The sequence below is a fragment of the Ornithodoros turicata genome, chromosome 1 (genome assembly GCF_037126465.1).
Source record: "Ornithodoros turicata isolate Travis chromosome 1, ASM3712646v1, whole genome shotgun sequence".
Classification (NCBI taxonomy): domain Eukaryota; kingdom Metazoa; phylum Arthropoda; class Arachnida; order Ixodida; family Argasidae; genus Ornithodoros; species Ornithodoros turicata.
In genome coordinates this window covers 42,610,038-43,186,753 of record NC_088201.1, presented here as the reverse complement: position 1 = coordinate 43,186,753, position 576,716 = coordinate 42,610,038, and the positions used below count along the sequence as shown (strand labels likewise).

The 576,716-nt window shown below is 46.3% G+C and overlaps 2 protein-coding genes, 3 long non-coding RNA genes and 1 pseudogene across 6 annotated transcripts; 3 read left to right on the top strand and 3 right to left on the bottom strand.

The window, feature by feature from the left end:
• The first annotated feature begins 58,554 nt into the window (after nucleotides 1-58,554).
• Nucleotides 58,555-58,938, top strand: LOC135398536 (uncharacterized). Its single transcript, XR_010424110.1, has 4 exons — nucleotides 58,555-58,566; nucleotides 58,632-58,700; nucleotides 58,770-58,817; nucleotides 58,908-58,938. It is a non-coding gene; the product is annotated as an uncharacterized LOC135398536 (long non-coding RNA).
• An 11,248-nt stretch (nucleotides 58,939-70,186) lies between these two features.
• LOC135398531 (uncharacterized) lies at nucleotides 70,187-70,430 on the top strand. The gene is made up of 3 exons (XR_010424109.1): nucleotides 70,187-70,208; nucleotides 70,274-70,316; nucleotides 70,402-70,430. It is a non-coding gene; the product is annotated as an uncharacterized LOC135398531 (long non-coding RNA).
• A 30,557-nt stretch (nucleotides 70,431-100,987) lies between these two features.
• Nucleotides 100,988-250,324, bottom strand: LOC135378111 (uncharacterized). The gene is made up of 3 exons (XR_010418272.1): nucleotides 250,261-250,324; nucleotides 125,616-125,667; nucleotides 100,988-101,205 (listed from the first exon to the last, which is right to left on the bottom strand). It is a non-coding gene; the product is annotated as an uncharacterized LOC135378111 (long non-coding RNA).
• LOC135378364 (uncharacterized) lies at nucleotides 147,296-150,111 on the bottom strand (annotated as a pseudogene).
• On the top strand, nucleotides 185,636-518,006 carry LOC135378110 (thyrotropin-releasing hormone receptor-like). Of its 2 annotated transcripts, XM_064610994.1 has the most exons (3): nucleotides 185,636-186,043; nucleotides 253,865-254,527; nucleotides 517,623-518,006. In XM_064610994.1, the coding sequence occupies exons 1-3, from the start codon at nucleotides 185,822-185,824 to the stop codon at nucleotides 517,974-517,976; spliced, it is 1,239 nt and encodes a 412-aa protein (XP_064467064.1). In that variant the 5' UTR covers nucleotides 185,636-185,821; the 3' UTR covers nucleotides 517,977-518,006. The 2 variants fall into 2 exon arrangements, 1 of the variants encoding a protein (XP_064467064.1); XR_010418271.1 differs by lacking the exons at nucleotides 185,636-186,043; nucleotides 253,865-254,527 and adding an exon at nucleotides 513,951-514,076 and having other exon boundaries at nucleotides 517,623-517,708.
• Nucleotides 518,007-543,921: 25,915 nt separating this feature from the next.
• Nucleotides 543,922-545,985, bottom strand: LOC135387965 (neprilysin-3-like). Its single transcript, XM_064617248.1, has one exon. It carries the CDS (start codon nucleotides 545,983-545,985, stop codon nucleotides 543,922-543,924), a length of 2,064 nt encoding a protein of 687 aa, XP_064473318.1.
• Between the last annotated feature and the right edge of the window lie 30,731 nt (nucleotides 545,986-576,716).

The window sequence follows — 576,716 nt, the reverse complement described above, 5'->3', positions numbered from 1 at the left end:
TCTAAATATATTCAGTTTAATGTTATTTCTTCAGTTTATTTTTACTACTCGTTTTCTCTTGTGTTTACTCGTTTATGTAGCTTAAGGCGCTATGGAGTAGACGGCGTTCCATGTTGATATCCGTTCATCGGCCACATTTTCTCTTACACGTTTTGTCAACCACACTCTGCCTCAGGTAGGCGAATTTAATTCACTGTAGTGACGATGAAAGGTCTCGCCGTTGTTGGCCTCACATAGGTGGGCAACGTCACGACTGACGGCCTGGGGGAATGTGCATCCTGGTCGACTTCTATAGGAACTGTGCCGACATATGATTTGGTCGAAAGACATTTCATCGAAGATCGAAACGGCAGCGGTCGTTTGATTGATTTTTTATTGGTTCACTTGGAGTGTTGAACGCCGGAGTTCTAAATGCCGCTATCCTAAGCAACATTTAACTGCGTGTAACCCGTTTGCTCGTAAACACATTCCTCATGCTAACCCACTTTGTCAAATAATAATTGATTTCAAGTATTAAACATTCTTGGCAAATAAATAAAAATAAATTAATGACATTTTTCGATTATTTATTCCTGTTGAATGTGGATAAATTTTAACAATGTATTATTGTTTCTGGCAATCAACTGACCATTGTATAGGGGAAAGAACAGTTTTAGTTTATTTACTCTTCGCCTATGTACAGGTGAATCTAAATTTAGTTCTTGCAACAGACATGTAACCGAAGAAGTCCTTCGAAACCCACACTCTTAACTCGGTACCCTTTAGTAAAGGGTAAAAAATCGCAATATTTTACCCTCTATTTCAGAAGCTACCAGGTACCCTCTGAGCAGTACCTTTTATAAAAGTTACAAGGAAACCCACTAATTAGAGGTTACGGCCTTCAATCCAGCACCTGCCCGTAAAGGTTACGCCAACGTGCGGCTTTCTATACAGGATGTTCATTTTTATTCGCAACAGAGTAGCGCTCATTTGGCAAGTGGGTTATGTGAATTTTTGCTAATTAATCGATCCGTAGTTACAAACACATGCGTCAGGAAATGTCGGAAATGTTTGTAACTACGGATGGGTTAATTTGCGAAAATTAACATAACCCACCTGTCAAATGATCGCTGGTGTGATGCGAATAAAAACAAACACCCTGTGCGTGGGATATGGACAGACATTTACAGAACACACCAAGGTACCAAAATGAACCAGCAGAAAAGGAGATCTTGAACATATGTATATTACAAAAACAGAAGTCTGTCGAGAGGTGACACATTGTGCACAAGTGCGATTCTGATGTGAGGAGAAACCATGGTCGCTTTACCATGTATGTGGAAAAAAGAACTATCTTCTAAGTGAGAAGCAATGCATAAAAGTGCGAGGAAGCCAGCGAGTCAAAACAACAGACCTATGTTTGCTAAGCTGAACAGACCCAACGAAATGGAGAATTGCAGCAGAACAAATTTATTCCACATTCGTGTTGCAGAGGCGAGCGCAAATGGCAATACAGTATTACATAAAATGCACACAACCTTGAGGAATATGAGTGTACAGTAACGCAGGAGACACTACATTACTGCGTTATCAGCGTTGGAGGCACTCTGGGACGAGTTTGTGAGGTACTGCATTGCGCTGGTGACGGTGTGTGAACCTGCATGTGGGATCATGGGAACAAAAGTTTGGGCAATGAGAGTTACGGAACCATTCAAATCCGTACAAAGCACAAGGTACAAAGCAGCATAAATGCGGGAAGGCGTTCACTCCGCGATTGAGTCTTAGAATATCGTAAGAATACAACAAGTAGGAAGCTGCGAATTATATATCTCGATGCATATATCCGCAGCTCGCAAAATGCACGCCGGTGTATTGACTTGGCGACCAAGTAAGAGCAGAAAAGTAGCAAGCGTAAGTGGCGTTCATATGCAGGACCACAAAACGCTTGCCATAATCACAACAAACATGCGCTGAGAGCTCTTGCTATCAAAATAACGCACGTACCTAGCACAAAATTCACACTTACCCAGTGTATGAAGTGTGTGAATTAGGGCTGCGGTGGTGACGTTCGTTTTCGGTTATATATTCTTTGAAATCTTCGCACTCACTACACTTTCCCCTGAGAACACCAAAAATATCCTTGTTTCCTAGCGACATCTAGCTTTTCCGTTGTTTCTGACGATACTATGATAAACGCGAGGAAAACCACTGATTAAAACAGATTACACTTGTTAACGGACGGACGACGAGCGTTAAGCGTTTCAAGGAAACAGCTTTCAGTGTGGATAGACCTAGACCAGGCTCGGCTACGCAGCGAAATCGGAAATCTTGGTGGTTGCGGCATTGACAATGGTTTTCCACCCTTTAGAAAGAAACATACTATCAGTATTCCAGACTGCGAACTTATAATCTGTGTTCATACAGCATTGATAACAAGTAGTCGACGTATAGATGGCGCTGAAACAGATAAAAAATAACAGCGTAGATTCGCAACTGTCGTCTCGAGTGGTAGGCTGAAACGCGGCATTATGCTGAAAAACAGGAGGAAAACAAACGATAAGCAACTAACAAAGAAATTATCGTTCGAGGTTTCGCTTAGAAGTTACAGTGTCTGAGTAGAGGGTACATTTATAAGTTACAACAAGCTGTTTTTGTTTTTTCCGAGAAGTAACTTCTATTCGTGTTGTAAAGACATGACTTTGGTCGCTTTTAACCTCTAAATATACGTTACAGTGGTGTAACCTATAATAAATCTCGAAATCTACGTCTATATAGAAGTTACATGTTTCTAAAAGTTACAATAAAAGGTACGGGTTTAAGAGTGTAGACAAGATAAGCAGGGCAGCAGATCTTTGTACTTTCTCTATTTTTTCGGATAGCGTGCATGTGTAGTGACCCAGATTGCAGATGCATACACTAAACGAGGTTGAGCTAAGGTTTTATATGCTGTTAATTTAATATCTTTCGTTGTGCCATGGCGAAATTTCCTTCTTAGCATCCACAGACTTCGAGTGGCTTTCGCGCACATATGGCTATCCCGTTTCAGACCGTTCCCTTTAAATATGTCACCAGCAATGGTGCTCAGAACACAGACTATCGGCTGCTCCCAACCTGGGGCAACTTTCTTCAACATGTGTCCGACTGGTTCGTAAATTACAAACGTCTGCAAGTAACCAGCGGTCTCCCTGCAAAAAGAAAAAGAAATAATAATAATAAAAATGAAAAAAAGCAGAGTACCCTGATTGCCAGCTCCGTATACTCGAGTCAAAAGTTACAGAAAAAGAGGTGCGGATGACACAGTGCATGCAGTTTTGAACTCCCTTCGAACAAACGTCTTTCGAACAAACGGCGTCGATCAACCGGCTTTCGATCAAACGGTTTTCGACCAAGCGACGTTCGATCAAACGCCTTCGATCAAACGTCAAACGGCGTTCGACCAAATGGGCGGACACTACGGCGTTCAAACACCCATTGACTCACGATAGATAAAAATAAACTTCCGTAAAAATTCGTTCTGACTACATACAAGCACGACCAAGCTGTTACATAATCTTCAAATTGACACATTAAGCGGCCTTGGTAGTCGCCATTCATTCCACCTTTCTCACCCTATGACCTTGTTCCAAATGCGGGAGAGGAAGACCCGGCCTTTGTGGTCTCCCGCCTTTCGGTGCATATGAGCATTCGGATGTTCTGGACGTTTGGTGCTTATGAGCAGCTTCTCCTCTCATGCTCATTTCCACCAAACGCTCAAAACCACCAACTTTTTTTCGGTGCATATGAGCGTTTGGAGGTTTTGAGCGTTTGGAGGTTATGAGCATTTGGTGCTTATGAGCTACTACCTTCGGATGTTCTGGACGTTTCGTGCTTATGAGCAGCTTCTCCCCTCCTGCTCATTTCCACCAAACGCTCAAAAGCACCAACTTTTTTTCGGTGCATATGGGCGTTTGGAGGTTTTGAGAGTTTGGAGGTTATGAGCATTTGGTGCTTATGAGCTATACTACCTCCGTGTTTTTTCCCGCAGATGATCGCCATTCTTCTGGAATTTTTGCGGGTGTCTAATTCACTCTGTTGTGGAATGGGGTGAACATGGTAGAAAATTTTAGCAAACCGTTCATAACGTGGCTTGCCTGAACGTGGCTTGCCAGTGGATAACATTCTGAGTCTCGCATAACTGCAAATTGGCACCGACAAGCATGACAACCTTACAAACGGTCTGCTAAAACTACTTTTATGCGCTTGCTATTGACAACCTGAAATGAGAGACTTCAACTAGCAAGCAACGGCAGTTATCGTAGTTCCATATGGAGACACTTTATAATATGCGAGAAACGGTAAAGAAAAACGCGGATGCAAGTACAAGTTTTCTTACCCGTCGGAAGCACTGTAATGCTTAATCCGCAGTCTCCGTGGGACGTGCATGACTTGACATGACAGTTTGGTTAAAATACATGGGAGGTGTGTGAGTGCGAACGAGAGCACATTGTTAAGGATGAACAAATAAAATTTAAAAAGAGAAACAAGAATTTCGACCTCACGCGCCTTGCTGTTGTAACGATGGTGGTTAATGATGCTCTGGAAGTTTGTCTCTGTGCATTTAGTGAGGGTGCCCTCCGGATTCTGACTTCAGTCGCATCAAGTACTAATCTTGTGTTTGGAAGCTTGCGAAGAGCTTTGGCAAATTCGTTTGTGTTTCCTGGACGGTTGGAGCTGTCTGCTGTTGTTCTGCAATGTTAACACCTTGGCATTCTGCAAAGGGAGGAGGGATATAAGTTTATTTCGTAAAGGTCAGCCTGGCCGAAGGTCGGCTTGCTATTCCTAAAACAAAAATATAGCACAAAGATGTTGCAAAACCGAACATAAGATAACGAGGGTGGGGTGAAGTGTAGATGACATGAAAGGTCAACTCATAATTTGTTCATGAGGGGACTTCCTATAACGATGTAGTAGGTTCGGATGCAATGAAAAGCGGTATACCTGTCACATACTAGTCATGTTATGTCATAGTGCCTAATAATAGGCCATTCAGGATGAAAATTGTGACGCTCTTGCCTTGCCGTAATCTTAAAACTCTCTTCATAAAAAAGAAGAAAGGCATGACCCTCACATCGAACCAGGGAACATGAAAGATAGAATCGACATCTGCATCACCGAACCACCAGCCCAGAATGTTGTCATCGTGAGAGACCAAGACGCAACCGCTTTGGAACGCACACTCAGCAGCCGTTACTTCTTTCGTCGTGTAAAAAAAGAAAGAAAAAGAAGCAGAAGAAAAACTACTTTTATAATGAATCTTCACAATTCCTGAAAACAAGTTGAACGCGCAATTCCAGATTTGTAGAGCACAACCCTGAGAAGTCTAGTCAGCAAGAATCGAAACAGTAGTACTTTTCTGTGCCTTTAAAGAATATGCGAAAATGCCCTATCGTCGAGCGTTGGGCGAGTTCGGCGGCCGCTTTTTCCTCTCGTTCTCTCACTGTCAACCTTTGACAAAACTGACATCACGCCGTTCCTCAAAACATTGGGCACCCCCCCGCTTCCTAGCGTCCTGGTCGATATTGTCGTTTTTCTTTTCTGGTAGAACGTACACACTTATCGAGCAGCAGAATCGGTGATTTTATTTTGGTTATCTCCGAGGTAATACATTGGTAGTTACATGGTAGGTACATGCGTGACTGTTGTCACATCAAATCGCGAACTGACTCGGAAGGTGTTGAGCAGATCAAACGAGATAGTGACGGAAAGAAGACCAAAGACGGCATGTTTTATGATAACGTAGACTGAGAAACGGCATCACTAATTCCCCCCACGCTTACTTCTGGGGACAAAGCGGGCTATTCCAGGATTTCAGGAACAACCAGGGGTGCTAGACTCGTCGTTTCTTGAAACACGAAGAAAGTTCAAGAAATGGGAGGGAGCGCAACCATTGGATGCTTTCCGTGGCCCACATGAGCGCTCCTGACTGTCAATCAAACCTTAGGTCAAGGCTACCGAGACGCGCGCACTTTGAAATATTTTCATGACGTCAAAATGACGTTTTGGCTGCCCAGGAGGATGGCGTCTTTGCAGATTTCACCAATGTAAACAATTCGGGAGATATGAGGAAAGACAGCCGTTGGACAGTTTCTCTGGCCCACGTGACGGCCCGTGTTGTCAATCAAACCAAAGTACAAGGAAAGGGAAAATTCAGCTTTTGGCAGAAGTTCCGTGACGTCAAAATGACGTTGCGCAACATTTTTTTCTACCGAGAAAAGTTCAAGGAAAGATAGTGGCGAACTTCGAAGTTTGTTAGAAAGAGTTGCGGCCGCTTTTATTGCCGTGCCTTACTACTGCGCCTCTGAGTCCACACTTATCATGAGTCTCGTTTGAAATGCCAAACGATGGTTTTCGCCAGTTTTACCGACTGTCGAAGACCGCTGTTCGTTCGCTGTGTGACCATCTGCGCAGAACCTACACTCTCAGAACAGAGCTTCACTGCATAGCATGTTGTGCGCCGACTACAGACACGAACGATATGCTTATCGCTTCCGATTTGAAGAGAGAGGGGACACTGGCATTTTTATAGCAATTATCGCATATCCAAATTGCTATACGCTCCCTCGCTCTTTGAATCAGAAGGGGTAATCCTATAATTCGTCTCTATGGTTTATGGATGACGTGCTATGCGGTGAAGTTCTGTTCTGAGATTGTAGGATCCACGCAAGATGCGCTTCTCGTCATGGATAATGATATCACACAAGATTGTTGTGTTCTTCACGTATGACATTGTACTTCCCTTGGCCGCAGGTTCCGTGATGTCCTTTTTTTAACGTGGTTTCCTTGTTGCACAAAAATGTGATTTTCCATTGAGACGCGGAGGAGGACAACAGCTTTCCTTCTGATTAACAGATGCATCCTAAATATAAAATGCACACAACAGAGACATGAACACTGCATGTGCAGGGCGTTGGAAAGCGTCGGTGCTCTTCTTTGCAGCGGAGCAGCACCTCGAAATGAGCGCTTGCAAGTGCACGGACCGAGGGTTTTTCGGACACGCGACTTTTCCGTCCCATTTACGATGAAGGGGTTGTGTCGTCGCAGTGCGGGCACTAGTCTGTTTATATGTGCTCAAATTTACACGGGGTCATTCTGAAAAAGAAGCCAGCAGATACATAGCGAAAGGAAATAGGAAACAAATAGTTTTCAACCGAAGCGTTGTTGTGTTCACTGATCCCAAATACACGTATGGCACACATGACGATACAGCGGGTGTGTCATGTAATGTGGCACGAAACAGGGGCTTAAAATTCTACTTCGGTGTGTCACTGGCGCTTGTCATCGACTAACCTTTGGTGTGACTTGCGCGCACTTTTCGATTTTCAGTCGCGAGAAATATTCTGAATAGATCTCTGAAATGTGCGAAGTCAGCGCAACTTTTTAATGTCGTTTGTTTTTTGTCTTTCTTTGTGTTTTTCCTTGTCCGTAACAGAAAGGGCATTTCGTTTTCGCAACCAATTTCAACACAAAACACATTACCCTTCAGCAATAAAAACAGCTGGGGAGAATTTTCTTTGCGCAAAAGCTCGACGGCGTTAATTACTCCATCACTTAATGTAGAATACTGTGGAAAGAAAAGATGAGTCTCCCCTTCAGTTTCCTCTTCCATGCTTCTGCTGATAGCGGCAGTAAGGTTGAAACGACGCAGCTATCTGGAGCAATTGTGAGGAGGTTACAAGGAAAGCCGTGTCACCGGGTAGCTTCGTCTTTTCGACCTTTTATGCTTTTTTTTTTTTGCATGACGAGCTAGCACTGGGAACGGTACAGAGAGAGGAGACGACAGGACAGGTGCTAGCACCTGTCCTGTCGTCTCCTCTCTCTGTCCCGTTCCCAGTGCTAGTTCGTCATGCAAGATCAACACCAACACGCCCGGTTTTTCACCTTGATGTCATTTTTTTGTTTTTTTTTGTTTGCATAACTTGACGGAGGACTGCACGGCCGGCAATGTCCGTGAATCGTACACAGTTTTCCGTTTCCTTTTTACCATTACGAGTAGCGCGTGTATTTGTGATGCCATAGAATCAGGCCTCGAGCCATGCTGTTTCTGTATGTATTCAGTTGGGAAGAAATATTGATTCCATTCAAAATTGGACATATAGTTCCGCATTCGATTTGGAACACAGTTATGCGCCTCGAGAGCTGAAATATTTTAATGTTCGCGCAGCCCAAATATATTTGACAATCTACGGTTTGACCTTAAGTCCTTCAAGGATGTATTGCTCTGCATTTCACTCTTCACCGGAGCGGACAGAAGCGGTGCGCTTTCTCATTCTTTATTCTATCACGCTCGAGCCAGTGGGCGGGTCGCGCACACACTGATCTTGATCGGCACTGACGTAGACCCAGTTGCCGGGAAAGGGAAACATTTTTCTTGAACTTCGGGAGTTCAAAACTCCTCCCCGCGTGACGTCATCTTTTGAAGTTCTGCTTTGACGGGTCTAGCACCCCTGATGTCAGTTGAAAAGGGGTGATACCGAGACAGGGAGAGGAGAAATTGGCCGCAAAACCCGCACAGTGCTCAATTATTTTGTATTTTCGCACATTTTTAATAGAGCAGAAAAAGGCGCTGTCGTGTCGGTTATTGTGGGGTAGACCCTCCAGGGTTGTACTCTACAGCTTTGCAATTACGCAGTCATTAATTACAAAGATTAATTACGAAAGTTAATTAACGGTTGCGCTATTTACTGATACACCACCACCATTGAGTAGATCCCGTCGGGAATAGATATATTGAATTGAATGAATTGAATTGAATTTTATTTCACACATGGTGTGAGAAACTATGACAAAAAAAAAACCAAGTGGTTTGACAAAGGCCATAGCTTCTCTACATTCGGGCAGCAGTGATATAAAATAGACTACATAAACATTATCATAACGGCAAAGCATAATAGGTGAAAAAGCAATCAAAATACAAACAAAGGAAAACAACACTAATTACATCAAAGCATAAGCAGTTTTCTAACAAAGAAACAATCTCTTGATGCTGACGTTATTTAACATGGCAATGTTGACGTTTCTGAATGCTCTATCATTCAGTAATGACGGCAGTCGATGTGTGACTGATTGCAACCCGTATCCAGTCTGACAAAATGGAAGGATAAATGACGGAGGGGTCCTAAAACTACATACGCTTTCTGTGTATTGTACAGAAAAAACACGCAAATTTGAATTCCCCGTTTTGACCATCCGTGCATAAAGCTGTAGTAGGCGGCAATTATACAGTGAGCCCACTCTTAAAATCTCAAATTTGTTAAACAAATGTTCTGCATGATCAGTAGAATTCAATCCCTCAACCAATGACTCTCTTTTGGAGTACATCAAGCTTATGCAAATTGGTTTTTGATGTTGTGCCACATACACGGTTACAATAACTTAGCTGAGAGAAAGAATTGTATAACATAAACTGCACGTTTGCTGGGAGGATTAGTCTACACTTACTTATTATACCGCTCACATTACACAGCTTACTTGTTAAATATTGACAATGATCATTCCATGACATATTATAAGAAAATATTACGCCAAGGGATTTTACATATTGAATATTTCAGTTTCCAAAAACTAACGGCGGCACCGACGAAAAAGGCTTATTCAGCGACTTTGGCGAAAAAAAAAAAGTCAATCGTGGATTTAATAAAATTTAGTCGGTCTTACGACATGTACCCTGTATATATGACAATAAGCACGCGTGTATTTTCAACATATTCATTATTTTTGTACCTAGAACGAGTTAACCCGTAAGGAATTTACGGCCTTGCACAATGCTGAGAACGAAAGTTTTGGCGAGTTGGGGAATAAAGCAAGTTTAAGCCACATGTCCGTAATTTATGCTAAATGATTGACATGTATTTGCACTGCAAGAAACACGCTTTGTAGTTCCTTCATCTTAATTCACTTTACCATTAGAGCGCGTCAAAGTTGACCCGCATCATAATCCGTCGTCACATCGGTCTCGAATGAAACTTTGATGAGTTGCGCGTTCACAGAGAACAAAGGACGTTTAAGCCACAAGTTCGAAATTCATGTTAGAGGATTGACAATCATCTACATTATAACAAACACGCGCGGCACTGTGCAAAACGGAGATTCCTGTAACGGTGAAGTAAGTCGGAGTGCAATGGAAAGTCATCTGCTATTCACATATTAAGTGCACAGGCGATCGCAGAGCATTACCGCAACTAAATCACACCGAACAGCATGCAGTATGGCATAGAGTCAGTACGGCATTATTAAGTCCCTGCCGTTACTCTCATAACTCCCTCTACAAAAAAATAAAAATAAAAATCGAAAGTACGTTAAGATAATAATAATAATAATAATAATAATAAACAAAAAGCAAGCAGGCCGCGGATCGAACGACGGCCCTCGAAAGCTATAGCCAAAATCGTCACCAGTGGGCCAACACCTGCCGTTGCTGTCACCTTCAGGAATGGAGATACAGACGCTTCGCAGGCCACACTGTGCTTGTCAACACTTCTTCTGCCGTGGGAACAACATTGGAGAGGCCCACAATTGCGCACAAAGTTGCAAAGCGTAAGAGACAACTTCACCTTTCATGTCTGACATGGGCATTTAGTAGTATAGAGAGGTTCAGAAACGACGACATTGCCACCAGGGCAGCGCCACCGTCGCGTCCGCGTCTACTTTTTTCTAGAGTTTTTCCTGTGCGCGACAGGCGGCGCCCGGGTGGAGGGTGCGGGACCGGTGGGCGGTGCGTGGCCGGAGGGCTGCGTGAACGCTTACCCGCTCACATTTTTCAGCCTGGGCCGACTTCTTTCGTCATTTTTCAATCTGTGCCGACTTCAGTCGCAATTTTTTTCCCGATACAACAGGTGTGCAGTAAGCGGTTTACATGCAAAGGATAGCCATACACAAAAGTACAAGTGAAAATATATTTATTAAAATTATTAGTGTGAATTATGTTATGACTCTGTGTGAAGCAGAAAAACTTAGCCAAAAATCTGATGCAGAAGAAACACAGTACACGTAACAAAAGTTATACTTATTACAGCCATGATGCAATAGCATTGAAGGGGTATCATACGTCATACACAATATTTTTTATTAGTGATAATCACGCAAGTTTTCAATTAAGCAGAAGGAGTAGCACATTTTAATAAAATCAGATATTTTAATCAATATGATTACAATCAAAATTAAAAGTTTTATTATAAAACGTCTAACATTATTATACGTGAGCACCCTAGCGGAGTTTTAATTACAAAGTTCTGACAGAGTATATAGAAAATATCAACGCACTCGATTAAATTCTCTGTCAACGTGAAAGAGTTCTTAAACCCTTCGCGTATCAAAGTGAGCCAGCTAAAGCTATGAAATTACACTTTCTACAACTCAGTTCGTAAATTGCGACAGCAGTTCAAATTTTAATTAAACACTTACTGCTGCGTGATAGTCACCACTGCTCCGGAATATGATCTGATAAATTTTAGCAATTAATCTACAATATGTGACTATATAGACAGCTGTTTAATCTATATATTAAAAAATTGTAAGAAATAGCGTACAGTTTTGACCTTGAAAATTTAAACAAGAACCTTTGGTGTTGACTGAGTTTGCATTTTGTTTCATTATGAGCTAAAATCTTCTAAAATTAAAGTATGCCCTTCCCATTTGTAGTGCCTCATATGCCGTGACATAATGAATAGACTCATGGCTTTTTCAGAATGGCTAATGAAAAACCTCGGGACATTGTGTGAATTGAAGCTACGTTTATGTGTGCTACTTTGGTTAAGTTTGCAAAAGGAATATTTACTTATTATAATTACATATCTTATGCATTGTGCTCATCTTCATTGTATAGTGGTTAAACATTTCTGATGACAGTTGTGTGATTCGATTCTCCCAAAATCTTATTGGAACTGTGTGCCGCATGTTATGATGATTAGAATTGTAGACTCCACCTGCGCGTCATTGATAATAGATTCCTTTCAATATAGTATTGTCAACTGTCCAATCATCTGAGAAAATATATACACTGTGCAATTTAATTCATAAAATAAGCTTTTGCAAAATATTAGTGATCCTCTTTGTAAACAAAGATTGATGTAACATATCTCTAATCTTCAATTAGCGATTCTTCTACAATTCTTTCCTTCGGGTGTCGGTGTTGTATAGAGAGCGGTCGTGTAAAATCTCTTTGATTGCCAGCGCTGATTCCATGCGAAGATCCTTGTACGTAGTGTGGAATAAACGTCTCCTTAGCAATCTTCAATCTAATCATAAGCTGTTTTCGTTGCGATGTGTAGAATACATTACAATGATGACAAAGAATACAATTATTGTTTCAATTACACACTTGTTTATTTCAATAAATTACAGTTCTATTCCAAACTCTGAAGTTTCCATTTGTTGTGTTGATTGATGAATTCCGAAGACATCAAGTAGTTTATTCTCATTATTGGGCGCTAGAATCCAGCGTTGATTAATGCCGGTGATATGTTGTCGCCGTGTTTGTATTGCTTCAACAACTTGCACTTTGTTGCGATGAACTTGCATAGTCTCTTATTAATGTTTCCTTTCTTTGTATGAAGATTCTTGAATGGCATACCAAAGAGTATTAGATGAAAATCGTCCGGTAGTCCACCGCAATTCATATGTTTGTTGAGTTTTAATAAGTGATGATACATCAGACCTTGCACGACAATATTGAACTTCTGTTCATTCGACATCATTGACTGGTAGAATAAAATAAATGTGTAGAGGCTCCAGGGTGGAATATATCACGTGATAAGATTTTTCATGTACTTTCCATTTCAACCGTTAGGTGTAATTTCAACAAATCTGTAATGAATCGTGAGATAGAGACTGCTTGTATATGATAATTTGATCCGATTGCTTTCTTGATTAATGCAATGCCCATTGCAATGATTACAATTACATTTGGTCTAGTGTATTTCAATTCTTCGTTAGCAAACCTCAAAAACTCCACCATCAATCCCAGTGGTCCTTCCAATGTTGACATGCAAATATTTTAATAACTATTGTAGATTCGGCATACAAGTTCTCGCATCTTGAATTCCATAATTTGCACCATATCTCCGAAAACGACCATGTCTAGGACGTATTCAAATGCAGCGAGAATTGAGTCGTTTCGAGGCTCCTCCTTTTCGAAGCAGCTTTTTATCAGGTCCTCCCATGACCTATGGTAACGAGTACAAAATCCATCCATCTCTTCAATGTATAGCAATTGTCTGTTCTGTTTTGTAGTGTGCCTCGACACTTAATTAAATCGGTGCTAATTTTATTAACTAAAAATTTATTATGTTATCGCGTTTAGAATGTTATTAATATCCACCTGACGTGAGAATTATGAAAGTCAATTTACAAAAAAGATGTGATGAGCGAGAAAAACCTAGAAGAACCCTCAATTCCCAGCTTGAGTTGTTGGAGTTAGTTTGACTTTGACCACGACCATTGTGGGATCCCCCTTCTCCCCGCGGGGCGTAACCTTGGCGAAAGTGCATAGGAGCTCAGCTTCCTTCTCTCACTTTTTTTTTTTTAGTGGGCTCTGAATGAAAAAGATGTGTTCCTGTGATGTATCGCCCTGCTTGGTCAGAAAGTGTTTCCCTAATTTAATTACTGCTTTGAGTTTGCTTCAGATGATCGCTTGATTCATATTAATAAAAATATTCTACTAATTGGAAAAGTATTTTTAAGTTATGTGCGTTGATTTTCACTGTAGCAAACTTTTACATTAATTTGTATTTCAAACGAGTTGTTTGCGGCTTCTGCGTGTAGAAATTACTATTGCAAAGTTATCATAAAACGATGTAATTAAATTTGATTCTCGTTTTCAAATGAGTATTGTTTCTATCAATGAATAAATTTGACTTTCTCTTTTTTGCTTCAGATATTCACTCGATTGACATTTTGTGAGTTGACAATAATGTATGCATAATAGTTGTGTCAGATCCGAAATACATTAAAATGCATCGTTTCTCGTTTTGGTTTAGTATTGTTTGCACCGATAATATTTCTCATTTGCTTAGATAATGTTTCTCTAAAACCAGTTTGCACTGACATAAAAGTCTATTCTTAGATTTTTTGCGTGCTATTGTTTGTTGATAGAATTCTTATTGTGTTCTTGAGAATCGAATAATTCCAATGTCCTATTTGCGATCAATAAAAAATTCCATCTCTGTGCACCGGTCCTAAGAATATTTTCTTTTGGAGGAAAGAATGTGAAAAAGAGAGAGGGTTTCCCCACCCCGTAGATTGACAACAGATGCGCGGATTCTTCGCTTTGGGCTGCATAGAGGGAGAGAGTGACCCCGCCGGGCTCGAGTCTGGTTGTACTGTGTAAAGCGTAGCTGTGCTGCGTGTTTGGGTACCTCTGTCAAGCTAATGTTTATAATGCCCTAGGAGGATGAAAATTCTATATTCTTAGGTCGCAATTCTATATTCTTAGGTTTACGATAGTTCAAAAGATATATTATTTCCATATCAATTTGTAATGTTTTGATAGTTTGTTTCGCTATTATTTTCCTGTGTGTTGTTTACATGTTGACAGACGCATCGTTCAAAGCGTTTCTCTGCTATTCATCCATGCATGTTTATCGTTTTGATACATTGTTTTTTCAATTATTTTCTTTTGTGTACCTCTTGTTTACGTGATGGGTTTTGGTTCTCTATTAGCTGTTGGTTGTATTTCTCATTATTTCATTGCATGTACCTATTGTTTACGTGTGGATGGTGTGTCGTTCAAAGTGTTTCTCTGCTATTCATCCGTGCATGTTTCTCGTTTTGATAGATTCTTTTTATTTAACCTTTGTGTACCTCTTGTTTATGTGATTGGTTTTGGTTCTCTATTAGCTGTTGATCGTGTTTCTCATTATTTCCTTGCGTGTGTGCTATTCACATCATAAGAAATTGATTAATTGCGTCGTGTTGCAATATTCAACTTAGCTTTCCATATTCTTTATTATGTGTATTGCATTCCTTCTGCTTTTTTGGATGCATTTTTTGCCTTCACATAGAGTTACATCATAATTCCTGCCACTAGTTGGCTTTACTATACTTGCATGTAAACTATCCACCGCATTGTTGTAGTGGGAAAAATTATGAAAGAAGTCGGCCCAGGGCGAAAATCGCGAATGAAGTCGGCCTAGGTGTGACGGTATCATCGCCTGGCTGGGATGACAGTACGCATGTCCCTACTTGCACACCGCCTGAAAAAAATGCGAACGAAGTCGGCCCAGGAGGAAAAATCGCAAAAGAAGTCGACCCAGGTGGAAAAAGACAGAATGATAAGGGCACACTCTGCTCTCCGGCTCGCTGGTAGACACTCGGACACCCCTCACGCACCTACTTGCATGTAAACCACTCACGCATCACCTGAAAAAAATTGCGAACGAAGTCGGCCCAGGGTAAAAAATCGCCAAAGAAGTCGGCCCAGTGTTGTCAGTGTGCATGCCCCTACTTGCATGTAAAGTGCCCACGCGCCGCATGAAAAAAAAGCGAGCGAAGTCGGCACAAGCTGAAAAATAGCCAAAGAAGTCGGCCCCGGGTGCACAACCATAAGTGTACACTCAGCTCTTCGGCCCGCCGGTATGCGCACGGACGGCCCCTCACCTGCGCACCACCCACCGCACGCTGGAAAAAATAAAAAAAATCGCTAGAGAAGTCGGCCAAGGCAGAAAAATCGCCAAAGAAGTCGGCCCAGGTTGCACAACAATAAGGGCGCACCGAACCCGTCGGCCCGCTGGTAAGCATACGGATAGACCCCACCAGCTGGAAAAAATAATAAAATAATCGCTAGAGAAGTCGGCCCAGCTATTGTTCTTGAAGTTACATACATCAGAACTTTGTAATTAAAACTCCGCTAGGGTGCTCACGTATAATAATGTTAGACTTTTTATAATAAAACTTTTAATTTTGATTGTAATCATATTGATTAAAAATATCTGATTTTATTAAAATGTGCTACTCCTTCTGCTTAATTGAAAACTTGCGTGATTATCACTAACAAAAAATATTGTGTATGATGTACGATACCCCTTCAATGCTATTGCATCGTGGCTGTAATAAGTATAACTTTTGCTACGTGTATTGTGTTTCTTCTGCATCAGATTTTTGGCGAAGTTTTTCCCCTTCACACAGAGTCATAACATAATTCCCGAGACTAATAATTTTAATAAATATATTTTCACTTGTACTTTTGTGTACGGCTATCCTTTGTATGTAAACCGCTTACTGCACACCTGTTGTATCGGGAAAAAAATGCGATTGAAGTCGGCCCAGGCTGAAAAATGTGAGCGGGTAGGCGTGCAGCAGACATGTCTCGAGTTTCTATGATTTTTGGAGAATTGGTCAAGGTAAACTTTCTCTTGACACTTTTAAGAAGAGCATCCACTTGATTCCTCTGAATTTTAAATTGTAATCTGAGCTGATCATCCATTGGTTTTCTACGCACTCTCTTCCGAAGCGCATTTTTCTGCAATTTCAGATAACATTTTGGCGGAAAGCCAAGGATACTCAGGATATTTTTCCTAGTGGTGTACTTTGGTTGTGTGAGCTGAGGACTATACACTTGGGAGAGAATTACTTTCGTTTTGTGCTGATTTCTTCGGTCCGGAAACGCTTAGCGTTTGCGATCGTAAAGAAAACGGATTTTGACCCATAATAGAATGAGCAATGAGTTGCCCAAACTCTCGCCTATTCTTTAAACCCATACACATGGGAAGGTCTCGGTGTTGTGACAACCCATCCGCAGGGGCGTGACGAAGACCCCGACCGCTACCGTTCGAGGCTTCTTCCCTTCACCTCGTCCCGTCGACACGGTAGGCAATACCTAAGGACTAGGGGCTGGGGTACCTGGAGGGTCACTCAGTAGACATCAGCGACCGCTCATGCCCCCTGCAGGGAGTGTTTACCTGCTGTGATGCACACTCTTAGAAAAAAGTGAGTAAAACGGGGAGTAATTGCAGCTTCTAGTCCCCTAGATTCCAATTACTACCCATTTTAGTCCCAAAACCTTGACATTTACTCCCCAGGACTGCGAATATAGTCACTAAGCATCGCCAATTGTATCCTGAATGCAACAGTCTACGTAAATATGTGCTCTTCGTGAATTTGATGGAATAAGGCTATATAACTTAGCTAACTTAACAATTTTCCACCCACGCAGAGGAAGAAATAGTTAGCGGTTATTTCTTTCAAAATTGTCACAAGATTTTATATCGCTCGACTTATCACGGTTGACGATTTAATTCAAAGTATTTTCATTCACGCACACGAATTATGTGCCTGGGACTCTTAGAACAGAGCGTGAAATGCAGTCTCCACTCTGTGACATCATTTAGTCCAATCCATTTAGCTCCCTAAAGGGGCTAATTTTCATGGCAGTGTATTTAGTCACCAGAAGGACTAAAAGTACTCGTTTTTTCTTAAAGTGCACATGGCATGTACACATCGTGCTATGTTTATAGCTGAGATGGAGGAAGGAAACCTAATGAGACCGCACTCCATACCTTTTCAATGCATGAAAGTGCAGCGGATGATGACGGTGGTGGTGGTGGTGGTGGCGATAGGGCTTGCCGTTGTCGGCCTCACGTATGTGGGCAACGTCACGACTCACGCTCTGGGGGAATGGGGGAATGACGGTGGTTTAGTGGAAGGCACGGCATGCCTGCTATGTCACGTGAGCCAACTGACTAATCCGCGACGAGCTCTCGCCGTGTGTGTGTGTGTGGGGGGGGGATATGTTTATTAAGAAAAAAAGAAAGGAAAGGTTAGCCAGGCAAAGAGCCGGCTTGCTATTCCGAAAAAAAAAGAAAAAAAAGGGGAAGGGGAAAACGAAAAAGAAAAGGAAGGAAAAAGAAAAAGGGGGGATCGAAACAGAGGAAGGAAAGTAAAACAAAAAGCAACAAAAAGAAAGGAAAGGGAAAGAAAACAAGAAACAAAAAGGAAGGAAAGGAAAAGAAAGGAGAAAGGAAAAGAAAGAAAAGAGAAACAAAAAGAAAGAAGAGAATAAACACTAGCACAACGTTACATGCAGTTCACGAGTCCTGAGACTCGGAGAAAACCGAGGAGAGTGGCAGTGACAGCCCACTGGTTGGGGTGCAAGACGGGGCCAAGAAGAGCGGCCAACGAAAAGTCGTTACAACCAATCTGGAGCAGACGGCAACGGAGGGTGTCCCTATGTTGAAGGTGCTGCTAGCAATACTGGAGTTGGTGTGGGATGTCCGCTTCCACTCCACAGACATTACAGTTTGGTGAATTTAGCCGACCCATCTTGAAGAGAAGTGAGGGTGTACAGGCAACATTGAGTCGTAGGCGGTGGAGAAGGGATTCTTCTTTACGGCTGCGGTGGCAAGTGATGACGAACTCCATCAATGGGTCGATAGACCGTAGGAATGAGTTGTAAGTCGTAGTTTCGGCACGGAACTGCTGAGCACATGTGGCACACCGACGGCGTATGTATAGACGGCATGTGGAGGCTGTAAGCGGCAGAGGTGCCAGGGCCGAAGTGTCATCAGACCCAGCGCGTCTCGCTACTGCGTCTGCTCGGGTATTTCCATACACGCCTACGTGGTCAGGGACCCATTGAAACGTGATGTTGTAACCAGTGGCGAAGAGTTCATTGAATTTTTGAAGCGTCATGGTATGGAAATCGCTTATTATGCTGGGGCGAGATGACGACAACATATCTAGTGATGCCTTGCTGTCGGTAAGAATGACCCACGTTCCGTGCCCGGATTCGGTAATATGCTCCAGTGCTGCCAGGATACCAAACAGTTCGGCTTCTGTCGAGGACACTGTATAGGGGAGTTTGAAACCGTGCCCCAGGTCTTCATCCGGAATGTAGAAAGCCGCGCTGGAACTATCTTGGGTTACTGAGCCATCGGTGTATATATGGCGACTTAGTCGGTGTGTTGAGGCGAGGTGCTCCAGTGTGAGCTGGTGGGCCACGACTGTGGGGACGTCTTTCTTGCGTTGGAGTCCAGGGATGTTAGAGTGAATACAGGGTCTTTCAAGAGTCCACATCGCCGGTGCATAGGATGGTGTAGACGAGGGAGATGGAATACTCCCTTTCAGGCGGGCAATGGCACTGCCGAAAGCAGACGCCGGGCAGTCCTCATCAATGCGACAAAGAGAGTGGAGCGGGTGCCGTGTAATGTAGCGTGTATAAGCGCGGAGGGTATCACCATCCCGCAGTATGTGAACCGGCTGCTCTCGCGCCTCTGCCAAGACAGAATACGTCTCCGTTATCCTGGGGACTCCCAAACAGACACGGAGACTACGGGCCTGGATGTTGACCAGTTCCTGTTCTTGGGTTCGACTGAAACCATGCAGAATGGGTAAGCTGTACCGCCATGTCCCCAACACCAGGGCCTGATGGACACGATAGAGGTCAGAAAATGACGGGCCCCAGGATGCACCAGCAATACGCCTGAGTACATTTACCAAACAGTTTGCCTTGGTAGCAAGCAGCTTCACATGCTGGGACCACGTCAGGCCACGGTCAATTGTAATCCCCAGGTATCGGCAGGTCGTGACAAAGGTCAGGGGTGAGCCATCAATGAAAAGCGGGTACTTATGAAATGATCTTCGTGAAAATGCCATGGCTACTGTCTTGCTAGGCGAGACAACCAAACCACGGTGCAAGAGGTATCTTGAAATGATGTTTAATGAACCTTGTAGTCGGCGTTGGATCGTATCACGCCGAACGGCGGAAGTCCAGATACATACGTCGTCAGCATATATTGTAATGTGAGTGTGATTATGAAGCTGCGCAGGAAGAGAAGCCATAATGATATTGAATAAGAGGGGACTGAGGACGCTCCCTTGTGGGACACCACGGTGCACGCGGAACGTCGCAGTGTCCCCGTGAGCGGTGCGCACAAACAGGCAGCGGTCAGCCAAGAAGTCTTTAATCCATGACCAGGCGCAGCCCCCGACTTCAGCTTCTGAAAGGGTGTGTGGGGCACACAATGCAACAGCCGTCGTGCCTACATTCGACGCCGCGAACTGAAGGGCAGGGAATGTGGCAAATGTTTGTTACTGGTGTTCCAGAGGAAGTACTAAAATTGCCTATATATGCGGTATAGATCACCAAGATGCACACCGGACTAAATATTACATTCCGATCACATGAAGCAAATAGTCCGACAAATTTGTTTGCCTTCCTTTTTGTTTGTTTGTCTTTCTTTTTCCCTTTCTTTCCTGGGAATAGCAAGCCGCCGTAGCGGTGGCTAACCTTTCCCTCCTATTTTTTTTTATATAATAAACATATCTCCCCCCGCGACAAACTGCATGATCTGCGATGGAATACCACCCGGCCATACTTTTCTTGCCCTTGCTATCCAGTTGCGTTTAATTCAGTGCGGAAATGTCGCATCTTTCCTTTTCGTGGTCCTCAGAACGAATATGGCGGATGCATGATGCAAACAGGAAAGAATAAGAAATCATCAAAGTTTTGTTGCAAGCCGTTTCGTTGCAGTGCACCGATTACGACTTGTAAATTAATAACAGAAAAGCTAATACGAACAACATATTCGTCTTATTTTCGAAGCAGTCTGTATTCTGTGCCCTAGTGTATCCATGTTCATGTTTGATGATGATGGTGATGATGATTGAAAGAAAAAAATGGGGACATGTTCATGTTTCTTTCAACTCAGACAGATTGGCAGTGCACAATCAAGCCCCTGGGAGCTGCTCAAAGCGTTGAGGGAGAGAGAATGAGCGAGAGCGAGGTTGTTTGCGAAATTGTTTACTCCACAAAAAATGCCATCTCCAGAATTTCCCTAACTCCTTGAATATGACGTCACGCGATCTCCTTTGGTTTCCTTCCTCCATGAACAGAGATAAAGTGACTGCGGAGCTGACGAACGCATGCTACACAGGCTCCAGCCACAGCTCTTTAAAAAATACTACATGGCGCGGCGCCAGAGGTCGAGCTTTGCCGCACAGTCTTCATACGATGCCTAAAATATCCTTACCTTGCACAATTGAAAACCTCTCCCATAGACTCTCATGCCCGGGACGCGTGTCTCCTTCCATGCAACGAATTGATTTATCCTGATGGTGACATCTTTCTTGCTTTGTCTGCAAAATCAAATTTCGCACGCACACGCCTGTTATCCATAATGATATTGTAAGGACATTTCCTCAGTGGCGACTTCATCTGCTAACGTGCCACTGGGCCATCTCTGAAGGACTCCTACAATGCTGAAACACGGTTGTGGGCAGTCGCGTATGAAGAGTCAGAAGCCTCGTACTTATATTTCATGTATTCGTAAGTACTGGCCCCTGTTGCTCCTTCCTTAATCAAAAATTCAATCTCTGCACGGCGCTTATAGGCCTCGGACATTGCTATCGCTCGAACCGCAGCGGAGTGTGACACAAAATTGAATCAGACCTTATATTTATAGCATGGACGAATCATGCAAAATGGCAGCACCGCCACAGTATTGCATGAAGTCTTCGAAACGCCTCTCCACCATTCCCCACATGCGCAACTATGTAATGAGTAATGTGTATGTGTAATGTTGTAAACCCGCACACAGTAGCAGTGCAGTTTCTTACACAAATACTTCCTAGCCAAATCTATAGTACTCCGTATTAGATGCTGTTATGCCGTACTGAAAACGCTGAAAGGTATGGTTACACGCATGAATATACAATTGAATGGATTATGAGATATTACAAGATATTCGCACTATTTTTCATCATAATCGAATTGAAATCGAAGGCATGTCTGCCTGAATAAATAAAAGAAACCAGAACAGCCTGTGTTCTGCCTGTGTCTGTCTTTTTTCTGTGCTCTACGTTGTCTTTTTTATGGAAAGTAGCGGTAGCATTGATACAGAAAATTTGTAGTGGAAATAGTTTTTCCGCTACCAATGTGAAATGTAGCGCGATCACTGCTCTTCTACTGAAATGCGGTAGCGGGGCTAGTAGTAGCGCCGATATGTATTCCGCATACTGCAGACGCGACAACAACAACAACAACAATAAATGAAGAAGTGACGATGACATGGGACGCGAACTTAAATACAAACGGACTTCAAATAATGGGCGAGGTGCATAGTAAATGGAAGCTACACCAGAAAAGCGACGGTAAGTGAGAATGGCCAAACTTTTAGCCGCACAAAGCCTTCATTTCGTCGTGCGAGTGATTCACTTAAAAATTGAGTTTGCCGCTCTCAAACCCGTAAACTGATTAGAGAGCACGTAGAGCTGCAGTTGGTACAAATGACTCACTCCGCCGAACAAGCGGCTCTAGAAGCTGGGCGCCCCACTCCATTGAATGCAATGCTCCAACCACATCGTCTTTACCACTAAATGCACACTCCTCGCCAAATGGCAGTTCGGGGTAACCACACTCGTTTCTCCATTAGACGCAGTCAAAAATGAGACTTCAGCATCCGGCGCTGTTCTTTTGGAACGCCGCACTAAAGCGAGCGCAGCTCTTCGTGCGGAACTTGGCGTTTATACAATTAATGTGAGTGCCTTCAACTGAGTGCTTTATAAAGTGATTCGCCTGGATGTGCCAGGCGAATCACAATGTGGGCTCTCCCGACTACGTTTTTTAGGTTATCTCGAGGAGCAATTATGCATTCCGTACAGCATATATAGATCGAAATTCTTTATCCGGTTTATCGAGGGCAGTTTTTATCTTCAGTGTCAAATGAAATTAGCGAGCTTTAGAGGAATGCACGCATATGTCATCCACCATTCACAACGATGTAATGATCACGTTATCCGTTTCAATAGGTTGGGTGGTTGGTGGCGTTTTAATTCCGGCCGATATGGTGACATTTTGCTTGGGTGGTCGTACGTCCAGGGACGGCTTCACGGGAAACTGTTCCGACACTGGCCTTACAGCGTCTGTGGAAAACCCAAGAAAAGCACCTAGGCGGCACATCCGGTGCCGGGATTCGAACCCGGGTCACCCGCCAGTCTCGACGTGTAATGCTCCTGTCTTGCAGGCACGTTTACGGCCGTAAACGCTAACGGCAGTTGGCTTAGTGCCAGACAGCAAAGACAACGGCCGTATCCAAAAACTGAGTTTTAACGGTGACGGCGTTCTCAGAACTCCGTTGACGGTGTGCCGTGAACACGGTCAAAGCCTCGTCATCAGACGCTACTCACCAAATTGCGTCGTTCTTTGTCAACCCGACGTGTACTCATCAGTTATGAGATAAAATTATGTCGACAAACGCGTATTTGTGCTGCTGCTGCTTTTTAACGTTCAATGCTTCGCTTCGTGTGCTGTTTTGTTGTGGAGATTCCTTCGGACGCGTATCCGCGAACGCCAAAGAGTGACTGTGGTGTCGTGTGCTACGCTCGCGCTTGGTTGGTTGGTTGGTTTTAAGGAAAAAATAAAATGGAGATTTTGGCCTCATTAATGTGAGGCCCGCAACTCCACATCACTTGCACCAGTTACTTTGGTGGAAAACTCCTTGAATGATGATGCCGATGAAGGTGAGCAGGAAGATGTCGATGATGATGCTGATGCTGATGATTAGTGATGGAGGTGGTGGTGATTGCGACAGAAAGAAAGTGCACACACACTGTGATGTCACAGAACGCGCAAACACGCAACACGCAAAGAGTCGAACAGCAAAACCCACATACCACACATAGGCTCAAAACTTGTTGTCTGCATCAATTTCCCGGAAAAATTTCGCTATGGCGGAGAACGCTCGGTGTCTGACACTGTGATTCCAGGGCCCAAGTACTTTTGAAACGCTGGGCGGACGGCCGTCTACTGCTGCCAGCTCCGACTGTAGAAGGCGACCAGCTTCAGTGTATCGTACACAGGACATCAAAATGTGCTCTACATCTTCCACAACACCGCACATGGAGCAGTTTGGGGAGGCTGCTTTCCCGATCATGTGTAGAAAGCTACGGCTGTATGGGACCTTCAGACGAAACCGATGGATTAGGGTCTCCATGGACCAAGGAAGCGAGAGTGGAACCACGAACGAAAAGTCTGGGTCTATGTTGGTCAGTGGCGGCCTTCCAGAATCACTGTGCCATAGGTCTCTGCTTAGTCTCTTCGTCAAAGAAGACAACATTAAGCGGGTGTTAGAGGGAGTAAAATACACCTTACGAACCAGACCGAACTGATGTGCCCGGGAAGCCGCTGCATCCGGCGCGTCATTCCCAGGTATGCAGGAATGGCTAGGTATCCACTGAAGGATGATGTCGTGTCCTTGTACTACACACGCGTTGTAAGTCTTAATGGCGTCGTGTACGATTAAAGCAAGACCTGCTGATCCGGCCGGTGATTGTAATGCTCGTAATCCGGTCTGTGAATAACTGTAAACAACCCATGATTTGAGGTCTTCATGTGCTTCTATAAATTGCATCGCCATGATCATCCCATGGAGCTCTGCGGCCGTGGATGAAGTGCGATGAGACACTCGTCCCCAGCCCTCAATGCAAAGCTCAGAGACGACATATGCACACGTGGATCCTGACTCATTTGTAGACGCATCCGTGAAAATACACACTCTGTCCCTTTGGCTGTGCATTACCTGAAGAGTTTGCTGACGCACAACACTTGACGGCACGAACTTTCTTCCCGTGAGACCCGGTACTTTCGCGAACACCCGAGGCTGTAGCAAAGTCCAGGGAGGGCTGGAGTGCAATGGCAAAGGCTTATGCCGGGGCACATAAGTGCGGCACGGCATAATAGCTTGATGGAACCTCGAAAAACTTCGTGTCGAAATAGCTCTTGGGAGCGGGTGTCGGCGAAATCTCGTGGTTAGTCGAACGTAATGTCGAAGCGATTTTACCATGCGTAGCACAGGAAGTGGCGGCTGTCTCGCCTCGGCTACAGCAGCCGCATTGGACGCTGCTCTGGGAACTCCAAGACAGATCTTGATGTTCTTTGCCAGCGCACGTTCTAGAATCATTTCCGACGACGGCGCTAGATCATGAAGAATTGGAAGGCGGAACGTGAGGGGGAGACCGTACCAATGCAGTATGTAGGGTAAGCATTGATGTACATGATGATCCCCATCGAAAACCTGCCAAAAATCGTAGGATATTTGTACGAGCATGCAACTTGGTCTTGAGGCTTAGGACTTCAGGTCTCCATGAGAGCGAACGATCCACGATGACTCCAAGGAACCGGTGATGCGCAACTCATGACACAGCATGTCCATTTACCTCGAGCTGTAACCTCGGCAACCGTTTCCGCGTGAACGGAAGGAAGACTGTCCTTACCGGAGAGACGTTCATCCCCCGCTCTGTGAGGAACCTCATCCCCAGGTCAAGGGAGCCCTGCAGCCGGGTCTGCAGTGCCGGCCATTGCTTCCCTGAAGTCCAAAGGCAGATATCGTCCGCATAGAAACTGATTTTTACTCCCCGTGGCAGCAACTGTGGCAGAAACGAGAGTACTACATTGAAGAGCAACGGGCTAAGAACACCACCTTGAGGCACTCCCGTTTCCTGTGCATGATAGTGGCTGTCCCCGTTGCCTGTGCGCATGAACACCTTGCGATCCTGCAGATATGCCGCAATCCAGCGAAATGAACGACCAGTTAAACCCAACTTATACAACGAGCGTAGCACATCCACGTGTATAACACTGTCATGGGCACTCTTAATATCAAGGAAAACGGCGACCGTTAGGCGTCCGTTAGCCCGTTCTTCTTCAATACTTGTAACTAGGTTGAGTATGCAGTCCATTGCTCAGCGGGACTTCCGGAACCCTGCCATGCAGACCGGAAGGAACCTGTTTGACTCCAGGTACCATTCGACTCTGTTGAGAATTAAACGCTCCATTATCTTGCACAGGCAGCTTGTCAGACTGACCGGGCGGAAGGAACCCAGCTCTCGTGGAGACTTGCCTGGTTTTAAGACTGGAATGATCTGCGACGTCTTCCAGGATTCGGGGAGGACACCTTCACGCCAGCTCTTGTTGATCAATTCTAACAACAAGTTCAACGCCAGAGGGCCAAAGCTGGCAATCGTCTTGTAGGTAATCCCATCCGGGCCCGGTGCAGAGCGTTTCCTACACGAACGGATTCCTGCTTCCAACTCCCATAGCGTAAAGTCTGTGTCCACTGGACCATTGCTGTTTCCATGAACTGCAGCACTTAACTCTTGACCTGTCTTGATCACTGATTCCACGCAGACATTGCTAGATGATGCGGCAGATGGGTTGAGAACTAACTGACAGAACTGGTCCGCTAGAGATCGTTCATGCAATCCGCTATGCAGGGCGAGAGCCTGAAAATGGTTCACTTCAGTAACACGGCGTGCCCAGACTCTTGGCAATCTGCCAAATCCGTGTAGCCGGTTTGGAGGGAGTTAGTGACGCACATAAGCTCCTCCACGATTGACGAGCTAGCCACGCTAGATGACGTCGGATGATCCCATGAAGTCTGCAGGCTTCTTTGTAGTGGACGTACTCCCCTGTTCTGCGGTACATTCTTTCTGCTCGCCGACGGATGGAGCGAAGTCTCTCGAATTCAATGTCCACAGAACTATATCGCGAAGGTGCAGTGATTGACTTTGTGACATGGTCTTTGCATTTGGCTATTGTAGTGCTGAGCTCGTCAAACGAGGTGACCCTGTGCACCTGAGCCTCCATCCCATTTTTGAACTGACACCAATCAGTAACGTTAACCGCGCGTTAGCATTTGTTAACCGCGCGTTAGCATTTGTCCCTGAGGGAGAGAAATTTGCACAGGGACATGGTCACTTCCCATAGCATCACAGCTCACCATCCAGGATATTGGACGAGGAAAACTGCGCGAGCATAATGAAACATCCAAACAGCTGCTATATGTCGACCCGCGAAAGAATGTCGGAGATCCATCATTGAGCACGGTGATGTCCATATCTTCTACTATCTTTTCTAACAACTTCCGCGTCCGTTGGCATGCTCACTTCCCCATAATCCGCTATGCGCATTGAAATCTCCGCAGACAATGTACGGCTCTGGTAGCGATGCAAACAAGTCCAGGAATTGTTGCTCAGTGATTGCAACACAAGGCGCAGCGTAGCAGCTTACCACAGTTATCTTCCGGGATCCCAGTAGAACAGAGCATACGACGTACTCAAACTGATCATCAGTGGACGTTTCAATGAGGTCATGCGCAATATTCCTCCGTATGCAAAGCATCGCGCGGCCGCTGCCCCCGGGGCGTTGAGACTGATGAATAACATAGTTCGAGATACGCACAGTGCCAGGCACTCGTGGTTCGTTCAACGCTACCACCTGAAAGGTATGACGATGCACAAAATTTCTTAAATCTCCTAGCTTAGAGGAAAGCCCATTGCAGTTCCATTGAAGAATCGTAGTTTGAGGACACTTATTTGCCATTACCATTATAAAGTACAGCAGCAGTGTCAACACGTGTAAGCAGTGGCTCAAATGCCAAAAGCGCCTGAACTTCAGGTAAATTTCTCATGTGCGGCATTCCGCTTACTATTGCATGAAGGGCAGCAAAAAGCATGGGGACTATCATCTCCAGAAGGCCCTTTCGTTGATGTTGCCCGCTTGATGTCGCGTCGTTTGCTTTAGGTTGGTGCGGTGCAGTCCGCTGAGGACCCCGGGACACACTCGGATGTACGCTTCCACTCACTTCATCCGGGTCTTCCGGAGCCGCAGGGCGGGACATCTGCTTGGCTACACCTCTCCGCGGCAGTGGCCTAGGAGCCGGTACTGCCTTGACCGCATCTGCATATGGTGCCGTTGGTCGTTCATGCTCTTGGTCGTTGTGCACAGGTTAATGATGCTTGAACTCTGGTTTGACATAATCTGGATTAGGTCTCGCAGAAGATCTAACGCGTTCTCCCCCTTCAACAACCCTGCGTTTGATAGGCTGCTGCAGCAGACCTGGCCGCTTTACATGCCCTATAGGATGCCACATGCTGTCCTCCACAATTCACACACCGTGGCTCTCGACGTGCTGCATGACTTAAAATCGTGAGGCCCCGAACAAATTTTGCACTTTTGGTTCCCCCTGCAGTCTCTCGCAATATGCCCAAAACGTTGACATTTAAAGCAGCGTACTGGTGGGCGAACGTAGTCTGTGACTGGGTGGCAGATGAAGCCAAGCTTTACCTCCCGAGGTAGATGTTGACCCGCACGAAAGGTAAGTATGACGCTCCTTTTGGTGTACGGCTTGGAGGAGCCGTCCTCCTGTCGAGAAAAAAACATTCCCCTCTTCACTGCTATTACTCCACAAGGAAGGAGGTACAGCCGTCGCCACACTTAACCGTAACACGCGATCGCGTGGCCCCACAGGCGTCAGCACCGCCAGACGTCGACACTGGGTTCGAGACACTGGATAGTTCCACACAAGCGCAGCCTCTCGATCGTGGCTTCGGATTCCCGCATGTTTCACCTACTGCCCTTACCTACTCTGGGCTAATGCTCATTCCGGGCACGCGCGCCGGCTGCGACTGAGAAGGGACATTGGGAAGGGAATGCGCGCTTGCCCCATGCGGAGAATAAATTAAAAACTAAAAATGAGCCTCCAAAGACGTCACTTATGCCTTCAGCACCAAGGAAGGAGTCAAAGATTCAGGTGTGGTGATAACGGACAACAGCTTCGTTCGTTCGTCTCAAAAGAATGTTCATAGAATTATATCAAACATATAACCCACTCACAACACTTATTTATTCCTTTTATCGCGGCAAGGTAGAGTGCATCAGATGAGCGCGCATTTTCACATTCGCAATCGTTCGTGGCCGAGGCACCCGTTGGGTGAGGGCGCACAAACACAACATCAGAAGGTGAGAGCATATCGAGCCATTGCCGAGCCACAGTCGAGAGGCGGCGCCTCTGTGCAATGATTCACATGTCTCGAACACACCGTCGAAGGTTGGCCGCTTGGTGACTCTGGTAGCCACACGTGCCACGCGATCGCGCGTTACGGTTAAGTGTGGCGACGGCTGTACTCTAGCAGCTGATCTTCCGTTTACCACTTAGGAACATCGGTTATTCTTCAGATTCTTCAGATAGGCAGTCGGCACACATACTTCTACCTCCACCCCTGCCACGGACTTCATGAGAAGCAAACTGTTTGCGGATCCCTCAGAAGAAACTACGATTATCAGATTGCCATCTCTTGTTATTCGATGACGTAGGATCTTCTCCTGCGTCTCCTTGACGATATCTTTTGAAATAGAGTTTGGGTTAACTGTCCAAAACGACTGCAGAGGATCCACCGTCCGAAAGTACACGGGAATGCCGGATTTTCTGTTCTTCTTGCGCATCACGACTTGAAAGGGTCCGCCTTCATCGCCGTTATTATCACCTCCAGAACCACCATTCTCGGCTTTCGTAGTATCTCCATCTAACTCCAGTTCAACATCCTCCATAATCTCAGTGATCTCGTTGGTCTCGGTGAAAACACTCTCCTCCCTGCGGCGCTTAGCAGGATGCACTGCTGTCTCGGATGAGTCCTCCCCGTTTCCTGTAAGGGGATAGGGAGCTTTCGGGGTTCCAGCCGAAGCGCGGACCTCGGAGTCCGCAACCGGCTCTTCCATGAGCCTACCCAACCGGGTAACTGTGTAGTCAAGAAACGTGAAATCGAGTAGATTTGATACAAATAATTCGGAGCCGAAAGATACACGTCAAAACCGTTCGAGCTTCTTCTTCCGCTCGCGTTGGCTTCTCTTTTTGAGAATATCACCGTTAAATTGTCGCAAAAGAAACTAACAAAAAAGAACAATGGAATGTGAGCAATCGTCAAGGGCGTCATGGACAGATGACGAAACCGAGGCGCTAATTTCAGTTTGGGAGTCGTGCATAGGAGACCTTCGTCGGCAGAAGCGCAACGGCCCCATATACAGGGTGTCCCAGAATACCTGTCACTGAATTATAATGAAAAAAATACACGACCTAGAATCATGCGGTCAACGGCATTTGTTCTTAATAGGTTTTTGCCACCTCCTGATGTGAATGCCATGTAACGGAAGCTTAATTATGTAAATTTTTGCGAACTGAACTCGGATATTTGCCAAGTACAGGCCACTTTTTTGCCCCATCAATGTGAAGAGTGTGCCGAATTTACTCAAATTAATGATAATTGACAGGAACATTGAGGAGCTATTCCATCGGGAAAAAAACCGATCATGCTCTACGGAGTTCCCGGAGGATAGCGCGCGACCAATTTTTCAGCGCAATGATTGTCAGTCCGAGAAAAGGAGGTTGGAAACACCGGTATCGTAGAAAGAGATAACACAGGCATGGCTTCACGTCCGGCTTCCCCTGAGATCATGCCTTCCCTTTCCCAATTTCAGGAACTGTTACGTTTTCTACTATCACTCTGTGGGCTGGGTTTGCGACCTCCTTTCATCTGCTGACAGCAATTGCTCTGAAAAACTCGTCGCCTGTTATACGCGGGTCTCGGAAAAGCAAGATGTTCGGCTATTTTTTCCAATGGCATAGCTCCTGAATATCATTATCAATTATCATGAATTGAAGTAAATTGGACACGCTCTTTATAGTGGTGGGGTAAAAAAGTGACCTTTACTTGGCAAATTTCCGAGTTCAGATAGCAAAAATTTACGCAATTAAACTTACGTTACGTGACATTGACATCGAGAGGTGGCAACAACCTAGTAAAAACAAACTGCGTTGACCGCATGATTCTAGGTGGCATAGTTTTTTAATTATTCTAACTCAGAGACACGTTTTCTGGGACACCCTGTATCAAGAAATGGTTAACCAACTCGATGCATTAGGAATAAAGAAAAGAAAGAGCCAAGTCCACAGTAATGTCAAAAACTTGACACTTTGGTTCATGTGCACATCGCCCACGGCTATGGGGTGTTTTGTGTTCAAAATAAATGTAATAAGCAAGATTTCGCTACTTTGATGTTATAACCGTTAAATTAGAACGCTCACTTGTCATTGTGCGTAACACGTACTGTACTTGTGTAATTAGATAATTATGTTAATAAAATATTCTGAACAACACATATTCCCTCCCCGATCGCTTTTATCATCGCCAGCAGAATTCCCCTCAACACTGTCCGTTGGCTGCTGTCTGGCAGCGTTCTACGATTTACGACCGTATTTCACGCATGGAGTTCCCTTACGTCCGTAATGCTTGCGGCCGTAAACGTGGCAGTCTAACAGAGGTATAAGATATGCATTTCAAGTAAAAAAAATAGTTTATGATGAGAAGAGGAAGGAGGATGAAGCCAGTGTCTTGTCAGGGTGCAAATAAATAAATAAATAATAATAATAATAATAATAATATTATTATTATTATTAACAGAGCCGTGATGTTACTTATCCTAACAAGAACAGGAGAATAAGGCTGTGTTTGCAGGCAGAATGCTTGACCCGCAACGTTGAAGTTCGCTGTTTACAGCGGCATGAAACGTCGCTTTGGTATTTTTGTGAAAGTATTTGAAAAATAATAAACATGATGAAAAATTGTGTATTTGTAAAAAATGATGTATTTGAAAAATGATGAATTAAACGGGCAGAAAAAAGTAACAGCTCATCTTGCTGGTCTTTTCATTTACTCTGGATAAAGTGAAGTTGTCCAGAACTGCATTTTTAGATGTAGTTGTACACACACACACACCACAAAAAAACTTACATGAGCGATATTTCGGCAGTTCCCAGCAACTGGAAAAAGAGCACGATGTGTTTTCTGTCGCTGTCCAAAATCCTTAGAACTGCTGTATTTATTTCTTTTCATGCTATCGTGGGCCTCCGTAAAATGAAAAGCAGCGACGGAAAGCGAACCTCTTGCAACATTTAACGCCCAATCTTCGCAAAGTGTCCAGCCCTAATGTTAATGTCTTCGCAATTTACATCTGGCTACTCCAACGAGTAATTATACGTACCGTACTAAAGGCCACGATTGCAGCCTTCTTGCTTAAGAGTGTAACAGGCTTTCTCACTTCGATAAACGATTACTCTGTTCCTTCTCTGTCAAGTTTTCTTGTGCTTTGTCTGTCCTGAGTTGCCTGCTTTGTCTGTCTTTGTCTGTCCTGAGGCAACTCCCTTCCTACATCTCTACCGGTTCGCTGGATTTCTACCCATCTACGTTCTATCAAACCAAGTTTCATAAAAACTAAAATGGTCTGAAACTGCTGTTGATCACCTCAGCGCTTGCCAGAAAGCGGCTGCAGTAAAGAACAAGGATATGGCACTGAACAAAGGTCTAAATTTCAGAAGAAAAAAAGATTTCTCGGAAAGTATAGGAATGTCCTTGGCATTTGCAGAAATATTTAAAATCCGACGTTTCACCTTACTGTCGACATTACGAAGTTTCACATTGTTTCGCAGACGGTGGCAGGGGGGAAGGGGGGGAGGGTTATATGATTATTAAGAAGAAAAAAAGAAACGAAAGGTTAGCAGGATAATACACAACATGAGTACATTTTAGAAATCACTAACCTCAAGATTTGACAGAAAACGAGTGAGACGTTTCATATTCTGGGCAATAGCATACATTAGAATTAGCTCATTCCCTGATCTTCGCGGTTACCAACTTTCACGATATATGGATGTACAGTGCTGGACAAAAGATTACGGAACACGCTCCGGCGCATCCCTTCCACAGGGGGGCACACTGGCAGCGAATGTGACCATACGGACTTACAGACATGTGCCTAAGTAATGCCTGGTTCACATTTTGCATTTTCACGCGTTACGGGAGCAGTGCGGCACGTTTGTCGTGACAACGAAGTACGGCGCACCAAGTAGGTCATTTCAAAAAGTTCCAGGGAGCAGCGCCGGGAGCAGCCGGGAAATGCTGTGCAAAACGACAGCGATTTGCAATCGTCTCCGATCTCGTCGTCGTCGTCGTACTGGTGTATGCACCGTCGCTGTCGTTTTGCACATTTTTTCCCGGCCTGCCCTCCCAGGACGCGCGCTGCTCCCTGGAACTTTTGCAAATGGCCTATAGCACACGCACTGCAATAGTTGGGCTCGACCGCTCCATGCGGTACGGATTACCTACGGCTCGCAGCTAACCAATGAGCGAAGGCGCACTGGAAAGTGGAGCTACGTATATGGATAGACTAGAAAGAGTGGAAGCATGATGGGGAAAACACAGGCGTTTTCCGTATCGAGAACGCATGTGTCTGATCAGCGTGTCGTACGACAACTGCGTCCGCACCCGATCTGCACCGTACCCGCAACGGAGAGAAGTTGCAGTGTGAACAAGGCATAAGCCAGTCACCTGTTTGCAGTGTTGTACATAGCAGCGCTACTAGTAGCGCCGCTACCGTATTCGCTACTTTTTTCAGTAATGGAGTAGCGGTCGCGCTACATTTTAACGGAAAAAAAGTATTTCCGCTACAAATATGGGTAGCGGCAGACTCTTTCTCCGCTACCGCTACCGCTAGTTTTCATAATATGGAAGACGTCGAACACGGAGAGAAAAAGTGAGATAACGATGAAGCAGAACTTCTTGTTATTCCTTTTGTTAATCAGGCAGATTGATGTGACGATCTTCCTCAATTTCACAAACTTTTATAAGCTAAGTGTGTGCATTTTCGAACTTTTTAGCTCACATTTACGAAACATACACAGGTATGTATAACATACTGCATAATATTGGCTACGAAGCTAGTTTCCGTCATACAATCAGCTGCAAAACTAATGTGAGTGTGTTAATAGCACATTTAAAACTGTGTTTTGCAGCTTTATTGCTCAGAGAAGATAAACAAAACGTCGTGTCTTTTGGAATAGGAACACGAAAATCTATGGGAAACAGAATAAGCCACATATCGCTATAGTCATTCATTGCACTCCAAACGTATACCGCCGACCTTGCTTTAAGGTGTTGTGCCTCAGGCATAGGTGTGGAGTAACGCGTTACAAAGTAGTGCGTTACCGGTAACGCGTTACATTCGAGTAGTGAAATATGGTAACGCATTACATTTGGGAGAAAAGTAATGAGTAACGTAACGTCATTACATTTTTACTAACTAACGCGTAACGGCGTTATGCGTTACTGCCTGTTTGGGAACATTGCTTCATCGTCTAAACTTGAAAGCTTGAGCGAGGACCGTGCCTGTAGACTCCGGGAAAATCTCTGATTTTTTCTATTCATCTTCAACAATGACAAGAAGGTCACATCGGCACCCGCGAAGAACGCAAAAGGACTATTCACCTACCCTGGTTGAGATGTCACCTTTGATTACCACCTCTATTTTTCACTCCCTTTGGTATTTTTCGGACGGATGTGGTAAATGCGACAGAAAAATATCCTCTAAAAAGGGATTCGCTGTTTGGATTTATACTGTGTGAGATAAAAGGTCACCGTCTCTATCAACCTTGACACGCAGCACGCACGTGTCATTAGGAGTCTGCTCAGCCACACAGATGAAAATTTTGAGCGTCAACTACTTCTGCGTTGCAATAAATCATACATGTAAGTTTTGTTCATGCGTGACCCTTGTTTGTGCACAAAATTGCGTGTATTGATCTGCGGAACGCACACAAGTAACTCAACCGAAAATGGTACATATTATAAGGACAACTGGCGAAGTAATGCAAAAGTAACGGCATTACTTATCAGAAGTAACGGCATTAGTAACGAGTTACCTACTATGGCAACAGTAACGAATAACGTAACGCGTTACTTTTGGAAAAAGTAGTGAGTAACGGTAGTGCACTACAAAATAAAAGTAACTTCCCCACCTATGGCCTCAGGTGAAGCATTTCTGGCGTGATAGAATTGCCTAAAGCCAGACTTGTACGTATCTTGAGTACGTACTCAAAATACAGTATTTTAAATACTTTTTCCGATATTTTGGTACTCTACTCAATACTTTTTGCGACAAGTATTTTTAATGTATTTAAAATACTTTTTTCGGTATTTGCTACTCAATACTCAAAATACTTTCCTTCCTCGTCAAGCCATATCCAGCACGCTTCCCGCCGTGCCGAGATTTTCAGCTTACTGGAATTTAACCCCCTTTTTCTTCTTTTTCTTTTTTTCGGGAATTCGCGAATTTCATTTATCCTCTTGTACAATAGGCAGGTCACAAGCCTGGCCTTGCTTGTCAATAGCCAACTTCGTCCGAAAACCGTTCCTATTCATATTGCCAGGTGAATCACCAGGGGGTTAGGTACAAGATAATCCCGGCATTTATTTCCTCGGTCATCAAAGCAATAAACACGTGCCAGAGGTTGAAAGACCCGAACCGACATACAGGAGGGATTACGAAGTTTTGGGTCAGAACATATCAACAAAGTTTACTTGGGTTCACCAAAGTTCACCAAGCATTACTTGACACCAAGACGTTGCAAATGAAAGATATGCATGGCTGATGAAGTTTATTCCTTTCATTTGTAAGGCCACGTTCAGAATACGCGTTTCACTTACTGCTAATACTAAAGTACTTTAAAGAGTATCTTAAATACTTCTTAGAGTATTTTGTACTCTACTCAAATTACTTTCAGTTTTGAGTATTTTGTACTCTATTTTAAATACTTTTCCGTAGAGTATTTAGTATCTTATTTTGAATACTTTTGCGCAGTATTTTGTACAAGTCTGCCTAAAGCATACACATGTTTACAAGTCCTCACAGGTTGAGCTTACACAGGCTGCCGAACGCGGTCTAGTTATTTTCTCATATTATATACGTTACACTGTGGGTATATAAGCCACACAAAATAAATAAATAATAATATTATCCGGGAGTCAGTGTACGCCAACATGCTTATTAGCGTACCCATAGCGCAGACTCTTTGCACACTTGCTTGGTGGCAGTACACAGGCGATTAACCGTAAAGCAATTGCATTGTTGACAGCGTTTGACATGTTCGGGAAAAAGATACATGATATTTTTTTTCTCTCTAAATGTTTCATTATGGAGGTGATCTCACAGTCGAATGCTTTGTAATGGAAGCCATCGTGTGGCTGGAAGAAGGGAAGCAGGGGGTAGGCAACAACATTAACTCCTAATTCCTGTTAGACCTAAGCTTTGGTGCAGTATGCCAACAGCAGCCCAACAGCGTTGGCCCTGGCGAGAGCAAACATTATGCCATTCGTTTGATGTTTTCACCTTATGGTAGACACTTACTGATGACTCGATGTGTGGCCGCTTATCACGGCAGTTGCGCCACTTGATCACACTGATCAATCCATCGACAGCAAGCAGACGGAAGAGTTTGAGGTTGGCATCCGCGGATATCTCGGAGAGAGAGAGAGAGAGAGAGAGAAATACATGATGACGATGATATGGGGATGACTTGGATATCTCGGAGAAAATACTATCACTGCAGAAAAATCGTATTGTGCTTCAAACATTCTGCCAAGAAAATTATTAAATGCACACATGCGCTGTATGCATTAAATTATGTCTTAAATGCGCATCATCTCAGGGTCAAGATCAATGTGAAATAATATATATTGGCTGTAGGTAGTGGCATAGCTTATACTGCATGTCAGCTATGCAAGGGAACTTCAATACTGCACTGTCTTTTAGACACATTCGACAACGAGATGCCTACGGTAAGGTGTTGCATAGAGAAGGGTACGGTAGCGGATAAGTAGCAGCATAGTATTTACGTAACTTTTATTTGGTAGCGGTAGCGGTATCTCGTTACTTTTTCAAATTTGTAGCGACGCTAGTATTGCGCTACTTTTCTGTGGAGTAGCTGGTAGCGGTATTTCGTTACTTAGTTTTGGTAGCAGGTACAACACTGCCTGTTTGCAACTCCGTACGGTACCTCATTACGGTACGGCACGGTACGATAATTCTCTGCTAGCTTGTCACTCTGAGGGAGGAATGCGTCGGAGGGTGTTCAGTAAACGTTTGTCGAGCACTGTAGAACAAAGCAGGTGGCGAAGGGAACCGATGCTTCTTAAATATGTGCCTTATGGCGTTAGTTTTCTCCATAAAGTTGGAAGAACCGACTCATCGAATTGTTCGGTTTTTGCAACGGTGAACGATAGTGAGCATATTGTAATGGACTGCACTAGGCATGCATCACAAAGAGCTACCCTGAAAGCTACACTTGATCGACTGGACAGCACGGTCGTCGACATAGTGAAGGTGTTGGGCACCGAACATGAGGGATGCTGCCTTGGCGGCATTTGTGAAATTTGTTCAAAGCTGTGGGATGGATACATCCTTCTAGGTTTCACTGTGCATGATCTTGGGATAATTGTGAATAGTGGACTTCTGAATAGTGAACATGTGAATAGTGAATACCGAACTTATGAATAGCGAACTTGCGAGCAGAGCACTTGAGAAGTAGTGAAGTAGTCATTTTTTTTTGGGGGGGGGGGGGCGCGGATTTATGTTAGGAGTAGCAGAACACGTCCGGAGACGAGTTCAATTTCAAAAACAAAGAAACAAACCAAAATGTTTCCCACTGGACTGGACATTGGTCTGCGTTTCCACAGGACTCCTTCGTATCGAAATTAAATATTTTTTGCATCACCTCATCTCTCTCAGGATGATTTCGTTATCACCGAACTGTTTGCCTGCCAGAAACGATGGCAGCATCAGCGATAAACCACAACGATACCAATTTGTTCCGACAGACTTCCAACCCCAGTAGAGTAATTGCAAACGGCGTAATCGTCCGCCACCCCCGACGACAAGTGTATTAAGTGCTACGCCGTGGCAACAGCGGCCCAATATGGTGCGCGTCACGCGGAAACGGCCATAATGCGACTGCGTGAGCAGGCGACGGATTGATTTCCCTCTGAATAATACCTCTTGGAGCGGACACTCAATTGTTCATTCCGGGCCGTTCGCAGGCATTGATTACGTGTCACCAACAGCGGGTTTCACACGACAATCCGGAGAATTCCATGGTTATTTGCGCTCGTGAGATGTAGCTCACTTCTTAGCAGTGCAAAGTGATTGGTAATGTGGGAAGGCAAGCCGTTTGCGCCGCTCAAGCCTGGCTTAGTCGAGGGCTGTCAAAGCTGATTGGACGGTGCTGTTCGGAGAATCGCGTTGTCGTGCCATGGGGATCCTTTCATGCTGTCTTCTTGCTTCGGATTAAACGAATTCCTGTGACGTAACGGAATCTGCATCTTAGGCTAGAACCCCGAAATTCGATAAAAGGCACAAATAGCTTGAAACACAGAAACGTGTGACAAATCGAATTGTCGAAAGCTCTACGCCCTAAAACATGGTGGTGGTGGCGGCGGCGGAATACGCAGTGCCTTACCCCGGTCCGAACTAATTAAGCGTCACTAGTAATTCCTTTACCGCATTTAAGGTTGGCACGACGAAACTCAACTCAAAAGGTCAATCGCAGCGCTTTCTTCGTGGCCGTTTGATAGCGATGCAGTGATAACCAGGGAGCCTAACCTAACCAGGGAGGATAACCTTTCAATAAATAAATATCCCCCCGCGATCTTGACCTCAGCAAGCCAGCACGCTACCGTCTCAGCTAGCGAGGATGGGCGCTGTATTCCAGATAGGAATAAAATAAAAACGTGTTTCTATCTGCAACTACTAAAAGAAGAGAAGCGAGCCCGTCCAACTCCAAGAGAAGCGAGATGCTGATCGAAACTGATGTTTCTACTTGACCATGCACTATATGAGTATACGTGAGGTTGGCTTGGCAAATTTCGGAGTTCAATTCAGAAAATTTCTCGCGGTGTGAAATTGATAAAAGTGCTCGGAAGTCATGCGAAAGCTCCCAATGGATAAACAGCATCGACCCCGTAGTTTTCAGACAAGTAGATTGTCAATACAATTTTATAACACGTTAGGTGGAACACCCATTATAAGCGAATCAATTAGCCAAAACACAACGATACTGAAACAGAATCATGGCAAACCACGACGATCCCAATGTTCGTGCATTTCATACCCCCGCAATACGTGACGTTCCAACCTTGACAGCCATTGTGATCCCTCATTTCCGGCACCTTCCGGCCACCGCTAGTTCGGTGTTGACAAGCTTCTGAGCCAAGACTTCAAAGGTCTAACTCTGACAAGCCGAACCCCTTTTGCAGCAGGGAAGAATGCTGGGAAGGAATGCGGAGATAGTAATTGTTTCGCACGAAGATTTCACAGGACGGCAATGCGATGAAAACGCGCATGCGCCGCGCCATGTCGGCTTGCGTTTCTGTTGCCTCCTTTCTCCCTTCTTTCCCATCTTTTCTCATCTGGCCAAACGCCCTAATTGCGCGCACGGCCGGCTTTCGTTGAACGTGGAGCACAGAAGACCCAATGGACTGGATGTCATTCTGTATTTCTTTCGTCGTTTGTTTTACTTGCGTCATGTTTGACTTGCGTCAAAAAGCATCATACAATATGTGAATGCAAATAGGAGGCACGTGTCCCATATTGCCGAGGAGAACACACGAGAACAGACTTTAGACTAGCACATGCAGAAACTAAAATAAATAAACGAGACATGCAAAGTTTTGAAAAGTAGTAGAAGGAATAGTCAGACGCCTATACGCACTCAGAAACCACTATCGTATAATCGCTAGCAGTGGAAGGGCGCAGACTATCTGGTTCATAATGACAAGGGGGAGACCCGAGACAGGGGAAAAATTAACAGACAACGGTTTCTCAGGCATTTGTTGTCTGTTAATTTTTCTCCTGTTGGTATAGGTTCATGCAGCACGATGGGCGAATTTCGAAGTGGTTTTGATTTTCCATTCTCGGTAGACTCTCGTACCCCATAGCATGTTCGGCTCAACGAAGCGATGTAAGCTGCATTGACACGATTTTTCCGCACTCAGCCCACAACGGTACACTACACTGCGCTGCACAAAAAGGATCAGCCGAATTCGCCATAAGCTTTTCGGAACTTGTAGGTAAAATTTCCTTGAGTATGGGAAGACACGAAGATAAGAGACATGAAGGGGACGAACTCAACTCGACTCAACTCGTGAACTCTGTTCGTGACTTTGGCAATACCTTCTTTACCTCACCTCAGGGTAGAAGCTGTGGGCGGAAGCTGTACGTTTCCTCCATTGTGTTCATTGCTTTCATTGACAGTCTTTTCGAGGATAAAAGACGCCTCGTATTCAATGCAATATGGTGCTGGTTTTGTTTGTTCACTCCAATCGGAACTCGTTTGACGCGTCCCCATGTGAAGGTACAAGATCAAATCAATTTAGCTAATTAAACAATATGCAGTATTCGAGGAAAGTCAGCAAATGCCAGCGCCACGATTCGAACATCACGGATTGCCCGCCAGTTATTCCATTAATTAGCTAATTAGTCTGGAATGTGCAAAGCCTTCTGGAGATCCCTGTTCTCACCCTCAAGCGGGCTGTTTCAATTACAGCTTTGATGCGGGGATGTATGATCCAACAGAGTTACGGGATCGCAATGTTGCATGTGTGTTTCAATCTCCTTCCATGTCATAAATATACTCGTACAAGTTACATAGCAGTCTGGCTTCATTCGATTTCCCGTAACACTGCGTTGAACTTCGTGGAGTTATTAAATTTGGCTAAGGAAGGAACAACACTAGTCAGTGTTCATGAACGGATGAAAAATGCGTATAGGGCATCTGCACCATGGTATACAGCTGTCAGAAGATGGGTAGCATGGGTAGGGAGTCGTTGGAATACGACCTGCGGACAGGTCATCCGGTTGACGTCACAAACGGCGAAATGTGCGCAAAGTGGAAGGCACTGTCATGAGCAATAGCCGTATAATTGTTATTCGGGGTACTACACAACTGGGATGGGGGTGGGGGATATGATTATTGAAACAAGAAAGGGAGGAAAGGTTAGTCAGGCACAGGCCGACAGAACAGAGTATTAGTACTGGGTCTATGGAGACCATCTTGCACAAATGTTCGCTAATGTAGCAGGTCTCAGTACACTACGTGCCGGGAATGCTGACGCCTGAAATGAAGAACAATCAAGTGGAGTGTGTCGACACGCTTAGTGACATAGACAGAGAGGGGGTACGGGGATTCAAACCCCCACCCCCGAAATTGTACCTTTGGTAGAACATTTGGGAGAGAGAAATCGAGGGTAAAATACTTTCCCACATGTAAAGCTTCCGTAGAACCCCTCCCAAAATACTGTTCTGGCTACCCCAGTGATCACGTTAGCCATCACACATAATCAAATGTTAGTTAGACGTGGTTACTCATAATCGGCGGGTTACGTTTCTTCATGTTGCAACAAAACTGGGCATTGATACTAGGTCCGTATATAGAAAACGTCTTGCTCGTATATGTTTGGTAATGTCGAATCGAAGGTCTCTTCACGATAATTGCCCAAGACGCGTGAAATGAAGAGGAATCGGGCGAAGCGGTGTTACGAAATGTTAGCCGGGATGAATGCGGACGAGCACTTCCGTTACGGGTGCTTGGTGTCAGGGAACGTGGATACTGAAAGCAAGCAAAAAGGTATAGTTTGTTTTGGTACGAGCATGGTGTACTGCTCCTTGATTACTTTCAAACTAAAGCATACAATACCAGGATTATATTACTGCCAAGTACTCGTTCGACGGTGCTGGGCTATTAAAGGAAAGTTTACCACATACACTTTACTTTATATTCACTTCACTATATTCACGGCCATTCACTTCGTTCGTAAAAGCCTGAACGGACCCTTTCTTCATCCCTTGCTATTGACCCACTATTCACATGAACCTTTAACACGTCATGCATAATCCTTTAAATACCATGCCAGTGATGAGGACGGTGCCCAGAAGAAGAAGAGTCTCTCGAAATATCGGCCGCTCTCGTCCTGAGGCAATTCCCTTCATACTTTTCTTCATAGTATTGTTCAAGCATTATGTCTAGAAGAGTGATGGGAATGGAAGAGCGTTGCGTCGGCTGACGCGTCAATCTCTCCCTATTTGTATTTTCTGATTCAATCCAATTTTATTTGCGTAATCAGCGTTTCCAGAGGGCACAGCATTCTGGGAACAGCAGCTTCATCTCAGGTTTGCCGAGGCGACATCTTCATTCCAATGGTCGCGAAAACAAGAAGTAGCCTCTTGTTAGCCGGTTTATGTCTGTCTGTCTAGGAACTCGCAGCTAAGCACTGAAACTGCTTTTACTGCATACTGTATAAAGGGCGACAAAGGATAGCCTTAGCGCAGGAAATCCTTCCCGATTACAAGATGTGTCCGAGCTCTGATTCCTTTTTAACAAGCTTTTTCCCTTTGCGTTGCCTGTCTTTGCCCTGGCAACCAGCCTCTCTTCTTCAGTTAGGCTACTCAGAGGAGAGAAGTGCGCACTCTGAGCATAGAAATGCTGTGAATTAGCATGGATGTAACATTGAAAATTTCGATTTTTTCGCCGCCTAAAAGTGTCCAGTCTTGGCTTATTTTTAGTTCCCCCCCCCCATTACATTCCCAGTAAATAAAGGTACTTAGCTCCACAAGCATTGCGAAAATCAAAAGCACACTGAAAGTACCCAGGAAATGTGACCGAAGTGCCCTCGAACTGTCCTCTGTGGAACAAAATAATTTATCTGCGCGTAATTCCGCCTCGGCATTTTGCTACCTGCTCACGTGTGAACTGCACACGATCCATGCCTCAAGAACTTTGTGTCCCTATCAGTAATACTTATCGTAGCATAGCGTGGCGTGTACGTGTACCTTTCAGTGCCGTCTAGAATGGTGACACCCGGCAATTGTAACATAGACTGTTCTTTACTTGCTTATACAGGGTGTTTGCTCTAACGTGTCCAGAAATTTTATTTAAAGCGCGTGATAAAAGAGAAACGAGCGCTACTGTCCGGCTACTTGACTAAGAAACAGGTGCTACTAGTGAAGCAGTACCTGTTTCTTACCCAAGTAGCAGAAAAGTACCACTTGCTTTTCTTTTATCGCTCGCTTTAAATATAATTTCTGGACACGTTAGAGAAAACACCCTGTATACTGTATCGCCCGAAGGACGTACACCGCTTATACATCAGATGCGCTCGCCGAGTACCTTGTGTTATTTCAAGACGAGCAGGCAGTGGTTTATCCAGACCCCCCCCCCAACTTTTTCTTGCTGTGTACTACTGTTACAATGTAACTGCACCCCCCCCCCCCCCCCCAACTTTTTGCGACACGACCCCCGAGGTTGCGGTTCTGGATAAACTACTCCGAGCAGATCGCTCCTATTTCATGCGTGCACCACGCCTTCGTAGCACCACTTCTGACCACCTTTATGTGTGATTCAAAAGAAGTAAATCATTACCAGGGATTACTCGCTAAACGTACACTCTGCAAACCTCGTCTCTGCGATACGAAACATTCACAGTGCACACAGTCAAGAGGCTATTACTTGAGAAGACGTCGGTTTCGCACTACTAGACACGGAGGAGACGAATTAATGAACATTTCTTCTTCTCTGATCGATGAAATAAAGACGCCTGCGCGTTTTATCTGATCCACATTCTCCCCGCACATCATGGGAGGCGATGTAGGCCGAAGAGGCTTCCCTCTGCGTGGGTCCAGTGCTCTATCCTAATTGGAGTATAGGAATCGGGGACGCTTCCTTCCATCTGGCTGCTCGCGAGTGTCGGAGATGAGCTCGTTGTCGTCCATCTCCATCCTCCAGGAGGACACTTACCCGGCTCCTGTCACTGTCAGAGCATTTGCTTGGACGCATGCGTGTACGGATCCGCAGTTGTGACGTACATGAGATGGTGTTGTGTTCTTATTGGTTCACGTAACCTTTTTCGTGACCAGGAGTTTGGATTCACATCATCCGCATAAGGGCTCCGCCAAAAGGGCGTACGGAGTTTCTGATTTATCTGATCCTTCTAGAACGTTTTTTGGGTCACTTCGGTGCGGATCGTGTAGACGTCGTCCTGAGAGACATCGGAGGTAAAAATAGCATATAGCTTGTTTGTTGTTGCTGATCCTTCTGCTCAATCTATCTCATTCGTTTACTTTTGCATAACACATACGATCCGCGTCGTTCCCGTTGTAGTAACTCAAAGAAAGGAACAAACTTTGGGGCTGCGTGAATCCTGCAATTTGTATTCCACCGCCGGGACGCCGTATAGGTCTTCTTGTATTTTTATTTTATTTGACGAGTGACCTGCTGAGATTCCTTTCTGTACAGTTCTTGGTACTCACGATAAATGTCCAACAAAACGTCCCTCCAGTTAGTTAAATTCGGATGCTTTATTGTCTATTGTCGTATTACGTATGTAACCATATTGTGGTGTACTTAGAGAATGGTGTTTTTTTTATTAGTGCTCAGCCTGGATTGAAACGTGGCTTCTTATATATTACCCAGCTCAATGAGGCTATTCATAACTTTGCGGAAGCCTTGAGTGCCGAGGATATGGTTGATGTTGTACCTAATCTTAGAGATTTCTTATTTCTTCATTCTTAGATTTCTTCAAAGCTTTTGATTGTGCCCCTCATATCAAACGTATACAAAAAGTGTGCGTTATTCTGAACAATGCAGCAATTTTTACATTCAAATTCACGCTCTCGCGTTTGCAATTGAGATGAATACGGCGACGCGGACATCTTCTGGAAGGGAGTATGTAACTACAAGATGGCTAACTACCTAAAGCGCATTAATTAACTCTTTCATTAGGGAATTTTGGGCAAAGGCGAGATAGCGGAACTGTAGATAACCCTCGTTGAAAGCCATTGTATCTTTCAAAAATCGAGCAAAGACCGCACCCCGTGAAATATCCATCGCTGAATTTCAGTATGTAAAGACGTGGGCCAGACGTAATTTGCACCACCCGCAGTACACGCACGGCTGAACTCAGTGATGGCCAGTAGTTAACTACATGTAGTTAAACTACTAGTTAAACTACCAGACTGTAGTTAAAAAGTAGTTATCAACTACTTGCAGAAATGTAGTGGCAACTACTAGTTAAACTACTATTTTAAGTAGTTAACTACAGTAGTTAGGTTACTGAAGGCGCGAACTACTTCCGATTTGGCCGCAAGCTTTACGGCACGATTGTGCTTCCGACTTTTACCTTGAGCTACTTGTTTGATGAGAACGGTGTCGTGCATGTGTACTAAATCTTCACTTTTAATGCTTGTCCAGCAGTGTTGCGGATTAACGAATCAAATCGAATTTAAATCAAATTCATGTTTTTCGGAACACCGCAATTCAAATTCAAATCAAGTCTGGATTTAAACTTGAGGCGACAAATATCATTTTAAATTCGGATTTGTTTTTGGTGTGCTAAATCAAATCCGGTTTTAAATCAGGATTCATCAAATCCGTCAACGAATCCGGGGGCTAAAGTTCCCGAAATAACCGTAGCATGCAGCTGACCATGTCTACAAGGTACAGTTACTGAATGCATTCGCTGGATAATACCCGTGACATGGTATAAACACATAAATCTCACCTGCAGCGAAGAGTATCAACAGCCAACATAGCGATGCGAAGGTTGACACTGACATTTTATTTATTTTCACGTGGATATCGGAGTAACATATTTGTCAAATACGCTTACTCGGCACATAAGATAAAGCCAACTGCCGGGAATTATGTTGTGTTAAATGTGACGGCTGCGTGCTGCACACCGCAGTTGTGTTATAACAAACGCAGTAGTGCATCCGCCCAACACGCGTAAGCAGTCTTATTCTCTCAAGTTCTTGTTTAGAAAGACCAGCTGCTCCAATGTAGCTTGGTGCAGCCTGTTTCTTTTCGCGGTCTTGATCAGGCTGGCTGCAGAGAGCACTCGTATGACTGCTCCAGAACTTGCAGGTACTGCAAATACATGTTTCGCTACTTCCGAAAGCAGCGGGTAGCGGGCCACTGCGGACATCCAATAGCAGAGAGGGGAAACAACATCATCCTTTACTGTACACTCGCTTAAATAGAGGATTTCGTCGTTCGTTTTTGCGGTAAGAGTTCTGCGGTGGCACCGAGTTGACCATAAGCAAGCCTCTATGAAAAAGGGCAACCAACATTCACATTCCTGTTCCTGGACACAATAACCTCATACGACTGGTTCTCATGTGGACATTTCGGGACTTATTTTAGCAATCTCTGGGACACCAGAACGCGACATCAGTCGCAGTTCAGAGCCAATAAAACAGGCAAAATACGTGTATGGTAGTCCTTTTCTCGAACGTACATTGTTTGAGCTCAGTGGACCAGTGGTGCGCTTTCTCCAATGCGTTCCATTTCTGAGAAATTATAGAAAGCTGTGATACCGTTGTGAATTAGACATCGAACTGCCCATGTGATTATATGTGAGAGTATTGCATGACGTACCTTTAGTGCTCGGAAGGGAAGATGGCTATATGCCTTAGAGGTGGTCTGTCTGACAGACAAACCACCTCTTAAACTTGAAGCAGTCTACAAACAGTATCCGTAGATTGCTTCACGCAATCAAAAAATCGTGGCATTTCTTTTTAAACGAAACACAACTTTTAGCGGGACATTGGGAACCGAGATGGCGGGATGCAAGGCAAGCCATCTCAAATCCAAACACTTTTTAGACCTTCTCCTCATTAAGAGTTGCATTGCATCATGTGCAAACATATGTGAAATGCAATTCAGTCAAATCTCTTGTAAAAACGTAATTACAGAGACGGCCTCAGATACGACTGACAAAGAATCTGCCCGCCCGTCAACGTCAAATTTCGTAGCAGTCAAAATCCAACCATTTCCCTTCAGAAGCTTGACCAAATACACATCCAATTCCGTCGAAAAAAAAAAAAAAAAAAACGTGATTCAATCCAAATCAAAATCATCTGCCAAAATTGTGATTCAATCCAAATCCAAATCATCTGTCAAAAATGTGATTCAATCCAAATCCAAATCGTCGTCATATTTTCCCCGTAAACCAAATCCCAAATCAAATCCACGAGCCCTTTGATGGATTTAAATCAAATCCCCGGATTTAAATCCGCAACACCGTTGTCCAGTGAAGCCTCATTTGCTGTGAAATAATTATGCAACTCAGTTTATCGCGGAAGCACAGAAAGAATCCCGCCGCAAGCTTTGTATTTCACGGTCGTAGCAGTGGCTTGAGCTAAAGTTTATCATTGCTTGTGATTTATATTTAGGAGTCCAAGAAAACTATAAGGGGTTGGTGTTGATGGACAACGTTAAGTAGTTATAGGTGTAGTTAAACTACATTGAAGTAGTTAAAGAAGTAGTTTTAACTACTCCCCTGAAAAGTAGTTGAACTACTAGTTAAACTACTCCATCACGAAGTAGTTAGTAGTTATAGTTAAACTACTGTAGAAGTAGTTAGCGGCCATCACTGGCTGAACTAACAGCTACATTTGCCTAGTCTCTAGTCCCAACTATTCTCGAGTAGTCCGACGGCGTCGGGGGTCCCCATATTGTACCTAGTACTGTCAACCTGTAACATGTCCAGAGGCTTGCTCTGCGTTTCATCTGTGGCTCGATTAGCATGAGACCCTCCGTATCTGTTCTGTGTAGTCAGGTTGGCCTCGAATCATTATCAGTTCGTCTAAAAATTCACCGGTGACCTCAAAATAGACCATGCTAATTTTCTTACTCTATCCAGTAATCAATAGAGTAGAATTTTCACGGTGGACACGTTCGCCTTCCGCTAACTGTTACCAGTATTTGTTCGTTCACGTACATCTGTTTAACGGAATGCGCTCCTGCGCGGTTTGCGCCGAAAACACGTCGCCTTTCGTTGGTTCCATAACCATGATATTCACTGCTTAGTAATTTCTTGCTAATGCTGGACTATGCGCGCTGCTTATGTTGTTACTATACGCGCAGTTGCTTGTCTGTTTTGTTTATTTTACAGCGACAGCTGTTAAGGGTTCAATTTCGTGAAGATCCTGCACTTCCACGGTTCCTGAAGGATAGTTCATATGTTCTGCGTGTCCTGAACTCGATATTCCAACGCACAGAGACGCACACAATATCGAGTTCACAAAATCGCACGTCGCAATTTGGCTAGCACGTCTAATTTTGAAAGTTTTTTTTAAAGTCATGTTTGGAAGCCTGTACTCTATTGGATATGGTTCGAAGGACGTTGAGTGATTAATGCCAGCAGTGAAGATTCACGGCTCCGATTGCCGTACGTGCAGAAGCGAGTGTTTGCGAAACAGTGTGATTGGGCAATTAGGCAGTGGTGACTACCGGGAATTCAGAGGTCTCACAGTCCTTACGTAGTGATTCCATGTCCCCAATTTACCAATTTCGGATCTTATCACCGGAATTTCATCAAGCAGGACCTCGACCCTCACCCGAACAAAGCAAAGGAAACGAATGATCGTAGCACGTAACACCAATTCTTTTTCAGCTGAATTAATAGTGCACAACAACATAAAGTCCTACACCATCAGTTTTCTCTCGCCCCCTCGCTTAAACGCTAACGGGCGTATTTTATTAGTATTCATTTTATTCCTGTTATTATTATCACGTTTGTCTGCACTTATGCCTCCCTTTCACATCACAATTTTGTAGCAACTTATAGGATTTTATGGTGCACACAAAAGAGTTTCCTCCAAGGTAATCCCAGTCTTTCATCCTTCTACAGCAGTTGGATAACAAGGAACAACAGAGTCGCTTTTCAAGAGCGTAGTATAGACTAATGTCCTGTCCTATGAGTTCCCCTCGGTGTGGGATCGGCCCCGAGCGCCGTTGATCCATCGGGATAACGCAGTGCTAACGATTGGTAGAACATAATCTCCATAAGTCTTCTCGCACGGAACTCATTAGCACAATTCCTCACCTCCCTTTTGCGTTACCTAGGCGGGGTATTGCTGTTGTTCGCAATCTCCTTTCGTTTTTTGTTTCTGCTCTTTTCCTCCTAAAGCATGCACGTCTCAATTCATGTTTTCTCAGGAAGGGTTACTTATTTAGTTGTATGTACGCCGCCCGAGGGTGAAGCGCTACTAAAACCTTAAAAACTACTGATGCAGAAGGGCAGCCAGAGAAGACTACCGACTTCTAGCCGTGCGTCTGGCACGAAGCGTGAAAGTTCAACCCAAAATGATAGGTTGTTTAAGGCCCATTTCACACCACCGTTTTTCGCGTCCGTGTTTTTTATGGGGGCAAATCGCACACATTGGAATGTACGGAGCTCGATTGCGTCTGGGTTCTATTTTTGAAGCATACGGACAAGAAAACGGTACTGTAAAATAGGTCTAACACATATAGCCCTTTTGTTGATTATCTTTTTCTTTGCATTACGACTTGTCTTCGACACGGTGCACCAGATAGACTATTCAGGTAGATAGACAGATTGATATAGATTAGGAAGAAAAAAAGTGAAGTAAAACCTGGAACGTTCAGCAGTTATTAAAGGCGCTACCTGCTCCATTGTCTGGGATGTGTAACCGAAACACACTCCGGGACTAGAGCAAATTAGAAAAAAAAAATACACCGTAAGATACACCGTCAGCGTAAGGGCAGTCCATTTTCACAATTCACAATTCCCTGGTTAATTCAGACTGGTTCATGAAGGCAACTAGACGGTAGATTGTTTGTCCTCGATTGCGGGGATTATCCCAGGGACCAGGGCCGGCGTCTACTGGGGGACAGGTGGGGGCAATTGGCCTGCCTTGATCCCGCCGAAAGGGCTGCCAAAAAGACACAGTTCGGGCAACAAGAATCGGGACGGGGGGCGCAAATTTCCCACTTGTCCTCCCGGAGGCGAAAAAGTAGACGCCGACCCCGCCAGGGACCCAAGAGCTGAGCGAGAGAAGCGGGGATGTCTGTCTCGCGCCAGCCAGAAGAGATTCTCTTTCCGACGTGAACCGTCTGCACTCCATAGTAATATGTGGTTCACATCGTCCACTACACCACACTCGAGGCTCATTGGAGAGTCCATTAGGCCCATTCAGAAAAGCAAACGCCGACATAATGGAACGCCGGTACGAAGACGATGAATGAACGTCTCGGCCGAACGTGAGATATTGTAGGGGATGAAGAATCGCAAGTCGGATCCAGCCGTTGCAGTAGACGAGTCAGGTGAAGCCCATTGTCAGCGAACCATAGTCGACGAGAAACGTCATGTGTAATGCTGCGCAGTAATCGAGGAGCATCCGATGCTGGGAAAGGAATGGGATGAGATCTTCGCATACGATGCGCCTCTGAAGCGAGGGAGTCTGCTTTTTTATTTCCTAAAACATCAACGTGACTAGGTATCCACTGGTGGAATACAACCTCGTGACCACTGTGGACAGCAGCGTTATGAATAATAAGGGCCGTAATACACAAGCGAAGCGCACTACGAGTACGGGTCACATGCAGGAAGCGCAGACAGAGCGACTTTGCTGTCGCAGTAGAGAACCCAACTATTAGGCTCTGCTGTCTATATGTACCGAAGAGCCTTGAAAATAATGCACATAGTTCTGCTGCAGCGGATGATCACACGTGGGATACCTGGAAATGCCTTTCAATGTGGCGTCAAGAATCGCAAAGGCTGAAGAGGTGTACAGGATCAGGTGTGCAGGATCCATCTTAGACAGGAGCTCTGCCATTATTCCCAAGACGCACTGGAGTTGGAGTTGGAGGGACTAAAAATAATACGGAGAGGTGTCCCAATACGCACTGTTTGATCACAGAAGGATTCGTAGCTCGCTTACAGATAACACAATGCACACGAAGGAATACCACAGGGGGCGTAATGCCCATCGTGCAACATGGGGGTACAGATGACATGAAATATACCAGGAGCTGATCTTCGTACTGAATGACGAGCGTATAAAACTTTGAATGACGCCGACTCCTAAGCAGACGCACCAGTGGATGTTTCCTATGACGGGAGCAGCTGTAGCGTAGTATTTCTTGATCCGCAGAACTTGTACGAGCGGTTCCTTGCCTTCTACAAGCACAGAAGTATCGGAAGCTACTCGAGGTAAATCCAGCACGACACGTAAGCTTCGGGCGGGTACTCTTTGCAACAGAAATTCTGATGCCTTCTAGAGCCAATGAAATACTGGCAAAGAGTATAGCACCATCTGACGTATCAAGGGCCTGTACAGTCTCAGTAGAGACTGACAGGAACTTCCCATGTAATGTCACCGAAGAAACGCAGGATTTGCGATAAGCATCTGCTTTGAAAGCGATTTTCTTAATGTGCGGCATTCAAGTCATGCGAGCGTCCAGAGTTACGCCCAGGAAGTGGTACTGCCCTACTATGTCCAGAGAACAGGTTTTAATTTCTTACGTGCAAAGGGCAGAACTACTGTCTTCTCCTGCGAGACATCCATACTTCGTTCCGACAGGTAGTCGATTACAATGTTAAGTGCTTTCTGAAGGCGCTGCTGTATTTGCGGTTGAGCTTGGCCCGACGTCCATATGCAAACATCATCAGCATACATCAAAATGTGGACATTTCTGAGGAGGACCTTCGGGAGATCACTTAGCACAATACTAAATAGCACAGGGCCGAGGACACTTGCTTCATCATGCACACTCATCGTATGCTTCTGGCTCGCTTCATTTTCTCTCTGCATGAATATCCTTATGTCCGTCAGCTAGTCCAACACCTTCTAGATAACGGAGAAGACATCTGGACACTTTCAAAAACGTCACGCGTCTGGTCCGGCTTCCATGCATTTTCAATGAGCCACCTTTTCTCTTTTTCGCTCTTTCGGTGACGTCACATCTGTCTATCATCAAAAGCCACACCAAGGCCAGATGCGTGACGTAAATTGAAAGAGTGCAGAGGTCTTCTGTTATCTAGAAGGCGTTGGGTAGTCTCCTATCCAGGGTATCATGCGCCCCTCAACACTTCTTCTTTGCAATGCTGTGATAATATGGGCATGGATGACGGTGTCAAACGCATGCTTGACATCAAGGAATACTGCAGTTGTTATGTGGCGAAGAGTGCGCTCGTGGTCAATTTGAGTAGTGAGGTTCAACCCATACTACAGCGGGAGCCCAGGAATCATGCCATGGCTCCTGGAAGACCATGACCCAGTGAACACTGACTCTTGGTGGAACGTATAATCTACGTTGTCTAATGTTGACTAATGTTGAACAATGTTGAATGTAGAATGATAACGCTGAACCAACGCTGTTTCAACTGTACCTGGTCAATGGTGGATTGTGAACGCAAAGAAAAACATTGATTTTTCATGAAAGAATCAACTGTAGTTATACGCAGCAAATCGTTGAGTTGGTTCTACATTGTACCTTCAACATGTTGTCAACCTTTATCACGAATGGAAACCCGTTGCTTCTTCAGTGCGCCCCCAATTGTTTCGCGCTGTATTTTATTTTTACGTTCCATTGTGCCGTTCGCGTGTAGAGTAAGGTCTGTATGACGTGGTATTTATATCACTCATGCTGCCATTACTAATAATATTTATTTATTTTATACCCTCATAGCATTACACTCTTTTACCCATATTTGTAAACGACTCATCACGAATCGCACGTATTCAGTAAACAAAACAAAAAAAAAACATATTTTACCTTTTCCATGCCATTATAATGATCGGTCATGCAGGTTGAGGGATATAACAGAAATCAATTTCTCAACAAGCGCGAGCCGAGCGCAACTACGTCTGCCTCATCGCCATCGACATTCTCCAACCGCCGTTTCAAATAGTCGAGGCTGGCGAGTGGAGAGGCGCGTCTTCGTGGCAGTTCGGTAGGATGGACATTCATTTTGTCACAGGGAAAGGTCTTGGGAACGTCAGCATCATGCGTATTTTGTACTGCAATCTCTGGAGCATCGAGGCAGTACTCGCCAATGCGGTGAACAACTATGTTGAGCGTAGCAGCGAATGCCGTAGTGTGCGAGAGGCAGCGTTTCTTTGTTCTCCGCCCTTCAAGTTTCACAGGTGAGTTTTCTTTCTTCATTTTGCCTCACTTAAGATATGTGCAGTCTTGCTTTCTCAACGATCACATGTGGTAGAAGTGTGGTGCATAACAGTTTAGTATCCGAAGTTAAACAGTGTCGTTTTCTGTACCTGCAGAATCTGGTTGCGTATCACTGACAAATTTATGCGAACTGTGGGACTGTGTGGTGTGCGTGTGTGATATGTGGTTTGGTGTATCCGAGTGTTTATTAAATATGTTCTGATGATATCCTTCTGGGGTCAGGTTTAATGCTGTCTGGTTTATGGCTGCTGTAAATGTCTTCCCAGTGTCGACATCAGTTTGCAACGGAGCTTTACTCCATTGTTGAAGTCGCACGTTCAGACAGTACGTAGCGCAGTTATTTCAGATGTTACAAGTTGCAAAATGCAGATATCCTTGTTCACATCTCTTCGATTCATGCACTATTTATAGGTACTCGTGATATCTTGAACTGGGAGTGGTGAAAGCAGCGGTGGCGTATTCTGATAGTACAGATAAGATTGGCTGCAAAGGAAATGAGTTACCTTTCCACATGTGACTGCGCTGTTCTCCAAGGTTCCTTGTTTTTTGTATAACCGCTAATCTGGTTGTTGAGTGAGCTAGTGCCGCTGTTTGTAGTTTGTATGAACAGCTATGGAAAGCTTCTGTTACAGTTGTCAGAGACCTTGGACTGCATATGATTTCGTCACATCGATAGACAGCGTCAAGCATGTGTAAAGGACCTGGTGTCTCTCTACAACAATGAAGAGCACGGCATAAACCAGAAGACGAAGACATCGCTTGGATATGCCAGTGATTAGGCTGCTTCCGCATCACACCATCTATACTCCGAAAGATGCTGCAGTAGGCGTCATGCACGTGTTCCCAGTTGCTGTAGAGTGTCTGTTTTGGACGTCTATTATGGTAGTGTTTGAGTTGCTATCCCGCTAGATTGAATGACCTATGTCATTGGTTATCTTTCAGAGATGACCGTTGGGAAGAGGCGTAGCGAGAATCCATGTGATTATTATTATTATGACCATTATCACTGATTATCTTTTTTGTACATGTTTACTTGATTTAAGATTTTAATAAACAAGCACATACACGGTCATGCCCCTCATTATCTTATTGAATATTCATTATTACACATTTGTACTATTGTATTTTGACACAGTTAGGTTTCGGGATACCTGCGCTTTTGCCCCAGCAGAAGCGGAGTAGCATAGTGGGAAGAGGTAGCAATAGACAACGTAGAATAACCAATAATTCACAACATTTGGTGAACGTTCTATCAACGTAGAAAAAACAACAGTCAACGTAGAAATAGCGTTATAAAATTATAGTAGATTCTGCGTGTTTTTGACCGGACATTTTCTACTTAGAATCTACGCTTACCACTATCGCAGATTCTACGATGGTGTTGTAGATTTGCAATGTTATTTCAACGTTGATTCTACATTTCGTGGTTGACTGGGGATGTACCTCCTGCCACCAGATCAGACGATGCAGGACCACGCGTTCCATGACCTTCCATGACTGGTTGAAAGGATTTCCCCGATTCCTCAACAGCTAAATAACAATAGCCTCCTTTCATGACACATTTCCAGAGCACCATGACTTGTTGATAATAGACAGCAGAGAGCGCACACTATCCTGGCTTAGGTTCTTCAGCATGGCGTAGGAGATGCCGCCTGGTCCCACAGAAGTGCAATTCGGCGAGTGGCGAAGCGAAGATCGTACTTCAGCCATGGAAACGTCTTCATCGAGAGGAGGTTGAGCAGAACGTACTGTGAGATAGTCTGTCCGCATGTCAGGAACGATGACTGCGCAGCGCGGTTGAAGGGATGCTTCCGAATGGCGTATTATGTAGCGGCAGAACTCGGCGGCAAACACGTTTTCTGGTACACCACGATGCACGGCTAGGACCTTGAACGGAGAAATGGTGCTGGCCGCGATTGCAGACCACGAACAACCTTCCAGATACGAGTCGTAGGCGTCAACGGAGTGAGGGAGGCGCACAAGTTCCGCCATCGTCTGCAAACTAAGAAGTTCAGGTGCCGCCTTGGCATAGCATGTGTGCTGCAGGCATCCAGTATATCGTCCAGAAGGCCAGAGCGTCGCGCCTTTTTCGCAGCTCGTCTTCGGAGCGCACGAAGTCGCTGGAACTCCGGATCTACAGGGCGATGGCCTCGTGGGACGGTAACCAGCGTGGTGGCGCTGTCATGGCAGCCACGGACAGAACCAGCCAAGCTGTCAGCATTGAACGCTGCTGCAGGACTAGCCTTCATGGAGCGATACTATTTCCTGTTCGTAAGGGCAACTTGCCTTCTCGTCCCAGATTACATCAGCCGGGTGTGTGATATCAGTACCGGGAGGTGGTCGCTTCCCCGAGTCTCCACGTAGACTCACCAAGTAGGGTAACTCAAAATTCGGGGAGCAAAATGGTAAGTCCAACCATGAGCTAGAAGAATTGTAATTGAAAGTATGCGATCCATCATTTAGTGATAGTGATATCGATTGTTGTGGGCTCGTCCCCGGGACCCGATAAAATCACCTATGCCGCACTGCGAAACCTTGACGGGCGGTCACTCCAAGCTCTCCTTCATGTTTATAATACGTCTTGGCAACAGGGATCCCTACCATCTACCTGGAAGGAGGCATTAGTTGTTCCCATCCTAAAACCAGGCAAACCCCCAAATGCCCTGTCCTCTCTTCGCCCTGTGAGCCCGACAAGCTGTGTGGGAAAACTGATGGAGAGAATGGTTTTGCATCGTCTCGACTGGCGGCTCGAAAAGCAAGGTGCGTTCCCTCACGAAATGGCAGGCTTTCGTCGCCACCGAAGTTCCACGGATCCAGTTCTCTACCTCGTTTCTACAGTCCAACATGCGCACATCGGCGGATCGTTGTATCAATTTTCCTAGACATCAAGCGCGCCTATGATACCGTCTCACACATTTGTGTGCTGCATGCCTTGCGCTTTTCTGGAGTATCTGGTCGACGCTCCAGCTGGCTCCAAGATTTCTTTACGGACCGAACTGTCGCTGCCCGCACATCCCACGGCCAAAGCCCTAAGCGTACCCCAAGGAAGCATTCTGAGTCCGACACTCTTTAATGTAGTAATGGCGGGCCTAAAATGGATAATTCCTCGCAAAGTAGCATTCTCTGTGTATGCCGATGACGTTGCCCTTTGGATAGTAGGCAATCCACGACCAGCTACCAGCCATTCAGCGTCGTTTGCAGCTAGCCTTAAATAATGTACATCTGTACCTCACGCGACTTCGGATGGACCTTTCGCCCGAAAAGTGCGTCGAGCTCCCTTTCACCCGCAGGCTATGATAAATTTCCCTCTTTGAGTTTGTGCAAAGAAGCTCGAGCCTGTACGTTCCCATCGCTTCCTTGGTGTGGCCATGGACTCGGACTTGCGCTGGGCTCGCCACATTAAAGGAGCAGTCTAGAGGCACTTAGTTTTTGGTCGGTATGGAATGTTAGGGACCCGAAAACAGTTTTCCCACAACTAGTACAACCGTAGCGAAACTGGGACGCCTGCAATAGCCCCTTCGGAATATCCCGTGCGCGAAACATCCTCCTTCGCCTTCAAGATAGACACGTGACCGCCACCCGCGTCACTATGTGACGTGAGTGGCATCGCTTATGAAAATGGATTTGTCCTTTCTGCAGACTTCTTGTGGACTTCTTGTTTCCTGTCTTGACAGTGTGTTGACTTTGACTACTTGTTGACCAAGTCAACAGGAATAGCTGTTGACATCACGTTGACGATCGCTTGAACTACCTTATGTGTACCTTCTGTGGACAAGGTATTTAGATGTCGTTGTTGACACTTTGTGGGCTTTCTGTGCACCTATGTAGCAAGTACTGATTTCAACCGTTTTTTTTTTTCATAGATGAATTCTGTATTATTAATGACTGATTATCGGCCAGTAACATCCTCAGAGGATGACCCCTAGGGGGTACCGAGCATCCCATTTGGGGGGGGGGGGGGTATATGTTAATAGAGGAATATTTGTGGGTGTATTCATTGGGAGAAAAGCATATGGGTAATATAAGCAATTTCAGGGTGTGTTGCAAAAAAACATGTGAGGTGTACCCCCCCCCCCCCTGGGAGGTAGAGTGATCGGTGTTGTCGTGGTCTTTAAACAAAGCGGTATTTGAATCTGAACTTATGATTAAATGTAGTAGGTTGAATGCCACTTTGTCACCTTTTAGCTACATATTAAAACTCTAAATACATTTTCGATGGTTTTGAGAAGGCGGTTGCTCGTATTATTATACCTCAGTTCGTATACAATATATTTCCAACCAATACAACCACATGAGGATCATGCGCATGCGACAGGTTTGCTCCACATTTTGACTCTGCGCCTCCGTGCCTCGCCCTCGCCTCGTCACGAAGGAGTCATCGCCATAAGCATCATCGAAATGTCGTTGGAACGGTTGCAACATGCTTCAACTGTCTCAGTCATGGAGGAAGGAAACTAAAGGAGATGCCCTTTCTCTCTCACCCGCGTGGGACTCCTCTAGCGGTCGCCAGGTGCAGAACCGCCATTACTTGTTGGCCCCCACGTGACCTCCCTTAAGTTTCGGATTGTAGCGCGGTGTGTTTGTTGGGTGTTATCCGGGCGCTTAAGTTGTTTGTTGTTTACGTACCCGCTGGTTGATGATTGCTGTTGAACATCGTAATTATGGTGAAGTGCTGCTGCCCTGGGTGCGGCAGTCGTTCAACGGAGAGCAGTCTTGTCACCGGAATAACGTTTCATTCGTAAGTATTGTAACTTTCGGTTTCCTTTGTGCGAACATTGCAGAGTTACATTGCCTGTTCTGTTAGCTTCCCCTTGGAACCTACACTACGCTATGCTTGGGTCACCGCTATTGGAAGAGTTGGGTGGACCCCAACGAAATGGAGTAAACTTTGTTCCAAGCATTTCCGGAACCAAGACATCGACAGGACTTCGCCGCTTCGAGTTCGTTTACGACATGGGGCTATACCGCAAGTTCTTCCTAGTGTCGCCTGTGGTCAAGTATGTGGAAGATATTGTTTACAATAGCGATCAGTCTGTGTTTTGGGTTGTCTGCCAGCCAGTGGTTTCTCCAGAAAGTCAGGGGAGGGGGGGGGGGGTCGCGAAAAACTGGGATAGAAGTCATAATTCCATAGGGCTTATAATGCGGAAAACAACGTAATTAAGGCCTCATTCAACCGCAACACCCATTGCAGGGGGTCCAAGGTGAATTTCTTTTTTTTTTTTGGGGGGGGGGGTCCGAAATTACTGCTGCCAGCTGTGGTGTCGAACTCGCGTATATGACATGCTCGCTCTAGCTCACTCACTAGAAATTGAACCGAACATGGGTCGGCAGACTGAGAGCCCGAGCGAACGGAGAATAGAGCGAGTGATTAATGAAAATAGGTCGCAATTGGTGAGCTGAGCGTCCTGTCGCAGGGATCATCCAGGGAAATTGCCCTCAAATCTGAAGTGCTCAGTCACAATTTACTCCCGTGCTATCAATGTGTCCATTATCATAAGACTGGTATTTAACGTCTTGCTGAGTGGCATGGGTGATTGAATCGGAAGTGCCAGTCAGGCACCGAGCAGTTGTAGAGTAGCCAGTGAGTGAGCCAAGGGTCCAATGAGCTGCCATGAGCCAGTGGTAGCTGCAACTGCTGACCTCCTGTGGCATAAATTTTTTAATTCATAGGATATCCCTAGCACACAAGGGCCAGATCCACAGCACCATGTTGTCATTCCAAGTGAAGAGGAGCGGGACATTCAAAGACCACAAGACATCTCTGATCTTAGCAATGTGAGCAGGGTGCTTATTGAATGCTTGTCACAATTACTGTGGTGTTTGTACTATTTTGTTTCTTACTTTGCTTTAGGACAGCACTGGGTTCTGTTGTGATGGGATCTTATCGAATCCATACATGGAACTTGTCGATGAATTGGTGAGATTGACATCCACTCAGTCACATGCATATTTAGACAGTGCATATTATTGTAAATATTCAAGGTCGTAGTGAGGACACACGCTACTGATGGCGACGGGTGCCTGCAACATGCCCATCCTCACTTCAATCTGGTTGGTAGATACATTCTTTACATTCCAGTGTCAGGTGTGGAAAGCATGTCAGCGAATTTTTCCCAGCAGGACACGACTGCCAGTGTGGTCAAAGAAAGTCAAGTGCCTTGTGAGATGGTAAGGATCCTTTGTACCTATCACAGCATGCTTTCCCAATGTCAGTATTAACTACAAAAGAATACTTGTTCTGATTTTCATTTTTCTCAGCAGGACACCACTGCCAGTGAGTTCAAAGAAGGTCCAGTGCCTTGTGAGATGGTAAGGATCCTTTGTGCCTCTCAAAACATGCTTTCCCAATGTCAGGTACTAACTACAACAGAATGTTGGTTCTGATTTTCATTTTTCTCAGCAGGACGCCACTGTCCGCGAGATTGAAGCAAACCCACTGCCTTCTGAGGTGTAAGGATCCTTTGTGCCTGTCACAACATTATTTCATAATGTCAGGTATTGACTTCAAAGGAACGTTGGTTCTGGACATCATTTTTCTCAGCAGGACACCACTGCCTGTGGGATCCAAGCGAATCCTTTGCCTTCTGAGGTGGTAAGGTCCTTTCGTGCTTGTTACAACATACTTTCCCACGTCAGGCATTGACTACAAAGGAATGTTGGTTTTGAATTTCATTTACATTCTCACTATGTGGACTGCAATCCTGGTTGACTTCGGTTCTCCAGATGTGAAGTGATTGTTACAGGCCGGTTACTGGCGCGACTAGAGCGCGGCGGCGGTTGTAGAGCGCTGCGTAGGGTAACAGGAGAAGCAGAGCAGAAAAGGAGACGGAGGTGGCAGCGGGCGGATCATATGCAGGACTTGCTTGTATGTGCGCTATGATTAAATCCAGTTATACTTTCTAGGTTGTCTTGAATATACTGCAGAGCTCACGATCTAACAAATTCAGAAGTGGGATTACGAAGTCCACAGTGCAATTCTGACGGCCATAGCAGCGGATGTAACTGGATTTTGTGACCATGCCGCGACGACGTCCTACCACGACCACCCGTGCGAACACGAACCCAAAACAGCATGATGAGGGTGTCTCGAGAGATGCAGTTGTTTCACAAGGGACTAACGTAGCCGACGACAACGAAGACGTCGATCGGGAGTCTCAGGAGGACCAACAGCACAACGTAGGAGAGACGGATTTGTCGCATGCAAACGGCACACAGCGCACCATTCAAAACGAAGAGCACCGCACCGAACAACAAGTAAGCAGTAGCAACGGCGCCTATGATTTCCATGATGTAATGCAAGCGGCTATACGGGCTGCAGTCAGCGAGGCTATCACGGGTGCTGCTTCATTGTTTCGAACGACTGGGACAGGCGGACAACCCTCAGCGATGGGACGATTAGCGGATGGCGGGAATCTGGTCCCAGTATTCAACCCTGTCAGTGATACGAATGTCACAATCGAAACGTGGCAGGGATTGTGACTGACTCAAGCTCTGAGTATGCCAGCCCAGTCCTATTAGTACGCAAAAAGACAGGTGAAGAAAGACTTTGTATTGACTACCGTGCCTTGAACCGTATCACAAAACCAGACAAGTACCCGCTTCCGTTGATTGACGATCAACTCGACAGGCTCCAAGGAAAGAAGTGTTTTACTAGCTTGGACTTAGCGTCAGGATACTACCAGGTACCCATGGCCCAAACGTCGCAGAAGAAAACTGCTTTCATCACTCCGGATGGTCATTTCGAGTTTACGAGGATGCCCTTTGGTTTGGTAAACGCGCCAGCCGTCTTCCAGCGAATGGTAAACACGGTGTTAGGGCCTCTCCGTCACACGATTGCCATGGCGTACATGGACGACATACTTCTACCTTCTGCGACCGTCGAGGAGGGACTACGAAATCTGAGAGAAGTACTAGAAGTTCTTAGAGAAGCTGGACTGACATTGCGGCTTACGAAGTGCTACTTCTTTCAAAATCATATCGACTCTCTTGGATATCACATATCGGCCGATGGTATTTCACCTAGTCCTCGAAAACTTGCAAGCGTGTTGGAGTTTCCTACCCCCACTACCTTGCACGAACTAAGACAGTTCATCGGACTTGCAAGCTACTTTCGACGCTTTATCAAAGGCTTCTCATGTATCGCCAAGCCTCTCACGAAGCTTATGTCAAAGCAGCAACCATGGCGATGGGAAAAAGAAGAACAGCATAGCTTTGAGGAACTACGACGGAAATTGACTGAAAGTCCAACGCTAGCTTTATTCTCATACCAATCCCGCACAGAGGTGCACACTGATGCTTGTAAAGACGGCCTTGGCGGTGTTCTGCTTCAAGAGCAATATGATACACACCTGCATCCGGTCATGTACGTCAGCCGCAAGACGACACCAGAAGAGCAACGTTATCACTCTTACGAACTGGAAGCGCTTGCTGTTGTTTGGACGATCGAGAAGTTGAGGCCGTACCTCTTGGGGATGAAATTTCTTCTTATTACGGATTGCAGTGCCCTGCGAACGGCATTGGCAAAGAGAGATTTGGTGCCACGTATTGGTAGGTGGTACCTGAAGTTGCAGGAATTCCAGTTCGACATCGAACATAGACCTGGAACAAGCATACCACATGCTGATGCGTTAAGCCGAATGCCTCATGGAGAACCGGAGGAAACCGACTCTACTGATGGAGTACATGTGCTCGCTACTACGTTGACTACGGAAGACTGGCTCATAACGGCACAGAAGACGGATGCTGAGTTGCGGAGCATTATAGAAGGCCTCCAGGCCCATCCGAAAGACGGAAACAGTGAATGTTTGCACCGCGAATATAAAATAATCAACGGACGACTGTACCGGAGAGTTCACATCGACGATGGCGAACACCTGCGTTGGGTGGTGCCCAAGGCGGCGAGACATCAAATCGTCCGCAAGTGCCACGACGACGTTGGGCATTTTGCTGTTGAGAAGACTCTTGAACTCTTGCGCCGTGATTACTGGTTCCCGCGAATGAAACGCTACGTGCGACGTTACATCGCTGGGTGCCTACAGTGTCTGTTTTACAAGAAACCTTCGGGGAAACAGCCAGGTTCATTGCACAGCATCGACAAAGTGGGTGAGCCGTTTCACACCCTTCATATGGACCATTTGGGCCCGTTCGTTAAGAGTAAAAGCGGCAACATGTACATCATCGTTGCAGTAGACGCCTTCACCAAGTTCGTGCTACTACGCGCTGTCCGGAATACATGTGCAAACGGCGCTCGACGCTTTTTAATGGACATAGTCGCTATCTTCGGGGCACCGAAACGTTTGATCACTGATCAGGGCACGTCATATACCGGTTCAAGTTTTCAGCAGTGTTGTCGAGACCTCAACATTGTCCACATCAAGAATGCGACTGCGACTCCTCGTGCCAATGGCCAGGTGGAGCGATATAACAGAATGATCACCCCAGCAATTGCCAGCTTGTGTGACGACCCCAAGAGAAAAGACTGGGATGACAAGCTCCCTCAGATACAGTGGGGAATTAACAACACATATCACAAAGCGACACGCACCACACCGTTTGGTTTGCTTTTGAACTACAGACCGCGCTCTGCATCAGGGGATGATACGCTGGATGCTATGCACGAGATGTTCGATGCGGATCTGTTGAACAAACGCTTGAAAGCAATCGACTACATCAGAGAGGATCAGCGAAAACAAAGGGAACGCTACAACCGGAAGAGAGCTGAAGCCCCGCACTACGCTCCTGGTGATCTGGTTCTCTTACGACATAATCCAGAGTCGACGGGAGAATCTCGAAAGTTGAAGGAGTGTTACAAAGGCCCATATGTCATAACTGAGGCTTTGCCTAATGATTGCTACCGCATAGAGGACATCCCCGAGATACAGCGGACGACCCGCTTTTATAGCAATGTGGCACCCGTGGACAGACTCCGGCGTTATCAGGTTGCTCAGGACAGTGACGACGAACTCGTTCCGTCCAAGGACTGTGAATCGGAAGATGACGACGTGGCTGTGCCTCGCCGTTCTTCGCGCGTCAAGGGAAAGCCAGAGCGGTATGGTTTGTCTCCCGGGACGGTCGACATTTAGGATGGCCGAGTGTTACAGGCCGGTTACTGGCGCGACTAGAGCGCGGCGGCGGTTGTAGAGCGCTGCGTAGGGTAACAGGAGAAGCAGAGCAGAAAAGGAGACGGAGGTGGCAGCGGGCGGATCATATGCAGGACTTGCTTGTATGTGCGCTATGATTAAATCCAGTTATACTTTCTAGGTTGTCTTGAATATACTGCAGAGCTCACGATCTAACATGATACTCAAATCATACGAGTACATGATTTGCATGCATTCTATAATTTGATAACTGAATTGACAGCCAATCATTCTGATCATTCCTCGTAACTGTATCTCACAATCATGGTTGTAGCAAGATTTTCTTTTTTTTCATAGTGATTGATATTTTTAGCTTCTTCTTGATCGTGATATATGAATAAAAGTTATGAAACCAATGAATTGTCTGTGTGATTTGCATGGTGTGATCTCCTTGTTGCCCAATCAAACCTTTTTCTCATTTTACAGTCTTGGTGCATGGTGGCATGTCTCTACAAAGCAGATAACCATGGTATTCCACTAACACATCATGCTCGCAAGTTTTTGACTGGCAAACCATACTTCTGTTGTGTGCAAACACCATACCTACACTTATGCTGATAATAACAGGACACTGAGTGGGGACTGACACATTTAATCTGTCTCACTCTTCCATCCTGTTATGTTCAGTTTGGAGCCAACGTTATTCATTATATCTTTGCTTGTGTAGGGAACATCACAAGCACAGGACACGCCCGTTAAAGCCTTCTTAAAAAAGGAGGTTAAACGGTTAGGCAACCTGCACACTGCAAGCAAAAAGAGAATTAAGGCTCTTCAACAACAACAGCGCCGTATGAAACGGAAAATTGCAAAACTGGAGGATGTTATCGGAGACCTTACGTCAAAAAGCATCCTACTTCAAGAAAATGCAGACGTTCTTTCAAGTCTGGCTGGAGCCAACAAGGATCTACTGCTAAGGCAAGCAGAAAAGCACACTGGCAGGACACAATTCAAGAAATACAGCCCTGAGCTAAGAGCTTTTGCACTTACGCTTCACTTTTATTCTGTTCGTGCCTACAGCTATGTGAGGGAAACCTTCAACACCTGCCTGCCTCATCCACGAACACTCAAGAAGTGGTATGAGTCAGTGGATGGGAAACCAGGTTTTTCCAGAGAAGCAACTGAGGCACTGAAAATGAGGGCACGCGACAACACAGCAAAAAATCAGCCAACACTATGTAGTATGATGGTGGACGAGATGGCCATCCGAAAGCATGTCGAGTGGAACGGACAAACCATGTGTGGCTACGTGGACTTTGGCACGGGCATCACAAATGATGGTACAGTAGCGAAGGAGGCATTCGTAGTAATGGTTGTTTCCATCAATGGCAGATGGAAGCTGCCACTAGGGTACTTCTTAGTTGACGGAATATCAGGGGAGCAGCGATCAAACCTGGTTCAGCAAGGCCTTGCAGCTGCCCATGAAGCAGGAGCAGAAGTTGTCTCGTTAACCTGTGACGGCGCTGCAGCAAACTTGGCAATGCTAAGAAGCCTTGGGTGTTCACTTGATTACAGATCTGGATTGAAGACGAGCTTTTCGCACCCAATCTCAGGACATCCAGTTGCTGTTTTCCTAGATGCCTGCCACATGCTAAAGCTTGTACGCAACACACTCTGCGACAAACATTGCATTTTTACGAATGATGGAGGCATGGTGTGCTGGAGCCACATTCAAGAGCTGCATGCTTTACAACAAAAAGAAGGCATCCATGCTGGAAATAAATTAAGACAAGCCCACATTAATTGGCACCGACAACCAATGAAAGTCCGCCTTGCGGCTCAGCTAATTAGTACATCAGTTGCAGACGCGTTGAAGGAATGTCGTGAACTTTCCGTGCCAGGCTTCACGGAGACTGCTGCAACAGAGCACTTTCTCCGAACGATAAACAATTGTTTTGATGTGCTCAATTCCCAAAACATACGACAGAGATCCTGGAAGAAACCACTTTGCCATGAAAACATCAGCGAAGTAAGGAGGTACATTGAGGAAGCACGGCACTACATATCAACACTGCGAACAAGCAGAAACGGGCCCCTTCTTTTGGACAGCGTCAGGAAAACAGGGTTTCTTGGTTTTCTCGTCTGCCTTAACAGCATTGATCTTCTGTACACTAACCTGGTGGAAAAGAGCACAAAGCTCAAGTACCTGCCTGCATACAAAGTGAGCCAGGACCACCTTGAACTCTTTTTTGGTGCGATTCGTGCTCATGGAAGGTGCAACAACAATCCAACTGCATCCCAATTCGAGTCTGCCTTCAAAAAGTTGATAATTCAAAATGAAATTGGAAATAAGACAACAGGCAACTGTCTTCCCCTTGACAATATTACAATACTGCACGTAACAAGTGGATCTGCACATCGCCCTGAAGAGGTTATTAATTGGTCGACTCAGCGGAAACAACTATGCACAGACGATGATGACATCCCATCAGCAGCCGACCACGACTACCTCCCAGATCCCAGCCTGCTGTCAGATTTTGCTGACAGGGTTGTAGGCTACATAGCTGGATATGTGGCACGATATCTCCAGAGGTGTTTGAAGTGCGAGACCTGTGTTGATGTTCTAACAGTGCCTGCAGCCTGTGTTCCGCAGCATTCCCTAATTAGACAGAAAAGCATGGGCTGGCTGCTCTACCCATCACAGGATTTAATTCATGTATGTACGGAAAGCGAAAAGGTGTTTCGGTGTACAATGCAAAGGTCAGGCTTATCATCAAAGATGGTGTTGCAAATGATGTTGACCAATGTGCTCAGCCGTGTCGCCGACACCAATCTGTTTAAAACTATTAGAGAAGACCACATGCTGGAACAAGCACCCCTGGACAACCACTACTATCATCTGATAAAGAGCATAGCACAAAAATATTTAGACATACGCTTGAACCATGCATCAAAGAAGGCTACTGCTGATATGCATAGCCAGCAGTTCCGGCAAATGTACACGAAACTCACGCTGTTTAGAGGACAGTAATCACCTACACCTGGAACCAAGAGAGATGTGTAATGCCCAATACTCCCTTTCATATGCTGCCTTTGGCAGAGCTCACTATGTTACCTTTTCTGACATGTATGCGTGTTTCGTTTGAGTGTGCACATACTTCCATTGATATACATGGATACTGACTTGCGCGCCTATTTTTCTGCATGCGCATGTGTGTAGGGGGTTCACTTCTCCGAATTTCTGTTTTCAACACGGCTTCTTCGCAACCTGCTTAATAAACCCTACTTTTTGTTACTAGTTTAGGCTGCCAAGGGGGACGTCGGACAAAGTAGGAGACACGACAACAGAACCAGAAGCTGTTTCTGTTGTCGTGTCTCCTACTTTGTCCGACGTCCCCCTTGGCAGCCTAAACTAGTAATGTCACACCAACTACCCCAACTTTGCACTTTGGTTCCTACTTTTTGTGTGGTTGTCAAGAGTAGAAACAGTGACTACGTGTACGTCGTTTACGTGGGTGCATCCTCTGCGGCAAAGGTGAGTGATACGCATCCCGTGATCCGTTCTTCATGATCCATCCAAGAAAATAACAAGTAGCTTATGTATACGACGATCCAGTCTGCTCAACGTTACGAAATGGGCTATGGCACTCATCCTGCCTTCGGTGTAACTTTCACTTCCTGACATTGTTTATATCTTCGCAAAGCTTCTTCCACGTTATTATTGTCTCTTGGCGTACGCACAAAGTGAGAGAGGAGCGTAGAATATGAAATGATAACTGATAACGCAAAACTATTGCTACGACTGCCAATAATCGCGCCCTTCACGTTTGGCAAGGGCGCTGCCATGTTGTTTACATCACGTGTGCGGTCACATGGGGGCCAAGTGCATCCCAGAGTTCCGCGCGCGGGCTGGCACGCTCGTTTGTATGAGGTGGGTCAAAGTCGCCATCTTGCCATGTATTTCGGCCCATTCCCCGCGTAAAACAACGGGGATCGCCATCTTGTGGGACGGTTGTTGCCAACATCGCAAAATCTGCCACCTAGATTTGTACTGAAGTAGAAATTATCTGCAAACAATGTGCACCGAGCATGCTATTTCTCAAAATAGCCACTTCAATCCGTATCCAATAGAGCGTGAGTTATGGCTGCCGTCGCTCCTCAATGGGTGTGTGGATGTGTTCACGGTATTTCCAATCACTGCGGACGTACGATCCTGTGAGTTCTGTGCAGTTGCGTCTGTGGACTGTGATGTTCGTTAAATATTGTGATGCTCGCCAGCCAGCTGAGGCAGCTTTGGGTGATGTAGAAGAATGTGCCCAGCGAAACCCTACGACGCATCTCTCTACGACGACATTGCGCAAAGAAGTGACTACATTTGTACATTCATGCGCGTCGTCCTGCGTATGTTGGCTAAAACACTTCTTCGTTAGTGCGCAGATTATGTTTTGTAATTGCCAATGAACGGCGGTACATGAAGTAGGCAGCTTCGTTTTCGCTTTCGCAAGTGAAGAATGTTTTCTGTCACAAGTGCTTTGTGAAACAATTTTCTTCAGATACGACCCTGAAAGCTATGTTGCGAAGGTTTGCCAATGGAAATTGTTTCAAACGCTATTCGTAACTACAAATATTTTTGCGACTGAGTTGTGGAATAACAACACACAGTGTATGATAATGGTAGACTGGATTTATTCGCAAATATATATTTGGTAATCGGTTATATTTGATAAGGCAAGTTGCATAACCACTTCGAATCCCTCGCAAGTACTCCATGAATCAATTTCAACCACCATGTAACTTTTCTCTTAACCGCTTTCATGCACCTCTTTTTGCTACCGTATCGTTCACGTCATCCCCTTCCAGACTCAAAGAAAGGGGCTTTAGGACTGTGTGTGTTAGCTGACCTTTCTCACCGTCCAGTCTGATGACATTCATATTCAGACGTAGCATATACCTTTCAGTTCTCAACATATGCAAGCATATTGACGTAACATGAAAAAGGATTGGTTAGTGATGCACATGAATTAACAGAAAGCCTGATTGACTAGATATAACATGAAAAATGGTTAAAACTTGGCCTGGTTGGTGATCACGGAAAGGAAGTTGCAGAATGCCGTATTCATATAGTTTACTCTATACCACGAAAGTGTGATAACGTATATATCGGGGAATCATCAAGGTGCATAAACAGAGCGAGTGTTTTGGCTGGTTGATAAAGCACTGGGTTTTTTTTTCAGTTGTTTGTAATTGAAAGGCGCATGAACACTCGTTTAAAAGAACATTCAACTAATACCTCTAATAGATATGGTGCAGTGGGGGACCGCTTATTGACATGTGGATATGACAATGAAAAAATGGCTAGGAAGCAAGCGAGCTGGTGAAGATGATGCATAATGTAAAAACCCCAAGACTAGGGAACACGAAGTGACAGACACAAACGTGACTTTGTGTTTGACGTGTGTGACTTGTGTGAAAAGACATCGTGTTTGTGTCTGTCCCTTCGTGTTCCCTAGTCTCGGGGGTTTTTACATTATGTGTGGGATGTCAGGCAGAATTCCAAAAAACAAAAATTTTGTTCATGTGTAAAAAACAAAGTAGCCTTCTCTTTCGAGAGGCGCATGAGACCAAAAAGAATGTAGTAACTGTGTCAGTAACCCCTGTATTTATTTGGATTATCTTTGTGGTGTAAACAGGAAGTCCAACATAAGAGGGAATAAAGGGGGAGAGGAAGTCTCTTATGTATTTAAGGCTTCGTTTCACAAAATAAAAATTCATTGGTTGGCAGTTCAGTGTGGTGTCCTCACCTTTTTTGTGTTCTGTCCTCGTCTTTTCCTGCACAGGGGGTTTATCGTTTTTAACTATATTAGACGTAAGATGTGAAACAGTGATTACGTTCACAAAGCATATGCACAAATGAAGTTTACTTTGTTGTTGATCAGTGATAATAGATTTCTTAACAAAATGTGTTTGCTTCGCTTTCACATGAGTTGGGGCATGCATACAATTAAGAAATCTGTGCAGCTCTAAAAGATAAGTAAATGGTTTGTGTTACACGTTACTAATATCTGCAAAATTCATATTCACCCACCCATATGCTTGTTGCTTTTTCCACACAAATGCTTCCTACTTGATAGAAGTGAAATGTGGAACACTGCTACACAAAATGTGTGCATACATAGTGGCATTACTGTGCTGGACGTAACTACTTATTGCTTTGAAGTAAAATTTGTTTATGTATGGACATGTACAACATATCTGGCATGAGCTCTGTCATGTACCGTGATCGTTACCTGTGTCTGAATGGCACGTCGTTCCGAGGAACTTTGAAATCATGCGCACTGTGCCTTCAGTAAAATATCTCACTTGTGCACTTCCAAAGCGTTGTCTCTATGCGAAAATCTAAAATGCGCAGATGACAAGTGGTTGCAAAGCAACATATGCGCTTTGCCTGTATGTATGCTCATCACAGTGAAGAAGATTTTCTCCAATCCGCAGGGATAAGCTATATCGGGCCTGCTTTCCATAAGCAGAAGATGCTGTTCCCACTGTGGTCAACCATCATACCAATATACGCTTAGTGTAGGCTACTCGTTTTGGTGCAGAAAGAGGGTGAGAGTTCGTCACTGCTGTACCTTAGAACTGAGCTGCTTGAGTAATCACGATAGAGGAAAAGAGGAAGCATCAAGTCATTGATATGTAACATTTTGGTAGACGTCTTGTTTTTCTTTTTTTGCTATGCCTTCTCCTCTGGTCCATGGAGGCTTCACATCAGGATTATGCCATCGAGGTGTGGTCACATTTCGTGATCTTTGGACGTCTGCATTTATCAATTAGGTTTTACCCTTAGCAGTATTGTAATTCGGAGTGTTGGTCGTTCCATCCTCCCCCTCCTTTGCAAATATATCAAAAACATTTCAGACAGACTTTGGCTCAACATGTAGTTCCAGATGTGCCTGCATATGAAAGGTATGTAGCACGCCAAAACCCGCAACCACGAAACCGAAACTATCATTCTAGCTTGTGCATGCGTTACAATGCGAGCGTTACAACAATCGCTAAGAATGTCGAAGGTAATATGGGTTTGTTATTACTAACTTTTAGCTGTTTACTGCATCATTTTTCAAAAAATTCGTTTGTTTAAGCAAATATGACAGAGACAACAGCGGCGTTTTGTGCCGCCGTAACTGGCGCACTTCGGGTTTTCGGGTCTGGCAACTGCGTTCCACAAGATGGCAGCCTCCGCTGTTTGACGCTGATTTTACGGCAGCCTGACCCACCTGGGGGAAATAGCCGGAGGGGCCCCTCCTCTAGTTTCCTTCCTCCATGGTCTCAGCGTTCGCTCGTCCATAGATACGATTTTGCGTCGTATGGGGTAAGCTGTGTGATAGAGGTCTGTGATCAAGCTTTACTTGTATTCGTACCATGACTGTTGTGCTGTAGGTTTTTGTTTGTTTCCAGCAGCGGCTGCAGTCTTGCGTCCCGTGAGGTAAGTGTACAAGTATCAGTCGTAGCCGGTGTTGCGTCTGCTAATTTCATTATCGTTTTTTGCAGGCCATGAAAGAACAGAGGAGGATATGATTTTGCGTCGTAAGGGGTAAGCTGTGTGATCGAAGCGTGTGATTAAGCTTCACTTGCATTCACACAATGACTGTTGTGCTGTAGTATTTGGTTTTCTTTAGCAGCGGCTGCAGTCTTGCCTCCCGTCAGGTAAGTGTAAAAGTATCAGTTCGTGAACGGTGTTGATTCTGCTAATTTCATTCTCTTTTTTGCAGGCCTTACTTTGTTAACAGTAAGCTGGGTGAACCAACTTTGTTGTTGCTATGACCATTTTACTCAGTTTTGCTCACTTGTGTTTGAACATTACTAATTCGCGATTAAACGCTCTATTTCAGACACATTTCTCTCCAGCGCTTCCACAGGAAATTCAATGAATTTTGAAGTCCAGCGTTTCATCGTGGGTCGCCAGAAGAGCTCAAACTGCAGCCGGTCATTGACTGTCAATTGTGCGACGCGACACCACTGTGTGACATCAAGCATGTGTACGTATGAAACACTTCACTAATGTGTGCGCGGGATGTTTTGTATGATTGGGTCGACATTGGATACCACTTTCAAGGTATGCATTTTTGGAATAAAATAGATACATGTATAGTTTTGCAGTACTTCATTTCGTGTATTTTATGCGATCGCGAGTTAGCGAACATATAGAACGGAGAAATTCAACTTCGCTTAAGTCACAGAAAGTCCACAAAAACTCTTCACATCATACGTGGGATGGTGCACACAACAGTTGTGGGGAAAGTCAACAGAAGAATATACATACTTTCTGTAGACAAATGTCTACAAAAAGTAATGGGCCATAAGTCAACAGGAAGTAAATTAGCAGTGTCAACACAAGATCAACAGCTAGTCTGTAGAAAGTCTGTAGATTCTGTTGACTTTTGTCTGTTGACTATAAACAGACAGGCAACAGCAATTTTCGTAAGGGTAGGGACGCTCCCCATTGGACCAGGGATCACATGATCGAGGTGAGCAACACCACGCAGGCCAGAGCGTCTGCTACCGCTTCGGAGGCGATAGGCGTTCCCATGCTGCGTGATGTCCGAAACGGAGAATTTGAAGGCTATCAACGACACGACCTCGATTTTTTCGGACCGCTGACACCACGGGAAGAACTAGTGGTGCAGCATGAATCTAACTGTGTGATGTACAGCGATACCAGAGTGCTTCCCGACAGCGTGCAACCTCGCTGACAGTTTTCACCGCACAGTTGGTTCAACGGCTAACAGGTGGCTCCACAATAGCGCCGTCATTGCTTGTTTTCTGCTACTAGCTGTGACTTTTATGAGCAGCGAGTGCGCCCTGTGCATTTTCCTCGTGTGGTACTGGTACTGTGTACTGTGCTGTCGCACCAGGAAGGTCTTCAGCGACGCCATCGGGACGTGGCCATCGGTGGGGACGTGCGTGGACGTGTGTGTAACGTGCGGTAGTTGCATCGCCATGCCGATCGTGGGGGGAATATCTGCTGCTGTTCCATCGTTGACGTACGACAATAACGCTCGGCGCTGATTGATAATCGAATATTACTCTTGTGATTGCAATCTCATTTTCTCAGTCTGCATATATGCTTTGTTTTTCAGAAAACGTGATATAACTCATGTAATGAATAGCAGTCAACAAGAAACAGCTCGCAATGTTCGTAGCAGACGGTTTTTTCTACCAACGAATGAGGCGGCTCTCTACCACAAACGTCACACTAGAGTGGGTGTGGTCTGCAGTTGGAGCGCTCCGACCCGTCGCCGCGGCAGCGATTTTGCAAATTAATTGCGCGGCGGTGAAACAACTTCGGACAAAAATATTTTGTAGGAATGCTTGTCACATACTGCTTTACAAGATGAGATCAGTTTTTGGCCATGTTAGATACCACTTTAATGCTCCTGTTAAGCACCTTGGTGGGGCTGTGATGAGCGCTCCCTTCTAGCCGTTCACGCGTCTTTCATGAGGGCGACTGTGCTTTACAGCCTTCCAATCCTGCACAGGATTTCCACAAGGTCATTAAATACCCTTCGGACCCTGTTTGGCCGAAGCCTTGGAGTTCCCAGAATGGCTGAAACACGGCAAGTCCTGGCTGAAGCTGGTGAACTCCCGGTGGAGGTTCTCCGTGAGCCTGAAACGGCTCGGCACTTCCTACGTTTCCGTGCGCACATTCCTCCTCACCCACTCCTCCGGAAAATCCGATACCGTCCTGAAGGTGATTTCCATCCAGTAGCGCAGAGGACACGCCAGGCTCTTACTGCCTTCATAGCTAAGGCCGTCACACCGCAGGACGCCCCCTGGTCTCTACCTGTGCCACCCACCTTCGTACGTCTTGCGGACCTCATGGAACGAAGAGATCAGGTTCCCCCTCAAGTCCTTGGAGCCCATTTTTATGTGGTAGACGTGAAGTTTTCTACCTCTGCACTTCACACTTCACATCACCGTTGGTCCACCATACGACTCGCAGTAGTGATCACTCACACCTCGCCCAGTACAGCTCACATGCTTACAATAGTACCTAAAGGAGGGAGTTTAGGGGTTTCTGACTGGGTGCGTTCTCCTCCTCTCCACCACATTTCCAAACGTTTTCTTTTTTGGTCTACAAATCTCTGTTCTCCGAAGCCCAGTGCCTCCGCCAGCAAGTTTGTTTCCGCTTTCGGAGACAACTTCGCGCAACTCAACACAATGTGCTCCACCGTCTCCGAGCTCTCCCCACAGTGGCGCATCTCTCGTCCGTTGTGTCCATCAGCAGTGGGTTCTGCTGTCGCCTTATCCTTGCCCACCATTGCCTTGTTCGCAGAACTCCCGCCCGTGCCTCAAATAGAAGGGCGCTTCCCATTGAATTATCGTACAATAGCTTCTCGGTCTTTATCTCTGTTTTACCTTGTGCATAGGTTCGGAGCGCTGGTTTTGACTGGACAACTTTTAGCCAATTGTCTGTTTCCCACAGTTGGACTTGGTTTCTGATTTCGCGTCTTCCTATTCGAGTTTCGTCGGTTAGTGTCTTTTCAGGGATGTCTATGTCCCTAATAAGCTGGCGTGTCTTGTTCCTCCAGTTTGAGTAGGTGTCCGTGTAGATCATTCTTCTGTATACTTTATGTGGTATTGAGTCTTCTGGCATTGTTCTTATCCTATCTTCGTGGGTGATTTTTGCACAGAGTAAACAGCACACTGTTGCCAGACCTGCCGTAGCGAAGCATTAGAAATTTGATGGCCACTACACCTTTTTCACACCAATTCTCGAAATTACACCCTGCAGAGCGGGACATACACATATTACACCCCTTTCAGACCAAAAACAGGGTGTATTCTTTTTCTTGGGGGTGTAATAAGGGAGTAAAGCAACTGATACGCCCCAAATACACCCCAATTACACCTAAAAAGGAGTTTTATTTTTTAGAGTGTATGCCATACTGTTCTTTCTGCAGCACATCGTTGATTTTACCCCGCGGGAATGGGTCGTGTTCACTGACTCTACATCTACGCTGCAAGCAATTGAAACTTCTGGCATCCGAGGCTCATCCGCACCGTTGGTGATGGATGTGTTAATGGCTTACAACCTTGTCTATGAAGCAGGGCACAGGCTGGTTCTTCAGTGGGTTCCAGCCCATTGCGCCCACTGAAAGACCAGATAGTCGTCAAGATATCGGAACACACTCGTGATGCATAGTTGTCTGAGGCGGTGCTCCATACGACGGTCCACTTCAGCCAGAAAAATGTCACATAGCACATGGGCTACTGACGACCCGATACATATGCCTTGTTTTTTGGATGTAAGCACGATCTAGGATATAGGCCATGCTCTGGCTTTATCTTGTGTATTTAAATGTTTTTCAACTCAATAAACCTGTAGTTGCTAGTCAGGGCTTGTATCGTGTCCCTCTGTACTCGTCTTCTTGCGCTGTTTTCTTCCAGTTATGTCGTACCAACTAGCCCAACTCTACAAACCATTGGCAACTATTTGTTGGGCTACCTTACCGGGATTCACGGACCAAAGGAGTTTATTCGGGGCCGCGGGACGGACGAGCACAGGAATGTCATGCTTCCTATTTTTCTCACCATTGTAGCGAGCATTTAATTCACCATTGTAGATGGAGTCTTGTCACCATGGGATCGTCGTGATTGGGGTTGTAGTCCTCTGTTTGGGATGCGTCCAGCAGTGTAGTATCTGGAATGGACGCATCTTCGCCATGTCCGGGTCGTTTGTGCAGAAGCTTGGGTGGGCCTGCATCGCTTGAAATGTTTCCAGAGTCAGTTGCTGGGAAAAGCATCATGGAAAGACGCAGGCCACGAAAACGGCTTGCGCAATCGAAGCAGCTTACAATAGTTAAAAAACCGTACCTTTCTCGTGTGTCACTAGAGTACGGGGAAACATACAGACCTCAATCCCAAAATTCGCGGTCACCCCCCCGCCGGCGCACTCCGTCACTATACTCAGCCGCTATGCGGGAAGCTGCCTTACAGGATGTTAATTCAATGGGAGACAGCGTTTATGCCAATTAACAGCAAAACAGAATAAAATTTTTAAGATGTCATCGCCTAGTAGAGAAGAACACCATGTAAAGATCCCCTGGAGACATGAAAGGCACCAGCAGAATATAAGCCTAGTGCACCCTGGCCAAATGCATTGCGCCTATGGGGATTCCGTCGATTTTTGCACATCGCCCATGTTTAGTCTACGATTTTTCGACAAAGGCAGTCAAATTCTGCAAATGTCATCGCCTATTTTCGTTCAGTACGTCCTCCAGGCCACATACCAACCACGGCACGATGTGTGAGTGTTAATCCTGATGCACCCAGGGCCTTCAAAGTTGCGACTCAGACAGGGTTCCCCTCCTAGGCGCTCGACGGACTAAGTCCCAGTATTATCGTAATACGCATGCGCTGAGACTGTACGGCCGGTCTGAAGGAGTTCGAAACGAGAACGGTCATTTTTTCCAGAACTCGAAGTGGCTGACAGAACAGACAACTTTATTTTCAGTGAGTAATATACAAATGATACCGTTTTGTATTTTATATCGCTTTTATATTAAACTATACAACTTGATAAAACTGTGCATTTCGAGTGCCGTTTTGGAAGCGATTTTGTCAAACGCGAGCTCTCAGGGAGCAACAGGGGAAGATACGGGGTTCCAACCCCGTGATCTTACTTTCACGTATACATATTATAATATCACCTTAGGACATCTTTAATATTAATTTTATATCAAATGATATTAAGCCCCGAAGTTGACGAAATTGGCCACTTGGCCATTTCGAGTGCCGCTTTGGGAACGATCTTGTCAAACGCGACCTCTCAGGGTGCAACAGGCGAACAACGTACGGGTTTAAACACCGTGATCATAGTTTCACGTATACATATTACAAAATTAGTTTAGGACATCTTTAATATTATTTTTATATCGAATGATATTAAGCCCCGAAGTTGACGAAATTAGCCATTTGGCCATTTCGAGTGCCGTTTTGGAAGCCATTTTGTCAAACCCGACCTCTCACGGTGCAACAGGGGAACAAGATACGGGGTTCAAACCTCGTGATCTTACTTTCACATATACATACTACAGAATCAGCTTAGGACATCTTTAATATTATTTTTATATCAAATGATATTAAGCCCCGAAGTTGACGAAATTGGCCATTTGGCCATTTCGAGTGCCGGTTTGGAAGCCGTTTTATCAAATCCGACCTCTCAGGGTGCAACAGGGGAACAAGATACGGGGTTCAAACCCCGTGATCTTACTTTCACATATACATATTACGAAATTAGCTTAGGACATCTTTAATATTATATTTATATCAAATGATATTAAGCCCCGAAGTTGACGAAATTGGCCATTTGGCCATTTCGAGTGCCGGTTTGGAAGCCGTTTTATCAAACCCGACCTCTCAGGGTGCAACAGGGGAACAAGATACGGGGTTCAAACCCCGTGATCTTACTTTCACATATACATATTACGAAATTAGCTTAGGACATCTTTAGTATTATTTTTATATCAAATGATATTAAGTCCCGAAGTTGACGAAATTGGCCACTTGGCCATTTCGAGTGCCGTTTAGGAAGCGATTTTGTCAAACGCGACCTCTCAGGGTGCAACAGGGGAACAAGATACGGGGTTCAAACCCCATGATCTTACTTTCACATATACATATTACAAAATTAGCTTAGGACATCTCTAATATTATTTTTATGTCAAATGATATTAAGCCCCGAAGTTGACGAAATTGGCCATTTGGCCATTTCGAGTGCCGTTTTGGAAGCGATTTTGTCAAACCCGACCTCTCAGGGTGCAACAGGGGAACAAGATACGGGGTTCAAACCCCGTGATATTACTTTCACATATACATATTACGAAATTAGCTTAGGACATCTTTAATATTATTTTGATATCCAATGATATTAAGCCCCGAAGCTGACGAAATTCGCCACTTTGCCATTTCGAGTGCCGTTTTGGAAGCGATTTTGTCAAACGCGACCTCTCAGGGTACAACAGGGGAACAACGGACGGGGTTTAAACACCGTGATCTTACTTTCACATATACATATTACAAAATTAGTTTAGGACATCTTTAATATTATTTTTATATCAAATGATATTAAGCCCCGAAGTTGACGAAATTGGCCATTTGGCCATTTCGAGTGCCGGTTTGGAAGCCGTTTTATCAAACCCGACCTCCCAGGGTGCAACAGGGGAACAAGATACGGGGTTCAAACCCCGTGATCTTACTTTCACATATACATATTACGAAATTAGCTTAGGACATCTTTAATATTATTTTATATCAAATGATATTAAGTCCCAAAGTTGACGAAATTGGCCACTTGGCCATTTCGAGTGCCGTTTAGGAAGCGATTTTGTCAAACGCGACCTCTCAGGGTGCAACAGGGGAACAAGATACGGGGTTCAAACCCCATGATCTTACTTTCACATATACATATCACAAAATTAGCTTAGGACATCTCTAATATTATTTTTATGTCAAATGATATTAAGCCCCGAAGTTGACGAAATTGGCCATTTGGCCATTTCGAGTGCCGTTTTGGAAGCGATTTTGTCAAACCCGACCTCTCAGGGTGCAACAGGGGAACAGGATACGGGGTTCAAACCCCGTGATATTACTTTCACATATACATATTACAAAATCAGCTTAGGACATCTTTAATATTATTTTTATATCAAATAATATTAAGCCTCGAAGTTGACGAAATTTGCCACTTGGCCATTTCGAGTGCCGTTTTGGAAGCGATTTTGTCAAACGCGACCTCTCAGGGTGCAACAGGGGAACAAGGTACGGAGTTCAAACCCCCTGATCTTTCTTTGACATATACATATTACAAAATTAGCTTAGGACGCTTTTTGCTTAGGGAGTGTCGTTTCGGAAGCAGTTTCTTCAAACGCGACCTCTCCATGTACGGCCTGGCACCAGGATTAAAGGGGCTTCGCACGTTTTAAAGGGCTCGATCTGCTGGCGAACGTTGCGGTATCCTCTGTTACAATCCCAGTACAAGCCGTTCATAGTATCTTTTTGGCACAATGATACAAGTCATTTGAGTCATTGTAAAGGGCCCTGCTGCCGCCTTTTCCAAATTTTGCGGTGGTTTCCGATGCAGTCACAGGAGAGGGGCATAACATGAGCCGTTGCGTCTTTATAGGTGTGTAAAATGTCTGCCACCATGATTAAAGGGCTCTGCTGTAGACTTTTATGGAGTTTGCGGCCGCATCCGTTATAATTCCAGTAGAACGGCAATAGCATGCATAACCCGTTGCGTATACTTATATGACTTTGGAACTATGATACAAGGGGTATCGAGCGTTTTAAAGGGCTCTGCTGCCGCATTTTCCGTATTTTGTGGTAGTCTCTGTTATAATCCCAGTAGAACGGCATTGCACAAGCCATTGATGACATGTCATCGGCAGCATGATACAAGGGGTCTCGCTCATTCTGAAGGGCTATGCTGCATCCTTTTCCCGATATTTGCGGTCGCCTGTGTTATGATCTCGGTAGAATGACATAGTATAAGTTGTTGATAATATGACTGTGACAGCATGACACAAGGGGTTTTTGCTCGTTTAAGAGGGCTCTGCTGCCACGTTTGCCGAATTTGGCGATCGCCTGTGTTATAACTCCAGCAGAATAGGATTGCACAAGACACTGGTAACTTTCTTTCTTTCGCTCCATGATACAGGGAGTTTCGCCCGTTTTATAAGGCCTTGCTGCCGCCGTATCCAAATTATGCAGTCTCCTCTTGCGCAATTCCGGTAGAAAGGCACAGGGGTAAGCCGTCATTAATATGCCTTTGGTACCATGATACAAGCTGTTTTGTACGTTTTAAAGGACTCTGCTGCTGCCTTTTCCGCATTTGGTGGTCGCTTCTGTTGCGATCCCTGTAGAAGAGCATCATAAGCCGTTGATAATATCTGTTTGGAACCATGATTAAAGAGGTTTTGCCCGTTCTAAAGGGCTCTGCTGCGGTCTTTTACGGATTTTGCGGTCGCCTCCGTTACAGTCCCAGTGGGAAGGGCAATAGCATAAGCCGTCTCGAATATGCCTTTGACACCATGATACAAAGGGTTTTGCCCGTTTTAGAGGGCTCTGCCGGCGCCTCTTCCAAATTTTGCGGTCACCACTGTCAAAATCCCGGTACAAGGGCCTAGTATAAGTCGTTGATAATGGCTTCGCTATGCAGAATACACCAGTGACTCTTTGTTGTGTATTCCTTGGATGCCCCTGCCATCATCGGGGTTGCAGAAAGGTTACATTTTACTTTTCTCAAAGAAGTTGGCAAGTGATGCAATGTTTCAGAAGGATACTGTGGTGGTGGTGGTGATGGTGAAAGGGCTTGCCGTTGTCGGCCTCACGTATATGGGCAGCGTCACGACTGACGCCCTGGGGAAATGTGCGTCCTGGGCAGACTTCTAGGGTCACTGTGGGTCATTTCTTGCAGGTCGAGGTGTAAGCAAACCATGGACTTGTTTATTCGTGCTGCACTTCGAGAAAAATTGGTTGATTACCATGAACAGTGAAATTCAAACGGCTTCGTAACGGATATGCTCTCAAGCGGTGAACTACCCCAGGCCATAGTCGTGAACTATTTGTTGTTGTTGTTGTAACGGATATGTATTTTCATCTATGATGTCTTTTCCTCAGACTTTAGCACCAGTGCTCGTAGGTGTCTGTTGCCGTGTAAATGTTCGGACTGTCGGCGATTTGCTGTGCAACTTCACTTTTGTGCCCCGTATCTTGGCAAGTTTTTTTCCTTGCCGTCGCGGCTCTCTCACGCTGAATTCAAACGGAAGGTATCAGCCTTTGGTCCGTTGCGCAACTCGTATCAGCAGCGAAGAGGAACGACAATTTCTTCTTTGTCATTGTTGTTGAGGCTGGCATTATCAACAATGCGCATAGAAGCCAAGATGCGGTACCCGGCGTGATAAGATGTCTGCGTGATTTCGAGTGGAGAGAACCATAGGGTGGTATATCTATATGGATACATATCTATGCGTATATGCATTGGTGGCCAAGGTGTATCGGGAAATCTCATGAATTATAGGGGAGTGGTTGGAAAAATTCAGGGGAAGTGTACACCTCCCTGGGGGGTGGGGGTAATCACCCTGGAAAGGACCGCAATTATAGCAAAGTACCTTAGCGTAAACAGCTGAGCGGTATAGTTATTAGGCATTCGCATATACAATTCGTCAATGAGAAACTTCACTTGACACACCAGCAGAGACAAATGAGCTTCTTTTCCAAATTAGACATTGAAAATTTGAAAGGCGTTGCAAGTTCTTCGTACATAGTTCTTCACGAACGATTATCCCAACGTTCTGGAGCACTGAAAGGGTCGGTTTACACACTGTATTGCTGATTTTGCTTGCATTTTCAAAGTGAAAAAGAAAAAGGAAATCATGGAAAGAGAAATAATTAAAAATATTCACACAATGACCCTCGAACATAACTACTCCATGTATTTTTTTTCTTTTTTTTTCACTGCGCCTCTCTGTGCTGAGTATACAGTTTTTCGCGCATGATACCCGGAGAGGCTGCTGCTATGCTGGAAGCCCATAAACTTAGTGTAATTATTAAGATGACGTCATTCTCTGCACTTGTTTCCACTATAACTTCTCAATTATCATATTACTTACAGTGTAGTTTATCAAAATGCACGTACAGACCAGATCGCTAATCGCTATAACTACTAGCTGACATTCATGAGTCACAAGAACTGCTCGAATGTGAATGTCCTTCCTAACGTCGACAGGAGCAGCACTACATCGAGCAAGGGTAAAAACAATGCCTGAAAACCTGGTTTCATTCCGAATTCTTCATTATTGGTGTGCGCGTGTGGGTGTGTGTGTGTGGGGGGGGGGGGGCAGCTTTATTCTATTTAGTGGTCAAGAGCCCTCGGGACACAGAATAGCTGACTGCAAGCCATGCACATGCGGCCCGCGTGTGTGAGAGCCCTGATTGCCCTGATCTAAGCATTACTTCATCTTAAGCGAGAAATAAATAATGTACTCGAGGGCGCGTAGCACTTGTTTAGCGTTATCTCCAAATCTGGTATTTAGTTCTGCTCCAAAATATCTGGTCCAAAGAAGTCGCGTTTGATCAAATTATTGCCACTCGCATCGCCACAGCACTCGCAGACGCCAAACTGTCCGTATCTTCCATTTCATTTAGTAATAACTCTGGATATAAACGTGATATCGAAGATGTCATCACTTAATTACGTAGTCTGTGTATCCATGCTCAATAGCTATGAGTCCACGGCCCATACCTGGTTCCCTTGCCAGAGCCCGCGAAGTAGCGTTTGGTCAAATCATTCATTTACAAGCGACCAAAGAACAAACAGGAGACAAGATCAGACACAAGTCGCTCTGTTGTTGTTTCGTGTTTGTTCTTTGGTCGCTTGTGGATTTACACCAACCAGCCCAATCTATATACTTCAGACATTTTGCCAAATCGTCGCCCAAGTGGCACTCACTGGCACCAATTTGTCAGTTTCCTCTATTTTAGCTCGTAATAACTCTTGATACCAATTTGATACTGACGGTATCATCATAAAATTACGTAGTCTGTGTATCGTCTGCAGACCGTAGCTGCTGTCCTTGCTGCACTCTTAGAACTCGCATTTAGTGAATTTGTCGTCCAGAAGGCTATCACGGGCGCCAACCTGCCAATTTCATCCGGCAATCTCCCGATATCTGGAAAGTCTCATGCTCGTTCCCAGAGTACATATACATCACGTCTTACTCTTTATCTTACGCGAATGCTCCCGGGCGTGTTATCGGTGTTGTTATCAGGTCTGGGCGCGAAACGGGAATTGTTCGCCTCAGATATGTCCTCCTCTCCCTGCCCAGATCTGTTCCTCCTCACGTACTCACGCACCACCCTGTAAACTTAGCTTCCTTGCGTAGTCCTCTGCTATCAGGTCAAGCCGCGTTTCAGAGGGGGTGTCCCTGAATGCTGCTCTTGATAACGGAAGGTGCTTAGAACTGTAGTCTATGCAGATTTACAGCAAATCTACAAAGCGGGGGATCGGGCTGGCCGTTCCACAGAACACTTTGTCGTCGTTCTTAGCTATTCAGGTACTTAAAGAACTAATTTGCATGCACACTACACGATGAAATCCTTCTACATGCATCCTGCATCGTAAGTGAAACGTCTATAACAGCAGTGCTTAATTTTGATGATGATAAATGAAGTATATTTTATTGCGACAGGCGCAGCTCTGCCCCATTGCTCGCGGCAGTTTGGTGAAAATATAATGATGAGCTTCACAGCGAGGACCGAGGATCCAGATTGCCCAGAAAGGTGAGTAGTGCTTGTAGGACATGGGTGGCGAGCATCTGCAATTTGTACACCTACAGGAAAACCCCCGAGTGTATTTATTACTTCGTAATGTACTTGTGATGCGTTTCATCCGCCTGAGTTCAATGCCGAGTACTGTCATTTCTTCGCAATAACATGAACTCTATCGTTCACATCTGGAATAGACTTCGATATAATTCGCCAAGGTCGTCGAAATTATCCGATGTCCAATCTTGCGGCAGGTATAAAATATCGGCAGAGATATAGGCTGACTCATCTTACTTGTAATACTACTCCAGCTCACTATAAGTCCTTGAGAGCTAACTGTTTGACCTTTGTGAAAGCGCCAATGGAATTGTCACGTCTGCTCACTTGGTATGATGCACAACTAGCCGATATACACATTTGCTGGAAAATACACTCGTTGTATTAAACGGTATTTTATAAACACAACTTTGTCTCGAAAAAGCTTCGGATTATCTGAATGCCATGCGACTTCACTGAAAAAAGTGCGCCTTGCGAATAAGGCATATTTGCGTCCTTCAGGTGACACACTCGCCATGCGGTCCAAAAATATGCACCAGCCGGACGGCACGGGCATGACAAAGGAAACGAGAACTGACATCTTATTGAATTTTGATTAAGAATATTACTCGCACCACTTATCAATAAAAGCTCCATGTTCAGAAGAAGCATACTCCGCATCTGCATGTTAGTGTAACGCGAGAAGGAGCTCGACACTAGACTGTGAAAGCGTCTCGCTCCTCTTGGCTTGGAACAACATTGTCGACACGCCTTCCCTTTTCGGGTCTGCTAACGAAGCAGGATGATGAACTGCTAATCGCCACGACACGTGGTAATTAATGGCTTATCTTACTATCGGTGTATTGTACGCTTTCCTGTTCGCTCTCATGTGCACGGGTACCATAACAACCCGATCATCAGGTCCCGCGGAGCACTTTGCTGCTGGGGATGTATGGTCGCGACCTGCGAGTTATTAGTTTAACGCTGGGACTATCCAATCCTCCTGTCGACAACAGGAAGCAGTTCGCAATGTCAATTCTCAGAAAATTTGCTGCATCTTCGGGCATTGTGCCAAAGGGCCGTCGTTGACGGTAACGGCTTTGGCAACGCTCCTTTTTAAATGATATTAAGCTTGTACTGATTAGTGAAATAGTTTTACTTTTTTGTATTGTTACTGCGGTGGTTTCAGCATACCGCAAACACAGTCTGGAAATCACGTGGTGTTAGTCATGTGCCATGGACGGACCTACACGGGGGTTCGCTCTATAAAGTCATCACTGTACTATGTAATATGATATATATTCAAAATCCTATTAAGTTATAATATTTTTGCCGGGTTAAGACCCTACCCGCTGTGGGGGGTCCCCGAAATCCACCATTAAGAATAAACGATTAAGAATAAAACATTCAAGAATCATCCGCTTAAAAAAATACACGGTTAAAAATATATCTCCTAAATAAACCGCTTACTATCCCCGCTTAGAGATCACCGTTTAATAATCCACCATTAAAAATAAACTGTTTCAAAATCCCCTCACCATCCAACACGGAGGTGGACTGATTGAAATTTGCGCCGGGTTAGATCATGTTATGTTAGGTTAGTTTAGTTTGGTATTGGTTAGTTTGGGATAGTTTAGGCTAGTTCAAGCCCCTTGCTTGCAGTTCACCTTGGTTTGGGCCATACCACATGACTCTAGCAACTGTAGAGTGGATTTGGGGGATTCTGAAACGATTTATTTTTAACGATATATTCTTAACCGTGGATTCCTTAGCGCTTTTGTTTAAACGGGAATATTTCGGCGATTATTTTTGTGCGTTAATTTTTAAGCGTATATTCTGGGAAATATTTTTTTAACAGTGGGTACTTACGCGTTTATTTTTGGAAGATTATTTTTTATGGTTTCAAACGGGATACACCCCACGCTGTTTACATGGCGAAAATCGCAGGTTTTGAACTGTGGTCACGGCAGGTATCACTAACCTGTAGAACACTAACCTCCAGTGGTTTGTCCAGAATTGCAAGCACGCTGGGGTGTTGCACCAAATTGGAGCGGGCGGGGTTTGGCGGGGGTATTGCAGTTAAGTTTAACATCTTTATATATCATTCCCCACATACATCTAGAGCTGAAGTAACTAAGGCATCCCTGTAGAGGATGCGCAGGAAAGAAAGGCAGGGCGGTGTCGACAAACACTTGGGGTTGTAGAAGGTGTGTAGAGGGGACGGGATAAATCACTGCTGACCTCTCCCATGACGAGAATTGAGAACAGAAACGCACCATCAAAATTCAGACACCATCCAGAAAGCTGGCTCCGCCTAATAGCAGAGGAATAGACAAGAAAGCCAACTTGACAGATTAGCGTGAGGATATGTGAGGACGAAAAAATTGGGGAAGGGAGGATATATATATGTATATATATATATACAATATAAGTATAAGTATATACAAGTATATACAATATACTAGTATAAGTATATACAAGTATATACAATATACTAGTATAAGTACATACAATAAGTATATATATATATATACAATATATATATACAATGTGTCTTTTTTTAGGCGATACAGATTTTTCATTAAAAACTATAAGGGCTATAGACACCCGTACGAAACTTCCTGAATAACCTGAATCAGACCTGATTCCTTGCACTATCCGGCTGATACCGGCGGAATCCGGCACTGTTCAGGCACTATCAGGACATTCCGGCGTAGGTCCAGCCGGATTCCGGAGGGCGCTTTCCTGAATCCGCCTGAACCAAACCGGAACGACGTGCCTGATACTTGGTCGTCAACCGGGATTTCTTTGACAATATTTGAAAATATTTCAAGTGTGACAATAGATATTATGTAACATGATTACAGAGATCCTCGATCACGTTGCCCTCAAAGTCTGGAATTATTAAATTATATGTAGCGTATCTACGACCGTTATCGACATAATCCCGCAAAACGTTTTTTCGCGATTATAGCAGCAGCAGAAACGGAAATACATTCAAGGTGAGCAAATACTCGGGATTCCTCAACACAATACACCCAGGAACATTTTTCTGGAGCCACGTGCTGTGTGTACATTATTTCGAGATCCCGTGCATGGCCAGACGAACCAGCGATGAGATGATGTGATTGCAGGACGATCAGGTGAAGTGACCTTGGTAGCGCGGGACCATGTTAAGCTTATGTTTGACGTAAAACCACGAATTAGTATTAATTGTTATTGCTGAGATAACTTTCTGGGCAGGGAAAAGGGACACCAGTGAATGCACGAAATGCACATGATATGATTGATAACTAATGCGTAAACAGGTTGACAAAAAGCAATAAAGCTTAATATATCATGCTTTTTTTTCTTTTTGATAACTTGATAATACGGGTGTGTTGCAAAAGTTACCGTTTGGCTTCGAAACCACCAAACCACATGTACATTGCAGTCCCTCTGGACAAAAGTGTACGAGGAGATAAACTGGTTTCGACTTTTTAGGTCAGCGGGAATTCCAGAGCTCAATGGGAAGCATACACTGACCCTTCCCCTTCTGCACCGCGGCTCCCTTCGGGCTGATAGGGAACATACTTATTCTTGGAATATTGTCAGTAGGTCACCTGACCTCCGTAGTCATTTGAAGTGCTAGGCCCGGACAGGATTCATTCGCCATCGTCGGCATCAAGACGTCCTCGTGTTTGACAACGCTTTTTGTGTGTGTGTGTGTGTGCTCCACATAGAAAACTACAACAGTGAAACGTGTACAGGTAGGAGAGTTAGAGTACGCTGACAAGCAAGAAGAATATTTGATGAATATTTCTGGTAAGTGGCCGCTTCTTACTGCGTGTGTTTTGTGTGTGCGCTTTTTCCTTCATCACTTTGTCTTCCTTTCTTGCAGACGACAAGACTGCACTCCAGGATGAAATTGACGTTTTAATAGAAGAAAGCAACAGGAATTTGTTTGCGCTTCCTGAGAAGGCTGTTGTGTGTGTGTCGTGTCGTGCGTTCTGTGTTCCATGCCATGTCGTCCATCGATAGGAACCAACTCGATCGCATCAGCGCTCTCTTGGATTACCACAAGACAAGCCTTCTCCTCCCAAAACGGTAAGTTGTCTTGCTATAAGTATTCGTGCCGCGATTCCGCTTAGTAACTTCTTTTTCTGTCTTCATGTGTGCGCCTTATTTGCAGAAGTCACTCAGGCACACAGCATAGGACGGGAGGAATGGAAGGCGTCGCCCCGGCTCTACTGAAATCTATTGGGACCAAATTAAGTGAATTGAAAAGCAAACGAAACCATGGAAATAAAATTGTCGACTGAATCTTACACTTTGTGTTCCATTCATGCATGGATTATGTAAAGGCACGACAAGGGCGCATGGTCAAGCAGCCCGATTTCAGTTTTCACACTAATCCTGCATGCATCTCTTGCTGGTCTAGTCACATTTTTGTTGTTTTCAAACAGATCAACTCGAGTAAAGGTTTATAGCAAGCGAATGCATGCACCACCATCGATTCAGCATTTCTTCCGAAATTATTCAGGCGCTCTCCGTTTTCATTCGGGGATCATCCTGTATTCTATCAGGCGCATATCCGGGTATGATCAGATATATGGCGAGTTTGTTCCGGTTACATTCAATTTCGAGTTCAGGACCCATTCAGTCCCGGAATAAATTACCGGAATAGATCCTGATACCCCATTCCTGAATAATTCCTGATCGTCATTCCCGCCCAATTTTGGGTTCAGTCCGGAATCAGGTCTGATCGAAGAAACCTGATTGGTTTCGGATTCAGGAATTTTCGTACGGGGCATGCTGTTTTCACTTTTATCATCTCTGGGCCGGCGGACGTTCTTGGTCATATGTTGCTCGACCGTCAAATGACTAATTACCTAAAAATCGTTAATTAACTTTTTAATCATAAAAGCTACGAAGTTGTCCCAATGCGAACATGTGTTCGTTTCGGTGACCTGATATCGTAGCCGTTTTCAGAACAAAAATCCGTTCGGTAGATCGTCCGCAAAAAAAATCGTGAAGGAACACCATTTTTTTCTTTATTTTGTTCATTGCGCATCTTTCGGAGACCCCCCCAAGCAGCACAATGTACTGAAAGTCGGGTGCAATAGGGGTGGACGGGTAGGTGGAAGGCCTTGAACAGACTCGAGACACTAAATAACATTGATAATACACATACCGTCTACCTCTATTGCACTCGACTTTCAGTACATTGTGCTGCTTGGGCCGTCTTTCCTTTGCCCCCAATGTGATGAGGGTGAAAGAGCACGCTGTCGCCTCTTGCGTCCTGGAAAAAGATTAGCAGAAAATGCAACACAAGATAAGAGCAGTTGCGATAGCGTCACCCGATACATGTGCTTTTTGTTTTGTTTCCACAAGTTGAAGCTCACCTTCGACGCATGAGGCGGCATCTTCGACGCATGAGACTCCTTCATCATCTCAAATGACCAGTTTTCATGAGAGTGACCTGTTTTCACTTCTATCATCTCTCATGCGTCGAAGATGAGCTTTAACTTGCGGAAACAAAACAAAAACAAATGTATCGGGTGACGCTATCGGAACCGCCCTTATCTTGGGTTGCATTTTCTGTTTTCTTTTAATTTTTTTCCAGGACGCAAGAGGCGATAGCGTGCTCTTTCACCCTCTCACATTGGGGGTGAAGGAAGCGCGTGTCTCCGAAGATTGGCAATGAACAAAATAAAGAAGAAAAAAAAAAGGGTGTTCCTTCACGAACTTTTTGCGGACGATCTATCGAACGGATTTTTGTTCCAATAGACCAAAAGACTTGGAACAGACCAAAAGCCAGGGGTCATGATGTTTATTACTGCGTAACACTGGCTTGCACAACAAATAAAAACAAACAAGAAAAGGACGTTTCGACGCCTATGCGGGCGTCCTCATCAGCTTTAAAAAACTTGAAGGAACTGTTCATGAGAAGGGGAAACCTTTTAAAGCCTTGTAGCAGTCCGGGTAGAGGCCCCTTGTGATGATTACAGACATTGTTGTCACTATGAATGTGCCATGACTCAAGGAATTTCCTGACTCCCCATCTGTGTTCACGTGTCAAGGTCTTTACATTATCAAAATCGAAAGAGTGGCCTGTTTTTTGTAAAGCTCAACAAGTTCGCTGCGACGATTCTCTGCGGACGGGTTCTTGATCTGGGCTTTGTGCTCCTTCATCCTGCTGGCTTTCTTTCTTCCTGTTTCCCCTATGTAGTATGCGTCACAGTCTGTACACTATCTTGTAAAGAACACCTGATTGGTACATATGGGGCACAGAGTCTTTAGGGTGACAAAGTATCCCAAGCAGCACAATGTACTGAAAGTCGGGTGCAATAGTGGTGGACGGTAGGCCTTGAACAGACTCGTGACACTAAAAAACATTGATAATACACATACCGTCTACCCCTATTGCACTCGACTTTCAGTACATTGTGGTGCTTGGGATGTTGCGCAATGTTTGTTAGTTTGAACGCTGTAGTGATACCAAGTGGTTTTAAAATCCTTCGTACAGACTCTGACAGTCCGCGGACGTACGGGATACACACGGTCTTATCAGGGGGAAGTATTTCCACTCTGTTATCGGATGTCATTCTAAAAACGGTGTTTCTAACGAAACTATCAGGGTAAAACTCTTTGGAAGCCAACCCATGTGCATGTCGTCCACTTGAAGTAACCACTGACGAAACGTGCATCAAAGGGGCGCGGTTATGGACAATGCACTCACGTCGGTCTTTCAAGTTGCTACAGAACTAAGTATTACTATGTTAAGCCCGTGGAAACCATTATGACATCAAACACTACGACGATACTCCGCCGCCCAGAAAATTCGAGAGGCCATCTGCAGGAAATGTTATGATTTTTTTTTCCTTTTCCTTTCTTTCTTTTTCGTGGATGAGGAGTGTGTTCTGCTCATTGATTACCTTTCACCTAAAACTACCATAACAGGAGCATACTATGGTCAAGTACTCGTCCGACTGCGGCAGACTGTTTAAGAAAAGCACCTTGGTTAACTAATCCGAGAAATTCTGCTACTCCGTGACAACGCCCCAGCACGCGCATCCAATTTTGCGCAAGCGACCGTGCGAGAATATGCATGGCTTTGAAGTTGCCACTCCCTCTACCTATTCTCCAGACGCTGCCTCGTTTGTGACCTTTTCTTGTTCCACCATATGAAGAACGACCTGAGAGCATATCGATTCACAATCCTGATCAGCTCAAGCCGTCGAGCATTAGTTTCAGGGGGAGGGGAGGGGAGGGGATGACAAAATCTGGTTCTCTTCTCAAACTTGATTGCTCAGAAATGTGTCAGCTACACGATATTCACGAGGACTGAGTTACAGGTGGAAAATAAAGGTATGTTCTTTTCCCCATAACTGGCACATAAGTGTTAGGCACAGAACTGGTCGAACTTTCCTTGTATAAATTGTACAAAGACCCTCACGCCTCGCGCCGTTAGCTTTTGTGCATTTTGCAATAGGTCTGCACGAGCTCGTTCAAATAATTTATTTGAATTTAATTGATGTTAATATACAGCCAATAAACAACTGCGATGGTGCTAGTAGCGCCGCTACCGTATTCGCTACTTTTTAAGGTAGCAGAGTAGCGATCCCGTTACGTTCCCCCCGTTTCACTCGCTTTCTTCTTCTTTTTTTTTTTTCGATAAACGTGTCCCCCCCCCCCCGTCACGTTTATTTCCTCTACAAATTCGGCTAGCGTCATTTTCTTCGATACCGCTACAGCTACTGTCAATAGTGAGTTTTAGCGCATCGTACGCTATCGCCTTTGTGTACGTAAAGGTTAGCGTTGGCGATTCTGAGCACGCGTAAAACATAAACAGAGCTTCGCGCATTGCGCAGAACCACTCCGCTATCCCTTATGTACGCAGAGGCGATAGCGTACGATGCAGTAACACTCTCCAATAAGATGGAAGACATGGGACACAGATTAAAAAAAAGCCACCCCCACCGGGCTGCGTTACCATTTCTGCCATCACTGCCAGGATTGTTAGAGACAGAATGCCTTTTCAAGTTGATATGGACATTAAATTTGTCACTGCGTGTTCAGGCTTGGCATGAGATGACAGGTTCGACATCATGGACAAAGCCGAGCATGACTCGTAACATGTTTGGTGGATGCGAAGTGCTTGTGCTTGGTTGTTGTCGAGTACCGCTAGAACTCCCTTTCACACTTGGTACCCCTTGATTGCCTCAACATGACTTTTCTTATATGGCACACAACATTTGGTTGTCCGTCGAATGCCGCTTCAGTTTCGGCCATGCTTTTGACCTTCCGCCTGTACCCGTCGGCAAAGAAGATGCAACAGCAGGATATACATTTGCCCTTGGAGCCACATAATGAAGCGAACTCGCGTGCAGTCTCTTCCCAAGCTGTAAACATGGAAAGGCGTGTGATTTACCAGTAGTTTCCCCAGAAATCGACCTCTGGGGAGGTACCGAGCTTTCAAGGGAGGGTAGGTGGGTGATATATATTTATGGATACATGCATGTGTATAGGTTTTTGTATTAACAGAGCTGTATTGGGCAATCTCAGAAATTTCAGGGAGGGTGTTGCAATAAAGCAGGAAGGGGGGGGGGAGAGAAAATCCCTCTTACGGCAAGTCTAGCTGGTTTAGCCAAATTAACTTATACTACGTGTAAACACGTATTTGACGCTAAAAGCCACACCAGCAGAGCACGGCTGCCGTCGAGAAAGATAGTCAGCAGCTGGCTTTGCGTGGAGGACCCGTTGTGTTTGTCCATTTGCGTATTGTCAGCCAGGTTTCTCTTATTTTCCATCGTATTCACAGTATGTCGTTGAGTATGTAGAAAATGGCGCGTCTGTCGATATGAGGTCGGGAACGAATGTCAACGCACTTCGCCTGTCACACAAGCAAAACAGGCAAAGTTCAGCTATCAATAGGGAAAAGGCTTGAAATTGGAAGCCGGGGGTATTTCGAACAGAATCCTACTTTTATAGAGGAATAGCCTTCTGTGCGAAATATTTTGCGCGTATATACTTCTGTTGTGTATTTTATGCTGCATGCAGGTCTTTGAACACGAATAATAATACATTCCGTTTGGGGCACACTGTAGAACCAGATGCCTGAACGACGAAAAAAAAAAAAAAAACACAGTGGAAAAGCACTTCCGTTGATTTTATTGGTAGATGTAGCGGTATGGCTTTCAAATTCGTGGCACTGCTAGTATTGCGCCACTTTCGAGCGGAGTTGCGGTATTCTGTTATTTAGTTGTGGCTCTATAGAGCGAGCTACCAAACTAAATACTGGTATTACGAGCCAGTTTATTATACTTTAACTGGTAGGAATGAAATTAAACTTTCCTTCAATTAATAGAACATGAATATTTTCAGAAAGAATTTTAACCCCAAAGAAGACCTGCCTTCTGTTCCTAAACACATGGAATTACATGGAATAGTCTCCTAAAGTACAGCCTGTGTAACGGAGGTGTACTTTTGGGACATCAAATATTTCCGCTCATAACGCCTGAACGTTTAATTTACGCCTGTCTTAAAAGACAAAATACTCTTCGACGCAATCATCGCAGCCACGAAAACATGTCAATGACCTCTTTAATAACGAGAAGCGAGGAAAGAAATGAGAAGCTCCAATCTGTGATTATCGTCAGCAACGAAGGAGAGACACTGAGTGCATTAGCGACGACAGAAGGGTGAAGGAAACATAGAACCATCATAGGAACGAGTACCTTTCAGATTCACGGACAGAGAGACAAGGAGATTGAGAGCGGGAATATGACTATCTCAGGATCCAAAAGAGTATTCCAAATACAGAACACAATATATGGAGAAGCATGTATATACAATAATGATAGTTAAATGAAGACGTACCACGCAGCTTACCTCGCAGTGCTTACGTAAATTCTGCGGCCATTTGCGTAGGCCCTAGCGTGGGTGAACAATATATCACGGACACAACGCAGCCTATGTTGTGTTCGTGTTTTTTGGAGCTCACGCTCAAGTACTCTATTAGTATGAAATGCCGCGGCGCCTTCTCCTCTCGCCCGCACGTATCAGTGAATGAAATGTCGCACAAAAACTATGGGACAGTGCGCGTATATGTGAACCTGCCCAGTCTTGTATCAGTCTGAAACTACGCAGACATGTCAGTAAATGTCGGAGTGAGTTTGTAACAAATTGCCTCTCCGAACGGCAAACTTTTCCACCGAAATGTTATTACAGAGCACAAGCGAATGTAATGGCCGGTAGAGTTGAGTGACCTCAATATTTTGACGACAGTGAGGGAACTCCAAGCATGCTTCATCTTCGAAGCGGAATTTGTTCTAAAGCATCACACAGTATACTGAAAGTGCGTGTGCACGGGGTTGGACGGGTAGTTCAAGGTTTATTTTTCGGGCTTAGCCGAAGCACAGCGCTGACCTTCAACCTCCGCAGCATGAAGAAGGCCTGCCTACGCTGCTCACAAAAAGGAAGGCCACTTCAGGACTGCCTGTCACAAGCAATACGTTATGCAAGTAGGTCAGCTGTCTGAGCACCTTCCCAGTTTCTCTCTTTTCCACACTGCTCGTGGAACCACCTGATTGGTCCCTCTCCCGAATAAGGGGGCAACGTCTCAAGGTTGAGGTACCCGGGTACCTCCCAGTCACGTCGAGACTGGGAGGTACCCGGGTTCGAATCCCGGTGCCGGCTGTGCTGTCTGGGGTTTTTCCTGGGTTTTCCTCAGACGCTTTAAGACATATGTCGGCACAGTTCCCTTAGAAGTCGGCCCAGGACGCACATTCCCCCAGGGCGTCAGTCGTGACGTTGCCCACATACGTGAGGCCGACAACGGCAAGCCCTATCGCCATCACCACCACCACCATCAAGGTTGAGGAGCGCGTGGTTTCTTCAGTGGACGCATGTCGGTCTAGGAATACCCTCTTATTGCTGCCTTGTAAGTGGATAGGTACCTGGTCACGCGGTTTCCTCAAATTTTACACTCTACCCTGCGCAGAGATAAACTGTCGCAACGTATCGTGCGAGAGGTGAGCAGAGTTTGAGGTAACTCGTTACAAGTAACTCGTTACTGTAACTAAGTTCCTTTGTTTGGTAACTTGTAACTTAACTCGGTACTTTTGCGCCGTGGTAACTTTCAGAGGAACTCGTTCCTTTTTCATGTAAATTTGCCAAAGTAACTGAAGTTAAGTTCCAAGTTACTTTTAACTCGCTTTTCACTCACGTCCTCATATTTTCTTGCTTTCTCTCTGGTTCCTTCATGGCATTTTTTGCCATAAAACGTGATATTCAATCAATGACGGTATTTTATTCAGGAAGTAAGAACCGCTGCCATTGAAATGAAGCTGAACCATTGTGCACCCACAGGGAGTAAGATACAAAGCGTTCGAATTGACCTCTACCAGAGAAAAGTCATCATGACATTTGTAGACAGACTGAAACCGAAACAAATCGGAAGGAGAGGGCTGGGTTCCACGAACGGCACTTGTTCGCTGCCTCCCATTTAAAGAAAAGCAGGACCGAGGGTGACGTCCCTTTAAGGGACAATATCGTAATCTCCTCAAGACCGTGGCTTTCGGGCGCGACCTTGTTCAATTCTACCAAATTTGTGGCGCTGTCGAACACTATGACGTCATTTGTTTACGAACAGGGAGAGGTCTATTGTTGGACATAAACGAAAACGATCTAAGCGTGTTGCACTCCTCCGCTGGCAACTCAAGGTCTAACTGAACTGCTCACGCGCGCTGCACCTGCGTGATGCTATTTTGTGTCCGAAGTAACTTGGAAGTAACTCATTCTTTTTTTAAGTAACTCAGTAACTGCGAGTTACATTTCAGGCTAAAGAACTTCATTATTCACTTAGTTACATTTTGCACACGGTAACTTAACTTGTAACGAGTTCTTTTGACGGGTAACTTTTTCATCTATGGAGGTGAGTCACTTTTGGTCATCTGACCTCAACGTGCCACAGTGGCCTCGTCGATGAAGCAGTGCTCCTCGTGCGAGTGCAGGCTGCATTCGAACGAAGGTGTACTAAGAAAGAAGGAAGTCACTGAAAATATTAGCCAGCTGCAGGACTCGAGCCCACATATTCTGGAATACCGGTCCAGGGCTCTACCAAATCAGCTAAGCTAACACGCCTCTCCAATGACTTCCAAGGTGTAGACTCCGTCGATAGTGGTGGAACAGTTTCCGTAGCTTGCCTCTACGGCTCCAAGGCTGCATGACCCCAAGTCTAGCTTTTGGAACGGAAACGACAGTGTACTATAGAAAGCACACCTGCTGATCCCCGTGTCGTAACGACAATGCCCTGTCTTCTGACGCCAGTGAAAGGGGGCGAAAAACGTGCGGAGAACGTCCTGGATGGTCACGTTATGACGACTGGGGATGTTCCATCCCACGGATCGAGAACGGACTGCTACCTCTCATGTGCATAATCAGTGGATCACAATGAACAGTCCAACGATGTACCTCTCGAAATTTTTACTTCAACATCCGAGATGCGTGTACATGCTGAAACTGCCAAACGTTTCTAACAACTGGTATGTAGGACCTCTGCAATGGATTCTGCCCACAGTGATTCGAAACGGGTCTGTTTTCCAAGTGAGCAAGGGTCTAAGCCAAGAGTTTTCGATATGTCTCGAAAGACTAAATGGAAAAGGGTTGTTGGTGTCGCGAACTTGTTTAATTTCCGGATAGCTTCGAGTAAGTGTCCTCTCAAGATCCTTTCAATCCTCCCTCTGACATCTAACGTTCAGGGATTTAAAATCCTAGATAACCAGAGTGAGGTAACGCACGTTGATCGTGGTCCCCTGTGATGGTGGTGGTGGTACAATGTTCAAAGGAAGAGGAGTGAGGTGTGCCTCCTCAGACAAGGCGACAAGTTTCAATCCTTTGTGAAAGGGGAAAGGGAGAAGGGGGAGTAAAAGAGAAAGGCTAGAGAGGGTCAGAAATATTAAAAGAAATTAGAAACGTTGAGGGAAAGAAAATAGTAAGAAGGGAGGGATAGATCAGGAAAGCGCTCACGACCGGCCCACAGAGGAGGCGAAAGGTAGGAGCGCGTCTCGCGTTTTTCTACGAATGGGAACCTGCGGGCACAAACTCTCGTCTAGAAAGCCACAGGGAAGTGATAGGGCTCTGAAACTCGCGGTCAAGGTGTCTCTGCCTGTTTGAGCCTCTGCACAGTCAGTGATGATGTGCGCCAGGTCACTGAAACAGAAACAAGTCTCACAGCGTGGCAATGACGCGAAGCCCAGTTTGTAGCGGAAGGCGGGTGTCATAACGGACTGGCATCGGAGTCTATGCACCATAAGAAAAAAGGATGTGAAAAGGTGGTAACTTCTATAGTTACCGCCCAGGTCAACATAGCGTCTGATAAAGGGTGTAAAATTATCATATATCCAAATTGCTACAAAAAGGCGTACGCTCCCCTCGCTCACCGTATCAGAAGCGGTAACCCTATCATTCGGAGGTAGCAGGTACTTTGCAACGTTTCAGGTACAAGATATGCGACGACTATTACCTCCTAAAGGGTGTAACTGCTCCACCCTTTTTTCAGTTGTCCTGAACGAGGAGGCTGTTCTGGAACACCAAGTCTATGCATAAGCCATGTCTAGTTGTGGATTTGTGGATGTCGGACAGCGGAAGGTCCACTTGTTCGGACATGTCACTTAGGAAAGTGGTGTTTTTGGCCAGTGAAACGTTCACGTTGAAGTCTCTGACGACAAGAAGCTTGTGCGTGCGGTAAGGCGCGGGTGCATACACGATAAAGTCGCTGATGCGTTCCGGCGCGGCGCGGCGCGAGGCGAGAAGTAGCACACAGCCACCACGAGCCCTGTGGGAAGCTGCACGGCACAAATTTCTCCGACGTCGTCTCCAAGAAGGGTGAGTTCAAGTGGTGTAGCCAGTACTCCGGCACGCAGGTAAATGGCAACTCTGGCCGCTCGGTTGGCCGTGAAACTGCGACACGCTCCGCAGCAGCACTGGAAGCCGTCGACTTGTATCGGTCTCTCAGTCATCCACGTCTCGGGAAGACACAGAACTGATGTCTTACGGAAGACATAGTCCTGTGCAACGTCTTCTGCGTGGAGTTGGACGGAGCGTACATTTAGGGCTGCAAGTGTCAGCGAGTGGGGCTTGCCTAGCTGTTCCACGCATTGCGTAGTGATCGTGCGTAGGTGGTGCTTTTGCAGTCGATGAAATTCGTCCGCCAAAGTACTGTCGATATTCGCCTTTCCGTGATAGAAGTTCAAGTCATTGCCAGCTCACTCAGCTATCTCACTTCCCGCGAAAGCGGTAGTAAACTGGCGGGATCCTCCTCCTTAAGGCTGGTTTAGAGTCGGACGTAGTCTTCGTCCGTCGCCGCCCGCGTTCCGCGCCAACAGCTAGCGTTCGCTACGCTACGCTTCCTTATCCTACCGGGATCACAGTCTGACGCGATTCGGCGCAGCGCAACGAAACCACTGCCGGAAATTTTCGCATTTCGTAGTGGCAAAGCAGTCATATCTGGCGGCTGTACCCGCGTGCTGGAATCCGGCTAACGACAGTCCGTGTTCCCTATCATTGGCACTGTTATGTTTTTACTACTGTAATACGGTTGGTATCCCCAAACATGGACACTGAATTGAAGAAGAAAGTCGCACGTCTTCCCAGCTGTTCTCCTTCTTTTGCTTGTCTCCATAGTCCATCCGTCATGTATTATATATGGATGGATGCTCCTTAACGGGTCCGATCAAAATCGCAGTGGGCGACGCCATGTTGGGAAATGCGAGTCCACCGGGTCCCACCCCGTGCACAGCTCGCTGGCCACTGCCAGATGTAGAGCATTGCTCTACTCCCCTGACGGCGGCTGACGTTGTCGCGCGCTGCCGCCGCGCCGCGCTTCGCCGAGTGTAGTCGAACTATGAACTCACCGGCGACGGCTCGCGATGCGCGGCGATGCGCTGCGCGTCGTTACACCCCGCTCCGTCGGACTCTAAACCAGCCTTTACTCCCAGCGCTCAACGCACATGCGATAAGAGTTTTGTGCGGACATGCGAATGCCGACGACACCGACGCGATCTCGGGAAAGTCCCCACTATACAGCTGACGCTGCAAAACGCTTCAAAAGTGACGCAGAACGTTCTGTGCTAAGAATACATTGCGCTGGTCGAAGTTTTTGCCGCTTCGCGTTAAAGTTTCGGGTCACGAACGCAGCAAAAATACTGGACGCATCCATTGATGCGAACGACTCTGCAAATGGTATTCTGCCTTATGTGTGAAGCAACACATTTATGAAGCGACTTCATTGAGCCGAAGGGTGGGTATTGCATGGGCTTGTGCAAAACCGCGCCCGGCTTTATATGATGCCAGCTGTAAGCAATGTGGTATGTCTTTTGCTTCGCAGGCGGATTGTCTCACATCAGAAAGTGCACATCAGCGTAAGCAACTACATGTTTCCAACAGTACGAACCAGTTTATGTCTAAATGTGTCTCAGTTGCACTACGTATTTTATTTATATTTTTTCCAGCCTGACAAAGTGGTGCAGGACACTGCTTTTCCACTGACACCAGTCATTGTGTCTCTAAGTGGGTTCTACATACTCTACAACACATAAACCGAGCACAAAATGTTTACACAGGAATAAAAGGTGGAATTAAAGGTCACTTAAGAACCGCTATTATCAAAATCTACCAAGAACATACTTCAGACCATGTATTTGCAATCCAAAAACGGGACACCAAATGCATTATGTCTATCTCTGAATCTTTCCCTCAAGCCTGCAGTGCAGATAACCTGTACACCTTTCGGGATGTTATGATTGCCGCTAATAACTCATCGCCATGTCCCGACTACCAGATCTCAGAGACGCACTGAGCTGCCTTATGGCAGCTTTGTTTTAAACATCGCCTACCCGCAGCCAACGTCAGATTTCTTTCAGAGGTAAGAGACAGTTACTGCAGACTCTTACATGTGTCCTTTGATCACTATCTGTTAGGGTTGTGCAGTAGAATCACACATTACAATCAGAGTCCATTCAGAGCAATGAAGAGCCACGGACTTGCCACTCTAGAATTGAAGTGATTTCGGAATCATTATGCTTTTCTCATAGCGTGGAGTGGAACGGGGATGGAAAGCCTATAACAGTACAAGACCAAATGGAAATGCATTTTTTTTTACCGGAATGGAATGGCCTATGGGTGGCCCTGTAAAAATCCTACTTTCTACACTAGATTATCATTCCCCCAGTAAAGCCATGTACCCGTCTTCTGTAAAAAAAGAAATGTTGAGTTTTCGGAAACAGGGTTCTTTACTTCATCTGTGTTTCAAAGTAAAAATAAAGAAAAGGCTGCTACTGTCACTAATTAACTAACTCGCTCGTGATATGCACCTCAGTGCTTTCGTTTCTCATCATTACAGAGTATTCAGATCACAGGTCCAGAGCAGCATTTAGTTAGTAAGAAAGCTAATTATCCTCTTCTGATGCTTCCTGAAAATAGGACCCCTGATCAGATCAAAAGCTCTCCTTTGTGAAATCCAGAACCTGGGTGTTCGGACAGTAGCTTCCCTTCAGACAGCTATGTTATTTCCCTTTGACTGTTGTTAGAGTGACCGTTAAAAGCTGGAGAAAAAAAACAGCATAAGTCAAATGCTTTGCTATAGTTCATACACAGACAGAATGTGCGCAGACTACCTGTATTTTAAAATCGATGCAAACAAAGTTGTAAGGGTTTGTCACATGGAACACAACGGTAAAGTTGACTGTGCAAATGAAGGCAGTAACTCTTACTTTGAAACACTACTTGGTGCTAAGCAAACCAACGGCATTGACGACATGGACACCTACAAAACGCTACTCTATAAGTAACAACTCGTTATACTTACACAGTCAGGCGCATGTGACTGCCTGTTTTTTACATGAACATGCTATCTTATCCGTTATTCCAACCAGCAAAAGTAACTGTGCGTTAAGTCTCACACAGTCAATGGCTGTAGTAGTCTTCAGTGTAATAATGCGTATCATGGACCATTGCTTGACAAAAATAACGTCATTTATTACACGTACGCTGCCATTGTTATTGCTTATATTAGAAATTGTCTGCCTGCGGTGACATTACATTCGTACAAATGTGTCATCTAAGTCATCAAAGGAAAGCATCAGCTCCTTATTCTGTGTCTCCTACGCAAACTGGGAACCTCTTCCATGCGGGAAATATACACAATTATTATCGCACTGTGCGTATTTTTGTGTAACTAGCTCTGTTATTTTGAGAACACGGGCACTTTGCAAAATAATAATACTAAGTTTAGTTTTGATCAGGTGCCCATAAACAACCTGAAGATCTGGGAAATGGTGCACCAAACATAAATAGAAAGAAGCTACACATCAGTGGACGAAACAGCAACTGTTAAAGTCAGTCATGAGAAAGACGAAACCACTAAATCATACATTAGAAATTGATTTGATGGCATTTGTAACGTTAGGAAAATCAGCAAATATCAACATCGTGATTCTCGAACAACTTATTCCAGCACGTTAGTAGACGACTAATCGGGACTTAGCTTGTATATGCGGTCGACATGAAAGCTGGCATGAGATCTAAGCGAACGAGAAGGAGCATGGAGATTAATTGAACGTAGTATATCAAGGGAAGTGAAGACGGAGTGAACAAGTTTCTTTGGTAGTAAACTTGATGGGACAGATGTTTCACACACAGATGTGCTATAATGATTATTTTACAGTCCCCTGTGTAGGGGGCCTGAGTTATTTTCTTCCCACTAGTTCCCCGTTGAAACAACAGAACATTTCTTAGAGTGTGTGATGAAGTTACACGTACGCAATACAATTCCTTTTTCAATTGACCAGGCTCCCTGATAATTTTGGCGCGGCGCTATGTAGCAAGCTTCTCTTCTTTAGTCGACGCCCAGGGTGTTATTCTAGAGAATCATGATGGGTTGGCCAGGGATCTTCCATTACTGTCCTAATTAACCACTTTCTCCGTGAACATCGGCTCGCCGATTAAATTAAACACTGCCGGATTGTTTTTAATCCCAAAGGGCGCTGATGCTGGCGGTGGTTTGCCACAGCGCCTTGCTCGATGCGGACTATGTATAAGCTAATCGCCCTGTTGTGCGGAACGCGTTTACGTGCGGTTCTTTCGTACTTGATTTCGTCGCTTCAAATGCGTTCGGGTTGGGAGGAGAGGAGCATTCTTTTCGTCGTCGTTACTAATACCATCTCTCGGAGAACGTCAGCAGTTGTCGATAGCCTGGCCATCTCCCTTCATCCTGCGAAAGCCTTTGATGTCATGATGTCACCCATAACTGTTGGCAACTTTGCAGATGTTTGGTTTTCTTGCGACTTTCGTACCCTTTTGGTTCTGGCTCTGTACAGAGGCTTGACTAGTGACCGTTGTGTTGTGTAACAGGTAATAGAAATCACACATATTCAAGATAGGACTGACAGTGTTGCCAAATCTCATTCGCAGCAAATCGCTAGTGGCGTCCCGAAAAGTCGCTAAAAGTCGCTAAAATTTAAACTGAAAGTCGCTAAAAAGTCGCTGCCACTACTGTGCCCTTGTTCGCTGCACATCATGAAACAATGTGGTGACAGACCTACCAGGATGTTTCAGCGAATGAGTGGGCTAGATGGCCAAGAGAGGTTATGACAAAATGAGTCTGAGTGGATGAGAACAAGAGAAAGTAAAGAAAATTCGGAACCTTGAACATCTGCAGAACTTCTCGTTTTGTCATCGGAGGCACCGAACGTGGTTTTGCTTATTGCTTGCAAAAGGTTCCGATGCCTTCTCGTCTTTTTGCGACCTACTATGCTTCTTTATGTCTGACAACCTCGCATAAATTTCACACTTGCAATACGAGGGATAGTCATAAAGTTTTAATTATCACCTCAAAAAAAGAAAGCTGCGACCATGAAACTTGGTAATGGTGTTAATCCTTATCTACATATTCACCCTTCAATGCGACACATTTTTCCGAACGATGGATGACTTGGCGGAGACCTTGGTTGTACAAATCTGCATTTTGGCTGTTCAGGTAAAGGTCCACCTCGAAAATCACCTCGTCGTCATTCTGAAAATTCCTGCCACGCAGTGGTTCCTTCATCCGAGGAAAGAGGAAGAAGTCACTGGGTGCTCTGTCAAGAGAAAGGGGGGCGGGGGTGAATGTTATAACCCAAAGAAGCAGCATGTGTGACTGTGTCCTGTGTAGAATGAGCTGGGGGCGTTGTCGTGGAGCAAAAGCGCCCCCTTGGACAGCTTCCCGCGACGCTCGGTCTTGACCACTGATCTCGATTGTAAAAGGCTGGATCGCGGATTGAGAGCGCGAGCGTGAAGAAACCGGCCGCCATCTTACTGTACCCACAACAGTCGCCGCAGCGATCATGGCAACTTCTTGCATTTACGGTCGTACCAACCGTACTGGCAAGGTTACAGGGCCTAAATTTATACAGGTGAGTCACTCTTCATCAAGGAATAAATAGGCGTCCATTCTGCATATTTAGTTTACCATTATGAAGTGTTTTTTTGCCCAAAACGAGCACTGGATGCAGGTTGCTTGATCGCTCTTCCGACGTTCAATCGAGCACACTTGCATTTTACCCGGCGGCAAATACAGTTTGAGTGCATAATATGCTTGAAAGAACATGTTACACTACACAGGTAGTGTTGTCATCAATATATGTGCGAGCACTCGAGCGCTTTTTTGCATGCATTGCTAGCGTGGTACACGGTGTTCTCTGCGGAAGCAAGTGCCACATTCATTTCTTGGAATTACCTTCGCGCACAAGTTCGGTATTACGTCATAATGAGACCACGATTGTTACCTTTTTTTCATGTATTGGTATCGTTTTGTGCCTTGGTTTGATTTGTGACAAAGAATCCTACGTAACGGTGGTGTGGCGCGACTTGAATAACGCCTTTGTGTCTGAGCTGTATCGTCAGCTTGTTACGATAGTTATAATTTGTAGCGTGTGTGCTATTTGTAGCAGTTTTTAAGGCAAAAGTGGTCTCTCAATACAGGTTTCGTCATGAGGGCTACCCAGTGAATAATCTGTGCAGTGTGATACGGCTGGGTGTACAGGTAAGTATCACGTTCCTCATCCACTGGTTTCTAGTTTACAGGAAGGAACAACCTCAGTGCACGCACAGTGGTTAGCCTCTCTCAGTTTTGCATATTTTCTTACATGTTCACATCAGAAACACACCTTACACTTTAGGCTCCTTCACCCAGCAATATAATAATTAGAGATTATAATTCTTTTTAGAAGAGTTCCCCATATTCTTTTTAGAATAGTTTTTAATCTTTTTAATTTTTAGAAGATACAGGGATTGTAAATCATGTTTTAAAGTGATGTTTTAACATTTGTCCAATGCATTTATTAAACAACATATTCATTTTTAACTGGTTGCACCCAAACCAATGTTCTGATGTATTATTTCCTTTGTTGTCGATGCACCATAAAAATTGGAATAATCATCATCAATGCAGGTTACTTCACAGCTGCCTCGACATACTCAAGAAATGGGTGCAGAACCTGCATAATGCCCACAAACTTTGACTACCACAGCACCTCCAGAAAGTAAAGGCATATGTGTCACATGGGATTTTTAAAGGCATTCACAGTATATAATACCTTGTATGAACTGTTGTAGATCTAAGCAGCCTCTACAGTACACTCTCAGAAATTAAAACTTGTCAGGGAACTGTGATAATTGTTTCAGTTAATAGGCATGCACATATACGCTATAAGAAGAAAATTATTTATTGAGAATGCACTTCTCTGGCTACTCATGTTGTTTATATCTACTGTTGATCACATTCATTTATCACATATTATATCACATATTCGATCACATTAAATTTAAAATTTAGCATATATGAGAAAATATCAGGAAGGAAGTTGCTATTCATTGCTCATTCCAACCTAAAATTGAGTGCTACAAATTTAGGGAGCGTACCTGACCATTGTCATTCCTAAAATATATATTGCCATTGTAGCAAGGTCACAAAACAATAAATGTAGTCTTTTGCGACGTCCCTGCACGTTCATTGTATCCTGAAACGCATAAGTGCGAGAAATAAATCTTGAACTTGAATAAACTTGATGTTGTATAAACTTGACATAAAATGTTGAATAATATAATGAATGATATAAAATATTGAATAAACTTGAACTCGTATATTTCTTTACTCATCATCAGTGATCTTCATTACAAAAGCATATCGTGTTAGACATTTTTTGTTTGCGTTTCACAGACTGGGTACACGAGGGCAAAAATGACAAAATCACAACTGTTTCAAGCTCCAAATAGTCCTGTTGCAATTTGAAGACCATACGTGGAGCTGCATTTTTTTGGCATCCACATAACAAGCATGACAAAGTCAGCACTGGATAGCAGGACCCCGTCCCCAAGCAGCTTTTCTCACGCTGCAGTTGTATTCAACAAAAGCATGTGAGTGCTGGAGAAGGACATTCAGTTTGGCACAACCGCGCCTACAAATAATCAGAACAAATAAAGGAAAAAGCAAACAAACATAGAAGTGCTGTACTTCAAAAAGAGATAAGTCCTGTGTCTCAAGGAGGTGTTACCACTTTCTAAGTAACTTAATTGATTAATCTTACATCACTACCTGATTAACTGTCCTAACGAGTGTGATCTAATTGCGTGAAGTAATTATTTGCGCTGCTTCGGTGTGTCCATATTTGCGAGGCAAAGCACCGCTGTCGTTTACTAAAAGGCTCTTTCTAAGGCGATGCTTGATATAAATCATACTAAACGCATACACGGCTAAAACAACGGCTGTGATTCTACAGAACGATCTCTTTCTGCCATGCGAGTATATCTTTTCCCGGACCGTTCTTTATGGAACAATTTTTGTTCAGAACGCAGTACGGGATATTATATACATGGTTGTTGCTAACCTCAAGTCGTTTCTTATTGAAATATTGCCTGGGAAACGTGCTATAGTACAATCCCCAGCGCTGCACTGTGGTGACGGTCTAGTTTCGGAATGCAAAACCTAACGTAATTAAGAATCGAACGGCGGGACACCTGTGAAACACTGTTAGGATACATCAGTATACTGGCACCTTACAAAATTGTGTGATGACAAACAACGATCAATGCTGGCAGCGCAATAAATACTCACAATCTCTGTTGCCTCCCATTGTTTTCTATGGGCACACACAGCACTTTAGGGCCCGCCAACATGGCGGCCCGAAGGCACGCCTCTCCCCCACGAGCCCCTCTCCCATGCGCGATCCAGCCTTTATAGATAGAGATCAGTGGTCTTGACAGCCTCCCGCAACGTCGTCGTCGTCGTCGTAGTATGCTCCAGTGATGGTTTGCCCCTTACGAGCATAATCTGTTAGCACCACACCATGGCAGTCCCCAAAACCACTCGGCATCACCTTGCCCGATGATGGTTGGGTCTTCGCCTTTTTCGGCGGTGGTGATTCCACATGTTTCCACTGCTTGCTTTACTCCTTTGTCTCAGGGTCATAGTGATACACCCAGCACTCGTCCATGGTGATTTTGCGGCTAAAGAAGTCATCTGGATTGGCCTGACACAGCTGCAACACTCTGCTGCTGACTCGGTTTTTTTGGGGGGTGACTTTTTGAATGGGTGTGAGCAGTCGCGGAACCCAGCGGGCGGCGACCTTTGTCATGTTCAAAATATCGTGCAAGATGTTGAAAACTCATCCATGACTGATTTTCACTTTTTCCAGTATCGCCTCGATTGTGATACGCCGGTCTTTGAGCACCAGGGCCTCCACTTGTGTTGCGATTCCCGGTTCTTCACAGAGAGATGGCCTGCCACTTCGTTCTTCGTCATTCGGGCTTGTTTGACCACACTGGAAGCGTCTGTGCCACCTATATATAACCACTGTGTCATATGATGGTGCATTGTTGCCATACAGTTCCACCAACTCAGCACGGATTGTTGCAGCGTTGTTCCCCTTCAAATGCAGAAAACGAATTACCGCACAATACTCCACTTTATACGGGCTACGCCAAACAACATAGCGCCATTTTGTTTTGTCTCCTATAGCGGCGTGCTGCGGTACTGTGGCACGTGGATTTCAACGTGTACTTTTGTATGCAACTATTTTTTCGAGGTATTAATTAAAACTTTATGACTACCCCTCGTAGATGCACTGGGCCCTTGTGTCACAGTCTTTGACTGGACGAAGCTATCCCTTGAATACTGGCAGCATCACCATGCTCTTGTGATGCTTTTGATCTTACTCAGGAGGCATTTTGGAAAGCACTTGCGTCTAGTTCACGCAGCGCGTCAGAAAAGGGGCAAACCGGAAACACCTCAAAGACACAAGCGCTGCGAAGAACAGCAGGAGCTCTCCGTGACATGGGAGTGACCCTGAGCAGTTACGCCCGGCGAAAGGTTACGAGATTTCATATTATTTTTCGCCAGAGCTTGCTGTCCACCGAAATGTGACAGGAAAATCACGATTCTTCCTGACTTCATGAAGGAATATTCGTGTCGCTCGAAAGTCGCTGAACATGTCAGAAAGTCACCAAAAAATCCGCTAATCCCAAATACAAAATTGTGTGGGTAGACACACCCCGAAATCCGCTAAATTTAGCGACCTCTCCCCAAATTTGGCAACACTGATAGGACAAGCCGCCATTTTGGCCCTGGGAACGAGGCCAACCGGAAGTCGCGCGTACGCTAGCAATGAATTACTTTGTTATTCGTAAATTTCCAAGAGAGGTTAGGTCATTTAGGCTAACGGACGACGAAGCGGTTGGTTAGGTTGGTGTGCCATGGCAGAAGCCTTGCGGCAGGCGAGATAACCGTCGCTGCACCAGCTGCACTTCCGTCTAGCCCTCGTTCCCAGTGCTAGATCTGAGCGCGCCCTATCTAGAAGATGTGTTGCAACCGACAGGTTCGCACTCCATTCTTTATTCTGCCGTCTTGCTCTACCCCTGGTTGCCAGCAGAATAATTCGGCTTGGCTGTAAGCGCGTACGATATGAGAGCGGATTTTTAGGCACTAACAGATAGCGCTCTTCGTCGCATAAATCGTTCTAGGCCAACCAACCTTCAGAATCGTATCGTTTTATCTTCCCATTGGAAGGAAAGTTGATACGTAAAAAGGTGTGCGCCCTTTTCTCAGCTTATTGGGAGACAGTGCGATATCATCCGCGATGGTGATTGGCATACTGCGTGCTATGCGGCCAAGAGCGCCCCCCTGTTAGTGCCTAAAAATCCACTCGCTAATTATATGACATGACATTCCCCTCCACCTTTTCTATATAAACAGCACTGAAAACACAAAACGAATAATACAAAAAAAAAAAAACGTTTGGAAGTGAAGTCACAGCGCCTGTGGTTGCAGCTCTAGGTGTAGTTCAGCTTTCTGGTGGCCAGTGGCGGATCCAAGGGGGCGGGGGTGAGGGGTCGCCCCCCAAACGTCGGTTTATACATTGAATTTCCCTCTCTCCCTACCCACGCTACGCGCTTCGACAAAGAAACCCCCCCCCCCAAAAAAAAAAAAAAAAACCGAGGGTCTGGATCCGCCCCTGCTCGTGGCACATCGGTTGAGCTTCAACAGGGGTATACCGGTTGGAGAAACAGAGCCATGTGTGGGAAGATCGCTGCGATGCTGGTCAGTGCCCTACTGGTCATTACTGGTTTGGCTTTGTCGACTGCCACTTCTTCAATCATCAAGTAGTTCGTCGTCTTCATCGCTATATTCTGCTTTAGGTGTATACTCGTACTCCGCTCCAAGTTTTTTGAAGAGTTGAGTTTGAGTTTGAATATACAGCGTGTCCCAGCTAAATATATTTATATATATATAAATAATATATATAAATATAATATAAATATAAATAATAATGCTAATAATATATAAATAATTTATATATATCCCGAACATATTTTTTAAAGATATATACATCACTTCTTCCGGGATGAAATCAATTGCAATATAGCATATGCTGAAGGGCACTCCTTCGGAGCGCATTAGCAAACTCCTAAGGCAAGGTCTTAATTAACTTTCAATAATTAACTTTTTAATTATAAAAGCTACGAAGTTGTCCCAATGAGAACATCTGGCCCCTTCGGTCACCTGACACCGGAGCCGTTTTTAGAACAAAAATCCGGTCGATAGATCGTCCGCAAAAAATTCGCGAAGGAACACCTTTTTTTTTCTTTATTTTGTTCATTGCGCATCTTCGGAGACGCGACTTTCCTTCACCCACAATGTGAGAGGGTGAAAGAGCACACTATTGCCTCTTGCGTCTTGGAAAAAGAATGCAACCCAAGATAAGGGCAGTTCCGATAGAGTCACCCGATACATTTGTTTTTGTTTTGTTTCCACAAGTTAAAGGTCATCTTCGACGCATGAGGCGGCACTGTGCTCCATCGCCCTCTCACATCGGAGGTGAAGGAAATACGCGTCTCCGAAGATGCGCAATGAACTAAATAAAGAAAAATATGGTGATCCTTCACGAATTTTTTTGCGGACGACCTATCGAACGGATTTTTGTTCTGAAAATGGCTCCGGTATCAGCTGACCGGAGGGACCAGATGTTCTCATTGGGACAAGTTCGCAGCTTTTATAATTAAAAAGTTATTTATTGAAAGTTAATTACGATATTGCCCTCCTAAGGAGTGCCCTTCAGCACATGCTATATTACAATTGATTTCATCTCGGAAAAAGTGATATTTAAAAAAAATATGTTCGCATTTAGCTGCAACACCCTGTACATAAAAAGAAACTTGCGTTGCATGTGATTACATTGCTTCTTTTTGCTGTGATTCTACTACAAAATAAGGCACAGGGTCAAATGTTGGCGTCAACTTGTTGATTTTCTTCTGTTTGAGGAGGGCGTTATCTCCTTCCTGTATAGGGTGTGTTCCTTTGTATTACGTCTTTCGTCTGCTCGTGCTGTCGACATATCTTTAGCTCTTGTATCCTTCGAGTGAGTAGCGTCATGTGTGTTCGTAGTCTCATGGCGCACTTGGCAAGGTGGTCACCATTTTCCTTCCCAAGAGAAGCTCATATGGCGAATGCTTTGTAGTGGCATGTGCAGTATCGTGGTATTAGCAAGGCAGAAAATCGTGGATTCTCTGCACCCAGTTCTGCTCTTCCACGTGACGTGCTTTAATCACCTTCATGAGAGTTTGGATGAAGCGTTAAGCATCCATTCGCTGCCGGTCATAATGGAGTCACTCCGTGACGTCGGAAATCGAGTTCCTGTGCCAAGAGTTTAAACTCATTAGGGTTGAAAGGAGGTCCGTTGTCGGTTTTTATTTTGTTCGGGATGCCGAATTATGATAGAGTTCTTCTTAGTACTGCTATGGCTGATGATGCTGTTGTTGATGGGACAACTTCCACCACCGGGAAGTGGGAATGATCATCAACAAGTAATAGAAGAAAGAGGTAACATTTCCTTGAGTTTGAGGAACACACAATACGAAGAGGACACGCACTGTGTGTCGTACTGTGTGTTCCTCAAACTCAAGGAAATGTTACCTCTTTCTACAGTACACCAGCTCACTTGCACCATTCTAACTTGCTCCTCAAGTAATAGAGGATGCTTTCCATGCGGAAATGGACCTGCAAAGTCCATGGCAAGGTTTTGCCAAGGGCTATCAGGCGGAGTTGGCTTTAGAGTATCGCGTTTCGGTCCATGTGGGGTAGCTTGGCATGGAATGAAATTTCGCACTGCCCTTTCTACAAGGGTATCCATGTTGGGAAACTACACAGACTCGCGGATGAGTTGTTTAGTCTTCACCATACCGATGTGTCCTTTGTGGGCAAGCTGAACTGCACGTTCCTGAAGATCCGAAGGCATCAGTAACTTTGTCCCTCGCAGTATTAAACCTTGTGGCGTCACAGACAGCTCCGTCTCTGGAGGCTTGTAGGGCTTGACCGTTCGGCTGATTTAACAGATCATGTCTCATAGAAGGGGATGCTTGAATTGCTTGTGAGCTCTTTTCTGCGTGTTCTTTCTCCATGTTCATCGCGCTAGGTACCGCTGTTCTGACAGGAAATGGACGTAGGGGAGATCGAGGAGACTTGTCACAGTTTTTACTTCTGACCTTGCTGTTACGAAAATACATTGGTCGGGCTGATGAAACCAACGCTGGATTTTAGTGCGATCGTTTGGCTACACAAGGCACATATTAAACTAAAGCTGGCTTTCAAAAACAGTTTATAAAAGACATTCTCGCGCAGGTCGTCAAGTGTGACAATACGCCCCAGTAGCGGGGCAGATTGTCACACGAGCTGGGGCAGCATTTTCTCAGCACTTTTTCAGCTGCACAGCACATTTTCAGCTGCATTTTCTCATAATATCTATTGTGGAGGTGTACCGAATGAAATACCATTCGAAGTGCATACGGAGAGCATAATAAGCGCTCAGAGAACAACCTATTATCTCAAATCATACATTTCATATTTGCACATCTGTCTATGGCTGTACAGGATTAATGCAAGCTCGCCATTACTGGCTGGTAGACCGGCATTCTAAATGTAAAAGCGGCACTAAATTATTACACGATCTCTAAGATTTACTAAAAATGCTACTGACACACTTTCTCGCGGGTATAGTTTGCGCCGTCACTTGTTTCACCAGTTGAGGTATGTGACAACTGACCCCTACGACACTTTACCTCTGGAGTGGACTTAGCTGTGGGACGTATTCCGTTGAAAATCCGTGAAAAGTTTTCCGAAAGTTGAATAAACATTACGAACACGTGCAATATTTAGAGCTTTAGTGTGTGTCGTGCAAAACTTGAAAATTGCAAGAACGGAAAATTTTTGCTTACTCGTGACTGAAACAAGTATTGTGCTGTGTGCACCTTGCTATACTTTCCATGACAATGAACGTTTAACATGAGACAATTGAGAGATAATTGGTAGAGTCCTGAACCGGTAATCCAGAAGATGTGGGTTCGAGTCCTACAGCCTGGCTAACCTTTACAGTGACTTCCATCTTTCATCATTAATGAAAGTTTCCAGTTAGTGTTTGCTCGTGCAGCTAACAAACAGGCGTGGCGAGAGGCGAGATGGAAATGTGCTCAAGCGCCGCCTGCACTGCAAAGAGTTCAGCCTCCGTGGATGACGACTCGTTTGCAAGTTTAAAGGTGCGCTCGATGTCCTCGTGGGGCACATAAAATGCTGCGCTCGCTCTGTCAGGTACGACCGACCCATCGGTGTACACAGCTAGCCGCTGGTCATGTAGCGTGGAGAGGTGCTCCAGGGCAAGCTGACGTGCGACAGCGGAAGGCGTGTCATTCTTTCGCCCAAGGTCGGGGATAGTGGAGCACACGAAGGGCCGGTCGAGGGCCCACAAAGGAGGGGCAAAGGACACGGTACAAGAAGGCTGGGGCACAACCACCCGCAGGGGGTCGACAACGCCACCAAAGGCAGAGTCAGGGCAGTCACTTCCTATGAGTCGGAGATAGTGGAAGGGGTGCCGCGTTAGGATCCGCGTGTAGACTCGAAGGGTCTTCCTGTCACGCAGGATGTTTGCAGGTGGTTCACGTGCCTCCGCAAGGACTGAGTATGTTTCGGTCGTCTTAGGCAAGCCCAGACACACTCGAAGGCTGCGGGCCTGGATATTGGGGACCTCACGCTCGCCAGTCCTACTCAGGCCGTGCAACACCGGGAGGCTGTAGCGCAGCAGGCCTAACACGAGCGAGTGGTGTACTCGGCGCAGGTCGTCACAAGATGGACCTCACGACAGTCCAGAGACCCGTCGCAGGACGTTCGCAAAGTTGGACGTCTTGGCCGAGAGTGCCTTGATGTGGTGGGACCATGACAGGCGTTTGTCAATGATTACGCCGAGATATTTGCTGTGCGGCGTGAAAACGGCTCAGCTGCTCTACTTTGCTTTCTTTTTGTTTGTTTGTTCGTTTTTAGGTACCGAGTGTAACAACTCTCCCCGGTCTCCCCTACGCGTCAGGGACCTTGCTAGTTGCTAGTTCCAAACCTGGCGTTGGTTTGTCCTACGGGATGTCGTGTCATGTGGTCTGAAGGATTCTCTTGTCCTTTTTGGTGTTGTACAGTGAAGCTCTACGGCTGAATTCGAAGACATAGTCGTTCAATTCCTGCAGATGGTTGCGAACTTGGACTCGTTGGTATATTCAAAAGCGGTTTGTGATCAGTGTATACCACAAAATGTGTTCCATAGAGGTAGATGTTGAAGTGTAAACGGCAGCGAGAGCCTCCTTCTCGATTTGCGTGGAGCGTTCCTCTGCATCTGTAAGGCTACGGCTGGCATGGGCTACCACATGAGTTTTGTCACCGTCATCCTGCGCGAGGATGGCTCCTAATCCCTTTGGACCACCATCAACCGTGAAATGCGTGGTTTTGTTCTGGTTGAAGTATGCCAGGTTGCTGCTGTGCATGAGCACATCTTTAAGCTGCTCTAATGCTTTTTTTTATGTTCTTTTGTGGAAATCTATGCTGTGTCCTTTTTTGTCAGGGAACGTAAAGGCGCTGTTAGCTGAGCTAGGTTAGGGATGAACCTGCCACAGTAGGTGGTCATGCCGAGGAGGCTTCTCACTTCAGACACATCTCTTGGGGGCGACATACGTAGGAATCCTTGAACCTCAGTGGGATCTGGTTTCGTCCTTTTTTCTGAAAAGATATGTCGGAAGAATGTCAACTCACGCTGGAAGGAGGAGCATTTTTTTGGACTCAGTGTAATTCCGCAGTCGGCGAGACATTTCAGGGCAGCATCGAGGGAAATGTTGTGTTCTCTTTCCGTCTAGCCATATACCAGAAGACGTCGCTGATGTTTATCATGCCCTCAAGCATTTGACAAATCGTATTTTGAAAAAGTTCGGTGGCTGCGTTTATTCCGAAGATCAACCGCTTGTACCTGTAAAGTCCCATGTGAGTTGCAAACGTTGTGATATGACGGCAGTCTTCCTTTAGGAGTAGCTGATGGTTGCCGTCGTTTAAGTCCAGCTTCGAGAAGATGGCTGCACCGTGTAGGCAGGTAACCAGGTCTTTTAGCGCGTGTGGCGTTCTCGTATAATGGCTAGGGTGCCTGAATACATAGGGTACATGTACGTGTGGGTACGAAATGGTCGTATCTTCGTTAAAAAAAATGACAAAGCTGAGCGCATTTGTATTGAACATGTGAATGATATTCAGAGGCTGTAGAGCGGCCCTCACTGCTTATTTTTTTTCTTTTTTTGGTATGTCCATGCTTTCTGTGGATGATTTCTGTGACGAAACGCACAACTCTGGCTTCTGTGCCGCGCATTTAAACATTCGTAGTTTAAATAAACATTTCGATGATGTACAAACGTTGCTTTCGTCGGCAAGTATACAGATATTTGCTCTTTCTGAAACATGGCTTGATGATGAAACCTCTCAGTTTTTTCATATAACTGGTTACTCGGCAATCTTTTGTAACAGAGCTGAGAGAGAGCATGGAGGCGTTGCATTATACGTGAAGGAGGACTTGCCATTCAGACAGCGACCCGACCTGTCCATAAGTGTTCCAATGTGCGAAAGTTTATTTATCGAGTTACCGAAGCTGACTATCGGCAGGGCTATGCCATTCAGAAACTCATCCCTGATTGTTGGTGTAGTTTACAAGTCTCCTTCAGTAAATGCCTCTGTGTTCTTAAATGAGTTGGAGGCTACATTGCACTCACTATGGACAACTAAATCAAATGTACTGATCCTTGGTGACTTTAATATTGATTGTCTGAAGCAGGGCTCTGTTGCTGTCAACTATTTGGAACTCCTAACGAACTATGGTGTAAATCAGTTGGTCAAAGTCCCGACTAGGTTTACAGATGATGGATCGTCAACCATTATTGATCACATTACAACTAATTTTTATGAAAATGAGGTTGTTTGTGAAGTTGTTGCAACAGGGATCACGGATCACGAACTAGTCTTCATGTCTGTTAAAGCAGCTTGTCCACGAGATGATAGCATCAGGGAAAAGACGTTCACTGATTTTGTGGCATTGGGAACATTGCTGGAAGCGGTAGATTGGTCGTTCTTAAATTCTGATGCCTCAGTTGATGTTAAGTGTAATGACTTTCTTACAAATCTCTCCACATCAATACAAGCTGCGACACATACTGTAACAGTTAGTAAGAGGAATAAGATAAGGAAGCCATGGGTAACACCTGCAATGCTAAGAAGCATTAAACACAAAAACAATTTATATAAAAAAGTTCGTATTCATCCACATAACGTAACGTTAAAGGATCGTTATTCCGCATACGCTGCCATTTTACACAGAGTGCTACGCCATGCAAAAATATTGTACTACCAGGAAAGCATCAATAACGGTGTTGGTAATAGCAAAAAGGTTTGGAGTACGATTAATCAAGTTCTGTGTCGAACAGCTCCAGTGAATGACGTTCCTGCGCTCCGTGGTACTGGCGGACAGCTTGTTAACGACAAGCAAACAATTGCAGAGATGCTCAATGAAAGTTTTGTCATAAGCGATGTCGATGGAGATAATGATGTTCCAGAACTGCCACTGCCTCCGCGCAATCCGGACTCGTTTTTCCTTGCGCCAGTTACTCCATTAGAAATCGAGAGTATCATTCAGAAATTAAACAATACAAAATCAGCTGGGCATGATGGGATATCTGTTTCTGTGTTGAAACGCTTCCGACATGTATTATCTGTTCCTTTAGCTAAATTAATTAACTCCATGTATCAAGAGGGGTCTTTTCCAGACGAATTAAAGATTGCGAAGGTGGTGCCTGTTTTCAAAAAAGGTGTCAGGTTGGCTACCACAAATTATCGTCCAATATCTGTTCTGTCTGTGATCAGTAAAGTATTTGAGAGAAGTATACTATCCAGGTTGCAGAACTTTGTTTCTGATAAAAACTTACTTTCGCCTTCGCAATATGGATTCACGAAGAAAAAATCCACTGAAATCGCGTTGGTTGATATTGTTGAGTATTTAAAGAACAACATGGATAGCAAAATTTTAACATTGGGCACATTTATTGATTTTACAAAGGCATTTGACGTTGTTAATCATAATATTTTATTAATTAAATTAGAACGCTATGGGGTACGAGGGCTACTTCTTGATCTCTTCAGGAGTTACTTAACCAACAGAAAACAGTATGTTAAAATTGGTAGCAAACGCTCGTCAATGCGTGTGACTTCTTGCGGTGTCCCGCAAGGGTCTATACTAGGACCTTTTCTATTTTTGGTCTATGTGAATGACCTGCCCAAGTACTTAGCAACAGTTGCAGCTTTGTACGCAGATGACACAAACATTTTTGTTGAAGGCAATACTGTACCTGAGGTTATTACTAAGGCCAACCTGGTTCTTAAAACACTGTCTCTATGGATTGCTGCAAATCAGCTAAAAATTAATCTAACCAAGTCATGTTATCAAAAATAACAAAGACGGTTAAGAGCATCAGCTCTTTACTATATACATTAAAAACAAGACTTTCGTGCAGTAGGCTGCACTTCTTCACGAAAGTCTTGTTTTTAATGTATATAGTAAACAGCTGATGCTCTTAACCGTCTTTGTTATTTTTGATTCTGCATCGCCGGAAACTTGCACATCGTTTTTCTTCACGTTCTACAAGTCATGTTACATGATTTTTCATCCACTGCAAAGGAAAATCGCAAATCACAGTTTGAATATTATTTGTTGTGATGCAACACTCCAGAAAGTCGACTCTGTCAAATTCCTGGGTGTACATTTAGATTCTTGTCTCACTTGGTCTCCACATATTCTCCATGTGAGAAAGAAGATTTCACAGGGCTTATTTGCACTTGCTCGTTTAAGACACCTGGTGCCATTGAGTGTTTCTGTGTTAGTCTATCATGCGCTTATTCATAGTCACATTTCGTATTGTCTGGAAGCATATGGGGTTACCTACAAGACAAGTATTCAACCAATATTTCTTTTGCAAAAGAAGGCCTTGCGTATTATGATGGGACTCCCCCCATATGAGTCTGTTACATTTTGTTTCGCCTTACTGGGCATTAGAAACATCTATTCCTTAGTAAAATACAAATGTCTGTTACTTTTGTTTAAACTTTTGCACAATATGGTCAATTCATCATTAATTTCAGTTAGTTATGCTGCTAGTCAGTATTGCTTCAGAAATTGTGAATTTTGTGTAACGCTTCCCCAGCCCAGCACGAATTATGGTCTACAGTTATTCTGTTACATCGCGGGAAAGCATTGGAATAGTCTTCCGTCACAGGTACGAGAAGTACCTAGTTTCGAGATGTTTAAACGGCTGTTGTCGAATCTGCTGTGATTGATTTCTTCTATTTATTCCTTCTTGTAACGCTTATTGCTGTTTATGTATTTACGCTGAAACTGTCTCGGCAAAATTATTTCTGATCATTTTTTGTTGTTATTGTTCTTTTCATTGTCTTGTAAAAAGTGTTGTGTTTTTTTCTAGGCGTATCAGATCATTAGTAATCACTGTAATTTTTACGGGGACCGCATTACAGGCGTGCCTAGCGGTCCCGCTTATAATTTGTAATGTATAGAATGTTTAAATAAAGCACTTATCTATCTATCTAATCTAAAAAAAATAGTATTGAGGCACCCTAATAATTGCTTGGTTGGGGCGGCGCATGTCGATGCATCGACGTACGTGGCAAGGTGCGCGTGGCTTTGGAACCACGACGATGGGTGACACGCATGTTGTTGGACACGTACGTGGCCTTTTCAATAACATCTAGGTGCAATAGCCTGTCGATCTCCTTTTCTACTGTTTCACGAATGCGAAATGGAAGAGTACGCGCTTTCTGTGCCACTGATGGAACTGAAGGGTGTATATGAAGCTGAACTTCAAATCTATTTAACTTCCCAGGCCCAGTGAACAGTTGGGGGTGCTTGCTAACAACGTCTGCCTTTTTCGTCGCTACGTTGTAAGCAATAGATATCAGTCCTAGTGCTTCAGCCAACCGAAAACAAAGCAATGACTCGCTAAGTGTCCTTGTGACAAGGATAGTATCTTCCACCACCGAATTCTGGTAAGAGAATTATGCCCAGACCTTTCCTAGCAAAGGAAGCTCATCAATGGTAATTATGTTCACCGTATAGCACCAGTGTCTATGATGAATTTCAAATACTTTGTTGAAAACAGTGAGGGTCACAGTTAAACCGATTCCAACTCTGTAAACAGACAACAGAGTCGGAAGTCTCAGCGGTTTATTCCTTCCACCTTGCCATCCAAGTTCCAACTGTTCAACCGTCGTTCTCTCTCGTGCTGCTGCTGCTCTACCTCACTCCACGCGCCATCCCTTCCACCTTTGCCTCACCGTCGTTGCTGAGCGTAGGTTGAGGATCTGACTGTCAACCTCGGGGATTTAGACCTTTTCGGGAACAGTACAAAGGTTTCATCACTAGACTCGCTGTCTGCACTCTCGTTTGTAATTTCGTGGACAGCATTTGAGTCTTCGCTTGTGTTGTTTTTACTGAGGCACACGGCTGCAAAATGACCATGTTTCTCACACACATTGCATGTTGCATTTCGTGCTCGACAAGCTTGTTTCCCGCCTTTGTGAAGCCAAACACCACCACAGTTGAAACACTGCTTGTCCTGACGGGTGCTCGTTGAGGTCCCCGTGATGCGTTGCTACGTTGAAACTTTTCGCATGTAAGACGGTGCACATCCGTGGGCATGGATGCTTCAATGTCTAACTCGTCGAGTTGTCGTGCGCGACCCTGTGTCACAAGCTGGTCAAGTGTTGCATCCGTCTGTAGTGCGAAGCGTCTCAGTTTGGTAGACGTTTGTAGAGTACAATTTGAGATTTTATTTCTCCTTCAGTGTTTGCGAACGAACAGTTCCGAACCACTCTGTGTACCATTGTACACAGACGCGTATACGAATCGATGCTCTGACCTTGTTGTGTCGTTCTTTACTTCAGTCATTGTTTACTTTAGGCGTGAAGTGATCGTGGAGCTTCTTCTTAGCAGCGGCATAGACATCCGCTGGGGAGGCTGCATCGGGTCGTGTTTCTGCTTCGGAGGATTGAGTTCTGGATGTACCTAACGAGTAGATTTTCAAATTGGTTTATCCAGCGCACTATCCTATCCGTTTATCTTGCGCACTATCCTATCGGTTTATCCTGTCGACTGCGCCAGTCAAGAATCCAGGTTCGTTCCAGCCATAATAAACCTTTCATGACTAGAAGGCATCAAGTCTCGAGCTCCTTGTTCTTTGGTGCCACGCACCAGACTGCTGTTGCGGCCGTCGTTGCGGCTCGTGGGACCTTTTCTTCCTTGGTCACATGACCATTCGGCGCTGGAGCCCTTCTTCCACACTCCTGACAGTCCCTAATAGTACACTCTTAGAAAAAAGGTAGAATTTCCTATCCATGCGGGTAGAACAACAGTATTTGTACGGGCCGCATTGAACCGGCGCGCCCGTTCTCCGCTCTGGCTATAAGCGGGAGCCTCCCTTTCCTCAGTCCTCTCATCACTTATCAAGCAAGGCTGCAGTTTGCGTGGGAGGGTACAGGTACAACGACAGCTTCGGTTGTTTCTTCTTTTTGAGCAAAAAAATACAAAAGGAAGGCCTCGGTAGCTCAGTCGGTAACGTGTTGGCTTGCGAAGCTCTAGATCACTGGTTCAAACCCGGCCGCCGGGACCATCTCATCCTTCAAGATGACCTCACCCTCATCGATCAGTGGTGCAGTAAGTGGCTAATGTCACTCAATATTGATAAATGTTGCCACGTCCCATTTTGTAGGAAAACTCCAAAATTCAACCGCTCTTACTTCCTTAATGGTTCTGTAATTTCGTCCGCTACATCATATAAGTATCTGGGTGTTAATTTGCAAAACGATCTTTCTTGGAACATCCACGTAAGTTCCATCGTTAACAAAACTAACCGCACCTTAGGATATTTGAAACGGCATCTCTCGTCTGCTCCCCCTAATATTAAACACCTGGCTTACATCACATTAGTCCGGCCTCAGCTGGAGTATGCCTCTGCCGTATGGGATCCATCTACTGCTTACCTTGTGCGCGACCTCGAAGCCGTTCAAAACCGCGCAACCAGGTTCATCACTAGTAACTACTCACCATATACAAGTATATCTTCATTAAAAAAAAACACATCAACCAGGCCGAACTGCACGTCCGTAGGAGGACCGCACGCTTATCACTGTTACACAAGTTCTACCATTCTCCTGCCATCAGGTCATCCTATATCAATCCTCCTCACAGAATATCATCTCGCATCGACCTCGCGAACTCAAAGTCGCCCGCTTAAAATGTAACACTCAATCCTTTTCAAATTCCTTTTCCCCCCAAGAGTGCCGTAGATTGGAATAACCTCCCGCCCCACATCCTTACCATAACTGACCCGTCTCAATTTCGTAATTCTATCTCAAGTTAATAAAACTTGCTTCATTTATGATACCTTGTGTAACCTACTTGTATAGCGTTGTTGTTGTTGTTTCCATTTGTTGTTGCTGTTTTACTGCTTTTTTTTTCTCTATGTATTATCTTTTTCCTCACTTCCTGTAACCCACTCCTCCCATGTAAGGCCTGTATGGGACTCAATAAATTGAATTGATTGATTGGTAGCAGTGTGGGATGGTAACATTCCTCCCAGCGCCGTGCGTCGGAGATTTCCGGAATACGTCAAAACAACACAAGGTGGTCTAAATTATCTGCAGCCGTATCCTGCGGCACGTGTAACATAATAGCACGCCGCCTACTAGCCGCTAGGTAGCCCTAGCGGCTGAAGCTGCAGTGCTTTGGATGGATGGATTCGCGCTTGGATGCCGACAGCCACATTTCCTCAAACAGTATATATAATTATATTGTAATAACAGTTGAACTGTTTTGAGTACAACTGATGCACTACCAATTCTGCTCATACCAGTAGAATCGTTTATACCCTTACAGTTCTACTCATTTGAGTACAATTCTGGTTGCAACGCAGTTCTACCCACACGGGTAGAAAGTTCCACTTTTTTTTTTCTTCTTAGAGTGTAATGTGATCCGAAGGAAGGCAAAACGGAGGAAAGGCCGATAAGGCAGCGGGTACGACCGCCATGTTGAATGCTCGTTGCTCACCTTTTGTGTTCTCAGTAGTACCTCAGGACTCAGTGGCTTGGTGACATCAGTCCTCTGCGAGATGTTGCACACAGCAGTTGCATTTGCCCCAAGGAGTTCGCACTAATCGCCAGTTGCTGTGTTGTGGAACAGGTAATGGAAGGCTCACACTGACAGGTTCACGCCCCACGCTCCATTCTTTATTCTGCCATCTTGCTCTACCCTGGTTGCCAGTGCAACACAATAATCCGGTTTGGCTGTAAGCGCGTATAATATGACATGATAGTGATCTAATTGCTAAGGGTGATGAAACCAAACATTTTCCAGTCGCACTTCTTTTGCGCGTTGGGGTTGCATATGAACTTCTATTCGTTGCTGTGTGGGCCCTTTGTTGCGGAAACTGCAAGCTTCTCCTGGCATTCCCGGTTTCCCTCTACCCAGAACCGGTCTACCGGTTCACACACAATACTACAGTGCTGTTGTGTCGGCTTACGCCGATGACGTGACGTGTTTAGCTTTCTTTTGTTTTTCCTTTTTTTTATGATAATGATAGTCTGCGCGAAGCGTTGTGCATCTTCAAATCGTATTCTCGTGTTTCTGGCGCCTAACACTGCGAACAGTAAATCCCTGCCAATGATGAGCTCGCGTTGGTTTTGATGAAGGTCTATGCGGAGGCATGTCATATTTCCCTGGTCTACGAGGGGTGTTCAAGTCAAACCGGGACTTTCTGTCTCCTGAGTGTACAAATGGCTCGCTCTACTTCTTTTTCGTCATTTTCACACGCGAGAGGCCTCCGCGCTGACCACGTGGTGGTCCAAAGTTTGTGCAAAACAGAAGACACGTGCTGGACAAGATGGCCGACAACGAGGTGAGCGCGCACATCGAACACCGAATCGTCGTGAAGTTTCTCGTGAAGGAAAGCGTACAGTCATCTGAAATTCACAGAAGACTTCAGGCTCAGTATGGCCACGATACACTTAGCCGCAGCAAAGCGTTTGAGTGGTGCAAACGATTCCGAGACGGCCGTACATCAGTGCAGGACGATCCCGGCCGGGGCGGCTCAGAACCCAGTGTCAGAGTTCCTGAGAACATCCAACTTGTGGAGCGCCTGATCCTCAAGGACCAACGGATAACATGTCTCGAACTGGCTCGAAAGACGGACCTTTCTGTGGGAACGTTGAACACTATCTTTCATGAACACCTCCAGTTACGGAAAGTTAGTGCCCGTTGGGTCCCGAGGCAGCTCTCCGTGTTTGACTGGCAGAGAAGACTGGAAATCTCGCAAGAGCTAAGGTATCGTTTCGACACTGAAGGACAGACGTTCCTTGATCGGATCATCACGTGCGATGAAACGTGGGTGCACCATTTCACTTGTGAGTCTAAACGCGCATCAAAACAGTGGAAGCATCCGGGCTCGCCAGCTCCCAAGAAGTTCCGAAGCACCCCGTCTGCGGGTATGGTCATCGCCACGGTTTTCTGGGACTCCGCGCTCGTTAGGCGGTCTATAATTCACCAACCGAGCCATTCGTGTACTTTTCAGGTGTCATGAAGATACCTAATACCCTGGCACATACTTTTTGCTTTGCATCGACTCGGCCCATTTCATCAGGACACTATTGCCCCTGGCGGGGGCTTGGTAATATGCATCATGTGACTGGTTCTCTTCTGTTTTACACTCAGGTGGTTGAACAGTTTAGTCAGGTACACATGCAGGCTTCTCAAGCTGTGGTTGCCTCCCCTGTACGTTGCGTTTATGAGCTTTCTAGTGCCCCAGATAGTGGCAATAAAAATTTGGTAGACCTTGGTTTAGCTTGCAGAGACATCAGATCCAATTGTTTTCCCGAGATTGTTCATGACGTTTCTGTGGAAAGCTGCATAGGATCCACAAAGGACCACCTATAGGCCTTTGAGATGTGACTGGTAGCCTTGAAATATTTTTCATGACGTCCTTGATAAGTGTTGTCGCAACAACTTTCAGGTATCTTATATACATGCAGTGTCTTCTTTGGATACCGTTCATGCAGGGGCGTCAGAGATAGGCTTCTTCTTTTAGTATTGTTCTTAGTACTATTATCCGGTGTGTGTTGTAGCGTAACCGGTGTAGAGCTAATGCCCAGGGAAGATGTATCCGCCTCTTGTACCCCCCAGTACTGTCACTTTACAAACAGATGCGTCGTACACCTAGAAACACAATTAATGATCGTCAGTGAAGTTTCTCCGCCGTTGGTCCACCCGGTGTCCTTCATGCAGCAGCGGCCATGCAATCTCTTTCTGTCACTGGCTCTTGTAGAAGGCAGCGGCTGGATCTCTAGGGATTCCTCCATTCACTTAGAGTGCATGTGTTTTTGCTTGCGCGGCTGTTTCCCTCGTAATCACAATATTCTTCTGCCCAGCTGTGAGCGATGTTCGTGTCCTGATGTACATGCATATATATACAGGGTGTCCCACCGAAAAAGGGCCAGGGGCTAAAGAAAAAACTGAGTGCTCTACGCAAATGGAACCAAGTGCACGTGCTTGGCAGTTGTGTAGTCTATCCAAAAATATTTTTTCATCGCCCCTTGTCAATTAATTAGCGGTAATTAATTTTCAAACTTTTTAATTATCGGTTTTAGCTCTCGGATGTCAATCAGGAAGTTGTAGTACATGTCGAAAAAGACGCAACTGAAGTGGTTCGAGCTTGCTATGGCTTGTGGTTTCGTTTTTTCCCGGGTTTAAAAATTTGTTTCAGAAGTCGCGCGCACCACAGAGCGCTCCCCGTAATTCGGCGCCCGCGCGCGACGATTGCAGTGCACTCTGATAGGTGTGCCGTGAAACAGGTTAAATATCTTCCTCTTGTATGACGTGGCCCAAGGATGGTCTCCAAGCGCTAATCTCAAGGTCAATGTACGCCGGAGGGCGCTGGAATCGTCGCGCGCAGGTGCCGGATTGTAGGCAGCGATCTGCGGTCCGCCCGGCATCAGAAACCCGGGAAAAAACGAAACCACAAGCCATAGCGACCTCGAACCACAACAGTTGTGTCTTTTTCGACATGTACTACAACTTCCTCATTGACATCTGAGAGCTAAAACCGATAATTAAAAAGTTAGAAAATTAATTATCGCTAATTAATTGACTAGGGGCGATGAAAACTATTTTTGGATAGACCACACAACTGCCAAGCACGTGCAGTTGGATCCATTTGTGTAGAGCACTCTGTTTTTTCTTTAGCCCCTGGCCCTTTTTCGTTGGGACACCCTGTATACAGGTTTTGTTTTCAATTTTTCTTTAAAATTTTCAACAACAAAAAAAGCATTAGGACACTCTTTATTTTGTCATTAGCTCGCTTGGCTTGGCGGCCATTAGGAATAAAGTTGCTTGTGCAGTGAGGTGGCTAATTAACAGAGATAGTTTTAATTACCTTTTTAATTAGATGCTTGCAGGGAAATGTTAGATAGCAGAATTGGAGGCAGTCATTATTGAAAGCGACTCTGTGTCTTTAAAATCCTGAAAGTCACAAGCACATTGAGCTATATATTGCTAAATGCTACTATGCAACTGAGCCTAAACCGATATCACGCACATGAGAAGAAGGCAAAGACTCGACCTTGGCCTCCAGGAGCTGATCTGGGTGGTGATGGAACTGCTTGCCGTAGTCGGCCACACTCATGCGGGCAACTTCACGACTATCGGGGGGGGGGGGGGATCGTGCGTCGGCACAGTTCCATGTGAAGTCGGGCGCAAACCGGTTTATCTGCCCGGCAGATCAGCTCTTTCGGCTCATTTGCATAGCAAAACTTTGCGAAGGATATCTCACTGCGCATGCGCGTCTTAGGATTTTAAGGAAACAGAGCCGCTTTAAAAAATGACAGCCTCCAGATCTGCTATCTCACATTTCCCTGAAAGAATCTAATTAAAAAGTTAATGAAAATAACTACGTTAATTAGCCACCCCGCAGCCCAAGCAACCTTATTACTAATGACTGCCAAGTCGGGTAAGCTAATGACAAAATTGAAAGCGTCCGAATGAAATTCTTCTTTAAAAAAAATTGAAAGCGCCCTATATTCTGGACGGACACCTGCCAGTCATCCTCACACGCCTCTTTCGGCACATTTCGCTGCTTGCACAGAGATACGCACAGAGGACATTACCAGTTTGGTTGATAATTTAAATCAGTTGGGATGTACATCGTAGTTCTCCGTTGTCGTGGCCACAACGTACTTGTTACACTTTGTAGGGACTCATCAAAGCCTTTGAGGCCGCAGCGCAGTGCAGCGCAAGAACTTGATAACCGCGCTGTCAAGATTCCGGAGGTCGTCGCGTGCATTCGCACGTGTATTCGCAAGAGGGCGCGGAGGCGGAGGACCAGAGGATAAAAAGGCCCACAACGGGTGTGTTTTGGGGGAATCCCCTCGGGAGCCACGGCCGGAACGGTTCCGGTGAGGTTTGCTGTGCGACGTTGAGGAGGAGCTGGCCGCGGGCATGGTGAGGTCACCAATAAACCTTCTTTGCTGCTTAATAATTCTTGTGTAATTCTTCCGGAGGGCGACTGACTCGGAGAAGCCCCGAGAGTGGGACTGTCGGCCGGCCAAGGCCGGGACGGTGTTTTTCCCACAACTTGAACGTTGATATTGAGTTATTGCCTATTGAGAGTTGTGCGTGTGCAATACGAATATTCTTTGTGCTGATCACTTGTAAGTGTGAAGAGCGAACTTTTGTAATGAGCATGTTATAGTTTTCAACCTCCTGTAACGGTCCCTCTGCGTGGACTAACAATATTGGAAATAAATAAATAAAGTATGAGAAACACAGCACATAGCACACACAAGTCTAACCACTGCAAGCAACGGTGCCGTTATCATTCTACATATCAAGAAGAAAATGGGGCGCATAAACATAAACGCAAAGGGTCTCAAAAAGACGCACGTCTCCCCTCTTGGACATATCAGGAACGAAGGACATCATGCGGAATAATGGTCGGCATTTATGCGATATTTCGCAGACTCCAAGTTAGTGGAAACAGTGCGACTGGCTGTGCATGTGGACAATCTATGTGGACAGTTTGTGTGTGTGTGACTGACTGTCTCTGTCATTCATTGTTCTTATTGTAGTTAGCCATTTTTGTTTTTCTATTTGATCTGGAGTAGCCGGTTGTCGTAATGAGTGCCTTTTTCCATTTTTTTCTTCTCTCTTTCAACTCAACTCCACGGTCGGCTGAAGGCGCGTTGTGCAGTGAAGTTCCCTTTTTAGAGAGCACAGCGAAAAGAAACGATGAAATCCATGGAATTACATAACTTTTCCCTCCCTCTTGACGGTCACACGTGCTCTGCCACTCTACCTGCAGGCGATATATAATTTATCCCGCGATCTCCGCAGCTCCTAATTTACCCATCCGTCCAAACAACAACGCTTCCTATACCGACCCATACTTTCGCTTCATGGAGGCTGCACTCGTGTTCTGCCTCTGTATTGCATATGATATGTAAATATTATTGCTTCGGCAATTCACACGAATTAGTGGAAACAGAGAAATAGTGAAACAGCAAAAATATACGGGGTGTTTCACGAAGGTCCCCCGGCTGAATAATTCGTAAACAGGTAGCGCTATCGAAAATCTTTCTCTTCAGTGAGCATCCCTGAAACATCGGCCCAGAACTGAGCCGCGAGCGACTCATTAAGTAAATAAAATTCCTAACTTTTAAATTTCACTTCGTACGCTTTCGGAACTTCTGTTTTACCGATCGGAATCTCAAGCAAAAAATATTCCAGCACACACACACACACAAAAAAAGAAAAGAAAAAGAACACGTCGACACTTGGTGATTTTTCGAGTAATTAACTGGTTTCAGTTTACATATTCCTTGCGCGGCGCAGCGTATCAATGCGCTCTTTCGCTCGGCTATCCGGCTACTCTCCTCCACTCTCCTTATCCATTCCATTCTCCTTCTCTAAACGACTAGTACACAACGCTCGCGGTGGATTCGTCATCATCACGATAAAGGCACGCAACCTCACCTACCGAACGACAGCACAGCGAGCGCTGCCTACCAATCCGATAAAGAAGCGTCTCTTGCGGCTGTTCCTTATCTTCCGCTACCCCCGCGTGTAGACCAGGCGGATGAACACGTAATTCGGAGCCGGATAGCTCAGCGAAAGAGCACATTGGTACGCTGTTCCGAGCAGGAAGTATGTAAACCGAAACCAATTAATTACTCAAAAAATCACTAGTGCCCACGTGTTCTTTTTTTTTTTTTTCTTTTTGCTGGAATATTTTTCTCTTGAGGTTCCGGAAGCGTCCGAAGTGAAATTTAAAGGTTAGGAATTTTATTTAATTAATGAGCGTATGCAAATGAGCCGCTCACTGCTCACTTCTTGGGCGATGTCTCAGGGATGCTCACTGAAAAGAAAGCTTTCGATAGCGCTACCTGTTTACGAATTATTCAGCCGGGGGACCTTCGTGAATTGTACGCATCATTCTTTGTTACTGAAACTAATATGGTCATGTTGTAATAGGATTAAAGAGGATTAGACGTTGACTATATGGTACCCACCTGGTGTGCTGCTCACAGGTTGAACACTTCATCCTTCTACGAAACGTCGGCTCTGAAAAGGACGTATCACGTTTGAGTACGACGACGAAACTTCAGGAGATTTTGCTTCCTTCTACAGCGAGCATTTGAAAGTTACAAACGCTATCTGCTACTTTTACACTCTCTAATACACTTATATGCAAAAAAAAAAAGAAAAAAAAAAAGCTCTGCGAAGTTGTTACACTGCGCCGTGAAGTTGTGTTTGCTTGGCAGAGAGTCTTTTTTATCGTTTCTCATTGCGCGCATTGCGCAAAGCCTGGTCCCTTAAATGACGTGACGTAGTCCTTCAGAGTCCACCGATCACGACGTGCTTTCTCGCTGGCCGTATAGCTTTGGAGACGAGCCATCATAGGCGCATGGGTAGCCGCCGGTACCCACAGAAATCCTGTATTTGAAATCGTCTGCCGCGATTGGCTGAAGAAAACGACGTCGCGACTCTAATGTCGACGTGGCGAAGGAGTGAGAGAAGGCACCAAGCTTTCTGTATCTACACTGTTAAAACAGAGATGGTGGTGGTGGTGACGAGACCGGCTTTCTCTTGCACGGACTCTTGTTGGCCTCACTCATGTGGGCCTGTTAAAACAGGTGGTGATGAAAGGTCTCGCCGTTGTCGGCCTCGCAGAGATGGGCAACGTCACGACTAACGGCCTGGGGAATGTGCGTCCTGAGCTGACTTCTAAGGGAACTGTGCCGACATATACAGGGTGTCCCACCGAAAAAGGACCAGGGGCTAAAGGAAAAACGGAGTGCTGGACACAAATGGAACAAACTGTACGTGTTTGACAGTTGTGTGGTCTATCCAAAAAAAAATTTTTTCATCGCCCCTTGTTAATTAATTAGCGGTAATTAATTTTCTAACTTTTTAATTATAAAAGCTACGAAGTTGTTCCAATTGAGGACATCTGATCTCTTCGGTCGCCTGATACCAAAGCCGTTTTCAGAACAAAAATCCGTTCGGTAGATCGTTCGTAAAAAATTCGTGAAGGAACACCATTTTTTTCTTTGTTCATTGCGCATCTCTAGAGACGTGTATTTCCTTCACCCCCAAAACGAGGCGATGAAAGAGCACACTATCGCCTCTTGCGTCCTGGAAAAAGATTAAAAGAAAACAGAAAATGCAACCCAAGATAAGGGCAGTTGCGATGGAGTCACCCGATACATTTGTTTTGTTTCCGCAAGTTAAAACTCATCTGCGACGCATGAGGTGGCACTGTGCTCTTTCACTCTCTCACACTGGGGGTGAAGGAAAGACGTGTCTTTGAAGGTGCGCATTGAAGAAAATAAAAAAAAAAAAACATTGTGTTCCTTCACGATTTTGTTTCGGACGATCTATTGAACGGATTTTTGTTCTGAAAACGGCTTTGGTATCAGGCGACCGAAGAGATCAGATGTTCTCATTGGAACAACTTCGTAGCTTCTATAATTCAAAAGTTAGAAAATAAATAACCGCTAATTAATTAACAAGGGGCGATGAAAAAAATATTTTTGGATAGACCACATAACTGCCAAGCACGTACAGTTGGTTCCATTTGTGTCCAGCACTCCGTTTTTTCTTTAGCCCCTGGTCCTTTTTCGGTGGGACACCCTGTATATCTGAAAGCGTCTGAGGAAAAGCCAGGCTGTTAAAACAGATGGTGGTGGTGATGGTGAAAGGGCTCGCCACAGAACTTGACCACATACCACCCTCCTAGCCAACCACCACCCAACCACCATTCCGAATGATATCATTCTGTTTCCTGGTTTGTTGAAAATGGGAGGAGGTGTCGATCTTGGACACATGATGCATGTCCAAGACAAGCGCCTCCTCTTGTTTTCTACAAATTGGCGATAATATTATTAGAAATTGGTCGGCTAGGAGCGTGTTATGTGGTGAAGACGAATCGTTGCACAGAATGATATCGTTATCACACCTGATTTGAGGAGAGCACGGGGAGTACGCCTTTTTGTGACACTTAACATAACAGCATAAGTGTTACATAAGGCGTACGGCTCCCCTTTTCGACAAATCAGGTAAAAGAACGATGTCATTCGGAATGATGGTGGGCGAGGAAGTTCTGTTTTTTTAGAGAGAAAGTGCCGTTACCCTAGCATAAAGTTGCCTAGCAAATGCCTCACCCTTCTTTATCGCCTGCTCCTCCTCCTCAGCGTCCAACAAATCCCTCCCACGGGTTGGGCAGACAAACAGCTCTCTAATGGAGGAATCCTGCAAGGCGTATGCGATTCTGCCGATTTTAGAATGCATGATTCGTAGGCCGTGCATGCACTCTGAAGACAGAACTTCACCGCATAACACGCTGCTAGTGACCCATCATCCCGTGATTTGTGGCAAACGGGCGGCGTACGACTTTTGGTGATACCTATGTAGTTTTGTTAATTGTCACAAAAGGCGTACGACCCGCATTCTCCTAAAATCAGAACCCTTAAATATATCATTCGGTGCAGTGGTTGGCGCAGACCGTGTGGAACTGTACAAATAATGCTGAACGTACCGTTACACAGCGGGATATTTGCGAGCTAGGAATTACACGAGAGTATTGAATATTAAATATGTCAGGTCACATTGAACAATATTAACGAAAATAATGATTTCTCGGTCGAAACGTCTAGCATTCACCGAACGCTCTCGTACTTAATTAGCGGTGTCTCCAAAAGAGCGGTTCTACACCGGCAGCACAGTTCCACATAGCGCTATGCATTATATGTAATATATTACCTTTTTAAGTACTCGCTTATACTTTGGGACGAGTAATTTTTCAAATAATAATGAGATTATTACGATGAATCGATTAATTAGCCGGTAATCGGCTTTTTTCAAGATCGCTTTGTTCACACCTGCTGCACTTTTGCACGGGCTCAATTACTGATTTCTATTCGAGAAGAATGAATCACGTGTCGACGCAGGGGGCACAAAATCGCCGTTTTGCGGTAGTTAGGCCGGCTTCATCCATTGCTGTCGCAGTTCACCGAAGCATAACACATCTCTATACTGCTATACGGCCAATGCAACTGTCCATCGTACCTGCCTTAGCAAGTTTTGCAAAAGCAACTGCTTTGTAATTGTCCGCTTGGGTTACGACAACAATTAAACATATCTGTAGTGACGATGAGTGATGATGACATTTGGGCATGGTGGTATTGATTGTCGAAGCTCGAACACCAGCGTGGAATGATATTGATAACTGCTGCGAATTAATACTTCCGACGTCAGGGAACCAGTATCTACTCCTATACTGTCGTCCACGGTCTTCAGCAAAGCTACTAACATTTGAGAGTTGTTTTGGCAATATAATCGCCGCGGTACTTACATGGGCAACGAGGCAACAACAAATATATGGTGATGGTGCAAAGGTAGCTCAGCGTACATGTGGCTAGGTTCTTGTTTTCTCTCTCTCTTCAATCGATCGTTCCGCACGTATAGCGGGAAGTAATCGCGATCATATGAAGGCCAATGTAGTTTTCTGAGGAAGTATGTCAGTATTTTCTCGCTTTTATCGCAACATTTGCTTAAACGTGAATATATTTTCGTGGCACCTCGATGAGGTGCCTCGAAGACAAGACGGATGAGTCACTTTTTTAAACTGCATTGCCCAGACACCTGCGCGGAGTAAAAGATATATATATATATATATATACAGGGTGTCCCATCGAAAAAGGACCAGGGGCTAAAGAAAAAACGGAGTGCTGGACACAAATGGAACCAACTGTACGTGTTTGGCAGTTGCGTGGTCTATCCAAAAATATTTTTTTCATCGCCCCTTGTTAATTAATTGGCGGTAATTAATGTTCTAACTTTTTAATTATAAAAGCTACGAAGTTGATCCAATGAGAACATCTGATCTCTTTGGTCGCCTGATACCAAAGCCGTTTTCAGAACAAAAATCCGTTCGATAGATCGTCCGCAAAAAAATCGTGAAGGAACACTTTTTTTTTCTTTATTTTGTTCATTGCGCACCTTCGAAGACGCGTCTTTCCTTCACCCCCAGTGTGAGAGAGTGAAAGAGCGCAGTGCCGCCTCATGCGTCGTAGATGAGTTTTAACTTGCGGAAACAAAACAAAAACAAATGTATTGGGTGACTCTATCGCAACTGCCCTTATCTTGGGTTGCATTTTCTGTTTTCTTTTAATCTTTTTCCAGGACGCAAGAGGCGATAGTGTGCTCTTTCATCGTCTCGTTTTGGGGGTGAAGGAAATACGCGTCTCTAGAGATGCGCAATGAACAAAATAAAGAAAAAAATGGTGTTCCTTCACGAATTTTTTGCGAACGATCTATCGAACGGATTTTTGTTCTGAAAACGGCTTTGGTATCAGGCGACCTAAGAGATCAGATGTTCTCATTGGAACAACTTCGTAGCTTTTACAATTAAAAAGTTAGAAAATTAATTACCGCTAATTAATTAACAAAGGGCGATGAAAAAAATATTTTTTGATAGACCACACAACTACCAAACACGTACAGTTGAAAGATGAACGATGAAAGTCACTGAAAAGGTTCACCAGCTGTAGGTCTCGAACCCACGTCTTCTGGATTACCGGTCCAGAGCTCTACCAATTGAGCTAAGCTAACACGCCTTCTCAGCGACTTCCAGGGTGCGTCATCTGAATGGACAAACCAGTCACTCTTTCTCACTCATCCTCCTTTCACTCTTACATTTTTTTTTTTGCACACTCATACACACATTCATACGACAGGGATTGACGCAAGCGGCATATGTTGAGCATGAGAGAACTGATGCTCTGAGGCTGGAACAACATAGAAGGGACAATCACATACAAGGCCTCAAGTTGCCTAAGAAATTAACGATGAAAGATGAAAGTCACTGAAAAGGTTAACCAGCTGTAGGACTCGAACCCACATCTTCTGGATTACTGGTCCAGGGCTCTACCAATTGAGCTAAGCTGACAAGCCTTCTCAGCGTCTTCCAGGGTGCGTCATCTGAAGGGACAAACCAGTCATTCTCTCTCACTCATCCTCCTTTCACTCTTACGTTTTTTTTGCACACTCATACACACATTCATACGACGTCGATCACAAGCGTCGATCCCTGTCGTATGAATGTGTGTATGAGTGTGCAGAAAAAATGTAAGAGTGAAAGGAGGATGAGTGAGAGAGAGCGACTAGTTTGTCCCTTCAGATGGACGCACCCTGGAAGTGGCTGAGAAGGCGTGTTAGCTTAGCTCAATTGGTAGAGTCCTGGACCGGTAATCCAGAAGATGTGGGTTCGAGTCCTACATGCAGCTGGTTAACCTTTCCAGTCACTTTCATCGTTCATCGTTAATTTCTTAGGCAATTTGAGGCCTTGTATATAATTGTTCCTTCTATGTTGTTCCAGCTTCAGAACATTAGTTCTCTCGCGTACAGTTGGTTCCATTTGTGTCCAGCACTCCGTTTTTTCTTTAGCCCCTGGTCCTTTTTCGGTAGGACACCCTGTATATAAGTGGAATCTCTTTTAGTGGAACCCGGAGGGACCACGAAAATCGTTTCATTGATCAGAAGTTCGATTTACCGAGAAAATGTAGTGTATACGATGCAAAGGATACTAAACTGGCTGTCTTGGATTGTTTTCAGAAGTGCGCAAGTTGTAAACAACAATTGTGCGCGTTGCTACACATATATAGTTTACAAAAGGGGGAAATACGCAGTCTTGGGGAGTAACTTAGGTAACAGTAATTAATTAATCTTCCTAAGTAACTTTCAGCTGTAACCAGTTACCTTTTTCAATAACTAGTTACTTTCAGTTTTTAGTTTTAGCTTTTCGCAATAATTTCGGAAGGTGTTCGCATTTTCTTTCACTACCCGATGCTGCATGTTAGTCGTGGCTCACACAGCTGCACGGTAGCACAAAAAGAATGGAGATGTGAAAAGGGTGCGGCTACTACGGGTACTCAGAAACAAGCGTGGGGCGCGTCCACTGTATTCGGAGATGGCACTCGATTCCAGGCTATAACCGTGACAACATCTCACTTCCCCACTATGCTAGGATATGCTCGCAGAATCCTCGCACAGAAGTACAACGCTAGAACTCTAGCCTTGTAAGGTGCTCAAAGTAAAGTAAATTTTGGTATTGACATGACCATTACTCTAATGACAACACAACAGTTCTGTGGTCAGCGCTCCTAAGTGCAATATGGAAGAAGCGTTCGTCCCGTCTAGTGTCCGCATTGGTGAGGGGTGCTTTGGAACAAAGCGGGGCAGACTTACAGAGACAACATTGGAGCAGTTAGCGTGCTGGCCATGTCACATCGAGACTGGAAGGTACCCGGGTTCGAATCCCGGTGCCGGCTGTGCTGTCTGGGGTTTTTCCTGGGTTTTCCTCAGACGTTTTCAGACATATGTCGGCGCAGTTTTCTTAGAAGTCGGCCCAGGACGCACATTCCCCCAGTGCGTCAGTCGTGACGTTGCCCACCGCTGTGAGGCCGAAAACGGCGAGCCCTTTCACCAACACCACCACACCACCACCACCACCTTGGAGCAGCGGCTGTTGCTCCAGTACAACCTGCGCCAGTGCAGCCTGCCCAAGTAGTTCACATTGCACTAGTAAATAATTTAGAATAAACGTATTTGAACTCGATAGTCCTTGTTTTTGCCATTTTAGAAAGTAACTGCAGTGTCACTAAGTTACTTGTAGCTGTAACTTAACAGTGATTATTTGTGCAGAGTAACTGTAAGTGGAATGACAACACACTTCCAAGAGACAACGGTCTTCCAATGGAATGAGAGAAGTCTCCTGTCCAAAGTGTCCGACTTCCGTCAGTTCACCTGGCGACACAAGTTTCCTCTTATGTGTATATCGGAATACGGAATTCCGGTAGAGTTTCGTTTATCGAACTAGTTACATTCACCTCCAGTCCCCGTGACAGGCGATGCCGCTCCGCGTTGTTTGTTCGGTCCGACATTCCAGCTATCAAGAATGATATTATTACGGGCGGACAGGGCGAATACGTATGTTGCATCGTGCGCATAGCCGACCTTGTCCTTACTGTGGTATCCCTTTACTTTCCTCCGGCGGTTGTTTACGATACCGGTGACCTGGCCGCAGTACTGGACAACGTCCCGCCTCCATATCTTCTTTGTGGTGACTTCAACGCCCAAAATGTCATCTGGGACAGCGCGCGCTCGGACACGCGAGGAGAGCGACTGGCAGCCCTGTTCGAGGAGCGAAACCTTTTAATCCTCAATGATGGCTCCCCTACGTTCCTGAAGACAACGTACCATTCCACCTGCTTGGACCTCTCTGTCGTGTCAGCTCCTATTGCACATCGCTTCAGATGGCCGGTGGGCGCTGATACCATTGGAAGTGACCACCTTCCTGTCCTGATCCGCATGCAAGGGTGCGCGAGTACAAGCCCACTCCCACACCGCTAAAGGAACGGATTGGCAGTCCTACAGATGTATGCTCGAATCTTCTCTCTTAGACTGGAGGCCCCAAAATGCCCCTGACTTCTGTGATGTGGTTGCTAACAGAGTTCGAGGTAACTCGTTACTGTAACTAAGCTCCTGTTTTTTTTTTTTTTGTAACTTGTAACTTAACTCGGTACTTTTGCGCCGTGGTAACTTTCAGAGGAACTCGTTACTTTTTCAGGTAACTTTGCCAGGTTTGCTTTCAGGTAAGTAAGTTAAGTTAAGTTCCAAGTTACTTTTAATTCGCTTTTCACTCACGTCCATATATTTTATTGCTTTCTCTCCAGTTCCTTCATGACATTTTTTGCCGTAAAACGTGATATTTAATCAATGACAGTATGTTATTCAGGAAGTAAGAACCGCTGCCATTGAAATGAAACTGAACCATTGTGCGCCTACAGGGAGTAAGATCCAAAGCGTTCAAATAGACCTCAACCAGAGAAACATCATCACAACGTTGGCAGATAGACTGAAAGCGAAACAAATCGGAAGGAGAGGGCTGGGTTCCACGAACGGGCACTTGTTCGCTGCCTCCCACTGAAAGAAAAATAGGATCGAAGGTTGCCTCCCTTTCAGGGACCATCGTAATCCCCTCAAGACCGTGGCTTTCGGGCGCGACCTTGTTCACTTCTAGCTTCGAGTGTAGTTCAACTCTACCAAATTTGTGGCGCTGTCGAACACTATGACGTCATTTGTTCAGAAACAGAGAGAGGTCTATTGTTGGACATACAAACGAAGACAATCTAAGCGTGTTGCACTCCTCCGCAGGCAACTCAAGGTCTAACTCAACTGCTCACGCGCGCTGCACCTGCGTAATTGTGGTGTCGCAGAGTCCCGAAGAATGAGCCGTGCTCGAGCGTCCGTGCTCCCAACTCTCTCCTTTATTCTTTCTCCTCGTCATCCATCTCATATCACAACATTCCCCCCCTTCCAAAAGAAAAAAAAAAACACCAGAAAAAGTCAGTTAATAATGAAAACGATTCGGTCCACACTTCTTCCTGGTAGATCGCCGTAACTGTCTTGGTGTGTGGGATTGGGCGTGGGCCTTCCGTTTTTTTCGCTGTGGTGCATGTCGCTGCTGATCAGGTGCTTGTGTTCGTGGTGCAGATGTGCCAGATGCCTGCGGTTGTTCGTTGTGCTGGCTCTCTGACGGGTCCAGATGTTGCCACAGGGAGCTCATGTGGAGGTCCACTCCTACCGTTGGTTTGTCTGCATTGCGGATGTGCTTATCAGAGCTGTCAACTTGTCTGGCGAGGATTAACTTCGAGGCGTTCCACACCTTGTTGCCTCGGAGAAGATATGAGTGAGAAGATATAAGATCTTAACCGGCTTCGAGTACGTTGGTTCTGCTTTGAAACGTGGCTTAATTCGAATGCGTACGAGGTCACCAGGACGAAAAGTAGTGGTTTTTGCTCGACGTCTTTCGTCTGTGATCCTCTTCATATACTGTTGTTTCTGCTCCACGTGTTCTCTTAACGCTTGTAATGTTTCTGTTGGATCTTGACGAGTCCGAATTCCGACAATGTCTAGCCTCGTACGTGGCTGTCTTCCATGTAGTAGTTTCGCTGGAGACTGACCAGTGGTGCTATGGGGAATAGTTCTGAACACGCCGAAGTACTCTGTAACAGCCGTGCGCAGGGGTCTCCGTTCCAAAGATGCCAGTTGGACATACTGTTTGAACGTGCGGTTGAACCGTTCCACTAATCCGTTCCCTTGCGGGTAGTACAAAGAGGAGCAGAGATGTTTAATTCCTCGCTCTTTCAGAAAGTTCTCAAATTCACTTGACTTGAACTGTGACCCGTTATCAGAGACTATTTCTTGTGGATATCCCTCTCTGCTGAACACTTGCTGTAGAAAGGTGATAACAGTGGCTGACGCGACAGAAGCGGAGAAGAATACTTCTGGCCACTTACTGTAATAGTCCACGAGTGTTACCGCAAATCTGCAATCTGGTGATGCCTTCTCGAATGGCCCTGTGATGTCTATTGCAAGCTTCTCCCACGGCATACTTGGAAATGGTACGGGAGTAAGCGGTTGGGTTCGCGGTTTGGCAGTTTTATCCGCGGCTTGGCAGATTCCACAACTGCGTACCACACGTTACACTTGCGCATCCATGCGAGGCCACCAAAAGATGTCTCGTAATCTTTGTTTTGTTTTCACTATGCCTGGATGAGACTCATGAGCATTTTGTACTATCGCTTCGGTAAGTGCTGTTGGTACGACTATTCGGTCTTCCCGGAGAAGTATGTCTTCAATGCAGGACAGTTCTTCTCTTACGTGGAAGTACGGAATATCTTGTTCTTCCAAGCACTGCTTAGACGGCCAACCGCCTGCGACGTACTTCTTAATTCTTTGAAGCGTTGAGTCCTCTGTTACCTTCTCCTGCAGTATTTCTCGACTGATGGGACCTGTCACAACTGATACAATTTCTTCCTCGAACTGTGTAGGAGTCTCGTCGTTCATCGGAAGGCGAGATAATGCATCCGCAACAACATTTTCCGTGCCTTTGTAGTACTGAACTTTGAAGTCATAGGCCAGTAATCTTGCACACCACCGTGAAATACGTAGCGGGCGGTGACCAGACCCTTGTGAAGATAAAAGCGTCACGAGTGCTTGATGATCAGTTCGAAGAACGAAATGTCGCCCCCATAAGTACACGTGCCAGCGCTCACAAGCCCATAAACAGGCTAAGGCCTCACGCTCACCTGCGGAGTACTTCTTTTCATGTGGGGCCAGTGTTCTTGATGCAAAAGCAACGGTTCGCAATTTACCGTCCTTTTTCTGTTGCAACACAGCTCCTACTCCAATGGATGATGCATCCGTTGTCACTATGACGTCCAAGGTAGGGTCGAAAGGTTGCAGGATGTTCTCTGTGGCCAGCAGTGTTTTTAGTTCCCGAAACGCATTATCAGCTTCGTGGTGCCAGGCAAACTGTTCTTTTCGAAGCATCTTGCGAAGCGGTTCTACAACGTCAGCATAATGTGGTATGAATCGTGAGTAATACCCTGCCATGCCTAAAAAGGAACGTAATGCTGCTACATCTGTTGGTGCGGGTGCGTCCAAGATGGCTTGTACCTTGTTTTCTTGGGGACTGATCCCACGACCACTGACCTTGTGCCCGAGAAATGTGATTTCTTTCTGAGCGAAAATGCATTTGTTATTGAGTTTGAGCCCTGTATTAGCAATGCGCTGTAGTGCTTCACCAAGATTTCTTTCATGTTCCGCTTCGTTTCGTCCGTATATGATTACGTCATCAATGTATACCATTACCCCATTGCAGCCACGTAGAACCTTGGTCATCATTCGTTGGAACGCTGCTGGAGCTGACGACAGTCCAAAGCATACCCGTTTAAAACGGTATAGTCCTTCATGTGTGATGAATGTGGTAATCTCCCTGCTTTGCTCGTCCAACTGAAGTTGATGATATGCCGACGCCAAGTCCAGCTTTGAAAATACTGTGGCTTCAGATAAAGAGTTCAGCATCTCTTCTATATGTGGTAGACAAAAAACATCCATGATAATTGCCTTGTTGACTTCACGGAAATCCACACAAAGCCTGATGCTTCCATTTGACTTTCGGACGACCACGACCGGTGAAATCCATTCTGAAGCTGTAACAGGCTCAATGATGTCGTTATCCTGGAGGCGTCGAAGTTCCTCAGAGACTTGTTGACGGAGAGTGAGAGGTAATCTTCTTAGCTTTGCTGCAACCGGCTTTACCTCGGGACGTATTTTCACTTTGTGAGTGAAACCTTTGGCCATTCCAATATCTTCCGAGAATAAGTCTGTAAATTCATTCCTGAGGTTCGGCGGTAGTGCAGTTGCATACGTAGAAACTGCAAAACATTTCAGTTCTGCTCCGTCCAACCGAAGCTTTAGCTTGCTAATGGCGTCCATGCCTAGTAACGTTGTCCCTTGGGGTACGATGTGAAAGTTGATCTTTGAAGATACATTCTTGTACACGACATTTGCCTCAAAGCATCCTATTACTGGTATGGGACTCCCTGAGTAGTTCCGTAGGGTCACGTTGAAATTATGTAGAGGAAATTTGTCCCGGAACTTAGAACGAAATATGTCAGACGACATGAGTGATGCCGATGACCCTGTGTCCAGAAGGAACTTCAATGTCTCCTGCTCTACTGCAACTTCAACAAAAATTCCTTTGGAGCCTTGGCTGGTATGTTCAACTTGCAGTATACTTTCGACTTCTTCGCTGTCAATTTCTTGAATCGGTACGGATTTGCTTCTGCAGACTGATTTGAAATGCCCAACTTTCCCGCAGTTGTAACACTTCTGCCCAGTTGCCTTGCACGTCTTACTATTTGCTAAGTGGTCTGCAGATCCGCAACGGTAACATCTTGTAGTAGATGATGTCCTTGTTCTTTGCCCGTCGCGCTTCCCTTTTTGTGTCCTCTTGGGACGACCTCGAAGCAGCATTACTTGTCCATCCTCCTTAGGAAGAAATTCACGAGCTGCCTTCGCTCCTTCTTCGAAATGTGTTGCAATGAACTGTAATCTTCCCAATGTAAGCTTCATCCCTTCGCTTAACAAGCGTTCACGTAGTGCATGCGATGACGTTCCCTCGATGAACTGGTCTCTTACAGCTTCGTCGGCCGCCAGGTCGAATCCACATGTTGCTGCAAGCCCATGTAGCTCAGAAATGTACTCCAAGTAGGATTCTGTAGGCCTCTGCTTCCGACTTCTGAAGCGGTGACGTTCGACCATGACGTTCACTTTCGTGCCGAATCGCTGCTCGAGGATACTAAGTGCTTGATCATATACGTTATCCGTCGAAGGTACTGTAACATCTTCGGATGGCGGTGGTGCGTCCCCACCTTCTACGGCCTGCGCTCCACTTGGTGTTGCAGCAACCTGTCTCAGCTCAGCTGATTTTTGTAGTAGCGTGAAGAGCCTTTGACCTTCGATTCCCAAGTTGTGAACTAATATGGCCTTCTTACGTGCTGCGGAGAAGGCGTCAGCACCAGCTGCGGCCATGTAGTTCGAAAATAGGCCTACCCACCGTGTCCATGGAAGAGGCGGTGTTCCCGGTACGTCGAGGAATGGAGGCGGCGGTGCGACCACAAAATTCATTGTAGAGCGAAGCGTAGTAATGGCTTAGCGTAGAAATGGATTACATTGCAAATCCGTGATGAAATTCAGGTTTTCCAATCGTCGCCAAAATGTGGTGTCGCCGAGTCCCGAAGAATGAGCCGTGCTCGAGCGTCCGTGCTCCCAACTTCTTCCTCTTCTTCTTCTTCTACCAATGAGATAATGGCCAACTCTCTCCTTTATTCTTTCTCCTCGTCATCCATCTCATATCACAACAGTAATACTATTTTGTGTCCGAAGTAACTTGGAAGTAACTCGTTCTTTTTTTAAGTAACTCAGTAACTGCGAGTTACATTTCAGGCAGAAGAACTTCGTTATTAACTTAGTTACATTTTTCACACGGTAACTTAACTTGTAACGAGTTCTTTTTGACGGATAACCTCTCAATCTATGGTTGCTAATGCGGCACGCACTGCGACCCAGGTGCACCACGTACCCGCCAAGTTCTCGTCCGTCGACGCGGAGTATGAGAGGCTGCGCGCTATCCGCCGCCGCGCCGAGCGACGCGCCCGCCGCACACATCTCCCACTCGACAAAAGTGAAGCGAGGCGACTACAGAAGGAGGTTCATGGGCATATGTGCGAGCTGACACGCGACCACTGGAGAAGCTTCGCGACATCACTATCTCCAAGAACACCCATGTCTCGAATTTGGTCGGTGGTCAAAGGGCTCGCCACTTCCGTTTTCCAAAGGCATCCTTTGCGCTCACTAACGCTTGCCACTGGGTGCTCTGAAGTCGAGGTTGCAAAGCAGTACTGTGCCCGTCTGACATCGACACCTGCCGCTCCTCTCGCATCTTCCCTTGACATCCCTGTAGCCCTGGAGTCCTCCGCTGATCCGCCATTGGCTGTCCCATTTTCGCTCACGGAGCTCGAATCTGCTATAGGGCTCTCGCCTGTGCACACGTCGCCGGGTCCTGACGGAGTCACTTACAAAGCGGTGCGGTATCTCCCGCTCTGTGGCCGCCAGCTCTTTCTGGGTCTCAACGAAACTTGGCAGGCCAGCTCCATCCCGCCGCACTGGAAGTCAGCCATGATCGTTCCAATCCTTAAACCTGGCAAGTCTCCTCACAATATCAACTCTTTTCGGCCAATCGCACTTACAAGCTGCGCAGCGAAAGTCATGGAGCGGATGGTTCAGTCTCGCCTGAACTGGTTTTTCGAAGTCTCGAACTTCTTCCCTGAAGTCATGGCCGGCTTTCGTCAAGGCAAGTCGGCGATAGACAACGTCATCGACATTGTCTCTAGTGTGCAACAAGCACGATCGGATGGGAAGCTCACAGCAGCGGTCTTCCTCGACGTAAGAAAAGCATATGACAGCGTGGTGCACAGCACTGTCATTGCGGCGCTCCAAGAGGCTGGTATTGGGGGCCACCCACTCGCATGGATTCGGGACTTCCTCGCTGATCGCACCTTGTTTGTGCGCACCTCTGAAGGGGACACCGCACACTACAGAGTTTTGCGAGGTGTCCCGCAAGGGAGTGTGCTGAGCCCACTGCTGTTTAACGTCATCATGGCCGCTTTAACCTGTCCAATTAAGCAAACATATCAACATCACGATATACGCCGACGACCTCTGCATCTGGGCCTCCTCCACCCGTCGGGATGTAATCCAGCATCGCTTGCAAGGTGCACTGGACACTATCGTATCCTACCTCTCCTACCGTTGTCTTTCTATCTCACCCAGCAAGACTGCTGCCATGGCATTCACCCGCCGATCCTTCCGCAAATACCCCCTCCGCGTTGGCGGTCAATAGCTCGCCTTCGTACGTCATCACAAACACCTGGGCATAACCATCGACAGGGAGCTGACTTGGTCCAAGCACGTCAAGGTCCTGTCTACCGCGGCGACTACCATCGTGAACGTCCTCCGCCGCATCTCTGGTTCGTCCTGGGGATCATCATACGCTGACCTTCGCCAGGTGCATACCTCACTCGTCCTAGGGCTCCTGCGTTACAGCTTACCGGTATTGCACGGTCTAAGTTCAACAACAGAGCGCGAACTTTTGAACATCCAGGCGCGGAGCCTCCGAGTGTGCCTTGGTGTCCCCAGAACGACCGACACCTTCCTGGTCTTGGCTCAGGCGAAGGAGACGCCAGCCCACGTCCTACGCGACATGGAGACCCTGCGCTCTTGTGCGCGGTACCGCACACGACATGCTGCCCACTACCTACGGGACATTCACCTACTCTATGAACAGACAGCTTTCGGGGCTGCTGTTTGCAGACTGGCACAGTCTCTTCCGTCACCTCGGTCGCGCCTGCTATACACCCCACCTTTGTGGACCCTCGTGCTGCCTACGACGGACCTGCATATTCCCGACATGTCCCGCAAAAAAGATACTCCTGTCCTCGCTGCGCGCCAGTTTGCTCTTGACCATTTGAGCTCGGCCCACGGTCAGCGTAGAGCAATTTTCCCGAATGGCTCGGTTGTGCACGGCGCGTCGTCTGCAGCTTTCTACATGCTGTCTGTTAATTTTTCCCTGTCTCGGGTCTCCTCATTGTCATTATGAACCAGCTAGTCTGCGCCCTTACACTGTTATAAATTCTAAGAGCAGCCTGGTGTTAGCCAGCAGTGCCATATTGCACTGGTGTTAGTCTTCGCAATCCTTCATACGCCACCCTAGCAAAATACAGCCTGCTGTTATCTGCTGCCTTCAGCTAATAAAGTCACTACAAAAAAATACGAACGCCCGGAACCAATACAACCAGGAGCACAAAATATATCCAATAGCTTGGGTAAATTTTTTTATGTTTCCGTTCTAGTTTCACAACATTGCCAGTGGCCAAGAAACCTCATTTTGTGACGTAAGAGCCCACTGGCCCTGTGAGATTATTAAACGCACACACACAAAATGTCAACAAAGGCAACATTGACGCAACAACGCCACCCACTTATCACCGAAAAGGCCGTAGGTGTTCCTCCGTACCGCACGGAAAAGTATAATTTCCGGCGCACTGGACAGGACAATGTTTTAGCTGCGCTATACCTCCACGCCATTAACCCTGTTCTTCCAAGAGAAGAAGGCCACATTATTTTCTTTCGCGTTTTTTACGAGTTTCTCTATACCGCCGCTACGCGTAGTTACCGCAAGCGTTACACGATGATGCATGCATAGCACAGTATCGCTTTCAGGACTACACAGCGCATACTTGCCGTACAATAACGTTGATGTCCACGACAAAGACCGTGCACACCGTGCGTGATCATCGTTTGTGGCAGGTCGCCTTAAATGGGAAGCGCACAATGAATACAAACTTGAAGAGGATAACGTACACTAAGGGGGAGGGGATGTGTTTATTAAGAAAAACAAAGGAAAGGTCAGCCCGACGGAGGTCGGCTTGCTACGTACAGATGAATAAACGTGTAAACGTGTATCGTCGGAGACGCCCTAAAGAGTATGTAAAAATACTCTAAGTACGTCGTATCGGATGGGTGTCTTGGAACATAATCAGTGGAGCGAACCCAAAACCGAAAAAAAAAGAACGTTATTTTTGGTCGAAGCAGAGCGGAACGAAAACCGAAACAAAATTTTATACTCCGGAGGGAAACGGAAAATATGTTTTCGTTTTTCGTTTCAAATGGAAAATTAAACTATTTGGCCCTCAAGGCTACGTAAAGCAAGACATCATGTGCAGAGTACATGGCATCCTTCGGTGTTTGGGTAGGAAACTCTAGAAACCTCACACTACAAGAGTGTGCCAGAGCGCAAGACTGGCTCCTTGTTTTTGTAAATAAGTCACATGGTAGGTCCTTGTAACCTCTCTCTTTATTTCTCGCTGTTGGAAATAAAGGGGATTATTTTCGCTGGAATCAATTCTCCTTAGATTGTCAATTCTCCTGTGAAACTCAATCAATTCTCAATCAATTCTCCTGTGAAACTGAGCCGGTTCGAACCGGTTTAGAACCGTTAGTTTTTTTACTCCAGAGCTGAACCGGAGCTGAACCGGAACTGAACCGTTTTCTTTGAACCGAAACGAAAACCGGAACGAGAATCCTTTCGGTTCGGCACCCTGATCAGTGTATAAGCAACAGTTTGGGGCATGCTGGTGCACTATGGTGCGAGTCGGAGGCGTTATGTGCTCGCGTGTGAGCCAATGACAAACGTAAGATCTGCAGGCGGAGTTGACCTGTCCCGAAGTAGAAATTTAATTCTCCAATATGCTGATGATGCCCAAATTTTTTCACTTGTTGGATGCATGCCCAATAATTATAACACGAGCAGTGGGACCCCATAGCGGAAAAAAGGGAACAAGGATCCTATTACCGTCACTTTCATGGTGCACAAAACCTGTAAATACTCTTGGACAAACGTTTTCGTGGGCGTGCATGTATGCGGGGCAATATTTCATTGGAAATTTTGTATGACACGTGCTGCTCTGATACATCACGGAAAAGAATAATTTTGAAATGCGTAGGTTACTGCGTAGTCCCTTCACGCAAGTCGAAACGTTCGCCGGGTCCAGGTGGACTCTATACGAATTGTTTTAATCGGGCTCGGACATGGCCTGGCTGGTGGGTCATAGGCAGACGGGTATACGTGTTGGCGGGTATACCCGCGGTTACCCGCAGATACACGCGCAGTTTTGCGGATAGAAATTCGGTGTCACCGTGGGTTGCGGGTAAAATGCGGATGTACGCGGAGTGCGACCCGGTAATCCCGCGTTACGTAAACCTCAACTAACTTTTCACCACCCCAAGTGGCATTTTCCGCTGTTTTGATCCAGAAGAATACACGAAAAAGTGAACTTTTTCACACATTTTATTGTCACTTGACCAGTCACCGGAGCACCATGGCTTTCACTCCAATAGCTGACAAATTCGACAATGCACATGAAGCGAAAAAACTTGCACTCGTGAAAATTCCTCTCATTTCTAATTCAACTCTATCTCGTGCACAGACTAAAGGTGGCTCTTTGCGCGGCCACGTAGCGGCGGGAAAGCGAACTTTTTGATTGAGTTGTGGCAGCTGACCGAAAGACGAAGTTTGCCACCGCTACGCGCCGCGCGACATGCGCTTCTCTGGGGTTCGGCGCCAGTCAGTTCAGTTCCCTGGCAGCCACTGATCGAGCTGCCCCAATAAACTGTGGCTCTCTACTTTGCTGTCTTCTGTCTTTCTTCGCCATAGTTTTTGGTGACCCGAACAAAGAACACCATGTTCGGCGCAATTCGGCCCAGTACCATCTCAAATTTCTGCATTCGAAGTCTGCCCTCTCTTGTTTGCCTTCACGTCTGTCTTCTGCCTGTCTTCACCACAGAGACATCCGAAATCGAAACCGGTCGAAAGAGCCTGTGGCGGTCATCATGGAAATCGAAAATATATGATACGGTTGTGCAACGTTGCGGATTTCAATCGCTTTAAACTCCGAACGACTACTTTGGGTCCTCCACTGTCAATAAGGAATAAGAAGCCGGCATGTCAGCGATGTCACCGAAACTAACTCGAGTACTATGACTGCATTTAATGAGAAACTGCTTACCGCAGACGTATGTCTCATAGCATCCCCACAGAGTCACAATTCAGGTAAGTGCCTTGGAATGCTCATCATTGACAGGTCCCAATTGCAATCAATTTGTGTACGTGACAGGCGACAACGAATTGATATATTGAAGCGCCTGTTATTAGAATTATTTTAGTCTTTATTCGTGCACACCGCATTTGCGTGCGTACGAATTCACTTAGTCGCATTCACCTGCAGCCATAGGGACATACGAGGTCGCATGCAGAGAAATATTGTCTGTGAAAACTACGGACGCGCAGCACTCAGAAAATACAGCACTGTTTGCATTACGCACGAATGCATGATTACAAAAAGATATTACTACAAGTAGTCTGTGGTAAAGGCCTTAAGTTGGCAACTTAGGGGACCAGTAAGGCGCACCCCATAATTTTTTACAGCGGCAGCTGTGAATGCCATACTTCGCTTTCACGCGTCCGCCTCGACGTTGACACAAAACCCTCCTCCCTCGTCCTCTCTGCGTTCGTGCGTGTGGTGTGGTCTCCCTCTTCTTCTGTTTCTGGAACGTGTTGTCTAGACGACCAAATTATCTAGTCAGGATGGGATGGGACGTCCCATGGCCGACCTGCACAAGCTGCTTCCAAAGAACGGCGCCGAGCCAAGCAACGAGAATGGATGCAGTGAGCACGGTTGAATCCTACGTTTGATGACATCGGTGAAATCTGCGGCGTCCGATTACACAGTAGACACTTGGTTGCCACAGTCCACTTATCACCCAGAGCAACAAAGACACAGGTCCTACATAGTTTCCGCACTTACAGTACATCGACACAAACCAGTTATTCCGCTGGGTGATTTCAACGCGGATGCTAATAAGACCACATTCCCAACCGAGCTCGTCAACCAGATGACATTTTATCTGTGTAACAAACTGACAGAACCAGCCACCAACTACAATTCCTGCATCGACCTGGTCCTCGAGAATCGAACATTGGTGCAAGAAGGAACTCTCACGACGCATTTCTCAGATCACAAAGCTCTTAACGTCACGCTACGTGAGGAACAATTAAATAAAATACACTCAGTAGAAACTCTGTAGTGACCCCTCAGCAGCTACCACACCTCAGCAGCTACCACACCTCAGCAGCTACCACTGCTAGTTCGTGTTAAAACCAAGCGTTAACCGTCCCTCAATTATTTTTATTTTTTAAGTTGCAGCGTCTACTGCAACAAGCTTCAGCAAGAGAACTATAAGGGGCCAACCGTATGGAACACTTTTACCAACTGAATGCCAGCAGAACGTGAACGGAACATTTACGTTCCGGCCTGCAAAAACCCACTCAAGAAGAAGAACTGGCACTAGCCCTTGTACGCCGCTTCACGATGGCAACCTCAACGAGAAGATTCTGCTCGATGTGGTTGCAACACTTCCGTTCCTATCAGTGGTGTAGCCACGGGGGCGCTAGGGGGGGCTCGAGCCCCCCCCCCCCCTACCTGCCACGGACCGACCCACACAAATCGTGCAAATCCGAGAACATAATATATGGGGGGGGGACCAGTGTGACGATCGCGAAAGTTCTTGCAGTTCATGGCGTCTATCTAAGAAGCACACTTGAATGGTTTTCAAAGTATAAGCTTTTCAAAATACTTCCAATCTTGTGACACCACCTCATTGGTCATGACAGCCTATACATGTAATCGTACTGTGAACGTCCAAATAAACTATTTTCGTTCCTTTTTTTAATCCTGTTTGCAGTGTGCACAAGTATGTGTGTGTTGTCGACACAGGATCAGCGGGGGGGGGGGGGGCGAGTTTTCGTATCAAGCCCCCCCTACCTTGGAGGTCTGGCTACGCCACTGGTTCCGTTCCGTTCACACTCAGCTCAGGCTCGTCGGCGGTCCGCTGGAGCAGTTCGGTCGGCAAATGCTGCTCCATGAGTTTCCCGCCTAAATGCAGGTGACCTACAGCCAGACATGTACAAGATACTCAAAAATGTATTTAAGATAAGATAATAATTACTAACGTTAGAATGTAATTAAGATAGAGTATAAATACATGAAAATTAAAGTAATTAAGATAGAGTACAAAATACTTCAAAAGGTATTTGAAATACAATTAAGATACTATTCACCCTTGAACACAAAAAGTCACCGGTCACTGGTCAATGCGGCAAGTCGCCGCTATGGCACATGGATCACCTAAACCCCGCGCACTGCGTTAGCCGCCGCTGTGTGATAGGAGTTATCTAAACACAAGTCCGATGATGAACACAAGATGACGAAGAGATACCACATAACTTCACTAAGTATATGTGACCCAGAACAAAGAAAACTTTTAGCGTGTCCCTGCTCGGCCAGGTCAGAATCCGGCGTCACCGCGTCGGGGACTCGGGGCACACATAATAGAACCCTCACTGGCCAAGGATTAGTACAAACGGGGCATGATCTCTAAATGGAAACTTCCAAGAAGGGCCAACGTCCGGGTCTAGAGTCACTATCCGGGTCAAGTCCGAGGGACTCAGGAAATTTCCACTGAACAAGAAAGATAATGGAAAGACGAGACACAGAAAGTTTGAGAGGGATATCCAAAATATGTAATTAGAGTATTGAGTAGAAAATACCATAAAATGTATTTTAAATAGAGTACAAATACACAAAATAAAAAGTATTGAGTAGAGTACCAAAATACCGCAAACTGTATTTAAAATACAGTATTTTAAATACAATACTCCAAATACGTACAAGTCTGCCAGCGCGCGCCCACACACGAGGCTCTGTTCTGCACACCCTGTAGAAATCCTCTATTCTTTGAAAGAGCATGTAAGAGAATGGGAGGAGGAGTGTACTTGTGACGTGATCAATCCCTCTTGCAGGGTAAACATGCTGAGCATGACGGGCATGAGTGCGTGAGCTGAGAAGAAAGAAAAAGAAAAAAAAAATGCACAGGGAGCTGCCGGCGTCATGCAACGATATCTTGCCGGCCGGCCGAGGCCTCAGAGTTCTATTTCTTTTTCCTTTTTTTTTTTTGTAAGTTTGATTGTGGAGTGACAACACACCGCACTGTGAAAATCTTGTGCATCGTGGCTCCTTATGACCAGCTTGACGAATTAAGCAGGTTTTAGAACCAAGTTAAATGTCGCGTCCCTGGTCCATATGTGTTACGTCTCGTATTCCCTATTTGACTATTGCCCCCAGACCTGACACGTAATTATTGAAAGCAAGCGAAGTCGGCGCTGTGTTGATACAACTGTTCCTATCATGTGACCAGTGAAGTAACTCCGGAGACCACCTGCCAAGGCACGAGCAGCCTACTGTGCAATGAGTGCGCGTGCTTCTCATGACAGTGACGATATGTCTGTTACTTCATTCCTCCCCCCTACTCTGGTTGGTGACGACCCGGTGGAAGTCTGTTCCTGGTTGATCGTCGCAACACGTCGTCACCACCCGTCGAAGGCGTAGCAGAGTCATTGCATTCCCCTGGCTGTTGAGGAGCAGGAAGGGAGTTGGAGGAACCACTGGGATGTGCAGGTACCGCGGCGACGGTCTCCTGCCGCGCTTGATCGTCCGGTGGTACACGGCTTCTAAGCTGGCCGTGATGACGCATCTGATCACCATCGGAAGTCCCGACAGCGGCCACTCTGGATCCCTGCGGCCGACTCATCACCCCAGGTTTCCAGGTGTCTCATTGACCATAGTGCCTCATCCAAACGGGTTGACCGACGTGAAACTCCGGCTGACTGGGCTAACCGTCTCTTAAAGTATGTTCACTAGGGCCAGGCACCAGACTGTCCAAACGAGAGGGAACTTCCCTTCCCAGCAGCAACATCGCCGGCGTATTGCCGCACTTGAGGGGAGTCCTGCGATAGCTATGCAGGATCCTTGCTAGTCGCGTTGACAATGTCCCCTTCATATTCTTCTTTAGCCCTGTTTTAATAGTGCGCGCAGCCCGCTCGGCCAACCCATTTGACTGTGGGAGGTACGACGCCGATCGTAAGTGGACAACACCGTTACCGTTAGACCAGTGTTCGCGGTATACCAAATCGAGTGAACAGCGTCCGCAGTTCCTCGATCGTCCGGGCGCTTGAGGTAGTGTTCATGGGGATAACCTCTATCCCCTTGCCGTTCGAGTCCACGGCTATCACTAGCATCTATCCCTATATTGGCCCCGCAAAGTCGACGTGAACGCGACCGACTCCAGGACTCATTCGTCGCTGGCTAACTAGCTGGTGGTTGCGCAGGTGGCATCGAGGCTACTTATGCGCAAGGATTTCACGTCTTCGCTACGAACTCGATGTCTGCGTCCAAACCCGGCTACCAGAACAACGCCCGAGCCAGGGACTGCATTGCTGATATTCCCTGGTGCGTCTCATGCAGGAGTGGCATCATCATTTTCCGCGCAGCGTGCGGTACGACGACTCGGTGCCCCCAGTACAGAAGTTCCGGTTAGGGTACGAACGAACAGCCTTGTCTTCCTAAAGCAGAAATTTCGGCAAACCACCCTGGATCCAGCGCTGTACCTGAGTTAGCTCGAACTCGCTCGCAGTCATTTCGGCCAAATGCTTGGCGCACACCTGACCGTTGTCCAGGTACTCTGTGAGCAGCACTTACTCCGCAGCATCGTTGATTGAGCGTGCCTGGTCGTCCTCAGTCGGAGTAGATGGGTGGACCAACCGGCTCAAGAAGTCTCCTGGAATATTTTTATGTCCAGGCTTGTACTCCACGTCATATGAGTAGGCGCTCAACAACAAGGCCCACCGCTGGATACGCGCTGCTGCCGTCGGTGCAACCGGTTTAGCCGGATGAAACAGTCCAACCAGCGGTTTGTGGTCTGTTACCAGTGTAAATTTATGTCCAAGCAGGTACTGGCAAAACTTTGTTACGCATTAAAATAGAGCAAGATCATCCTTTTCGAGTTGGGAGTAATTATGCTCCGCTGCTGCTAGCGTATACGGGAACGAAATCCAATTGAACGGTCGATTCCGTCGATCCGGTGCGACAACACTGCCCCAATGCCGCTTTGGGATGCGTCGCCTTCTGGACGAACCAGTAGCTGTGGGTCGTAGTGAACCAGCAGGTCTGCCTTCCGGAGAGCTTCTTCACCTTGTGAAGGCTTGTTCTTGTTCGGCCTCCCAGCTCCAACCTCGGTCCTTCAACAGTTCGTACAGCGGGGCCAGTAGCGTAGCAACTCCGGGAAGGAAACGGTTATAGTCCATGAGAAGCCCGAGGAAAGATTTCAGTGCCGTGACCGTTGTCGGCCTGGGTACTTGCGCAATCGCAGCGATGTTTTCCTTGTTCGGGTGTAACCCATGTTCATCGATGATGTGTCCCAAATACTTAACTTGTGGCTGCCTGAACTTGCACTTGTCCCGGTTGACCTTCACACCATGCTCGCGGAATCACTGCAAGGCTTGCTGTAACAGCGTGCAGTCATTCCTCTTTTCCGCAATAATAACGTCGTCGAGGTACATTTGCACTCTAAGTAAGCCCTGCAGTATCGTTTCCATGCGCCATTGAAAAATCACTGGGGCGGAAGACACTCCGAACGGCAACCGGTTAAAACAAAAGAGTCGTTTGTGAGTACCGTGTGTACCGTGTGGCTACCGTTGACTACCGAGTGTTGACTACTTGGAGGCATCATCCAGCGGCATTTGATTGTAGGCGTCCTTCAAGTCTATTGTGCTGAACACCTCTCCTCCTCCCAAGGTGGCGAAGATGTCCTCGATCCGCGGAAGGGTGTAGAGCTCGGTATGACAAGCGGCATTCAAGGTAACCTTAAAGTCTGCAACAAGACGAATGCTGCCATTCCGCTTGACTACGGGCACCAACTGCGCAGCCCACTCAGAGAAAGCCACTGGAGAAAGTACCCCCACACGAACCAAGCGGGCTGCTCGGTGACCTTATCCCGCAGCGCATAGGGAATTGAACGTGCCTTACAAAATTTCGGAACTGCTCCTTCTTTCAGATGAAAGTGCGCTGGAGGGCCCTTCAGAAGACCCAGTCCTGGCTGGAACAACTCGGTGAATTCCTCCAGGCACTGCTTTATCGTATTGTCTTCCGTGTTGCCTTTCGTGTCGAGGTTGCAATGTAGGGGCTTCCCTTCTCTCCAGGATGTGTTCCGCACAGGAACTCAGAGCCTGTTGAAAGCAAACATGAGGTCTCGTCTGCAGGGGTTCGGTCCGGAACAGTTCAGCACTGCGAGAACTGCCTTCACCGTATGACCACCGAACGACACGTTGAAGCATAACTCGCCCTGAATAAGCAGCTTCCTGAGGAAACAGGACAGCTTCAAGTCTGACGTGGAAAGTTTCGGCCACCTGTCCGTGTACTGCAAGTAGGTCGGGAAAGTCACGATGGATACCGGTGCGCATGTGTCCAACTGCATGCTCAGAGGCAGGCCATCACAGTTAAAGGCCCTCCACAACGGCTCACAGTGGGCTGTAGCGCCCTGCCGGTTCTTCCTTCCTGGCCCAATGTCCTGTCTTGTTGCACCGCCGGCATACTCGTGGACTCGTGTCTGATTAATTACAAGAAGACTCAAAACCCCAACACAGAAACAAGGCACGCGCAGCTTACTGTGCTTCTCATGGCAGTGACGATATGTCCGTTTCTGCAACCAGTTTATTTATTTACAGTCGACCTTCGATTTATGAACGGTTATCGTATTTCGAAAAATCGTTCATAAACCGAGAGTTGGAAGGAGCGGAAGACTGCGGAAGACTGCGAAAGCACTAGAACGATAGGAAATGCATTGTGACGTGCGATTCAGTTTATTTTTGGAAATACCTTGCAATATAGCGCTCTACACCATCGTTTCTCCTGCGTTGCTTAGGAGCGACATTAGTAATCTCGCGCTTGACGCGTCGTTCGTATCCACGGAAGTACTGTATTGCACACTCAGTACCCTGAACTCGTTTTATTGCATTGTGCTTTAGTCCGTTCCGTGCTATGTGGCTTACAATGCTTTTGCCCCACCATCATGTAATGCCCGAAAGGGCCCTCGACAAAACCCTTCCCCTTGTTTTCCCACTCTGTTTATGAACCATCGATTTCCGAACAGTGACCGGATGTTTCGGGAACGAAGTTTGAAGACTCCGCCCTTTCTGACCTCAATTTATGAACGGGGTAAGTACAATGGTCCAGGACCAACAGCAGGTCAATTTATTACACAAGCGCTTTATTACGAACAACGACGGGAGAAGGGGGAGCCAGTCCTGACACGCTTAGAAAGGTCAATCGAGGTCTACAAAGTATAAACGTACTGCATCCCATGTCCCCTGTCAGAGGGCAAAGAAAGAAAATTAACCGCCAATTTACCACGAATTATGTTCCACAAATAATGTATGGTCCATCCTTGAGCGGCACGGACGGGGCAAGCAGCTGCGGCTTTAGCGCTGAACTTTAAAATTAACGCATACTGATGCAACAGGTGATGATCACAGGTGCAAAACAGATGCACTGAATTCTATTTTGTCGGGTCTGGACTCTACATCCTCTGGAATATTATTCTCCGTACTATAATCAGGTACAGTCCGGGTAAGATTCACTCAGAAAATGCGAGCGGCAATGAAGGCGTCAGCAGATGATCTAAACAGGGTGTGGGTAGGGAGTTGTGCGATTGCGGGGAATAAGGAAATGGTGAAGATTTGACGAGTGATAAAACGATTTGCTCAGACGCCATAGCCGAGACACAGTTCGCTTTGTCGGTAGATTGTATAGACCTATCCGGTTTCTCAGCCTACACTCTTAAAATGAGGTGCTGGTGGTGGTGGTGATGATGGAACTGCTTGCTGTAGTCCTCTTAAAAATGAACTTCAAAACATAGCACGCTCCTATAGCCAACCATCACCCCGAGTGAAATCGTTCTTTCCACTGACCAGGGCCGGTGCTAGGGGTGTGCGGGGCCTGAGGCAAAGGCACATCGCGGGGCCTATCTAAAAAAAAAGTATTCCCTGGTTGAGGGCTTCGTGCGCGGGGCCCATGGCGGTCGCCTTAATCCCCCCCCCCCCCCATTATCGCCGGCCCTGCCATTGACTTGCTGGAAACGGGGGGGGGGGCGTGCTCAATTTTTGTGGCATTATGCATTTCATAATTCAATGGCATACACAAAAATGGTTGATGCCCTCAGTTTTCATCAAATCAAGGAAGATATAACGTTGTCATCCGGGTTGATGGTGGGCTATGAGCGTGATATGCGGTGAAGCGCTGTTTTTAGAATGTAGGTACGCTGGTATGATATGAGTACGCAGAAAAGAAGCTGGTTCCACGGTTGTTTACACCTGCTAAATCCTGCCTCACGTACCATTAGAATATCCCCATGGCAACGCAGTAATTTACATGAACACAATAGGTGAATGAAGTCAATATCAATGCAAAAAATGAGTGCCGGATATTGTTACAATATCACCCGCAAAACTGTGTTACGGCAATAATTTTGTCACACACAGCGTGAACCGCAAAACACAGCGATGGATTCCGAATTTGATACACTGACACTCCATGAGAGCATGATGCATAATTTAATTGTTGCTCTTGTTGATACGGTACGAGTATGAAGCTATGTGCTCGAACATGCCACCTTTTCCTCGTATCCCGCAAGTGGACTTTTTTATTTCCTGTACGCCCTGTGCAGTGGCACTGATATTACCCAATATTGTCGATTTTACTGACGTTACCCGACGCACGACAAAATTACGTTCTTAGCACATATTACGCACACACATTTTACATCGAAGCCTGCACGGACAACAAATTACTTCCTCAAGGGTGACGAGGCCGCCAACTTAAAGAACAAAGCTTCAATTTAGTCCTTTTGCAGTTCTTTTTTATGGTTTTCATCATCATCATCGTCATCCTTTTTAACGGTCCAATATTAAGCGACGCTTTCTCGTAAGCACTTTTGTAAGGGGAAAAAAATAATATTAAGCTCCTTGCGACAAGGGCACATAGGTTGCTGTAGAGTTCATTCATGCTTGCGTAAGGCATCTGAGAGGGATATTTTCGCTCGACATAGCAACCAGAATTATTCAGGACCTTGAAACTGGTTGCGCAATGAGCCTTTGAAATGATAATCAGGGGAGGATCGCGGAGGCACGATCAGGTGACAACTTACTGGGCTACGTTTAGACGGAGACCATCAAAATAGGTTATTGCCTCCGTGTGGAAGACTAGACAGACAGACGGGTAGACGATGGGTTTATTGGAACGAGTGCAAACGGAATGAATGAGGTGTAAGGCGTGTGCGTGGGAGGCAGGTGAAGATCGTTGTCCTCTTCATAGAGATTCAACAACTTGCCGCCCCAGGAGTTGGTTGATCGAATGACTGTTGAACTTCAGCATACTCGATCTTGTACAGGTACTGTATTGGTCTGCGTATGGTTGTACGATTGGCAGTGCGCAAGACACAGACTCTAACTTTACCGTCTGAACTAGGGAATATTTCCTCTATGACCCCCATCTGCCACTGCAGTTTAGTTCTGTCGGGATCTTTGACGAGCACGACGTCCCCGACTTTTACGTCGGAAGCTTGCAAGCCCTTAGAGTGGTATGCTGATCTTAGCTCGGTGGGGTACTCCTTGTGCCACCTCTGCCAGACTTGCGCAAGATGTTCGTTTTGCTTCCTCCATGTGGTCTTCAGCAGATTGATGGACTGTTCAGCATCTTGTAATATATCTGTGGAGGGCACGACCATGTGAGATGACGAAGGGGCTGTTAATCGTCATCCCATTATCATAAAAGGAGTCAGTGGTATTGGGTTCCCTGTCTCCGTTGTAGATGAATGTGAGAGGTCTGGAATTTATCATTGCCTCAACTTCGGCCAGTAACGTTTGCGTTTCTCCGAACTGCAGTATTTTCCTTGACAAGGTCTTGCAAAGTGCAGACTTAACGGATCTTATGAGGCGTTCGTAAAAACCTCCCCACCAGGGTGCCCGTTCAGCTATGAACTTCCACTGGATTGCATTTCTAGAGGAGAAGTCTTGAATTAGCTGTTCCTTGAGGATTTTCCTTGCACAATTGAGTTCTTTTGCCACATACTTGAACGTCTTCGCGTTATCGGAGTATATTGTATGACACATTCCTCTGCGTGCAAGGAACCTGCGGAGAGCCTGTAGGAATTCAGGAGCTCACATGTTTTGACATAGCTTGATATGCACTGCTCGTGTTGTGGCACATGTGAATAAGGCGATCTATCCTTTGATGTACGAGTGTCGCGTTTTACGTAGTGTTAGCGGTCCCGCAAAGTCTATGCCGACCACTTGAAATGGAAGACACATGGTGACACGCTTAGCTGGGATCTGTCCATCGGCCTGTGTCATATGTCTGGAGTTGAATTTCCTGCATGTCCTATACACTCCCTTATGGCGTGCTTGATCAGTTGCCGAGCGCGGAAAATCCAGAATCATACTCTCAAGTGCACAAGTGTGTCGCGCACACCTGCGTGCATGACTTGTCCATGGGAGACGTCGACCATGAGTTTGGCGTAATGTGATCCTGTCGGAAGGATTATGGGATGACGTTCTGCGAACGATAGCTGATTCGCGCGCATGCGTCCCCCAACTCTCGTCATACCGTCCTCATCCAAGAAGGCATCACCAGAATTTAGGGACACCTCCTTTGATGCAGGTTTTGCCTGATAGCAGAAGCACATGTAAGAAAACCAACTTGAAAGAAAAGTATGAGGTGAGGGGGAAGGAAGGTGGAAAGAGGCGTGGGCAGACGAGAACGCGAACTTGTACATCAGATATCGCGCGCGAAGCCATGATATCAGCAGCAATTGCCTAACGCAGAATGAAAACGTGATGAATCAGCTCTGATAACTTTTGCCAAGCTTTTCTTTGCTGTACTGCTGCTCAGAATTCTGGGTTGCTACTCGTAGCGTGTAGAACGGGATGACTGGCACTTGATAGGCTGGTCAATATCCATTTTTGTTCTCTCTGTGGGGAATGGGGATGCCGTCGACGATGAGAAATGTGCGTCCTGGGGCGACTTCTAAGGGAACTGTGCCGGTGTATGTGACAGCGTCGGAGGAAAACCTCGGAAATTATCCTTCATTATGATAAAAAGGATTATACTCTATACGAAGACGAATTCAGTAACTGCACGTCACTTTGTTACTTGCACCTTGTTACTCCGTTATCACTGTATCATACACTTCAGTTTGTTCGTGGCCCATTGCACGTGGAACATTATGTGAGGATGACGAAGGAAGGATGAAAATACAAGAAAGAACTACAGCGTCTGGAGCAATCCAGTAAACGACAGGAAGTCCATGGACAGGTGAAGAACCCGACGATGTAGCACAGGATCTTCATAGGGGCCAATGAGTGCAGCTAATGTGGGCGGCCTCTTGCTGATACGGGCAAGCTCATCACACAATATCCGCCTTTGCGGGCAGTAGAGTGAACATTCCATAAGAATGTGCTGGGCGGTGGCCACGACACGACAGGTGGAACAGAGGCCCGTGTCACAGCATCTGATCACGCACTTGAATTGCGGGGTGAAAGGCACATTGAGCCGAAGTCTACGCAGGAGGGAAGTAAAATGGCGTAATAGACGGGCAGGGAAAGAAAACGACGAATTTGGGTCTACCGAATGCCTGAGAGATTGAGCCGTGATGTCCTGGCGCCATTGCTGCAGAGCCAAGGACATTTCAATGCCTAATTCCAAATTTTGCGTGTTACAGTCTCTTCCCGCCACCATCGAGAAGGTTTGTCGGTTACCAACACCCTCCCCTAAACAAATAAAAATAAACAAACAAACAAGCGAAAGAGTGTTTATTTTCAGAAAATCAGAGGAACAGGTGGCAGCAGAGTCACGTTCGACACAAAAAGGGATTGGTAAACCAGCACCTCCTAGATAGCGTCGGGCCCGCGCGCTTACGTCACCTATGAAGGCCTGTCCTGCTTTGCGATCTGCCTCGAGCTTTCTTCTCGTTCGCTCTTTCATTTACTTCATAGCAGCATCCACAACAGTAACATCGGGCCTTCCTGTGTGACGCAGGGCGCTGGCCTTCTCCTCATGTTGGAGGTGTTGGGTAAACTCTGCTCATATAAGTCCGAGAAACCGAGAAAAAGGAATCACAAACTGTGGTGATAAGGTGGTAGGGAGCAAATATATATCAAAGTTTCCTTCCATCGCACCAAGTGTAGAGTCGCGCAAACCTCCGTGATGTTTCCCGCAGATAATCGCCAATTCTTCTGGAATTTTTGCGGATGTCTAATTCGCTTTATTGTGAACATGATAGAAAATTTTTGCAAACCGTTCATAACGTGGCTTGCCTGAACCCGTTCAGTGGATAAGATTCTGAGTCTTACATAACTGCTAATTGGCACCGACAACCATGATAACCTTACAAACGGCCTGCTAAAACTGATTTTATGCGCTTGCTATTGATAACGTGAAATAAGAGACTTCAACTAGCAAGCAACGAGAGTCCTCGCAGTCCCATTGTAATATGCGAGAAGCGGTAAAGAAAAACACGGATGGAAGTACAAGTTTTCTCACCCGTCGGAAGCACTGTAATGCTTAATCAGCAGTCTCCGTGGGATGTGCATGACTTGATATGACAGTTTGATTAAAATGCATGGGAGCCTTGTGAGTACGAACAAGAGCGCATTGTTAAGGATGAACGAATAAAATTTAAAAAGAGAAACAAGAATTTCGACCCCACGCGCCCTGCTGCTGTAAAGATAGCGGGGGGGGGGGGGATATATTTATGAGACGAAAAGGAAAAAATACGGGGGAAAGGTCAGCCAAATGGGACGTCGGCTTGCTATTCCGGAAATAAATAAATAAAGAAAGTTAAGGAATAAGAAATAAATAAATAGAAAAGAAAAGAAAGAAAGAAATAGGAAGGAATAATAAATAAATAAATAAAGAAAATTAAGACATAAGAAATAAATAAACAGAAAAGGAATTAGGAAATAAAGGATAAACTGACAAATGATGAAAGAAGGATGAGGTAGATTAAAGACAAAGATGACAACAACAAAAAAAGATGACTAACAAACGGTGAACGAATGATGAGATGGATCACAGATGATGACTTTAAAAGGAAAGCATGAGGTTAATGTGTTGAGGGTGAGAGTGGGACACAGAACAATGAGGTTGCACGACTGAGTTCACAGGTTAGCGGTTAAAGATGCTCTGTGTGCTGTTGTTCTGCAATGTTAACACCTTGGCATTCTGCAAAGCGGGGACTTCCTATAACGGTGTAGTAGGTTCGGATGCAATGAAAAGTGGTCTACCCTTCACATACTAGTCATGTTATGTCATAGTGCCCAATAACAGGCAATCCAGGAAGAAAATTGTGACGCTCTTGCCTTGCCGTAATCTCAAAACGGATTACCGGTTGCGGTTACCGATATCAATGGGTGCGTCAATATCGGTAACCGCAGCGAACTTGGTGATGGAATCAATTGAAGAAAGGGCCCTGCAATCCCCCGATATTAAACCGAAAACATTCTTACGGTACGTAGACGATTGCTTCTGTATTTTGAAGAATTCCGATGTTGACGAGTTTTTTGGCACGCCTAAACCGCACCGAGCCATCCATCCAGTTTACCGTGGAACTCGAGAGGGACAACGTTTTGCCTTTTCTCGATGTACTCGTAAAGAGAGAAGGAATTGACCTAAAGTTCACCGTGTACAGGAAGCCCACTCATACGGGACGATATCTAAGGTTTGATTCCAATCACCCTACGTGTCACAAGGCTTCGGTGGTTTCGTTCCTTCTTTCGAGAGCTAAGAAGATTTGTTTGTCGGAGAAAGACAGGACAAAAGAAGAAGCAGCAATCACTTCCGATTTAAAAAAGAACGGATACACAAGTAGCTTTGTTCAGAGAGTCGCCCGTCGTCAAGCTCGCGGTCTCTGAAACCGACCACATCCAACTGACGACCAGCTCTGCCAGACTAGACGAATCACCATGCCATATGTGAAGGGAATCAGCGAGTCTCTGACACGTATACTAGCGAAGGAAGGAATACGTGTGTCTCACAAACCCGTCTCAACAATCGGACACTATATACCGCGGCCGAAAGATCGCCCACCGAAAGAAAAAGCACAAGGTGTAGTCTATAAAATTCCATGCACCAAATGCAGCGCATCATATATCGGCGAGAAAGAACTTCCCCGAAAGGCTACGGCAACATAAGAATGATGTACGGAAGTCGGACATCGAACGAATCACTCTCGCTGAACACTGTCAAGTTCGAGACCATCCTACCGACTTTCAAAACGCCTGCATCATCGACCTTGAGGGTAATCAGATCAAAAGAATGTTTGTAGAGTCCTGGCATATACAATCCACACCTGGAAACCTTAACCGATCTGTTGGAGCGTTACCCAGCGTATACGTCAGCTGCATCCGTCACGTGACTGAAAAACAATCCGGCGAATCACGAAATTCGAACCACGGCAAGAACGCTGCTGCAAACGGCCACTACAGTCACCCCTGAGGAAGGAGCCGAACTGGCTCCGAAACGTCGGGTATCCCCGTCCTGTACCTTGGTTGGAGATTTTCGTTACTATCATAGTTCTCACCCAACCAGACACACTTGTGTCGAATATGTTCACTTTCAAACTAGTATATATGTACTGGGGGCGTCACTTGAGACTGACTAGAATTTTATTAAATTCGCGGTTTGTTTTTCTTTCCAAAAAGTCGTTGAATATATCTATTTCAGACGTGGCCTACTGAATGGTGGTGGTGTATCACTAATTAGTGCAACCGTTGATTAATTTTATAATGAATCTTCACAATTCCTGAAAACAAGTTGAACGCGCAATTCCAGATATGTAGAGCACAACCCTGAGAAGTGTAGTCAGCAATAATCGAAACAGTGGCACTTTTCTGTGCCTTTAAAAAATATGCTAAAATGCACCATCGTCGAGCGTTGCGCGAGTTCGGTGGCCGCTTTTTCCTGTCGCTCTCTCACTGTCAACGTTTGACAACACTGACATCACGCTGTTCCTCAAAACATATGGGCACCCCCGCTTCCTAGCGTCATGGTAGATATCATTGTTTTTCTTTTGTTAAAATCTGGTAGAACGTACACACTTTTTTTAATTTGATTGACACACTGATTTTATTTTTGTTATCTCCGAGGTAATACATTGGTAGTTTTTTTTCGTGACATTTATCACATCAAACCGCGAACTGCCTTGGGAGGTTTTGAGCAGATCAAACGAGATAATGACGGAAAGAAAATCAAAGGCGGCATGTTTTATGATAGCGTAGACTGAGAAGCGGCATCACTAATTCCCCTCACACTTACTTCTGGGGAGAAAGTGAGCTGTTCCATGATTTCAGGAACAACCTGATGTCAGTTGAAAAGGGGTTACACCGAGACGGGGAGAGGAGAAATTGGCCGCAAAACCCGCACAGTGCTCAATTATTTTGTATTTTCGCACATTTTTTACTAGAGCACAAAAAGGAGCTGTGGTTTCGGTTCTTACGGGGTAGACCCTCCAGGGTTGTACTCTACCTCTTTCCAATTACACAGTCAACGGATTCTCACTAATTACAAAGCTTAATTACGAAAGTTAATTAACGGCTGCGCTATTTACTGATACACCACCACTATTGAGTAGATCTCGTAGGGGATACATATATTCAACCACTTTTGCGGAAAAGTCAATGCAAGTCAATCGCGGATTTAATAAAATTTAGTCGGTCTTACGTCACGTACCCTGTATATATGACAATAAGCATGCATGGTATTTTTAACATATTCATTATTTTGGTGCCTAGAACGAGTTAACCCGTAAGGAGATTACGGCCTTGAACAATGCTGAGAACAAAAGTTTTGGCGAGTTAGGGAATAAAGGAAGTTTAAGCCACATGTCCGAAATTTATGCTAAATGATTGACATGTATTTACACTGCAAGGAACACGCGTGGTAGTTTGTTCATCTTAATTCCCTTTACCATTAGAGCGCATCGAAGTTGACCCGCATAATTGGTTTTGTCGTCACATCGATCTCGAATGAAAATTTGTTGAGTTGCCCCTTCACAGGGAACAAAGGACGTTTAAGCCACAAGTTCGAAATTCATGTTAAAGGATTGACAATCATCTACATTACAACAAACACACGCGGCACTGTGCAAAACGGGGATTCCTGTATTGGTGAAGTAAGTCGGAGTGCAATGGAAAGTCATCTGCTATTCACATATTAAGTGCACAGGCGATCGCAGAGCATTACCGCAACTAAATCAGACCGAACAGCATGCAGTATGACCGCAGCCAGTACGACATTGTTAAGCCAAAACTCTGACGCTCTCGCCCTGCCGTTACTCTCATAACTCCCTCTACAAAAAATAAAATAAAAAAATAACAGAAAAATAAAAAAACACTAAGCTGGCCGCGGATCGAACGACGGCCCTCGACAACTATAACCAACATCGTCACCACTGGGCCAACACCGCCCGTTGCTATCACCTACCGGAATGAAGATACAGACGCTTGGCAGGCCACACTGAGCTTCTCAACACTTCTTTTGTCGTGGGAACAACATTGGAGCGGCCTACAGTTGCGCACAAAGTTGCAAAGCGTAAGAGACAACTTCACCTTTCATCGATGAAAGATGAAAGTCACTGAAAAGGTTAGCCAGCATTAGGGATCGAACCCTCATCTTCTGGATTACCGATACAGGGCTCTACCAATTGAGCTAAGCTAACACGCCTCTCCAGCCACTTTCGGGGTGCGTCATCATTTCTTAGGCAATTTGAGGCTTTGTTTGTATCTGTCCCTTCTATGTTGTTCCAGCCTCAGAACATCAGTTTCTCTCTTGTTCACCTTTCATGTCTGACATGGGCATTGCAAGTCTATGTTCATTTCCATACCTCCCATGTATTCACGGTCCGAAAAGCGGGATGTCTGGGGAACCAAAGGTATTTCATGTATAATGATATTTTTTGTTTGTATAAGCTTTGAATGGATGTCAGAACGTGTATCCTCGGCAATATTACGATACCTTGGATAGAACAGCTGCTACAGCACTTTTCTATTGTCTTGGCGGCAGGTTTCACACAACGGCAGCGAGAGGGTGCAAAGCGTCGCTGTCCACGAAAGCTGGGAATGTATCAAGTCCCGCAGCTTGGAATTTCGAGGTAGCGCCTTTTTTTCATGAATACAGAGATGTTCAGTTGTGTATGATACAGACTCTTGAGCTCATCTGATCCAATACGTCTCCGCACGTTGTATTTCGTTTGTACTTAACGGTCCTTGCGCCCTCGCGCGTCTTGCGTTGTTAATGAAAAGTAGTATCCAAGCAGTGACGCGGTACGTTGCTAAAGCGCGTAATGTCGATTAGCGGTAGCTGCTGTATGCTAGTTGGAATGACATGTAGCACATTGGACACAGAATCGGTCGGATAGTCATAGCTTTGAGGTGATTGGCTCACATCAAGAGGTCACATGGTTTGTGGATGTTTCAGCCACGATGGTCCTTTCCACCAAAGTTCTGCCGTTAACAGCTGCTGAGACTAAATGCCTCTCGTCAGAAGGTCGGCCGGGTTTGTATCGGTAGGCACGTAGTGCCAATAATACGTTCCCACATTCTTTTGTATCTCCAGGACTCTGTTGCGTACGAATGGTGCCCACTTCATTGGATTTCCTTGTATCCAATGAAGAGTAATAGTTGAATCCGTCCATAAGTGTTTTTCAGTCTTCATCTTGAAGTTGACCTCCAAATATTTGGCAAGCCTCGATGACATGAGTGCGCCTAACAGCTCCAGTCTAGCTAATGTTACCTTCTTCACTGGGGCAATCCTGGATTTCGCGGCTATAACTTGTACCACTCGCGGTTGCTGACGTCCGAATCGCAAGTATACTGCTGCGCCATAGGCTGCCGGACTTGCATCGGAGAAGAAGTGTAGCTGTGCTTCGTCGGTACTGTCGAGGCTTATTCCATAATGCCGTGGAATCCGTACCCCCTTTAGTATAGGCATGCTATGATACCATGTCAACCACTTGTGATACATATCCTGAGGTAACTGCGAATCCCAATCTAGTTCTTGCCTCCATATATCTTGCAGTAGCAGTTTTCCGATTAGTGTGTATGGTAGAAGGAACCCCATTGGGTCGTTTATTTCTGCAACCGATCCTAAGACATAACGTTTCGTTACGTCTTTTCGGTTGGGATTTTGCTGACATTCCTTCAATGGCAAGTGTAGTTCATCTGTCTCTTGGTTCCAATGCATGCCAAGGACTTTAGTTGATGTGCCGATAACGATGGCGTCTTCTTCAGCTTGAAATGTGAGGCGCATTTCGCTGGTGTTTGAGCCCCATTTCTGTAGCTTCATTGAAGCCTTGCTGAATATCTGCTGCGTTTCATTGTATCATCTCCTTGCTTCTTCGAGGTTCACTGCTCCCAAAACGATGTCATCTACGTAAATAGAGCCAATGAGTGCCTTGACAGTCTCGGGATAGTCCCTCTCATTCCGCCGCAAATGATGTTGTAGGGTAGCTGCTAGCAGAAAGGTCCTTGGAGCTGTCCCAACAGTTACTCTGTTCATTCGCCACGTTTCGATGCTCGGCATTGGTTCCCCTTGCCTAGGTGTCGTTTCGTACCATAAGAGCCTGAGAGCGTCACGATCCTCTTCACGAATAAATATTTGGAGGAAAGCCTTTTGTACGTCGCTGATCAATGCCACTGGGTATAGCCTGAAGTTTAATATCACCGTCATTATGTCCAGGTTGAGGTTTGGACCAGCGTGCAAGTTGTCGTTCAATGACTTGGTGAAGGCTTCATGCGCCGAGGCATCGAAGACGATCCTTATTTTAGTCGTTATGCGATCTTCCTTTACCACTGCGTGGTGTGGCATGTAGTAAGTATGTCCTGTCTTGTTTGGAATTCCTGTAGATTTCATAACCCTCTCTGCGACGCCTGACCTGATATATTCACGAATTGCAGTATCGTAGTTGTTCAGCAATTTCGAAGATTTCTTGAGTCTCCTGGAAACTTGTGGGAGCCGTCTCAATGCGATATCCTTGTTGTCTTCCATTGAGACTTCATCTTTCCAGGGTAGAGCAACCACGTATCTACCTCCTTTGTATTCAATTGTTCGTTCGAAATTTTCCATAACAGGATGCTGTTTTTCTGTCTCGTGCTCTTGAATACCGACTCCCTCGAGAGCCCATATTTGGTCCATCATTTTTGTTATCTCCACTTTCGAGAGTGTGTCCACTCGGAGCACCGTGATGTTGTTGCAGGTGGTCTATTGCAATGCCCTCGTGTGAGCATAAGGTCCTTGTAGCGTCCAGCCCAGCGTTGTTTCAACGGCTTGCACTCCATTTTGAAATTTGTGGTTTCTTCCGGAGTTGAATTCCCAGTAATAGTCTGCTCCGATCAGTATAGCAACCGATTCACCGTTGATGGCTTTCGACGAATCTGCCATTACAAGGCCATGCTCCTGCATGTCTTCGTGGAGTACTGTTATTCGTGCTTTCTAATTCTGGGCGCAGATCTGTTCGACTACTAATGCAATGACTGTCTGTTGCATGTCCGCAGATGTATTCCTCAAGTGAATCTCCACTGCGTCAAGTAGCTGTGAGCGGCTCGCTTGGTTACCAAAAGATCCGATAGCGACCCTTTCCGTTCGTATTTTCTTGCATACCAAAGCCTCGGATAAACTTCTGTTAATAAATGTTCTTTGACTGCCGCCATCGAATATCAGTCGTACTGACCTTTCTTCTCGCGTTCCTGTAGCTCGTGCTGTCGCAGTTTGCAGTAATACGATGAGTTGACTCAGCGACAGTGGTTTTAAGGCTAACCTGTGCCGAGGTTTCTGATGCAGCGTGTGATTTCTTCGGTTTGTATTCAGGATCACACATGCTGGATGCTTTTGCGGCCTCTGCTTGTAATGCCGCCATCAGGTAATTCATCTTATCAGCATTAGACAAACTGCGGTTTTCATGTATCGTAGACTGGAACTGGCTGGCTCCAAAACTGTTGCCATCTGTGTCGTCTTCCGTCAAACTTCATTAACTCCAGTTTAGGAAGTCGAACAGCACCGTGTTCCGTCTGTCGTGCATTGTTGGCTTGTGATGGTTGAACATCTTCTCGATTCGTCCCAGACGTTCGATCGGTTGAATCATGCAGTGTTGCATTTTGTACAGTCGCTGAAGCGTTTGTCTTGAGTAGCAACGACTCTTTCGTCTGGAACGTAGTGGTTCCAACCCGATTTTGATATTCTATCTGTCGAGTATACTCTTCTTCGAACTCCTCTTCTGTTAATAAAGGTTCTATTAGGGAGTCTACGTCCTTAAGAAGAGCGTTGACGTTGTTGAGACGGTCTAAACGTTCCTTCAATTCGGTAAGGTTGCAGTCGGCTGTTGCTATACGCTGTTTGATGTCATGAACGAGGGTTGTTACCTGCGTGCGCAACACCTTTCTCTTCTTGGAGAGCTGAGGCCTTTCCATGATGCAGTCGGTATCGATGTAGCCTTTCTGTAGTCCTCCCTGTCACAATACGTTCAGCGTCAGAGGTTTCGGCACCAGTTTGTGGAAGACTAGACAGAGAGACGGGTAGACGATGGGTTTATTGGAACGAGTGCAAAAGGAATGAACGAGGTGTAAGGCGCGTGCGTGGGAGGCAGGTGAAGATCGTTGTCCTCTTCATATAGATTCAACACCCCGCAACACTCTTTCTCTCACTGCAGGAGGTAGCGATGACAATATATGCGATGCCTACGTTCGTTTAAAGGTCTGCGCGGCCGAAATTTTCTTGCGTCAAATGCAGTCTCCGGGAACAGAGACATTGGGTGACTCCCGTGAGGGTTGTCTCGCAAGCTTGACTTTTTCTTCACGTCACAACAGATTGCAGTGCTGCCGCTGCGTGAAACAATGTGACTTGCAGGGCCGATTCGCATGAGATGTCCCGTTACTGTGACATTTTGCATAACGGTGAACAGTTGTCATGGGTACATGACCTGATGTTTGTAGAAACCATAACAATCGTTATCCGCGACACCACGACCGCTATGGAGTGAAGTTCTGCTTTTGTAGCGCAATGGTACCTTCCAGCTTCGTAACCACAGCAGCTGATCGCGACTGTAACCTCTTTCGATGCACAGCCTGCGAGGCCAATCCTTTTCTTGCACCACCGAGCGACCTGCTATTTTGGTTGCCACTAAACCAGTGCTGACATTTGCCGTCAAGCAGCCACGCGTCCAACGATTGGTAGGTCGTGTCATACTGTTCATACGATAATATTTTTTTTTTTAATCCACTTTCTCAGTAAAGGTTGGGATCAGCCTAGTTTGTACTATTCTTTGGCGTCATACTTAGCAATTCAACAACACACCGAAGGCTTCGAACAGCCTGTGTCTATTTGCAAAACAGAGTATTTTTCTCAATCTTATCCCTTTGTGTTTACGCTTTGTTTGACACTTTTTTTAATTCTCAGATCGTCCTAGCAATTCACAGCGCTCAAGGTATACCAGCAGTAATTGTTTAGGTTGAGAACAGTTCACTCAATGATTTTCTAATCACCTAACCACTTCCTGTACACTCTAAAATCGGTACCTTATAACGCACCTTATATCGAGCTGTACCTGGTAAATATCAGGTACATCAGTGCTTTTCCACAGTTGCTTTAAGCGGTACTGGGCGAGACAAAGGATCTCGCTTTCTATGTATGAGGTACAAGGATATGTATGGGGTACACGGTCAGTCTGTGACGTACCGTGTCTTGTACCGTATAAAGCAGTACCTCTTGCGCAAAATCTTATTGTGCTTTCCCCTGCTTTCAGCACTTCTTGCGTTCGAGCAACGCCCCAAAGGGTTCGATGCAGTCAGATAATGCATGTACATCGCTCGGACTCAGAGATAAAGATTAGCTGTTGATTTACAACTATGATTGTTTCATTCACGGCAGATGATAAAACGTTTCCTGCCAATGTCGTCAGTTAAAGACCCTCAACCGTGGTACTTTTGTTTAAATTGTCTGCGTTTGTTTCAAGTATATTACGAACACAGGCTAGACCTGAGTGAGCAAGGAAAATGCCGTTCTCTATATGTGACGTTTATTGCTTATTGGGTATATACATTGATAAAATAGAAAGAGATTGAACTCTCTCCATGTGTTCGTGAAGGAGGCAGGTTTTCTTTTGGCCAACATGAAAACTAAAAAAAAAAGAACATTCCGGAACAGATAAGCTGTCGACGAACCCACAAGCCACACCTTCCAGTGGTTTCATGAGGTCAGGCGGGTCAGTTGCTTATTTTATCTTGCCTCATATCTAGCGAATCGAACCTTTGATACCTATGGAAGAAACATGCGTTATAAGTGCAGCCGCGTCCGCGTGTGAAGGTTATTTGTGATCAGGAAGCCGCCGTCTTCGCACGGTTAAGTTGACCGGTTAAGGGACATGGAAAGTCCGGGAAGGTGTACCTGCTCATGGTAAGTTGCTCTTTAACGTTTTTCATTTCCGCTACAACTACGTGCATGCCGTTTCCCAAAACACTCATGTGTAGTGTGAGCGTAGTGAACGGTAGCTTGCCAGATTGCGTATGCGATTGTAGTGACTGTTGTAACAACCTAGAAGCGTTCCACCTCAGTGTATTATTTCAGGCTTGTCTAGTGCTGAAGGTTCTCGTCCCAGTTGTAGCGCTGAAATATTTTTCGATGTAGATACAGTGGCGCTACACTTGCCTTAACCAGCGGAGCGCGTGTCATCGGGCGTTGACAAACAGCTGGAAACATGGACGAAAGAAGAAAAGGAGGCGCCCCAACGGCTCTTCGACAGAAGAGAGAAGCGTGGGGCAAGTGACGTGGGGGATAGGAGATGAGCTGTAGCTTCTTTGGAGCCGCAAAAGGGTCATAGCCCCTGAATAGCCCAATGAGGTCGTTTTGCACACGCCGCTTTGGGAGCCACTTCGTCGCGCTCCCACCACACCTCTCCAAATATTCTGAAACTATGCGTTGGGGGCTCCCATAGAGATGTATGTAACCGGAAGGCGAGCGGTGACGTCACTGGATGGCCCCCAATCTCGGCTTCACTTCTCGGAGCAGTAGGGCTCCTCCTCTCTTTCCTTCCTCCATGGCTGGAAACGAGATTGGGATGATCCACTATCCCGTTGAAGGGGGGGGGGGGGGAGTCGGTACGCACAACGGAGATGTTGAAACGCGAACTCATCCGCTGTGCGTACCGATCATCCCTTCAAGGGGATAGTAGATCACTCCAACCTCGCTTCCAGCTGCCTATCAGCGCCCAATGACACGCGCTCCGCTGGTTAAGACAAGTCTGCGCGCCAATGTACCTCCCGTCAGTATAACGAACACTACTACCCCAAGGCATGGCCACCTCCAATGGATTCTTTCGAAACCAGCTCTCCGAGTAAGGAATAAAATTATAATTCTATACTGGAGCGAAGTCTGATCGCCTTGATACATTGCTTTGCTGGAAAGTCAGGCACCAAGAGTAGGCGCCAGTCGGCAAAACACCCATGGGTCAGAATGACGTCTTCACTTAACGGCGTAGCGATGTAGTATGTCATGTTAGTAATGTAGTTTGTCAACACTAATTATTCATACGATCGAAAAAAATCAAGCGAAGTGATCGGTTTTGCTGTGCCGACTGCTCAAGCCGACAATGTAGTTTTTTCTCTAATAGTATCTAAACTTCATTTGTTTCTCAGCTGATACTGGAATTCGACGTCAGATTCCGCAAAAGCTTTGATCAAGCAATTGTGGAGATGACCAACATCCTGGCGGCTTTTTCAGTCATGAAGGAAAAGAATCGCCGAATACGTCCAAAAAAATCGAAGTATGACCTGATATCAACGGTATGTGGACTGCTTCCTTTGTTTGAGATAATCCTTTTGGAAGGCACAAACACTAACTAATTGCTGCGTTCCTCTCCAGACCGTCCCCGAAGAGGTAGTCTCTCCGGGACCGAAACTCTTTTTCGGGCAGGAGAGCCTTGTTTTGTGTAGTGACGGAGAGGCTGCGCAGCTGGAACCGTCGGGCATGCTTGAGTTTGCGCTGCTCTGCTGCTTGACAGTTTACTACGTAGAAAACTTGACATACCCAGCTGCTTTTGGCCAGTTGATAGGTCTGCTGCAAATATACAGGGTGTCACAGCTAACTGTGAACATATTGTTTAAAAATATATATAACACTTTTTCCAAGATGAAATCAATTGCAGTATAGCATATGCTGAAGGGCACTCCCTAGGAGGGCATTAGCAAAGTCCAAAGGCAATGTCTTAATTAACTTTAACTTTTTAATTAGAAAAGCTACAAAGTTGTCCCAATGAGAACATCTGTTCCTTTCGGTCACCTGATATCGTAGCCGTTTTCAGAACAAACATCCCTTCGACAGATCGCCCGCAAAAAATTCGTGAAGGAACGCCTTTTTTTTTCTTTATTTTGTTCATTGCGCTTCTTAGAAGACTCGTCTTTCCTTCACCCCCAATGTGAGAGGGAGAAAGAGCACATTATCGCCTCTCGCGTCCCGGAAAAAGATTAAAAGGAAACAGAAAATGCAACCCAAGATAAGACCAGTTCCGATAGAGTTACCCGATACATTTGTTTTTGTTTTGTTTCCGCAAGTTAAAGCTCATCTTCGACGCATGAGGCGGCACTGTACTCCTTTCCCCTCTCACGTTGGGGATGAAGGAAATACTCATCTGCGAAGATGCGCAATGAACAAAATAAAGAAAAAAATGGCGTTCCTTCACTAATTTTTTGTGGGCGATCTATCGAACGGATTTTGTTCTGAAAACGACTACGATATCAGGTGACCGAAAGGAACAGATGTTCTCATTGGGACAACTTTGTAGCTTTTATAATTAAAAAGTTAATTAAGACATTGACTTTGGACTTTGCTAATGCATTCCTAGGGAGTGCCCTTCAGCATGTGCTATATTGCACTTGATTTCATCTTGAAAGAAGTGTGATATATATATTTTTAAAATATGTTCACAGTTAGCTGGGACACCCTGTATGTTGTGGGCGATAACGAATTCCCGAAGCCGTACAGAAAGCCACGTCTTTCGCAGCTGCTGAAATCGCTGAAGGTCAAATAAAGAGCGGTTCAGTATTTAGATCGCCTTTTGTCTTTGTCCCGCATGTGCTTGCAACACGTTGGTCACCTTCGCGTATGTTACAGATGCACACTTCTGCGAGTGTGTATTACCACTACCGATATCAAAGCATAAACGCACAATACATGATGCGCGTCGTGCATTTTGCTGTGCGTGCGATACGTGACGTACGGATTATGTCACCACAAACATGTTCCTCTCCGTTGTGTGTGGACTGTATACTTCTTGGACAACTGTACCCCTTAGACTGCTGTACCCCTTAGACTGCTGTACCCCTTAGACGGATGTACCTCTTAGACGGGCGTACCTGTTAGTCGGCAGTACCTCTTAGACAGGCGTACCTGTTAGACGACGGTACCTCTAAAATTGCTGCACCTGTTAGACGGCAGTACCTCTTGGACGGACGTACCTGTTAGACGGCAGTACCTTAAAAGTGCTGTACCTTTTAGGCGCTTTCGTACCGCATAAAATAAAGGGTACGTTTTTGCAAAAATGTACCGTATCAAAGGGAGTTTTAGGAGGTACAGATTTTAGAGTGTACAGCTTGGGACAAAAGTTTACGGAACGCGGCACTGACTTATTTCTTCATCGAAGCGCCCCCTGCTTAAGAAGAGATCGAATAAGAAACGTTTGACCGGCTGTTCTGTCCAGCTCCCAGTATCCTGTTTGCTGCCAGTGCGTCGCCCCAATGGAGAAATGCGACACCCCGGTGTTCCGTGAAGTTTTAACCCAAGCTGTACATTGCGAAGGGGACAGAAAGAGAAAGAAAATATGGTGCGGATAGATGCTCCAGAGCATTTGGTTTTCAATCAAGCCACTAATTTCTTCCTGGAGATTTTGTGAGCCACCAGACATCCTGAATGGACCATTAGTGCGATGTTATGGTGTCCATTTATCATTTCGCTTCCCAGACGGAAAGCTGGCTTCCTCCCTGCTAAATATATGATGCGACCTGTACGAAACGAATCGCAATTGCTTCCAGGCAACATAACATGAACACGTCGTTCCTTGGCGTGATGAAAATGTTTTTCTGTAAGGTAGCTTCAAGAAGCACACAGGCAGTCGTGTGTTGTGATGGTTTTTCTGTAGTTCTGCCAACAATCAACATGCTTGAAGGAAGCTCCATTGTCTCTCCCCCATCGTCACCTCATTGCCATGTTGGTTGTCATGTTGATTGTCACTTCAACTCAAGTGGCTAATTTCCCCATTCATCATCATCAGTGTATTTGTTGTCATATTAACCTCTGTGAAGTGGAGGTAGGGTCTTGTGGCTACCACGGGGAAGCATCCCATGTCGTCATCACTTCTCCATCATTATTTGTCGTTGGTGTTGTATTTGTTGTTGTTGTTCATTGTGACATTTGTATAACAATCTCCACTAATGTAATCTAAAACGTAATCTAAAACTAATCTCCACTAACTATAACAATGCCCCTACAGGCACCGTGTCGTCCCAATGTATATCCATTCTCAATTCCTTCATGTCTGGACGAGAAAGGAGGAGGTCGTAGGGCACATCGGTAATTACCAACGCGTGTGTGGTGACCTGATTATTCACAAAACGAAGGGTGATCGAAGTCCAGTTTTTATACACCGGGCTGGTACCGTCGAAGGCTACTATGCGCACTGGTCTTCCTGGAGTGATCGATTCAGGTGGTATAAGACGTCTGTTCACAAACGTGACTAATGATCCGCTATCCACAAGCGCGTGAACTTCAGTACCATTCACGAACATCGGCACGTATAGGAGTTTGGTATTACAAAGGTATACGGCTTCACTTGGCATCTGAGGGTGGAAACTAACACCCTCGTTTATTCGTATTTTTCATCCGTAACAACGTGAATGTTGTCTGAAGCGTCGTCTGCTGCGGCCGCGGTCCTAAATTTGCAGGTGGTGTCTTGGCTGTTTGGCCCTTCCTGTCGAAATTGAGGTGGTCGCTGTCTCCTGGTATTGATCCCCTCAAAAGGGGATGTCACACCTGCTGGACAAGCCGTCTTTGCCCTTTCTATTCCCAGATCTCTGAAACATCGCAGAAGGTCTTCAGATCCTTTTGGTCCTCTTATCTGAACCATCTGTCGGAGCTCATTTGGCAGGCCGTGAATCGTTAATGCCACCACTGACGCCTCCGGAAGTTCGGGTTCAGAGAGCTGCAGCAACCGGAGCTTCTCGAAGTAGTACTGTGTCAGCGACTCTCCGTCGTATCTGAAGCTGATGGCTTCATCCTATCTGTCAACCAAATTTGACGCGAAGGACGACAAAAAGCTGGCTTTCCACAACGCCCATGTGTCTGTGCGCTATTGTAACACGCGATATTGGTACCACTTTAGGGCGGTTGAAGGCAGAGATTGTACTAGATTATCGATTTTATGCTCGTCCGAGGTCCAGCCGTTCTTCTCACAAGCATGTTCGTACGTCGCGATCCAACGTGAAGCACTCATCGAGTCCGTCGAAAGTGGTAGGACGCATGTCACCCTGGTGACCGTCATCCCGCGACAGAGACGTGACCAAGTGGAGCAGAACCTGCTGTTGTTGTACCATCTGGGCTTGTTGGTTCTGAATAATCTGGAGGATGCTGAAACCGTCAACCTCACCGGAGGGGCCTGTTACAATCGTGCTTGGCGTGCCTCGAATATTGAGAGGCTGACGAACCAGATGCTCGAAGTCGGTCATCCTCATGTTGACGTTAATGGTCCCCTTTTATAGGAGGGTGGCGAGATCGGCCTTTCCATAATGTGTTGAAGTAGAGCAGGCACACTCGGGTGGTGGGAGAGGTCAAATGTCTCTTCATCCACAGAGCACTTGGTGAATGTCGGGCTCTCTAATGTCCCTTGGAGTTCAAATTGCACCCACATTGCTGAATGATCCTATCGACTGCGCCAGTGTAATGATCCTTGCAGCTCCGCTGCTTTATTCCAAATCTCACTTCTTCTCCCTCTTCTTCTACCATCTCCCTCAGTAGCCCCCTACAAGCTACACAGGTGCGCTTACCGCAAAGGACTGCGTAGCGACAGCAGTTACCCGCCTCTGGATAATGGATCTTGGGGTATGAAACGAGTCCTACACTCTACAAACAGAGCTTCACCACATAGCACGCTTCTAGCCAACCATACGCCATTTTTGTGACGATTATGAACTGCATAATGCCACAAAAATGGCGTACGCCCCCGTTTTCAGCAGACCAGGGGAGAGAACGATATCACTCGGGATGGTGGTTGGCTATGGGAACGTGCTATGTGGTGAAGTTTATTCTTAAGAGTGTAATCGTTTTACGTGTCAGGATGTGTGTTGTAATGAAACAGCATTGGAATTATAGGTTATTGGGTTTAGGTTATAGGTTATTGGAATATAGGTTAGGAATTATTCGAAAAAGAAAAACATACAGCTGAATGCTTCGTAGCAAATTTTGAACGTGCGCAAAAATGGAATGTTCCTCACTCCAGAAAGATTGAGGTTTCTTGTGTGGGTTAAGTTTTGCCTTCCCCTTGAACTCTATGAAGTTGAACGATCCGGGCTCAGCTCAGAACGCTTTCGCCTGCGGAAACTTAACAAGAAGACAAGACAAGAGTACATGAAGCACAAGTCACAAGACCTGGTCTAACCACCAGCGACTCATTTCCCGAAATTTCAAACTGGGGCATGAGCTCGGAAGACAACGGAGGCGCATTGATTGATTTGGTGTTTTCGGGCGCAACAACAGCAAAGTTCATAATGCGCCAAGTCTAACAACAGAGGCGGAGAATGAGCCGACTCAGGAAGGACAACAGATGAAGCGATACTTCAGTTCATTGGGTTCCTCCGTAAGTTATCGTTTTTTTTTTTTTTTTTGTCTTTTGATCCCAATTTTAAAACACTGTTACATCTTCGCCGCGCGATGACCCATTATAGTTGTTTTACACACAAAACACACACACACACACACAGACAAAATAAGCATCATCATCAATAATATGGTTCACGTAATTGGCCCCACAAATGTGACGAATTTTGGCACCCTCCATTTCTTAAAATTAAGTCCGTCGCTGATCAGCAAAGATACGTAAGAGCGAAAGTAAAGGTCCCAAGTTCTTGCATTTTTTTAACAAAGAATGGCAGAGGCCTGGTAACAACAACACCAACATTTATTTTGAGATGATGAATAAATCATGGTAATCCCTTATCGGGAAGAAATAAAGCAGGGCACGAACAGAAAATAGAACAAAAACGAACAGGAAACAGGGGAAACACGACACGGAGGCTCTGGAGCCTTTGTTAATAGGGAGTTTTAATGACAGATACGCCAACGAGCCGAGGCGAGCTCCGTCTCGGCGCAAAGTTTTAGTGAATCGTTTTCACTCAAACGGTTTGCGAAAGGTTTTGCCGCTGACCAACCAGACGGTCCCATTCTGAGACATCCCTCTTCTCATTGGCCCCCCGCGATATCATTCGCGAACCGATCGAGTGAAAACGATTCACTAAAACAATATATAGAAACCGACACTGAACTTAATCTTCAGTATCGGTTTCTGTATTTTATGTGATCTACACGACTTGACTCCCCTCTTCGTATACGCTTCCAAAACAACATATGTTTGTTTTTCTGCGTCCCTCCATCATTATTTGCTGTAATGAATGTCATAACATTCCTGGTTTCTTGTAGCCTACATTCTACGTTAGGGTTCTTTTATGTAAACGACGATAACTCATGCAATTTACTAACCATCAATTTCAGTAATGCTACAGACAAGTATTCAATCCCATGTAGGCACCTTGCTGTCACCAGTGACAGTGTTCAGACTCCGGGACGCGTCCATATTGACCATTCACACACAGTTTGAGCTGACAGGAAGCAGCGCAATTTGTGGTCAAACTAACACTTCTCACTCATTCGAATTCAGAAGAATGTTGTAGGGCGTTTTTATTATTCAGCGGAACAATCTTACATGCATGTCACGCGCAGTTGGCGTTACATTAGTTCATAAACGTCCATTTCCACGACGAAACGAATCGTCTACGCGCAACAACAGTGCCGAAGTTATAGTAGATCGCAAGCATTCCGAGAGAACCATATGAAAAAGGGCGCTGTCATATTGTTTAAGCGCAGAAAGAGAGAGTCCAGGGCCGGAGGAGGGATGCGAAGGTATAGAACCGTTTATTGCAAGGTAGAGTAACAAGAACCAGAGCCCGTGGCACGAACACAGTTGCTTCCGGTCCTCTTCCTCCCTTGCTTAGTGACAACATCCATTGTCACGAATGTGACATGAGCCAAGGAATAACGCGATTGGCTTATGATGTTTTCGGAACTACAATCGTGAGCGCACTCCGATCTACTAGAACTCCTATAAGGACTCAGGCAATGCACGGTAACCCATTGCTGGACGGCTTCAAATCACTAGAGAGATTTTACTCGAACTCAATTGAATAATTACTGATTTAAAATTTCTCCTGACGTATGTACGGCCGGCGCGATATTATCAGCGATATAGAGCGCTTTCTTTCCTCAGCTACGAAGAACGTAACACCGTTACCGCGTACTCCCTGACATTTAACGCGCATGTAGCCTGATCACGCCCCGAGCATGAGCTGCCACACACATTGGTAATAACATAGCCGAATACCTCACACTTATGGTTGTAGGAGTCAATGCAGACTCATCACTACATGGGTGGCGTACAACTACAGTATAAGTCTTCTGCTTGACCGTAAATAACTAATTCTGATCACGATCCAACAGCACGCTTACCGTAGCGATATTCGAATCTACAGCGGTCTCATAGGACGATGGATTTTCGTAGCGTATACTTCCCTTACTGTCTCTCTTAGATAATTCCGCAGCAAAAGAACACCGCCTGTGTCTGTTAATAAAAAACAGGTATGAAAACTTCTTTTTTGTATCTCTTGAGCGAAATTACCATCCGTGATGAAACCACGCGCGAAGAAATTCAGGTAATTCACGAAAGAGCCGATGTGTGTCTGTGCCACTCGTTAGAGTTTCACGAATTTCTTGAATTCCGTTGTTCGTTAGGTGTTGTAGGCGCTCTATCTATTTGTCTCACCTCGCTAAAGAGCAGATTCTAGGTCTGAGAGACTGTGCCAGAAAATGAACCACGTGCGAGTGTCGTAATACTTGAAATGACATATTGTTCACGTAATTCATGCCTCAGAATTGCTATACTCGTACTTTCAATACTTTTGCGACTGTAGTAACATTTTGCCATCATATCTACGATTAAATTAATTATCACTAATTGTTGTTCGTATTAATTAAAACGCAATGCTACACATTAACACCAAGCCATATACGTTCTCACCGGACCTGTACTTCCATAATTTCATTCGATATTGCGTAATTGTAACTGTATGGAACTACTTTTGCAAGTAATTTGTAATGCGCTTGAACTTACTGAAGGATCTACTTTTTATGCGATTTGGGATGCCACGTCATATCGAATATTCATTCACTTTGGCAATGGCCGCGATTTTTGCTCTTTCACGAAGAAGCTTGAAAGACAAGATTATCGTGACCACAATGAGTGTACGCAGCAATGTGCGGGATTCAGTGTGTAATGGACAACCATCAAACGGTGGTATAATCATGACCGGAAGGCATGCCAGCCTAACGGATAAAAAACTTGGAAAATACTTCGCTTCTGAAGCCCAACGGACATTTTACGCCACACGCATGAGTAGCATTCCCTCCTCACGGAGAGGACATTTCCCTCTGCGTTTGTCTTTTTCACTCTGTAAGGTTCTAATGTCTCTGCTGAGTACTAAGCAGACCTGTCCAGCATTTCTTACAATTGTGCAACTGCAGCATTGTATACAATCCTAAGTACAGGATGTGTTCAGAAAAACCTAAGTGGCATTTGCACTCGTAGCTCGTTACCAACTTACCGGACCAACTTCCGGTGGCGCACGACGACGCATTTGTGTGAGTTGAAGCCACAGAAAAATTGTGGAAATCAAACTTTTTTAAATTCCGTGTTAGCGCCGCGAAGCAACTGTGGCTATGAGCGGCGTACAGACGTGTACAGATGGAGAGAAGACAGCAGGAAGGAGTGGGGGGCAGAGGGGTTAGTATGCGCCCTGGGCCGACTTCAGGGGGAACTGTGCCGACATTCGTCTGGAAAGTCTTCGGAAAACCCAGGGAAAACCTCGGAAACCAAACTACGCGTAGCAAAATAAATGCAGAGACGCAAAGTTGGGCTTCGTGCAATGGAATAGTCTGTACCGGTGTCAACATGGCGGTGTCCAAGGAGAGGTGTGCGCAGGTACCGCCAGGGGTGCTACTGGTGCGTAAGAGAAATGGGCATCCATATACAATTCGTTTCAGTTCCTGCACCGGTACAGCCCCTTGAGGTACTTGCACATAACTTTCCGGTGCCTATTGCTATCAAGTAGATAACCTAGCACGTGCAGTCGATCGTTGCCGCACCATTCACATTGGCAACAACCCTCGGCCCTTGGCCTAACATGATCGAACATCGTCGTGCTCTGCAGTATTTCCTGATTTTTCTCCACGACACCGGTCTCGTCTCTATCCTATCATGTGCCTGCGTACACGTGTGCTGTGTGTTTTTAGGTGTTTTTTTTTCTTCTTCTTGCCTAGCGTTTTGTTGATGTTCTCGCCGCCCCTAAAGTGTGACTCACCGACTCCGCTGACTGTCAACCACTCACTTCAGCGTCGTCCATCGTCTCATCATCATGTCTCATCTCATTCCGTCCATTGTGCCTTGGGGTAGTAGGCCGCATCTCATGTGACCAATTTCCCCATTCATCATCATTAATTTATTTGCTGCTGTTGTTGTTGTTAGAGAACCTACCGCTGGAGATAGGTTCCGCAGATCGCCATATTGACATCGGTATAGCCTATTCTAACGCACGGAAGCCAAAGTTTGCATCCCTATATTTATTTCGTCACGTGCACTACTTGATAGGTTAGGTTACGCGCGGTTAGGATAGGTTCATCTGGTACGCAGATAACGAGTTACGTGTGTTTGGTTTAGGTGAGCTACTTAGGTTTTTCTCCACACACGCAGTCCATTTTCTTTTCTTTTGTCTAAACCAATAGTCATTTGTGCGCAGTACAGTAGTCTTTTGAATAAATTTACAATACAGTCATACAGCAAAATTATGTATTGGGAATAAATGTAATTCACTTCTGCTCAATTACTTTTCAGAGCAACTGTAATTGCAGTTGAGTTGCAATGCTTTTTTTTGCTTAATTTCATTTCTACCAGTCAGGTGTGGGGGCACGGACAAAAAGTTGTAAAGAGACAGCTTGACAACTTTTTTCTAATTGTAATTTATTGTAATTTAGTTACTCTTAGTTACATGTATTTGCAATCGTAATTAAATTACTTTTGAGCATTAATTTTAGAGGCCTGGTTCTCATATAGTTGCTCATATTCCATATATTCTAATCGAGTACCCAGTCTAGAACTGAAGAACCTCGCTTTGCAAAATATTACAGGACACAGTTTCAAGCGCTCATGTGGCCAGATCTTCGCAAACTTCCTACGTGTTTTGGTACAGCTTGGGACAAAAGTTCACGGAACACCGGGGTGTCGCATTTCTCCATTTGAGTGAAACCCTAGCAGCAAACGGGAGAGAACACGCATATACTGAGAGATGGATAGCATAGCCGGACATCCGTTTCTTATTCAATCTCTCCCAGATGGCTAGCAGGGGCCGCTCCGATGAAGTAATACCGCATGTGTAATACGGAATAAGTAATACGGAATACGGCAGTGCCGTGTTCCGTAAACTTTTATCCCAAGCTGTACAGCTATACGTTTGTTAGAAAACAGTGGAAGCTGCATTTATATACAGCGGCCATACATTTTCGTTGACTTCGTTGATCTCTGTTGCTGATCGGATTGTTCTTGTATCTTTGTTATTCAAATACCGCGATGACACTGTTGCTGTGTGTGGTGTAGAGGCATGGCTAGAGGGAGACAGGACAGGAGGAGGGAGTGCAGACAGTGAGTTATTTTGCGTTCTGGGCTGACTTCAGAGGAAATGTGCCGTCTACATAACTCTGCTGGAAGACCCAGAGAAATCCATAGCAAGTGGTAGGAAAAACGCCATCTACCAGTCTTCACAGAGTTTCTCAGGACACTGTGTCATGCGAATGAACCCCTATTGCTGTGTTGCCTTTATAGTAGAGTTAGAGAGATCAGACTAAAAAATAAAACGACAATGACCTCTTCCCCTGTCATAGACTAAAATGATGTCTGCTAAAATGTTCTAACTTCAAAGAAATGGAACACATACGGTCACATTCCTGACTTCAAAAGGATGGAATTCGCTTATTCTGTAGCTAATGGCCCAATACCTATGAATCATGGGTGGCGTACAATATATGTTTATTTTACTAACTAACTAACTAACTACAATTTATGTTACCCCCATCCCTTCTACGCAAAGTGGCTTTTAACTAGCTACGAATTGGCTAAATTTGGTGGTACCTGTTACCCCAAATCTTACCGCGCTTTTGACGTGCCCCTGTCGCATACTTCTTCGGCTCCCCTGAAATCGCCTATCACTAGTCCCAGTTAGCATATTTCTACGCGCGTATATTGTACGCGCGAGCCTATCAGTCCAAGAAAGAAAAGTGGACGGGCAAAGTCTTGGACGGCACAGCCGATTTATGCAAATCACCTCTTGTCAAGTTTTGTCAGTTACAACGAGGTTAGTTCCCCACATGAGCTCGGAAGCCCTCATGCATATTTCATTAAATACTGAAGCAGGGAATATCTTCGATCATATAAGGGGAAGTGATAAGCAATGCTATACTGCTCTTGCTCAATGTGCTGTCAGGCAGAACCGCACGTGCATCACATTATCCCCCTTCAGAGTATGTTCATGGTCAGGTTGTTGCAGGACGTCCAAAAGCTGACACTTAAGGCTTTGCTTCGCTCTTTTGTCTACAAACTACCGTTACACGTGAAACCTGTTTTCAAGGGTGCAGTCACGCAGATACGAGACGGTAAAGTGAGAGGTAATTAAGGGGGGAAAACGAGAGCTTCCTCCTCACTAACGGTTACGTGTTGGTGAAGAATGACCCGAACTAACGAACTGAACTACCGTTACACGTGAAACCTGATTTCAAGGGTGCACTCATGCAGATACGAGACGGTAAAGTGAGAGGTAATTAAGAGGGGAAAAGGAGAGCTTCCTCCTCACTAACGGTCACGTGTTGGTGAAGAATGACCCGATAGGCCGTGCTTGTTTTCATCAGTTTCCACGTTAGATGACCCGCTGTCAAAGCAAAATAACGTTTCTTTCATTTACTGTAAACTCTGGAGCAGCACTTTATGATTAAGTATCAAATCAAATCAATTATTGTCAGATGGGGCAAAAACATATTTGTAAGGAGAAGTTGGCCAAAAAGCGGCGATACAGCCGCTTGACAAGGGCGCAAAAACCCAAAAGGTTACACTTGAGCGCCGACAGTATCATAAAGTACAAAGGAAAAGTGACACGGATTTCATTAACTTTGACTAATGGCAATTTAAAATGAAATAATTACTTGGCAATGCTTACTACATAGAAACTAAGAAACACTTTTGACATATAATTAAATAAATAACGCCCGTAACGCAGTTACCGAAATATCATTTATGTTCACATCACCAGTATAATGAGTATTTAAAACCCTCGGAAGAACATGAGATACCAGCTGATTGCCACGATTAGTTCTAGATGTGGAGACACTGGCAGGAAGCACTGGCAAAAAAAATTACGTTGGAGGGTTCTAGCAAGTCCCGCGACTGGACGCCGTCTTTGAGGAGCCGCCAGACGCGTTTCCGCCGATTGCCTTCATAAAAAACACGATCAGGCGCGGACTGGGGCAAAGAATCTTACCGGGATTAAATATCTGATCGGCCCATGGGGTGGGAGGGGCAGGGGATACGCCTTGCCAAATGACCCATATCCAGCAATTACGGGGGATGCTGAAAAGTTCTCGGCCCGACAAGGGAGCACGCGACATAGAGGCATAAACATTTATTACAAGTCCACATATTCGAGTCGAGTTAACACACTTGGCGCATCTTTCCTGAAGCTTCTTTAACCCTTAGAAAAAGAAATTCGACGTCTACCCATTGAAATTGCTTCGGCTGCTCCGAGAATCGCTTTCCTTTCGAAACTTTTGTTCATGTTTGGAAACAATAAATAGTCCGATGGGTGCAAGATCCGGCGAGTATCGCGGATGTTCTGTGCATTCAAAACACGAGTCCTCCGGAACCTGCATTGTTTTGCCTGCTTTGTGAACCTTAGTTTGGAAAGGAGAACGCCTTTCCGTAGCTTCCTGCGCCGTGTTTCTTTCAAAACCTCCTTTAGGTGAAACAGCAAGCTACAGTAATATGCTGCATTAGCTGTTGCACGCTTCTTGAGATAGGCAATCACCAAAACACATTTCCTTGTCCCAGAAGACCGTGGCAATGACCTCTACCGCTGATCGCTGAGCCTTGAATTTCTTTGGCCTCGGAGAACCCGAGTGCCGCCATTCAATAGAGTGTTGCTTTGTCTCAGGATCAAACCATGTGTAATCAACTATAACACGTCGCTCACGAAAGTCTCATTAGAACGCTCAAAATACTTCAAAATCAACTTAGAGGCATCCATTCGGCATTGTTTCTCATAAGCATTCAAACATTCACTCTTCAAACTCTTAACGAATCCCAATGTGTTCCCTGGATATGCCAAAGGTATTCGCAATTGTTTTAGCCGAGAATCGCCGATTGTCAAAATGATATAATGGACACAATCAATAATTTCGAGTGTTGATACCGGTGTAGGTCTCCCTCGTGTTCCAGCGCCTTCGGCGTCAAAATTCCCACGCTGAAAGTTGTCATACCACTTCACGGTTGAGTATGATAGGGGCACTCATCACTTAATGTTTGCATCATGTACTCAGAAATTTCCCTAGGAGTTGTTTTGTGCATGAACAGGAACTTTATGACAGCCCGAAGTGCAACATTTGAAAATTTCTTTCACGCTTCTACTAGACATGGTTCTACTGATAGCCCGAGCAAAACTGAACAGTTCGCGTTACAAACATGGAATTTCTCTTCTTCGACTCGATCTTTGTGTCTACGATGACGAGATCGCGTTCGTATATCTGGAAGTGGGTTGGGACGAGAAGATTTCAGCACGCCCTCGTACATCAACTCACGTAGGCGCTGATAGTCAGACATTAGGCCGTATAAACCAATCGAAGCCGTCCACTCACTCCCGCTTGCAACCACAGTTACCGTTTACTAGTAAAAAAGATCTTCCCAACGCGGTCACACTTTAGCTGACTGTGGTATTTGCGCTGGAACGATTCAATGTTTGAAGCCTTGGTACGACAGTTAATAAAACTTAGAACGTCTGCAGTGAATATATTCATTATGGAATCGTTCTCCACAGACAGGAAGTGGCAGAATTCACGAGATATTGCCCGGCTGTTCGTTTTAACGATACTGCGTCTATTTTCATTTTCACGTGCAAGACCTATTGAAGCGTGTAGCGCAGAAAGCCTAACTCCCGGAGTCGGCAATGTCTTTCGGAAATGTGAAACGCGTGTTCGTATGTGAATGAATCACACGCAATCATTTATTCCTGTTCTTCCTAGCAGACACAGCAGACAGTCATTTCTAGCACATAAGTTCGACGCTATCCATCCCCCAGTTTGGCATTAATAAATCATACTTCATTACATCAATAGTTGTCTTCTTTCTGAAACGTATTAGTTGCATCATCTACCCGTTCTCTAATGTCCATGAATTACCCCGTCGGGAAACAGAGAGCAATCGAAAAAAAAAAAAGAAAAAAAAAACTCAACCAGAAACGAAGTACACGCTTAGTTCCCTTTTCTTGTGTTTTCCCGGTCAAATGTTTTCTTTAAGCTGATACAGAATACATCAGGTACATCTCTTCAATTGCTTTTGCTCGGCGCTACTCTATATCAACCAACATTGCAATCGTGCGACAGTCCGACCGAAAGTTGTGTGCCCTACTCTTCATGGCTGGAATTTGGATTCCTCCATTCACACGCAGGTTGACTGAACGTAATCGATGCGTCTTTCTTTTACTTGATCTTCTTCTTTTTTTTTTTTTTTTAAGTCAACATATACTTCCCAACCCATACTTCTTTCCTTATCGAATGCGCAAAAAGGCAAGGCACGCTAACACATCATTTCCCTATCCTTCAAATATGGGGCGTGTGGCCCCATATAAAAGACCAGTTTTGTGTTTCAAAAGTCCCAGGATCTCGACGTGAGCATTTTCATTTAATTCATTTCCGTGGACCATTCAATTCGATTAACTGATCTCCCGGTGAAGCGTGCTTTGCCTGCATAACCGCCCTGTCGTGCGGAGAAGACTGACGAACACTTACGACATTCAAATGCATGCGTAAATGATATGTTAATATGTTCAAAGTATATCAAATAAAGAAGCTGCGGACAGTATTAGTACAGGAAGTAACAAACGAGCTATTTATTAAAGGACAAACCGTTCAAACGAGTGCAAGGAAAAAGTCAACACGAAAGTTCACGTTGCTGCGGAAGCTCGGAAGAATGTCCGCCTGGCCGTATAGCCTACTTGCAAAAATTGTATATTATATGCTACTTTCACAGCTTTTTTTTACATCTGGTGCAGCTAAAAAATCACCCGTACATTCGTCCACTTTTAGTTACATGTACGTGCTTTACATATAGCCATTGAGCTCCATCAGTGCTCCATGTGATTAGCAATATCTGTAGAGGTTGCAGTGCAAAGCCATCGGGTGCTTGCACAGAAGTAAAAGAAGCTGGAGCCGGCAATTGGAACCCTTTGGTACTATCTTTAGAGAAAACATGATTGTGAATACCACCAATACTCTTAATACTCTTGAAGAACTGAAGACACCAGAAAAGTTCGATGCGCGGCCTTCTACAAAAACGCCATTTTCCAAAATTTGAAACCAGACAGGTCTTACATGCTTCTCAGGACCCATAAGCCAAGAATCGGGTCTGATCGTCATGCGTACGTCTTTTTTTTTTTTTGTACCAATTATGTACTGCATAAGTGGTACCAAAAAAGGCGTACGTCTCCCGTTTTCAACAAATCAGGGGTGAGAACGATGTCATTCGGGATGATGGTTGGCCTGCAGCGCGCTATGCGGTGAAGTTCATTATTAAGGGTGTAGGACGGACATTCGTCATTCGCTGACTAAAACAAAATTTAGTTCAAGTTACTTTGAATGCAGCTCGAGACGTGGGCCGGACTGACAGGCTCTATGTAAAAACAAAATCACACATGAGAAGCGTCCCCGTAAACCTAGCTGCAGTGTCGGCAGAAACATTCATAAAGTTAACAATATATATATGCGCCACCGCCACCGCAGCATCTTTTTTTCTGTCAGACCACGTGAAGGAACCCTTCGCGGAACGCCACGTAGAGTCAACAAACGCGCGCGCAATCTACACGACAGGTTGGTGGACTACAAAGTAAACAGATAGACGAATTCCCCAAAAGGCTATCCCCATGCAACTAATATGCCCAAATTAAAGCAAAGCACAAATTCCAAGTTGACCCTCATATTCAACGCCATTGGTGGCAACACATATCTAGTAATACATTATTCTGTATAACGGCTGACAAGCACAATGCGTGGGTCAGTCAGAAACGTTTCAGCCTTAGGTTTAATAACCATGGGATCGACGTAACTAACAAAACAAAACAAAAACAAAGAATGGCACGGTTTGCAGCCAGTTTAAGCAGCCCCGCCCTTCAATTAGCGATCTCTCCATTTTTATTCTCCAGTCAAACTTGAGTTCCGATCGATGCTCCGAGCAATGGGAACCGTACTTATTATGCAAATTCCATCTGATCATTAAGTGGACACAGGTGTTCTCTTAACAATAAGAAATTTGAGTACTGTATTTCATCTTATCTTTTTGTCCGGATTGGTGTTCCGGTGCGTCATGCGCCAAACCACAAAATCCACCTGTGATAAGAAACTCTCAAACCCAAGCACAGTGACTCAACACCACAGACGTGACACGAGTGCATTCAAGAACCTTGGCCTAATGAGCACCGACAAGTGGGGAGCCCTCCGTGAGATATGACGTCATTAGAAGGGTATTGAAAAGCTAGAGGGTCTGTGAGAACTGCTCATTCTTCACGCGGCCTGCATTGAACATTGAGCGTGATTGACAACGTTACTAATGCAGGCAGTACACAGAATACGCAAACATTTGTAACGCAACGCCATCTCGTGCAATGCTCCTGCACATGGTGTGGCGTATGTGTGTGTCTTGTAAGTTAGAAAGTCTTCATATTCGGTAACGTTTTGTTTTTCTTAATACTGCATCGACCCCGGATGCTGCGCGCAGTGATAAGCTTTTCCTTTACCTTGTCCTCCACTCACCGCGAGCAATGTTTTCCTTGTGTCTTCACTATACAGGGTGTCTTTTTTTAGGCGATACAGATTTTTCATTAAAAAAACTGTAAGGGTTATAGACATGCTGTTTTCACTTCTATCATCTCTGGGCCGGCAGATGTTCTTGGCCATATGTTGCTCGACCGTCAAATGATTAATTATCTAAAAATCGTTAATTAACTTTTTAATTATAAAAGCTGCTAAGTTGTCCTAATGAGAACATCTGTTCCTTTCGGTAACCTGACATCGTAGCCGTTTTCAGAATGTGTTCGGTAGATCGTCCGGAAACAATTCGTGAAGGAACACCATTTTTTTCTTCATTGTGCATCTTCGGAGATGCGTCTTTCCTTCAGCTCCAATGTGAGTGGTTGTCGGAGCCTCATGCGTCGAAGATGAGCTTTAACTTGCGGAAACAAAACAAAAACACATGTATCGGGTGGCGCTATCGGAACTACCCTTATCTTGTGATGCATTTTCTGTTAATCTTTTTCCAGGACGCAAGAGGCGACAGTATACTCTTTACCCTCTCACATTGGGGGTAAAGGAAAGGCCTGTCTCCGAAGATGCGCAATGAGCAAAATAAAGAAAAAAATTGTGTTCCTTCACGAATTTTTAGTGACGATCTACCCAAACGGATTTTTGTTCTGAAAACGGCTACGATATCAGGTCATCGAAAGGAACAGATGTTCTCATTGGGACAACTTCGTATCTTTTATAATTAAAAAGTTAACGATTTTTACGTAATTAGTCATCTGACGGTCGAGCAACATATGGCCAAGAACGTCCACCGGCCCAGAGATGATAGAAGTGAAAACAGTATGTCTGTAGCCCTTAGTTTTTTTATGAAAAATTTGTATCGCCTAAAAAAAAAAGACACCCTGTATATCTGCTTTGTCCCGCAAATACAACAGGGTGGACTTGAGAATCATAAAAGTCACACGATGCATTCGTCACAGCACTCAGATCGCATTACATATCACATTAATCTTGTCAAGACCAAGAAGTTTCTCAAGAACCTCATCAAGATAACCGACTTCACGTTTTCTTTCCGGGCGCCATAATCCTTTTGCACCTTTCCTGCGCAACCCCGAAATTTATTTTTCCTTTCACCGTACTCCGAGTGCGGCCAGGCATACTTTCCTCGAGGAGATCTCCGCTAATGAATCGTTCCTGCAGCAAAGTGACTTTTTTGTGCGTCCGAATTCCTTCTCAAACAACACACACAAACAAACATCTCATCGCATCATTCTTCACTTTTTGAAGGGCCAAGCGAAGAACAGCAAATTTGACAAAACAGTTTGCGGAACACTAATGGGTATAACTTCCGCGATGCGCGCTGGTAATCTTTCTGACCATCATCTCTGTTTTTATTGCCTTTTCTGTAGTTTGTTTTTCTGTCAGTTTCGGTCATCGCGCACGCTCGCGCGCGCACACTTCTGCCACCATGGTCTGAAACTTCGCTCTCGCCGTCGTGTGGCGCCACCTCCTGGCTTTCACGTCGTCATAGCAACGCACACTGCGTCCCGGGCTCTTAGCATCCCATCGCGCACTCTGACGTCGGATCCCGTGCGGTTCAGAGCACCAAACTTTCGTGCCGAGTTCGAAGATCCCGTCAAGGCTTCGTCCCGCTAACTGGCCAAGTTCAGCCACCAAGTTCCCGGCAGATATGAACTGTGGGGACCTGACTGGCTGGAATTGGCAAATTATTCAGGGCATACCGTTGACGTGTTTTGGAATTTGAGACTAAACCAGCTTCAGAAATGTGGATTTCCTTCCTCTTGTTGCCCGGCGTGCTGGGCACCGTCACTTCTGTCACTGGAGTTTCTGATGAAGGGTTCTTGTCTGACGTCACCGGAAATGGCTCTTTGGAAGCGAACAGCTGCATCGGAAACGGATCCCAAGCCGAATCGTCGTTCAACACCACCTACTTGGACCCTACTTACTACTCACTGAATTACAGGATCATTGGGACTATATTTCAGGTAGTGCTATTTGATTTCTGTCTCAAAATCTGGGAGATGGGGAGTACAACAACGATATGCGATTGCACACTCGATAAACTCTTCGAAACGTGATTGCTTTGCCTAAGATTTCAACTCAAAAGTTGTCTCAAGCACATTTTATGTTTAACAACTGTTTGCCTTATGGGTATGTACGTTGTTCGTCGTGCTTAGTTAATGTTCAATTAAATATGTGGAAAGTTGACAAGCAGTTATTAGCACATTGAAAACTTGTGTATTAACGCTGCGTAGGGGTACTTGTTGCATTAATGTGTGCAGTGAAATTCAATGTGTAAGCAATTAACTTGCAGTAGAGCAAGCTGCTACAAGTTTATTGCGCACATATTGAGCACTGCCAATTCTGACGCTTGGTAACAACTCCGCTGTACTTAATCGCCAAAAACTAACGATGATTAACGCTAATTAGAGTTTCGCATTTTTCGCGTTGGTTTTTAAATGCGGTCTTGATGTTAAACGTGCCTGTTCCACTTTTAACATCAGGATGGCATAGGGAGAGCGGTTTTAGTTGTTGAAACCGTCCCCCTCCCCGAAACGCTGAAAGCTCTCCCCACAAAAGTATCTGACTATGCTCCATACCGCTCTTTCCGATTTGTCTTCCTTTTTTCTTCTTTCTCTTTATTTTTCCTTTTCTCCCTTTTCCTTTTTGTAAGCGGGAATAGCAAGTCGGCTGCTGGAGCCAGGCTAACCTTTCCCCTCTTTCCTGTTTTTTGTTTTGTTTTGCAATAAACCTATATCCCCCCCCCCCCCCCCGCGCAGTACCATCATGTATCATATATCTCTGTGGCAGTTTACCTTCTATGTACAGCTTGGGACAAACGTTTACTGAACACGGCACTGGTAGCTATCAGGAAGAGATCGAATGAGAAACGGGTGGCCAGCTATTGCATCCATCTCTCAGTACGTGTGTCCGCTCCTGTGCCGCTCCAATGGAGAAATGCGACACCCCGGTGTTCCGTAATCCTTTGTCCCAAGCTCTACAAGGAAATTACAGAAAAAGGGGGAAATGTAAAACTTGTCTTTGTCTACATGATGAAATGACGTTTTGCCCGTAGTTGGGAGGTCAGCACGGAAGTGCCCTGTGGCTTTCATAGTATATCAGCTTCTTTTTTCGCTCAAGTTGAACAAAACGAGAGTTCCGGGTTTTCGAAGTTTATTTTTTCGCATATTCGGAGGGCGTTTTCCAGAGATGAGCAGCAACTGCTTTTTTTAGTATTTTAACTATACCTGGTAACCATTCCAGAAATTACAGTTTAAGTACTTGTTCAACTACATCCTAGCGTCAGTAGCCACAACTACTTTGGAACTACCGCCATGTAGTTTGGCCACATTTTTTACCCACTGTGCGGGCTCCCCCCCCTCGGTGACTTCTATGCTCTCTATGGGAGTGCAGACAGACAGCACCAAGGCACCTCAAGAGCGAAGAAATGGTAGCTTTCACAATAACGACCACATCAAAATATTTTCTCCACCATTAGCAATGTTTGCTCACACCGGCCCCCGCAACTCTCGTGTCTATATGCTGTCAGGATTTACTCTACTCTGCTTTATTAAATCACACCAAAAAAACGACACCTTCTTAGAATCGTGCATTTAACGAAGAAAATGCTGCCGGCGCGGTCAGCACTGTTCTGTGTATTTGTTTTTATTTCATACATTACTACTGCTTGCTCCAGTATATACTACTGCGCTCGCTGCTAGCGAGTGCCCCCGCCTTCCAGTCTTCCTACTGGAAGTTAGTAAAATATTCTGCCAGAATAAGCACACCTTGAAAAATTCTATCTGACATTCTGTATCTGCGTGATATCAGATTCTCTCCGGCAACGCTGGAGGTTACACCACCTGGTAGCGATTAGTTGAATTTCTGGTAGCATTTCTTCACGCTGGGGTAGTCCAAACTCGACAGCTCAGTAAATGTTGAGTTCAGATACGATTCCACCTCTGAATAAACTGTTTGATACACATTAACGTCCAAGCAAACGCAACCACCGTCATTCCAAAAGCTGTATATGTCCTTCCTATCAGTTTCGTCTTAACGTGTCTGGTACAGCTCGGCTTCGTGGGGCGCAGTAGACACCCTTGGCAGTCCTCCTCAGGTACCCGCGGACGCGGCTGTAGAGCAGTGGTTCCCAAAGTGTGGTCCGCGGACCCCTTGGGGTCCGCGAGAGTGTCTATGGGGGTCCGCGACCGTCTCTCACATTTCAGTGAGGATTTTCGTCCCCACAAACACGCGCTCGTACATGCTGCCCGATTTCCAAACACCTAGAACTTCCAAAATTGCTACAGCATGCTTCAACGGCTAGCTTCTAATTTCTGATAGAAAAGTCCTGCAATGCACGTTCGTCCGCGTGATATACATACAAACAAGAAGAAACAACCAGTCCGGAATCGTTTCTGAAGCTGTATCGAAAGCACGCAGTAGCTGACGAGGTTGCTGGTTATGTACTGGCTAGCATGGGAAATACAGTGTGTCATATCGTTTTGCTTCCAGTTCGAACTGACTGAGAGTGTTCCTGTGTTTAGCGCATTTTATATTTGGCAGTCTGCGGACCTCTTGCAGCGATGGTGGCACTACCGATGATACCTCGCACTGAACGCGGCGTTAGAAGTCAACTTCGCTTCTGTCTACTTGACCATGTTGATGCTTGCACAAATGTAATTTCGTTCCTTGTTATACCCTGTCGCACATATTAAACGAGGTCTGCAAGGCAGTGTGCACAGCGTGTATCTCGGTACATTTGTGTGTGTGTGGGGGGGGGGGGGGGGCGTGAATTGGTTCTCATCGCTTCCGGGGGTCCGTCACCGCCAAAAGTTTGGGAAACGCTGCTGTAGAGTATGTACCACTGCGCCCATACACCATGTTGCAAGCCCATTGGCCTAGACTGTGCGCGCGCTCCGATTGGTCGAGAACGTTTTGAAATCGCATTTTGTAGCGCGCATGTGCGTACAGCGTCTCGGCCGTTTCAGCATAGTTTCGAAATAGCATGTCCGGCATGTCGTCCTCCTGTGTTCGGTGGTGTCAATCCACAGAACAGTTTGCAGAAATATGTTCGCGGGTTTATTAGTTCGTCCTTGTGAGTCTACGCGTGTTGTGCTGTTTCTGGACACAACTGTTATACCACGAACAATTTGTCAACTGCGGTAGCGGAATGCTTCATGAGTAGGAGCGTGAAGAACAAGTTCGAGCACCGTTGGACTTCGAGGACTGTCAACAAAGACAGGATTACGTGCCACACGCGCTTTTCGCTTCGCTATAATGGATGCACCGCAGGCAGCGAAAGAAGATGCTCATCATGAAATGGTACGCACTCATGAGACTGGCTCGGCATTAGGAGTTGAACGGTGTGTTCGTTCTGCTTCATGTTCGAACTTTGTCCCAGTGTGTCAGCAACGCGGTGGGCTTTGTACGCACAGTGCGCCCATGTATCAGATCTTTGAATTAGTGCTTTGTATCAAATAAATCTTTATTTTACCCCAAAATCGCTTTAGTTATTTTGAATACCGAGTAACGGCGGCAGGCCTGAAATCCAGTAGAAGTCGATGGTAGCCAGGACCGACCGAAAAGCCAGCCAGACATGGAGGCTCCTGATTGGCCGACTGGTTGTGCATAATATCCACCACGTCGCAATTTAATTGGTCGTGTGCCCAGTGTTGTGTGAATTATCTCAAACTATGGGCTCTATGGGGAGCTGTTGGAGCCTGCCCTTGGTCCATGGGCGTTTCTTCGCACGCTCGCTTTACTGCGTTTACAAGCTTTGGTTGGACATCTGCGCGCTCTCCGTGGGGAACACGCAAAATGTTTGAACAGCGGAACGAACGCCCGTAGTATTCTTCATTGTTCATCATGCAGCGGAAACAGTTACTCATCCTTGAAAGCAGGACGTGTATGAGAGAGAGACGTATGAGTAGTCCCCAAAGTAAAGGGCAAAGAGTGAAACAAACCAGACCTCACGAAAATAGGTTCACCTTCAAGTGGTTCAGGAAGTTCTTCGCATTTTTTCTATGCAAACTGTCACTACGAATGTCTCCATCGCAGCACCATACTCCGACGTAAGACACGCTCCAACCGATATTCCCAAGGTTATAACACGTTCGGTCATGGCTGTGATTGCGCCCGTACGAAATTCCTTCTGACCCCACGCATGAGGTGCAAATGCGGTGCCGTTGTCTCCGCGACTGCGCCGTACTTTCTTCTCTGTTATGCAATGCCCCGCAGTTATGAGATTTTTGCTGTTTGCATAATATCCGCAATCCTGATTTATTTTTACATGCACGTGGCCCTCAAAATGAACTCAGTCTTACCCAAACAAACAATGAGAATCCGTGATTCAATCAGAGCTCTAGGACAAAAATAGGGAGTAGTAGTTCTGCTCTCATTAAGCTAACTACTGTAGTTAACGACAAAAATAAGTCTAATTTTATAGTAGTTTGCAACCACATTACTGCTAATAGTTTCTAACTATACAGTTGTATAACCAGCCGTTTGACTACATGTATAGTTAACAACTTCCCATCTTTGGTCTGTTTTCTGGAGTTTACTTTCCGGGAGTTTGGAGTTTTTCGCCACTTACCTTCTACGACTAAGTTAAAATATCCGAAATTCGAAGAAAGACGACGGTTTTGAAACGACATACTAAACAAAAACACACACGTTGATTAGATGATGATGAGGTGAGCGACTCACCGCCGCTGTGGCGGTACACCGCCCGATTGCTCTTTGGGAACGCCCGAGTGGATAACGATGGAAGGAGTACGTTTAAATATCCGTCGCCAGACGGGTGCAGCGCAAGAACACCGCAAGAACATGAAGGCCTTGCATCTGGTGGGCAGCGTTCGACCACGGTCCAAGAATCTTGGCGAGGTTGAACGGCCGTTGGTCAATGCGTTGCATACCAATTCTCATGAGTGCACGCTCGTGGTGATGTTGCCCACATGCCATAAGGTGGCAGAGGTCATCGTGCACTCCACAGGTGTGGCAGAAGGAAGGCGAGGTGAAGCCGAGACGCTTTTTTTAAAGGCAGGTGTATAGGCAACGTTCAGCCTCATGCGGTGTTAGAGTGGAGTAAAAGGGCGCGGTAGTCGCGGAGGAATTAAAGAGAAAGTGTGGCGTCTACAACAAGGAAGCGGGCTACGTCGTATTGCCATTGGGCTTGCATCTTGGAGCCGGTGAGTGCCGAAAGGTGGTACCTAGGGTCATCGGGAGACAGCATTATCGGAGAAAGAGTTGCGTGGTGATGGGCGCTCAAAGCGGCATTGTCTGCTTCCTCATTACCGCTGATGCCGACATGTCTGAGGATTCAATTGAGATTGACAGTGCGCCCTGCAGCTGCCGTATTCTTGTAAACTTGCAGGATGTCAAAGACGTATCTCGAAGTTGGCCACACACTGGAGCGGGGGTCTTGAGTCTGTAAAGACTATCGAGAACTGAGCAGGGCCGGCCGACATTTTTTGCATAGCAAACAGAATGGCGTAGAGCTCGGCACACGCAGGAAAGATGGTAACCACAGGAGACTGACTCCTCGAATGATAAAGCCTGAGGACGAACCATCCCTTGTAGATGACCCGTCAGTGGAAACCAAAATTGACGTCGTGTACCTATGATTCATCATGCCCAGGGTAAGCTGTTGGCGACACACGGGGCTGCATCCCTCCTTCTTCCATGCAGACCAGGAAGGATAGGCAGATGACCGGGCTTGGGAGAGGCCAAGGAAGGGTACTGGAAGATACTGTTTTCACCACGAAACGCGGAATGCTAAGCTTCAGCTCAGCAATCAGCGGGTGGACCTTGCAGTGCTTGCGCCTCAAAATCTTCGAGACAGGCGGGGCCGCCGATGATGGGATAAGGCAGAGAAAACGTCGGCACGTCTCAACGTAGCTAAGAATCTCCAGCGGGGTCTCCTTCGCTTCAGCAATCACTACTCGAGTCTCTGCTGCTCGCGGGACTCCGAGGCACATACGGAGGCTTCGCGCCAGGAGGCACTGCAGCGTATGACCTGAGGATGATGCGAGGCCATTCAGCACCGGCAAACTGTACGCAAGCGATCCTCGCGCTAAAGCCCTGTGATAAGCTGCCTTGCAAACTTGCAACATTTACTGTTATGCGGCAGAACATGCAGACAACGTGGCGACGTGAACATCTCGAAATCGGGATATTCTTTGACGTTGTCGCATGGCAGCTTTCAATCGCGTCCCATTTTACTGTCTGCGCTGCAACAGCCAGCTGCCTTGTCAAGAAAACGATCTGATGTTTGTTTGTTTGTCAGGATCTGTGCTCCCTTGTACACTTTGATGTGAAGGGAAAGCAGGATTCACAGAAATAGGGAAAGACAAACTCTAGGCACTGGGCGTTTTCCAAGTCGGTCAGGGATATTGTAGAAATGACCTCAAAATCTCTCATGTCGAGTACAGTCATTAAATAGGGTGCCCCTATTCAGTCACTCCAGTGTCGATGCGCCTCTAGGCAAGGACGGAGTTCAGCGAAATTAAGCGGATGCTTCGCACATTCTTAAATGAAAGACTGCTGCAGAGGGCATTTTGGTCTAGGGAGTCACCCTTCCTTGTCGCGGGGTAATCTATCCGCAATGCGACGCAATCTCGAGACAAAAGAAAACGAATCCAGTCACCAGGGAATGACTTTTCTCGCTGAGATTTCGGTTACTGGAACTCCTAAAGCGGACCCCAAAAGCGGAGCTTTTTGAGCGGAGCCCTGTGAGGTATCAGTGGGCCGTGCGCACCAAGCAAGGACTTAGGCGCCGACATCCATCGAAGAAAATGCCTAAGGTTCGGCCTATATAGCCTTGAGCAAAAGCCTATATGCCATTTTATTAGGCGACGACCTTTCGTCGAGAGCGTGCTGCATACGGCATGTATGAATGCTACCATCATCTTCCTCTTTGATATGGCGTACTTTCGCACAGAAAAATAGTGAACTGCCTTGAATGACAAAAAGAAAACGAACGTGAGACATTTTTTGCCGTTCCGAACCATTAACTTGAAGCTTCAAATGCGGAAGTCGGCTAAACGTTGGCCACTACCTCCCAGAGTACCATATTCCTTGTCAGCTGCGCATATACTGATATACGATTTGCACAGCTCAATAACAGTGCATAGTCTTCTTTAACAATCCCAAACTATTTAATCTGTGTGACCAGTACGTGGCAGACGTCGTCCTATGAGTAGACACGTGCCCACTGAATAAACGTCTGTTTCTCGTTTGCAATCTCTCAACTAAGTGGCATTCTTTTCTTTCTTTCTTTTTTTCGAATTTTCCTTTGCTGGTGGATGGTGGCGGCAATGGCGGGGGACAGTTTGCCATTGTTTGCTTCGCTCATGTGGGCAATGTCACGACTGTAGCCTAGATGAGGTATGACGAGGGTTAAAGTAGATGAAGACGAAGGACAAGGGAGATTGACGGCAGGGTTGATATAGGAAGTCGCTATACAATATGAGCAGGCGACAGCAATTTACAGAGAGCAGTCTCAAACGTGGGTCTTCGCGCAAGTAGGATATCAGCCAGCGTGTCATTTCTGGAGCGCGCAGGGTATTTCTCCCGTACCTCCGTGTGCGCGCAACAATCTTTTGGGATATGTTCGATAGTTACAGTTTGCTGTGACTACTTGACATATCCTAAGAGGTTGTCCTTCCTATCTTACGAATTTTCCTTCGGATTTTTGCATAAGTGCTCGCTTTGGCCTATCGCAGCGTTGTTTTACAAAATAGATTTCGGCACTTTTGCTCCATTCTCTGTACACCTTTAGCACTGTAATGTGAGAGAAGCCCACAGACAGTGACGATCTCAGACGCGCTAGCAGCTGCTGCAGCCACCTCTGACAACTCTCTCCCGTATTGCCTGCATTATCTGTTTCCTGCACTCGTCCGTATCTGTGGTCTTTCAATAGCGACACGACGACGGATTACAGATGTCTCTGCGGCAGGTGTCTTCACTGGAATGGCCACTGAGTGCACATCGATAGCAATACACATGTTGCGATATTCTTCGCATAATGTATACAGGGTGTCCAAGCAAAGTGTGAACATATTCTTTAAATATATATGCAGTCGACCCGCGTTTATCCGGACGGCCTTGTTTCCTGTGAAAATGTTCGGATAGCGGGGGAACCGAATAAGTGAAACACGAAAATCCAGAGTGATCCTAAAACGACATCTTTATTGACCATTACACAGAAAACTATCCATTGTCATCTGTTTCATTCTAATACACGCATCCAGTTCTTGCAAACATTTGCTAATGGCATTAACATGCGAAATATTGTTTCGTTGCTCGGAAAATACTAGCGCTGTTCTCAGTGTCGCCCACGCATTTTCTAGCGTCACAGCTGGTGCATCCTCGCTTTCATCATCAGTTTCTTCTTGAACACTATCGGAAGCGACGACACTGACGATGTCGTCATCTGTGATTGCAGCGCAGGGGTCCTCGTTGCGGACCTTCCCGCTCTGAAGTGACCAGACTGCTCAGTGGATTACCTTTGTGTAACGTGCAAGGTCGGAAAGGGAGAAAATACTTCCTAACAACACCCTCTTTGTTTCATGATGTAAAACCCCGAGACTAGGGAACACGAAGGGTCAGACACAAACACGAAGTCCCTCTTTGTGACACTAAAAAGGAGGCCACGACCAGGGTCCTCGACCTCGCTTGACTAGGTGTGGGCCAAGTGTCCTCCCTGGACAATGACCGGATAACTGAAGCCGATTGTTGGGTATTAGTCACTTCTTTTCCCTGGAATTCTCGTCCGAGTCCGGAAGCTGAAGTCCGGATAAACGAGGGCGAAATACATGGTGAGAAATCCGTCCCCATGCTTTTTTGTCCGGATAGCGCAGGATCCGGATAAACGAAGTCCGGATAAACGCGGGTCGACTGTATATCACTTTTTCCGAGATGAAATGAATTGCAATATAGCGTATGCTGAAGGGCACTCCTTAGGAGGGCATTAGCAAACTCCTAAGACAATGTCTTCATTAACTTTCAGTAATTAACTGTTTAATTATAAAGGCTACGAAGTTGTCTCAATGACAACATCTGTTCCTTTCGGTCACCTGATATCGTAGCCGTTTTCAGAACAAAAATCCGTTCGATAGATCGTCCGCAAAAAATTCGTGAAGGAACACCGTTTTTTTCTTTATTTTGTTCATTGCGCATCTTCGGAGACGCGTATTTCCTTCATCCCCAATGTGAGAGGGTGAAGGAACACAGTCCGCCTCATGCGTCGAAGATGAGCTTTAACTTGCGGAAACAAAACAAAAACAAATGTATCGAGCGACTCTATCGGAGCTGCCCTTATCTTGTGTTGCCCCAAGCAGCACAATGTACTGAAAGTCGAGTGCAATAGGGGTGGACGGGTAGGTGGAAGACCTTCAACGAACTGGTGAAACTAAAGAACATTGATAAGACACATACCGTCCACCCCTATTGCACTCGACTTTCGGTACATTGTGCTGCTTGGGGCATTTTCTGTTTTCTTTCAATCTTGTTCCAGGATGCAAGAGGCGATAGTGTGCTCTTTCCCCCTCACACATTGGGGATGAAGGAAATACGCGTCTCCGAAGATGCGCAATGAACAAAATAAAGAAAAAAACGGTGTTCCTTCACGAATTTTTTGCGGACGATCTACCAAACGGATTTTTGTTCTGAAAACGACTACGATATCAGGTGACCGAAAGGAACAGATGTTTTCATTGGGACAGCTTCGTAGCTTTTATAATTACAAAATTAATTATTGAAAGTTAATTAAGACATTGTCTTAGGAGTTTGCTAATGCCCTCGTAAGGAGTGCCCTTGAGCATATGCTATTGCAATTGATTTCATCTCGGAAATAGTGATATATACATATATATATATTTAAAAAATATGTTAACACTTTGCTTGGACACCCTGTATTTTGCTAAGTTAGCCATCGAGTAAGGGAACAAAGCCATGTTATAGAACGCGGCGTTTAGGTGCGTTGCGGTAGAGTGGGTTAACGCTTACTGCGGGTTGACATGAGAAATGCCCTTATCACACGTTAACCTCGCTTTTAAATGTAGGAGTATCCTCTACATAACAGCAACTTTTTTCAGGTATGCTTTCTTAGAACACAATTGACACATTCAAATGCAGCAAGAGACCACCGTCATTGAGTGTGATACGCATGTGTCCTCTGCTTTGTTGAAAGCGGCAGACGTATGCCTTTTTGTGGACTTTGCACATATGGCGGTTGCCACGGAAAGGCGCACGCCCCTCTCTTTTTTCCAATCCGCGGAAATAACGATATCATTCTCCGTAGTAATTGGCCCTGAGCGTGCTATACGGTAAAATTCCGTCTTTTGGGCGCCACCACAATTCTACTATTCTGCTGGCGTTATGATCTACCACCGTCATCTTCATCTCCACAAGCGAACTTCGGCAAGCGATCACAACACCATCACCCAGGGGCGTCGGAAAGTGGGGGCAATTGGAGAAGGTGACCGCCCCCTTCAGCTCGAGCTGTGGAGGCTTCGCCACCCATTCATGCAGATTGATTATGCACGGTGTGTGGTATTCTCTCTTATAAGACAGCTTTTGCAGGATTTGCATGCCCACCTGCATAATTTCGTGAGACGAATTTGTTGCTTCGCATGAACACATTCACTGGTAGCATAACCTACTGACACGAAGCCCATTGCAAACCTAAATATGGCTATATCTGATTCACACAGAGAAAGACAGGCCGTTGCGAAATTAACCGAATGCAGTAAGGTGCAGCTGGTCTTAGCATATTTGAAGTAAGCACATGCGACTTTATTACGTTTTGTCTCGTTTGTCTCTATTTAGTTTTAATTATTTATTTTTCTGTATAGAGAATGTCCTCAAAGAAGCAGAGAAAGCGCTTCACTACCTTTACCTCTTTTTTTTATCCAATCCGCTACCGTGTCTGTTAAAATACACTATGCGAAGTGCTTCATTAGACAGATAAATAAATGTCCCAGTGTTCGATTTAAAAAATCGCGACCGTGCCCAACGGTGGCAATGCCCGCAATTACAGCAGTTGCCCGGGCGGCTCTGGCGTCATTACGGTACAGACTCTCAATTAATTTAGAGAAATGTTGACTGCTACACCGGGAAAACTGGGAGAGAAACGAAAAGGAAAAGGGTGGAGCGCCGACCCCGATTGGACCCCTTGTGACCATAATGACGTCACCGCGGTTACGTTTTTCCTCCTCCTCCTTGTTGTGCCCTGCAGAGCGAGTTGGGCGGGAACGCGCAAGTCGATGTTCGGGTGCGTTGGTTTTCTAAGAAAAATATTGCATACAGAGAAATGTATTGTGTTAGTTGTCAAGTCCATCCTTTCATAATGCGTCAGAAACAGGAAATCTTTGGGTTGTCTTTCTGGGCTCCTTTAATGTACCAATCTTTCAGCTCCTCTTCCTTCCCCCCCCCCCCCCACACACACTGTGGCGGGGGAGTTCCAGCGCCCCTGCAACAACCACCTCTACTCTCAGTGTACTGCAACTGCTAGGCAAGCATTGGGCTCTAATGACCCTGTCTACCAGGTAATGCTGTCCATGTCTTGCTATGGCAGTCCAGTACGACTGAGAGTGCGCAGAAGCCTGAGAAACTCGGAGGACGTCAATGGTGCAACGTGACCGACACCAGGGATTTTGCTAGCACCCCATCCCCTAGCGCCCCCCTTAAAATAATTTGCAACACCCCCTCAAAATACCTGACAAAAAAGCAGCAGTTACGGGCGTCACACACCCCTTACGGGACGCAGCCGTAACCGACAGCCGTGTCCGTAACCGGCACTCGATCTATTGATCTTGATCTTGCGCAACACAGAACATGGGAACGCCATGGCTGGTAAGAGTACTTCACGGTACTCATAACATCGTCACCATGTGGCTGCCTCGTAATGAACCTTGCTCCTCTGCAGGCGTGGTGGCGCAATAAGGTTCACCAGAAGGAGCCTTTCGGACGAAAATGATGAATTCGAAGGTTGTGGTCGTGCAGAACAAAGTTGTTATAGAAAAATTTATTTGCGACAACATGCCTGAAAAAACTTGGCGAAAAAGTTACTGGATTGGTGTTGATAGAGGGCGTCCTCAAGGCGTGCTGTTGCTTGCACGGGTGGCGAAATGATTCTTCCGGGAGCGACACCCCCACGACCCATTATTTCTTTGGGGACCACATTCTTAAACTTTCTAGTATGTGTCTGCACATACACGAGTGCGGTCGCAACATTTCCGTCATGTGTATTTTTCCTGTAAATGTAATGTCTGCGGATGTGCGGATATACGTAAAATCCTTGCGGATGCAGACGCAGATACACCTACTTAAACTAGTGTGGTTGCGGACGCAAATCTTACATGCGCGGATATTGTCAATGTTATCCGCGCTCGCCTCGAGCTACGGCGGCACTGTAACCAACCATTTGTTGCTATTTATTTCGTCTAGGTTAGCAATGTACTCCTATGCGATTGTCCACTGGAAGTGGAAGGAGAATGGTATCGGCAAACGTTGGGCACCAAAATACAAACACACGATAGATTGCTTCCACAGGGCTTTCGTTGATTGGGAAGTTCTGCAACTCGGCGAGTCCAATAGTGCCTCCCTAGTTTCCCGCCAGCCGCACGCTTATCGGAGTCAAGCCACGAAAATGGGAGATTGGTTAGAACTGACGACGGCAGTACAGATGACGCCAGATGGTAAAGCGAGGGCTGAAACATCCGGCGAAGTCGAACTGATCGCTTATCAGTCTGCGTAATGTGCCTCGTCGTCGTAGTCGGATGCCACGTTCCCAAACGCAAAAGGGAGTTCCTTCGATCGAAACTTTGAAAATCGAAGCAAGCTTGAATAGGGTACATGTATCTATAGTACATATGTGCATATACCTCGACTTGAGCGCAACAAGTCCAAACTCAACGTTAATTATTCACCGAAAATACATTGCGAGTCCCAATTCCTTATGCGCTGCAATGCTGTAAACCTGTTTGTATACGCGGGACAATTGTCTCGTCATTTATTTCTGCCCTTTGAAATTGCACTTTGCATTTTTCATAAAACACGGCGCATCATACTACTAATCATATGTAGCTTCTTAGCGACAACCACACAGAAAGGTGAAAAAAGAAAACACTTTCAAAATACATCGCCTTTCGTTCCCACAACGCACGATTGTTTAACGCTGCGTGGTTGCAATGTTGTTTTCTTCCGACAGGACCTGCATGGTTTTACGAGATTCGTTTGCGCCGCCATTTCACAGACGGGGCAGAAAGTGGAGAATTTCGGAAAGTGGTCGGGTGCTCCGAGCTTGGTTGTAAAATATTCGCTGATGCGCAAAACACTGCGACATGCTATCGTAAGCATTGGCATGAGCAGTTATTGCGAAAAACATTTGCACGTATTTTCATGCGAAAACAAATACGGTACCGCCAAGTATGTATATAGTCAGTAAACATTGTTAGCGCTGACTTGGGAGAAGCCATTGATAACTTTTCAACCAACGATGACACTTGAGTTCAGTACTATATCTACAAGGTGTCCCAGAAAACGTGTCATTGAATTATAATTAAAAAAATAAAAAAAACTACGCCACCTAGAATCATGCGGTCAAGAGCATTTGTTCTTATTAGGTTTTTGCCACTTCCTAATGTGAATGTCATGTACTTCAAGTTTAATTATGTAAATATTTGCGAACTCAACTCGGAAATTTGCCAAGTAAAGGTCACTTTTTTACCCCACCAATATGAAGAGCGTGCCGAATTCACTCAAGTTCATGATAATTTACAGTGATATTCACGAGCTGTCCCATCGGAAAAAGTAGCCGAATATCATGCTTTTCGGAGCACCGGACCGTAGCGCGTAATGACTTTTTGAGCGCAATCGCTCTCAGTACGACGAAAGGAGGTTCCGAAGCCAGCCCACAGCGTGATAGTAGAAAAAGTAACAGTTCCTAAAATTGGGAGAGGGAAAGCATTATCCCAGCGAAAGTCGGACGTGATAAGCCGTGCCTGTTTTATCTCTTTCTGCGATGTCGGTGAGGGCTGGGTTTCCAACCTCCTTTCGTCGGACTGGACGAAGATTGGGCTGAAAAATTCATCGTGCGCTATTCTGTGTGACCTCCGTAGAGCATGATGTTCGGCTATTTTTTCTGATGGGATAGCTCTTGAATATCCCTGTCAATTATCATTAATTTGACTAAATTAGACACGCTCTTCACATTGGTGGGGTAAAAAAATCACCTTTAGTAGGCAAATTTCCGACTTAAGCTCGCAAAAATTTACATAATTAAACTTACGTTACACGACATTCACATGAGGAGGTGGCAAAAACCCAGTAAGAACAAATGCCATTGACCGCATGACTCTAGGTGGTGTAGTTTTTTTTATTATTATAATTCAATGACACGTTTTCTGGGACACCCTGTATACAGTCCCTACAGAGCTCTTTCAGTCTACAAGTTCAGTCTCAGGACAGCAAAATTAGTGTATGAAGAACTTGAGATGAATTTCGTTGAGTCGTGATCTGCTGAACAGAACCGCTGGCATGTATTAAGCTCATCTCATGAAATCTCTTACATGGGTGGAGGGGGTATGTTTAATGCTGATTAAAAAAAAGGAGGGCTCCAACAGGCCCCATAGATAAAAAAAAAAAAAAAAAAAAAAACAGGCGTCGGCATTGCACTTTGACATTTTCGCGTTTTGGTGGAGGCCATAGGTGACGCGGTAACTTAAATTCGCGAAAAACGCGGGCGCATGCTTCTCGGTCAGTATATGTACTTCGCGGGTACTTAAATTCGCGAATTTTTGGCGCTCGCGAAAAACGCGAAAAATTGTTCCGCGCGAAAAAAAAAAACACTCTACGGTATGTGTGTGTGTGTGTGTGAGCGAGAGAGAGAGAGAGAGAAAGAAGTTCCTCCCTCGGATTACGACATGCTACTTCTAAGTAGAATCACGCACAAATGTCAAACTTTTAATTGTCTGCAAACTTAACAAAATTAAACCACGATGTGGCTCGTTTCCACATTATTTGTGCACATATTCAGTGGTAATACTGTGTAATTAAGTACTACCCTCGTGCCCTTCACTTCTTCAATAATGACCCGGAAAGAACGAAACCCTACACGAATATCGATGCAAAGATTCTCGGGAAAATTAACAAATCTAGTGGTGAAAAACAAGCAATGCGATTCTCAAACTTTATCATTTTTTCCACGAGCATAAACCTAAACGGTTTATGGCAGAAGTACACTTATCCTTCTACGTTACGGTCTAAAAATTCTTCTTTAAAGGGACTATCGCATCCGGGAACGTACGTATGTATGATACCGATACGGTAATGTTCGTCACCGCTTCACAGTCAACCTGGCCAAGCTTATCTTCCGAAAATAGCTTACATATTAAATAAACGAGTTTTAAAGATTCGAACTCTCTCTGCAGCTAACACGATGATAACGTAAGCCAGGCACACGAGTGGGAGCGCAGCGCAGGCGATTGTCTCCGAAGTCGCCTGCTTGGCGTTGCATCGCAATATACTAAGTGAAAAGTCATCGATAAATACGCCGCCTTTCGCTTACCAGGCTGAATTCTGAAGTGATCATTTTGCGTGGAACACGGTGTTACGTTCCCGGCTGTACGAACACGTCCGACGCTAACCAGAAACATTTCGCAAGCCGATGACAGAGCAGACACCAGGGAGTTTTAGCAGACCGTTGATAACGTGACTTGCGTCGAACCGTATCAACCGGAACCAATCAGTGGATAAGATTCTGAGTCACGCACAACTGCGATTGGTTCCGATAGGCACGACAACCTTATCAACGGTATACTAAAACCCACTACTCGTACGCGCCAAAGAGCGCTCACTGATTGGCCTTGTCGGGGTGACGTTCCCGGAGAGGGAATCCCGAAATACTCTCAATATGCGTCGTCTGCTCTAGCCATTTGTTACATCAAACTGCACAGGAACAACGCCACCAATTCACGTCGGATTTTCGGCGTTATTAGGGGTTTTAAGGAGTCTTTTTCGCATGAATGAAACGACCGATTCGAGTGCCGCGCATGCGCATTACGAATCGGTGAGCCTGTTGTGGAGCGCGCGGTTTCGTACGAGCGACCCACTCGCGCTGAGTCGTTTCGTTGTATTTGGCGAGCACGACCGATTGACATCGCGAAGCAAGATGGCGGCTGCTTACAGTAGCTATGGTGGGCTAGAAAGACTGGTGTGCTTACCGCCATATTCAATACATGGAATGCGCGATGCCCCTGTTTTGAAGCCAAGCTCCTGAGCTCCGGCGCTATGCGCTCGCTGCGAACCAAGCGGATTCTCGTTGAACTAGTCCAACATGTGCCGTGTGTGACGGTGTATGTGTGCTTGACTATTTTTATAGCGAATATATTTGGACCAGCACTACGTTGGTTTGCCGCACTGACTGTTTACTAGCATCCGCAGTTCTTTGTAACTAAACCACGTGACATTTGCTACCGTCACGCCTGCCTAGCCGACGATCCCTGCAAGCGAAAGATATCGGAATGTTGCGAAGCACGTGACCGCATGTCTTATCTTCGTTGGATGATGACAGCCGGGTCGAAAAACAAAATAAAGGGCGGCTACTGCGTCCGAGAGCTCGCCTCCTTGATGGTTTCTTTCTCTTCACTCTTTCTTTTCAGCCTAGATTATCGAGTTGCTGTGTACAGGAAGCTGGGAACACTTTGTCACGGAACATAGGCCGATGGTAGATTGTTCAACTAAATTGTCATTTAGCTAAACTATGGCGCTTTCTATACAGTGTACCTCGCCGCACATCTTAGTTGTTATGTAATTCTTTTGCTCCCTATGTAACTATAAAGGAACATGGTATCGGCCATAAAAAACGAAATTGTAGCACCGCAGTAGTATTCTCTCTGCACGCACGGTTTTACTGTTGACCAGTAGAACGACCGAGTCATATATATATAGCGCGAAAGATATATTCCTTATTACCTTGCTCCTTCTTCCTTGCTCCTTATTTTGTATATATATAGAGAGAGAGAGCGAGAGAGAAGAAAAGAATGCACACTTGTATTATTAACCGAAAAACCTTGAATGGAATTGATGTTATACAAAGGGTTCCTAGAACATCATGTTAAACTCATTTTATCCACTGATTGAGCGGCCTAAGAGCGCTGCTAGCGTGACATTATGCAATAACAACGAATACACTGATGATGATAAATGTTGAAATTCGCCACCTGGGTTTGTGGTCCACAACCGACAGTCATTATAGATTATAAAGATTCAAGTTGAAAAGCGTAATATACATGTGCCCTATGACTTGCGAAGTGCCCGCTTGGTGTGCCGCCCCCCCCCCCCCCCCCCCCCGCCATATTACTTGTGTCGTACTACCCTCACCTTTGTCCTACATTTTGCAATTGATCCGTTCACCGTATGTGCATCTGTTTGCATTTTCGTCGCTTGTAGGCGTCCTGGGGTGGCCCCGACTCTGTCGCGACTCATATCCCCATCTTTTTCTGTTACCTCATCACCGCCATCATCAGGTTATATTAAAAAGGGTGTAACATAGTTACAAATGAAACCTATTGACATTGAACACGGTTAAGGATATAATGTCATGATTGTTCAGTATATGGTCCCATGTTGAAGTGTAAATTAGGAAACCCCAACCGGAGTTTGAGACTTCATAAATGAAAATGCACTACTTGATATTGCCTTTTGCTATGAGGTACACTAGAAGTCAGGAGTCTTCTGCTTCAATACGTGATCTGTTCCTGGTGCCTAACACCCTTCACTGGAAATGGGACTGCCAAGTACTTGGTTGACATTCAGATCACAAGATGGTTCTTGAGATGCACCATATAAAATTTAAGCATAACAGACCTAAAATCCAGATATTCCACGATATTCCTTGGGCAGATCCTTGTAGAAATTTTAACTGGATCTGTAGCATCTCGAGAAATGTTAATATGGCCTGAAATTTTTTCAAGGCCACTGTACACATATCCACAAGAAAGTTCGTGTCCCAGGGGAGGGGGGTAATATGTTTATTAAGAAAAAAAAAGAAGTAAAGGCTAGTCAGGCAAAGAGCCGACTTGCTATTCAAAAAAAAAAAAAAAAATGGGAAAAACGGAAAAGAGAAGGAAGGAAAGATAAAGGAACAAACGGGAAAAACGAAAAAGACAAGGTTTACACTCAAAGACCATGGCTGACACGCGAAGCTTAGCATCTTAAACGTCACATAAACAAAATTAGACGGCGATGGAAACTAACCCTGGTTTCAGGTTTGACGAAGGCACTGAAGGAGGAAATGAGAAAATTAAGTGAGACTAAAAAGTAATATTATAGCTACGTCTTTGTTGCGTACTCCCAGCAAATTTGGCATATGACTACTCAAAGTATCGAGCAAAAGAGGAACAAAATGACGCACAGCAGAGAACAGATTATATAGAAGATGTGGGAAACTCCTAATAGATCTATCACCGTTGTCGCACAACTTAAACTTCCGAATTATTATTAGAATGACATTACTTTAAAGCAGCACTTGTATCTCTATTTCTTATTATGCCACTGTGGGAGGTAAATATGAAGAAGTCTTCTGCGGGTAGATTGGCAAAGGAAAAAAGTGGATATGCTAGTCCAAAAAGTCTCGGGACTGATTACTTCAGGACGCGATATTGTGGTCTTCTGGGCAAGACAATATTCCGAATGGTTTTCTTAGAAGGTACGCCGAGTAAGCTGTGCAATTCCTCAAAAATTATTTTCCAGATATCGCTGGACGAAGGGACTGTCCCGAACGAATGGAAATGCGCTCGTATAAAACCGATACGTAAGGCAGGAGTCCCGACTTTGGTTTCGAATTTTCTCTTCTTTCCAGCTTTTGTGAATTGCTAAAGCACATCTTTTCCAAACAATTAACATCATGATCAAGTAACAGCATTCCTTGCAGCATATCTTTCGTGAGGGCTACTCCGCTGTCATGGCCCTGTTTGATTTCATCCACGACTTTGCATTTGCGTTATATAATAACATACAAATTGAAATATTGGTTTTGCATCTCTCCAAGGCATTTGACCGTGTACGTACCCTATAGAAAGCTGACACATAATACCAATATCATGGATTGGCTTCGGGACTGATTCCCTGTCTGATTGAACCCCATACACCTGGGGTATACGACAGGAGTCAGTCTTGAGACTTTTGCTGTTTCTTGTCTATATGCACGATATGTTAAGTAACATTAATTGTAAAGCATGTTTATTCGCTGATGACTGCGTAACATATCGCGCGATATATTCCGAAAAACATAGGGATGTCTGAACGTGCGTCCTCAATATGCCGATCGTTCTCTCTCTCTTTTTCTTTCTTTTTTTTCTGTGTGCTTTGCTTACGGCTCACCTTGCTCGCCTTATATTACGCACCTTTGCAAAGCAGTTTAGAACACATCAACGAGTGGTGTTACAAATTGCAAATCAATTTGAACACCGACAGAACTGTGTCTATGCTGTTATATGTAGAACAAAGGCTTTGCCAACATCATAGTATGCTTGCAAGGGAGTTTAGTACAAATATCTTGGGGTCGCTGTCCCGTCCGATTTTAGATGGAATTTTCACGTGCGCTTAATAGGCATCACAGTCAAGAGAAAGCCTCTTCTATCTCAGAAGAACACTTCATTATGCTACTGCTTAGGTCAGACTACCGGTATATAGAACACTCGTGCTACCGATCGTCACGTTCGCGAAGGTAACTTGGGACCCCTTTGCTGCGTCTCTTTTGCGGGTTTCTTTCGAATTGTCGCCACTATACGAGTGTATTATGTGTATATATTATATAATTAACGTACGTTCCCTACTCCTTCCCAGGTTCCTTCTGGGACCAGTATTCTGAAATAAATGTATAAATCGTTATATTTTCGTGTCGTCCCCTTTGTCTTCCGGATTCCTTCCCTCTGCTGACTGCTCATATGCAGACTGTAATCAGCAATTCTATCGCTTCCGTTGGTTAGCTGCAGTTAACGTATATCTCACGCTTTTTCTTTCACAATCCCCCGTCACCGGACCTCGCAACCTGGAAGGTAATTAAAGGTCGCTCAGATGAAGGGAACGATGAGCACTTATCACGAATATCACTACCTACACTACATACACACTCGAACACGTCTTTATCGTTATCAAAGTACACGTGTCCCAGACCCGAGTGCTGATAGGGACGCGCCGACGAATGTCAGCACTGATATCTGGGTGTGCCATTCGTTTGCTCCTGCAGGTGACACTCAAGGGGCATTTTGCATGCAGAGCAAAGAAAAGGCACGCTCATGGGTTAACGGCAGGTGTGTAATCACGTGACGAGTAGCACTGAAATGAGCCGCGAGAGGCGATTAGATCGCATAGCGCCGAGATACGCTTGGCGCCATCTCTCGGCAGGAACATCGGCGGGTACATATGAAAACCGCCGAATGGCTCACCAGTCCTTCTAGCCCACCATACAGTAGCGGAGCTGCAGTGGGACTGCGAGATGTTTGCTGGTGCTGACGATGTATATCATCTGCGGTAAGCTGTTTGATGTAACGGCGTATTCATTAGAGCATTTCACACGCATCAGCGACCAGTTGTGGCGCCAGAACATCTTGTCCGCGTGAGAAAGCTTGTGTGTGAATGTAAGGCGCATTCAAGCTATGCAAAGTGCTCATCCCTGTGTCGTTCCCTGTTTCGTTAGCTATCGAGAGAGACCCGTACACGGGCGAATTAAACTTTTTCAAAGCGAAACTGCCTCCTACATCATCCTGATTCATCAACATGAGGTCGAGACTCCCACTGTGCCGGCCTCTGCTTGACAGCACGTTGACAACACGGTGACCGACGTAGTTCGCCTCAACTACAGCCTTCCGCAAATGGAAAGTCTGGAATTACACTGCAATAGGTCACATTTACTACAAGAAAACATGTGAATGATCCACCACGATCCAGTTGCTACTCAAATCCACCTGGAACACATTTGGAGATGAACGATTCGTCCGATTTGCTAAAAGCCTCTGTAGTTCGCTTCCCATTCGCTTTTCGAATCGGCCGAATCGTTCGTTTGGTTCGGGCACAAACGACTCGCTAAAAACTGTTATCAGTTATGAACTCTGAGTAAAACGGGTTATAGTTTCGGAATCGACCGGGACGGATGCGATAGTCTCTTCAATTTTGCAGGAAAAGTGCAGAAAAGTCGTAACACAGCCGGCTCGAAACTAACATCCCCATTTTTTCTTTATTCACATCACATCACCTCACATCACAGCCGGCTCATGTGATTTTGCAGGACATGAAACTAGAATGCTTATAAGGAAAGAAAAAAGTTCTTAATGATAAAACGCATTTTGACAAGAAAGCAGAACATGTTAAAACGCAACCAGGCTGCACAGTTTTATAAACGTATGTATGTTATACCGCATTTCTTTAGCCAGTGAGCAAGTTGTGCCTATGCTCTACATGTGCGCTATTTTTCGATAGCAAACTCAGGCGGTCCGAATCAGCATTGTTTTAATAAGCAGGTCTAACGACTTCAACAGTAATCGAACAACACAGACACAAGCGATTTGGTTCCGTTGGTTTATCTATGAAATCGAAAAAATGAAATCTATGCGTTTGCCACCGCTAGCTGACTGCACTTCGGAAATATATTGATTTTTAAAAAATGTTACTGAACCCCGTGACAGGACATTCCGTGTACACTCTTAAAACAGAACCTCACCGCATAACGTCATAGCTAACCATCATCTTCAATAACCTGTGCTTTGTTGGAAACGCACTCTTAAAACAGAACTTCACAACATAGCACGCTGAAGACCTACCATTGCACACAATGAAAGCGTGATCATTCCTGATATGTGGAAAGCGCGGGTCGTACGCCTTTTTGTGACAATAAACGCGCTGAAAACACGCTAGAGTGATACCTGTGTTGCGAAGTGTAGAGGGTCACCAGTTGTAAGATTGAATTTGGAGTCACAGAAGAAAGACAACTTCTTTTACGTTATGAGCCGTGTTTATTTTAGCGTCCGCTTCCTTCGGAACCCCAGTCCAGACTGCCCCCCTCGGGACGCGCAAACAGGGTGTCAGGTTACACCGCGTCCGAGAGGCAGACCACGCATGCCAGGCGACCCCGCGAGTTCGAAGAAATTTACAGCGTCGCGGGTTCACGTGATCGGTCTGGCAAGGCGTGTGTCTGTGAAGAAGAGGGGGCCACGAAGGAAGTCGGTTTTCGAGAACTAATACAGCCAGTCGGCTGCTACATGGGTCCCCCTCCTAGTGAACAAGTGAACGATAAAGAAAAAGGTCGTTGTTCAAACTAGAAGGGGAAGACTTTCGGTCCCTTATAGCGTGAAACTGCGGGGGGAAAAAACATAGTACATTGCAAATATATACACTGTATAGTAAATTCGTACGAATGCTCGAGAAATAACATGATTAAATAATTTAACATGAAATATTGCACTGCATAGTTGAGAGTTGAACAGAGAGTAGAATAGTTGAATAGTTGAGAGTCATGATGCAAAGTTGTCAGCATGAAGTTGTCAGTTCTGGTGACCAGTGCACACGACGAAGAGTCTGACGGCGGGCAGCTGAGCGTGTCACAATTGTCGTGGGCGGAGGAGTCCCATGCGGCGTGATGTCGATGTGCGCTGGCTTTAGCCTATCGACGGAGACTGTGTCTTCGTGACCGTTGATGGAAATAACGAAATGCTTGTCTCGTCGCTGTATGACGCGATATGGTCCGTCGTACGGTTGTTGCAATGGCTTGCGGGTTGCATCGTAGCGAACGAAAACGTGTGTACACGTGTTCAAGTTTTCATCGATGAACACGGTGCGGCGGTCTGGTTGTCGTGGTTGTTTCGGTCGAAGGTCTTGTAGAGCGGACTGCAATCGCGTGACGTAGGAGGTGGGGTCGGGAACTGCGTCTGAGGGTACGGGAACGAAAAATTCGCCAGGTAAGCGAAGTGACGTTCCATAGACGAGTTCGGCCACGCTGCAGCCAAGATCTTGCTTGAGAGCCGAACGGAGACCGAGCAGCACGAGCGGCAATCGTTCCAGCCAGTGGGATTGATCCTCAGTAGCTCGAAGGGACGCCTTGAGTTGCCGGTGAAATCGTTCCACCATCCCATTGGCAGAAGGGTGGTAGGCTGTCGTGTGGATATGCTTCGTTCCTAGCGTCCTGCAAAGTGCTTGGAACAGACGGGATTCAAATTGGCGTCCACGGTCCGTCGTGACTGTGGAGGGAATGCCAAAGCGTGATATCCACCCCGACATGAAGGCTTGTGCTACAGTGTCGGCACTGATGTCGGGTATGGGCACAGCTTCCAACCAGCTGAAACGATCGACCATCGTGAGCAGGTACCTGCGTCCGCCAGATGACGGTAGAGGTCCAACGATATCGATATGGACTTGGTCAAATCGTTTGTCTGGCGGTATGAAACGTGACAAGGGTGTGACGGTGTGCCTTTGCACTTTGGACTTCTGACAAGAAATACACGCACGTGCCCAGTTGCGAACATCGGTGTTGATACCCGGCCAGATGTAGCGTGTTGTGACTAGACGCTGCGTTGCACGAATCCCGGGATGCGAAAGGGAATGCAGCGAGTCGAACACTTGGCGTCGGAATCCAGCAGGTACGAATGGACGTGGTGTTCCTGTCGACATGTCACAAATGAGGGTTTGTGCGGACACAGGTAGGGCGACTTCCTGGTAGTTGGTGGAAAGTGAATTTCGGAAGGCTTCCAACTCGGTGTCCTCACGTTGCGCTGTAGCCATGGCAGCGAAATCGACAGCGGGAGACTGGGAAGCAGCGATGGCGTTGACTTCGAGGCGCGATAACGCGTCGGCAACGACGTTGCTACTTCCGCCGATATGCTGGATGTCGGTGGTGAATTCACTCACGAAGGACATGTGACGAAGTTCTCGTGGTGAATGATTCGAACTGCCAGACTTGATGGCAAATGTGAGGGGCTTGTGGCCAGTAAAGATGGTAAACTGACGTCCCTCCAGGAAATGACGGTAATGCTTGACAGCCAGATACACTGCGAGCAATTCGCGGCCGAATGTGCTGTATCTGGTTTCAGCAGGTTTCATCTTCCTGGAGAAGAATCCGAGTGGTTGCAAATGTCCATAGTCATCTCGTTGGTGAATTGCGGCTCCGACAGCTTTGTTCAAAGCGTCAACCATGAGACACGTTAGAGCACCAGGACGAGGGTGGGCCAATCGTACGGCATCGGAAAGGGCTTGTTTTGCTAGGTCGAACGCATTTTTCGCTTGAGGGTTCCATTCCACGGCACTGGTTGGATTGCGTGAGCCCGTCAAGAGGTTGTGAAGAGGCTCGAGAATTTGGGCGCAATGAGGAATGAACCGTCGGTAGACGTTCACAAGTCCCAAGAATTCTCGCAGCTTCCGACGGGTCGGTGGTAGGGGAAAGTCTTTGATGACGTCGACTTTCTCTGGCAGCGGTGTTATGCCGTGTCGATCAATGCGATGGCCAAGGAATTCCAATGCATCTACGCCGAAGATGCATTTAGTGGCGTTGATCACTACGCCGTTGTCCTGCAGTCGTCGGAAAAGCAAGCGAAGATGACGTTCATGCTCTTCTTCTGACGTGCTGGCGACCAGGATGTCATCGACGTACGCGAAGCAGAAGTCGAGTCCGCGTAACACATCGTCGATGAATCTCTGGAAGGTCTGAACGGCGTTACGGAGGCCAAATGGCATACGGACATACTCAAAGAGACCGAAAGGTGTTATGATGGCCGTTTTGGGAATGTCCGCAGGCTCCACCGGGATTTGGAAGTAGGCCTTGATGAGGTCAATTTTGGAAAACATTGTGGCACCATGTAGATGAGACGTGAAGTCTTGGATATGTGGGACTGGATATCTGTCCGGAACGGTGACGTTGTTCAACGCACGGTAGTCTCCACACGGTCTCCAGTCGCCAGGATTCTTTTTGGGGACCATATGGAGGGGGGATGCCCATGGGCTGGAAGACGGGCGAACGATACCCATCTCCAACATATGGTCGAATTCACGCTTAGCAATCGCAAGACGTTCAGGAGGGAGCCGTCTTGGACGAGCGTGTACAGGCGGACCGCTCGTCACGATGTGGTGAGTGACGTTGTGACGCGCTGGCGTAGGAGATGGTGTAGCACGCACAACATCAGGGAAGTCTCGCAGAAGAGATGAGAATCGAGTAGATGTCGAAGGGAGGAGAAACGTAGGTCCGATGGAGGAGTAAGCAGATGGCACGCCGCGGATGCTCAAGGTGGTGGAATTGTCCACGAGCCTCTTCCGGCGTACGTCAACGAGGAGATCGAAGAACTTGAGAAAGTCGGCACCGAGTATGGCGTGGGGTAGATCAGCAATGACGAATATCCACTGAAATGTTCTGCGAAGTCCTAGGTTCAGAGTAAGTGAACGTTCTCCGTAAGTGGCGATGGCAGAGTGGTTCACTGCGCGCAACTTGTACTCTGGAGAGCGCAAACGACGGTCTTGTGGGGTCGGCGGGATGATGCTTACGTCAGCACCAGTGTCCACAAGGAGCCTCGTACCGTAGCACTTATCAGCAACGAAGAAGAGACGGCTTCCACATTCCCCGGCAGCACCAGCCGTCGTTAGTGGCTGGGAGTGGCATTCCCCGATCTTGCACAGGGTGGGCGGCAGCGCTGGGCGGCGTCACCAAAAGTGCGGTGGTACCAGCACATGGTACTGTTGGCGGCCGGTGAAGCTGAGCGAGTGCGACGGGACCGCGATGGTGTTCGACCGCGTTGGCGTGTCGTACGGCCGAATCCCTGCATATTGGCGACCATGTTTGTCAAGTGTGCTACAGTGCTCTGTAGTTGCTCGACGTTGGTCGTAAGTGCTGCGATGGATTCGGACACTGGCACAACCTGTTGAATAGGTGGCGTGTGTGACGCACCGGTGCTTGAGCTCGACGCTGCGGCTGCGTCGACCGACGCGATCGGAGATGTTGACTGAATCGAAAGTTCCAAGATACGGTCAGCGAGACGTGCCTGGTCATCGATGCTGATATCTCCTGCTGCTGTAAGCACCATGCGCACTTGCGATGGCAAGCGCTGCAAAAACAACTCCCGCAGAATCGTGTTGTCCAGTGTGTTGGAGCCAAGAAGTTGCTGCATGCGTCGCAAAAGTTGCGACGGCTTCCTGTCACCTAGTTCCTCCGCGATGAGGAGCTGTTGAAGACGTCGCTGCTCCGACGCTGCTGTCCGTCGAATCAACTCCTCTTTCACTTTGTCGTATGGGTTGTGCGGAGGAGGTGACACGATAATGTCGCGCACTTCTACAGCAATCTCCGGTGGCAGAGCACTAATTACATGTCCGTATTTGGTGGTCTGCGCACAAATTCTACGTGCGCGGAATTGTGCTTCGACTTGGCAGAACCAAAGTTCGGGGTCAGACGGCCAATACTGGGGAAGTTTCAAACTCACGGCTTGAATATGATGTTCGTGAGCTGGAGTCTGGGCGGGAGTCTGGGCTGCGGTACCATTGGCGGGTTCGGTGTCACCAGGCATGGCGATGTGTGGCGGATGAAGGAGCGAAGACGACGAAGTAGAAATCGGAAAGAGCCAAGCGAAGTGGAGCGTAATCCAGAATCACAGGGCGGACGATGATGAGCAGAGAAGCGTGTAGAGAAGGTGCACAAAAGTTCCAAGTCCGGAGTCACCATTTTGTTGAGAAGTGTAGAGGGTCACCAGTTGTAAGATTGAATTTGGAGTCACAGAAGAAAGACAACTTCTTTTACGTTATGAGCCGTGTTTATTTTAGCGTCCGCTTCCTTCGGAACCCCAGTCCAGACTGCCTCCCTCGGGACGCGCAAACCGGGTGTCAGGTTACACCGCGTCCGAGAGGCAGACCACGCATGCCAGGCGACCCCGCGAGTTCGAAGAAATTTACAGCGTCGCGGGTTCACGTGATCGGTCTGGCACGGCGTGTGTCTGTGAAGAAGAGGGGGCCACGAAGGAAGTCGGTTTTCGAGAACTAATACAGCCTGTCGGCTGCTACACCTGTCTATAGAAGGGGAGACCACCAAGCCAACCGTCCTCCTGCCGTCCCATTGCTCTGACGTCATGCGTTGGCAAGCTATTGGAGCGTATAATACACAAAAGGCTGGCTTGGGTCCTGGAGCGAGGCAATTGCTTCCCAGATCACATTACAGCCTTTCGGAAGGGCTGGGGCGCATCTGACGCAATTGCTGAAGTGGCTACTAGTCCGAAGCAAGAGAGAGAGTCCGATGCCTTTGCTCTCGCTTCCTTCCCAGATGTGAAGAAAGCATACGACTCAGTAACGCACACGGTATATTTAGCTGCGCTCAAAGAAGCTCGTACCACTGTCCGCCTGCTGAGATACCTCTCTGACTTTCTATCTGACAGAACGTTTGACGTGTCCGTCCGCAGGTGCATTAGTTCCGAGAAGTTTGAATGAGTGCGTCCCACAAGGCAGCGTTTTATCACCTACACTATTCAACCTAATCATGGCTGGGATCCACCGAGGAATCCGCCCTGCACCATATACCCTTAATTTAACCATTTACGCGGACGACATCTGTGTCCGCATCGTGGGAACGGACAAGGAGAACATTCGTGACACAGCTGATATTGCCATGAACGTGCTCACTGTTCGCGAGAGAGCTGGAAGCGTCGCCAGAAAAGTCACAATGCATGGTTTGCATTCCCCGCGGGAAGTACCCGTGGGCAGTCTTTCCTAGTCTCAGCATTAATAACACTCCCATTCCAAGATGCGCGTCATGTAAGTATCTTGGTGTCACCATCGATAGCGCATTACGCTGGTCTAAGCGAGTGAACCAGACCCCCTGCAAAGGGAAGAAAACGCTTCATTTACTTCGTGGAATCAGCACTAAATCATGAGGCTGCAATGCGCGATCATTGCTCTCCCTGCACAGAGCCCTCATTTTGTCATGCATTCTCTACGTGACGCCGTACGTAGACCTTGCGCCTACACAATGGCAGGCCCTTGAGCGTCTTCATCGCTCCGGAATAATAAATGCGCTTGGTCTACCTACCTTTTCTTGCGTCACCCAAACGTACCTGGAAGTTAAGGAAAAGCCCATCGGTGTCCATTCGGAGCTTAAAGGGCTCCGGTTTTTGGATAACGCGGCAACATCTAGTACCAAACATTCCCTCTTCACCGACCTCGAACAAAGGGCACACATATCCCTAGGGCGCCTGGCTAGTATGTTCGCCACCAGCTCTCTGGCCAACAGTGAGGCCCTATACCTCGACTACGAGCTATAGTCTACCTGCGCCGCCATGGAGTGAGTTGTGCCCGCTACAACGCTTCACATCTCAGGTTCACGCAAGAAGAGTGAGTCCAGCCCCCTCGTGGCCAGAATGACGTCAGAAAACTTGATATCTGACATCTATACCACTCGCATACTCTGGCATTCACAGATTGCTCCATTGACGACCGTGCCAGAAGCGCTACCAGTGCGTACTACATCCCATCAATGAACGTGGCCTGGCAAGGGAAATCAGCTCGATACCGGATCTCTTCTTCCACTGCCGAACTCCTGTCTCTTCTACATGTAGCTGCTGCGGTCCATGTGACACGAATAGTTAAGGCCGTTTTACTTATGGTTTCCAGAGGTTTCCGGTGTAGCGTGATGAACCCCATGTGCGGTAGCATCCTAGCCCGCTGTATAAGAAGGTCGTATGCCCAGCATAAGCTAATCGGAGGAGATATTATATACTTTCCAATAGATCCCGTCTCATGTCGGCATCAGAGGCGACGAACGAGCCGACCAATTAGCATCCTCTGCACACCTCAGCTGCAGCCGTTCCTTACCAGTTCCGGCCAACACCGGCAGGCGCATGGCCGTTAAACAGCTAGTTGAAGTGCGTCATCCTGGTATACAGGATATCATGCAAAATCACCGAACCTCTCTTCCCATGAAAGGCCTTCCCCGAGTCATACAGACAATGCTTCATAGGCTACGCACGGGATCTGCGTTCACCAACTCGCAACTGTTCAAGATCGGCTCTATGGAGGATGCCAGCTGCGGCCACTGTCATCATTCGGAAACCATCAAGCACATCCTGACAGAATGCCGCGCATACCACACTATGCGGGAGACCCACCTCGCACTCTCCAGGTCAGGCATAGTATTGGACATCCTATTCCCCGAAGGTTCTTACGCGGAACGAACTACCAAAACTCGCAACTTCGTCCGTTTTCTCCAGGAAACGGGCCTCGTGCAAAGACCCCTCTATAGAGGGGTCTTTGCACGAGGCCCGTGAGACTGAAATGAGACTGAAGTACACTGTGGATAAGAGGTGCAAGTGCACCTCTCAGTCTCATCAGTGTCGTCCATCCTTCCCATGCCTCATCTTGAACCCTTCAACTTTCTTCTTCCTTTTCTTTTTTTTTACTAGGGTCGTGACGATTCCCACTCTCGTGCGGCCAGCAACGGCATGCTATTCCGTCATCACCCCTCCCCCCTTTAAGATTCGGTCTCGTCACAACCACCCGCTGTCGTAAGAGTGCGGGAGGCGTACGCCTCTCTGTGACACTTATGCAGTTATGTTAGTTGTCACAAAAAGGCGTACGTCCCACGCTTTCCACAAATCAGGAGTGATAACTGTATTCTTCTGTGCAACAGTCGCTCTTCAGCATGTTATGTGGTGATGCTCTGTTAAACTGCAACATAACTTGTGCATCACAATACGTACGCAGTTCCACCAGCAGAATCGAAATGCACCAAAAGTTTTGGAACACCTGCAGGAGTATACTGCGGTAAAACGGCAGTACCGCAACGGAGTACTCACGTAATGTGAGTACGAAGCAATGTCAGCGATTCCGTGCCACTGTATGTTACCGTCGCCACATAACAAGATACAGGCCAACCATTGCACAAAATGATAACGTTATCAGCGGGTGAAGCGGGTGAATACGCACTTCTGTGACAATGTAGCGATGTCACTAGAAGGCGTATATCTCCCGTTTTCAACAAATCAGGGGATAGATGACTCGGGTTGACAGTTGGCTACTTAAAACAGAGGGGGGGGGGGGAGTGAATTGGCTCGCCGCTGTTACAACAGAATTTGATCACATAACACGCTCCTAGCCAACCACCATTCCGAATGATATCATCACCACCACCACCACATGTTTTAACTGTGTAGGGACGTGTTATGCGGCGAGGGCCCGTTGTAAGAGTGCACGGCCAACGCCACCCAGATACAGAAGGCCTGCTTGATAATTCCTCTCACTCCTTCGCTCGTTGACATATATGTAAAGTCGGCATGTCAGCCAATCGATCTCAAACACAGGCTTTGTGGCTTTTGTGGCTATCAGTGGCTGCACATACGGCTGATGTGGGCTCGTCTCCACAGCTACGCCCGCAGAAAGCACGGTCGTGACTGGCGAACTCTTAGTTGTTGTTGAATGTCACGTTGTTTAAGCGCTTTGTTTCTAGGTGGTGTTGGCATGGCTCAGACATCAAAAGGATCGTTGTCAAGTACAGGGCTAGCGAGATGCTCAATTCTCGATCGATACAGAGGTCGCTCGCTAGTGAACACCCTAGAATGTGGCACGTGTTACAGCTTAAGTGGATCAGTAACTGGCTACAGCTAAGCTGTACCAGATGGTGCTGCGTATTTCCAGTTGCACACGTCACTCAACGGCAGAATCACCGTGCGTTCCAAAAACAGGAATCCACTGCATAAGACGCTCTGCACCAACCATTGCGCCAAACGATACGGTTATCGCTTCTAATTTGAGAATAAAGCGGATCGTGAGACATGTCTCATGCCCACCATGTTTGTTTTAAAAGCACGAATGTCCGGAAGACAATCTATTCCCAAAAAGTCAAGAAAGAACAACAACAACAACTTTATTTCAGGATAATGGGTGGGGAGTTTCATCGCCGGGGGCGATACTCTACCCCATTGCTGGAGGTGAAGCAGGGAATGAAGGAATGGGTCCCGTTACAATGAGGATCGAAGTCCTGTGGCGAAGTCCAAAAAGGCGAAGAGAGCCTTGAGGACAGAGCGTTGGTGAGCTGGATACGGCCAGGGGCCAAGCAATTTGGTGAGGGGGAGGGGACGGGAGTCGAGCTCGTTGAGGGAGGCGGAGAGTACTGAGCGGGAAGGGTGGTAGTGTGGGAAATGGAGAAGAATATACTCGAGATCTTCAACAGCACCGCAGTGATTGCAGTGGGGAGAGTTAACTTGTCGCAAGCGGTAGCGCCACTGTGCTGTGAAGGCCACGTCGAGGCGCATTCGATGAACTAAAGCGGCGTCATGACGAGAGATATGTGCTGGCATGCGGAAAGCGAGCGCTGGGTCAACTCTGCTCAGTACGGCGGGGGTAGTATGTCGGCGGTCCGTTGGCGGGTAGCCAGAGGACTCACAAGGCTTCGAAGTATGGACCGCCGATCACCTCTCAGCAGTGCAATACGCGTCCGTGTCCGAGACGAGAGAGCTGCTTCGGCGGCGCTGTCCGCCAGTTCATTGCCTTCGACACCGCAATGGGCGGGAACCCCTTCTCTTCAAGATGGGTCGGCTAAATTCACCAAACTGTAATTTCTGTGGAGTGGAAGCTGACATCCCACACCAACTCCTGTATTGCCAGCAGCACCTTCAACATAGGGACACCCTCCGCTGCCGTCTGCTCCAGATTGGCTGTAACGAGTTTTCGTTGGCCGCTCTTCTTGGCCCCGTCTTGCACCCCAACCAGTGGGCTGTCACTGCCGCTCTCCTCGGTTTTCTCCGAGTCTCAGGACTCGTGAACTGCATGTAACGTTGTGCTAGTGTTTATTCCCTTCTTTCTTTCTTTCCTTTCGTTTTGTTCCTTTTTGTTTCTCTTTCCTTTCTTTTTGTTTCTTGTTTTCTTTCCTTCCTTTTTTTTTTGATTCCCCTCTTTGTTCTTTCTCCTTCCTTTTCTTTTTCGTTTTTCTCTTCCCACTTTTTCTTTATTTTCGGAATAGCAAGCCGGCTCTTTCCCTAGCTAACCTTTCCTTTCTTTTCTTAATAAACATATTCCCCCCATTGGAGAGCGAGCCTATGGCCTGCTTCGTAGACAAGTTTGTAAGCGGTTAACACATCCGTAACCAACGGGGCGGAGGAGCCTCGGATGCCAGAATTTTCGTCAAGAAAGAATAATTCAGAGATCACTATTAATTATCTGAAAGGAACGAAGCTTTTTTTAACTCATCCCTTTTGAAGACGAGCAGGAAGCCGCAGCCGTGACTTGTTGATCGCTCACATTTTTGTTAATGATCTATTTTTAGTATTATTAAGCAATAGCACTTTTTCACCCGTTATATTCTGTACTCAGCAAAAAATTCAATGAACACGCGTAAGTTGTGTCACCCGTTCTTTTCGTAAGGCTTGCAATTTACCGGTACTTTTACTTTACCCTTACCTTTTTATGCATTTCATGGTGGTCTCGGAAAAAGAAAAACCTACGTAAAATACGGTTTGTGGTACTCTGCGAGACTTCAGTGTATTATAAACACAAACCGGTCAAATAGCGGAACCGCCTACGTAATAGAGATGGCCGTACAATTTTCCTCATGACGATTTAAGGAGGGTCCAACGACGACCCAAGGACGTTTAGCGTGCGAGGGTTCTCGTGGTATCATTGTTATTTTGCAAATTAGTGTCGTGGCACGAATTGCACTGCTCTCTGTTGAAAAAATCAGTGAGTAAGCCGACGAGCTCATTCTATTTCACAACAATGCCACGTCGCGTGCTCTTTGTTCTTTTTCGTCTGGGAAGCTTTCTAGTTTGTTTGTTTTTTAATAGAGATTTTCCGTTCCTCTCTTTCATTAACTTCTTTGTGTGTCTTCTGAGTCGGAGAAGCCACCCTCTTATTGTCGCGGAAATTGTGCCTTCATCTCTTTTCTTCCATCTTGTGTCATCTAATTCCAGTGATTGCACAGCAGTATTTTGAAACTGCAGTTTCTTTTTCTTTCTTAATCTCCTCTTTTTATGTGCAACGGAATGACAAACCTGACTTCAGTAACACCGTTTGAGCCACACAGTCCCACCTGCAAACGTCCAATACCCTATTCTTCCTTCTGTATTTCACTTCTTCGTGCGGCGCATTATGGCCATAGTTGTCGATGCGCCATAAAAATTCTAATCATCATCATCATCATCATCAACTTCTTCGTGCGAAGGCCTCGCAACCTTTTCCCAGAATATGTTAATACTGATGCGAGTGACAGAAGTGCACTTGTGGGGGGAGTGTTGCTCACCAGAAAAAATGTGACTTCCACTTTTTTTCCCACTTGGCCCCGTCGTATCGCGCGATGTGGTTTAGCGGCGTAAAGGTAACCTGTCTATGTGAATGCTGTCCCTGCTAATAGAGAGCATCTAGACGAAAGCTGACGACAGACGACTACGGAGGAAAAATGCGTCAGGAACTATCCTTGAAATACCGTAATGTGACAAACTTTCACTACTGCTCCACACACGGTCAGTCCATTTTCTCTACATGCTAAAAACAGAACCTTACCGTGGAAAAGAAGGGGCTTACGGCAATTGCCCGCTTAAAGCGTGGCCGACCTCGGCGGCAGTTTTCACCATCATCATGCACGATCGCTCGGGCTTACGCCTTTTTATAAGCATTACCACACACACACACACATACACATAGAGATACGATGAGCATTACCATGAATGCAAAGTGTCCTAAAAAGGCGGACGTCTTCCATATTCAACAAATCAGGAGAGAAAACTACATTATTCGGAATGATGGCTGGCTAGCAGCGGGCTTCAGTCATGGGTAAGTCACTACAAAAAGGGAACTAAGTTACAGTTAGCCTGCAAAAATATTAACTGTTTTACCAGTTACAGTTGTGCTCTTTGAAATGTAACTGGTTACAGCTACAGTTACCACGTTAAAGGTGACTTAGTCACTATAAATGTACCCCTCAAAATTGTTATAGCACTTTTACTGTCCAAGCATATAGTTATACCGTGCTATAAACAGAGTTTCCCATGGGCCCCAACACAACGGTGGGAGTAGGAGCAATGGGGTAGAGTATCGCCTCTAGCGATGAACCTCCCCACTCTCTTTCTGAAAATAAAGTTGTTGTTGGTGGTGGGAGTAGGTGTAAGGTCATCCTGGCTGCGCACGAGGTGACAAAATTTACGGGATTCCTGGTCTGGAAAAATGGCAGGGTACTTGAAACCTCCACAAAATGACACTTGGGAGCTGACGCGTGGAAAATATTGCCATACCTGTGTAACTTAGTTACAGTCACATTTTACAGCTACTTTATCCAAAGTGAAGAAACAAAACCCGAGAAAGGGACAGAGGAGGGACGACACGACACGTCCCTCCTTTGTCTCTTTCTCGGGTTCCGTTTTTTCAATATGTACCAGCTAGCCTGCACCCTTGCCCTTTTGCCACTACTTTAGCCAAAAGCGTTAACTAGTTACAGTTACTGTGTCTCAACGGACGTTATCCGATGAAGTCTGTGATTTTGTAACCACTACAAACGTAATAGTACATAACGATGTATTAGCTTATATAGAAATACGCAAGCTCATTTGAACGCCACGAAGTTCGCAAAACCACGGTTGAGGTGTAAAACAAGTGATCGGAGCACGCGCTAACGAGAACAGTGCAGTGTTGTACCCGCTACCCGAAAAAGGTAGCGCAATACCGATACGCGCTACCTGAGCAAAAAGTAACGAAATCCCGATATCGTTACAAGTACCTAAAAGTAGCGGAATACCGCCACCGTTACCCGTAAAAAGTAACGCGATACTTCATGCGCTACTTTTTAGGAAAGAAACAAACAGTATCGTTGATGACGTACTTCAAACGTCTTAAAATAATAAATAATAAAATAAAACAATATCTCAAAATAATAAATCGACGTCCAATGGAGGTTACACGTAGGTTGCCTGAAGGCTAAAATTTTGAAAACCGTTTTTTTACAGATTTACTAAAGCCTACTCGGTATCCTGCATATTTTTTTCTCTTCCTCTAAAGCAAATAAAGCACAAAGCAAGTCTACCGATAAAAGGCTCAACAGCTTTGTCACAAAAAGAACTCGGACTGCCCGGAACGAGAAGTTAGTAAACATACCATGGTGTGCTTTTTCAAATGGGACGTTGACTTCCTTGACACACAGATAAAGCTTTCCCACCGAAGCGCATAGTAGACATCTGAACACCACGCTACTGTTTTGTACTGTAGCAGGCCATGGTCCCTCCATTGCAGCGGACAAGAAATGGCAACTGTCAACACCTAAGCGTACGTGGTGCAATGTCATGTGGAATGTCATGACTCATAGCTAGGACGGCTCCAGAATGGAGTGACGTCAGTTGGCAGACAATTCCGACAATGCACCAAATCTTCAAGAAGGTTCATCCCAAATAGGGAACACGTGGAGGACACATCCTCTTTGTAAGATAACGGCCTCTGTGCCCTCCTTTCGGCTATTTGCCCGGTCTTCCCAGAATGAGTTGTGTGATATCGGGCAGCTTGATCGAAGGCAGGCAGAGAGGAGGCTTGATGATAGGTCGAAGTCGAGTTGTCGCGAACCTCAGCTCGGAAAGTAGCGGTAGCGCTCAAAGATTGCGCTACCGCAGATTTGTAGCGGAAGTACTTCTTTCGGTACCAGTTTAAAAAAGTAGCGCGATCTCTACTCCGCTACCGAAAAATGTAACGGATACGGTAGCGCCGCTACTAGTAACGGCGCTACGTACAACACTGGAACAGTGTCGCCGGCTTCTATTTCGACACTGCCATAGGTACTACCTTCATAGGTAGACGGGTAGAAATCCAGCGAACCGGTAGGCCATTCACTCCGGCTGTAAAAGCCTGTACGGAACCTTTCTTCCCTCCGGGCTGTTGACCCACAATTCGCATGAACCTTTAACACGTCATACTAACCCTTTAGATACCATGCCAATGATGAGGACGGTGCCCAGAAGAAGAACAATCTCTGTTCGAAATATGGGCGGCTCTCGTCTTGAGGCAACTCCCTTCGTACCTCCATAGGTAGTTCTTCTGCTTGATGACAACACACACTGCCATATTTGTACTTTATACTGCACTAGTGTACTGCCCAAGAATCGTAACACCGCATGCCTGTGTTGTGGCACCTCGTATCCTTTGCTTACAACATATCGGCCAAGAAATAATGCTTGCAAATCGCAACCTAAACAGGCGACATTTGTGGAACCTCTGTCAATATTCAAGCTCGAACATCAAGGTAATGGACGCACCACTGATCTTTATACTTCCCAGGGCAGTGCCAGATATAATTCGGCAAACATTTCTCCTCTGGTGGCGCAACAGAGGATGTGTGATCACGCTATGACCCTCAATTATTCGTTTAAAACGTAGCATTTTTGTTCCTGTCTCGCCGCTGAAAGCACCATTCGACTCCCTAACTGACAGGATGCCCTCTTGCGCCAGCACTGGAACTAGAAAATGAATGGTCCGCGCCCTTGCCTGCCGACGCTACAGCGATATTACCCGCCGTACTTACGCAGAACTGCAACGGTTCATAATGGTAATCAATGTTGTTTGTAGTACATAAAAAGATCTAGACCTTGCTTCTCAACGGTGACACGCATGAAAGAAAGAAAAAATTCGTGTAGCGGTAGAGTGATCGTACTTCATTAGCAGGCAATTTTTTCTCACAATATTGAATAACGAACCAATGGCCAAGTTGCTGGCCGATGTATGATGGAAGAAACTGAGAAAAATAAACATTGTTTCTTATTATTTTTCTTTGTCAGGATTCATGAAGAGAAACAATTTAAGAATCAAAAGCAGTAGCAGCAGCGTCATTTGCTTGTGTAGAAAGATCCACAGTGAACGTAGTACTTCAAAGCTTTTAAAGGCTTCAAGGCTTTATGGTCGAGCCGAATACGATTAGACTTGTGGCGGCCATAGCCATAGCAACGAGGTGAAGAAGAGGTATCTTCTCCCACCTGCACGGGTCTCGCAATAAACATTCTCTCGCTGTTCATCAAATGTTGTGGTCGCTCGTTATTTAGCTCCACAATTTGTGACCCGAACGTGATCCCCCAGTTTGCTGCATACCATGCTCAACCACCTCGAACAACCACAGGCTTGTACCGGTTGCAAAGTTATCCGTTGCTTACCGAGTATTGCGTAACATAATACAGAGTAATGCGTAACATGCGTAAAAGACGAGACGTAGATATAGTAGAGACAAAGGTCGCGCCGGTGTGACCAGCTGCTACATCACGCTTGGTGTGTGTTAGCACTGAACACTCAGCACTGAGAGTCGAGCAATGAGCTCGTGTTAAAAGATGGCTTCAGCCCCTATGTCCTTGAGATAGCTCGCCAGGGCGCACAACGCGGGTCTTCGGTGCTGCTCGGCCAAACGCCCCCGTACCTTCTCAACGCTGAAGGGTTAAATACCTAGTTTATCGAGGACGTTCTTCAAGGTTTGCTGACTGGAGTCCAAGCTTCGACAGGTGATCAGCACGTGCTCCTTTACTGGACATTGAGTCGTAGGCGATGAATTACGGACTCTAACGTCCGTGGCATCCTACATGGGAGGCAGTAGGTCCAATTGGGGTCAGTTCGTGCAAGGAACGCGTGTTGCATGTCGTCGCACAGCCATATGGCCTTAGAGAGCCGATTTCGTAATGCGGTGAGCAAATATTTTGCGTCAGATTTCGTGAAGTACATTTTTTGCGTAGGTCTTTTATGGTGTGCATTTCGAGCTGCCTGGTCTGCATGCTCGTTTTCATTGCTACTGCAGTGCCCCGGGATCCACTGTATTATGATGCTTTGGCCTTTTGTTACTGCAAAATTGTAATCTTCGATGACGCTGGAGACGACAGGTGCCGGAGAGGATTTCGCCGCACCTTGTAGTGCTTTGAGTCCAGATTTTAGTCAGAGAAAATAGCCCATGAAGTCGGGGTTTCTATTGACGCTATGTGCAGGAGAGTTTCCTATCGCGTGGAGCTCTGCAGCAGCTGAAGACCACGTCCTGTGAGGCAGACGGATTGCACGGCGCACTCCTGAGGCCGTTACAACGAATGCGCTTGTTGACGAGTTTGTGTAGTGGACGGATCTGCAACTATATGCTGAAGTTCGAAATACTGGGCAACCATGTCCCCCGCGAGCTGCATTACAACAGTCCCTGGAGTGGCCTTCTGTGACTCGAAGCCTCGAACTTCTGATGATACTGCAAGTTGTCTCAACATCCAGTATGAACTGGTACACTCTAAGGAAAAAAGGAGTAAAACGGGGAGTAATTGCAGCGTCTACTCCCCTAGACTGCAATTACTCCCCATTTTAGTCCCCTAACCCGACATTTAGTCTCGACATTTACTCCCCAGGACTGCCAATTGTCACTGAACTTCGCGAACATCTCCTGAATGCAACAGTCTACCCTTGGTCAATTTGATGGCATAAGGCTGTATAACTGAGCCAACGTAGCAATTTCCCAGCCACACAGAGTAAGAAACAGTTAGCGCAACTTTCTTCGCAAACTGTGCCCTATGTATGGCAAGATTTTATATAACTCGATACATATATCACGGTTGACGGATTGCTTCAAAGTATTTTCATGCATGCACACGTATTATGTACCTGGGACTATTACAACAGCGCGTGAAATGCACTCTCCACTCTGTGACATTCATTTACTCCCGAAAGGGGCTATTTTTTGTTGCAATGCATTTAGTCCCCAAAAGGAGTAAAAATACTCCTTTTTTTCCTTAGAGTGTAGCTGTAGGGAGGAGCTTGAACTGAGGAATTTCCCGTTCCTCGCCAAAGCTTGGCGAATGCTTGATATTCATGCCGCTTAAAGTACGTTGGAAAACTGCCCTGTTTCGTGCACAGGAATTCACCGTAGGTAGCGACCGCGAATTCTTTTTCCGTACGAGGCGTGCAACAGGCATCCGTGGCACACGGTATCATAGACCCGCTTAAATGTCCAAAAACACTGCGGCTGTAAGGCGACCACCTGATCTTTCTTCTTCAATGAACGATACCATGTGGATGATGCTGTCCATGGCGCTGCGTCCAATTCTGAATCCCGTAAAAGCCCATGGGAAGAGATTCCACGTCTCCAGGAACCACTGCAGGTGGTTATTAGGACCAGCCTTTCGATTAGTTGACACAGACAGCTCGTCAGGCTTATTGGTAGGAAGGATTCCAAAGCCCTTGGTGACTTTCCTGGTCTGCGCACTCCATCACTTCAGATGTTTTCCAAGAAGGTAGTATACATGACCAATCTTCCATGATATGTTAATCAGCGTCAGAAGGACTGTCGTTGCCTTTTATCCAAGGCACGGGTTCTAGGTTAGTAAGCGACTGATAGGAAATACCATCAGCTCCAGGTGAGGAACTTGGTTGTGCAGCGGAAGTGAGCTATTCGTAATTCTGCCATGGTGAAGGCCCAGTTCAACGAGTCGTCAGCGGCCGATTCTCCCAAATCGGTTGAAAACTCGAGAGCTCGCCAATATCCTGTGCAGCTCGGTCGAAGCTGCTACTGATGGCAGCGCTAGAACATTGCAGAAGTCACCTCAAACTGTGATTTCGTTGACTCCTCGATGTAGCGCAACCGCCCGGAATGGATACTGCTGTGTGACAGGTGAACTGAGACTCCGCACCACTTGCCAGATTCACCCTGAGGGAGCGTACGGAGACAGAGTGCCGCAGCAGAAGGACTGCAGTTAATGTCTGCGCACGATGCGGTGAATGGGACGGAGTTCCACGTAGTCATTATACTGGTCCGATCTTCGGAAGCGGCGTTCCGCTCTTCGTCCAATCGTGCGCAGTTTTTCGTACTCAATGCCTACTGCACTAAACCTGGGAGACGATTGAATCACTTTCGTTGCTGACGTTAGTTGCTCCCCGATTAAGGTGTTCAACGAAGGCCTGGAACCCCGGACACGACATGATCAGGGGTCGAAGTGAAGCTTTTTCTGTTACACGTGCCTCGCGCGTCAATGGACCGGCGAATTCGCAAGAAAGCAACACCAGATCACGGTCGTTTCCCATAGTTTCTATATTTGTCTCCTACCTGCTAGAACTGACAAGATCAGCTGAGCAGAACGTGATGAGCTATACAGCTGGTGTACCTGCCTCCACTAAAGTATGTGGGGAACCGTCATTAATTATTATAGCTCCGAATTCTTCTGCCAGGTCACCGAAGAGTTGACCTCTCACGTCAGTATGACGACTGCCCCGTATTACATTGTGAATATTGAAGTCACCGCAGATTATGAATAGCCTTGGTGCGGTTTTGAAGGATAGTCTCACTTCCTCCTCTAGTAATAGTCCCCCTTGGAGCGATGTCCATGCAGACCACGTTGATAATCCCATTGTTCAACCTTATAGAACAGACCACGTATTCAAACGTGTCGGCAGTTGACCTGGATACAAGAGAAGTGGGAAGACCTGCAGCCCGACTAACCCCTGCTTATTGGCATAACACGCAGTTAGAGAGCCTAATAGGCTCGTTCAATCGGGCTTCGCAAAGTGCTAGTACTGGAAAGTTATGTCTATGAATAAAGTTTCACCTAAACTGGCTTTGAGGCCGTTGCTGTTCCACTGAATTATGGTAGAATACTTTTGCTTAATCATTCCGAGTTGCGCAGAAGATATACTCCACTGCAATAAGGGCTTGAACTTCCCGAATGCGAGTTGGGTTCGGAAGGTCTCTGAGGTTAGCCCGCAGAGCAGCAACCAGCAGAGGTATAACGTAAGTCATCGACGTCCTCGCCTTTCTAGTGGGAGAGCATCAATAAGAGTATTTTTCCGCTTTAGCTGCGAATCTGCTCCTAGTTTAAAATTCCGCTCAGTCTTGGTGCTGGTAAGAGCACTTGCATGTGTATGCCCTGGACGGGGAACATTAGTTCGCTGAGGACTTTTACACTCGTGCAACGGGGGAGTTAGTATTGGTAATAAACGAGGATAGTTCGGGGTAGCTTCCTTGACGAATTCAGGGTTCGGAGGAGCATCATGATGCATTTACGGTTTGCCTTGCCGTACTCTCAACGCATGGGCGGCTTTTGCAACTGAGCAAGCTCCATACGTAGAAGTGTTAGGACCATCGCAATTCACACATCTCGGTTCGCTGCGTGCAGTACAGTCCTTCAAATCTTGCTCGCCGGCACAAATTTTGCAGCGTTGACGGCCACGACAAGCATAACGATGTGACCGAATTGAAACACAATGAAACAATTGAAACACTTGAAACACTGGCAATTGAAACACTGAAATGCGGGTGGTACACAGTCTATTACAGGTTGACGAGTAAAACCCAAGGCTACTTTATCAGGCAACTCTGTCCGGGCTTGAAGGTAAGAATGACGCTCGCTTTGACTTTGGGCGTCGATGTCCAGTCTTCTTCTCTGGAGAACACTGCCACTCTTTTAACGTCTGTCACCTCATCGGGCCTCAAAATAATCGAAGAGATCTATGCACCGCTGTGCCGGCTAGGGACTTCACAGCTGGTAGGTTTGTGACCGATCGGTCGGCAGCTACATTTATTACGAGTGACCCGTCCTTTCTAATACGATGCAATATCATCTTCTCCTGTATCACGGTGACGATTTCTTTTGTTACAATATTAGGATTTACTTTCCTAAAAGACTTCCCAATCCACGGCGTTGAACACGATGGAGATGCCAGGCGTCTTAAGTTTCTTGTATACGATACGACCGTAAATCCACCATCATCTTCCACGATCTGTAGCGGAGTTTTCTCTCTCGTGTCGTTTTATACTTCTTGCGAGACTTCTGCGCTGGCTGGGAGGACGTCGATAATCAGCTTCCCATCATCTCTTGAGAGAGAGTGCCAGTCATCTGGATGACTGCCGAGAGTCCAGCCGGGACATCGGTGGCTGGATTTTCATTAAACCGGCCTCGTGCTCCCTATAGTCGAACTGAATTAACGAGGCTTACGTATGGCTCACTGTAGCTGAAGTGATAAGAGAGCGGCGAAAGTTTTTTTTCTTCTTCTTCGTCAAAAGGTGGATTTCCCGGACTTACCCTTAATAATAATAATATTACTATTACGATTAATATTGAATTTAACAAAGGGAAGGAAAGCAACTGCTTGATTTGTTGACGATGAAACAATTTTGACTAGTACGGTCGACCCCAGTTTATCCGAACTTCACTTATTCGGATATCGCGCTATCCGAACAAAAATTGTATGGACAAATATCAGTTCCTGCATTTTAGCTTCATTTATCCGGGTTTCAGCTTCCGGATCCGGGCAGGAATTTCCAGGAACCCCTAAAGTGAAAGTACCCAACAACCTGCCTCACTTATCTAGTCTTGGGTCAGGGTCAGCGTGCGACATACATTTTCGCCAGCGGAGGCGACAACTTTGAGGGTAAAGTGCAACTACGCCGTACTCTGCTTCAACGATTCCCCCTTTCCTATTGTATGCGGAGTGATGACCGGTCCAGTCATTTGAAGCTGCAGAGGAACGAAAGGGCGTTCAGTCCGAAAGTCAGAACGTCAGTCAAAAAGTCCACCAGCAGGTTTCGAGTACATCGATGTGGACGGCTATGATGCTACGGCTACATGTGCCACGGACATGTGCTGGACGGCTACATGTGCCATCATTTTAGATGAAGACGTCGTTGATATTGTCAGTTGCAATGACGACAGCCGTGAATCAGACGACGACACTGAAGAAGCACGTGTGGTGACACTCAAAGAGGTCTAAAATGCAATCAGACCTTTGAGCCAAAAAACAATGTTCCCCAAGTTAGTGCATTATGACTTAGAGCTCAGGAGAACTTGGTGCTTATAGTAATCCTGCACAAATGAGTATGGACAGTTTCATATGTATTACGAAATAAATACGAGCCTCGTCGACAGCTCAAGACATTTTGTTTCACTTATCCGGATGCCCCGCTATCCGGACATTTTCGCTGGGAACGGTGAAGTCCGGATAAACGGGGGTCGACTGTACTTGTATACCTCACAAAATACATAGGCCCGGTTTCGCCAACGCTGGTTAACTTTGAACCGAGAACAAGGGTCGCTAAAACTTGAAGTTAACACTCAATTCCTCTTTAGCAACGTTAATTAGTGATGTGATGAATGTTTTAGTGACAATAACTAGCCTTGATGAAGTAGAGCTAAGGGTTAAAATCAAGTTGAGGGACCGCTGATCTCTGTTTAAATGTTAATCATGGTTCGTGAAACGGGGCCATAGTGAATTAAATGGTAAAGTTAACTTTCGAGTGCACGTGGTAACCTTCATGTTTCATGTGGACCAGTGCCGGCACGCCATTGCAAATGAGTCCCAGGAAAAAAAGATACGAGACAAAAAAAAAAAAAACATTGGACGGATCCGTAAATGCACGCGTCGATGGTGCTATCATGCGTTGGAGCAGACGTACGTGGACTGCCGCTCAGTGGATGTTCGTTTTGTTTGCTCTTTGTTTTTGTTTTTAGTGCTACTAAAATGAGAGATAAGACTATCACGGGAGCATACGCCTGAGTGTGAGGCTCTCTCTTCGAAGACGTTCTGCAAGGAGTAGGTCTTACGAACAAATGGATGTCAATGCATGAGGAGTTACCGTAGGGTATTCTCTGTAAAGTCAGACAGGTCGTGTAATCTTGTTAGCACTGGTAAAACGGAACTTGACCACATAGCACGCTCCTAGCCAACCATCAATCCGAAAGATATTGTTCTGTTCTTGATTTGTTGAAAACAGGACGAGGCGCCTATCTTGGACATGCATAATGTGAGTCCAGATGTAGGGCTTCCTAGTTGTCGAACAAGGTTCTGTGACGACAGACATTTAGTTTGTGTCTTTTGTGAACGGTGTGCACGACAGGCTGTTGTCGGGTCACAAAGCCAAGGTGCCCCCCCCCCCCCCCTGTTGAGTCATGCAACCGTTTATTACCTGACAGCTGAAAGTTTGAATGAGCTGACGACATTAACATTGCTCACTAATTCCCGACGCATGCGGCACACGCTGGCGCGTGGGACAACGGGTTCAAGGTTATAATTCTCCACCTTGCGGACAGGAAGAACAGTAAACTAAGTGGTGTCGGGACTAACTAAGTATGTATGTCCGTGTCTTGATGAACGAGGCATATGGTCTATTTACGAGAGCAAGATATCGGCGTAGTGTAATCGTTAGTACACGTGACAGGCAATCAGGTAGGCGTGTGTTCGAGCCCCGCCACCGGCACTCGCCGACGTTCCGTCAAATGCCGTCTTTCAGACGTGATGTGTTCCTACCGCATGTGATCAATAAGAGAATAGTGTCACACTTGGTGTCATTGCCATCAACATACATGGATGTCATGTCGAAGGAAGTGTGGTTGAGGCGCTCGGTGAGACGGAAGTTCCACTGTACGTGAGATGTACCGTTAGCCAGGTGAACGAGGAAGGAAACCAGAGTGGAAAGAAACCGACACCTTGGGCGTTCAATGTTGTTTTGGTGTGTCTCAGCAAGACGGCAGTGTCCCACATTATTAGCAAAACCTGTGGAAAGACCGCAGCGCAAAGCCAAAAGTACATATGCAGGAAGAAATATGACAGAAACTCCTTGCTAAGCGTTACTTAGTTTGTCACCAAAGAACCGTTTAAACACGTCCAAGATTTTCTCTCGTCCTAAAAATTGCCTATATGGGGCTCTCGACGAACTTCGTATTTTATTCCAAAAAGCGCACCTAATATCCTGGAAGGTCATGTACTCAACTTGCAACCACGTCGACTTCTTTTAGTAGTCTTTACACCGACAGCGTCCAATATTTTGCATCCGACGAACTAATCGGGAACGGTGCTTACGCCTTCGAAGCAGATCCTTCAACCAAAGTACTCATGTAATTCATTCAATAGTGCCGCGTCGCCATTCAATACGATCGCCATATAATGGTAGAACCAAGTCAAGCCTAAATTATCGAACTTTTACGCAGAGAGAACGTCGGGACGACATCCAGCATACGACTACATGGTAGCATTCTAGTGGGCTTTGTTTGACAAGAGCCATTGTGCGCTGCATTGTCTTATCTACCCCGCCAGACTGAGCATCGCATTACTTAGGATAGACTAGACGAGGCTGGAAAGTCTGCACGACAGTCTCTCTGAGAGTCAGCGAATATACGTTGGTGGTTGAAATATAAACGGGAATTTGTTTCTATAAATTTTTGTTGTAAAACAGGCTAAATCTTTGACTTACTGTTGCCATCTTATACTGCAATGCACATAATTGTTTCCATTATGCTGGAAGGTACTTCAGTCCGATGACATCTTGAGGTTTCTTGTCAAGCAGGCTGATAAAACAAATGATCTGAAACTCTACGTGGTCTTCAAATTCTTGACTGCGCTATTTAAGTCATCTGGGATGAATAATACCACACAACTTTTTTTTTCTTGCTTAGAACGAAGGCCCATACAAATAGAGCCCTTTGCGACCTAGGTTACGATATATCACGATCTTGCGAGATCAAGAAATTGTTTTTTGCTTTTTAGCAGGAGATCACGCCATGTTACCTATACGCTATACTCCACTGTGTACCAGTATTTCCTCCTTTGAATTCAGCCATAAAACGGTGGACGACATCATCGCGACCGACAGTTCGGTTTTAAAAAGTTGAACTTTTTTTATCAAAACGTTGTCGCGAAGATAAAATGGACTACCAGGTACACGAAGGAGTAAATAACCGGGACTGTAGTAGTCGAAGGGGGGAAACCGAAGAATGTGTGGGAAAATATCAGTTAACGTTATCGAGCGAACGCTCTTCATCAGAAAAACAGGAAGACAGAATGCTATAGTGTCGTAGGACGTTCAACAAGCTGTACACGTGCTTACACATGCTACTCTAGTTTACACATCCACGTGCAGCCCCCTAGCAGACTGGACGGTATGTTGAACATCATCTGACACTAGCATTCTGTCTTCCTTTTATGCTACGTTGCATTGCGAGCGTAGCATAAAAACCGTGTTTGAAGTCTTTTGACATTTTTTATTAAATATATGGCTCCTTTGCTCGTTGCACAACACCACTTTGCACTTGTTGCTCAGACATCGTGACAGCGATAAATGGCGCTGAAGGCGCGGGTCGGTACAGTTTGCAAGTTTAATATGATAATCCGTGGCCTTGCCTCGCGAGAGAACTCCGATCTGCAAGTTTAAACATGTTTGGTGGCGCCATAACATGCGTGCGTAGCAGTACAGATTTACTGCGGCAGGAAAGGGAGCAAAATGTCCATTAACATTTGTTCGATCATGTACTTTCAGCGTGCCGTACTATACGAGACAGCATGGGCAGATAAGCCCAAATTTTTGTATGCGACTTTCGTTTCGTCGCTTTCAGTTCCTTCCCTTGGGAACTCACAACGCTACGTTCGTGAGAAGGCCGCCTTCTTTAGCTAGTGACAGGTATGAACGCGATTTATGCGAGAGGAAACCTCAGAGCTCTCAGCAGCGCGTCTGAGAGCGAGGGTACAGAGTCTAATTACAAAAACAGGTCCTGAAAGTCAAGCTACTGTCCTTGATTTTGAACCTAAAAATTACCTACTTAAAGTTATGCTACATGTGCTCCAGAGTGAACGATTGAATAGCAGATTTCAAGAAATCTCAGGGCTGCTTGCGCACGCGTTGAACGCTGTGAACTCATTGACATGGGACAGACAGAATCCGCCATTTGAGAAAAGATGACGACGCATTCGTGAGACGGTGACGGGCTTCAGCTGGAGTTTGCGGAAGCAAATTGGTAGGCACGTGAAGCTGAAGTTTGCATTCGAAGTAGGGCCAGTAGGGTGCCGCAACGGACAGTACTGGCCCAAAAAACCGAGCCCGATCCGATCAGCGTCAGGCACTGATTTTTTATGTTTTCCTTTTTTTTTCTTTTTTTTTTTTTTTTTTTGCAAATTTGCGAATGTGGCCCATACCAGAAAACTGGAGCCTGCAGGCTGGATTTTGATCACACAGTTCTTTTGCCTTTGGGTGCAGACCGGGCTCCGGCCTAGACCCACGACACTTGACCTCAACTTTGGCATCGACTCCTGGTTGCACATTTTTTATCCGCAATGTGGTACAGAAGTGTTACGCGTGAAACAGCTTTTTCAACAGATTTTGTTCAATTTCTGTGGTACTCACTCTATGGTAGTATAACTCTGTCATACTCACCTGCGTTCAGCAACACAAAGGCAATACGAACTTTTTCACTTTTATTTCCAGACGGTACATGCACATTATGATACCTCAGACGATATCACAATAAAACAGACACAATAGCCTTTCTCGTCTACTGACACGGAACATACGCACCTTTGTTTACCTGCCGCCCCGTCCCTTTCTTCCTGGGATTGAAAACTGCTGGGCACAATTACTGCCATCATGCAAAACTGCAGAAAGTCGAACAACATTTCTTGTCCCCAACGCTGGTACACCGTATAGTTATTTGTATACCCTAGCAGCACCGTAAAAATCGCCGTGCACTGTCTACGTCACTGCTTCACAAATGGCAACATACGGTATATGCAGTTCCTCATCGGTGGTAGGCATAAACAGTGGCAAGTGCTTTAATAAGTCGCACATTACTGTCATTTGGCAGCTCGCTGACATGAATGTTGCAACTGTATTCCTCCGTTGTAAGTGGAAATCGCTTCTTCGCTTGCCGTGAAAGTGGCAGACCGCTGCACGCAAGTCCTGCATTTGCTCGCTGCTGGGGCACAGAAACCTGCTTACGACATTCCTCGAGCTTGTGATGAAAGAATGATTGTCCTATGTGGACGACACGCTAATATTAACGTCCAAAGATGCGCTCGCGGTGTATGCTGCCAAATACGGCGACACGAACACCTTATGTAACAGCAGATGAGACAGCGATTATGCTTGAACGGATAAGAAACAACAAGGGGATATCAGAGAATAAAAAGACCAAGGCCCGAATTTGTAAAGGCTACTTCCCTTTCCGATCCCTCTTTCCCCTCGAAAGAGAACCTTCCGTTTTCCTTTCGCAGACACGAAAGGGCCGCCTTTGGATAGGTTGACCTTTCGTTGCAACTTTCGCTTCCGTCGACGGGAGGACCTCGATATTCCCAGTAGCGAAATCCCCGATCTCGAAATTCAGGCGCTATCGGTTTTCTTGTATTCTAGCAGGACCTTGCAGCTTCTTATTGGCTCAAGAAGGATCGTTGTCCTACCTGCTGTGACGTATGGTGTTCATGTTGCCATATTTGGCAGAATACACCGCGAGGGTATCGTTATTACATCGACGTTAACACGTATAAAGATCAGCGAAAATCAAACACAATCGGCAATTCTCTCTTTCCCATGTCCGTAAGCGCCGGGTACAACGCGTGCCCTTGCAGCACTGGGATTTCTTCAAATCGTCCGTTCTTAAGCACATGTAGTACAACTTTAAAAAATATGTTTAGGTTCAACATAAAGGACGATAGCTTGTCTTTAGGATATATGGTTAGGAAAGTTATACTCTACTTTCGCTATCAGACGCGGTCCCTGAAGCACTCGGATTCCTTTCCTTAGAAAAGCATAAGCCGTGTTCAAATCTATCACTAGGTAAAGAAGGCGACCCTCTGACGAAAGTAGCTTTGTGAGTTCCTAAGGAAAGGAAAGAAACGAAAGCAGCGGAAGGAAAGTGTTATTCGAAAATTTGGGCCCGATAGCGTATCGACGAAAGCGAAAGTGTCAACGAAATGTCGAAAATTTTAAATATTACTTTGAATATTAAATACTACTCAATTTCAGACAATACCACACCCGACTGCATTCGCGAGCACGAAAGGTCGGCAGCCTATCCAAAGGCAGCGCTTTCGTGCTTGCGAAAGCAATCGTGAAGTGTGGTATTGTCTGAAATTGTGTAATATTTAATATTCAAAGTAATATTTAAAAATTCGAGCCATATTGCGCTTTGTTCTTTGTAGGTGTGATCGTACAACGAGAAGCATATTCAAAGCCGAAGTCACGATTTCTGATGCGGTGGGCTTGAAAGGCAAATTGAACAGTGGAAAAGAGATGGAGCTGACGCTGCACCGTGAATCCTAAACGGCTTGCTAAGCGGACTACATAGGGTTAAAGAGATAGAAAGGAAACTAGTTATACGGGAATGTGGCAGTATGTATTACAAACATGCTTCTAAGCTATGTTGGGATTTGCTGGTCGCAATAATCTCCCGCCTGAACGGCCGCTAATGTTCGGTCGCGGGCACAGCTGCGCGTCAACAGCGAGCGGGAACAGAACTATGAGCAAGCAATTCGTGCGCGCCTCTGTTGCGCCTATCCGTATCGTATTTGTTACCGTTGGTGAACAAATTATAATGATAAAATAGATAAAAAGCAAGCGAGCTCGTGGCATATATCCATGACGAACATCCCCGGGGCTATTCGCCTATCCAACTACCTATAGGGGCGCTCGCGTCGTCCTCAATATGGCGGAGAAAAGAATGATTGCCGATGAATAAATGCTTCATATCTTCTTCCACGAGACACGCTTCAAAAAATGTACAAATAACATAACTCGCGCGTGGTTTCCTGTGGTCTTCGTTGTTTTCGTTCACGCCGCGCCTGTGATAGCATATTTTTCCTCTTCCCCTTCTCGACATTGAATATTCTTCTCCGCAGTAGTTTTGCACTGAGAAATTGAGCAGTGTTGTTGCTGTTTGAGTTCTGTAAGCCGGGAAACTCCATCGCACACGAAGGGAAGTTGCGGCAGTTTGGGGTGAGCGCGAAATATACCTGTCGTCTGCTGTTGCTATCATTCATTGAGTGCATCTGCTGGGGTCCGCTAGGTGGCGAGCAGCCAGCTGGAGAGGCGTGTAACAAAAGGGACGCACTATGCAGGTCCCCCAAACTCACCTCGGAAAAGCGTGCAACGAAGAAGGTCGCCACTAGATACCCCGCTGTTGCCGTTCCGGATCACTTCAGCGCGCTGAGTTTAGCGGCAAAATGTTTTTGTTGTTTCTGCGTATGAATCTAGTCTTTATATGTCCAAATAAAATGCGTATAACAACTTTCTGTGTCGTGTTTCACTTTTCGGTTCCGTTTTTAAACGTGTTGAGCGATCGGAAGGATCTAGTGCACGGCTGCGTGCATCACATAGCGTACCTGTCGTACCAGGCGCCGCAGGCGCAGTCGTCCATTTCTCCTTCGGTGTCTAGGCCTGGCTTGGATTGTGCTTCAACTGTATCTTGAGCGCGCTACAATCAAACGCAAGCCAACGTCTTGTAACAATGGGGTATCTAAGGGCGGCCTCCGGCATTGCACGCATCGGGATAGGAACAAATACATGGGAAAATGGCGACCTTGGGGGACCTGGCACTATGCATGCAGTAATATGTTCTATATTCTACACATCGAATGAATTGTTTACAAACTACATCATGACAGGCTTGTTTGCAAGTGCAAGATACCTGATTGAAACTATATTCCTACATCTCTACCGGTTCGCTGGATTTCTACCCATCTATATATAATAATTGTTGGACAATTTAATCTCAATTCAGGCAAGGCTGTCCCCTTGGGTTCTCCGATATTCGTCATTATTTTTTATGTGAAAGCACATCGTGTGTGATGAACAAGTTCACCAGACTTTGAGCCCGAGGTGCAGCGGTTGTGAACGAAAAAAATTGAACGTCAACCCGCGTGAACACAAGCGCGTGCCCAAACTGCGCTCTCCCTGAACTTTTAGGGCACCTCAGTCGCCCCGCATAGAAGCCACACAGTATTTTTTTTACATATTATATGCACAACAGACTGTTACCCTATGCAACAAAATATTACAACTTGTACGTTCTTCGTTTTACAAATACTATTATCGCAAAAATGCTACCTAGTGTGATTTCACTCAATATTTGCAATCGGTTTACAAATAAAGTATGCATCTCGAACATACAAATTTTATATCAAAAGGAAGCCTCTTTATTGCTCTTTTTATCTATGTATTTTGTTTACTTATTAACGCTACTGGAGAGGTGGAATATGCGTTAGAATAGACAATGCTTCGGAAAAATGTACCATATGCGTAGGCCTGTTCTTCAAAAACACCACATCCGATCCTGACTAAAAAATCTCAGGTATGCGATAACATGTTACCTTTCTAATGGTACCACTTTTGTGCAGGCTAAGAATGTAGAACCGCACTTACAAAATGAAAAACGACTGCCAGAACCGTGGGTAACTCCGCTCCCGCTGCTGCATCGCTGCCGCGCAAAAACACGCGGTGTGCGTTTCGTGACAAAAATAACACTTTTTATTCTGTACACACCTTTGCATTTGCGTTGACTTGAAGGTTTCCTGGGAGAAAGTGAACAGTTACTTTGCAAAAATAGGCGGATCGACTCCGTATTTGGGATTGCACCGTGAGAAAGGTCATTTTCATTAGGACGGGGGGGGGGGGGGGGGGGGGGGGGGGGGGGGTATCGACGGTTCCAGATTTGGCTGTACGCCGAAATCAGTCTTTTAAAATAAAACATTTAAAAATCCACGTTTAAAATCCCACCCTTCAAAATCCGTTTTCTGAACTAAACCGCTTGAAAATACACGTCCTCAAAATAAACGCTGTTAAAATAAATCATGGTTAGGCTTAGGAAGGTAATGTTCTATTTGATAGTTTATGAACGACACGATGTTCTTTTCGGCGGATTGTTGGTGGTGGCGGGTATTGTATTATGAACATGATGATGATGTTTCTTACTCATGTTTGTACTGTTATCAATTACATTTCTTCAAATAACAACTTAGGATTTCGAAATATCCAGTTTAAAAGTGATGAGGGCGATGCGCGTATGAATACAGGACACGCACTCTTGACTCTTGAGCCAGCTGAGCGCTGTGAACAAGGCTAACAGACTTCCGGAGTGGGGGGGGGGGATGGCTATGGCGGTGTTGTGGACGGATTGCGCGGCGAATGTCATTCGCATTGGTAAAAGTAAGGCCAAGAAAACGCGAGCACACACGAAAAAGAAAAAAAAAGAGAGAGACAGAGTGAGAGAGATGAAGCCGGCCAGGACACACGACTAAAAAAATCGCCAGCCGCCAAATCAGAAAACATCCCCTCCCCCCCACTAAGTTGTCAACACTGGCCACGGGTCACATACAGACGGACAATCTACTTCTGGTGTAGCGAATCCCTTGTTCACAATTCTAGACCTGGCTAGCCCCAAGCGCAAGGAGTCCACTATTTTTCGCGGCTGACGTAGAGCCGACGGCTGTCCAACAGAGTTGTGCCTAACTCGTTACTTGGTAACGGTTACTTTTTTTGGTAACGAACTAACGATTCAGTTACTTTTTAAAAAATGGTAATAGTAACGGAATCAGTTACAAGAATTGGGAACTTGTTACTGACGTTACTTGTTCCTTTTCTACAGCGCGGGGGAACACATTTCAGCACCCCGCGTGGCGCAATGCGTGCAGATTTGACCTGCGTGACCCACGACCACGTGTGACTCAAAGTATTATATCAGTCCCTCGCTGGAGGTTTTGTTGACGTGCTGAATCGTCTTAAAGGAAGGCCATTGTCTTTTCTCTTGTTTCCGTAATCTCCGACCATCACTCCTTCCCAAGAATGGGCACCAATTGTGCTATGGCTACAAAAACTACTACTTTTCTTCTTCTTTGCGAGCCCTAAATTATGACGCAGCCCTTGGTCTGTTTTTGGGAACCGTTGGTGATCGGTGACGCGAAAACTGGTGTCTTTTCTTGTGTTTTCATAATCTCCGATCACCCCCACTTCGGCAGCAGATGTCTTCACACGAAAGAGAACAAAGATCACTGATGTAAATTTCGAGTATCAGCTTCTTGTGAAGTGCAATTCCTCATTAATAATGAGTTGAAGGCAAGTGACGGAATGCTTGTTGGCTCGTTTAACTATGCGGTGGTAACGTAAAAGTAACTCGTTACCTGTGAGTAACGGGAACTCGTTACTTTTGTATGTTGGTAACGAGTAACATATTTAGTTACTTTTTTCTGAAGTAACGGGTAATGGTATTTAGTTCCTTTTTCTTTGGTAACGGGCACAAGTCTGGTTATGAGCGGCGTACAGTTGTGGACAGATGGAGAGAGAACAGGAGGAAGGGGAGGGAGACAGGGGGGTTAGTATGCGTCCCTGGCCGACTTCAAGGAGACGTGTGCCGACATTCGTCTGGAAAGGCTGCACGAAAACCCAGGGAAAACTTCAGACAACGCAGCAGGTTTCGAACCCACCACCTGCCAGTCTGCAGCACGACCTTGGAATAACCACCAACGATCGGATGCTTTCATCCACTCGGCCATGCCGTTGGTAGTGCCCCTTTAATAAACACAGTCATCAAAACATGTACTTCTATTGCGAGAAGATAATTAAAAACGAAGATGTGGGCTATGATGTGCAGTAATGAGCATGAGATGTTATGAGCACAGATATGTACACAATGCTTAAATATATGAAATACAATGAGGTAAATTTCAGTAACGCAAATTGTGTTTGTCCGTTGATTCAGCCCATGCAGTTTACTATCCGAAAAACTGTCCCACTTGTACACACAACTGTACAACTGTGCATTTATAAATCTATGTGTGAATGTGAGAGTGCAGAAAATACGAGAGAAAATGTGACCAACAACGACAACTTAAGCTGCGCGGTACCACACCCTATTGCCTGTCCGACGGTATGAATGATATGAAGATGTATTGATTGCACAAAGATATTACGCGTGCGAGGTTGGGTGGGAGATTTATAGTTCCTCAAGTAAAGGCCTGCTGTCGCTAGGAAGAGAATGTGGCAAGAGTGCATCTGTGTCCGTGTCTTTCTGAGCTATGTCTTTGTATGTCGACGAGAGCGCGATGTCGGCGTAGTCGTCTTGTGGTTGCAACTCACCTTCTGCAACGTTTTGTCAAAGAAGGAGACACATTTTTGCTGTGGATTCCACGTCAAGAGATCCAACGGGTCAAGAGATCCACCGATGGATCTCTTGACTCGTCTGAGGGTTCGCCAGGCTTGGATCTTTTGACCCTTTGTGTTACGTCGTTAACTCTAACATCGCTAAGCAGAAATTACCCGTATCGAAATACGAGGGACTCGTTTTACGTGCGGTATAAATATAATACAAATGCAGGTGGCAAATCAACATCTCATTTTTACTGACTTAGTTACTTACTTTGTAACGCATAGCACAGTCAAAGAAAAGCCGACAGTTCTCCTATGTCATTTGGGTTAAAAACAGGTGGTTGCATTGTAAGATCAAGCTGTTTGTAACACAGGATTGATAGGAGTGCTGTCTCTCTCTCTCTCTCTCTCTTTTTTTTTTTTCAGCGCTTCGTGTTAGAGATTATTTCTACAGTTAGCGTGGGGGGGGGATATATTTATTAGACGAAAAGAAAAAAAAAACGGGGGAAGATCAGCCAAACGGGACGTCGGCTTGCTATTCCGGAAATAAAAAAAGAAAGAAAGAAAATTAAGAAATAAGAAATAAATAAAAAGACAAGAAAAGGAATTAGGAAATAAATGATAAACTAACAAAGGATGAAAGAAGGACGAGGTAGATTAAATACAAAGATGAAAAAAAAAATTACTAACGAGCGGTGAAAGAAGCATGTGTTACGTACACTCACATTGGGTGGGCCGGCTGCTGTTTCAAACACGTTGATTATTCAAAGACTTCTCGATCACAGCAGGCTCGTAGTCGAAGAGCCAAGTCGCTGTTGTGGACACACGTTCTACATGGCGGAACCGCGTCTGATCATGGACTCTCTCAGGGTACGAAAGATAGCTTCATATGCCCGAACATCTTTTTTTTGTGTGTGTGTGTGTGTGAGTATGTGCGTTTCTGTATCAAGTTTTCCCGCCGTCCACAAAAGGACATAAACAAAGCACTTTGCGGCTGTGCCCATCATTATTGGTAACAAACTTCAGTTCTGGCATAACGTGGGAATGGCTGCGCCAATGGACGCAAAAGTACAAAGACGACTCTGAGTCCAGCAGTATACCCTGCATTTTGGGGTTAAGGTCAATGAACGTGACAGGTCAATGTTGATTGGAAAGCACAGCCAGACAGTATTTTCCCGCACGGTCAGTAAGAGAATACAATAACGTGACAAGGGTGGGGGCCAATGAAAAGAACGCGACAAGGATAAGTTTTAAGCCCTGCGGCCTACGATTCTTTGTAAGTTGAGCTCAATATTCTTGGTAACAAGCATCCGTTCTGGCGTGTTAGCGTAGCGTGTTAGCGTAGCGTGTTACGGCGGTAGGGGCAATGGACATAAACATGCAATGGCAAAAGGGGGGACTCGCCGCCGTAACCTACAGCACAACCACAGGATTTTCTCGCTTACTTTTTTTTGTGCGTGTGCGTGTGTGGTAAGAAGAAAGAAAACACCGAAAAGTCTTCACTGTTACTGGGCATATTACTTCCTAACTTAGTACTACGTACAGCGCAATCGTTCTGCAATGAACATGGTAAGGGATAGACTTTCTTTTCTGTCGGGAATCCTGACCAGTATATGACGCTTTGACTGGTTGGATATCTTGACTCGCCTGTCACGTGACCGGTTGGATCTCCTGACTCGATGGATCTCTTGACTGGTTGGATCTCTTGACCGGGTTGGAACTCTTGACGCTTTGGATCTTTTGACTCGCCTGTCACGTGATCGGTTGGATCTCTTGACTCGATGGATCTCTTGACCAGAAGCGATTTTTGCACACTGCGACACGCGATGAGGCGTGGGAACGCCATTGTACACCAGAATACAAAAGAGAAAGCATGCGTTACAAACATGGCCGGCTCTGTTCTTCCAACGTCAACAAAATAATTTGTTCAGAAGGAAAAATCACGGCTATCGTGCTCTGGGATCGAAAGGATGCTCTTTGCTAGAACGTTCTTGTCACTTAAAAAAATGAAAGGAATGCGCGGCATTATTCGACTCCTCTGAATGACAAAGTGAGCCAGCAGTTCGCTCTAAACAAAGAGCACGTCAAGTATCAGTTTTTGTTCTTTGACAACAACGCCCCTCCTCACACAAGCGACCGTCCCGCCTCATCCATCATTCAGCCCAAACTCTGCTTCGTCTGGTTTCCACTTATGTGGATCGCTGAAGGAATTTTAAGACGTAAAAAATTCAACGGTAATGACCGGGCCACCGAAGTCGTACACAGCTGGTTTGACAAGCAGCCCAGAAACTTCTTTGTGGTATTGAGAAGCTTCCAATATGAAGAAACAAGTGGATTGCATGAAGGCGGAAAAGTAGTGTGTCAAGATTGTGATTTATAGAAATAAATAAATTTATAGAAAGAAAATGCCTTTTATTGCTCAACCATCCTGGTACCGTAAAAGTTGAAATGTGAAGATAAGAGATTATGTCGCTCGCTGTGTGTCACGAAAATGCGTTTTGCAAATTAATTATAACGTTAAGACGTCGGCGAACGTCATGCGCTCCTGAGGCGCGATGTTTTGGTTTCGGCTCATTTTCATAGCGAAATTCGGCGGTGGACATTTCACAGCACGCGCTCGTTTCAAGATTTTTAAAAGATCAAATGGCTTTCAAAGGGGATTGTCTCCTATGCTGCTATTGCTCTTTTGCCCGGAATTCTCTGATTAAAAAGTTAATTAATGAGTTTTAGGAAATCAGTCACCTTGTAGTTACGTACTTCGAAAGGATGCCCGTCTGACCCCAGAACCAACTTGCAAAAATGACATCTGTGTAGCTCTCATGGCTGTTTCATACAAAAAAAAAAAAAAAATATGTAACCGATAAAAATGAACACCCTGTAGATAGAAAGCAAGCTTCTAGCGTTCCAATTAGAACTCCTTTTTACGGCAAATGTGCTTGTATATGACAACTGACGACGCTTGTCGTAATTTTCTTTCATAAACTTGCAGTCAATTGTTTGTTTGTAAGGGAAAACAAAGAGGAGGAATTGGTCAATTCTTTGCGTGAAGTTCATAGAACTGTATCTATAAAAACTGCTGCATTTATATAGCACACAATTTTTGAAGTAATTCTCAGTCGGTGATGAGCACAAATATGGTAGTCAACGCTGAGTGACCCAATCTAAGCAAGGGCACGGTCATAAAGAGCCGGATGACCTTAAAAGGCTTTCGAGGGAAACGAAAGAGATTCTGGGAACGTCATAACTTATAAGCAAGCCGTCTATACTTGTACTGGCCAGTTAAAAAGCATTCCTTCCCCACCCCTATGACTACGTATGTTTTTGTCTTAGGTAATAAACTTCAGCTGTGTTTGAGATTCTTGTAGTGTACGTTTCTGTTTTCCTCAGCCTCAGCGTTTTATGTTTTATTTCGTCGGAAGCTCGACCAAAGAGCTCGGCTGAACTTTTCCAAAGCCGTTGACCCTCCAGGGCAGCTATAAGACCATGTTGCTAATAAGCAAACAAGTGAACGGGCCTCACCTTCCCCCTCTCCCTCCCTCCATTTTTTTCCTCCCCCGAGCAATGTGCCGCCGGGCTCCAGCCCATAGCCAGGAAGATCACTCGGCGAAACCCTAGCGGCGGGTGGAAGCCGGTAACTTCACTCGTTCAGAGGGGTGGGCGAGTCAGAGTTTGGCCATTAGGAGGAGCCTAACTTAAAGCGCGTCATGCGACGTCACCACCCACCATTTTCGGCGTTTTGACCCCGCTTTTCTCCTTGTAGGAGAATAATCCGCATTCACTGAGCGAGCCAAAGACGGACTTCACAACACAAAGTTCAGTGACAAAAAGTTCGTTGTGCAAAGATAAGAGGTCAGAATGGCTTAAGAGGAAAGAGGAGAACGAATTCTTGGTTCCATTGTATGCTCAAGTATAGCACGTGCCTAGTTGTGTTCTTTCTGAGCTCGTCCTATCTCAAACTTTATAGCTCCCTCCGATGTTTTCTGCAAAAAATCAAAGTTATAAAGTATAAGTGTCTGTCTTTATATCTGTTGCCGTGAGTTCCTGTAGTACACTTGATGTACGTGCTGGACCGTAAGGACGCTGGACTGATGTCTGTTATGATTTCGTTAGTTTGGGGTGCGCCTATATTTGCCTAAGGACTCTTGCGTACCACGGCGCACTGAGAAAAGCAATGCAAGCATATCGGGTGTCCGCCCATTTCATCGAACGTCGGCTCGTCGAACGACGTTTCATCGACGCCATTTTATCGAATGCCGTTTCATGGAACGTCACTGGACAGTTGCTCACCAGACAATTGCCCGTCGGACACCTGCTCACCGTTAGAATTAATTTGCCACCATTTTAGATGTTAGGTCAGATTAGAATTACCTGAATCTCTGATGCTTCGTCCTCTGTCACTCACTTATCCGCCGACAAACCACTGATTTCCAAGATCGTGATATCGGCGCTAAGCCGGTGGTTATAAAACGGTTGGGGGGTTCCGCTTACGGGATATCGGCATGCGACGCGTGATCTATATCGGGCCATTCCGTATAACCACTCGGTGGCCGCCCATTTGTTCGAGCGCCGTTTGATCGAACGCCTCTTGGTCGAAAGCCGGTTGGTCGACGCCGTTTGTTCGAAAGATATTTGTTCGAAGGGAGTTCAAAGCTCGCAGCGTGTCCTTAGCACCTCTTTTCTGTAACTTTTGACTCAAGCATACGGAAGCAGGCAATCAGTGTCCTCTGCTGCTTCTTTTTTTTTAACTAAACAGGGGAGACCTCTGGTTATTTGCAGACTTTTGTCATTCACGAACAGCACAGCTGAATAGAACAATGCGGAAGAATCTGGCGAACCGTAGGACACATATTGAAGCAAATGGCCTCAGGTTGCGAGCAGCCGATAGTCTGTGCCTCTTCTGGGCACCCTTTTCATTGCTGGCGACAAATTTAAAGGGAACCATCTGAAATGGGATAGCCATGTGTGCGCGAAAGCCACTCGATGTCTGTGGATGCTAAGAAGGAAGTTTCGTCATGGTACAAAACAATGATATTAAATTAACAGCCATATAAAACCTTATAGTTCAACCTTGGTTAGAGTATTCATCTGCAGTCTGTGATCCCTACAGACGCACGCAAAAAAAAAAAGGAAAGAAGAAGAAGGAAAAAGTAGACAAAGTACAAAGATCAGCTCCCCGGCTTATATTGTCTGGGTTTCGAGGGACTTCTTCGGTTCCACGTATGTTGCAAGAACCAAATTTAGATTCACTTGCACATAGGCGCAAAGTAAATAAACTAAAACTGTTCTTTCTCCTATACAATGTCAGTTATTGACTACAAACATTAATAATACATTGTTAACATTTGTCCACGTTCGAGGCGAATAAACCATTCAAGAATGTCATTTATTTATTTATTTGTCAAAGTTGTTTATTATTTGACAGTTGACGTCAATTATTATTTGACAAAGTATTGGGGGACTAGGGGTGAAAGTATGTATGCTATGCTATCTGTGAGAGGGGAAAAACCTATCATGTTGTCGAACGGGAGAGGGTGAACTACCCAGGCCCTTGGACCGCTTTCTGGATGCGAAGAAGTGGGTTAGGATGTGGAATGTGTTTATGGGCAAGCGTATTACACAGAGTTAAATATTCCTTAGGATAACAGCATCTAGGACTGACGCTTTCTTTTGGCTTTTCTTCTTGTTTTTTGTTACATCAACGCTACAAGCGAACCAATAAAAAAAATCGATCAAACGACCGCTGCCGTTTCGATCAAACGGCGTTCGATCAAATGGCTTTCGACCAAATGTCCCGCGTTCGATCAAACGGCTTTCGACCAATTGCATGAGCACGCATCATGATATGCTACAGCATATAAAAACAACAGTGTACTCCACTACCGAGGCATTACGGCACGGGTTTCAGAGGACCGCCCTCGACCACATGTACTGTTGTCATCGCCAACAAAAGCCTGTCCATGCAGTTCTTTGCAATAAATGTCATGTGCATTAATTTCGCAGCCTGCTGTGGTCAGTTGCATGCGTCTCCTGGTTTCACATAGAAAGATGATGCGCGCCCAGTCGATTGACAGCGGTACGGTGCCACCAAAAGTTTAATGAAAGAAACCACCAAAAAAGTCTTCTTTCGTCATTAGCCAGCATTACCAAACATACGCACAAAAACGGCCTGGGAGTCTCGTCAAAGTCCTTCTGTAACAACATGTGTGGCATCATGTTCAGTAAAAGGGGAAAAAAACAGTCTTCTGTCGGCATTATGTAAACATACGCACAAAAACGGCACGAGCATGGCATCTCATCAACTTCATTTCGTAACAACACGTGTCGCATGGCGCAGTGAAGACAAAAAGGGGGTATGAAACAGAGAGAAAAAAAACGCAGAGGGAAACAGTCCATAATGAAGCATTCTCCCGCGAAACGACAAAGAAACAAAAACGGGGTATACCTCTCACCGCCCGTGTCCCGGTCCACAGCGCATCGCACACGAATCGCATGACATGCTCAATAAAAGGGAAGGCACACACACACACACGCGCCAAAGAACGCCCTACTATCACCCAAACACGCGCGCAACGATTCCGCGGACGTCTTATCAAGATCACTCTAACAACGCGTGTTCCATATATTTAATAAACAAACGAGGGCATCGCCCGAGGACGCCGCAAAAGCGCCATTCGAAGTACGCGCCTAACAGGCAATGAATCAAGCCATCATAAAACGTTCATTAAAAGCAAAAACAAACGAACGAACAAACAAACGTGGTCATCGCTCAAGGACGTCGAAAACTTGCCACGGATATGTTTATAGTCCACGCGCAACAACAGGTAATGAATCAAGCTATCATAAAAGCAAAAACAAACAAACGCGAGCATCGCTCAAGGACGCCGATCATGAAACGTTTATGAAAAGCAAAAACAAGCGAACACAGGAGCCCTTAAAATATGTCCATTCATCCCACGAAAACAGAAAAAGAAGAAGAAGAAGCAAAAAAAGAGACAGAAATGGGATCATGACTCAGTACTTATCGCCGACCGAACTTGTTGCCGATACTGGTGATCACTGAGAAGCTTTTCTCCATTGGCTATTACTCTTTAATACGACTTCGTGAGCTATGTATTGCTACGCACATAGTCTCCAAATGAAGATTACATTACAAAAGAGATAAAAAATGTCTGATTTCATGCGCTTACCATAGGTGTTATTGCCGAGAGTGTACATTTCCCTTTATCATCAAGTTCCCATAGCACTTCTGTAGAAGTCTACCACTTCATCACGAATTGTCTCGGCTCTCAAAATAACAGCTGTGACTTGTTACTCTTTTTACAACTCGATTTCTGGTTGCAACCTATATAATAACGCGTAACACTGCTATTCACTCCGAGATCGAACGGTGTCGGCGCGCTGCGGAGAACGGAGAACTACCAGAGTGTGGACGCGTCGTCTGCTTTTACGCGTTTATTCCGCGTTCAATGCAGTAAGTGGAGCATTGGGGAATCGTACAGTATCGTACCATCGCGGCACAAGTGAATATACACAAGAATTACGGAAAAGAACCATCAACTCCGAATATCGGCCCACGTGTTATCCACACTAGAATAGTGAGAGTGTCGCCCCCTATAGGTCGATCCTGCAGCGAATAGCACTGCTACACTGTTACTACTTCGCTGTTTTGAAGAAAGTACCATGGTTGCAGCTGTGCAAATTACTGTCTTAACGTTGCGTTACAACTCGTGCCGTAATTGCTTTGGTTAGCTCTCGTAAACAAGCTAACTCTACACCATCGTTGTCTGTTCCGACCCTTGTTCGTTTTTGAGGTGCAGGCCGTATGGTGGCCGCTTCAGTTAGCGTTCTAGACGTTTTCGAGTTCAGTATTAATATTATTGTCTATATTCGTATTACTTAAAAAGAATCAAAGACACACTCTTAATGAAAGATGAAGCAGAAGGAAGTCTATTGATGAAGCGTGATCCCTTTTCACTGCTGGACATTTAGTATCTTCGCTATTATTTGCGTTAAAGGAGCATGGAAGTGGCCCGAAAAATAGTTTGTTTTTCGCTGCAACGTGTTCTACAACAAATAAAATGAGCTGCTGCGAAAGAACGATCAGCACAGATAACCCAGACAGCACGCGCAAGGCTCTGTTCCGCACACCTTTAAAGAACCCTCTCCACATACGAAGATCGCCGAAGCGAAGCCGAAGACGGCGTGACGTATCACGGGCCACGGCACGTGACCAGTGACGTCCAACGGCACAGCTGAAACATGTATAAGCGGCGCGTGAGCCGAGATGAAAAGACAAAGGAAAGAGGCACCGAGTAGCTTCTACGTCACGCGGGGCTCGTGTCTATCGCCCGCGACTGCCGTTCTCCGACTGCCTTTTGTAAATTTTATTGCGCAGTGACAATATGCCGCAGATCGGAAATATTTTGCATGGTGACTCCTTGTGGACAGCTGCACAAATGAAGCAGGATTTCGAGTCATGTTAATTGTCACTTCCATGCTCCTTTAAAAGGCCCACAGATTCTCCCATGGATGAACTAAGAGGCACTAAGCTTCGAAACGAGGCGGCTTCAATTCGAAAAAATACGAACACTGGAAATGTGCCAGAATAAGTGAAGAAAGCAACAACTGAACCGGCAAAGGTTCTCATGTAGCAGAGCCGAAAAAAAAAAAGAGCTGTAGGTATGAAAGAAAGCAATGACGCACGAAGTACAAAGATGAAAAGGCATACGCCTCTCGATTTCTTCTTCGGTGCGCTTCAGAATACAGCTCAATTGATAGTGCAGTTTCTTTTCCACGTGTGTGTGTGTTCTTTTTATAATGTCTCGAATCGTTATTCAGGTCAAAATAAGAAATGCGAGCAGCCCGCACCTAAAAACGTCACTTCGCTGCATGACATGCTCCTGTTGTCAGCGGTGATTCCAAATGAAATGTTCTGTCCCTTCATTGGTTGGAAAGTTACAGCAAGTCCGCGTACTATTTTAGGTTCCAAATGGCATCAGTTTTCGAGAAAGGTTCAGTGACGAATAAGCTACGAGTAGTTCTACGAAGGAGTTGAGTTATATAATACTTACACCGTTTTAAATGCTAAGACATAATGAGCTCGCAAGAGGTGTGACACATTACGTTAAAGCGGCCTGGTTTCCTTAAATGATTTGCCCATTCACCGCGGGATCGTTTGAGGAGACCAATGAGAGGCCGCTGCGCATTGCCGTGCTAATTGAAAAGGTGAGAGTGAAAGCATAAATTGCGGTTTCGTCCACGCACAAACCACTTGCACTTTGGTGCCCCTTGCTACTGATGTACTTGCTAACTCACCTATGGCCTAGGATATAATGCGTACGCCTTATAAATAATCACCGATATCAAAGCGTCGGAACCCCTTTCAGAATATCGCAAAACACATGCTTTCCTTGCAAACATTTTTTGGGGGTCCCGTACTGGATTTTACCCCACATTGTTCGACAATGCATGGAATACTTGCGTGGTAGCAATCATACGATGAACATATCGATGATTGTAGTACACTCAAACGCGCGCGCATTGTGACATGCGTTTTACAGCGCTGTCTTCTCGGCCGGCACTTTTATTGTGTCGTATACGGATATAATAATAATTCGGGGCTTTACGTCGCGAGACAACTGGGATCATGAGCGACGCCACAGTGGTCGGGTCTGTGGATTAAATTTTGCGCATCTGAGGGTTATTTAACGTGCGCCGAAATCTCGGCACACGGCACCGCACATTTAACGTCCCTCGCGGAAGACGGCGTGTCTGAGCAACTTGTACCCTTCCACCAAGTTGTCACCGTCGTCGGACGGGTTTGCACCCGCGATCTTGGGATCAGTAGGCGGACACGCTACCGACTGAGCCACCGAAGCCGGCCGTGTATGGATCTAGTTTCACTAGTCACGATATTAGTGATCCGAAGCTATTTTTCTTATGTCGGTCCCGGTGTAAAAATGCAAGTACTATAAAATTTTTGACGCAGTAATACTACTTGCACCACGATATGTTTGACGGCACTGCCCAAGTGAGCATTGTTTTGGCTTGCGTCCCCATTCCGCAAGTCGACTTGATCACCTCATTATCGAAACGGATTTGGGGAGGCAAGGCAAGCTGCCACGGCCGCACTAAACTAACCTAACTTAAAACTAACTAAACTAACCAAATTTATGATGTCTTAGGTTAGTTTAGTGATAGGTTAGGTTCGTGCCGTTATGAAATCACTTGGCTTCTGTCAAAGAGCTGTTCTGATGTTATTGATACTTCACAAACAACTTTTGTGGGACCATAATTAACCGACGTTAGATAACTTACATGAGAATACATTTTTTTTTTTTTTTTTTCACAGCTGATGCCACCCACAATGAACTACTACTACTTGTATTTTACATTTAGCCTCACTGTCTGACGTTTGGCGTCACTTTTTCTTCGGCGGCGTCTTCTTGAGTGGTCCTTTGAAAGAGATACTCTGTGTCAGATATTATCCTCTGTTGATAATTTCTGGTTCTCACGAAGCTCTTCTCACACTCTTAAAAACCACTCCCCAACGCCCATTCCGCACTCTGTCCCCCACTATGCCCTCTTCTCCGCACAACACGCTCCTGGTGAACTAACATTCCGAATAATATCTCTCATAATTTGTCAAAAATGGGAGACTTACGCCTCTTTGTGACACTTTGATTTTTTTCTGAGCAGTCACAAACAGGCGTACGCCCTGCTCTGATTCGAGTGCACGGCACATACGGTATTTATCATGTGCACTTCTGTGATCATTAACATACATGTAAAGTGTCACGTAAGGACGTTACGCCTCCCATTTTTAACAGACATCGGGGAAGAAAGCGAAGTTCCTTTTTAGCAAGAGAACACACATCACCGTCACCTACCACCACCTCTGTTTTGATACTGTAGCGAAAATATTACAAATAACTTATCGCTATATTCATTCCTGGTACTTCCTTCATCCCACCTCATTCCTTCATCCTTTCCTTCCTTCATCCCACCTCTTTTTTTTTAAATTCCAAAAGCTAGCTTGAATTCTCATGTAGCAGAGCTGAAAAAAAAAAAAAAAGAAAAAAAACAGCTGTAGGTATGAAAGAAGCAATGACGCACGAGGTACAAATATGAAAAGGCATACGTCTCTCGATGTCTTCTTCGGTGCGCTTCAGCATACAGCTCAATTGATAGTGCAGTTTCTTTTCCACGTGTGTGTGTGTTCTTTTTATAATGTCTCGAATCGTTATTCAGGTCAAAATAAGAAATGCGAGCAGCCCGCACCTAAAAACGGCACTTCGCTGCATGACATGCTCCTGTTGTCAGCGGTGATTCCAAATGAAATGTTCTGTCCCTTCATTGGTTGGAAAGTTACAGCAAGTCCGCGTACTATTTTAGGTTCCAAATGGCATCAGTTTTCGAGAAAGTTTCAGTGACGAATAAGCTACGAGTAGTTCTACGAAGGAGTTGAGTTATATAATACTTACACCGTTTTGAAATGCTAAGACATAATGAGCTCGCAAGAGGTGTGACACATTACGTTAAAGGGGCCTGGTTTCCTTAAATGATTTGCCCATTCACCGCGGGAGATCGTTTGAGGAGACCAATGAGAGGCCGATGCGCATTGCCGTGCTAATTGAAAAGGTGAGAGTGAAAGCATAAATTGCGGTTTCGTCCGCGCACAAACCACTTGCACTTTGGGAGAGGAAAATGGGAGACTTACGCCTCTTTGTGACACTTTGATTTTTTTCTGAGCACTCACAAACAGGCGTACGCCCTGCTCTGACTCGAGTGCACGGCACATACGGTATTTATCATGTGCACTTCTGTGATCATTAACATACATGTAAAGTGTCACGTAAAGACGTTACGCCTCCCATTTTTAACAGACATCGGGGAAGAAAGCGAAGTTCCTTTTTAGCAAGAGAACACACATCACCGTCACCTACCACCACCTCTGTTTTGATACTGTAGCGAAAAAATTACAAAGAACTTATCGCTATCGCTATATTCATTCCTGGTACTTCCTTCATCCCACCTCATTCCTTCATCCTTTCCTTCCTTCATCCCACCTCTTTTTTTTTTAATTCCAAAAGCTAGCTTTGGGAGAAATAGCGGGTTGTGGTGTTCCAGAACTTAATTTGCGCAGCGTGTACAACCCACGGCAAGTTAAGGGGACGCATTCCTACCTTATCATACGAGAATATCCTTGTGGTTGACTGGTTACCCTGGTGCTCGAAAGCCTCCGTTCAAGTTTTTTAATAAGGTTCGCACTCCTGCAAGGCTTTTGCGCAGCCGAACTCTTAGAATGAATAAAATACGTTGACGCTGGCCAGGCGCACCTTAACCACTGCAAACGAGAAATGCGGTTAACACAGTATATCTCGATTTAGAAATAAACAAGCTTTCGCGTTGGGCTTGCGACGCTGCAGTTTACTTTTTTTTTCTTTTTTTTCGAAATGTAAGTGCAAATTATGTTGCGTTACACGATAGCTTCTTTGAACAGATTGTGAACAGATCGTGAGGATCATATTTGTACATGCGTGGTGACCTTTTTCCTCAGGGAGTTGCTTCTTGAATAGCTTTTGCTGTTCTCGCATAGTTTGTGCGTCTTCGTATATTTCGTAATCGGAGAAGTTTCACGATTGCGGGTGCAGAAACCACAAGATTTCTTTAAATCTGACTCTGTGTGGTGCGGACGTGACAGTTCCTGAACAGCAGGAATTGAAATGCTCGCATTTCGTAATTTATTGAACAGTCGTAAGTAACTGATACCAATTTGGATTTCAAACAGACCCTTGAAATCAGCTGGAGCTAGCGTGCTCGCCTGGTCTCATCTTGTGTTTAGTTAGTTTTCTCTGCAAGAGGAAGGAGCTTCATCGCAAATAATCAGTTACTGTATCAACTTCGATACATATTTTTCTTGACGACGTCACGTATTTTTATCTACGTTCGGGGATAACGGACTTCATAATTCAACTCCTGCAAGTCGCTTGGAAATACTTGCTCTGACGCCTAGAAAGGACTAAGAAGGTACTCGCCAACACTGTTGAATGCATTGGTTATATTGGTACGTCCAGAAATGTCCCCCTTCGATCCGCTACGCTTTCTGGTTCGCTTACATTTTCTTTTAACGTAGGATATGTTCTTGGGCTCGTAATACCAGTTTCCAGCGTCCGAGTGTGCTACGTATACATGAGTGGAGGGCGCGTGAGGCTCGTAGAACGTGACAAAATTTTTTGGTGTCACGAGCAGGGATGAAACCTGGGTCCTTTGGTTTTGCAGCCAAACGTCTTATCGCAGAGCCACGCACACGCTACGTACAGCGCCAACCGGAACGCTACGCACAACACAGCAAGGGAAAATTCCAAATGCGATAGACTGCAATATATGTGGCTTGCTGATTGACGTGTTTTTTTTTTCTTTAATTTTTTTATTTGGTATGAACGCCGCGAAGAAACTGTGCCTATGAGCGGCGTACAGATGTGGACAGCTGGAGAGAGGATATCAAGGATATGGGAGTGGAGGACAGGGGGGTTAGTATGTGTCCTCGGCCGACTTCAGGGGGAACTGTACCGACATTCGTCTGGAAAGTTTTGGGGAAACACAGGGAAAACCTCAAACACCACAGCCGGTGGTAAGATTCGAACCCACCACCTCCCAGTCTTCAGCACGACCTTGGCTACCACCAACGAGCGGGACGCCTTAACCCGCTCGGCCATGCCGCTGGTGCTTCACATAAGCCGAAGAAACTTGACACACTGATTTAATTGGAATTGATTCTTCAGTCATTTTAAATGCCACGTCATTTCATGTAACATCCACTGGGTTTTGGAGGCATGCTGTCGTAAATCGTGATCTATTCTGAAACATTAGCGACAGCGCTTGGGGCTTCCTAGGAATAGCTGAACATTCAGTACGAGAAGCAAATATGCACATCAGTGGTCAGCTAGGAAAGACGTTTCATGCACTTTATGATTTCTGTTTTCTTCCATTGCAGGGCATCATATTTGCCGTGGGCGTGCTGGGCAACATCATGGTCGTCATTGTCGTCATGCGTACTCGAAGCATGCACACCCCGACCAACTGCTACTTGGTCAGCCTCTCCGTTGCCGATTTTATGGTTCTTGTGGCTTCGGTACCCAACGAGATTATCTCCTACTACGTCTTGGGTGACGAATGGATCTGGGGCCGCGCCGGTTGCGCTCTCTTCATCTTCCTTCAATACCTTGGCATCAACGCTTCGTCGCTCTCGATCACCGCTTTTACCATCGAACGCTACATTGCCATCTGCCTGCCCATGAAAGCCCAGACGGTATGCACCGTCCAACGAGCGAAAAAAATCATCCTTGGTGTATGGGTATTCGCTTGTTCGTACTGTTCACCCTGGTTGGCGCTGACCACGACTGAGGCTATTTACTACAAGGGTCACGAAGATATCGAGACCTGCACGTTTGCCCTCTCAAGACACGAATACCGAAGTTACTTCTTTGCCGACCTGATTCTCTTCTACGTGGTGCCCCTTCTGCTCTCCTGCGCTCTGTACGGACTTATGGCCAGAGTGTTGTTCAAGTCCAACTTCGACACGCGTCCAACAAACGGGGGTCCCGTATCTGGGGGAGACTGCAATAGGAGCACAGCCAATTCCAGTTCCCGAGTGCAGGTGAGTACACTTTCTTGGTGTGTTGTGAGGTATTGTTCAGGAAATTGAATGTGCAAGACGCAGAGACAGCTGCTTTGCATGTGTGCATCAGATATGGACACATATGACAGCTTCCAGCGAAGATACTCTATACTTGTGAATTATGTAGGCACCGCAACCTTCACAGTTACCGAGAGATGCTCTTGTGGAATACATTTTTGCGGAGTACCTAGCGCACTTGATCTACAAAGCTGATTACTTTTTTAAATGTGTGCAATCTGTGGTGTCTGAGAAAATATCCCCACAAAATAGCTGCAAGCCCAGGATACGAAATATAGTTCTGCATAGCGGTACACATAAGACAAGTTTTGCTAATCCATGGGTGCCACGTGCGCTCTCAGTCTTCCAGTCCCCTATATAGACGAAAAGAAAACATACATGCAGGTGCCGCTACATATGCATGCAAACTTCTCGTTCGAGATCATTTACGCTCGTTGTAGTGACGCTCCGAAGGTTAAGAATCTTCAATTCACAGATACCTTCGCCTTGTACACACATATCACGGATGAAGGCAACCCTTCTGTAAACGATTTGTCCTTCTTCGTTTTCTTTCACAAGTGGGCGGGAATATTTATTGTTAGACCAGACGGCTCTGACGACAAACTGGAGCCTCCATTTGTTCGAAGTTACCGTGATGGGAAGTGTGACCCTGCATGGAGGTACGGCGACTTTCTTCCGCGTCTGACTCCTATACGATTCCTCATTATGCTTATAGTTGCTAGAACCGGTTGGCAATGCCGGTTATTCATAAGAATGCTCACTTGCTTTCCCTGCCGTACATTTGTGCATTAAAGTATTTTGTAGCAGTATCACTAAAGTATAAAAATTTCTCCTCGTGGAATTAAAGATGCCGTTTAAAGACGAAGTCTTTCATTCTGCGAGGAGAAATTTTCGCATCACAGTACATCTTTAATGTATGCTTGAATAGCAGTGCTTGCAATAACGGTTGTAGTTTTTTCTTTCCTCTAAAGAGCACAAAAAAAAAAAAAGAGCTAATGACTCAACTTTACAGTTTTCACGAGCCAGTTTAATCCCAAGCAGCATTATTGTCACGTAGAGGGACGATGAGGAAGGAGTGTGCGTCCGCTTTGATGAACTCTAGAAAATTTACTTCTCAACTAATTAACAGAGAGTCAACCTATAGGAAATGCCTTAGATCTCCATAACCGAACGGTAATTGTCTATTATTTATTTATTTACCCACAGCGCCCACAGGGCGTTACATGGGGGTTTAATATTCAACAAAAGAGAGAACGGTCAGCAACAATTCCATGACACTCAATGACAATGTAAGTATACAATAACACGACAACAATGATAACAATGCAATAGAACGCAGATTTTGCGAAACATTAGGTCAACCCCGAAAAGAAATTTTCATTACACACAATGCAGGCAATGTTGGAAGGCAGCCTGTTCCAATCGTGAATCATTTTCTGAAAACAAATGATGTTCTAAGTATATTGTACTTATTACTAAGTATGTATACTATGTCGTGCAATGTCATACTAAGTATAATACCCTAGCCACACGGCAAACTTAATGCATTAAACGGAATGGCAGTTACTCCTAACCAACCATCCATCATCTTGAATGACATCGTTCTCTCCCCTGATTTGTTGTAAACAGGAGGCGTACGCCTTTTTTTGTGACGATTACGCAGGACATAATTGTAACAGAAAAGGCGTACACCACTTGAGGCAGTAGGCGCAGTTGGGGTCGATTCGCGCGAGGAACGAGTGATTCATGACGTCGCCTGTCCACATGGTCTTAGACACGCGATTACATCTTTCTCCCCCACCCTCCTTTTACTTCATTTGTTTTATGCATAGTGAGCCCTAATTAACGCGTCCTGGAGTAGCCAGTCTCGAGTGTTTTGGGACTGACATCTCCACTAACTCCAGGCTACGATTGTCGTGCTTCTGCAAGAACGTATGAATTTGTCGTACAGCCCGTCGCAGCCAAAAACGAAAAATTAATGGAAAGGGCTTTCAGTGCTACTTTAAGCACGCACTTTTTCCTAATGCGTCGGATACTTAAAAATATTTCTTTTAATAATCCCCGTACGATTCAACACCGTACTCGACATGACGTTGCACTACACGTCTATGTAGTACTTGCTAGAACAGCATTTATTCGCAGTGGCTTCCTGCATCTACATTCCATACAATGTATTGGGCCGCATCTATGCTTCACGCAGTATAAATATATATGCAAGTACCATGGTAGGAACTCGGACCGTGAGACATACTTTGTGGTGTCTCCACGTTGCACACATACCCTAGTATGTCATAGATGTCATACTGTGCCGACATCGGAGCATATCACGAAAGCTCGATGAGAACATTCGAAGCAAAAATAAATATAGAGAGGGCTGCCGAGCAGCCCTATTGACGTTCTACATGTACGTGTTTGTTGTGGGTCTTTCGCAACTGTGCTGTCACCGCGCTGCCAGTCCTCCATGGTCATGGGCCAAGAGAGAAGGGCCACTTACTTGTTAACTCTCTGTTTGTGTGTTCGACATGCACCGCTACAGAATAATTCCTGTTGTTGAAATATGTGCTCCTAAAATAAAAACGGAAAAGACACTTATTAACGAGGATAAAGCATGGTCACTTGACATCCTGCTTTGGCTTCAAATGTACACGAGGGCATTGGTAAGTCTGGCGTTTCTCTCATTTCCCATGTTGACAGGTGGACACAACGAAAAAAAAAAAAACAACATAAAAAGAAGAAAAGTGGGTTCAACTACGAGCTTTTTCGCAGCGTTCTGAAATTTGTTAGCATGCTTCGTGCTTCTTCTTGTTAGTAGGCTTCGTCGCTGCCTTCGAATTCCAAGAATGGCTGAAACACGGCAGGTTCTCGGTGAAGCGGGAGGACTCCCGATTGAGATTCTCAGTGAAATGGAAACAGGTCGGCACTACCTCCGCTTGCGTGCGCACAATCGCAGTCATCCCCTCCTCAGGAAAACTCGATACCGCCCTGAAAGTGACTTATAGTGAGTAGCGCAGATGACACCCGAGCCTCATTGGTTTCGTAGCTAAGGGCGTGACACCACCGGAAGCCCCTTGATCTCTACCGGTCTCACCCATCTTGGTGAGTGTTCCGGATCTTTGGGAACAATTAGACCAAGTCCCCCCCCCCCTCCCAAGCCTTCGTGCCCATTTTTATGCTCTAGTAGAAGAGGAATTTGCCACTCCTGCAGCAGTGTACACGGGGCGCTTCCAGAAATGGCAAGTCGGCACCGTCCTTTGTAGAATCATCCGAAGGCGTAGTGCAAGGACGACGCCTTTCGCATCCAACCTCATCAACAGCTGCAGAAGTTTATGCCATTCTATTCTTTCAGCAGCATATAGTTAATTTTAGCCCGCGAGAATGGACAGCGTTCACCGACTCCAAATCTGCACTCCAAGCTCTTGAGAACACAGGCATACGAGGCTCGTCCGCACCCTTAGTGACAGATATGGTAATGGCTTACCAGAAGCAGGACAGAGGCTGGTTCTCCAGTGGGTTACAGCCCATTCTGTTGTCGCGGGGAATGAATAGGCTGACAGCGCCGCAGAAGCAGCTCTCTCATGTAGGAGACAAACCAGTATCGCCCTGCTGAGAGGAGACCGTCGTTCCGTTCTTCGACGTCTAGAGGCATGCCTGGCTTCTTGCTAGTTGACAACTGACATTCTCCCCCCATCTATGCTTGAAAGAGTATCCAACGTTTTTCGGATACACCTCCCTTCAAGACGCTGCATTAATTCATCGAATGCGACTCAATGTGGCTTTCACAGCTCGGTGGCGCTACCGCTTGCGACAAGTCGACTCTCCTAGATGCCATCACTGCGGTGGTCTGGAAGATCTCGAGCACATCCTTTTCCATTGACCGGTCTACCAACTCTTCAGATCCACACTTTCAGTGTCTCTAAATCAGCTAGACTCTCGCCCTCTCACTATGTCAAAATTGCTTAGAAATTTACCATGGCCAAATTCAGCCCACCAACACTCTGTCCCGAAAGCACCTTTAAAGTTTTTAGACTGCGTAGGACTTCGGTTCTCACTGTGAGGCGACCCATTATTGCGTTTCATCGCATTACCGCGAGCAATGGGGCAGAGTATCGCCCCTGGCGATGAAACCCCCCGCTCATCACCATTCAAATAATGTTGTTGTTTTTGTTAGTATGAAATATAGTAAAAAGTAAACGTTCTTTATCACTCACGTTATTGTGCAGTGTTTCTATACCCCGGACATCTCGACGCTAAGATGCGTAACCGACAAGTGTGCTGGGGAACAACAGCACGATTTGCGCTAATTGCGCTAATTATATCCGGGTAATACAATATTTTAAATTCCTTTACTACGAAAATAATCATCCATTAAATATGTCGGTTAATAATTAAAACAAAATATCGGGGAATAATAGACACAATGCACATACCGCGGTTTACGGATATTATGAACAGCCTTTTTTAGGCCTGGGAAGTTTAGGCCAAACAGGCAGATAATTTGAAGTGCAACGCGCCGACGACTGGGCATAGTTATGTTGTCATTCTAGTCTCTAGGGCGCACGTATGACCGCGTCCGTGATAGACCTAATAGTTGCAAAGCATGCATTCGTACTCTGCCACTACGGCTCATTATGTCCCTATACTGGTTCAGTATGATATGTAACGCCGTGCCACTACTACTTCATGCTGGCCCAGTCTGACATCGGGCTGAACCAGTATGGCCTAATACAGTGTCAGTACGAACTCATATTGGCATGGCAAGACACCATAGTGAACAGGTACTAAACGTTCTCAATCAGTATTAATTCATACTGGGATTCATAAGTCTGCTTCTGTGCGTAGATAGGGCACATAACTTGTCTACGCAGCTGTTGCTGTAGCACCAAAGCACAATACTCGGCCACCTGTGGGTCAGGTTAATACTTGTTTCGTTAAAAACCTATGTTCCTGACAAATTACCTGAGAATGTTTCACTTCTTAATCGGTGCTTGCTCGTGGACAAGTTTCGATTTCAGGTACAATCATTTTAGATATGAGAGCAATAATATTATAAAGAATATCATATAGTTACAGAATGGTAACACTAGACACTCTCGGAGTGATGTCTCCGCTTATATGACCCGAGTTTGCTCTTGGGCAGAAAATATGAAGCGGTTGAAGCCACCGTAGGTTTATGTTAACACCTTTAGCAGGCCGCATTCAGAGTCGCCCGCCCATCAAACTGCCGCAGTGCTCAGGTTAGCAAGGTCAGCACAAACTGAAAGCAAAGTCTATGTACTCACACTGGAGCTACAAACACAACCATCGGGAACACAAACATTCAACTAATATCTGTGCACTAAGTGCATGCTAAGAAGCAAACAGAATAAGAAGAAGAGAAAAAAACCGGACACAAAGGACATTGAAAAGAGGAGAGAGAAATATAGTTGTTTGAAGTACGATACGACAGGCAGAAAGTCGCCCTGCAACCGCGCGGAACTGTAGGTGCACGGTCAGCACAGGCCCTGTATGTCATACTACTCGCTGAACAGAAGGCATTTGGTGGAGTGTAAATTTAAGTCTATAAAATTTACAGTTGCACTTTTGCGTGACTTGGAGTCGGCAAAGGGCTATGTGTTCTAGCCGAAACATTTGGTGGAATGTTAAAGCATTTCGGCGTTTTCGTGGCTTAGTAGAGGAACAAACTTAGCAGCGGCTGTGATAGCAGTACGTCTCCAGAAGAAAAACCGCATGGAGCCTTCTGATCATCTCGTGGATTTTCCACACAGAACACATTATTTATTTCTGTGACTGTTCTAATACCCTGTCGCACGGCAAATTGAATGTCATTCCCAGCCAATGACATTCGCACTGAATGACATTCGTTCAGTGCCACACGGCGACACCAAATGGCATTTCATAAAACAAGCATTCATTCAGCGAATGAGTTTGGTGAGCCCATTCGCTTTTCCCTCTCGCACCAACTGCGACAGAGACGCAGCAAAAAGAAAAGAAGCGTGAATGGAAAGTTATTGAACATGAGACAATTGATGTTCTGAGGCTGGAACACATATAGAAAGGACAAATACATATAAAGCGTCAAATGCCTAAGAAATTAATGATGAAAGTTATTGTCCCGTAAGTTTTTCCGTGTTTCTTTATTTCTGAGATTAAAGAAGGCAGCCTTTACGCAATTATAAAAAATACCCTTGTTCTCAGTGAACTCGTTCAGTGCCAAGCTCATTCGTTCGTCCCACGCCTAAACACTATGTAGCCGTACTTACCGCCATCTTGCCTGTTGATTGAGGTTCGGTTACGCACTTGTCTAGGATTGTGCCTTTCACGATCGTCAAAGCGAAGCATACTTGGTTTAGTTGTGCCAACGACGTCCATAAGTATCGTTCTTAGCATAGATTGAGAAGTTACTTGTCAAAAAGAACTCGTTACAAGTTAAGTTACCGTGTGCAAACTGTAACTAAGTTAATAACGAAGTTCTTCAGCCTGAAATGTAACTCGCAGTTACTGGGTTACTTTAAAAAAAGAACGAGTCACTTTCAAGTTACTTCGCACACAAAATAGCATTACGCAGGTGCAGCGCGCGTGAGCAGTTGAGTTAGACCTTGAGTTGTCTGCGGAGGAGTGCAATACGCTTAGATCGGTTTCGTTTATGTCCAACAATAAACCTCTCCCTGTTTGTAAACAAATGACGTCATAGTGTTCGACAGCGCCACAAATTTGGTAGAGCTGAACTACGCTTGAAGCTAGAGGTGAACAAGGTCACGCCCGAAAGCCACGGTCTTGAGGGGATTACGATATGGTCCCTTAAAGGGACGCGACCATCGGTCCTGCTTTTCAATGGGAGGCCGCGAACAAGTGTCCGTTCGTGGAACCCAGCCCTCTCCTTCAGACTTTTTTTTTTTTTTTTTTCAGTCTGTCTACCAATGTCACGATGACGTTTCTCTGGTAGAGGTCTATTCGAACGCTTTGCATTTTACTCCCTGTGGGCACACAATGGTTCAGCTTAATTTCAATGACAGCGGTTCTTACTTCCCGAATAAAATACTGTCATTGATTGAATATCACGTTTTATGGCACAAAATGCCATGAAGGAACCGGAGAGAAAACAAGGAAATATGTGGACGTGAGTGAAAACCCAGTTAAAAGTAACTTGGAACTTAACTTAAGTTACTTTGGCAAAGTTACCTGAAAAAGGAACGAGTTCCTCTGAAAGTTACCACGGTGCAAAAGTACCGAGTTAAGTTACAAGTTATCAAAAAAAGGAACTTAGTTACAGTAACGAGTTCCTTGTAACGAGTTACCTCAAACTCTGGTTCTTAGAGTAGGCAATATTCACACATATCACGGGAAAACTATTTCACGGATCGTCATGTCGTCATTAGCGACTGACATCTTTCCTTGCCGTGTAGCTCCATCTTGCTCGAGAAAATGGCATTCACTTTGCCGTGTGACAGGGGTATAAGTGCACGCACGAAATTATGCGCACCAATGGCTAATGTGTGGACCTAGATACCGAGAAAGAGAGAGAAATGCGATATGTTAAGTACCTAATTATCCTTCCTGGCCATTAGCTAATGGACGTAGATTAAGAGTTTGCTCAGGTTCATGATTCGTGAATTACCAAGTTTCAAGTCGTTTCATCGTTCATCAGATTTCTCTTCATACAGTTTCTTTGGTTGCGTAAGCTACTGAGAAGCTTGGCCCTTTCTCTTTTAATATATGTTTATCAACCAATCATTAAGGCGCATGTTTTGGTTTCGTGTTCAAGGATGTCTATTGGGATAAAGGCTGTGCGGCTCTCTAAATGTTCAGTTGTGGGGAATTCACACGAAACCCTCGTTACGCACATGTGCGTCGACAGTAAAGTTTCCATTTCTCTATACACTGAGCGTTGAACGGGGTCATTAGCACGATATCTCACGGACTATACCCCGTTCAAGCAACCCAGTCCCAAATACGCTGCTCGGGGGACTTCTAAGGATACAACTTCTTAGACTCCCCAATAGCTCGTACAGCCATCTTACAGGGCTTTATGTTACATGGCCTACAGTCGATAATTTCGTCGTTGTTTTGAAGTCAGAGCTGTTACGTGGCAGTCCGTTGTTCGTCATGAGTTTACAAGTACGAGGGGTGTTCAAGTCAAACTGGGACTTTCCATTTTTCGCAAAAGTAAAATGAACTTACAGGTAAAAAATTAGTTTTATTTTTCAACGTAATCGCCAGCTGCACTAATGCACTTGTCCCAGTGTTTCACGAGGGCTTGGATGCCAGCAGCATAGAAATCCTTACCGACGCTTAGTAGCCATGATAGGGCCGCATTCTTGACCTCATCGTCGCAGCTGAAGTGGCGGCCCCCAAGGAACGCCTTCAGTGGCCCGAAGAGATAGAAATCGCTGGGGGCGAGGTCTGGACTGTAAGGGGGATGTGGCAGCAACTCCCAGCCAAGTTCCTGTAAGGTGCGTGTCGTGAGATGCGCGGTATGCGGGCGTGCATTGTCCTGTAGGAGGAGGTCTCCTTTGGTGATGAGGCCCGGCCGCTTTTGCTTCAGCGCCTTATGCACATCCCTGAGAACCTGCAGTAATATGCACTATTGATGGTGGTACCACTGGGCAGAAAATCAACATTAACAACACCAGCCTTGTCCCAGAAAACCGTGGCGATGACCTTACCCGCAGACGGGGTGCTTCGGAACTTCTTGGGAGCTGGCGAGCCCGGATGCTTCCACTGTTTTGATGCGCGTTTAGACTCAGAAGTGAAATGGTGCACCCACGTTTCATCGCACGTGATGATCCGATCAAGGAACGGCTGTCCTTCAGTGTCGAAACGATACCTTAGCTCTTGCGAGATTTCCAGTCTTCTCTGCCAGTCAAACACGGAGAGCTGCCTCGGGACCCAACGGGCACTAACTTTCCGTAACTGGAGGTGTTCATGAATGATAGTGTTCAACGTTCCCACAGAAAGGTCCGTATTTCGAGCCAGTTCGAGACATGTTATCCGTTGATCATTGAGGATCAGGCGCTCCACAAGTTGGATGTCCTCAGGAACTCTGACACTGGGCTCTGAGCCGCCCGGGCCGGGATCGTCCTGCACTGATGCACGGCCGTCTCGAAACCGTTTCCATCACTCAAACGCTTTGCTGCGGCTAAGTGTATCATGGCCATACTGAGCCTGAAGTCTTCTGTGAATTTCTGATGACTTTACGCCTTCATTCACGAGAAACTTCATGACAATTCGCTGTTCCATGTGCGGGCTCACCTCGTTGTCGGTCATCTTATCCAGCACGTGTCTTCTGTTTTGCACAAACTTTGGACCACCACGTGGTGAACGCGGAGGCCTGTCGCGTGTAAAAATGACGAAAAAGAAGTAGCGCGAGCCATTTGTACTCTCAGGAGACAGAAAGTCGCGGTTTGACTTGAACTCCCCTAGTATTTCGCGGGCGCTGAAAATGTCTGCGCAACGGAGAGTAACACCTGACGTGGCTGATTGAGTTAGTTGTCGTAGTCTGAAATAAACTGAATACCAATCAGTGAGCCTTATATAATTAGGCATATGGTGGTGTAGCAGGGCAGGTAGGTGTCACGCATTTCCTATGGTAGAGTAGGAATCTCGTGGCTCATCCGTGGGAGTCACACATTGCTTAGTACTGTCTGCTCGATCTGAATAATAGATCATCATGCATGCGAATGCATCCCTGATAGTCCCAGTACTCATGCAACTTAATATCTATGCATATCGTGCTTGTTTTCTGGCCATGATATTGCCGCGTACTGTCGAAGTTTCTGCAGTCGACTGTCGTGTTGTGAAACATAAAATCTTAGCTATAATCGCGTCTGACACCGTGATGTGTTCTGCAACATTTGCCTGAAAGCTTTCGTGTTCCTCAAGTTCTTTTGACTGCAGAAAACGACACAGCACGTCGGCAATAAAGATTTCCTGTCGTGACGTGCACACTATAGTGATGGTCTATATATTTATGGCCAGCTGGTCTCAGTCGTTTTCAATGAGAGGGTCTGTATGCGAGAGCTTTTGAAAAATAGCTTGGAAATGGCTTGTAGTCAGATTCTACCTGTAGAACAGCTTGTAGAACAACCTGTAGAACAGCTCAAGAAAAGGTGTTCATTTTGATCTATGCTATCACCAACATTCCAAAGCCTCGCATCTAACGAAGGCAAGCCCTGCGCCTAGCGCCTTTAGCCAGCGACATGCGTAATAACTCAAGACTTGCCTGCTCATTCGTCCTGGCCCTAAGTATACCTGCAGGTTGGGTTCCGTCAAAAGCAAAATCATCGATTAAATGTCCCGCTGAAATTACTTTTTTTAATACACAAACCTTGCTGTTTAGTATGAGCACAGGAAGCGCTTTCACTAAATTATAATTATACAAGATTGGCTCTCGGGATACCACAAATTGCAGACACTGTCAGCAACCTGAAATTTTCGGGCACGTCCTGATTCATTGTAGTGCATACGCTGTGGTGCGGGAAAAATACCTTAGACACTGCAGGAATTCTATACGCTGGATGATGTCCTACATCCCAAAGGCTCTTCCACAAAAATGTACTCTAAAACTCGCAATGCAAACTGCTTCCTCCAGGAATCTAGACTCGCGCAAAGACTGTGACTCAGTTTATTAGCTCACGGGACTTCTCACCAATCCTAGCATTGACCGGCCTACATCTTGACTTTCGCCCGTCATCATTTCAACATCTGATATCATATCATCCCATCTCATCCTGGCTACAGTAGTGACGCTACCCACATGAGTGAGGCCAAAACGGCAAGCCAGTCTTGTCACCACCACCGGTTCCGTCGCCTTTGCCGCAACAGCATTCGACCCTATGCGATCGAGTTAGCTGCTAATGCATCCTTGTCAAAACTACAGCTACTTCCCTGGCAAGCTTCACAATTCCTTCCGAATTTTGCCTTCAGTCCCTTTTGGTAAACTCTTCTCTTGTGCTACCCTACACTGTTAAAACAGAACTTCAGCACATAGCACACTGAAGGCCAACCATTGCACGGAATGGTACCTTTAACACTCCTGATGTGTGGAAAGCGCGGTGCGTACGCCATTTTGTGATAATTAACCTAACCACATAATGTCACAAAAAGGCGTACTCCGGCGTACTCCTTCCGTTTTCAACAAATGAATCGTAAAGGGGAGAACGATGTCATACAGGATTATGGTTGGCCAGGAGAGTGTTATGCGGTGAAGGTTTTTTTTTCTCTTTTTTGGGGGGGGACCCCTCTAGTACAGTGCACTAGAAGAGTACAGTGGAACGACCGCGCTCTTCGCAGGACTGCGGGGTCGACAGCCAGCGGCGGAGCTGCAATCGACGACTATGGAGACGCCATAGAATTAGTTAGGAGGAAGCGCAGAATAAGAATACAATTATTATTGCAATTACAGTTAATTACAATTATAATTAATTGTTCTCAACAGAACAGAAGAGAGACAAAACTCTCAATTCGCAAAATTGTTGAGACGCAGACGACGCGCTTTGCAAAGCATGCCCGCAACCAGGCCGCGCACTGTAGTTGGCGATAGCAGAGCCGCCGCAAGTTTTTCCCCCCGCTGCACAGCCGTCCCCCAAGGCGCAGTCCCCTCCGTTCGCTGCACTATGCCTTTTCTGGTTGACTGTTCCTCTAGCGTACCTTCCATCCACAGTGCTCTTCGGTCCCATCGGTTTCATTCATCCTGTACATATACCTCACCTTCACTTCTCTTTTTTTTGGGGGGGTGGTGGGGGGTGGGGCTTTAGTTGTGACGAAGCCCATCTACGTCTGGCTAACATTGGCAAGCCTATTCAGACACTACCATGTACTCCAATTACTTTTTTTTTGCTTCTTTTATTAAGAGTGTAGGCCCTTGAAGTCATCACACCATTCCCGTATGGCGCCTCGTACAGGCTGTCAGCGTGGGGGTCGTTTCTCCTCATAATTGTAAGATGAATCGTTTATTGTACAATACTTAACTAGGCAGAGGTCTTGCCAATTTGGGTGGTAGGTGCCCTCCTCATTCTTTCACATTGCACGTCATTTCCTTACCCCAACTAGTTCTCTTCCAAGTGCTCTTTGCTAACGTCCAAGAAACATACCCAGTGTAACGTGCTGCACCTGTCAATGTCGTATCCCGTCGCTTCTGCGGAGAAGAATGCAGGACACAATATTGTCGGTGCTAACGGTTCTTGCATGTTTTCTCCCGCACTCTTCAGGGCTTCTGCCACTGACACCGTACCTGGGGGGGGGGGGGGGGGGGAGTTATATTAGGCGTAGCAGAACACGTCGGGAGACGAGTTCAATTTCTCCTTGTTTTCTTACAAACAAACAAACATAAAATGCACTTAATATTGACACGTGTTTGTGCACAGCGGAGCGTAGTCATATTCGTCCGTGGGAGGTGACACCGTTTTTGTTTGTTTGTTTGTTTCTCGTGCTCCGTACTGCAACAACCGTTGGTAGTAGCGTGCGCATCTCTTCATCGCGTTTCATATCGCTCGTACCACGAAGCAATCAAAACAGGGTAGGTGGTGGTGGTGATACTGTCTTGTTCGCTGTACAGTATGCATGCTCGGGGCAAAGCACCATTTAGAATTATGTTACTCTCTATTCTGACTCGCTGAGAAAGTGGGGCGTACTTTTGCATGCATGGTAGCTGTCTACACGTACGCTCCGCGTTCTCTGAAAATCACACTGGACAACAATACGATGCCACACTGTAGATGACCTTCTCCCTCCCATGCAGTAGTTTCCCAGCTGCCTCGTCAAAAAACATGTATGTACACAATGTAGAAAAGGAGAGGAAGACGTAGCTGTGTCCATCCTTTTCTGCCATGCCTGACAGCGAGAAACAGGAAGGCATTCTCCAGTATCAGCGTTCACAAACTCACAGACGATGGTCCCAAATTATGACGAAGTAGCACAGATAAGAGCCTTGTCTTGTGCGCTCTAGTGGTTGGCAAATGTGCCGCACTTCCTAGCCGATAGTGAGCTCTGTTTCACGACACTAGAGAGTTCTTGCTGTTTTAGGATGCACCAAACGTTGGTACAGCTTGGGACAAAAGTTTACGGAACATGGCACCTGCGTATTTCTTCATCGGAGCGCTTCCCTGCTAGCATTCACGAAGCGATCGAATAGGAAACGGGTGGCGGGCTATTCTATCCATCTCTCAGTATGTATGCCCACTCCTTTTTGCTGCTAGGTTGTCGCTCCATTGGAGAAATGCGACACCCCGGTGTTCCGTAAACTTTTGTCCCAAGCTGTACCTCTAAGATTGAAGAAGTTGTTACCTCTAAGACACTCGATTAGAGGAGGATGTCGAGGACAGGATTATAAACAATTTCAGACCTTGCTAGACAGGCTTCCATCATCAGATGCCAAACGTTCCAGATCAGCAATATTATATCATCCTGCCTCTACAGGTCATCACACTTTGTGCTCACGAGCACAAATATGGCCTGCTGATTTGGTGGGACGAGACAGTAGACATGAGGCGTTTTCTATCCGTTGAAGCCACTAGAGCTATGGAACTGCTTGTTTGAATGTTCTATGGATCGGAGCGCTGATGAAACCACATGTACAAATACGCCGGTATGAAAGGACAGCGTGTCTTTCGCGAAGCTCCTCTTCTAAAAAAAAAAAAAAAACTGTGTTAAATGTCATAGTTAAGTAAACAAAATATTGACGTGTCAAAAGCATCATCTAGTAACTTGCTACTATTGCTGCTACTACTAAAAAAATTAATCGAAATAACTCTGAAATGATTATGATGTTGCGCCATGATGGCCACTGGCCACATGTATGCAAGTCGTATCTTATCGTATCGTTTGATCCACGGGAATGCAGGTCAAATATAGATATCTTTTTATATCTGATGAAAATTCACACTGCATGAAGAGGATTACCGTTGAGGATTCGTGAACCTGACAATTCAATCGTTTCGACTAAATAATCACGCTCTTATTTCCATACACCATCCAGCGCTTTGCAATCATTTTATCGCTCCACGCTCTAAAACAGAAGGGGCGAGGGGGGTGCCGAAATAGAAATAGCTTGCCGTTGTTGGCCACACACGAGTGGGCATCGTCACTACTATAGCAAAAGAAAGGGAGAGGGGAAGAAGAGAGTTGAAGGGTTCAAGGTGAGGTATAGGCCAGATGAACAATACTGGTGAGACGGAAGTGCACTGTGGATGAGAAGTGCACTAGAGGGGTCTTTGCACGAGGCCCGTTTCTTGGAGAAAACGCACGAGGATGCAAGTTTTGGTAGTTCGTTCTGCATAAGAACCTTCGGGGAATAGGATGTCTGTCACTATGCCAGGCCTGGAGTGTGAAAGGTGGGTTTCCCGCATAGTGTGGTATGCGCGGCATTCTGTCAGGATATGTTCGATAGTTTCCGGATAATAACAGTGACCGCAGCTGGAATCCTCCCTGGAGCCGATCTTGAAGAGCTGCGAGTTCGTGAACGCAGATCCCGTGCGTAGCCGATGGAGCATTGTCTGTATATGATTCGGGGAAGGTCTTTCATGGGAAGAGAGGGTCGGTGATTTTGCATGATGTCCTGTATACCAGGATGACGGTCTTCAACTAACAGTTTAACGGCCATGCGCCTGTCGGTGTCGGTCGGAACTGGTAAGGATGGACTGCAGGTAAGGTGTGCTGAGGATGCTAGCTGGTCCGCTCGTTCTTGCCAGTGTTGTACCCGTTACCGAAATATGGTATCGCGATACCGATAGGAGAGACAGGGGAGAGTTGTCACACGGGTCAGTTGTCACACTCGCTACTTAACGAAAACGAAGCAGAGCAGCTGAGCCATTTCCCGCTGTTTGTTAGCGGCACGGGCAACCACTAACTGAAGACACCTTCATTATCATGGAAAGTATGGGAAGGTGCACACCGCACAAGACTTGTTTCTATCACGAGTAAGTAAAACTTTCCGTTCTTGCAATTTTCAAATGTTGCACGACACACACTAAAGCTCTAAAGAATGCACGAGTTCGTAATGTTTATTCAACTTTCGGACATCTTTTCACGGAAGCGGAATACGGTCCACAGTTAAGTCCACTGCTGAGGAAAGGCCATTGCGGGTGTCATAGGGGTCAGTTGTACCATACGAGGCGTGGTAAGTTGTCACGTGCTTCAACTGGTAGAGCAACTGACAGCGCAAACTATATCCGCGAGAAAGTGCTTCAGTAGCTTCTTTAGTACATCTTAGAGATCGTGTAATAATTTAGTGCCCCTTTACATTTACAATGCAGGTCTACCAGCCAGTAATGGCTAACTTGCATGCATCCCGTACAGTTAGGACAGACGTTGAAATATAAAATGTAAGACTTAAGATAATAGGTTCTTTTCTGCTCGGATAGTTTGTTATCCATGTGCACTTCCAATGGTATTTCGTTCGGTATACCTCCACAATAGAGATTACGAGAAAATGCAGCTGAGACAACCTGCCCCAGCCCGTGTGACAACCTGCCCCGCTGCTGGGGCGTATTGTCACACTTGACGACCTTCGCGCAAATCTCTTTTACATACGGTTTTTGGAAGCCAGCTTTAGTTTAATATGTGCGTTGTGTAGCCAAAAGACCGCACTAAAATCCAGCGTTGGTTTCATCAGACTGACGAACGTACTTTCGTCACAGCAAAGTCAGAAGTAAAAACTGTAACAACTCTCCCCGGTCTCCCCTACTCGTTACTTGAGTAAAAAGTATCGAAATTCCGATATCGATACTTCTTTTTGAAAGTAACGGAGTACCGCTACCATTACTAAAAAAGCTAACGCGATACTTTGCCCGATACTTTTGTTGGAATAAGAAGATGACGCAACATAGAAATCTCGCTTACGTGAGAGAGAGAGAGAGAAATACATGATGACGATGATATGGAGATGACGCTTACGTGAACACTCCATTTGTAAATAGCAAATTGGCACAAGACAGTTTTGCAGTAAAAAGACGGCATATTTACTATGTAGCTCGGACACTTTGCTTGACTTTTATCAGTAGCTGGTTCTCAAAGTCTTCTTCTGCCATCCTAGCAGGCCGTGGTTTTTCCGGCAACTGACAGAGGCCAATATGACAATTACGTTGGTGTCAGGCAAACACATACCGTGGAGTCCAACGATCAAGGAAACCTACCCCAAGTTAACAATACCACAGTATACGTGAGCATGACTCAGTGCGACACGGCAGCTTGACAGTGCGCTCTGGATTCCACTGTTAAGGACATGACCTCTGTTCGTTGACCTCAACTCTTTTGTTGAGCCCAGCGTGGTTATTTCCTCCAGGTTAGAAGAAAAAAAAAAAACATGTGTTTGGTATAATTCCTGTTACGGAGCACGTAGGCGTGTCCACAGGCTTCTTGTCGAGCACTAGGCGGACCAGTGACAATGAATAAGAGTGAGAAATATGGTCGGTGAAGAAAGGGTGGGGCGCTAAAAAAGTATCGGTATCGGTAACGATACGGAGATGGCGTTACCATACATTTCTAAGAGAAATACTTTTTCCCATACCGATTTAAAAAAAAACTATCGTGATCCGCACTCCGATACCGAAAAAAGTACAGATTACTGTAACGGCGTTACGTACAACACTGGTTCTTGCCTCTGATACCGACATGAGACAGGATCCATTGGAGAGTAAGATCACCTCCGACCTGGGCTAGGATGCTACCACACATGGGGTTCGTCACGCTAGAGAGGGCACTTCTCGAGTCCGTAAGTGAAACGGACTTAACTATTTCTGTCACTTGGACCGCAGCAGCTTCTAAACACACTCTATTTGGATGTATGAAAATTGCCACAAAAAGGCGTACGCCCCCCTCTTTCTTTCAGTCACAATCGATAACCCTATCATTCGTGGCAACGGTTGGAGCACAGCGTGCTGTGCTGTGAAGTTCTGTTTTTAGAGTGCACGAGGGCTACCATTCTCTGCGTCTTATCTAGCAAGCATACTACGCCGGAACACAAGCCAAGGTGTTCTTTTTTTGTTTTGTTTTTTTTTTTGGGGGGGGGGGCGGGGGGGGGGGGGGTTGCTGCGCATACCAGAACCCATACAGTGGGCATTTCACCCACTCTTTGTTTCTTTGAGGTCCCAAAGCCGCTTGGGTACCCCGTTCTGAAACTCCCAAATGTCATGAAGTCCTTTGTGATTTGACATCAGTCTTAAAACAGCACTTCACCGCATAGCACACTGAACACTCATAAAACAGAGCTTCACCACACAGCACGCTCCTAGTTAACCATAAGCCCGAGCGACATATCTTTCCCTTGATTTGACGAAAACGGGGGGGGGGGGGGGGCGTACGCCATTTTTGTGGCATTATGCAGCTCATAATTGCCACAAAAATGGCGTACGCTTCCCGTTTTCACCAAATCAAAGGGCCAGAACGTTGTCATTCGGGATTATGGTTGGCTACACTCTTAAAAATGATGGTGGTGGTGGTGACGAAAACCGGCTTGCCGTTGCTGGCCTCACTCATGTGGGCAGCGTCACGGCTGTAGCCAGGATGAGATGAGATGATATGATAACAGATAATATGAACTTCACCACATAGCACGCTCCTAGCCAACCATCATCCCGAGTGACATCGTTCTTTCCCCTGGTTTGCCGAAAACGGGGGGGGGGGGGGGGCGTACGCCATTTTTGTGGCATTATGTAGTTCATAATTGCTACAAAAATGGCGTACGCCCCCTGTTTTCATCAAATCAAGGGTGAGAACTTTGTCATTCGGGACGATTGGCTAGGAGCGTGCTATGCGGTGAAGCTCTGTTTTTAGAGTGAAGGCCAACAATTGCACAGAATGATACCTTTATCACTGTCGATTTTGTATTTATTTTTAAACGGGTGGCATACGCCTTTTTGTGACACTTATGCAGTTATGTTAATTGTCACGAAAAGGCGTACGCACCGCACTTTTCACAAGTCAGCAGTGATAAAGGTGTCATTATGTGCAATGGTTGGCCTTCAGCGTGCTATGTGGTGAAGTTCGGTTTTAGGGGCCGCAGTGAAGCCGTAGCTTTAGCGGATATGGCAATGCTACGGGTATCACTTGAGAAATCACACTGACTGATGACCATTACATCTCTCGGTATCATCTTAGTTGCTCAAATTTCAAAGAAGTTCTTGATTCGAATCTCGTCAGCAAAACAAATTTTGTGCGGCGACTGGCGAGACGAAAGGATGTGCCTGGCCACGAAAGTAAGTTGCACACCCAAGCCGCTGTTTCAGCGCCCACCTAACTTGCACAACAGTGTCTGGCCCGCGACCCCGGCTTAGCATTCCTAATACTGGAATACTGCTTTCGTAATAGTACTACCTAGGAATATGTTTTACAATAAACAATAAAACAAATGTAATGATCACTAATGGTTTACATCTACTCTAGACTAAATAATACCACGACCATCAACAGATCAGCAAAATATCACACGCACGCGCGCCTGCGATAAGAATGTGCAGCTTTCACTGTCTTTGATCACTGTCTGAAACCTGCAAACGCGGACAACTGTTCAACTACCGATACTGACATGCGATACCGATATGAGCTTTAGTTGGTATTCATTAACACGAGCGAAAATTTCGAGAGTGTATCGTACATGACATCGAAATTTTGGACCCCATCCTTCACAGTAAAAGTGGCACAAAATGAGGGTGTTCGTAAATTCTATGAAGTCTTCATGTTTCACCGCGTGCCGTTTTTAGGATTTCAAGCACGTTTGCTGTTTATCCGACAGTGATAGTTGAAACTTTTCCACGCTCGCTGCTCGATAAAGAAAGCTAAGTTCAGCAGCAAGCAACTGTCAGACTTGGCGCTGCACTTCGGCGCTGCAGAGCACGCGCTCAGATGGGAGTACGTGCTTAGCATGCAAACGAAATGCACGACATGTCGGACGCTCATTATCGGTCATTTCGTGGTGAAGGCAGCGCTTGACACGTACGGAATTGGTTCTAACTCGCCGTGACCACGACGACGGCTGAGACTACACCAGCTGGCCGGGTAGCGTAACGCTCACAGCGATGTAATCTAATCTTGTGGGAGGAACGGCTGCGTGGCACGACGCTGATGAGCCAACGCAGCGAGGAGGCCGCGACTTTTGTGGTCTTTTAGCGAGAAAAAAAAAGTTGTTTCGCGTCTGACGACATATTATGGGATTTCTGAACAGCCAGTGAAAAGAAATTTTTGGAGGGTGCGCAGTTATACATTTTCTCGCTGGCGCTTTCTTTTGGTTTAGACTGAAAGGAATTATCCAACGAGTATCTGAAATCTCAGTTAACTTGCGGCGGCAGAGCACGGCTATTCGTATAGATATGTGCGCGTCATCTCAGTTGTAGTAGTGCGTATGCACCAGTTGTCGATTTGCATCAACGGTCAATTTGTGCCACCAGCTGCTCTTTCGGAGCAATTGGGCCATTGCCGGTTTTCATATAGCCCATACGCATCAATCGCCTTTTATCGGCTGAAATAGGTCATGCGAGCAAAGGGAGTGACTGTTGCAAATAAACAGTTGTTGTATGGGGCTCTGTACTCGCAATCAAATGTGAGCGCTATGGAGCGAGCGGCTGCCAAAGGACCGCGTATTCACGAATATTGCTCTCCTTTCATCTGTTATTTCATTTTTCTCCTCTAACTTTCAGCCATTTGGTGCACCGTCGCCGCCTCCCTGGCAGGGGTCTTAAAACAGAAGCGGGCGGGGGGCGAAATAGCTTGCTGTTGTTGGCCACACACGAGTGGGCACGTCACGACTACAGCCAAAAAAGGGGGGGGGGGGGCAGAAGAGACAACAGAACTTCACCACACAACACGAAGGCCGATCATTGCATACCATGCTACGGTCTTCGATCCTGACTTGTCGAAAGCGCGGGGCGTACGCCTTTTTATGACAGTTAAGTCGGCCCCTTAGAAGCCGGCCCAGGACGCACATACCCCCAGAGCGTTAGTAGTGACGTTGCCCACCTTTGTGAGGCCGATAACGGCAAGCGCTTTCATTAGCATCACCACCACCACCCTTATGACAGTTAACATAACCACATAAGTGTCACAAAAAGGCGTACACCTCCCATTTTCAACAAAACAGGGGACAAAACGATGTTACTGGGCATCATGGTTAGCTAAGAGCGTGTTACGCGGAGGAGTTGTTTTTGGGCGGATCCCGCAGACTAGAAGCCAAAGCAGCTGCTGTGAACCTTATGAGTGACACTCACCACGTGCACACGCTGGTGTTCACAAACGGCCCCGTTAGCACCTATACCGCTATGTACCAACCTTGAATGTGTCAAGGAAAACACTTTGCGATTTTCAATATGTTTTAAAAGTGCTGAGCTCCTGGCAATGTTACATGCAGTAGCTACGGTACAGGTCAAGAGGATCACCAGAGATGTCATCATGTGCCCAACACAAATCAATCGGTAGAGACATCTCCTTGCAATGAGTACCCTCCTACGTCGGCATCAGTGGCAACGTAAAAGCGGACTAACTAGCACCTGCAGAGCACCTCAGCAGCAGCCCCAGATTGCCAACCCCGTGCGACAGCGACAGACAATTTGTTCTTAATGAGGTAGTAGAAAGCATAACACTCTGGGATCAGCGAAATCCTGCAAAATCATCGACTAGATCTCCCGTTGAAAGGACTTTCCCGGAATACACAAACCCTGCTGTTTAGGCTGAGCACAGGAAGCACTTTCGCTAAATTACAATGGTACAAGATTGACTCTATGGATAACGCAAATTGAAGACGCAGTCAGTAAACCGAAACTTTTTTAAATTCCGTGTTAGTGCCGCGAATCAACTGTGGCTATGACCGGCATACGGACGTGGACAGATGGAGGGAGGACAAAGAAGGAAGGAGTGGGGAACATGGGGGTTAGTATGCGTCCTGGGCCGACTTCAGGGGGAACTGTGCCCACGTTCGTCTCCAAAGCCTATGACTCAAAGTTTACTTGCTCACGGGATTTGTCACCAGTCCTAGCGCAGTAACAGGTGTACAACTTGACTTCCGACCGTCATCATTTCAACATCTTGGTCATCTCATCGCATCCTGACTATACAGTCGTATCGTGACGCTACCCACATAAGTGAGGACAATACCAACGGCAAGCTGCATTGCATAATTGCATAAATGTCACAAACGGGCGTACGCCTATCGTTTCCAACATATCGGGGGAGAGGACAATGTCATACGGAATGGCGGTTGGCTGGAGCGTGTTATGCGGTGGCCAACAACGGTGAGCCAGTACCCGAATTACCCCGTATGTGTTATGCGTAGAAATAATGTCTTGGACAGGTACAGAATCTTGACCTCCACAGGCTGCCCCACATGCGCCACTACTGAAGACACCCTACACATAATCATTCGGTCCCCAAAGTACTCCGCAGAAGCTTCAAAGCTGGAAGCCGGAGAGCCGACCCCTCTCTTTCGCAATGATCACGAGTCCCTTGACAAACTCCCTCTCATGCCATATGCCATAGTACAAAGAACGCAGTCAAAACTACTATAATATATATAATAAACGCAGGAAGAAGCCTGCCCTGAAGCACACCATTTCCCTGCACCAGAGATAGTAGGATGCATCGCCGCATCCCATCACGTTGTACATACGTGTGTTCCTGTTCGTGTATGAGAATTAGTTTCGTGCTCTTTCCTCTCATTTAACAGCAAACCCTCAGTCGGTGTCACCCATCTCCAACTCTGTGTAAATAAACAGACTTCGCTGCTACTTACGAAACGTGGTCAGCAATTTGCGAGTGCTTCATAGGTCTGAGTGTTTTTCTGTCTTGGTGTCGCCCGTTGTCATTGCTATTAAAATGTGTTTACTTCTAGTTTTACTTTTCCAAACGTTTATGGCATTCGTAAGCGATCAAAAAAAAAAAAAAAACGACCGAAAAGATTGAAACTAGTTTTCTTACAAGATTGCTTGGCTTCAAAAAACTACTATGTCCATCGTTTACGAGATGCAATATTGCAGACATACGTCCCTGCTTCCAAGTACAACGAAATGGAGTATATGAAAAAAGATGGAGTCATGATAATGTATAATACATTGCGTACCAGATAGGGAGGTGATGGACAACGCACAGACGAGATGAAAGCATAATACTTGCTCAACCCAATGAGACTGGCCCAAGAACCAAATTCGAAGCCTGATCAAGCTCAATATCATATTACCTACTTCGAACCTATTTCTCTTATCGTTAATTGGACTGGACCCCGATGCTGATCGGATTTAACCGCTTTGGGCTTGGTGCTGACTCTTTAGTGTGGATAAGACCCCTTTACCGTTGTTTACCCGCACTTCCGCAGCATGTCCAACAACAAATAAATCGTGAGTATGTCCAGAAGTACGTTTCACTAGTCGGTTCAGCACTATTGACAACTATTCCGGTGCAGAAGACACGCACTGGCCTGTACATTGACCTTTGTTCATGACAGGTGAATGTATTGCTTGCAAAAATGAAAAATATACATATAAAAGCATTGCAATAGCTATTGGCCTTCTGGTTTCTTGCTTCCGAGCCTAGTTTCTTATTTTCAGCAGAAAGTAGGGTGTCGAACCGAACTCGAACCCGAACTGAAAACCGTAACCGAACCGTTATTTTTGCCGGAACCGAACCCGAACCGTAATTTTCATGACACTGTTGAACCCGAACCGGAGCAGAACCGGAAAAAATAATAGTGGTAACCGGTTCGCAACAAAACGGTTCGGACATAAAAGAAGTCATAAGTGCCTCTCAATCCCCGAACGAGGATACATTCGTCTCCATATCGCGCATTTCGCATATTTTCACTTAGCAGTCAAACGAGGACGTATAGGAAGTATGATTTCAGCGTCTCTTTTAACTCATTGAAGCGTAGTTGTCCATGTGAGCGCCGCGGCTAGCGCCCAACGCACGCGCTGCGGCGTCTGCTCTTCAGAGAGCAGGCGCCACACGGACGAATGAAGCAGGAATGAAGTCGGCCAGTTGTGTAGCTCTATAGGACGAATATGTGATTAAGCAAGCGCCCAACATTTCCCTTTACACGTGAGCAGTAGAAATTAAACAAGTCAGAAACATGAGAAGTGGAGAAGGAGCGTACGCAGAACGGTGCCTGTTTGATTGGCCGGGGTTTGAAAAGTAAATGTAGTTCTGTTTACTGGTAGTGCAATTGTGTCCTGACACATTGCCTTTGTGTTGTGGATTAACCGGTACACTGGTGTGAGCTCGGACAGAGCAAGGCTAGCAGACTTATTTTCGACATGCTTCAGTACGGTTTCAGATCGATTCACGCTGCGAAAGCAGTGTGCCGGCAAGTACCGTCGTATATGTAAAATGCTGTCCATCTTATTAGGCTTCCTTTAAGTGTATCTTGTTGGCACTGTTCGTGTGAAAAAAGTGATTTTGGGAACAGAAAGTAGCACGACTACACCGCTTCATGAGTGTGGACACTATTTGAAAGTGTTCATCCATTTCTCCTTTCTCCCGCTAAAGGGAGTACCTGACCACTAAAAACGTCAATGCAGACTAAGTTATGAGCCACGCATTTCCTGATAAAAGCAGTTTTATCGGAGATATAAAATGGAAGCGTTGAACCGGTTCGGTGCTGCGAACCGGTTTGTGAACCGGTTCGATTTTTGGCGTGGCCGAACCGGAACTGAACCGGAACGAAATCAAAGCAACGCGAACACGAACCGAACCCTCATTTTTTGCGGTTCGACACCCTTCTAGGAAGTATTAATTTTCTGTGTACTAAGAAACCTACTTCAACAACTATAATGCACAGTAATGATCGTATCTGTTTGAGCACATTGTTGACTCATGAGTTGCAAAAAAAACATGAAAAGTATGAATCCAGTCAGAAAATGTAGTGGAAACGCAGGTAAGCTCGTGGATAAGCAGCATGGCGAGAATTGTCCTGAATAAAAATTATGCTTCGCAAAAAGGTTATTTCCGTTTGCATTAAAACGTTTGTCAGCTATTAGTTTATTGAAAGGTCCATCACTTTAAAAAATTCGGAAGTTTCTTCACTTCTTGGCACTTTTTCATGGATCTAGTGCTTTTCTTTTGTTTCGCTTTTTTTTTTTCGCATTTCTTTTCTTTCTTTCGCGTCAAAGAAAATGTACGTCGTTACTTGCGCCTGGTTGCTCACCATCATCTTCACCCCTTGATCTCTAAGATTCATGGGCGGAAGCGGAGCAGCATTACTAAGTGCACCTCCAGCGTGAAGGGCTCGCTTCCTGCCTTTGTTCGCAGCCCCATAGTGCCTGTGACGCCTCCGTACACTTTTCCGGTCCCTTCAATTGCTCTTTCCATTCCTAGTCTGAAGGACCGGAAAGATCAGACAGCAACCCCAGTACTGAAACAACTAACAATGGGCATGATGCAAAGCAGATATCATGCGCACACGGCAGTGTTCACGGATAGATCTGCCAATTCTCAATGCTCGACCGCTGCTTTTACCATTGTGGATAACTCGCTGACCCATGGGTACCGATTATCGCATCGCGCATCCTCAACGTATGTAGAGCTGCATCGTACTGCTCCTAAGAAATGTCCCATCCACTCATAGCCATAGCTGGGTGGTATACTGCTATACTAAAGCTGCCCTGCAACGTATCGCACACCTGGGTCCTCGTGGATCCCTGGCTCCTGTGGTTACAGACATCCTCCCGGAAGGAGCTGTCTACGGACGGGTGGTGGTCACGAAGTACCCCTACAGTCGGTTCCTGCACAGGAATCAGGAAGCGGACAGGACTGCGGCAGTCGCATATGGCTCCCGATCGACAATATCCGATATGGTGAAGCCCCTGTCCCATCTGCAATTACGTCAAGATGCCCCAACAAGGACCCTCGTGAGAGAAGTGAATCCCGATTTGTTCTTCAACCTGCCCAGTCGGCTGCCTCGTAACTTATCGCCCGTTATGCACAGGCTTCGTCTCGGTGTGGCCTTCACCCCGCTTTTTAAACACAGGCTTGGTCGCTCCGACACCACGCTATGCTCCAGTTGTGCCGTGCTGGGAGATATCAAGCACGTGATCTTGGACTGTGTCTTCTTCAAGAGTCAACGAGAAGCGCTACATAACAGCATGAAGCACATCACTGCCGCCCCGTACACATTGGCAGCGGTCCTCGGGCCCTGGAGCAATATCCAACAACACCGCCAGGCCCTGCAAATTTTCCTGAATTTCCTGCAAGACACCGGTCTCCTTTATGTCCTTTAGTGCGCCTCTCCTCATTCTGTGCCTCTCGTGTCTTCCTTCATTCACGGGGGCCTTCACGTATCACCGAAGATGCTGGTGCAGCTTTACTATCATCTCTCGTCCATCGTCACGTCATTGTCATATTATATGTCATATACAGTCCCGTCGGTATCGGGGTAGTGGGTGACAACACAGGTGGGGAATTTCCCCATTCATCATCAGCATTACATGCGTTGTTGTTGTGTTGTCGCTGCCTGTATACGTATGTTCTTTTGTTTTGAGTTACGCGCAAGAATTTTAACTGGCAATTTAGTGTCCTAGAAGTCGCATTCATCCCTTGCTGTAATAGATTTTATGTGTGCGCAGAGGAACGGCATTTTTATTGCAAAACGAAACAAAGGGGCACAAGCGGGTGTACATTAGAGAGTGGTAACGTTTCCTTGAGTCTGAGGAAATGTTACCACACTCTATTTTCATTGTCCCTACGTTATCAGAGAGATATTCGATCGTGCTTGGTTGATATACAGTTCTCACACTCGTACGCATATTATATTATCATTGTCTATCGAAATTACTCCTTTTTGTTAAGCATTAAGGAAGGAGCTTTCCTAACCCGTGAGATTGAAAGCTCTCTTGCGCACCAGGATCACGCGCTGCACTCGTACTTCCTGTGCGTATATGTGCCCCGGGGGTTGTATTCCTAATTTCTGCTCCTCCTGTCATGTTTTTTTTTTTTTCGAGCCCTTCTATGCTCCTTTAAATGTAACCAGACATGTAGAGGGTGGTCTGTCATGGGGACACGAGAAGTCGAACTATATACCCCTCTCCTGGAAGGAGAGGGGTATGCTGCCAAGTACGTAAAAACTATACGCTGTCGAATTCGTTGATGCAGAAGGCTACGAAGAATACTTGTGCTTCTCGCGGATGCCTTTCCTCGACCGACCAGTGCAGGCTATTGAAAAATACGCGCAGCGAATTGGTATCCTGACCTCGCATATATTCCTTCCAAAAACTGCCCAGATTCAATAAGTAATGTTATTGTACCTTTTCACGACAGGGTTTCTCACAACCTAAAGTCTATTTCTAGGAAGCATGAAGTAAGATTTGTGGTTACGAACAGGTTTCGTGCAGATTGGCTTACTTCGCTTTCCCAAGTCTCGTTTAGATTGCGAAGAAGAGGTCACAGGATTATAACGTGTGTTCCATATGCGAGGGACGGAGTCTATTCGTTTCCTTTAACGTGTGGCTTCGTATGCATTGGACAAGCTTCCCAGAGCTTAGGTGAAACATCAGGTCAACATAATAAATATGCTGACTACAACATAAGAGCGCATTTTAAACAAATGTCAAAAGAGGTAGAATGTCAAGACTGTGGATTCCTTTGGGAAGAAACATATCTGTTATTCCTACACAGTCTGAAATAAGAAAACGCGTTCTTGGGGGAGCACTGACCGTACAAACTCTGGGCATTGTAATAATGGGGCACATGCGATAAGATCACCCTTGTTAGAATCGCCTCTTTGCCTCGGTTTAAGCTGACTTGTATTGTGGTTATGCTCCATATCCCTTTTCCTGTAGTCCGTTTGTTTTCACATTTTTCTCCTATTTCTCCTTTTTCTTTTCTCTCTCTACCTAATCTCTCTCACCGTTTTTTTCTTTTACACTCAAGTCATGTCAAATCAATCGTGTTTTGCTCCTCTGTGTCCCACCAAATTCGTGTAGCTACACCCTTAAAAATGAACTTCACCGCATAGCACGCTCTTAGCCAACTATAATCTCGAATGATATCGTCATAGCGTATGCCCTGATTTGTTGAAAACGGGAGGAGTACGCCCTTTTTGTGACAAATATGAACAGCGTAAGTGTCACAAAAAGGCGTATGCCTCCCGTTTTCCAGAGTTTCCATGGTCAGTGCTCCCCCAAGAATGCGTTTTTTTTTGTTTGTTTGTTTTTGTTGCAGGGCACATAACGATATCAGTCAAGATGATAGTTGGCTAGGAGCGTGCTATGCGGTGAAATTCGTGTTTAAGAGTGTACGAGTATGCTTACACCTCTGTGTCTAGTGTATTCGTTGGTGTGAGGTGTATTTCTGCTAGCGCTCAAACTTTTCTCGTCATGTATCTTGTCAGATAACAGCCTTACATGCGGAGAGTGAGTTTGAAGAGAATCCCCCGGTTATTTGACCACTTGTGTAAGGCACGAGCTTTTCTTTCTTTTTCTTTTTTTTTTTTTTTTTTTTTTTGCTACAGGGGAATGGCGGAGCTCGAAATTTGACCGGCAGATCAATGATCATGATTTTTTGTCGCTCCTCATACACTAATACAAAATGTGCCATCATCCCGAATGACAATGCTCTCCTCCTTGTAACATTCTCTTCCTTGATTTTATGAAAACAGGGGGCATACGCCATTTTTGTGGCAATTATGAACTACATAATGCCACAAAAAATGGCGTCCGCCCCCCGTTTTCAGCAAATCAGGGAAAAGTACCATGTCACTCGCGGTGATGGTTGGCTAGGAGCGTGCTATGCGGTGAAGTTCATTTTTAAGAGTATACGCTCTTGAAACAGATTGTGGTGGTGGTGGTGAAAGGGCTCGCCGTTGTCGCCCTCACAGAGGTGGGCAACGTCACGACTGACGCCCTGGGGGATTGTGCGACCTGGGCCGACTTCTAAGGGAACTGTGCCGACAAATGTCTGAAAGCGTCTGAGAAAAACCCAGGAAAAACCCCAGACAGCACAGCCGGCACCGGGATTCGAACCCGGGTACCTCCCTGTCTAAAAAAAAAAAAAACAGAGGGGGGGGGGGGTGATGGCAGGATAGGCTCGCCGTTGTTGGCCACACAGAAGTGGGCGTCGTCACGACTATAGCCAAAAAAAGAAAAGGAAAACACATAGCAAAACAAAGCACAACGGAAGGACGGACGGATGGAGGATAGAGGAGGTTGAAGGATGGGGATGCGGTGAGGTGCACGAGTTCATCGGGGAGAGTACAGTATTAGATGGGTCGATCAGCAAGGCCTGTCTTCAGCAGGAAGAGAATGAGGTTTCTTGCTTTGGCGGAACGTTAGGCAGAAGAACCAGCGGGGTAGAGGATGTCTGCTAGCGAGCCCGAGGTGGAGCGAGGGAGATATGTTTCGCGCGCAGAATGGTATGCTCGGCAGTCTCGCAGGATGTGTTCGATTGTTTCGGGTTGTTGACAGTGGCCACAGCAGGCGTCACCCCTAGAGCCTATCTTGAACAGCTGAGAATTGGTGAACGCGCACCCAGTGCGGAGCCTATGGAGCATGGTCTGGATGCTCTGCAAAAAAAAAAACAGAACTTCACCACATAGCATGGTGAAGGCCAACCATTGCACAGAGCGATATCGTTATCACTCCCGTTTTGTGGAAAGCGCGGGGCGTACGCCCTTTTGGGATAATTAACAGAACTGCACAAGTGTCCCAGGAACAGAGTTGTGCCTAACTCGTTAGAAGTAACTCGTTACTTGGTAACGGTTACTTTTTTTGGTAACGAAGTAACGATTCAGTTACTTTTTAAAAAATGGTAATAGTAACGGAATCAGTTACGAAAATTGGGAACTCGTTACTGACGTTACTCGTTCCTTTTCTTCGGCGCGGGGGAGCACATTTCAGCACTCCGCGTGGCGCAATGCGTGCACATTCGACCTGCGTGACCCACGACCTCGTGTGACTCAAAGTATTATATCAGTCCCTCGCTGGAGGTTTTGTTGACGTGCTGAATCGTCTTAAAGGAAGGCCATTGTCTTTTCTCTTGTTTCCGTAATCTTCGACCATCACTCCTTCCCAAGAATGGGCACCAATTGTGCTATGGCTACAAAAAAATGCGTTTCGACTTCCAGCCTTTTCTTGTCTTTGCTAAGCTATTGAGCGCCCTAAATTATGACGCAGACCTTGGTCTGTTTTTGGGAACCGTTGGTGATCGGTGACGCGAAAACTGGTGTCTTTTCTTGTGTTTTCATAATCTCCGATCACCCACACTTCGGCAACAGATGTCTTCACACGAAAGAGAACGAAGATCACTGATGTAAATTTCGAGTATCAGCTTCTTGTGAAGCGCAATTCCTCATTAATAATGAGTTGAAGGCAAGTGACGGAATGCTTGTTGGCTCGTTTAAGTATGCGGTGGTAACGTAAAAGTAACTCGTTACCTGTGAGTAACGGGAACTCGTTACTTTTGTATGTTGGCAACGAGTAACGTATTTAGTTACTTTTTTCTGAAGTAACGGGTAACGGTATTTAGTTCCTTTTTTTTTTTGGTAACGGGCACAAGTCTGCCCAGGAAAAGCGTACACCTCCCGTTTTTAACATAAGGGTGCAGAATGATGTCATTCGGGATGGTGGTTGGCTAAGAGCGTGCTATGGGGCGAAGTTCTGTTTTTTTGGAGTGTAGCCAACCATCATCCCGAATGACATCGTTCCCTCCCCGATTTCTTCAACACGAGAGGCACACGCCTTTTTGTAACACTTGTGCGGTTATGTTGATTGTCACAAAAAGGCGTACGCCCTGCGCTTTTCACAAATCAAGAGTGGTACAGGTATGACCCTGTACAATATGGTTGGCCTTCAGCGCACTATGTGGTGAAGTTCTGTTTTAAGTGTCTATGTCTACTGTTCTTTACTACTGCTCACACTCTCGAAACGGAACTTGACATCACATAACATGCTAAAGGCCAATCACTGCACGGAATGATACGGCGTCATCACTTTTTGCACTGTTAGGACAGAACTTCACACGCCTTTTTGTGACAATTAACATAAATGCATGAGTGTCACAAAAAGGCGCACGCCTCCCGTTATCAACAAATCAGGGCTGAGAACGATTACATTGGGGATGAGGGTTTGCCTAGGAGGGTGTGATGTGGCGAAGCTCAGTTTTCAAGAGCGCCAGTTATTCGTTCTGCAATGTTGTACGACGTTGAAAAAACGTACCGAGAAGAAGTATTTATGAATAATATGTGTCATGGTACGACGTGCGAAATGTAATCGACCACTCACAGCTACTTACCTTGACGGCACAACTCTGAGAAGTCAGCTACAGAACTACGTGAGAAACAATGTCAGTATTTAAAGCGTTTTAGAGGATGTGAAAACACGCCTGTCGGCTACTATAGAGTAGAAGTGTCGTTCATGAAAAAACAAAACAAAAAAAACTACATCTTTAGGCATTCCACCAAACGTGTTTAAATGCATTAGCTTATAGGGCTATCTTCCGATCCTGGTCTTCCGGCGTCCGCACTTATTGTTTCAGTGCCATTCTAACCCTTCCTCCTCCTCTTCTCTCTCTTCATAACTGTTACGGACAGGCATACGCGGATGCAGACGTTGATGGACCCTATGGTGCTATCGCTTTAAAAAGAACAACAAAACAGTCTTACCACTTGCCATATCTCTACTATGGTTCACCGTACCCAAAAAATAGGACTTTGCCGCATAGCAGGCTGCGCACCAACCATTGCCGGGAATGGTAGGTTATTGCTTCTGATTCGAAGAAAGAGGGGTACGCCTTTTTGTGACAATTATCATGCATTGACACAAAAAAGCGTATACGCCCCCCTTCTCTCTTCGAATCAGAAGCGATACCCCTATCATTCCTGGCAATAGTTGGCGCGCAGCGTGCTATGCGGTGAAGTTCTGTTGTCAGAGTGCGTGTCTCGACATATTTTAGTATCACACGCAAAGAAAAATAAAATAAAATAAAATAATGTCGTATAAGAGATGCAGGATCCCGCCACGGAAGCCTAGCAAAAAAGTGAACGTTTCGTTTAGGGCATGACTGATACTGATACAAGGCATGAGCAATCAATTAATCAATATAGTGGAGAAAAAGTGAAAGCGTTATGCGTCAGAGTGTTTCGGGATTCCTGCCGGTCTTAATAAAGCAACACCATTCACAGTATGCAGAAACAACAGCTGCATTCGCTCTCAGCAAGAATCTGCATGTGACGTGAAAGGGGTTGGAGCGTTTTTCTGCCAAAGTCGATAACCCGTCACAGCCACGTATGGCAGTCATTCAGAGCTGCATTCACTGCTATCCTTCCCATCGAAATTACAGTCTCGTTTCCTCTCTTTTTCTATCGTCGAGGTCTATCCATTCAGGCTCTCGAAAAGGGTCGCGTTTCGGTCCAGATATGGAATGCATTCACATCATCGTCGTATCGATTATATCTTCCACGGAAACCCATAAATAATTTTGATGCGTTTCCTGTATAATGCCAACGCTGCTTCGTTCTATTTTCCTGTTGCTCTGTTTGCGTTCAGAGGATGCTTCCTATTGTGGTCTCTTTGCTGCTTTTGCTAAGCGCATTCTGCATAGAAATATCCGTCTGACAGCACATGCACGTAGCAGCAATTGCAGACTAGTCACGGCTCCATAGACTGAATTCATTCCGAGTCACGGGAGTTCGCCTTTAAGCCTTTTTTGTTTACCCAAGTGCCGCATGTTCGTGCAAGAACACCTTCTTTTCTTAGGCGTCTCTCCCCCCGGTAATAGGCTGCGTGTGTACTACAGGTTTTATGGTCACTTGTAGGTTAATGTTTGCAATGACGTTTGTCAAAGGACCTGTGCAGAATGCATTGCGTTATCCTGGCACGCTATTGTCTATGGACTAACGCATGGTAGGGCACCCCTGGGGTACTAAAACAGTCGCTTGTGCTGATACAACAAATTTGTGGACATTAAAGTTCAGTTCGCCGCGAACGTGAGGCTTCCGTGTGTTGAGTAAGACTACTTACTGTAATAAGTGTAAAGAAGGCGATTCAAATTTCTGTAGCACGTGCGATAATGCCTCATCGCTCTTCATTGTATTTGTAGTACTGTATGTCTAGTTTGTGCATTGAATCTGTTATTTCTATTTGTGGTGTATTAAAAAACACATTGTATTTGTATTTTTAATCAACTGTAGTAAACGTAAAAGTCAAAGTAAAAACGTCAACTTCTCCCATCGATTTGACGCAAGTAACATCCTTCACTTGCTCGAAGGTCGCTTCAGGGGGGGGGGGGGAGACATGAAATGGTATTTTTTATCGCCTGCAACGAAGAGTCGTCGGCTCTCATGAAGTGGCCCTCCTCGGTAGCTCAGTCGGTACAGTGTTGGCTTGCTGAGCCAACACTGATGAGGTGATGAGGTGATGAGGTGATGAAGTGAGGTGATGAGCCAGGTGATCGAGGGTTCAAAACCGGCCGAGGACGGTAGCAGTTTGGTGAAGGTAAATATTGCTTTGTGTCGGGGATTTCCGGCGCACGTCAAAAGAACGCTAGGCGGTCGAAATCATCCATAGTCCTACCCTGCGGCACGTGCAACATGTCGCCATATATAGCCATCACGGCACCATTATCATTATTTTTCTCATGACCTGAACCAGCCGGCAGCACAGCGCCGGCACCAGCTCGAGAGCTGATGCTGCTCTTGCTGCTCTTCTTTTTCTTTTCTATTCTTGGTGTGAAAGAACGAATGGCGACGAAGTAATGCTAATAAAAAATAAAGAGTCGCGGACAGCGAGGTTAGGGAAAGTAGGGAGTCCAGAAGCTCTTACATAATTGAAAAGCTATTTATACGACTACGAGTGACGTCAACATTACGTCTTCATCAAGAATAAACCTTGCACTCTAAAAACAGAACACGCTCCTAGCCAGCCGTAATCCCGAATGAAATCGTTCTTTCCCCTGACTTGATGAGAACCGGAGGCGTCCGCGTTTTTGCGACACTTACGCAATTATGTTAGTTGCCACAAAAAGGCGTACGCCCCTCGTTTTTCATCAATCAGGAGAGATACATGAATCATTCTTTGCTAAGGCGGTATTATGAGTTTATGAGGACATTCTATGCATTTGTAAAAGCCATGAACCCGACCTGAATGCCGCGCGGCATTGCGCCTTAAATAGAGGTATTAAGCCCGGAATGCTTGGAAAATAACCGATGGGCATTTAGAACACCAACTCCTATTGAGAGTAAATTCAATGTAAAATATCAATGAACATAAAAAAATACAGGACGGTTACGATTGTGTAACGCGAATTTCAGCGGTAGCTGTTGTGTGTGGACTTTGTTTTGTGTGGACTGTGTTGATACTTCTATTGCTGATATATGCACAACTACTTTAGAGCAGTGTTGTACCCGTTACCAAAATATGGTAACGCGATACCGATACTCGTTACTTCAGTAAAATGTATCGAAGTACCGATATCGATACTTCTTTTTTGAAGTAACGGAGTACCGCTACCGCTACTAAAAAAAGTAACGCGATACTTTGCGCGATACTTTTGTTTGAAATACGGAGATGATGCAACATAGAAATATCGCTTACCTGAATAGTTTTGCAGTAAAAGGACATCATATTTATTATGTCTTGGCCCATGTCAGAGCCATGTCCAACACCGTCGAGGACTTCTGATGTTCTTGGAGTTCCTCTTGGCTACCGGCTTGCTCCAAACGCTGTAGGGTCCACCCCTGCATCTCAAGGACCATTGGCGCTTCTTTCATGTGCTTCTTCCTTTTGTGCGACGTATAGCGTTGCGCAACCAGACGACGGGAGTTCGAGTTGGACTTGCACATAACTTCATTTTCATATTTCACATATCATGCTTCTCGTGTAATGGGGTAGGGTACTGCTCTCAAGCGGTGAATCACCCCAGGCCATAGTCATGATTTAGTTGTTGTTGTTGTTATTATGTAGTTCGGACACTTTGCTTGACTTTTATCAATAGCTGGTTCTCGAAGTTGTCTTCTGCCATCCTTGCAGGCTGTGGTCTCCCCGGCAGCTGACCGAGGCTGATATGACAATTACGTTAGTGTCAGGCCCACACATACCGTGGAGTCCAATGACCAAAATATCCTATCCGAAGTTAACAATGCCGCAGTACATGTGAGCGTGACTCAGTGCGTCACGGCAGCTTAGCATTGGAATCCAGAGCGCACTATCAAAGACTTGACCTCTGTTCGTTGACCTCAACACTTTTGTTGACACAGCGTGGTTATTTCCTACAGTTTCAAAATAAAAAACAGTGAACATGTGTTCTGTATAATTCCATAATTTCGGTTACTGAGCACGTAGGCGTGTCCACAGGCTTCTTGTCGAGGGCTAGGCGGACAAGACATTTATGGTCGGGGAAGAAAGGGTGGGGCATTAAAAAGTATCGGTATCAGTAACGATACAGAGATCCCGTTACTATAAATTTGTAACGGAAATACTCTTCAGATACCGATTTAAAAAAGTATCGCGATAGGCAGTCAGATACCGAAAAAGTATCGATTACTGTAACGGCGATACGTACAACACTGCTTTAGAGTGACGAGTACTGCCTTGTGATCGGTGACGTGAGTGGTGATGTGTAGAGCTGGGATTAGCGGGACAAAAATATTACTAAAAACGGGACAAAAGCAAGACAAGAAACGCTGATAAATCGGGACACTTTTGCGGAACAACGTACCCATATCTGAGTATGTCAAAACTGTTCTTATTAGCTTTAGATTATTTTAACTTGTCCCGAAACCGAAACCGAGGGTTTTGTGATACAGCCATCGTTTCCCTGAGACCTTCCCGTTAAACAGCTACCGCTGTAAAACATGTTGATTTCATAATCTGGCTGTGCGAAACATCCTTGGCAACGGAAAAGTAACTTGTTACCAACAAGTAACGAGAACGTGTTACTTTGCGATTTTCGGTAACAAGTAATTTAACAAGTCTGTTTTTTTTTGTAACGTGTACTAGTCTGCTTCATAGTAATTCCCCTGCATCCCTTCTTAATAATTGGTCATCGTCTCCTATCCATCATGGGTGCTATACCCAGGACCTTTTATGCCTGTCAGTGGGCCGTGAACAACACGTCGATATCTCGACCAAATACCTTGGATGATATACTTTGGATAAGCAACCCCTGGCCAATGGTCCCTGGCCAATCCTCCTTATATTCTTCCCATTGCCGCCATTCTTCTCCTCCAATTTTGCACTTTGTTATTTCAAACTCTCCGCAAGGCCAGTGTACGAACACTTGACATGCCGCTGGTATCCTGAGACGTGTTCAATATTGCTGGTGTGTGATTCGACTAAGAAGACTTCGACTGACTGGTTCGACTAAGTGGTTCGGGACTTCGCTGTCTTGTTCCGCCTCTTTATTTCTACGACCCACCGACTAGCTCGACAAGTGTCGTCTCTACTTGCTTTCTGCAGCTTCAACGACAAATGTTTGAACGTGGATTAGTCCGCCACTTTATGGACATCTTATTACGACTGGTGAATGTTCCTGGATCCCTCACGGAACTCTTTTCAGTCGGAAAGCCCCAGGACGTTGACTTTCTATAACTTCTGCTGCTCGTTGTCCTTCCTTCGTTGTCCTTTCTGACAACCAGTCCCTCGAGTCTGTCAGTCCCTGAGTCCCTCGACAGGAATGGCTATTGCCAAGAAAGAAGAATGCACACTTGGAAAATAACTGAACACACAAACAGAGGAATACCGGCATTCAAGAGGTGCATGGTTCGATTCCTGCTGCTGTCTGGCTTTTTTGACGACTGCCATATTTTAATCTTTCAAGAATACACAGTGTTCGTACTGAGCTCACACGGGTACCTGACCGGTCACTGGTGTCTGAAGAAGCTGAAGTTTCACGACTGCTAGCTTCTGGCGTAGTGATTAGCGAGTCTATGACCTGAGTAATAGAGAGTTTAGCTGCATAAACGGCAGTCAACATTGTGCCATGGCATTTCTACTCGCCGTTCGCTGTGCTAGAATGATTTGCCCGGTCTCATCGCTTCGCATTTCTTTGAAACCACGGAATGGATTGATTCGTGTTTTAGCCGGTTGGATTTGGTGGGTCATCCCAAAATGTTCAGAACCTTCGATCTTTTTCCGGATCCCTGGCTGAGAATTTTTTTTTTTGATTGCGTGTTAGCGCCGCGAAGCAACTGTGGCTATGAGCGGCGTACACATGTGGACAGACGGAGAGAGGACAGCAGGAAGGACTGGGGGACAGGGGGATTAGTATGCGTCCTGGGCCGACTTCAGGGGGAACTGTGCCGACATTCGTCTGGAAAGTCTTCGGAAAACCCAGGGAAAACCTCAGACAGCACAGCCGGTGGTAGGATTCGAACCCACCACCTCCCAGTCTACAGCACGACCGTGGTTACCACCAGACTTGTACACGTTACTCAAAAAAGGTAATTGATTACAATTACTGTTACTACTGCGCGAAAAATAATTCTTTACCGTTACAAATTACTTCATCAAAAATGTAATACGTTACCGATTAAAAATGTAACGCGTTACTTTTCCCTTTACTTTTAAATTGTGGGCCATAGCAAAGCCAACAAGCCTGCAGTGTGCAAACATGCAGCTCTTGTTGCAAATTCTAATGAGACACCAACATACATGATAAGTGAAATTCACAAATACATTTGAAATCAACATACAAAGCACATACACGCGTTGATTACAGATTTATATACACACTTAAAACAACATCGAAACATCCGCTTCGTTTTGTTACTATTGTTATGTTCAGCCCGCACAATTTATCAATACAGTCACCTGTTTTACTGTTGCTCCAGTAGGTCGCGGTTTTAAGGGATTATCATATTACTGTGGCGTGCATGGAACACGTGTGGACTACAGACGGCCGACTTCTGCGTCATTGCTTCAGTCAAACTCGTGGTGGAACAGAAGAACAGATTGGCTTGCTGAAAATGGTTGCCATTGTTGACAGAAGGTTAAAAAAGTAATCGATTACTCAGTAATTGATTACCGAAAATTGTAATCAGATTACTTGGAAAATTACTTGCTCACAAAATTAATTGATTACGTTAAAAAATTACTGAAAAAAGTAATTGATTAGTAGTAACGCAATTACTACTAACGCGTTACGTACAACTCTGGTTACCACCAACGAGCGGACGCCTTAGCCCACTCGACCATGCCGCTGGTGGCTGAGAAAATGGGCAGCGCAGAAGTTATCATGTCTCGATGGTTTCCAAGCAGCCGTGCGGATTCGAAATAATGGATCGATCATTCGTCTTTGCGAAACGAATAGCCCATTCCTACCGAAAGGCAATTTACAACAATTTTCAGCACATACTTGTAGCATTTAACCCAGCTGTATAGGGTATTGCCCGTTGTAGATCTTCGGGAAACAGCGCTGAGAGCTAACCAACAGTGAAACTGACGAGAGCTCAAACCGGAAGAATGACATGCGTCGCTAACGCAGAATTCTCCTGGGCTGTGTGCTCGTGGCACGCTCACCAGGGGCTCAAGTCGGCGGAAATCATACTTTACGTGCAGTTTATTGCGGGACTTGATTGAATGCGCAGGAATACCAGTAGATCGTGTCTTTATTTCTTGTGCGCTGCAATATGCAATCAGTAGCTTGGCATCAATCTTTCGACTCTTTCGTCCTTCAAGCACATGCAGTCAGGCTTCGCCATTGAGGGCTTTGGCAAAGTCAAAGAACACGCCGGTGAGGGACCCCTGTGCCACTTCTGCTCTACAAGCATAGCATGCGTACCTGTAGCTGTGCCCTAAGTTTGGCAATCCTTTGCGAGAGGTGAAGAAAAGTTCGCCAATTCTACAATAAAATTACATAAATCGTAAAACGCCAGCTAGCTTGCGAGAGGCGATACATTAGCGCGGAACATCTCCGGCAGAAGAAAAGAAACACTTCGGTTTTCCCTCTCTTGTTCGGTTCGAAAAACCTAGGCGCTGCAATATAACAGAAATGTCCTAGAAAGTTACGTCGATTTTTTAACAGCTGTATCACATTGCCCACAAAGACAAATTTATGAACAGTCATAGTGCACGTATCATAGAGACTCGACTTATGAGGACCGAAATCGAAGAACAACAACAACGATAACTTTATTTCGGTGGGGATGAGTAGTTTCATCGCCGCAGGTGATATTGTATCCCATTGGGCGCTGTATTTGACCGAAATCGATTTAGTGCCCCCGCGATAGAAAATTCAACTCCAAAAATGAAAAAGAAACATATTCAATAGTCGAGAACACGCGGCAAGGCGACAATAACACAAAATAATTGCAGACATACATCTAAACAAAGTGAAACAAAAAATGCGTAGCCTGTCTAAAAGAAAATCATCGATCAAACTAATAGAGAACTTTCGCACAGCGTAGCGGTGTTTTGCACGGGCAAATAAATACTGGGTGCACACTGCGTACGCGCCGAATGCCTCTATGTGTTGCGTGTGCCCGCTATTTCTGAATGTTTGCGTGTTTTGCTTGCTTGAGCGCGTGTGTACCGGTCGTGTTGGCTTTAACCGATAATACAGAAACTAACCAAAGAGAAACAGCATATCGATATCGCTTCTTCCACTTAAAGGAGTTGCGAGGACCCAAGTTAAAAAAACAAATGTGAAACACAATCATTTACATCGATGTGAACCTGCGTTCTCAGTTTTTCAGCAGCAGGGGTAATAGATGGGTATGAAATTGCAACTCGCAGTCGTCGCCACCAGTGAGGCTCCGCGAGAGGGGTCACGTGCTTACGGCTACCAATGGCCGCATAGCTTTCGCTATTCGGACGTCAGAGCGTGACATATACGTATGTTGATGCGTTTATGTCTCCCAAGTACTGCACGTAGAGATTCCATTTTCCTCCTGAATACTCTGGTGTGCAGTACAATGCGTGCGTGACGTAATGAACCACATGTATCAAAGTGAACCCCTTTAACAACCTCAGGGTGGCGCATGAACAGGAGAACATCCACAAAGGTCTGCTTGCGGGTATCTCCATTTTCGTGATAGCATCATCTTTCTCTGCGTCTTTTATGTTTCCACATTCCACATGATTTACGGGGGTTCACATTCCGCAAGTTTCGGGAGCGCCTCCGTTTGTAATGGCCGAGCATCGGCACAGTGACCGAAACATGACAGCTGTAGGGACTTTGCTGCTTTCGGGCTGCTTCATTGCTTCTCCCCTCTCATGGGCGTCGTTTATAGACTAGGAGGATGTGGTGGCTTGGCTGCCGGTTACGTGCCCAAGAGGGCAAGTGAACATGGCGTTTTCTTGTTTCTTCCTCCTACGCGAGGAGCGGCAATAGCGCTATTTGTCTTGTCAGTCCAGAGGAGGAGGATGCTCGTAATCGACGGTGCTGGATTACGGGGTCAGTGTGACTTGTGTTGCTGTCTTTGGAGTTCTTCGTTATTGTGTTCCTCGGCATGATATGACGCGCTTTTCTGGAAAGATTTTGTCACTAGGGGGTATGCGGTCGCAACAGCAAAAATAGCTGCCACATCTGGGCTACCAAAGTCTTCCCACTCATATTTTACATTAATATCATGGTTGCAGGGGGGATGGTTTCATTGTTACGTTCATGTTTTTCATCTACTGCTAACTACAGAAGAAAGCATCAAACTTTTTTTAAAAAAAGAAGATATTTGGGCTGCATTTCTTGTTTATTTATTTCATATTTTTTGTTGAATTAATTAAATCCATTTTTGGTTGCATGATGTAAAGCCGTGTATGCAGTTCCTCTAAAACGCGTCAGTCGTCACGAGACGAGGCCGTCAGTCGTGACGTTGCCCACATCTGTGAGGCCGACAACGGCGAGCCCTTTCACCATCACCATCACCTCTAAAAACGGATTCTACGTTGAAAGTAGGCTTCTCCGCCATTACGATTCGCCCACAGATTCGCATCCCTAAGATGTATAGGCTCGCGTCGTGACGACGTCGATGATATAAAGTTTATTTGACTCATGCTTTCTCGGGGAGCAGGAGCACACGATAGTGATAATAAGAACTGTTGGCTTTACGTGACAAGAGAACAGCGGTCATGACCGATGCCACAGTGGTCGGTCTGTGGATGAAAATTCGCCCACTTGAATTCTCTTTGGGGTGCGCCACCGTCTATAACGTGCACACCGTATTTAACGTCCCTGGCGTGAGACGAGGTGTCTAAGCAACTTGCACCCTGCCACCAAGTTGCTGGCGTCCTCGGCTCAGTTCGAACCGCAATCAGTGCACGGACGCGCTACGATGTGGACGCCTGGACTCTCATGAGCGCCGGGATCTCATGGGCCCTGAGGCCGGTGAGAGCCGACGGGTTACAAGACCGCTATTTTCCTGATAATCAGCGTGCAAGTAAAATGGGCGTTGTTAGTACACGGCGAATTCTTCCACTGGTATCCTTTGCGAACAAACGTATTTTTGAATGCTGGGTTTTCGCAATGCCCACATGACGTGTCCGCTCCACTGCTTACAACTCGCCACCCACAAAGCATGACGTAAATAGATGCAGAATAATATACGCACCTGTTATATTTGCGTTTGTTGCCTCATAAAATCCTGTTTCGCAAGCCACATTGTGTATGTCGTAAGAGTATTGGGTAATCAGCAATGCATATAAGTGTGAAAGCACTGTTTACCCATCAGGACTGAATTGACTTTCTTTATGCTGTCGCTGGGCCTAAGCTATCACACTCCCTTGGGATCCTTGCAGAAATGGGATATGTTTCTTTTTCTTCACCGCGTCAGCAACAAACAAAAAATTTTGAGGCAAAGATATAAGCACTCATATGCATATAAGCGGGATGAACGTCTTCGCCCTATAGGAGCGTGGTGGTGTGTTCAGAGCCCTCTTTTAAGGAAATTGAAACTATCCTCTGCAACTATCCAAAAAGAAAAGAGAAAGGAGAGGAAATGTCTATCAGCAAAGTGGTTTTCATTTTTGCAGTTTCCGCACAGTTCGGCGACGTTCCTTTTGATGTTGCAGGGAAGTATCATTTCATATCTAAAAAGAAAGTAATCGAAATTTCTCTCCAGCTGCATAGATATGCACCGTTGTCTGGTCTCAGTTCTTTTAATATAAACCGCAATCTTCGGAGTTCCTAAAGGGGTCGTCATCAGTGTTTTCTGCAGCAATTTCTTCTTGCATTCTAGAATGTTTTGGTTTGTTCAGTTACTTTCAATGTAATACAGGGTGTCCCAGAAAACGTGTCATTGAATTATAATAAAAAAACTACACCACCTAGAGTCATGCGGTCAACGGCATTTGTTCTTCCTGGGTTTTTGCCCCTCCTTATGTGAATGTCGTGTAACGTAAGTACAATTATGTAAATTTTTGCGAGCTTAAGTCGGAAATTTGCTTAGCAAAGGTCACTTTTTTACCCCACCATTGTGAAGAGCGTGTCTAATTTAGTCAAATTAATGATAATTGACAGGGATATTCAGAAGCTACCCATCGAAAAAAATAACCGACCATCATGCTCTACGGAGGTCGCACAGAATAGCGCGCGATGAATTTTTCAGCGCAATCTTCGTCAGTCCGACGAAAGGAGGTTGGAAACCCAGCCCTCCCCGACATCGCAGAAAGAGATAAAACATGCACGGCTTATCACGTCCGACTTTCGCTGGGATAATGCTTTCCCTCTCCCAATTTTAGGAACTGTTACGTTTTCTACTATCACTCTGTGGGCTGGCTTCGGAACCTCCTTTCGTCGCACTGAGAGCGATTGCGCTCAAAAAGTCATCGCACGCTATGGTCCGGTACTCCGAAAAGCATGATATTCGGCTATTTTTTCCGATGGGATAGCTCGTGAATATTATTGTGAATTATCATGAATTTGAGTGAATTCGGCACGCTGTTCATATTGGTGGGGTAAAAAAGTGACCTTTACTTGGCAAATTTCCGAGTTCAGTTCGCAAATATTTACATAATTAAACGTGGAGTACATGACATTCACATTAGGAGGTGGCAAAAACCCAATAAGAAGAAATGCTGTTGACCGCATGATGCTAGGTGGCGTAGTTTTTTTTATTATAATTCAATGACACGTTTTCTGGGACACCCTGTATAAGACAATACTAAATAAGACGCGTCGCCCAGTGAAGCAGCATCTTATGCTTTATAAAGAATGTATCAGGTAATGAAGCCCTCCCTCGAAACGTTTTGCACTGACAGGAGCCGCTGCTTTTAATAGTTACGCCTAAAGAAACATAGATGCAGCTGAACGCCCTTCCCATTGCCCTCCCGTGGTATAGAGGGGAGATTTGATTCATGAAATGTTTCCTGAAAGGAGCAATGAGGTGACATTTAACGTCGCTCGAAATCCTGCCTTATCTGTTAAGCTGTCCAACAGGAATCACCTTGCAAAATATTTTCGCTCTGCGATGATGTGTTATAGCTGTGCAATCGAATTTTCAAAAAACAGTCGGAGAAAGCAGAAGCAGACGGCCGACACGATTCTCGCGTGACGTATTCGAGACTCCGTGCCTTGTTTCTTTGTTTTTTTCTTCGCAGCGCACGCGAAGTTTATACGTGCTTGAGCTGTGGCGCTGTACGTCACTCGTCACGTGAGGGGAGTAGCATACGTCACGACGCCCTCTCGTTCTGCGACGCGCTCTTTTCACCAGGAGAAGAATTTTTCAAAGGTGTGCGGAACAGAGCCCTCGCGCTCGCTTTTTATGGGTCACCTACGCTCATCGTTCTTTCGCACGAAGGCATTTCGCACGAAGGCACGAAGGCGTCGAGACTGAGAGGCACCCGGGTTCGAATCCCGATGCCGGCTGTGCTGTCTGGGGTTTTTCCTGGGTTTTCCTCAGACGCTTTCAGACATATGTCGGCACAGTTCCCTTAGAAGTCGGCCCAGGACGCACATTCCCCCAGGGCGTGAGTCGTGACGTTGCCCACATACGTGAGGCCGACAACGGCAAGCCCTATCACCACCACCACCAAGGCATTTTATTCGTTGGAGAACACTCTGCACCGAAGAACGAAAAAAAATTTACGTGTCACCTCAGTGCTCCCTTAAACGGGAGAGTGTTTACAGGAGCAATGTTTGTGATACAACGAGAGAATAACGGTATCGGGCATTTCTTTGAACATACAATTTAGCGAAATAGTGAAGTTCTGCATGTGAAGTAGACGAGGCAATTAAACATAGAAGGGCGCACACAACAGAATTCTGCATATGCACAGCTGCAACGGATCCGATTGATGCGTTACTTCTTACTACGTGATCACCTCGTGTGAGTTCCGCTTGCTAAGCTTCGCGAACTGTCACGACGTGCCTGAGCGCTGCTGTGGTGCTTGAACTGTTGACACAGAATGGCTGGACTAAGTGCCTAGCCATCTTTATTTAGTTGTTGCCAAGATTGCTCGCTCTGCTACGGCCTTCTTCATTCTCAATTGCATTGCAGTACATCACGCTCTTCTCGATGTGTTATTAAAGGGGCACTAAAACGCCCACCACAAATTCGTTTCAAAACTACGTTAAACGCCGTGGTCATTTCGTAGTGGGCATTACTCAAAATTTCGATTCAGTTACGAAGTTACAACCGAAATCGGCACCAACCCGAGACCATCTTTTCACTTCACGGATCGGGAATGTGGTGAGCTAGTATCGGGAAGTCGTACTACCGGATATGCGTACCCCACTGCGGAGTTGTTTCGCTATAAAGAAATAGTGCAACCGCTACAACGAAATAATGTCATTCTCTGGCACCTCCTGGTGAGATTTACGGATAATTCGCTGCATCGTACCATTTCTCATTAGTGTAACCAACGGCAGTTAAGCGAGTTATTTTTAAAAAGCAGTAACGCTCATGAAGCGGCGTACGTATACAAGACCATGCGCGGACTATCGCGAGCACATGTTATGTTGAGCGATTGGCTGCCGCCGTTCCTGCGTCTTGAGGATCCGATTGCCCGACGCCAACGACGGTATTTTTGTGGATGTTTCGACAGGGTTTTCGTGACAAACGGTAGCGCTAAGGAAAATGATTTAGGCTTCATAGTGATTGTTGAAACTCGACTTGTCTCTTTTAGCACTTTACTCTCTTCTTTACTTCTCTTTTAGCACCCGTACCTGAGGAAGCGTGGACCTCCACGCGAAAGCTTGTACAAATTAAACTTAAACAAAAATCTTCAGTGTCGGTTTCTGTATTTTGTTTATGTGATCTACAGGACTTGACTCCCCTCTTCGTATACACTTTTATCGTCAAAGAAATGTACCAACAAGGCCAAATGGATGTTTTAGTGAAACTCGAGGTTTGATCTGAGAGCAAGTTGCGTTTGCATTTTAGTGCCCCTTTAAGCAAACCGAAGGGTTCGCTTTACTATAAGAGCACTTTATTACAACCGCGCAGCGACATGACATCTGCCCTAGGTTTTCTTCTCCTGCGTACACTACGCTAACGCAGTGAAAGCACGCTTCACAGGAGGTCGGCATACGTGGAGCTTGCAATTCGTGGAGCGGCTTCCAAGCACTTTCACGTCGCTCCAGTGAAGTTCTGATGAACTTCACTCACCATTTGTGGGAACACATTCTGCGTTAAAATTTGGGCAAACAGCATAGTTTCTTTAGGTGTTCCCGTTTTCAACAAATCAGGAACGAGAACGTTGCCATTCGGGATGATGGTTGGCTAGGAGCGTGCTATGTGGTGAAGTTCATTTTTAAGAGTGTAGAGAAGAACGTTATGTGTACCTCCGCATTGGCGTCCGATTGAGTGCTACAATTCTTCAAATGACGTAACAATGGATAGAGGTATCTGGATGGCGGTACGTCTACTCCCCTGTATCCGAAAAAATGTGCGTGTTTCGTATTAACGCTGCAAACGTTTTAAACAGAAGTATTGAACAATAGATTGTGAATAGAATTACGAAGCGTAGAAGAACAATATTACACCAGTTACACCCGTAACTAAATACATGCAGATAGGAGTTCTTACCTCCTTCAAGTAAGAAAAAGCTAATGAGCGTCAGGGCCGGCGTCTACTTTTTGGTCCTGGGGGGGGGGGGGACTCCAAGATTTGCGCCCCCCCCCGTTCCACACAACTTCTTTGGCCGTGTGTTCAGTGGGTGATCCCTAAGCACATGACACCCGAAACGAACCCACGTTTGGCCTGCATGGTCCCGTTTTCACGACTTCCCTGATGAGGTCAGACCTGGCGTGGACATCTCGTGGCATCCGTGCTGGGGCTGTTTTGCCAACATCCGCTAATGCCCACAGTGACCTCAGTATTCATGTTCGGAAGACCTCCGTCATCACTGCTTCGAGTAGTGAAGTCTTGAAGACTCGTGTGTAGACCATGTGCAACTTCGCCATCTCCTGACGCGGCTTGCACAGTTTTCGTGGAGTTACTCGAAGATGCGATTTCAGTGGAGCATGAAGGTTTCAAGGTTAGCACTGCTTTCCTTTCCGTGTTCTGCATCATTTACAGCGAGGACAGTAACGGGTGCAACTGGACTAGCAATGATATCAACACTGAATTGCCTACCTTCAGGAGCGACTGCATCATCATTGCCTCGAAGAAATTTTTGAAGACCTCGACCAAGCAGTTCTCGCTCTCGCTTAGCTGCTTCGCGCCGCTTCCGAAAGTCGCTACTAGGTGGACGCTTTTTGTTCTTTTTTTTTTACGTCGTGCGACATAACTAGGTTGGCAGGCCGTCATGCATGCACACATTTCTTCACAGTGGGGTCACGATACAGCGCTCACAGCTCCACACGAAAACTCTTAGCACGCGAAAACAATTGCAGGAGGGAGAACTCCAACGTGCAGTAGTAGGCGCCAACGGCGCCAAATTGCCTACCACTTGACAGTGACAGGCAGACGCGAATTTGTTGTTGTGCAATACCAGAGTAAAGAGTGCAATCGTCGAGGCGCCGCCGAGACGCCTTCTGGTTGCGACGATGGTTGTATTCCGAAACAATAGCGGTGACCGCGGCGCGAGTGGCATGCAGTAGCAAAACATTCTGAGAAGGTGGTGTACAGGCGAAAAAAAAAAAAGTTAGATTTTTTAATGTTACCATGCATAATAACCTTAAAGAGAGTCCCGAAAGATTCTGGCGCTACCTAAGAGGTCCGAAATCATGCATTAATCGGATCACGCATAATAATGTCGAGACCGATGATCCAGGGCTTATAGTGAATGTTTTTAACGATTACTTCTCAAATGTTTTTATAACAGACAATGGAGGCACGAACTTGACTATTGTTGATCAGACTGTTTTCATTCCTGATCTTGTTATATCTGAGGAAGGAATTTTGACGTCATTGTTAAAACTGTCTGAAAAAAAAAAAAAAAATCACATGTCAAGGTGACCTAGCTGCTGCATTTTTAAAACGGTTCCCGATGTGGTGTGCCAAGTACCTGTTTTTGCTTTTCAACAAATCCTTCTGTCTTGGCAAGATACCAACACAGTGGAAGTGTGCACACGTTGTACCTGGCTTTAAGTCCGGGAGCTCTTTGTGTCCTCTCAATTACAGACCGGTATCGTTACTACCGGTTTGTAGCAAGTCAATAGAACATTATATACCTGTAATCACATCATCTGTTATCTAGAGCAAGACGGCTTTTTCACCAATGCTCAGCATGGATTCAGGCGTGGGATTTCAACTATTACCGAGCTAATTGAAACTGTTCACACACTAGCCGACGTATTGAATAATAATGGTCAGGTTGATGTTCTGTTTTTGGATCTATCGAAAGCATTTGATCGTGTTCCTCATGTTTAACTTATGAAGAAGTTGTGTTATATTATCAATAACGAACGCTTAGTTAATTGGTTACAATTTTACTTGAATGATAGGTCGCATTTTGTTGTCGTCAATGGTTGTTGTTCGTCCAGGGCAGAAGTGCGCTCCGGGGTACCGCAGAGTTCCGTCCTCGGTCCCGTACTTTTTCTTATTTTCGTTAATGATTTAGTCAGACGGGTATCAGTACATTGCAAATTGCATGCAGATGACTGCATTGTGTTCGATAGTATAAACTCTGTGCAAGATCACGTAGTACTTAATGACTCACTGGCTCGCATATCTGAATGGGCCACGGAATGGCAGGTGGATCTGAATCCGGTTAAGTGTGTTCAAATGACAATTACACACAAACGCTGCCCCCTTTCTTACTCCTATTCGCTAATTAACATGCCACTCCGTGTTGTCGATACTTACAAATATCTCGGAGTTATGATATCTTCACACCTGCGTTGGAATAACCATGTGGATTACATCACGAGAAGAGCAAGCAAGCGTCTCTGGAACCTTAGAAGCTTCATGCGATACAGTACCCGTACGACAAAATTAGCAGCGTACCAATCACTCGTCCGCCCTATCCTTGAGTATGCTGACGTGGTCTGGGACCCTTACACAGTGTCCAATATTACGAAGTTGGAACGCGTGCAAAGGCTCGCCCTTCGCTTTATCTGTGGCTCATACGATATGCGATCATCTGTTACTGCTCTTTACAAACAGGTTAGTATTGAGCCGTTGGCACACCGTCGGAAATTGCATAGACTGAAGATGTTTTTTTTTTTTTTTTTAGATTTTAGCTGGCGAATTGAAAATTGATTATCCAAATTTGTTTTCGCTGAGTTCCACTCAACAGAGCAGAATTCGCCATTGCCGGCATGTAGACACTTTTCGACCGAGGGTGAATTGTTATCAGTTTTCTTTCGTTCACCGCACCGCTATTGAATGGAATGCTCTTCCAAACAGTGTTGTATGTGCCCAGTCGTCGCAGTCTTTCTGTGATAGATTAGATGCTACATATACGACTTAGTGAAATGTTGTTGTACGTTGAATGATGTTGTATGTACATTCATGCCTTGGCCGACCTCAGTTGGCTGGCATTATAGTTAAATAAATAAAAAAAAACTACAAATTGTGGGCTGCCATGTGGATCGAGAACAAAAATTCTTACTTCATGTGCCACATACTCACGTAGGTTTAGAACAGCGTGCATTTTATGGTCCACTGTCATCGGTTCGTGAACTCCCAGCCATCCGGCAGTCATTTTTGCGACCCCTCGGCGGACTCTGAGGGGGGCAGTTGCCCCCCCCCCCGTAGACGCCGGCACTGATTAGCGTACAATCTTCATCCGTCCATGTTGAATCTCTAAGAAGAGGGCAGCGATCTTCACCTGCCTCCCACGCACGCGCCTTACACCTGATTACACCTGGCACAGGTTAGCCTTAAAACCACTCTCACTGAGGCAACCCATCGTACCGTATTATTGCAGACTGCGACATCCCTGGCTACAGGAACACGAGAAGAAAGATCAGAGCGACTGGTATTCGATGGCGGCAGTCGAAGAACATTTATTAACAGAAGCTTATCCGAAGCATTGGCATGCAAGAAAATACGAACAGAAAGGGTCTCTATCGGATCGGTTGGTAACCACGCGAGCCGCTCACAACTACTTGACGCAGTGGAGATTCACTTGAGGAATAAATCTGCGAACATGCAACAAACAGTCATTGCATTGGTCGTCGAACAGATCCGCGCCCAGAGTCTAGAAGCACCAATAAAAGTACTCCACGAACAGATGCAGGAGCATGGCATTGTAATGGTGGATTTGTCGCAGCTATCAACGGTGAACCAGTGGCTGTACATATTGAGGCAGTCTATTACTGGGAATTTGCCACCGGAAGGATCCACAAATTGCAAAACTGAGTGCAAGCCGTTGAAACAACGCTGGGCTGGACGCTACAAGGACCTTATGCTTACACGAGCGCGCTGCAGTCGACCACCTGCAACAACATCACGGTGCTCCGAGTGGACGCACGCTCGAAAGTAGAGATAACGAGAATGATGAACCAAACATGGACTCTCGAGGGAGTCGGTATTCCAGAGCACGAGACAGAAAAACCGCATCCTGTTATGGAAAAGTTCGAACGAACAATTGGATACAAAAGAGGTAGATGGAAAGCTGAAGTCTCAATGGAAGACAACAAGGATATTGCATTGAGACGGCTCTCACAACTGAGCAGGAGACTCATGAAATCTCCTGAATTGATGAGCAACTACGATACTGCAATTAGTGAATATATCAGATCAGGCGTCGCAGAAAGGGTTACGGAATCTACAGGAACTCAGTGCAAGACAGGCCACACTTACTACATGGCACACCACATGGTGGTAAAGAAAGATCGTATAACGACTACAATAAGAATCGTCTTCGATGCCTCGGCGCATGAAGCCTTCACCAGGTCATTGAACGACAACTAGCACGCTGGTCCAAACCTCAACACGGACATAATGACTGTGATACTAAACTTCGGGCTATACCCAGTGGCATTGATAAGCCACGTACAAAAAGCTTTCCTCCAAATATTGATTTGTGCAGAGGATCGTGACGCTCTCAGACTCTTGTGGTACGAAACGACACCCAGGCAGGGGGAACCAATGCCGAGATACAAAACGTGCCGGATGAACACAGTAACTTTTGGAACAGCTCCAATCACCTTTCTGCAAGCACCTACCTTACAACATAACTTGCGGCGGAAGGAAAGTGACTATCCCGAGACTGTAAATGCACTCCTTGGCTCTATTTACGCAGATGATATCATTTTGAGAGCAGTGAACCTCGAAGAAGCAAGGAGAAGATACAATGAGACGCAGCAGATATTCAGCAAGGCTTCAATGGAGCCACAGTAATGGGACTCAGATAGAAGCGAAATGGCGCGCCACATGTCAAGCTTTAGAAGACTCCATCATTATCGGCACATCAACTAAAGTCCTTGGCATGCACTGGAACCAAGAGACAGATGAACTACAGTCCATTAATGATAATTTGCTATCCGCGTGACCTGTACAAATATTAGAAAACTTGTACCGTTCCATGGGATGTCCTGCATGCATCAAACGTAACACTGAAAGTTACAAGACGGGTTATTCGAATAACGACACTTAGTAACTTCTAGTCAAGGACGATTCGTCGCATAATGTTTACTGTGTACAATATTAAGCCTTATAAACACTCAATCGTTTCCAAGCAGTTAAGTTTCTCTATGTTACTTTGTGCTGCATATTTCTCCGTTCTTAGAAATCCCCCTCTCAGGGCTCACAGCGGGATGCATTGTCCGCACAGAGACCGAGCGCATTCGCCGGGCATGAAAGTGCAGCGAAAATCGCCATGCGTATATTCGCTACAAAGAACAGATCGAGCTTCTTTGAGTTTGGTCCGGGAGATACTGCGCACGGCTTGGAACCCTGCTGTTCTTTTAGGGCCACACTTCGTAGAGGAACGTTAAAGCTCCGCTGTGTCCTGTGCGGCGGCCCATTTCAAGCCATTTATAGTGTCGTCGATTGCGCGCCTTTTCTTTTTCTTTTTTTCTTTTTTTTTTTTTGTAAGCTGAGCATTCTGCCATGTCGTCAAACAATATTTGTGTTATGTGTCGTCATTTGTGCTGGGTGAGAAGTAAAATAAAAAAGCAACAGTTTACAATAACAACTCACACACGCGAATAAAGACAATAATGGAAGTGCACGTGAATTATTTCCTACTTCTGTTGGACACGCACAACGTTCTGTCAAACCATCCTCAGTCTTCGGCTTTTGTGTAGAATCCGAGAGCCACGGAAGGCAAATTCCTATTCCGCAAATTCAAATTGTGCCTGAAGCATTTGTCCCGTTGAAATTATTTGAGTCACTGTCGTCCTTGTACTGTCATCTGTCAAGTGCGCTAAGTCAGTGTTATGGTAAGTTAGTGCATATCAAGGCACTATAAAATTTCAGTTCCAAGTTATATGCTGCTATCATCCCAAATATCAAAATTTTGCTATTAATATTGCTCTTATGGTTTCGCAGTAGATTTTGGGTGCATCACTCGCTCGCTGGTAACTCTAAAATATGCGTCTGGCTAAGCATAATATTAAGAGGGAAAAAAAGATCGTTCTTGCTCTCGTTTTTCTGTAGTTCGCCATAGAGCTTACGCTACATAGCAGTACGCTTCCACAGCTATTTTCTACTTCTGAGTTTACAACGAATGGAATGCAACAACTACAAATTGCGCATTACGATTTTTGAGCTCAGTTTTAGTACATATGAAGTGTCCATTTCTTATTCTTTACTAAACCAGGTTGACACGTGTCATAATGAAGGCGTTATCGTTGGTATAGAAGCATATTTGCTTACCATATTAACGGTGTGGTGTTTCCTGCGCTGATGACGTTAACGCCTCGCCGGTGTTGACATCACGCTTCTGCGAAGCTTCACGACTGCACCTGGATGAGGAGGTGCGAAGGTGAGACGATGAAGTTAGGCGTGGGCGGGAGGCAATGGAGATTGATGGTGGCGCCCGACAATATGAGCCTTACAGGCAAAAGGATGAGGGGGCCAAAAACTTGACAGAATACGTCTCCATATGTATGTCTCCATGCTAGCCATACTAATGATACAGTTAATAAGGTAAGAAGCAGCACACGGCAGACAAGGGTTATGCAAAGCTCCACTTAACATCACAAACTGCATATTCGGAATATTCGCGAGCCGGTTTTGCACTGGCCTTCAGCACCGCCACTGCAACCGAGGAGTCGATGGACTGCATGCGACTGTTGTATGAGGTAGCCTCAGATCGGAACGCTTGGAAAAAGACGAAGACGAAGTGCATCGTTCCAGGCGTAGAATACTATCGTTCTGAGATTATCATTTATTTTCTACATTTAGGTGACGTTTTTCTACGATCCTCTTGTAGCTGAGCGCCTTTCTGGCAAGGTGATTCCACCAGCCGTACAGCTGCTCAGCTGGCTCTGCTGCTGTGGCCCCAGCGATGGCGAACAACTGCCAGGCCGCTCTGCGCGTAGGAAGATTTTCCTCCAACGAAGATGTGCGCGATTTCTCATCAATGCGAGAACGCTCACGGAGCCCCCGAAGCCCTCCTATCGAAAGGGGTGAGACCTTTGCCTCGACTAGCGAGACCGAGGTGTTCCAGCTGTCCACTGACAACTGCCCTGTCCCCCAAAGAGACGAGACCTTTGTCGTGACCAGTGAGACCGAAGTGTGTCACCATTTCAACGAACAAACGACGGTTGTGCCCGCCCAGGTAGTCGAACTGCAAAATACCGAGCAACAAATGAAGGACGACGACGACGACGACGACGTTGGCTTCCATCACAGTCATCTACAAAAAGTCACGCAAAGCTGGTATTCCTGTGATTCTGCAATCCGTGAAGCCCGACGAGACCCTGGTAAACGTCCACCCAGACATTGCCGTCGCTGAAGTGCTGCGTGCTACACAGGAAAAAATAAAAGACCACCGCTTTTCTAGAGACGGTGGTCTCACCATCACAGTTGGCACTCTACAAGCAGTCAAGGCCCTCTTGCAGATCAAGTGCGTTGGCAGCGTTGTTGTCACTCCACGAATCCCCGACTCATATGCTCGCAACGTCGGCAAAATTAGTGGTGTGAGAGCGCCCTACACCGATGACCTCGAGGGTGATGACCAGCTGCTTGCTTTTCTCCGTCCCTGCGGAGTCATTGAGGCCCGTCGACAGAAGCGAGTGCACAAGAAACCTAATGGGGAAACTAAAGTAGTCACGACCGACAACATGATCCTGACATTCAAAAGTCCCATTCAGTGACATTCAAAAGCCCATGCCCGAGCAAGTAGCTTTCGGGTTCATTAAGTATCCTGTGAAAGAGTTTTTATCCCCGACTCAATGCTTCATGTGTCAGTGATTCGGGCACTTGGCACGAAACTGCCGAGGCCCTGAAAGATGCCGTGCGTGCAGCGGCCCTCACTCAGTTAGAGACTGCCCAACAAAAGATTAACCACATTGTGCCAATTGTAGGGGTCCGCATTCGGCTACCTACGGGAGATGCCCCAGACGAAAAACCGCGCTGGTAGCGGTGACACGCGACGCCTGCGTGGACAAGCCCACGCGCAGCGGGCCCATCAACCCTGCTATGGTTAAACCGCAACCGAAGCCGCCGCCTATTCCACCACGGACTCACAAGGCGTTCCCGCTCCTCCCTGCCAAGTACTTACTAATCTCCTGGCGTCTAAGCTGGGAGACTATATATAAGTTCGAACTAACAAAACCCGATCCGTTTGATGGATAGTCCTCCTGCCCGAATGCTTAGATGGAATTCTACGAATATGCTTGTAGCAAGAATTTCTGGAGAGCCGATGAGGGTCGGATTAAAAATCTCCGTCTGTTCTTAACCGGCATGGCTAGGAAATGGTATGAGCTTCGTGTACTGGAGCATGCGAACTCTCCCTGGACCGACTGGAAGAGAAGCTTCCTGGAGTCGTTCGGAGAAAATGCGGTAGACCGATGGGACAAGGCAATTTTCTGCAAGTTTCGCGTGGGAACCGTACTTGAGTATTTCTATGAGAAACGGAGGCTACTGCAGCTTGCTGATCCCAAACTGTCACCTGACTCCACTATCGCCTTAATCGTGCATGGGCTGCCAAAGGACTTGCAAAAGCAGATACAAGTGAGGGCTCCGAAAGCAGTAGGGAAACTTCTGCAGTGTTCAAAGGAGCTGTGTATCACTACACCTAATACCGAAACTTCGAACAAAAGGACGGACTCCTGGGGACATCAAATAGTAAGGCCCACGGGGCGTTCCGCACAACCCAGTCCGCCACTGTTGACGTGGTGGAGCAAGTGATCGATGACGCCGACAAAACAAAAGACTCAAAAAACAAATAAAAGAGGGTGTACAGCCCCACCCTACGACAAAAATGAAGACTGTGTTTTTGACTCGGCGCCTTGATAGCGGCGCCTAAGTAAACCTGGTCAGCAGGAGAATCGCGTAAAAAACGACAACATTTCGGCCGGACAAATCATCCAAGTGGAGGGTTATGATGGACAGCGAAGGTGCTACAGCAATTGGACCTCGCTGGAGGAAGTATACCAAAAGAAAAGCTTCGTTCTCAAAGCATTAGTGATGGACGACGTCTCTTACGACCTTCTGCTCTCTCGCCCCACCATAAAAGAAATGCGTTTGAATATCTTCTGGAACGATACAGTTTCTCTCGACGTGGATGAAACCTGCCCCATGCAACTGGACGAGTGCAGAGCAACCAGTGCGGAGGATGTGTCAAAATATTTCCCCGAGCTACAACCACATAGCGACTATCCCCCTGCGATATCGCAGTTTGAGGTACCGTTTACTCTCCGCGACACTACGTTTGTTCGTCGGAAGCCTTATCAAATGTCGCGAGAGAAGAGGAGCTGGCTGAAAGAAGAGTTGAAGGGAATGTTGGAGGCTGGCATCATTCGTCCATCTGTGTCCCCATTTGCGTCACCAATTACGATTGCTCCGAAGGAAGATGGTAGTTTTCGCCTCTGCACGGGTTACCGCTTCATAAACAAGCAGACGGACCTCTTCCCCTACCCAATGCCGAAGATAGATGACATCATTAACGAAACCGGAGGCTGTTCAGTCTTTTCACGAATCGACTTGTCAAAGGGGTTCTGGCAAGTCCCTTTGAGGGAAAAGGATAAAAAGTGCACGGCCTATGCTACACCGTTCAGCCTGTACGAGTATAATCGCTTGCCGTTCGGTTGGAAGAACTCCCCTGCCTGGTTTCAAAAGATGATGGACTCTGTCTTAGAACCATATTTGGGGGTCTTTTGCAATGTCTACATTGATGACATCATTGTCTATTCGAAGTCTCTGGAAGATCACAAAGATCACCTCTCAAAGGTCCTCAGGTCCCTCAGTAATGCTGACCTACAGATTAACCTAAACAAGTGTGCATTCTTCCAAAGACTGGTAGCCTTTCTAGGCCGCATCTTTGATGGTCCTACAAAAACAACAAAAGAAAAATCCGTCACACGCATAGCAGAGTTACCCAAGCCCATAGATGTTCACTCGCTTCGGGTGTTCCTGGGTTTAGCTGGACACTTTCGCGCCTTCGTCAGGGATTTCGCAAAACGACCCAAATGTTTAACGGTGTTAACTCAGAAGGACGTTTCATTTGTTTGGACAAAGGCATGCGAAGATGCTTACGTAGACCTCAGACAAGCTATTTCATCTGATCCGGTATTGGCCCTTCTGGATTTTGCCTTGCCCTTTGAGTTAAACACCGACCCCTTCCATTTTGGCACAGGAGCAGTGCTGTACCAACGCCAGGACTTGGAGCCGAAGGAAAGAAGACTGAGAGTAATTGGATATCACTCATACACTTTCAGCAAGAGTGAGATCAACTATTCCACAACCGAAAAGGAGGCCTTGGCGGTTCTGATGGCATTCAGGTATTTCACAACCTATCTGGAGGACAGGCACTTTAAGCTGTTCACTGACCATCAGGCGCTGACTCATATCCTCAACCAGTCTGAGCCGAAGGGGAGAATCGCGCGATGAATTGCAGAATTGCAGCACTTTGATTTTGAGGTTGCACATCGACCAGGCCCATATCTGACGGACGCGGATGCGCTCTCAAGACTGCCCAATGTACACTCACCAGCGCTTCTCGTATCGAACTACCTAAAGTTATGGGAAGGTACCGAGGAGCTTCAACAACTATGAGAAAGATTTCTGGTTCCCAAGCAAGGTATTGAATATGTATCACGACAGCCCGCAGTCTGGAGGCCATGACGGTTTTTGGAAGACCTACCACAAACTGAGGCAGCGTTTCTCTTGGGATTGCATGAAGACGAGACGGTGGGGGAAGACGAGACGAGGGAGACGAGATGGTGGGGGACAACGTTGATGTGAGGGGCTAGTAAACGGAAACGTTGTATTTTCTCCTTGGACTTTGGTTATTCTAACGGGAACGTTACAAGTGTGTACATCGAACCCAGGACCAGCATTGATATGAATGCCTTTGCAACGGAAATACGCAAACTTCCGGAGCCGTACGTCCTTTGCGGAGATTTTACCAGTCATAATATCATCTGGGGAAGTAAGGCGACCGATAGACGAGGACAACAAATTGAAGATTTCATTGACGACCTGCAACTCTATGTGGTGAACGATTTCCAGCCCACATACGTGCGTACAGACTCCGTGCTCGACTTGTGCCTTATTTCGCGATCGCTTATGAGTATCACGAGCTGCGTCACGGACGTCGAGTTTCATGGAAGTGACCACCTGCCTCTATTGACAACCAAACAAGAAGAAGCACACTGTGTTCAAAACCAACTGGGGCCGCTTTAAAGGGGCCATGGAATCAGCTACTCACGATTTCACTAACGTTATGGACTTCACACGGATTATTGACCAACGACTCACGGACGCTACCGAGGCCTTCAGGGTCCCTGTCGATGTACCGCACGTGAACGGTGAATACGAACGACTGCGAGCGCTGTGTCGACGAGCCGAGAGACGAGCGCGGAAAACCAAGTCACCATCGAATATTCGCGAAGCAAGGACAATCCAAAAGAAAATCACGAAGCTCTTTAAAGAGCTGCGAATGAAAGACTGGAAAGATTTTTGTAACAGCCTCGGCAAGAACGGTTCAACCAAAAAGTTGTTCGATTGCATCAAACAGCGAACCACGAAGCCAACACAGGACCACCCATTTATTGCATTGTCGGTGAGCACGGCCCGCTCAGAATTAGATTTGGCCGAAGAATATTGCACGAAACTTGCGGAAAACAATACGCAGACACCGGCAGCGGCCCGATGTGTCATATCTGAGGCAGAGGAAAGTCCTATGGATGACGAGTTTACCATGTCTGAGCTGCTGGGAGCCCTTCATTCGTGCCCTCCCAAGTCCTCACCCGGCCCAGACGGTATCACATACCAAGTTTTGCGAAATCTTGGTAGCAATGCCATGACCAAGCTGCTGGAATACTACAACGTCATTTGGGCTACTGGCGTCATCCCTCCCGAATGGAAAATTTCAGAAATCAAACCGCTCCTCAAACCCGGGAATGACCCGAACAGCCTCGACACTTTCAGACCCGTGGCCATCAGCAGCTGCATGGGCAAGGTCTTAGAAAAGATGGTTTACCGGCGTCTGGAGTGGTCCTAGAAAGGCAGAAGTTATTTCACAACTGTATGACAGGATTCCGCAAGCACCGTAGCACTATTGACACGGTCCTTGATCTGGTTACCTGCGTTGAGCAAAACAAACACGATGCGCAGTTCACCGCAGCTGTGTTTCTTGACATCAGCAAGGCGTTCGACACAGTACTACACCACGCGCTCCTCTCTGAGCTGATGAATTCCGGTGTGAAAGGGAAGCTCCTACGCTATCTCAAGACTTACCTAAGCAATCGATTTATCTTCATGCATACCCCGAACGGACCCAGCGGTAAATATAAGATCACTAAGGGGGTTCCCCAAGGTGGCGTTCTGAGCCCGCTGCTTTTCAATTTCGTGATGCACAGACTAACATCCCTGATGCCGGAAAACACGAGAATATCAATGTTCGCCGATGTTGTCTGCGTGTGGACATCTCACACAAACCGTCGGTGGCTGTCGCGTTGCCTCCAAACAGCTGTGACCACAATCGCCGACTATCTCCACGAGCGTGGCTTGTCCCTCTCCCCAACAAAGACGGTGTTTCTCCCGTTCACCAGACGGTCTTACGAGAACTTTCCCATCCTGATTGACGACCAGCCAGTTCCTATTGTGCGCGACCACAAGTTCCTGGGTGTGCACCTGGACAGGCAGTTGACTTGGTCCAAACAGGTGGAAGCTATCGGACGAAAGGTATGTCTGCTTCTCAATGCAATGCGTGCATCGGCCGGACTTACCTGGGGGCCCCAGACCAAGATCCTGAGGCAACTCTACACGTCTTTGGTACTACCACATATCCTGTACAGCCTCCCGGTCCTCCACAACCACTGCAATACTAACAGAAACAAGCTGGAATGCCTTCACGCCCGCGCGATTAAAATCATACTCGGCGTACCAAGGAGTACTCCGCAAGCTGCTGTACTAGAGGAAGCCAACCAACCTACACTGCATGTGCTCCAAACATAGGAGGTCATCAAAGTACACCTGCGCCGCCAAGCGCGTCACACGACTCACCCCCTGGCATACTTAGATGTAACCCGACCTAACTCTGGCTTTGGCACAGTGGTCAGAAACGTCCAGCAACACATCCCAACTGTAGACGTTATTTGATCGTATCGCGGCGGGCAGCTGAGGTCCAGATGCACACATCGTCAGCATATATTGTTATGTGGATGTGTTCACGTAACTGTAAGGGGAGTGAAGCCATAATGATATTGAAGAGCAGTGGGCTGAGTACGCTTCCTTGTGGAACGCCACGGTGAACGGGATATGTGGTCGTATCTCCCTCTGAAGTGCGCACAAATAGGAACCGATCAGCGAGGAAATCTTGGATCCGTTATAGCGGCCGGCCCCCTATTCCATCCCCTTGAAGTGTGGCGACGATGATGCTGTGCAGCACGCTGTCGTACGCCTTCATCACGTTGAGGAAAACGCCAGCTGTTAGCTGTCCTTCAGTCCGAGCTTGCTGGACGCTGAAGGCAATGTCTATGACATTATCTATCGCCGATCTTCCCTGGCGAAATCCTGCCATGGCTTCTGGGAAATAGGCCCTGGTATACCAGTTTAAGCGCGAGTGGATCATGCGCTCCATGATTTTGCCTATGCAGCTGGTAAGGGCTATTGGGCGAAATGAGTCGATGTTGTGCGGAGACTTTCCTGGTTTTAAGATGGGAATTACCATGGCGGTTTTCCATGGACTCGGAACAGTTTTCGTGCACCAAGATTGGTTAATTATATTGAGGAGTGTTTGTCGTCCACTCTTTGGGAGGTTTTGAATGGCTTTATATGTGACCTGATTTGCCCCCTAGGAGGTGTGCATTCCGAAGTGTTGTACTGCAGAGTCAAGCTCTTTGACCAAGAAGAGAACGCCTACAGACGGTTCGTCTGATGATTCCAGTACGATGGGAATGCCTTTTGCAGCTGCCAGTATGTGATTAGGAGTTGCAGTTAGGCAAGCACAGTACTCCTCTGCGATCTGTAGTTCTGTGCGTCCCGCAGCTAACGATAGCGATCGGAATGGCTGCCTCTGAATAACAGGTGCAGAGAAGCGTTTGAGCACGGACCAGATCCGAGAGAGGGGTGTGCGGGGAGAGAGGGACGACGCAAAGTTCCTCCAACAGTCGCGTGCAAGCTTGCATAAGTGTCTCTGGATTACCTTTTGTATTCGTTTGGCTTCAGTCCAGTGAATTGGAAGGCCGGAGTGGCGGGCTCGGCGCTCAGCGCGGCGGCGGATGGAGCGAAGCTTCTCGTATTCTGCGTCTACAGCTGTGAGCTTCTCGGGGACGCGGAAAACTTTCGTAGCGGCGTGGGTAGCTCTGACACAGTATGGGAGAACGCCTCCTCGCTTGCGGGTGTAGATGCGGTAACAGCGTTCTCGACCGCGTCACAGAAATGCATGCCAGTCCGTCCTTTTTGCGTAATGAACGGAACGATGTCAATGCGCTCCACAAATGCTGATCAATACAGGTAGATGGTCACTTCCTAGTGAGTCCACATCAACATGCCACCGGAAGCGGCGTGCAATTGATGCTGATGCAACGGTAAGGTCCAAGCAAGACGAGAGGAGGCTCGTCCTGATAAACGATGGCTCGCCAACGTTTATCAGGATGAAGGTGAAGATGAAGATGAAGGTCTTCGAAGAAAGAAGATGAAGGTCACGTTCTGAGAATATGTCGCCCAATCGCTGTCCCCTCACAACGCATCTTGTACTGCCCCAGATGGTGTTGTGGGCGTTGAAGTCGCCACATAATACATATGGTGATGGAATTGTGTCTAATATTGCTGCAAGGTCATTCACCTCGTAAGTGTATCCAGGAAGGGAGACAACTGTGAACACAAGGTCCCCTATGCGTACCGTGGTACAGACGTATTCTCCCTCTCCTGAGGTCCGAACATCTCTCTTTATAGCCGGTATGTCGGATCGGACAAAGAGTGCAGCGCGACTTTTCGACCCCTTAGGCTTAGAGACAAATGTGACGTACCCTGACAGACGAAAGTCCTCTGAAATTCCACACTCTGATACACACATTATGGGAAACTTGTGTCGCCACACGAACTGACGAAAGTCAGATACTTTGGATTGGAGGCTTCTAGCATTCCACTGAAAGATCGTTGTCTCTTGGTATCGCACAGTGGTCGAAGTAATCTTTGTGGTCATGATGAGTACGATGAGGCCCCCATGTACGTCTAATCCTTGTGGGGATCAGCTATGACCATGCATGTGACGATATTTTCTAGTTTTATGATCGATTGAACTTCCTCAAGGGCGGTACATTCAGGGCACGCGTTTACGATGGCTTTGAGGGCTGCAAAAACGAGACGTATAACGACTGCGGTCATGTCCGCATTGTGCGGTCGTTCCAGTGCCTTCTTCTGATCCCCGGAGCGTGGCTGTGATGAGCCACTGCGTCCCCTGTTGCTGTTCTCCGATACAGCATTGCTTTGCTTGTTTTGGTGACCTTGCTGTTCCAGCAGAGGGAAGTCACGCTCGGTGAATGGTGGTTGATGTTCTTTTTTAAGACCAACCATACCCAACAGCTGGATTCCAGTCTTCTGTGGGTTCTTCTGTGTATTCCTTTGCCTAGGTTTTCCTTGGCGCTCCTTCGTTCTGACCTTGACTTTTGCCTCTTTGTAGCTGGTATTGGACCTGGACCTTTCCCTGGTAATGCTGCATTGTTCCCGGAATTTCGGGCAGTCTCTTGAGGTGGCCAGGTGCTTTCCTTTGCAGTTGATACATACCGCAATTACAGCATATTTTCCTACGGGTGCAACACGCCGCTACGTGGCCGTATATCATGCAGTTATTGCACTGTGTCGCTCGTGGCAAGTAATTCCCGACTTGCATTGTCAGGAGGGCAAGACTTAGCTGCTTGGGAGGCGTCTGGCCGAGGAAAGTGAGCCTGATCGCCCCGGCGGCCTTTCGTATTCTTCGCGCTGCGAGAGTGGGCGGATCAGACTTAATTGCTTCCATTATTTGGTCGTCCGATAGTGACGTGTCTACTCCCATGATGACCTCATAGCAGACTTGTACATATTTGGAGTATTGTATTTAAACTACTGTACTTTAAATACAATTTGTGGTATTTTGGTACTCTACTCAATACTTTTTGTTTTGTGTATTTGTACTCTATTTAAAATACATTTTATGGTATTTTCTACGCAATACTCTAATTATATATTCTGGATCTCCCTCTCAAACTTTCTGTGTCTTGTCTTTGGATTATCTTGCTTGTTCAGTGGAAATTCCCTGAGTCCCTCGGACTTGACCCGGACATTGGCCCTTCTTGGAAGTCTCCATTTAGAGATCTTGCCCCGTGTGTACTAATCCTTGGCGAGTGAGGGTGCCCTTTGAATGTGTGCCCTGACGTGGTGACGCCGAATTCTGACCTCGCCGAGCAGGCACCTGCTAGAAGTTCGCTTTGTTCTGGGTCACATATACTTAGTAGAGTTATGTGGTATCTCTTTGTCATCTTTTTGGGACTTATGTTTAGAGGACTCCTATCACACAGCGGCGGCTTGCGTAGTGCGCGGGGCTTAGGTGATTCATGTCACATAGCGGCGACTAGCCGCAATGACCAGTGACCGGTGACTTTTTGCGTTCAAGGATAAATAGTATCTTAATTGTATTTCAAATACTTTTTGAAGTATTTTGTACTCTATCTTAATTACTTTAATTTTCATGTATTTATACTCTATCTTAATTACATTCTAACGTTAGTATTTATTATCTTATCTAAAATACATTTTTGAGAATCTTGTACATGTCTGCCCCATAGCACGAGTTAAATGGACGTGGCACGTAGGCGCGGACGGCGATTGAGCATATACGGTCCAGCTTCAGGAGGAGTGCCTTTGCCGAAGGGGCAACAACGTCGATCGCAATTATATTCTTGGAGTAGTTTGGTCGTATCCCCTTGATCCTCCCAGGAAGTTCTGAGGTGAGGAACTGGGAAAGCTTAAGGTGTTTCAACTTGGCCAGGTTGGAATTCCGGTCCACGGGGACGAATATCACCGCAGTTCCTTCCAAAGAATTGGTTCGAGCGGAGCTGCGGTTGCTTCCCTTCCGGGCACGTTTCGGAACGTCTTGGAACGGTTGTTCCTCCTCCGAAGACGAAATCGCCTTTTCTCACAGGTAAGGTCATCCCCGACCTTACTGTATGATTGCTTGCAGAGGAATCAGTGTCAAATTCACTTGCCTCTTCTGTGGAGGACGAAACGACCTCCATGGCTTGGTGGGATGAATCTGCCTTATGGTGCCGCCTTCCGTGTGCAGCACCACGCAGTCTCCCCAGAGCAAAGATGTGTTTGAAAGGCAATTACTTAAATGAAAGTAATATGTAGCAGGAGCAGACGAATCGTGCAAGCGTACAGGTGGGCAAGGGGCAGAATGCAGCGGCAGGAGTGGCAGCTGCAGCAGCGCGTCTTGCATACAGGTTAGGTGAGTAGGTATAGGGTTTCCAGTTTTCGGCTTTTGGCGAAAAGCAGCATCGATAAACGTAGACCGCTACAATCTTCACGAGGTGGATAGAAATGATTTGTACACCGTTAAGGTCCTGGATGATTTATATATATATATATATATATATTTCATTTCGTGTTAGCGCCGCGAAGCAACCGTGGCTATGAGCGGCGCTAACACGAGATAAAAGAAAATAAATGTCTGGAATGAGCGCTTCAACTCGCTCAGCCTTAATGCATTTGGCTCCAAATTCAACTAAAATGGACGGAAGAAATGAAATCATTTCCAGAAAAATTGTAATCAACTGCTCTCCCACCTGTCACAGGGTCAAATTACAAGGGCTATGCTTAGGATCTGTGGAGGTTAAAGGTTAGGTTCTTGTAGGTTAGTCGTGTGTGGTTAGGAAGCGGCCTAGCTAGAGCCTGGAGCAGTGCGTTCGCTGTGTATATGGGACAGTCCTGCTTCGTTTTCCACCAGCTGTCTTCCAATTTAAGATGTGACCATCAAAGGCCAGCGACAGGTGGTGACCTGACGAAATAATCACGGATAAGATCCAATGTTGCACGCCGAACGTGTGAAAAACTAAACATAAAAACGAGAAATCCTACCAATAACCTAAGAATCAGTGCACACGCATGTCATTTGAGGCTCACTCTACTGGGATAGTGCTGGACCACAAATCACCAAATGAAGTTCCTTATACATCGTCGTTGTGTACGTTGTGGCTGAGATAAATTACAGCAGCAACAGGTCAAATCCAAATACACGGGTAGCGTGAACCGTTTGGCAAAATCATTATTTATTTATTTATTTATTGTTAGCAACCCAAAGGCCAGAAGGCATTACATGGGCGAAGGGAATACGAAAGAAAATTATAACAACAATCACGATAATAACAGTAACAATGATGAATAAACAATGGGACTGGGAGGCCAGACAGTCCAGACAAGTGCAAAATTTAAAGTACAAAATAAGATGATGATTCTTTTCGCTGCGAGGAAAGGTGATGCGCTGCTGCCGATTTGAAGGATGAATGATCATGGATGCATGCAGTTCCCTCGGGCAATGAATTCCAAAGTTTGATGGCGCGCGGGTAGACGGAGTGAAAGAATGCGTTTGTGTGACAGAAAAATGGCTCGCACTTGTAGGAATGGTTGACACGCCTGCTCGTATAATGAGCTTGGCGAATGTAGGAGGTTAGGGGCACAGAAGAATGGAAAAGGTTATGAAACAAATCTAGAGTTTGAATAGTTCGGCGGTGCTCTAAAGGGTCGAGGTCAAAAGTGCATTTCACACCGGTGACGCTAGTGGAAGAGGAGTAGTCATTGGCGATGAATCGAACCGCATAATTTTGGACGGATTCGATTCATCGAGACAGGAAGGATTGGTGAGGATGCCAGATACATGAGGCGAATTCCAGTTTTGGACGGATGAGCGTTGTATTCGCCAAACGCTTCACTTGGGGAGGTGCATGACGGAGATTGCGTCTGAGGTACCCTAGACATCGGTTCGAATCATGCATATGCATACGCACGCGTGCCTGCCCAAAATCGCCTACTCAAAAACTGAAATAAAAGTTTGAAATGTACAAGTTTGAAATGTGCGAGTAAGCGGCATGCGCGATTGAGCAGGGAGGAATGGATATCAGAAACACAGTTTAATTAATTCTACAGCATGCTCTCTTGCCTCTGGTAGGGAGAAATCGAAATAAAGAGGGCCTAATGCAAACCGTTCCAGAAAGCAAGTGCGAATGTGAAACAGCAATTTGAATATCAACGTCAGACTGCCGCAGCGACGGACAGCGACAGACAGCGACGCAAGGACAATGATCGCGGACTCACGCGATAAAGGCTGGTTTAGAGTCCGACGGAGCGGGGCATAACGACGCGCAGCGCACGGCCGCACATCGCTAGCCACCGCTGGTGAGTTCATAGTTCCACGACACTCGACGAAGCGCTGCGCGGCGGCAACGCACAACTACGCTAGCCGCCGTCGTGGGAGTAGAACAATGCTCTACATCTGGCGGTGGCCAGGGAACTGTCCACGGCGTGGGCTCAGGTGGACTCGCATTTCCGAACATGGCGTCACCCATGGAGGTTTTTATCGAAGCTGTTACAGAACATTCGTGCCTATGTAATACACGACGGCTAGACTACAGCGACAAGCAAAAGAATGAGAGCAGCTGGGAAGACGTGTGACTTTCTTCTTCAATTCAGTGTCCATGTTTAGGGGTACCAACCGCATAACAGTAGTATAAACATAACGGTGCCAACGATGGAAATACGGATTGTCTTTAGCCGGATTCCAACACGAGGGTACAGTTGCCAGATATGACTGCTTTCCCACTACAGAATGTGAAAATATCCAGTAGTGCTGCGCCAAATCGCGTCAGACTATGGTCCCGATAGGATGAGAAAGTGTGGCGTAGCGAACGCTGCCTGTCCGCGCGGAACGCGGGCGGCGATAGGCGAAGACTGCATCTTAAACCAGCCTTAAAGCCTGGTTTAGAGTCCGACGGAGCGGTGCGTAACGACGCGCATCGCGAGCCGCCGCCGGTGAGTTCATAGTTCGACGACACTCGGCGAAGCGAAGCGAAGCGGCAACGCACAACTACGCTAGCCGCCGTCGTGGGAGTAGAACAATGCTCTACATCTGACGGTTGCCAGCGAGCTGTGCACGGCGTGGGCTCAGGTGGACTCGCATTTCCCAACATGGCGTCGCCCATTGAGCTTTTGATCGAAACTGGAAAGGAAAATCCGTGCGTATATAATAAATGACAGATGAACTATAGAGACAAGCAAAAAAGTGAGAGCAACTGGGAAGACGTGCGACTTTCTTATTTAATTCAGTGTTCATGTTTGGGGCTACCAAACGTATTACAGTAATACGAACATAACAGTGCCAACGATGGGAACACGGATTGTATTTAGTCGGTTTCCAGCATGCGGGTACAGATATGACTGCTTTCCCACTACGAAATGTGAAAATCTCCGGTGCTATTTTCGTTGCGCTGCGCCGAATCGCGTCGGTCTATGATCCCGGCACGATGAGAAAGCGTGGCGTAGCGAACGCTGGCTGTCGGCGCGCAGCGCGGGCGGCCATGGGCGAAGACTACGTCGGACTCTAAACCAGCCTTTATGCGAGCTCACGATATCTGAGTGCAGCGTGAATGCGATCACAATAATCGCGGTCCTTCGCGTCGCCATGCCAACGTGATGGCAGATTATCGCAGAGGTGCTGCCAGGTGGTGTGAAAACACGCGAGACTCACGCAGTCGGCGATCGTGATTGTGCGTATCGTGAGTTATCGCGATCATTAGTTATTTTGCCGAGCTCTACCTTTTAGTGCCTAAACATCCGCTCTCTATTGATCGCATATCATGCTCCTAGATAATAATCATCATACGGAATGATAACGCTCTCTTTCCGGATTTGTTGAAAATGGAAATGCACTGTCACCAACAGCTGCTCGCTTCAAACGAGATCCGTGCCCTACATTCCAGAAACAGAACTTCATCACATGCTCAAGATCAATCGTTGTACAGAATGATACCATCTTTGCCTCTGATTTGGGGAGAGAATACGGCGTACGCCCTTCCGTGGTCATTCACATAAATGCGAAGTCCCCCAAAAAGTGTACGCATCCCACTTTCAACCAATCAATAGAGAGTGTGATAGTATTCAGAACAATGATTCTCTAGGAGCCTGCTCTGCCTTGAAGTTCAGTAGGGGTGTTCGTGTTCGGTGTGTGTTTTACGGCAAGCAGTTCCATCACCACCACACCCTAGTGTTTAGCTAATCAACACTATAGTGTTGATTAGCTAAACAAGATACCGGTCAAGATACCGGTAGAAGAATATATATATTCTTCTACCGGTATCTTGACAATGCAGGGGCCTATCCACGTTAGAAATTCATGGACAGCATCATCGATGCCATCCCTTTAGACACACGTACGTACACTTTGTAAAATGATGCAGTGGAAAATTCTGGGTACCATCATGCTAATATGAAGCCGTTTTCGACGTAAAGTGCATTTGCCACTGTCTGTGCACTGCACAGATATGTGCTGTGAAATATGTCATACTACGCGTATCGCACAGGAAGGCGGTTAATTACGACCACCCGTGGTTCCTTAACGTGCGCCGGAAATCTCCTACACGCGGCACCGGAAGCAATCACGACCCCTCCGCATTCCGACCGAGGCCACAGCCGGCAGCTCGCTCGCGATCCATCATCAACACGATGAATGGCGTCTCCAGAGAAGGCGTTTCGTTTTTCTGAACAAACCTGCACCTTTATAACAGCGGTGGGGGTGAAACGTCGACAGTTCTTGCTGTAGACAACGTAACGCTAGTTCTTGCTGTAGACGACGTAACGCTAGTTCTTGCTGTAGACAACGTAACGCTAGTTCTTGCTGTAGACAACGTAACGCTAGTTCTTGCTGTTGTTGCCTTTACGCACGCACGCCCCCAAACCAACCATTATTCAGTATGATATTCATTGACCCGATTATTCGGAACTGGGAGGCGTACGCCTTTTGTGGCACTTTATATTGCCTCATAAACGCCAGAAAAAGACGTCTCAAATCACGAATGGTAACTCTATTATTTTGTTCAGCGGTTAGCCTTGAGCGTGCTATGCGGCGTTCTGGTCTTTTTCTTTTCTTTCTCTTCTTTTTCTTTTTTGTCTATGTGGCACACGGCCACTAAAACACGGCCAGCTTCGCACAAGTCTCCTAACTTTCTTAGTTCGGCAAACGTCACGCATGCGACCTCATCAAACACACTTACCGACCATAAACGTGACGAATGGCACAGGAAACATCGCATTGTCAAGACAAGTGCAACGACAGCGGCTAATTATCTTATCGGGTTACAACTGTCCAGGTTCCTGGCGGGGAAATTGCCACGCATATGAAAACACAACCACAAGCTGAACCCAGCGGATTCTCCGAACAATCAGGCAGTGTTCCCCGGACCCAGCATGAGCACGGTATATTGTGTTGCACCCCTAGACGTACCGCCGCTTGTCTTCGGGAATAATCATTTCTGGTTCTGTATTTCAGTCGGGTGCCATATAGAACGCGTGTCACGTTAGCTCGCAGCGAACATTGCAAGCACTGAGAACTGCATGTAACTGGAGGTTCCTCGCATCACGACCTCTTCAAAAAAAAGAAAAGTGTTACAGTGGGACAAGAACGCCGCAGTACTCTTATATGTCTTTCGGATGTAAAATGTACACTACAAAAAATAATTCAGTTGTCACAGAAACGAGACACATCGTATCAAAATGTTTCTCTAACTGTCACGCACTAGGTGAGTAAGTCAACAAGATAGCATTTATTTGCATAACTTTGTAACCAACTTTGTAACATGACCATTTTCACCGCCAGTCTCATTTCGCTTTCTTTGCCAGAAACAGCAGTACTAAATAGCGCACGGGTGTATGTAATAGAAAAGCCTTCTGCGTATCGCATACACAGACAGTGGTCGGTTCTATTGGGACACAGTTCAGTGACGGCCAAACGCAAAACAAAACTCATCAGGTCCATAATGGGAAGTGATAGTAGCCTGCATCTGCATCGTATTCGTATGGAGATTGGTCTGGCTTTCCTAGAATCCTCTGTGGGTTACTTTCTCTTTTCCTTTTTTGACATTTGAGACAGCCGTTATTGCATTTTCCTCCGTGCTGTTGATCATGGACAGCGCCAGCGAACAGCGAATGATTGGCTTTGTGTACCACTTGGAGGTTGACTTTCCGCTGTACTGGGAAACATTGAGCCAGCTCCCCAGAGACTATAGTCAGTAAATGAGGTTCGGACGCATGTAGACAAGTCCTTCCATTTCATCGTAGCTTTACTCAGCTCATTCGGTCAAAATGATGCAATGAACTGGTAAATATGAACCCCTTATTTGCCTTTGTCCGTATGCTCACCGACAAGTAACTTTGTTATGGTGGCAAGATGCAAGGATATGCTTTACCGCTGGAAATCTCATCTCTACCGTGCATATCAATGCGCGTGCACGCAGATGTTTGCGGAAATTGCCCTGCAAAAAAGGCAATGTATAGTACCCAAGTATAGTAGTATAGTATGTCAAACGAAACCAAGTGCCTACATCAGTTCTGAAACAGCTTGCAGCGGATATGATGCACAGTCGATATTCTGACCACACTGCAGTTTTCACTGACGGATCTTCCAGTCATGAATGTTCATCGTCTGCATTTGTTATTCCAACTGACGGTGTGTCACATGGATACCGTCTCTCACACCGCACATCATCAACGTCGGCTGAGTTATGTGCTATCCTGTTGTTTCTACGTAACACGTCCTGTGACGATCCGCGGGCGTGGGTCATCTACTCAGATTCAAAGGCTGCTCTTCAATGTATAGCCAACATGGGAACACGTGGATCGCTCGCCCCAGTTGTCACTGATATCCTCCATCAGGTTCAGCGTCTAAGCGATCACGGTCATCACATATCCCTGCAGTGGGTCCCGGGTCACTGTGGTTTGAGCGGAAACGAAGAAGCCGACAGAGGGGCAACGGCTGCCCAACAGTCTCGGACTGTTGTACCAACGGTGTTATCAAGAGGAGACAGGAGATCACTTCTGAATGAGCTCATTCAGCCACTAGCTCGCCAGCAGTGGAGTCGAGGCATCACTGACAGGTCTCTCATGTATTCGGTGGATCCCACTATGTCCTTCTCAGTTCCTGACCGTTTACCACGCTATCTTACGTCCCTCCTGCACAGGCTTCGTCTCAACGTAGCCTTCACTCCCCAATTCAAGTGCCGAATCGGATACTGTGACGGCTGCCTATGCTCCAAATGTGGCGTTGTAGCGAACCTTGAGCACGTCCTAATAGAATGCAAGCTCTACGAAACGGAGAGGCGGCAACTCTGTGCTCAGCTGAGTGGTGCTAGCCGACAGACGTTCAACCTGGCTGCAATTCTTGGCCCATATCAGACCCATGTGCAACACCGTCGAGGACTTCTGATGTTCTTGGAGTTCCTCTTGGCTACCGGCTTGCTCCAGACGCTGTAGGGTCCTCCCCTGCATCTCAAGGACCATTGGCGCTTCTTTCATGTGCTTCTTCCTTTTGTGTGACGTAGCGTTGCGCAACCAGAGGACGGGAGTTCAAGAGTTGTGCTTGCACATAACTTCATTTTCATATTTCATATCTCATGCTTCTCGTGTAATGGGGTAGTGTACTGCTCTCAAGCGGTGAATCACCCCAGGCCATAGTCATGATTTAGTTGTTGTTGTTGTATAGTATCCACCCATTATACTCCAGTTTTAGCGAAACGACGAGTACAGTTACTAGATCTACCCTTAAAATGCACGTGTTTAAATAATGTGATTTTGTTATATCGCCATTCCTCGGTATTTCAATTTCCGTGCTCCGCCAAAAACAAAAAAGAAAGAAAATGGTGCGTGCTTTAACTGTGTGAGCCATGCGGGCAATTATAATTCTTCCTCCTCCCGTCTCATCACATGTCCATGTTTGTATGCCACTCATGACCACAGTTACTTCCCCGCACTAATGCAGAATTAAAGGGGGAAATAGGATTCATGCATTCTGCCATAGAAACGAAAGGTTTCGGTTTGTAATGCCCTCATTAGCGGGGTGTATCAAATTTGACTCATTTCTCCTTGAACAGCTGAATGCATAAACTTTCGACTGCATAGGGTGGCGAGCAGCAACCTTATCACAGTAGCACTTCAATTCGCAACGGTGCTATCGCCGTTGCGTATGTAAGGGATAGCGTGGTGTTTGTGCGCAGTGCGCGAAGCTCTATAAGGTTTGCGCGTGCGCAGAACCATCAACGCTATCCCTAACGCACGCAAAGTCGATAGCGTAAGTAAGGGTTAGCATGGTCGTCCTGCGCACACCCACACACCCACATATATATATATGGGGCAGATGCCGTCCAGCAGACTGGGCGTTGCCCCAGTGTCAATTGTAGAGAATGGAAGATGTTGTTGGAGATTCCGTGTTAGCGCCGCGAAGCAACTGTGGCTGATGTTGGTGGTGATGGCAGTTCAGGTGATCAAAGCGTGGTGGAGAGGCCGGTTGATGACAAACTCCGAACAGTGACGGAGACCTTGATACATACGAGCGGGACTGGACCAGAGGCCCAGCACCTTGCCGAGGGTAAAAGGGGGTGGTCAACTGCATGCATCCTGTGCTGCAAGATCTCGCGTTCCCGCTGGTAGACAGGCAGTCCATAAGTAAATGGTGTAGATAAACGCAACGTTCAGCCGCATGCGGTGAAGTAAGGATGCGTGGTGCCGCGGAAGGCCAGGAAGAAGCGACAGTGAGCAAAACGGATCCACGGCATGGAGCAGAGAGTAAGATGTCATGTCGTGCATACACTGAGATCTCGTCTTGTCTGCAGAGATAGCACGGAGAAGGGCCCGACGGTCGCATTTGGACAGGATGATGGAGTAGACTTATGTAAGCTGGTGACCCCGTGGAGCAGCCTGGTCTGCCTTTTCATTGCCGGGTATGCCCACATGAGCAGGTACCCACTGTAACACTACACCATGGCCCATGTCCAACAGCTTCTTGTAAGCTTACAGCACGTCAGCAACAATGCACATTAGAGGAGCACGGATGCCCATTGTTGCCATACACTGGAGGGCAGCCTTAGAGTCTGTGTAGAAGACCCATGGTCGAACCGAACGCTGCTTAATCTTGCGCGTCGCAAAAAGCAAAGCATGCAGCTCAGCACACGTCGAAGACGTCGGATGCAAGAATCTTCGGAGGGAATAACATAGGCGCATGCCGAGCCAGCTTTGGTGGATGAGCCGTCCGTAAAAACAGAAGTGAAATCATCGTACTGGTCGCTCATCATGCCCAAGGTGAGCGCTTTGGACACGCCTGCAGCAACATCGCACTTTCTCTTCAGGCTGTGAACGAAAGACTAAATGGGTGGTAGAGCGAGGGTCCAAGGTGGAGTTGAACGTGCTTGTGGCTCAACCTGAAAAGGCGGCAGGTGCGGCTTCAGCTGCTGGATGCATGACCGCAACTTGTTACTCCTGCCGCGGGAAAGCTTCAGCAATAACGGGTGCCGCCAATGGGCTAACAAATGGAGATAGTGACGGCACGTCCCATTAAAACTCTGGATGGCAAGCAGTGCCTCTCCCGCTTCTGCCACGACGAAACAAGTGTCCGACGTTCTTGGCACACCTATAGGCACACATGGAGGCTACGGGCTAGCAGACACTGAAGCTTGGACTCAGATGATGGCGAGATTCCGTGTAACACTGGCAGAGTGTACAGGAATGGACCGCGCACCAGGGTGCGATGAATGGTCAGGAGAGAGCGCGTGTCGCAACCGCACCTAAAGCGTGAACCACATGGCCCGAAAAGCGTCCGAATTCTTTCCGAACCGAATTCGGGACCGAACTTTTTTCGGAGAACAGAATTTCGGGCCGGATTCGGCCCGATCTGGCCAAGCCAGATTTCTCCTCCGAAATGGGAAGTGACGCCAACCGAAAAAGTAGAAGCAACCAATGGCTATTCAGCTGGAAGGAGAACCATAGCAACGATGATGTAGCATTCGGTTCGACTGTTGCCGTGTGTGCGACTTCTACCCCTATGAATACAGGGATTATCTCATTAAACTGGATAGTTGAAAAGCGATGTCCCCCAAGGTCAGAAGTCTTCGGCCGAAATTCGGGGTGCATTTCGGTGGCATGTGGTGATGCACAGGAAAAAAGTTCGGTCCCGACTTCGGTTCGGCCAGTTTTTCGTGCCATGCGGTTCAGCCTTAAGTCCGGCAGTATGTCGAACGACAGCGACACCCCTGGCGAGTTTCACTTCGAGACTGGCAATGTGTCTTCTCCACGAGAGGGGAGTGTCCAGTGTAACACCCAGGAATTTGCAGGAGGGCGAATATTGTAGCTGCTTTCCAGCTGCAGAGAGACGATACGGTAGCATGTTATATCGCGTGAAGGCGAGAACGTCGGTTTTCTCCCACGAGATATCTAGACCGGCCGTCAACAGGTATTGATGGATGGGGCTCAGGGTTCTCTGCAGGCGTTGCTGAATGGCTGAGCGAGATTTCCCGGTGGTCCAAATGCAGATGTCGTCAGCATAAATAGAGAAATATACTTTTCTTCCGATGCACTCCTTGAGACCTGCCATAACCACGTTAAAAAGAAGCGGGCTAAGCACGCTACCCTCTGGTACTACGTAGTCACATGAAATGAGCGCGGTAGCTCCCTCAGATTGTCCGCCCGCGAAGAAAATCCATGATCCAACGCATGGCCTTCGATGGCAAACAAGCACTAGTAAGCATATAGAGGATGAAACTCTCGAGCCACCATTCGAGCCTGGGAAGTACCGTGCGCTCCACCAGTTTTCCGACACAATTGCACAGGCTCACTGGCCAAAATGAGGACAATTGCGAGGGGAGTTTCCCTGGACTGACTAGACTGACGAAAGGCGTAAGTGTTGAGCATTATGTCCTGCAACGTTGCCGATCCACTAAGGCCTCGGAGACAAGACTGACGTCACGGCGGGCCTCTTGTATGTCCTCGAGAACGCCAGACCTACGGGCTTTGTGCTCTGCGCGTCCTCTATACGCCCTCAGCTTCTCGACGCGGGGGTTCGTCCCAAGGGGACCAAGGATCACATTGACACGTGAGCTGCACAGCCGCAGGGCGTCCTGAAGATGACGAGCTACGTCCTCCGAAGACATGCCGTCGTCCATGTTAGCAGCACATTCTCTGTGGAAGGATTCCCAGTTTGTGAGAGTGGCGCGCCGTCGGCGAGCACGTCCTGCACACCCATCGAAACAGATGAAAATGGGTAGGTGATCACTGCCTCGGCCATCAGGACCAGAAGCCCATGTTAGGCGTGAGAAAACATCGCAGGAGCAGACGGCAACATCGAGAATATCGGTTTGAAAACTCCGGGTGATGAAAGTGGGGGATCCATCATTAAGGAGACGCAAATGCAGGTCCTCTGTGACGTCCGCCCAGCTCTTCCCCCGGCTGTCTGTTTTCCTGCTACCCCACAACGGATGACGGGCATTTATATCACCCACAACCAGAAACAGTGCTAGGAGGCTGGTGAAGATCGCAGGAATAGAAGAGGGAATGCGTAGGCTCTCGACTGTGAAGGCTGCGCTTCCTAAACGTATCTTACACAGAATATAGCCGAAAGGGCCATGATAGGACACCAAGGCGGCAGTAAAGTCATTGCGAAGACACGAAATAGTGCGACTTCTATACGGCTTGGGCGAAGCTCTCTTTATGTTTTGCGCGTGCGCAGAACCACAAATGCTATCCCCTACGTACGCAAAGGCGATAGCGGACGATGCACTAAAACTCCACTAATATCTAGAAGTACCTCCTACCTCCATTCACTCCCTCTTTTAGCACATCGTCCTGCTAGGCCAGTGCTTATGTGGCGGCGCGCCATCCTGCGATAAGCAACAGCAGCGGGGAGAATGAATGGTGTGGCTAAGAAGCATGACATAGCAGACGTACGCATTCGTTTTTCTGTATCTCTCTCTCCCTTTCTTTATTTCTTTCTCCCCTGTCTGAGAAGTCAATAGCTATTCGATCGGGCGAAGGAAACTTATCGCTTTCACTAGTTGCCGCCGAAGAAGCTGAGGGCGATAAATGCTGCGCCAGGACGAGTACACGAAATGGGTCATATGTTTCTGCGACATTGGAGGCTGGCTACACGCAGAAGAACGACGGTCACGTCGATATTTTGGAGAAGGTCTTGGGGGCAATTTTCGTTGGGCGTTTTTCTACTGTTGGTGCGTCTGCTGTCACTACTTCAGGAAGATGCTCGCATAGACGCGGCAAATTGCAGAACAGATTCGATAAATCTCAATTATGCACAGATTGTTGGTTTATTGGTAACGTCTTATTGTCGAGCCGTTTGCCTACTGATGTGGCGGCATGCTGCTCGAGGAGGGGGGAGAGATTTTCGGAGGAGCTTCACTGCATAACACGGTTCTACATAACCATCATTCAGAATGATTTCGGACAGTAATCATCTAGGCAAAGTTGTACATCTTGAAGCGACAAAACACAGCGGCTACGTGTGTGTGTGTAGCGTCTCTTCAGAATCATGTCCATGTCTTTCCAGATTTTTGGGAAAAGGAAGGCGTACGCCTCTTTGTGATGTTTTGCACTTACGTGAGTTGTCCCAGCCCCATTGCTTCTTCAAATCATACCGTAATTGTATCGTTCTCTGCAGCGGTTGACATTGAGCGTGCTGTGCGTTGAAGTTTTAATTTTAGGGTGTGCCTCCCTCTTTACAGTGCTGCTGGCAACTGCACTCGTACTTGCAATGATCCATTTCATACATTGCGTATCCATTTTCAAAAGTTAATTACACGTGTTAGTTAGTTGAGTTCTCTAATTAAATGGATCAGAATGAACTGGAAATGGTGGCCATCATGAACACAGATGGCTGCAGCAAAACCCTTAGAATGAAGGAAATATATGAGGGGCTGTAAAATTCCACTACGGGAGTTTCGGCACAGCTTTCGTCGACACGACATAGGAACGGCCCTGATTTGGGGGATTTTCTTATATAGACTGAACTCATGTTTAGGGCACGGCAGTAAAACGCGGTATTGCTATTACCACAACTGGGAAAGCAAAACTGTGGAAGCTTCTCTCGTGCCTGATAAGGTAAATATATGTGGATTATTGTCTTAAGAAATGCATAATATGTAAACAACTGTTAATTTACAGTTGACCCTACACCTAAGTTGAGTCACAACTGCTGTTTGGGTTATTTTACTTATTATAAGTTACACAGTGTTTTACTGGGTAGCTACATATAAATGTTTACCCATGTCGGCGCGCCGTACAATGCAGATGGAAAATCCCTGTGTCCGCGTGGAACTGTAATTGGTACGTTTCATCGTTGTAAATTTCAAACCGATTCAACATCGCACTTCAAAGTTACAACCAAAAAGCTCCAAATCCCTATGGGAAAACAATCAATATGGAAGACATGTTGCAGCACCCAAATCACACATGCGCACTGCAGCTCCTGTCCACATCCTAATAGATGGATTTTCCTAAATGATTTGATGTAGCCGGCTCTTCTGCCGTAGAAGCCATTTTCGCATTGCTCTTATTACGCCAAAGCAAACAGGCGGGTCGTCAAACAACTACTACTACATGATGACGATGTCGGCAGAGCTCAAGGTGTGAACAGCACTTTTTTTTTTCGATGTTGCACGTAGCTTTAATGCAGAGCTAACGGCCCCTTTCAAGAGCTCAACCTCCGACATGTAATCTCTTTTGCTCCTCTTTCATTCATCCTTTCATACTAACCTCTTTGAAATAGGTGTAGGGTCCTGCCAGCTCCACTGGGAAGCATCTTATGCCATCATCGCTATTGATTAACTTATTGTTCTTTTTTTTTTTAATGCAGAATGCCTTTCACAAACAGGGAGTGAAGCCGAAGAGTTTGTCGGTCTCCTGTAAAGCGTGCTTTCACTGCACTAGTACGATGTACCCAGGAGAAGTAACCATATGTCTCTCCTAGGCTTTTTAACGATCAGACGTAATGTTGCTGCGTTGTTTCAATCGAGTGCTATTGTAATCAAGCGGGACCTTCGGTTCTCCGTAGGTCCACACCGAACACACGTACACACACGTAACAGGAACACAATCGTGCATCGTAATTCCCAATGAAGAAGGCCAAAGCAGAGAGAGAGACTATTTATGTATAGATTTCGTCATCACCAGCTCTCCGCTTCCTCGTCGTCTTATCTCTTGAACGGGTTTCAAGTAACGACGTGTTCGAGTTCGCGATGGCACACGTGTAACTATCAACACCCTTCCGACGAACTTGTAGGCGCTTCATGCTAATTCTGTGTATACCCTATTTCGTTACTTCTTGTTAGGTCCATGAACTTCTTTTCATATGACAATCACGTCGAAAACTGAAGAACCGGTCGCAAATCCGATCGCTGCAAGGCGCGTCATCGTGAACCCACGATTCACTAACATGTATCACGTAGTGACCCAAACTTACTACTCCGCGCATAAGTGCAGTTGCTTTAAGACGCAGTCCTCGTGTACTTTGATTTTAGTTTCTCATTTTTTTGTTAATGCTTATCATGTAAAGTACAGTGGATTCCAACAGACACTCAACCTGCAGAGGATGCAAACACAGAACGTAACAGTAAAAAAATCCGATAGCAGTGCACACGTTCGTTAAATAGGGATTATGACTCTTTGGTAAATGTTCTTCATTACATCATACGTGCATTCTACTGCACACCGGAGTACTAAGCATCACAGGTTTCATTCTTCAGCAGCTTGACTTTAATCATTAGCGCTTCAACCATTCTAAGCAACTTTCGAAGACCGCCGATACCGTTGACAGAATCAGCCGACTTCACTCCATCAATGGCATGCGTCATCCTAGCGTGTTCAGTGTCAACATAGTCTGCATTAGGACTTGAATTTGAATGCGACCGTCCACATGGACACACCGATCTAGTCCCACTTAGGTTCACACATTTTGTATGAAAGCGCTTACGACAAATGCCTGAACAATCAATAACTTGCTGCGATAATGGAATGCAGGGCGCTTTTCCCAAACGTCGCCTACTCGGGTCGCCATCGTAACGTATGGGGGTTGCTATCCTTTTTATTTCCCTATAGGTACTCGCGGGGTACACTCTAGAAATGTCACTCAATAAACAGAAGTATAATATAGAGCAACAATGCACACGGCATTCTGTGCTTCTCCGATGTGCGGAGATAAGTATTTAAGGAGAGTGAAGCATTCAAATAATTTATTTTACTTCATATACAAGCTCCGTCCTTCACTTCCTTCACTCCGACCGAAAGCTTGTTTTTTTTTAGTAAAATATATTATTTGAATGTTTCAATCTCTTTAAATACTTGTCTTATTCACTTGCGAGTGCTAGACTTTCCCATTTTTGCCTGTTAGATGTGCGGCGAAGATAGTGAAAAAGGTTCCTTTTTTCTCACTCCTGTTTCGAGATATATGGCGTATTTTGGCTCTGGTCAATCGACGATGACCGCACGACGAAAAACAGTTGTCTGTTAAAGTTAAGTATGGCAACATTTCTGAGGATGTGAGATATCTGCAAAGTTAGCTAGTTTAACTTTCAAGTCTGTCGACCCCTCTATCGATAGAAAGGGAAAAAAATATTCCCAACAGTTCTGATACTTAATGTGTAGTCCAGCAGCAACAACAAACAGTATATATCTTGGCAGCGAGCCGGTCTGCATTTTCTGCTATACTCTGAAAACAGAAATGAAAGAGAAAAGGAAGAATACAAAAACACGTGGATGTAGGGCTCCACCAACATGGATGGCCGCTGCAGAACTTCAAAAATGAACTTCACCGCACGCACGCTTTTAACCAACAATTTATCTGTTGTTGGAGTTCATTTACACGTAAGGTGAGTCAGCCATCATTTCTGAATGACAGCGTTCTCCCTCCTGATTCGTTGAAAATGGGAGGCATACTACTTTATGTCGCTCTTTGCAGGTCACAGTGGTGGAGACGGTTTCGGCTTGCCGTTGTTGGCCTCTCTCTGTGCGCGGTGTCACGACTGTAGCTAGTTGAGATGAGATGATATCAGATGCTGAAATGATGGCGGACGAAAGTTACGTTGTAGATCGGTCACGGCTAGGATTGGGGAGAAGTCCTGTGAGCAAGTACACTCGGAGTCATAGTCTTTGGGCGAGTCCCGTTTCCTGGAGGAAGCAGGCAGGGCTGCGAGTTTCGGAGTATGTTTGTGTACTCTTTGTACTCTTTATTTCGAGTATCTCAGTGAAAGAGCCTCTCGGACGTAGGTCATCATCCAGAGTATAATCCCTGCAGTGTACACAAGGTATTTCTGCCGCACGTCAGCATATGCACAACACTAGATCAGGATGTGTTAGATAGTTTAACAACAGTTTTCACACGCTCAACTCCCTCTTCGAATCAGGAGCCATAACTGTGCCATTCAGTGCAATGGTTGACGCACAGCGCGTCATGCGGTGAAGCTCAGTTTTTAGAACGTACATGCTGATCGTTTGAAGGCCCATGAACATGGAAACGCGGCACTCCGAGGACGATGGCGCGACGGTCGTCCACAAACCAGCCGAACGGCATTGCGCTACTTTTATCTGATAGTGTTAGCAGCGTCGCCACGGTTCCTTGTACCGTGTTACTTTTTTTTATTATTGGTAGCGACTCTAGGCTTATGCTACTTTCGAGTCGGGGAGTATAGCATGTAACAGCATAAAGTTAGGGTAACGACAATTCTCTTATCAGCAGTCATTTGCAGTTTTCTCAGTTGTCTCGCGACATAGACCCCCAATTATTAAAATTATCATTTGCAGTTCCTTATTCGCGTGCAATGTTTTTCTACACACTTGTTATTCTTGTTCCGCAAATCTTCGTGTTCTTATCTGAAGCCGAGTGAATGGCTGAAAGTTGTCTTAGTCCCATATTGATGGTGGTATAGAGAAATAAGTTGGTCAAAGGATTATTCAATCAAAGGTTACTCAGCCGCCCATATATAAATACGGTTCATCAATATGGAGGAATACCCTGATTTTGAGGTCTTCCTTATCTCGTTGTCGCTTCATTTACGTGTTGTTGTTGAGGTCTAGATACCATTCGCGTGAAACGTGCCAGGCTTTTGTGGTAACAGAGCGTCTACGTGAATTGCAAGGCCTTCAAATTTTCCACGCTAGTCCAGTCGAAATAAGCAGAAACGTTTTTGCTAGTGAACCATGGTGTTTTTTGTCCATAGAGTAAATAAGGTACGTAACTATGTAATGAGAACCCAGAAATAAGGTAGATACAATTTTTCATTTTATCATTTCCATTTACTAGTTATTGAAACATACCGTTTTCAAACAACAACAGATAAGATGCCGATGATGAGAGGAGGTGCTTCACCGCAGGCATTGCGGTACCCACACCCCATTACAGATGAGTATTAAAGCGATGGAGCATACACACACAGTAGCACGCATTGACAGATGGGCATACACCGTAAGCAGACGCCACCAAGCGGCAGTGATGGGCAAAGTACCTCAAAATTATACTTAAAGTAAAGTACCAAGTACCTGGCATCATTAGTACTTTAAGTACAGTACAAAGTACCCAATTCCAAATGTACTTCAAGTAAAGTACCAAGTACCAGGCAAAGTACTTCAAGTACTCATGAAGTACATTGTCAATTTAATCTGTATGACTTTGCATTTCACTGTTTAGTGTCTGTGTCTTGCTCTTTTGGCAAAACTTTAGCTAGTATACTTGACAAATGCTCTAAAGCCATAAAATCCTAGGCTAACTCGTGAATATCAGCTTAATCAGATGTCATAATTTGCAGTTACATGTACAGAGGTAATCAGTGAGCTGTGTTGTGAACTTGTGATTATACAAAATAGTATTATACCCGGACTGATCCAAGGTCACTCGCCTAGTTTGGTGTTCCGGTACTAACCTTTTATAACAGGCTAGGAAATTTCAAAGAGAAAAAGTACAAGCCAACAGAGATTATATATTTCTGGGCATTCCTTGCTGTTTTTTGAAATACAACATGCTTAGAAAAAGAATATAAATGAAGAAAGTAAAAAAGGATGAAGCATAATGTAAGCCTTCATTTTTACGAGTGTGATCTGCAGCAATGTAATCAATGCGACCAATTGGTAAAATGTAAAACTGAAAGCATGTGTGTCTTTCAGAGTGTTCATCATGTAATGCAATCACACATATAATGTGATATAAAATGATTATGAATTGCCAATGGAGGGAAAATATAAAAAAGCATAGAACCCTGCATAGGAGAACTGAAATGACAATGGACCAAGTCATTGAGCTGCCGGTTGCAGTGTCATAATGTGTGCGTGTCTTTGCATTCCATTCGTTTAGATAATCATAAAAGCGTCGATACTTTTTCGACATTTCAAGCCTCAACAATAGATTTGCTTCAACAAATATGCTCTTTGAAAGCAGAAATATCCCGTTTTGGTAAAATGTCAGACTGGGACTCTTGGTACTGCATCTCAATAAAAGCGCTAAAATGACGGCAACAAGACGAAAACTCAAAGATAGCCCTATCTGTGTGTCTTCGTCTTCTTGTTGTCATTTTACGCTTTTAGAAGGGTGCATTGTTGATACTGTTTTGTGATTTTTTATCTGGAGTCCAAGTTTGGGTACTTGAGTACTTGATGGGAAAGTACTCGGAAAAAAGTACTTGCAGTACGGTATAAAGTACACGATTTAAAATGTACTTCAAGTAAAGTACAAGTACACAGAAATGTACTTAAAGTACTACTTGAGTACTTGGTACTTCAAGTACTGCCCATCACTGCCAAGCGGACATAAAAGGCGTAACACAGACAATAAATGGATAAGTCACAATGTCTGCCCACAAGTCCACTAGCAATAACGTCGCACCGCCACCCCCCCCCCCCCCCCCCCCCCACTCCACCCGCCACGGAATCCTTAGTAAATCTTCTCAGGGGCTATTTTAAACGAAATTCACACCGTTGTGTGCACACACACTGCAACCGTACTATCCGCACTCAACAACTACGATTTACACTCACTCATTTTTACATAAGAATTCGGTCAGTCACATTTTTGCATATGAGAGGGATGTTCATGCCTGCAACGCTGACACAGATGCGAGTAAATGACAGTGATTTCAATTACAACGGTGCGTCCTAGATGAATATTTATGGACAAAGTGCACGCTGTCTACGTGTCACGACGCACAATGCTTTATAGCGCTATGGTAGTTTTCTTCAAACGAACAATACCTATATCTGTGTGTGTTTTTCATGCCGTCTAGAATTTGTGCTGTTTGCTCTAGTAGCTGGCATGACGTTCCCAACGCAATTCTAGACCTTCCTCTTCTGATATTAGCTCTGCGGGTGTGTCTACACAGAGGTTATTGCGTCTGGCCATGGGACCGACAGGGACGACCGTATAGCAGCAATAGACTGAGCTTTCCAGAGCATATTTCTTCTTGGCTGAGAACTCATCTGTTGTCCTCCTACTTTTGCCTTTGGACGGTCCCTTTAGTTGAACTCGCTTTTTCTCTTCTCCTGCACTCGGTGCTTTAATACACAAAGCACGAAGTAACGCGCAAAACCTTTTGAATAGCGAGGCAAGAACGCTCTACATTGCAGATTTCGATCCGCGAAACTACGGCCCCACACAACAACGGAACACTTGTGCAAGAAGCGTTGTACCAACATATAGCATATACAGGGCGTTTCTTTTTATCTGCAACAAATTTTCATCAAAAGGGGAGTTGCCTTAGGACGCTTTTACTTTTGTCATTGGATTAGTCGACGGGGCTGCTACTAGGAAACCGTATTTTTTTTTTTCAATCAAGGGACTAATTAACAGATATTTTAATCAACTTTTTAATTATTGCCTTTAGGGAGCACATCGCAATTGCGATATTAAAGCCTGATGTCCACACGATGCTCTCGAACCACTGATGAAGCACAAAAGTAATCACAGCGCGCGCTACAGACCTAAGTATTTTACTTCCGTCGTCTGCTGTTAACAGCAAGGAATCAGTAAAGGAGCGACAGTGACGTCGATATTTCCGCCCTCTCACGTCACAGAAGGACGTCACATGCAATTCAGACAAACCCTTTTCACGCTATGTTTCACAATGTTTGTTTTCTTGTTTTATTTTTTGCTTGCAAGGGGCTTTGTGCATCACCGCTACATTTTTTTTAAGTCTTATGAGATGTCAGCCAATATTTGGCTTGCTACTCTTCAAGAAAAAAGAAAAGTTCACACACACACACACAAACAAAGAGACAAACAAACAAACAAAACGCTGCATATCAGCGCTTATCGTACCAGGGAAGGGTGAGAGCCGTGCCCAGCAGAATGAGAGGAGTGATACCGCGAGTGACTCCGAACACATGAAGGAAGAAAAGAAAGCAGAAAAGAAATACGAAACAAAGATCGGTGAAAAACACCGCGATAAGGGTTCCCTACATCACGTATGACGTTTTTCTGTGACGTCAAGTGAGGGCGGAGATATCAACGTCACTGATGCCCCAAGCAGCAAAATGTACTGAAAGTCGAGTTTTGTTGCAGCAAAAAAGAAACACCCTGTATAGCAAACTTCATGCTGTGGAACAGACTTCACCGCGCTGTGGGACTGAGACGTTGCTCTGACTGGGGACACACACTCATGTTCAATGTCATGATAAGAGCATGCCATTCTGGCTTAATGGATGTTTTCGGACAGAACTGGGCCCTCGAAAATTGGGCCTGCGTAATTGAACCTGTGCGTAGGGCCTATGCAGTTATGCGATTTTCTTTACCAAGTTGTTCCTAGTTTTGCTTTCGCTATTTTTGTTCCTTTCGTGTTTCAGGAGCATGCACGTTTTATTTATTATGTACTTATTCAAACAAAACATTCCCTCTCTTTTTCTGTTTCTTGAGTGTAGCTAGGATGAGGAGTGTAAAGCAACGTTCACGTATCATTCAGGTATTTCAGGTATACGTATCATCAGCGTCATCCTCGTGTCTCTTTCTGTCCCGTTGTTTGAGTTGCGCTATTTACATTACGTGTACCATTCAAGTAAACGCCAGAGTTAAGAACACATTCATTAGAACAGAGCAGTCACGCGAAAAGGAGTTTAAAATATTATGCTGTACACGTGCACTACAACCCACACACTTAAAAAAAAGGGTAACACCTTTTTGCGGAGTACACCCTTGCCAGATATATCACTCCCTTTAGAGTGCACAATTACTCTCCAGTAGGGAGTTAAAGGTCTCCTCACTGCCTGAAGGGAGTGTGGAGACTCCTTTTTGGGAGTAATTGTACTCTCCAAAAGGGAGTAATATATGTGGCAAGGAAAAGGAGTTAAAGTAAACCTTTTTTTTAAGAGTGCAACACTAAACGCTTGATAAAAATTCGCATACACTAACGGAATGTGTTGCGATTTTCAGCGGCAGCCGTTGGTGCCTTTTGCTGAGGCTAGCGCGAAACGTTTGACATTTCCGCGACTTGCTGAAAATTTGTATGTAAAATGCGGGTAATATGTTTGCAGAAGAGTTATTGAAGATACCGTTTCCGACACGTTTTCATGTTTGTTTGTAAGGCTGCATACCTCACTCTGAAGTCTGAAACCCAAAAGGCCGAAAAAAGTCGGAAGACGGAACTGTCGAACGGCAGAAGCCACCAAGAAATGAAAAGCATGTTCGAAAAGTTACAACTGCTACATAAGGTAGTTCCACAACGTTGAATTCAGGACAGGTATTAAGAATTAATGTTCTAAATGCCTGTTATGCCTTACAATAACTTTTTATGGCCTGGTCCGGCGGCTTGTATACCGGTTTTTGGCACGATCTCTCTGTGTAGCGGGGTTCATTTTACAGCTGTGGATACAGAAAGAGCTTATTTTTTTGAAGTCATTTTCAAAAGTGAACTTCTACATATATGAATTCTTTTTCGACGTTTTATTTTTAAATTATTTATTTCGCCGACATCCTCTTGGAACTCCTTATTTTTCTGCGTTTCCATAATTCTGTCTTCGACTTTTCGGCCTTTTCGTTTTCGGCCTTCTGATTGTCCGGGTGTTTTGATTTTGTCAACCTTTTGAGCCTCGGCCTTCTGATAGTTCGGCCTTATGATTGCCACCCGTGTACTTAGTAGATTTGGCGTGCTACAGCCACATATTTTTTTGAAAGCGAGTGCTGACATACTTTTATATTGTAGATAATTTTATTTTGTATATATTTTCTCTCTTTGTAGGGGTATGCACGCTTTCTTTTTAGGGTTACGGAACCCAAAGGTTTCTTAGACAATCCGCATGCAATCACCTAGCAAACAACGCAAAGAGGAATTTCCCAAGATCCCCAACTTGAGTATCAGTACTCTACATTGCATCTACAATACATAAGGGCAAAAAGACGCATGTTTTCGCGTCTTTCTTCCCCTCCTGTCCCGGATTATCCGCCAATTACAATGCACAGAGAAGCGGACATTTTGGTGCAGGACATTTCAGTGCACGGACACGGCGGTGCACGGGCATTTCGGAGCACGGACGTTTCGGTGCGCATTCTCTTCGTCGGGGCAAAAGGAAACGAAAAATTACAGCAGATACTATTTTTTCCGTTCCGAATTCACCATGCATTCAGAATTTGGCAAGCTTTAATTTCGATGATGCCTTTCACGGATGTGTGCCTTTATTACACAAAAATCGTGTTATTTTGCCTGTATTGCTGTGTTCTTCCGTGCACTTCTCTCATTGAAAAAGCGCTTGGAATGCAGGGGCTTGTTGTTTTCGCAGCTATGTGTCGTGTCTGGTGACACAAATAATAGAAAAATGTTTCTCGCAGGAGAGGGCAGGAGATGGTGTGGCTGTGGGGAGAGGAAACATCAAATTTCTGCGTCATGTTTCCAACTACGCGCACGACTGAAGCTCCTTAATAGTAAAATAATCCATACATGTGCACAAGCATAGAAACATGGTAGGACTAACGTGGTCGTGGGTTGTGCGTACGAAGTGACCTGACTTTTGCTGTGCAGCCACGGACGCCGGGTATTGCTGTGGACTACGTCACGTGTGTAGTACGCTTCCGTGACGTTTTGCTCACTGTGGTTAGCCTCTACGTTCCACCCTCGTCAGCCCTTACGAAACGTGAGGTGAAGCATCTTCTGGAGAACTTGCCTCCTCCATTCATTCTCGTAGGTGATATCAATGCACATCACCCTAGAGTCACTGAATAAGCTTCGCTTCAGAGTATCGACACTGAGGTCCAAGGGAGAGTAGGACCGCCATCTTGTTTCGGCACCACACCAGTATCATCCCCATTTGAGGATCAAAGACGGCTAACATAATGCTCCCTGTGGGACAGAGAAGCGCGTACGATTGTTGTGCGATATCCATGTATTGTCAACCAGAGCGTCCCGAGGATGTCAAGGTGAGCTCAAGGCCGCGAACTCATGCTTGCAAACGAAAGGAACATTTCACCCGCTCATGACAGGTGGCATCGTGCGCTAAAGTGCGCATTGCGCGTGCGTGTGGGTAGCGTGGTGCCGAAACAAGATGGCGCATGCTCGCTGTTGGAGCTCAGTGTCGATACTCTGAAGCGTAGCTTATTTAGTGACTCTACATCACCCATTGTGGGGAAGTCGGAAAACGGACGCCAAAGGGAGAATATGGAGCGACGTCATTGACGAACTCGATGTGTGCTTGCTGAACGATGGCTCCTCCACATTTATGAGTAGGGACTTCACCACGGATGTCCTCGATGTCTATCTGCTCGAAAGATGTTTTCAGAAAGGCGTCATGGTCTACGGATTGTGATGGGAGAGGAAGTGACCACCTTCCGATATACATAGCGATCCGTGGATGCACCATGCAACGTGGCAATAGGTCCGTTCGTCTGGTTAACTGGAAGGTGTTCCGCGAGCGATGTGAGGTGTCATTACAGCGGGAGATGACCGCAGACCAGTTCTCGGAGGTGTTGACAACTTCTCTTCGTGAGTCCTCCAAACACGTACCTGTTGCAGCAGGACATACGGGCTCTAGTCCCCAGGTGGAACAGCTACGTGCTTGCTGTAGAAGAGCTGAGCGAAGAGCTCGACGCACGGGTTTACTTTCCGATATTGTCGCAGCGCGTCATTCACTTAGAGCTGTGCAACACAGGTTGAGAGCCCTTGATCGACAGCGTTGGCGCCGGTTTTGTGAGACGCTGTCGCCCTTGAGCAGACCCGCCAGAATTTGGCAAGTTGCGCGTAGCCTGCGCGATGGCCTTCCACGCACCAATCCACTGGGGTCACTTGCTCTGATCCTCAACAAGTCTGAGGTCGACGTAGCTCTGGACTTCTGCGGAACTGTGGCGGCGGCTGCGGAAGCTGCGGGAAGTGCAACGTTTCATACCTACATGGTTGAACTTCGCGAGGATCTTGATCGTATAACGCTCCCGTCGAACGCACAGCTGGATGCGAATTTTTCTCTGCCACAGCTTAAAACTGCCCTTCGTTTGTCCCGACCCAAATCGTCCCCTGGTGTAGACGGGATCACGTATTCAGCTCTTCGAAACCTTGGCGCTGGGGGCCTTCGAACCTTGCTGTTTATATGCAACAGCTCGTGGAGATCTGGCCAGGTACCCGCAAGCTGGTAGGAAGCCATGGTGGTCCCATTGCTGAAGCCTGGCAAGCATCCGTCGCACCTGTCCTCTTTCCGTCCAGTTAGCCTTACCAGTTGTGTTGGTAAGGTGATGGAGCGGATGGTTCTACACAGGCTGGAATGGTGGTTGGAAAGGAATCACGTTTTCCCTGATGAGATGGCGGGCTTCCGTCGGCACCGTAGCTCAGTTGACTCCCTTATGGACCTTGTGACTGCTGTTGAAGTCGCCAAGACCTGCAAGAGGATTGTCGAGGCTGTTTTCCTTGATGTCAAACGTGCCTATGATACGGTCAGTCACACTTATGTATTGCACACCCTCCTCCGGGCTAGAGTGTCTCACAGGCTTTTTGTCTGGGTGGCTGACTTCTTGTCCAACAGAACCATTTTCGTCCGCACTCGGGATGGGAACACGCAAAAAACAGTTTTGACCCAAGGCGTTCCTCAAGGAAGTGTATTAAGCCCCATCCTCTTCAATTTGGTTATGGCGGATACCAAGCGTTGCGTTCATCGCAAAGTTCAGCTCTCTGTATACGCAGACGATGTGTGCGTTTGGACCACAGGTAAATCAAGGCCAGCTATTCAACGCCGCCTTCAACATTCGTTGGATGCTGTTCAGCATTACTTCACCACGGCTGGCATGGACATCTCGGCTGAGAAGACAGTTGTGCTCCCGTTCACGCGGAAACGCATGAGCGCCTTCCCTCTTTCGCTAGGCAATAATACACTCAGCCAAGTGAAGTGCCACAAATTCCTGGGTGTTATCTTGGATGCCAATCTCTCGTGGAGCGCCCATATCAGGTACCTGGAAGCGAAAGTTCAACGCTGGACCAATGTCATTTCTCACTTCGCTGGCGCTGCATGGGGGATTGATCAGGAAGCGCTCCTATCGATTCATGGGGCATTGGTTTGGGGAACCATTCTCTACAGCCTCCCGGTCTTACATGGCATCTCAAGAACATCTGAACAGAGACTTCGGTGTATGTTGACCAGAAGCTTGAGGATCTGCCTCGGTGTACCCCGCGCCGCTGGAACGCGCATGGTGCTGGCAGAGGCCCGCGAGCTGCCAGTAGAGGTCTTACGTCTCAGAGAAACTGTGCGTCATTATCAACGCCTCGTCGCGGAACACCGTCGTCACTCCTTGGTTTCGAAGCTCAAAAGGCGGAGGCAGAGCAACATTTCTCACTGCATCGCTGCTGTAAAGCCCTTGCTACCGGCTTTTGTTGGAAGCTCAGTCGTCCCCAGGTCCCCTCCGTGGGTCTTTTCGATACCTTCGATCTCCACTACCATTCCTGGGCTCAAGAGCAAGAGGGATCACGTTGCAGCACCCGTGTTGAAACAACTTGCGTTCGACATGATGCAGTGTCGGTACCCTTCGCACACTGCAGTATTCACAGATGGGTCGACCAACTTACACGGCTCCACTGCTGCCTTTACAATACCGACTATGTCGTCGTGCCACGCATACCGTCTCTCGCACCGCACCTCATCTACGTCTACAGAGTTGCATGCCATTTTGTTCTCCCTCAAGCACATTGCATCAGCCGCTATTAGCAGCTGGGTGATATACTGCGACTCCAAGGCAGCTCTCCAGTGTATAGCGAACATGGGTATTCGTGGATCACTTGCGCCTGTGGTGGTGGACATACTGGAGGAACTAAGCCGTCTTGAGATCAGCGGGCGCTCTATCTACTTCCAGTGGGTTCCTGCCCACTGCGGCATCCGCGGCAATGAAGAGGCTGACGAGGCTGCAGCAGCTGCGTGTCATTCCCGATCAAGCGTGCGGATTACCCTCCCCAAAGGCGACAGGCGAACCTTCCTAAATGATGTGGTGAGGTCTCTCGCACATGCGCAATGGTCTCGAGACGTTCCATCAAGAGTTCTGATGCGTGAAGTGGACCCTGACTTTGACTTCACCATGCCTTCTCGTGTGCCTCGCTATTTTGCGTCCCTGATACACAGGCTACGTCTTGGAGTTGCATTCACCCCCCATTTCAAGCATCTGATCGGCCGCTCTGACTCGATGCTCTGCTCTCGCTGTGCTGTTTTGGCAGATACCTAGCATGTGCTCCTCGACTGCCATCTATACACCTCCAAAAGAGCAGCTCTACAGTGTCACCTGCAGTCGCTCACGGCCGCACCATTCACATTGGCAACCATTCTCGGCCCTTGGTCTAACCAGACTGATCATCGTCAAGTTCTTGAGTATTTCAAGATTTTTCTCCGGGACGCTGGTCTCCTCTCTACCCTATGATCTGCCTGCGTACCTGTGCGCTGTGTGTGTGTGTGTTTGTGTGCTGTGGTTTTGCCTACCGTTCTGATGTCTTACTGACTCCACTGACTATCCCTATTTAGCATCGTTCATCACTTCATCATCAGGACACATCACATCCTGCCCCATTGTGCCTTGGGGTAGTGGGCCGCACCTTACGTGGCGAATTTCCCCATTCATTATCATTAACTTATTTGTTGTTGTTGTTGTGGGTTATGCCGGTAAAGGCGGAACATGAGTGTAATGATCGATGGCATTTATTGTTCATTCATTTACTTCCAAAAATATATTTAGTAGTTGCGCAGCAAACTGATTTAACTAGTGAAAATTTAGCGTGCCTGGCAAGAGTAAAAGCGGATAAAAATAATCCGTATACGAAATGCTGTGAGGGTAATATCGGGCTTTGTGATAAGTAGACTTCCACAGATTTTAACCCTCACTTCGCGAAATGCAGTGGGCGCGCATGTAAGCCCTGTGGTCGTTGAAATTTTTGGGCCGCGATTTTCATTCTTTTTTTTCAATAGTATGTAGTACATGATGGGACGCTAGGAAGGGGGTTATCAGAATATTCTGTCGGATGGCTCCACTGCGTAATCCTGCAAGGAATGGAGATTCCCTGGGTAGGTGAAAATTGGAAAGGTCTTTCTGTACGTCATATCTCAGGGGGCTATCCTGCTTTGTGTATGTGAGATGCTGTTCTTCTTCTAGTATTCCCTGTACAGATAACGAGCACCGGAACGTTTTTGATCCCTCTTATTTCCTCTTTTCTTGGAAAACTAGTACCACACAAATGGCGACTAAAAAGCGGAAAGTGCACTGACGTTTTTGTAAAAAAAACTGCGTTTACTCCGGCATGATTCAATAACTCCGGAAAATATACCATCATCCTCGCCAGTATCAGTACACAATGATAGATAAGTAGTTTGACTTCGCCTCATTGTGTACCGAGGATGCCGCCTGTATAGGTGGTGGAACGTCCACCCATCTTACATCATAAAAGAACACGATGCCAAAAACCATACAGTGCAGCGTTCTTTTTGTTTTCATGTCATCGTGGTACAAACAGCAGCTATAATTGAGCAAAACGTCAAGTTCGAGGCTACATAGCATAACAACTACGCTCTGTATCGAAAAACGGAGAGCGGTCCACGCTAGCCACCAGCAGTACCTTTCAGATGACGCCACTGTCTTCAAGAACATGCATAGACGAGCGGCGCAGTGTTTTTCACGTCGGAGGTACACGTGCGTTGGAGCTGATTGGAGTAGACCCTGATCTGCTGGCGAGATGAACCGCATTGCGGGCGAACCCCAGGGCGTGAGCCGTGACGTTGCCCACATACGTGAGGCCGACAACGGCAAGCCCTATCACCACCACCACCGCATTGCGGCGAAGATAAGTCGCCGAAAACGAAGATCATGTCCTTGCTACGCCCCTGATGCGCTTGGTTTCGGTTTCGGCTCATTTTAATAACAAAATATGACGATGGATACATCAGAGTACGTGCCAGTTTCGGGATCTTTTGAAAAAATAGGAATGTTTTAAATAACCACTGGCTACAATTCTGCCGTCTCACATTTCACCGAAGACATCTAACAAAAATGTTTTGGTGATTTTACGTGATTAGTGTTCATATACCTTCTTCGACAAATAGTCCGCTTGACAGCATAATCGGCCTGCAAAAACGGCGTATGTGCTGCCCTCATTGCTTCTTTTATTTTATTTTTTTAATGAATTGAAAAACACCTTGTATGTGTAACATAATTGGTGTTACATTCACGATGTCTACAGATGTTTGCTGCACAGATATTTAACCGACAACGCGGCGTTTTAGGGGTGATCATGCACACCACATTGTAAAGTCGCTGCAACAAAATTTATTTCGAACACGTTATTCCTAAAAGAAAACTGTGCTACCTCTCCAAACTACCGCTTTTGTCTTCACGGTTGAGTTCTCGGCTGCCTGATTGCCTTCCAGTGATATTTCACAGCGCCCCGGTCTGCTCGTTTTTGAAAAGGTTCCGACTAAGAACAAAGTAATTGCGAGCTCCAGTTTGTTTGGAAGGTCAATACGAGAACCGTCTATCCGTACCCCAGAAACATATTTTTCGTCGTGTAAGCCACTGTGTTGGGGGGGGGGGAGGGGGGGGGGGGGGGGGGGCGTCGTCGTCGTCGTACGCGCTTCATCTTGTGCGGTTCCTTGGCGGCGCGTACGAAATGGGAGTGCACTTCAAATATTTGTTGTCTGAAGCTGTAGCTTGGTGATTCCCTTTGAGTGACTGCTCATGCGACCATTGTGCGGGAACATTTCGAATAACTGTTAACTGCAATACAAAAATGACCCTACAACGTCCAGAGAAATGACAAGATGTGGGCGATAAGATGCGCTTTGTCGAAGTGGTACTGACACATGCGGTTTTCTGCAAGGATGGGTAACTGGGTCGCAAGTTACCTGTTGCTGTTAGAGGCACAAGGTCCAATAGCGGCCCAACCATATGCGTCGTTTTTCGAGCGGCAGAACGCAGAGCTTCTCTCAGCGGCAAAAGAGCTGTCCAGAAACGCCCAAACCTAACTGCATACACTATTTCCACAACATATCTATTGGCATCGGAGCGGAAGACCAGGGGCCGGATTCACAAAGAGCTCGTGCGACGGAATCTGTCGTAACTCCGTCGTACGGGAAAGTTACGACGAAGTGTAGATTCACGAAGGGCGCGCGTCGCAAAATCTTCGCAGCTTACGGCGGAATCCTGCGAGAGCTCCCGAGCAGTCTTACGAAGAAAGATGGCGGCGTTATTTGGCAGCGGTGGATTTGGAGACGGGAAACAAAGACTCCGTAATACGCGCCAACGCATTGCACTTTGCCACAGAACCTTCGAGACCATCCCAGACAGAACCTTCGAGACCAAGTGACATTGAGGCACTTTTTTGCTTGGTAACCTTCAACAAATCCTTAAACTTTGTGCTCCGTAAAATCGGGTCGCAGGGATTTTTCAAGCATCCCCTACACCCCGCTAAAATACCCCCAACACCCCTCCAAATTGTCTGCAAGAAAGGCAAAAGAAGCCATAAAAGCTGCAAAACTGAGTGCCACACACCGTTTACAAAACACCCTCACCCACCCCCTCCCCGAGACGAACATACTGGAAATATATATGCTGTGTTATCGAACGCGTTTCGCCTGTGATTGCATGGCATCCATTATGGCTACCGAAAGACCGAGAGCACGTGCAGTAACAAAACATTTGGGGACGAACAACTTAGTCTTCTTCTAATGGGACGACTCTTATTGGTGCGATCACAAATTTTCGTCATCGTTACCATAGCGAAAACATAGTCTCGCACCCTTTGGCTGTTTGTCTCCGAGGTGCACATGACAGGAAGCGAGCAACTTCCTCTTCCTCGTCAAATGGGGTACCCTCTCCACTACGATAGCTTTGTGAATCGCGCTTACGACGCCGTCGTACGCGCGTCGCAAGCTACGACGTCTTAGCGCATCTTAGCGTAACTTACGATCGCGTTTGTGAATCCGACCCCAGTCACACAGACTGGTTCCCTTTAACGTTTCACACGGGCGAGACTAGGACTACGTAGATGCCAACTCTAGAGCAGATCACTGCAGGTTAAAGATTAATATGTGTGCTGGACGTCACCATGCAACGATCGAAGACTCGTGGAATGTTGCGTACATGATAACGGCACAGGCTACATGGCCACCTGATAGTGAAGCACATACGTACAGTGCTGGAGAAAAGCTTATGGAACACGCTCCGGCGTATACTTTCCTCAGAGGACACTAGCAACTTGGTGGTAGGGTACAATTTGCTTAGACATTCAGTCTTCCACGTGAGGCGCTAAATACGGTGTGCCTTGTGCTGAGATTTCGGGACACGTTAAAGAACCATCACGTTTGGGTCACCAATTTGTTGTGTATCCAAAGGCGTGTATTTGAGCATCAGACGGCCACCAGACGTGACTGCTGATAACTAAGGATCAGGTTCCAGTGGTGCTCGTACGGCTCGTGCTCCTGGTCACCCGTGTCACTTTTGGCTCGTCGTCGTTGCTACAAAAGCCCCCCTCCCAAGAAAGCGGAAGCGCTCATCGGACACGGCGTAAACGTTTTGCTGGTGGAGGCGAATGGTACGAGCTGTGGCTTGGTTAGGGAGTAGGGCTACAGAGGCTGCAGGCAGGGGTTCCATGAAGGCAGGTTTGAGCCGTGTTTGGACAACAACATCCGGAAACTGAAGTGCGAAGTGCTGATGACTGCAGGCGAGGACTTGAAAAGGGCCGTCGTTCGGTGGCTGCAGAGGCTTCCGCACAGAACCTTGGCGGACGAAAACGTGCGTAGCAGTCTCGAGGCTCGAGAGGAGGTTTCTTAGAGGGTTTCTTAGAGAGGAGGCTCGAGGAGGTTTCTTAATAAACATATCCCCCCCCCCCCCCCCCCCCCCGAGCTTGTCTGCCGGCTAGCCATTCACCGATACTGCACAAATAGCTCTCAGGCCTTTTTCCAAGACGCTGTCTGGACGAATTCTTTTCTGCGCTAGACTGACCCTACGATGACCCGCACACTAGTAGGCCGCTACCCCAGGGAGGAAGAGTCCTTGCTCCACAGGCTTCGACTGAATGTGGCGCGGACTCCACTGCTCCTGTTTAAGATGGGTCACCGTTCGTCACCCAACTGCCCCACCTGTCATGTTGAAGGGGGCGGGGGGGTATCGTTTATCGAAAGAAAGAAACAAAAATAAGAAAGAGAGGGCGGTCTGCCTGCCGAGACGGGCGGCAGGTTGCCACAGAGAGAGAAAAACTGAAACAAAAAAACTCATTCCGGAAAACATTTCTTTTCGACATTATATCGACCACCGCACAGAATATTCCGAATTTCTTGGACTATTTGGAGAAATACTTATCTTTTATCAGTGAAAATGGTCATCAGCTGTATCTCGGGGGAGATTTTAATATAAATTAAATGAGCAGTAATACTCAACAACAAAACCTTAGTAGATTGCTGGAATCTAATTTCTGCGTTAACATTATATCCCATCCAACTCGCATTAACGTTTCGTCGTCATCGCTTATTGATCTATTTGTCACGAATAATGATCAAATGATCATCTCAGCTGGTGTTATGGCCTGTGACATAGCAGATCACCTACCGATATTTATGTTCGTGGATCCTTGTGTACCTGTTAGTAGAAATGCAAAGCAAAATGTATATTCTTCTCAAGCAATTACTCAAGATGGTCTAAGCAACTTCAGGAGTTCCATCCAAAAAATCAACTGGGATTTCTTATATTCTTCTCTTGATGTAAATGTAGTTTATGATGGCTTTCTCAGACTGTTAAAGGGAGCATATGAAACGAGTTTTCCAGTAATAACAAAAAAACGCTGCCGAAGAGCTCGTAAGCCATGGATGACAACAAAAATAATTAGTATGATCTCTAAACGTAAAAATTATTTCACACGTTCCTTAAATCTCGAAGGCAGCAGGATTATGATCAGTTTAAAGCATGCAGAAATTTTACGAACAAGCTGATACGCCAAACTAAAGAACGATATTATAATTCGCTGTTCGACTCCACATGTGATATCCGAACGGTATGGCGTAATCTTAATCGTGTTATGAATCGTTCTGTGGGAGATCACTCAACTGATGAGCTTACAATTAATGGTGAAACACTCACTGGTAAAACACTGGCAGACGACTTTAATCAACATTTAAGTAATATAGGGCCCAGTGCTGTGCACTCACAGCCCTCTGAATCGTGTCAATTCATAACGACAAATTCAGTCTATTTTTTTCCAACATCTGAACCTGAAGTGATGTCCGTATTTGCCAATATGAAAAATTCTAAAAGCTCTGACACCTGATGGGCTTCAAATCCTACCTACCAAGTATGTGCTAGACTTAATCACCCCCCACTTGGTTTATACTTACAACTTAGCCTTGTCGTCGGGCACGTTTCCTTCCCGGCCAGAGGTGGGCACCCTCACGAGGGCGTGCGAGGGTGAGGTTTTCCTCACCCTCACCTTACCCTCGCCTCACGATATTTGAGGTGAGGTGAGGAAAACCATGGGGAAATTTTTCGAGGTGAGGCGAGGAAAAATTTATGAACGCGCACTTTATGAAAACTTTTCCCGTGCGTACACGGGATATCTTTCCTTCTTTCCGCAGCTTCTATCTCTCATCTGGGCGGGGACTGCCCTCCTCTCGCCGCTGATCTGACGCCCGACTTTGCGCGTCATTCGCATACCTGCAATTGAACCTCAATTTCCGCGCAACTTTTACGGGTATAACAATCGTTCCACGAAGCGTTTTCTATGATTGACTAGGCCAAATCCTGCAGCAAGAAGAAAAAAAACGTTACATTGACTAAGCAATTTCATGAGTTCAATTTCGAAAATGTATTTCAATGGCAAATTGATGAAACTATTTGTATTTGGTGATAAACTAAATGTCCAGAAGAAATTTGTTTACCCCATATTTTTCCGTTAAGCCGTTTTCTTATAACGGTCAAATGACACGTTTCTTGCCGCACCCTGTATGCACTTACGCTTGAGATATATGCATTTACATTGGCAGTCACTGAAAGCCAACGCGCATCGAATACACAATCTTCACATCGAATACACAAATACCTTTAAAAAATTGAGGTGAGGTGATGTGAGGAAAATTTCAAAAAAAAATTGAGCTGAGGTGAGGTGAGGAAAATTTAGAAAAAAATTTGAGGTGAGGTGAGGAAAAGTCTCAAAAATTCCTTTGAGGTGAGGTGAGGAAAATTTTTCAATAAGAAATTGAGGTGAGGTGAGGAAAATTTCGAAAACATTTTTTAGGTGAGGTGAGGAAAATTTTTCTCACAGAAAATTGAGGTGATGGCGAGGCTAGTGAGGACAAACGCCCACCTCTGTTCCCGGCTAAATAATGCGAAGGTGGTCGCAGTTTTTATAGGAGGTGACAGAAATATCTTATCTAATTATCGGCCGATATCAGTCCTTCCCGTATTATCAAAAGGTCTTGAAAGCATCATATTGAATAGGCTAATATCATTTTTTGATAAACACAACATTCCCAACACGTTTTTTGTAAAATGCGATCTACAGAAACTGCGCTATTAACTATTAAGGAGCAAATCCTGTCGGATTTTGAGTGTAAGAATATAACATTAGGTATTCTTCTTGATCTAAGTAAGGCTTTTGACATGCTGAACCATTACATCCTTTCTTGTAAACTTCAGAATTATGGTATACGTGGAACTCCACTACAGCTCATTATATCATATCTCCAAGGCAGGAAACAAAATGTAGCTATAGGGCAATTTATTTCAGATCCTACGGATATCAAAACAGGAGTCCCCCAGGGTAGTATCCTTGGGCCACTGTTATTTAACGTGTATTTAAATGGCATAGTCCACACTTGTAAATATGCTAAATTGGTTATTTATGCAGATGACACCACTCTGTTGTTCTCTGGCCAAAATGCTGACTCCCTTATAACTATGGCAAACGAGGATCTGTATAATCTTTATTAATGGACGGCAAACAATTCACTTAAGATTAACACCGGTAAAACCAAGGCAATTCTATTTAGGCCGAAAAATAAGCATCTCCTTAACTATGTCGCTAAAAATGGGTGGTGATAACATAGAATTCGTTAATAGTGAAAAGTTACTCGGTGTTTATTTTCAGAACAACATCACCTGGGACGATCACGTTGAGCACATAAAAAGTAAAATATCTAAATCTGTAGGAGTCCTCTGCAGAAATCGCTACATATTACCCACTAAGATAAAATTAATGGTCTATAATGCTTTAATTCATTCGTACTTAAATTACTGCACCCTAATTTGGGGGACAACGACATATGGTAATTTACACTCTCTATTAAGGTTACAGAAAAGAGCCTTAGGAGTATAGCTCAATTATCGTCTCTAGACACTGTAGATGGTCTCTTCACTAAGTTTAATATCATACCGAAGGTATACCATTATCGACTACTTACAATGTATAAAAATGCTGTGAAAACTCATAATAGCATTTTTCTTAACTTATTAAAGCTTACAGCCCCCTCCTCCAGTGCTAACACACGTCACAAAGACATCTGGAAAATTGCGTTCTCAAGAACGAACTATGGTAATCAAAAACTATCCTCTCAAGCGCCTGCAATTTTAAATAAATTCCACATCTATGCAAAAACTTCCAACAAACTGATTCGTCAAATGTTACTTGTCTAAGTGTGTCTGATTATGTTACTACTGTTCCACCTGCGTTGGTCATTAGTGTTGATAGAATGAATTTGATATATGACATAGTGAACATTGCCTTGTGTGTGTTTATCGTTGACAACTTTCACGGTCAGAGTGGGAACCCAGAGCCTTGTCAAGCTGCTTCCTGCAGTTTTTTGCACCGGGCCTCCCACATTGTACGTGCTACAATGTGAAATAAAGTTTCGAAGTTTCAATTCAATCATTGTTGGGAAATTGTCACTGGACAGACATACAGGATAACCGATACTGTACAGTGGAGACGACTTTGGGATGAGTGATACAAGGATAAGGTAATGCAAGCGTTAGAAGTCCCGCTCGTTGGCGGACAGGATTCAAAAGCAAATGTAACGACATCATCCAATTTCCAATGGAATACTCCGTGGCATGCACACAACAAGTCGCCAGGGAAGCACCTACGCAACCAGCCATGGGGGACTCATTCACAAAGCCGAAGATACATAGGCGTTAAAAAGGGTCCTCAACGTTCATTCGATCAGTGCAATAAAAATACGTACTACAAAACGGTGCATAATGTCCGCGTATCAAGGTTAATGCAGAAACTGTGGTTGAAATGCGATACTATTTGAATTCACGGCGGAGACGAAAGCCGTGCCAGCGGAACATGCCCGCGATGAGCTCATAAATGCTATCGCATTTCAACGACAATCTGCGCAACGATTTCTGCCGTAATTTTACATTCGTAACGATCTTCTTCCGAACGGGCCGAAGGCAATCCACACGGGACCATTCCGCGAGTCGCCGTCTACATGGTCTTCGAACTGGCGCGACTGGATGCCTAACCTGAGGCCATTCTCTGATTGGCCACTTGTGCGCGGAATAAAAAGGAGAATATTTTATTATTCTCCTTTTTATCGTAGTCGGATGGCCAATCTATCTACTACACCCAAGCCTATAGGATGATAGCAACGGCGTTGAAATTGTATACATCTTTTAACTAGAAAATTCTATAAATTTTCTACAGACAAATCATGAATCAGGAAAATTTTCTTCTATACACTGTTCTGATACAAAACACAAATGTTCTCATTCATGTTCGTCAATTCAAAGCACATAGAATCTGCTAATTAAAAGCTGTATACAAATTCAATGCATTTTCATGATAGTAACGAAATTCTCCAACCAAGTTACAGGACGGGGGTACCCGACGTTTCGGAGCCAGTTCGGCTCCTTCCTCAGGGGTGACTGTAGTGGCCGTTGGCAGCAGCGTTCAGCGAAGAACGCTGCTGCCAACGGCCACTACAGTCACCCCTGAGGAAGGAGCCGAACTGGCTCCGAAACGTCGGGTATCCCCGTCCTGTAACTTGGTTGGAGAATTTCGTTACTATCATAGTTCTCACCCAACCAGACACACTTGTGTCGAATATGTTCATTTTCTATGGAGTAGGGGGGACCGGAGACAGTTTTTACTTCTGAGTTTGCTGTGTCATACGTTCGTCAGACTGATGAAACCACCGTTAGATTTTAATGCGATCTTTTGGCTACACAACGCACATATTAAACTAAAGTTGGCTTCAAACACAGTATATAAAAAAACATTTGCGTGGAGGTCGTCAAGTGTGACAATACGCCCCGGTAGCGGGGCAGGTTGTCACACGGGCTGGGGCAGGTTGCCTCAGCTGCATTTTCTCGTAATCTTTATTGTGGAGGTGTACCGGATGGAATAAGCATTGGAAGTGCATATGGAAAACAAATTAAACGAGCAGAAAAGAGGTCATTGTCTTAAGCCTTACATCTGCACAATGTACACGTCTGTCCCAGATGTACAGGATTCATGGGTGCACTGCAAGCTAGTTATTACTGGCTATAGACCGGCATGGTAAATGTAAAAAGCGGCAGTAAATTATTACACGATCACTGAGATGTACTAAAACAGCTACTGAGACACTTTCTCGCGGATATAGTTTGCGCTGTCAGTCGCTCTAGTTCGTCGCTGTCAGTCGCTCTAGTCGTCATACTTTCCATGACAATGAAAGTTTCTTCAGTTAGTGGTTGCTCGTGCTAAACAAACAGCGGGAAAATGGCTCAGCTGCTTTGCTTCGTTTTCTTTAAGTAGCGAGTCTGACAACTGACCCGTATGACAACTCTCCCCGAGGCAGTGCATTGAGTGGATAGGTTGTCCATAATAAGTGTGTATAAAATAGAAAATCACTTTCATACGGGGTACCGCACACTGGGTAGCTGGTGGGCTCCAAGTAACGACGAAACATTTCATTTCCGTGAATCCCAACACGAATCGGTGTCTACTGCCGGAGGATATCGTGCCCTTTTGAAACAGCTGTGCTATAGTCACAGGTGGCATCCTGTACGATGGCGGCTAGACCGCAGCCAGGTTGTAGAACAAAGCAAACCACCACGAAAGGCGATATATGGAAAGATTCTGGTCATATGCATGCTAGAGATTAAGCACTACAGTGCCAACAATACACCACAGAGCTCTGATGCTGTCAAATATGCTGATTGAGAGTTGCGTGTCGCACAGTCAGTTAGAGATTCCCCGCTGAAATCACAGTGACACAAGTGAATGTTCTGCGCTTGGTAGACACAACCTATTTGCTTTCTACAGCGGTTACTCGAGGCAAAGACGAGGCAAAAGACTTATGGTGCAGGACTGACGGAAGGAGGCACAAATTTCTTGCAGGACACGTTTTGGATTTCGATAGAGAGACAGCAGGTTGCTGAAAGGTCCGTTCGATAGGTTTAAGGCTTTAGCCTCGAAGTTTCACGTCGGTACGGTATGATCGCGAAATGCATATTCGAGGAATTTCTCCCATGTATGAAGCGGCAATGTCAGGTTGTCACGCGACTGCAGTGAAATATAGGCACTCCTGTAAATATCTTCCATGCTTTTCGGTAGTATTCAATCGCTTCCAGAATCAGATTTATAAGGACGTGTGGTGCGTCCTTAAAGGGAAACATATATTTCGGCTCACTTTATTACTTTTTGCGTTTTCATAGTTATTGTAGTTATCTGTAACGACAAGTGACCTTACAGATCCCCAGTAAAGCCACACGTCGAAAGAAAAAGCAGTGTAAGAAAAACAAGTACACTCCTGCAGTGCACGGCTGCTCGAATATCACAAGAGCGATGTAAGGACAATCTTGCGTCGTCTAGCAGTATCCAAGATTAAAGATGAGCAGCAAAATGCATTGAAAATGTGCGTGCGTTGCCGGGCTGTTTAAGGCTGCTTTTCAACTCACCTAATGTAGTGAATTGAAGCGCCCACTGATAGGGTACCGGCGATCCACCGCTATGTACTTCCACCGAGCCGCTTTCCCGTATATTTCCACCCACGAAACGGATACTCCATGAGGATTAAACGGAAAAGGCCTCTCATGATGGTGATATGCTAAACAATCGGAGGGGTATTTTAGAGAGCCTCGTATCTTTGTTTAAACAGCTTCACACAGGCATTCATCGTCAGTATTACATTACCGGAGCCTATTTCCTCGTAATATGATGTATGATGCCGCACTCTCGAAGCACACCGTATGCCGTGCACACAGTCATTCGTCGGATTCGTGCCCTGCAGTTTCGCAACCGATGCTTAAAGCTATCCAACCGTATTCACTGCACTCAGATTGCAAAATTTGTTGGAATATGTTTTTGTGCGCATGGTGAAATGCAATCGTTTATAACAGTTTCTTTTTTGGTTGTCTTTAGAAAATACTATTCTGGCAACGTGATTGCTTTTCTGCGGCCAGGTGGCATGTCTTGACATACCCAATAAGGGGGATGGGTGGTGACGTCGAGTACACGAGCAGTCCACTCGTTAAGTATTCATGTTGCTCTCAGCTCTTTCTTGTATTGTTCTTGTGGTCCAAAGTCCAAATAATCCGAACTATCAGTCTGAGATCACGCAGTGCAATTGGGATGGGTGTGCAAGAATCAATCAACAGTAACAAAACAAAACATCTACCCGAATTTGATCGCACGAAAATACAGCTCTTAATATACTCATCATCAAATAATATACGTGAAGACATAATATACGACAACAACAAGAATAACCAAACAATAAAAACAAAACGTTTTGCGCAGAGCACACTGTTTGTAGAACGTCTTCTGCGCCGCCTACATAGGTACCTGAAGCCCACTGTAGAGCGTCCTTAAGCCTAAACAAAACCGTATATCTGCACAGTTGAGCGCAGTCTTTCATTACGCACATTGCTCGTCCGTGTTCATCGCAAAAGTTCTACAACGTTCCTAAACAACGACGATCTGCAATGTTTGCGACTGAGCCAAAGCAGTACAGCTGCAATTTCGGAAAATTTATCTATTGGATAGCCGGAGCCCTCGGTACTCTCACGCACAATTGCGCTCATAGTTTTTTTTTTTTTTTCAATTAAATTTGAGATATACGGGCAACACTGCGTCGACACCACCTCGACCAACTGCGCATTGCTCGTCAAGTACGGCGACAAAACCACATTGCATGCGCATAACACTGTGTCTAAAACAAAAGAAGTCGGCTACGTAGTCATCATGAGCACCAACCTAGTCGAGAACATCACAGGGGTGACACAAACCCGATATTGTTGTAAATACCCTCAAGCGGGTGCTTTTGGCAAAACTGCCATCTTGTCCTGGTCCCACGTCATAGAAAACGTCTTTTTGAGGTCATGTGACTTTGTTTACATGTCGTTTTGCCGCTTACCGGCATATTTCCGTCGTCATAAAGCCAAGAGATGAACGTATTTTGTCAGCGTAAACTATGCGGTGCTTCTTCCGCAACATGGTAGCCCATCTCTCCTTAGTTTAGGTACATCGCATCGGCTCAGTGAGTTTTAACGCGTGGTCGTCATCACATCTTTGGAAGTCGTCAACAGTATGAGGCCTTATGTGCAAAACAGCGCGTTTTACTGCGAGATTACCGGATAAAAATAATTTCCGTGATTGAAAGACATCCAAAACGTCGCGCAGAAACAACAACCGCATTGTTTACCAACGGTTCGGCCGCCGCTCACGGGCGCCGCCATCTTTAAGGTCACGTGTGCCTTGACGTTTGCTGTGACGTGCGACCAGGACCTGTCCAGGATGCATTGCGTTCGCCCAGCACGCTTTCTTCTACGGAGCAATACATTGGATGCCACCCCTGTGGAGAACATAGATCACTGTCGCTTGACAAATTGGGGATTATTTCCCACCAGACGTCGCCCCGAGCCGTTTCACTGCAATTTTGCTAGCAAATTAAAAATACTTAGCGTTCCTTGTCACATGTACAACTTGTTGTGCCGGTTTTACAAGTAACAAGCTGTTAAACTACGCCGGCAACATAACCTGTCTGTCTGCTGCTTTAAGAAGTAGTTACGATCTCATTAACAGCTCCTTTTTCATTTCCAGGGAACGGTTACGGAAACAGAAACAGTATATTTTCGAAATTGCAGCTGGAAACGGAAACCGAAACGCCTCACGTTTCTTCGTTACAGGGCACAGGAATTATCGGTTGGTATTGAATTCGAGTAATGGCTATTACTGCTACGCGATGACATGAGTGGTTCTCGTTCTTTCTGAGTACCTCTATTCCTTGTATATAGATGCGCCGAATACCACACGAGAGCTTGGGAAGCGCAATATGTAAAGTGAGCAGACGTCGCGAGTTAGGCGGGACGGGTTCCGCTGTTACGGTGGTAGTCCCGCTGCTCCACCAGCTTTTTGTGTGACGGCGTTTTGGTTGCAATTAACTTCAAATGCAAAAATGCAGCAAAATAGTGGAAGCTATTTCGACTTTCCACGTATCCCTCTCCCGGCTTATGGCGGGCTACCCGGCTCGCATCTTTCCTTGCCGATGCCGATAGAACTGCTTAACCTGTGGGCTACCGAGCCATTCTTATGGTCAAACATTTCTTGAAAGCAAGGCTTGCTCGTACACGTTTTGTCTATCAAGCTGACTCGGTGTGAGCATGGTCTCGGTTTATTGATCAGTTGATGGTGGTGCTGACAATAACCGAGGTGCAAGATCAGCGAAGAGATGTGAAGAGGGAGAGAGAGTTGTCGCTTGATATCTGCAAGTATGAAGACATACTATAAAGAAAATACAATCTATATCAAATTAGTTGGTATGCGCGCGCTAGGCAGTGTGCTTGGTGTGCGCGCTTTAAAGAAAAAGAAAAACGAGAGAAAATGCCATAACGTGTTGATGTGAGTGTGATTTCTTGATTGACAGCACACCCCCTCCGGACGGATCATTCTGGGCGGCTGGTTCTGGGCGGGTTATGCGGCGAAGTTCTTTTTTTACGGTGTAGGGCTAATATCGCATGATTACAACATGCAGAACTTCGATAAATAAGCTGATAACGCGAAGCAACGCGCAGGTGTAAATAGAAGTACTCTTTTCCTCTTCGCAGCTACAGCAAAGAAAGCAGTTTGAAACGATGCGACAATACAGCTGCGCTATGCGAATACTGCTCTTTATTACGACCTGAAATGAAATTTCTGCGCATTCAGGACAATCTTAACGACAAACGAAGAACTATGTTTCTGCAAAGATGCTGCGAAAGAAATAAGGAAGCAAAACTTGTAGCAGGTCCAACAATTCTCTCTGTTACGGCTATACAAATACGTATGTACAAGGGACACAGTTGCAGCAACATTTCGAGGAGAGGTAAGGGAATTCTTCAATAAACATTCCTTTCTTCTCTTGCGAGAAATGGTAACGTAGCGTCCCGTGTATTGCCTTAGGGTTTCGAGAGAGGGTGATTGAACCAGAGAACCATGCACATCTGCGACGTGTATTTGCAGAGAATAAAGAATAGAATAGAATATCGGCGGAGCCATCAAAACTGTTTCGGCAACAACGTGCTCGCTCCATTGTGTTTCTCATGCAGTAATTCGGCTTTCGTTCACACCCTAACTCGAGTGACATAAGTATTTTTTCCCCTTACAACATTCTTTTCCAGCACTGGCCCCCAAAAATGCGCCCCAGATGACTTATCAATGATACTTCCCATTTCCACCTCTTTCTAGACCCGATCCAGTCGCATAGTTTCAAAATATTCGAAAGTTCAGATATGTATATAAAAAGAGTTAAAATATGTTTCAATAAATCTTCCGACACAGCATTCTGTTTGTGTTCAGGCTGCAAAACATTGCCTAGGTAGTTTCTTTCAGCAGGAAGGAGTGGGGGACATGGGGGTTAGTATGCGTCCTGGGCCGACTTCAGGGTGAACTGTGCCGACATTCGTCTGGGAAGTCTTCGGAAAACCCAGGAAAAACCTGAGACAGCACAGCCGGTGACAGGATTCGAACCCGGGTCACCTCCCAGTCTCTGCGTAGAAATCGATCACCCTAACCACTGAGCCACGGGAGCTGGTATTGCCTAGGTACTGGTGACGACGTTGGAGGCGGCTTGCTTAATTATGCTTCCCAACACTACTTGGGATTACCTAGACTCCGCTGTCGAAATCTGAAGTATGACCCTTCGCAAGGTTAGGCCGTGTGCAACGCAAAAGCTCACTCGATATGCGTCTGCGTAAACAAGTAGTGTCTTTGGAGGTATCTATATATACGAAACTCAGGAAATTTCGTTTTTGTTAAGATATTAAATTGTTCAATACTCCATCGCCTTCTTATTTTCTTTCCATTTCATTTTTTTCTTCGAAACGTGGAAAGAGCATGTGCGCACGTCTATAAACATCGTACATCACAAGATTTGCGAAACGAGGCCATAAGATAAAACACCGACCCTCATTCTAGAATACGACGAGACGAAAACCCGCTAGAGTGTACACCTTCACTGCTATAAACTACACGCATATACCGCTGCTCCGAAAATTGGTGGTACGAAATGCAACAGGAGGTGGAGATTGCTGCGCCGTATTCAATTTCGCGACGCATAAATGCCTACGCATATTTTACCGCGAAGCGAAAACTGGGTCTCTCACTCCGTGCTCATGAAATTATGAAGCTCCACAGCAAAAAATGCAGGAAACGTGGGTGGTGAATTCAGTATAACGGTGAAACATGGAGTATGTAAAAAAACGTGGAGTAAAAACGGATTATTTGAATACTGTGAGTACTGAAAGGTATATTTTTTACTTCAGTTTGTGATGAGCCTTTTCAGAACAGCTCTAAATGGCCACTACAAAGGACCTCATTATCAAGCTACTGGCCAAAGATTGCAACGCTCCTTCTTCCATTACCGTGAAGATGCCTGTTCACAACAGTTGTACGAGGTGGCTCACAAACACAATGAAACGTACCATGTTACCGTGAGAATAAACAGGACACTGAGGCAGGTGCAGCCATGTGGCATGACCCCTTCGAAGGCAATGAAGAATCATGAGAGGAATTGGTATTCTCGTACTAATTTGCATGGCAAGGAGGCTCCGCAAATATTTGAGAAGAGAGAAGTTTGGAACTTCATACTTTTTTGCACAAATTAGGCAACGCGCAATCACCGGATTGGAATATGTGTGCTGTCGTGGAAAACGTGGAACACGCCTTACTGCATTGCTCACGCTATAAAGACGGTAGCCCCGTTCATAGATCCGACCAAGCATGCCTGACTTGGCGATCGCCCATTTACGATCCAAAGGGTCCTTGAACGCTGGCGTGTAATAAGGGTCAAGCAGTGAACGCTCTTGTGGGTTTAGCCTCATAGCTGACGCTTGGATGACGCTCCGAGCTTGACGATTGGATTTACAGAAATAAAATACGCCTTGCTGATGTGTCGCTTCATGGTTGAATGTTGTTCAGTTTGCATAGGTCCCTAGGTATTCTTACATATATGTGTTAGTGTTGATTAATATATAGAAGTAGCCGGTCCCAGGCCCTAAGGATTCGCCTCTTTTTTTTTTTTTCCTTATCGATCCACCCAAATCAGCAAGCAATGAGTTTCCACTCATAATCTATGCGCAAAGAATTATGTCTATGTAAGTCCTCAATGTTGAATCTGACTACACAACTATGCGCGCTGGTGCGATAACTCCACTGGCGAAAATAAAGAATTCCTATCTCACAATGCATCTGGTGCATTCCACGCAAAGTGATCCAGCGATGTCGCTCGACCATCGCCGATTGTCGCGAAAAAAATCAGAGTTCATTGCGGTGGTAGACATATGGCAAATCCCAAATATGGCAAGCCGGCTCTTTGCCTGGCTAACTTTTCCGTTCTTTTTCTTTTTTTTTTTTCTTAATAAACACTGTAGAGGAACAGCTCATTTATTCGTGGAGAAAAAAATTAGAAAAGTAAATTGAAAAAGTAAATTGAAGAAATTAATTTTTTTCGGCGGCATAGTTGCGACGTACACTTAGCAGCGCGGTCACCGAGTATGAGCGCACCTTGCACCAGCTCACTTCGAAAAACGTAATACAGAACTGAGATTATTGCGACGGAAATGCTGGAAACTGTTCTCTAAGATAATTAAGTCAAAATTAACAAGGTGATTTGCCTATTCACCTTTATAGACAGTCTCAATGTCGGGGCTGCGAAGAGGTTTTTCCCCTCTTTTCCCCTTTTGACCCTTGTCCCCATACAACTATAAAGTTTCATTGTCTATAGGTCTCGACCTTGCATTCCGTCATTGGTTTCTGCTTCCTTCAGGAATCAGATTTTTATCGCGTTCGTGGACAGTAATTGCGCCTGGCCAATGAAAACGAGCGAATTGTTCTGCACAGGAAAACACTATATTTATACGGTATTTTTAAGAGATCATAGTTTGAACTCGACTGTCTTGGACCTGTGTAACCTGCTCATCTTGGTTGGTTAAACCGCTCCTTTTTGATTGTGGTTGTCATTAAACTATACGATAAATAAATTTGTGCTATACATTCGTTTTATAGGATCCAGGACAATTGCTCACCGGACAGTTGCTCACCACAGAACCGCTGAAGCCGGACAATTGCTCACCGCCTCTTTCACCGCACTTATATGTAATTTTATTTCGCGGTTTTATGTGATGTGATTTTATTTATCGTTTTTGGTGCTCATACACTTGACTTTTTATTTGTTAGCGGAACTTGGGTATACCTCGAAATAAAATGATCGAAATCCCCCCTTGGGAAATAATCCTCTAGGAACGGCCCATGGACACAGGTCCTGACAAAGACACTTCAGGTGTGCCTTCAAGTGGACGACCTCTCGCCTCACCCTCTTCACTGGTGGATTCCTAGATCTATTTGAAGCAACTTATACCCCTGTCAGACGTACTAATTTAGTGTCACTTTCAGCGAGTACACTTGCAATAAGTGTCATTCTTTACGAGTCACACGGCATCTTTTAGTGACACTAGATGCAAAGTACACTTACGATGAAGTGAGTTCGCCAAACTCACTTCACTTTGCCTGCAACAATCAAGTATGTAGCCTCCACGGCAGGACTTGCGTAACAAATGCTTATTTTTGGAAAAGGAAAGAAACAACCCAACCGGAATTTATATTTGGACAAGTTTGTTAAGACAGCGCTGATTTATATAAGAAAGACGTAAGGATTTTTTGGCGTGATTTACCGGTACTCTCGTTCACAGACCGCCCATAGTACAGTTCGTAATCCACTTCGCGGCAGCCATATTTGTTGACATTGCACGGTGGTTAAGTGTTTCCGGCGAAATCGCGAAATACCCGCAGTGAAGCACTGAATAACGGAAGACAAAAAAGACAGGGCGTCATGGTCTGAGGTAGAAACCCATGCTATCAGAACATGGGAGGACCAAGCGAAACGCGAAAGTGTATGCTGACATCGCGGGCCAGTTGCACGCGCAAGACATAGTAAAGACCACCAAAGAGGTGAAGAAGAAGATTGAAAATTTGTCAAATAAATATACTTGTGTTGGTTCCCAACAATTATATTTATGACATTAAATCGACTTCAACTGCGAAGAAAATCTTTATGAAATGTTTCTAGACGTAAGAAAAACGATTTTACCGAGAAAGTATATTGCACTCCCCAATGTTTGGTGGGAGTTCAAGCTCGCCCACCGTCATCACCATGACTGCTTAGTGACACTTACTTATACCGTGTAGCAGGAGCGTAGTGAAAGTGACATTACGGGACGGAGTGCACTTCAACTAAGTGACACTAAATTAGTACGTCTGACAGGGGTATTACACAGCTAAAAAAGAAGTTCAGCGAACATAAAAAAGTCAAGTGCCATAAACGCGAAATAAAATCACAATATAAGTGTGGTGAAAGAGGCGGTGAGCAATTGTCCGGCCTCAGCAGTTTTTGGTGAGCAATTGTCCGGTTGTCCGGTTGAGCAATTGTCCGGTGAGCAATTGTCCGCGCCCCCGTTTTATATTCTGTGCGAGAGAAAATCTCGCTGAAACAAGGCTAAAAATGTTTTAATACGTCATATCAATAACGCCAAGAAGGAATTACGTACCTTATGCAACATTTGCTACAGCAAGAGCAGTCCCTTTTCGGAATGTTGCGGTTTTTAGTGAGAATGGCGTCAGCTTCGCAGCAACCTGACAGCAGGAGACCGCAGCAAAAGAATGATAGGTTCTGCCAGGCACTGTGAGGTGATTTCGGTATCTCGAAGGATGATCGTAGCCTCCCTTTCATTTTCATTTTTGACCACTCGTAACTCATATGAATATTTCAGAAATATAAGTTTCCCAAATATTTATTTGCGCACGTGTAGAAATTATGAGGCCTCAAGATTTAGTTGTTAAATGGCAACTGTATAGGCTAGCTTTTGCTGCACATCCGAGGGTATATCTTGCGAAAAATGCCAAGAAGCGGATATTCCAGAGTAATCTACGTGGTGACAAAGATTGACGATCTTTTTACTTTTATTTTCGTATAGTATTGTGACTCATCACCATCTGTGTAAGAATTTCACTCAGTAATGGATCACTGTAATCTCAAAGCGCAACTTTCACACGAGTGCCAATCGTGAACTCGGAAGGACAGATAATCCCAATAATCGAATGTAACTCTAATTCGTTGTTTCTTGGATAAAGGTTTAAGTAAAACAAGCTACGGCAAATGAAGGAAAGTGATTCAACACTTACCCCTGTGGATATTATTTGCTGTACTAGCACAGTCTAAGTTTCCTCGACGTGTTTCAACTGGTTCAAAATAGCGGACAGCTCAATGACAACCACAATAAAAGAGAAGCGGTTACCGAACCAGGAAGAGCAGGTTACACATGTCCAAATCAGTTGAGTTCAAACGATGATGTTTTAAAACTGCCCCAAATACTATAGAACTTTCCTGTGGCGAAGAATTCACTTATTTTCATTGGTCAAGCACCATTATTCTCAACAAATGTAAAAAAAAATCTGAGACCTGAAGGAAGCCGAAACCCAAGACGGAGTTCAAGTTGTACAAGGTCGAGACCTACATAGACAGCAGTAAAACATTACAGTCACGATGTAGTGGATGAAGCAATCAAATGTAGAAAGACAAACAAAACTCAAGCCTCACAACGTCCACTTGCTTACTTCAATTGAACGCAGTGGGTTCGAATCCCACTGCTGGTGCCTTTTGTATAACTGACGTCATTTAAATTTATACTCCTATGGCGGCAAGGGCCGAAAGTGGAAAATTGAAAACAGCCGTTAAGCGAACTTGAAGCGAGCTTGGGATCTCTGCGACCCCGACATTGAGACTGTCGTAAAAGTTCAATATGCAAATCCCCTTTTTAATATGGAGTTAATTAACTTAGAGAACAGTCTCTGGCATTTCTGTCGCAATAATTTCAGTTCTACACTACGTTTTTCGAAGTGAGCAGGTCCAAGGTGCGCTCATACTTGGTGACCGCGCTGCGAAGCCTATGTCGCAAGCATGCCACCGGAAAAAAAATTAATTTCTTCAATTTAACGAAAAATACTTTTCAAATTTTTTCTCCACGCATAAAAGAGGCGTTATTTTACAATTCTATGCAAAGCATGTCTTTCTAGCTTGTTATCGCGGTTGAAAATTTTCTCACTGCAATATGCACTTTTCAAGGATTTCCGTGATTTTACGAATTTTTTACTACACCTAAATCGCTGAGAAAAGAGTTCAAAAATTTCTATTAGAAGATAGTCCTGATGGACTTTACACCTGCAAAATTTGGTTTTGTTAGAATCTGTGGTTATATTTAGGAAAAAATGTCAAAGTTGGGCAAATGTTGAAGTGTTTCTCAGAATTCCAAAAATCCTAAATTTTGCGATAGACTACTGAGGCTCGGTCAATAGGCGCCGTGGTCCTTCTAAAAAGCACGTTTAAATTTTGAGCTGCTTCGGTGCAGTAGGACGCTCACGACACGCTTCCATGTGGGTTATGGTTTTTGCTCACAGCGCAAACTTCAGAGCCCTCTAGCGCCGGAACGCAGCGGTGTTTGAGGAGAATATTTGGGATTTGTCATATGTCTGCCACCACAATGAACTCGGATTTTTTTCGTGACAGTCGGCGATGGTCGAGCGGCATCACTCGATCACTTGGCGATGCACCAGCTAGCTTCGTTATCCCCGATCTTATGTCTATGCAGGAAAAGAAATTCCCAAACAGAAAAAAAAAAATTATATATATATATTACGAATTCTGAAAAATACAAAACAAAATCCGAGAGAGGGGCTTAAAGCAGAGTCTTAGAGAATGCTACGATCACCATCGTATGTGCGAAAATAATCTCAGCTCAGGGAGTTACTTTTTTTTCTTCTTGTTTTATAGTACATGCAAATTCCAAAGTTGGTACGAAGTATAGACGGTACACTCTGACAGGAATAACACTGGAGCGTGGGATCAATGTAGAAACAGTTGGGTGCGTTGATTGTAAGGTTGATAGGGGAAAACGCATCCCACCCACGTGTAAAACCACCGCTTTCTTTAAAGGAACGGTCGCCTCCGTACCCGTCGATTCCTCACTGATCACTCAATGATACCGAAAATTAAACTGAAATACTAGCGTAGTTTCTGTTCAATTTAATGAAATATACCGCAAGAGCAGACGCCGGATGTTGAGAGTATGGCGGAAGTCCCTCTCTGGAAATAGGAGACAACGTCAGAACGCAACTCACCAATGAGGGAACGTCTTTGACAACCCTGAGCCGCTTGAGCGGCGGTGTCTCCAGTGTTTGCAATGCTCCTATACAGTCTCAAAAATGAACTTTAGCACGCTCCCGGCAAGCGATCATCCCGAGTGGCATCGTCCTTTCCTCGGGGGCGTACGCCATTTTTGTGGCATCGTGCAGTTTATAATTTAAAAAAATGGTGTACGGCCCCCATTTTCTTTAAATAAAGGAGAGAACGTTGTCATTCGAGATGATGGCTGGCTAGGAACGTGCTATGCGGTGAAGCACTGTTTTTAGAGCGTAGTTAGCGAAACAGACAAACACAGAAAGAATGTCAGCCGTATGTGCACTGCCTCGTGATTAGCCCTTCAAATGTACGTCACCATTATGTTTTTGCCACTGGAGCTTCCTCAGATGCAGAGGCAATACTAATTTATAAAAGTCGTTTATTCAATACGTAGGCACTTTTAGGGTGAGAAAATTGGCGAGTGTATACCTTTAACGCACGCGCACGCACACAAAAACTGTCCTTTACAAAGTACGGCTTGTGAATATTGCGTCTGCTCAGTTGCACCATAATTGAACATTTGCGAACTGTAGACAAGTACTGTTCGAACTAGCTAGACGTAAATGTGTTTACAAGGGCAGATATATTATTTCAGGCGTCCCCCGTACAATAGAACCAGCTTCTGCCATCGTCTCATAACGCTAGTCATTCCATTCAAATATGACACCACATCCCAGATGCCATTCCACGTCACGACCAAAGGATCGCTGTCGCTAAGCAACAAACGCAAGCCGTTCCATAATGTAGTCTTTCCTTCTTTTTAGATTCCGTGTTTGGTTCTCTCTCCTGTGTGATCGATCAGTTCCGACGTGTAAACAAAGTGTGCGCGCTCAGTGCAAAGGAGCAGTGTGAAAAAATAAAAATTGAACAAGGAATGGGGATGACTCAAAACATGTCCTCAAGGTTATGAGCTCATGTACTTACATGAAGCGATAAAACACAAACATGTCCCTGAATATTGAGCGCTCATCGTATCGTATTTCTGCGCAAACTTATACCACCCTGCGTTAGCTGTAGAACGAAGTTGTGAAAACAAAGTTACGCTGCACTTACAGAAATAAGGCCCAGTGGTCTGTTGTCGGAAACGGGACCATTGGAAGTTTGTTTGAGGGACTTTGTTCATCTAGAGGAAATATAGTAAGAGATAGCTCGGGCTGCACTTAATTATACGCTAGACGTGGTATTCGACTTGGTCCTCACTAACTTGAGATTGGGCTACAGTGTGCAGGAAATATTAGCAGTGTGCCTCATTACCAGGAACGCTAGCTTTCCGCGGTAAAAATATCCAAATTCCGCGCTAAGCTATTAGAAATTCCGCGTTTTCCTGGCGACACATACATTACACATAATGCTAGCCCTACGCCAGCATAATAATTTCCCCTAATCGCAAATATCCTTGCGAACGGTAACATCTAAACGTTACATAGACGTTTCTTGCACTAGAATCTGGCTCCAATCTGGTCAGGTTACATGCTTTCTGGCTTCATGTACCCTGTCACCAGCGCCTCGAACGCACATCCTTCCGAAGCCTAAAAATCTTGCGCTCTCGTGTTCTCATAATTTGTGCCGAAACGTAACTTATCTACAATGCAACATTGTTAAAGTAGAGCTATAGGGTCTGGGGTCGCTACGTCCAACGAGACGTTACATCCAACGCGCCGTTACATCCATCGGTGGACGCAACGGCTCGTTGGCTATAACGGCACGGTATGGATGTACCGGCACGTTGGATGTAACCGCACGGTCGACTTGGTTTTCTTTTTTTTTTTTTATGTAAATGCTCGGACGGATAAGCGGCTTCAGGATATGTCGGTCGTGTCCTAACTAATATGGCATCGATGTAGTTTTGGAATCAGTCACTCCGTAACACGCATTTCGCGGCGTATCCTCGGAATGTTTTTGTTTGTTTGTTTTCGTGATGTGATGTGATAAAGAACAAAAATGGGGATGTGAGTGTCAACGACGTCGAACTGGCTACCCCAGTACTCTTACACAAACAGATGATGAGATGATGAAAAACAGAGATGATGATTTTTGTTTTCCTGAGAGTCCGTCAAATTACGCTCTTTTTATTATTTGATATGTTCACAAGTAACGGACAGAGTTGCTGTCGTGAGAGAATAAATTAGGTCAGGTTCTAAATTACGAGGTTGGTCCACAAATTGAAATCCCCAAATCTCAAAATATTCACGAAATAATATAGTTGCGCATTAGGTAGAAAAGCTGCTGGTCGTGTGTGTCATATTCTGCTTGCCGTACGTAGTTACGCAGTAGTTACGTAGTAGTTACGTAGTCACGTAGTACGGCCGCTCGTCACGACCAACACAACAGCTCGCGTCCTAGGCCGACTTCCAAGGAAACCGTACCGGCATGTGATCGGAGGGGGAAACCCAGGCAAAACGTCCTGGCAGCACGGCCGGACTGGGCATAAGTAAGAAAGCACCAACACGGCTTTACGACAACCAATGGCGCGAAGGCAGCGAACGATAAAAGTGACAACAAGGCAGCGACAAAGATAACTTTCCGGAATGCAGACGCAGCATTGCGATTTTCTCTATTTTCAAAGTGCTGTCCGTTGACAACACAAAAAACCATCTGCTGTACACCTAACATTTTATTAATATGCGCGTTGCTCCACACATGCGCATTGCTTAGAACTCAGTTGATGTTGATGTTGACGAAAAAAAAAATAGGGAGAAATAGGGAACTCAGTAGCATGCCTCGTACCCTAACGACCTTCGTTTTGTGGTTGTACCAATATAGCAGCATCTAGGTTTGACACAGGCGTCGACATTCAGCGACACCTGCGTTCTTTGCGCAAGCATTGAACCACTGTCCCACACTTTCCTACGTCTGTGGATGTAATGGCACAATGGACGTAACAGCTCGTTGTGTATGGTTTTCCGTTGGATGTAACTGCTCGTTGTATGTACTGACTTATGGATGTATCGGCCAGAAATGGACGTAAAGTCTCGTTGGATGTAACGGTCGTTTGTATGTAACAGCAGGGTGGATGTAACGACTCGTTTTTTTAAGAGCACGATGGACGTAACGGCGCGTTGGATGTAGTGGCACGGAATCGAGCTATAGCACCCCGGTTACATTTTCCTCATTGAGGCGCCAGCGTTGGGAACGGAACATTAATAATAATTCGGGGCTTTACGTCGCGAGACAACTGTGAAGGGAGCGGAACATCCTAATTTGCTGAATCTCCTCTCCATGTCAGCCGACTCGAAAACTGGAACTTGAAGCATGAGTATCGCCATTCCATTTGAGTGTGCACCGGAGTTCGTTGAACGAGGACCGCCTGAAAAAATACGGGTTGTTTCGTTTCTGTGGAAGGCTCTTGCGTGTATTCGGAGAACTGCTGTTCCCTTGCGAGATTTCGATTGGCTGCTACGATCTGCCAGAAACTGTAGCGAAGAAATGGTATAAGAGACATGGCGGAGTGGGTTGCACTATTTTCCTCTGCAAGGCGAAACAAAATTCCCGTCTTTCAGCACCCAAAACATAACGCTTGTGAATTTCCGTTTCGAAATGCAAAATCCGTGTATTTCCGTGACCAAACTCAAAATTCGCATTATTCTTCGTTTTCCCGCGACACATGGAATCCTAAGATTTGCTTATCACTACAAATATGCAATAAAAGCTTAGCCTTCAAGAAGGGGTGAATAATACACATTCTAAAAACAGAACTTCACCGTATATAGAACACTGTGCGCCAACCATTCCTATACGAATGATATGGTTATATGGTTATCGCTTCTGATTCGAAGACAAAGGAAAGCGTACGCCTTTTGTGTCAATAGACGATTTTAAAAGGATGTGCGTGCCAGCAAGCGCGTGGCGCAAAGCAGCATGGGAACTCTGAGGGACACTGCTCTGTCGTCTGCTTCGGTTATGGTTTACCCCGGCTGACGATGCTGCTGCTGCGCAGACCGGGAATGTTGTTGTTCTTCCACCTCCGCCTCTGGACGTCTCGTAATGCTGTAAGACGCTCTAAGTTCCCATGAGCCCTTGCGTGCCACAGGTGGCGCTTGCGATCCCAATGAAGGCTTCTGAGGGATCTCAGGCGGTTGCTGTTTTGTGGTCTATTTTTGAAGCGTGATGTGGGCAAGCTAACGCTTGTCCCATCCTACAGTTGGCGATACAAGGTATATTATCAAATATTCAAATTGACGCAAAAAGGTGTACGCCTCCCTCTCTCTTCGAATCAGTAGCGATAACCCTTTCATTCGTGGCGATGGTTGGGGCAGAGAGCCTGTTATACGATGAAGTTCTGTTTTTAGAGTGTAGCCACGAGGAGTAATTAAATAAATCGTCTCACTCTCAGCTATTCAGCGCAGTATTCTGCACGGCCAGACTAGTTATCCGACATTCTGAAAACAGTATGTATATGTGTGTGTAAAAAACCCAGTTAAAACAGTACAGTTTATTCAAACACTACTTCATCATGTACCACGCCGAAGGCCAACCATTGCAGAGAATAGCGTTATCACTCCTGATTTCTAGAAAGTGCAGGGCGTATGCCTTTTTGTGACAGTTAAAATAATTGCGTAAAGCCCGACCCGCATGGTGCGATTTTGTTCGCGATTCGCGCGCGTTGACGTCGGCGCGACGAAGTGTTGACGCGCGCGCGCAGGTTTTCGCCGTATATCCGCTATCAGGGAGAGCTAGAAAAAAACGCTCGGCATTGCGACGCTGCCGGCAGTTTGGAGGGACTTTCGCCAATGAGAGATGGCGGAGCAATCACGTGATTGCAAGAGCTTCCGTCTTGTGTGGTATAGGGTAGCCCTACGTACGCCGGCGATTGCTGATGGATGGAAACATGAAGAAAAACACGCTGGTTCTCGGCCGGCGATTGGGTTCCCTGTGCTTCTATGTTTCCGCTTTATTCTCGTCGTAACAAAAGGTGTGCTTTGGGACGTCCGTTCCGACGAGCACAAAAATCCCAACCGGAGACTTTATGTGGCTTAGTTCAGTTCAGCACGCCGTTTCGTATGCGAGAACATTAGTGTAGCTTATCGAGACCGTAACAGTCAGCCCCAAAATAAGTGACACGTTATTTCACAACGTGACAAGTTCACTTTAAATATGTATTTATTACTTTAGCGACCATTTTGTTATATTTTCAGATATAACATAAGTGCACGGTGACGTCCCTGTGTTCCTGCAACACTGGGAATACACCGCGCGTGACGTTTCTCTCTTGTTGCATGCGGGAATAAGTTTGCTCGCGTCCGCGACGGAGTTCGTCGCGCGTCGCGTTTTCGCGTGCAAAAATCGCTCCATGCGGGGCAGCCTTAAGTGTCACAAAAAGGTGTACGCCTCCTGTTTTCAACAAATCAGCGGACAGAACGATGTCATTCGGGATTATGGTTGACTAGGAGTGTTGCTACGCGGTGAAGTTCTCTTTTAAGAGTACAAGTAGGAACCAACAATTGTGCAGAGGGACGCTACGGTGCAAATGCCTATGTAGCCTGTACACAGACGTGTTCTCGTCATCAGCTCAACAATGCTGAGCCGGTGGTCTGAAAACGAATCGGCTGACTATTCAACTACGTCGTCACCTGCCTACGAACGCCCGCAATGGTAAACGGAAGAAACTGTGGGTGAACCAGTCGCGCCGAAACACGCCGACGTGGCTTTCTGGCTGTTTGTTCCCTCTCCAATGGGCGCCGTTGCGCACGCTCGTATAGGTAAGTGAAATCGTGGCGACAGGTGTGATAGGTTTCCAATATATTAGCCTGTCGCTTGCCATAGATCAGAAGCACAGTTCTTTATAGACACTGGCGTGCACGTAAGATCCTCCGCCACCTAAACGCCAGGTCGTCATTAGAAGCCAACGGCACAGCATTAAGCTACATCGTCTACGTGCGCTAGGAAGGGATGGAATCTGAGAGCCAGTTGGCAGCCTTAAACGTCTTAATCACCAGGGAAAAAAGTGTGCATGGACCCTTACAGACCAGGGGCTCAATCTTGATGTGCACATAGCGATCGTTATAGCTATTTTTTAAAATTTGCGCGCTCATTCCGTCACGCGCATTGGCCGTCGACCAGGGAGCACGAGCGTTTAGCAAGCGTTACGGGATAGCGCTAAGTTCAAAATCTAGCCCCTGGGCATGAGACGGAACACGTCACCTCTCGGGCACTCTGGCGAACCTCCTCCTCCTCGTCTTTGCTGCCGAAGCACGAAGCTTTCTCTACGAAGGCACGAAGCTTTCTTCTCGAAAATGCCCTTGACAGATGAGGAGCGGTCCTGCACGGCGGTGGATGCTGGATGGCATTGCTCGCTCTTGTTCGTAGGCCCGCCGGTGGCAAGAGGTGTCTGATTACAGGATTTCTTTTGGAGGGATCAGCCCAGATGCAGAGTCGTAACAGCAGCCATAGATCCAGTCATTTGAAGAGAGTTCGCTGATCCTTGACTTTGTTATTCAACGTAGTTTCCGCTTAACATTTGTCGTCTCGCAAGCCTTCTAACTTAACCTGAAAGCGGGCTTTCTCAAGAATTGCAAATTTCTCGTCAACCTTCGACGCCGTCGGCTAACGAGCGGTAGATATATCGTCACGGGAGCATCACTGTCTGTCGGATTTAACTGTGGCTGTAGTTCCTCGCAACCAAGATCAGTCGGTACTGCAGAAAGACGCTGCCACTAGCAGGGCCCTTCAAGAGGAAGTAGTGGAAACGAAGAATAAGCGCTTATTTTTCCTTTCTTTTCTTTTCTTTATCATATCACCATCGTATAGGGTAGCGTGGGGCAAGGCTACGTGCCGGGTGACATACACGCTGTTCTGGATGCATTCGAGTTTCCACCAAGGAACAATACGCTCTGCACACGTGATACGTGTATATCGCGGAAAGCATTGTATTCACCGCAACACGGCCTGGATTCACGAAGTTAAAGTACACTTTATCCTTATTGAAAAAATCACCTATGGATCACTAGGTGTGATGATAGCGGTATCGATTATAATCAATTATTGTACATAAAGTGAATTAAGCCTGTGCGAATAGTACATAGCCGGACCAAACACACATGCACCATGTACATGGATTTTCAGCGCGCATTCGTGGTCCATGTGTAGAGGAGATCGTGTGCCTCTACATGAGTCCTGATAGACAGTGATGAAATGTCCCGGTAGATCGGATGTGTTGGCAAGCTTCTCTACCCGTGGCCTCACTTCAGGACAGTGTCGATAGAACTTGAGCTGCTTCTGTTGACGCGTGTCTGTAACGGGGTAACTTGGTAGTTGTCAACGGACCACATGCATGTGGATCTTCGTATGGTGGAACACTTACTTTGCTTTATATCCTCTCTTTTGGCACTTTCGGGCTTAGATTGCAGCATCGGAACTATTCGAATATACATTTCAGTTTGGAGACATCGTTTCGATTCGAAATTCGAATATAGGATTCTATAGTCAGTTCGGTATTCGAAAAATATGAACATATTCGCACAGTTCTACTTTGAACATTCATCTTCACACGAGTCTTACCAGGAACAACTGCAGCTGGGTACGTAATTGATGCCTCCATAACATCAGTGCTTGCAACAGGGTGAAGAAGACTGCGTGACAAATGATAGTCTCCGTGCTTCACATTGAATGTGACTGCACATGGATACTGTGTGCAAATGAAAGATTGCGCAGCACCATTTCATCTAGCCCCCCCCCCCCCCATTTTGTCCATCGTTCATCACTACAACATGTGAAAAGTACGAAACGTCTGGTCACGTAAGCTGCGCTCATGACTCACGGCGTCCCACGACGTTCGACGTATCCAGTCAAGTAAACGATGCATGTTCAACATCGTACCTTACATGCGGTTTTCACAACGTATCACAATTTCGACACATAAGTTCCAATATAGTCTAACTCATGGTGGTGGTGACAGAACTGAGTTGAATCGTGTAACAACCGAGTAGCCATCAACACTTCAAAAACGTCCGAATTTCAAAACGAGGTTCCTCAGTACAGTTATAATGGTAGGACATAGCGGGGAGTTGATAACTACAAGAAAATGTGAATAAACTGTCTGTGAAAACTGAAATACTAGTAATTCGTACGCCGTACATTCGATTATGACTACAAAACGTGATACTTGGCATTCGCCCATTGCGCGGTTTGGAATGTAGACCAGTCCCGAAGTAGAAGCAAAGGGGGCTTTTACTTTTCCCCGCTATTTACTTAGAGCTTTCTATAGCTGGGTGTGACAGTCATCACAACAAACCATGCCCATAACAAGATTGCGGGATTCTGAATTGAATTAGAAAAACATGGAGACTGTAGGTCTTCTTTACGACGTCACTTCTTTATGAGATTTCTTTATCTGCCATGTTCCTACAGCTAAAGGCGAACTGCAGAGACATTATTTACGGCTATTGTGAGGAGCCATTTTCCAGAATCATCTACTTGGACGCTACACGAAAATGAAATTTCGTGAAGTGGCCTCGTCGCTTCGTATTGAACGTAACAAACCGATGAGCTCCCTAAAAAACAGGCGACTAGGAAAGATCTCACAGCTGCACTGTTGTAAGTTGCTGGCGCTGTGCAGCTGCGCGTTAAACTGGACCGAAGTTGTTTGACTTGCGCAGATGTAAACTCCGGTACTGTGGCACGTTGTGCAATCCTCTTCTTACGCATTCCCCGTCATTGTCACAATATTACGAAGGCTGGTACGTATATGGCAATTTAATGCAAACATGCAACCGAAAGGCTATGAAGCAGGTATCATGACATCCGGCAACAAAGACGGAGAAGGCTATCACAATCCAGAGAAAAACGTTTTCTTTTACGTTCGGCACATATAAAAAAACAGCAACTCTATTTTGCTCGTGTCCTTCATTTGTCGTTTGCCTCATTCCGACAGTTGCTATAGCACTACGTGGGAGCCCTCGGATTATCGACTGGGATAGCTCAACAGGAGTAGAGCGAAAAGGAAGAAAAACGCGTCGCCTTCGCGGATGAGTCCACACACTGCTGCAATTTGGACAACGGGAGAGATAGGGGAAATTCGTTAGAGGAAGCGTGAAGTGAGCCTGCTGAGCTGCGTCCATTCCTTCACGCTGTCATTGTGCATGGCTGGTCCGTGGACGTTCCTGAGAGTGTTCTGAAAGCTTGGTGCGCGACAGACGCATATTTAACACTCTCCGTCGGAGTACGACGTGTCTGTGCAGCTTGCACAATATCGCCAAATTGCTGGCGTCCTCGACTGGGTTCAAACAGGCAACCTTGAGATATGTGGATAGGTTATCACCACTGTTGTTGATCCACTGATGCTGGTGCCACAAAAATGTACATGCCTTCCGCGTTCAACAAATCGAAGACGGAGCAATGCAATTTCGAATGACAGCTGGCTTTGAGCGTGTTATGTGGTCAAGTTCCGGCTCCAGTCTTGATTCTTGGAGGGGAGTCGAATCCCTTCACCGGCTGTGCTGTCTGGATGTTTTCCCTAGGGGACTTCCTCAGAGGATCTAAGGCAGATGTACTGGCATAATTCCCCATAAATCCGACCTAGGACACAAAATATGGAGTAGCCGAATTTGTCGTGTGACGAATTCAACCTCTCCCTAGTATTTTTTCTTCATCAACATCCCCCCAACCATATAAAACAGGAAATACCACATCACCACCACCATTTCTAATTTCAGAGCGCACATCCTGATGTCTTCCATTCATGAAGGAGAGTTCGTGCTGCATCCAGACAGCGGTCCGCACCAAACGTTGTTGCTCAATTTTGAGTGAGTCCGGCGTACCAAGACACAAATGGCACCCAAGACCTCCACATAACTTAGGGTATGGTAAAATAAAGAATGACTGCCGGTGCGTAACAGCCATCCCTCTCTCTTGAGCGCTGTTGGAAACCACCAACGAAGAGTGAGAGGACCCGCGGGAGCACACTGATATTTCGCAAGGTCAGCCCACGAGTCGATGTCCCGGCGCGCTTGGTGTGTGCCATGTGGGATATACAAGTTATTAACGTATTCTTTATTTGTGGCCATATGATGCGAAAGTACTGGTGGTTTATTGTAACTGTACTTTTTTTTTACAACATGTTTTCATTTCTTCGTCCAAACGACAGCGCTTGTTTGGTTGGTTGGTTGATGACAGGTAGCGAGCGATTTGCCTGCCAGTGTGGCGTCCTGAGCAGACTTCACATTTTTCTTACAGCGTCTGAGAAAGTCCAGAGAAGCAAAACATCCAGACAGAACAACTGGTCCTAGGGTTCGAATCCCGGGTCACTTCTCAGGCCACTAAGCCACGGGAGCAGGTGCGACAGCGCTTGAAAGTTGAAATTCTGAATGCGCTTTACTTCCAATGCACTTCTTGATGACGGTGATGGTGATGTGATAAAGAAAAAAATGGGGATGTGAGTTTCGACGAAGTCCCACTGGCTACCCCAGTACGCTTACACACAGAAAGTACAAACAGATGAGAGATGATGAATAGAGGTGATGGAGTTCAACATGTAGTTCAGAAGCTTATTCTTAATTTCGCCTCGTTTATTCGAATCTGTGCTCTATTGTTTCCGCTAAAGCTTAACTTTTCGTGTAGAAGTTGGTCTCTCGAAACAAAAAGTGTAGTGGATCCTTCCATAAGGTGAATGGTCAGAAGTGACGCGGCCACCCACACAGAGGAAAGCGGCCCTGCGGCAAGTAAAGGGGCAAACCGATAAAGCACTGTGATTGATTCAAGCTGCCTTGCGGACCTAAACGTACCTCGAGTGCCGTACTCTAAAGTACTCTATTTTAAATATTTTTGTTTGAATTTTAGACTTTTGCCGAAAGGTATTTTTTCGAGCACTTTCAGTATTTGCGTACTCAGTACCTCGATGACATTTTTGTTCTCTTTGTTTCTTTTAATGTCACGTTCAGTTTCAAAACTTCTTTCCGTGTCCTTTTCATTCTCCAAAACATTTCCAATAGAACCCGATAGTTTTCGGGGTTTTTTTTTTTTTTCTCTCGTGTTCCGATCTGAAACTTGAGCTTTCCTATCCAGGAGATTTCTTTTGACGGGGCAACGAAGTTTGAATTCATGGTCTTTCACATGAGGACGTAAGGAATTCGGTGAGCCATATATTACGTAGCTATGATTTTCCCCGTTCGCATGTGGCCAGTTTCGGGGAGAAACGTTGATCATCTCTGTATATAGCGATGCCACCCACAGTAGGTTTAGTTCTTCCGCTTATTGCCATTGGAACACAATATAGAACGTAGGAAGGAGGCATCATATCTTCCGTGGCTATTTTATTTTTCTAACACACCCGCCAACAACTCGAAAAGTTATTGTAAGCTCTGTTTACCCAAAAAGGTTATTTTTCGTAGAAAGAGAGGAAGGCTGAGAGACGGACATTTTAAAATGAAATTCCTGCTGCGTGTCAATAATAAAAAGAAGGAACCGTCTCCATGTTTGTTTCCTTTTCCAATTCAATTATATTCAAGGAACAGTCCGAGGACTGATGCTCGAGTATTTCCAATTATGTATCTCAAATATACTTATCGAAGTCTTTACTAATTGCTTTCATTCTCAAGCACTTGTTCTGCATGCTAATTACCTCCTTCGAATATTTACTATCGTATCTCAAATATTTTTTTATAGTATCAGACAGATTGGAGCCAACTCAAGAGGCTAAATTGGGAGCAGCCGCAACGATCTCAGGCCGCAGAGTGCGTTTAAGAACTGCCAAATTTGGGTACAGCTAGTGTATTAAATATATTCTGATCAGGAGCCGCGAGCTTGCAGCTCCCAGTTTTGCGGTTAATCCCACGCGTTCCCGTGGTCCGCACCACACTGTCGTCGACTGTGCATAAGTGCTATAAGTGGAGATGTAAAGAGGAGATAAGAGGGTAAATGAAGGTATATGAAATTGAAGAGTTGAGGGCAATTAAGAATAAGAGGTAAGAGTAAGAGGCAAGACTAATTAAATGTAATTAAAGCAAGAAACTTGCGTTTAAAGGTAATGAATGTAAGATACATGTAATTAAGAGAAGATTAAATGAAATTAAGGATTACCGAAGGTAACCGCAGGTTACTGGAGGTAATTAAATGTTAGTAAAGGTAATTAACGTCAACTAAAAGGGAGATTGAGAGTAATTAAAGCAAGTAAACGTAATTAAAGGGAACTATTCGAAATTCAAGATTACCTCAGGTAGCCTGCGGTTACCTTCGGTAATTAAAGGGTAATGGAAAGTAATTGAGGCTAATTATAGGTTAATGAAATGTACCTACATATAGTAATTGAAAGAGTCGAACCGGAAGACAAGTATAAACGGGAAGTGGACAACACGAAGCCAGATTAGACCGGAAGTGGACAACCGGAAGTCGGGTTTAGACCGGAAGTGGATACCCGGAAGTCGGGTTCAGACCGGAAAAGGCTAAGGGAAAGCGTAGTGCGAAGCGCCCCTGGTGGAAGAGGGTAAAGCGTCCGGCGAATTCGGGTGATGACTGTCCCAGAGCGACTCCCGTGTAGAGCGTGCACTGGACCTCGGCGCTATCTCTCGCTCGGATTACCAGATGCATCACCGGAAATCGCCATAAGTTTGCAACGCGTACGGTTCCCTGGTTCTGCAATTTACCTGTGGTGCGATGTGTCCTCTGAGCAGCCAAGAACCTACCTGGCGTTCTCCTCTCGCCGCATCGTTTTCGACCGTCTTCATAACATCTCACACCCTGGCATCCGCGCATCGTAGCGTCTCATCTGTTCTCGTTACGTTTGGCCTGGTATGAGCGCAGACATACGCAAATGGGCGTGGTCCTGTGTGGCATGTCAAGCCACCAAGATCAATCGTCACACTACACGCCCACTTGTTCACTTCCTTATGCCGGCGCTCGTTTCGAACATCTGCATCATGACCTCGTGAGTCCATTACCTCCATCCCGCGGCCAGAAATACATTTTAACAACCATCGACTGGTTCTCTCGTTGGCTCGAAGACACCCCTATAGCAGACAGCCCGGCCTGTCTCTCGAGCATTCGTCGCAGTGGGGATCGCCAGGTTTGGTGTGCTACTTCAAGTCACCACAGATCGCGGGTGACAGTTCGAGTCCCACCTTTTTCAACACCTTACCCGCGTTTTCGAGTGCGCTCACATCAGAACAACACCATATCAGCCTGCAGCCAACAGGCTCGTTGAACGATGCCACTGTCAACTCAAGTCCGCCCTTTCCACACACCCCAACCCTAACAACTGGGTTGATCATTTACTATTCGTTCTTCCGGGCCTTTGCAGCGTCGTTCGAGAAGACCTCAAATGTTCCACGGTGCAGTTAATTTATGAAGCAACCTTGCGCTTGCCAAGTGATTTCCTTTCACCTTCAACTCATGACCATATGACTATAGTGGAATTCGTCGACAGGTTGTGCCAAAATATGTCGCTGCTACGCCTGGTTGCCCCCATGTTCTCCACTTCATTCCCCACTTACTATCCAACAGGCATTGATGCCGCCAAACATGTCCCCTTCCGATGCGATGCTGTTTGGAAGCCCCTACAGCCTCTTCTGTTCTGCCAAGCCACCGCAGTGTTCTATCACGCTGGTATTGAGCTCCGGTTTGAATCTTGCCCATTGGCTGCATTCCTTACAGAAGTTCTCATCCTCCCATATACACTATCGTACAATTTTCAGTAAGAGATTTGCTTATTGGTATTATCCTTGCTGTTCTTGACAGCTACTTTGGGAAAGCGACTGGTTCAACGTTATACGCTGTTGTTGGGAAATTGCTGTCGCGAGAGACATACAGCTGTCCCATCTTGCATGTACAGGCCCCTGTCAATGAGTAAATCGTAACGTGTGCCTCTCATGTCCGTCCGCCACATCAACGAGATCGTTGCAGTACAGCAAACGCTTCAGCTCTTCCACACTTATGTCCTTTAGAGTTGCTCGATTCGTTCGATCGCTCACTCTTGTAACACAATTGAAGTCTCCAGCTAAAACAACAGAAGACGCCTTCAAGTGCTGGAAGAAATATTTCCTATCACCAAGCTCCACTGGTGCGTACAAAGAGATCACTCGGACCAATTCCCCATGAATTGATAGACAAACTGCCCTTAAAGGAGCAACCAGGTGACATTTAACATGGTTCGAAACCCTGCCTCATCTGTCAAGTTGTCCACCAGGAGTCACCATGCAAAATATTTCCGCTCTGCGGTGTATTATAGCTGCGCAATCGAATTTCAAAAACAGTCGGAGAAAGCAGCCGTGGACGGCCGGCACGATCACGATACACGTGACGGGGAGAATGCCCCGAGCCTTTTTTTCTTTTTTTTTTCTTCTCAGCTCATGCGCCGGTTATACATGTTTGAGCTGTGCCGCTGTACGTTACGGATCACGTGCCGGGGGATCACGTTACGCCAGACGTCCTCTCGGTCTGCGATGCGCTCTTTTCACGAGGAGAGTTTTTTTTAAAGGTGTGGGGGGTGGGGGGCGGAACCTTGCGCTCGCTGTGTAGGGCACCTGCGCTCATGGTTCTTTCGTACGAGCTCATTTTATTCGTTGCAGAACACTCCGCAGCGAAAAACAAAAAAAAAAACAAAAAAATTGGGGTCACCCCCGTGCTCCTTGAATCTACCTTCCTTGTCCTGCCCCAGTTCTGGAATTCTATATATTTTGGGAGTGCCGAATCGTTATTGCCATTCCACCGCTGTTCTTTATAGCCTTTGAATGAATCACGTGGTAGCGATCGCGAAAAAAACGACGTCAAGTATTGCTCTTCTGTGCATATTTTAGTTTTTTGAATAGCCCCGATATGTATTTTGTCTTGAAAGAGCAGCTGCAAAAGCCAGCTTTTCCGCTTTCTGCTTATTAAACTTCACGTTTAATGTTGCAATCTTGATTACCATTATTGCAGTTTACTTGTGGACGGTCCGGGTGTGTTCCGTGCCGCTCCCTTAGCTCCGACGGAAAATTTGGCAGCGGATTAAGTCGGTGTCTTCGCTTCGTAATTTCCTTGATGCACACCATCTTAGCCTTTGTTTTCTTTCCCCTTCTCACCTTTTTTCGGAATCTGCCCTCCCCGCTCCCGTCACACCATCACCCACACAGGATACTTGAGAAGCCCAATACATTACTTCCACTCCTCTGTGACAGCGGCGAGACGCGCCGTCCAACTGCCCCTCCAACTGTCCCTTTTGAGGCGAGGGTTCACCTCTTTCTGTCGCTTTTGGTTTTCGCCATCTTTTGCTTCCCTGTTTCTTGTTTTTCTGTCGCTTTCAATCCTTCCACAGTTGTCTCGCGACGTAAAGCCCCGAATTATTTATCAATCCTTCCTCAACTTTTCAGTAGCTAGCTACCATGTCGCAGTTCTATGTCTTCCATCTTGGAGGATCGCTTTAAGGAAGCCCTTGTTCTGAAAGCGTAGGACGGTACGCAGTCAATCGTCTCATGTCGAAACGTCTGCAGGATTCACAAGGAGGTACATTACACTCACGTCTGCTGACAGCGCAGGCACAGCACGGCGCTTCCCTGCGTTGAAACGAGCACAAAAATTGCGTATATCTACATCTCCGTGCGGGGTACTCTCAGCTGACAGTCCTTGATTTAGCTTTACACGAATCAGCCTCGTTGTTGTCTCCGTGGATGTGAAGCCTTCACACTGGCATTTTGGCCTAATACTCTCCCACTTTTTTTTCATACCGTTCTAAGGATTTCAGAATTGCACGTGGAATGGGAAGCAGTGCATTTTGACGTCCAATAATGTTTCATTCGGGTCAATGACTAGACATTTTCCCTGCTTGACTGTGATCTGTCTGTTACACCAGCTTCAATTTTTCCAGCGCGGGTCCGAATGTTACGATCCATACATGACTCATGAGCAGAGAGCGAATTTTCAGGCAAATGCCTTTTCGTCGGGGAACGTCGACATATTGCCTTGCAATGTCCTAAGCACGAAGCAGGCCGTAAAGAACTTTTTAAACCCTTGTCGTTCGTGCCTTTTTCAACGTTTTGTGCCTTTTTCATGAATAAGTACCGATACATGCCTAAACGGATATTTCTTTTTCTTTCAAAAAAAGAAAAAAGAACAGGCCGTACCGCCTTTGTTCGAATCCGACTGACAAGGTCGATGGAGGGGCTATGGCACGTTTTGTCAGCGCGTTCCAGCTGTCCACGAAGCCAACAGCGGATAACGAACTGGTTCTGATTTTCACGACACCTTACACGTTGGATGCTGGGTCGCACCTGAAGCCCTTCTCTCCCAACATATGATGTACAACACATGCTTTGCTCACGGTCTTCACCGGGTGTGCGAGGGGGTCCGAAATAATTACACGACCGTAACGCAGCTGACATTCGCTCTGAAGAATGCCTTCCTCAAGTGCCCTTCATGAATTAAGGCGTTTAATAAAGACCAACTGTCAGACGTAGCGCTACCACTTTAGCCTATTATTACCTGGTGGGTTACATGACCGGAAGCAGTACGGCATATACTTCGCTTCGCACTTTGAAGTTGTCCAACGTCTCCTCAGTAGCTTCTCACTCGATGAAACTGCCGAGCTGCCTTCGTTACATCTGCCCAGGAGGCTGTGCTCAGGAAAGACGGTTGAAGCTGATATCCACTTTCTCAGCGCACAGTGAGGATGCTCTTGGATTGCATGAAGCAGCTGGAACGACCAGGCAATACTATCCACGGCGCCTTTAAAGTGACGGAAAACGTATACGTCGAGCCCTAGACCGTCTCACAAACGTTGTGATGCAGAAAGTGTGCCACGAGTACCACATCCTCCTGGAATGAGATTCTGGTTTCAAGACCGTGGCCGCCGTCGCAACTGTTCGCACTCGTGACGCTTCAGCTGTTCCCGACGGTATATGCCTCGCGAGTGCTTATGTTCGCACACGGACCTGTCGCTTCGATCACCGTCGATAAATCTGCGTACAGAACGATTCTGAGTTACCGGTGGCAAAACTTTACGTCCGAACACTTAGGAATAATTCTGGTTACTTATTGCTTTTACGCATTCAACAAGGAAACAGCTTATAGTTTCTAAGCTCTCGCGCCCCCTACGAGTTGTTGTGGTTCTTAACCTATTTATCTTTACTTTCGTAATTGAAGTTTACGGATGGATTACCATTATGCCTGTAGTAACTTCTATTGGAAGCAAATACTTTCGCATACGATGTTTGTTGAAATTTCCGTAATACGAACTAACGTCGTGTTTGTATACGCATTAAGGCTGGGAACCTTATTTTACGTGAGCTATTATCGCAGAAGAGGAAGAAATGTCTGCAATTCTAGAGAAAGGATCTGGCGCATCGTACTTGACAAATTGCATGTCCAATGACTCCTTCACGGAAGTTACATCGCAGTTTTATTGCCTTCTCCGGGATACGTGCCTTTTTAGACGCCTAAAACACAGTTTCTTTCTGCCTAAAAATCCGCTCTCTGCTCATGAGGTACGGACCGATTCGAACTATTTCTTCGAAGTCTACCACTTCCTTCAGAAGCTCCCTGAAGTGCATCACATGGTACGGCTTTGTTCTAACGTCACAGCGTAGGATAACGGTGTTGTATCCCACATTACCTTTGGGTAGAATGGGTATAGAATGGCCCTTGTATTCTGGGATAGAAACCCTCCTGATTAGAAACCTTGATTTCCCTGACTGGGCGGATAGCCAGCAGTTCCACTCCATCGGAGCTCATTGTGACCTCTTCCTTCTTCGGCTTCTTCACCATCGAGACCTCATTATCAGATTTATTAGACCTCATTATGAGGCCGTATGATGCCGGATAGGAGATAATACATCGCGTAATAGTGGCATGGCTCAGGTAAGCTTTGGAGCTTTAGAGTAATATTGTGCCTACGTGTCTTGCTACCCTCAACCCTTTGTCTCTTTTCCCACTATCCTAACATTGACTGGACGTCAAGTGAACCACACGGTACTAGCATCGATGATAAGAATTTCGTCGAACTGTGCCTTACCCTGAACTTAACACAGATGATCCTTTCCCCAACAAGGAATCCACCTTTTGCGCCTCACACTCTAGACCTTCTGCTGACGTCACAACCCGAAATTCTTAATAACCTGTCGATAGACGATGGCCTTAGCGATCACTGCATCATCACCGCTAGGATGACCATACCGAGAACCAATAGGTCAACCCCTGTTAAACGCATTCTCCTATATTCCAGAGGTGACTTTGATGCGATGCGGAACGAACTACGCCACTTTTATGATAGATTCTCGGTGGAATGTGTGAGTCGCACTGTAGAAGATAACTGGTTTGCCTTCAAAACAAAAGTTGCTCTCTTTAGTGGAAACTCATATACCTACCATGACTATACGTAATCGAGCTGATGCTCCTTGGTTCACTCGCACTTTACACTTGCTGCGAAAGAAAAAACAACGCCTTTTTCGTCAGGCTCGCATTCTGGGTAATCCCGTCCTGTGGAACAGCTACAGGTTGATCGCTCAGAAATACAGACGTTCCTTACGTAATGCAAGGGAAAAGTTCTACAATTCACAACTCCAATTGGTTGAATCTGAGGGACACCCAGTGCCAGAAGGCGACTCTGCGGATGTATTTAACAACTTCTCTTCCGTCTTCACGCGTGACTGCACTAGAACTGCGCCCACAGAACTCTCTACGCCCCCATATCCCACCATGGAGAGCATATCCGTCAGCCCGCATGGTATCGCTAAACTCATCGACTCTCTTAAGAATACCTCATCATGCGGTCTTGATAGTATAAATATCAAAGTCTTAAAACAGACCAGAGACATATCCTCACTCTTCCTGTCATTCATCTTTCAGCAATCGTTAGAGACAGGTGACATTCCTCGTGTCTGGAAGACAGGCAAAATCATTCCCATCTTTAAGGCAGGCGACCCACACACTCCATCGAATTACAGACCAGTTTCACTAACAAGCGTCCTGTCGAAACTCATAGAGCATGTCGTCTACAAACACGTGATCCAGTTCTTGGAAAACAACCAGTTCTTCTTCCACAATCAGCACGGATTCCGAAAGGGTTTTTCCTGCGAAACCCAACTTGCATCGTTCACGCATCACATCAGCCTCGCTTTAGATAACAACAATGATGCGATGCTATCTTTCTCGACCTATCAAAAGCCTTTGATAGGATATCACACTCATTGCTGTTTAAAAAATTATCAGCGCTCCACTTCCACCCACTTATACTTCAATGGATTAAGAACTTCTTAAATGATCGCTCACAGACGGTATACGCTTAAACCACTACTCTTCATGTGCGCATGTCACCTCTGGTGTCCCACAGGGTACGGTATTAGCACATTTGTTGTTTCTAATATATATTAATGATCTCCCACACTCAGTTTCATCGCACATTCGCCTATTTGCAGATGACTGCGTCGCCTATCGCACAGTCCATTCCACAGCTGACCATATAGCCTTACAGAGAGATTTGGATAAAATAGGCGAATGGTGCGAAACCTGGCAGATGTCGCTTAACCACACAAAATGTAAACATGTGATGTTTCCACGAAAACAACGATCATGTCCCACTACATATATCGTAAGTGGATCACCTGTAGAAACCGTTACTAACTACAAATACCTTGGAGTGCATTTCTCATCTGATCTAACATGGAACACACACATCTCGAACAGTCTTTCTAATGCAAATCGTAGTCTTGGGTATCTTCGGCGACACATTACTCACGCACCTCCACACCTCAAACGGCTGGCATATCTCACGTTTGTCCGCCCGAAGATCGAATATGCCAGTGCCATATGGGATCCCCACCAAACGTATCTTTCGAATAATATCGAAGCCTTGCAGAATCGGGCTGCCCGGTTCTTTTTCAAACAATATTCACCTTACACCAGCGTAACCTCACTCAAGGTCCGAGCTGAGCTCACCGACCTTAAAACACGTCGCATGATTCAACGGTTGTCATTATTTCACAAGTTGTATCACTCTCCCGCGCTCCGCAGTAGTTACATCCGCTCCCCTTCTTACCTTTCCTGCCGCGTTGACCATCAACATAAGGTACTACTAACTCGGTCACGTACAACATCATTCGAGGCATCCTTCTTTCAACGAACATCATCAGATTGGAATAGACTCCCACGGCATATTGCAGAACTCACGCATCATATCCAATTTACCAACACATTAATCGCCGAGTTCACTTGACCATTGTCGCTCCATGTACACGCACATCATTGCTCTCTAACGTAGATATATTCTTTGCTTTTCACCTTGTTATAATCTTTTTCTGTCCGCTGTCTTTTTTGTGTTTTTTTTCTTGTTTTTTTAGTCTATGTTCATTGTTTGATGTACAGTGCCAGTGTGTTGCATACGTGCTCACTCCCTCATGTAATGGCCTAAAGGCCCCTTGATGGACCAATAAATAATAATAATAATGTGCAGTTATGCATCAGCCTACGCCTACACACAGTCTCCTATTGACGTAACGCTTGAATGAGAAAACATCTAGGGAAGAACGTGAACTAATAATAAGTCAAACTCAATAGGTGTGTGCGTGGCCCGTTCGTTTCGTTGGTATATTACCGAGTTTGAGTAGATCGGAAGGTGCTCCCGAGAACAGTTCCGAAAGCACGATAAACGAATCGGGCTATTTCTTCGAAGTGACTGATAGCACATTGCTGAGCTCGGATTTGACAGCGTCATCGGTTTGGTTTGCTGCATGGGAAAATTCCGTTCTTTATCGTATCATTTTCGTGGAGTGCATCCGATCTACTAAAACTCGCTATAAGGAGATAGGCCGTGAGCATAACGTGTAATGATAGCGCACGAAACCAGAGTTTATCGATTTCAAGTATGTACATGATTCCTTATCGCAGCCAATGCATCACCGAGGCTCACAACAAAACCGAGGAGTTACGATACGACTTTTTCCCGCACGGCGAGTAGGGTTAAGGGCGGCAGGATTTGCTAAATGCTATTCGCTCACTCTGGTGCGATCCTTCTAACCCTCCTTACTCTTCTATTTCTCTGTCTTGCTTTTTTTTCTTTTACGTCGGCCTGGAATCCCTCTCATCTAGTTTTCCGGTCGGCAGACTTCATTCGCCCGGTCCCCGAAACAAGGATCTCGTTCCAGTTTACTCGCCCGAGCCTTCTGTTTACTTTAGAGCATGTAGGTAAATTAGCGTCGAGCAAGATCTATAGGCAGACACCTCTGTTTTGTAAATGATGTTTGTCATGATGAGAACAACAAAAGGCCATGTGACTGCAATGAGAAGCAACAACACAGTACATGAAGTGACGATGAATGAAGCAGTTTGCCGGGTGCAACGAGAAGCAATGTGTGTACCTTTGCCCTGCGGGGGGGAGGGGTATATTTATTAGAACAGAGGAAAAAAACAAAGGAGGAAGGGTGCCTTTGTCCTGCATCAGCTAACGTGCGCTGTACGCAACCGGTAAGAGTTTAGTGTTTGTTTAGTTTACGCTGGGACCGTGAATACCTAATTAACGTTAGTCTGTGAATATTTAATTGTGTACAGTATAGTGGATCACTAATGATACCTGAAGATTATGGATAGCCGCTGTTGGAATCCCACTGCAGCATGTCTGCTATAAAAGCAATGTCTTTCTTAATTCATACGATTCGCATCGTTCCCTCGATGAAAACATTCAGGGATTGCTTTCTTTTCCCATTCGCGTCGTACCCTAGCGGCTCTCCAGCGAACCGCCCTCGGCGTGCGCCAAAACAAACCCACGCGGGTAGCATAAAGGACCAAAACCGGTCTTGGAGTAAGGCCGACGAGTTCGCGCGGTGTCCCCACTGGTCCCCACTCCTGTCGTTCCCATCCAGCGCAATCTATTGAACACAGAGGTAATCTTGTCCGGCGCACCACAATGCCATCAGCGCCGCAGCGCATGCGCATAAGCATTTGTGAAAAAGGTCCATTGGGTCTTGTTACCGTGTATTCACACGAGCGACATCCCACGGAATATTCTTGCTAAACAAAAAAGGCAAAAAAACTGCTCATGGGGCGGGACTTCCGACGTGTTTTATGTTGAGCATTCTTACGGTGCCGGAATATCGTGAGTGGCGTACTGCGCACGTAGCAGACGACACCATGGGCCCTGTCGTCTGCCACGAAATATCTTCTGGCTTGACCACAGGATATTCCCGATGGTTAGAACGCTAAAACAGATGGTGGTTGTGGTGGTGGTGACGATACCGGCTTGCCGTTGTGGGCCCCACTCATGTGGGCGGCGTCACGACTGTATCCAGGATGAGATGTTGAGATGATGACGATCGAAAGTTAAGTTGGAGACCGTGCAGTACTAGGATTGGTGAGAAGTCCTATGAGCAAATAAACTGTGTCATAGTCTTAGTGCGAGTTCAGTTTCCTAGATGAAACTGGAGGAACATGCACTTTGACCAAATACCACAGTGAAGGATAACCATTGCACAAAATGACACCGCTACCACTCTTGATTTGTGGAGGGCGCGGGGTGTACACCTTTTTGTGACAATTATCGTAACTGCATGAGTGCCACAAAAGGACCGTACGCCTCTCGCTTTCAACAAATCAGGGGAGAGAACGATGACATTCGGGATGACGGTTGGCTAAGTGTGCGTTACGTGGTGAACTTTTCAGAGTGAAGAGCACGAAAAGACATGACGTGAACCGCTCAACGTGGCTGCAGGAAGCTATATGAGGTTTTGCGCATCTTCCGTTGGACATTCAGAGGAATCGTGTGCACAGACGATTATACTCAGTTTTCTCTTCCAAAATGCGAACGCTTTTTGTTTAAATTTGTGCATATACGGTGCTTTGAACGTTCATTCCTTTTTATTCCTTTTTTTTTTTTTTTTTCACATAGCTCACTTCACGAAGTGTCTACGCCCCGATTTAACAGGTTGTCAGTTGTACGTGCTATTATAACTGTTTTCAAAGATTGACGTTCAAAAGAAGCTATAGCCACACTTTTCGTAGTTTTTAGAAGCACACAATATTTATCTGGCGATTCGTCTTGCATTAATAATTCGGTACAGTGATCACAATTATATGAAAGTTAAAATGAACTTTTATGCATCCCACAAACTGCAGCACCGAAGTTCATCGCCAAAGGTGTGGGGATTTGTGAATACATATACCTAAGTCGAGCATTACGTTGAGCCCCGCATACGTTAACGAGATTATGTTCAGGATATAAAGAGGAGGGTCTCCAAATTGATTCGTGTTGCCTTCGGTTCAATGAACAGCGCATGAGATACACGAAAGAGCACTTAACGTAGCGGTGCATGAAGAAAATTGATTGCGCCGAGCAAGCAGGGTATTACAAAGTACCTTCTAAAACTACACGGCAACATATTGTATTTTGTGAAAACTGGGCCAAACACCCCTTTGTGTGCCACCGTCATCATATGGCACGCGTGATGGCCCTCGCCTGGTCGTGCTTCCATTTTGCATTAATGTTGTTACTGAGGCGAATAGAAGCATTGCTGGTAGTTCCGTATCAAGGATGCGTCAGCAAATGTCGTAGTGGTGGATGAAAAGTGGGTTGCAGTGCTCCATAATTATTTGCCATGAGTTCCCGCTAATGAATCTCTCCTCTGGCGAGACTCAAGTAATTTATTGTAAGGAGAGGCAGCTGCTTCAGACGATTTCACGTCAGATCAGGCAACGAGGTCTCATCAGCCCCGTGTTATGTTTATTATTTTTAACCCCATCATGTGTGATGTAAAACCATCGATTTTGGCTGAATAGTTTTGTGTAAAAAAAATTAAGAATATGTGGCTGTCAATCCAATGAAGTTTCAATCGAACCAACCAGAATAGAAAGTGTCCAAAAACTTAGCCGTTAAAGGAGCACGAAAGCGCACCAATTTCTCCTCGAGGAAATGAATGAGGAGACTTTTTTGCACTTCAGTTCCTCTTTAAAACTCACCATCATTTCGTGCTGCCGAGCTTCACGTTTGGTGACTACACACAGCAATTCGTTCGTTGTCACTCAAATCATAGCACAGTTCAAGTACTGCGAAAGAAGGCGACAAGGGTCAACCTAAAGATATGTTTACGAAAATGAAGGTAAGCAGAGACCAGGGCATAAAATACAACACTTATGGCGCGTTTTACTGGTCGTTTTTGTGTAGCTCAATGTGGAGTGCCGTTGTGGGTTCAGTGTAGAAACCAACGAAGAGCGAACGGAACGACCATGGAAATGCCACGCACGCTGCAGTGAAGCGCCCAAGGTAATGTGCACACTCCAAGCCAGTATAAGATTTTCTGCACTATAACGGCCACTGAAATTCGCCAGTCTACACTTTAAACACAGAACTTGACCGCATAACACGATCACTCTGAAAACACAGTTTCACCGCATAGCACGCTCCTAGCCAACCATCATCCCGAATGACAACGTTCTCTCCCTTGATTTGATAAAACCACGGGGGGGGGGGGGGGGGGGGGGGGGTAGGCGTACGCTATTTTTTGTGGCAATTATGAACTGCATAATGCCACAAAAAATAGCGTACGCCTCCCGTTTTGAGCAAATCAGGGGAAAGAACGATGTCACTCGGGATGAGGGTTGGCTAGGCGCGTGCTGCGTGGCGAAGTTCATGTTTAAGAGTGCTCCTAGCCATTATCCCGAGTAACATCGTTCTCCCCCCTGGTTTGTTGAAACCCCCTTTTTGTGCACTCTAAAAGCAGAGCTCCACCGCAGAGCACGCTGTGCATCAACCGCTGCGACGAATGATAGCGTTATCGCTTGCGATTCATTCCAAGAGAGAGACAGAGAGAGAGGGGGGCGTACGTCTTTTTGTGAAAATCTATATATGAAATTGCCACAAAAAGGCGTACCCCCCCCCCCCCGTCTTCCAATCACAAGCGTTATCCGTAGCATACGTGGCATTGGTTGGCGCACAGCGTGCTATTCGGTGAAGTTCTGCTTTTAGAGTGTCGCACTTATGCAGATATGATAATTGTCCCAAAAAGGCGTACGCCCCGCGCTTTCCACAAATCAGGTATCATTCCGTGCTATGGTTGGCCTTCGGCGTGTTATGTATCATTTGTTAATGTTTTTCTTTTCTTTTTTTTTTAGCAACAGCATCATCACGCACTATTCAACGTCCACATTTTCAGCAAAAAAGAAAAACAAAAAAAAAGATTAGCTATAGCCAGTGACAAAAAACTAAAAACACATGAAAAAATGAAAAAAAAAAACCTCACAAATCCAACTTTCTTTTAAAGGGGGGGAACGTTCAGTCCCGCGTGCATTTCCACTTCAAGTGTTTCGAACCTGCAATCTGGTGCAGTGATCGCCCTTCACTCAAGCCACTTCCCTTGACATATTCCTCTAGCCCATTTATGGTACCTGTGTGTGCAAAGATCAGACGAGGATCTCACGCTAAGTGGGGCCTACGTCTCCATATTTTTCTCCACTGCCATCATCATTATCATCATCATATAGGAGAATCTTTAAATTTGCCCTAGCGTTAGAGATGACATATACCCCGCATGGGAGGGGTACCAGAGAAAGGAGAAACCCTTCAAACCGTAACTGACACAACGGTCGAATGAAGTCATTGTCGTCGAAATTCGTCCTCGTTAACCGTGGCGTCGTCTTTTAGACGAAGCAGAGCGTGACGTCCTTGCATTTCTGATCTAGTTTGCATTTAAAATATTCTTTAAAATATATGCAAAGAGACGCCCCCTTTTTCTCCGGCCCTGCTACTCGCGCTTGGAGTTCGACCTCTAAGTGATTTTGAACTTTACGGAGCGTCTTCTGCTGGAGTAGCAGCGGGGTTTGTTCTGTTCTGTTCACTTCTTGGACGTGTCTTCTTATTTATTTATTCTTTTGCGGTTGTAGCGTGCGCGGCAAAAACGAAATAAAACAAGACAGCTCTACGCTTGCCTCACACGTTCAAGGCGGCATGCCGTTTAAGAGAAGCCCAGGAGACTTTCAGATTTCTTGCTCAGTTGCTAACAACGGAAAGTCGCACGGGCACGAAAAATTACATTATCGTCTAATAGTACTCGGATCTCGAATTGCATTATTTACGGAGCTCGTGCCACGTGTCATATTCCAATAGCATTAAACGTCATGATGGGACGCGGTGCTACTTTTAAAAAAAAATCAAACACAGTTAAACATGTTCAAAATGCATGTATAATAGTATGCTGAAATATAATATTGAGTGGTTCTTGATGTGGAGCAGTTCTAATGTGTTTGAATAACATGGTAAGTTAACGTAGGGTAAGGTGGTCTATGTTGAAGACAGTTGAACTGCGAGAAAGCAGTAAACCTGGGAGGCAGCAACAGTGCGTGTGCACGGGACAGGTTTATTCCGAAAGTGGGGCAGGTGCACCAGAATGGGTGCGCATGCAACGAGGTTAGCATGTCGACTTCTTTTAACACCCCCCCTCGACAGGTTATCCCTTGATGAGCCCCATCCGTTGCCTTAACGCTTCCAGTCTCGGTCGTGGTAAAGGTTTCGTCAAAGCGTCCGCGATGTTGTCAGCGGACTCGCGGTACTGAAAGTTGATGATGTTGCGTGCTACTAGATCACGTAAGTGATGGTGACGGACATCGATGTGCTTTGTCCTGGCGTTGATCCCTTCACTAAGGGCAAGCTTAATGCAGCCCTGATTATCCTCGAACATAGGTGTCGGTTGACCAATGACTAGTCCGAAATCTTCCAACAATGGACGCAGCCACAAAACTTCCTGTGAAGCATAAGCCGCGGAAATGTACTCTGCTTCGGTGCTCGATAGAGCAACAGATAACTGTTTTCTGCTGGACCAAGTGACCGGGCTGTTTCCAAGCAGGATGATCTAGCCACTTGTTGACTTGCGGTCAGTGACGTTGCCGGCCCAGTCTGCGTCGACATATCCTGTCGAATCCAAGCTTTGTCGACCTGTAAGGGTCAGCTTAAAGTCCCGAGTAAGCATCAGGTACCTGAACAGCCCCCAATCTCGCTGACGCGGATTGCTCACTCGACGACAAAGTATGCCAGTTGCACAGGCGATATCAGGCCGTGTCGTCGTGCTCAGATACAGCAGCTCTCAGACTGCTTTCCGATACAGATCGTTGCTGGGCAGTAGATCTTCCCCCGTAAACTTCAGATAGTCTGGATCCATTGGTGTGAAGCTGATCTTAGCAGTACTGAGGTTATATTTCTCCAGCAATGCATCTATTTTGTTCTTCACACTTCCTCCTCTAGACGCACATTTCGCGCGCGCTTCTTTGCGAAAATCAAGCAGGCGGAGCTAAAACGTAATTGTTACATTTTTTTTATTCGGCTATTTCTGTTGCGATACTGCGCATAGTTTTTGTTGGGTCTGCGGTTATCCGTGGAGGACTTCATATTTCTGTTAAAAAAAGTGAGGTTCGCTTGGCAATTTTCAAAGTTCAATTGAAAAAATAAATTTCCCGTAATTAAAAATTGTACAAAGCCTTCCTCAATGGTGGCAGAAGTTTCCAGAAGGTAATTGCCGAAAGTCCCACAGTTCTCCGGCGAGTACGTCGCCAGTTAGAATTTTTTATCACTTTAGGTGAAACGCCCTGTATGTTACGCGTGTAGATAAGTTGGGCTCCATGACAAGCAATAGAAGCTTCCATGTGAAGTCGTAACTTTTTTTTTTTTTTTCGAAGTACATGACAATATAAGGTGTAAGGATGAAGCCTATTTCTCCACAGTTGCGCGATAGCCATTTCTCTATCTCTCATCCTCTTCCTACGCATGGGGACACAGCTGATGGCGCGTAATCTGCACAAAGTTGCCGCTGGTACGTCATAACGTTCCATCATATTACGATGCCTTGAAACTAACACAACGAGAGTGTTGCGGAGTAAAGGCTCTGTAGGATTCTGAATCGTGAAACTAAATTGTAATTCCGAAACGAAATTGTACTGACTAGAGGAATGTTCGAGAGCACGACAAGAAGTCTCGCTACCAACAATATTTACCGAAAGGCTATGCTATCGAAAAGTATCGGCTTGCGACCATCCTGAATCTGTTGCTATAAATTTATAGTGACAGATTCAGGATGGTCGCAATCCGGTACTTTTCAATAGCGTAGCCGTCCGGTACTCAAGTGTAAATCGTACTAAAGTGATACCCACCGCAATATTTGCCAGTCTATACCACACACATACACACTGGATGATGATGAGGTGGGCGATTCACCGCCGCTGTGGCGGTCACTGGCCTATTGCTCATTGGGAACGGATGAGGGGATGATGACGGGAGGTCACCACACGAGCAATGTATTCTTCTCTGACTCGGCGACTGCCCTATTTCAACTGTTCATGTCCTCAGCCAACTTGAGGCTTGTGTTATGTTTGCCCCTTTGTATGTTCCAGCCTCAGGAACAATTACTTTCCATCGTATTCTTCTCCCTGCAGTTAACACAATTCAGGGAATTGTGAAGGATACCTCGCCCATAAAAAGTACAACACGCGAGTAAGAAAGTTTGCCACCAGCTCCTTCAAAAGTAATGAAGGAGGCGCACAGTTTTTGACCTCACGAGCTGTTTCATTGCAATGATTAAAATTGTTCGTTTGTGTATGTGGGTGTGGCAACTGGCAAGTCCTTTCGCCGTCGTATAGGACTCAGTATGAAAAATAAAAAAACCTTGCAGAAATCAGTTCCGCGGAGTTGATGCCTGATTAGTTCAAACCGGGCGGAATTGCATTCGTAAGCAGTTGCATTGGATTCTTTTTCTTGGAACGGTATTTTCATATCCGGTGCCACAAGCGGGAATTTCGATTTGTGATATTTGCATGATACGATAATTTTGGTAGCCAACAGAATCGGAGTACTGATCACTGCAAATATTACGAGACCCTTATATAGCCCTTATATTATATAGCCCTTATATAGACCCTTAGTATCTGTATAGCAGTTAGGGAAAACAGTCAGCATTGTGGTTACAAATAATGCGAATCTACAATAGTAATCACGAAACCTGATCCCTAACGCTTAGTGCGAGATGCTGCCTAACCTCCTATCGAGCTCCTAGGGATGCAGGCATCTCTTTTCTCCATTTGCCTTCTATCAACAAGACGACGAGCAGCAAAGCCTTCTATTTGCACGACTGACAACGGGTGAATTGACAACGTCAGATTGAATTCGTTCAGTCTTGTTGCTAAGCCTGATGGTGTCTTATCATGTGACGGTGTCGCTCAGGCAGAAAGTAGCGCCTGCATGGACTTGCGAACAAAACAACATGGTGAAGGGGACAAGCGCAGTGACAGGTTCATGCTCCACTCTTTATCCCGTCATTTTGCTAACCCCCTTGGTTGCCAGCACAATACTCCGGCTTGACTGTAAGCGGGTACAATATTTGACAACAATCAGTGTTGAGCGTAACGCGAGCATGGATGACATTTTCTGTAGGCACTATGATGGAAATCCACCGAGTCGAGGCTGCACAAAAACAAACAAACACAAACTTCGACTGCCGTATTTTAACCTTTCATTGCGACACCGTGGAAGTTGATTTCCGAACGACGAGAGGGGACAAGAACATACTGTTTGGCGCGCTACCATGTTGTTTAGTACATGCCAACTAGCCCAACTTGCTGTACTCGTTCTTCCTAGTAAGTTTCCAACTTTATTTTTAACATTAAATTTAAATTGGCAGATTAGTTAAATGAATTTAGAATATACTATCCCCGCAAGACAAGGAGGAGATCTATCGGAATTTTGGGGTGAGTTAACTATAAAGCACAGGAGTGTTGACGCCCTTCTGAAGCACACGATACAGCGTTACACTCAAGTGCAAAAGCAATGGGGCAGAGTTTTAGAACTGGCCTCAGTTGTTGACTTGGTTGGGGAAAATAAAGCAAATCAGTAAATTAAGGATGTAGGGAGTGGTAGGCTAAAAGATAAGGAAGATGGGCTCACTAATTTTGTGACTCATCTAATCAGTCAACAATACAAGTTTCCAACTGTACAGCTGCGTGCAACAAAATATGCAATTGTTCCTCTCTCCAGGCTGTCATTCTCCCTGGCTTTGTACTGGTGACCGATACTCATTCGCATCGCTCCCTTCCATCGGAGCAGAAGGAAAAAGACAACTGACACGCGAAAGAACGTTGAGAGAGGCAACAAGGCAGCATTAGCGCTGCGTTCAACCCTAACCCTAAGAGCCATCAGAAACACAAGGAAACCAGGGACTGACTCGCAAATTAATTGTCTTCCCGTCCATCTCAGCCTGAGAGAGCCGTCTGTCGCCATCGCGGGAAGTATGTAGCAAAAAAGGGAAATAGTCCTCATTCCTCTCTTATCTGCAGCCGGAAACAGCTATAATTCCTTTTTCGTTCATTCCCGGCTACGGGGTCACAAACTGGGTTCTTCCTCGATCGCCCCTTTTCTGGAGCATTTCACTGACACAGCATCTACAAATGCATTACTCAGTGATACTACGTATTTTCTTCGGTTTCAATACGGGCTAGCTAAAATTCTTGGACAATTATAATGTTCTTCCCCACCACAGATGCCTCGGCCACTTAAAGCACTACTTCACCGGCTCCATTCGCAAATGTATTTCTTCATGAATTTGGTGCTGAAGCATTGCCAGCGTGTTTAGTATGGCGTCAGAGAAGATTCACAGCATATTCTGACAGAATGTGTTATGTGCGCTATATTCTGATAGAACTGTTGAATGATAGCGAGTAATTCATTTAATTTCACGTAGGCTAAAGCAATGTAATTCGAATATAAGCTACATCATTAAAATTTGAGCCGCGTGTTCTGCGTTGTTCACCAAAGCTCACGAACAAGCTCTGCTTTTTCGGTGATGGGTGGCACTGAATTTAATCGGAAATTAATTTGCACGGTGTCGCAATGAAAGGTTGATATACGGCAGTCGAAGTTTGTGTTTTGTTTGTTTTTGTGACTCGGTGGATTTCCATCATAGTGTCACGTGTCCGTACACAAAATGTCATCCATGCTCGCGTTACGCTCAACACTGATTGTTGTCATATATTGTACCCGCTTACAGTCACGCCGGAGTATTATGCTGGCAACCAAGGGGGTTAGCAAAATTGCGGAATAAAGAGTGGAGCATGAACCTGTCAGTGCGAGCCTAAACAACGCAACAATTGTTTTACACCTCTCTCCATCCCAGACGTTTTTCTTAACAGAACTCGAGTACCCATCCAAGTGGGCGAGACGAGGATGCAGCCCCCCATCACCCCATACCGAGTCCCCTAACGGCGAATACTGAAACCATTTCCTTCGCATGTACTCCCGTGCATCATCACCCTTCCTTGCTTTCTTCTCTTAAAGTCAGAGCCATTAGCAATCCAAATTGCCAGCCACTGGGTCCTCGATTTTGCTGTCTGTCTGCGCGCTGTCTTAGATCGCACGTTTGATGACAAAATAACAAAAATGAGGAAGAAAGCGCTCTCACTAATGATTTGTCGAAGTGGGAAAAGGTATGAGTCGGGGGATGTGCGTTGGAATTGGACACTTGGCGTCCGTCGCCCTTGTGACGACTATAGGAGATAAACGAGAACGTTGTTAGGAGGAGGAGATTGATTACGCAGGGCAGCCAACAATGTCGTACTCTTACCGTGTAAGATGAGAAGTGTTTTTGGAGCAGAGGGAAGACAGACCGAGAGGTCATGTTATGCAGGGAAGGGGCAGATTCATTAAAATCGGGTTAGACATGACTTTTCTGGAATACGGCAGTAGGTTGTGAAATTATGTGCAGGCAAAATGTATTGTGTTGTACAAATTAGAAAACAAGGTTGTGGGTAGATCTTCCTTCGGTAAATACATCCCGCCAAATACGCTTGGGTGCATGGACCAAAAAACCATTAGAACGTGCCACGAAAATATAAAACAACTGACCAAAAATATTACGCCATTGCTCCGGGACATTAACAAGACAGGGTTCGTTACGAACAGTTTCCATTCGTTGCAGGTTCATTTGAGAGAATCCATTCATCATCATCATTATATTGTTGTTGAGAGAATTACGTTTTACAGAAGAGGTTAGGAATTATATTTTAGCACAGCACAGCAAAAATGAATACTTTCGTTTTCTATCGTGCACGTAAAATATTTAGTACGAATGAGGTGCGAGAAAATCAATATTATGTGAAGAAGTTGTGGATAGGGTGCCGCCTCAGCGGCGAAACATCCCACTACATTATCATCACTCACTTGCTGTTGTCACACCTTGCTGCTTGTTGTTGACACCTTGATAAATGGGGTTCATTACATGAGGCACGCATTATACCTCAGGCCAGTGTATTCACATGAAGCAATGACGTCAGAGGGGTGAGAGTCTCGGCTATTCCTTTAGGGCTGTTGCAGCAAAGTTTGCACAGCGCCATTTGGGGCACAAGCGGCCAGTGATCCAAACAGTAGGGAGTTTTTTGGAATACAGTACAGGGAGAGCAAGTAGGTGACGATGTTTATTGGATGGTGCTTAGGAGAAGAAAAAAATAAGCGTGAGCAATCGCGTTGGCGTGCAGGCGCTGAGTCGTCGTCTTCAACATAGTATTCAACAGTCTGCCACCCACAGATGAGAACGACGTAGTGTTTCAAGATTTCGACTATTTTTCTTGTGACTTGAGCTTATAGAGGTGCTGGACGGGTTTTCTGAGTGTCGTTCTGCCAGGAGTCCTGATCAGACATACCCTAACTCGTCCATCTGAACCTGTGAAAACTTTATCAACGAGGGCCATTTTCCATTGAAGCCTGGGACAGTTGGGCTCTTTGACGAGAACTACATCTCCGGTTCGAACGTCGTAGTCGTTTGTTCCTTTGGAGTGGTATGCCGAACGTAGTTCAGAGAGGTATTCTTGCTGCCACCTATTCCATACTGCATTGAGGTAGTGCAGCTGTCTTTTCCATGTCTCCCTTATCTTCGTGGACGATGAGTCATGGATTGTGTTCCGCGATGTGGTGGATTCCGTCGATGGTGGTGTGAGTAGACGTCTTTCCATTATCATGGTTGCTGGAGTGAGTGGTGTCGGCTCGGAGTTTTCGTTGTAAACAAAGGTTATAGGTATTGAGTTCATCATCGCCTCCACCTTAGCCAGCAGAGTTTGCATTTCGATGAAGTCTACGACGTTCCTGGACAGGGTTTTCCTCAATGCTGATTTTACGGATCTTATTAGTCTTTTATAAAAGCCACCCCACCATGGTGCGCGCTCCGGTATGAATTTCCATCGGATTCCGTTACGTGAAGAATAGTCCTGCACCAGTGGGTCCGTTAAGATCCTCTGTATGTCCCGAATTTTTCTTGGGACCTTTTTGAGCGTCAAGGCATTGTCCGAGTAGATGGTTTGGCAGATTCCCCTACGAGCTGTAAATCTTCGGAAGGCTTGCAAGAACTTGATTGCCGACATGTCCTCGCACAGCTCTAGGTGCACAGCCCTTGTGACGGCACAAGTGAAGAGGACAATGTAGCCCTTGTGGAAATTCCTCCTTCGCTTCAACATTAATGGTCCCGCAAAATCGATGCCGGTGACCTCGAAGGGATGACTCATCGTCACTCTGTCAGGTGGAAGTTGGCCATCAGGTTGTGTCAGATGCCTTGCGTCGTTTCTTCTGCATGTCACGAAACCTCGTAGTATTCGCTTGACTTGTTGGCGTGCTCGGAGTATCCAGAACCTTTCGCGTAGCTGCACTAAAGTGTCACGCACTCCGCAGTGGAAAACTTGTCGATGGGACTGTAAAATTAAAAGGCGCGCATAATGCGAGTGAGTTGGCAGTATGATTGGATGACATTCCGAAAATGTTTGCCGACTACCACCCATTCGTCCTCCAAGTCTGAGGATGCCGTCGTCGTCAACAAATGGCCTTAGATCTGTCAACTTCGATGTTCGCTTAAGTGCATTGTTGCTTCCGAGTGCGCTGATTTCGTCCGCGAATGCAGATTCTTGTTCTTGCCTTACCCAGTAGCGTTCGGCCTGTTGAATCTCACTAGCGCTTAAGGGACCGTTGATCCGACCTATTGCTCTGGAGTTCTTGGTGAATCGAATTATCCACGCTGTTACACGATGGAGGTTATTGACATTGCTGAATCGTCCCAGATCCATCACTGGATCCGAGCACGATGGTGCGATGGTCTGGAGCACAACCTGCTCTTTATGAACGTGAGTGCGTGTCATCTCATTGACTTCAGGAGATGGCCATTTGTCATCAGATTCCGCCAGCCATGATGGTCCTTTCCACCACAGCTTCGACAGTAGCAATTTCTTTGGACTTGTTCCTCGCGTCAACAAGTCGGCTGGATTTTCTTCTGTTCCCACGTATCTTCATCGATCTTTCTCTACCTTCTGTTGAATTTCTGTGACCCCGTTGTGCACAAACTGCGGCCAGCGGTTTGCGTCCCCTCGTATCCATTGCAAAGCAATCATTGAATCTGTCCAAAAGAAATCGGAGGTGGTGAGCTTGAAATTGTCCCGCAAGTAGCTGGCGAGACGAGCTGACATCAGCGCACAAAGTAGTTCCATACGAGCTAGAGTAATTTTGCTGGGATCAGTTGTGTTTTGTATCCGTCCGCGCAGCCGCAGAGACGTAGATAAACAACGGTACCGTACGCGCCGGGGCTAGCATTAGAGAAAAAGTGTAGCTGTGGCTGGATCTCAGCGCTCATGTCCGGTAAGTAACAACGTGGTATTTCAATGTCTCTGAGATGCTGGAGCTCGTTGTGCCAAGAGCCCCATTTACGAGCGAGATCATCTGGTAGCGGAGCATCCCACTCCAACCCGTGCTTCCAGATTTCCTGTAGGCGCATCTTTCCGGTGACGGTGTACGGAAGGATGAAGCCCAATGGGTCATATATTTGTGCCACAGAGCGCAGCACCTGTCGTTTCGTGGTCATGCCGTTGTACTCTCCTGATGTGCGGTGGAAGTCAAGTGGGAGAGACAGCGTGTCCTGCTCCTGGTTCCAAGGAATGCCAAGTACTTTCGTTGTGTTTCCAATTAAAACAGCATCCGGTTCGGACTTAAACTTCTCGCGCATCGCATAACTGTTCGAACCCCATTTTTGGAGCTTCATGGAAGCCTTGCCAAAAAGCTGTAAGGTTTCGGTGTACATCTCCGCTGCCTCCTCCTCGTTCGCCGCACCAAAAATGACGTCGTCCACGTAAATGGAATTTTCAAGTAGTCTTGCTAGTCTTGGATGCTCGCTGGCGTGCCGCTGGATGTGGTGCTGTAACGTGGCTGCCAGGAGGAACGTGCTAGGGGCAGTGCCGAAAGTCACCCTAGTCATGCGCCACGTTTCAACGTTAGGTAGTAGCTGGCCGTCTACCGGCGTGGTGCTGTACCACAGCAACCTAAGCGCGTCTCTGTCATCCTCGTGTATGGCGATCTGTAGGAATGCCTTCTGTACATCCGATACCAAGGCTACTGGATAAAGGCGGAAGTTCATAAGTAGTGGCATGATATCCGGATTTAGGTTGGGGCTCGCGTTCAGATTATCATTGAGCGAGCTGGTGCCAGCTTCATGAGAGGATGCGTCGAAGACGATCCTCATCTTTGTAGTTATTTGATCCTCCCTGATGACTTCGTGATGCGGCATGTAGTATATGTGTGCTGTATTTTGGGCCTGGTCCATTTCGTGGGTAACCTTTTCTGCTACTCCAGAGACAAGATATTCACGTATGGCTGCGTCGTATCTCGTCATTAACACTTGTGTCTTCGTTAGACGCCTCGTGACTTGTGAAAGACGTTTCTCCGCAATGTTCTTGTTGTCTTGCATTGACACAACTGGTTTCCACGGCAAGGCAACTGAATACCTGTTGTTCTTCAACTGAATGGACGTGGTGAAGTTATCGAGGACAAAGTGATGCTGTGCTGCGTCTGTCTCATCGCAACGTATGCCGATGCTGTCCAAGTTCCAAATTCGCTCCATCATGTCGTTCACCGCTTCGCGATGTTGGCTTGCGTGCAACACAAGTGACCGTGTGACAGCTTGCTGTGCGCACCGCGTTCGGTAGAGAGCATGGTCCAGCCAAGTGTCGTTTCGACGGCTTGTACACCTTGATACACCGGAAAAGTGCGCCCTGTAACAAATTCCCAGTAGTGGTCCGCACCAATCAGAATCTCTATTTGTTGACGTAGGGCACCGTCGCGAAAGTCGGCTATTGCCAGCTTGTACTGCTGCATATGCTCTTTGATGACATTAGGTGGAACATCCAAGACTTGAGAGCATATCTGTTCCACCACCAGGGCTGTTATCTTTTGATTTTCACCTCTTCCATGCGTAGTCCTTAAACTGAGCTCAACTGCGTCCAGTACTTCTGGACGATTGTGTTGAACTACGAATGCCCCAATGGAGATGTGCTCTGTGCGAACAATCTGACATCCGAGTGCTTGCGACAAGTGACGAGTGATGAACGTGTGTTGACTGCCGCCGTCGAAGATTAAGCGCGTGAAGACTTCCTCCTTAATTGCGTGTGCCCAGGCTGTGGCGGTCTGAAGTAGAATGCGTTGGGGGGAGCGATTGACTGTGGTCTTCAGAGTGACTGCCGCAGACGTTCCGGGAGCAGGGGCAGATAGCCGAGGCTTATATTCTGGGCCGCACATCGTCGTTGCGTGGTGACCGGCACATTTGTGGCATTTCGGGCGGGTTCTACAATGTCTTGCAGCGTGATTCGGCTTGCAACATCTGAAGCATCGGCGTTTTTCTGCTAATACGTGTTTCTTTTCGGCAAGAGACTTTGTGATTGTACAATCTGCTATCACATGGCTTGTCATGTTGCAAAAGAGGCAGCGTTCATTTCCCTTGCCTGCCTTGACCATGTTTTGCAATGTGACCACTGGACGACCATTCACCGGTTAAAGTGCGGCGTCTTTGTGGGGTCATGTTCGGGAGGAGATTGAAAGGTACGCTGGGTGAGTTCTTCGAGGTGCCTTACTTCGTTTCCTAGGAAGGTCAGTAATGACTTCAACGCGTTGTTGTGAAACGATGTGCCTGTAGAGGCTGATGTCGAAGCGGTTGATGACGTTTTCTCGGTAAGTACACGGTTAAATTGCAATGCCATATCCATCGGAAGAGATCTCAGCAAAATCGGGTACAGCATAGAGCAGTAAGACTCTGTAGTAGTGCCAAGGCAGTTCAGTCCTGGAATGTGAGCCTGGACTGTGTCATATAGCCTCCGTAAGTCGTATAGATGTCGGCTCGAACGTACGGGTTCGATATCCGCCAGGCCTTTGAGGTGTTCTTTGATTAGTAGATTATCGTTGCCGAAACGATTGCGGAGATTCTCGACGGCAGATTCGTAAGTGCCAGGAGTCAACTGTAGGCCTTCTACGGCGTTCGCAGGTTCCCCTTGTAGTGCAGCCATTAGGTACTGCATCTTGCTACTCTCAGGGAGTGAGGCATTCGTGTGGATAGTCACATTGAATTGGCTACAAAATTGCTGCCAATGACATCGTTTGCCGTCGAACTTCATCATTTTTAGTTTGGGAAGGCGAACAGCGGCTTGCGTTTGTGGTGCTTGAATGGTGTGTACATCACGCACAGGGGAGGCATCTCCCTGTGGATGTGCGATGGCAGGGATGTCAGAAGTGGTCACTGCACGTCTACGGGCGTCGACGTGTGCCTTTGCCATGAAGAGGGTCATTTCCACTCCGTTTTGATAATCCAGCTGCTTCGTGAACTCCTGGTCAAACTCATCTTCAGTAAGAGGAGGAGGTTTTTCAAAAGGTTCAATCTGACTATAGACTTCTTTGAGAGAGGCGTTGAGGCTTTGTAGCCTGTCGATGCGTGCTGCCAATTCGGTAATGTCCTGAGGTTCTTCACCCGCCGTTCGTCGGTCAAGATCGTTCTGGATTGTCGTCACCTGGTTCCGCAAAATCTTGCGCTTTTTGTTCAGCTGAGTTCGGTCCATCGCTCAAGCTTCCCGGTCAGTACTTGTTGCGTTCTGAATCCTGGTCACGGCACCACTTTGGAATACAGTACAGGGAGAGCAAGTAGGTGACGATGTTTATTGGATGGTGCTTAGGAGAAGAAAAAAATAAGCGTGAGCAATCGCGTAGGCGTGCAGGCGCTGAGTCGTCGTCTTCAACATAGTATTCAACAAGTTTCATCGGCGTGTTCTGTGTGGTCTTTCAAGCATTCTGCGTCCAGGGGAGCTACAAAACCTGTAGGAGATCCACAAAAAATGCGGTGCATCTTGCCAAGTGCGAACAATTCGAGACCATGTATTTGAAAGTGCCACTTCGCCTGCTAAACTACCGTGCGTTGTATATTTTGGGGCGCTCACGTTGCTGCTCACTCGCGCCACCTGGCCCACAGAAACAGGTCTATTGACTCTCGTAAGCACGTGACCTTTCCCGTATCCGCCGGTGCTGGCGGAGATGCCTTGCAGTTATGCCACAGCCGGATGAGTTACGGTATTTCCTACGTCGATTTTCTACGCGTCTATCATTTCATACGCTGCAAAACTTGGAATGCCAGTTCGCCTCGATGCAGATAATCATCTGTTATATCGGGACAACATAGGCAAAATGCCACATCCCCTGCAAGCATCACGACGATGCCGAGCTGCCTTGACAGTCACAGTTACTCTTGGGTATGCCCCCTTCCATTCCACATATTCCTCATCAAATTCGAAGGCAACCAGGCAACCCCCCCTCCCTGTCTTGGACCGGCTCGAAACACCGGCTGACCAAAAACTGCCGGGGAAATCACAGGATTTCACGCACGTGTCAGTTGACAAAATGTACTGCTTGCGACATACTTGTCTGAAATCGACAGCTTGCTGTTTATCCTGTCTGATATCTCCAGGTGTTGCAAGATTGTTTCTCGCGACTAATAGACCCGTACGGCATACTGTCCACCCCTCAAACACAATTATGGTACAGCTTCTTTAGGGGTAGCCAAGCCAAAACGGGCCGCTGTACCTTTGAATGAATATTTCAGACAAGCGTGTCGAAATCAGTACTTGGATATTGCACTAGCGGAAAGAAACCTGAGCCATGATGCGGTGAACATGCGTTTTGTTTTTGTAAGTAAGTGTAATGCTCTGAAGTTAGCATTCGCCAAAGCATAACACGTCGCCATTCATCCTAAACCGCGTTGTAAGTGCTCTTGGTTTTGTATCGCAGAATCTCAGACCCAATGCATCGCATTTAGCCGCGTTCTTTTAACCCTTCGTTGTTCCAATTTATTTTAACGCAACGGTGCCCGCACCCTGAAAGACTACACTCTACAACTGTTTACTGTTATGTGCACTGCAAAAGCCAGAATCATTGGACATCAATGCCCGGATAACTGTTGCAATGAACCGCTAAGGTTGTCGAAATAATGCAATCACCAAAGTTCACGATTTCTATTCCTTTCATTAGATCCAGCAAATGTCGTTGGGCATGCAGAAATGTTCGCCGTCAGGACCTAATTATCTGGAACCTAGCGTTGTACACAATCATCTACTACTGAATCGAATGCTGGATTCGAGCTACTGGATAGAGTTCTTTCAGTGTAACGGACATAAGGTACTAAAAGAAAGCTAATGGCCCATCTTAACCATGGAACGCATGCAGAAAGAGGCAACCTTTACCGCGGTAATGGACAACAATTCTTTCGCTACGCAGTTAACGAGGGGAAGATCAAAAGCATTTCGACACCTACACAACGGAGCAATCCTCTTTATTGACAGTAATTCGTCCGATCGTTAGCTCTACATTGACTTCACTCTAACGACAACAGAGGAGTAAAGACAGAAAAGTATCCTCCCCTTTCATGCTTTTCGAGTAAGCTTGACTCTTTCTCTTACACTCGCTACTCGACCTACTGTTCCAGGAGCCCTTTATTTTGTGGAGATTCCCTAGCTTATCTTTCTGCACAGTGCGATGTATCACTTTACAAACATTCAGTGCAGAGAACTTGGCGCTTTTACGCGCATTTTACACCTTTCGATAAGAGAGTGCCGTTCTTTCACACTCATTATGGCGAAGTGCTTCTCTGAGATTCCATTTACTCTTCTATAGGGCACAAAATATTCATTGCTTTATGCAGTTCCGCACGTTGCACTAAATATTTGCAAGGGTAGCTCTTTAAGTAGGAGGTAGTAGCCTAACTGGATACCAGAACTCCTAACGTATGCCGTCGTAATTCTTGGCATGCCGCATTATTCGAGGTAGGCCACGTTTCTCATCTTCGCCATCATGCCGCGAAAACATGTCGTTAAAATGTGAGGTTTTGCGGTACGCTCGCCTTCCCAATGGCAGAGATCCCACGCTCTATCATGGTATGTACCGGGAAATGCGCATGATTACCGTACGTCTCCAATAAGCTATGAGATTGCTTTCTTTCTGTCGAAGCAAAAGCCTCGCCGATATTTCCAGCAGAGAACGTTGGCCCCGTAGAAGCAGAGGGAAATACCGGCGGCTCTGGGAAATACCGGCGGCTCCATACTTAAGCTTTTCTAACTATCTTCACTGGATCGCTGGAATTTCCACTTGCCAACTTTGTATAGATTGTAATGGGGAACGGTATTCGGCTACGGACACTGTGGAACCACTGCATACATACGACGAGGAAGACGCGTAGTTCACGGCTAAAATTTTGACGAGCGCGCTCTCCGTGGTTATACCTTCTAATTTGACCGAAGTAGTACATTGCAAGGCTTCGACGCAGCTTTTGAAGGCTTTGCAGTCCACAAGTCGAATGCCTAGTAGGTCTTTTCTCGCTGATTAGCTCCGAAAGAATAATCAGCCCGTAGAGCCGCGGCTGTGTCCCGCTTCCTCTTCAGTGCATTACAACTTCATTCGAGCGACTGACACGTAAGGACTTTACAGCTGCCTTCAGTATACCCTAATGGTCGTTGTTTTGATACGGGAACAGGAACAGCAACAGCAGCAGCAGATACACGAGGACTATGACATGGGTTATTTCACCGCTGGGGAACGCAGAAACATGCCAAGGTAACGGGAACTCAATGTGGAAATCCGAAAATTTGTCAAATTGTGCTTCTTTAAGGCTCATTAGTAGTAGTACCACGGATCGGTGAAAGCCCATGATGGATTAAGTGCGTGTATTTCGTGCCAATCACGGTTGAACTAATAATAAGGGTATCCTCGCTGTCGACCCATTACGTGAATGCGTCTCTTGAAACATTCAACACGGAACTTCCGTGTCATATTGCATGTATAGGGGGTCCCAGATAGAACATGCACACTGTAAAGAAAAATCCGTAATTTTACACAAAAGTGACTGCTAACTGTGTTGCCGGCATATGAGCCGTAAAGTAGTTACTGCAAACATTCGTTTGCAGTGCACACTGCACAGCTCCCATAAGCGAAAAGAGAGCCACGCAGCAGTCTAGAGGCCCACAACTTTGTTTCCGTTTTTGGTCAGTATGGAATGTTAGGCGGCCGAAAACAGTTTTCCCACAATTAGTGCAACCGTAGCGAAATTGGGACGCCTGCAATAGCACCCCGAACCTCCCGTGCGCGAAACACCCTCCTTCGCCTTCACGATAGGCACGTGATGAGCGCCACCACGCGCGTCACTATGTGACACAAGTGGTAAGGACGCACCTCAGTGTACCTGGGATCACGCGATAGAGGTGAGCAACATCGCGCAGGCCGGAGCGTCTGCTACCGCTTCGGAGACGCCATGCGTTCTCCGGCTACGTGATGTCCGAAACGGAGGGTTTGAAGGCTGTCCACGACACAACCATGATTTTTTGGGACCGCAGACACCACGGGAAGAACGAGTGGTGCAGCCCGAAATTAACTGCGCTTGTACAGTGAAAACCCCGTGCTTCCCGACAGTGTGCAGCCTGTCCGACCGTTTTCACCGCGCAGTTGGTTCAGTGGCTAACAGGTGGCGCCACAATACCACCGCCATCGCTTGCCTTCTGCTACTGTGAATTCTGAGATTGCACAGAAGCCACGGAGATATTACTCTTGTGATCGTAATCTCATTTTCTCAGGCTGCATATATGCTTTGTTTTGTTTTTGTTTTTTTTAGAAAATGTGATATAAATCATATAAAGAATAGAAGTCGACAAGAAACAGCTCGAAATGTTCGTAGCAGACAGTTTTTCCTGCGAACGAATGAGGGGCTCTCTACCACCAACGTCAGAGTAGAGTAGGTGTGATCTGCAGTTGCAGCGCTCCGGCCTGTCACCGCGGCAGCGATTTTCCAAATTAATTCCACCGTGGTGAAACAACTTTGGACAGATATATTTTGTGGGAATGCTTTTCACATACTGCTTTACAAGATGACAGCAGTTTTTGGCCATGTTAGATACCACTTTAATGCCCCTTAAAACGGATATTAAACTGCAAAAGCCCAGTTCGTAACTGTGCAACGTGCACACCAAACGGATCTTGTGCAGCATATAGGTTACGGCACATGTGCAGGCAACAGCGTTAGCAGTCACTTGTACTGTAAAATTACGGAAATTTTTGTTACAGTGCACCAAGAATTAGAAGACGAAGAGACTGAGCCCTTTACGCGAATGAATCTCTAACTCCTGTTAGCACCCGCCTGTTACAGCCTCCCGATCCTTCATGCCCTCAGCTGCACCCAAGAACGAGACCCCAGCAACCTCCAAGCCCGCAGTCTCCGTATCTGTCTTGGAGTCCCTCGAACAACGAAGACATATTCCGTGCTCGCCGAAGCTAGGGAACAGCCTATCCCCATCCCGCGGGACTCAGCCACCCTCTGCGTCTACGCCCGCTGTCTGTGTCTGATGCAACCTTCTCAACCACTCCGCCGCATTGCTGTGCGTTGCCCTGCGTTCGCTTTTGCCAATGCTTGCCCGCTTACGAGACTATCTCCCGTCCTCGACATCTGCCCCTTCCCTTGCGCCAGCAATGTGGACTTTTGAACGGCCTCGCATTCACGCTACTATCCCGGACCTTCCCTGAAAACAGGCAATCAGCCCTGTGGGGACCCAACAACTCGCTTTGACCCACCTCACCCCTACTCACCCCCACCGCCGACAAATCTTCACCGATGCCGCCGTATTGCCTGACGCATCGGGCGTCGGCACCGGTAGAACTTCTTCTTCTTCAGCCACACAGGGCAATTGGCCAGGAGTATGAGAGGGGAGTATAGTTCCGGGGGGGGGGGGGCGTTGTAGAGACGGGGACGGGGATGGTGGTGAGGGTTAGGTGGTCAGGCTACTCAGGCCGGGCCGGGCGACTCAAAAGCGGCCGCAGGTAGCTAAGAAGGCGGCGACGCTGGACGCCACTTCGGGGATCAATTTCTCCGTGTGTGAGGCTCCGAAGGAGACTAAGGACGGTAAGGATAGTGGGATGCCTTGTCTGGCAAAGGGCAGGATGACATGGTTGCGGCGGGGCCTGTCGTACAGGCGACAGTGTAGCAGCAGATGCTCAGTGGTCTCGTCCTGCCCGCAGTGAGGGCACGCTGGCGATGGGTGGGTACCGGCGCGGTGAAGGTAAAAGTTCAGAGGCAAGGCGTGGCATCGAAGGCGCGTCAGCAGGACTTCAACACGGCGCGAAGGACAGCGGTCAGTGTGCCACGCGAAGGAAAGGTGGTCGTAACGGGGGTCAGGCAAGCGGCGTCCAGACAGCTCCAGCAGCCTCCGATATCTGGCCCGAGTTACTGCGGGCAATGGAGGTAAGAGGTCGATGAATGGCCCAGCGAGGGATGCCTTGGCCAGGTTATCAGCCAACTCGTTGATAGAGAGGCCACGGTGTCCTGGAATCCACGTCAAGACGACTTCCGTGATATGACTCGGAGTAAGGGACAGGAAGGTCTTCCAGGCGTCGGCAGAGGGGTCCGACAGAGCTGCGATGACAGACCGCGAGTCTGACAGGAGCAGAACCTTGCAGAATTGAGGAGGGACCATGCGGAGAGCCAGTATCATGGCGAGGAGCTCGCTCTCGAACACTGGAGTGAAGTCCGGGAGGCGAATCGGGAAGTGCGCATCCAGCTGCGGGAAGACAATTCCAGCACCCGCCAGCCCGGCGGACACGGAAGCATCTGTGGCAACAACCAGGTGAGACTGGAACCGGCTGACGTGGTCCGTGAGGAGGGCCTCGAGCCTGGCCGGTGGAGCTAGGACACGTCCAGGGAGGAAGGCTTCGGCGATCAGCAGAGACAGGTCCCTCAGCGGGCAGGTGGGTGGGGCCAGATTAGACAACGATATCTTCAGGGGTGCCAAAAGGGAGTCGACGAATACAAGTTGGGGGATGTTGGACCTGCGCCACCGCCGAGAGACCCACCGAGTCACGTTCCTGAGGGACTCATTGTGTCTGAACGCCAGTGGGCTCTGGAAGAGGGAAAGGAAGCAGTTCACTGACAGCAGGCGAATCCGGGTCTTGAGGAGAGGGATACGAGCTTCGGTATAAAGCGACTGGTTGGCTGCATACTTAGGGAGACCCAAGCTTAGGCGCAAGGCTTTCCTCTCGATAACAAAGAGCCTGTTTAGGCGATAGTCCGGGAGGTGGGAAAACCGAGCGCACCCGAACTCCAGAATGGACCTCACATAACACTTGTAAAGGAAGAGTAAGGCGGTCCGCCGCATACCAGTGCGTGGGCTGGAGCAACGATGGAGGATGCCAGTTGCCTTTGTAGCTTTTTGGCTCACTACCTCAACGTGATGGTCCCAGTGGAGCTTGTCGTCGTGCCAGACACCCAAATACTTCAGCACGTTTCTCCGCAGGATAGGCTCTGTGCCAATTTTCAGGTCGATGGTTAGGGTCCCCACAGGTTGGCTGCTGGGTTGGAATAAGATCACTGCGGAATTCCGGGCGTTCAAGGAGAGGTGTGCGGAGCGCATCCAGTCGGATAGAGCAGAGAGGTATGCTTGGAGCACCTCGTACAGCGCATGGAGAGAGGTGGAAGAGGCGAGAAGGCAATATCATCCGCATAAGTCTGAGGAGGAACTGAGGAGCAAATGCTCCAGGCGCGTGTCCATCCTCGTCGTTGTCAACGGTCCGCACAGTCTAATGCAGCGTGGGTGCAGCACGATGTCCATGGCCACCCTCCTTGGTCCCGTCCCTCGGCCTACCCAGTGGGCCGTCAACACAGCACTGCTTCGCTTCCTGCAAGATTCGGGCCTTGCGTCCGCCCTCTGACCGGGCTTTCTCGCGCCATGTCGTGCCTGTGCTGTACTGACTGCTTCTCTTTCTTTCTCTTTTTTAATCTTTCCTTTTTCTCTTTTTTTTTGTTTATTTTGAGTTTCTTTTCTATATCTTTTTTGTGGAATAGCAAGCCGGCTTCAGCATGGCTGACATTTCCTCTTTTCTTTCTATTAAACATATACCTCCCCCTGTTAGCAGTCGCCAGTATTCTTTAATTGTGTCTAATTCATTAATGCATAACACGAATTTCGTAACTTTAAAATATTGAACCAATGGCCTAGGTTTCAAGTCGAAAGTTGTAGAACGCCTTGAGAAGCACCCGACCGATGGGTTCCCAACAAGATATGTGCTTTACGTGGCTTTCTTTTTGGCCCAAAAAGAACGCCCGTCAAATACAGGATGCATGCAGATAAAAGTATACGCACCATTTGTGCAGGTAACGCGTTGCCTGCTTAGCGGACGAACCTTCGGTTGCGCACGGCGACGCAGTTACGCAATCAAAACCGATCAAAACATATCAAATCGGAGTAACCAAACTCTGCGTAACAAAAAATATAGCCACGCAAACATTGCTCTCGGTGCATTTCGTATGGGACATTGCGGTCTCCTCACAGTTGCATCCAGCTATCGCTAGGTGTGCCACCTGTACAGAAACGGATTTTGTTTCCTGCACCGTTAGTGCCCCTAGCGGTACCTCCACACAACTTTCCGGCCGTGACTGGGCTGCCTCCTCATCCGTCGAACAATGGCGTCGGGATGTCCCGGTCAGTACCATACTGGGAATTGTGGACCCAACATTCTCGTGTCGCTTATCGACATCTTTACCGCGAGTCACTAAGTCCCTCCTACATCGCTTACGGCTGAATGTTGCCTTTACGCCGTACTACCGTTACCAGATAGGGTGTGCCAGTAGTCCCTTGTGCCCGGAGTGTGGTGTGCCAGCGACCGCGGACCATGTGATCATTGCATGTGCCACTTATAGGAGGGAGCGTCACTTGCTGGCAAACGACTTTGCGCGGATTGACAGCCGACCCCTTGACCTCAGACCCATTTTGGGACCATGGGACACACGAAAGCAGATGTCCGTCTTGCGACCCTTCATCAAATTCCTGCAAACTACCGGCCTGATCGACTCTCTCTAAAACCCTGTCAGCGTCGTCAGCATCATCCTCATCACCATCCTCTCATTTTTCCCCAATAGCAATGGGGTAGCATTCTGCTCAATGAGTGGAGGTCATCCCCATATCGTCGTCCATCATGTATTTCTCTCTCTCTCTCCGGAGACCGCCATGTTTACATCGGTACAGCCCATTCGAAATGCACGGAGAGCAAAGTTTGCGTGGCTATTATTTTGTTACGTAAAGTTTTTATTTATTGCATAAACGCGTCGTCGTGCGGTTCGTCCGGTAAGCAAGCAACGCGTTACCTGCGCAAATGTGGGTATACTTCACCAGCACACACCATGTAAAAAAAATACCATAAGGTATAAGGCACCCGCGGCTTTGCGCGGACTTTCTTTTTACAAAAAGAAAGACCTAAAGAGTGCAAGGCCTATAAAAGAGGCCCGCGGGCGTGCTGTCACGTGGTATCTTTGTTATTTGGCGGACTTTCTTTTCAGGCCAGAACAATGGCCACAGAAAGCGCCCCTAGCGGAAACCTCCCGGTCGGGTGTTTCGCAGGAAGCTTTTCAACTTCCCAATTTGCACCTGGGCCCCAAAGACCAATATTTTAAGAGCCTCGCAAATTAGTTTTGATCTAATTAATTAGGCACGACAAAAATACTGCCAAACACGACACGGCTGCTAACAACATTCCGATGGTTTCATTCGCGTAGAGTGCTGAGTCTTTTATATATCGTATACTAGTGCATATTCCTGGGGCACTAGCTACATGCTGTAACATATTTCCGGAACAAGTCCTCAATCTGAGAATTTGATTTTCCCGAGGTGGTGACATGAAAGCTTGCAATTTCAAATTTTGCTTCAAAATGTAAAATGCTTCTTCGGATGAAATATTTCATCACCAGCAATAGTTACGTCCCTTGACAACACCCAGTGACGCGAGAGTTTCAACTCCATAACGTCATTTTGGAATTTTCTTGAGACATCGTGTTTGCTACCTGCTCCACGTACTTCTTTTTATCGAAGAGTTGTACTACAGAATATTTGATATGCGAAGTGGTTTCGGTTGCACAAGAGCTGGTATACGACTGCGCGTTGCAGTTCCAGCTTCCTTTCAAATCCGCTCGTTAACAGTTTCTTAACCGACCGTCGCACCGCATTCAGCGTTGCGAGGCGTTGAAGGAAGCCTGCTCTGGAACACTACCGGGGTTTTGCGCTGACGAGAAAAAAAAAAAAAAAAGAAAAAAAAAACTGCTCAGCTGCTGCGTGCCGTGAGCCTGTGGGAAAGCTCTGCACTTTTTTAAATGAACTTCACCGCATAGCACGCTCCTAGCCAACCATCTTCTCAACTGATATCGTTATCTGCCCTGATGTGTTGAAAACGGGAGGCGTACGCCTTTTTGTGGCACTTATGCTATCCATAATTGTCACAAAAGAGGCGTACGCCTCCCGTTTTCAACAAATTAGGGCAGAAAACTATACTATATCAGTCGAGATGATGGTTGGCTAGGAGTCTGCTATGCGGTGAAGTTCATTTTTAAGAGTGTGGAATTTAGTTCAGTCAGGATTACCAGACAGTGAACGTTTCAGCGGGTCCTAATTTGTTGTGACCAACCACTCTAAATAAAACTTCTTCTGCGTTTATATCATGCCCCCCCCCCCCCCCACACACACACACACCTAAAAAAGAAGGAAAAGAAATCGTGACTTTACCTTCCCGCGGATATATCAGCTGATATCGCACGTAATATGTTCGACGTGTATTCTAGCACGGAGCTTAAGGGTATGTCTTGGCGTCCCGAGAGCGGCGGAAACGCGGATGGTGATAGCAGAAGCCCGCGAAATACCCATTGAAGTCTTACGGCAGAGGGAGGCCATTCGCCATTACTTGCGCCTCAGAGCACACCACCGCCGCCATCCACTAATAGCAAAAGTTTGTCGCCGGAAGCAATGTAACGCATACAACTGTTTCATGGAAGTGAAACCTAAGGTTCTCCCGTTTTCTGCAAGATCAGTGGTGTCCACGACGCCTCCGTGGTCGCTTCCAGTACCATTGACCGCATTGTCAATTCCTGGTCTTAATGTCAAACGAAACCAAGTGCCTACATCAGTTCTGAAACAGCTTGCAGCGGATATGATACACAGTAGATATTCTGACCACACTGCAGTTTTCACTGACGGATCCTCCAGTCATGAATGTTCATCGTCTGCATTTGTTATTCCAACTGACGGTGTGCCACATGGATACCGTCTCTCACACCGCACATCATCAACGTCTGCTGAGCTATATGCTATCCTGTTTTTTCTACGTAAGACGTCCTGTGACGGTCCGCGGGCCTGGGTCATCTACTCAGATTCAAAGGCTGCTCTTCAATGTATAGCCAACATGGGAATACGTGGATCGCTCGCCCCAGTTGTCACTGATATCCTCCATCAGGTTCAGCGCACGGTCATCATATATCCCTGCAGTGGGTCCCGGGTCACTGTGGTTTGAGCGGAAACGAAGAAGCCGACAGAGCGGCAACGGCTGCCCAACAGTCTCGGACTGTTGTACCAACGGTGTTATCAAGAGGAGACAGGAGATCACTTCTGAATGAGCTCATTCAGCCACTAGCTCGCCAGCAGTGGAGTCGGGACATCACTGACAGGTCTCTCATGTATTCGGTGGATCCCACTATGTCCTTCTCAGTTCCTGACCGTTTACCACGCTATTTTACGTCCCTCCTGCACAGGCTTCGTCTCAACGCAGCCTTCACTCCCCAATTCAAGTGCCGAATCGGATACTGTGACAGCTGCCTATGCTCCAAATGTGGCGTTGTAGCGAACATTGAGCACGTCTTAATAGAATGTAAGCTCTACGAAACGGAGAGGCGGCAACTCTGTGCTCAGCTGAGTGGTGCTAGCCGACAGACGTTCAACCTGGCTGCAATTCGTGGCCCTTGTCAGAGCCATGTGCAACACCGTCGAGGTCTTCTGATGTTCTTGGAGTTCCTCTTGGCTACCGACTTGCTCCAGACGCTGTAGGGTCTTCCCCTGCATCTCAAGGACCATTGTCGCTCCTTTCATGTGCTTCTTCCTTTTGTGCGACGTAGCGTTGCGCAACCAGAGGACGGGAGTTCAAGAGTTGTACTTGCACATAACTTCATTTTCATATTTCACATCTCATGCTTCTCGTGTAATGGGGTAGTGTACTGCTCTCAAGCGGTGAATCACCCCAGGCCATAGTCATTATTTAGTTGTTATTGTTGTTGTTAATAGAAGCTTCAATGTGTTGCTGGAAATTCTTACCAGAGAACCGGAATAACAACTTGCAAATGCTGAGTTGGTGCTTTATGGCACAAGAGCGACTAAGGCCAAATAGTACCAAGACACATGATTTATTTTCCGTGCAAATGCTGAATTACTGCAGCTCTACTCTGAACTGTACTCCCACATGCACTCCCAGTTATAAAGGTACAAATTTATTCGGAGCTCCACACGGTTCCGTCGTGTAGTCTGGATACTATACGGCTTTAATTCAGTTTTCTGACGACCTTCTTCAAGTGTTACCTGATGTTAAATCGATGAGGTTTACACAGGTTACACAGGTTTAGGATTACACAGGTCAATATCCCGACCATCTTTCGGCAATTTACGTTGTCGCGCGAATCATTTTTCGAGACAATTATGCTCAAAAACGCGAAAACAAGCACTTCCGCATGATTCCCTTTGACGCAAATTGATGTCACGACAGTGCAGTTCGGCTTTAATAACTTTGCGCTAGGCCCGCGGATCAAATGATAACTTACTTAATTTCCTGGAAATATAGTTAAGCTCTTGCAGGGAATGCGTACTGTTGCTACTTCCATGTCTCAAGGTCTCAGTTTGCTGAAGCATGAAGATTGAAAACGGGAAACGTGGCGACAGATTTGGCCTCAGATTACTGAAATGAAGGACGGACGGAATTGAAAGATCGCGAGATATTATACAGGGTGTTTCAAAAAACGTGTCATTTGGACTTTGTAAAAAAACGGAGCGACGGAAAAATACGGGGTAAACGGCATTTGTGTGGCAACTGAATTTGCAATCTTGCAAAAATACTTTCATTTGATTTTAAGTAAAATAAATTGAATTTCTTAAATTGAACTCCAAAATTTCCCAAGTCAACCTAACGTTTTTTTGTTTTTGTTTTTTACAGAATTTGAGAGCCCGTAGCAAACTTAGTCAGATCCACCAAGAAATCCGCTCGATATTGCAAATGGAACTGCCAAAAAAAATTCCCGAAATTGAGGCTTCAAAGTTTCGGATAATCAACGGCGCACCAAATCAGTCGCAAAGATGCGCAGAGAGCAGCACATGCTCCTGCCCCCATGAAAGATAGAAGGTCGAAAAAAAAGAGGGCGGGAAAAAAGAAGCGGAATCATTTTTGTTTGCCGCTTATCAACGTATGGTGGAATGTCAACCGCCTTGTTATCGGCACGTCTTGTGCTGCACGCTGGTTCGGCGATAAATTGTTCTAGCTTCATGGGGGCAGGAGCATGTCCTGCTCTCGGCGCGTCTTCGCGACTGATTTTGTGCGCCGTTGAATACCCGAAACTCTGAAGCATCAATTTCGGGACTTTTTTTGGGGCAGTTCCATTTGCAGTATCGAGCGAATTTCTTGGTGGATCCGACCAAGTTCGCTACGGGCTCTCTAATTATCTAAAAAAAACGTTAGGTTGACTTGGGAAATTTTGGAGTTCAATTAAGGAAATTCAATTTCTTTTAATTAAAATAAAATGAAAATATTCTTACAAGGTGGCAAATTCAGTTGCCACACAAGTGCCGTTTACCCCGTATTTTTCCGTCGCTCCGTTTTTTTATAAAGTCCGAATGACACATTTTTTGAAACACCCTGTAGATATTATACAGGGTATCCCAGAAAACGTGTCATTGAATTATAATAAAAAAAACTACACCACCTAGAATCATGCGGGCAACGGCATTTGTTTTTACTAGGTTTTTGCCACCTACTGATGTGAAGGTCGTGTTACGTAAGCTTAATTATGTAAATTTTCGCGAACTGAAGTCCGAAATTTGCCAAGTAAAGGTCACTTTTTTACCTCACCAATGTGAAGAGCGTGTCTAATGTATTCAAACTAATGATAATTGACAGGGATATTCAGGGGTTATCCCATGAGAAAAAATAGCAGAACATCATGCTCTACGAAGCAAGCGCGCGACAAATTTTTTAGCGCAATCCTTGTTAGTCCGACGAAAGGAGGTTGGAAACCCAGTCCACACCTGCAACGCAGAAAGAGATAACACAGGTATGGCTTATCGCATCTGACTTTCGTTGGGATTGCACTTACCCTCTCCCAATTTCAAGAACTGTCACTTTTTCTACTATCACTCTGTGGGCTGGGTTTGGAACCTCCTTCCGTCGGACAGCAAGCAATTGCGCTCAAAAAGTCGTTGCGCGTTATGGTTCTGTGCTACGAAAAGCATGATGTTCGGCTATTTTTTCCGATGGCAGAGCTTGCGAATATCACTGTCAATTATCATGAACTTGAGTGAATTCGACACGCTCTTCATATTGGTGGGGTAAAAAAGTGACCTTTACTTGGCAAATTTCCGAGTTCAGTTCGCAAATATTTACAAAATTAAACTTACGATACATGACATTCACATGAGGAGTTGGCAAAAACCTATTAAGAACAAATGCCGTTGACCGCATGATTCTAGGTGGCGTAGGTTTTTTTTATTATAATTCAATGACACGTTTTCCGGGACACCCTGTATAGAAAGCGAGCACAAAACAGACATAAAACATTCAACGCTGTGCGTACTGCCAGTTTTTAAAGCGCGTGTCGTGACCTCTGCTGACTGTAAAAGGAGACTGACAGTTTACGTGTAAGTTTGAAATTGCCACTGGGACTGCAGTAGCGCAGTAGAATCAATATAAGAGTTCTATGAAGCACAACCCGAACAAAAGACACAGAAATTCTCAAAACGAACCCATTCATTCAAACGCGCCATTTATTCAAGTACGCAAAACAAATTAAACTTCCAGGCGCGAGGTACAACTACCTCAGCAACGATTCAAATCAGAACGAAGCTCTATTTGAATCAAATGCTAGCACGATCACATAGAAACGTTATAAACCGATGCTTCCTTGATCATTCTGAAATTCCACTCCGCGCGGCGGTTAGGGCCGACAATGCACAGGTACTATGCACTTTTTCCCGTGCAGCGCGTAGCTACTGCGGAAGCTCTTGAAACGGCAAAATAAACTGGTGCCACGTTCCTCAAGCACTAGAGGTGCTTCAATTGCAATCTCAAATTGAGAACTGAAAAGAGTGTCGGGAGTTCTGGCGATCACAAAAGGAAGCAATATTGACGCTGTTTTGAAGTACCCGGCGATGACTGCAGTATGTGAAGATAAAATCATTTTCTGCCGTTGGCGCGCTACGCTGAGAGTCAGAGAAGACAAAAACGCAGAAAGTTGAAGTTGAGTTGAGTTGAGTTGAATGCATATAAAAATCAGGGAGAAATTGAATTCGCCACCTGACGAATTCTGCTACTCCCACAAAGAACCCCCAAATGAATGAACCCCACAGAAAATAGAAATACATGAAAATGTCAAAAGAGGAAAACATCACCCTCCCGGTCACCGAACTGTATGTGCACATGCATGCATTCATGAAATGAATTACAAGAAACTAACACGAACGAGGAACTCAACCATAGATGCCTAGACAGCGGTCCTAAAATACAGATTCGATAGCACTGTTCACTATGAAGTTGACAACTGCTGCCAGCCGGCAATTTGCGCTCCTCGAAACGACGTTCTTCGCAAATTTTGTCAGCTATTACCAAAGCATTAGTTAATGTATTTTGCAATAGAATGGCGTAAATCCGGCATGCGCTTTCCGGCAAGAAAAAAAATGTGAGGTAGACTTGGCAAATTTCGGAGTTCAATTGGGAAAATTCAATTTCTCGCGAATTAAATTTGATGAAAGTCCTCAGAAGTCATGGCAAAATTTCTCCCGAGATAAATAGCGTTGACCCCATAGTGTTCAGACAAGTAGATTTTTTAATAAGATTTTTTTTCCGGTAGGCGAAACACCCTGTATATACAAATTGACACATAAAGGCGCAACCCCCCCCCCCTCTCTCTCTCTTCGAATCAGAAGGGATAAACCGATCATTCGAAGCAATGGTTGGCGCACAGCGTGCTATGCGGTCAAATTTCTGTTTTTAGAGTGTATGGTGCAGACATATCCTAACTCATCCTACACTCTTAAAACAGAACTTCACCACATCGCATGCTTAAGGCCGACCACTTGTACAGAATTATTCCGTTGTCACTCCTGATTTGTTGAAAGCTTAGGGCGTACGCCTTTTTGTGACAATTAACGTTACGGCGTACAAGTGTCACATAAAGGAGTACGCCTCCAGTTTTCAACAAATCAGCAGACAGAACGATGTCATTCGGGTTGATGGTTGGCTAGGAGCGCGTTTTGGCATGAAGTTCTCTCTTCAGAGTGTATGTATACACAACACACCAAGCAATTACTGCACTTGGTGCACTCGACGAACGCGATGGTGTCGGTGGCGCTGACCAGCAGGTGATTTTCTCGAACGCGAACTCTTCGTTAAAAAGGGAGGCACCTGCGTAAAACCACGAGTTCACCTACTAAAATGTTGCGCTCAACCGTAGAGTTGATTTGCCCTGTGGCGCCACCCGCCATATTTGGACCACAAACATCCCGTCCTACTTCCAAAGACCGAAACAATCGCGAAAGAGCATAGCCTTCAACTTAGCATGGTATATGTCCTACTTCTCAGCGCTCTCCTTATCCCGGCTGCACATGGTCTCAGCAGAACGTGGACTGACGGCGTTGCTGAGATTATCGATCCCTGCGGGACAGACTCACTCCCAAAAGACTGCAGGGCCAATTTACACGGCGCAGTCATTTTTCCCAATATACTTTTGATGAGAGCCCATCCCCGTTGCAAGCTTCGATTAAGGACTGCCATCGTAACGACGATATTCTAGTACGTGACAGTGTCATTCAGAATCTGTCATACCTCTCATGCGTTCCAACGGTTGGTCAACATTCTAACGCACGACCTTGGATTTAGTTATCCCTGCCAAGACGACGTTCGCCTGTTCACTTTTAATGCATAATGTATACCGAAATAGATCAATTTGTGGCGGTTTCCTGTAAAGCGTGCTTTCACTGCATAGGAATAATGTACGCAGGAGAAGCAACCAAGAACTATGTGCCTCCTTAGTACTCTTAACGAGTGGGCGTAATGCTGCCTCGCTGCTTTTATCGTTTCGCGGAGAGTGGGCTTCAGGTAGGATCCAGTCGGGCTTGGAAAACGTTGGAAAACTTCGGAAAACTTTGAAAAAGAAGAACAAGCCCGACCCACATGTCTTTTGTTTTTATTGTGTACGGGGGCTTCTCTAAATACGGTATATCCCACATGACCCAAATATATCAGGCTATATTTTTATACATATATATACAGGGTGTCCACCGTAACTATAGAAGTAATTTTTAAAAATAGAAAAATCACTTTTCCCCAGTTTTAACCAATGGCAATGTACTCTACGCCAAAAGGCCCACCTTAAGATGGCTCAGGCAAGCTTCTGTGACGATGCATTAATTAACTTTTTAATTATCAACGATAGAAGATTGACCCAATGAGAACATCGGATCCCTTGAGGTCACTGGTAACGTTACCGTTTTCAGAACAAAAATTGAGGCAGTTATAGCGCGAGGAAAGGGCCTGGAAATAAGGTGCTCTGGTGGTCATTTTTCGACGCTCAAGTAGAAGCGCTCCCGTTTTCATTTCCTGTGTATGTGGGGGTGGGAAATAGCTGTCGAACCAATCTGTCTCCATGCAATCTGTCCCCCCTGCGACAGTGTTTTCCCTCCCCCGCATACAGAAGAAAGGAAAACTGGAGAGCTTCTACTTGAGCGTCGAACAACGACCACTAGATCGCCTTATTTCCAGGCCCTTTCCTCATGCTATAACTGTCTCGATTTTTGTTCTGAAAACGGCAATGTTACCAGTGACTCCAAGGGATTCGACGTTCTCTCTCTCTTCTATCGTTGATAATTAAAAAGTTAATTAACGAAAGTTAATTAATGCATCTACACAAAACCTTGCCTGTGCCCTCTTAAGGGGGGAATTTAGGCGTAGAGTACATCGCCATTGGTTAAAACTGGGAAAAAGTGATTTTTCTATTTTTAAAAATTACTTCTATAGTTACGGTGGACACCCTGCATATTCGGTGATTGCTTTCACTACAATATTACTGCGACACCCTTCAGAATTAATTTTGAAAATGATTGTCCCGGAAAGCAACCGATAATTTAGAAGGGTGTACAAGAAAGCTGGCGTAAAGGTAAATGCTGTGCAAGATGCATTCCTTAAGAAAATTAGAGAGCCTTCGAAAGAAAAATTACGGCAGAAATCGCTGTGCAGATTGTCATTGAAATGCGATAGCATTTAAGAGCTCATCGCTGGCATTCTCCGACTGTTGACAGTAGAGGCCTGTGAAGACTGAAGTAGCTGACGTACTTGGCCACCACTAGATTGTCTAAGCTCCCTGACGAAGACACAATCTATAACACTTCCCGTACGGGTTGTGGTAATTTATCGTCACTGACTAGTCGAAGGTTTCCTTCATAAAGTCCGCGAACTAGTTGTTCTGGGGCTTCTTAATGTCCATATTGAAGTATCCCATGACAATCATAGTCATGTTGTGTTCCTTCATGTTTACTATGAAGATGTTGCTTGCAGAGTAATTGGAGAGTGGCTAGAAGTAACTTCTTGACCTTGCCTTAGGGGATCACGGCGTAGTGTATACAACACGCGATGAGGGTGGGGGGCATCCATGTATAGTCCACTTGTACACGCATAGGTGGGGTAACTTCGCCAATCATACTGGCGGTTACCGTGGTACAGAGAGTATCCCAATGAAGGCTACTGAGGGATGCTCCTTTGTTTGCTGCGGTGGGTAGTTCGCGACTACCCTATTCCCAGATCAGGAGGGACTGACCCTCCCTCCCCTGTACCACCACCACATTCCCTCCCACCTTTTTTTTTTCGCCCTTCCCTCCACTCCCTTGTCTGGCTCCACCGAGCCGCCACCCACGAGCAGGCTGACCGCACCTCCCTCAAACACCATTCCCCCGTGTCTACGACGAATACGTCAACAACTAGGAAGTGTTCTACATTATTGTCTTCTTTGAGCATAACTGTCTTGGTTGCTAAGATAGTTTTGTCATTTCTCGAGTAGGTGGCGGCACCGGCATTTCGGTTGTTTTCTCTCTTTGGAAGGGAAACGCGTCACAAGCCTTCTAATGTCGCAGTAGGTTGATTCAGGTCTCCAAGAGGGCGAGGTTGTAGTGGCCACCATAATGTAAAAGCCTGAGTCTGGGCACACAGAGGGACGACACGAACACATTGTCGTCCCTCTGTGTGGCCAGGCTCAGGCTTTTACATTATGAAGTTCATCCACCAGCTGGCCTGCATATACGCCATCTTGTCGGTTGTAGTGGCCAGTACCTGATCAGTCGCTATGTTGGTAACCTATGCCTTGGGGTTCTGAATGTTAAGGGCATCCATGTTTGTCGTTCTCCTTGGCCCGCTGAACCACCTTTTCGGAAATCTCGAGACTAGTATGTAGTTCTTTCTGTTTTGTTTTTGTTATTTGTCTAGCGCGCGGCCCCCTTGCTTTGTAGATAAAATTTGTGCTCTTTGTCGTTTTCGTGAGACACTCACTCGCTAAAGAGGGCGGGAGGGGAGTAACGTTGGGCAGACGAGCGATCTGCCTTCTATAGGCTGGCGGCACGTTGCCCGGGGGAGAGGGCAGGGGGGTGGAGGAGAAGGGGAGGACCGTTCACTTATTTGCTGGTAAGCACAATCTTCTGGAGTTGGGGTTCAGATGTGCTGGTGGGCTGCATAGCTCGCTGCAGTCTGTGTCTTGCATCCGTCTTACATCCGTCTTGCATCCGTCTTGCATCCGTCTTGCATCCGTCTTGCATCCGTCTTGCATCCGTCTTGCATCGCCCGCTTAGCTTGTCGCATCTTGGACAAACGCGCTTTGCATTGGTCTGAAGTCTCCCTCGTACACAGACACACCGGAGAATTTCCTCCGCCGACAACTTCTTGCGCCGCGGCGTGCGCGGCGTCGGGACGTCCACGGTGTGACATCTGAAAGCGCGGCCTTTCTCGTGGCGGTTTTATATCTGCGCTTGAACACGTATGGTAAATTCTGCCTCAAAATCACACGCCGACTTGTCTGACCACATCCGCTTCCCCAGAGAACACAGCAGCGTACACGAACGAAAAGCAAACAACAACAACAACAACTTTATTGTGAGATGATGAATGGGGAGTTTCATCGCCAGGGCCCCAATGTTGGTGGTGATGCGGGGAATGTTTATTTGCTTACATGCAATTCTGCTGTGTTTGAGCTCTGTGCTGTCCTCTGTCTGCTCTGTGCAATGCTGCTGTTGTGAATGGGCCACTCCTTCGGCATCGTCTTGTCTCTTCTTTTTCTTTCTGCTTCCCGCTGCTGGCACTGCCGCATTTGACGGCTGCCTCACTGGCTCCCTCGCTCACGCGTCACTGCAAGGGAGTTTTTCTACGTTTCGTGGCCACGTTTGTTATCGCCTGGGAACATTTCGGCGTTATCACAACACACGTGATCTCCAAGCAAGAGTGCAGGTCTTACGCGGCGACATACCCTGCCTCAAGAAAACGCAGTGGGTTCGCTCATGAATGCTACCGCATTTAAAACAGAAGGAGAGCATTTCGTGTAAGGACGTCGCCGTATATTTGACATCCTGGCATCCACTGCGAAGATGTCTCCGTTGTTGTACTGTGTTCACTAGAGCGAACGTTACGCACGTATACGCTGAAACCTGGCGAGCCGAGCCGAACACCGTACTGTATGTTAAAAAGATGTTCCAGTACTCAGTTGGGTAGTACATTACGACATCGATGTGGCAGTAGATTATAGGGAAAAGACACAGAAGAGTAGAAGTATAATGAAAGGTTTACGCAGGCCTTTGGAGAAGATGCAGAGCGCTTCTGCAAGCGCAGCGCCGCCGGAAAAGATGTTTTCGTCATGGCACGAAGAAGACCAACAAGCTTTTTAAAGATAGCGTAAAGCAGCAGACAGGCAGTTTATGCTGACGGCATAGGTTTACAGCTTTTTGCTTGGAAACCCAGCGCAACAAGTAACACACGTGACAGAGAATACTTCCTATTTTTGATTTGCTAGAAACATGCGATAAAAACTGCTCGGTGCCCAACGCTCGGTCGGAAATAATGCCCAATTCATCATGCAACAGCGATCTATGTTACAGACGGCCCACTGATTTGCTGCTCCTGGTGGCTACGTAGCCGACTCATTTCGTTTTAGACCCAGTGTCGTCCGCATGCAATGTAGTTTTGCCGCTGCACTTGACGAGCAAAGCGCAGTTGATGATCACTCCCGACACGGTGTCGCCCGTAATTTTCAATTTTAATCTTCTAAAAACTATAAGTGCCATTGTTAATATAAAATGTGATGTAAGAGTACGGATCATTATGGATGAACGCAGAGACACAGAAAAGGACGACACACACACACGCTCTCTATGTCTCTGCGTGCGTCCTTACGTGGCGAATTTCCCCATTCATTATCATTAACTTATTTGTTGTTGTGTCTCTGCGTCAATCACGCTCTCCTTGTCCTGTCATTATACCAGTAAAAACACTGAGGGCTCAGGCTATCGAATAGATAATTTTTCTGGGATTCCACCTCTACTGCTTTAAGGTACCTTTAAAAGGTGTATCCATATCTGAACTCTAACCAAATAGCCCTGCGAAGCGTTTCGCGTGCCCTCGCTGCATTTACTGTCCTATCTTTTCGTTGATTTTTTTTTCTCTCTCTCTTTCGAGTGTGGCATTCTGTTAACCCTGCATCCCGTGAAGTATATTTTCCGCGTGTGCGCGCGTTCAAATATCAGTTAGTCTGCTGTTTCGTCCCTTGCTCATTCACCTTTCATTCCATCGTATACACGTAAGAATGAAAGACACAGAGTGCTATGCATCTCTAGACATCTTATCCCGCAAAGTGTTCGCTGAAAAAATAGCAGGAGTACTGTGTACTTCCCCAGTATTGCTATGTTTTGCTTATAAAATCGTCATTATGTTTGTTCGCAACTGCTCACAAACGCCAAGTGCATATAGTGAAGAAATCTGGGCTTGTTGGTACACGAACATGATGAAAAGAGCGCTGCCAGACGAAACACAATAGTCGTTAGATAGAGACACACCGATGCGCTAACTTCCAACACTTTGTTTTGAAAACAAGTAACCCACCCCCTTAAATACACTTCACCCTATACCGGTTGTTTCCTTCACTACTGCAAATGTCGAGGTACGCCAGCTCCTTATCTGACGGTGCTCTGGAAGGAACATTAACCCATTCTTCTCCTAGTTTCCTTATCCCCTCATGGAACTCTATAATCTCTCTAGTCGTCACAATTTCCCCCGATACATACACACATGATCCAACATCAGCTGACAGTCACATTCCCTGCAGTGCACTGCTAGCCAGCCACCCCGGTTGTCCTTAACGTCCAAGCGGTGCTCACACAGTCTGTCATTTATGGAGCCTTCATAGCACTGTCAGATAAGGAGCTGACGTACCTTGGCATGTATAGCAGTGAAGGAAATAACCGGTAGGGAGATGTGTATCTAAGGGGGTGGGTTACCTTTTTTCAGGATAAAGTTTTGGAAGTGAGCGGATCGGTGTGTCTCTATCTAACGTCTCTTGTGCTTCGTCTGGCAGCGCTTTTTTCATCATGCCAACTGTATGCAGAGGAAAGGGTTGAACTTTCAATAAAGAATATGAAAGAATGCAAAGATTATGTGGTGCATTTAGCCTGCGGTTGAAATGTCACACCAATTAAACAGACAAAACGCAGTAAAGCGTATCGGAGAACAAACGTTCACTGACACCAATACACCAGCACAGGTTGTATTGAGGGAAACTATACTCAATCGAGTTTTATGAACCTCAGCCACTCGGAACCATTTTCAGCGCCGTGGCGGATGCCCCCCCCCCACACACACACACTTTTTTTCTTCTTTTTCGTGATGGTCAACGGAGAATGACACATCCTTGAAGCAGAACTTCACCACATAGCACGGTGAAGGCCAACCATTGCACAAAATTATACCTTTATCACTCTCGATTCGCGAAAAGCGCGGGGCATACGCCTTTTCTGGAACTGCATAAGTGTTCCAAAAAGGCGTACGCCTCCCGTTTTCAACCAATCAGAGGGAAGAATGATGTCATTCGGGATGGTGATTGGCTAAAAGCGTGCTATGTGGTGAAGTTCTGCTTCAAGGATGTGTCATTCTCCATCCGTCCGTCCTTCCTTTGTGTTTTGTTTTGCTATGCGTTTTCCTTTTCTTTTTTTGGCTATAGTGGTGACGACGCCCACTTCTGTGTGGCCAACAACGGCGAGCCTATCCTGACATCACCCCCCCCCCCTCTGTTTTTAGAGTGCACACTTAAAAATGAGGGGGGAGGGGGGGTCGAGGTAGCTTGCCGTTGTTGGCCGCACTCAAGTGGGCATCGTCACGACTATAGCCAAAAAAAGAAAGGAAGGTGGGAGAGGGGAGTTGAGGACTTCAAAGTGATGAACTTCACCGCATAACACGCTCCTAGCCAACCCTATCGTTATCTGCCCTCATTTGTTCAAAACGGGAGGCGTACGCCTTTTTTTGTGTGTGACCCTTATGCTGTTCATAATTGTCACAAAAAAGGCTTACCCCTCCCGTTTTCAACAAATCAGGGCAGATAATGATATAATTCGAGATGGTTGGCTAGGAGCGTGCTATGCGGTGAAGTTCATTTCTAAGGGTGTAGACTAGGAGCGTGTTATGCTGTGAAGATTTGTTTTAGGGGTGAGCACTTCGATTTCTGTCGCGCGACACTCTGCACGACCGCGGAGACATCGGAAGCGGTCTGATTAAGAAGCAATGCGGGGGAGCGGAAATAACAGAAATATGCTGGTCGAACGTGCGGTGTATTAACTGCGAAATTGTGGCCTATGTAATTTCTGCGGGGAAAAACGGGCAAAGCTTCCTCTCTGGATGTCATTAAAAAGTTGTCTCGACGGACCTCTCCGACAGATTGTGACGCTCTTTGTTTTTGTGCATTGAGATTTCGCTTTTGGTGCCAAGCTAGGTGGTGATGTTCTCATTTATTCTGTTTCCATTCCATTGCAAAGCGTCGAGTTTTGTGTAATTTCCCTTTCTTAATAACGCGTCCTGGAGTAGCCAGTCCTGAGTGACTCGAGACTAACGTCTCCATTTTTTTCTTTTAAAAATCAATCAATCAATCAAAAAGTTGTATGTTGTATGTCTCATTAAAAGTTGCGTGATACAATTTGTGATTTGAAGTCAAAGGACTAAAAATGCCTTAATGAAATGCCTTAACGTAATGATGATGTGGAAAGAAATTAAATAACCTGTAAGTGAACCTGACATGGCTTTTTTCTCTTGTTTAGGGCGACCGTTATGCTCTCTATTAATGTTTTTGAGTGCAGTTACCTCCTAAATTGTACCCTACATCTGAAGGCTGGTCCAGAAAATTCACTATCCAGCACGAACAACAGGTGTCCTGCTGTGAGAGAAATTTCGATTTGCGAAGGCCAACGCCGCTCGCTTCATCTAACTGCCACGCTATAGAAGCAGCCAAGTCAGGTGGAACGACGATTTTCAAGAAAATCACTCCGCGTGATCCAAATTTTAATGACTAGAGGTACCCAAACAAATTACATTACGTTATCCGCTAAGATATTCGGTAATAACACAAAGCAACCTATCGGCTGGTGCCATGTACAGGAAGATTGCAATAAATCCAGGATAGTAACACATAAGAGAAAAGCAATGGTAATTTTACTCTGTTTCAGCTAAAGCCTACGGCAAAAACGTGTATTAATTGTACAGTAATGTGACTAAACGGCACACTGACATGCATGGACACTTATATTAACACCACTTTTCATATACCACAGATCCGCACACTTTCGTGGGATTTCGTCGGACACACGCGAGCGCAAGTGAGTACGAGCTCAAAGTCATCCTTCCAAGCTGTTGCGTAGTGCTGTTAGTGCTTTACGTGCTCAACACAGACACTCGATAAACGAGAGGAACTTTAGATTTCGTCATGAACCATTTCGCCGCCTCTTTCGAACGGTTCTGTTCCTAAGTGTATCACTAGTGGCCACTGATTTATCCAGACCCCCAACACCCCACTTACACCTCCGCCCCCCCCCCCCCCCCCAAAAAAAAAAATCTGGAGGACATCCCCTAAAATTTGCTGAGATAGCGCAATATTTTGTAAAGCATGTAAATACACCCCCCAAGGAAGAAATTCTGGGCAAGCCACTGCTAGTGGCACAAAATTTTACGTTCAAAAAGAAGTGTACCTTTCACAAAGCACTCTTTCGATTATCGCTTTAATAAAGTATTCCTGAATGAGAAACGCTCTTGTGTTCTCGGTGAAACAATATGTTATTTAGCGTCTCATCGGAAGCGCATTTTGTAAAAGTGCAGTTATTCATCTTAGCCCCATACTTCGTGCCGCCTGTGTGTAAAACATGTTGAGACACTTTCTTTTCTTTTTGCTTTTTCCGCTTTGTGCTTTTTCTTTTATGTGCGTGTTGCTTCACTCCATCTTGCTTCACATATCACAGGAAACGTCAAGTTGAAGATGACGCCATGTCTTGTGGACTTGCATTACGTGCAGTATTGGTAACCATAAAAACATTCTGGTTACAAGTATTTTATTTCCTTCCCTGAGAGAGATAGAGAATCTGTGCTGAAGGCAAATGCAAAAGAGTAAAACTCCACACTGCAGTCCTCGATAGAAGCAGCCCTGTCTCTCTTCCAGCTCTATCGAGCGGAAAACAGAAAATTCGGTAGGCTTCACGGTAACAGGCATCGTTGCAAATGGACTCTTAAAACGGGGGGTGACGAAATAGCTTGCAGTCTTAAAATGGAACTTCACCGCATAGCACGCTCCTAGCCAGCCACAATCCCGAATGACATCGCCCTGCCGCCTGATTTGTTGAAAATGGGACGCGTACGCCTTTTCGTGACTCTTATGTCTATTAATTTTATTATTGATGCATTCGTGGCTTAACGTCGCGAGACAACTGTGATCATGAGCAACGCCACAGTGGTCGGTCTGTGTATTAATTTTGACCTCTTGAGGGTTCTTCAACGTGCGCAGATATCTCAACACACGGCACACCGTATTTAACGTCCCTCGCGGAAGGCGGCAGTGTCAAAGCAACTTCTACCCTGCGACCAAGTTGCTGGCGTCCTCGGCCGGGTTCGAACCCGCAACCTTGGGATTAGTAGGCGAACACGCTACGAACTGAGCCACCGAGGCCGGTGGTTATTTTAATTGTCGCAAAAAGGCGCACGCCCCGCGCTTTCCACAAGTCATGAGTGATACTGGTATATACCAGTATCATATATATCATGAAAAAATGGCTAGGAAGCGAGCGAGCTGGTGAAGATGATGCATAATGTAAAAACCCCCGAGACTAGGGAACACGAAGGGACAGACACAACACGAAGTCTCGATGTATCATTATCAATTAATTATTATTCATTCTATCAATTTTATATCATTCCGTGCAATGGTTGGCCTTCGCCCTGTTATGTGGTGAAGTTCTGTTTTAAGAGTGTGGACTCGGACGAATTACAGGTAAACGAGCCTCATCCAATGAGCATCGAGCAAGCTGACGTGAGGAACTGGAGCCAATGAACGGGACGTGGTTTAAATGGCCCGCAAGCTTTGTTATTTTATAAGCGGAGAAATCCACTGTTTTCCGCCTGTTCCCACCAGTATGATGCATAACCTATATTAAAGTGCCACGCAGGCAGGTAAAGAGACAAAGTGTCGTGGCACACCTTACACGACACAATGCACAGGGTTTGTTTGTTTGTTTGTTTACTGTTTATGTTCACCTCCATAGGAAATGAGGGGTTAAGAGCAAAAGGCGCAAAGTCGGTTTCAGTATTGTATCTTCTGTAAAGGAAGTACTACATTCTTCAACAAAGGAAACGCGTTTAATAAAAATAGGAACTTTATTCCACGAGCTTTCTCTTATATAGCTAAATGACTTCACACTTCGCGACAAGAAAGTGATGCAACAGACGACTTGCGAAAATCCCAAGACCGCGGTGCGAAGTCGCGCGGCACTATGGAAGTTACGTCACCTGGCATTGCGCGCTCTGACGTGCCTTTGGCAAACGCTGTGAGCAATTTCGTGAGAATATATATGCAGTGACGTAGCCTTCCATTTTGAAACGAAATCCGCCGTGTAAGAAAGCACAGTTCTTCGCTACTAATATTGACTGTATTAAGGGAGACGGGGGTGAGTTGTCACATTTTTTACTTCTGGTTTTGCTGTAACGGAACTACGATCGCCGGGCTGACAAAACCAATGGTGGACTGTAGTTCGATCTTTTGGCTATACAACGCACAAAAATAGTAAAAAGACACTCTGCGAGGAGGTTGCGCAATACGCACCAGTAGAGGGGCAAGTTGCCACACGGGCTAGGGCAGGTCGTCTCATGTGCATTCTCTCGTAATGTCAATTGTGGACATGTACCGTATAGAACGCCTATTGGCAGTGCATATGAAGACAAACTAAACGAGAAGGAAGGAACCTATCATCTTAAGGCTCACATGATGCGCAATGAAATGTACAGGACTGTCCTAGCTTCAATTAAAAACAATTAAAAACCCCAGTGCTGGGTATAGGACGAGGACGGAGAATAAAAACGACAAGGACCGGCACTGAACTGCAACCAAGTGAAATTTTATTTTCGAGCAAGCCCACGCAGACACTCCTCTCACCCCCAAGGGAACATCCAACGAGAGCGCGTTACACCGAAACATGTTCTTCAACCTCTGCCCCCCTCTCTGTTGTTTCGAGTGCTGATAAATTCTTCGATTTTTCTGTGTGTATTCAATAGATGCTTTACTGACGCAACTATCCCCTTCTTCCCGGATAAACCTCCTGATAAAGAAGTTTCCCTATCTATTGATTACACCAAGAAAATCGAAGAATTTATCAGCACTCGAAACAACTGATAGGGGGGGCAGAGGTTGAAGAACATATTTTGGTGTAACGCGCTCTCGTTGGATGTTCCCTTGGGGTGAGAGGGGTGCCTGCGTGGGCTTGCTCGAAAATAAAATTTCACTTGGTTGCAGTTCGGTGCCGGTTCTTGTCGTTTTTATTCTCCGTCCTCGTCCTACCGAGCACTGGGTTTTTTTTTTAATTGTTTTTAATTGAAACATGTACCAACCAGCCCAGACACTCGCTCTGTTACTGTCCTAGCTGTACAGGTTACATATGTGCCCTGCCAGCTAGCAGAGTTATTGGTTTTAGGACGGCTTTGGACTGCAATAAACGGGAAAATATTACACCATCCCTAAGACGTACTAAAAAAGGCACTCAATCAGTTTCTTGCGAGTATAGTTGGCGGTGTCAGTCGCTCTGTCTGTTCAAACACGTGGCAACTTGCACTCTTAGAAAAAAAAAAGGTGGAGTAGTTACACCTTTTAGGAGGTAATAGTTGCCGCATATGTTGTGCCTAAAAGGTTGCAAAGTTCTACCTCATACCTACGAATGATAAGGTTACCGCTTTTGATTCGATGAGCGAGGGGGGCGTACGCCTTTTTGTAGCAACTTGGATATATGATAATTGCTTATACCACCCTTTATCAGACGTATATATGTTGACCTTGGTGGTAACTATAGAAGTTACCACCTTTTCACACCCTTTTTCTTAGAGTGTGCCCCGTCAGAAATGAGACAGTTTACCCCGACAAAACCCAGAGGGTGTCCGTCCATTTCGTTGAATGCCATTTCATCGAATGCCGCTTCACTCAACACGTTACCCTGTGGCTTCTACAAGACATGCAGATACATTTCAGGGTACTTAATAAGCAGAAAATGTTCGTGTTTCCGCACGATAATTTTGATATTCGACAGTAAATTGCCGATTCAATCCGCCTTTTCAGAAAGAGCTGAAGCCACCGCTCGGCTAACTGGCAAAGTAGTAACTGGTTGTCAATCATGGCGTCAACTAAAATCATGTGCGTGCTGTCTCCGTTGGTCATAAAGGGTTGTATTGCTGACTGATTCGATGAGTCACACAATTAAAGGGTTAATTTTAGGAAAAAAAACTTCCCAGGAACAGCACCGCAAACGATGCTGCCCCGACGACCGTGTTAAGGATTAATTGGACACGACCTGAAGTTCATGGAGCGTCCGGGATGCAACATAGTACCTGGGGGACACTCATCTGTCATCACAGGCTGGAACAAGGTTATTACCGTGTGCCCGAGCAGCGAGTAAACATTGGACTTCTGCTGTGGGTTCAGTTATTTGCACGGAAACCGAAAAAGGCCAAACTTATCCCCCTTGCTGTACTTTGCTTTGCAACTGCTGAACGAACATGCTACTAACAACTTTATCAAAAAGTCTTCTGCTCCTTAAGTTCACGAAATGTTGCCTTTCACCGCAAAAACATGCAACCCGACACCATGTGGATCAGGGGCGGATCCAGGATTTTTCTGAGAGGTGGGTCCAGCCTTGGCCAACATGGTAAATACAGAATCTAGGTAAACTAAACGCTATATATGTGAAGAGAGAAATTGAGGAGGGGGTCAGGACACCCTGACCCCCCCTCTCTAGATCTGCCCCTGATGTGGATACGAATGGCGGACGACGAATCACAACCAAACTGTTTCGCCGAAGTCCCGAGAGAATACGCCACTGTTTTGCGCATGCTCCGTTAACATTTTATGAAATGGCCCATTGAACAGTGTCATAAGGGTGTTCCTGACCATTGCTACGATCTAGTGTAGGGTAGTCGATCGAGTAAATTACTGTGTGACTGTCTTCCATGTGAATGTCTATGTACTCGTCAGTCAAATCGGTTTGTGACCAAACAATGAATGAGGAGCGGTCCTGATAACGTAACCAAGTTGTGCCTAGAATGGGAAATGATAATTAGATCTGATCAAACTATCTATTCATGGTGAAGGGTACCGAGAGACACGGTCAAACAAGGACGGACAACAAATTCTATCTAGTACTACAAAAATATACGGGTATTTTGAAAATCCACTGAAGGCTACGGTGTAAGCCATTCAACAATGTTGATTATTGTAAATGCTTGGGTGTTATTATTAGAAACTATCTAAAATTGGATAGCCATATTAAACACGTGTTAAAGCTACTCGACGACTTTAGATGTAAAGCAGGAAATTTCGCTTTGGAGAAACCAGGTAAATTAACGGCACATAAATCATTATATCATCTTCCTTGGAATATATGTATCAGCAGTCTGTGATCCACAAACTACGCGCTGTCCGAAAATATAGAGAAAATACAAAGGTGTACTGCACGGTTTACATTGTCCAGGTGCAGAAGGACTCCCTCGATAACATATACGTATATCGTAATTATATTTAAATATTAAAAATGAATGACTAAGTTACGAAATCTTTATTTCATTTGGAGGGTGACTGCCCCATGGATGGTCTCCGAAAATTCTAGGTTCAGTACTGCTAAAAAATGCGTCGCCAGTCCTATAAACAGAAAACAGCGGCGAAAACAGCTGCAAAAAACGGCTCCATTTACTAGGGAGAAATCATCATCAGTGGCGAGAATAATATTCGACGGGGGAAGCCAACCTTCCTTCATGCACCACGAAGAAACTCTCGACACAACTTGGATGCAAATTTCTGGAAACCGAGGAGCATACGGTAGAGGTATTCGGTGGACGGCTTTCGGAACAGAGCTTCCGAAGAGTAGCGACAAGACTGACGAGCCGAGATGGAGAACGAACGTTCGAGGTTGAATTACGACAACGCTTCAGAACGGAACGATTTACAACATAACTATGTCTAGGTATCGTTCATGGAAGTCGTTACCTGTGAGATGGAGATACGAAGCTCCCTGTGAACGGTACGAGTACGTCATAAATATTGCTAAAAATGATTGGATTCGCCAGCATACGTACGCCAGCAAAAAACCAGACTAACAAAAAAATGTATTTCATGATTTTTACGCCCTTATATCACATACATGCATTGCTGCGTAGTATACAAAGCCATAGATATGTCGTTATATATTTCAGGTATTTTATTGCAATAAAAATATTACGCACTAAATTTACGCATCAGAAAATTAGCCATTTTCAGTGTCACAAAAATGTGTGCTTGTCATGGTGAGGCTGTTGCTAGTTGAGTGATCTATTATTGTTTGTGTGTGGGGGGGGATATGTTTTTTGAAAAAGAAAGGGAGGAAAGGTTAGTCAGGCGTAAGCAGACTTGCTATTTCATAAAAACAAGAAAAAGAACCCCCCACCCCACCCACCCACCCACACACACACACAAAAGTGGGCCTAAGAGGCTGGTCGAGAGGCCTGAGGCATGCAGAAAGCGCAAGAGGGCAGTCGTAATCGTCCCCTGATTGTACAGGACTGGGCCGGGCAGAGTGGCCAAAGAGACGTTGGGGTAACCAAGTTGTTATTGTTCGGCTTCAGCGCTTCGACGGCGTGCAATTGTCCGCACCCCTCCAAAAACACTTCAGATGAATCAGGTCCACCCTCTTCGCATATCTTGCTTTCATTTCATTGAATATTCTCCCTATCGGGCTCATAGCATTTGCATTAGCTTTACATTACTGCCATATAATCTCAGCAGATGGGCTCATGAACGGAGAACCAGCTTAATGATAGTAACTGATGAGTTTTTCTTTGCAAACAGGGGAAACTTGCTTCGAGTCGGTTTTTAAGAGGTAACTCGAATGCATCTGTATAACAAATAAAATGTTTCGGACGAAATAAAAAGCGATTCAATGAAACGGCGGTCACCGATTCGATGAAACGTAAATTTTTCGACAAAATGGCGTTCGATGAAATGTCCCCAAACCAACCCCTGTTCGTGTGGGTCTACCTCACCGGTGGGCTTAACTGTACAACGCATTCTACTAAAAATCCGATAAACAAAATACAGAAACCGACACTGAAGATTTTTGTTTAAGTTTAATTTGTACAAGCTTTCGCGTGGAGGTCCACGCTTCCTCATCACGCTACCTGAGGAAGCGTGGACCTCCACGCGAAAGCTTGTACAACTTAAACTTAAACAAAAATCTTCAGTGTCGGTTTCTGTATTTTGTTTATGTGATCTACTCGTGACGGAAACATGTTTTGCGCTGTGTACAGCTTGCGCCAAAAGTCCACGGAACACGCGAGCGGCGTTTTTCTCCGCGCCGCGCCACCCTAGCGGCGGTCGGAAGTTGGCGGGAGCGGGCAGGTCCATTCATTTTGAGGGGGTATCGTGGGCTAGAAAGACTGGTGTGCTTACCGCCATATTCAATACATGGAATGCGCGATCCGCTGTTTTGAAGCCAAGCTCCTGAGCTCCGTCACTATGCGCTTGCTGCGAACCAAGCGGGTTCTCGTTGAACTAGTCCAACATGTGCCGTGTGTGCTTGACTATTTTTATACTGAATATATTTGGACCAGCACTACGTTGGTTTGCCGCACTGACTGTTTACTAGCATCCGCAGTTCTTTGTAACTAAACCACGTGACATTTGCTACCGTCACATCTGCCTAGCCGACGATCCCTGCAAGCGAAAGATATCGGAATGTTGCGAAGCACGTGACCGCGTGTCTTATCTTCGTTGGATGATGACAGACGGGTCGAAAAACAAAATAAGAGCGGCTACTGCGTCCGAAAGCTCGCCTCCTTGATGGTTTCTTTCTCTTCACTCTTTCTTTTCAGCCTAGATTATCGAGTTGCTGTGGGCAGGAAGCTGGGAACACAGCTGGGAAACGCATCAGAAGAACATTACAAAGCCACTACGGTACTACACAGGAGGTTAACCACATGAAATAAAAATTGCATAGATTTCAAAAGATAAATTCTCCGCGACTGTAAGTACTTGCACTTTATCTGGTGTTTGAACCTACTGATACACAGTGGCCAAGACAAAGTCATCGTGTAAATGGCATTCTCCAAAGGTAACTTCATGTTATAAAGATGACGTCCAAAAAAATGTAGATCTAATAATGAACTATTTCCGTTGAGCAACTTGTTATACTTATGTTAAGTGTTGGTAAGAGCGTCAGGCGGGCAGCCGGAAGTCGATGGTTGGCTCCAGCTCCCTTTCTGTAGCCAGCGGTTTCTAAAAGGTTCGGGACGCTGTTACATTCGTATTTCCCTCTACACTGAGTGAGTACTGGTTTTGAAAAGAAAAAAAAAAGTCAACGCCACTTACACCTCAGTGATCCCACATACAGCAAGCACTCTGTTAACATGTTGTCATTTGAAGATGTGAAACTGGTGACACGAGCAATTCACTCACTGTCGGTAACACAATAGCAAGTAGACTCCTTATAATTTGCTTTGATTAACTTTGCTTTTACCTGCGACGATACTTAGGGACATTACTGAAAAGTATACGGTACATATTCCGACTCACATGAAGATGATGTGCTGCATCCATGCGTAATCACATTCAGTCATGTCACACACCACAATTCAGAAGAATCCACGTCCACTAAAGCGTTTGTCGTATTAAGCGGAACACTTAACACATGCTGTTAGGTGCACCATGCATTACTCCGGCATTGAAGCACCGGTTTCAACAGCGAAGCGAATCCTCGACGCACAGCAGCAGCTATGACACAAACACAAAAGAGAGGGAGAGAGAGATAACGGCCCTCATGCTAGATACAACACGCACACCTACTCACACAGGACTGAGATTTATTGGAAGCGAACAGCAAACGTATCACACTAAAATTCTAGAAAAGCGTACGTGCAATCCGAACGTTGATAACATTCCTAGAACACCATATCAGAACAACCAGCAACCTTTATCACAATTTTGAAAACACGCTTAATTAGCACCCCGCTCCAGAGACCTATCTCGTGGGGGAGGTTGATGGAAGGCGCGGTAACAACTCCCTTAGACTCCAGTTTTGTCATGAGATAGGTTTGGTCCTTCAAGAACTCTTCAGCAGTTTTTTTTCTTTTTTTTTTTTTTATGGCAGGCAGCATCTGTGGCAGTGTACCGACATATTTCCCGAGGGAGTGCTGCTGAGCACCAAGTTGCAATGTTCACGCAGGCGGATGTTAACACACCTACTAGTTTGTCCGACGTACCATCTGCCACATGTCAGGGGAATTTTGCATACAACACCTTCACAGCATTGTACAAGCCGCTGTTTCTGCTTGACTTTGCAACCCCCCTCCCGTGGCTCAGTGTTGACTCATCTACATAACTGGATGAGCTTAACGGGGGCAGAAAGGCGCACCGTCACATTGTGTCTGAGGCCTACCTTCATTATGTTGTGTGAAATGCCATGTACGTAGGGAATGATCGCCATTCTTCCCGAAGCATATCTCTCCTTTCTTGCAGCTCTAGCGTATATGGGTTATTACCGACTACCCCACCATGTCAACTTCGATATAGCTGCCACCGACGGTGCACATGGCGCACGCGCGATTCCAACTGTTTCAAATCATGCGCGTTTGAGCGTTGCGTTTGAGCGTTCGCGCTAATCTTGTTGGCCAGCCATCCCGTGTAATAACCGTGCCACACGGTCCCGAAAAACGAAAACTACTAACTGTCATCCTGATCTCGAATTATTTATGCAGGCTCGTGCCTGACGTTCCTTTTTAATGTAATTGAACGCCATGAAGGTAATTCGGCCCACTCACTAAAGTAAAATACATGTCATACAATTGTAAAGAATGGAAGGCAGCTTTTGTTGGTTGCATTTAATCTTCTGAAACGTAATGTGTAATAATATGTTGATTTTCATGTAGGCCTGTTTCAATGCGTTTTAATGCCAGCTGCTTTTAGTACAGGTTGCCGACTCACAAACAATTCCGTCTGCCCTTGGCGTCGTCGTGGTGCGTCTTTTGATTTTGTCAGTGAAAAATTCCTAACAACCCGAATGTTTCTTCCGTGAAAAGACACTTGTTCAATCTAAAATGGAAAGTGGTTGCCATAGCAGACTACAATTTCTACTCTACATAAACAATTGGAGCGAGAGTAGGAATTTCAAGGACGAAAGGGTTACAATAACGAATCCACTAAGCAGAAAATGGCTTTGGGGCAAATGTCATCAAAACTGTCCGTGTGGGGCCGTACTAATAACGTTAGAACATATCACATTAAGCACTTCATGTCATTTTTTCGTGCCCGTGTAGCGCGGATATAAAGCACTTTTCTGCCTTACGCATAGACGCGACAGTAAAAGTGAGGTCTGTGGTGACAAGAGGTACGGGACACTTTGGATTCCTGTTTTTATGATTCCCATTGCATCTTGATAAACGGATCCAAACGGATGCGTTACTGTCAATGTTCTGTCAACGTCCTCAGGCGTGATGGTGACGTTGTGTGCATGGGCTGTTGCTGCCGACAGATTACCAGTCTTCGCGTTCCATCCTCTCCCGATGTGGGATGATATCCATTGCAAAACCACTGTTTTTCTCTGTGTCTTCAGGTTATAAGGGGCTCGTCTTATGCAACAGGACAGAATATTATATGTTAGTGGTCTGTGGTCTACGGCGGTCTGAAAGACACGGTTGAGTCCGTAAATATATAGTCTGCAGAAAAAAAGGAACTTGTTCCTTGCAGTATAACGCTGTCGGCAACGATGTCGGAAATCTTGATCTCCTTCCGTTCCATTCGATATTAGGAACATTTAGTAGATAGGAAGCCCTCTACGAAAACAATACGATAAAGGGACCTGTCAAATCAAAGATGAGCAACGTGATGTCAATCGGTTCAAAGGAGTAAGGCGATGCGCTAATCGTGTGAACTCCTGCCGGTCTACTAAAACTCGCTATTTTTGAGTTTTAGTGCATCGTACGCTATCGCCTTTACGTACGTAAGGGATAGCGTGATGGTTCTGCGCACTGCGCGAACCTCTCTTTATGTATTGCGCGTGCGCAGAACCGCCAACGCCATCCCTTACGTTCGCAAAGATGATAGCGTACGACGCACTAAAACTCTCTATTGTCATGAGGGTTATAGAAAGCACCTGCTGCACTTTCTTGCTCTTCATCCACCGATACCTGTAAAGACCAAGTGGTATAGGTTCTGATCGGTCCGAATCAGTGCTTCCGCTGCATTCTTCACTTGAAGTTGTGTCGTTTGCCGTTTTCTTTCGCTTTCTGTTTCCCATTGTTTAGAGCTGTGAGATTAAATCCCGACAGAAAGGTGTGTTGGCCAAAATCATGCTCATGTGCAACGCGCGAACTGTGACCACCGATGCGATTCAATATACATGAAGCGGTCTTGGAAAACATCACAAACATTCGTACCAACATATTTCTATTATAACATCAATATGACCGTCGGATCGCTAACAGAAGTATCAACAGCGTATCAACCCTCTTTGTGAGACACTTTTCAGTCACAGGAGCTGACCCCTTTCGAAACGAGATCACTTTGCTTGCCATTTTTGTAGGCAGGGTCTGTTAACCTATGCTGGTCACCCCGCGGGAACCCCTGCAAACCTGAAGGAAGTGATAAAGGGATACGGTTATCGCGCGACAAGGTTTATATTACTTTATTTATTACTACTTTAATTACTATTTAATATTACAGTTTTAGCTGAACAGCGTTTGCGTCTCGCTCCATTCAGTTAGCTAGCGACTGGACATGCGCACAACACTCAACTGGGAGCTGGTTTCTGGAGCGTCACTTCCCCTTCGCTCGCGGCCCCGCTAGGAGAGGCACGTTTGCCGTTTCCCGATTTGCGGAGCCAAATGCCCACCACCAGTGCTATGAGTGCTCGATCGCGCTTAGTGCCAGCGTGCTTGGGATCAAAAACTATGTTCCTACCATGTAAAACGCTGTAGAAGGATGCAAAACATGCTTGTTTTGTTTTCCGTTGAAGAAAAAGACGAATTCTACCATGCGGCGTCATCTCTTGCCTCTGTAGCGGTGGGATACGTGGACAGGTCCAGCTAAAACTGCTTATTGCGATGTCGAAGATGGGAACCTAAGTGCGTTTGTACACCAACGCATTATATCTTATCCTCACCAAACCGACTGCAGGGAAAACGACACGGCCCCAAGTACAAATAATTTATGTACGTGCACAGAATTTCGCCTCTCTCATAGTAGTAATAAGCTCGAAACGCGGAACACGTAGTAACAATTCCGTACAGTGTGTACGACGTTCCGAAAGTACTTTCTGGTCGATCGGAATGTTCTATTTGCAGAACAAGTCCATCAAAAAACGACAAACATGAAAAAAAGTAAACGTTGCAGGACCAGGACGATCGTATATTGCCACCTACCTTTATTTGTCTTTATTATTACCTTAGTATCTGGTCTTCCGGAATTCAAAGGTGCTGTCCGGAATATTTAGCTTCGATGTGCTACAATACAGCCACGTTGACACCTTAGCACGTAGTAATATCGGCTATTACCAGAATAGAGACTGTTGTACGTCTTGTGCAAATCATCACGTTCACGCTCCAGGACGCGTGAGGTCCAGATGTACTGGCTCGCCGAGGCTAGACTCACGTTACCACTTGCACGAAGATGAAGATGGTAGACCATAACGCGAACAGGATGAGTAGACCTGGAACGACACCTTTGCTCTGCCAAGACCATCTAGATAAACAAAGTCTGGTCACTTAAACAACGTGACGTAGTTTTATTAAGAGTCCGCCAATCACGACCGTCTCTATGGCGGCCGAAGCCACGGGGACGAGTCGCCATCAGCCGCATGGGGAGCCACTAGTAGCCACAGAAACCTGTGTTTGAAATAGTCTGCGGTGATTGGCTGAAACAAACGCCATCCCGGCTTTTACTGTCCACCCGCGTTCGAATCCCAGTGCCGGCTGTGCTGTCTGGGGTTTTTCCTGGGTTTTCCTCAGACGCTGCCAGACATATGTCGGCAGAGTTCCCTTAGAAGTCGGCCCAGGTCGCACATTCTCCCCAGAGCGTTAGTCGTGACGTTGCCCGCCTCTGTGAGGTCGACAACGGCAAGCTCTTTCACCGCCACCACCACTACCACCTTCTGTCCACGTGACGAAGGGGTGAAAGGAGTCACTCAGCAAGCCCTCTGTATCTCGTCATAAAATGAACACAACTTTACAGTGTGTTCAATCGTTTTGATTGCGTTGCGTTTTGGCATCCTGGATGATCTGATAGGTGGACCTCGTGCAGAAATTACTTGGTGAGTGCTGATCCGGTTTTAAACCGTTGGTGTAGCGACTTCGCTGTCCTGTCTCCGGTGGCAACTGGAACGGGACAACTTTCTCACTCTGTCTTAAGGCCTGTTCCGACATATAGCGACTTGGTATATAGCGCTAGAAAATGGCGCTATATTTTCCTCCTCGCAGTGCTGCAAACCGCTAAAATCTAGCGCTTGCCGGAGTTGAGCTCGTGTCAACTTTTTCAGTACTAATATTAGCACTAGATTCGTGTTGGCCAGTGAGGATCTCCTTCAGCGATGAAGTCGAGAAAGTCGTGGAGTTGTTTTGGTTCCGCATTTTACGGCACGGCTACCGCATTGGAACCGGCCAAGTTGTCATCCAGAATGTCTGGTAATTTTCCGTTTAGTCAATTGATCGAACATGTTCGTCCGCATGCTGTTGGAGTCCGGAGGCGCCATGATGGGAGACACCAGCAACGACCACCGAACTTAAGCTAAATCATTGCGCTTGCGACTCTTTGCAAGTGGGAACCGTCAGATGGCAATGAGCGCTGTTTTTGCACGCTGTTTTGTAGTGTATTTTTGCGCGCTGCTATATGTCGGAACAAGCCTTTACTCCGTTTCACTTGACATATAGCACGAAATTGTTTACGCAGCTCTCAGGAACAACATATACGTATAATATAGTGCACGAATATTTTACAGCACGAGTCTTTCAAAACATCCGACTAGTTTCTTTTATGAGCTGCAAGCATTTCTCTCTATGTGTGATACAAGAGATGAATACAACGCGTATAGGCCTAGCCGCAGAGATGTCTTGCGCAAGTCACCGAACGCAGGAATGTCATGAAAGGCAAAGTATTCCCAGCGGCCAAGACTGAGAAGGCTTCTGAAAGCTGGAACTCTTTACGAAAGTGACTTCCATCATTTGCGACGCTTGGGGTGGTTTTAAACAGGGATTAAGGATGTTATGTGTGGCATTCATTACTTCCTGCACAATTTACCATTATATCAATAGGAGACGACGCGATGGGATTCCCTTCATCGCTGCAGAGCCCAAGTTCAGTTCAGTGTGGCACTAAAACAGAGTTACTCGCATTACCAATACCCTTTTTTTTTATTACTTTCAACCGAGTCAGCAAACCGAGTTAATGGAACCGGCGCGGAAAAAAGCAGATCCGTAATTTCCCGGCAGGCGTCGAATCGCCAACGAACGCTATCAACCAAAAAGAACGGGATGTGGACTGCACTCGGCCCATGCCAAGTGACGTTGAGCTGATAATCAAATTTCAACTGCAGTGCGCTCTGGCTGCCACCGCTTGTTCACCAGCACGAGTAGCACTTAGCTACTAAAGCGACCAAGCAAGGATCACGACAAGTACAATCTGGAATCGTCACAAATTAGCACAGGTTGTGGGCAGACACAGGTTTTGCGTATTCCATATGCAACCGACAGGTTACAAGCAGCAGTTCACGATCTTCGCACACTACATAATACATAAGAGCGTAATGGGGAGGAGCCATCTGCCCCGATGAGTTGCTGCGCCCAGATGAATCTCACTGTCACGGCGTGCCTACAACGTTGCGGAAGTGCGTTGTACACAACACATTCGCAAAAACAAACGCTCGATGAGACACCCGAATAAGCACATAATGAAAGCGGAAAGAAAATGGTTCTGCTCAGGAAAAGGATCAGTGCGTACACCTTACTGGGATCCACGGATGTACTGATGGAATTTTATCCTCCCGTCCTGCCTTTGTTTGTTCTGCGTGGGGTAATCTTCTGAAAACAATAGCAAATTTTTATACGTTTGCTAGTTCTTTGTGCTTTTCATTGTTTTTAGCTTGGGAAGAGACTAAGCGCGCTGTGGAAAACAAAAGGGGAAATGTTGGAGTTTGGGAAGATTTCCAGGCGGCGGGCAATTTGCAGGACCATGACGAACAACTGTGCGAACTCGCTGTTCTCGAGACGGGTTACCCAGGGTCATAAGCTCAATATATCCAAGTTGTGCAACATTTTCAACTTACAAGGAGCTGCTAGACCTGGGCCACTGCGTAGTATTACAGTGGGTACCTGGTCATGTCGGCGTACCCGGCAATGAAGAGGCCGACCGGGCGGCCCTGCGGGGTCATCATATAGCTTCAGCCCACTCTATCATCTTGCCCAAAGGTGATCGTCAGGCCCTCGTCCGTGCTCTCTCTGCAGACAAGACAAGATCACAGTGGCTGCATGACATTACACCCTACTCTCTGCTCCACGCAGTGGATCCTTCTCTTTCACTGTCGCTTCCTCATCGCCTTCCGCGACACTACGCATCCCTGCTTCACCGCATGCGGCTGAATGTTGCATTTACACCAGTTATGAGGCAGCGTCTTGGCCGTGCGCCCTCGGACCTTTGTGCAGCATGCAGTGTGCGTGCAGACCTGCACCACCTACTTATGGACTGCCCGGACTACCAGCGGGAGCGTGCGATATTGCAGCACGAACTTGCATGCGATCGATCATCGCCCCTTTACCATAGGCAAGGTGCTGGGCCCATGGTCCAGTCCAGCTCATACACGCCAAGGTCTGCGTCACCTCTGGGACTTCTTGTCATCAACAGGCCTCTCCACCCTGCTTTGATTACCGGACCCCTTATCATAATCATCATCATCTCTCATCACGTACAAGTGGCACTGGGGCAGCGCCCAGCCTGCTGGCCGGCATCAGCCCCATCTCATCATCGTATCTCTATTTGTGTGTGTGTGTGTGTCCAAGTATGGCAGCGCAGCGGTGCGTACGTGACAGCAGAGGTTTATCAAAGTGGTTGGGACACTTCCTCCTAAGTTATTCTATCATACGAGATAAAAGACGGTTACCTGCCTATGGACGTGAACCTGCCTTCCAAGTTTAACAGCAACGGGGGTAACAGACGCGTAGAAAACTGCCATTGCAAAAATACCGAGATTCATGACATCACTGCGGGCGTCTCCAGTAGTGAGGTGGCGCGAGAGAGGTCACGTGCCTACGACTACCAATGGAGATAGTCGTAGCTCTCGCTCCTTTGACGTCAGAGGTCGACGCGTATACGCGTGTTCGAGGGTTTATATATTCGCCAAGTACGACATCTAGAAAAATAATTATTTTTTCCTCAAGGCTCCGACGTGCATTGCAATGTGTGCGTCATGTAATGAATAACATCTAACAAAGTATCCCAACACCTTTAAGGAGTCTGCCGGACTGGACATTCAAAACGTCTTCTAGCCTCTGGGTGCGTAAGTGAGGCCTAGGCCTCCTTTTTTTTCTCTTTCTTTTTTTTTTTTTTCGTTTTCTTTCATTTTGTTCGTTTTCTTTCTTTTTGGTTTCTTTCCTTTTTTCGTTTTCTTTCTATCTTTTCGTTCCCTTTCCCTTTTTTTCGTTCCTTTTTATGAAAGGAATAGCAAGTCGGTCTTTGCCTGACTAACCTTTCCTTGCTTTTTTTTTCTCTCTCTCAATAAATATATCCCCCACCCCCCAGGCCTCCATTTATTACACCAGTCCTGGAAGCTCCCAAGAAAAAACTGTGCCACACTTAGTTCACTTATCTGCCATATTGGCGCTTCTCTATATAGATGACCCAAAAGGCTGTTAAGCTGAGCACGATCCCGCTGCGGGAAACTGTTATAACATACCACCCTCCACTCTGGCAGTTCCATTCTACCGCTTCTCCCCAAAGTGGTGTCAAGCGTTTTGTGTGCCACTCGTGTGTATTCGTTACAACTGTGCCTTCGAATAAATGTCGGATGTATTAAAGTTTCAAGTAGAATGGTAATTTGAAGTAATTTAAAGGTTGCTCTCGGCTAAATAAATGCTGTCGGCCAGGACGTTCTGCGACAGCAGCTGATCATAAGAGACGACGCTAAAGCACGACCCGCATGGGGCGTATTTCAGGACGTAAAACCGCCCGCGCGTAAAACTCACCGGCGAAAACCGACGGGCCAAACGGCATGGATCAAGTGCACGGCGTGAAACTGGGAACTCGCCGCGAAAAATAATAACGCAGTGTTGCCAGCAGGTGTGCAATATACACTAATGAACATAATAAGACACACGCTAAAATAGGCGAGGGGCTTCTCTCTACTTCTGCTATTATTTTCACATTCTCTCGAAGGTTGACAAGCTTTTTTAAGAGGCCTGTCATCGCCACCCATACATGACGTGAACACAGCGTCAAAACCAACACACAGCGGTTTGCACGTGATGCGGAACCGGAAAGTCCTACGCATGCCACGCTGTGATATCAAGAAACTCCCAGCAGCCTCAGGAACCAGTTTTCCACGTAAAAGTTTGCTCCGACCGTACTATAGGGCGTTTCCCCCATCATACATTTTCTATTATATGCATGTATGGACATTCATATATGTTCCTGTTATTGCGAGACTCGAATTTTTCAAAACGTGTTCTCATAAACCGCTTTTGTATTACTTACATATTACAGAGTTTTAGTGTATCGTACGCTATCGCCTTTGCGTACGTAAGGGATAGCGTGGTGGTTCTGCGCAATGCGCGAAGCTCCCTGTTTTGCGCGTGCGCAGAACCACCAACGCTAGCCCTTACGTACGCGAAGGCGATAGCGTACGATGCACTAAAACTTACTATTATCGCATGTTACACTTATTTTCATCCAACGACATCGCCACGGTCAGACTATGTAGCGAGCACCATTGTGGTAAATAAGTGAACAAAGCAAAGACGTAAGAGGCAAGCGAGATGGTGTAATGAACTTGTAGGTTACATTTTCTTGAGTATGAGGAGAAGACGGCACGAAGACAAGAGACTCGAATGGACGAACCCTTCGTTTTCTATAGAAGCAATATGAAGGTTCCATCATCAAGACACATCTCATCCTGCCCATTGTGCTTTGGGGTAGTGGGCCGCGTCTCATGTGGCGAATTTCCCCATTCATCATCATTAATTTATCTCTTGTTGTTGTTGTTGTTGTTTCTGGCGTAAGGTAATACATGGAAGCCTGGGTGAGACACACTTACGTGGCAGTTGCTCCTGGCTGAAAACAAGCGAGCAGTTACTCCAGATTGAGGTATAGTGGTTACCGTACAAAATAACGTCGCAAAATTGTCTGTGATTTTTAATTGAATATTAAAGCTCAGGGCGCCCACTGCGTCCCTTAAAGCTGCCTCTGAGCTCTCTAAAGTGAGATACTTCTGCCCTCCAGTGCTTCTATATTAACGGTGCCACTTAATCTAGAGGAATCCAATCGCGCCGTCGCGTTTATTTTATTTCATTTTTTATTTATTTTTTTAATCTTTTTTTTTTAACTGCGGCAGGTCCCCAGGGCCTGACTGCCTCACTGCACACTTTTTATACAGCTTTCCGTGCAGCTCTAGCTCAGTCACTGGCATCAGTGTATAATGCAGCCTTTGATAATCAAACTGCTTCGAGCGTCGCTAGATTTCACCCACGAAGGCTGGCTCTGAGAAGAGCGGAAGTAGAGTGGAAGCCTAGTGCAAGTAGAAATCTCTCGACTCAATTGCGTTACGACTGAAGTTGAAAAACAGCGAAAATAACTACATAACGCCTTCCATTCGGTTAAATTACACACACTGTTTGAGCATCGAACTTGTGGCATCAGGCATGGGTGTACCGAGAGGGGGGCGTGCTCACCCCCCCCCCTGCGGCATGAAAATTGTGAAAATAGTGTACTCTTTATTCATAAGTTGTCATGATTTTTCTCAGATGTCATAATAAAATGAACCTCTGAACACCCGCACAGTCCGCAGCGTCCGCCTCCAGGAAAAGAAGTGAGGGGGTTGCACGCTTTGCCCTCCCCCCTTTGGAAACATCCTGGGAGCACCCATGGCAGGAGATGTTCAGGCAACACAGTCACTGGAATGTTGCGCGCTCCTGCGAATCTCCGCAGAGTTGACTCGATTTCATATTGAGAAAGCTTTCGATTGAGGGAGTCATGAGAAGAAATGCGTTTTCCAAAATGTTAAAAAATGTCACAGTGACAAAAGCAATCTTGAAATGCACACGTGCTATAAGCTCAGTGTTCAGCGCTACATGTTCAGTGAGGCAGCGGCTAAATCTGCATCGACGATGTTCGCCAGACATCTAACCCATTTGCCTATCTATTGTGAAAGGGAGACTTTTACAAGAATTTCTCCGGGGATCTTGTAATGTCAGGGTACCATAGTCGCGTTCAACCTAAGAACAGTACGTTTAAGCCTCCCCTTGCTCATGTTCCTATTGGCTGCAACAGCTAGCCACATCACTCTATGTCGCAACAAGTAGTGCGCCGGCACCAAAATTATAGGATCCCCATTGGTGGTACCTGGTAGCGGTGCAGTATAATCTGTCCGGTGGAACAACTCTGTTAGGGTTGACGAACTACACTTTGTTGCCCTTTATCTACGGTTTTGGGTACCCGACCCCCGCATCAAAGCCAGTGTGCGCTGCGTGCCTTGGTCTCATCCCTTTGTGAAATTGGTGCTGACGATAAGTTTTGATTTTGTGCCTCTGTTTCCGTTGGTTCTCTGTTCATTTCTCTGTTTTTTGTGTGATTCTTCTTCTTTCTTCCTTTTTTTTTTTTTTTTTTTTTACTGCTGTGACTCTGTGTTACTCTTCGTACCCGAGTGTATGCACTCCAAGTGTCTATGTACGTTCATGTGCCCAGAGGTGTTCGCGACCGTATGGGATGGAATAGCTTGCTTCCACGTTGGTGGTGCCAATTTCTCCATGTTTTTTTCTTTTTTTCACTCACTCACTCACACTTTGTATCATTCTTAGGTTGGACACGGTGGCAGCATATGCTGACGCTATCACTGTTCCGCATGTTCGTAAATTTTGTAGTGCATCTAGAGCACGGGTCGGTTAGTCTAAGCGTTCTAGGTGCTGGCTACGAATGTTCTCTCACTCGTCTGAACAGCCTGCAGACTGTTCTCCAGATCCCTGCCTCTCTATCTTTTTTTGTTCAGTTTCGGAATCGAATTTGTTTGGCAACGCGGCTCAATCTGCTGTGTAGATCGTAGTTCGATCTCTCACAACCCACATTACGTCTGAACCGTTTCGTGAACCGGTAACCTCCTAAATTTAGTTAGGTTCACTTCCGGTTCGGTTCAACGCGAGAAAAAAAATATTTTGGTTCGGTTCAGTTCCGGTTCAGCGAAAAATACGGGATTTTAGAGGTTTTCGGTTCGGGTTAAGTGTCGGTTCCGATCCCTGATTGTATCCTGTCACACAAGCAGTCTAAACCAATGGGCATTGAACGTGCATAGTGCCACCTAGTGTGTAACGTGTCAACTTCTCAAAAAGCATTTGATCCAATGCTCTTTGAGAAGTTGACACGTTACACACTAGATGGCGCTACGCATGTTCAATTGCCATTGGTTTCAGTTTCAATTCCCATTCAAGACTGCCTGTGTGGCAGGGGTATACAGATTATGCCACCAGCTCTCTTCTACTTTTGACGAAGGATGACGTCCCACGCATCGTAGCGGACTCCGGTTCCCGAAAGCGCATCTGTGGCCTGGCTCCTCTGACCGGTTCCTTGTCGCTCCACCACGCAGCGACCGACCGATCGACCGTATCCAGCACGCTGGTCCCCAGGAGCTCCCTTTTGCTTCCTACTAGTCCCGACGTTCGACCCATCTACTGTTCTTCCAATCTCATCTTATCGCGGCTACAGTCGTGACGCTGCCCACATGAGTAACGCCAATAACGGTAAGCCGCTATCACCTCCGCCACCAGAACTGCAAGCTGCCATCACATTCACCACCAGCCTTTCGCCCAACACAAACCCCCCGAGAACCATGGAACTCAAAGTGAAGCCCAACAGGACATGCACAAAGTTGTCCGCATTTTAACCACGCGCTCCCGCAATCACGCACCGACGTAATTGAGAACGTCATCCCGTCGTGTCTATGATACCTTGATTGCAAATTATCGCTGCAGCCCAAATCCGTCTCACCGGCATTCTTGAGCACGTTCCCTGACAAGTCTGATTACTCGGGCTTCAAGCACGGGCAATTAGCCGCCTTAAATTGCAGCAACGATTAATCTTCACCTTGGCTGTTAGACAGTCTCGCATTGCAGCGACGCCCGTGCGGAAGACGCTTATCTGCCGAGTGGAAAACTTCATGAAGATGGGGATGGTCGCAAATTGTGGAGATCACGCCAAGATTTGTGATCCTGCGTCGGGAAAAGAAAAACTGGGTTGTGAGTTGGATTGCCTCCAGAAAAGGCGGATTCACTGCATGCGTGGGAGTGACGAGGGAAATGGTGTTCACTTACTTCACAAACAGACAAAGTATAAAAACGCCATCAAGTCCGCGAAGGACGTAGTCATCAGAACAAAATTCAGACGTTAGGAGCATCTCGTTTTTAATGACTGGTTTTAGGTTTGAGTATAGTATAGTAAGTAAGTGTGTTCTACCATTTCCGCCTTTGTAAGTTTGTGAAGTAAGGTAGTCAGAATAAAATTCAGACGGTTAGGAGCATCTAGTTTTAATGAGAAGAATAACTTCTCATTAAAACTAGATGCTCCTAACCGTCTGAATTTTATTCTGACTACCTTACTTCCCAAACTTACAAAGATGAAAATGGAGATGGAGATGAAAGATTCCAACTGAGGGGCTACTCCTTAAAATCACTCACATTCCGAGATAAGACATACATTCCGCCGTTGAAGAAGGTTAAGGGGGGGGGGGGGGGATACTTGCACCAGTTAAACCTCGTCGTCAGCCACAGAAATAACGTAAGCGTAATACGTAACTGTTGTTGTGACAATCAAAATGTTTTTTATCTTCTTCCGTAAAAGTTCACTCACACGTTACGAGGTATCGAACATCCGCTGCTGTGTGGGACTAGACGGACGTGAAAGCTGCGAAGCACAAGGTTATTTCGTATAATGTTCCAAGAACGTTACACAATATTTAAATCCACGTTAAAACCTTAGGAAACAATAGTATGCACAGCGAGGAGCTTTCCAGCTGTACTGCGCCGCTACGACACTGCCTTTCATGGTTTGCCTTAGAGTGACTAAACTTGAATAGAGTGACAGAAACTGAACTCCGCAATACCGTAGCCTGTAATGAGCTCACTTCAAGGAGAGGACGTTCACTCGTTAGCCGTGAAGGAGTATGTCGATTGTCTGACGCAAGTACGCGAGTGCCACCAATCGTGTATTCTGCGAAAGAGTTCAATGAAATGTTTGGAAAAGTTCAATCCCTCGCAGAAGAATTCAGTAAAGACGGTCGCAGGCTGCATAGGCAGTAATAACAGCCGTACAATCCCAAGTCAGAAAGAATGGAGAACAGACAGCATACATCCCATACTTGGATTCACTAATACCGTGTGTAGGTGACCGTTTTTCACAGTGCAAACAGGATGCATGGGCACTTCATTCTTCAGCTGCACCCACATCGCATGCTAGAGACAGGGGTAGGTTAGGTTAGGTGTATAGGAAGAAAAATATGGGTGAGATTCGCTGATAGAAAGTCGCCTAAATCCTCTGTACTTGCGCTCTTGCGGAGATGGTTGGAAACCTTTGCTCGAGAAACGCAGCTGCTATGAGATGGCGCAGTTCGTCCACTACAACAATTACAACAACAAAAGGTGGTGACATGGGTTGCTTCACCGCTGGTGTGCAGTATACCCTTCGATTCCAACGCACGCAGTGATAGTAGTTCAATGAAGTTACAGAGTTTGAAAGCAAACTACACTGCTTACACACTGTGAGTAAACCAAAATGCATCACGCTGCGAAACTTATTCTGGCTTGTACACACAGGCTTCGTCAGTGTTCGTCGTAGTCGCAAGTAATAGGCATCATGAGTGAGTGTCACGTTCACCGAAACTGAAGATAAAGTGTTGCGACCTGTTAATCAGTGTTGCGACCTGTTAATCACCCTGATCCAGACAGAAATGATCGAGTAATCCACGTAGTAAAGATAATGATATTAAACGGTGACTCAGGAGACTTTGCTGCCTCCCCCACGAAGATACCCTATAGCGGCACCCATGCGCACATTCATTTCTTAAACCACGAATGCGCTTGATGTGCGCAACTATAAATGAAAGTCATCTTCCGTGTCTCCGGCCTCAGGAAGCACGTCGGTGTCGTCAGCTCCTCGTGACGTCATGATCAGTCTATTCTTGTCGAGGAGTGGATCAGAGTTCTAGGCACTGGGCGCATTCGTTTATTTTTGGAGTGTTCGTTGCTGTTATTTCTGTATGTTTTATCATTGCTACCATATTACATTGTGTGAATATTAAATTGTTTTGTTAACGTTAATAAGTTTATGGGCCTGATTCCTTCTCACCTCTGCGGGCGCCCACGCGAACGTATCCCTTGTTTCGGCAGTTATCACATCTTCTCGCTGCCAGCGCCTCCGAGGAGCAACCCTCCCAGCCCTAACGCTTAGGATTTGTTCGGTTGGAAGAGCACAACACTGTCACGACGGTCGAAAGATGCCATTTCGGAAGAACAACACTGGAATTCCTGGACATGAAGTGACGGCCACTGCCGTCGCCCTACATTCTTCAAATAGAGCTTCATCGCATAACACGGTGAAGGCCAACCATTGAGCAGAATGATGAAATAAGGGTGATCAGGCAAGCGAGCTGGTGAAGGTTCGACGAAGGCATACCTTGAGCTTGAGGGAACGATAACCTCGTCTTGTCTACTTCGTGTGTTATCGTTCCCTCAAGCTCAAGGTATGCCTTCGTCGAGCAGAATGATACCCTTAGCTGTCCTTATTTGTGGAAAGCAAGGGGCATAGGCCTTTTTGTGACAACTAACATGAATACAAGTGCCGCTGGCTAGGCGTGTTATGCGGTGAAGGTCGCTTTTAAGACCGTACTCCAAAACCTCGCGGATTTTTGCGTCCCCGGCGCTTACGTGGCAACTGCGTCATCTCCTTTCGTTTGAGGCTTTCGTTCGTTTCGGGTTCGCGTATATGCTCAGCACTTTAGAAACTGATGAGGTTGCTCAGTAATTCCATTATGCGAATAGTTTGTTATATGCCATCAAGACTCCGAAGATTCCCTAATGGTCTAAAGGATGCAAAACTATCGCCTTCCTATCGCATGCTTCCTTTTCCCTCTGAAGAATATAACCCCACGCATGTACCAGTCGCAAGTGCCACACGTCAAAGTGCGTACAACACGGCAACCTTATAGTTCACCTTCTCTGCGTTTTGTTCATTCTCTCCCAAAAGACGGTAATTTTTCCTATGCTTCCGTAGATAGTAAACTTCCTGAACCTACGCTAGAAAACGTACTTTGCTCATCCACTCCGTGGGGGGGTAATTACACTTCATATGTTATCGTCTAAACGTATCACGCTATGCATGCGAGCGTAACTCATTCTCCAAGTTTGTTTTCGTAATCGCTCCACACTTCAGCAACAGCCGAGGGTGAACCCTTCCATGAAAACGCGGAGAAAAGACCTGTCGTCTCTTTGTGTGGGTGAACGATAACAACCAACGGAAATGATCAACAGTAGGCGCAACTTCATTGTCCCCACCTTTTCCTTTCCGATTTTTTTCTTTTTGTGTTTGATTCTTTAGAAGCAACAGAGTTATCTACGGTAGGAAGACGAAAGGGGAAATGAAAGGCCTACACGATTAAGGAGACGAGAGGGGAAAAGAGCTTCTTGCGGTCAAGATATGTCTGGGAGAAGATCCGGTTTCGTAGGAAAACGGGAATGTCTGTCGTGGCGTCCTTATAAGAACCATTCGTCTTTTGATTTGTGCTTATGAAACGAACAATTCTGGCGCTTTCCTGCCGAAAGCTTCAACGATCGGCAAAGTACCAAAGCGAAAGATTAAATAAAAAAAAACATTTAATGATGCACCACGAGTATAGATATGAAGCGACTGAGGAGAGAATGAATACACCTGTCATGCACGAGATGCTTTGAAAAAAAGAAAAAATCATATGCAATACCGTATAAGTAGTAACTTTCGCGAGGAACTAATTTTTGCGAGATTCGCGAGCGCTCTTTTCTTCGCGAATTTAAAGTTCCGCGAAATATTCGACCCAATGACACAAAAGTACGCGAACGAAATATGTAAGAAATTTGACCCAGTACGCTGAAGTAACTTATGCACACGGGGTTTCTTAGCTATTACACTGCATTGCCTCACAAAGTGTTGAGTCCGCTGCCCTCCCAAGTGGAGACAGTAGTCAAGCCTTCACGAATCTCGCGCGGGTGTCGGCGTCCCGCGATTCCAGCTTTGTAAGCCTCGATCGTCTAGCAAGCGTGTATGGGTTAGCACGTTGCCACGAGGGTCGGCCTTTGTACAAGTTGTCGCATCACTATCGAGTGCCAATCGTACCTGCTCTATACGGTGACAAGAATGACGGGAGACAAGGCAATTCGGCAATGATCCAGATTAGAGCCCTGCACGGGCCGACTTTTCCCAGCCCGACCCGGCCCGGGCGCATCGAAAAATGGCCCGGCCCGACCCGGGCTCGGACCTTCATATTTTTATGCGGGTCGACCCGGCCCGGCCCGGTGACCCAGTGACTAGAGCCCGGCCCGGCCCGGAATCTAAGCAAATAGAGCCCGGCCCGGTGACCCGGCGAGTAGACCCCGGCATAGCATTTCCAGCCGCGACGTACGCGTTTCTGGCGATTATCAAACAAATTTATCAGTAAATTTATAAGGAGAGAAGACAAACATACAAGTGATGACGGTTTAACAGCAAAACCGCACCAGACCAAATTAATTCCAGAACGTACGCGGGCATTTGCGTTATCGTTACACTGTCAAGATTTTGCGGAGGTAGAGGATGCTGTCGACAAACTCCTTCTCCCAGTCCCTCTCACCAAGCTTTGCCAAGTGATTGTGAAATACGTGAGGAGTGACGAGCAACGTAAAGTGGCTTTCAGAATGTTCTAGAGGGTCGAATCATATGCCTAAAGCAGTATCCCTTGCTTGTCTTTGCAAAATATGCACAGGAATGACGCAAGCGCATGATGATATGAACTAATGCATCTCCATTGTGTGGAATTGGTTGCATGGCCCGGCCGATCCTGACTCTCGGAAACACATTTGTCGGCCCGGGCCCGGCCCGGCCCGGAGCACACAGCCAATAACAAGCCAGGCTCGGCCCGCGGGCCGGGTCGGGTCCGGGCCGGGTCGGGGGCCCGGACTGACTTATACAGCTTCTTTTGTTCCCGTGCTTAATAATTCTGTCTCGAGATATAACAGAACAACGGATATAAAAATGAAAGCCGGTGTACAAAATCCATATTAAAGAAGCTGAGCTTGGATGGGTAGAAACGACACGGCACTCGGTGTGTACACGTACGTTGCTGACGGGAGAAGCACTATCTTTGGAAGCTCATGGATGTCCGCGTCATGAGGCACGAGGAAAGGACATGATGGGAATGGTATGTTCTGTCCTGTGGCTGGAACACATAGCGGGACGGGGAAAAACACACAAACCTCAAGTGCCTCCTGAGGGGATTGACAGGTTAGACGATATGTTGGTTTCATGCACGTTTACTCCTTGCTAGCTTTTTCTAATAGTCGTTTCAGCTCGTTAATAGCGTGTTTTTTGAACGTCTACTTCATTGAACGCGCTTCATTCGTGCTCATCAAAGAGAGACTACTACTTTTTAAGTGCTGAGAGGGAGACCTCTCATGACGATGCAACAGGGATAAAATCAAACAAGTTTATTTGGGCAAGGATGTCCAAAAGGTGTCAGTCCATAGCAAGGGTTATTTTTGGGCTCCTAAATAAATTATCTTCAGTTGTGCCCCAGTAGAACGCTTCCTGTGGTTCTGGGCGCTCGGGCGCATTTGAGGGATGTGGGTCACTGCCACCTGCGTGCCCAGATCAACCGAAAGCCCAGAGCCTCCGAACATTTTTTCGGAGGATATGAGCTTTTGGTTGATTTGGGACGTCGGTGGAAATGGGCGTTTGGAGGATATGAGCTGCTACCTGCAACGGGTTATTCCCCAATTGGGATACCTTTTGTTAACTTCTTCCTAGAAGTTCAAGGTGGAGGGCCCCTATAAGATGCCTTAGGCACGCTCGACGCACCGCGGTACCGCTAATTTAAGGTTCCGCGAATAATTGCCTGATCCTGGCTCCTCACAAATTCGCAAATTATTGAGCCCGCGAATTTAACCACTTATACAGTACTACAACCAAGACGTAATTCAGAAACAGTGATAATACAGAGAAACCAACTCATCCAGGTCGGTAAAGTATCCAGAATTGGAAAATACGTACCTTTCACCTTCGCACATATGCACAATTGGCTATTAAAGGGGCACGAAACTGCAAAATTTCTCCTCGCATAATGAAAGACGTCGTAAACTTGACAGCTGTCCTTCTGTGTCGTCTGTTCTCTTTTTTGCCCAAACAGTATGGAGAGGTATTTTTACAGTATGGAGTTCGTCCACCAGCTCGCCTGCATTTATGCCATTTTATTAGTCAATAGTATTCCATAGAATGGCGCAGATGCAGGCTAGCTGGTGGATAAACTCCATGATATAGCCAAGCCTGAGCGATGGGCAAGACACGTAAACAGCCTTCCAACACGCGAGCCTTCGTGTTGTGCTGTTTACGTGTCTTGGCCATCACTCAGGCTTGCCTATCATGGAGTTCATAGTATTACATTCGTGTGCATCATGTAGCGTTATAGTCGGGTCGGATATTCGCTATGCTCTTTATGTGTGCGCATTGGTCATGAATGCGTCACGGGGCCTGTAATACGTACAACAACGACAACTTTATTTTGATATGATGAATGGGGAGTTTCATCGCCAGGAGCGATACGCTACCCCAATGCTGGTGATGACGTGGGGAATGAAAGAATGAGCCTCTTCACAATAAGAATCGAAGTCCGATGGGGTCCAAACAGGTCAAAGGAGCTTTGAGGACAGAGCGTTGGTGGGCTGGATTTGGCCAGGGACCAAGCAATTTTAATTGAGAGAGGGGGCGAGAGTCCAGATGATTAAGAGACCCGGAGAGTGCGACTCGGGAAGGATGGTGGTGTGGGGCTGTGGGCAATGAAGGAGAATGTGCTCTAGATCTTTTAGAGCACCGTACTGACAGCAGCTGGCACAGTCAACTTGTCTCAACCGGTAATGCCGTAATAAGTAAACTGTACTATGACTTGAGTTTCTTGGTTTCGCTTCTTCATACTCTTATGGAAGCGCCTGTGGGTCGCGACATGAAAACGGCACATCCGCGCGACGCTATATTACATACTAGTATGGTCAAGCTCATCCTCACTGAAGAAGAACAATATGACCTAAAACGAAAGCTCCCAAAATACGTCCGGGACAGCAGCCGTTATTTACCTATATCCCGGTGATTGACTGGTGGAGCGTGTTCTCCAACAGCCATTTGGTGGGGGAAGCGCAAAAACGCTCCACAGCGCTTTTACTGCTCGTCTCGGCAATCCCTACACTGGCTCTTCAAAACACCGCCGATCTCTTCTTGTGTCATCGTCATGCCAGTGGCATACTTAGGGCTAATTTCAAACTCGATGCAGCAACTCCGCGTATGTTTGCTAATGTTCTGTTACTTGTGCAGCGAAGGTGGCTGCGATATCACATGTTGGTGTGGGGTTCGTTATTTTCATTTCACTGATGAAAGACTATATGCGAAATCACATGGACAGGGCGGACTCGCATTCTTTTTGAGGCTATCGAGTCCCGTTGTTAGATTAAACAAGTCGTATAAGAAACTTACTCTCGGACCGTCAAGCGATCAGAGGTGACCAGTCTGCTTGAATAAAAGGCTGCTCAGAATTTTCGCGACAGACTTTCGAGCCTCCATACTCTATACAGAGATCTATAAGGCAGACAGAAAGCAAACGTCCCTTCATTGCATCGTCGCAAACTATGGGATTCACACTTATAAGAACTGGTTTCTTCGAGTCATATTTCACATGACAAGATGAGCCTTAGAGACACAGCGACTAACTATATATATCAGCCTAATTTGTCTTGGCCTACAGACATGACAAATGAGTTCCGATTTTTGTGGGCTTTCCCGTATCCAGCGCTACAAGGTTGGTTACTTTGGTTTCTCAATTTTTCGCTCTTGCTTTAGTTCATTCTTCGTATGCGTCTGAGGCAAGACCTCATTAATCTGGTAATCACTCGCGCTCCACAAAGTTTCCCTCCCATTTTGCGCACAGTACTTTGTCCGGTTGCAAAGAGTTAAGGGAAAGTGGATATCTAAGCCAGAGAGATGCTTATGACTATATGGCTGCCATAGACGAATAACAGGGAGCCTCCCGGCAAGCCTGTGGTGTTTTGTTGGCGTTTCGGTGCCTGTGGACGACTGAAAGTTCAAAAGAACGCGACCTTAGTGTACCTTCGAGCTCTGAAACTTTTTTTCCTCGGCCATTTTTCCTGTTACCAATGCAGGTCACTTCCAGGCTTATGTTAATCTAGTGACGGCCGGGTTTAACTCTAGTCACGAATAGTCAATTAATTTCAAAAATGAAACGCGAAACTAAAGGAGAAACGGGAAATCAAACGCCACGAATAGAACGGCTAAGCAGAATTGGATTAAAGCATTTCACGCCAATGAACAGCACGCGAGGTTCGTTGGTGCTGGCTTACAAAGTGTACGTATTCATTGTTATGAGTGGTGCTGAATTTGTATAGATGACCCCTCCTCTGAGGACTCTATTCACGTAATCAGTTCGAGCGAAGCCGAGTCGTTGAAAATCGAAGACCGAAGCCGTTGTGATGGTCTTCCCGCACGCGAAGCCACGTAAGCCACCCTGTGACAGAAGTAGGCTTTTTTTGTGCAGGCAGAAGCAGGTGTGTTTTTACAATGCAGCTTCTCAGACTTCTTGTAACTCATGATGCCGCTTTCACAGAACAAGGTACACGATTGAACTTGTCGGTAGGCACGTCGATTTCGTATATTAACTCAACTGATAAACAAACTACAAAAAACTCCAAATTCTCGGGAAATGATAAACTCCGAAGAAGAAAGCACTCCGAATACACCTAAAAGTAAACTTCGAAAATCCGGAATCCTACTCATGGACCAAAAGCAATGATGAGGGAAAAGTTTAAACTACGATGGTATAAATCCAGTGTTAAGGAAGATGATGGCGATCATCGGTTTCTCACGCGCAGTTTTACTCAAGTGCGCGGATGCCGTGCGGGTTCATTCTATTTACAGCCATCCAGCATTAATAATCATCGTCTCCCGCTACCCGTCTCCCCTCTCCTTTTTCCCCTTTATGCTTTCTACTGCCTCTTTCCTGTTTGTTTGTTTCTCTTTTTTCTGGCCCTATTGTTCCACCCACAAACGCGTTTTGGAGGAGCCAGTCCTGACTGGGTCGAAACTAGCCTCTCCATATTTTTCTTTCATATCCAATCGAATCCAATCCAGCTATCCGTCTCTCTCTGGCTCTTCCTCTACGCCCATTCCCCTAAAAATAGGTACATAACTTCAACAGACAAGTTCCGCAGACAGTGAATCAATCGGTGCATCAAAATGTTTTTCACCAACGGTTGCATTTAGATTTAGCTTAGAAAGATCACGCTTGGAACAAACACAGTCAACCCTGTATTTACGGATTACAATTACGAACGGTTCCTCCTGGGACGAAGCACCCCACCCCCCCTCGTTCCCCCCTGTGTTTTTTATCCACACTCGATTTCCGAATAGTGAACGCATATTTCGTGGACGAACCTCGAAGACCCCATTTTTACCGCGATTTTTGAACGGGGTAATCGTCCAGGTCAACAGACAGAGGCAACAAAGCATAAACGTGAGCTTCCCGTGTCTCACAGTGAAGCGTCATATAAGGAAAGGCAATTCACTTATTTACCGTAAATTATGATCCATCGTCTGCCACTTCTGGCCACTTCGGAGACGAACTTTCAAATGGACGTGTATCGATGACGCAATACAGTACTTCGAGGTCGGGAACGACAAGTCAAGCGATATAGATTAATAGCTTTGCTCCTGAGCACGGTTTACGCAGGAGAAACGATGTTGAAGCGCACTATTATAAGATATTTTCAAAAATAAAGGTAATCCCACGTCACAAGGCATTTCCTATTTTTCTATCTCGCACGTTCGCGCTCTTCCGCTCGTTCTGAACCTCGAGTTATAAATCCCTCGCGGTTTATGAATGATTTTTCGAGAAACGGTAACCGGCACGGTTGACTGTATGTGCATTTACAGCCAACATCCAATTTGGGACGACATCCCAATATTAGGGAGCATTCTAGAGAAGCAACTACGCAGACTGCCGATGTGAACGAGCTTCGCGTCCGCTGAACCTGTATCAAACCAAAACGAGGCCCTTAATTCGCTCGAACGACTAAAACGTGCACGACATTCACTTAAACGTAATGCGCTAAAATGAGACTCGTTGAAACGTAGGAGAACCGTTACAGCGCACATCTGCTCTACAGAGCGTGACTGGACCCCATAAGTAGCGCGACCAGGGTGTGTTTACTAAACCCTTTTGTTTATTAGTTTTTGGTAGTGGTGGTGTTGGCGCTCTAAGGATCAGTATTGTAAATTAATATTTCCGAGAGCTAAATCACAAGAGGCAGACCATGAACGGCTTCATGATGATGATGATGATGTTAGTGGTGGTGGTGGTAGAAAAAATCATAGGGACTTGAAGCTCCGTGGAGGCGTTTTTTATGAACGAGCATTTTGTGTCCACTTTGGGGAATGACTCTGATATTATCAATTCACATATCCTTTCAACTCAGGTACCTAAAGGGGGGATTTTCACCATCACCACCCCGAAATCGTACCTTTGGTAGAGCATGTGGTAGAGGGAAGCACCTCCTCCCCATGTAAGGTCCCCATAGAGCGCACCCCCCCCCCCATCGAAATATTTTTTCGCTACCATGCTGATCCTTGGTATGCCTCCTCTCCTTGCCATAAAGGTGAGGACCATGTTGATCAAACAGCGGCAAGCGTTTTTCCTAGTAATGCAATGTCTCCATGTTACCAAACCATTGTTGAACTCGCGTACGGAACTCATTCTGGTGCAGCAATTAAGGCTATGGTCTCACTCCCCTCTTAAAAAGAGGCAACTTTGTAGCAGACCTGTAGCTCTCATTTTCGTCTGCTGATGGTGAAACTGGTGCCATTCGGAAGCTATGATTCTTGACTTGGGGGGACCGTCTTCCGATTTTCGGCCAGGCATGCGGTTGCGGCGCCATAAGGCCTGGAACATGCCAATATCTCCGATTATGGGTGGTCTTTGTACGAATCTGGCGCAAAAGGGCGAGCAGATAGCGGCGCACAATTTGTTGGGTTGTGTTGTTCTGTGATACATGGAGGGTGGACCGTCTCGCTCTTATTGATATATGACGCCGATAATCCGAAAGCGCCTTCAGAAAAACATAAAAAAATGCCTTTATTTGGCTTCCTGTTTCGAGGTGTTCTAATGTCACCACGCCAGCCTAAAAGTGGCAGTGGATGGGCAATTATGCGCAAAACGATTGCTGAAAATTTCAGCATGATTGGAAGAGCACAGCGCAGGTTATTACGTTCCCAAGCCATTCCAAAACATTCCGACCAAACCGAAACTATACAGGATTTTCGGTAGCCACATCGTGGCGGAGCATGTAACTACCGTGTAATCAACTCCAGCATTCTGCGAAAGGTGGCGCTTGTGTCACTTCTGTTCGTTACGTCACGTTGGTTGCGTACTGCTGTGGCTGTGCCGCGGACGCCTTCATCCACGCCGTGTTGACTGGCGCTGACTGTCGTGTTCTCCTCTATCCTCCATCCATCCGTCCTTCCTTTGTGTTTTGTTTTGCTTTGCGTTCTTTTTCTTTCTTTCTTTTTTTTTTTTTTTTTTTGCTATAGTCGTGATGACGCCCACTTCTGTGTGGCCAACAACGGCGAGCCTATCCTGCCATTACCCCCCCCCCCCCCCCCTGTCATGTTCCGATTTGAACTGTTGATATTGCGGTAGGCTGCACGTTCATAGTATCGTTGCTGCTGCCGCTTCGCACAAACTGAAAACGTGCGGCAATGACACGGCCGTGCAAGAATCCTCGGAAACCGCGGAGCTGCGGTCGGAAATCAGTCCGCAAGCTGCGTCGGCGGCTGGTGAGAGAGAAACGTTAAGTTGTAACCACGTGATTGTAACTTTGTACTGGTGCAGTCAATCCAAGCTGTGGTCTTTGCCCCCCTTGTATGTTCTTAGGCATCAGTGGTCTTAGTCTACTGTCATTGCCTTGACTCTGGGGGCAAGACTGAGACCCACCTATATTACGACTCTCCCCTGATGATTTTTTTTATAGTCTGAGGTACAGCACAGGAGTAAAAGGGTGAGAATTGACAGCGTTCTCTAGGTTTGGAGCTGTCTTCTGCTGTGTATCTCACTTCGATATTTCATTTCTGCCCATGAGAGCATTGCCAAGTTTTTGTGCATTTTGACTTTTTCAGATTACCACAGTGGTGCCAACTTTCACTTGCGGCTATCCAAGAGACAGGCGTACGATGTGATGCGGTTCAGCTCGACCCGGATGTTATCATAAACAATATATGCATTTACCAATTTCTAATGGCTGTGTTCCATCTCCTCTTTTGCTACAGTTGCCTCACTGCCTCATCCCGTTGTTTTACCCTCGCCAAGCGAATGGTCGCTTCCGCAGTACGATGAAGTCAGCATGGGCATGTTCATAACAATATCACAATGCCCGTACTAACATACCTGAAATTTGACCCGTACATTCCACACGCAAACACACAAAAGAAAAAACCGTCCCCGAATCACGCACGTGTGTGCCGTAATGTTAAAAATTCAGGTTAAAAGCGATAAAACCCCCATGCCGGGGAACAAGTCAAAAGACGACACAACACACAGGCACTGTGCCTGTGTGTTGTGTCGTCTTTTGACTTGTCCCCCGGCACGGGGGTTTTGTCGCTTTTAAAGTATGCTACACCGAACAGCCCAATTTTTCACCATTTTTGAATTCAGGTACAGTCTGCACCATGATAAACATTCGTTATGTAGGCAAGGGGATTTTGTCGGACAAATCCTTTTTTATGGCAAGAAGAAAAACAAAGGAAAGAGATAGAACAAGAGATAGCAAATTGTGATAAAATTTACCTTTTTTTTTAGGGGGAGGGGGAATTGATAAAATTAGATGAGGCATATTCTGTGAGACTGCCTCAGTGTGAAGTATTCTGGTCTTTCGCATTGCACGTTCTCGAAAACCTTCCGTAAAACGTTCTTTTCATCTACCCCATGAAAAGTTCCCATCGAACCCCTCCCAATTTCTTTTTTTTTCTTTTTTTTTTTTCTGGCTACATTAGTGATCCATACGGCACAATTCTATGCTGTATTCATTCAGGGATTGCAAATTCCATCCTTGGTTGGACCTCGACAGCAAACGCCTGACTAAGAATGGATTATATTTAGGGTTCGTGGTTTTCGGCATTTTCCGAAAAATGCCGGAAAACACCCCCCGAATGATTTTTTTCAGATTCGGAATATTCCGAAAAAATACGAATTTCGCGTATCCTGACAGCTGCCATTCCTGGAACCGCTAAGGGAAATCCCCTTGGAATCTCCCTTTGTCGACTATTTCTCGTGCGTGGCATTATCTTCAGGCTGTGCCCTTGTTTCATTGTGCGTAAGCGCTTATAGGAGGATGACCTCAGCTCTGTTGATGAATCTCGTATGGATGATATAAAGCGCGAATTTTTCGAATATGCTGCATGCCCTAGTAGTGACTCTAGCATGCCCTGCCCCTCAGGTGGATATATCTCCTATTCAGTTTTGGACGACCCGTTCCAGCACATGGCCTTTGTTATCGCAGTGCTGGCTACTCCTGTTTCTAACGCTAATGTTGAGCGCGCGTTCTCTAAACTGCGTGTTATTAATCGCAAGGAGCGAGCCGCTATGACAGATGCGAGCATGATGATGTACGCTTGCATCTATTACAACAAGAGGTAGTCTCATTGTTTGCTGGTTTGGGACAGGCAATAAAAGACATTGTTAATGAAACCATGAATCAATTCACTTCTTTTCGGTTCGTTGTTACTTCGCCCGCAAAATAGGCTCTCCTTCATGCGAAATAAATAGATGCCCGTATTCGGGCATTTATTTTTTGGGCGTAATATAGATGCCGAAAAAAATCCGATTTATAGTCCCCAATATAAATGCCGATAAACAACCCCCGAAATGGGTTGAAAATAAATGCCGAAAACCACAAACCCTAATTATATTTCATATCATATACAGTATCATTATATATTACACTACCCGTATTCTTGCAGGAACAGGTATATCAATTCGTACGCATATAGCAACACACAGTCTTGTCTAAACACGTATACGCATGCTGTTGTACCTTCCGTACATTTTATTGCAATAACAGAGGTTATTGCAGTAACGTAACGCATGAGCAGGTTAGCTCATGCCCTTTCCAGCAGTGACAGAAAGATGTGTGTATGTGTGAGTGAGCATACGCGCCTGTGACCGGGCAATCGTTTTGCCCGTTCTTTTTTATGGAACAAGTGCAACACACAAACAGAGTGTTCCAGTAGCCACATGAGTTTTTGACGTGAATACGTCTTATAAATTTTCAACCACACGGTATGGTTTCTTGTAGCTTTCGGACTTTCCCATGAAACGGTTCATCTTGTTGGACCAACTCCTGGTAACCTTGATGGAGATAGACCTCTCCGGAAGGTAGTTCCGTGCACATTGTCCAGCTGAGTTCAAAGGCTTTCCAAACCGTTGTCATGTTTGAGAAAATGAAAGAGAAAGACAGACACCGAGGGTAAAATGTGGGACAGGGACGCTTACACAATGTCCTGGCCTATTGCGCCTCAACGTAAGAAATGACAAAAATATGGTGGGACAGCCAAATAAATGTCGACAATTATGTACAGCCATCAAGTCCGCGAAAGAGCCAGGGCATAAATATGCAGTCCGCTGTTTTACGCGTTGTGCACTACCCACACAGAGTGCTTCGCTAACAATGTCAAACCGATGAAAGAAATAGAAAAAGCGCGTCACGGAAAATATATGGACAACGACATTCGTGTGTTGGGAATATAACAAGGAAATTTGGTTTCAATATCTAAAGCTCTAAACTTGCCGAATCAACATGTTCTCTTCTTTTTGTCACCAATAGAAAGCGCGTGTAGGGTTTCCCACACCCCATTACAAGCGTGTAATGGGGTGTGGGTCTGGCGTGTAAAAACTGTCGTTCGTCTTCAAATTATATCAAGCAGCCACACGAGGAAGACTCACTATTATCTCGATGCTGAAGCAAGCAAGGTAACAAGCAAAACAACAGGTATCTGAAACAACAGTGAGAAAAGAAACGCCGCTCATAGCCCCAGTTGCTTCGGGGCGCTAACACGTAATAAAAACACGAAAAAATATGAAGAGGACAGGTCAGTTGTTTTCTAGCTTCGCCGTATTACGCATTTGTCTCTCTCTCTTCTTTCTTTTCTTGTTTTTTTTTTTTTTTTCAAAAGTTATTGTCGCGCTTTCTGATATTGAAAGGAGTATGTCGGACAAATCCTTTTTTATAGCAAGAAGAAAAACAAAGGAAAGAGAGAGAAAACAAGCGATAGCAAATCGTGATGAAATTTACTCCTTTTTTTTAGAAACTGAGGCATGCATTACATGAGGCATATGCTGTTATACTGCCTCGAGGAGGAGGAGGAGGGGAGGAGGAGTGTCGTTGGGAGGAACCCGAGAGGTCTGCCTGCCTGATTAGGCGGCATGTTTCTCAGGAAGGGAAAGGTGGTGGAGAGGAGGAGAGGAAAGGGTGAAGTGGAAGACCGAGCGGAATCCGCTCGGGGGGAGGATAGCTGCGTCCATGGGCCGACTTCAGGGGAACTGTGCCGGCATACGCCTATTACACATCTGAGGGAAACCCAGGAAAAACCCCAGACGGCACAGACGGCCCGCGGATTCGAACCGCGGACCTCCCAGTCTCCAAGCGCACGCGTTACCGCTGCGCCACCGGAGCTGGTTTATACTGCCTCAGTGTGAAGTATTCCGGTCTTTGCGTTGCAGGATCTCGAAAACCTTCCGTAAAACGTTCCTTCCGTCTGCCAACGCCCTTGACTCTTGCCTTTGTGAAGGGATAATAGGCTTGTGGGGTAGCCCAAGTCCGAAGGGCTATTTTGGGAGTACGGATTTTCTAGGGAACCTGTTAGAGAAAGCAGAGTTCCTGCTGGCCGCTAACCGACAAGATAAGGATAGTGGCGCCGCGTGGTAGGGGCTGATTCGACGTGATGGGGAAGGGAAATGGTGGGACCGTAGCCTTAATACCGAAATGCACGAAAACCAACTGCGCACTCGTGGCCTTCTCTCACCACTGTGAGGAACTTTGTCACATTGGAAGCATACACTTGGCTACCACTTCAAACGTGATATCCTACTTTGCAGTTTGCACTCTGAAAAATAGATGGTGGTGGTGGTGGTTAAAGGCTGGTGGTGGTGCACTCTAACAACTGAACTTCAACGCATAGCACGCTATCTGCCACTCATTGACAGGAATGATAGGGTTGTCGATTCTGATTCTGTAGAGAAAGAGGGCGTACGCCTTTTTATGTCAATTTGGATATATGATAATTGTCGCAAAAGGCCGTACGCCCCCTCTCTTTTCGAATCAGAAGCGATAACCCTATCATTCCTGGCAATGGTTGGCGCATTTCGTGCTATGCGACGAAGTTCTGCTTTCAGAGTGTTTTGGAACATAACTGGACCGCACAACACGCTCCTAGCCAATCATAATTCCGAACGATATCGTTCTGTCTCCTGATTCGTTGAAAACAGGAGGAGGTGCCTATCTTAAACATGCGTAATATGTTCAAGATTGAAACCTCCTTCCAATTTTCAACAAATCAGGAGACAAACCGATATCATTCGGAATGACGGTTGGCTAGGAGAGTGTTTTGTGGTGAAGTTGTGTCTTAAAAAAGTGTGGTCGCCAGTCGTATAAGTCACCAACATGCATACCAGACACCCAGAGTTCTAATAAGAAGGGGCACGTTGACTAATCAGTGAGGAACAGAGATCATCCAATACCCGTATTACTCCATTATGAAAAACAAAGAGAATGAAAGACAAAAAAAAAGATCGCTAGAACTTTAATTTGCATACCAAAGACGCTTTCAGCCTCCAGGTGGGAGAACTTGCTGCGTACAAAAGAAACGGAATTGAATTTCGCTCATTGTTTGCGTTTGAGAACGTGTAACAATGAAGTGACGAGCATTGAAATGGGAATTTCGCAGTCTAGGTCTTGACGGTCATGGCTCGCACGCCTTCATCGCCACTCACTGAAAATCGACCGGGATACGCAAATGATTTCAAATGCACGATGAAGAGGCACTTTCGTTCGTCTTCTCTCGTAAACGAACCGCAGATGTCGCTGCGGATTCTAAAATTGGATTCCAGCGTACCATGTGTCTTCGTAAGCATAATTGTTGGTGCGCTATTAATTTTCCCCTACTCTTCGTCTTACTCCGAGGGTCTGTCTAATCGGCAGGAAAAGTTAGACAGAAAAAAAAAAAACGGCTTGCTATTCCTTAGAAAAATAATGTTTTGGAATGTTGGCGATAGGCGATCCTTCCGTTCTTCGTTTTCGCCTGAGTCTTCGCCATGCCACCGTTTTACTGATTGATTGATTTTAAAAGAAAAAAATGGAGATGGTAGTCTCGAGCCACTCGGGACTGGCTACTCCAGGACGCGTTATTAATAAAAGAAAGGGAAACTACACTAACCTCGACGCTTTGAAACGCTTTGAAAGAATAAATGAGAACATCATCAGCGAGCTTGTCACCGTTTTACTGACATATCGTTCTCTTTAGTCTGCTGTGTAGTAGGTAACAGAGCTGCTGGAGTTGCTCCATCAAAAGGCACTGCTATAGACTAAATAACCTGCACAATGGAACAAGTAGTAGTTCATTAATTCTATGCTGCACCATGTCTCCCCGGACCTCCAACCAACGACGTCACGTGGAGGGCATTCTATGTAGGGTTGCGGTTTTCGGCATTTGTTTTGCTCGGGAATTCGGGGTTAGCTTGTCGGCATCGAATCCGTTTCGAAAAATAATATTTGTTTAACAGTAGTATTCGCGCTAGAAAATAAATGCCCGAATTCGGGTGCTTATACAGTACTACACTCTTAAAAATGAACTTCACCACATAGCACGCTCCTAGCCAACCACCATCCCGAATGACAACGTTCTCGCCCCTGATTTGTTGAAAACGGGAGGAGGAGCCTATTTTGTGCCGTGCATAATGGGCACAAAATAGGCTCCTCCTCCCGTTTTCAACAAATCTAGGGCGAGAACGTTGTCATTCGGGGTGATGGTTGGCTAGGAGCGTGCTATGTGGTGAAGTTCATTTTTAAGAGTGTACGAGAAATATGGTAGTACAAATTAGATAAATTGTAATGTCCGCACGCGCCATCGAGGTATTTCCATAAATAAATAAATAAGTACCAATATAAAAGTTATATAACTCACTCTAGTGAAGAATTACCGCCTTTGCCCTTGCGATCCATCTTGAGAAGCAAATCGCTCGAACTGTGAACTTCACCGCATAGCACACTTAGCCAAACACCACCCGAATGACGTCGTTCGCTGGTTGGTTAATGCAGTTGTGTTAATTGCCGCAAAAAGTACTTCCCGCGCTTTCCGCAAATCAAGAGTGATAACACAGGTATCATTAGTATATGCAATGGTTGGCCTTCACCGTGCTATGTGAAGAGTACACCACTAACACTTTCAACAGGTCAACAGTGGGAACTAACCGGTGCAGTCGAACAGTGAATGTGGGATAAGTAGGAAGGACGCAGCTTCAATGGAAAGCAAAAGGTCACAGATCGCTGCTCTGCAGGCAATCGTGGTGAAGCGTGGTCAACCACACAGGTCTGTTATCGGTGTAACACTCTAAAAGCAGAACTTCACCGCATAGCAGGCTGTGCGCCAGCCATTGCCACGAGGAGGGAGGCGTAGAGAGAGAGCGGCGTACGCCTTTTGGAGGCAATTATCATATGCACAAATTGCAACAAAACGACGTAAGCCCCCCTCTCTCTTCGAAGCGATAACCCTGTCATTCGTACACTCTTAAAAATGAACTTCACCACATAGCACGCTCCTAGCCAACCATCATCCCGAATGACAACGTTCTCGCCTCTGATTTGCTGAGAACGGGAGGAGGAGCCTATTTTGTGCCGTGCATAGTGGGCACAAAATAGGCTCCTCCTCCCGTTTTCAGCAAATCAGAGGCGAGAACGTTGTCATTCGGGATGATGGTTGGCTAGGAGCGTGCTATGTGGTGAAGTTCATTTCTAAGAGTGTAGCAAAGGTTGGTTCACAGCGTGCCATGCGGTGAAGTTCTGTTTTTAGACTGAGCTGTCTACTGCAATACACTCTTAAAGCAGAACTTCACCACGTAACACGCTGAAGGCCAGCCATTGCGCAGAATGATACCGTTATGATATCATAACGCGCGGCGTACGCCTTTTCTGACAATTAATATAACTACATAAGTATCCGCAAAAGGGCGTACGCCTCCCATATCTCAACAAATCAGGGGAGAGAACAATGTCATTCGGAACGATGGTTGACTAGGGAGTGTTATGCGGTGAAGTTCAGTTTTAAAGATGCACGTGTGAAAGTGCTACGCTTTCAAAACAGAATTTCACTCCATTACACTCCCCTATAGCAAACCACCATCCGGAATGGCATCGTTCTCTTCCCTGATCTGTTCTGAACGGGAGGCGTTCGCCTTTTTATGACTATGACACTGACGTAGTTACGCTCTAAAAACAGAACTTCATTCCATTACTCCCCCCTATAGCAAACCATCATCCGGAATGGCATTGTTCTCTTCCCTGATCTGTTGTGAACGGGAGGCGTTCGCCTTTTTATGACTATGACACTCACGTAGTTACGCTCTAAAAACAGAACTTCATTCCATTACTCCCCCCTATAGCAAACCATCATCCGGAATGGCATTGTTCTCTTCCCTGATCTGTTGTGAACGGGAGGCGTACGCCCTTTTATGACTATGACACTGACGTAGTTGCACTCTAAAAACAGAACTTCACTCCATTACACTCCCCTATAGCAAACCACCATCCGGAATGGCATCGTTCTCTTCACTGATCTGTTGTGAACGGGAGGCGTTCGCCTTTTTATGACTATGACACTGACGTAGTTGCACTCTAAAAACAGAACTTCACTCCATTACACTCCCCTATAGCAAACCACCATCCGGAATGGCATCGTTCTCTTCACTGATCTGTTGTGAACGGGAGGCGTTCGCCTTTTTATGACTATGACACTGACGTAGTTGCACTCTAAAAACAGAACTTCACTCCATTACACTCCCCTATAGCAAACCACCATCCGGAATGGCGTCGTTCTCTTCACTGATCTGTTGTGAACGGGAGGCGTTCGCCTTTTTATGACTATGACACTGACGTAGTTGCACTCTAAAAACAGAACTTCACTCCATTACACTCCCCTATAGCAAACCACCATCCGGAATGGCATCGTTCTCTTCACTGATCTGTTGTGAACGGGAGGCGTTCGCCTTTTTATGACTATGACACTGACGTAGTTGCACTCTAAAAACAGAACTTCACTCCATTACACTCCCCTATAGCAAACCACCATCCGGAATGGCATCGTTCTCTTCACTGATCTGTTGTGAACGGGAGGCGTTCGCCTTTTTATGACTATGACACTGACGTAGTTGCACTCTAAAAACAGAACTTCACTCCATTACACTCCCCTATAGCAAACCACCATCCGGAATGGCATCGTTCTCTTCCCTGATCTGTTGTGAACGGGAGGCGTTCGCCTTTTTATGACCATGACACTGACGTAGTTACACTCTAAAAACAGAACTTCATTCCATTACACTTCCCTATAGCCAACCATCATCCGGAATTACATCGTTCTTTTCCCTGATCTGTTGAGAACGGGAGGCGTACGCCTTTTTATGACCGCGGATGTAGATACGCTCTAAAACAGAACCTCACTCCATTACACTCCCCTATAGCCAACCGTCATCTGGAATGACATCGTTCTGTTCCCCGATCTGTTGAGAACGGGGGGCGTACGCCTCACTGATGTAGATGTTGATCGTCACAAAAAGGCGTACGCCCCGCGCTTTCCACAAACCAGGAGTGATAATTGTATCATTCTGTGCAATATAATTGGCCTTCAGCGTTTTAGGTGGTGAAGTTCCGTCTTAAGAGCTAAACCTCACCTTGAACCCTTCAACTCTCTTCTTAACCTTTTCTTTTCTTTTTTTGCTATAGTCGTCTGCCAGACTTTCTGACCTAGCAGCATACTATATTGATGGGTCAAAAACCAATCCGACCCATTTTGTGCATGAGATGTATCAAGTAGCTCCACTGGTTAAGGCAACGTTCGTCGTGTGCCTCGTTCAAGAACCACAGAGTTGCAGCTGCGCGCGTATAGACGCAGCCCTTATCCTTACTCGCAGTGATGGTATCACACGGCGACTATTCGAAAACGACATCAAATATTATGTAGGGATTTCAACCTACACATCATTGTTTGTAAAACCAGACAGCTACTTTGTAATATGGCGGCCGAATCAGATGCTTTGACAATAAACGACGTCTCCTCGACATACTTTCCGGTCCAAGAAAGTTCCAGGTGTTCGGACGTCTCCTCTTGCTTAACAGACATAGCCGGATGCTTGCATTGGATGACGGACGGCAAGATAATGAAAAGCTAATGAATAAGTCCTATAATGCATAATGTAAAAAAACCCGAGACTAGGGAACACGAAGGGACAGACACAAACACGAAGTCTCAAAAGGGTTTTTTACGTTAGAAGGGTTTTTTACATTATGCATCATCTTCACCAGCTCGCTTGCTTCCTAGCCATTTTTTCAAAGTCCTATAAACCCACACAGATGACCTATGGAAACACACTCACCCAGGCACACTGAGATATCGTTGTGCTGCCTTGTCATTGTCATTCCCCAATATTGCACGGTTTCAATGATGTGACCTGAATTGGCATGCATCTTGACTCCCATTGAACCTACACTTGTTTTCTTGTTATGAAACATCACTGGTTTCCTTCTGTGAACAACGGTGAGGATTAACCTCCATAAAAAGGACTGTCTGTAAGGGTAGCTCTCCTACCCGATGACAATACCCATCTTCTTGATCTTATCCGGGGGAATTTCTCCGCGGAAAGGGGATTCAAAGTTGAGGACGCCAGCACAAGCGAAATGTCGGCTTGCCGTCCGAAATACGCCAATGTAGCTGTCTTGCGTTCACATGCCTGCAGGGTTTTCCGGCATAACAAATTCCCTTCCTGCCTGAGACTTGAATGAACCGCAAATAAACTGACTGACGAGCATTTCTGCAACATTCTACATCTTCGATGTTCTCGTTCACGAACTTATTCAGTCGCAGTTTGTTGTTGTTGTTGTTGTTTGTTGTTGTTTATCTCCCGAGGGCAGGAAGTATTTTTGGGATGCGTTTTTTGTTTTCCAATGCAAACTAAATACGTGGAAACCGTTATTGGCTGCACTTTTCACTTGTGGAGTTTCACTGAATGAATAGTATTTACAGCGTGTCACTTTTCAAGGGATTGAACGCGTCGAACATTGAATTGTCTGCAATTGTCACAGGGTCAAACTCTGAAAAAAAGACCTCATACCATTCATTTTCTGCTTGCGTCCACTGTGTTATGCATTCATGCATTATGCACAGGTTAGCAGAGTTCGGAGCGGCAAATTTACATGCCTCGACCTTTTCAGTATTTCTTTTCGCAATCTCTCTGTCCTAGTCGTGCCCCCGCGAGGCAAATATTCACTCTGCGAATCACTCTGAGGGTTCTCGGTGATGTTTCAGAATCAGCATCCGAATAGCTTTGTATTACAAACATCGATCAGTTATATACAGGTTGTGTGCAAATAACCTACACTCTAAAAACAGAGCTTCACCGCATAGCACACTGCTAGCCCACCATATTATCCCGAATGACAACGTTCTCCCCCTTGATTAGATGAAAACGGGGCTCGTACGCCAATTTTGTGGCAATTATGAACTGCATAATGCCACAAAATTGGCGTACGTGCCCCGTTTTCAGTAACTCAGGGGAAAGAACGATGTCACTCGGGATGATGGTTCCCGATAGAAAAATCCGACAAGACTCCATCAGAAATTCTAATCAAAACAGCTTGTCGGCCCATTAACAACTCCTAGTGGTCCAACAGGGCTGTTAGGGGTCCGACAAATGCTGTCCCACAGCCCATCAGGTGGGCCGAATGGCCCCACAGAGAGGTCTGATGGTACCACAGGGCCCCTCGCAGTCCAACAAAAGGTATCCAACTGCCCATCAGGTGAGCTTAGTGGCCCTATAGGAGAACCCAATGGTCCGTCAACCAGGCTTTGCGGTCAAAAAGGTGATGCATCATAGTAGATCAGGAGCCCCTAATGGAACATCAGAGATATGGCATGGCGTATAATTACTAAAACACTCCATGCAAGACCCCGTAAAGGACAGAACTGCAAAGGATAACACGGAAACTGCGTCCTGCCCTGTCCTCGTCTTGTCCTTTCATGTTTCCGTGTATCGAAAGTTCTATAGCTGCTATAAGAAATGAGCAACGCTGTTGCCGACGCTCTTACAGTATTCAATATGGGATCTCGCATTGTCCTGACAGGCCGATTGACCTCCGACTGCCAAGCTACTCATGTTTTATGCCGTGTGACTCGTTGCTGCTCGTTGCAAGATTCAGTTAAATATGGTTCGTGGTATGCGACCCCCATAAAACTTCCCTAAAACTGATCAGCGCTCAGAGACTCAAGCTGCAAACGCCCCAGCATGTATAAAGACGGTTGAGCATCGCGCGACGCTCGCAGCCTATAAAAGGCCACGTGCTATGCGCCAGTACCATAAGCATCCATAAAACGACTAGGAGCTTCAAAGGTGGACGTCCCTTTCCGTATATCCGTCGGATGTCGCGTGTCGGCAGTTTCAAAAATTTTCCTAGTCCTGACGGAATTCTCTGATGGAATGGAGCGCTGCAAAAGAGAAAAAAGTTCGACTCTCGATGGACCTATGAAATGTCTCAACCAAAAGCAGTAAGAAACACAGACGTTGTGTTAGTCTTGTGTTAATACCCCAAGCCACTCTTCACTTTAATGTTGCTTGTGTAAGTAAATGAAATAAATTTAGACACTCACCCCGCGGCAGCAAACAGGACTCTCGGATTCGCCAAATCACGGAAGACAAGCTAGAAGTATAGTATTTGTGCTATTTGCATTCACTTCCACTTTAATACTAATGCATCAAAGGAAATGGACACTGCCACCCTAAGTGAGCTTTTGGGTCTTTGTTTTACTTTTTCGGTTTACTTCTTGATACGCTGCGCGCATTGTATATTTTGAAAAGTCTCGGAAACAAAAACAAAAGAGAGAACTGAAGCAAGAGAGAGCAAGTTCTGTCATGACAGGAGTCAGAAAAAAGACAGAAAGAAGCAAATTTTCACTTTATACTATTTTTTATTACTTTTGGGGACCTCCCATCAAGCCATTATACTCTTAGGTCTTAATGGTCCCATCAAACCGCTAAACCGTTACTCATATGGGAGATGTCCGAAATTACGGTAGGCCTATTGGCTAATGGTTCCATTAGGATATGCTCTGATAGATTTTTCGATCGGGTAGGAGCGTGCTATGTGGCGAAGTTCATTTTTAAAAGTGTAGGTCGTATTTTCCCACATAACGCGTTGCCTACCTGTCGGTCGAACTTCCTGTGGCGCACGACACGGCATTTATGAGAGCGAAACGTACAGAAGCATCGTCCAAATTAAACTCTGCGTAACAAAATAAATATGGCGACAAAACCTGGGCTTCCGTACATAACAATGGGCTATACCGATGACAATACGGCGGTCTCCGGAGAGTTGTAAGCAGGTACCTCTAGAGGTGCTGCCGGTGCCGCAACCGCAGTTACGAATTGTGCATAACAGAAATGAGCATCCATGTGGATCTTCGTCGCGGTTTCTGCATGGCTTCAGTGCATAATCCATACAGTCATGTCAAAAAATATTAATAAGAAAATAAGAAAACATCGCAAAAAAATATGCGATCAAGACATTTAACTGTAAGACACTTTTGCCGCCTACTACAAATAACTTTAATTGTCATTAAGTTTAAGTTTTTGAATTGAACTATAAAACATCATCCCCTGCAATGGAAAAGAGCCGAAAAAGAAATTGCGGCAACCGTAGTTTCGAGACGCTCACATTCTTGGCCCCGCTCAGTTCTCCGTCAAGTTAATGCAAGAAGCGGCAGAAGCAAACATGCCAGTGACCCGTCTGGCCGTGCTTCCCCCTCACTGTTGTTGCAGATAACTGTGGCGTTCTAACCTTCCTGTCAGTACCAACAGAGGCGTTGAAAAGGAATCTCAAGAGGTAGGTCCGTGTCCTCCTCGCCCTCTTCGCCTGATTCCTTGACGGGGAACAGAGGGCGGTCGGCAACTGGGAACGTCGGTTTTCACAACCTTTTTTTAGCTATTACCATTGCAGTAGGAATGTATTTCGTGGTAGAGCGGCCCATCAACGCTCTGCCCTCAAAGCTCTTTTTGGACACCATCGGACTTCGTTCCTTATGGTGAAGGGGCTCATTATTTCATTCCCCACATCACCACCAGCATTGGGGTAGCGTATGGCCCCTGGCGATGAAACTCCCCATTCATCATTTCAAAATAAAATTTTTATTGTGGTAGAGTTGGGCAAATCCAACATGCGCTTTGGGCTTCTGGCAAAAAGGAAAAGAGAAATGAAAAATGAAAAAAAAAAAACGTTACGTGACCAGGCAGATTTCGGACTTCAATTCAGGAAATTAAATTAAAACTTGATAAAATTACTTGCAGTACGTGACAAAAGTTTCCTAGAGATGAATGCCTTGATCGCATATTTTTCCGTGGCGTGCTTTGATTTAAATTTTTTTGACGAGGTTACTGCAACACCCGGTACATGGACACATTGTCTAACTGTATACGCGTTTATTTCTTGTCGCTATGTTAAAGGCCCGAAGGCACTGAACAATTAAAGTCGAGCGCAAGAAGAAAAGTAAACTAATGTCAGTATGATGTGAAGGTTGTATGAAAAGAGGAGCAAAGAACACTAGTCAGAACACTAAATACAGATACTCCAATACGCTAATGCACGCTGTTATACTCGTGACGGTGGTTGCGACATTCGCCTGCAATGAGGAGTAGCATGTCCCATGTATAGCTGCGACAAACCACTCCGCATATTCTCCTTTACATACTTCCCCCTGAATACCGTTACGGAATTTTATAAGCAGATTAGACACAGAGCTGTAAAAAATATAATAGGTGAGGTACAGTTATCGCGAGAGGTCGTTCCACAGCGTAGACGCGCGTAGTACAAAGGACTCATGATGGTAAGTCGAAGAAAGCGAGCTACTGGATATATTGTAACTTTTGTGACTTCTCGACACACGACAAGTGTTTCCCATTGACTGAACTGTGGCTTACCCTGCTACTTGCCACTTCCAGTTTGACGCTGGCAACCCCTGAGCTTGTGGGAAAGACAAAAGACAGAAACGAACAGAAGTATTTTGTCTTTCCCCCAAGCTCAGGCACATGTTGCCAACGTCAGGTACCGTATACACCAGCTCGCTTGCATTTTACTTCTATGTTCAACTTCCAGTTTTCCTCCTTTTATCCTTTGTGTGTGTGCATTCTCCCCATTTTATAACCAACTCTGTGTTGGTGTACTGAGGTAGTCAGCTCGACTTTGTCCAGACGTACGTTCCCATTGTTTTTTTTATCATGATTATCATCATCATCATCATCATCACTATCATCATCATCATCATCATCATGGTAGCTATGTAGTACAGGGATCCAGCCTAACCTTAAAATGGTGATCGAGGCGTTGAGAGACGTCGATTTTTAGCCTTTCCAGCAGCAGTTTTCGTTATTATTTTTACGTCGTAATCAAGAGAAAAGAAACGGCCACAACAAACGACTGAATACGGTACTCGACAACGGTAACCACGCTTCTTCGTCTCCTTTCACAGTAATGACGGAAATTCGCAAATTTCGATTGAGAAGGAAGTATTTCTGCACACAGAATTTCTGAAGTTGTTCACGTTTCTCCTACCACAACCGTGTTACATGTGGCTGGTAACATTGGAACGCCTAAAGTAATTTATTTATTTTTATTTTATTTATGCAAGTACCTCAAATTACCCCGATGGGGCGTTACATGAGGGAGGGAGTTACAGAGCAAAAAGAAAAGGAACGAGATAAACAACAAACAAGAAAAACTCGCGCATATTTGTAGCTAGATACACTCATGAACAACAAGCAAGATGAAACGCGTATATATCACACTGCTAGGCACACTGATAAATAAAGAACAAGATAACACGATATTTACAGCTAGACACAAACGTAAAATGATAGATGAACAGGTATATACTTAGAGTGAGACATAATGAATACATGTAAAATAATATGCATGAACTGTACGGTAACTTAAATCTGGAGAAAATGCAAAAGTTCACGTTTGAAAGCGGTTATATCACGAGTGATGACTAGCGGCAATGGAAGACTATTCCATTCGGTGGTGCATCGAGGAAAAAAAGAGCGAGAAAAATGTGTGGTTTTACTTGAGAAAGGTTCAACTTTAAAGGGGTGATCCACTCGCGATGATATATGTACAGCTGGTAACAGAAAACTGGGTCTCGATGAACTGGTGTGAAAGAATTTGTGATAGAGACAGAGCCCCATAAATTTCCTGCGTGTGTCGAGTTCAGGAAGGTCAATGGATTGTTTAATAGCTGTAATACTTGAAGGATAATGATAGACATTAGTAATAAAACGAGCAGCCCGGTTCTGTAATGCTTCAAGAAGGTTGGCAAGGTTAGCGGCGTGAGGATCCCATATACTGCATGCGTATTCTAATTTTGGTCTAATCAACGTGGTGTAAGCTAGTTTCTTTATCGTCGGAGGAGCATGTTTTAAGTTGCGGCGTATAAATCCTAGTTTGCGGTTGGCATCACTGATTATGGAATTAATATGGTTACCCCAGCTTAAATTAGATGCAAGATGCACTCCAAGATACTTGTATGAATCAGATTTTAGGATCGAGCGATTATCAAGTGTGTATGAATAATGATAAGACTGCTTAGCGCGTGAGAAAGAAATATGTGCACACTTCGAAACATTAAGTGATAGGAGCCAAGTGGAACACCAGACGTTAATTCGATCGAGGTCATGCTGTAAGGAATGTCGGTCAGAGTCAGAAAAAACGGGGCGATATAAGACGCAGTCGTCGGCAAAAAGACGTATGGATGAAGATATGGAGTTCGGGAGGTCGTTGATAAAGAAGAGAAAGAGAAGGGGACCAAGTACAGAACCCTGAGGCACGCCGGAAGATACAGGAAGGGGTGTAGAAGTATGGTCGTTTATCGTCACCACTTGAGAACGGTTGGTCAGGTAATTTTCAATCCATTTCAACACAAGCGGGCATAAATTAAGAGAGGAGAGTTTACGAATCAGATGGGCGTGACAAACAGAGTCAAAAGCTTTGGCAAAGTCTAAGAAGATGGCGTCCGTGCGTACGTTATTATCTAAATTACTTTGAACATCATGAATAAAACATGCAAGTTGCGTCTCGCAAGAGTATTTTTTTCGAAAACCGTGTTGAGATTTGTAGAAAAAAGAGTTTGATTCAAGATGAAGAGAAATAGCTGAGAAGATAATGTGTTCTAAGATTTTACATGAAACACTTGTTAGGGATATTGGACGGTAATTGAGAGGATTATTTTTGTCACCTTTTTTGTGTATTGGTACTATCTTCGACAGCCGCCAGTCGACTGGAACTTGACGGAGCCTAAGTGACTGTGAGAAGATAAGAAACAAGTATTGTGATGATATATATTTCGTAATCTTTAGTACTTTGGCGTTGATACCATCTGGGCCGCATGCTGATGACAGCTTCATTGTATCGATTATCTTGACGATGCCATTGGGGGAGATGGTGATTGGGTTCATTGAAGGGAGGCTACAGGCGTACGACGCCAGAGGTTGATTGTATAGATTGTTAATGAAGACACCGGCAAATGCCTGGTTAAAAATGTGACAGCACTGGACATCGGGAACAACTGAACCGTCGTCAGTGTTTAAGCGAATAATATCTCTAGGTTTTGGATTTAGAATTCGCCAGAATTTTGTAGGGTTAGAACGAAGTGTGTCAACCAATGTGGTAAGATAAAAATCGCGTCTTTGTTGTCGAAGGGTAGATTTAAGGGACTTCGCGTAGGAGAGGTACTGAGCAAAGTCAGATGCGGTGCCGGTCCTTTTGGCATGTTTGTACAGTCTCTTTTTTTTATTACACATTCTTCTCAGCTCACCAGTAAACCAAGGTTGCTTATTAGATGACCTTATGATAAGTGAAGGAACATTGGCATCAATTAACTCCAGCAGCGTGTTCTTAAACATGAACCAGTTCTCTTCAACAGTGCGCTCGTGAAACCAGGATAAGAAAGTAGGAAAGTACATTTCTAAATCGTGATTAATCCTAACAAAGTTGGCCTTATTATAAAGCTTAATGACCTTGTTGTGATTTTTTGCGGGGCGGAGAGGTAATGTTGAGTGAAACGTGAATAGTCTTGCGATCACTTAAGGATAACGGAAAGGTGATCGGAGAAAAAATATCTGGATCAGTCGTAAGAATGAGATCAATGAGACTTGACGATGTAGAAGTTACTCTAGTCGGTTCTGAAACCAATTGGGTAAGGCCGAAATTAAGGCAAGTATCAACAAAAACCTTCTCCTCGGCTGATCTACCATAAGGTAAGGACCAATCGGTGCCAGGGTAATTAATTAAATTTCAGCCAGGCGTTTAGCGTGTGCACCTAATTTCCCCTGTATGATCAGATGTGAATGATATTTTCTTTTATCGAGGTGTGGTTATTGTGGTGTTGAGTGCGGAACATGGACGCACCGTGTGCAGTACGGATAATGAAATCCTCGCCAGTGTAGGTCTCGATTGTCGCACATTACTTTAGCACATAATGCGCATGACTAAGCGATGCTAGCACATCACCTTACTCATTCGTTCCCACACACAACCGCGTTTCTCGACACAGCTCAGTGTATCCGTGGTCCGGAATCTGTTAACAATGCTTCGAAAGGGAATGTATACCGACGGGAATTCTCCACCGTGCTATGATGCTTTCCGATCTGCATACCATGGTAGCATTACGGGCCGTCTCTCTTCTGCCAGGGGAGGCATTCATTAGCCTCGGCACTCGTAATGTTTTCGATGAAAAAGAAAACTGTGCCTTCTAATGTCAGTGGTGCCTATTCACGTGCGCATTTGGTTGTGTGTACCGTCATCAAGTCAGATTCCCATCCATTCGGGTAGGCCGTCTTTGTTGTTGGCCCTGAAGAGTTGGTTAGTGAACTACATGGGTACCGGAGTTTTAACAATGAGCATAAGCGTCATACCATCACACTACAAATCTTCGTAGTCAGCCCTTCCTCTATGTTCCAGATAAATGGAGATGATACAGTTGATACCAGATAAATTGAGATGATACAAGCAGAAAATTGAGCAGAACTTAGAAAAGAAGTAATTGAGGAACAGTTGCATAAAAGTCTCCACTCCGACCCGGAAATAGGAAATGTAACAAGCAGATGCATGGAGCGACTTGCTGATGTTTTATGTGTGTCTCTTCATTCCGCGGGGTTGCACACAAAAATTTACGAAATATGAAACGTCAATAATCCGTTCACCCCTATGCACTCGCATTTTCAGTACATTGTGCTGCTTGGGATTGCATTCCATGTGATGCTTGCCCACCACTCATACAGCGCAGTGTTCTCAATATGCCGGGGGGACAGAGAGATGGATGAGCTATTGATTTTTTATTTTTATTTTTTTTGTGCATGTGTGCGTGAGTTATGTGTTTTTGAATGATGGTCTCCACTCCAGCTGTCACAAGACACTTGCTAACCTTCCCACCGCAGGTGAACAGCGTTTTGTACTGCGCATAATGCCGTAGTTCTGGTAAGGAACATGAGAGGCCGTTGTCAACGTTGGCACAGCCCCTACTCATCAGATATTGAGCGCTTATTCCGCAGATCATGGCCTACCATCTGCCTGTACTGAATAGGACGCTCGAAAGCATCTGAGCAAAAAGTGATAATTCGTGGCTTTACGTCGCGAGACAACTGCGATCATGAGCGACACCACAGTGGTCGGTCTGTGGATTAATTTGGCCCACCTGGGGATTCTTTAACGTGTACCGAAATCTCAGCACACGGCACACGTCCCTCGCGGAAGGTCTAAGCAACTTGTATACCCTGCCACTAAGTTGCTGGCGTCCTTGGCCGGGTTCAAACCCGTAACCTTAAGATCAGCAGGCGGACACACTACCAAGTAATCCACCGAGGTCAGTATAAAAAGAGTCCAGAGGCCTGCCTCGGTGTACCTTGTGCCATTTTCAATGTCCTAGCTATACTGCAGACCGCTTGTGTAGCCAACACATAAGCATGCTGTGAACAAATGGGAATTCGTGAAGGGCTTAAGTACTGTCCTCGAAGACATTTAAAGGAGCAAAGTGCAAACAGGGTCCAGGAATTTTTCCTCTTCTGCTGCGACGGATTCTTGCTCAAGACCAACGATCGTAGCTGATCTGCAGCGCGCGAGTGAGGTCTTTGCAATCCTTCCGAAGACCCCGTAAGAAAGTTAGTGAGGGTGATGTCACTCATTGACGACAGGAACAGACGTAGGAGTGCCAATCAGGTGCCTCGTGGCACAACGTCATCCGGCTCGACTAAGGAGCCGGAGAGGGACGTGGTCAGTCGCAAATGAGAGCTAGTCTTCCTGTTCACGTCACTAGAGTGAGACCGAGCTGCGCCACCAAGATTTCACCGCTCCGCGCATTGCTCGTTTTTCGGAGCATTTTTGTAAATTGAATCGCGCAGTGATAAGACACTGTTGAGCGAAAATATTTTGCGTGGTCGCTCACAAAAAACTACTTGAGAACTTAAGCAGAGTTTGGGGTAACATCATTTCCTCTCTTCTTTAACGCCTTATACAGGGTGTTCCAGTTAAATCCCCGGGCTAAATAATTCGCGAGCCAGTAATCAAATCATTCGATTCGATTACTGGTTCGGTAATCATTCGATTACCGAATCGAATACGGAATCCCATGTTCGGATTTCGAGTAAAATCTTCCAAACCGAATACATTCGAATTGCTGCACACCTAAGGTCGAAAACGGCACAAGAGAGGGCAAAAAACAAAGTGAGCGCTGCTTCCTATTCTGATTCGTATGTATACAGGGTGCCCAAGCACAGTGTGAACATATTATATATATGTGACGAAGGAACGGAGCGATCCGTGAATCGGAGAACGAACATATGTTTATTGCGCGCGCTGCACCTCCTCTTTTATACGTCACACTCCCCCCCTCCAAGAGAAAAGCGAGTAGGGGAATGGTAGAGGCGTAGTTTACTAACGTGGACGATGTCGGTTGGCCGCCCAAGAAGTAAGATGGAGCGGTCGATTTCATAATTAACAGGTGAAATCTTGCGAAGTATGGTGTAGGGTCCTTCCATGGCAGGAGCGAGCTTCCCACGGTTGGGGTGCCACGGGGTCTCATAGAGTACGGCGTCTCCCGGGGAGAAATCAGCAGGAAGAAATTTTCGGTCGTAGATTACTTTGTTTTTCTGATGGTAGGCAAGAGAATTGCGCACCGCTTGCCTACGGGCTTCGGCGAGGGACGGGATGTTGTCAGAGATGTGAAGATCGTACGAAGGGACCCCGTGCATTAAATATGACGGAGAAAAACGGGTGACTTCGTGCGGGGTGCGGTTGTATTCGGCGACTACTTGCATAAGGAGCTGGTGCCAAGCGATCCTGGGTTGTTCCTGAATTTTGCACTTGAGTCGGTTGACGATAGTTTGATTCGTGCGCTCATTGAGGCCATTGCACTGGGGGTGACCGGTCGATGTGAATAATTGATGGACGTTCCGATTTTTCAGGAACCGCTTGAAGGTGTTGGCGAGAAACCCGGGGCCTCGGTCGGAGAGAAATCGGCGGGGGGTGGCAGTGGCAAAAACTTCTCGAAGACAAGAGATGTACGCGTCGGCGGTCTCGTGCTTCTGCGCAAATGCCCAGGCGTATCGTGTGGCATGGTCAACGACCAAGTGAAGAAACCGTTTGGTAGAACCGTATCCAGCGAATCCCCCGATGGTATCCATGGCAATGAGGTCGAAGGGTTCTTCAACTGGTGGCAGGGCTTCCAAGAGTCCAAATTTCTTCAGTTTGGACTTTTTGCATCGCTGACAGATATCACAGTGACGAATGAAGTTTGAAACATCGTTGGTGATGTCAGGCCAATAGTACTGGGGAGATATAAGACCGAGAGTTTTGCGCACGCCAATATGCCCAAAGTCGTGGTGAGCTTTCTGGAGAAGCGCCTCGCGTAGCGAAGGTGCGACGTAGATTTTGCGAAGGCCGCGTTTTCGTACTATGGGGACACCGTTTTGCAAGGTATACGCACCGTCAGGTAGGTCACAGGAGGCGTTTTGAAGCTCCAGAGTGGAGAGTAGGCCGATCACTGGTGATCGGGATAAGGCGTCGGCCTCGACGTTGACTGAACCCGGCTGATGTTTGAAGGTGACGTCGTACATGGAGAGCTTAAGAGACCACCGAAAAAGACGCCCTGTAGGACGCTTGATGGTCTTCAACCACTGGAGCGCCGCGTGGTCTGTGAGCACTGTGAAGTGGCTGCCGTGCAAGTAGCAGTGCCACTTGTCAACAGCGTCCACGATGGCCAAGCATTCTAGTTCAGTAGCAGTGTAATTCGTTTCGTGTTTCAAGAGTTTGCGAGAATGGTAGGCTATCGGATGGTCATTTCCGTCATCGCCGACTTGCTTCAGTACCGCACCAACGCCGGTGAGAGAGGCATCACAGAAAAGGGTACAAGGTTTGGATGGGTCGAATATGTGAAGCACCGGGGCTTCCGTGAGGAGGGCCTTCAGAGCTTCAAATGCGGCATGGCACTCAGGTGACCAGTGCCACGGGGTGTCCTTCTGGAGGAGTTCCGTGAGGGGAAGACATGTGTCGCTGAAATGATCGATGTACTGTTTGTAGACATTGACAGTACCCAGAAAACGTTGCAAATCCTTGACGCACTGTGGAGCCGGGAATTTGCGTACGGCATTGAGGTTGGATTGCTTAGGTGATAGTGCGCCATTGCAAATTGTGTGGCCGAGGTAATCGATGCGAGTGCGCGCAAACTGGCACTTCTTAAGTTTCAGTTTGACGTTTTCAGCTTGGAGTGCTGCTAGCAGACTGTCAAGGCTCGTGAGGTGTTCTGCAAACGTAGGCGCGTGGACGACTATGTCGTCAAAATAGTTGACAACGTTGCGAAGGTGATGTTTGGCAATGATGTTCCTAATGGCTCTCTGGAAGGTTGCCGGAGCATTCTTCAGGCCGAATGGCATGACAAGCCATTCATACGGGGTATGGGCTGGTAGTCAGGCACTGTTACGGCGTTGAGTTTCCGGTAATCAATACACATTCGAGTACGGCCTTCACCTTTCTTTTCCGCCAGTATGACGGGAGCTGCATACGGAGACAAGGAGGGTCGTATAAAGCCTTGGTTAAGGAGTGACTCTACCTGTGTGTCGATCTGCGCTCTGTCTGTCTGCGAGGTTCGGTACGGTGATCTGTGAATCGGGATTTCGCTCGTGAGCGTGATAGAGTGCTGCTCAGTGCCGATGGACCCAATGTCAGTTTGAGACTTGGAGAAGATCGACTCGTATTTCCGAAGAAGCGCATCAAGTAGATGTTGTTGCGCTATCGGCAAGGAGTCGTCTTTGATGCAACCATCACTGGAGAGTGGTGTATCTTGAGGGGGTGCCTCGCGCTTGAGCGTTCGGGATAAAAGGTCAAGGGAAAGGTTGAAGTCGGAAGCGTAGTCGAGGCCAAGAAGGAATTCCGCCGTCATACCACGGAGGACATGAACTTCGACTTCCCGTGCGGTATCGCCAATTGTTAAATGAATGCGGACGCGACCCAAGGTTTGTGTGGGAGATGTAACCTGTTGAACTGCGATGCTGGAATTCCTGAGGAGTTGAAGTTTGAGTCTCTTGTAAATGTGTTCACTGATGCAAGAAATTGTGGCTCCCGTATCCAGAAATGCAGTAACAGGGTTCCCATTAATGAATGCGTTGAAATGAATTACTGAAACCTTGGATCGCTGTCCCCGTTTCCCTGGTCAGGGCCGAGGGCAGAGACCGACGGTCGGTTAGGGCAAGCGTTGTGCCAGTGAAACTGCTGGGAGAGCCCAAGGGACGCGCAGTGCCTGCATTCGGTCTTAGGAATGTTGGGATGCATTTGCACGGTGTCAGCTGCTGGGACGTACTTTCGGGGTTGCGATTGGCTGTAAGTGCTTCGCGACTTCTGACGATTCAAAGCAATATCGATTTTCTGGGCGGCTCGAAACCAATCCGTGGAAGATTTAATGTCCAATCCTGCGAAGGCAAGCTCATAGTCTGGTAGAAGACCGTCTGTCAGACCAGAAACTACGTGAGCGGCCGTGAGTCCTGCGGAGTCGCCGAGCCTTCGCTTTTCTTCATAATATGACTCGATCGACTGGTCCCTGCGCTGTCGATAATGAATAAACGCGCGGAAAGGGTCGGCAGCCGATGTTGCGAAGCGGAGACCCATACGGGATTTGATGTCCTCCCACGTCTCGTTGGTGTCAAAAATTTCGTTTAGATACCACCGGAAAGCTTCGCCTTCGACATATTCGCTGAAATTTTGTACCTTTTCGTTGTCGGTCCAGTTGCAGGAATCAGCCTTCGACTCGAAAAGACGGAGCCATTTCTGGATGGGTACGCTGCCGGCCTCCCCGTCATATTTGGGAATCACAAGCGGTTGGTGCTTCGGTGGCATGCTGCAGGTGGCTTGGCTTCAGGTTTTATCCTGTCGACTCATGTGACGAAGGAACGGAGCGATCAGTGAATCGGAGAACGAACATATGTTTATTGCGCGCGCTGCACCTCCTCTTTTATACGTCACATATATATATATATATATATTACTTTTTCCGAGATGAAATCAATTGCAATATACCATATGCTGAAGGGCACTCCTTAGGAGGGCCTTAGCAAACTCCTAAGGCAATGTCTTAATTAACTTTCAATAATTAACTTTTTAATTATAAAAGCTACGAAGCTGTCCCAATTGAGAACATCTGTTCCTTTCGGTCACCTGATATCGTAGCCGTTTTCAGAACAAAAATCCGTTCGGTAGATCGTCCGCAAAAAATTCGTGAAGGAACACCGTTTTTTTCTTTATTTTGTTCATTGCGCATCTTCGGAGACGCGTATTTCCTTCATCCCCAATGTGAGAGGGTGAAGGAGCACAGTGCGGCCTCATGCGTCGAAGATGAGCTTTAACTTGCGGAAACTAAACAAAAAGAAACGTATCGGGTGACTCTGTCGGAGCTGCCCTTATCTTGTGTTGCATTTTCTGTTTTCTTTTAATCTTTTTCCAGGACGCAAGAGGCAATAGTGTGCTCTTTCCCCCTCTCACATTGGGGAAGAAGGAAATACGCGTCTCCGAAGATGCGCCATGAACAGAATAAAGAAAAAAACGGTGTTCCTTCACGAATTTTTTGCGAACGATCTACCGAACGGATATTTGTTCTGAAAACGGCTACGATATCAGGTGACCGAAAGGAACAGATGTTCTCATTGGGACAACTTCGTAGCTTTTATAATTAAAAAGTTAATTATTGAAAGTTAATTAAGACATTGTCTTAGGAGTTTGCTAATGCCCTCCTAAGGAGTGTCCTTCAGCATATGCTATATTGGAATTGATTTCATCTCGGAAAAAGTGATATATATATATAGATTTAAAAAATATGTTCACACTTTGCTTGGCCACCCTGTATATCGCGTATATATGCTGTACACAGGTTTATATCCGTACATATGCAGCATGTTTGTAACACCACTTCCTTTCTAAAATCATACTTCAAATCACGTCCGTCAAAATCATCACGTACTTAAATAAATAAATGTGTATCCGGTCCGGTTATACAACTATTCGCTTCGTATTAGCTTCGGTTTTCATTAAAATAACTATTCGCACATACCTAGAATTATTGATGGACCGCTCCGCCTTGCACTTCGTGGGTGCTGCCTGTGTGCTGCCTTGCTGCCATGGCACGCCGCCCCCAAAGAAAGAGAAAAAGACGGAGCAATAGACTTTCTGAAACAAAGAAAAACACGAAAATTCAGTAAGTCAACACTACCTACACGAAGAGCTTTTTCGCGCTCTATAGCGCAGTGTGGAATTGTGCTCCACAGGTTCCTCGAATTTTTTACCCTCTCTCGCACGTCGGTAAACAGCAGCAACCTTTCCGTGTGTAGTCGCAATAGGAGCCAGTTAAACCAACTACCCATAATGACAAGAGGCAAAAGCTTTAAACTTGCGTCAAGGGACGTGGAAACCGTTGTTAACGGAGAGGCATCCGCCTTTCAGGTCGTCGAGGTAGGGTAAAATCTCGAGTAAATAAAAAGAAGAGCCTCCTGACCAGAATTAGAAAACCTTTCCCGGGAAACGTGCCAGCAAATTTCCAAGAGACTAAACCAAATCATCGATTACCATCTTCTCACGAACGGCTATCCTACAACATGCAAACAGTTAGGTTGTGAACAGGGTCTGTGATATTTCGTGTTTGCGCAAATACTGCAAGTATAGTCTATCAGGAGGACCTTATATGAGGACCTCGTCTTGGGCAGGAGATGTGTTCCTAACAGGGTTTCAAAAATGTGAACGTCATGCCCTACCCATACGTCACAAGGCCCACGCTTTTCTCTTGCCTCGAACACCATTAGCGCGCTCCTCTTGTTTCCTTCATGATTCTCGCTTCCTGCCGACGTAGTTAGTTGACGGACGTCACGCGCCATCTGACTCCTGTTTATTACCCTGTATTCACACGAGTCAGTTTTCTGCCGGCAGCAAGTGGGGAAGGAGCGAGAGGATATCCGAGATAAACAAGGTCACTACGCGTCTGAAGGCGCCCGCTCGTTCTCTTGCATTCACACGGGTCAGTTTCCCGACGACTCTCAGTTTTCCGATCCCATCTGTATTCGCGCTTGCATTTCGTCTGTGTCTAGCGTAGGATGCACCAATGAAAGAAAAAAACTTATTGCACTTGCACTCCTTGTGGATGATGCAGAGTGCATTCATGTGAGAAACGGAACAAGATATAGGCCAAAGAATAGGTTCCGAAGAAGCGCTATGGAATGTAAAACAGCATTAACCCAAATCTCCGTGTGGACGACCCAAACTAGAGTCGCTCCTGTCGGAGCATTTTGAGAATAGACGTTGTCACATCCGATTCTGTTTTCCACAAGTGAAGCGTATCTCGATGCTGAGCACCAATATAGGCACGATAGAGTGCCGACAAGTGATCAACTGGCGATGATGCCGTGATGTCGAGCTACAGGTAGTCAATAATTAATTAAATTAAATCAATTTTTATTTTATTTTCGGTAGGACGAGTAGCTTCCAATTATTATGTTTTTTTACATGTATTGGTAAGGTGCAAGCGAACGATTATGTGTAGTCAACGTTTGTCAAGCGAAAGAAATCTCCGCGTTCATAAAATTCATGCTTTGTATTCCGTGTCTGTTTCGCCTCACGTAGAGAAAAAGCTTCCTAGGCAACGCTAGATTGTAGGCATCTATCTATGCATTTGATAATTGTTCCGAAGCTGCTGCGCCGGTGTGTCGTTGCACCACTTTCGCGGTAAAGCCAAGCATTGTTGGCGTTCCAATTCAGAATTGGCCATAGTACAGTGAATGCCGTTGTATGGGACACATGCAGAGCAATCCGACTACCGCTCCGGAGATCAGAAAGTGGTGACGTGGCGAAGAGCGCCGGTTACGTGGCACCAGAGCGCAGTGACGTTCCCTTCCACCTGAGCGTCAGCCGGCAGAAAACTGACTCGTGTGAATACAGGGTAGGTTGGCTCTGCGGTTGATGTTGACACCGTTAGTAAACTGAAACTGTCATACCCAGTCAGGGCATGCAGTTTCCTTGCGGTTCTGCCGACCCTGTGTGGGGGGATATTTTGTACGCGGCCTTGTGGTGGGATGAGCTGCCCCGCAACGAAACAAAGTTGGAAATGCGCGACGGGGCAGCGATTGTCGCCGTCACATTTTTGCGAAGTCTTGGAAGATGTAACAACGACCGAACACAGAGGACACAAGTAACTGCCAGACAGCAGAGCTATAGGATTGAGACGTCTGGACCTGGCATTATGGGCCCGAGACAAGGTCTGCCAAACAGCAGGAGGAGGAGACAAAAGAGAACCTCCCTTTAAAACCGGGTACCCGACTTTCAGATGGGGAGATCGTCGAAGCGAGAGTCGTCCTCAGGGTTTCGATAAGCGGAGCGCCACCAGGTGTGACCAAGCCTCACCCAGGACCTGTGGCCAAGCGCCGAGGACCCACGGAGCTTTCGACAAGACTGGATCCGCATCTGCACCAACCTACAGCACACGTAGAAGTGCAGAGGATCCGAGAGGCACGACCCGGACAGCCAGGCGTCGGCAACGGAATCGCCCACTACGAGATAAGTCTGAACGCACGCACACCCTTAGCATAAGGCTAAGCAGTCCCGTAAATGTGTTTTGTAAATAAATCGTTCATTTTCCGGAACGTTTCGCCTCTGTATCTTACTCAAACGCGAGCCCGGATTCGTGCGACCACCTCCTCGGAGCCTGGGTCGTCCCATAACCACTGAACACATCCTGAGAGACTGTCGCGCATAGGACGAGATGCAAGCCAATCACACGTTGCAGGAATGGCATATTAGATGAGATCCTATAAACTCCAGACGTACTCTCGCCAAAAGATGCGTCAAAACTGGATTTCTAGTCCGCTCCCTTTGGGAAAGGGATATCCTGCGAAACCCTTTAACTTTGCGAGACTCCATTTTTTCACGAATCGGGCACAAGGCACATATTCGATGCTGCTATACTTCGCGAAATCTAGATGCTAAAGTTCGTGGCTTGGTAGCCATACTTTGCGATATGCCTGAGAATGTCCTTGCTATAATTAATTGAAGCGGGGCATTGGACATGCTTGTGCGACCTGCAAAGCAGTTCAAATGCGCATCCAGCATCCAAACGTGAAAATAAAGTTTACGATTGTACTATTGTTTTCGAAATGTGAATTCTCATTCGTAATTTCCGAGTAATGTCGAGATAAGACAACAAACAACCGTTGTCGTCTTTGGCCAGCCACACACGAGGGGGTAATGGCAGGACCGACTCGCCGTTGTTGACCACACAGAAGTGGGCGTCGTCACAACTATAGCAAAAACAAAACAGAAAAACGGCGGATGGAGGATAAAGGATGAAGCGTGGAGATGCGTAGGGGGGGGGGGGGGATCGGCTCTAGGGTGACGCCTGCTGTGGCCACTGTCAACAACCTGAAACAATCGAGCACATCCTGCGAGACTGCCGAGCATACCATTCTGCGCGCGAAGCCCACGTCCCTCACTACTCCGGCACTGGCACGCTAGCTGACATCCTCTACTTTTCGCTAAAGCAAAAAACCTTATTCTCTTTCTGCAGAAGGCAGGTCTTGCTCGGTGACTCATCTAACACTTTGCTCTCCCCGACGAACTCGGCCACACGCGAGGAAGGGGGGGGGGGGTAATGGCAGGATCGGCTCGCCGTTGTTGGCCACACAGAAGTGGGCGTCGTCACGACTATAGGTGCCGTGCACGTGACGTCACACCATAGCTTTACCCGTGCTTTTTCCCTCTTTCTGGTGAACCGGCGCACCCCGCCTATACGCGTGCTTCTTTTCCCTCTTTCTGGAGAACCGGCGCCCCCTATCGTACCTTACCTATAGCCAAAAAAAGGAAAAGAATGAAGGATGGAGGATAGAGGATAAAGGGTGGAGATGCGTAGAGGGTGCATGAGTTCGTCGGGGAGAGCAAAGTATTAGATGCGTCGTTGAGCAAGACCTGCCTTCTACAGAAAGAGAATAAGGTTTCTTGCTTTAGCGGAATGTTCGGCAGAAGAACCACCAGGGTAGAGGATGTCCGCTAGCGTGCCCGAGGTGGAGCCAGGGAGATTGGCTTGGCGCGCAGAATGGTACGCTCGGCAGTCTCGCAGGATGTGTTCGATTGTTTCAGGTTGTTGACAGTGGCCACAGCAGGCGTCACCCCTAGAGCCGAACCTGAACGGCCACACGCGAGGGGGAGGAGGGGGGGGGGGTCGAGGTAGCTTGCCGTTGTTGGCCGCACTCAAGTGGGCCACACGCGAACTTCACCGCATAACACGCTCCTAGCCAGTCATCATCTGGAGTGACATCATTCTCGATTTGTTAAAAACGGAATGGAACCCAATCATCAATCCAGTGTTCAAAATAGGCCATTTTCGCCAATTTTATCTAATACGTCAAGCTTGTGTTATGTTACGTACACCCGTAGTGTTTTTAAGTGAGTACGTGCCATGGAGTAGCTGGTCTCCATGTATGTGGAGCCAGTTTTCTCCATTTTTTCTTTTTATAATCAATCAATCAATTGTCCAATAATGTTGGCTAGGAGCATTTGTTGTGGTGGAATTCTGTTTGAACAATCTTGTGAAACAGAACTTCGCGAATTTTTCGCGAAGAACCTCGAAAGATGCGAATTTGCGAAAGCGCCTTTTTGTGACAATTAACATAAGTGTCACCTCCTACTTCTTAAAAGGGGGGCGAGATAATGTCGAGATAGGCTTGCCGTTGCTGGCCACAGAACTTCGCCGCATAACACGCTCCTAGCCAATCGTCATCCTGAATGACATGGTTCTCTATCCTGATTTGTTAAAAACGAGAGGCGTATGCCGATAACGATACTCACGCGAAGTAGCAACCGCAGCAAAATTAGTCTTTCAGTATATAAAAATAAAAATAAAAAGTCGTTCACCCGTGTAACAACGTTGGTTATACCCGTCATTTTTCATCCCAAGCGTTATTCCATCGCGGGTAATTGAGATAAGAAACCCCCAAAACACAGTCGTCTCCCTGTGAATTTGAGTGAAATTCAAACAAGAAGTTCTTCCACTGACACCTTGTTCCTGGGTCGTTTTTTATCGGTCCTTCCGTCTCCCTCTGAGTAAGAATCAAACTTAGTTTGACCACCGCCGAATTGACGACGTGCTGGCGAATTGGATGGTGGACCGCGAGATAAATGCGCACAGAGCCAAGAGATGGGGGGCGGCCGGAAGTCAATATCGAAGCAGCTGATCGATCTTCGATGTCCACGCCGGATGCCGGCAGTCACTGGGTGAATGTGTTTGTGATCGCCTAAACGAATTACTCTATTTGCGCAGTCTTGTATAGAATCAGCATCATTTTTGGTGTCCAGATTTGAAATCGACATCGCTTGTCGCAAGCTGAATTCAGAAGCCATAAAGTGTCATTGTTTGGAAGACTCAGTAGAAATGTTACCCTTCAGAAACTGAGTACCGAGCTTCGCGTCCTTAAAGTGTGTACTCGATGTCGAATGTGTCGTAACAAATAATATTTGAGTATGAGATCGAAAGCTACCGATATTTCCACATAAGACTGTTGTTCTAGATAAACCGTATATTCACAAGAAGCGATATCCCAACGGAATAATGTAGTGGAAGAAAAAGTAAAAAAATCGGGACGGCAGTTCCGCCGCGTCTTATATTGCGCATTCGCAGGGCGCCGGTATATCGAGAGTGGAGTACTGAGTACATCAATATGATTTCTGTGGACTTGCACACATAGCAGGCGACACCATTGGTCCTGTCGTCTGCTACAGAATATCTCGTGGCTGAGCCGCACGATCATGGTTAGAAAGAGACGGTTAGAAAGAGAGCATGACGTTGAGCGCTGGCGCTCACGTGGCAGCACGGCTATGACGTTTTGCGCGCCTTCCGCTGGAGTATTTAAACGCAGCCAAGCTTGGTTATGACAACTCCCCCCGCTGATCCTGTGTGCGACAACAAACACATACTTGTGCACACTGCAAAGTTCGGATGCAAAAAAAAGGAACGAAAATAGTATATTTGGACGTTCACAATACGATTACATATAGGCTGGCGTATAGGCAGTATAGGCTGTCATGACCAATGAAGTGGGGTTGGAAGTATTTTGAAAAGCATATAGTTAGCATGAAAAGCTCATACTTTGAAAACCATTCAAGAGTGCTGCTTAGATAGACGCCATGAACTGCAAGAACTTTCGCGATCGTCACCCTGGTCCCCCCCGCCATATATTATGTTCTCTTCTGATTTGCACGATTTGCGTGGGTCGGTCCGTGGCAAGTAGGGGGGGGGGGCACGAGCACCCCCTAGCCCCCCGTGGCTACGCGACTGGGTAGCTATAAGGTGTATAACGAGAATAGTCTGATCATGGGCGACTAAACGACGGATGACGCACTATGTCACCCACACTTATCGTGGAGCTGTTCTTCGACTGGGCTTACTTCTAGCAGTCTCTATTTTTGCTTTGCTGTGCCGACAGCTCCCGGAGTGAGATTTTTCCCTCTACAGACTTTTAAGAGACTACATAGGATCTCCTACGCGTCAAAATACTGAAGCGTTAATTTGATGTTATAGTAGCAAAAACAGAGACGCATACGTGGTGTGCTGCAGGGACCCTATGTAAGGGGCTTAAAGCAAGACATGTGCTAAAACCGAAACCTAGCCAATATCGGTTACAGTTAGGTGGTATTGATAATGCTATCTGACGATTCGATTAAATCTAACATATAGTAAAACGATATCTAAGAATGTCTGTTTGGTGAATGTACAATGACAAATACTCCCAAGTGCAGCCGCTGCACCTCCGTATCATCAGACTTGAGTAGCAATAAAGTGAGATTTCGTTTCGTTCTCTATCTAAACAAGATCTTTCTCGCGCCTTCACTAGCGATTTAAGCACTTCGTTTTCCATACCGTGCACCACACGGTAGCCATTGGGTTTGTCGAACGACGACTCGAAGTGTCAGGAAACAACGCGTATAAATACTGAAAGACAAAATGCCGTTTAGCGAATTTATTCCTGTCATCCTCTCGGCCAGATTCACTCTGCTCTGCGATATATACTACTCGAAACGTAGTATGCAACGACAACTCCTAGACAACGCCTCAACTATGCACCGGCCGCGTCAAGACTCCTTTAACGTGAATTTAGTGCTAGACGAAGGAAAATCTGTGCCCTTCAATTAAATCCGAGTCACACAAGCTCCAGGCAAAGTTAATCCAGCACCGCGGAAGGCTTAATCACAGACGCAATTTAGAGTCTTCGTTGTACGACTAATTGCTCGGTTTAAGGAGTAGAACTGAAGCGCTTTATTAACAGAACGTGATATACGACTCTTCAATTAATTATCTGCGGCAATCCGCTTGAGTCGCTCGCACTTCACGTGAACTTTCAATGAAAAACGGACGGCTTTTGAGAACCATTTGAACGGGCCGCGCAAACACATCAATAATTTGCAGTTTTTTTATTTTCATTCCGTTCGCAATAAGCACCAGGAACGCTCACTACAACACTGTCCAGCGTACAGCCGCCGTCAGACTAAACCGTAACGCGCGAGCGTATCGCCTGGGCGTATACGGCACCGCCACGAAGCGTTATTGGCCGTTGGGTTCAAGACTGGGTTGCAGCGCGCATGCAGCATTGTCGGTGGTGCGAAGATGAAAACGACTGTAGGCGCAAAGCCCCTGTCGTAGCCGGTGTATATCTACTCTCAACCCAGTCTCGACACCAATACAGGGTGTCCCAGCAGAATGCGAACAATTTTATATATCACTTTTTTCGAGATGAAATCAGTTACAATATAGCATATGCTGAAGGGCACTCCTTAAGAGGGCACCAGCAAACTCCTAAGGCAATGTCCTAATTAAGTTTCAATAATTAACTTTTTAATTAAAGCTACGAAGTTGTCTCAATGAGAACATCTGGTTTTGGAAGATAATTTTTTTCTTTATTTTGTTCATTGCGCATCTGGAGAGACGCATCTTCCCTTCACTCCCAATGTGAGAGGGGGAAGGAGTACAGTGCCGCCTCTTGCGTCCTGGAAAAAGATTAAAAGAAAACAGAAATTGCAACCCAAGATAGGGCAGTTCCGATAGCTTCTCCAGATACAATTGTTTTTGTTTTGTTTCCGCAACTTAAAGCCCATCTTCGACGCATGAGGCGGCACAGTGCTCCTTCACCGTCTCACATTTGGGGTGAAGGAAAGACGCGTCTCCGAAGATGCGCAATGAACAAAATAAAGAAAAAAATGGTGTTCCTTCACGATTTTTTTGCGGACGATCTATCAAACGGATTTTTGTTCTGAAAACGGCTACGGTATCAGGTGATCGAAGGGACCAGATGTTCTCAATGGGACAACTTCGTAGCTTTTATAATTAAGAAGTTAATTATTGAAAGTTAATTAGGACATTGCCTTAGGAGTTTGCTGGTGCCCTCTTAATGAGTGCCCTTCAGCATATGCTATATTGCAATTGATTTCATCTCGAAAAAAGTGGTATAGATATTTAAAAAAATCTGTTCGCATTTAGCTGGGACACCCTGTATATCTTAAATGCAGCCTCAAACTACATTTTTCCTAGCTCATTGCTATCTAAAATGTCACGTATAGAACAAAAAATATTTTGTTGCAAGTGTTGTCTAGTAAACGCTACTGTAAAAATAGTGTGAAGTGTCGAAGGTAAACAATGTGAGCCGTGAAGCTGTGTATGTAATATGACATTTTCTTTTGTTTTCTGTCATCGTTGTACAAGGGGGTACGGATTCACTCAAGCTGCATTGTGTAGCTTTTTTTCGTGTTTCTTTTTTTAAGTAAATAATAAGAATAATATTATTATTCCTTTTAATAATTCCTTTTTTAAGTAAGTAATGATGATGATAATAATAATAATAATAATAATAATAATAAAACCCATGGGGGTGTCTGTGTAGGTCACGCGCGTATTAAGGTTATGTCCGACGACTGCTGTACGGAACGGCATATACACTGCTGAAGGAGACTTTTTGTAATATATGATTGTTACATAAAAGTAGGAACATAACCTTTGTCAAACTCAAGTAGACCCGAAGAACTTACCCATTCAATGTTTACCCATTCAATGTCTACCGTTGGTTGAATATACTCGAGTGGAAAAAAGGCGCTCGCAATGCCGTTCTTAGGTTGAACACGCCAAGTTACAGAACAATTCAAACCACACACCACCATCAACAACAACAACAATTCAAAGCTATCTTCCGCAACTAGACATTCCTGTCTGCGTGCTCTCGGCGCCAACTCCGGCCGGCAATGCCGAAAGGAAGACTGGCCCGTTCGCGACCCGACTCCACTGCTTCCAGTTTTCCAATTGCCTCTGTAAGACTGCAAACTGGAGCGAGCGGTGCGTTGGTGAAATTTTTGGCCAAGGATTCCAGTCAGTCGCGCGCGGTGGCGTCGATTGGTTCCGAGGGATTTTCCGCTTTACCTGTCTTTGGACACTTGCGCTACTCCAACTTGAGATGAGCCGTCCTTCTCGCTTCGCGGGCGCCAAGGTGTGGAGATAAAACTAGAACCACATCGCCTGCCAGCTGTGCAAAGGTCACACTAAGATGATATAGCGGTTGTAAAGGTTGGGTTTCTGTGCGACGAAGATGGAATCCGATTGATTCGGACTTTAATAAGTCTGTTCCCTTTATAGGATGTTTCTCAATTCCGTTCTGCATTCACAGCGTGAATGTCTCTGCTGGGTTGTGGAGACGCGAATATATATATATATACTTGGGCAGAGGGGTTCGAACGACCGTTTTCATTTCACGACATTTCATTTTCATTTCATTCGACCATCATCATTTCAGCTATATAAATATATATATATATATACATATATGTATATGGCAGTTAATAAAGAGGGTTCAGACGGCCACGAAATACTATAGGTGATAGAGAAAAACGAGACTTGGGCGGAAGTTTAGAGTGAATTAAAACATCAGAAATTTATTACAATTTTAAGGGGGAATTAATTAAACAACTCTAAGGTCAACGTTTCGGCTGAGGGTCCGCCTTCTTCTGGACAAGTTGCAGTCCTGAGTCACAGTTGCTTAAAAAGGTTATGTCTTCCTGACGTCATCGTAGTGTCCCTTGGATTTCAGAAAAAAAGATCCAAGGGGAAAAAGATCCATAGGGAAGAAAGATCCACTAGTGGATCTTCTTTCCCTATGGATCTTTATACAGCATGGATCTTCTTTCTCGTTTGGATCTTCTTTCCCTATGGATGTTTCTTCTGTATGGGTCTTTTTCCCTCCGCCACGTGACCCCGTTTGAACTTCTGTATGTTGTACGGTTGTAGTACGTATTGAGACGAGATACCCATCCCAACGTTTCCACAGCAATGCGCTTCTTGCGTAACTTTTTTCCTCGTCAAAAGCAAAGTAGCACACACACTGCATGGTTTGCATTTGTCCCTGCTTATTTCATGGATGCTTAACAAACAATATTTTTAGAACAAGCAAATAATAATAAGTAATAATATCCTTAACATGTAAACTGCAAGGAAGATTTTATAAGAAATCTGTCGCTAATACCGCCAACAAGCCATCTGCTGGTTCCCAGTCCGAATGACAATCTATCAGTGAGTCGAAGCGATTACGGTCACCAGCAATACGTGACACAACGACACCAGCGAAGCCGAATGTCGGCTGGAGTTGAAAAAAAGACTGAGAGCTTCTTCTTTTCTATTTCTGCGAAGTACATGCGCTGACTCCGCAGGGTAATGTAAATAACCAATGTAACAAACACCACCAGGATGTGAAATTTCCGAATGCAACAGGCATTTAGTCATAAGGTTCAGATTCTCACTGATTCAGGTTCACACAATCTAAACTTGCACCAGCATCTCCCTGTCACATGTAGTACGGCACAAATTCGGGTCAGGCAGTCCACCTGTTAGCGGGGACTCTGCGAAGCCCGATCTTCAACTTGTCGTTATCCCATAACGTGCGTTAAATGCACCATTTCGCCCCGTGGTGGTGGTGATGGTGGTGGTGGTGGTGGTGGTGGTGGTGGTGGTGGTGGTGGTGGTGGTGGTGGTGGTGGTGGTGGTGAAAGGGCGCCCCTTGGTTCGCCACGAGCTCTTGTACGAACCTTACGAACCTATCAAAGCGGCTTTGGATCGCGCGAACTTTAAGTATTAGGACAGTGCTTGCCGTCAGAGCTCAAGATCGGGCCCGGCACGTTTCAAATAACGCGACAGCTGGGCATTGTGACGTGGCAGGTTGAAGAGTTCATAGCCTAACGCAAGGTCTCTAAATGTGTTTCATACGAGACTTCGCGGGGTTCTTCCATGCGACGTGGATAATCTCCTAGCAAAGGGTGCCCGCTTTTGTTAACCCCGCCGATGACTAAGCAGGTTAATTTCTGGGCAACTGACTGCATTGTTATGGCAAAGGGCTTCGTATTTGTTTCAATGTAGTTTCAATGGGCTGACCTGATTTGATTTGAATTGAAGAAAAAATAAAATGGAGACTTTGGCTTCACTAGTGTGAGGCCCGCAACTCCACATCATTTGCACCAGTTACTTTGGTGGAAAACTCCTGGAATGATGATGCCAGCGAAGAGGAGGAGGATGGTGATGATGATGATTAGTGGTGGTGGTGATTCCTACAGAAAACAATTGCACACACACTCAGATATCACCAAGGCGGTGTTTTCCGCGAATGTAAGTTCCCGCGAATTGTTTCTCATCTAAAGCCTCCATCAAAACGCGAAAATATGTTCCACGCGAAACCAACGAATTTTGCAGTACTTATCTATGCATATAAAAACAGCAGGGTCTCTGTTTGGCGTGGCGGTTTGCGGTGTTAGACAGGCCGCACTCTGCACCCGTGCGGGATTTAGGAGGGGGGGGGGCGGATTCCCACAAGTTCTGTGACAGCTGCGATTAATTCTGATCGCCCAGGTTCAGCGGTTTTCGGGGAAATATCGGGTTAAACACTGTTTTTGCTTATTTGAATGGGGGGGGGGGGTAAATATCGGGCGTAATCCCTCAGTCAGAGTCAGGCTCTGCATATTTCCTATGAATTATTCACACCACGGTATTCATCCGTGATCTCTTTAGCGAAATTTTCCAGTGCCCCCAAAGCTCGCAAATTATTATATTACTATTACATGAATACAAACTGACAGTACGATACGATACGATTCTTTTCCACCAGATATACACACGCACGCACTTCCTCGCTTGGATTCCCTTTCCCTACGGATCTTCTATCTCGTTTGGATCTTCTTTCCATCCCTATGGATGTTTCTTCCGTATGGATCTTCTTTCCCTTCTGTCACGTGACCTCGTTGGATGTTCTTTCCCGATGGATCTTTTTTCCCGTTGGATCTGTCATCCACAAGCGTGTCCCTTGGCGGGGTTGCAGTCGAGAAGATTCTGGAAGGTTGCGATCGGGATGATGTCATCGGTCCGGGGAGTGTCTTGGTCGGGTGGATGTCCTTGTTTGTTGCTTGCCGGGGTTGTTCTTTTGGCTAAGTCGGGAAGGTTCTGGAATGTCGTGGCCGGTGTTATGTCATCGGTCGGTTAAGAATCCTGGTCATTGTGAGTTGCTGTGCATGACTGTTCTGTTGTCACTAGGGTTGTCACCTGGCCGGTATTTTACCGGCATGGCCGGTTATTCGCTCGCTCTGTCGGTTGCCGGTAGAAGGGTGATACCGGCAGCGTATTGCCGGTATTTGTGGCTCAAGATCTTTCATATGGACTTTTTCGGGGTTCTCCTTTCAACATTCCACTACACCTTGAATAAATCTGGAGCCTACACCCAACTCCGCAGTCCCCAGTCGTTTTCTTACTTATTCATTACAGTCTTGTGTTCCGAGGGGACAAGAGCAGTGCTTGTGCAAAGCTGTTTGTGGTTGTGTCGAGCCAGTTAGAACTTAGGCCGTATACAACCATCATGAGATTTCCGCCTGCAAAGAAGAGTTTGTCTGCGTCGATGCGCTTTTCAGAGTCAGTGGCATCCGGTTGCTCCAATAATCCAGTCGCCCACAGGAACATATGTTTCCTCGTATTGTCTTCCTGCTCGCTCTTTCTCTCTCTCTCTCTCTCTATGTGCGGCACATAGCTCAAGTCTTGGAATGGTCTGTTCGGGGTGCGGCGCTAGCTTTGCTTTTCCGAACACAAAACCCACGTGTTGCATTCCATCAGCATCTGTGACTCTGATGTACGCCACAGCGGCGATTGCCTTTTCTGAGGCATCGCAGAATACACAGATTTCCCGTCGACGGGCGTCGGAGAGAGAGATTGCAGTGTACTGGCGTGGTATCTTGAGCCGTTCAAGATGATGTAAGGAGTCTCGCCACGTTAGCCAGTTGTCACTCAGGTCGAGAGGGGCATCCCAATCTGACGTTTCTGAAGAAATATCTCTCAGCAACAGCCTACCTTGTACTGTCACTGGGGCTGTGAATCCTAGGGTGTCGTATAGGCTGTTCACAGTGGATAGTACGCAGCGTCGTGTATTCGGGGTGTCTTTTACGGGCACTTTGAAGGTGAACGTATCTGCCTTTAGGTTCCAGTTTAGTCCAAGGCTCCGTTGTATCGGTACGTGACCTCCGTCGAAGTCCATGTCTTTAAGGCCCTTGGCGTAGTTATCGGATGGGAAGGCGCCCATGACCTCCACAGAGTTAGAGGCTATCTTGTGAAGCCGCAGGTTTGCTCCTTTCAGCATGTGCTGTGTCCTTTTGAGTAAATCAATAGCCTCCTCTTCGGCCGGTAAGGACCTGAGGCCGTCGTCGACGTAGAAGTCTCTTTCGATAAAGTGTCGAACGTCCGCTCCAAAGTCCTGCTCTCCCTCCTGTGCGGTGCGCCTTATGCCGAAGGTCGCAATAGCGAGGGAGCATGTGTTGCCAAATGCATGTACACACATCCTGTATTCAATGACATCCTTGCTGGTGTCGTTGTCTCGGAACCACAAGAAGCGCAGGTAATCTCTGTCTTCTTCACGTACGAAGAAGGAATAAAACATTCGCTGGATGTCAGCCGTTACCGCCACAGCCTCTTTTCTAAAACGGAGCAACACACCGATCAGGCTATTTGCCATGTCCGGTCCCGAAACGAGCAAGTCGTTGAGCGAAGCACCTTTGTACTTGGTACTTGAATCGAAAACTACCCGGATTTGGCCCGGTTACTGCGGGTGGTAAATACCGTGGGAGGTACCAATATTCCTTGGCTTCCTTTCTTGGCGGTGCTGGCTCAGCGTGGCCGTTTTCGAGCATATCCTGCATGAAGGCAACGAAGTGCTTCTTCATTTCCGCATTCCTTTCCAGAGTGCGACGTAACGAAGCGAACCGAGAAAACGCCTGTTATCGGTTGTCAGGGAGTTCACGTCGAGGCATACGAAAAGGCAAAGGGGCTACCCATTTGTTTAACGTGTCCCTGTGGAACTCTCTGTCCATCAAGCTCAGGAATTCTTTGTCTTCCATCGACGGAGCAAGCTTCTCGTCATCTCTTGTGATCTGGAATAGGGGATCCGTTAGGTCGTTGCTTAGCGGCGGGGAAGACTGGACGACTTGTTTTGCAGAACGCTCAACGCAGGGCTTTTCTTTCACAATCATGTGGTTGGGGCAGGGCGTGGAGTAGGAAGGACGACCGTTTTGCAACACGGTTGTGGCGAAAGTACAGACCTGTGGAGTGCGCAGTCGTTCGATACAGACGTCCCCAACTATGACCCACCCGAGGTCCAGCTTCTGGGCGAAAGGAGCGTGGTTGGGACCGTTGCGCTGCTGACGCACTTTGTGCGCTTGAACGAGATCCCTTCCTAAGAGCAGTAGGATTTGTGCATTGGGATCGAGTGGCGGAATGACATTTGCCAGTGCCTTGAGATGAGGATGTCTGCGAGCAACGTCCGGTGTTGGAATCTCATTCCTGTCATTAGGAATCTGGTCGCACTCCGTCAACGTTGGTAGAGGCAGACGTGTGCCACTGTCGATGCCCTCAACAACATAGCCGGTAGGTCGTCGTCCCAACGTCTCAACCTCTCCGGCGCATGTCCTTAGCGTGTATGGATACTCGCACCCGTGAATGTTGAAGCATTTGAAGAATTCGGGCCTGGCCAATGACTTATTGCTTTGGTCGTCAATGACCGCATGCATCCGAACTGCTTGTTCTGGCTGAGCTTCTGGGTACACTTTGACGAGACATATTTTTGAGCAGGATACTCTCGAATTGGCATCTCCACACACTTCCGTGCAGCTTGATGTAACCTTTGCGGATGCCCGGCTGAAACCGTCTTCCTCAGCCGATGTGACTCCCGCGGTGCGTTGAGCCTGCGAGGTAACGTTCTCTGGATGAAGTGCCGTAATGTGATGGTCGCTGTTGCACTCAGTGCAATGTATCGTTGAGTCGCAGGTCTTCGCGTTGTGCGCCATCGCACAGCATTTGAAGCATGCGCCGAACTCTGACAGCAAGCGCTTTCGCTCAGCGAGAGGTTTCTGACGGCATGCCCTACGCTTCCTAAGTTTATGTGGCTTCTTGTGCAAGGGGCACATTCCTTCCGGGTTCTTTGGAGTTCTTTCCACTTGACTCTCTGAGCTGTCTTCTTGAGAGGTAATCGTGGTCCTGTGCACCGATACAGACGATTTCTTAGAGGATTGCGTTGTCGACGAGGACGTCTTGTCCTTCTTGCCTGTGTTATCGCTTGAGGGCCCGATTATGAAACTTGGATCATTCTTTGTCTTCGCTGTGGTTCGGACGAAGTCTGAGAAGATAGAGAATGGTGGGAAAGACACACGGTGTTCCCGCTTGTATTTCGATCCTAGAGCGATCCATTTTTCTGGCAAGTGTAGAGGAAGTTTCGGTACAATAGGGTTGACCCCACGTGACGTGTCCAGGTAGGAGAGCCCAGGCAAGTATGGATCTGCCTTTGCTGACTCGAGTTCTTGAAGTAAATCTCCCAGCTCCCTCAGTTTCTTTCGGTCACTACCTAGTATCCTCGGAAACCTTTCAAGCCTGTCTATTAGCGCGTTTTCGATTGCCTCTGGGCCACCGTAGGCCTCTTCTAACCGTTCCCAGATCGCCTGAAGTCCCTTGTCCGGGTTTCCGATGTGTACAGCTCTTAGGCTTCTAGCGTACACGGACGATTCGGTTCCCAGCCACTTCACCAGGAGATCCATCTCTTCTGTGGCTGATATTCCAAGGTCTTTAGTAGCGTTACGAAATGCCGGCTTCCACGACCTATAGTCTTCCGGACGGTCGCTGAACTTCGAGAGGCCCGTAGTAACCAGCTCCCGGCGAAGTAAGTACCTGGCGACGTCACCCATAATGGGTAGGGGATTCTGGAGTGTAGCTGGTTCTGATTCTCCCCCCAGACCAATTGTACGCCTTCCGGAAAGTCTTCCACCGGCAGCGCGAGAGACGTTGTCACCTTGTGACGCGCCAGGTGCTGCAGCAGCCGTCTGTTCACCGCTTACAGTGTGGCATCGATGAGTGTCTCCCGTAAACGCGTGCGTGCTCTGGGGTAGACCGTGACGTAAAACGTACTCCCTAGTCCATTCCGACACGTCGACGAATTTGACTTCTGTAAGCCGTGGGTCGTATTGTTCAAGTGCCGCCTCTAGAACCTTGGCTTGCGCTTCCGCGACAGCAGCTTCTTTCTCTCTTTGAAGTGCTTCTAGGTTGGCCTCTATACGAGCTTTCTCCAGTTTCATCGCAGTCTCCTGTTGACTGTAAGACGTGAGAGCGCGAGCTGCTTCGGCATCGGCTCTAGCTGTAGCTGCTGCGGAGCTTAGTGACGAATCTAAACTGGAATGGGTGGAACGTCGTGACGACAAGGATGAATGAACAGAGCCATCGGAGCGCCGAGAGCCCGTCTCTCGCTGGCTGTCGAGACGGTGTTCAGTTTCGGTGATTATGCCTCGCACAAGATCGTCCCGATGCTTGTCGATTGCTTTCTGAACGTCTCGTGCCGTTAAACTCTGTTCTGCATTTGTGTTAGTTAGGAAGGAAGAGAACCTTTCAGCGTGAAGCTTGTACCGTTTGTAGGAGGTGCTCAGTCTCCCGACTTCTTGATACGACGCCTCTGGTATACAGATCTTCTCCAGCTCGAGCGCTGTTTCTTCCCAAGCTTTATCTAGTTTCGCACGATGCTCATCTCTTTCGAGCTCGTAGTTCTGCTGAGCCTTTTGCTAGAGGGCTACTCTACGTTTCGGCTTAGCGCCCTGTTCATCTACGGACGGCGCCGCAGCCACTATGTCTGAATTATCTCCCTCTTGGATTGCAAAGTGCTTATCTGTGTCCTTCCCGGCCATGGCGATGTAGGCTGTCGTCCACGATAGTTCCTCGAACGCCGTTCACGGAGTGGAAGGACAGGTGCCGGAGCCGTCGAAGCTTCTCGATGTATCCTATATCTGCCGTTGTTGCTTCTAGGCGAGATACGGTGTATCCGATGCTGCCTCGAGACGGCGCACGGTCTTCCGGCAACAGTGTCAAGCGTGAAGGACGGTGTGGCTTGAGGCTGGTTCTGACGCATATGTCCGCATGGTAGACGTCCATCAGCAAGCGTATATCCAACCATCCTTGGAAGGCATTTTTTCACTATTCTGACCTCATCAGAATGATTAGGAAACTGACTCGTCGGATAGATAAACCTCGTGGAGAGGTGAAAAAACGTTCCTGTATTTCACCTTGAGTTACATGTTCAGACAGAAGAGAGCGAGAGCTCAACAGTTGGTCTACATAAGACACAAGGGAGAGAAGAAAGGTCACGTGGTACAGAGATCCAAAGCATTGTACACAAACGGAAAGAAAAGAAAACGGAGCGAACCATAAACACACCGAAGCCACCCACCTCGTCCTGCCAGACCGCTGTAACGCAACCGAGTTAAACTCAACACTTGTTGTGGTTATGGCCTGTGGAGTCAGACAGGGGTTCTTCAAATCGTATCAACACCGGGGATCCCGCTTCGAGATGGGTGGCATGTTATGGTTCCCTCCGATCTGGCCCTCCGTGTATACTTCCACTGATATCATTTGGTTTGAGTAGAAGAAATTCACACGCTAAGAATACAGAGCAAAGAAACGAAACCCGTGCCTTGTAAGCGGCAGCACACTACCTAAGAGTTCAAATTACGCACTGTTGAGAGTGTGCCGGGATCTTCGTTTATTAAAGCCTGAAATTTGTATATTAAATAGGATTCCCGTTGTCCGCGATAACGATCGCAGCTACAACAACAACATAGATGAATGGATGATGATGATGTGGGATGTTTCCCTGCGTTGAGTGCAGGACCCTACCCCATTTCAAAAAGGTTCACATGAAAGGATGACGAGGGAAGGAAATCCCTACAGTTCGTGAAGGAGGCCGGTGGCCCTCAGAAAGGAAAGAAGAGCGCCAAGTGCACGGCACTGGTGTCCAGGGTTACTCCATGGGCCGAGAACTTTGCAGATGTTGAATGGCCTCTGATCCAGCATTTCAAGTTGAGATTTAAAGGCCCGTCGCTCGCGTACGTACTGGCTGCAGTCTTCGAGAATGTGTCGGATTGTTGCCGGTAAACCACAAGTTGTACACAGCGCCGTGGTGCTGTGGCCCAGCCTATACCGAGCAGCTAAATTCCGATTGAAGAATGTAAATTAAGGAATCGTTGATTGAATGCCCAGGCTGTTTAAAATGGCGCGAAACTGGCAGGCTGGGCTTTTTGATTACATCTGACTTGTGGTTATTAAATCTAATTCTAAATGATGTCTTACTTTGACCTACATATTGGGCCTGGCAAGTGGCCTCATTGTATGAGGTAAATAATATTCGAGGAGTTGCAGTCGAGGTCCATTTATTTTGAAAATAAAGTCCGAATTTATACTTTTTACAGTTTGTGCACGCTGCATTAGACGGCAGATCTGGCAACGCTTGCCATTACAAGAATGGTAACCTGTTGGTCGTACGCTCTGTCGATTTACTTTCGAGTGAACTAAGCTCTCGTGTAGATTACGGGAACGCCTGTAAATCACACGAGGTGGTTCGGGGAAAATTTCTTTCATGCGGTCAGACTGCCGAAGGATGTCGTAATGGCGGCTAAGTACGCTGTTGAGGATTGGAATATTGTTTCCAAACGTCGCCGTTAGGTTTACACAGGAGTTTCGTTTCGCGTGTTGTGAGGTGAAGAGAGACTGGCGATCAGTCCGACGCGCACGATCCAGAGCGTTGTGGACCAATTTCGGTGGGTATTGGCGATCGGTTAATGTGCGCCCAAGGTTGTCTAAATGAGTCTCCAAGTCACTGTCGTTGGAACATATCCTTCTATATCTTAGGGCCTGACTGAATGGAATCGCCAGTTTAGTATGTCGGGGGTGACAGCTTTGGAAGGATAGGTACTGTTGGGAATCGGTGGGCTTGCGGTATAGATTGGTCGCGATCGCGTTGCCGCAGACTTGTACTTGTACATCGTCTGTACAAGTGAGGTATTCTTAAGAGAATCTGTAGCAGCAGCGTCATAATCATCACCAGCACCGCCATCGGTTACGCGCAGCACTGCGCGTGACCCGAGCTTTCGTTTTCGGTTCATCGCCATTAACCGTCATTAAACCCATCAACCTCAGTAGAGCCTGGTCGCCTCATTTCTCGCTCTACAACTGGTGACCCGAACGTGATCCAACGTTCCACCATCATGAACGGCGACCAGCACTCCACCAGCTCTTCGCCTCCCAGCCGGCCACCGCCACTTCCACCGCTTGAGGCTTCTGTGGCACCGCTCCGCCTGCCGCCTTTCTCCATCTCCGACCCTCAGCTGTGGTTTGCGCAGGCGGAGGTTCTCTTCGACGGACGCCGCGTCACTTCTCAAGCCTCAAGGTTTGGCTATGCCATCGCAAACCTTCCTCCCGAAGCTGCGGCGGAAGTCCGTGACCTAATAATCCACCCTCACCCCGAGTTGCCCTACGACACCTTACGGGACGAGTTAATTCGCCGTACATCTGCTTCGGAGGAGCGGCGATTGCAGCAGCTTCTGAACAGGGAAGAGCTCGGCGATCGACGGCCCACACAGCTACTACGCCGCATGCGCGACCTCGCGGGCAACCCTACCACGGACGACTCACTACTACGCGAGCTCTTCCTACAACGTTTGCCCCACAACGTACGCATGATCCTGGCCGCCGGCGAAAATTCCCGCCTGGATGACTTGGCGAAGATGGCGGACCGTATTCTGGATTTTGCTGGCCTTCCATCTCCAGGAGCCGTTGCCGCCCTGGCCCCCCGCACCTCCCCTCCACCGGTGGACGTTGCAATCAATGCCATCAGCACGTCGCTCCAGCAACTCCAGACTACGGTGGCGGCCCTGGTGAACCGGGTGGACGCCAACCCCCCGCAGCGCCCACGTTCCCCTCGGCGCCCGTTTTGCCGTCGCTGCTCGCCATCCCGTCAACGGTCTCCTTCGCCCTCCCAGCACCAGTTCTGCTGGTACCATCGAAAATTCGGCGATGCCGCAAGGAACTGCCAGGCCCCTTGCTCGTGGCCGGGAAACGCTCCCCCCAACCATTAACGGCTGGCATGGCTGGGGGCGACAACAGCCGGCTCTTCCGGATCACGGACCGCGTGTCCGGCTGTCGCTTCCTGGTGGACACCGGGGCTGACGTGAGCGTCGTTCCACCAACCCCCGCAGAAAAACGACACCGACAACCAGACTTGGCTTTGCAGGCCGTCAACAAGTCCACCATCTCAACTTACGGTCAACGCTCCGTCACCCTTGACCTCGGCCTGCGCAGAGTATTTCGTTGGGTTTTTACCATCGCCGACCTCCCCTTCGCAATCCTTGGCGCCGACTTCCTCCACCATTTCGACCTTCTTGTGGATATTAGACGCCAGCGCCCCGTCGACAACACTACTTCTTTGCACGTTTATGGAGCCCCAGCGCATATAGCCGCCATTAGTCCCACCATACGGCTACCGTTGCCCACTGCTTTCGCCGACGTTGTCACGGAGTTCCCCGCTGTCCTGCGCCAATCTCACGCCTCTTGCCCACCTCGCCACAGCGTCAGGATGGCAACTGGAAACCTCTCGGTTTCTTTTCCCAGCGCCTCTCGCCAGCAGAAACACGCTACAGCACCTTCGGGCGTGAGCTCCTCGCCGCCTACCTGGCATGCAGACACTACCGCCATTTTCTCGAGGGCCGCCCGTTTGTGCTGTACACCGACCACAAGCCTCTCATGTTCGCCCTGCGATCGCCCTCCCTCAACCACTCGCCTCGTGAAACCCGCCACATGTGCTACCTCTTGGAGTTCACGACCGATGTGCGACACGTCGCAGGCGAAGACAATGCCGCTGCCGACGCACTCTCGCGGCCGGACGTCAATGCTCTCCATCCGCCCCCCGCGGTCGATTTGGACGGCATCGCCCAGGCGCAACACGCTGATCAAGATCTCGCCAATCTTCGTTCCTCCCCCGCCTCATCCACCACTTTTCGGGAGATCTCGCTCCCCGGTTCGACGGCAAGTCTATGGTGCGACACCTCTACTGGTACCCCGCGCCCTTTCGTTCCCCTGGCCTTCCGCCGGCATGTTTTCAACGCCCTCCACTCGCTGTCCCACCCTGGCGTGCGCGGCACGCAAAAGATCGTCGCAGAGCGCTACATATGGCCTCGCATGAATGCCGACGTCCGGGACTGGGCGCGGGCCTGCCTGGCCTGCCAGCGGTCCAAAATCTACCGCCACACCATCTCGCCTCCATCGCGGTTCCTTCCGCCAGATGCACGTTTCGACCAGGTCCACATCGACTTGGTCGGCCCGCTTCCTCCGGCCAAAGGCTACCGCTACCTGCTCTCGTGCATCGACCGCTTTACCCGCTGGCCGGAGGTAACGCCGATCCCTGACATCACGGCAGAGACGGTGGCCCACGCATTCCTCTTCTCCTGGGTTTCCCGATTCGGCGTCCCGTCCACTGTAACCACGGACAGAGGACGCCAGTTTGAATCGGCCCTCTTCGGTCACCTGTGCAGCGCCCTCGGAACCCATCACATCCGAACCACGGCCTACCATCCGGCTGCCAACGGCCTGGTCGAGCGCCTTCATCGGCAGCTCAAGGCGTCCCTCCGCGCCACTGACCACGGCGACACAACCTGGCCCGAGCGTCTACCCTTCGTCCTGCTTGGCCTTCGCGCCGCGATCCGCCAGGATGACTGCAGCGCGGCCCACATGGTCTACGGCTGCCCGCTCCGCCTTCCCGGATCATTCTTCACCCCCTCGGCCCCGCTCGTGCACGACCCTTCCTCCTACATCGACCGTCTCCGCCAGCTCTTCCGGGACCTCAAGCCCACGCCTACCCGCTCCGCTCCCGCAACACGCGTGTTCGTGAGCCCCGACCTTAATCAAGCCACCCACGTCTTCGTCCGCCGGGACTCTGTGCGCTCCAGCTTGCAGCCTCCCTATGACGGCCCCTACAGGGTCATCTCGCGAGCCGCGAAGTTTTTCCGCCTCGATCTTCCGCGGGGACCTGACACTGTGGCCATCGACAGGCTTAAGCCCGCATTCCTGGAGTCTGCACCTCTGGTATCGCCCGACCCGCCCTACCTACGTCCGTGCTCAGCTCCTGTCTCCAGCATTCCTTCCCCTCCACGTCGGGTGCATTGGGCGCCGCAGCTCGCACACTACGAGCCGGCCGCCGCCTCGGGTCCGGCTCCTGCACTCCTTGGCCTCGGCGCCCGACCTTTCCGCCAACCTCGGCCCTCCTCGCCAGCCTTGTCATCCGCCACGGGGGGGAGCCCTGTAGCAGCAGCGTCATAATCATCACCAGCACCGCCATCGGTTACGCGCAGCACTGCGCGTGACCCGAGCTTTCGTTTTCGGTTCATCGCCATTAACCGTCATTAAACCCATCAACCTCAGTAGAGCCTGGTCGCCTCATTTCTCGCTCTACAAATCTATTAATTTGGCAATACCATGCGGGTCCATAGATATGCTCTCCATAGCGGGGTATGGGGCAGAAGAGAGGAGCCGTAAACTGAGTAGCGTCACGTGTGAACACAGAAGAAAAGAAGCTGCTTAATACGTTAATGGAGTCACCTTCTGGCACAGTGTCACCATCAGAATCAAGCAATTGGATTTCCGAGCTAGTGCGGGGTTTTACGATATTCCAAAGCTTCCTTGGATTATTTGTGATAATTTTGGGAAGTTCAGTACTGTAGAACTTTTCCTTTGCATTGCGTAAGGAACGTCTGTATTCGTGAGCAATCAACCTGTAGCTGTTCCACGGGGTAGGGGTACCCAATAAGCGTGCTCGACGCAAAAGGCGCTGCTTTGTCTTCCGCAGTTGATTTAATGAATGAGTGAACCAAGGTGTTTCAGCACGCTTACGTATGGTCATAGTGTGTATATGTGCTTGGATTAAGGAAAGCATTTTTATCTTCAAGGCAACCCAGTTACCTTCAACTGTGCGTCTAAAACAATCTTCCGAAAAACTATCATAAAAAAACCCGCAGCTCATTCCGCATCGCATCGAAGTTACATCTAGATTATAAATTGATTTTTTTTTTTTTTTTTTTTGTAGGGATGGCCCTGCTAGTCCTCGGTATGGTCATTCTAGTGGTGATGATGCAGTGATCACTCAGGCCTTCTTCGACCGATAGGTTAATGATCGTTTCGGGCTGTGATGTAAGCAGAAGATCGAGAGTGTGAGAGGCTAAGGCGGTGGCCTTGTTGGGGAGGCAATCATCTATGTTGGGTTCAGAGCAAGGCACAGCTCGATGAAGCTCCTCTCATCGACACTAGTACCGTGTGGTTGACTTAACGTCCAGTCAATGTCAGGATAGTTGAAGTCCCCTAATATAAGAAGGTGATGGCGTGGAAAGCGATCGATGAGCGAAGCGATTTCATTGTGGAAAGCGGTGGCAAACTCATGATTGGCTTGGGGAGGGCGGTAACATACACCCGAAATTATCGGGGAATTGGTGCATTCTATCGATACCCAGCACCTCTCTAAGTTAGTGTCGACGTGGACCTTATGTGAGTGCAGAGCGCCAAGCACGTCGCCTCCTCTACCTGACATACGATCAGTGCGATAAATGGCATGGGCTGAAGACTGTCTGAAGATTTCATGGTCCACGTTTCTGTAATGGCGTAGAGGTGAGGGTTGTGGTCCTGTGGGCTGTGGCAGGTATACTCCCCATCACTGGCGCTACACAGCAGAACACGGGCTCCCTTTTTCTTGACATTCTAAGGAAACAGAGCGTGATTATACGACGAACTCCATCGATTAAGCCATGGAACTGGCATGCACACATGCAAATGCAGGCATGGCGTACTTTGCAGAGTTGCAAGAGTAGTCCGCTAGGGGAGAGAGCAGCGCTAATGTCGCTCCTCCAAACTCTAGCCGAACGGGTGTTTGCATTTGTATGTCCAGGTTAGTATAAGTACGCCGTTTGCAGTTTTCCGCGCGTGACTGCGCATTTTATAGTCAGATAACATTTGTTTACAGTAGTTTATTTTGCAACGGGGGTTTCGATCACTTTATTTCGTGGTACACCCGTCGGGGCTCGTCATGGAAGGTTCAAAGTCAAGCTGAGCATGCGCTTCCCGCTCCGCGAGGATACACTTTCTACCAGATGCGAAGTCTCGTTATTTAATAGCCACACCTCGTATATGGCGCCTGAAATTCGGTCCATTCGCGATGTCTTTTCATTGTTACGCCCGACACCTGGATTATGCAATTCATCACAACCTAAATTATGTACATAACTTCCATGTTTCCTTCATTTTAGGGGGGGGGAATGACACCACTAGGCAGAACGACGACGCTTCATAATTCCGCCCCACTGAATTTTCAATTTCCTCGTTTTGACTGTACACGGCCTTTCTGCTTAGCCTACTAGTTTAGTGCATACGAGGATTTGCATCTGCACAAGGTATAGCCGAGTTAAATTATTTATACCGGATGTTTCAGTTAAATCCCCGGGCTAAATAATTCCCGACGAGTGCACCAATCGTCGAACTTTCTTTTTTACAAGTATCTGTCCGATACCACCTACAAGCTGCGCACCGTGTGAATGAGTGCGAGGCGCTCATTATTTAAATAAAAATTCAAATGAATTTCGTAAAAAAACATCACTTCTAAAGCAGGGCGCTGTCGGCATTAAAATGGGTACTGCCCCTTTTGGGACCTTCAGTGGACACCTTTTAGAGAAAAATCTGCCACCAAAGCGGGTCATTTGTTGCAGTAATTAATAAGTTTCGGTTTACATATTTTTGTCGCGGCAGGTCGCAGTGAACTTCCTTATCCGCCAATGAATTATGTCCTTACACCAGTGAATTACGTCCTTTTGCGCTTCACCGCGACCAGCCGCGACAAAATACGTAAACCGAAACCAATTAATTACAGCAACAAATGACCCGCTTCGGTGGCAGATTTTTCCCTAAAAGGTGTCCAGTGAAGGTCCCAAAAGATGTAGTGCCCATTTTAACGCCAACAGCGCCCTGCTTTATAAGTTATGAAATAAGGGTGATCAGGCAAGCGAGCTGGTGAAGGTTCGACGAAGGCATACCTTGAGCTTGAGGGAACGATAACACACGAAGAAGTAGACACGAAAGTTTACGAAACTCATTTAAATTTTTGTTTAAATAATCAGCCCCTCCCACTCATTCACACGGTGCGCATCTTGTCGGTAGTATCGGAGAGATACTTGTAAAAAGAAAGTTCGTCGATTGGTGCACGCATTCGCGAATTATTTAGCCCGGGGATTTAACTGAAACACCCGGTATATGTTCTACGTAATGAATATTAACAAAATATTCAAATCTTACTCCGCTGGGGTCACTATGGAAAGTCTTGAGACACGTAAATCGCCCTGTGTTTTTTGTTTTTGTTTTTTTTCTTAATCTTTTCGAAGTACTCCCCCTCGCGCTCCTTGCGTCAGTCCGAGAGACTGCCTGAAGCATTCCTGCCACACTGTTTTATCAATGCTCTTCATAGCAAGATCGGGTACTTTATGTGCGTGGCTCGCGAATGCTCTCTCGCCTAGGAGATTTTTTTAGGAGATCGCGGGAAAAAGAAAAAAGTCGCAGTGGTCGAGATCTACACTCTACAGTCGGATGAGTCCTCAGCCTGACAGCTGCGGGAAATGGTTTTGTTTGTCATAATGCGCGTATGCGTGATGAACGCTCGCAGTCACACTTCGCGCCGACCCTCAAGTAGGTTTACGAACAGTCGGCAGGCTGTGCTGTACCACTCAGCAGTATCCGTTTTATGTTCCCGCAGCATAAGTCATTCTCAAAGGATCGTGGTTGCTATTTCCTTGCTGACATTTCGTTGTCCCTCCACTATGCTGTTCGAGAATCCCGCGACTGCCGAGACTTTGTTTCTTTTTTTCTTTTTTTCTGGGGTCGTAAACCTAGTGAGGGTTCACCGGCTTCGACTTTCAAAAATTCTTTCGCACTGAAATCGGCTCGAGTTTGAAAGTGGCTACGTAAAATTTAAAAGAAAAATACGAAAATCGTGCATGTACGTGTTCGACTGAGACAATGCTTGGAACCGTTGTCTTCAAAACAGTCCTACTCGGGCTTAATTTATAACAACTAAACAGCGGCGGTGGTGGTCATGATGCTTGCCGTTGTCGGCCACGCTCGTGCGGGAATTAACGTCACAACCACTGCAGGATGTAGAGGGAGTTGCAGCAGAGCGACGACCGTCTTCGTTTGGACCAGGAATGCGTTAGCTTGCGTATAGTAGTGCCCCCTGGTCCTACCCCAACTCAACTGCCCGTGCTCTTGCCCAACAGAATGTCTGTATCGCGGGCACAGCAGATGAGAATCAGATCCATGCTTGAGCGCTTTGGTGCTCACGCTACCACCACGACACAAGTGGGCTAATGACGCAGTTCCCCGGTGGAACGTGCCGGAAAAAGGACACAAAACGAAACGAACGCGTCAGCAAAGCTTGAATAAGAGAACTTGATGAGTTTGTCTGTTATCTCAGACTCCAATCCTGGTTCCTGGTACTTTATGTGTACATTCCTCGTCGTGCCTTCGAGAAAGCGATAAAGCACGCGGCGCGTGCTTTTTCCTGGCAGGTTTCTAACAAAGACTTGCCGGGAATTAGCAGGAAGAATAACGAATGGGTCTCTAAAACAAATAGGAGCGCAGATAAGACGCGTTCCTCGTATACACTTCAGTATTGCTCACGCTCCTTTCACCCCCGCAAAGAACGGTGGGCGCTACTTCCTGTGTTGTAGGCTTATAGCAGCGTCCGGTCAGAGGTGGGGAAATTACTTTTGTTTTACTTCGCCATTACTCATTACAGTTTTGGAAGGTAATGCATTGCATTACTCATTACTTTTATATTTTGGTAATCCATTACTAATGCCATTGCTTTATGAAGTAATGAAATCACTTAGGCGTTACATTTACCCAGAATTCTCTAATACAGCCATCTGTGGTGTTTGAAGCGCATTGTAAAGAGACGTGATTTGTCTTTTGCTTCTTTACTAGTCATCTTAATTAGGGTTTGAGCAAAATCGATACGTAACGGCTTCGTCGACAGATGAGAGTATAGTACGTACAAATCGAAATGAGCAATCATGGACAAGATTAATTGCACCGTAGAAGGAGTTGCTGTTCAAAGACTCTACTTGGACTGTGTCCTCCTTCTTGGTAATCTGATCAGTGACAAAGGTGGCTGGGAAAAACAGCTTGGGGATTTTCCTCCAATGTACCAGGCCCAATTTGTAACTGCGGGTTTTAGACCATGGGTAAATTTCAACGCAAGGAATGAATAATTTTACGATGCATTACTCAGCCAAAATGTGATAGCATTAGATTACTCATTATCACGATGTAGTGCATTATCGGTAAAGCATTACTTGGTAATGTATTACTCCCCATCTCTGCGTTCGGCTGATAACGATGACGCGCCGCACGATAGTCATTTCTGTTGGATCCAGGTGAAGGCCTTCACAGCAAAGGATGTGTCACACAAAACGTATTACCGCTAGACAGATACCGCACAGTCGCAAGCACTACTAACCCCAAACTCCGCGAAGATAATTAGCGCGAAGCTCAAAATGTAGACGCGTCAAAACCATGCACACCAAAAAAAACAGTGTATCTCCAGGAACTGAAAGAACGTTACGAAAGCCAGGTACATGCAGCTGTACTCACGAAGTATGATACTTTGTGGTTCTATAACCTTCCCCCTTCGACTGCTTTCTTCAAGTTTGACGTTATCAAATTTTGGGATTGTGCGGCATCTCTTTTGCTGTAATGCTTTACGCTGAATTTGCTATCCTATAAAGGTTTTGCAGTATTGACTTGCTGTTCACTGAGAGCTCCAGACCATCTCGTCTGTCTGGAGGTTGTTGTGCTCCGGGTCACAGCCGTTGGGACGCAACGTAGATATGGATAAGGTTGATGTCATTTTGACTCGTTTTGAGGCAAGACGTCGATGACCTCCGTGACGTGCGCGAGTGACCTGCTTTTTCTTTCGCAGTCTATAAAGCCGAGAACGCTCTGCAGTAGTGGCCCCTTTTTACATTCCTCCGAGTCTGTTCTTTCCTGTAGGACACGTTTTCTTTGATTTGGATCGTATTTTCGTCTCAGATATGCCGACATTGTTTTGAAAATTCCCACTTTGCGCACTATTTCTTCTATAACTTTCAAATACGAAATTCTTTTTACGTACTGTTATGCTGTTACGTGCATATACGTGCGGTTAGAGCACGTCAAGACATCTCATTAGTGAGTTTTAGTATAACGCACGCTCTCGCCTTTGCGCGATATCTTGAATAGTTTTGAAATTATAAGCGATTAAAATTACTACCAATTCCGTGAGGCGGCCTCGCCAGTCATGACGCCCCCCATAGGCACCGCAAAGAAAGTCGTATTTCTACACTCTTAAAAAAAGGGAGGGTGTGCTATAACTGTACTGTGCTAATTGTACTGTGGCAAGGGTGCTTATGTGTGCAAGGGTGCTTAAGGGTGTGTATGTGGCAAGGGTGTACTCCCCAATAAGGAGTTACAACGCACCTTTTTTTTTTTTCCAAAGAGTGCAGTGTACGTCAAAAGTAGCATTAATTTTACGTCTGCTTCACTTCCATATGTTACGTGGGAAGCGGGACATTAGTGAGTTTTATTTTTAGCGTGTTGACTCAAGTATGTTTTAGTGTACCGTCCACTATCGCCTTTTTCGCACGTAGGGAATAGCGTTGGTGGTCCTGCGCACGCGCAAAACATAAAGAGAGTTTCGCGCATCGCGCAGAACCACTACGCTATCTCTTACGTACGCGAAGGCGAAAGCGTACGGTGCACTAAAACTCACTATTTATTTTACACCTTGAAACATAGGAGAGTTTTAGGACAACGTAGAAGTTTCATGATGACGTTTCCGAAAACATGATAAGCCAATCGCCTGATTCCTTTGGAGTGACTGACGTCCCGCTGCTCATGTCTGATTGACTGACAGAGATACGGAGTCAGAGGGTGCTTACCATTTCCTAAAACTCCCTATACCGCTTGCCCCGTTCGCGGTTTCGGCTCAGCAGCGAGCCAGTTTACTACACACGCTTCTACATACGCTACACTTCTCTAGATAATGAGACATTGCGGAAAATTCTGACACTTTCATTATTCGTTCGTCCCACACTTTATGGCAGCGAAGAAGGAATAACAGAAATTTATCAATATGCTGGTATGCTCTCCGCGAAGCAACTGTGGCTATGAGCGGCGTACAGACGTGGACAGATGGAGAGAGGACAGCAGAAAGGAGTGGGGGACAGGGGGGGGGGGGTTAGTATGCGTCCTGGGCCGACTTCAGGGGGTACTGTGCCGACATTCGTCTGGAAAGCCTTCGGAAAATCCAGGGAAAACCTCAGACAGCACAGCCGCTGACAGGATTCGAACCCGTGTCACCTCCCTGTCTCGCCGTGGAGAGCGATCATCTTAACCACTATGCCACGGGAGCTGGTGCTGGTATGCTGTACATGTTGTTGTTTCAACATATGTACTTTAGTTCCATCCACTCTGTTTGATGAGTGTCGTGCTCCCAGGGACTTCGTGAGCCTTTCATGGCGCCACATCGTGGCCTGTACGCCAGCTAAAATAGTTTATTTTCGCCGGAAGTAGTTGACCAACCTCGAAGATTTTTGTCATGTTTGTTCTCTAGTTCTATTTTGAAAATTCGTAATCATCATTTTGGAATACATTTTTTTCCTAACGCTTCCCGCCCCCTGTGTGTGGACTGTCGTGTAGAATTATGTTAGTTGACAAAAGAGACAGAGTTGGTAAAGTTCTTACGCCCACCCACGGTCGGTAAATTCCTTGCAAAAAAAGATATTAAGCTTGTCTCGAAATGGGTATGAGTATTTTGCGGGATATCAAAAATATTTAATATAGGTAACACAAGGAAGATCTAGTAATCCGGCAAGTAGCGCGAAAATCTTGAGGTTTGGAGAAGCAGGTATATTCCGAACAGAGAATTGTTCTTGCTGGAGAACAGTATTATGTTCACAATATCGGAGGCTACCAATTAATTGGAAGATTTCCCTTCTACTGAATATTATAGAATATTTTAGCGACGATCAACGACGATCGTCGAGCTTCATGGCAATGCGACGAAAAAAAAAAGTTGTCGCATTCCGCAACATTGTAGAAATGCAGATAATACGAAAGTCAAGAACACAATGGGTGATGATGTTGGTCATGATCATAAATGTGGGGACGAGAGTTGCGAGAAGCTCGAGTCTGACTACCCCAGTTGGTTAGTTGAAGAAGCGAAAGTCACAAAACCTCCGACGGGTTTCTTCGGAAAACCTCACCAGTGCTTGCAGGCGGGGCTCATTGGGTGGCACGCTGGCCAATAACACATTATTTGGCGATGTCTAAAGAGGTGAGTGTCCAGACGAGCTGAAGTCGCTTCCAGGACACGGCGACTTACCAGGGGCGCACAAAGAAAATACGCTCAGTGTCTTCTACAACGTTACATTTACTGGAGTTCCGGAAAGCAGACTTTCAGAGTTTGAACAAGAGCCTGTCGCTGTACGGAACATTGAACCGTAACCTATGTAGGAGAGCTGTAGTTGGCCATGGGAGGGACGGAGGTTCGCGGAACTTTAACCGTTTGTATCAACCTTGTACAGCAGCGAAGTCGATGCAGCTCCAGTTAACGAAGAGTCGTTGTATATTTGTTGCTTGAGTTCCATGATCATTCGTTTAGCGTTGCTTTTTGTGTAGTAGAAGGACATTACTTGTACGCGCACAACCATCATATTCATGGGCTCGGCGAGCAGCAGCATCCGCAGCCTCATTCTCCGCTATGTCGCAGTGGCAAGAGATCCTTTCAAATTTGATCCCATGTTGGAGTTGGACGGATCCCATGTCCTTTGGTGACTGCAGAATAATTATACATGTAAAGTGCTTCAGGTACCACTGGCGAGAGAGATCCTGTACTTACAATTGGCGCCAAGCCATCTAGGCTAATTCTTGAATCACTGTAGATGATCCAGTGAAAGCATGTAGGGCGGGAATGGATGAAGGTTTGCACCATTGTATGGCATGAAGTTCAGCAGCAGACAGTGTATGACAGGCACCCAGGCCATTCAATGGGGTTACGGGTGCAACAGTGCTTTACACGCTATTGTTCCTGATAACGTAGACTTGTGCTCAGGACACCCTTCTGTTTTGTCTGTTGCAGGTAGTCAAGATGCTCGTGGTTGTGGTGGCCCTGTTTGCCACCCTGTGGCTCCCGTACCGTGTACTTCTGGTATACAACTCGTTCGCCCAGCACCGCTACATGGAGCTGTGGTACCTCATGTTCTGCAAGACCATGATCTTTATCAACTCCGCCATCAACCCTATTCTCTACAACGCCATGTCGATCAAGTTCCGGCGTGCCTTCAAGCGCATGCTCTCCTGCAAGCGACGCGATCGTGGGCCCTATTCCAGTGTTGTCGGAGGAGGATCAGTGCGACTGAGCCGTAGCACCCTGGTAGCTGCCTCCACTAAGTCATGTAACACTAAAGTGGACCAAAGGCATCAGCTTCTCTGAATGAAAAGCAAATGTGCTTTTTACCCATTTGATGGCTGACTCCGTTGTTAAAAAACAGATGATGTCCTGTGGCTAATATAGCTGTCGGCTCGCATATTTTATTCACTATTTTGCTGATGCAGTGAATGCGTGATTGGAACCCTTAGGATTTGGTCTCTGATCTTTTCTTCATTTGCACTACATGGGACGTTATATTTGGTGACATTTAGATACGACAAAACCAGGGGTGTCAGATCACGAGGCAGTAAACCGTAATAAAAAAGACCTGTAAAGACATGACTGGTGATCTGCAGTCAACATTCTACTGCATTTCTGCCACCTCATAGGGTTTCCTTGCAATTCAAGCATTGGCTGAATTATTTCTAGAAGTGTAGAATTGTGCATGATTAGAGGAACGCCGCATGAAAATATTGATGTCTTTGATACCCCGGACACACGTACAGGCACCCTTTGAATTAGGGGTGCTTTACAGCTTTTAATGACTCGTTATTGAAATGCACCGCCGACACACCGCACTGCCATCAGCATCTAGTGCTCTTCAGGTCGAGGATCAGAGCCCTGAACTTCAACTTGTCGTTATCCCATTACGCGCGTTAAATGCATCACGTCGGCCCGTGATTCGCCATGAGCTCTTGAGCGAGCCTATGAAAGTGGTTTTGGAGCGCGCGAACTTTAAATATAACGATAACGATCGCTATGTGAAAGTTGAAGATCGGGGCCCTGGTTCTACTAAAAGAAGATAAGACATCACAATGCCTATGGAAAATATGCCTGTCACTCAGAAAATGTATCTATTCGATAGTCCCAGCCCTCAGTAGTCTTAAGCCACAATTTTCGTCCCAATTGCACTCAGTTTTTTTTTTTTTGAAAATTGAAATTGAAAATTACTGGCAACACTGTGTCGAAGACGTCACCAAATGCGCATTGTTCGTCAAAGTACGGCGGCAAAACTACATTGCACGCGCCTAACGCTGGGTCTAAAACAAGAGGAATCGGTTGCGTGTCGGCTACGTAGCCGACATGAGCTGCAAACCAGTCGGGGGACATAGATCACTGTTGCTTGACAAAATGGGAATTATTTCCCACCAAACGTCGGCCCCGAGCCGTTTTATCTCGATTTTACTAGCAAGTTAAAGTATTTAACGTTGAACGCACGAAAAACCCGAGACAAGGAAGAAAGAGGACGACATACACACGATCTCAAACACGCAAAGCAGATCGTGTGTGTGTGTGTGTGTCGTCCAGTTCCTTCCTTGTCTCGGGTTTTTCGTGTGTCGAAGATGTACCAGCTCGCCTGCGCCCTTGCCCTGTTGTCGATTATATTTAACGTTCTCTGTCACATGTGTGACATGTTGTGCTAGTGTTTCTTTCAGTGCACGCCGCCAGAAGTGTGACGTTAGCCGTTTGCAAGCAGGAAATTCTAAATTGGTAGTTACAGTCGTTTGCGTATGAGTGGTTCTTATTAAACAACTCAGTAGCACTGTAGGCGATTATTATTCAAGTAGTTTCGTGCGTGTGTTTGATAGCGAAGTTTATAATTAGTGCTCCAGGTTTGCCGAGCTCCTTTTTTTTTCTTTGCATATTCGGAAGGGTGTTTTTCTGAGCCTATTATTTTCCGATATATCGGAGTTTTTCGTCAACTGAGTTAATATTCGAATTTCAGAGAAAAATCGACGGCCGTGGGACCAGATCTTCACAAAAGGAATGAGAAGCTGGCTTGCACAAACGCCTACTGTTACGCGGCAAACCTTGCTGAAACGACAAGCATATTCCGGTCACCCGGCAACGTGAACGTCCCGAAATTCGAATATTCCTTGACATAGTCGTCAGGGAGCTCTCGCGTGCGTCCCATCTTATATTGTCTACGTTGCCACAAGCAATGCCCCCTTTCAAGAAGGCAACTTGTATGTCTTAAAAGTGTGTGTTCCTGGGCTAGTTGATGGAAGCACATATCGAGGAGATGACGCCCAACCACAGGACGGGGACAGAGCGGCAGATAAACGCAGGACGAGCGCTGACTTGCAACTGGGAATTTCTTGAAAAGAGCCCACTCCCAACCCAACACAAAAGTAAACTTGTATGTCATCTGTCCTCTTGTCCACTTTGAAGAGGAGGGGAAGTACGATTCACAGAAAAACAGAAACCCTAGACGCTGGACGTTTTCCAAGTAGACCTGGCAAAGCGCCGAAATGACCTCATATCGAGTACAGCCACTAAATAGAGCACCCTGTTCACAGTTGACATGCCTCTAGGCTAGAGTCACTAACTCTAGGCAAGGATGGAGTTGAACCGCATTACACGGATGCTTCGCAGATTGTTAAGGGAGCTGCACAGTGGATTTCAGTATAGAGAGTCGCCCTTCCTTGTCGCGGGTGCTGGCAACCCACGATGGGAGCCAATCTCGACACAAAAGGAAACGAATCCCGCCAATCAGTCATCAGAGCATGGCGTTTCTTGTCCAGCTCTCAGTCACTGAAACCTTCAAAAGCAGAGTTTTTCGGATGAATCCGAATTGCTTTCAATTTTGCCAGCGTATGTTTTTCGGACTTTTTCTGGTACATGTAAATCCAAAAACCCCGAGCCCTATTTATAATTACTCCGGCGTCGTGGTGGAGATGCGGTGGATATCGATGGGCTTTGTACCGTAGTATTGAGTTAAGAATTGGTTTTTATTAGGCGTGATGAGGGGGGTCTTGTATGCCGAGGAAACTATTTTAACAATTAATAAAAGATTTAAACAATTGCGTTTTAGTTTTACATGTTCGTGAGCATTGGCTGCCCTGCATGCGAGGCTTGTCCCTTTGTATGTTCCAGCCTCAGAACAATTACTTTCCATCATGTTCCTTTTCAGTCGCGACGCAAAGGAGTTAGGCGATCTTCTCTTCCGAAAAAGACCCAAAAGGGGATTCTCCGTTGCTGCGTGTCAGTGGGCACAAGCGCCGTCGGGTTTGGGTCCTTGAGGCCTTTAGAGTGTCCATGTGTCAGGGGTATTAATCTCCCAATCTCCCGAGCATGGCCTGGCCTACCCGGCTTCGAGATCTTACCGATAAAGTGCGCCGGCGGCACACGTATTATCATTACGCAAGTAAGCTCATTCGAACGATAGATATTATTATTATGCTTAAGTATTATTATACTATAAGTATTATTATTATTATTAATATGCATTATGCATGAATATTATGCATAATACTCAGAAGTGTTACTGGGGTACCATTTGGACACGAAGTAGAAGTATCAACCTATAAGGCAGTGTTCTTTATTTCACGGTTCTCACGCGCACGTTCATAGGTATTTGAATGCATGCGTGAGGTGTACCTAAATAATATTTTCTAAAGAGCATGTCTGCACGGTACTTCATTTTGACATGAGATGCGATTTGCTGCATTTTGAAACGGCGCCGAGGCACTTATTGTTAGAAATATTAGAACTAAATATGAGACAAAAATGTTCATTCAAAAACTAGGAACGGTTTCACATTAGCTACGGATAGTAAAAATGGTTGCATAGAAATTGATTACAGAAAAATATTTATTCTTATATTATACAGTATCCAACATGTAAAGTATCCAACACTCTTTCAATATCAATTTTGGCGAATAAATAACGGCCATGTGTCACTTTTACTGGGTGCACGCATCCCAATAAGGCGGGGGGAGGGGGGGGTAACGTTGGGTAGACGATGCAGTTAAAAACGTCACTTCGAGGTGAATGCCCTCGCGACTGAAAGTTTTGCATCATCGTCCTTGTTTTCACAATACTGAGACTTGTTTTGTGCACACGTTCCCGCAAGCTCTGCACCTACAGTTCAGTAACGTACATATTCATTTCCATCAAGAACATTCATTCACTTACGCTTGAGAATTCCCGGGCGCTTTGTTCAGGAATGCAAAATTTACCGAGCACCAAATAGGTGTGTCAGTTTTCGACGGTTTCTCAAAACGTTTGCCATTGACTGGCGTGCTGTCACAAGTGCAGCTCTTATAACATCTGAAGTGAAGATAATCATACACACTTTAGCACACTATCATTGCAGGCATGAAAAGTGTTAGGATGACAGATTATTTCTAACGAAGCACTCATGTACAGTTTCGTGTTTCGTACACCGCTAGCCTGGCCATATCATTGCACCTTACCCCAGTCACAGACTGCCAGTGTACAGTTCGTCTCCAGTGAACTGTCCCAAGGAGAAGCACGTCCGAATTACTGGGTGGACGTGAACTGCATTTACTGCGGTGCCGTGTTCCTGATAAGTTTCCTGTACTGATGGCGGCAAGGGTCCGAAGTGTTTTCGGAAAGCTAATTAAAAATATTTATGTATATATATATGTATACACGCGTGATGCTTCCTCCTCTCTATTTGCCAAATGTTAATGCCCACAATTCATGTCGCGTTTCGCCTGCATGGAGTTTGCACTGCAAAAAAAAAAATCATGCAACGTCATATCCCGTATCCGCGTATACTGTGCCGTTTCGTCCGATATGGGTGCAATATACGTAATGAACCGTATGCTTCGTATTATGTACTATGTCGTTGTATGCACGATGAACATCATTCAATGTGCGCCACAGTGCGACGTTATTGAGCAGACTCGCATCAGCCTGCCCGATTCATCGTGCCAATTTAATCGCCAGAAATAAAGTGTGATTTCCTTTCAGCTATCATTGGAAACTGCCCAGTTTGCGCCAAATCCACTGACTCTGTGACAAACAATTGTGACATCTAGGGTGCCACCTTAGTGCAAACTGAACTGTACATATTAATTGTCCGTGATGTATTCGCTGTGGATACTGTACATGTCAACTGCTAAGATTGCTGAACAATGGCGTTCTTTTCGTGGTATATACACGTATATATTTTTCTTTTTGTCATATTGAGAAATAAATCACGTAAATAAAACCAATCAATATGTGTGCTGAGCGTAGCTATGACAGACACATGCTGCGAGAACCACAAGATTTTCATAGAATAAAGAGTTGTACAAAGTAGGATCAGGTAAGTTAGCTGGTGTAGGGTTAGGTGGGGCAAGATGAGACAGAAATTTGCAATTGAATAGGAAATTTCTATTTTTCGTGTTTTTCAAAACACTAGCCATAGGCACATTCTCAGGGGTCTAGAGCTTCTGACCTGTAAATGCAGAACGGACGTCACCGGTGTAAAATAAGCACAGAGCAAGAAATTCGAAAATGCAGATTGTCTCATCTTGCCCCAGCCCTCGGGGCACGATGAGACACGCCCTGGCAATGAACTATACAAATTAGTTTGTGCAATCCAAGCAGACAAAGTAAAGTACGTAGCCCCACCCCACCCCCTTGAGCCCACCGCCCACATGATGTGCAATAAAATCACACAGAACCCGGTACTATTTTGCTCCACCGTTCTTTGCAAACAAGGCACGGCCAGTCTGATGTATCACTGGTCGCTCGCTTTTGCGTGCGCTACTGCTTTGCTGGAAATATCCTAGGAAACAGGAAAATTTGCTGGAAAATCCTAGGCAATATGCAAGAAATAAATCTCTAAGGAACAAGCATAAAGCCACCTAATAGTTGACTTATCAGTTTCTAAATTACATTAAATTTAAATTGCACCAAATTTAAATTACATTAAACTGTCACGACTTGCCCCGTGCATATCATCGGATGCATTATTCTTTCTGTTCAACACCGGACAACCAAGACTGCCCATATTTTGCATATATCTAGATGAAGGAATAAAGATATAGGATGTGGACTTACATTGACAGAATAAGTCTATCAAACGTTGCTGCACAGATAAGAAGAAAGAGGACTACAGAAAACCGCACCTCATTTGCGAGTCTTTACGTTCTAGGCAGAAGTAACCGATTTTTCATTTATTTTATTTTATTCAACGCAAACACGAATTCCAATAATTCTCACGTGCAATAAAGCGGACATGCAGAGCCACCTATGAGTACAATTTCAAGGGCATGGAGCAACGCGTCTTTGAGAGAGGCGGCGCCGAGCAAAAAATGTCGCGTCTCGCCCCGTGTCTCATCTTGCCCCACCTTACCCTATACGTGAAAAAGGCTTCACTTCCTTGAGCTTGAGGAAAACAAGAAGACACATAAACACTACGAAGTGGATGATATCATGTTACTAACTACGTGTTTGACATCAGCTCTTTTCTTTGAAAGGTACAGGATAAACAGCCTTTCTAACGACGGCGAATGTAAACTTTCCTACGCTTTCTAAAGAGACGGGAGGCACCTAAGCGACCATCTCGGCAGCTACCTTTTACTATATGATTTTTATTTTTGAGCGCTAACGGTCACGTACGACGCAGCACCTCATACAGGATTTTCCCCATATCCTGTGTTCATACGAGATCGAAATCGCATGCCTCAAGGTACCCACGAAACAATAAAATCTTTAAAAAAAAATGCACGCTTCCTATGCTTTTCGATCGCGTACGTTGAAAACGACAGGGCTGCCGTTCCACAAAAAGATACAGTATCATGAAAGGGATTCTTATCACGTCAAGCGATAACGACACTTCCGTTGCCGTGCGGAAATATCGACCCCATTGGCTGTGTTGTCATCGTAACAGGCAACACTATATGTAGTACAATAATATGTCGAGCGTGTTCGTTGAACAGTAACATAAACGAACGCACAAGAAAGAAATGAACAGACACGGACAACGCCCACGAGCAACAGGTTTGAGTCACACTGACACATCCCTAGCTAGGGAATGAAAGGATAAATGAACGAAGATGTGAACCCTATGGAACTGCAGTTCCGGTGAGAGAAACCGAGTGACGATGAACCTGGCACGCCAAACCAGGACAGTACCCAAATGCTGACGTCGCGGTTCATCGCATCGCAAGCAAAGATGATGCTGATGATCATAGTACACATAATTGCAGATAAAATATATCGAGCTCAAATATATCTTTTTCGTCGCGCGAAGTCTAGATGCGCCAAATCAGATACTGGGGCTTCGAATGGAACGCATTCGGGCTGTTGAGGAAAGTGGAACATGACTCCAGAGCTTTATGTATTCGCTTTTTCCTGCAATACATAGTCGAACTTAAGCCCCCGTGTATGGACAGCGCTCAAGCGTATGACCCCGCCCATTAACTGCAAGCTATTGGGAAAACAGGTTTACGAACATAGTCCACCACTTCCATAGTACACGTTCCACTTCATTCCCGTATCCCGCACTCCAGTTGTGAAGCAGCCGATGTCACCGTCATCATATGCTTGTTGTTATCTACCTCGGTTGTGAAGAATGGCGTTCAAGGAGTAAGGAAGTGACATTTAACATGTCTCGAAACGCTGTTTCATTCACCAAGAATTGTATCAGGAGACACCATGCACAATATTTCCGCTGTGCGCTGTATTATTGTCACTGCGTAATCACATTTACAAAATCCCTTGGGGAAAACAGCCACCGGCACGAGCTGATCTTTCGCGTGACGTCAGCAAACATGTGTGGGTAGTAGCCGTAAGCTCTCATTGACCACCGAAAATTCGTCTGCTGCTGCTACAGCGCTTCGGTCGTGCGGGGCTACGTCGCACGAGTCACCTGCTCGGCCCTCTCATCAGGACCATGAACACTCATGAAGTGACATCGACTTCTCTCTTTCACTTATACGCTCTTTGAAAGAGTGGAGCGTCCCTAGGGGGCGTGAAGATCATAGGCATCTCTCACGCTCCACTGGTCAGCTGCGCTCGTCGTTCTTTCCCCAGAGCTCATGTTCTTTGTTGCACAAGTTGCAGTCAAACATGAAAAATTTGTGAAAGGGCATTTCACAGCTGCTTTAATGGCTTGCTGCGAAGTATACGATGCACGCCCCGCACTATAGTTCTCTAATTAGCAGCGTGTCGCTGTGAAGTCGTGGCGAATGAGCAGCGTGCCGTAGCAGCAGCTCTTTCCTAGAAGGGACGCACGTGTACAGCGCAGGTGGTGGTGGTGCTTCTGACAGAGCTCGCCGTTGTCGGCCTCACAGAGGTGGGCAGTTTCAAGACTAACACTCTGGGCGAATGTGCTTCCTGGGCCGACTTCTAAGGGAACTGTGCCGACATATGTCTTACAGCGTCCGAGGAAAGCCCAGGGAAACCCCAGACAGCACAGCCGGCACTGGGATTCGAACCCGGGTAGTACCTCCTAGTCTCGACGTGACATGGCCAGCGCGCTAACCACCGAGCCACGCGAGCTGCTAGCGTAGGTGGACTCACCAAACTGCCGTCACTAGTGACCTGTAAAATCTGGTGTTGTTAAGGAACGAATAGTCTGTATACTTTGATACGAATAAACGTTGTCCCGCTCTCATCAAGGCGTCACCTTTCTTCCATCCGAAGAGCTCCGGTTCAAACCTGAAGTGAAGTGGAGAGGAAGAGGACGAAAAGGTGAGTGGGGGGGGGGATATGTTTAATGCAAAGTTAAAAAAAAAGGAAGGGAAAGGTTAGCCACGGTGTGGGCTTGCTATTCCCTAATGCTTTCAAGCAAACAAAAGAAAACAGCTGGGATACAGAAAATTATCAAAAAATACAGAAGAAACAGCTGCTTCACAAATCGTTGCGCATAGGACGCATCAGAGAATGTCCAGGAGTTTAGATTCCCGAAGGAATCGTGTCAGCGCAGACGTGACTTCAGCGTGCTGGGTAGGGCCAAGTAGCACCGCGAGGGAAAGCTCTCGGTAGCCTAGATGAGCAAGGCGGCGCCGGAGACTCGATCGGTGATCTTCGTACCGCTGGCAGGCAATGAGAATGTGTGGCACATCGGCTTCTGCGTTGCACGTTGGGCAAAGAGGTGATGGGAGCTGATTCATCTTAAATAGGAGGAGGAGTTCGGGCCACATTCAGCCGCAGCCGATGAAGCAGCGATTCCTCGATGCGCGGGATGCGGCCAGGCACAGCATATGTCATTAAAGGGTCAATGGATTTGAGGAAGGCATTGGTTCGTATAGCTTCTTGCTGAAAGAGCTGTGTGCGGTTGGCAGTGAAGCGGCGGATTGTCAGCTGGCACATAGAGTGCGCAAGGGGAAAGACAGTTGGTTGCTCAGCGTCGTGGGCTTGCCGAGCAAGAGCGTCAGCACGATCATTGCCTGAAATCCCGACATGGCTAGGAATCCATTGGAACACCACTTCGTGTCCCAGCGATACAAGTTCAGAGTGCAGGGCGATGATCGTGGTGTAGGTGTCACTGATGACTGCGGCAGAGTAAGAGGCCAGCGCCTCCAGAGCCACTTTACTGTCGGTGAGGACCGACCAGGCCCTGGGCGCACACGAGGAGACATGTCTCAAAGCGGCCAGTAGTGCGAATGCCTCGGCCTCAGCAGATGACATAAGAGGGAGCTTGAAGCCGTGCTCAGCTCCATCCTCTGGGATGCAGAAGGCAGCAGACGACCCAACTAGAGAGACTGAAGCATCGGTGTATATTTGGGTTCGATGCCGGTGGTGACTGTAGATGTGGAACAAGGTCAGTTGGCAGGCCACAACTGTTGGCACAACCTTCTTTTTCCTAAGGCCCGGAATTGACGTTTGTACAGTGGGGTAGTGAAGTGTCCACATGGGTGGCGCAAAGGAGGTCCGGGCGGAAGTTGAGGGGATGTTGCTTCGTAAACGGCAAATAGCTTGACCGAATGCAGATGCGGGATAACGTTGCGCAATGTCACAGGGGTAATGGGCTGGATGGCGGGCAAGATAACGTGTGTACGCGTGTAAGGCGACACTATCGCGAATAATAAGCACCGATGGCTCGCGTGCCTCCGCCAAAACAGAGAAGGTTTCCGTTGTCTTTGGCACTCCCAAACTGAGACGGAGACTTCTGGCTTGAATATTGAGCAGCTCCCGCTCGTGAGTGTTGGAGAGCCCATAAAGGACAGGCAGGCTATAGCGCATAACGCCAAGCAACAGGGAGCAGTGCACACGATGGAGGTCAGCACAGGACGGGCCCCATGTGGATCCACAGAGGTGCCGGAGCACATTACAGTAGATGCGGGCGCTAGCAGAAAGGGAGTTGATCTGCCGCGACCATGTCAGTCCCCTATCAATGATGATGCCTAGATACCGATAATGCGAGACGTAGTTCAGTCTAGAGCCAGCTAGCAGTAGGGGGTACTTGGTGAAGGAGCGACGCGTGAATGCCATAGCTACTGTCTTAGCCGGCGAGACCGACAACCCACGGTCAGCAAGGTGAGTGGAAACTCAGCATACCATTGAGCTACGAGAACACTTGATGCGCTGCAGCTTGCCATGTAACTTTTGGTATTTGTAATCTCATGTTGTAATTTCTGTGCTGTCTGGGGTTGTTCCTGTGTTTTCCTCAGACGCTGTCAGACATATGTCGGCACAGTTCCCTTAGATGTCTGCCCAGGACGCACATTCCTCCGAGAGCGTTAATCGTGACGTTGTCCACTTCTGTGAGGCAGACAACGGCGACCTCTTTCACAAGCACCACCAGTATACCACCATCGGTACAATACATTGCGATTACTATTATTTGAGAATGGTAACCATTATGCAACGCTCTGTATGGTACTCTTGAAACCAATGGACTCCTTTATGGGTTACTCCCGTTCGTTTGAATTCTTGGCCATTACACTGCTATTGTCGATCTTGGAAAATTATTATTATTATTATGTTTTCTTTTTTATAGTATTTACTTACTTGGAGAAGAGTAACAACCGGAAAATGTCGAGTTCAGTACCATTCCCCTTGTGATTCCGGCTCAAATTTCTGCCTGGGTTGGTATCAAATGGCTACTAAAGTATGTTTAGATACGCAATAGCGCCTAGCATTTGGCGTTTTGGACACTCCACCGTGAGAGCGGCAACATTTCCTTGAGTCTGAATGAAGTGGACGACGAAATGTTGCCGCTCTCACCGTTCCACCAGCTCACTTGCACCCTCCTGATTTGTTCATCATTCCACCGTGTTTGCCAGCATTGCATAAATTACCGTGAACTAACTATAGGAAGCATTAAATTTGAGATTTTTTTTCGCGTGCTCTTCAGATTGCTGTTGAGAGGACTTCCCAGCCACTATAATAGAATGGATGCGCGAGTTTTCTTTCCACCGAAACGTCAAGTACACGAAGTATGCATGAAGAATAGGCATTCCCTTCGAGGGGTCGCGGTACGCGACGATCGGCTCTGGAAATGGGTCAAAACATGATCAACCTAAGCTTGGGAGAACTTACGGTGTCGCATTTTTAAAACCCTGGAATTATGGTTTCTTAACATTATTTAGGCAACACAGAAAGTGTCAAAAACTCTGCAAAATTGACTCAACGCACTGAGCTTGACTGACAAGGCGAAGATATCGCCGCCTGGAAATGACAATACCAACAAAAGAGCTGCTTTCGTTGTGGTTGCCATGGGATACTGCTGTGTTTCCTTTCAGCCACGCCGCCGATCCTGTCGTATCCAACGGCGCAGCCATTCTTGTCAGACTCTCATTCTTGCTATATGGTGCCTGAAAACTCGCGCCGCTGATTCTTCGTCGCGCCATAGGCGTGGAATTCTGTACTTGTAATAATGGTTTGTTTGCGTGCGCCCTCCCAGTCTCTACTCCGGGATCTTTTTCGTTACACAAACGTTTGTCGTTACGTTTGTGTTCGACTGCGCGAATTGAAGATATCGCGAGCTTTTTTTTTTTTTTTTTCTAATTGCCCGATTGCGAGTTGTTCCTGTGAATGCCCGGTTGTTCGTATTCCTCCCTATTGCAGTACATACTATACTTGCGGTAACTTTTGGTGGTTGATGTTAGATATATTTTTCGTGCTTGCTCCATCCTGCCCCGAGCTCCAGGGAGTGACTAGAGTCCGACAAAATATTAAATTATTTTTATCGATGTGAAATACAATAGAGCAATGAACAATGGCATCAGAAGATCTGTAAATACGGATTGTACGCAGAGATGGGGAGTAATGCATCACAAAGTAATAACACATTGCCGGTAATGCACTACAGTTCGGTAATGAAGAATAACAATGAATTACATTTTGTGGAAAAGTAATGAGTAAAGTGTAATGCCACTACATTTTGACCGGGAAATGCGTAGTGATTATTACTCATTACTTGAGTTGAAAATTCAGTTATGTTCTAAAGCCAGCAGTTGCGAATTGTGCCTGGTACAGGCAAAATTAATAGATGGTTTTCCGCAAGCTGGTTTAATTTAGCCACTTTTGTCACCGACCAGCTCACCAAGAAGGACAGAGCTCTCGTCTCTCGACGAAATCATTCTTACGTATACCGATTTTCCAGAAACTAAAGAACTGGCAGCGGTTGACCGCAAGCGCTGGAGGCCGTTCAGCGGTACGTCGGGACCTTTTGCTAACCCTTCGAAGATATGAAGTGTGACAAGAAGCGTAAGTTGGTTCGTGCAGCATCCACTGGGTGCGCTTGCGTGATCTTCCTCCAAGTCCGAAGACGAAGTGGCTCAGACTTTCTGCAATATCATTGTCGCTCCCTAGAAGGCTGCACGTACTCCATGCTTCGCTGCCCATGTGGCTGCCTTAGTTGGAGGGATCCAAGCTACCCCGCCCCCCCTCCCCAATCAGTAATCCGGACCTGCATATGGACTTCTCGCTAGCCAAGCTCAGAAATGCACTACTGCTGTCTCGGGTTCGATCCTTTCCAGGATCACCTATAGAACTCTCCGCAACCTCGAACAGAAATGTCGACGTATATGCTGGAGGTGTTTAATAAGTCATGGACGTCTGTGAAAGTACCTGACAGTTGGAAGCGAGCACATGTTATTCGGTTGCTAAAACGGGGTAAATCGCCATCGCAGCCATCCCCCTTTAGATCAGTGAGCCTAACTAGCTGCCTTGACAAGTTAATGGGGCGCATGGTACTTTCTAGACTTGAGTGGTTGCTCGAACATTGCTCCTTCTTCCCGCAAGAAATGTCAAGTTTTCTTCGGCACAGGGCAGCAGTAGATTCTGTGATTGATCTAATTAAGTCCGTGGAAGACGCTAAGGTGCACAAGAAGACAGTGCTGGCAGTCTTCCCCGATGTTCAGCGGGCGTACGACACCGTGAGACACCCTTCTGTACGACATGGCTTGTTGAAGCCGTCCTGCCTTTCAGAGCACTCTTATGGCTGATTGATTTCCTCCGTGGACGTGAACTGTTCGTCCACACAAGCCATGGTGATACAGATTTTGTCACGCTGACCCATGGTGTGCCCCAGGGGAGCGTTCTGAGCTGTCATGAGCTAGTTATGACTGGTCTTCGTTGTTGCGTCGGCAGGAAAGTGGCTATTTCCATCTATGCTGATGACATCTGTCTCTTGACCAGCTGTAAATGCGGACATCTTGTGGGATCCCCGCAAACTTACAGATATAAACCTGTCAGAGAATCTGCATAAAAAAGCTTTAAGATTTATCTATGATTCGTATGCCAAAGACTCATCAGTAACGGCGCTGTACGAAGCCTCTGGAATTCCTCCATTGGCTCTTCGGAGAAAACTCAAACGACTAAAATTATTGCATAACATTGTTTATGATAATAGGGCTAAAGTTCGACGGTTATTTGGCATATATCTCCAGTCACTTGACAAGACAGAAACACGGCAAGCTCATCCATGAGCTTCGTTTGTGGAAGAATGTTTTGTATTTCTTATTTTTCTCCCGCACAATGCGCGAGAGGAATGATTTGCTAACAGATGTTATAGATTTTCTTGTGCATCCTCATTTTCATTGGCTATGGAACGTTATCATAGTATTCCTGTTGAGCGAATTTATGTGTTCGGTTTTCGTTCTGCCCGGAATAGTATTCCCGTTGAGTGAACTTATGTACAGTGTTATCTTTCTGCTATTGGTTTATAGTTTAGCTTTTTTATTCTTGTTTGTTCAGTCAGTTGACAGCCAAGGCATGCCTTGGCTGTTAACTGACTGACGGCAGTATTCACAAATAAATAAATACAGTCCTGCCATCCAGCGACACCTCCAACCCGCCCTGGACGCTCTTCAGCAGTACCTGTCGCTGGCAGGCTTGGACATCTCGACGGAAAAGTCTGTACTACTCCCATTTACGAGACGGAACATGCGGCCCTTCCACCTTTCGGTTGCTGGAACACCACTGACGTACGTATCTCACCATGTGTTCCTCGGTTTTACTGTGGATGCCATGCTCTCTTCCTAGCTCGGAAGCTAACATAAGCTAAGCTAACATATTGCTAGCTTGGAAGTCAATGTCCACCGTTGGATTTCGGTGATCCGTCGCTTGGCAGGCAGGCAGCGATACGAACTCTCTCTTGGCCATCCACTGGGCTTTGGTGCGGGGGTGGCTTGCGTATTGTTTGTCGGTGCTGAATGGCCTCCCACCATATTGAGACCGTTGCAGTGCCTCCTGACGCGAAGCCTCAGTGTGTGCCTCGGAGTCCCGCGAGCAGCAGTGACCCGAGTTGTTGTTGCTGAAGCGAAGGAGGCCCCATGGGCGTTCTCCGCTACAGCGAGACGTGCCGACTTTTCCTTCGCCTTTTAGCCCATCATACGCGGCGCCCGTTGGTCCCGAGATTTTGAGGCGCAAGCACTGCAAGGTCCGCCAGCTGATTGCTCAGCTGAAGCCTAGCATTCCACCGCGGTCCCTCTACCGGGCTTCAAGAGACGCCCTATGCAACACTCCCGCGACAGGATCACAGGGATATCGTCCGCGAACGCAAAAACAGGTGGAGGGCATCTATTGGGTAGTGCCAAAGTAAGAGCACGGACCGTGGCAAGAGGCAGCGAACACAGTCTCTCGAGGAGAGGGATGATGGCAATGACGTACAAGGCCGGAGACAGAGGGCATCCTTGACGGACGCCATAAGTTAACCAAAAGGGCGACAACAGCCGCCAGCGCCAGAGGCAACGCTTCATTCCACCTCTATACAGGGTGTTTGCTCTAACGTGTCCAGAAATTATATTTAAAGCGAGCGATAAAAGAAAAGCAAGTGGTACTTTTCTGCTACTTGAGTAAGAAACAGGTACTGCTTAGTAGCACTTGTTTCTTAGTCAAGTAGCTGAAAAGTAGCGCTCGTTTCTCCTTTATCGCACGCATTAAAGGAGTATAGAGGGCCATCCAAAAAATTTCAGATTAAGACGTCTGATAAAAGTGTGTGTGTCATTATACCGAATAGCGCGAAAGGTTTTGATGTGCGCAATTTGTTTCCCAGAAAAAAACTCACATGAACATGGCTGCGCGCGTTCACCCTTAACTCGCCACTCCAGGTATGACGAGGATGAGGAGGTATGATGGTACGTCACCGATGACATTATAAGGAGAACTCGTTCTGGTTCGCCGGTCAGTAGGGGTCAGCGCCTTGTCCCTTCGCCGCCGTAAACCAGTTTTGCCATGAAAGAACTGATGTTCTGAGGCTGGAACAACATAGAAGGGACAAATACATACAAAGCCTCAAATTACCTAAGAAATTAACGATGAAAGACGAAAGTCACTGAAAAGGTTAGCTAGCTGTAGGACACGAACCCACACCTTCCCAGAAGATGTGGGTTCGTGCCCTACAGCTAGCTAACCTTATCAGTGACTTTCATCAGTTTTGCCAGTTCTCCCGGAGAATTGGGGACAGAAGGAGCGGCCGAATCATTACCGAGCCAGGAGAAAGGCTTTTTCAGAACCCCGAACAGCTGAGTAGCAGTCGAGAGCGGAGTAGCAGACAACATTTCTCTAGGGCAATCAGCGAGCGTTCTCCTTATAGCGTCAGCGCGAGGTTCCAGGCAGATCACAAGCTGGTACCGCTCTTCACCACCGTTGCGCACGGTCTCTTTTTGCGGCGTATTTTAAATTCAATTTCTGCGATAATTATGGCTCTGTGGTGTGAGTTACTTTGCATGGTGGCCCGCTTAACAGTTTTATATGAAGAAAACAGGGTGTTAAAAATGACTTCTGTGCTACTTTAAATAAACTTTCTGGACACGTCAGAGCAAACACCCTGTATACAGCGTTTCCGCAAAGCATACCCATACAATGGCGAACCCGTATGCCCTCAGCCGAGAGAACAGGTATGCGTGTCGCACACGATCAAATGCCTTGGATTGATCGAAGGACGCCACCACCACAGGGGCTGGCCACTGACAATTTTACTGACAATGATGTGTGAGGCAACAGAAGTGTTGGTATTGCAAACCGTAGCATGGGACAAGCGCAATGCTTACTCACATCACGCTTCGAAAGTAGTAGGGAGCTCCCCGGCGAAGTCATTTAGCTAGGATCTTTTGTTTTCGCAAATTTATAAGACGACATGCATCAGGGTCGTCTAGACGTGTCTTCGCACTGAAGCACAATATCACGTGTGAGTATTGTCATCAAGCAGGCGAACTGCCTATGGAGGTTGTCCCCTTTGCACTGACACTAACTGCACGTTACAATCCCAGAAGTTAGATAACGACACTCTCTGTAGAAGAGTTTGCTTTTCGCACTGGCAATACCTCCATCACGTGTATATTGACATGAAGCAGGAGAGCTACCTATAGAGGTAGTCCCCTTTGGACACGCATACGCTCACATGCTCACTCACATCACGCTTCAAAAGTAGTAGGGCCCTCCCCGGCGAAGTCTTTTAGCTAGGCGCTTTTGTTTTCGCAAATTTATAAGACGACAAGCATCAGGGTCGTCTAGACGTGTCTTCGCACTGAAACACAATATCACGTTAATGCTTTGTATTGCCAACTGTAGGTATAGGTCCACAGTATAAAACGGACGCCTATCCTGTGGTCTGGTCCACAGAATATCCACTACGTAGTTTTAACACATTGGAAGCGTTCCACGGAGACAAAACAAAAAGCTTTCCAATCCAAGACTAGCAACGTGATGTCAGCAACTGCATAGGGTGCGTTCCAAAACAAACCTTCGAGTCGAGTAGGTCACATGACCGAGTTGTACCATGTGACCACAGAGTACGCGCCCAGTCGAGTAGCTTTGGGAACGCATGCGGGATTCCGACCGAGTTAAGATGGAGGCCGGTGTCATCACCGCTCTCATCTCGCGCGCGTCAGACTTATTTTAGAGACGACGATAACGACGACTGGAAATGTATTGTGAGCTGTCTACAGGAGTCACCATGCCCCGTCGCCGTCGGACATAGTTGAACTCTGTCTTGTCGGCCCAGTGGGCATTTGGCTTTTTGAGCACTTTGTGTATGCAGTTACTTACTGTACAGTTACATTCAGAGATTGCTTGTCTGGTAGTATCTCTTCCAAGACACTGCAGAATTATTCTCAAGCCCCTCTATTGGAGAATGAAAGGGAAAAGCAGCTGACATTGTCGTGATTTATTCGTTAATTGTTTGTGGGAGTTTTCATGTACCATTATAGCTACCCCAAATGCATGAAGTGGATACATCCCGTTGCATTTGGTAGTCAAAAGAAATAAAAAAGAAAAATGGTGACATCATGACGACAGAAGATGAAAAATACAAAAGGTGGAAGCTGCTGGTTGGAATCCTGGAACTGAGGTAGGTGCGGGCGTACGTGGTTAGGGTCACGGAAATGTCCGCGACGTCGGAGTCGAATGTAAGCTGAACGGCTGAAACAAAACACGTAATCAGAGCGCGATGAAGTGGTTCTGATAGTACACGTATCGCGAAGCACGCAAAAGCCTCCTGTTTCATTCACCTTGAAGGAAGCCTGAGCTTGGGCGAAAGGACCAGAAATTCGTGACAGAGTTCTGTCGTGTTGTCCCTTCCTTCCACAGCTCATAATTTATCCAAGTTCCACCCGGGCATTTATCCACCAGCTAGCCTGCGCCTATGGTACTGTTAGGGACACTTCTAACTTTCTACTCGTTTCCGTGGCCTCGCTCCGATAAGCGTCACGCTAGCGGCCAAGCTCGCAAACAAAAGTGGACTCGTCAGGGGGTGGCCGGGTGCCGACAAGCTATCGCATTGCCGCACGAAGGCGTTGGAAGGACCGATTAAAAAACAATAAAGTAAAACGTAACAAGAGAAAGCAGACGCGATAACAAACCGCGATCTTTTTGCTCCTTACAAAACAGGGCACGGCACGTGACAACCCAGATTAAGATAGTGATATAATTCCCTCTCACACCGTCTGCTTTCCTTTTGTTACGTTCTTTTTCTTTTTTTTTTACACGTTCCTTCCAAGGCCTTCGTGCGACAATGCGATACCTCGTCGGCACCCGGCCACCTCCGGAGGAGTCCGCTTTTTGTTTGCGACCTTGCCCGCTAGCGTGGCGCTTATCGGAGAGATACCACGGAAACGAGTAGAAAGTTAGAAGTGCCCCTGACAGTACATATTTCATCTGAAACCTATTCACACGAACGTACCGACAAACTACCTTACAACTGTGAAGGCAAAGGAAGAAAAGTAATGTTCCATTTAAAACCCCATTTCCGACACACGCACACAAAAGTAATAATAATAATAATGCTGTCAGTAATAGCCCTTGCTCCTAATACAGTTTTGAACGTTTCACATAGAACTCTGCCTTTACAAGGACCACGTGGCTACAAGGCAGTGAAACAAATAAACATTGCAGGGCAGCTGTTAGTGAACATATGCTAAATAGATAATGGAAAAGTGTCGTACATGTAGACAAAATAGACGCACCAGCGAGACTCACTTTGTCCTGGGAAATGTATCCGGCTCACGTGTCTTGGGCTTTCGCTTGGCCCTCAGAAACCATGCCGCACAATCCGCATCGGAAGAGTGTTGCCATTTCAGTGTCCACTTTAGTATTGATAACCCGTCGTGGAGGTCGAGGCTTTTCGACAACCGCACGTTCAGCTGATTTCGATACCGCGCTTTCGCGGAAAAGAGCAGACAACAAGAGCATGACGTCATTACTCGAGCGAACCTTCCCTGACCGGCCTTCCGAGGAGAGTTGAATCGAGTGAACTCTCTGGCTACTCTACCTTGTTTTGGAACGCGGGTAGTGACGTCATCGAGTTACTCGACCCGGTTTTGGAACGGCGCTTCGGGTAGAGAGCTACTTCCGAGTTGACTCGAGTAGGTTTTGGAACGCACCCATAGACGACCCTCTGTTTACAAACATGTGACGTCACCAGAATACCGGTTCGAGGTTATATTTTGCTGTGGTGGGCAAGAAGCGGGAAAAACGCGTCTGTTGACAGGTTGATAAAGAATCTGATGGTCCCCACCAGCATGCTTTGCGCGGAGGCGTTCCGTAATCAATTACGTAGGTCCTCGGGAATCAGTTGCTTGGCTTCCCCTTTTTACCGAACTGTTATCGTAAAAGATGTTCCTATCTGATAAATTTCTCTCAATCCTTCTAAACCTGAACAGGCGCCGCGATAATTGAGCAAACCACAATGTGCAGCGTGACGCCACGTCAGATGCGGATTCTAGGTGTAGAGGCCAATGCGGCATTAAGCGATGATGTCTTTAATAACCTTGAAGGAGAGATGGGATGTGGTCTATAGCTAATTGTACATGATGGAAGGAAGAGACGTACGAAGAGACGCTGTTGTCCTAGCTATGTACGTCCCTTCCTTGCTTCTGAGTTCCCTTCCAGTAGTTAATTTAAAAAAAAAACTGTACTCTTTGATGCACTGCCATACGCGTACCAAAATTCGACAGAATTGCAGCAGACTAAGGGCGGTCCTTGTGCTGTGACCGTACACGATTCGGTGTAAAGAGACCGCGATTCCACCTTTCGTGGTAAAGACAGTAGCTCCCAGTACCCCTCCTTGGTCTCTCCCAAGCCCGACGTCTATCCGTCCGTCCGTCTGTCTGTGCGTGTGTTTTCCAGAGACTGATTGCTGTCACCTCTAGTGTGTAACGAAGTAAAGCACTAATCACATCTATTCACAGTACGTGCTTCAAACACCATACAGAACTGGGTTAGAGAGACTGCCTCACCATGTGGTAGGATATTTCAAATGTTTGACTCGTGTTCCACTGACCTCCGTTTCACCCTTGAGCTACCCAATGACAACGCCATACAGTTTTAGACTTTTCTAACTTTCTGTGAGGACGGGCACATCTGCATGAAGTACGCTCCACGAACCAAGAAGAGCGTTGTACCCTATGAGTTGTCGCCCTGAAGATTTGACCAACGCGTTGGAAAAAAGCTGTTTCCATTTCATGCACTCGAGGATGCCTGTACCGCTGTTAACTACTGTAGCGGAGTCTATGGCCACAAAAATGAAAAAGAAGGGAGGTTGTGACACTTGTTTCTGGCTGTTTCAGCCAGAAACAAGTGTCACAACCATCGGGCATAAACAACAAGTTGTAATAGTCATGCCTTATATCCACAGGATCTCTCACAATCTAAAGAAAGTCGCAGCGAAGAACAACGTAAAACTTGTTTGGCTTGTTGGGCCCCCTGTAAACTTGCGTCCCGCTCTCGGTGGCTCAGCCTGCCGCCTGGTGATCCCAAGATCGCGGGTTGAAACTCGACCGAGGACAGTGGCAACTTGGTGGAAGGGTACAAGTTGCGCGCCGTCTTTCGCGAAGGACGTTAAATGTTGTGTGCCATGTGTCGAGATTTCGGTGCACGTTAAAGATCCTCCAGGTGGGCATAATTAATCCACAAACCCGACCACAGTGGTGTCGCTCATGACAACAGTTGTCTCGTGACGTAAAGCCACGAATTATAAACTTGCGACATGCAGGCGTGTCTCTGGTAAAGTGACCAACGGTGACCAACGGTGTGTGGGCAAGTGACACTTGCACCACAAAACATGCAAACTTCACAGTGCTCAACGAGCGTTGTGTACTGTATACCTATAACCTGAGGCAAATTCTATGTTGGTCAGACCGGACGCTGTGTGAACGATAGGCTTCGAGAGCACAGCGGATTGGTCCCCACGGGCTCAGGGGTTCACCTGCCCGTGATCTGTAAAAAATGTGAGTGTACACCTAGGTTCTCTGAAGTAACGATGTTAGGAAAAGGAAACCCCGAACGAGAACTACGTGAAGCATATTACATTAAGAGGCTTGGGTCAGATATGTGTACTTAGCGAACCTTCCCTAAACTTAACCGTAAGGAGTCCTTTGTGTTGGTTCGGGCTAGTTAGGCACATGTTTACTCTGATTCCTCCAGTCGTTTGTAGTGGCATGCACATGCGCAGCGCCTTCTGTTGAAGTTTTTCTTTCAAACAAACGTCAGTTGCAGGTTCAGCGCCGCCCACTCTAGTGCACATGTCCTTCCGCTGGTTCTATACTCAAGTAACTATGTACCAAATATCCCAACGAGCCCCCGTACTGCTAGTAATATATGGTCATCGTTCTTTCAATTACCCTCTTGCTTTATCTCTGAATGAAGTTGTGCACACAACTGTAGTTGTCCTTTGATGGGCGTCGACGTGGTTTGTTGCCATTGGCGAAAGTTTATGAGGCCGCAGCAAAAGCGAGGAACGAACGACAGTGGGACATGAAGTTTATTCGTGCTTCTATGGCGCCGTGGCGGCGCTTGCGGCGCTCCAAGTCTCAAGCAGTGACGGGGAGTAAGTAACTGAGGTACTAACCGCACAGGTACTACTTTGAGTGTATTTGTGGGCACGTGCGCTACACTTCATGTGCATTTCAAGCAGTGTTTTTTTTTTTTAGTACGTTTGCCCGGTACTTCCCTGTCGAGTACTCAAGTACCCGACTAATAATGCGAAGAATGTGAAAAATATCAGCCCATAAGTATTTTCATATGAAGCGCATGTTACGTGAGTCTTGCGGAAGATATGTATTGATGATTGACAGGTGGTAATGATAATAATAATTTGAAGTAATTTACGCGGCAGGTGGTAACCGTTGATAAGTCACTACAATCAGTATATTTCATAGAAAACGGAAGTAAAGCTTGTTCGAGGGCTGAATGCCGGAAATATGCACACGCGCAATGAACAGCGAACAATAGGTGACCGCTACTTTCTAAGAGTCATGGGGGAAAGGCCGACTTCAGTGCCTACGCTAGCAGACTACGCACGCTATGGGTGCTGGAGGTGGATGTGCCTGGCTCTAGAAACATCTTTAGAAAGCGGTAAAGTGCGACTGTCAGAACCTGACTAATAGACTGTGTTTTTCTGTGTGTCTACATAAATTAATTTACCGACGGTAAGTACGGACGTAATGTAACATTGAGTATAACGGCTGCAACAAGCAAACTTCAAGCGTGCGTCACGTGTGTAAGCAGCGATTTTCAGCTGCAGCTGAAAATAAAATAAAAAAATGTGTTAACATCAAAACGTCAAAAATTCGTTTTTGATGTTGTGGGTTTCATATTCTTCCATACATTCATATGGAAGAGAAGTACACAGCATTACCGTCGCTGTGCCAACACCTGGCATTGTAGTCCTGAAAGGAATATATAGTCAGCCCTTCACAACAGCGCAACAGCCACCCATACTGCTTCAGAAGAGACTGAGAAACCCATTTTAAACACGCATCGATCACAAAGCACCTTGCCTGGTCGTTGGAAAAGTCTTGTTCAATTCAAAATGTCAAAAATTCGTCTTTGATGTTGTGGGTTTCATATTCTTCCATACATTCATATGTAGGAGAAGTACGCAGCATTACCGTCGCTGTGCCAATACCTGCCATTGTAGTCCTGGAGGGAATAGTCAGCCCTTCACAACAGCCACCCATACTGCTTCAGAAGAGACTGAGGAACCAATTTTAAACACGCAGCGATCACAAAGCACCTTGCCTATCGGAACCTGTGAGGTGCTGGACGCGGAAGCGAGGACACTGACGTCATTTCCGCACGAAATTACCGGTGGCCTATTGACTGGGTTTTATCGCTTCTTTAGATTTTTCTTTTTTACGTTGTCAATCAATCAATCTTAGGGCGAATTCCGCTGCTCGATTTTGTGCAGCGCAGTGTAGTGTGCTGTAACGGAAGAACCAATAAAACGCAACGCACATCGCACTGAAACGACCCGTGTAACGTCCACACTCAAGCCATTTTTCTGCACTACAACGACCAGTGGAATTCGCTATTTCACTTTTCAGGATCTGCTTATAGCATGTGAGAAGGTGGCGGATAGGGCTATAGGTAAGGTGTCTTTAATGATAATACGAAGTAGATTTACACGTAAGGCAAGTCCGCCCACACTTGTGTGCCTACATACTACACATGCCGCAGGGTATAAGACTACGGATAATTTCGACCACCTGGGGTTCTTTAATGTGCGCCGGAAATCTCTGACACACGGTGCTCTCCTTCGCTTGTCTATCGATTTCTCTGAAAACAGTGCTCGTAGTTCATACTGTGTAACTGAACCTCAGCATTAGAATGCTGCATATGCTGGGTAGATGAATAACTTGGGACACTCGCACAGCTGATTGTTCGTACACGTGTAAATCTAAATTATCCCATCTGTCTCATTCATTGTTATATACCCATCACCCCGTTGTCCACTCAAAAGTAGCGCAATAGTAGCGCCGCTAGAAATCTGAAAAGGATGGTGTTGATGACGGTGGGAAGCTAGTGGGCAACGCTGCGAAAGTAACCCGATACCGCTATCAAATAAAAATAGCGCGAAGCCTTCCCGCTATTTTTCCCCTATACAGTACCCTCGCCCTTCAGGCATCTCGTTGTCCAAGTGCCATAGCACTTGTCGAGATTTTTGGTGTGCCCGTGCTTTACACGGGGTACAAGATGTACAATAAAATGCTTACAGAAAATGAAAATCGTAAAGCATGTGGGTTATTCACGTTGCTGAGCCAAGAAAAATCCAAGTATACAGAAAATTTGAGTATAAAAAAAAACTACATTAAGCACGATGATGATCTATTGAAAAGGTGGACTCCTGTACTCACCAACGTAAGGCCCACGAGTTCGCCAAGACTGCCGTTATGAATTGTTTACCAGCTCACGACGCGGTCATCTCGGACGGAATTATAATTGGGGGTTTTACGTCGCGAGACAACTGAGATATTGAGCGACGCCACAGCGGTCGGTCTGTGGATTGCTTTTGCCCACCCCAGGGTTCTTTAACGTGCAATGAAAGCTCATCACACGGCACCCCGTATTTAACGTCCCTCGCGGAAGACGGCGTGCCTAAGCAACTTGTACACTGCCACCAAGTTGCTGGCGTCCTCCGACGGAATTCAAATCTCCAATGGCATCCCTCATTAAAACCGCACGCGGAATCATAGTCATGCATGAACTCCATTACATCTTAAAACTAGGTCACCATAAGCTTCCATAGCCTTCGTACATACCTTTCAATGTCCTACGGCCCTGTCCCGCTGGCTTGTTGACGTGCACTGAGCATGTGTACTTACTCGCCTGCACAACGAGATAGTAATGGTAAGGTCACGTACTGCGTCAGAACCACGGTAAAGAGAGAGAAGAGCAGTCACTGCGGTGCGTAAGCTTTTATCAGATAACGAGAGAGATTTTTCTCAGGCACATGCATGTGCGCGGATGTCATGAATAAGATATGGTCTGAAAGAAACGGCATCGAAAGCATAAAATTCTTTTTTCAAATATCTGCAGACGTGTGTGTTTTAAGCTGAGGTGAACTAATGCGCAACCGGGAGTTAGGGCCCGTATCCGCATGCGGTACACATGTGCGGAAACCGGCTGCCGCTGGGCGGCAAGAAAGACTGCTTAGCCGTATGCTATCCACAATTGGGCTTTGTGCTTTGTATCCAAATGGGCGCCTGCGACATCTGGAGCGCGCATTAGCTACCCACCAGTAACAAGTTCGGGAGAATTCCTATCTATACATAACTGAGAATACATAACTATGCAACGTATAACAGTTACTATCCACAAGTGCTACTCACGACCTACTAGATTATAACGACCATGTCAGGCGCACCCCTTCTATGCGCCGCATTTTTGGAAGGTAGCGGTGGCACTTCTGATCGTCCCAGTTATTGCTTCCTCAACTTCTACAATACTTTGTACTTCAGCTTACCTTAGTATTTTTGTACAAGCGGTGGACGTTCCACAGATGTTTCATTCTGAGGTTGATTATCATCATCATTCTACGCGTTTTCATAGGGGCTATCGCTGTCGTCTGCTACGGTAGTCGTACACACGCTTCTCCGCGTTCAGAATTCAAATTTCCATCGTCCAATCGTGTTGTGCCGATCAGTAGCGCCCCTGGCGGATCGTGCGGACAGGCTCCTCATAGAGTTTTCTGATTGTGACGTGGTCGTTATAATCTAGTAGGTCGTGGTGCTACTATGCATGAATATTTTGTATATTTTGAATATTTTGTATAAGGCGAGTTTGGCCTCCACAGGTACAAAAGTCTATGTATGGTTTTCTCCTTTTTCCAAGGCATACCACGTTCCATTCATTATGAAGCATTTGAAGAAAAAGCTGTGTGGAGTGAAATTTTTTTCAAGAAAAAAGAAAACAAGGCGCTATAACGATTAAAAACGTTCATTACAGTGTCATGAGTCTACAAAATATGTATGATTCATTGAGCTCCCAAAATAATATTGTATTGCGCTTGATTAAGCGCCTAATTCGATCACATTCAGCGACTTGAAAACAACAGAACAGAATTGAAAATAATTTAGCCTCGCTAGAAATGCTTCAGATTCATTTGGCGCGGACATGTGCTACCGAAAATCCAACAGAAAACGCCTTCAATTATATACAGCCACTTGTACCTTTGTTTATCCTAGAGATACTTTCTGGTGTTTACGTCAGCTGCGTGTCATTTACCTCGATCAATGAGTAAGGTTCCAAGAACCAACGTAAAAAAGGAAGAAGAAAAACGCTGTCGCAAAGTCCGTTCAGCATCCGGTACCTCTTGTACCAATGTAAAATGTATCGGAGTTGCTGCTTGATTACGGGGAACAGGTAACGAATATGGTAGCCGTGCTATGTGGCTACACAACGGATATCACGAACGGAATCATAGTACACTTGTCAACGTTGGAAAAGTGAAACGTAAACTTCGTATTAAATGTTGCAGTTAAAAAGAACTGCTATTTTGATCATGCAAATTCCAATACTATTCATTGCAGTCACAGCACCGCTATGTAAAAGCACGAGAGACTTCAAATTCCCAGATACAGCTTGGTTGGCAGACTTAGATGAATTGGCAACGTGTCGCAAAGCTCATTTTGTTGCTGGATGTGCAGTTGAAAGTCTCTCCGAACAGTTTGGAGTTTCCCGCAGGTAGGTTACAACGCGTGCCAAACGGCGGCTTCTTCTCGTCCTCCCCGTAACCCATCTTGGACTTCCCACACATCGCGAAACAGCTGCTGATGAAGAACATTTCATCAGGAGTATAGCCAAGAAAGGATTCTCCCTTTTCGCTTAACGACTGATAGCCAAGGATTGCCTTTTCAAATCCTGTGTGGATTGCAAAGTTCTCCGCAATTGAGTTGTTGCCCAGTGTCGTGGTGTTTACAACAGCATTCATCTGTATTATGAGGCACTTCAACCTCTGTTTGAACTGAAAGCTTGAGATTGCGTCGTACCAATCCACCGTCATCCCAGCAGGGGTAAACCTACCAGCAAGGAAATTGAAAGCTCGACTTAGTTCGCGTCCGATGATACGTCCCAGGCTTCCGTACTGGGCAGAGAGCGGCATCGCCTCACTGATGAAGGGAGACTGCATAATCGAGCCAGGAATGTACATCACGTGCATCGCCGGCCAGTAGAAGGCATTTGCAGAAATGAAGTCTTGAGTTACGTCCTCTGGGGTAACCACCGTTCCCGATGCATTCAGCAATGTCTTTAACCTCTGCATCCACGAGTGGTTGGCCTCTAATAAATCTTCAATGAATGAGCGATCAAACTGTGGCAGGTATGAATAAAATTCCTCGATTGATTCTCGGGTGCTGAAACGGGCTGGCATTCCTTCAATATCTTCGATGGCGTTCACACGATCCACGGCAGTTTGGCGGGTCGCGGGAGTCATCAGCCAAGAAAGGTTCGCGAAGGAATCGGCCGTTGCTCCCCGTATCGTGCGGTAAATAACGCCAGTTTTATTCACCCTAGAAGGTTCTAAAATTTCGTCATACAAAATCTGAGCGAGCGCGAACGGAGCCATTCGGTTGATCGTAGAGAGGCAGCGGACGGTATAGTCGGGGTAAAATTTCGTGCGACCGGATTTGTCGCACGTTAGCACGTGCAAAGAGAAAGTATGCGCCAGAGATCGAACAAAATGCAAACCGTAGAAAAGCATCAAATCGTCCATCATCTTCTCAAACAACGGTACGATATATTGGAAGGTAGCCTCTGTATCGCCAAAGACGAGGATCTCATCGGTGTACGTGACATGAAGTCCGTTGGGAAGGAATTTATTCAGGCTCTGCATCCACTGCTCGGGAGTGATAGATGGCGTGTACACTTGGATGTCGGCGATTGGGGTATAATTGGCATAATAACTGGCATGAAACACCTTGTAGATTGCCCATATCGTATTTACCGTTATGACGATTTTCTCCACCATGGAATCTATGACGAGACGAGAAACCGAGACGAAAGATGTTATACAGCTTCGGATTTCATCTCTTTCATGAGTATAGTCTGACATGTCAATAGCAAAGAATCCTTGAGTCCGCATGAGAGCTAGAGAGTACTTGGTGTGTGTACGCAAATAAGGCAATAGCGTCAGTCCGAAGAGAAAATTGATATCATAGTCCAACGCAAATCCTACTGATACGTCGAGAAAGTTAAAGCCGCTTTGTTGTTTTAAGACAGGCCACTCAAAATTCAGAGTCTTGAAGAGTTTCTTGATTATGTCAATGTGATGTTCTCCTTTCGATTGCACGCGTATGCACGCCTGGTATGCTAGCGGTACTTTGTCGAATACCGAAGAGCTATGAACGCCCCGTGGCTTACTTAGGAGATCGAGGAGCAACAACTGATCCCTCCAGTCCAGCAATGCGGATTGGCTTGGCGCTTCCGGGTGTCTGAACGTAAAGCCATTACAGACGTGGTCGTAGAGGTCATCGCATGGGCTTATACTGCGGTCGAAGCTGTCTTCCATCTCCGTTTTGTAGTCATAACATGCAACAGGATGATAGCATCCCGGAAATTGCTGGTCAGCCCAGATGTCGACGTAATACAACAGAGCGCATAGTCCGGCGCCCAATCCAAATGCGATGATATCGAGTAGCACATACAAAAGCTTTACTGCCATGCGTATTGAAATGTAATGAAATCACATTCGAGGTCCGTGCACAACAAAAAAGATCCCAGAAGTCTGCATCATCCTCTTTTTCCTCTTTTAAGTGTAACGTTAACATTAGATTCATTGATAATCAATCTAAATCTACTGTAATCTACGTCTAAATCTACTCAAATTACCTTTAAAATGATTGTTATTACGGACCCTGTCCACAACGAAGTACATCATGCGCACAGTTAAGAAAAATAGATATTCTTCTACGTATCGTAGTTGGCGAGACACAGACCATTGTGCACTCACTCCTACGTGATGCTCTGACGTCAGAGGAGGGAGAGCTACGGCCTTACCCATTGGTTCTCCTAAGCATGTGACCCTCACCCTCCCGAACTGCCTCACTGACGCTTACAGTGATGTTGGAGCCGGATAGGTTTCGGTATTAGTAAATGCCCATTTTCTACGCATCTATTTGAATCTGGGCAACGGCTCTGCTGGATCCACATCTATCTAAATATTTGTCCTTTACATTTATCCGGCATAATTTGGGCCGTCACATCCCCTTTAAGTATTCAGCCTTAAAGAGATAGTATGTTTCCTAAGAAAATTGAAAAAAAAAAAAAAAAGAAAGCAGCTGGACGTGTGCAATAGACAATGAACAACTCTCCGCCAGACCTTTTCGCTCGAGATTGACCTATACTTTCCTAGTTTCCAGTGTTTTCCTGTGGGCAATGGCAGCACGGGCGGGCGCCGGGGGAGGAGCATATTACTGGAGGCTGCGATCGGCTCGTGTGACGTTTCGTGACGTTGCTTCAGGGCTGGTGATAGGAAGCCGCTTCTCGATGCCAGGGAAACGGGAACTCCCTCATGTCGTCAGACTGACGTCGCGCGCACGTCCTTCTCCGCGTGAAAGCCTGCTTGTGTGGATCTCGTTGCTTTCAGATGCCTACAATAAATCATACCGCTCGAGCTGCCGGAAACTACTGCACGGATTTGGGAAAGTTCGAAATACACTACCGTATGCAAAAGAAATCAACGAATCGGGGCTTGGAAAGCGAACTATCCCTTTAAACGAGCAGGGACGCGACATTTAATTTAGCTAGAAACCCTATTTAATTCGTCGAGCTGTCCACCAGCAGCCACCGTGCATATTTTTTATTGCGCGGTTGTATTGTCGCTGCATAATCAAGTTTATAAAAACTCTCGAAGAAAGCAGCCTCGGTCAGTCGGACGGCCCGATAGGGCTTGGTTCAGGGAGTGTGTCCCTCTGTCTCCTCCACCCTATGTATTTGTGTATACAATTTGTGAATAAAAATAAAATAAAATAAAATCAATCAATGAAGATCGTATTTTAAGCAAAATGCTTCTTTTTCTTTGCACTGTTATCGTGCCTACCTCACCTACAAACACGAAAAGACACTCCCCATGTTTAATGAGGAGTCTGTACTTTACGTTAAAAGCTTTCTTTCACTAACGAAGCACTTCGTATATACATAGGCATACACCAGCCAGAAGAAGCTGAACACGGAAGGTAACGAAGCATAGTTCAAGGGTAATGTTCAGGTAAGGTGCATCAGATGTCCGACAGCATCTATGTATGAGATCAGCCTTCGTTCGCCGACTTCAAGTTGTGTCTTCAGCAGCTAAAGCCAGGGGGGTTCAACCCCCCAAATCATACCTTTGCTACTGCAGTTGAGAAAGGGAAACAAGGGGAACACCTCCTCCCTCATGTAAGGTCCCCATAGAACCCCCCCCCCCCCCCAAGTATATTCATGGCTACCATTCTGGCTGAAGCATCGCCTGTTGCTTCTCGTTGTAACGTCGTTCAATTAAAGCTTCTCGTTAATCCACTGGGCTCTCTGAAGAGGATGGATCGTTTTAGACACGTTCACATCGCAACGCTAGGCCATCGCGTTAAACCTGTGGTGCCATCCCTCTGTATTAGAGAGTTTTAGTACATCGTACGCTATCGCCTTTCCGTACGTAAGGGATAGCGTTCGTGGTTCTGCGCACTGCGCAAATCTCTCTTTCTGTTATGGGCGTGCGTAGAACTACAACGCTATACCTTACGTACGCAAAGGCGATAGATGTACTAAAACTCTCTATTATTTGTCGTCCGTCTCCATTTCCGTCCCCATATGCCCTGTGTATTGTGGAACTTGCCTTTGCCTTTTATTGCACTCTGCGGAAATTGTGTAGCAACCGCATTTATAGCCGCTGCCTCATAGTAAAAAAAAATAAAATAAAATAAAAACAGTGCGGGGATGGAAGCGAAGTCTATTGGAAAAGGTTGCCCTGTCACACCAGTCTCAAGAGTCGCCCATAGGCGTGTTGCGTCTTGTCCGGACGGAAAGAGAGCGTATACGAGAGGATACAGCCCACAGCAGAGCCGGCGTGTACTTTGCGCCTCCTGGGGTGAGAAGTGGAAAATTTGCCCCTCCCCACCGCTGTTTTTTTGTCTTCTTTCTCTCTCCTGTTTTGCTAAAGCGGCTTCTCCCTGCCCGAAAGGTGTCCCTTTGGCGTACCTTCCTACGGGCCCAGGGGAGGGGGGAGTTGCCCCCTGCCCTCCCGTAGACGTCGGCACTGGCCCCCATGTATTCAGCATGGATGGTGTAGAGCTGATCGAACATGTTCGGGGGGCGGGCAACTTTGAATGTGCCATCTTGTATCGGCCGAGCACAGCTTCTGTAAGCTTCCAGGGAAAGGCGTGGGGAAAATCAGAAGAGAAAAAATCAATACTTAAAAGGTAGATCATCCTAGGGATGCTTTCTATCCACGCCACCCCTATATATCTCTAGCAGCGTGCCTCCAAATCTTTAGGATCAACCAATAATTTCTCTCCTAAGCATCACCGCCAGAGGCAGATCTAGAGGGGGGTCAAGATGTCCTGACCAATTTCTGGCCTCCTCCTGACCTGACCTCCTCAATTTCTGTCTACACGTCGTGTTTAATTGACCTAGATCGTGTATCTACCATGCTGGTCAAGGCTGGACCCCCCCTCTCAGAAAAATCCTGGATCCGCCCCTGGTCACCACTACAGAGCCGTGGAGGGGGGTCCTGATGTGTCCTTCATATCATAGTAGGGTTCGTAGACTGTCGAGCCACAGACGCGACTCTAATGCAGAACCGCATCACTCGATCCTTCTGAACACCTTGCTTTTTCCACCACACTGGATTGGAACTTTGTAAGGTGTCCTGGCTGAACACAGGAGCGGAGCCATTCCCTGCTGACGTCAACAAGTGGTAGTACGCCCACTTGTTGGCAATCCCATTTCGCCGAATGGGAGGCAACGCCACCTAGATACAGAAAGCCTGCTTATTGCCTCCTCTCCCTTCTTCGCTACGTGGACATGTGAAGTCGGGATTCGTCTGCTACTGCGATTTGCCGTTTTGTGAATTCAAGAACTCGCAAATGATTGTAGCTAACTTGGAACCTATAGACCTGAATGCGTAGACAAAAAGTGCAACAAGCCTTCCAGAAAATCAGGCTGGAGAAACAGTCTGATCTTCTGGAAGCCAAACTGTCCCACGGGACAGTTTTTTTTTTTTTTTTTTTTTTTTCAATGACTTCCCGTTTAGTACGCGGGGACATTCAGTCACTACTCGCAGACGACTGTGGTTCGTCTACATAGCTACGACCGCTGAAAGCACGTTCGTGATTGGCTACCGCCGTTGAAAACACGATCCTGATTGGCTGACTCTTAGTTGTTGCGTCACATCGACGAGTAAGCAGGCTTTCTGTATCTAGGTGGTGTTGATGGGAGGTACCCACCTCGCCCTCTTAATCCTAAAAATCGCATTATGCGAAATGGAACGTAACCCTGTCATTGACCTCCTCAAACGATTTGTCCAATCACCGTGGGATATCGTTTGAGGAAACCAATCCGAGGCCTCCCTGCATTGCCCGCCGTCTTGAGAAGGAGACGAAAAGCGTACATTGCGGTTTCTTTCGCTCATAAATCACGAAGGTCGCAACTGATGAATCTCGTTCCTTTTGTGTTGGTGTAACGGTAACAGCGTCTTTCATTGAGAAAGGAGGAATTTTTGCACTTTAGTGACCCTTTAAGAGTAGCTTCCACGTTTCCCATCAAGAAACTGCAGTTGGTTGGTTGATGGCGTTTACTTTCCCAGCTGACTGCCTACCGAAGCTGTATGTTGCTCAGGGAGAGAGTGCATCCTGGGCCGACCTCGTAGGGAACTACGCCGGCATTTCCCTGACAGCGTCAGATATTCCAGTCATTTATACCTAGACGTGATATGTACAGAACATACCGGCGTGAACACTCAACACCTGTGCATAGCGAAACAAGGAAAGATTGATGGATTGAGAAGTTAAAAAGGAGGAATGGAGAAATATGCGTGCAACATCTTAATGTTAAATTACGCTATCTATTATCCACGGTGGCAATCGTTAGTCATGCCTGAAGACTTTGCAGCGGCCATGGTTTCTCACGCAAGCAGATCGTTTGGTCGATTGAAAGACGCACGGTTTTTTTTAGCAGTGCGCCGGAAATACTCCTCAAGATTAGCATATACGCTCCACGCCCAATGAGTTTGATAATCACGCCTTTCGAGCGCCGCTCTCTGTTCACAGCAGCTGCCCACGCTATTCTATTTCATAACAGAGCATTGTACACAGTTTTTGTGGCAGGATCGGTATTATGGGTTCTCCTAGAATCAGTAGGAATAAAAAAATATCTACCTTACTCACATGTCGGAAATTCGGGTAGTTTTTTCCCTTCTATTTATTTTTTTTTTTTTGGGGGGGGGGGTTCAACGATTCATTAACTCTACAAGCAGTTCTTCGATTTCATGCGGCGTCTGTTGCTCGCCTTCTGTGGTATCAACTGGTGTCATCCCTTACGTGCACGATGTTTTCGGTGCACAGGAGAGACCGCGCTTAGGGTTGAGTTTGAGGGTTGTTTCACACGAACCTATTAGGGCGTGCCGTTCACAAATGCGCCCCCTCCCCCCTTCGCGGACCATGTGTCTATTCTGAGAAACTCGCTGGATGCCAGGCCCGTCTTTGATGAAAACACACGGCAGTGGCGTACCCAGAGGGGCCTACTAGAGTGGCGTACCCCCGAAATCCGTCCTTTGGTAGTGCATCATCTGGGAGAGGGAAAACGAGGGTAAAATCTCCTCCCTCATGTAAAGCTCCAGTAGTACCTTCCCGAAGTGTCTTTCTGGCTACGCTATATAGGGACTGTGCGACAAACTGGTGACGCCCGCGATCCGGTTTACATGCGAAGTGCGAGCGTCTTTTTTTTTTTTTTTTTTTGCCACACTGGAACTGCGCAAACACCTAAAAGAGCTCTTCACTAGGGACCAGATGTTTCATTTCTCGTGATTTCTATGCTCCCAATACCACCGAGGGCACTATAGACTCGCAGCGCATAGCGTTCGTGACGCGCGTTCGGCCATTGCATAAGGTGAGCACAACATGAACGAATATATATTTATTTTGCTCTAGTTGCGAGGAATCTGAATGAGGGACCTGCGAAATGATGGATGATCTACAGTTGCCTATTTCGTGACGGTGAAACGACGCTGGATACTGTATCACCGTCGATGCACCGACCAAACGGCAACTTTATTTGGACAGATAATAGGAAGTTTTAGCGAGTCATTCATGCCCCGAACAGCTTATGGGAAGCGAGACTTTTAGCAAATCGGGATCGTTCATCCCCAAATGTATTCCAGATGGATTTGAGCAACAACTGGATCGTGGTGGATTTTCTCGTCGTCTAACAAGACATATCGCAGTGTATACTTTCATACTTTCCCTTTGCGGAAGGCCGTAGTTGAGATGAATTACGTCAGTCACCGTGTTGTCAGCGTGCTCTCAAGCAGACACCGGCACAGTTGGGAGACTCGATCTCACGTTGATGAGGAGGCAGTTGTTAAACAGTAGTCGCAGGCGCGGCAATACGAGAGACAAGCAGTCGAGACGTGTCAACGTTGCCACAGAAGCCTTTAATGGCGCAGAGAAGAATGAACAGGGCACGCCACGCGAGACGCGATGGCACGCAGAAGCAATGCCGCACAAACACAAAAACAAAACCTAATGCCCCAAACAGCACACAACATATTGCGCATATCTAACACACACCCCTCAATATGTCGTCCGCACGTCGCCCGGAGTCCCACGGCATCGCAGACTTGCCGGGTTTTCACCCCATTTAAGACTTTAGTCATGATGTCCGCTTGGTTCGCAGACGTATTTACGTGCTGCAATCGTGGCTTCCCTTCTTCGATCTTTTCCCGCAGGAAAAAATGCCGCAGCTCGATGTGCTTATTCCGCTCCGACGTTACTTGGTTCACCGCAACTGCTATCGCACATTGGTTGTCGGCGAACAATGTCTGCGGCTCCAGTACGAAATTCTCTGCGCTGAGTTCGTGTGCTAAATGCTTTAGCCACATGGCCTCCTTGGCTGCATCGCACATTGCTAGGTACTCGGCCTCTACTGTTGACAGGGCTGTTGACCGTTGCTTGCGACAGCCTGCTGCTCCGGCTAACTTAAAAATGTAACCGCTAAAGGAGCGCCTATCCACCTTGTCGCTCGCCCAATCTGCGTCACAATATGCCTCCACGGATTTCCCAGTCCTTGTAAAAGTTAGTGCGTACCCTTGGGTCTGTTTCACGTACCGTAAAACATGCTTAACTCCCTCCAATGCTCCGTTGTGGGGTTTGCATTGAATTGACTGAGATACGATGCTGCAAATGCCAAATCTGGTCTCCTGCCTCCAGCTAGGTAAAGGAAACTACCAACTGCTTGACGGTATCTGTGGCACAAATCCACTGGCACTGGTCTTTGAGCGTCTGAAACTTTGTTCCCTTATCCAATGGCGTTGATGCTCCCTTTGCGTCTTTCATCCCAAATACGTCCAGCGTGTCTTCAGCATACCTGGACTGATCCAAGGTCAAACTCCCATCAGCTCCATGCTTTATTCTGATAGAGAGAATGTGGCTAACCTCCCCGATACCTTTGATATCAAAGGTGGCTCCAATGCTTTGTTTGAACTTCCTTACTTTGTCTTCATTTTCCGCAATGATCAAGATATCGTCTACATACACTCCAACGACGATACCTTCCAGGTTGTCGAAATAAATACAGGGATCCGCTTTTGACCTCGTTAAGCCTACGCTCTTGAGAAATTCGTCAAGTCGCACATTCCACTGCCTCCCGGACTGACGTAACTCGTACAAGCTCCTCTTCAAAAGGCAGACGTCAACTCTATTTCCTGCATGAAACAACGCCGGCTGCTCCATGTAGATGCGTTCTTCCAACAATCCGTTCAGGTAGGCGGCCGTAATGTCGATTTGGTGCGCGGACCACCCTCTTTCGACTGCTAAAGCCAAAAGTATACGAACCGACTTCAGTTTAATCACCGGCGAAAATGTCTCCTTGAAGTCAATTCCTTTAACCTGTGAGTAGCCACAGGCAACCAGCCTGGCTTTATACCTGTCTAGATCACCGTTTTCGTTGTACTTCTTCCGGAAGACCTATTTGCTTTTGATTACATGTCGATCGCTTGGCCGAGGAACTACCTCCCATGTTTCATTGTTCTTCAAATTTGTTAGCTCCTCTTGTATGGCTTTTCGCCAATCGGTTCCGTCAGACGCTGACAGTGCTTCTTCCACAGTTCTTGGATCAGGCACGAAATCACTTCTTTTTACTGCGAAGCACGAATAACTTGGCTTCGGCATGGCAGCTAACCGCTCGGAGCGCTTAGGCAGCGGCATCATAGTCGCTGATTCAGAACTTGAACCTTTGGCGACGTTAGCAGTTGAGGCGCACACGCTTGCAGTCGCTGGCGGAGCCCCCAACGGATTCACTGGCGCTTTCGTTGGGTTTTTGCCGTCAAAGCTTTCAGAACCCAAGTCGAAAAGCATAGAACCATCGCTGAATCCGAGTTCACAAGGTGGGGTATGCGTGTCGTTTATGCTCTTGCACGGAAAGCTATCTTCGTCGAAGGAAACGTCACGGCTGACGAAGAAACTGTCGGTTTCTCTGTCCCACAACTTGTATCCTTTTACGCCCTCGGGGTACCCAACCAATATACATTCTACTGCCTTGGGGTCCAGTTTGGGCCGTCGACGCTGTTTCTTTATGGCCCAGGCTCTGCATCCATATACCCTTATGTGGTCGATACGGACTTCTTTACCGAACCACAGCGCCTCTGGCACCTGCCCGCCAACCGAGCTTGAGGAACACTTATTTCATAGGTAACTGGCAGTTACAAGTGCATCGGCCCAGAGAGTCTTGGGGATGCCAGACTCTAGCAGGAGACACCTTGTCATATCTAACAGAGTCTGATTCATCCTCTCGGCCACGCCGTTTTGCTGGGGCGTGCCTGGAACCGTAAGCTGTCTCTCTATTCCATGCTCCTGCAAGTACTGGGCAAGCCTCTTCTGGTGTATTATCCTCCGTTGTCGCTTCGAAGTGTCTTTATAGTCAACCCATGCAAGTTTTCTGCCATTTGCTTGTACTGACGAAATTTTCCCAGTACTTCACCCTTCGTCTTCATTGGATAGACCACAACATACCGTGAGTAGTCGTCAATGAAAGTCACAAAATAATTTGATCCCCCCATGGACTGTGGGGTGACACTTCCGACGTCTGAATGCACCAGTTCCAACGGTAAAGTGGCCCGCGACGAACTCTGGGGATACGGGAAACATTTTCGTTTCAACTTCCCTAGAAAGCAGATTGTACAGTTTCCTTCTCCGTCTGACTCGTTTCCTCCAAGGAAACGATGCACAGCTCCCATGTGAAGGTGTCCTAGACGTCTGTGGAGCAAGGATGCGTCCAAGGCCTTCGATAGTTTCAATGATGCATGGACGCAACTCTTCGACCGTGTACAACCGCCCAACTCGAGTAGCTGTCAAAATTAAAGCTCCGTTCTTGTCTCGCACTGCTGCTCTCCCACCTCCAAAAACGATTCGGAGGCCTAGCTCTTCAATTCTTCCGACACACAGGAGATTTCCATCTAAGTCTGGCACGTACAGGACCTCCTTCAAAACGAGTGTCGTCCCGCGGTTCTTCTCTGCGAGCTGGAATTGAGCGTGACCTTTCCCAAGTATCTTCACGACTTCCTTGTTAGCCATCTCCACAGCCGACAGGGCTGAATAAAAGTTCCGCATCTGACTTCTATCTGACGTCATGTGGTCCGTTGCACCGCTATCCAAATACCACACGTTTGCCGTTGCGCTGCCGTCCTTCGCAGACAGCTTTATGCGTCACCTTCCTAGCGTGTGACGGATGCCCCTTCTCCAAATAGTCGCTGTGTTGGTCTTCAGAATCACCTTCTCAGTCCTTTGCGATGTGTCCGTACTTCCCACATGCGAAACATCGCACACGTCTCCTGGCCACGGGATGTGATCGACGTGTGGAATTCCTCTTGCCGGCGGGGCGGTCCCTGCTTGTGTTTCACCTCAGGCCTGGCTTTGGTCAGGAGAGCTTGTTCCTCTCCGTCCAGCTGGGTCTGGTCCTCGTCGCGTCGTATTTTTCTCTTCTCTTCGACTAGAAGTCCTGCTTTCACCTCCTTTGTGGTAAGTGTGGCTTCATCTTGTTCGAGTTTTAAGATGAGGGCTTCGTAATTGTCGGGTAAACCCATTAGCATTACCAGTGCCACTTCCTTGTCCGTGAACCCGTACCCTCCATTGGAAAGCTTCCTGTGCAGGTCCATGAGCCTGCTCAAATACTGTTTCATGGGCTCTTCCCTCTTCATCTTGACGTTCACAAAATCACGAAGCAACTGCAAAATATGCAACAGTCCATACTTCGTGTGCATTTCGCGCAGGATCTTCCATGCTTCGTGCGCAAGGACACAGGCTCCAATGTCATCTAGGTAGCTGTCCTCTACCACCAAAAATGGGAAAGTGAGTGCCGTATTATTGACTCTCCTCTCGTCGTCCGTCATCTCAGCTCCTGGATATCCCGGGTCGACGACTTCCCAGCAACCCTTTTGCACAAGCGCAGCTTTGGCTCGGATGGACCAGGAATGATAATTTTCCGACGTCAGCTTGGCAATCTTGAACTCGTCTCGTAGCGCCATTCCTTCTTTCCGTATTGGTTATCTTCTTATTCAGCAAGCGTCCCAGTGCTAGTCGTCGAGGCGTCCTGGGCCATTAACCTGTTAAACAGTAGTCGCAGGCGCGGCAATACGAGAGACAAGCAGTCGAGACGTGTGTCAACGTTGCCACAGAAGCCTTTAATGGCGCAGAGAAGAATGAACAGTGCACGCCACGCGAGACGCGATGGCACGCAGAAGAAATGCCGAACAAACACAAAAACAAAACCTAATGCCCCAAACAGCACACAACATATTGCCGCATATCTAACAGCAGTTTCGCTTTGAAAAGGGTTACTCGCCCGTGTGCGAACCTCTCGATAGTTAGACCAAAAGGGGAATGATACAGCGATGCGCACTTTGCATAGCTTTAATGTGCCTTGCGTATACCTACAACAAACTTCCTCACACAGAGCACATGTTCTGGCGCCATAACTGGACGCTGATGCGTGTGAAATACTCTACTGAATACGTTGTTGAATTGTTGGATTCAGAGTCCACAGCGCGAAGAAAATATCGATAGAAAAAAAGTGATTGTAACCAAAAGTGGCCAGGGTATGAACAAGCAATAGGGACCAAAATAGTTCCAACTGCGAGTCCAACCAGGTTTCTTGGATTCAGAGTCCACATTGCAAAGAAAAGATTGACAGAAAAAAAAAGCTATTGTAACCACCTTACCTCACAGTACAGAACGTCGGCAACAGTAAACATCTGGCAATCTCACTGCAACTCCGCTACTGCAAACAGCCTCCATCTTAGATTCGTAATGTGCATGCCCGACACTCGTATCGGTCGTTTCGTTCAAGCGAAAACGACTGGCTAAAACTCCCTAGTGATTGGGGTGTCCGTCGCCAAAGCCCGGAGGCGATATTGCTCCCGGTAATTTGGTTGACGAGTCTCACAGTGAGAACGGAAGTTCTACGTTGTCCTAAAAGTTGAGTATTTACGCACCGACCATTTCACAACCGTTATGCCGCAAGCCCACGGCGGTAGGCGAGGTAAAACATAAAAAGTGAAAGAACTCATATCTATAATTTCTTCTTTGAGGGTCTCTTCAGCGTTATTGTTTCTGAAGATATTGGAAAAACTGCAACACGAGTTCAGACAGTTGTGACCATACGTGTTTATTCAGCCTGACAAGCTGCCTGTGTAAGCTCACGGATCGTATGATCCTCAACCGGGTAGAGTGGCATTTTGTGGTACTTTTTTCTTTTCCATTTTCATTTTCATGGTTTCATTTTCTTTTCCTAAGTTGAGTGGTCTCAAGCCTTCGTGAAAAGGCTGCTTCACGCATTAACGTCTTGAGGTTTTTGGCAGGCCAACGGTGGGCATCATTTTATGATTCGATGCTTGGGCTCTATTCTGACTTGATTCGCCAGATGCTAGGGTATCACTTGCCGGCACTCCATGGCTTGTCCATGGCACAGCGTATTGGCTCGAAGGGTGAAGGTCTGCCTTGGTCTTCCACGTGCAACTCTGAACGGCGGAGCCATAGCTGAGGCTATAGGGAGCCCCCTTTGCAGGCGCTACGTGTAACAGGGCCTCTTCGTCACTACGTTCGTCTCCCTACGCGTCTTTTCAAGCATCGGTTAGTTTTGGCCATTCATTGACGACGTTTTTCAAGCATTCATAACGCAGTAATGCCATAGAAGAATCTTATCCCTGCGCACAGGCCACCGTCCCCAGCGTAGTGCACAATTGACTTTTCAAGTCCCTGTTGCTAGCACGGTGGTCCCCGGACTTCCTGACAAGAAAGCTGCGTCGCCCGTCAGTGCAGCCTGGACCTAATGACCCAGTACAGCGACCGAATCACTGTGTTCACAGACGCTTCTAGCACGGCAACGGGGTCTGCTTGTGCATACGTGATCCCGGAGCTCCCCGTTCAAGGGTCTCTTAAGTTATCACACCGTATACGTCCTCGACTGCTGCGGAGCTCTATGCAATGACTCTGGCACTCAACTACATCGATCTTCCTCCAGTGCCACTTCATGGATTATTTATAGCGACTCGAAGAGTGGCTTACAAGCGTTGCAGAATGTGTTTGTGTCTGACGCCATTTGTGACCCCCTATACGAGGTCATCACGTCTTAGAACTCCTGCGCTTCGGCTGGCCACGGCGTGATATTGCAGTGGGTACCTGGTCACTGTGGAATTCAAGGAAATGACGCAGCTGACGCTGCAGCGTGTCGGGAACACGAGCTTGCGTCCACGCGGAAGATGTTCTTTTCGCGATCGGACGCGAAATGCATGCTACGTTCCCTTCGACAGCGGCTCAATAGGAACCTGTGGTTTTCTGGCAGTGCACGGTCCTCTCTGCTGTTTACCATAGACCCTCCGCGCCCCTCAGTCTCTTCCGCGTTCCACGGAGTGCCTTATCCACCAGCTCCGCCTGAATGTTCTCTATACTGCTCGGCTGCTTCACAATATAGGGAAGGCGGACTCGCCCAACAACTGCCCTGACTGTGGTGTCCTCGAGGATTCAGAGCATATACTGGTGTTGTGCACGCGATACTCTGATGCCCGATCTGAACTTCAGCGCTTGCTCGCGGCCCTAGACAGTCGCCCTCTTGGGTCATCTACGGTTTTGGATGCCCGACCCCCGCATGAAAGTCTGTTTGCACTGCGTGCCTTGGTCTCGTCCCTGTATGAAATTGGTGCCGACGATAAGTTTTGACATTTGTGCCTCTGTTTCCGTTTCTCTTTTTCTTTTTTTGACTGTTCTGACTTTGCGTGACTCTTCGTATCCGAGTGTTTGCATTCCAAGTGTCTAGTACGTTCATGTGTACTTAGTTGTTTACGTGGTATGGAGTAGCCGGCTTCCACGTTGGTGGTGCCAATTTTCTCCTTTTTTTTTTCATTCACTCACTCACTCACTCGCACGTGTTCATTTATATGGATAAAGCGGACACACGATGTAGATTTCAGTGACAAAGCTATGTGCACAGTGATGTGTCAAAAGGACGAAAGAAATACGAGACTCAGTCAAAAACATTATGACACAAGTGGCTCGAGTCAGGGAAATGTGCCTAGTGCTTGCTAACAAGCTAGGATTTTGTGAGACATCAAATAACCATCCTCTCGAGGTATCACTTACAGGTGTTTTGACACAGACAGAGACATGCGAGTGGCTGTATCTCTATGCGCACTGTTAGATACGTTATAAATGTTACTTCTGTGCAGTTTGCCTCCCTTCTTTTCGTCCGCGCCCCTCAAAGGTTCCACATTATTCGTACTTCGAAAATCAGCCTTTCTAATTACGGCGGTCGCCACGCAAACGTGCGGTTCCACTTGAGAATGCATAGAACGGCCGGCGTCCGTGGTGTCACGACTGATATTTCCAAGACCGCCGCTGGCGCCACGGAGCAGCGCGCCCCCTTTAGGTTTCGCACGGTTCCTATAGACACGCAAATGTGTGGATGCGAGCGGAGTGTACACGGATTCGCATGAGTGGGACCGGTTTCGCGTCCGTTTTTCGCCAACGAAAACAACGTCACGTTCTTTTGAATGAGCCCTTACTGTGTAGATTACTATTACAAGCGCAAAATGAGCTACCGCCGCGCCGCCAGGCGGGAGATAACCGCAAACGTACTGGGAGTCGTACGCAGCGGCTGCATTGACAGATAGGCGAATCCAGAAGGAGTGATCCAGCTACCGTGTTCGTTCATCACCGCGTTTTATGAAAGAGGAGTCTGGATGCTTCTCGCCACACGTAATGACATGCTGGAAATTATTTCTATGTAAATCAGCGGCGCTCGAGCGCCCGATGCCTCCGAACTGTGCCCCTTACAAAAACCGACCTTAGCATCAATGGCAGCTGCAACCTATAATTACAGTTTGCATTTTTCATTTTATTTTACTCTCTTTCTTACGAAGGAAGGAGAATTAGACATCGTAGTGGAAATTTTGGGTTAACTGCTTTGAAAGGTGTGCAAAACCAAAAGTGGTATGCAAAGGATTTTGCGATTTTCTTCTTTTGGCAATTGACATTGGCCTAAATGCTAACGACGACACGTGTGTTATGTGGTAAAAATTACACGCGTTTTATTACCCTTACAAAGAAGCGCCTGCTCGAAAACTGCTTGCTCTAGACGACAAAATATACGCTGTAATAACTACGACAGTATACGGTCATGTATACAACTGCGTACAGCTTTTGTACATACTCTAGAACAACGTAATAACAGGTACAAGCGGCTTGCTTCAGAGATATCTGGAGAAAATATAGCTAAACACGTACTAGAACACATCGCCAACATTGCCCAATCAACGATTGCGACAAGCAGGCACACAAGTCTAAAACAAATGATTTCTAGGTTAAGAAGTAGGCAACAGAGGTATTATGCTGCACAGCTTCAAGAAGACAAACATAACTGAAACCTGGAACTTGATAAATGAGCACATGTTTAACGTCGACGTGGAAGATGACTTGTCTAAGCAATTTGCACTATGTCACCATGTTGCTGGAATCCTCGGCTGCGTTGAAGCCCGCAACATTGTAAGTTACGTTGCCAACATTACCAACTGGTCCACCGAGGCCGGTCTTGGAAATACAGAACACCTAATTTCACGCAAGGGATGTGGGTGGGACAGCTGTCGGGAACTGAATGGTTTAGATACTTGGGGTCCCCATCATTCTGGTGCGTGCTATTTGAGATAATTGTTGTAGCATTTTTTTAACAAATCGAAAAGTTTCAAAGCCATTTGGATAAATATACAGGCAATGGCATGAGAGCGACAGAGAAAAACGAAGAAGCACGGATACATCCGAGTCCCCATGAAAGGTCAGTCGATTTCGTTATAATGATGTTGGCGGGACTGCGAAATTCTATCGTAATATCAGAGCATCGGTGTATACGAGCTTTCGCGGAAGTGCCAGTTTAAGTCGTGGATGCAAAATGCAAACAAGTTTCTGGAAGAAATGAAGAAGGCTTAGCTCGAAGCAGCTTTCTGTCACTGTCATAATCTACTGTTATCTCACAGAAAGGCACGTATACGTTAGTTCTTTTGGTGGTCGTAAATTTTGGCGAGCCAGCGCTGAAACACTATATGGGAGATCATTTGTGGAGGGCCATATGCAAATTGGCTCGAGTTCCCATCGGTCTGCGGTTGACCCTAGGGACTTCTTGCGTTACGAAGATCACTGGGCAGGTTTCGTGGTGCACTAAATCAGTTCGAAGGCATGTAATTGTAAACGCGAGATCACCCAAGAAGAGGACATTGGGGGGGGGGGGGATGCATCCACAAAGAGACCACCTCGTTGGAGAGACAGATGGGTAGTTGGCAAAATGTGTTGCTGATCAGTCGAAACGGTTGTGGCCGTGCTGCCCGTTTTGGATTGGTGTGTATGAGAACTTTGTGTAGATGAATGCTATGGACCGAGAGGAAGCATACCGCCGGTTCTGCGTCCGTGTGGTGGAGCGCCGAGGCGCCGTCGTCAACTCGTCGACTACGGCCGCTTGACAGAAAGGCAAAGGTATCGGAAAAGGCCAGATCGCCGGAGAAAAGATGTGTGCGTTGGCATTCAGGATGTCTCAGTGATGGCATGTTCACGCATACCGGTAAAACATTACACACGTTAACCACGATGTCTGGCTCCCGATTGTCCACTTGCCAAGTTATTTGCTGTTGTCACTTATCCTCCTGGTAGGTCGTCCCGGAGTTGGTCAATGTGCTGGAAACCCGGTATGCACGTACATGAATAATCGCGTATTCTTACCGGGGCCGATACGCAAATGAACTTTCACCTACGCCAGGACCACTTCAGAGGGCTGAGAACTTCCACCGGAAAGCGCTATATTCAGAGTACCTCGGCCTCTCCGGACAAAGAGAAGGGCCGAACGACATACATCAACTGTGCTTTCCGCAACACACAGAGAAGCAAGATCAAGTCTTGTAGCAATAACAGTTATTTAATGAAGTGAGGAACGCTAATCAAAGCCCAACAAATTATATTGATAGTGTAGCTAGCTTCTCGGGAAAGCGGAATACAGCAGTTCAAAATTCTGGAACATCAAGAAATCATGAGTCTTAGCTGGTTGGTGAGCAGTCTCCAGGTGATCTTCGATCGAGGTGCGACTTGCGAGGAGGTTGTCCAATCGTTGATCACAGCACACACTTCACTACACTTACAACATTTAACACCAGTCGTAAGAAAAAAAGATACTACTAACTATATAGCTGAAATTAAATTTTGAGCTGTCGTATTGCCAACTGTAGGATGGGACAAGCGTGCTAGCGTGTCCGACCCGAAGTTATCATCTTCTTCTTCTTCAGCCAGGAGGGGGCAGTGAAGTTCTTCTTCTTCTTCTACCTCAGGGCAATGGCCGTTAGCCGCAGTGAAGTTATCTTCGACCGACTCCCCCGGGTAGTGGGTTTCTTCTTCTTTCCTTTTTTTATAACGGAAAGAAATTTCTGGTTTTCGTCAACTTACGAACGGGTGAAGAACATGTGGTTCATGGGGAATACCAGCCTCTGCTAGAAATGGTCCCATTGAAAATTCCTCGAACAGCTTTGAATTCAATTGGATATCATGCAGACAAATACTATTGAAAATCCACTGAATCCACACGTTATAACGGGAACGAAAAGGAAGGGCTCAAAGAAACTAGCGCGCGTTCAGCTATAGTTGACTTTAAGCCGCACGTGGTGGGCGTTTTGGTTTGCAATATGACCAAACCGAAGTATCGTATGTTTACGTACGAAGTGCCGACGTAGACACACGTCCTTACAAAATTGTTCAACGACAAGATTATCTCCGTGTCGTGGTTACGTGAGGCAAGTGACTGACATCGATAAACTTCCTAAGCAAGCAATGGCCGACAGTTGGCAAAAAGTCGGGCGACAGCTGGCCACAGTGCCGGATTTACAGTGGTGGGGGCCCCGGGGCACTGTGCTGTGGAGGCTCCCTCGTGTATTCTATGTATTCGTGTATTATATGTCTATAAATGACATTGTTTTGTATCTAAAGGACGGCGGCCGTGTGGCACACTAGTCCAAGATTTTTTAGCAGTCAGGTTTTGTCATATTTTGAACATTTCGTAGACAAGTGAAATAAATATTCTATTCATGTCTATCCAATGTGTTATTCGGGGTCGATATGCGTGGACGGAGGACAGATTTTTACCAATTTTTCGTTTCAGGGATGCGTTTCAGGCATGCAAAACAGATTTCCCTTGGACAAGACCTTTACTGGTGGGGGCCCCTTTGTGGTGGGGGCCCCGAGGCAAGTGCCCCGTCTGCCCTCCCCTAAATCCGGCACTGGCTGGCCAACTACTCCTTCGGCCAGCCAACGTTGGCGCAATATGTTGCATAGGCAGAGCGAGGTTTGGCAAGCCTGCGGCCAGGGGGGAGATCCATACCAAGAAACGAGCTCGTTGGCCAAGGAATCAAAACGTCAAAAGCTCCAACGTGTCAAAATATCCAACAAGTCAAAATATCCAACGAGCCAAATATCGAACGAGCCAAATATCCAACAGTGGACCTTTTGACCAGATGGATCTTTTGTCCGGGTTGGATCTTGTGACGCTTGGCACTGATATGAGGTCATCCGTCATGAACCCATATCTTTCAAAATCACAAATTCGTAATTCGTAAGCCCCCAATTATCCATTAAAGGAGATAGAGACAGTAACTATAAAGGGTGATGTATGCAGTAAATACTCGTTCCCAAAATTTATTGCGTTAGTATTATATTAGTTTCTCTTGCTGGCAGAGCCGTAGCGAAGCTAGTTTGCGCCCAGGGCAGTGTAAATCTGAAGCGCCCCCCCCCCTTTCCCACTGCCGTCAGAAGCCCTGTAAATGAAGAAATGAAAACGCTTATCTACACTGCCGACATCGTAAATTAAAAATTTCTTCGTTCCCGCGTTATCCTGTCCAACCCTACCTGCCAGGGCCTGCCGTTCGGCGCCCTCTCTGGCGAGGGCGCCCGAGGCGGCTGCCTCCCTCGCCCCCCCCCCCCCTCCCTCCGTCGCTAACAGGCAACAACAACAACAGGCAGCGGACGCCGCAAAAGGAGAACTGAAATCGAAACTGCGTTGAAACTGTAATTACTGCAAGTATCGAACAAAACAAGGCTCCCAGAAATTCGAAGCATAAGTTATGCATACCTGTAGTACTGGATACTGGGATTCTTCTTGTTGGTGAACTTGAATGCGAATTCCAACAAGCGGTGGGCCATCGTTTACTGCGATACTGAATGACTATATGTTTGGAGCGACGACTTGAGGGAACAAACGTTGGGGCCCCGAAATCGACGTCCGTTGGGGCAAGCCAGCCGTGCGAGCTTTCAGAAGCACTGAGCGCGAACAGTACCGGCTTGGCTCTACTGTGTCTCCTGCGTTTTTTCTGTCTCCGTTGTATACCTGCCTGTTCAACCCCTTGTGTGCACTTGGCGTCCTACTTCTCAGAAACAGGGTCATGTCGTTAACCGCTAACAGTCACTGGCCACAATTTTACTGATGCAACGAAGACTAGAAAATGTCAAAGAGCACAATCATTTGCAAATGTTACAACAGCCCAATGAACCCTGCGTTCTGCTAATGCTGTGGTCGCACCCGTCGTTCCTAGAAGCTTCGTCCCACCGCGGACACTGGCCAACTACAACGTAACAGAAGACTAGAAAATTTTCGAACAATACAACTAATCTTTTGCAAAGGTTACACACACGTGTGCACGCACGCATGCGCACAGACAGACAGACAGATGATGATGAGTTGGGACGGTTGTCCGCCATAGAAACAAGGGTTACAACTGCCCATTGAACTACGTGTTTTGATAGTAATGTGGTTGCACATGTCACCCTGGGTCCTAGAAACTTCGTGCCACCCACTCTTGGCGTTGATAATGGTAACAACCGCCACTCCTGTTTTTGGAAACGGTAATAAACATGCTCAACTGAGAAAACGCCCCAGTTTAAAAATAAAACGGGCCTTCTGCCGTGGTGCCCATCACTATCACTAAATAATTTCTCATCGAGCATCTGAACAGATATGCAGCGTGTGACTCGGCTGGATACTCTAATGTGTTATGCTATAGACTCTGCTAACTGAATATTTTGACCCTGATGGATCTTCTGACGCTCCTGTCACGTGACTTTTTCTATTTTGACCTTTTGACTCGTTAGATCTTTTGACCATAAGCGTTGGCCAAGCACTTGCAAAGCACGGCTAGGTTGGCAGGCCAATCCCTTGCCAAGCTTGGTCCAATATCGGTATGTCGCCTTGCGGAGAAGGTAACGCGGAATGGTGTAGCGGTGCATAAGTTCGACTTTCGATGGACCAAGTGAATGTTACAAACCAAAAGCAGGAATAAATAGAGACGTTATCTCCATGGTGAATTAATACGACAAGCATAATTTCAGTGTTGTCTGTGCACGCATCGAATTAAGCTTGGACACCTCACCCTTCATTTTCACTAACAGGCGAACAGGACTCTCGAATTTGTGGAATCTCGCGAGCATAGGTGGGCATTTTCCTGCGGCCTCACTCATCCTCACCTCACGAGGCACAGACTTTATCGGTCTCACTCACCCTCACCAAATTTTCCTCACCAGTAACTTAACCTCAGTCGCCCCCTCACGTTCCATTTTAAATTTTGCCCTCACAAACCTCACCTCTGGGCGTCGGGATCCCGAAAGGCCTCACCATCCTCATCCCCACATGCCTTCACCTCATGAGGCTATTCACAACCCTCATTGCCTGACGTATCTTCACCTCATGAGGGCCCTCATGGCCTCAGGAGTCCTTATCCTCACGTGCCCTCACCTCGTAAGGACCCTCATGTCCACACGGCGCCTCACGCAGTTTCGCCTAATGAGGACCCACATGGTCTCGCGAGTCCTTATCCTCGCGTGCCCTCACCTCATGAGGACCCCCATGGCCTCACGACCCCTCATCCTCACGAGCCCTCGCCTCGTGAATACCCGCATGGCCTCACGTGTCTTCAAGTCACTAGGAGGCAGCCCCAGATGATATGTACAGCCTGCTGGGCACGGTGTGCCCAGCTTCATCTGCGCTGAACCACACGGAGTTAGATAATTGCGAGCCCCATGTAGCGTAGATGAACCACTTCCATTTTGGAAGACAAATTCTTGCATCTACCCACAGCTTGCAAAGCTTGCTGCTGTGTGTTTTGCCATGTCAGCTACATCAGGGTCAGCTGAAAGACTTTTTTCCATTGCTGGCTCGCTACAACGCGCACGAAGGTCATCACTCAAACCCGAGACAATCGAGCAGCAGATACTCGTCGGGGAACTTGTTCGTTCAACAACTCCCAGATAAAACGAACACCTAAGTCTGCGCTTTCGCCTCATCTTCGATCATGACATGCCCCTTTCTTCTTTCCTTTTTGTTTATTATTATCCTAATTTACTGTCTTCCATGAGTTTTTGAATGTTCTTTGTTTGTTCTGCTTTGTTAGTTCCTTCCTTAGTACTTCCTTCATTATTGCTTTCGCACAGTCTTTTGAGAACCCGGTAAAGGCTGCTTTATATTGAGCTTGATGCTGTTAAAAACAAGAGGCGTCAAACTAAAAGGAAAGCCTCATTACATTCCCAGCAGCAGTAACATTTGTTTAAAAAGAAAATACAAAAATAATGCACATGGCACCTTTGGCACGACATAGCATGCGTGTGTCCACTTGCAATCATTCGAAATTAGCGGGGGAAAGCAGTTGCACGCACTTTTAAAAACGCAGTACGGGGCCTGTCCAAACGACGCAGCTATTCCAGTAATACGCAGAAAAACGAATCCACGAATCCACGAGAAGTACAGCGCGCCAAAAACACAACTTAACGTCAACGAAATCGTGTTCCCTAATGTCGGGATTGTACATTATGCAACAACTTAACGTGACCGCCTAAGAGAGTCAAGACTTATCTGTAAGGTCCCTCATGAAAAAGTCGCATGCTCTCACATGTGAGGTTCTTCATGGAAGCCTTCATATATGGAGGAAAGAAACCTAAGAACGGAACATGGCGATCCTCGAAGATTTTCGAATTTCCATTCGCCGTTCGCGCAGAGTGACGTCATCTCCGCCACACCGTCTCCACACCTTCTCCAAGCGAGGGGGTACGGTGGCTCCCCCTTCATCCGTGAGGTTCTTCACGACTGGAGCCATGACCTCATCCGTGAGGCCCCTCACGAAAGGCCTCATTCGTGACGTCCCTCACGAAAGGACTCATCCGTGTGGTTCCTCACGATAGGCCTCATGGCCCCATCCATGAGGTGCCTCACAAAGGGCCTCACGACCTCATCTGTGAGGCTCCTCACGGAATACGTTGTACTCTCACGTATTGATGGCCTCACGACGACTGGCCTCATGAGGGTTTTCACGGTGGGCCTCATGAAGGACAGTGCCTCACGACTGTCCCCATGAGGAACATTCAGCGTGGTCTGGCCTCACTCACCCTCACCTCATCGTCGTGAGATGAGGGTGAGGCGTCCTCATGAGGGTACTCATGAGTGAGGCCGCCCAGCAATGCTCGCGAGACAACCTATGTATAGCATCTGTTCTTCGTCAGGAAAGAAATGCAATGGGCCTTTTTCACAACGGCCTATGTGCATGCGCATGACCTTGAGGCGCCGTAGAGGATTATCTCCGTCTTCACTAGATGGTGCAGTATGGGGACGACAGAAGCAGTGGACAGAAGTGGGGACCAGTGGGGAGACCGCACGAACGGCACGAGCTCGTCAGTGTAACTCCGGACCGGTTTTGGTCCGTTGTGCTACGCACGTGGATTTGTTTTGACGCGCTCCGAGTGTGGCTCGCTGGAGAGCCGCTAGGGTACATCCCGTATGTGAAAAAGGTGCATTGCTTTTCTTTGTGAGCTGTTTGGTCCTAGTGGTCTCGGGCATCTTGCGAGCTTTTATGATTCTCCCTCTTTACTTATCTCTCTCTTGTTTTCTTTCCTTTTCTTTTTACTTTTTTTTTTCGCACTTTCATACGCCGTGAACATTGTCCGTTGTGGGAAATTTTTGTTCTTTAAAACACCGTGCTCACTGTCCGTTGTGGAAAATACGAGCAACAAACAAAGAATGATAAATCGTTACCTTACGCCGCGAGACACATGAGCGACTCCGCAGGAATGCTTTGGTCTGTATCTTGGCACAAGCTTTGCACAATGCAGGCTGGTCAAGTCAATGGCCAGGGTACCCAAAACTTCATTCGGATATCCGAAAAAGATCCCAACGTCGTCCCAGAAACAGCGTCCCAACAAAGCCCTGGGACGTGCCCCTTGTACAGCGACTCTACGAAGTCCCAGAAATGTCCGACGGCGTACGAGTTAGGGATCTCCTCCCACTCCCCCACGTGTGTTGAGAGAAAGAGTGAAAGAGCAGGTGACAAAGGGCGTTCGCGCGACAGTGGATCCATGACGCCATTTGATGAGTTTCCGCCGCACTTCCAAGTAGAGTATGCAACATTTGGAAGAATACGAAGCACGTATACTGCAGTCAAGGTTAATCTTTATCGTGATGTTTATTTCGAGGTGTTTGTGTTCGTGATGTGGATACAGAAGTGTGGCTTGCTGAAACTGCTCTTTGAAAGTGGCGGGCAGGAAATTTCCGTTGACACCTTGTCCTCCATGTTGGTTGCGCGTATAGCTGGTTAGCTTGTGAAGAACATGCGAAAGCACTGGATGGCGAATGAGGCAGAGAGTCGAACCGAACCCGAACCTGAACGGAAAACCGTTATTAACCGTTATTTTTAGCCGAACCAGAACTGAACCAAACCGAAACTATTGACGCTATCTTGGGGCTGAACCGGAACTGAACCGTTAAAAAAATTTCGGTAACCGGTTCAAAGAACGGTTCACATCTCCCGAAATTACTGACTGTGGGAAAAATTTTATTATGCTACGAGATAGATTACAGTTACGAGATGCCACTGAGATAAATAGCGTTGACACCTTAATGTTAAGAAATGTAAAGTCTTAATACGATTTTTATCACGTTAGGGGAAACACCCAGTGTGTGCAAAGGGCAGACAGACAAACCTTAGGTGTAACATCATGGCACCATAATTATTATTATGTGCCAAGCGTCAAATAATGGTACGACCCCTGTTCTTAAGAATATCTAATTTAATAGTGCACGTTCCTCGTCCTCCGTGTTAAACCATCCCCAAAAATCCGCCATGTGCATTGCAGTCTCCTGTTCCTGCCCGCCATAGAAAATTAAATATAACAGCAAAAATGTTCCAGCTCAATACACATACCGCAGCCAATTTTCGCCTACAGCGACATTCGGATGGAGGCAATTCATATTATTGAACCGGTTCGTGAACCGAACCGCTTAGAATTAGGCGCTAACCACATGGAGCGTATTTTACAACCGAAATGGTCCAGCGTTGTCTCTGCCGAACCGCGCGGAACGTGAGCCGACCGCATGCGACGGATTCTCGGCGGGCGTGGTTGGCATGGTGACGCGTCGGCTGCCTGCTCGTGAACGCGGTAGCGACATATGTACGTACCAGGGTTGCCAGATTGGGCTATAAACCACCAAATTGGGCTACTTTTTGTGACAGTTGGCGTGATGTTTTTCATCTTTGCTATTTGGCTATTTTTGGGCTATACCAGCGTTTCACGCCATGCGCTCGAACGACAGCAAGCGACCACACGACGACTGTCACCCCGGTCACCCCTCGTTTCTGCATTTGTGTCCCGACACATAATAATGCACTGCCGTCTGTCGAGACTGAATGAAGTAATGATCCTCTGCGCTCCCAGGTCAGACGTGTTAATGGGCAGCAGAATAGATATGAGCAGATACGAAGACACATATGTCGGAATCCTTTTTTGGAATTCGGTATTCCTGTGGCGGACACAGGTGGTGATACTGCAACGCAGCTTTTGTTCGTGTACAATCAGAATTTCGAAGTTCACAGGAACCAATCCCCGTGCGACTTTATTCTTCTTCTGAACTTGCTGAGTTTGAATAAGTTGCGCGAACTGGAGAGAGTACGTATAGTGCCTCGGGCTCGCTGGTGTTCCATTATTAAAAGCCCCAAAACTAATGCTGTTGGAATTGTAGTGGCGCTGCAGTTCCACCGCAGCGATATGGAAGATGAAAACTGGCGAGTCTCGTGAGCAGCTGCTAGTCAGCTGGCATTCGGGTTCTGGCTTCCGTGGAATAAACAGTGTACCCACGTAGTCTGGTCCACTTCAACTGGCGACGAGCTGTTACAGTGATGTCTCTCCCGGAGACGCCTTCGTCACCAACTGCCGCGAGGTCTGCGGAGAGCATACGTCATTTCAGGGGTCCAGGAACCTTTGACCCAGCCAAAGAGGAGTGGAACCTCTATCACGTGAGGTTCGAAGCTGCCTTGCGTGTGGCCAGGATTTCTGACGACCAAGACAAGAGCAGCCTACTTATATCTTCATTGAGTCCAGAAGTCTTCAAGCGACTATACCATTCGTTGCAGCCACGCAACATTGCCCAGGTCCCCTTCACCGAGCTTCTCAAGATGATGTCTTCATGCTTCTCAAGAACATTATACGCCGAACAGATTCAAAGAATTCGAGAGGCTGAAGTTGTTCTCCACCCGTCAAGACTGGGAAGAAATGGTGAGGGACTAATGGAACGGCTATCCGCTATCGTCGGTCGCTGCGAGTACGAAGCCGAGACGGATCTTCGGACCTGCTCATTGCTAACAGTGCGTTCATCGTTGGACTGCGAGACGAACGACTCCGGACACGGCTTGTTCTTGAAAAGGACCTTACCTTGGATTCTGCACTCCGGTTGGCGGAAAGTTGTTTGGCAGCGGCGACTGAATCTCAACAGCTGTGCTCAAAGAACGCCGTGCACCTGCTGAGGCCTGACCGAAACATTCGATGCTTTCGATGTGGAAACACCAACCATGGCGCAGACGACTGCCGATTCCGATCCGAAGACTGCCGTTCTTGCGGCAAGAAGGGTCACATAGCGAAGAAGTGCCGCAGTGGCAGCTCCTCAGCGACGTCATCGGGCCCGTCGAGAAGGGGAAGGCGCTCCCGCAAGGTCAAGCTCGTCACTGATGTTTACATAGCAGAAGAACACGATGGACAGTTTGTGACTTGCTGGATCCAAGGAAAAGATGTCCTGCTTCAAGTGGACACCGGATCTCTCGCAACCCTGATTGATGAGCGGACTTCTCTCAAACTAGGAAGTCCTAAGTGACGTCCTCCAAGATACCAACTCCGTTGCTTCAACAAGGCCGACATTGGGCTGCGCGGACAGACACATCTTCAGGTATGCTTCGGAGAACGCAGCGAGAAGTTGGAAGTTCTGTTCACAAGAACTGAACACACAAATCTTCTAGGGAGGGACTGGATTCGAGCGCTTCGCATCGACATGAATTCGACGTGGTGTTCATTGCAGCCAAACAGACACACACTCAGATAGAGAACACACAACACAAACTGCAAACTCTCAACTAAACTTTAATCACAGTGCACAGACAAATTTAAACAGTCATAGACAGAAAAAGAAGCAGATAACAATCCGGAAAAGGCACCAAGGTAGAACAAGATCTAAAGACATGAGTCAGGCAAGTTCGGGTACACGTGCCCTCACGATATCAAGGCAAGAGCTACTAAGGGCAAGAGTGAACGAAAGGTTATTTTATAAACTGAGATATTCCAGCTCCGCTTGGGACAGGCCTATGGAAGGCTGGCTTACACAATTGTCTACGATTCTCTTGATGAGTGAAGCTTCGGCGATTTCACGTATTGTGTTTGAACCTGGCCACAATCAAAGTTGTTTTAAAAAAGGGGGCACAACCGCACCTTGAACAATACACTGCTAAGTGGCCTGACGGCGTGGAATTAGATACAGAAGATCTATGCTCAAGAAGCCTTATATTTATGCACCGCCCTGTCTGTCCAATGTACTCACGTCCACAGGAGAGAGGTATATTGTACACAACATGTCGCCTGCAGTCAACAAAACGTTGCTTGTGTTCAATCGTGCACTGATTGCCGTCAGTTTCTTGGTTTATTCTGCAGCATAGGCTTTGCAACTTTATCGGTGCCGATATCGAAACTGGAACGCCGTGCCTAGCAGCAACATTTTTTAAATTGTGCGTTAGCTTATGGATATATGGAAGGACTACTGGCCTTCCCTCCATCCTCTCCTCGCCTTTTAATTTTTTTATCAGGGCTTTTGCCACTTCTATTAGAGCCTGCAAGGGGTAGCCTCCCTCAGTCAGCCTCTGGACCTGTGCAAAGAAACTTCGCTCTACTTGATGGGCACATGACCGGGACAAAGCTGACCACAGGGCTGTTGACGCCACTCCCCTCTTCACTATTTTAGTGTGGTGAGAACTATAAGGAAGGACTCCCTTCTTTGACCTCGGACAGTAGGACCAGCAGACGTGCTCACTTTTTTTCTTTAACTGCAAGTCAAGAAACCGTAAGGTGCCATCCTGTGGAAGCTCAAAAGTAAATTTTAAGCCCCCAGCTTTTTTGCAGAACACATCGAGGAACATCTTTGTCATGTCATTTTCGCAAGTCATATCATCCCGATAAAACAATAGAAAGTCATCCACATATCTGAAAATGCGAACAGAGTACATGTCTTGCAAGGTCTGCTTTTATGTCGGTATCACAGGCAGCTAGGTAGATGTCGCATAGTACAGGAGAGATGACTGAGCCTATGGGAATTCCCCCTTTTTGAATGTACAGCTTATTCTGGTCACTGGTGACAGTCGATGCTAGATACGCTTTCAAGAGTTCCATAAAGGATGCAAGTGTCATGCCGACATGATTCTGGAATTTCACCACGCCGTGTTTTTCGATCAGGTCCTCCACCTCTCGGATAAGGCGATCTTGGGGGATGGAATAAAACAAGTCCTCTACACTCGACCGAAAAGAAACGGTAGGCCAATGTCTCCCCCCTTTGCAGGAACGTCACAATCTCAGTCGAGCTTTTCACCAGGAAGGGGTCAAGAATGGGAAGCTGATTTAGATGTTTCTGCAGGAACATCGAGACAGCCTTCTGCCACGTGTTCCCTTCTGACACAATGGCCCTGAACGGCATCGAGTCCTTATGGGCCTTTGCGGTGAAAAAAACCCAAAGGAAAGTCGAGAGGAAAGTTTTTCACCGCAAAGACCCATAAGGACTCGGTGCCGTTGTGTCAGAAAGGAACACGTGTCAGAAGGCTGTCTCGATGTTCCTGCAGAAACATCTAAATCAGCTTCCCATTCTGTTCGCCGTCACCACCGTCGCCGTCATCGTGGAACATTGACGTCTCGCCGAGACGCACTGTTAGCGCCGAGCCAAGATCGTGTCATTTCCCTACGCCAGGCTGACGAGTCCCAAGGAGGACGAAACAGCTGTACTTGGCTGGGAGTGCACGATCAAATTGTAAACGTATGCTCAACGTGCAGCTACAGAGCTTCGGCTATTTTCACTTTGTATAAGTACTTGCTAGCTTGCACTGCGGCCTCCACAGGTGGCGCAGTCACCGTGGAACATTGACGTCTCGCCGAGACCAGAGCCGTATATTAAAAGGGAGTCTGGCCATTAATGGGCCATGCCTATACCTGAAGCTCCACCCACTTTTTCAGCTTTCCGACCAATGAAGTCTTGAAATATGGGGCGCTATCAATCAGCCTATCCTCACTATTTGCCCCCCTATCCAACATGGGCAGCGCCATTTTGGGTGGCAAGTGGATTGGATGGGATTGAAATCATGGAGGAAGGAAACACAGGAGCGGCCCTTCCAAGTTTTTGCCATGGGGACGGGCGTGCCAGCCTCGCATTGCACTCTGTGATGCTCCCACTGATCTCTATAGTAATAGGCTGGATAGCGGATTGAGGGTGCAACCGTACGGTCGCCGGCCGCCATCTTGGGAAGCTCAAAACATTGCCGTCCGCCACTCAGCTGCATTATGTGCATGCGCCTTTGCGTAGCATTTTTGTGGTGTCATGCCCGCCTGCTGTGGTTATGGGTGTGCTGACCGCACTGGCAAGGCACCGTGGACGACATTTCACAAGTAAGTGACATGATTTTACAAATAAATTTGATTTATTAGTCCACGAGCGGAGTGACAAAACGTTGCTGTTGATGCATGTGCGCGGCACTTTGTGAATCGTATCTCAAGATGTAAGCGTTAAACTTTAAGCCGTACGTTATCTGCATAGAGTCATTGTGATAGTCTAGCCTTCCTGCAGTTCACGGGTATGGTCTCGGCACTCAGCAAGCGTTGAAGTGCGCTTGTCAGCTGTGATATCTACGGCTCAGTTTGTTGGTCACGGTATCGACGATTGCTTGCTTGGATTAGCCTTGTCATCCCTTCCATAATTGATGGCATAAATTGTTCAATGCAGGTTCCCTCACGGCCGCCCAGAACATTTAAACAAAGTGTGCGGTAAATGTCAGGCGAAAGGACTGGACGCCGTCGACGACATCACTGGTCTGCAGCAAACATTTTAAAAACAAATGCTTCGACAGAACGGGCCAAACCGTTCGACTGAGGCCTGACACTGTGCCCAACAAGTTCGACTTCCCAGAACACCTCCAGAAAGTAATAATGCATGCGACATATGTAGAGGCCAGATTTATATATCCACTAAAAGCTTAGTTGAACACACATGCATGAAAAACTCATTTATCTTGCTCAAAATATGCACCTCTAGGAATTCACTTGCATGCATTTAAAATACGCAACAAACACACTGGGGCAAAAGTATCTTACTTTATGTAGTGTACAAAAAGCATGCAGAGTTGAAAGCATAGATCGAGAAGTTGCCTGTCAAAAGAAACTCGTTACAAAGTTGCCGTGTGAAAACTGCAACTAAATTATTCAGCCCGAAACGTAGCTTAAAACGTTACAGAGTTACTTAAAAAAAAGAACGAGTTGCTCCCAAGTTACTTCGGACACAAAATAACACTACACAGGTGCAGCTGAGTTCGACCCTGAGTTGCCTGCGTTGAGTTTTCGTTTATGTCCAACAATTCGAACGTGTTACATCTTATTCCCTGTCTGCACACGATGGTTCAGCTTCATTTCAATAGCAGCAGTTCTTACTTCCTGAACAGAATACTGTCATTGGCTGGACATCATGTTTTATGACATAAAATGCTGTGGAAGAACCGTAAAGAAAGCAAGGAAATAAGTGGACGTGAGTGAAAAGCGAATTAGTAACTTGGAACGTAGCTTAAGTTACTTTGGCAAAGTTACCTGAAAGAGGAGTTCCTCTGAAAATTAACACGGCACAAAAGTAGCGAGTTAAGTTATATAGTTACCAAGAAAAGGAACTTAGTTACAGTAACGAGTTACCTCGAATTCTGGTTGAAAGTGTGTATTTGCATGAAAATCTAGCCTCTAGAATCATGTTCCCTAGTTAAGAGTTCCAAGCGATGGTTGATGATTGGAATCAGTACTGCACGAAGAGCACCTTAAAGCTGCAACTAGTCCAATATATGAAAACACTCCCGAATTATGCATTCATATGCAGTTAAAAGCCACTCCATATTGGATTGGACAATACTAAGACGGGCAAAAGCATATAAAGAAAAAAGTATTGCATGAACATGTTGACTAACGTACAAACTCGTATTAGTGGGACATACAAACACACCAGCCACATGTCTCTTTGGTGCATTCCAGCATGTTTACTTTACTTAGAGACAATAAATAATTTTTCAACCTCGAATGTCTACTCTTTATTCTCGCTGCTTAAGCTTGCGACAACACATGTTTGAATGCAGCCCAAATGAAAACAATGTGATCCGTCTGATCAAAGAAGTTTCCCAGTGCTACAGCAGTATCGGACTGTACCACCTTGCCAAAGAATATACAGAGAAGGTGACAGCCAGGCCTCAGCTGCGAAAGAAATTGTCAAGGTTGATCATATTCAACAACCAGTAATGCACTCTGCCCACTTACCTGCTTGACTGCTTCAAACTTGCTGTTGCAACTGGACTTGTGATACTTTGATGTTGGAACTTTCACGACAAGACCTTGCTACTTAGCCTTTTTATGACTTATTCACTCTACCTCTAGACATTTTGAACTGTCTTTACCGCCATTTATTTCCCCAGTGCACATATTTCTAGTCGGTATGTTTTTACCGTCATATAGCCTTTATATCACATATCATTCTAGTCCTTTGGAAGTGCTTTAGTGCCGTTCGGCATTTCGTGTCATAACCAGTCATATCTAAACTTAAACAAAACTTAATCTAAACTCAAAGCATAAACAAACGTGCCAAACATTCCCTGGCATTCCGCACCCCCGAGCAGAAAGGAAATGGGAGAGACACGGGAAGCAACACGCTGACGGACGACAAAGGAAACGTAACACAACAAATACAAGACCACACAAAACCAGCATATCACATAATCGTAGTTCAAAGTACAAGATTGGAACGACACGCGCTCACACGAGTACAAAATAGACAGGAAATAACATGTATGTGACGGGATTTCACACAAAAAACGTAAGGAACTCAATCACGAGGGATTTCTGCAGCAATCCGTGGCAAAATCTTAGCGAAGCAGCAAGGGAAGCGCTCACAAACAGCAAAACTTGTCACAGCTTACATGTATTCCTATGGGCTGTAATCGCTCTTTTGAGCACCGCAATATGGCGGCCGGTGGTCGTACCCTTTCCCGCGATACCCTCACCCATCCGCTATCCAGCCTTTATACATAGAGATCAGTGGATGCTCCTGTCTACCATGTGACCGCTC

What these genes read in the sequence shown, in the direction of transcription:
- LOC135387965 (XM_064617248.1), bottom strand. Translation starts at nt 545,985, where the DNA reads ATGGCAGTAAAGCTTTTGTATGTGCTACTCGATATCATCGCATTTGGA.
- LOC135378110 (XM_064610994.1), top strand. Translation starts at nt 185,822, where the DNA reads ATGTGGATTTCCTTCCTCTTGTTGCCCGGCGTGCTGGGCACCGTCACT. An exon ending in TCATTGGGACTATATTTCAG is followed by an intron (nt 186,044 to 253,864) that starts GTAGTGCTATTT and finishes CTTCCATTGCAG; the next exon opens with GGCATCATATTTGCCGTGGG. An exon ending in ATTCCAGTTCCCGAGTGCAG is followed by an intron (nt 254,528 to 517,622) that starts GTGAGTACACTT and finishes TGTCTGTTGCAG; the next exon opens with GTAGTCAAGATGCTCGTGGT.